The sequence below is a fragment of the Macaca thibetana genome, chromosome 1 (assembly GCF_024542745.1).
Source record: "Macaca thibetana thibetana isolate TM-01 chromosome 1, ASM2454274v1, whole genome shotgun sequence".
Classification (NCBI taxonomy): domain Eukaryota; kingdom Metazoa; phylum Chordata; class Mammalia; order Primates; family Cercopithecidae; genus Macaca; species Macaca thibetana.
The window spans coordinates 118,602,372-119,179,087 of NC_065578.1; the positions used below are offsets into that span (position 1 = coordinate 118,602,372).

The window sequence follows — 576,716 nt, forward strand, 5'->3', positions numbered from 1 at the left end:
ACCTCAATCATAATACAGTTTTCATTTCTCGTTCCATTCCCACCTTCAGATGTAGTAATCTTTTTTTTTTTTTTTTTTTTTTTTAGACAGAGTCTCTGTTGCCTAGGCTGGTGTGTAGTGGTGCAAACTTAGCTCACTGCAACCTCCGCCTCCTGGGTTCAAGCAATTTTCCTGCCTCAGCCTCCAGAGTAGCTAGGATTACAGGTGCGTGCCACCATGCCCGGCTAATTTTTGTATTTTTAGTAGAGATGAGGTTTCTCTATGTTGGCCAGGCTGGTCTCAAACTCCTGACCTCAGGTGATCTGCCCACCTCTGCCTCCCAAAGTGCTGGGATTACAGGCTTGAGCCACCACACCTGGCCGACAGTAGCATTCTTTTAAGCCCAAACAAATTTATCTTCTAGAAAAATTATCTGTTAGAAGAATCTGGATTTTAAATAGAGTGCCATCTTAGCATATTCCCAATTCATTATCAAATCCAGTTGCTTATTAGCTTCTTATAGCCAATGCACAATGCACAGTGTACATTTATAGATTAAGAATACATAGATGGATTCCTCAAATCAAGGCAGCAAAGATTACTAATAGTCAAAGCCTTTTATAAAATAGGTGGAGAGCAGGAATGGTTCTCATCATATCCTGTCTCTGCCATCTTGATTCATCTACAGTAAAAAGGGGGAAGGGCGTGGGTGTAGAAATACGTGTAGATGTGTGTGTTGATGTGTGTGTGTGTTTGTGTGCGTGTGTTTCAAATTGCATTTTTTGGCTACATCTCCAGTGAGATGATTAAAGAACTTTAGCTCTTTGCAACCAGCCCAGCCAAAAGTTTGACTAGGCTTCACTTTCCCAATATGGTTCTCATTTACTTTCAGCCTTACTCATTTATTATTTGTCTTACAGAGAAAAAGGCAGCAAGAAAAATCAACCTTGGGGTTCGTTAATTAGGCTTGCATTCTTGTTGATATATTTCAGGAAAACAATTGGTAACTTTTGCCCTACTCTCTGGAGAACCTTATAATGTAGTTCTATTCATTCATCAGGGCTCAGTGAAGCTTTGGGGCCCACCCCCGTTTGGTGATCCTTAAATCCTTTTACATATGGAATTGTGGACACCGCATCAGTTTTTAAAATGAATCTTTCTCCCTGCAGAGCTTCAACAAGCAACCACTAGGGTAATGTCAAAGATCTTCAGTGGTAAGAGGACAAGGAGCAAAGATTTTTATCTTACTTTGTGATTTTCATAATTAAAAAAAAGAAAGAAAGAAAGAAAAGGTAAGCACTAGCTCTCTCACTGCCCTCACTCCCAAACACCAAGCATTCTAGTTCTGATTTCCTGTTGACTTGGTATGTGAGATCCTGACCCATCTTAAACTTAGTTTCATTTTTCATGATAAACAAAAATAAAGGCAGGAAACTGTTGGGGATGTTTTCCCAAATGTGGAACCAGATAGACTCAGGAAAAGAAGTCATAGATGTGCCTTCTCAGCTCTTTCCTCTTCACATTTATGCCTCTAGAAAAAAGACTGACATGGTTCAGTCATTTTATCCAAGCCCCTTTTGTCATTTTCACCAAAAGAAACTATTCAGGCTGGGATTCCCTAAGTAAGAATGGATCCTTCAATAAAAGGTTCTCTATTAATTATTTAATTATTCTGCTCAAGGAAATAGTCTGGGTGTTGTAGGAACTCAGAGATGAGTTCTACATTTGGTTTTCCAGAGGCTTTGCCACAGCCAGAGGAACTAAGTACCATAGAAGAATTCCGCATATGAGAGAGCTTCGTACATGTGATCCATGACGGAAGAATGGCCCCCATTTTCAGAGATGTTTGAGTGCGTGACTTAGGGAGGGATTCCAGGAAGCACTGAGGAGTGGCCATGCAGGCAGCCAACGATGCCAAACCAGCCAGAACTGTGCATGCAGGGACATGTGTGGCAGCCCCTACAGGCAAGCCAGGGCTAGATGTTGAAGAATCCTAAACGTCAAGTTAGCGAGTTTGAAATTCCCAGGAGGTACTGAGGAATCACTGAGAAGGCTTTCTTCCCATCTCTTCCTGTAACTGACTGCAGAGCTGCCCCCATCCACCGTGTAGCCATTGCAAAGAGGCTCATAGCCTATAAGTGGCTTGTTGGCTGCAGAAATATGCAAACTGTCTTTAGTTTGACTTAGCCATCTATGACTGGTTTGGCTTCAGTTTGCAATGACCCAAGGTTGCATTAATTGTTTTCAATAGCAAAACCACAGTTACTTTTGCGCCAACCTAATATTAACCTGACCACAGCACCAAACTGTTCATCTTTAACCCTGACAGGCTTGAGCACAGACTGCAAAGTCCAGGGCTCATCCTGACCTCCAGAATTACCTCAAGCGAAATGGATGGCTGGGTTAGAACAGGATCACAGTGATCAGGAGGACCTAGCATGTTTTTAATCCCCTCCATTATGAAGAATTTTGGCATTCTATTCTACTGTGAAACTATATTTGCTTTCTAAGAGACTGGGTTATGACAGCTCAAGAATGACTCGACATTTCTCTTCATCCAAAATAAGCAGGCATATTGCTCAATGGGTACCCCATGACCACCTGAATAAAACCAATATCTTTTCATAACCTCATCCTGAAACACTCTCCAAGCCTGCTCGTGGGTCCAAAGCTGGCCTGTCTTATCCGTGGACCCATTCCCTGGAATTCAAGAGGTGCTGCAAAAATGCTGCCTCAAAAAGCTCTGCCTGTGGCCCTATATCCCCCATTTGAGATCAGTTCACTTAGGTGCAAACATTAGAGGCTGATATTACAGTGTGTTACCTTGGAGAGAAGATGTTCTTTAACTCAGTGCAATGTTTCAGATTTAAAAGGTCTCCAAAAAGGTCATTATTTCAAACTTGAGAGTCTCTCATGAGAACCTCTACTGTTCTTTCTATCTACTGCCAGCACCTTTTAAGTATTAACTCGCTTACTTCTCATTACAGTGTGGGAGGTGTTATGAGGAAACCGAGGCACAGAGAATTTAAGTAACATGTGGATGTTAATGAGTGAGTGGCTGCAGTTTGGAGCTTAAACACCACGTTCCAGTGTGTGTTCATCACCAGGCTTCCTTCTGGAAGGGAGAGACAGAGTTGGAGTCTGGAAAACAGCAAGGGAGGGTCTGGATCAGGGGACTGTGAGCAGGCCAGGTTATGTGAGAGCTGACCGAGGATATGGCCTAGAGGCTGATTATGGAGGTTGTGAAAATTGCTATGGAAAAGAAATGTCCAGAACCCAGATTTTGGCTACTTTTGAAAGCACTTTTGAGGTAATACTGTCCTCTAGTGGCTAGGTAGCAGGTAGTGATTACCCTCCAAATAAATAGCCAATGAGCCTTGAGTGGAGATGGTATGACAAGTCAGTGGGAAACTCATTTTGCACTCGAACTACAGATTCCAAGGGAAAGGCAAACCCCACTGTTATGGTCATTGGTACAGCTCAGGATTTCTGCCTCCCCCGCCCCGTGTGTTGGCTACAGGCTAGGCTCAAATCCCAATTCTGCTTATTACTGCTGAAAGGCTTTGGTCATGTTAATTAATCTCATTTTCTTTTCTGAAAAAGAGACAGTCTTGAAAAGATTGACCTTCCGTGAAGATCAAATGAAGTAACACGTGTAGTGTGCCTGGCACGTCATAAGCGCATCACACACGTGAGCTGTAGCAATACTAAGGAGCAGTGGCAAGAGCTGGGGGAGGAGTGGAGACGAACGGACCTGGACAAATTAGTGACCTTTCTGGGACCCCTACAGAACTGTTCTGGAGAAATTAATTCTATTTTTCCAGGTACTTTGAAGTTCGCTTTTCCTAGCATTTCTTGTATATTCCTGAATAATTTTCCACTCAAAAATTTCACTGGTTCTCCCTGCCTCCCATATTAATCTAGAATAATTAATTTCCCCAGAACAGTTCTGTGGACAGGGAAGGCTCTACACTATGCATCCTCCATCCCAATCCCCAAAGCTCAGACCGTCCTGGCCTGGGTCCCCACTGCTGTCCTGCCCACTGGCTCCCAGGCTGTGCTTGCTCTTCTCCCACCCTAACCGCATCACCACAGAAAGCCCCTCCTTCTCCAAGTAATTTCCTACCTGAAATCACCCACTCCCTACCTCTAACAATCTGTGATGAGCAGAGGACAACATAAAGTTTGAGAGAAAAGAAACCATTTGTTCACTTTGAAGTTTAATTTTGTAATAAACTTCACTTAATTCTGAAGTAAATTTGCAAAGCCAGCAAAATTCTTTCAAAGTCAACCTTGCTCAGGCCTAGTTGCTTATTTACTGCTAAGCTGGATGTTTTCATTAAAAGATTAACTTTGAGCCTTCAGCCTCTTCTTTAGCATGAACTGTGGGTAGTGATGTGTGTTTCCTAACACCTCCGGCAGTGAGCCAGGCTTTGAGTGACTGTGTCTAAACACTGCTTTCCCTGAGGACTGGAAGATGTTAGAATCAGGTTTGTCATTGAGTGTGTTCTGTGTGCTTGGAACTGAGAAAGGAGATGAAGTGCCAGGTGGGATGGGAATGGGAGATATCGTGGAAGCCAAGTGTGAGTTTGCAAGGCAGGGACCTTGGCAAAGACAGTCCTAGGGAGACAGGTGTTAGGGAACTCAGGGGGCATGGGCAAAGGAAGATTTGGTTTCAAAGAGGATACAGACAGAGAAGCTTAAGTCTAGGAAGTTGAGTCTTAGAATTGTATGGAGGAATATCTGTGGGTGTCTGTAGGCGGAAAAATGGGTTAAAATGTTTTCACTTGGCAGCGTTCTGAAAACCTAAAAGGTATGGCGATTGCCTTCAGGGATATATTTAGTATTTTGACCACTGCTTCCTCGCCACAAGCAAAAGAAAACAGTGACTCCTAAAAAAACAAAGAAGTCACTGTGTCTCAAACAATGTAGTTCCTTTGAGCAATAAGCTTATTTGGAACAAATAGGTTACAAAGTCCCTCTAATGAAGAGCCTCCGATTGTGTTAAATTGAATCTACAGATCAACCTGGAGAGAACTACCAAGAACACTAATGAAGATAGGGAGGTACTGGTATAAAGACAGATAATAGATCAATGGAACAGAATAGAGAGTTCATTAGTAGGAAGCAAAATCCCCAGACTTTTATTCTTAACTACCACTATATTCTGCATTTTGCAAGATCCTTCAATTCTCACAAGATCACTATGAGACAGATAGTAATATCCTAATTTAAAGATAGATGAGAATTGGAGCTTGTCTAGAATAGATTGAGTGGAACATCATTTGTGGCATATCATTTGAGAGGTAATGGGAATATTGCCAAATTTCCAGGTAACTCCCCCACCAAAGGGACTTCTGTTATACTCTACATCGTATCAGTTATCAAATGACGAGCTATTCAAGTCTGTCTTCTTCAACTGTAAGCTTCTTGAGAGCAGAAACTTATGTGATAAAGGCTTTTCCCCCCATATCTCTAGTGTTTAGCATAATACCTTGATATATTATGTTAGATTAAGCTATGTTATAGTAAAGAATAAACCTTGACAACTTAGTGAGGTAGCACATAAATATATATTCCTCCCTCGTACAATATCAACTGATCTCCAGGGCTACTTTTTTCTGAATGGCGTTTTGGGAATCCAAGTGGCCTTTCTCTTGCAGCTCTGTCTTCTTGAGGATGGAGGATCACTGTAGAGGAGGAAACAAAGCTGGATGGTCACATGCCAGCTCTTCAATCCTTGGCCTAGAATTAACACCTGCTATTCCCACTCCCAGCCCACTGGCCAGAAGAACTAGTCACAGAGCCGTGCCTGTATTTAAGCAGGAGGGAAATGTTAAGCACATGGGGAGCAGTATATGCCTCTGCTATCCTGGCTGAGAGTGTGTGTCAACAAACCTTCTTGGATAAACTAATGAGTAAATCTGACAGAGGGTTTAAATTATACTATGACAGAAATACTCAAATCCTGAAGCAGCTTTCCACTTCCAGAGCCTCAGATGAAATCATACATGTCATCAACAGGAGGAATAATGAACATGGAGCTGCCTTTATTGACAATCTAGTCTATACAAGGCACTGTTTTAGAAATTTCAAAGGGGCCATAGTGCTTAGTCCTCATGGTAGCCCTATGGGATGGATGTTAATATTCTCCTTTAACAAATAAATTTTGCACGGAACCATGGTGAGCAAGTAGTAGAGCTGAGATTTCAGCCTATGTTTGCCAAGTGCCAAAGGTTATGATATACTCTCTCTTCTCTACTCCACTGACTCCCTCAGGCATAGTTCCTTGGGCACAGTCGATTGGTGGACAGCAATGGCCTTCAGAAACACAATCTGGGTAGTTGCCATAGACAGAGATGCCAGGAGGAAGGCAAAGAGAGAAAAAACTGCACTTCATAGCTGGGCTCTTCCATCCCCAACTGCTCTGGCCTTTCTCCTCTCCTCCTGCTACCACCCAGTGATTGCCACTGTGAGATACAGGTACACCTGTAAGACCTGAAGTCACTAGTGGACAGAGTGGAGGGCAGAGCCTGTTTTGGAGCTTTGTGTGGATGCTGATGTCTGTTTTGCACATTCTATCCTTGTTGAGCAGATAAAAAGGCAGGGGCAGTGATCTCACAGTATCACATAGAACTCCTTTCCCAATGGTCTGGATTTTGTGGGAATTGACCAAGCTCACTTTATGCAGCTCTCTGACCATTCAGAACAGAGACTTAAATGTCTCCTCCGTACCACTAACACTCTATACTAGTTCAAAGACATTGGAAACAAGTCAGAAAGATTCCAGATCAGGCTTTGCCATTTCTGTTGCATGAGCTTGGATAACTCACATGGATTCTACGAGCTTTAGTGTTTTCATCTATAACATGGGGCTCATACATACAGTCTCTGATTGCCCGCTGGATTGTCGTAAGCACCAAATGGAATAGCATATAGAAGAGTGCTCTGTAGACTGTTAAGACAGATTTAAACATAGGTTATTTTTTAGTGATTGGCTGAATAATGAAGATTTTTTCTATTTGAGTTATGATTTTTTTTGAGGGAAGAAAGCAAAGTTGCATATGTCCATGACATTTTAATCCTCTAAGGTCTGTGCCAACTCTGTCGTTCCATAAACCACACTTGGCTGTGCCCATTTTCTTCTTTCTATGGTGCTTCAGAGCCAGGCCACTGGAATCGTGACACATTACTAGTTATGTAATATTGAACAAAGTATTTTAACCTCCTGAACTTCAAGTTTCTCACCCGTGAAATGGGGATGATAATATTTGTGTTGAACATTTCAACAAGGATTAAAACAGTCATGCATGTAACGCAATTTACACAGTGCATGGCACAACATGAAGCACTTGATACATGGTTGCAATATTATTGTCATTATTATTATTATTCATATTAAGGAGCCGTCATGCTGTCTCCAAGGTTCTTTGCATAATCAAATTATTCCACTGTTTGAAATAATAAGAAAATCCTCAATCTTTCAAAACACCATATAAACATTTGGATCAATGTCTCCCAGTATGCCCTAAACTATTTTCAACACCCTATGGGCAGCACACAGTTTACAACATGGCTGAGTTCCAAAACTCTACTTGGAGGGCATTTGTTTGAAACTCAGAACAGATTTTCCCATAGAAAGAATGCTATTAAAATAGCGGTTGGATTCCCAGGTGACTGAAATACCCACTTGATTCGCAAAATAGCAGAAGATCTGGCATATTTGCAATGCAAATTAACGTGAAACAATGTTATTGTATTGCTGGTCATTAACCAAAACTGAAAACTAAGAAAATTGTGTATTAAATCATTTAAAAATTTTTCTTGTATATGCAGCTGATGAAGAAAAGCAGGCTTAATTAGAGGAAGAGAGAATGGAGTGGAAATGTCAGTAAGAAATGTTAAGATGTCTGAGAGTACTTTCAAAGGTTTTTGAAGTTCTTTGCTAGGTCTAATGCGCCTTCAAAATTGTTTCACTTTGTTCTTCTTGACACAAGGGACTACATAGCACAATTATTTTTGGTTTGCAAATGAAAAAGGAAAGGAGATGGGAGAGATTAGGAAAAGAGAAGAAGGGGTGAGAAAGATTTCTCTGAGAAGGCACTCAATAGTTTGGAGAAATTGAGAAAGGAGGAAGAGGCACATCTATGTAGTAAAATGGATTTCAATTACCTGGTCTGACAGTAGGAAAAACAGGTGGCGTGACAGATCATATCCGCTTGTAAAAGGGAATGGTGACAAGATTGGTCAAGTAGTTATTCGCTGAAACCATAAGGTGGTGCCATGGGACCAGAAAAGTTCATGAAAAGCAAGCCCTCCAGGCTGGGAGGAGGAGCAAAGGCAGGCTTGAGCATCCAGCTGTTTGGTGTTGGCAAATATGTCTAAATATTGTGCTGGTTCCCTGTTCTATACTTTATTGCCATGAAGTAAATGTTGAATTAGAATGTTCATATGAACTCATCTAAATAGCTCCTTGTATTTATGGGCCAAGAAAGCACAGAATATGAGTACTTGAAGGACCTCAGCTCAGCTTTTAATTTCAGGTGGCTTCAAATCTATCATGGATTAAGCTGAAATATACAAAAATGTATATTTTCTCAAATGAGGAAACTGAGACTTGGAGAGAAGACATGTAGCCTGCCACTGTTCAAATAACACATAAGTGTTAGTAACGATCTCCCTTGAAGCAGCCTGCCTCTCAGGCTGCCACACGCACAGCTCCACTGACTGGATGAAGCAAAAGTTTATTCTATACCTCCAACTTCAAGTGGAGCTCCTTTTGCTGGCGTGGCTAAGCAGGGTCAGAAGGAGTAGAGGTGAAGGTGGAATGATAAAATCTAGTGTAGATGAGTTGAGTCTCTAGAAATCTTAGGTCTGTGCTGAGAAGCTAATTCTCAAGTAAGGAGAAGCTAATTCTAGGTTTTCCCAGGCTATCCACAAGCAATTGCAAGAGTCATATTGTATTTCAGAAAGAACCCTAAATGTGGAGACAGAAGACCTGAGTTCATTTATTAACTGTGCTACCAAACTTGTGCACATCTCTCTGTCTCTCTAGGGTCCCCCTTGGCTCCATCAAGCAAGACTGTTCTCATAGTCTTTCAGTCCTCAATAGGCAGGATGTGTGGGAGGCAGGACAGTGGTAGGTAATTGCCTAATTAGGTCACTATAGCTTCAGAGTGAGCATGTCCTTAACATAAACGTGCCCACCACCGCAAACCTCAAAAACTCTTTCAATCCGTGACACACAAAGCTCCTAGAGTAAAGCAAAGATATGAGTCACTCTCCTATCATGACTAAAGAAGCTGTTCTGAAGAACTCAAGCATCATACTCCTCATGGTAGAACACGCTTGCAGGTCAAGAAGGGAATTTTCATTAGTAGAAAGGAAAAAAGGCTAATGAGAATGGGCGAGGAGTGGCAGTCTAAGGAGGAGACATTATTATTATACAAATCAGAATAAAACAAAAAAAAAAGGGCCATTATGTTTCAGAAGGCTCCTGCATCCTTGATTCACAATGTATGAGAGCTCAGGGAAGAAGCTAGAACTGATTCTGGGCTGACAGCCACCAGGAATTAATCCTTGCCACATCTTAACTGGACTGGCTCCTTTTCCCCTCACTCCCATACAAATGCCACCCTTGATTCCTCAGGTCACTGCAATGCTAGAAACACTTGGTTCCTTTTATACACTGAGGGCTGACCTGCTGTTCCTGGGTATCCAAATTCTTCTTCCTTCCCTCTCCTCCCCATGCTTGGGGCTCATCGCCTCAGTCACAGGAGCATTTTCCAATGCCATTGATTCATGTCTTCCCTGAACCCAACACTGCCATCTGCACATGGCTCTCCTAGTCTCCATCAGCTCTGCCACCCTTCTCCTCTCCCGTCACCTCTTCATTCTCGGGGTCTCCTCTAGCTTCAGCCTCTCCCCTGAGAATGCTGTTGTTGACAATGCTATGGTAATGGCTATACCCTTTGTATCCACTATCCTTGAGGGCAAGACTGATGAAAGCATTTTCAGCCAACTTTGAACAGTCTAATCTCTCAAACTAGGCCCGTAAAATGTAGCCTTGATATTATCTGACATTCCATTGGGAAACTTGGCATAAGTTCCTAAAGAATTAGGCCAGAGGTTCTGGAAGGACACCATCCTATAGCACCAAGCAAGTGTACCTTAAAGTGAGTCATCAGAGGCTGACTTTTCTCCCCCATTGTATCTCCACAGCCTACCCTGCAATTTTCACACTGAGATTTCCCACAGACTGTGTAGGGGGGTTCCATAAAAATATAAGCTGTGATAACCCTGAGTTCCTAAAGCAACACCAACATGAATCATATGAATCATACAGAATCTTCAAAGGAAGACAACTTGTTATCTGTCTGGTGTTAAATCAGATTGCAATATTGAAGAAAGCCAAGTCTTCCTTGAAAAGCCTGCCAGCTTCTCTACTTCCTTCCTCCTTCCCTCAGTCAGGACAGTTTGAACTTCAGATTGTTAGCAACAGGTACTCCTGAATGTCCTTGCCCTTAGATTTCCTCCTTCTTGTCACTGGTCTGCTAATTGTACCTCACTGTTTTCATTATCAGACAAAAAGCCTAAAGAGGTTCAAGGAGCTAAAAGGAGCTAAAGTTTCTAGAACAATAGCTGGCAATTGGTCAGTTTGCAGTTTTATTCTTTTCTCCTGTGTCTCTTCTTCTTGGGCAGTAGGAATAAAAAAGGAAAAAAGAAAACAACATTGAAATGGAGACAAAATAAAATGGGAATACAAGAGGACAAAATAAAATGAGAATACAAGAAAACCATTAGATAACTTGAATCTTCCCTTTAATTCCTGGTAGCTTCAAGACTGGTAGGGATCAAATTGAATTAAAGTATATACAAATATATTATGCTAATTTCTTCTTTTCCAAATTTAGGAAAAGCTTTGAACAATGAAGTTATCCTTTTCTTTAATTATAAACCTTATATTAAACCTCTAATAAAAATAATAGAGATTTACGTATATTATATTAAAAAATGTATAATTGTATTTTTCAACCTACAAAATTCTCTCAAGTTCAATGTAACAAGTCATTTATGAGAACCAACTACTTTGTTCTTTACCTGAAATTGAAAATAGAGAAAGTCTACCTTTAGAAGCTACCAGGACACACGACTTCAGAACCATCTCTCATAATAACTTACTACCTGATTGTATTAGTTCATTTTCATACTGCTATGAAGAAATACCTGAGACTGGGTAATTTATAAATTAAAAAAAGGTTTAATGGAGTCTCAGTTCCACATAACTGAAGGGGCCTCACAATTATGGCAGAAGGCAAAGGAGGAGCAAAGGCATGTCTTACGTGGTGGCAGGCAAGAGAGCATGTGCAAGGGAACTGCCCTTTATTAGACCATCGGATCTCATGAGACTTATTTACTATCATGAGAACAGCATGGTGAAACCCACCCCCCATGATTCAATTACCTCCCACCGGGCCTCTCCCATGACACGTGTGGATTATGGGAGCTAAAATTCAAGATGAGGTTTTGCTGGGGACACAGCCAAACCATATCATTCCACTCCTGGTCTCTCCCAAATCTCATGTCCTCACATTTCAAAACGAATCATGCCTTCCCAACAGTCCCTCAAAGTCATAACTAATTTCAGCATTAACTCAAAAATTCACAGTCCAAAGCCTTATCTGAGACAAGGCAAGTCCCTTTTACCTATGAGCCTGTAAAGTCAAAAGCAAGTTAGTTACTTCCTGGATACAATGGGGGTATAGGCATTGGGTAAATACAGCCATTCCAAATGGGAGAAATTAGACAAATTGAAGGTGCTACGGCCCCATGCAAGCCTAAAATCCAGCAGGACAGTCAAATCTTAAAGCTCCAAAATGATCTCTTTGACTCTATGTCTCACATCCAGGTCACACTGATGCAAGAGGTGGGTTCCCATGGTCTTGGGCAGCTCTGCCTCTGTGACTTTTCAGGGTACAGCCTCTCTTCTGGCTGCTTTCACAGGCTAGTGTTGAGTGTCTATGGCTTTTCCAGGTACACAGTGCAAGTTGTCAGTGTATCTACAATTCTGGAGTCTGGAGGATAATGGCCCTCTTCTCAGAGCTCCCACTAGGCAGTGCCCCAATGGGGATTCTGTATGAAGTCTCCAACCCTACATTTTCCTCCTGCACTGCCCTAGCAGAGGTTCTCCATGAGGGCTCTGCTTTAAGCAGATTTCTGCCTAGACATCTAAGTGCTTCTATACATCCTCTGAAATCTAGGAAAGCTTCACAAACCTCAGTTCTTGTCTTCTGCACATCCACAGGCCCAACACCATGTGGAAGCTGCCAAGCTTTGGGGCTTGCACCCTCTGAAACTACAATCTGAGCTGTACTTTTGGTTTTAGCCACCGCTGGAACACGGCACCCAGTCCTGAGACTGCACAAAGCAGCAAGGCTCTGGTGCCTTGCATCCTAGGCCTCCAGTCCTATGATGGGAGGGTCTGCAGTGAAGATGTCTGATGTGCCCTGGAGACATTTTCCCCATTGTCTTGGCAATTAATATTTGATTCCTCATTACGTATGCACATTTCTGCAGCCGGCTTGAATTTCTCCTCAGAAAATTGGTTTTTCTTTTCTATCATCAAATCATCAGGTTGCAAATTTTCCAGACTTTTATTATGCTCTGTTCCCCTTTTAAAAATAAGTTCCAATTCTAAACCATATATTTGTGAATACATAAAACTGAATGCTTTTAACAGCCTCCAAGTCACCTCTTGAATGCTTTGCTGCTTAGAAATTTCTTCTGCCAGATACCCTAAATCATCTTTCTCAAGCTCAAAGTTCCACAGATCTCTAGAGAAGGGGCAGAATACTGCCAGTCTCTTTGCTAAAACATAGCAAGAGTCACCATCATTCTAGTTGTCAACAAGTTCCCCATCTCCATTTGAGACCACCTCAGCCTGGACTTCATTGTCCATATTACTATCAAAATTTTAGTCAAAGCCATTCAAGAAGTATCTAGGAAGTTCCAAACCTTCCCACATCTTCCTATCTTCTTCTAAGCCCTCCAAACTGTTCCAACCTCTGCCTATTATTCAGTTCCAAAGTCACTTCCACATTTTCGGGTATCTTTATAGCAGCGTCCCACTACCAGGTACCAATTTACTGTATTAGTCCATTTTCATACTGTAAAAGAAATACTTGAGACTGGATAATTTATAAAGAAAAACAGGTTTAATGGACTCCCAGTTCCACGTGGTTGGGGAGGCCTCACAATTATGGTGGAAGGTGAAGGAGGAGCAAAGACATGTTTTAAGTGGCAGCAGGTAAGAGAGCACATGCAGGGAACTGCCCTTTATAAAACCATCAGATCCACCAGGCATGGTGGCTCATGGCTGTAATCTCAGCACTTTGGGAGGCCAAGGTGGGTGGATCACCCGAGGTCAGGAGTTTGACACCAGCTTGGCCAACATGATGAAACCCTGTTTCTACTAAAAATACAAAAATGAGCTGGATGTGGTGGTACATGCCTATAATCCCAGCTACTCGGGAGGCTGAGGCAGAAGAATTGTTTGAATTGGGGAGACAGAAATTACAGTGAGCCGAGACCATACTAAGCTTGACATACATTATAAAAAGAAAAAAATGCATAATTGTATTTTTAAACCTACAAAATGCTCTTAAATATAACAAGCAATTTATGAGAACCAACTATTTTGTTCTTTACATGCAATTGAAAATAGAGAATGTCTATCTTTAGAAGCTACCAGAACACATGAGTCTAGAACAAACTGCACTCCAGTCTGGGTGACAGAGTGAGACTCCGTCCCAAAATAAATAATAAGTAAATAAATAAATAAACCCGTCAGATCTCATGAGACTCATTCACTCTCACAAGAACAGCACTGGGAAACCCACTCCCATGATTAAATTACCTCCCACCAGGCTCCTCCCATGACATGTGGGGATTATGGGAGCTACAGTTCAAGAAGAGATTTGGGTGGGGAAACAGATAAACCATATCACAGATCTTTCACAAGTTATTTTATTTCTGAGGCCTCAGTCTCTTTAAATGCAAAACTCAAAAATTCACAGTCCACTAATACCTTCTCTGTCTTCTTCACAGGGACATTAAGAAAAAGCTGTAGATAGAAAAGAGTCTAAGGAAAAATTAGAAGAGGTATAGAAATGAGAAAAAAATAGTGTTTGTTATATATAAGATGCTAGGGTTGATTCTTTGTGTCCAAGCAGGTTTCAAATCACATAATTGACACTATTCTAGGCATATGACTCTGCCATAATTGTGAGCATATTTCATCTGGATTAGACACAATCTTTATGCTAGAATTGTGTAGAACAGCATTTCTATGAGTGTGTAATGTATAGGATATGTGGATTTATTGAGATATCAGGAGTTGAAACCTGGTGGAGAATTCTCATCCAATGATGAAGATAAATGACAGGCAGGGGAATGTTAAATTCAAGTAAGGAACACTGTAAGCAGCAACTCAGTGCCATGTACTATCCTAATGCCTGGGAATACAAAGTGTGTTGGGGATCCCAGGTTCAGTTCTTCATTAGGAAGAACAAATAGTTGAGGCTATGCTTTATTACTGAAAGCAAAATTAGCAAAGGGAAAAATGGCTCTTGCAGCAAAATCTGGAGGAAACCAGGTATAAGCTTCCACGAGTCCTCTGCCAGTGGACTCATGCAGGATGCAGTTAATTCCCCCAGCATGGGGGAATTACATGTGATGACACATGTAAAATGTTACCTACCTGAGCAGGTCAGTAGCGATTCAATGCCCAGAGTTTCACGTTGGGGGCTAATCATGTGGTCACCCTCTGCCTAGCCCATACCAAGAGGAGAAGCAAATGTTCATCATAAACCACATTGTTTATACAAACAGTTTACACATGGGGAGGTACTCTTATCAGGGAACACTGGGAACCCTGTTGAAGTCCAAGTTCCCAGACACCAATCAAGGTCCAATCTTGCAAGCAGACCTCTGAAAGAATAACATTCCCAGGCCTAGTATGTTAATTATTTCATGCACACAGAGATATAAATAAGCAATTGTGATATAATTGGTTACTTGCAATGATTAATTCATTTGACTAAGGTTTATTAACCCCTTGAAGGGTGGAGTAAGAATGAGCTAAATTAGATATGGTTGTAGTACTTTGTCAGACTCAACTCCATACCTCAATGTTCTCTCCTCACTCACTGGAAGAGTAAAAAAGTGCTATGACTGGGCTCCAAATTACTCCTCATAGCTTCCATCTAGAGCCCAGTGCACTTCCCGGGGGCTCCGTTTCTTGTCTGTCATATAATTTCTTCCTGCTTAGACCTTTAAGTAAGTGCTAAGGGCTACTTCTCTGTTTGACTTCAACAGAATCTGGCTTGACCAGATTCTGGCTTGACTTGAGGTATCCTCAAGCAAGTTCTGCCCCATCCCTGCTCCAGCCAAGATTCCCAGCACCTCACATCCCATCTGGCCTCTCTGTCCCCTTTGTCCATTAGAGGAACTAACCCATTCCTAGTTGAAGCCCTAGTTACTGGGAACTATTCTCTTCCTTTAGATAATGACTTAAAAGCCATTCAGTTTCTACCCACAACCTTTGGTTAATTTTCACACGGCTGCCAACTGCCTGGGAGTTGGCTGGAGCTTAGAACTTCACGTTTCTCTGTTTTTCCTTCTGGAATCCTCTCATGCAGGAGCTCTACATGCTGTAACTGAAAGCAGCTAGTGTCTTCAGCATCTCCGCTGCTGCTGCTGTTCCTACTGCCCTGTTTCTACTGGAGAGATTTATTGATTACCCCCAAGCCTTGTCCTCTTTTCTCTTTCAGAGGTATTGTATCAAAAGTACCAAGCTCTGGGTTTATAGGGCTCAAATTGAAGATGGGAATAAAAGGAGGCAACACACATTGTTTCTCAGGTCCCCAAATTAGCAAAAATAGCAAAGAGGTAGATGGTGACCCTTAAGCCTCCTGCTAATATTAAGCAACATGTTCAGCGACCCAGCCAAGAATTACAAAGTAAACTTTCTTTTGTTCTTTCCGCTCTCTGTAATCCACAGCCCCAGCAATTCAAACACTGAGGTTCCTGGGAACTCTCAGATGGTAGCATACATTCACCAAGGAATGAAGCTGGTGAGGCAGTGAAGAGCCAGGGCCTAGAAAGCTGGGAATGCCATGATGTGGGTACATTGAAAAGCAAGAGGCAGGCATGATCAACCTTGAACTTTAGGAAGATCCCAGGCAGCTGATGGAAGACAAGATGGGGAGTGAATGTGAAGGCAAGATAAAAAAAAAATTACAAAAAAAAATTTGTAATGAGGTTTTAAGAGGTGGTGGAGCCTGAACTAGGTCTAAGGTGGTGTGTGTAGAGTGGAGGAGAAAATATGAGAAATACTCAGAAGGCCAAATAATCAGGATTTGGGAATGGGAATGGGAGAATGGAGGGGTGGACCATTACTCTCTGCCTTCTGGTTTAGGGATCATTGGCTTTGGCAATAACTCCGTTAAGATAAAGAATACAGGGAGACTAATGTTGAATCCAAACAATTTCATACTGCAGCTTCCCCTTCATTTTCTTTTCTGCATCTGAAGTGTTCTCACTGGGTTGGGTTTGGTTTTGTTTTCTCCTCGGAAGGTCCAGAAATGTCCTTGGTGTGTCTGACAGACTTTCAGGCCCACGCGCGAGAGCATCTGTCTAAGTCAACTCGGGATTTTATTGAAGGTGGAGCTGATGACAGTGTCACGCGGGATGACAACATTGCAGCATTTAAAAGGTTTGGTCTTCTGCAGCCTGTCTATTGTTAGGTTGAGGTGCACTGGTGGAGAGCTCCTTGGACAGTAGTAGTCCTGGTTTCTGCCTCCAGAAAACACAGACCACTCAAGACCTAATAAGGTGGATGATTTTTTTGTTGTTTTTGTTTGCTGGGGGCAGGGGAGGGAGGGTTATGGGAAGATTGAAAAAGAGAGAATTTCTCTTATAACTAGCATAAGGAAGTCATTCTCCTTCATCTCAGCAACTCTGCAACCTGACAAGATAGAACAAGAGTCTCAGAATGACCAGTTCCCTGGTCAGGGAGGATGGGCCTGTTGGGCGGCCTAGATCTCCTGAGTTCCTAAACTCTGGCTTGGAGAAGAAAATGGAAGACAGGAGAGAACACTCAGGTTTGGAGAAAATACGGAGATCCAAGGAGCCTTAGAGATAAGAGATTGAGTCAGCGGAGAAGAGTTGGTCTGAAAAAGTAGGAGATGGAGCATCGGTCAACCAACATCAGTCCGCAGGCAGAGGCTGACCCGCCACTTATTTTTGTATGGTCCATGAGCTAACGATCGTTTTTCATTTTTGAATGACTGCAGGGTGGTGAGTCAAAAGAAGAATAATTTGTAATACTTAAAAATTATATGAAATTCAAATTTTGGTGCCCATAAATAAAGTTTTATTTTAACACATCGATGCTCAGCCATTTACTATTGTTTATGGCTGCTTTTGCACTTCAACAGCAGTGCTGAATACTTGTGACAAAGACCACATGGTCCACAAAGCCTAAAATATTTACTCTCTGGCCCTTTATAGAAAAAGCTTGCTGATTCCTGTGATAGAGAGGTCAGGAGAAAACTGAAAAATGGTATAAAAGGGAGCCCTATGTTTTGTATTTTCATACTTAGCACTATACTAAGCACCTTACATCGTTTATTTCAGTCTGTCTTCACAAAACTATTAGGAAATTTGGATTATTATTCCTATTTCAGATGAAGTGACTGAGGTTATCTTACTCAAATTTGCACAATTAGAATTTTCAGAAAATTTTTCTAAGTTCGTGTGCAGAAATACTGATATTGTGTAAACAATGAAAACTTTAGACTCCTGAGGCTAAGTAAACACTTATCTAAAATGTGTGTTTTGCATATTTATTATTTGTAAATTCTCCTACTTTCTCCTAAAGCAGTGTTTAAGTCAAATCTTCAAACTAACTAGCTTTATCACAAAAACCTCAATCACTCCCTGGGATTTGTTCTCATTCAGTGGCCTTTTCTTACTTTCTGGAGACTTGTTCCTAACCTGCGAGGAAAAGAGCCTGGAACTTCTTCCTGCCTATTCTTTTCCTTTTAGTCTTTGTTGTGATGAACCAAACCATCCAAGTGCTGCAGTGTAGTCAGGGAGGCATGGCTTAAAGACACAGACCTCTGACAGAGCAAAGCAGGTATAGTGTATAGTGTGGACTTGGTGTGCACAGAGTGGTTCAGAGAAGGTTGGGTAATGGGAAATGAGGTGTTGGGAATGGCTTTCTGGAGATGAGCCTTTTTCTGGATCAACACAGGTTACTCAGCTGCCAGACAACTGAACCCACCAAGGTTCCACAGGACCCAGTCTGGTTTAGACTTGTATCAGGAATCAGGGGGACCCACCCCAGGCAGCACCTCCCTGCTGCAGAATCATCGCACCAACAGAAGATCTCTTTGTTGTCTGGCACAGAATTCGCCTCCGTCCCCGGTACCTGAGAGATGTGTCTGAGGTGGACACCAGAACCACAATCCAAGGGGAGGAGATCAGTGCCCCTATTTGCATCGCACCCACAGGGTTCCACTGCCTTGTCTGGCCTGATGGGGAAATGAGCACAGCAAGAGGTATGAACCGTCCCCACCTTGAGGTTCCCTTCCCAGAGGAGGGGTCCCTCAGAGCAGTGGCAGAGTGCTCCAAGATTCTCTCTAGAAGGGCTTTAGGAACACAATCTGGTTAACACTAGGAAAGCAGGAAAGGGAATGCTTAAAGCTATGTCTGTGTAACCTAAGATTGAGAAAACATTCATTTTCCATAATAGAGAATAGTTAGAGTGCAAGGGGGGTTAAGATGAATAAGAAGGTGCTAAAAGCCAACCAAGTCATCCCTCAGAAGAGGGATGCTGGCCCTTCAGGCTCACACCATCTGCAGGGAAAGGGATGCTTAATGCAGCCCCAAGGCTAGGGCTCTCTTTGGCCCCTGATGGGCCAGGACTAGGGCTGAATGGCAGTCTCTGAATTTAGGATGAGGAGAGAATCATGACATTAGGTCCTAACATAAGGCCCTGGAACCTGCTGTTGCCCAAATATTCCATTTTCCCTCTCTTCAATTGACCTTGTCATCTTGTTTGACAAAGATTTTCTTGTTGGGTTACATCTCCTTCCCAGTCAACCTGATTCTCATCCCACATCCTCCACCACCACCACCATCACCACCACCACCAATAATAATAATAATAATAAATAGAAAAGGAGAGATGGGGCTGAAAATGCTCTTGGGACTCCTTCATAATCTTCACTCTAAGTCACATCTCTTTTTGTGAATTGCTCAGGGCTTCCCTGAGGTCTTTTCCTTTGACTCCATGATACAGGAAGCTATAGATTCAAGGATTCTAGAGCTGAATGTGACATCCATCTTGATGGGGTTTAGGGACCAGGTCTAGCTAGGTTGAAACATTAATATCCTATATGAATATGACTAGTTTACTAAGTCGTCATGGTTGAATGTGTTGTTTGGGGGTAGGATGAAAGAATGGGGTATCTCCTGTTGACATGAAAAATTGAAAGTGTTCATTTTTGACTAGCCTAAATTCTCTGCCCATGAGTTATAGTGGGACAGTGACGTTAACCTGTTGGAGATTTCACTGAAATGAATAGAGTAGGAAATGGGAAATCTGCCAGTCAACAGCAGCAGTATGAATGTCATCACCATCAACTTCATTAGCACTGGTATCTATGCAGTACGCCACTTTGCAATGTAAAGAATGCTCCCATAGCTAGTATCTTATTCAGTCTCCCAACAACCCTAAAGAGATGTATTATTTTCCCCATTTTACAGATAAAGAAAATGAGAGACTCAAGGCCACCCAGCAAAGAAGGAGTAGAACTAACATTCTTCTAATTTCATATGTTATGCTTTTTCCACCATGAAGTTCAGGATTCTCCACTGGGATTACATTCCCTCATCCTCTGTCCTCTCTAATTCTCTTCTGCTTCATTAAGGAGTTCATAAGAAGCCCAGTTTCCTGTCTGAAGGCTATAACACAACCAACATGATTCTGGAGATTGCATGACATCTTTAGCTGGAAATATTTTGTTATCGAGTAGAGGGTTTGTAAGACAGGTTATACAGAGGAGAACCCAAACAGCTTTAGGTCTCTCAGTCTCATCAAATTGCCTTCCATCCCTTTCTTATAAGGAAGCAGAATGAAATTAAGTTTTATCTGCATTCATGGGGCAAGATGGCCAGAGGCTACACAGACTCCCAAGGCTTTTTAGCCTAGTCCAGAGGCCTCCGTCCTCCAGCCTGAGTCATGTCCTTTGCTTTGCAGCTGCCCAAGCAGCTGGTATCTGCTACATCACCAGCACATTTGCCAGCTGTAGCCTTGAAGACATTGTTATCGCAGCTCCCGAAGGCCTCCGATGGTTCCAACTCTATGTGCATCCAGACCTGCAGCTGAACAAACAGTTGATCCAGAGGGTAGAATCCCTAGGTTTCAAAGCTTTGGTAATTACTTTGGATACACCTGTATGTGGCAATAGGCGACATGACATTCGAAACCAGTTGAGGAGGAACTTAACACTAACAGATCTTCAGTCACCTAAAAAGGTAGGAAAGATACCAAATTCAATGGACAAGCATTACAGGAGGCAAATTTCCTTCCCTCTTTTCCCCTTTCCTCCATTCTTTCTTTCCACAACCTTTTATTGAATGCCTGCTCTGTGCCAGACACTGGGGATACAGCAGTTCGAAAAAGCAGATATGGTTCCTGCTCCTTAGAGTTTCCAGACAAGCAGAATGTAAGACCAAATGTTCTCACCCTTGGAGCTGCCCAACCTGTCACCAGAAGTGTTCTGACCAGAGCTGGATGCTGAGAAATAGGAAAGCCACAGAAAAGATTTTCACGTGAACAGGAGAGTAAACTAAAAAAGTTCATCCAACATTTTCTACTTTATGACACACTCAGAAAATGCTAATTTTGGTTGGCATACATAGACAAACTGACTCTCCAAAGGGGATGTTCATGGCCAAGGTGACTGGCCAGACAGTCTAGACAGGCCAGGTTCTACCCTACTGCCTTGAAACTGAGGAATCAATATCTCTGCACACATAGAACTCATTTGTGGAGCACCAGGATGTTATAGCACATTTGTTTGTAATCTCTGAACCAGGTGATTACAAAGGACACCTTCCCCATTAAAATCCTGCAATTAAATGGCAAGGAGTACCTCAGAGAGAGACAGCCATGATAAAGTGGGAATCCCTGGCTATAGTAGAGATACTAAAGCCAGCCTTTTCACCCAGTGGGCAGCTGTGACATCCAGCCAACTAACTCAACGGTTCTCATTAATCACAGATTGGCCTTGAGGTGCTTCAAAATCCTTATTCAAATTCCAGAAGCACGAGATTTATAAATATTTGATGTACATGGTGAGCCAAGAGTAAATATTGGGTAATAACTGATTTGGTATTGCTTAGTTCTTATCCTGGGTATGTCTCAACCACAACATATCACATTGACCTATAAATGCTTTTGCTTATCCATCTCATATACTAAACTCTGAATTTTTTTAAAGTAGAAATTTTGCCTTATTTGTCTTTGTGTCACCAGATCCTAGCACAATTATTGAGCAGCAATATGATTCATGGTCAATGATAAGCAATTAAAGTAGAAATTCTTTTATACTAATTTTGTTAGAAAAAGGAGCTAGAAATATTGTTGGGTTTCGTTGCTCCTGTTTCTTTTTGTTTCTTTGTTGTTTGTTTGTTTGTCTGTTTGTTTGTTTTTGAGACAAGGTCTCACTCTATCAGCCAGGCTAGTATGTGGTGGCGCCATCACGACTCACTGCAGTCTAGACCTCCTGAGCCCAAGTGATCCTCCCACTTTAGCCTCCCGAGTAGCTGGGACTACAGACGTGCACCACTATTTATTTTTTTTAGAGGAGCAGAAGCAGGCTCTCTCTGTGTTGCCCATGCTGGTCTCAAACTCCTGGGCTCAAGAGAGATCCTTCCACCTCAGCCCCACAAAGTGCTAGGATTACAGGCAAGAGCCACCATGCCCAGACCTGTTCTTCCTCCTTCCAGTTTATAAATGGCAGCTCTCCAAATGTGTCTCATCTTTGGAATGCATCAAGTAGCCTTGTGAGAGTTCAGCACTAAGTTCCCTTTTTATTTCCTATAGGGAAATTCAATACCTTATTTCCAGATGACTCCTATCAGCACTTCTCTCTGCTGGAATGATCTCTCCTGGTTTCAGAGCATAACTCGATTGCCCATCATCCTTAAAGGGATTCTGACAAAAGAGGATGCAGAGTTAGCTGTGAAGCACAATGTCCAGGGCATCATTGTTTCCAACCATGGTGGGAGGCAGCTTGATGAGGTTCTCGCTTCAGTAAGTAGGATTACTTCCGAGAGGGGTGTGTTTGTGAGTGCTGTGTGTGTATGTGTGAGTGTGTCCACATCAAGGGACTCTGTGCAATCTGAGCATATTTCACTCCTCCATACCACATGTGTTGGTATGTAGCTGTGAATTTTAAGGACTGTTAATTATTAGTAGTAGCCTACTGTGTGCTAGGCTGTTTTTTCAACCTTTACATATAGCATCTCTAAGTCTCATGCCAATGCTGCAAGATGGGTATTATCCCTGTTTTGCCAATGGGGATTCTGTAGTTTAGTGATGTTAAGTAACTTGTCTTTAGTTCACATAGATAATAAATAGTTAATATGGAATTTCATTAGACAGATGTTCTAAAGTAAACACCTTTCATGGCAAAACTCTAAAAACACCCTAATGAGTCTTTTGCTAAAATCTAAAAAAGTCCATAATTTTTTTGCTTAACTCATAAACTTATGTCCATTATAGATGAAGTTTGAGGGCAAGAAAGAGAGGGAAAGGAAGGCAGGGAAAGAATCTTTACGTGGGAATTTGTTGTTGATTTGTTTTCATTGAGTTATATTTTTTTCAAATGTTCTGTTGCTGCTTGACTTGTTTTAAGAAAGAGAAATGAGATTTTTTTCTTCTTCAGTTTCATTGACACTTACATAAATAAAACATGTTCACTGCAGATACATTAGAAAATATGCATAAGCAAAAGATAAAAATTAACACTAATTTTATCACTTTCACTAACATCAATATTTTGGTCATCGTTAACATCTTCTTAATGCAAATACAACTTTTTGTGTTTAAGAAAAGTATAAATACTATTTTGTTATATTTTTCTTTTACTTAGCATTATATTAAGAGCAACTTTTTGTTTCAGTGTATATGATCCTCTTATTTTTACTGGTATGTAGTATGAACAGACAACTATATAACCGACATCCATTGGAGAACATCTGTATTGCCTCTAATCTTTCCCTATTTTAAACAACACATCAGTGATTGAATCCATAGCACATTCTCAAGTACTTCTTTAAGATAAAATTGAATTAGAAATTTGCACTAGCTGGTTGGTACATTCCAAGACACATGATGCTGGGAAGCCTAAGAGCCAGCCACTCACCTCCTCCTCTGCACCAGCTCTAACTGGTAGAGGCAGAGGAATGGCAAGCCCACATGGAGAGTGGGGGCCACTCTTCACTGTGGCTCTCTGGTAAGAGTTGAACTGAAGCGGTCGGGCCTCCTACTTTCCATCCCACCTGTTGACCTGCAACCTTAGGAGAAAGTGGTTGGGCAGAGCACACAGTGAGCTCTCTCACCCAACCCCTGCCAGGATGCCTACAAGCCATCCAGTATTTAGCAAAACAGAGAAAGCAAAAGAGTATGGCATGCCCTGAGTCATCCCAACTATGCCTAAATAGGAACAGAAGACAATGAAGAGCCCATCACCAACAAGCAGCAAACATTAGAATATAGGCTTTTGAAAGAAAACTAATAAAATACATCATACCATAGGTGTCAAGCTCTCATTAATCAACTTAGCTGGTCTTGTTCCTTTGGAAGAACTGAGTAATGAGTAGAGAAAGAGGGAGACTAATTCTCCCATTGTGCTTCCCCACTAGAGAATGAGTATTGGCTAAGGCAGGGGCCAGGGAGAGGAGAATTTCTCCTATCTTATTGTGCTGATCAACTTGTTATTCTCCCAAGCCATTTGGCTTCACATCCAAACCCAACGTCACTCAGAGACAGCACCAATATCATTGTGAGCCTAGTGAGGGTTTTGCTTCAGGTGAAGCCTGACTCTGCACTTGCATAACCCTACCTCACTCACCTCACCTTAATCCTGGCCCGAGATCTATTTATTTATAAAAACAAACTTCCAGCTCACAGGTCAGAGTTTGCCATTTGGTTTTTTAAAACATTGTATTCAAATATCATTTATCTGAGTTTTTTAAAAGTTTATTTCCATAGGTTATTAAGGAACAGGTGGTGTCTGTTACATGAGTAAGTTCTTTAGTGGTGATTTGTGAGATTTTGGTGCAACCATCACCTGAGCAGTATACACTGCACCCTATTTGTAGTCTTTTATTCCTCACCCCCTTCACACCCTTTCTCCCTTAGTCCCCAAACTACATTGTGTCACTCTTACGCCTTTGCATCCTCATAGCTTAGCTCCCACATATGAGTGAGAACATGTGATGTTTGGTTTTCCTTTCCTGAGTTACTTCACTTAGAATAACAATCTCCAGCCTCATCCAGGTTGCTGCAAATGCCATTAATTCACTCCTTCTTATAATGGCTGAGTAGTATTTCATTATCTATCTATCTATCTATCTATCTATCTATCTATCTATCTATCCACACACCACAGTTTCTTTTCTTTTCTTTCCTTTTTTTTTTTTTGATATGGAATCTCACTCTGTCTCCCAGGCTGGAGTGTAGTGGCACAATCTCAGCTCACTGGAAACTCCGCCTCCCAGGTTCACGCCATTCTCCTGCCGCAGCCTCCTGAGTAGCTGGGACTACAGGCACCCGCCACCACGCCCGGCTAATTTTTTTTTTTTTTTTGTATTTTTAGTAGAGACGGGGTTTCACTGTGTTAGCCAGGATGGTCTCGATCTCCTGACCTTGTGATCCACCCACCTCAGCCTCCCAAAGTGCTAGAATTACAGCCATGAGCCACCGCGCCCGGCCTATACCACAGTTTCTTTATCCACTCATTGATTGATGGGCATTTGGGTTGGTTCTACATTTTTGCAATTGTTAATTCTACTGCTATAAACATGTATGCAAGTATATTTTTCATATAATGACTTCTTTTCCTCTGGGTAGATAGCCAGTAATGGGATTGCTGGATCAAATGGTAGTTCTACTTTTAGTTCTATAAGGAATCTCCACAGTGTTTTCCATAGTAGTTGTACTAGCTTACATTCCCACCGGCAGTGTAGAAGTGTACCCTGTTCACTGCATCCACATGAACATCTATTATTTTTGATTTTTTTGATTATGGCCATTCTTCTAGGAGTAAGGAGGTATTGCATTGTAATTTTGATTTGCATTTCCCTAATCATTAGTGATGTTGAGCACTTTTTCATATGTTTGTTGGCTATTTGTGTATTTTCTTTTGAGAATTATCTGTTCATGTCCTTAGCTCACTTTTTGATGAGTTTTTTTTTTTTCTTGTTTGAGTTCCTCATAGATTCTCCATGTTAGACTTTTGTCAGACGCATCGATTGTGAAGGTTTTCTTCCACTCTGTGGGTTGTCTGTTTACTCTGCAGACTGTTCCTTTGCCATACAAAAGCTCCTTAGTTTAATTAAATGCCTGCTCTTTATTTGTTTTTATAGTACTTACTTTTGGGTTCTTGGTCATTAAATCCTTTCCTAAGCCAGTATCCAGAAGGGTTTTTCCTGTTATATTCTAGAATTTTTATAGTTTCAGATCTTAGAATTAAGTCCTTGATCCATCTTGAGTTGATTTTTGTATAAGGTGAGACACAATGATTCAGTTTCATTCTCGTTCTCCTACATGTAGCTAGCCAATTATCCCAGCACCATTTGTTAAATATAGTATCTTTTCCCCACATTATGTTTTTGTTTGCTTCACCAAAGATCAGTTGGCTGTAAGTATTTGGGTTTATTTCTGGGTTCTCTCTTCTGTTCCATTGGTCTATGTGCCTATTTTTATGCCAGTACCATGCAGTTTTGGTGACTATTAGTAACGAGAGAGAATTCATGTCCAAATAAAAGACATTTTTATAGTCCCAGCATGGTATTATTTGGATTTTTTTCTTTTCTTTTCTTTTCTTTTTTTGAGTTGGAGTTCACTCCTGTCACCCACGCTGGAGGGCAATGGTGCAGTCTCAGCTCACTACAACCTCCGCCTCCTAGGTTCAAGCAATTCTCCTGCCTCAGCCTCTCAAGTAGCTGGGATTACAGGCACTGGCCACCACGCCTGGCTATTTGTATTTTTAGTTGAGATGGGGTTTCACCATGTTGGCCAGGCAGGTCTCGAACTCCTAACCTCAGGTGGTTCACCTGCCTCCGCCTCTCAAAGTGCTGGGATTATAGGCATGGACCACTGTGCCCAACTGGAATATTTGTATGATGTCGTGAAAGAAAAACATGTTTGTACAAACTCTTCTAGTGAGCCATACTATGCAGTGGAGTTGATAATAATTGTGAAATAAAACAGGGAGTGAATTTCACCTTAGGGTGCAGTGAGGCTTTAGAGTTAATTTTTAATAGAACAGAACAGGACATTCATTAGAGTCTTCTGGGGATAACAGCTGACTTATCCTTTCCCCTGGTCCCAGGAGGAAGTACAAGGACAATGTTAGATATGAAACCTCATAGAGGTGGGAACTTTTCTCAAAATCCTCATCTTTTATAGCACTGGCAACATACTGCAGGGAGTGGGACACTGACCTCAGGCACAGAATCTAAGGGGGTGCCAAAAACTCAGATACTATAGTTCGAAATCAGATGATCTCGAAGTTCCTCATAGAAGTTCCCACCTCTTTCACAACGGTATAAAAATATTCCAAATAATACCATGCTGGGACTATAAAAATGCCTCTTATGAAATGCAAATCAAAACTACAATGAGATACCATCTCACACCAGTTAGAATGGCAATCATTAAAATGTCAGGAAACAACAGGTGCTGGAGACGATGTGGAGAAATAGGAACATTTTTACACTGTTGGTGGGATTGTAAACTAGTTCAACCATTATGGAAAACAGTATGGCAATTCCTCAAGGATCTAGAACTAGAAGTACCATATGACCCAGCCATCCCATTACTGGGTATATACCCAAAGGATTATAAATCATGCTGCTATAAAGACACATGCACACGTATGTTTATTGCGGCACTATTCACAATAGCAAAGACTTGGAATCAACCCAAATGTCCATCAGTGACAGACTGGATTAAGAAAATGTGGCACATATACACCATGGAATACTATGCAGCCATCAAAAAGGATGAGTTTGTGTCCTTTGTAGGGACATGGATGCAGCTGGAAACCATCATTCTCAGCAAACTATCGCAAGAACAGAAAACCAAACACCGCATGTTCTCACTCATAGGTGGGAACTGAACAATGAGATCACTTGGACTCAGGAAGGGAAACATCATACACCGGGGCCTATCATGGGAAGGGGGGAAGGGGGAGGGGGGAGGGATTGCACTGGGAATTATATCTGTTGTAAATGACGAGTTGATGGGTGCTGATGAGTTGATGGGTGCAGCACGCCAACATGGCACAAGTATACATATGTAACAAACCTGCACGTTATGCACATGTACCCTAGAACTTAAAGTATAATAATAATAATAATAATAAAATCTTTTAGATCTATACAGCCATATATACCTCCACTGCCTGAGAACTTAAAGTGATCCTGGCACTGTTAGGCTATATTCAGTTCCTAAAACTGCCACAACTTGTTTTGTACTTAACATGCAAAGAAAAGAATCAGTTCTGTCTTAAGAACCTTTCCTTAACTTTGAAATGGATAAACAGAATCAATTATTTCATTTCCAATGTAATCCTTTTGAAAGTATGCCTCAAACACAATTTTCACAATGTCTATAGATCAGATGAGTTTTTAAACCAGAAGTATTCATATAGTCCCTATAGATATTAATTCCTTATACAGCTTATATTTTGGGGATGGAATATGCTTTACTTGGGTGCATCCTGGTTTTCATGCCTCACTGTATATATTTCAATAAAAACACTGATGTATGTTATAGTCATACGTACATAGACAGGCGCCAGTCAAAAAACATCTCAAGAAAGTTGCTTTAATATTACCCTCTAGCTTGGCGTAAATCTCTTCTGCAGAGAGAAAAATCCATTTTTCTGAGAAGGTAAATGTTTATTAAATGCAAATACTGATATTCGTTTCCTAGGAAAAAAAATTCCTCTTATTAGAATGTGAATTCTCTCTAGTTATTACATGTAAGTTCCAAACATATTCAATTCCACCCCCTCACCTATAAATTAAAGTAGAAAATTATTTCCTCACTAGTTTCTTATACTGTTCAGTCTTGGCCAAAGGATCCCATTCAGATAGAATGCTGATGGATTCCTTTGGCAGCAGATGGCCTCATAGGGCCAAGTTTTGACTCCTCTTCTCAGGCTATCTCTCAGAGAAGCATAGCTAGAACCCCAAGGGAGTTCCAGAACTCCCTCCCCAAGGATCTTCCCCCTTGATCCATAAGGGGCCTGCTGTCACTCCTCTTTACAGACTTGTAGGTGCCTAGAAGCAAAGATTGGCCTGGGGCACCTTGTGTGGTCAAGGCCTATTGGCCTGTTCCCTGGAATTGAAGAGGCGACATAAGAGACAAAGCTCCTTAGAAAAATCAGGCCAAGGTGATAAGATGTTTTTATTGTGTCTATCAAAATCTCAAAATTTAGTTTTACCATGTTGTACTTTAGTCCTATCTCATTTTCTCAGATACGCCATGAGGGAGTCAGGGACAAGTTGGCCAAGTGGTGCATGAGAAATAGTGTGCAGCCCAGTTTCCCAAGTCAAGCTGCAATCCAGACATGCAGGCCATGGCCGAGTACACTTGTCTTGCCAAAAAGACTTAGTGCCTTCACAGTGGAGAGACTTTCTATTTTTGCCACCCTAGAAACAGAGAGAGTAGAAGAAAATCAAAAGTCAAAATGTTGTTTGAAAAGAAGAAGGTTAAAGTGAACATTATAAATGGAAAATGCCCCTTTTGGGATGGAAAGAGCAACCAAGCAGTTCTTCCAATCTGTAAGAAAGTTAAGGGGGTCAGAGAGAAGCTAGACTGGAGTCAAAGCAGAAAGTCAAGGCAGGAGGGCCTCAGGAATGTGACTGCCGCTGCAGTTGATCAGCACCGGCAGCCTCAAGCATGGGAGGGGAAGAAATTGTCAAGGGCATCTCCTCAGCTTGGTTTGCCTGGTCGTATGCCAGGAAGATCAAGTCTGAGAGTCAAAATAGAAAGCCCTCCAGCCCATGTGTATCTCCTTTTCAGATTGATGCTTTGACAGAAGTGGTGGCTGCTGTAAAGGGGAAAATTGAAGTCTACCTTGATGGTGGGGTCCGAACTGGCAATGATGTGCTGAAGGCTCTGGCCCTTGGGGCTAGGTGCATTTTTCTTGGGAGACCAATCTTATGGGGTCTTGCCTACAAGGTGAGAGTGGCAAAGCGAACCAGCAAGAAGATACAGAGCTTCTCATTCATTTCTGTGCTTTCCTGTGGTTCATTTTCCAAGCTTAGTCCTTTTCAAAATGATTCCTAAAGGATAGTTACACCTAAGCTGCATCTCCATGCTTCCTCTGAAGCCTATTGCAAAATATTCAATAGCTCTCATCCCCTATCTTTATCTCTGTCCTTTCCTTTATTCCCGAGGTAATTCTTACTTCACAGATATTTCCCATCTTTGCCATCATAGCTCTGACTACATCTAGAATTTATATTCAGTGAATGGTCAGAATGTTCCTTTATGTCTCTTTGTGTCTCTGTCTGTCTGCCTCGGGAGCAGGGTGAACATGGTGTTAAGGAAGTTTTGAACATTTTAACAAATGAGTTCCACACTTCCATGGCCCTTACAGGTAAGTTAAAAACATTTTTTTCTCTGATTTGGAGCTTAAAGCAGGATGGCGAAAGAATAGGAATAGCAGTCCTTCCCTCTAGCTGACCCTTTCCTGACATGGTAGCTGTTCAAAACATAGGACAGGCAGGCAACATTCAAGACAAAGATTAAGCAGTATTCTCTGCCCAGTGGAAACCAGAGCACTCCTCAAGATCATTGTCAGTTCTGGGGAGTGTCACCTCTGGCTCTGAATTCTTGCTTCTGTTGAATTCATTCAATTTGTGGACCATTGACATATCCCATGCCTGCTGTTTCTGTCCACTCCAATCAACCCAGGCATGAAACTCAATTCTTTTCTATGCTTCTATTTTTAGGAAAAGACCCTCTCATTAGTATATTTTTGTGAATAATACATTTTGCCAAAGTTATGGTGCATACATCATAAATATGGAAGGAACTCCCAGTTAAACATTATGCAGTCTGTTATTGAATTCTTTCAGCCTTCTTATCACCAGGGACTTCTCATTGCCTACTCAAGCCCACAACTCCCCAGCCCCATAACATCATGCCAGCTTCTCTTTTTCCCTTCTTTTACTTATCTGGAGTTACTCTCTTCAATCCTTATGGCCAATCTGAGCTACAGTCATAATTTTACATATTAATTAATATCTTCTTCTAAAGAAGAGTCTTTTCCTTTGACAGAACTTTCCTTTAGATGGCAATTGTTATGTGGAATACTCACCCCATCTCTTTTGCTATCTGTGTGTCATAGTCCTCCCTAACAGATACTTCCTATATCCCTGAGCCTTATCAAAACCAAGATAAAGATCAAAGACATCTATTGCACACAAGAGTTGATTTAGAAAATGCTAAAATAGGGTTTTTACATGTTTACCCTGACATTTTGACATAGCTGTGTTCAGAGATGACATGGGCTCAGGTTCACAGAATAATTCCCAATGCAAACAGAATTACATTATTCATTCTGTATGTAAACCATTTATAAGAGTGAGCACAAAGATCAAGTCAGACTTGTTCCCCTTCATGACCCCTTACCCATGATGAGGTGAATTGCTGGTATTTGAGAGAAATGAGCTTGTAACCTCATTGTTCTTTTAGGCTGCCGGTCGGTTGCTGAGATCAATCGAAACTTGATCCAATTTTCCAGGCTGTAAGAAAAAAGAGCCAATAACCAGACTGCTGAGGTTGCCCACAGGAGGATCACAAACTCACAGCATGGTGTGTGATGCTGTCCTGCCTGGACCCCATCCCGCCCGGAGGCTTATGCCCCATATTTCCCATATTTCCAATCCCTCCACCCCTGTGCTTCAGGCCCTCCAAACCCCTGTGTTCCCCAAATGTTCCATGCCCTTCTTTGTATCACTGACTGTTATATGTTGCTTTCTTGCCTAAAATCTTCCTCTGAAGTAAAAGATGTCAAAAGGACAGATCATTAATGACTGGAACCACTAGTGGGTTATATTTTTTGCATACTCTATACAACTCTATGAAATGACTATTTAACTTTGTACTCTGGACAGAGGAGCTGTATATACAAGGCATTTTCCCAACAAAAACATACTCCTATCTAAAGAAATAGGGAAATAGTTAAGGACATAGGCTTTGGAGCCACACAGATGCGGGTTTGACAATCAGGACTACCGCAAGCTATGTGACTTGGGCAAGTTTTCTGATCTTTCTGTGTTTCTGAGTCCTGGTCTGTAAAATGGGGATTATACTCCCTCAGTCAGTAGGTTGGGAAAAAGTTTGAGTACGATGATGTATTTGAAGTTCATAACACTCATACTTAATGAGTATATATATATACACTCATACTTAATGAGCGTGTATATATATATACTCATACTTAATGAGTGTGTATATATATATATATACTCATACTTAATGAGTGTATATATATATATATACTCATACTCAATGAGTATATATATATATATATATATATATATACTTATTGCTTGGAAAATTTCTATTAACTTTTTAAGGCTTTGTTCAACTTTCAACTATCACTGAATATTAACCCAGGCTATTTGCTCTGTCCTTCCTATTGTACTTTGCACATTCCAGTATTACAACCCTTATTAAACCCTATCATATTTCTTTATTTGCATGTCTCTCTCCATAAATAGACTATGAATGACTCCAAACAAGAAACTCTGCTTTATTCTGGGCTTGGCATATAGGAACATCTCAGTGAACATTTCTGGGATGGATGGTTGGATGGATGGATGGAAGGATGGAGGGATAGATAAAGGAGAGTTGGAAAATATATAAATGACCTATCAGAACAAAACCTCCTGAGACCAGTAGTCAGCTTGAATAGATTTCTAGAGCAGGGATACCCAGCTGAATAAGATCTGGCACTTGAAGACAGCAAGAAGGTTAGAGATGGCTGGGCATGAAGGCTCATGCCTATAATCCCAGTACTCTGGGAGGCTGAGGCAGGAGGATCACTTGAGCCTAGAATTTTGAGGCCTCCGTGGGCAACATAGGGATACCTCTACAAAATTTAAAACTTTGTTAAAAACCTAGCCGGGTGTGCTGGTGTGCAGCTGTGGTCCCAGCCACTCAGGAGGCTGAGGTAGAAGAATCACTTGGTCTGGGAAGTTGAAGATCATGCCACTGCACTCCAGTGTTCTGAGTGACAGTGCAAGACCCCATCTCAAAACTACAACAACAAAACCAAAAAAAAAAAAAAAAAAAAAAAAGAAGAAGAAGAAGGTTAAAGAAAAAATATCTATGTCTAAACTAATAACTTCAGCAATGGCTTCCCCATCATCTCTCCTGCTGCTTGCCACACTCTATTCCCTCACAACAGCCTAGAGAGTTTTTAAAAGTAAAATCAAATCCTTTCTATAGCTTCCCATTCCACTTGCTATACACTCGAAACTGATCTCCAACTCTCTCAGGCACTGCGTGATCTGCTCATCCTTCCAATGCATTTCATCATCACTCTCCTTTCTACTCACAATGCCACAGACAGATTGGCCTCCCTTCTATTCCATGAACAATCAAAACTTTCTTGCCTCTGGATCTTCACATTTATCATTCCCTTTACATAAAATGGTGTTCCTCACCTTCTCATGGTTGGCTGTCTGTTGACATGTAGATCTCAGCTGAACTGTCACCGCCCTGATGACGTGAGACATCCCTGACCATCCTCTTCTGAAAACACTCTGCTTCACTCATCACATCATACTGTTTCTCCCCTCCTAGCTGTTACCACAACCTGCAACTAACGTATCAGTTGTCTACTTTATTGTTTATCTGTACCTGCATAGGGACCTTAACCGTCTTGCTTCCTGCTACGTTCCCAAAAGCCTAGAATCATGTCCAATGTCATAGAGGGCCCATATGTATTTATTAAATAAATTAATCCATGAAGGCAAAGTTAGATCAAACTACATCAGCACATCTGGAGAATTATAGCAGTCAGAGGAGGAAAACAGTGAGTTAGGATGGAATCCAGCAGAATGGTTCACTACCTAAGCCAACAGACCTGAAAAGTCTTCTATCATTCCTTGACTGGACACTTTCCTGCATGAAACAACGCCATAGTACAGGTCCACTTTTGCCCAGATTAACCCACAAAGCCAAGGGCTGGGTCAAAGGAACATTAGCATGGAAAACACCAAAAGAGAATGCAGTCCCACAGCAGTCTCCCTGGTAATAACTTTTAAGGATTATTTGCTTAACCCAAATATATGTACAGAATGTCAACCACCCACGTATTTAGAAAAGGGAAAATGAAGTAAGGTCATACAACCTGTTTGCCTATAACTGCAATTCAGAACCCATAATTCAAGAGAAGTGAACACCCAAACTTTCAAATCAGCAGTCCCTTTAAAAAAAAGTTCATAAAGTGTGTGACTCAAAGAATACCCTTTGATTCTTCTCAGAAAAAAAGATCTTAAAAGGGCAGATCAGAAACGACTGAAACAGCCAGTGGATTATAAAATTTTGCACATCCTATATATCTCTATGAAATAACTGTGGAATTTTGCACTCTGGACAGAAGAACTATACTTATAAAATATGCCCCAAGAAAAATCATACTATTAAATAGTGCAGCATAGAGAAACCAGACGAAAAGGAAAAAAAGCAGATGTTGTTAGAATACTTGGAAGAGCAGCGGATACTTTCGAGAATCATGGTCATTGCAAAGGGGCTCAGAAGGCTAAATTAGATGTAATTGTTAGTGGGTTGATAAAAAGAAAAGGGAAATTGACCATGATCCCAGTGTTAGGCCTTGACTTTTTACTCAGGTGTCAAATTGGCTGCTGCACTGGTGGGCTGATAATTTGAGGTCAAGGAGGGGTCTTTAATCTGGCAGCCAGGGTGGAGTGCTTGTGCTGAAAGTTTAGGGACATACTAAGAAAGCACATATCTAGGGATGACTATCTGGATGACACAGTAAGTCACAGTTGCATTGTGGGACAGGAGACCTAGATGATCGTGGGCCTTGTAGATGACCTTCAAACCCTGATTTGCATAGCAACATGTGACTTGTAAAAAATGGAAGCTTCATGATTTAGTCTGTTTGTGCTAGTATGACAAAATATATGAGATCAGATCATTTATAAACAACAGAAACTTATGTCTCATGTTCTGGAGGCTGGTAAGTCTGGTAACAGCCCAGAGTCTCCTTCCAAGATGGATTTTTGTTGCTGCATCCTCTGCAGGAGATGAACACTGTGTCCTCATGTGGCAGAGGAATGGAAGGGGCCACCTAGTTCCCTCAAGCCCTTTTATAAGGTCACTAATCCCATTCACGAGGGCCTTGTCCTCATATGTTAATAACTTCCTAATGACCCCAGCTCTAAATACTATCACATTGGCAATTAAGTTTCAACATATGAATTTGGAGGTAACGCCTTCAGACCATACAGTTTCACGAGATCAAGAAAGAATATGGGGCAAAGGTCATCTTGGTGTAACCTAACTCATGCACTGCTGCAATGGACTTTGGGAATATTTTTTTTACTTTGAGTCACACTGCCAAGGCCAGAGACAAGACAGAACAGAGGAGCAAAGGAAAGCCTAAAATATTCATTCTCATGAACTAGGATGTTACAGGATTTTATGACCCATTGACTAATGTTATTCTGTGCAATGCACTGACTTCCAAGAAAAGTAGCAGAAAGAGAGTTTTCAGATAAGAGATTCAGGGACGCTGGAAATTAAGTAATATTGACTAGTCCAGTTCTTCCACAGTAAATTAGAAAGGTGAAACCTTTATTCTGGTCACACTGGATAGATGTGGATAGATGGAGGCTTTCTCAATAAAGTACTAAAGAGCTAAACTAATGGCAGAGATTTAAGTCTAAGAAATCTTCTCTTACCCAGGGGTCCCCAAGTTTGCCTCAGACAGTGGGCAAACTCATGAAAGAGCTGTCTCACTAGCATATGACCAAACCTAGACAAACTTTGCTCTCTGGCCTGTTCTCCAGCCCTCATACCTTTGCCCTCCACCAGGAATCAGCCACAGAGACAGTGGGACTTGGTGCCCTTTCTAAAACTTTACTCTCTGGAATTTCACTTCTAGACCATAGAACTCTTTGTCAGATATCAGTTTCTCAGCCTCGTTACATTTGTGTTAAGTTTATAACTACCATCTCATGATTCTCCTCACATCAGAAAAAGATAAGAACATCTCAGTACTAAATTTTTTTTGTGGTTAAGTAAACAAATAAATAAAGCCTTGAAGATAAAACTTGACATTATAGAAAACGTAAGTAGGATAATATCCACCCCTCCAAACACCCAATCGCAGTCTCATAAATCAATTTTTTATCATGCTTTCATGTTGGCTAGTGATCATGTTGCAAAATTTCCCAGTTTCTTTTATTACAGGTACTTTTTAATGCAGGCATAATTGTCTACTTAAGGTCATCTTTTCAACCCTGAAATCATCAGCTGAGGACTTGTGGGAGACATTACAGAGAGTTTTGGGATAAGAGTGAAACAAATCACATGAGCATATGGTATTAAAGCAATGTGGTATACAGACAATGATGTTAGCTTACTTTATAAGAGAAAGTAGTAGAAGCTTTCTGTATAAATCTACCTGGTGATAGCTGTGCTCCCAGATACAAGTGTGTAATTTTTTAAGTTTGTCTGGGCTTAGAGGGCTAGATCCAAAATTATAAGGGAAATGAGCCAGAATATTATCAAGATAATGCCAAAAGGCTGCTCTCTATTGCTCAGAAACATGGAAAAAGGAATGCCCACAGTAAACTGAAGAGATGCATATGAAATCTCAGAAGCAATCTCTTAACTCCTAAAAATGTCTTACATTTGGAATGCAATCTGATAAAAAGTTTGGCAAAAGACTTCAACAGACACCTAACAAAAGAATATATATTGATTACAAAAAACGTATGAAAAGATACTCAACATCGTATGTTATTAGAGAATTGCAAACTAAAACAAAAATGAGATACCACTGCACACCCATTAGAATGGCAAAATCCACAACACTGACAACACCAAACACTAGCAAGAATGTGGAGCATCAAGAATGCTCATCCATTGCTAGTGGGATGCAAAATGGTACAGACACTTTGTAAGGCAGTTTGGCAGTTTCTTATAAAACTAAATATATTCTTACCATATGATCCAGCAATCATACTCCATTGCATTTACACAAATAATTTGGAAATCTATTTCCACACCAAAGCCTACTTTTAGAGTAGGTCTTTATAGCAGTTTTATTCGTGATTGTCAAAACGTGGAAGCAGCCAAATTGTCCTTCAGTAGGTGAATGAATAAATAAACTATGGTACATCCAGACAATGGAATATTATTCAGTGCTTAAAAAAAGAAAAATGCCATCAACCCATAAAAAGACATGGAGGAAATTTAAATGTATTTTACTAAATGCAAGAAGCCAATATGAATGGGCTACATGCAGTGTTATTCCAAATATATATATTCTGGAAAAGGAAAAACCTTGGAGACAGTACAAAGGTCAATGGCTGTTGGAGTCAGGGTGAACAGAGAGATGAATAGGCAGAGCACAGAGGATTTTTAGGGCAGATGATACTATAACAGTGGTTACATGTCTTTATACATCTGTCAAAACTCAGAGAATGTGCCAGACCAAGAGTAAACTGTGGACTTTGAGTGACAAAGATGTGACAATACAGGTCAATTGATTGTACTAAAGGTACCATTCTGGTGCAGGATGTTGATAGTGGGGGAGGCTATGTATTTGTGGGGGTAGGAAGTACATGAGAACTCTCTGCACTTTCCCTCAGTTTTGTTGTGAAGGTAAAACTATTATAGAAAATTAAGCCCATTTAAAAAATTAAGTGAGATAATATAGTAAAGTTCCTGATACATAATAAAGGGTTCAATTAATACATTAGATCTCATATGTAGAGCTTCTTATGTGCAAGGAGATATCCCATATGACCTCTTGGTCTGATATTAACTAATTTTTCCTTAAAATAAATGTCTGGAGTGGAGGGAAAATGGCTAATAGGAGGTAGGACTAAATTGCTCCTCCCACTTGGACGGACAGAACAGCATGTGGAAACTTGCATCATGAACTTCTGCTCCAGAACTACTGCAGGAGTATACCAGGAAAGCTGAGAGAACCCACAGACTCTCTGAAGGAAGCAGATTGCTCCTGCGGAACTCAGGAGAGAGCCCAAACACTCTGAATGCCCAAGGTGTGAAAGTGAGAAAAGGGTAATCGTACACTCCCAAACACACACCCTCAGTAGGGAACCTGAAGATCTAGATCATGGGAGAAGGATTTGATCTTACCTGGAGCTGAGTCAATTTAGAGAGCTGAGCAAAATACAGGGGTAGAGAAAGCAGTGGGAAAAGCCCTGTGGACTCTCTGGGTCCCCAGGGAAGCCATTTCTGACTTGTCTCACAAAGGTCCTTGGGAAGGGCTGCCAGAGGAACTGGGAAAAGAACACAGGGAGAAGGAAACCTTCAGCTGACTTTTGTAACAATTCCAAACAAAGAAACTCAGAGGAGGGTGTGAATCTGATATGCAGACTCAACAGGCGGGAAGGTATGAAAGCTCGGCTTACTTTCTCCTGGGAGGCTGGTAGCCTGGTGCAGGGTGTCAGCCCTGCTGACACACTGCCTGGAAACAAACTCGGTGATGTTGGGGTGGGAACATTCTGGGAGTGAGACCAGCTTTTTGAGTTGTGTGGGAGCTGGGTGAGGCCTATGACTGCTAGATTTCCTCCATTTCTCTGACAACCTGCATGACACAGCACAGGCAGCCATAATTTTCCTGGGAACGTAACTCCATTGACCTGGGAACCATAGCCCTATAGCCCAGCAGCTGCAACAAGTCCGCCCAAGGAGAGTCTGAGCTCAGACATGCCTAACCCTGCCCCCACCTGATGGTCCTTCCCTACTGACCCTGGTAGTTGAAGACAAAGGGCATATTTTCTTGAGAGTTCTAGGGCCCTGCCCACTGCCTGATTCTCCCTATACTACCACAGCTGGTGCTCTCTTGAAAGTGCTACCTCTTGGCAAGAGGCCAACCAGCACAAAAACAGTGTATTAAATAACTAAAACTAAGAACCCTCACAAAGTCCATTTCACTCCCCTGCCCCCTCCACCAGAGCAGGTGCTGGTATCCACAGCTGAGAGATCTGAAGATGGTTCACATCACAGGACTCTGTGCAAACAACTCCCAGTACTAGCCCAGAGCCTAGATCCAGAAGAGAAATAACAGTCACTATAGTTCAGCTTTCAGGAAACCACATCCCTAGGAAAAGGGGGAGAATATATATCAAGGGAACACTCTGTGGGACAGAGAATCTGAACAGCAGCCTTGAGCCCCAGATCTTCCTTCTGACATAGCCTACCCAAATGAGAAGGAACCAGAATAACAGTCCTGGTAATATGACAAAACAAGGTTTTTAAACAACCTGCCACCACCCCCGCCCCCGAAAAAAATCATACCAGCTCATCAGCAATGGATCCGAACCAAGAGGAAATCCCTGATTTACCTGAAAAAGAATTCAGAAGGTTGATTATTAAGCTAATCAAGGAGGCACCAGAGAAAGATGAAGTCCAATTTAAGGAAATTTTTTAAAAAGCGATATAAGATATGAGGGGAAAAGTCTTCAATGAAATATATAGCATAAATAAAAAACAATCACAACTTCAGGAAATAAAGGACACACTTAGAGAAATGCAAAATGTACTGGAAAGTCTCAGCAATAGAACTGAACAAGCAGAAGAAAGAATTTCAGAGCTCAAAGACAAGGTTTTAGAATTAACCCCATCCAATAAAGACAAAGAAAAAAGAATTTAGAAAATGAACAAAGCCTCCAAAAAGTTGGTGATTACATTAAATGACCAAACCTAAGAATAATTGGCATTCCTGGAAAAGAAGAGAAATTTAAAAGTTTGGAAAACTTATTTGGGAGAATAATCGAGGAAAACTTTCCTAGTCTTGCTAGAGACCTAGACATTCAAACACAAGAAACTCAAATAACCCCAAGGTATACAGGCAACAAATAGCATGATGAATGGAATAGTACCTCAAATATCAATGCTAATGTTGAATATAAATGGCCTAAATGCTTCACTTAAAAGATACAGAATTGGCCGGGCGCGGTGGCGCAAGCCTGTAATCCCAGCACTTTGGGAGGCCGAGACGGGCAGATCACGAGGTCAGGAGATCAAGACCATCCTGGCTAACACGGTGAAACCCCGTCTCTACTAAAAAATACAAAAAAAGAAAAACTAGCCAGGCGAGGTGGCGGGCGCCTGTAGTCCCAGCTACTCGGGAGGCTGAGGCAGGAGAATGGCGTGAACCCGGAAGGCGGAGCTTGCAGTGAGCTGAGATCCGGCCACTGCACTCCAGTCCGGGTGACAGAGTGAGACTCCGTCTCAAAAAAAAAAAAAAAAAAAAAAAAAAAAAAAGATACAGAATTGCAGAATGGATAACAATTCACCAACCAAGTATCTGCTGCCTTCAAATACCTAACACATAAGGATTCACATAAACTTAGGATAAAGGGGTGGAAAAAGACATTCCATGTAAATGGACACCAAAAGTGAGCAAAAGTAGCTATCTGTATATCAGACAAAACAAACTTTAAAGCAACAGCAGTTAAAAAAAGACAAAGAGGGACATTATATAATGATAAAAGGACTTGTCCAACAGATAAACACCACAATCTAAAATGTACATGCACCTAACACTGGAGCTCCCAAATTTATAAAACAATTACTACTAGACCTAAGAAGTGAGATAGACAGTAACACAATAATAGTAGGGGACTTCAATACTCCACTGACAGAATTAGAGAGGTCATCAAAACAAAAGTCAACAAAGAAACAATAGATTTAACTATACCCTGGAACAAATGGACTTAACATATATTTACAGAGCATTCTACCCAACAACTTCAGACTATACATTCTATTCATCAGTGCATGGAACTTTCTCCAAGACAGACCATATGATAGGCCACAAAACAGATCTCAATAAATTTAAGAAAATTCAGATTATATCAAGTACACTCTCAGACCACAGTGGACTAAAGTTGGAAATAAACTTCAAAAGGAACCTTCAAAACCAAGCAACTACATGGAAATTAAATAACCTGCTCCTGAGTGATCATTGGGGCAACAATGAAATCAAGATAAAAATAAAATATTCTTCAAACTGAATGATAATAGTGGCATAACATATCAAAACTTCTGAGGATACAGCAAAGGCAGTGCTAAAAAAGAAAGTTCACAGCCTTAAATGCCTACATCAAAAATCTGAAAGAGCACAAATAGATAATCTAAGGTCATACCTAAGGAACCAGAGAAACAAGAACAAACCAAACCCAAACCCAGCAGAAGAAAGAAAAAAAACAAGATCAGAGTAGAACTAAATGAAATTGAAACAAAAAATAGAAATGATAAATAAAACAAAAAGGTGGATATTTAAAAAGATAAATAAAATTGATAGACCATTAGCAACATTAACCAGGAAAAGAAGAGAGCCAAATAATTTCAATTAGAAACAAAATGGGAGATATGACAACCAACACCACAGAAATACAAAAGATTATTCAAGGCTACTACGAACACTTTCATGTGCATAAACTAAAAAAAGCTAGAGGAGATGGATAAATTCCTGGAAAAATACAACCATTCTAGCTTAAATCAGGAAGAATTCGAAACCCTGAACAGACCAATAATAAGCAGTGAGAATGAAAAGGTAACCGAGAGAGGTGGATCATGAGGTCAGGAGATCGAGACCATCCTGGCTAACATGGTGAAACCCTGTCTCTACTAAAAAATACAAAAAAACTAGCCGGGCAAGGTGGCAGGTGCCTGTAGTCCTGGCTACTCGGGAGGCTGAGGCAGGAGAACGGTGTAAACCCAGGAGACAGAACTTGCAGTGAACTGAGATCAGGCCACTGCACTCCCGCCTGGGCGACAGAGTAAAAAAAAATATTGTCAACAACAACAAAAAAAAGTCCAGGACCAGACGGATTCACAATGGAATTCTACCAGACATTCAAAGAAGAATTGGTACCAATCCTATTGACACTGTTCCGCAAGATCGAGAAAGAGCTAATCCTCCCTAAACGATTCTATGAAGCTAGTATCACGCTAATGCCAAAACCAGGAAAGAATATGACAAAAAAGAGAAAACTACAGAGCAATATCCCTGATGAACATAGAAGCAAAAATCCTTCACAACATATTAGCTAACTGAATCTAAGAGCATATCAAAAAGATAATCTGCCACGGTCAAGTGCATTTCATACCATGGATGCAGGGATGGTTTAACATACACAAGTCAATAAATGTGATACACCAGATAAACAGAATTAAAAACAAAAAAATCACATGATCATTTCAACAAATGCAAAAAAAGCATTTGACAAACTTCAACATCCCTTTATGACTAAAACCCTCAGCAAAATTGGCATACAAGAAACATACCTCACTGTAATAAAAGCCATCTATGACAGATTCACAGCCAACAAAATACTGAATGGGGAAAAGTTGAAAGCATTCCCTCTGAGAGCTGGGACAAGAATGCCCACTCTCACCACTTCTATTCAACATAGTACTGGAAGTCCTAGAAAGAGCAATCAGAAAAAAGAAAGAAATAAAGGGCATTCAAATTGGTAATGAGGAAGTCAAACTGTTGCTGTTTGCTGACAATATGATTGTATATCTACAAAACCCTAAAGACTCCTCCAGAAAGCTCCTAGAACTGACAAATCTCAAATAAATTTAAGAAAATTATAAAAGGCCTTGTCCTTTTATCATTTGCTGAATTCAGCAAAATTTCAGGATACAAAATTAATGTACACAAATCAGTAGCTCGGCTATATATTAACACCTACCAAACTGAGAATCAAATCAAGAACTCAACCCCTTTTACAATAGCTGCAAAATAATAATAATAATAATAAAATACTTAGGAATGTACCTAACCAAGTAGGCAGAAGACCTCTACAAGGAAAACTATGAAACACTGCTGAAAGAAATCATAGACAATACAAACAAATGGAAACACATCCCATGCTCATGAATGGGTAGAATCAACATTGTGAAAAAATTGTAAACTGCCAAAAGCAATCCACAAATTCAATGCAATTCTCATTAAGATACCACTATTATTGTTCACAGAACTAGAGAAAACAATCCTAAAATTCATATGAAATCAAACAAGAGCCTGCATAGCCAAAGTAAGACTAAGCAAAAAGAACAAATCAAGGGTATGAATACCAGGAGGTAGAGATCAATGGTGCCACCTTGGAGGCTGGCTATCATACCATTATTGTCAGCCTCTGGAGCACCTGGTTGAATGCCATCTATGTGACCTCCCCCACCAAGATAATTGGCAGACAGCATAGTAAGTAGCAAATGGAAATGAGATTTTACTAAACCCTTCTTCCTCATTTCGAAGGCCTTCTGGGAAAGACAGCAAAGTTGAACTCATATAAACCAAAAGCTCTGGCCCCAGCTCTACCTGTATGGGGAATGGCCCATTCTTCCTTACTTCTGACAACTGGCTCTTCCAACACACTTCAAATATATAGGAACGTATTCATATCCATCCTCTGAATGGGAAGAAAATTGCTTCTCCTTGGCAAACAGCTTTGGCCTGGGCAATGGTCCCAGTCTGTCATTAGTATGATAAACTTTCCAGTATTTTCATTTTTGTGGTCACTGTTCTCTTCTATTTCCTTTTATGTATTAGTTCATAAGCACTATGTTTCAAAAGCACTAAGACATTCTAGAGTCCTTGATTGTTCACTAATCTTTCCATTCATTTATTAAATAAACATTTATTAAGTTCCTATTACATGTCAGATGTTGTGAAAATTCTCATAGTAATAAGAAGATGTATGAGACATAGACATTTTATTTAGTCAAACACTCAACAATGTTTGAGCATCTACTCTGTACACGGTACTAAGGATCAAAAAAGGAGTAGTCCAGTTTTAAGACAACACAACAAAAATGAACTCTCAACTCCACTGGCCGTAGCACCTTTCTACTGAGATCATCATGGCACAACTTCTTGATGAATAGGTACTTTTTTTAATGGTCACTCTCTTCACTTTTCCCTTCTACTCCTCAATGCGCAGATGAATTGTGTGTTGTACTTTCCAGTTGAACTTTCAACCCAAATATTTGAGGAAATTGCTCTTACCAAATTGCTTAGTACGTTGCCAAAACCAATGGTCAATTCTCTTCCTATTGTATTTGATGCATCAGCAGTATCCATCATAGTGGACCACGCTCCTCTTGAAACACTTTCTCCAGTTGACTTTTACAATGCCATCCCCTCCTAATTTTCCTCCTGCCACCCACTTCTACTCAGTGTCTTTTGCTGGCCCCTCCTCCTCTTTTCAACCTCTAAATGTTGATATGTCTATTCCAGGATTCAGTCCAGAAACTTTTCCTTTTATCCATGAATATTATTACCCTAGCTTATTTCATCTAGTTCTGTGCCTTTAAAAATTATTCTATGCTTCTCATGTACAAATTGACCTCTCTAGGACTAGCACAAGGGGTGTAATTATCCTAAAGTAACACAGAATTTTAATAAGCTGGCCAAGAAGAGGGATTTTCCTTTTCCCAGCATGAGGGACTGTGCCTAATATAGCTCCCTGTAGAATGGGTGGCTTTCTCCCCTAAGAAAAGGGAAACTCTTTGCATGAGTCCCAAGGACTCTAGGTGCTGGGCAGTTGATTTTCCCAGACAATCTTGTGAATAGCTGGCACATAAATCCAGACTGTTTCACGCCAACAGCCTGTGTTCCTCCCTTGATAAAACTGTGTCCTTGTTCTTACATCATAAAAAGTTATAATAAGGGAGACTAGTGTTCCTACACTGAATGAAGACTCACATTGTTGGCCCAGCAATTTCCTAACAATTTATGCATCAGCATAAGATAAGAGGATGGGAAAATCATGCCGCCTCTTCTTTTGCTAATCAGTAATCTTTGTGAGTTTCCCTAATACAGAATATCATTTAACCCATGATTATCGTATTGAGAAATTCTTTACAAATTCTGATGCCAGTAGGTGGTAACTCAGATGAGCATCACTTTACACAGCATGCTGACCTTCTCTGAGCATGCAGACCATTTCGTTGTCTCAGGATCGCATGTATAAAAGACTGTCTTTTTTTTCCATTGAATTTGCTTTTGTCAAAATCAATTGGTCATACGAATTTAGGCCATTAACTCACACATAAGCAAAAATTCCCTCAACATGGATTATAGGCCTAAATGTAAGGGCTAAACTATACACTTCTTGAAGAAAACAGAAATTAATATATTCATGACATTGGATTAGGCAAAAGCCCAAATTTTCCTGGTAGAAGGAAAAAAGTTGAAAAATGAGACATGATCAAAACTTAAAAATGTTTTCATGTTAAAAGATATCAATAAGAAAGTGAAAAGATAAGCCACTTTTGACTGAAGGAAAAAAATTTAAATCATATATTTGATAAAGGACTTATATCCAGAATGTAAAATGTACTCACAGCTAAACAACAAAAAGATAAATAACCCAATTTTAAAATGAGCAAGATATTTGAATAACCATTTCACCAAAAAGGTGTAGGAATGGCCAATAAAGTACATGAAAAGATGGTCAGCATCATCAGACAGCAGGGAAATGCAAATTATAACAACAATGTGACACCACTTCTTATCCACTAGAATGCTATAATAATAATAATAATAAAGACAATAACAATTAGAGGAAGTGAAAGCACAATGATGTGGGAAAATTAAAATATTCATGCATTGTTGATGGGACAGGCCACCGTGTTCAAAAACATTTTGGCAGTTCCTTAAAACATTAAAGATGCACTTACCATATGACCCAGCAGTTTTACTCCTGAATATCCCAAAGAAATTAAAATGTATTTCTACACAACACATGACTGTGAATATTTATAGCAGCTTTATCCATAATGCACTTTGGGAGGCCGAGGCGGGCGGTTCATGAGGTCAAGAGATTGAGACCATCCTGGCGGACATGTGAGACCCTGTCTCTCCTAAAAATACAAAAATTAGCTGGGCATGTGGCATGCACCTGTAGTCCCAGCTACTCAGCAGGCTGAGGCAGGAGAATCGCTTGAACCCAGGAGGCAGAGGTTGCAGTGAGCCGAGATTGTGCTACTGCACTCCAGCCTGGTGACAAAGCGACACTCCGTCTCAAAAATAAAAAAAAAAGGGGGAAACACATAAATATCTATCAGTCAATTAACTGATGGCAGCCATCCATACAATTTAATAGAATTTGCCACCTAAAAGGAATGAAATATTGATATGCGCTACAACATAAAGGACCCACATGAGTATGCTAAGCTAAGTGAAAGAAGGCAGATGCAAAAGACCACATATTGCATGATTCCAGTTATATGGTGTCCAGAAAATCAAATCTGTGGAGTCAGGAAGTCATAGGGGCTGCCTAGAGCTGGGGCGTTGGGAATAAGGGGTGGCGACTGATGAGCATGATGGATTTCTTAGGAAAGATAGAAATGTTCCAAAACAGGATCATGGTAATGGTCACACAAGTCTAAAATTTTCCTGAAAACAATTGAACTGTACACTTAAAACAGCGGAATGTTATAATATGTCAATTATACCAGAGTAAAGCTGTTTATAAACAGAAAGTTGGTAGAGTGGCCCCCATCGGCCTTGCTCTTTGTCTTACGGCTCACTTTCCGAAAGAAAGCAAAATATTTATGGGTTTAAAGAAAGCTTACAGTTATTGCTTTTACTCAAAGACTCCAAGAGACACTGGCTGAAATCTAAGAGCCTCCAGAACTCTCAACAGCTGAAGGAACATTCGTTCCCACCCTGAAGGTGATGGGGGTCTGTAAGGTGCACTTCAGCTTCTGATACAGCAGGCAAGGTGTGTGATGCACCTGGATGGTTTCAGATAGCACTCCACAAGTCTCAGCAAGACCCAGGGCCTGTGTCTATTTCTGAGAGCTTCAGAGGACAAGCTGCTACATCTTGCATCACAGAGCCAACCTTTCCTAGGCAAGTATGTTTGAAGCATTGGTAGCCAGGTTCCAAGTAGAAGGTGAATATCTACAACACGGGAGAAAGACAAGACACAGAGTGCGGTGTCAAGCTAAATCATTTGTAGAGTATTACTTCCAACAACTTCAGAAAGCATTCTTTTCAAGTGCTTATGGCATTTTCACCAACATAGACCATATGCTGGACCATAAAACAAATATCAGTATATATCTAAGAATCAAAATCATAGAGTATATGCTCCAGCCACAATAGTATTTAATTAGAAATCCATAACAATAAGATATCTAGAAAATCAATTTTAGAAAACATGCAACATGCTTCTCAGTAACACTTGGGTCAAAGAAGACATCACAAGAAAAAAATCCAAAGCATCAGTGACTGAGTAATCAAAATGTTGGATACAGCTAACATAGTGTTTAGAGAGAATTTTACAACTTTAAATGCCTATAGTGGAAATGAGCAAAGGAGTAAAGTCAATTATCTATGCTTTTATCATAAGAACCCTGAAAAAGAAGAGTAAAATAAACCCAAAGTTAATAAATATAAGCCAATAATAAAAATAGTGAAAACATGAAATGGAAAAATGAACAAACAATAGAGACGATCAGTGGTCAATTTTTCTGTGCTCCATGCACAAAAATTCAGTTCAGAATGATTTTATATTTAAATATATATCCAGAACCACAGAGATCTTAGAATAAAAATTAGGAAAATATAGGAATAAAATGGGAACTCTGTGGGAATAAAAATCCGAAAGTAATTGCCCACCAGGTAAATTGGGGGGAGGGCAGGGAATTGACTAAGAACAGGCAGAAAAAAACTTTCTGGAGTGAAGGAAATGGCTTATATCTTCTTTTTGGTGGTACTTACATGGACATATATAACTGTCAAGGTTCATTGACACTGAACACTTAAGTGTGTACACTGAACACTTAAGATCTGGGCCTTGTAATGCATGTAAACTACATCTCTATTTTTTTAAGTAGAGAAAGGTGTCTTGGGGGGTTTATGGCAGTGGTGTTTGGGCAGACTGGGGCATAGGTTTCAGAAGCATTCACAGCATCTTCAGTTCAACAATTTGCTAAGAATGTTTTTGCAGCCAAAAATATAAGATAAGTGCAAATATCTATGATTAGAGTCATTGGGCATGCCATATAATTAATTCGTTATCACTAGATACCTTTCCTTCAATGAGGTTCTTCCATTAGGAACTCAGAGCTCTCCAGAGAAAAATTGCAATTGAGGTTTGGATATATTGGGTGGAAAAGACAGTCACCTCACATAAAACTTAGTGATTGGAGCTGTCACCATTGTAAATTTCTAAACTTTGCAAGACAGCAGCAACATTTCAAATGACATTCTGAAAGAGGCGATAATGGGCTAACGTAGATGTCCCTCCAGGTGGAATTACTGCACAAGGACAATTACATTGCCCTTGGAGACATCTCCCAGTTTGGTTTAAGTTCACAGATTGCAGATCCCAGACAGCTGGTATCAACTGACCAGTGTTCTGTTAAGGCTAAACCCACGACTCTTTATCACACTGTGGCCTTAAGATTGGATTTCTCTTCCTGTTCCTGGGAAGAATTAGAGATATAACCTAAAGGTCACTATTATTCTGAGAAAAGGGATCCTGGAGGAGGAGGGAGCAATGAGTATGTGGCAGGAGTTCAAGGTGACAAGGGCTGAGCCAGAAGCCACAGAGCATAAAGCTCCAGTCCTTCCTCCAGGGATGAGGCAATGAGGACTCCGACTCCTCTGTCCGGTTTTTAACAATCTAACTTACGGTTAGAGCTTTTTCCTTTTCTTTCAACTACTCCTGGCAGTAGAGGGGTCATGGAATTTTTGTAAAAAATGGGGTGGAGGAAAATAAGGCATCTGTGTGAGTGTATAACCATTTTACCTCTGTTTTTAGCCCTCTTCTGGGTCACACTAGAATCAGATCTGCTCCCCAGCATCTTCTGTTTCCTGGCGAGTGATTCCTGCTACCTTGGATTGGCCATGACAGGCTGGAGCTGCCTTGTGACAGGAGCAGGAGGGTTTCTGGGTCAGAGGATCATCCGCCTCTTGGTGGAGGAGAAGGAGCTGAAGGAGATCAGGGTCTTGGACAAGGCCTTCAGACCAGAACTGAGGGAGGAATTTTCCAGTAAGTAACCTTGAGTCATGGATCTGTGGCTCCATCTTAAACTCCGCACGGGTGTGGGGAGGTGGACCTTGTCTAACAAGTTAAGGAAAGTTGTAGCCAAATGAAAGCCAATCGCACATCTAAAGTCATCAGAAAGGAAACAGTATAAAATGGTATAGTGTGAAAGATACTGGATAGGGTGTCCAGAGACTGGATTCTGGCCCTGACCCAGAACTTGAGGGGCAGCCATGTCAGCCTCAAGGCCTCTTTTCTTCTCTTCTCGAAAATCACACATGAGTTCTCTTTCTTGTCTACAACTCTTATATTCTGAAGCTTTTTGTCTTGGCAATTGCTGTGCAACATTCACAAAGGGCACCATTTACCTGGAGACCTCACCAGTGGGTCCCTGCCTCTCTAGACTGCCCCAGGCTTTGTTTCATTTTATAACTTCTTTAGCATCTTTAGTGAAGGCAAAACAAAAGGAAGTGAAGGTACAGATGTGTGTGTAAGTGGATGTGTGTGTAAGTGGATGTGTGTGTCAAAGAGAGAAAGAAAATGAGGGGGAAAGCAAATCAGAGACAGAGAATGAGAAAGAGAATGAATGAGAAAGGTAGTGTGAGAGAGAGAGAGCATCAGCAAGAGAGAGAGAGCGAGAGTGAGAGAGATCATCAGTGAGAGAGAGAAAGAGAGAAAGAGAGCGTGCACAGGTGCACAACACACAGCAGAGACAGAGTAAGAGGCAGTATGAGGCCAGCATGCCTCATTTATATTTCTCATATATAGCTTTTTTTTTTTTAAACCATTTGTCTCTGTTGCTCAATACCCCAAAGAAATTGACTGCAGATTTTGCTGTAGTAACTCTTTGTGCAAATAATCCTGTGAGGAAGGTAGAAAAGGGGTCACCTCCAACTGGACAATGAACCCATCAAGTTCTGGAAATATAAAGTAACTTGCCAAAAACAGCTAATTAATGTGTAGCAGAGCTCAGACCGGAGCTTCATTCCAGAGGCTTCATCACTTGACCCCGGGGCTAATCCTTGGCAAAGTAGGTTTTCAGTCTCTCCCTTTGCCTCTCTGTGTGCCCCAAACCAATTCCCTGTCCTCCTTCCAGATGTTGGCTCTTTCCCAATAAACTGCTACACATTCTGATTTCTGTGCTTTTGTTTACTTGTTCCTTTTATGGAATGTACACCCTCCACTCTAACACCCCCACTCTAACCGTCTATCCAGGGGACTGGGTGAACTATGTGTCTTCATGCAGGTTCTGGCTGCCTAGAAGGTCCTTCCCTGTTCACACAGAAGCTGCCCTTGACACTCTATTCTTCTTTCACTCTTCCCTGACCTCTTCAAATGTCCAGTTTCCACCACTCTCTGTTCTAATGGTGTCTTTGAAAAACAAATATTAACAAATGACAAATATTAAATGTTTGTACTCCTTATGTCTCAGCAATATTTGCAATCTAACATCTGATACCAGGAAAAAGCAATGCTCAGCCTAGAGGAACAGTTTTCCTACGGTGAAAATGCAGGGGATATAATGGATGGGCAGAGGTCTGTATGAAGATAAAAACAGAGAATCCTTTCAGTGTTCTTTCTGTGCCCAGGCACTGTGCTAAACGTTTTGTATGTGCAGACTCATTACTCCTCATAACAACCCTATGAGATCAGTAATGTTATTATCCTCCTTTTTTATAGGTGAGGAGACAGGCACAGAGAGGTTAACCAACTTGTCCAAGGTCCTACAGTTAGATTATGGCGAAGCTGGATTTGAACCCAGGCAGTCTAGTGCAGCGTCGGTGCCCTTAAGCAGTAGTTTGTCTAGCAGCTTCTCTGAGCCTCCCTCCAGCCCAACACACACCACAAAAGCAACTGCATTTAGTCTACATGAAACGCTTGCCAAGTCCACAGTGCCTTGGAGAAGGAGGGAGCTACGGCTCCATCAAAAAAGTTCCCTTTTCTGGTCTCTCTAGATCCCTGGGGACTCACTGGGGAAGAGTCATTTTCTATCAGCTTTGGACTTCTTCCGCTTTGAGATGGTAATTCCTTTGAGCCAGTCTGTCTAAAGTCGGCAGTAAAGGAGAAGCAGAGAAAGGGAGTTGAAAAGGTAGAGGTGGAAATACAACCAGAGAAAATTCCGGTCTCGGGCTCACATCCACCTCCTTCCCAGCAGCCTCTTCCCTGACTCCACCATTGCAGGGCCTTCTTGGAGTTGCCTGACAGTGGGAAGGGGCTGGGAGTAGACGAAACAAGGCAGAAGCATCAGGACAGCAAATGGTCCTGCCTGTACCCCAGGAAGGAATTTCTCCAGCCTATAATTTTTCATTCCGAATTTTGTTCTCACTGTTCTTTCACCTTTGTTGGCAATTTCAGTTAAACTGGCTTATTCTTACTCTCTCAGAAAAGTGGATTCTAAACAGCTATTCCTGCACCTGGGGTACAGGGTCTAAAAATGGCAGGTGGGATGGGCAGATTTGAGCCTTCACTAGAAAATTGACTTTAGATCTGTCCCTTAACCTCTCTGAGCCTAAGTTTCCTCACCAATAAAGTAGGACTCAGAATAGCTACCTCACGAGATAGCTGTAAAAGGAAAGAAGCAAGCTGTGGGCTGTATGCAGATTATAAAGCACAAATGAGAGTAGAGTATTTATCTGAGCTCCATGTAGCATGGTGTTCATTTTGGGGCTAATTCCAGGTGACAACTTTACTGGCAGCGTTACTGCCTGGAGATTTCAGAGGAGCCTGAAGATATGGATGTTATATCTGCTGCCCTTGGCTAGACACTAGACAGCTGAGATGTTAGTTCATCAGTGGCTAACTCATTTTCCGCATTGCTATCTGCTTTTTATGATAACTGATAAAAATTTCTCAATGAAATTCATCATTTAAGCCCATCTGCAGTTCCTGAGTAATGGCTCCACTCTCCTCCCAATTGCCCAAGCAGGAAACCATAGGGGTGATTTTGTCTCCTTTTCCTCTCAGCCCAGATCCAGTAGGTACCAGGACCTTCAAGGTAAGGTCTGAAATTCAAACCTGGTGTATCTCTCCCCTCCTCTGCTTCCACTGCTGGACCCTGCCTCCAGCCCTCATCTAAACTTTGGCACAGACATTCTGATTAATCTCTTGATCACCTGGATTTCTCATATACCCTATACCAGTCCGTTTTATATCCTCAAGTCAAGGTAAACTTCCTATGCCACCACTCTGCGTCTGTTTCTCTTGTATTATTATTATTATTAATATTTTGAGACAGGGTCTTTCTGTGCCACTGAGTCTGGTGTGCAGTGGCATGATCTCAATTCACTGCAACCTCTGCCTCCCGGACTCCATCCATCCTCCCGCTTCAGGTTTGTGATTACCTGGGACTATAGGCATGTGCCATCATGCCAGGCTAATTTTTGTAATTTTAGTAAAGACAGAGTTTTGCCACGTTTTGCAACCTGACCCCCACCTCCAGAAATCAAGTGATTCACCACCTCAGAGTCCCAAAGAGCTGGAATTACAGGCATGAGCCACTGCGCCCAGCCTGTTTCTCTACTGATTCCAACATAAATAAGGGTTTTTCTTTGACATGGTGCTGGAGACCCAAAATCATAATTCTATACATGATTCCTCATTACCTACAGAATTAAATTCAAACTTTCCCTCTTATACCCAACTCTCCACAATCACTCTATTCTCCATAAAAAATTTGGTGAGTCTCCCATGACTCTAGCAATGCTTATATTCCAGGGACGTGTGACAATTCACTTCTCACATTACTTTTCTGGAATAAGATGGGGTAGAAACAGATGTTTGCTCTTTCCCAATAAACTGCTACACATGCTGATTACTGTGCTTTTGTTTGCTTGTTCCTTTTATGGAATGTACACCCTCCACTCTAACACCCCCACTCTAACCATCCTTGAACACCTATGAAACATCACCTTTATCAGAAAACTTCCCAAACAGATCCAGAAAGCTTTCCAATGACCTGACCTGTGTTCACACAGAGCTCCAGAATAAGACCAAGCTGACTGTACTGGAAGGAGACATTCTGGATGAGCCATTCCTGAAGAGAGCCTGCCAGGACGTCTCGGTCGTCATCCACACCGCCTGTATCATTGATGTCTTTGGTGTCACTCACAGAGAGTCCATCATGAACGTCAATGTGAAAGGTACGGTAGCCTGGGGAGGAGATAAAGCAAGTTGGTTAAATGAGGTTCAGAAAGAAGGACAAGAAAGGGAAGAGAAGTCACTCCATTGAACACCTGCTGAGCTCTGGGCCAAGTGCCTTTGCTGATCACTACTGACTGGGGAGTTCAAGGCTGGTATCCTCAGTTTTTTAGATGAGAAAACTAGGGCTGAGAGACAGCAAGTAACTTTTCCAAGGCCCCACAGTTAAGTAAGTAAGTAGGAGCGTTAGACTTTAAAGTCACTCTTGTGTGACTCCAAAGGCTGTGGAAGCTCTTTCTACTGTGGCCCCAATCAAAAGTCAACTAAACTCCAACTTCAAACTCATGATATCCAGCTACTCCTTGGCTCCCTGGGCCAGAATCAGACCTTCCAGGTGCCACCGTAGTCATCATTTTGAACCTTGTGTGCAGGCTGATGAGAACATTCAGAGCCCTCCTGCCCACCTCAAAGAAGAAGTCCTCTCGAGAGAACTAGCGAAGCTGGTTCACAGAGGTCTGTCAGGACAGAATTATCCAGCACATGCCTTCCCACAATATTTTCTTAACAATAAGAGTTTCCCAGTATCAAGAATACAATCTCTTCAGCTCAGCACAGGGCCTACTATTACAGAGCCATTTCCAGCCAGGTGCCCAAAGTGCACCCTCATTTGATCCACATTTTTTTAAGGAATCTTGCCATGCAGTCTCACCCTCTGACTCCCAGAGCCCAGTTCTCTTCAAACCACAGCACCCCACCGCTGGCCTGGCCCTCCACATTCAGTCTACTCAAATTCTTATAAAGCAACTAATTGCTTTTGAGTCTCCAGCACTACCTAAAAAAAAAAAAAAAAAAAAAAAAAAAAAAAAAAACCCTTACCAGTTTCTACATAGCCACACCCCTAAGTACCACTACAGTTCAAGGAGTGTGCTAAGAGTAAAGAGTTTTTTGTTTTAATGTTGACTTTCCACAGCTCCCAAAAACAGGGGATAAGAAATGACAGGGGGAGTGTTAGAGGCATCTGTTTCTTAAAACCATTATCACTCCCAGGCTTAGAAAATGCTTCACAATGATGGCCATTTCATGAGGCTGTCTCTCCAGAAAATCAAATTGCACAGAGACTTTAAAAATGGCTAAGAATACAAAAATAAGTAAATAAAAAATGATCATTTGCCTAGGAAATCTCTTCCTTCTTCAAGGGAAAGCACTCCAGATACCTCCATGAGCTTTGCTTCCACACAGCTCAGGGCACGCTGACAGGTCCTCCCAGTGCAGGTGTTACCAGAAGAGGGCACACTCCTCTCCACAGTCCTCCACCAGGCTCCACAGCAAACGCCAGGGCAGGGTTTAAAGGAAGGTTTATCACCCCCACTTTACATAACTGGGTAAACAGAGTCATCGCCAGAATTGGAAGCTGCTTTCCCAGGGAACGCACAATCAGGAAAAAGAGTGTGGGTTTCCAGCATCTCCCCACAACCCACTCTTTGCTCAATGACTCCAGAGATGGTCTTTGTAACAAAGTTTTATTAATCCATTGCAAAATGAGAAAAATACCATCAATTCTATGTATATCTAAGAATGTATATTGCCTATATTCAACTGTGAGTTTGTGTGTGTAATGCAAATTCTTTCACTGTCCTTTCTTGCCTAAGGACTGACGGACTGTTCATATTCTCAGAGTATAGTCTCCTGATTTTTAGACTTTAAATGATCTGTCTTTAATTTTATTGATGACAAATCATACTTTTTCAATATTCTTACTTGGCAAAATATAAAGTGATTACCCTAGGTCCTTTTCCAAAATTAAAGTATATATATATATATATGCATATATATATATATATATATATACACACACACACACACACACACACACACACACAAAACATAGGTCTATGAAACCCAAAAGTTTAGAAATTCTTGCTTTCTAGAACCCAAATGTCAGTTTCTTTTTATTTTTGTGTTTTTCCTATGGCTGTATCATGACCCAATCTCAGTCAGAGCCACAGAAGAATGCACCCTGAGTCTGTTATAACCACTGCACTTGGGAGTGGGGAGTGGGGCACATGGATCTGTGCACGTGGTTGCAGCTTCTTTGGGATATTTCCTGACACTGACATCATGCTCTTCCTGGGCAGGTACCCAGCTCCTGTTGGAGGCCTGTGTCCAAGCCAGTGTGCCAGTCTTCATCTACACCAGTACCCTAGAGGTAGCCGGGCCCAACTCCTACAAGGAAATCATCCAGAATGGCCATGAAGAAGAGCCTCTGGAGAACACATGGCCTGCTCCATACCCATACAGCAAAAAGCTTGCTGAGAAGGCTGTGCTGGCAGCCAATGGGTGGACTCTGAAAAATGGTGGCACCTTGTACACTTGTGCCTTAAGACCCATGTATATCTATGGGGAAGGAGGCCCATTCCTTTCTGCCAGTATAAATGAGGCCCTGAACAACAATGGGATCCTGTCAAGTGTTGGCAAGTTCTCCACTGTCAACCCAGTCTATGTTGGCAACGTGGCCTGGGCTCACATTCTGGCCTTGAGGGCCCTGCGGGACCCCAAGAAGGCCCCAAGTGTCCAAGGACAGTTCTATTACATCTCAGATGACACACCTCACCAAAGCTATGATAACCTTAATTACATCCTGAGCAAAGAGTTTGGCCTCTGCCTTGATTCCAGATGGAGCCTTCCTTTAGCCCTGATGTACTGGATTGGCTTCCTGCTGGAAGTAGTGAGCTTCCTACTCAGCCCAGTTTACTCCTATCAACCGCCCTTCAACCGCCACACGGTGACATTGTCAAATAGCGTGTTCACCTTCTCTTATAAGAAGGCTCAGCGAGATCTGGCATATAAGCCGCTCTACAGCTGGGAGGAAGCCAAGCAGAAAACTGTGGAGTGGGTTGGTTCCCTTGTGGACCGGCACAAGGAGACCCTGAAGTCCAAGACTCAGTGATTTAAGGATGACAGAGATGTGCATGTGGGTGTTGATAGGAGATGTCATCAAGCTCCACTCTCCTGGCTTCATACAGAAGGTGACAAGGGCACAAGCCCAGGTCCTGCTGCCTCCCTTTCACACAATGCCCAACTTATTGTCTTCTTCATGTCATCAAAATCTGCACAGTCACTGGCCCAACCAGAAGCTTTCTGTCCTAATCATACGCCAGAGGACAGACAATATGATTTGCTGTTACCCAATCTCAGTGGCTGATTCTGAATGACTGTGGTCACTTTTAACTTGAGGTTCTCTTTTGACTAAGGGAGCTAATTGAGCTCCATTTCCCCTCTTAAATGAGAAAGCATTTCTTTTCTCTTTAATCTCCTATTACTTCACACAGTTCAATGTAAAGAGCAATAAATGTTTTAATGCTTAACCTGGAGAGAGGCATGGTTTCTGTTAATACATACTTTCATCCTTTTCCTTTCATTTGCAACTATCACCGTCTCCAACTTAGAAGAGTAGCATGAAACCGGGGATGCGGAGTGGGCAGAGTAGTGGGAGGTACAGAAAGGGCAGATGAATACTGAATAAGCTCTACTATGTTTTAGGCATGTATGAAATGACCTACATATGACTTATATTATCTCATTTAATACTCATCAGAAACCTGTCAATTGAGGAAAATGACAAGTCTCAATCATTTTAGGAGATTTATTTGAAGATGTGCCCAGGAGACAGGCCTATTCCTTTCTCCAAAGATGATTTGGAGGGCTCCAATTCAAAGGGGGAAAAGAGAGGGATATTGAGAAGCACACAGTTTTTATGTAAGGGGATAGTAGGAAAAAAATAGGCATTCATGCCTTCGGCTCAGTGAATCTGCATTGTTTACATAAGATGACATGAACAGTAGGGGCAGAGGGAAAATGCAGGGAATCTGCATTGTACACAGACAAGATGGGGTAGGGGAACAATCAGATAGGCATTCATGTCTGGGGTAACTGCACCTGTAGTGATAAGCTATCAATTTGCATTGCTGTGGTGAAGTTTTAACAGCTCACTAGGAAATTCCTTGTGGGCAAAATATGGGTGAAGCGTGTAGCTTTTTATCTTGTAGCCATCTTATTTAGGCACCAAAAGGGATAGGCAGGTTTGCATTACCCAGTTCCCAGCTTGATTTTTCCCTTTGGCTAAATGAGTTTGGGGTCCCATAATTTAATTTTTTTTTCACATTTTCCCCCTTTTTTTCTCTAAACTCTTTCAAAGTATTGCATTTTGAAAGAAATATGCGTTCCTGGCCTCTGGTTGCTTTTTCTTTTTCTTTTTCTTTTCTTTTTTTTTTTTTTTTTGCTGGTTTCTCATGGCTAGGATGGTTTATTCCTAGAAGTTCAGGTCCCACGTCACTAGGAAGGCTCGTTCCTGGGAGGTTATGTCTCACCTTGCTAGGAAGGCTTATTCCTGGGAAGTATTGTCCCATGAAGATACAAAAAAAAAAAAAAAAAAAAAAATGGAAGAAGGGAACATGAGAGGAAACCAGAAAGAGAGAGAGAGAGAGAAAAAAGAAAATACATAGGGACATAGGCCAGATTTACAGCAACAAAAGGAAAGCAAACCTGGAAGCTGGGTCGGAGTATATCACTGCCTCCTCAATTAGAGCAATTCTTTAGGCCTTTTAGTTGCATGTTGACTTATATGTAAGCACATACCACAACAACATTGTAAGCAAAAACAGGATGGAACACAAATTATTACTATTATTCCTATTATAAACAACAGTTTCTACCACCGTGTTCCCCAGGATCCAAGCCAACCACTCAACCAATCGATTAGTGAGGGTTTTGGATCTGACATGTTGGTTACCTGGGTTTTCATATCAGTCATATGTTGCATTATGTTCTTTGATTCATCTGGAATATACACACAACATTTAGTTTTTATGATGACACAGGTCCCCTCTTGTGCTGTCATGAGTATCTAAAGTCATGATTTTGCAGCACAGCTTTCCTCATAAGCATAACCTCATTGTTTAGCAAGGGGATACACATGCAGCTATCATTCAGGGCCTTTTGGGTGTAATTCATAAAGGCCTCTCTATGCCATATAACATCTTCAATACCTATCTGTGGTATAAAGATTGAAGCTAAATGATCATGCCATTGGAATACTGAACACATCCAATGAGAGTGTAAATGAAAAAGGTTTGCTGGTTTTGGCAGGGTCTGAATTACTTGTCCTTGTGCCCAAGCATAACCTCGGGAACATCATCCCAACCACCTTGGAGGTAACTATGGCCATAAGTTAGTGCCACATAGCCAATATGTCCCATTTGGAGCTAGCCAATAAATATCTGGTTGCTGCACCCAATTGTTGGCATGCCAGTCAGCGTCTTATAATATGATAATGTGGTCTCAATGTTCTCCAGGTATTCACCCCATATCTCTCGTACTGTTTTGTTAAGTTGGCCAACAAATGGGTGAGCCATATAAATCCATCCCAAATTTGTATTATTCCATTCTGAAAATGGGTCATTGTTTGAGGCATGGTTACCACCTTCTCTTTTAGTTTGGGAGATGCTAAAGTGAGAGCAAATGAGCTGGTCTTTTCCACTGAAAAACTTTTCCTATGTCCCTCACTCTTAAGAGTGTTTTTAATGGGCCAACTATATATATATAGTATTTTGTTATGGTAGCACTAAGAATACCAGACTGTTTCTGTGATGCAATACATTTTTGGTATTGTATCTAGTCCTGACCTTGGAAGGGGGATACTCACCATGGCAGGCCAGAGCCACTGGAGAGAGGCATGAGCCCACATATCCAGCAGGTGTCCTTCTGTAATCTGTCTGCATAATCCTGAGCCTATTGTAGAAATAGGTTTGTTTCATGGGCATCAGTAGCAAGAAGACGTAGGGATATATAATTAATAATAGCAAGGTTGTGAAATTCATTTTAGTTACTAACAGATGTTAGTTAAATTAGACAAAAGCAAGTGCCCTGTTCTGCATAAGACAGTAGTTGCCAGTATATCTAGGACAATCATTGTAATGGTTATTGTACAATGAACATAGACATTTCTTTGTATACAGGCCTGGTCCTGTATCTTGGGTTTAAGCCGTCCACAATAGCTGTCATCTGCTTCTAATTTTGGGTTGAAGGTCAATGTTTAGTGAACTGGAGGTGAAGGTCTTTGGTGGAAGTTACAGTCCGCTCAGGAGATTGTGCCTTTTTAAAATGAGTGATGTGAATCCAAAAGTCTATACCCTCTAATTTTGTGGCACATGGATTAGTCAATAGTACCTGGTATGGGCCCTTCCATCAGGGTTGAAAGGAATTATTTATTAGATGTCTTTTCCAATAGACAAAATTTCTGAGTTGCAGATTGTGACCAGGCATCTTATCTTCAGGGAGCACACTATGAAAGGAATTCCTTACCAAATCTTGGCATTTTTTAAGGTGGATGAAAAAAAGTCCCTCACAATATTGCAATCTATCTCCCTTGAGAAAAGTTGGATTCGTTATGTTTGTTCCCGTACACATGGGCCTTCCCACTATAAATTCTTAAGGGGACAATTGATGTTTTCCAAAAGGGCTGATCAGAGTGTAAGCAGGAGTGCTTTGGACCAGGGGAGGAAAAATGCTTCTGTGAACTTAGCGGATTGGGTTTTAATTATTCCATTGGTCCTTTCCACCAGGCCTGAGGATTGGGGATGGTAGGCACAATGGAAATGTTGAAATATGGGCCAAATTTTACAAATGCTTTGAATAACCTGGCCAGTAAAGTGAGTTCCCCTGTCATTGTGAAGTTCACCAGGGACTCCCCACAGTGGGATACTTTTTTCTAGTAGGATTTTTCCAACTGCCATGGCTGTTGCTTGCCTGCAGGGAAAAGATTCAACCCAATGGGAAAACATGCAGACTATTACTAAAACATACCTGTAACCTTGAGATGATGGCAGCTGGATAAAATCAAGGTGCCATACGTCAAGAGGTCCAGTGAGAAAGGAAAAATGACCCTGGGCCCCATGGAGGGGCTTTCGTGGGTTACATTTGGGACAAATAACAAGAGTAAACTTTTTGTGCCACTGTGAAGGATGGTTTCCAGTAATATTGTTTACATTAGGATATTATTTTATCTGGATTCCAATGGCTTAGATTATGAACATATTCCATAAGGGGCACCTGACATCCAATTAGAATAGTGGATTTATTATTAGGTCCACATCATATTTCAGTTTTGGGAGACAAGTATTCCCCTGCCTGTTTCCAAGTAGATTTCTCTCTTGTAGGAGCTATGCTCTGGCTTTCTTTCAAAATGTTTCTAAGTGTTTTGGGGTTTTATGGCCATTTCTTGTACTGGGGCTTGTGGCTTGGATGCTGCTCTTTTAGCTGTAGTGTCAGCCAATTGGTTACCTGACTTTCTGTGGCGTCTAATTTTGAGTGACCTGGGATTTTTATAATTGCCAAACATTTGGGTTTTAAAATAGCTTCTAACAGCTCTCATAATTGGTGTCCATTATTTTATGGGTTTTCCTGAGGAGGTTCAATATCCTCTCTCTTTCCATAGCATCCCAAAGTCATGAGCAACCACAAAAGCATAGTGGCTGTCAGTGTAAATGTTTGCAGCCTTGTCTTTTGCCAATTGACAAACTTGGATCAGGGAAATCAATTCGGCCACTTGAGCTGATCTGGCTTGGGGAAGAAGACTGGCTTCAATTACCTCTGCTACGGAAACCACAGCATATCCTCCTCTAAAATTTCCTTCCTCCCCTCTTAAATAACACCCATCTGTATCTGATTCTATCTCAGTATTATCCAGTGGGGTCTCTTATAAGTCTGTTCTGGGGGTGAGAAGTTGGTCAATCATCAGAACATAGTCATTAGGGGTTTTATTGGAAGAGCCTGTCAAGGAAGTGGTTGCATTCAGATTATTACAGAGGGAAATAGTAATATTGGGAAATGATAAAAGCAAAATTTCATAAGAGGCTAACCAGTTGACAGATGTTGAGTATGATGAGAGTTGAGAAGGGTCTTAAGAGAATGTGGCACAAAAATGGTAATGGGGGAACCCATAATTATTTCTTCAACAGAGTTGTACAGAAGGGCCATGGCTGCTATTGCTCTCACACAGGAGGCAGCCCTCAAGCCACAGGGTCCAGCTATTGGCTATAATAGCCTATAGGTCTCTGATGATCACCATGTTTCTGGGATCAGTATCCTGCATGCAGTACCTCCAGTTTCGTGTACGAAAAGGGAGAAAGGCAATAGTTTGGGTATCCTAATGCTGGGGCATTAGTTAGAATTTCCTTTATTTGTTGTACAGCTGATTGTCCCTCTGAAGTCCACATGATGGGATCAGGTTGTTCATTTTTTAGGTATGCATACAGAGGTTACGCCATAAGGGAGAAATTTGGTATCCAGTTTCTACAACAGGTTGGCAGGCCCAAAAATCCTCTAAGTTGCTTCATAGTGATGGGCATTGGAAAAGCTAAAATTCCTCTCACTCTGTCAGGGTTAATACTCAGTCCTTTGAGATAATATGCCCCAAATACTTAATGTGTGGTAAGCATAGCTGAAATTTGTCTTTGGACACTTTGTGTCCTTTGGTGGCTGTTTGAGTAAATACAGACTATCTTCCTGGGAGGAAGATAGTATGCCTGAACAAAGGAGAAGGTCCTCCATGTACTGGGTGAAGGTTGAGCCCTGGGGAAAAATTAAATCCTCTTAATCAGCTTTTAATATTTGGGAAAAGTAAGTGGGACTTTCTGTATACGCTTGGGGCATTGTAGTCCACATATATTGCCATTTTTTCCAAGTAAAGGCAAACAAATGCTGGCTGTCTGGATCTGCAGGAATACTAAAAAAAAAAAAAAAAAAGGCACGGCGGAAATCCACAGCTGAGAAATACTGGCTGGTAGTGGCTACTGCTGATAGAAGGGTATGTGGTTCGGGGACTACTGAGTGCCTGGGTATTACAATATTGTTAATTGCCCCCAAGTCACGCACAAATCTTTATCCTCTCCCACTTGGATGTTTTACAGGAAAGCATCCAATGGCTGTTGCAGGGGCTTATGCAGGGAATAATGAGCTTTTTTTTTTTTTCCAGATAATCTTGTATGATAGGGGCAATTCCGTCTATGGCTTCCTGTCATGGAGGATATTGTTTAAAGTTGGATAGGGGTTTCTTTGGGTTTACCTCTACCTTTATTAAAGTGGTTGAGGGTATTTTTCCCATACCTGTATTTGACTGAGGCCATAGTGGGAGGGGACATCTTGAACAAGTACTCCGCTTCTGGTGTTAGCAGGAAGATTGAGGAAGCTAAAAGGAGTTTTATTGCTTCCTGCTCTTTATTCCGATGTTTACTCTTCTCCCTTAATATTTCTTCCCCTGCCTCCATTTTATTTTCCCAGTCACAAGCTGACATTTTAACATTACTAATGCAAAATTGTGGTACGTTGTCAGGACGTTTTTTAATTTGGTATTTTTGCTCACCTGGCTCCAATTCTAAAAAGAGTTCACCTTTTGATTAAAAAAAAAAAAAAAAAGGATATGAGCATTATGGATGTTGAGGAGATCATGGCCCAGATGATTGACAGGGGCCCGAGGGCTTATAAGAACATATGGGACGTATTGAGCGTGTCATGCTTAGAGCCTGTGGAGGGGAAGCTGAAGCCGACGAAAAGGTAAGGGGTAGGTCTGAACTTAAACATGGGACTGTTTTATTAGACATACCCACCATGTTAAATCTTTTATTACTTTAAGGAATGGGGTTTCTAAATAAGTTGGGATTTATCAAAGGAATAGTCATGCCTTTGTCAAAACAGTTTTAAGCTCTTTTTTTTTTTTTTTTTTTTTTTATTGGGAGGCCGAGATGGGCGGATCACGCGGTCAGGAGATGGAGACCATCCTGGCTAACACGGTGAAACCCCGTCTCTACTAAAAAATACAAAAAACTAGCCAGGCGAGGTGGCGGGTGCGTGTAGTCCCGGCTACTCGGGAGGCTGAGGCAGGAGAATGGCGTAAACCCGGGAGGCGGAGCTTGCAGTGAGCTGAGATCCGGCCACTGCACTCCAGCCTGGGCGACAGAGCGAGACTCCATCTCAAAAAAAAAATAAAAATAAATAAAATAAAATGGTTTATTGTTATATTAATCTCTCCCAGTTTGTTTGTCAGGGTAGAGTATTTAAAGAGGTGAAACCCCTGTATTTCCTCAGAGCATCCCTAGTCTTCCTAAGTTGCATTCTCTAGCCTTTTCTTTCGCTTCAGCCTAAGGCAATCCCTCTTGAGGCATCCCAGTCTTTCACAGTAGTAACAAACGGGGGAAAGAGTTCTCAGACTGAGGGAGCTTAAAGTCTTTCTGGGACTGAGAGGTTTGGGAAGTTAATTGCTTTAGCTGTAAATGCATAACTCAGGCAATCTTCTTTTTCCTTCTTTATCATAATGTGAGATAACTGGTCAGATAAGTTAACTAGTTCATTAGTTCTGGCTGTGGCCCAATTTGTCAAGTGGTGTTTTACAAGGGTGGCTAAATCATCATCCAGTCTGTTTAAGAAATTTTCATTTGGTAATATATCATTTTTAGTATTTTCAAACAATCAGCTGCCATCCCGCAATATTGTCTTAAAGTTTTATCAGAACATGTGAAACAATCTAAAACTGATTCATTTGGGTTCTGGCAGCATTGTTGGATTTTATTCCAATCCACAACCCTTTGGAACACTGAAGGACTAATATTTAACAGAGTGGTCGATTGTTCCCATGCGTCTTTACACCCGTCTTCTGGATTTGTGGAGCCTGATTATTGTGGCTCTATTGGGCCTTCAGGGGTCAAATCTGCTATAAGGTCTGACCATTGAGCTTTTTCCAGCCATTCCCTAGCTTTAGCTTCTGAGACCGACATGTGGACTAGCTGATAATGGTCTGAATGACCTTCGTCATAGGTTCTGATAATAAACTCAACTTCTCGGGCAAACCCAGTTGGATCTTTATGGGGTCAGGAAATTCTTTATGCCTCATAATTCAGCCTTTGACTGGGGTTGGTAGACAATTGCTGGGGTTCCCCTACCTGTTACTGGTTGTTCCCAAAATGAGGAAATCATGAGAGAAGTCCCTGCGGGGTCCCGCTTTCCCACATCTTCCAGATGAGACTCTGCCATTGGGGATGTCAGGGAATCATCAGCGGGTGGGGTCCATGGAGTCAGATTCCTGACTCTGTCTTCTGTTGAGCAAGTGTTAAACATGCTGGGGAAGGTAAGGACAGATCTGGCCTGGGAAGCTCAGAGAGGTCAGGGTAGAGTGGGAGTGTAGGTGGAGGTGGGGAAGGTGTCAAAGGGGAATTAGTGGATCCCGAGGATTTCTTTAAGAGAGATAAAATATTAGAGAGTTCTTTATTAGCATTCCCAAGTTGTTTGTTCACCTCCTGTAGGGAGATGAGGTGGTCTTCCCCGCTTTTGTTACTTTCTAGATACCACTGAACATAGTTCTCCCATTCTGGTTGTTTGCTATTTGTGTCTGCGTTTCCATAGTGGTTCACAGGTACACTGATTTGGGCATCTCAAAAGATTCCCATTTAGGCCACTGTAACTTAGAATCTGCTTTAGTTACAGTGGTCCACTCGGTTAAATATTTGCATGATGATTTGCCATAAGTATTTTGCATATACCTAGCTAGAGTTCCTAAAGGGGGAACTTTATGTTTCGCAGCTGCTGGGATCTTAGAGGCCTCGTTCGCCATAATTTAGAGTTCATCTTTAAATTTGACCAAGTTGGGACATGTGTCGGGCACAAAATGTGCTCCATGCAGAGCTAACTTTTCAGAGCCATTAGCCCCTGACCCAGTTTGGTCTACCTGTGTCATGGCTACCGGGCACAATGTGTCAGGGGCTCAAGGTGCAGGAGGGATCACTTCCTTATATGCACCTGCCAGCTGAGATTAGACCCTAAGTATGTTCTTCTGAGGGGGAAACCTATTTAGAGCCACTGCACATCTTAGGGAGCATTTCTTTCAAGACACCTTCACATGATTCTCAATCACCTGAGAATGCCTCAAAAGGCTGAGGGGAGCAAGGTGCTCTATTTCTTCATAGTGGAAGATTCCACACTCATGAGCCAGAGGGTTCAGAGTTGGTCAAATCCGACAGGAGAAAGGACTGAAATACACACACACACACACACACACACACACACACACAACAAAACAGTTAAGCAAAACTAACAGTGATCACACTGAGCGCTCTAAGTGTGAGCAGGAAATTAACACCAGCTGGTTGTTAATGTTAATTTTAGTCATTTAAAAGAATTGATAAGACACAATCCCAAACCAGTTTCATACCTAGTGATGGGGTCCAAGCTAGAGACCACGCTCCACTGATGCAGAAGCAGATGAGCTCACCTTCCTTGATGGAAGCAAGTAGAAAAACTACCACAAAAAAAAGGGGAGTTGTTTTAACAGCAAATAAACCTCTGACCCCCTAACTGAAAAATATTGGAAGGGATCCCAGCAGGAAAGAGTTCCCTGACTTTGGCAAATCATCCTGTCAGTTTGGGGTATAAAGTGCCCAAGCAGGTACCAAGCACCGAGAGGCAAATTTCCACAGGTCAGGTCACTTTCACTCAGGATCCCTCCATGGTTACCAGATGTCAATTGAGGAAAATGATGTGACAAGTCTGAATCGTTTTAGCAGGTTCATTTGTCAAAGTTAAGGACAGACCCAGGAGACAGGTCTATGCCTTTCTCTGTAGACGATTTTGAGTGCTTCAAATTCAAAGGGGGAAAGAGTGGGATATTGAGAAGCACACAGTTTTTATGTAAGGGGAGGGTAGGGAAAAATAGCCATCATGCCCTTGTCTGGCTCAGTGAATCTGCATTTTTTATATAAGATGACATAAAAGAGGCAGAGGGAGGCCGAGGCGGGCGGATCACGAGGTCAGGAGATCGAGACCATCCTGGCTAACACGGTGAAACCCCGTCTCTACTAAAAATACAAAAAAAAAAAAAAAAACTAGCCAGGCGTGTGGTGGGCGCCTGTAATCCCAGCTGCTCGGGAGGCTGAGGCAGGAGAATGGCATGAACCCGGGAGGCGGAGCTTGCAGTGAGCCGAGATCGCGCCACTGCACTCCCGCCTGGGTGACAGAGCGAGACTCCATCTCAAAAAAAAAAAAAAAAAAAAGGCAGAGGGAAAATGCAGGGAATCTGCATTGTACATAAGGTAAGATGGAAAACACTGGGTAGGGGAACAATCAGATATGCATTTGTGTCTGGCAGCCCGGGTGACTGCCCTGTAAAGATAAGTTACCAATTTGCATTGCCATGATGAAGTTTTAACAGCTAACTAGAAATTTTCTTGTGGGCAAAATATGGGATGGGGAAGTGGGGCGGGGATGTGGCTTTTCATCTTGTTGCCATCTTATTTAGGCACCAAAAGGGAGAGGCAGGTTTGCATGACCCAGTTCCCAGCTTGACTTTTCCCTTTGGCTAAATGAGTGTGGGGTCCCAAAATTTAATTTTCTTTCACAAACCTATGAGGTGAGGGTGACTATTCTCATTTTATCAGTGAGGAAACTTGTTCACAGTCACACTGATTAGTGACTAAGCCTTCTACCAGGGAGTCGGCCTTGAAAGTCCTTATCTTTCCACAGAATCACAAAGCCTGAACTGGTCTTGTCAGTGGTACCGCAGAGCACTGGAGCAGGAAGTGCTGATTCTTGGGAGAGCCCCAGCTCACTTGGTTTACCTCTTTTTGCTCAGTCCCATGCGGGGGACTCTCTAGAATCCAGAAGATTCCCTGAGGGGCATCTGGAAGGGTTTACATGCCTTACCAAATGGGCCTGAGCAGGGGAGAGAGAAGCAAAAAGGCATCCAGCCTCCACCAATTTCAGTACTAATTTCCTTGAAGGTCTCTACAACACACCTGGCTATACGTGTGTTGGCCATTCGGGTCATTTATAACCCTGCATTTTACCCTTTAAAATTACACAATGAAGCCACACCATGGGTTCCTGGGCAAGTAAAGGGAACAAGCGTGAACTTCCCCAAAAATGTACCTTCTAGTCAGCCCAAGAAGTGGAAGTCTATTATCCCACATCCCCAGATTTAACTGCCTCTCTCTCATTTCTCCTTGTCTTCTTTAAATCACATCCTTTCTTCCTTTATTCTTCCATTTCTTTAGCCTCTTTCCTTACCTCTGTCTCCCCTTTAATCACTGGCCCTCTCATTCTTCTCAATTTCCATGAGAAGAGGAGACCAATCAAGACAAATGTGGGGACTTCAATGATGATGTAGTCATTAACCAACCGAAGAAGCAATAGTTTAAAAAAAAAAAAACAAAACACAGTCAGGGGCATCAGGGACAGAAGTGAACTGAAGCAGGTGAGGAAGTTGCTGTGGGTCCAGAGTGTGGGGAGGGAAAGCTGTCTCCCTCTGTACCTGGGTGTGACAGCAATGAAGAGAGTCACACCCAACATCAAAACGGCTTCTTTCTTTCACAGAAAATTTACAGATCGTTAATCAGCTGAATTTGATTACTGCAAAGGAGATTATCTCAGTGTTCATTCTGCAGGGAAAAAGGAAAAACATTCTGGCCCAGATGAACAAGTTTCCACCACCTTCAAAACCCCAAAGAACAGAAGATCAGCACCAGCCTCAGGACGGAGTGACCCCAGGCAGTGGGGAAAGGTGAAAAATGGAAGGAACACTCATTTTTCCCCGGCCACTGCACAAAATACAAGAGCAGCATCTGTCCAGCTCTTGTAAGGTATTCACACCATCCGTATATTAATGACAAACAGCATGAGAAGGATAGGAGGGTGCTGGAATCTGGGGCAAGAGCCCTTCCCCCTTGTATTTCAGCCTAGTGAAACCCCACACCTATAAAACCACCAGAGCAATTTTCACAGGGAAGGGAAGGAAAAGGACATATCTCCAACGGGCAGCAAGGGGTGTTTGAAGAAAGAGACGAGGGATTCGGATGGGCCAGCAGTCTCAACTGAACAAGCAAAAAGGCCTTGGAGTGTTGTAGCCAACAAAATGTGCCATCCTTTCTTATACCTGAGGGTGCCAGGTGGGCAGAGCTCCTGCACCAAGCTCCGCTGCACCTCATGCGATGCACCACACGGGGACGTCAAAGGCTCAGAGGGAAGAACAAGGAAATCTGACCTGGTGGGGACTTTTGGGTCCTTTTCTCCACCTAGGTGGCTCTGCAGGTACCTGGCAAGGGAATGAATGAACCCTCAGGCAAGTACTCAGCCACCAGCTTAGGGACGAGGTGTATATGAGTACAGAGAACAGAGCTAAGCTGAAGTCACTGGGAAAAGCCACAGGAGCCCATGGGGCTTGAATGAGGACTTGGATTTCTGGGTCCAGGCAGGGAGCACAGCCTGGGCAGTGGTGCAGAGGAGGATGAGGGGCATGAGGAGCTCCCTGCCCCCACCTTCTAGGAAGCGTGTACAGAGGGCAGATGAGGGCGCTCAGGTGCAAGAGTCAGTCACAGACCCAATAGGCAGGGTCCAAGTGCTGGGGTGGGGCGCGGAGCCCACGACGGCCTGGTGAGAACTGGCAGGAAAGTGGCCAGAGGCCAATTCTTATGTGAAATCTCTTCATTTCTAAATATTAATGACTAACTGTAAATTGGAAAAAGTAGTGTGAAGACCTGCTGCAGGAGGGGGATGCATGGTGTAGTGTTCAAACTCTGTGTATAATATTTTACACCTTAAAAAGTGGGTGGACAAGTGTCAGCAGCAAATCTGTTCGTTCTTAGTGATATGTCCCAAATACATATTATTATACCATATACATATTTTCTGTGTGTGTGTCATAGGTTATAATTTTCTTAATAAATTAAACTTTGTGGGGGGAAAAGCATGCAAACTAACAAAACAAGTCTGCAGGCTGGACAAAGGCCTAATACTTCTGATTTTCCATTTCTGCTCCCAGTTTAGTGGTCCAGCGGGGGAGATAAAACATGAGACATGTTAGGTGCTGTGCACAGTAAATGTGCAGAGTGCCATAAGAAAGGAAAGTGCTTCCAGAGGATTTATTCCCATAGGGGATTCATAGGGTCCTTGCATTTAGGCAAGGATGACCTCACCCACAGCCTTGGCAGCACCAGTAGAGGCCGGGATGATGTTCTGGAGAGACCGGTGACCGTCATGCCACAGCTTCCCAGAGGGGCCATCCAAAGTCTTCTGACTGGCACTGATGGCGTATACTGTGGTCACGAATCCTTCCACGATACCAAAATTGTCATGGATGACCTTGGACAGGAGTGCTCAGCAGTTGGTCGGACAGGAGTCATTGCTGATGATCTTGAACCTGTTGTCATACTTCTCATGGTTCACATCCATCAGAAACCTGGGGACGTTAGCACTGGGGGCTGAGATGATGGCCCTTTTGACTCCCCTCTGGAAGTGAGCCCCAACTTTCTCCGTGGTAGTGAAGACACTGATGGACTCCACAAGGTACTCAGTAAGAGCATTGCCATTTTTTATTTTGGTAGGATCTAGCTTTCCATTGACAACAAGCTTCCCATTCTCAGCCTTGACGGTGCCATGGAATTTGCCATGGGTGGAATCATACGGGAACATGTAGGCCATGTAGTTGAGCTAAATTAAGGGGTCATTGATGGCGACAATATCCACTTTACCAGAGTTAAAAGTAGCCCTGGTGACCAGACACCCAATACAGCCAAATCCGTTTATTCAGGCCCTCAGCTTTACCATGTTGTCTCAGGGATGTGGTTGGAGCAAAACAGGACAGTGTGGCTGCCTGTGGAACAGGAAGAGAGAACTAGCTACAGCATATTATTTAACACATGGTTATCATATCAAGAAAGTCTGCAAGAACTCTGATGCCAATAAGGTATGGCTCAGATGGGCCTCACTTTACACAGCATGCTGAAATTCCCTGAGCATGTAGACAATTCAGTTGTCTCAGTATCATTTGTTTAAAAGACTATCCTTTTCCTTCATTGAATTTACTTTTGTCCAAATCAAGTGACCATAAGAATTTAGGCCATTAACTCACACATAAGCAAAAATTCCCTCAAAATGGATTATAGGTCTAAATGTAAGGGCTAAATTATGCACATCTTAGGAGAAAGCACAGATTAACATATTCATGATCTTGAATTAGGCAAAACCCCAACTTTTCCTGGTAAAAGGGAAAAAGTTTAAAAATGAGATCAAATGTTTGCATTTGATCAAAACTAAAATGATCAAAACTAAAAATATTTGCATTTTGAAAGACATCAATAAGAAAATGAAAAGATAAGCTACGGACTAAGAAAACAATTTCAAATCACGTATTTGATAAAGACTTGTATCCAGAATATAAAATACAATTAAACAGCAAAAAGATAAATAACCCAGTTTTAAAATGGGGAAGATATTTGAATAGCATTTCATCGAAAAGGTATAGGAATGGCCAATAAAGCACATGAAAAGATGGTCAGCATCATCAGTCAGCAGGGAAATGCAAATCAAAACTACAATGTGATACAACTTCTTACCCACTAGAATGCTATAATAGAAAAGAAAGACAGTAACAATTGGAGGAAGTGAAAAAACAATGATGTGAAACATTGAAATACTCATGCATTGTTGATGGGACAGGCAGCCACACCGGAAAACAATTTGGCAGTTTCTTAAAACATTAAAGATACATTTACCATATGACTTAGCAGTGTCACTCCTACCTGTCTACCGCAAAGAAATAAAAATGTATGTCAACACGACACGTGAACGTGAATATTTATATCAGTTTATTCATAATAGTCCAAAAAGCAGAAGCACCTTGAATATCTATCAACTGATAAGTGAATAAACTAATGGGAGTCATCCATACAATTTAATGGGATTTGGCACCTAAAAGGAACAAAATATTGATACGTGCTACAACATAGATGAACCATAAAAGTATATTAAGCTAAGTGAAGGAAGATGGATACAAAGGACCACATATTATATGATTCCATTTATATGGTGTCCAGAAAATAAAATCTGTGGAGTCAGAAAATCAGTTATGGGCTTCCTAGAGCTGGGGGGTTTGGAATAAGGGGTGGCAACTGATGAGCATGAGGGATTCCTTACGAATGATAGAAATGTTCCAAAACAGGACTGTGATGATGGTCACACAATTCTAAAATGTTACTAAAAATAATTGAACTGTGCCTTAAAACAGGTGAATGTTATATCAATTATGCCTCAGTAAAGTTGTTTAAAAATAAAAGAAAGTTGGTAGTTTGGCTCACATCAGTCTTGCCCTTTGTTTTATTTCTCATGTTCCTAAAGAAAGCGAGATATTTATTGGTTTAAAGAAAGCTTATATTTATTGGTTCCACTCAGAGACTCCAAGAGAGACACTGGTTGAAATCTATCAGCCTCCAGAACTCTCAACAGCTGAGGGAATGAGCGATACTGTCCTGAAGGAGATGAGGGCTACCTAAGGTGTACTCCAGCATCTGCTACAGCAGGCAAAGGCACGTGATGCACCTGGTTGGCCTCAGATAGTGCTCCACAAGTCTCAGCAAGACCCAGGGCCTGTAGCTAGTTCTGCCAGCTTCAGAGAACAAGCTGCTACAGCTTGCAGCACAGGGTCAACCTTTCTCGGCAAGTGGGTTTGAAGCACTGGTAGTCAGGTTCCAAGTATTAGATGAATGTCTACAATGTGGGAGGAGGGCAAGACCCAGGGTGGAGTTTCAAACCAAATCATTTGTAGAGTATTACTTCCAACAACTTCAGAAAGCATTATTTTCAAGTGCTTATGGCATTTTCACCAGCATAGACCGTATGCTGGACCATAAAACAAGTCTCAATATATATCCAAGGATCAAAATCACACAGGGTATATGCTCTGGCCACAATAGGATTTAATTAGAAATCCATAACAATAAGATATCTAGAAGACTCCCAATCCTAGAAAACAAGCATCATCTGTTGAATAACACTTTGGTCATAAACGAATTCACAAGAAAAAGTTCGTTAACTGAGTGATGATGACCCAGTGCCTCAAAATGTGGGACGCAGCTGACGTAGTGCTTAGAGAGAGACTGACAACTTTCAATGCCTGTAGTGGAAATGAGCAAAGGAGTAAAGTCAATTATCTATGCTTTCATCAAAAGAACCCTGAAAAAGAAGAGTAAAATAAACCCAAAGTTAATAAATGTAAGCCAATTACAAAAATAATGAAAATCATGAAATACAAGAATGAACAAACAATAGAGAAAATCAGTAGTTAATTTTTCTGTACACTATGCAGAAAGCTCAACTTTAAAATGATTTTATATTTAAACATATATCCAGAACCACAGAGATCTTAGAAGAATAAATTATGAAAATATAGGAAATTGAAATAGAAAATGGGAATTCTGTGAGAATAAAAATCAGAAAGTAGTTGCCTCTGAGACTGATTGGGCGGAGGGCAGGGAAATAACAGGGGACAGTTCGAAAACACCTTTATGGAGGGAAGGAAATGGTCTATATCTTCGTTGAGTGGTACTTACATGAGCATATGTAACTGTCAAAGTTCATTGGCACTGAATACTTAAGATCTGGGCATTTTAATGCATATAAATTACACCTTGATTTTTTAAAATAGAGGAAAGTGTTTTGGGGAGCTTATGGTAGTGATACTGGGCAGTTGTCAGGCATAGACTACAGAAGCATTCACAGCATATTCAGTTCAGGAATTTGCTGAGAATGGTTTTGCAGCCAAAAATACAGGATAAGTTCAAACATCTATGGTAAGAGTCATTGGGTCATACAACCAGAAATCCCCACTCTTGTGGTACAGACCATATAATTAAGCAGTTATCACTAGACAGCTTCCCTCCAATGATGTTCTTTGTCTAGGAATCCAAAGCTCTCCAGGGGAAAATTGCAATTGAGGTTTTGGATATATTGGGTAGGAGAGAAAGTCACCTCACATAAAACTTAGTGATTGGAGCTGTCGACATTTCTAAACCTTGCAAGACAGGAGCAACATCTCAAATGATAGTCTGAGAGAGGAGATAATGGGCTAATGTGGATTTCCTCCCATATGTATTTACTGCGCAAGGTCAGAGCTCACATTGCACTTGAAGAGTTCTCCCAGTCTACTTTAACTTCACAGGTTGCAGATCCCAGAGCTGGTATCAACTGACCAGTGTCCTGTTAAGTCTAAACCCAAGATGCTTCATCACATTGCAGCCTTGAATTTCTCTTTCTGTTCCTGGGAGATTAAACTTCTCATTCTGTTCCTGGGAGATAAAACTTAAAGGTCACTGTTCTTCTGAGTAAAGGGATCCTGAAGGAGCAGAGAGCAATGAGTTTGTGGCAGGAGTTCATGGTGATAATGACTGAGCCAGAAGCCACAGTGCACAAAGCTCCAGGCTTGCCTCAAAGGATGAGGTGACCAGCACCCTGACTACTCTCTTCAGCTATTAATAATCTAACTAATGGTTAGAGCTTTTTCATTTTCTTGTAGCTACTTCTAGCAATGGTGGGATGTGGAATTTTTGCAAAAAAAAATTGGGTGGAAGTAAAAAGGCATCTGTGTGAGTGTATAAATATCTGATCTCCCTTTTTAGCCTTCTCTAGGGTCACCATAGAGTAATATCTTCTCCCTAGCATCTTCTGTTTCCTGGCGAGTGTTTCCTGCTACCTTGGATTGGCCATGACAGGCTGGAGCTGCCTTGTGACAGGAGCAGGAGGGTTTCTGGGTCAGAGGATCATCTGCCTGTTGGTGGAGAAGACAGAGCTGAAGGAGATCAGGGCCTTGGACAAGGCCTTCAGACCAGGACTGAGGGAGGAATTTTCTAGTAAGTAAACTTGAGTCATAGTTGTGTGGCTCCAGCTTAAACCCTGTTGTGTGGGGAGGTGGACCTTGTCTAGCAAGTTATGGAAAGTTGTAGCCAAATCTAAGCCAATCCCACATCCAAAGTCATTAAAAAGGAAACATTAAAGATATAAAATGTCATAGTGTGAAATATACTGAATGGGGGGTCCAGAGACTGGATTCTGGCCCTGACCCAGAACTTGAGAGGCAGCCACCTCAGCCTCCAGGCCTCTTTTCCTCTATTAAGAAAATCCCACATCTGTTCTCTTTCTTGTCTGCAACTCTTTTATGTCTGAAGCTTTTTGTCTTGGCGATTGCTTTGCAACATTCACAAAGGACACCATTACCCTAAAGACCTCACCAGTGGGTCCTGCCTCTCTAGACTGCACTGGACTTTGTTTTGTTTGGAAGCCTCCTTAGTATTTTAGTGAAGGGAAAATAAAAGGGAACAAAGGTAAAGATGAGTGTGTAAGTGTTTGTGTGTGGGGGGTGTGTGTGTGTGTGTGTCAGAAAGAGAGAGAAACAAATGAGGAGGAGAGAGAATGAGAAAGTCAGTGAATGAATGAGAAAGAGAGAGAATAGGAGAGAGAGGGCATCAGTGAGAGAGAGAGAGTGTGCTCAAGTGCACAGTACAAAGCAGAGACAGAGTAAGAGGCAGTATGAGGTCGGACATGCCTCATTTAGATTTCTTATAAATGGCTTAAAAAAAAACAAACAACAACAACAACAACAACAAAAAAAACATTTATCTCTGTTGCTCAATACCCCAAAGAAATTGATGGCAGAATTTGCTGTAGCAACTCCTTGTGCAAAAAAAACCCCATGAGGAAGGTACAAAATGGATCACATCTAACTGGACAATGAACCCATCAAGGTCTAGAAACATAAAGTTACTTACCAATGCCATCTGATCAATGTATAGCAGCGCTCAGGCCAGAGCTTCCTTCCAGAGGCTCCATCACTTGGCCATTGGGTTGATGCTTGGCAAAGTGGGTCTTCAGTCTCTCTCTTTGCCTCTCTGTGTGCCCCCAACCAATTCCTTGTCCACCTCCCCAACCCAGGGGATTGGGGGGACTGTGTGTCTACATGTGGGCTTTGGCTGCCCAGAGGGTCCTCCCCTGCCCACAGAAAAGCTCCCACTTGACAGCACTCAGAGACCACACCCAACAATCTCTTCTTTCACTCTCCCAGAGAAGAGTGGCCTCTTCAAAAGTCCCATTTCCTCCACCTTCTGTTTTAATGGCGTCTTTGATAAACAAATATTAACATACGACCAATATTAAATGTTTGTAATCTTTATATCTCACCAATATTCGCGCTCTAACACCTGATACCGGAAAAAAAAATAATGCTCAGCCTAAGGGAACCGTTCACCTATGGTGAAAATTCAGAAGGTATAATGAATGAGTGGGGGCCTGCATGAAGATAAAAACAGAGAATCTATTCAGTGTTCTTTCTGTGTCAGGCACTGTGCTAAACATTTTGCATGTGTTGACTCATTTGCTCCCCATAACCACCCTATGAGATCGGTTTTTTTATCATCTTCCTTTCTTACAGATGAGGAGACAGTCAGAGAGAGGTTAATTAACTTGTTCAAGGTTCCATAGTTAGAATATGGTAAATCTGGATTTGAACACACGCAGTCTAGTGCAGCATTTGTGTGCTTAAGCAGTAGTTAGTCTAGCAGCCTCTAGAAGGAGGAAGCTATAGCTCCATCAACAAAGTCCCCTTTCCTGGTGCCTCTTGATCCCTGCAAACTTGTTTGCAAACAGTGCTTTTCTCGCCGCTTTGGACTTCTTCCGCTTTGAAATAGCAATTTCTTTGAGCCAGTCTGTCTGAAGTAGGCAACAAAGGAGAAGCAGAGGAAGGCAGCAGAGAAGGGAGAAGAGGGGGAAATACAAACAGAAAATTCCACTCTCAGGCTGTTACCACGTCTTCCCAGCAGCCTCTTTCCTGGCTCCTCCCACTGCAGGCCCTTCTTGGAGGTGCCTGACTATGGGAAGGGGCTGGGAGTAGACAAAACATGGCACAGGCATTAGGAGAGTAAATGGTCCCGCCTGTACCCCAGGAAGGAATTTCTCCAGCCTTGAGTTTTTCACCTGAATTTCACTCTTAAAATATTTGGCCTTTGTTGCCAATTTCAGTTAAACTGGTTTATTCTTACTCTTTCTCAGCAAAGTTGATTCTAAACAGCCAGTCCTGCACCTGGGGTACAGAGTACAAGGCTTGAGGTGAGGTGGGCAGGTTTGAGCCTTACTAGAAGCCTGACCTTAGATCTGTCCTTTAACTTATCTGTGCCTCAGTTTCCTCACCAATAAAGTGGGACTCAAAATACCTACCTTACAAGATAGCTGTAAAGGGAAAGAAGCAAGCTGTGGGCCGTATGCAGATTATAAAGCACAAATGAGAGTAAAGTATTTATCTGAGCTCCATGTAGCATGGTGTTCATTTTGGGGCTAATTCCAGCTGACAACTTTACTGGCAGCATCACTACCTGTAGATTTCAGAGAAGCCTGAAGATATGGATGTTATATCCACTGCCCTTGGCTAGACACTAGACATCTGGGATGTTAGTTCATCGGTGGTTAACTCATTTTCAGCGTTGCTATCTGCTTTTGATGGTATCCGATAAGAGTTTTTCAATGAAATTCATCATTTACGCCCATCCTCAATTTCCTAGTAATGGCTCCACTCTCCTCCCAGTTGCCCAAGCAGGAAACCACAGGGGTGATTTTATCTTCTTTTCCTCTCAGCCCAGATCCAATAGGTACCAGGACCTTCAAGGTAAGGTCTGAAATTCATACCTGGTGTATCTCTCCCCTCCTCTGCTTCCACTGCTGGACTCTGGTTCCAGCCCTCGTCTAAACATTGGCACAGACATTTTGATTAATCATTTGATCACCTGGCTTTCTCATATCACCTGTATCTGTCCATTTTATATTCTCAAGCCAAGGCTAACTTCCTGCACAACAACTCTGCCTCTGTTTCTCTCTCTCTCTTTTTCTTTCTTTCTTCTTTTTTTTTTTTTTTTTTTTTTTTTGAGAAAGGGTCTTGCTCTACCCCCCAGGCTGGAGTGCAGAGGTGCAATCTCAGCTCACTGCCACCTTCATCTCTTGGGCTCCATCCATCCTTCATCCATCTTTCTGCCTCAGCCTCCTGAGTAGCAAAGAGTGTAGACAGATGCCACCACACAGGGCTAATTTTTGTATTTTTAGTAGAGACGGGGTTTCACCAGGTTGTCCAGGCTGGTCTCCATCCTCCAGGCTCAAGATATCCACCCACCTTGGCCTCCCAAAGTTCCAAAAATTGCTTATTTATATTTGCAATGCAAAAAGAAATAGGCGTGAGCCGCCACACCTGGCCTGTTTCTCTTTTTATTCCATATATCAATAAGCATTTTTCTTTGACATGATGCTGGAGACCAAAAATCATGATTCCATGTATGATTCCTCATTACCTACAAAATTGAATTCACTTTTTCCCTTTTATACCCAACTCTCCACAATCACCCTAGGCTCCTTAAGAAATTTGGTGAGTCTCCCATGACTCTAGCAATGCTTATATTCTAGGTACACCTGACAGCTCACTGCTCAGATTACTTTTCTGAAATGAGACATGGTAGAAACAGATGTTTGCTTTCCTAGTAAACTGCTACAATGCTGATTTCTGTGTCTTTGTTTGCTTCTTCTTTCCGTGGAATGTACACCCTCCACTCTAACACCCCCACTCTAACCATCCTCGAACACCTGTGTAACATCACCTTTATCAGAAAACTTCCCAACCAGATCAAGAAATCATTCCTATGACCTGACCTGTGTTCACACAGAGCTCCAGAACAAGACCCAGCTGACAGTGCTGGAAGGAGGCATTCTGGATGAGCCATTCCTGAAGACAGCCTGCCAGGACGTCTTGGTCGTCATCCACACCTCCTGTATCATTGATGTCTTCGGTGTCCCTCACAGAGAGTCCATCATGAATGTCAATGTGAATGGTACAGTGGCCTGGGGAGGAGATGGACCAAGGTGGGGAAATGAGGATCAGAAAGAAGGGCAGAAAGGAAAGAGAAGTCTCTCCACTGAACACCTGCTGTGCTCTGGGCCAAGTGCCTTTGCTGATCACTACTGACTGGGGGAACTCAAGGCTGCTATTTTCAGTTTCATAGACGAGAAAACTAGGACTGAGCAAAGACAAGCAACTTGTCCAAAGTCCCACAGGTGAGTAAGTAAGTAAGTAGGAGAGTTCGACTTTAAACTCACTCCTGTGTGACTCCAAAGGCTGTGGAAGCTCTTTCTAATGTGGCCCCAGTCAAAAGTCAATCTCTGACTTCGGACTCTTGAAATCCAGTTACCCCTTGGCTCCCCAGACCAGAATCAGACCTTCCAGGTGTCACCATAGTCATCATTTTGAACCTTGTGTGCAGGCTGATAAGAACATTCAGAGCCCTCCTGCCCACCTCAAAGAAGTCCTCTCGAGAACTAGCAAAGCTGGTTCACAGAGGTCTGTCAGAACAGAATTATCTAGCACACACCTTCCCACAATATTTTTTTAACAATAAGAGTTTCCCAGTGTACCAGAATGCAATCTGTTCAGCTCACCACAGGGTCTGCTATTACATAGCTGTTTCCAGCCAGGTGCCCAAAGTGCACCCTCATTCAATCCTCATCCCTTAAATGCTTGGTGGTCTTTCTGAATTGTCACTTTCCAACCTACTTTAAATTCAGACACATTTCCTTAAGGAATCTTCTAATGCACACTCACTCTCTGATCTCCAGAGCCTCTTCAGCACTATAGCACCCCAACCCCCGGCCTGGCCCTCCACATTCAGGCTACTCAAACTCCTTTTCTTTTTTTTCTTTTTCTTTTTCTTTCTTTTTTTTTGACAGAGTTTCACTCTTGTCACCCAGGCTGGAGTGCAGTGGCGTGATCTCGGCTCACTGCAACCTCCACCTCCCAGGTTCAAGTGATTCTCCTGCCTCAGCTTCCCAATGTAGCTGAGATTACAGGTGCCCACCACCACACCTAGCTAATTTTTTTTTTTTTTTTTTTTGTATTTTTAGTAGAGATGGGGTTTCACCATGTTGGCCAGGCTGGTCTTGAATTCCTGACCTCACGTGATCCACCCACCTCCGTCTCCCAAAGTGCTGGGATTACAGGCATGAGCCACCACACCCAGCCTCAAACTCCTTTTCTAAAGCAACTAATTACTTTTGAGTCGCCAGTGTCATCTCAAAAAACAAAAACAAACAAACAAAAAAACAAAAAAAAAACCCTTTCCAGTTGCTACTTACCCATACCTCTAAGTACCTCTACAGTGAAAGGAGGATGCTAAGATTAACCAGTTTTTTATTTTAATTCCTACTCTCCACAGCTCCATACAACAGGGGATATGAAATGACAGGGGAAGATATCTGTTAGATGTCTTCTAGATGGGAAGACAGTTAGAGACATCTGTTCCCTAAAACCATTATCACTCCCAGGCTTAGAAAATACTTCACAATGTTGATCAATTCCCCCTTGAAGGCAAACTAACTCCAAATTTTCTCCCTCATTGGATTAATTTTTAAAAACCTGAGACTGTCTCTCCAGAAATTCAAATTGCACAGAGACTTTAAATTGGGAGCCTCTTTCCCAGGGAACACACAATCAGAAAAAGACTGTGGGTCTCCAGCATGTTCCCACAACCCACTGTTTGCTCAATGTCCAGAGATGGTCCTTGTGGCAAAGTTTTATTAGTACTCAACAAAATGAGAAAAATATTAACAATTTCATGTATATTGAAGAGTGTATATTGCCTGCATACTATGTATTTGTGTGTGTGTCATGTGAATTCTTCCACTGCCCTTTTGTGCCTAAGAACTGGGACTATCCATACACTCAGAGTATTTTTAGATTTTAAATGATCTGTCTTTAATGGTATTGATGAAAAATCCTAATTTTTCAATGTGTACGTGACAAAACAAAAAATGATAACCCAAGGTCATTTTCCAAAATTAAGGTACACACACACACAAACACACACACACACACAGACACATACATGAGACCCAAAAGTCTAAAAATTCTTGTTCTCCAGAACCCACATGTCAGTTTCTTTTCATTTTTGTGTTTTTCCTATGGTCGTAGCGTGGCCCAGTGTTAGTCAGAGCCACAGAAGAATATATCCCGAGTCTGTTACAACCACTGTACTTGGGAGTGAGGAGTGGGGCACATGGATCTGTGTATGTGGTAGGCCCCCCTTAGGGATATTTCCTGACACTGACAGTATGCTCTTTGTGGGCAGGTACTCAGCTCCTGTTGGAGGCCTGTGTCCAAGCCAGTGTGCCAGTCTTCATCTACCCCAGTGCCCTAGGGGTAGCCAGGCCCAACTCCTAAAGGAAATCATCGAGAATGCCAGGAGGGTGGAGCTTGATGACATCTCCTAACAACACCCACATGCACATCTCTGTCATCCTTAAATCACTGAGTCTTGGACTTCAGGGTCTCCTTGTGCCAGTCCACAAGGGAACCAACCCACTCCGCGGTTTTCTGCTTGGCTTCCTCCCAGCTGTAGAGCGGCTCATACGCCAGATCTCACTGAGCCTTCTTGTAAGAGAGAAACACAAGACTCTCTGGAAAACACACGGTCTGCTCCATATCCACACAGTAAAAAGCTCGCTGAGAAGGCTGTGCTGGCAGCTAATGGGTGGACTCTGAAAAATGGTGATACCTTTTACACTTGTGCCTTAAGACCCATGTGTATCTATGGGGAAGGAGGCCCATTTCTTACTGCCAATATAAATGAGGCACTGAACAACAATGGGATCCTGTCAAGTGTTGGCAAGTTCTCCACTGTCAACCCAGTCTATGTTGGCAATGTGGCCTGGGCCCACATTCTGGCCTTGAGGGCCCTGTGGGACCCCAAGAAGGCCCTAAGTGTCCGAGGGCAGTTCTACTACATCTCAGATGACACGCCTCACCAAAGCTCTGATAACCTTAGTTACACCCTGAGCAAAGAGTTCAGCCTCCGCCTTGATTCCAGATGGAGCCTTCCTTTATCCCTGATGTACTGGATTGGCTTCCTGCTGGAAATAGTGACTCTCCTGCTCAGGCCAATTTGCACCTATCAACCGCCCTTCAACCATCACACAGTGACATTGTCAAATAGCGTGTTCACCTTCTCTTACAAGAAGGCTCAGCAAGATCTGGCGTATGAGCCGCTCTACAGCTGGGAGGAAGCCAAGCAGAAAACCGCGGAGTGGGTGGGTTCCCTTGTGGACCGGCACAAGGAGACCCTGAAGTCCAAGACTCAGTGATTTAAGGATGACAGAGATGTGCATGTGGGTGTTGTTAGGAGATGTCATCAAGCTCCACCCTCCTGGCTTCATACAGAAGGTGACAAGGGCACAAGCCCAGGTCCTGCTGCCTCCCTTTCACATAATAGCCAACTTATTGTCTTCCTCATGTCATTAAAACCTGCCCATTCCCTGGCCCAACCAGAAGCTTTCTGTCCTAATCGTATGCCAGAGGACAGACAACGTGATTTGCTTTTTCCAAATCTCGGTGCCTGATTCTGAAAAATTGTGGTCTCTTTTATCTTGAGGGTCTCTTTTAACTACTAGAACTCCATTTCTCCTCCTAAATGAGAAAGGATTTCTTTTCTTTTAACTCTCCTGTTTCTTCACACAGTTCAATGAAACAAGCAATAAATGTTTTAATGCTTAACCTGGAGGGAGGTGTGGTTTCTGTTAACACATACTTTCCTCCTTTCCCTTTCATTTCCAGGTATCACCATCTCCAACTTAGAAGAGTAGCATGAAACTGGGGTTAGGAGGTGGGCAGAGTAGTGGGAGGGTCAGGAAGGGTGGTTGAAGGCTGAATAAGCTCTACCTTATTTCAGGCATGTACAACATGAGCTACATATGACATATATTACCTCATTTAATACTCATCAGAAACCCGAGGCAGGGTGACCGTTTCCATTTTATTGGTGAGAAAATTTGTTCACAGTCAACTGATTAGTGGCTAGGCCTGCTATCAGGAGATTGGCCAAGAAAGTCCCTATGTCTCCACCAAATCAAACAGCCTGAACTGGCCTTGTCAGTGGTATGGCAGAGCATTGGAGCATGGGGTGCCAATCCTTGGGAGAGCCCTAGCTTACTTGGGTTACCTCCTTCTTGCACAATCCCATGCAGGGGATTCTCTAGAACTCGGGAAATTCCCTGAGGGCATCTGGAAGGGCTGCATGCCTTACCAATGGCCTTGAGCAAGGGAGAGCAAGCAAAAAGGCATCCAGCCTCCACCAGCTTTAGTGCCAATTTCCTTGAAGGTCTCTAGGACACACCTGGCTATAAATGTGTTGGCCATTCTGGTCATTAATAATCTTGCATTTCACCCTTTCAAATCACACAATGAAGCCACACCATGGGTTCCTGGGCAAGTAAAGGGAACAAGTGTGAACTTCTTCAAAATATACCTCCTCTTCAGCTCAAAAAGTAGAAGTGTACTATCCCACATCCCCAGATTTAACTGCCTCTTCCTCTTTCTTTATCCTTCTCTCCTTTGAATCACATCCTTTCTTCCTTTATTCTTCCACTTCCTTAGCCACTTTCCTTCCCTCCATCTCCCTTTTAGTCACTGGCCCTCTTATTCTTCTCAACATGCCTGAGAAGTGGAGACAAATCAGGACAAGTTTGGGGACTTCAACGATGACATAGCCAATAACCAACCAAAGAAGCAACAGTAAAAAACAAACAAACAAACAACAAACACAATCCAGTCTCAGGGACATCAGGGACAGAGTAGAACTGAAGCAGGTGAGGAGGTTGCTGTGGGGTCAGAGTGTGTGGAGGGGAAGCTGTCTCCCTCTGCACCTGGGTGTGACAGCAATGATGACAGTCACATCCAGGACCAAGACGGCTTCTTTCCTACACAGGAAATCTACACATCATTAATCAGTTGAATTTGATGATCACAAAGGATATAGTATCAGTGTTCATTCTGACGGGAAAAGAGAAAAACATTCTGGCTCAGATGAACAGGTTTCCACCACTTTCAAAACCCCAAGGAACCGATGATCAGCACTACCGTCAGGGCGGTGTGGCCCCAGGCAATGGGGTAAGGTGAAAAATGCAGCACTCCTCCTTCCCCGTCCTCTGCACAAAATGCCAAGAGCCAGCATCTGTCCAGCTTTTGAAAGGCATGCACACCATCCATATGTTAACGCAAAATTGCATGGGAGAGAAAGGAGGGTGGTGGAATCTGGGACAAGAGCCCTTCCTCCTTGTTTTTCAGCCTAGTGAAACCCCACACCTATGAACCACCGGGGCAATTTTCACAGGGAAGGAAAGGGAAAGGACATATCTCCATCGGGCAGCGAGGAGTGATCGAAGAGAGACGAGGGAATCGGATGACTAGCATTCTCAACTGAACAAGCATAGAGGCCCTGTTGTGTTGTAGCCAACAATATGTGCCATCCCTTCTTACAGCTACAGGTGCCAGGCGGGCAGAGATCCTGCACCAAGCCCCACCGCACCTCATGTGATGCATCACACGGGAGCAGCAAAATCTCAGAGGGAAGAACAAGGAAACCAGACCCGGCGGGCACTTTTGGGTCTGTTTTCTTCACCTGGGTGGCTCTGCAAGGTACCTAGCAAAGGAATAAATGAAAGCACGGGCAAGTGCCTAGCCACCGGCTTAAGAGCTAGGTGTATATGAGTACAGAGAATGGATCTGAGCTGAAGTCACTGGGAAAAGCCGCAGGAGCCCATGGGGCTTGAATGAGGCCTTGGATTCTTGGGTCCAGGCAGGGGGCACAGCCAGGGCAGTGGTTTGGAGGAGGACAAAGGCCATGAAGAGCCCCCTCAACTGCTGGGAAGTGTGTACAGAGGGCAGACGAGGAGCTCAGGTGCAAGATTCAGCCACCGACCAGACAGGCAGGCTCTGAGGGCTTGAGTGGGGTGTGGAACCCACAGTGGTCTGCTGAGGACTGGCAGGAAAGTGGTAGGAGGCCAATTCTTATGTGAAATCTTTTGATTTCTAAATATTAGTTACTAACGCTAAATTTGAAATAGCAGTGTGAAGACCAGCTTTAAGAGGGATGTGTGGGCTAGTGTTCAAACTGTACATGTAATATTTTATATCTTAAAAAGTAGGTGGCGAGGTGTCAGCAGCAAATCTGTTCATTCTCAGTGATGTCCCAAATATACATTATTATATCATATTTTCAAATTTTCTGTGTGTTTAACACAGGTTTTTTTTTTTAATAAATTAAATTTGGTTGGGGAATAATGTGCAAATTAACAAAACACATTCAAAGGCTGGACCCAGGCTTAAGGCCTCCGATTTTCCACTTCTGCTCCCAGTCTAGCAGTCCAGTGGGGGAGATAAAATACGAGACATGTTGGGTGCTGTGCACAGTAAATGTGCAGGGTGTCGTAACACAGGATAGTGCTTCCGGATGATCCATTCCCCTGGAGATTCATGGGGTCCTTGCATTTGGGCTGGATATCAAAAGATGGGTAGGATTTCAACAGACAGGAATGTGAGTGAAAGTATTCCAGGCAGAAGCAATGCAGTCTGCAAAGACCCAGGTAAGAAAGGGGTCAATTTTAGGCAACAATGAGACCAGACCAGAGAACACTAGGCCAGGGGAAAGGTGGAAGATACACCTAGAAAGACATGATGGGCACAGACAGGATCACCCAGGGTCACTTCTAGAGACACCCTGCCATCTTCCTTCTTTGACCTCAGAGTACGAGTCTGTGCCCCCCTTAAAAACCACTTTCACATACAACATGCCTCATGTTCTCTCAAAAATTTGACTCTACGGGAAAAGAAAGTCTGCTCTAGCTATGAATATTGATGGTGATGCTAAAAGCTGGGACATCGTTCACTATGCAATGGGAATTGTTCAGCCATCCCTGGAAGATTACGATGGCAGTATTTTCTAGGATGGACTGAAAGAGATGAAGAGGATACTTCAAGAATCTAGGTAAGAAATGAAGGCCTGATTTATGCGTTGGTAACAAAACTGAATACAGGGGCAACTGAGGCAGGCCCAAGGCAGAACGACCTAGTTTAGACAGGACTGGGTGTGGGCACAGAACTCTCATGCACGCACTTTCTCAAGCCAGAAACCTGGATGGCAGCCCCAGACTCCTTCCACCTATCATTCAGGGCTACCAACTTTACCTCCACAACGCTTCTTGCATGTGTCCTCTTCCTCCCTGGTAAACATCATTCCTACTTTTACCCCCCACAGGCCTCCCCACCTTGAAGAGTTACCCATGAAATCTATTTGCAGGAGTCCAGAGTTCTCTCCAAACTAGTCTCACCATGTCACTCCCTTCCTTAAAACCAACCACTGAGTGGAGCCCCAGGACTATTAGGGTGAGCCTGAGAGCCTTAGCATAACATATAGGACCTCTGAAGACCTGGGCCCTGCCTAACACTCCAGATTAATTCTTACCACCAATCCCTGTCCTATCCCCAGATTCTCTTAATTTTTGCCTCAACAATTTTCCAAAACTCAGGGCTTCCTGCGTGCAGTATGCTTTTTCATCTACCCATGCCAGTGCACGGCATTCCTTCTGCTTAGAAGGTGCCCAGCTCTCCTGCCAGTGCATCCTTCCCAGGTTCTTCTTTTACATCCTCCATGCTTTGTGCATATCTAGTTGCACTGCCATTAATTTTTTATTTATATATCCTGTTCCCCACCCCTACACTGCCATGTCCTGAGGACAGTAATTCACCATATCATCTCTCTGTCCCCAGTGTCTGAGACAAAATAGACACATGGGCTGATGGAGGAATGGACGGATGCATGGATGGATGAATGGGTGGATGCACGGATGGATGGACGGATGGATGAATGGATGGATGGATGGATAAAACACAAGCAAACAGAACTGTTAGAATGGAGAGAGGAAGAGATGGGGAGTCAGGGAGTAGAATGCTTTGAATGACAAAGCAAGAAAGAATTCAAAGATGACTTTTCAAGGTGTTGATGAACGTGAAGAACCTGGATTATCATGATGAGAATGGAAAAAAAGGGAAGCCACATGGCAGGTATGGGGTTGAGAATGAACTTATTTGTGTGATGTGAAGAGTAAATGTAGGAGTGAGAGGCCCATGAGCAGGGAAAAGGAAATACTGATGAAGGCGAAGTCCAGCTGTCATGGTTATAAAGGGATTGGGAATTAGATCCAAAACCTGACATCGTGCAATGCCTGGAGCATTTTTATACTACAAAAAAAAAGAAAGAGAGAGAGAGAGAGAAAGAAAGAAAGAAAGGAAAGAAGGAAAGAAAAGAAAGAAAAAAAGAAAGAAAGGGAGAGAGAGAAAAATTGCTTTTAAAAACTGAATTCAAAAGAGAGTTTCCCACTCTTAGGAGACTCAGGTGAGGACCACTCAACCTCTCCGGGTACATGTGCTTCTTAAGACATCAGGAGACTCTGGGGGAAATTTGGGTGGGAGTTCTTTTCCTTTATCACAGCCCAAGATCTCACCCAAGGGTAATGAGCAGGGAATTGAGACGGTGTTCTGAGGCATGAAAGAGGTTCATTATGAGGAAGTGGAGGGGGAGGTCTAGATGAACAGAAGGTGCCTCGGCCATTCTCTCCCCAAAGGCAGGGGTCACTGGGGTCAGTTACAGACTCCAAAACAGTCAGTAATCTGTTCTGGAAATCTGAAGCTCCCTATTGCATAGTGCAATCTTTTCTCAAGAAATGGAAGAACCAGCACTATCGAAGTCAGCCCTTCTTCCTAATCAGGTACTGGTGACAGACGAGTGGGTGTGAGATGGGCTGCAGGCCTATGGTCATCCTAACATGAACCCTGGCCACTGAGGTAGGAATACCCTTCTCATGAGCCCGGCCCTAGCTCCCTCTCTCACCATCTGGAGTCTGTCAAATCCCTGGTGTAGCTCTGAGCAGGGGAGCTGTAAGGGCACATGGCTCATGAGGTCACACAGGGCCTGTGTTTGGCTTAAGGGACTGACATGAGACCCCACATTTTATTTTGCACAGATCCTATCCCTGTAAAATATGCAGCGAGTCCTAATTATGAGAACTTCTTTTAGCAGCAGGCAAAACAACTATTGTTCATTGATCAATCATGGGTAAATGGAAAAGGCTCTCTGACTCCCCCAGGGCAATTTAATGTCTTTGTAGAATTCAGATTATAGAGCTAAAGAGGGCTTCATCAGGCATGGTGGTGCAGGTTTCAGCAACATTGAACATTGGCTCTGTCAATCCAGTGAATCTCAGGCTGTGAAGTTGTGTCTGTGATTTCTCCCAAATCTATTAACTTCAACACAGAAATCAGCAGAACTACTTCGGCAGAAACCTTGAGGTGACCCTCGTTTCAGACGTTCACTAGTGCTACACTTGACAAGAGAAATGTCTAGTCAGATCCTTTTCCAGCCCCTTGACAAAGTGAGCTAGCTTTTCCAAGGTCACACACTGTCCTTTCCCACCCAACAAAGCCAGGTACAGTGGACACTGCCTGATTTGCAGCAGTGGTGGGGACTCTGACTTACAGTTTCAAAGTCCTTGGCAGAGAATCTACTTAACTTCAAGCTTTTGCCGAATGTACCATCTTGCCCTAGCATAACATGTGAAGCCTTGACATGAAGAAGTTCCCCCTGTCCACCTCTCACCCCCTGCAGTCCCTGGTGCCCCGGAAAATCATACTTACAGTTGGCAAAATAATTCACCACAAGCATGTTGGGCAGGAAGGGAACAAAATCAGCCTTCACCTTCACCCTTAAATGGTGTTGGAATGTGCAAGCATCTCTACCTCTCTCATATTTGTCTCCCTAGCACTGAGCACTAGGCCCGGCACTTGCCCACTCAGCTGAGGGGTGAACTTCTCAGGGGCTCTGCTCTTTATGAGTCACAGCTTTGGGGCTGGTGAAGGCCAGCTATACACAGATGGTATCAGAACCCCCAGGCAGAATCACTCCCTACTTCAGCCCTAGTAGGTCCAGAAAAGCATCTCAGTGGAGTGTCTTTAGTGAATAAAAAGAATGCATGGAACTACTTTCAATGAATCCCTGGTCTCCAGGAAATGGAGTCTGCCCATACTTTTACTTAGGTTGAACATCTTTCAAATATATGAGTGGGAAAGTCAGCTTGAACACCTCATGTACACTGATACCTTTTTCAGCCTTCCTGAACACAGGGCAATGTGGTATATGGAACAAATTGCCGCCCACCACATTGGCTTCCAAAGTTGACATTCTCAGCTGCTGGAATGAGGCAGGGCACCAGCTGGATGCAGAGAGCACTGTGAACAGTGGTTTGGATCCCAGGGGAGCAGCTGGAAATTGAAACCCATTGGAATGTGCTTTGGGTTAGCAGAGGTGAACTTAAAACCACAGTCTGGCAGCAGAAAACTGCAATCTGCAGGGCACTTGTGGCTGTCACAATGAGACAGAGGAGCAAGTACTAGGCAATTCATGCTGGAGACTGGCCAGGTGTGCTCCTCCCCTCCCACACGGGCAGAGAGGACGGAAATTATGTTCATGCCAAGAGCAGCTGAGAAAAGGAGTCATGCCTGGGGTTTTGATTTGATAAGTGAGCTGAGTTGGGAAAATAAAGATTCATGAGAATAGGGGAAGAAGAGAGACTATGAGTGGCGAGGATGGTGAAGGCCAGCAGCAGCCTTCCACTGCTAGATTGATGGAAGCAGTGGAAGTTATCCGATGGACAGCCAAGACAGGCACTTTTCCTGGCTCTTATTATACTGTCTTCACTATCTGGAGCAGTTGTGTGAAAGGTGGCCTACCAGGAGCAGACAAAGCCTGTTGCACCTTGCACTGCCCTTTGCCTCTGTAATTCTGGTGGAGGAGAGGATTGGAGCCTTATGTGTTATACTTACCGTAATCCCCAAGAAAGAATGGGGGGTCCCTAATTGGTCCTACAGAGTTCTTAACCCTGTTTCCTCATTAAAATCACCTGGGGAGTTTCTACAAAATTACAGGTACTTAGGCCTCACTCTAACGAATCACTCTTTACATTTAAAAGAAAAAAAAACAGCTCTCCAAGGTTAAGAAAATCTGCAGCTTAAACTAATCAAACCTCAAGAAGTCCAAGGTGACCAGGTGCAGTTTCTCTAATCGGAATGTGGGCAGAGGCCCACTCACAGAAAAGTTAGAGATAGCTGGGCATGGAGACTCACGTCTATAATCCCAGCACTCTGGGAGGCCAAGGTGGGAGGATCACTTGAACCAGGATTTTGAGACCACCCTGGGCAACATAGGGAGATTCCATATCTACAAAATTAAAAATGTGTAACAGTCTAGCCAGGCATGGTGGTGCACACCTGTGGTCCCAGCCACTCCTTAGACTGAGGTAGGAGAATCTCTTGGCCTGGGAAGTTGAGAATTGCGCCACTGCACATCAGTATTCTGGGTGACAGAGCAAGACCCTGTCTCAAAAAAACAAAAACAAGAAAGAAAGAAGGTTAGAGAAAAATATATATCTGTCTAAATGAATAGTGTCAGCACTGACTTTTCCCATGATCTGTCTTGCTGCTTGCCAAACTCTGTTCTCCATACAACAGCCTGAGATTTTTTTTAAGTAAAATCAAATCCTATGTCTCACTTATTTAAAACCTTTCTGTGGCTTCCCATTCATTTACTATACACTCTAAACTGATCTCCAGCTCTCCCGGACACTGAATGATCTGCTGAACTTTCCAGCTCCTCACCACTTCCCTTTTACTCATGATGCCCCAGAGATATCAACCTTCCTTCTAGTCCATAAACAAGCAAAACTTTCTTGCCTCTGAATCTTCACATTTCTCATTCCCTTTACATAAAATGGTGTTCCTCATTTTCTCATGGTTGGCTCTCTGTTGACGTGTAGATCTCAGCTGAACTATCACCTCCCTAAAGAGGTGAGACTTACTGACCATCCTCTTCTGAATATGCTCTGCTTCACGCATCACATCACCCTGATTCTCCCCTCCTGTTACCAAAACCTGCATTTAACTTCTAGTTGTAGATTTTATTGTTTATCTGTACCCTCATAGGGACCTCAGACAGTCTGGCTCCCTGCTATGTTCCCAAGAGCTTAGAATCATGCCCAAAGTCATAGAGGCCTCATAAATATTTATTAAATAAATTAATCCTGGAAAGCAAAGCCAGATCAAAATACATGAGCACATCTGGAAAATTATAGCCATCCAAGGAGGAAAACAGTGAGTTAGGATGGAACCCAGCAGAATGGGTCACTACCTAAGCCAACAGACCTGAAAAGTCTTCTATCATTCCTCGACTGGACACTTTTCTGCGTGAATCCGTGCCATAGTACAGGTTCACTTTTACCCAGATTAACCCAGAGAGCCAGGAGCTGGGTTAAGAGAACATTAGCATGGGAAACACCAAAAGAGAAAGCAGTCCCACAGCAGACCTGGTAATAACTTTTAAGGCCTATTTGCTTAACCCAAATATATGTATAGGGTGTCTACCACCCACATATTTAGAAAGGAAAAATGAAGTATGGCCGTACAGCTCTGCTTGCCTATAACTGCAATTCAGAACCCAGAATTAAAAAGAAGTGAACACCCAAACTTTCAAAACAGCACTCCCTTGAAAAATTAGTTCATAAAATGTGTGACTCAAAGCCCTCCCTTTGGTTCTTCTCAGAATAAAAGATCTTAAAAGGGCAGATCAGTAATGACTGAAACCATCAGTGGATTACAATTTTTTGCACATCCTATATATCTCTAGGAAATAAGTATGGAACTTTGAACTCTGGACAGAAGAGCTATACCTATAAAATGTTTTCCAACAGAACTCATACTCTCTATCTGTTAAACAGAGCAGCGCAGTCAAACCAGATGAAAGGAAAATATAAAGCGGGTGTCGTTAGAATACTTGGAAGAGGAGTGGATACTTTGGAGAATGATGTTCATTGAAAAGAAGCTCAGAAGTCTAAAGTAGATGTCATTGTTAATGGGTTGATAAAAAGAAAAATGAAATTCACCATGCTCCCAGTGTTAGGCCTTAATTTTTTATGTAGGTGTCAAATTGTCTGCTGCATTGGTGGCTGATAATTTGAGGCCAAAGAGGGGGTCTTTACTCTGGCAGCCAGGATGGAGTGCTTGCGCTGAAAGTTTAGGGACATACTAAGAAAGCACATATCTAGGGGTGACTGACTGAATGACACAGTAGCCACAGTTGCATTATGGGACAGGATGCCTAGATGACCATGGGCCTTGAAGATGACCTTCAACACCCTTATTTGCATGGCAACATGTGACTTGAAACAAAATGGAAGCTTCATGGTTTAAGCCATTTTGTGCTAGTATAACAAAATATATCAGATTGGATAATTTACAAATAGCAGAAACTTATTTCTAATGTTCCAGAGTCTGGAAAGTCCATGATCAAGGTGTCAGTAGGTTCCATGTATGGTGAGAGCCCTGTGTCTCTTTCCAAGACAGCATCTTGTTGCCACATCCTCTGCAAAAGGTAGACACTGTGTCCTCATGTGGCAGAAGAATGGAAGGGGTCAGCTAGTTTTCTGAAGCCCTTTTATAAGGACACTTACTCCATTCATGAAAACCCTGTCCTCATATGTTAATCACTTTCTAAAGGCCCGAGCTCTAAACATTATCACATTGGCAATTGAGTTTCAACATGTGAATCTGATTCAGACCACACAAGCTCTCAAGATTAAAAAGAATATGAGACAAGAGTGATCCTGATACAGCTTAACTCATGCACTGCTGCAAGGGACTTCGGGAATATTTTTTCCTTTGAGTCACAGAGCCAAGGCCAGAAAGAGCAGAACAAGAAAGAACAGAGGAGCAAAGAAAAGCCTAAAATATTCTTTGTCATGCCCTATGATGTAACAGGATTTTATGGCCCATTGGCTAATGTCTATTTTGTGCAATGCACTGACCTCCAAGAAAAGTAGCAGAGTTTTCAAATAAGAAATTCAGGGACCCTGAAAGCAAATTAATGTTGACTAGCCCAGTTCTTCACCAGTAAATGAGAAAGGAGATATGCTTATTTTGGTCATATTGGATAGTTTTAGTAGATAGATGGAGGCTTTCTCAATAAAGTACTACAGAGCTAAATGAATGGGAGAGATTAAAGTCTAAGAAATCTTCTCTTACCCAGCGGTCCCCAAGAACACTGCCTCAGACAGTGGGCATACTCATCAAGAGCTGTCCCACCAGCCATATCCCACAGCAAATGACCAAAACTAGGCAGACTTTGCTCTCCTCTGGCCTGTTCCCCAGCCCTCATACCCCTGTCATCCATCAGGAATCACCCTCATAGACAGTGGGACTTGGTGCCCTTTCTAGAACTTTACTCTTTGGAATTTCTCTTCTAAATCATAGAACTCTTTGTCAAATACCATCCTTCTTAGCCTCGTTCCATTTGTATTAAGTTCATAACTGTGGTCTCATGATTCTCCTCACAGCTGAAAAAGATAAGAACATTTCGGTATTAAATTGTTCTTTGTGGTTAAGTAAATACATTTTAAAAGCCTTGAAGATAAGACTTGAAATCAGAGAAAACATAATGTCTACTCCTCCCAACACCCAATCAGAATCTCGCAAATCAATTTTTTTCATGCTTTCCTGCTTGTTAGTGATCATGTTGCAACATTTCCCCAAGTTTCCTTTATTACAAGGACTTCAGTGCAGGTGTAGTGACCCACTTAAGGTCATCTCTTCAACCATGAAATCACCAGCTGAGGACTTAGGGGAGTCATTAGAGATTGGTTTGTGGTAAGAGTGAAACAAATCACATGAGCATATGGTATTAAAATAATGTGGCATACAGACAATGACATTAGCTGGCTTTACAAGAAAATGTAGTAGAAGCTCTCTTTGTATACATCTACCTGGTCATAACTGTGCTCCTGGACACACACGTGTGTAATTTTTTAAGTTGCAACTGGGCTCAGAGGGCTAGATCAAAAACTCCAAGGGAAATGAGCAAGAATATTATCAAGATAATACCAAAAAGCTGTTCTCCATTGCTCAGAACATGGGAAAAGGAATGCCCACAGTAAACTGAAGAGATGCATATAAAAATCTCAGAAGGAATCTCTTCAATTCTGAAAATGCCTTACATTTAGAACGCAATCTGATAGAAAGACAGGCATAAGACCTGAACAGACACCCACCAAAGAAGATACATAGATTACAAAAAAAGCATATGAAAAGATACTAAACATCATATGTCATTACAGAATTGCAAACTAAAAAATACCACTGACACCCATTAGAATGGTGATAATCCATAACACTGACAACCCCAAAAGCCAGCAAGAATGTGGAGCATTAGGAATGCTCATCCATTGCTGGTGGGGATGCAAAATGGTACAGTTCGTAAGGCAGTCTAGCAGTTTCTTACAAAGCTATACATATTCTTAACACATTGTCCAGCAATCATGCTCTATTGCATTTACACAAATAAATAAGAAACTTACGTCCACATAAAAAAGTACTTTTAGGTTAGATCTTTATAGCAGTTTTATTAATGATTATTGAAACTTGGAAGCAGTCAAATTGTCCTTCAATAGTTGAATGGATAGTGGAATATTATTCAGTACTAAAAAAGTAAGAGCTATCAAGCCATAAAAGGACATGGGGGAAACATAAATGTATATTACTAGATGCAAGAAACCAAAATGAACAGGCTACATGCAGTGTGATTCCAAATACATGACATTCTGGAAAAGGCAAAACCTTGGAGACAGTAAAAAGTCAATGGCTGTAGGAGTCAAGATGTACATAGGGATGAATAGGCAGAGCACAGAGGATTTTTAGGACAGATGATACTAAAATGGTGTTTACATGTCAGTATACATTTGTCAAAATTCAGAGAATGTGCAAGACCAAGAGTAAACTGTGGACTTTGAGTGATAAAGATATGTCAGTGCAAATCAACTGATTGTACAAAATGTACCATTCTGGTGCAGGATGTTGATAGTGGGGGAGTCTGTGTATATGTGGGAGTGGGAGTATATGAGAACTCTCTGCACTTTCCCTCAATTTTGTTGTGAAGCTAAAACTGTTATAGAAAATAAAGTCTACTTTAAAAATTAAATGAGAAAATATAAGTAAAGCATCTTATATATAGTGAAGGACTCAATTAATATATTAGAGCTCATATGTAGAGCTTTCTATATGCAAGGAGATGTCCCATATGACCTCTTGGTCTGATCTCAACTGATTTTTCCTTAAAATAAATATCTGGAGTGAACTTGCTGGGTCAAGTGTGTGAAAGTCTAAAATATTTTGTCAAATACTCACCAAAAATTTGCATAAACTTACACTTCCACAAATAACACGGCTGTCTCCCCACATCTTCCCCAACACATACAAACTTCAGTGAATCTAACATTTGCCAAACCACTTGTAGTTTTCAAACTGAGTTTAACTAAGGGTGAATATTCTTTGTAATGCAAGAGAAATCCCCAAGGAAAGAAGGTAGCTTGTTGAAAGTATGACAGTCTACCTTTTTCTTTTCTTTCTTTTTTTTTTTTTTTTTTTTTGAGATGGAGTCTCCCTCTGTCACCCAGGCTGGAGTGCAATGGCACAATCTCGGCCCACCGCAACCTCTGCCTCCTGGGTTCTAGCAATTCTCCTGCCTCAATAAGCTGGGATTACAGGCACGTGCCACCACGCCCACCTAATTTTTTTGCATTTTTAGTAGAGATGGGGTTTCATCATGTTGGCCACGCTGGCCTCACACTCCTGACCTCAGGTGATCCACCTACCATGGCCTCCCAAAATGCTGGAATTACAGGTGTGAGCCACTGCGCCTGGCATTTTTTTTTTTTTCTTAAACATCGGAGTTCCAAGAACTCTGGGAGTGGCACAAAGTTCTGATTTCCTCAGAAGACTCAACTAGGGAAATATCTACTTTCAAGCTCACTTACATAGTTGTTGGAAGATTCACTTCCTCGAAACTTACTGGACCAAGAACCTCAGTTCCCCTTTGACTGTTGGCTGCCCTCAGTTCATTGCCATATTGTCCTCTCCAGTATGGCAACTTGCTTCATCCAGCCCAATGAGAAACAGGAAATGTAAAATCAAGACAGAAGTAACAATCTTTTCTAACCTAATCGTGGAAATAACATTCTATCATTTTTGTCTTATCATACTGATTAAAAGCAAGTTACTAGGGTCAGCCCACACACAAGGGAATGAATACGAAGAAGTAGAAATCACTGGAGTCACCTTAGAGGCTGGCTACAATATCATCATTGTCATCCTCTGGAGCACCTTGTTGAATGGTATCTATGTGACCTTCCCAAAATAACTGACAAACAGAGAATTAAGTAGGACATGGAAAAGAGATTTTGCTAAAGCCTTCTCCTTCCTCACTCCAAAGGCCTTGCTGGGAAAGACAGCCAAGTTGAGCTCGTATAAACCAAAAGCTCTGCCCCCAGCTCTCCCTGTATGGTGGAGGGGATGGCCCATTTTTCCTTACTTCTGAAAACTGACTCTTCAAGTATCCTTCAAATACCTGGGATCCTACTCATATCCATGTTTTAGATGGGAGGAAAATTGCTTCTCCTTGGCAAACAGCTTTGGCCTGGGCAGTGGTCCCAGAAGCACTAAGACATTCAAGAGTCCTTGATTGTTCACTCATCCTTCCTTTCATTATTCAATAAACATTTATTAAGTTTATATTACGTGTCAGATGTTGTGCAAATTCTTATGGTGATAAAAAGATGCATGAGACACAGGTGCTTTATCGAGTCAAACACTCAAAAATGTTTGAACATTTGCTCTGTACAAGGTGCTGAGGATTCCATAAAGGCAGCAGTCCAGTTTTAAGACAACACAACAAAAACAAACTCTTAACTCCACTGGCTGTAACACCTTTTTACTGAGATCTTCATGGCACAACTTCTTGTACAGCAGTTTATTAATAGTCACTCTCTACACATTTTTTCTATTCCTCAACACACAGATGAATTGTGGTTTGGACTTTCCAATTGAACTTTCAACCCAACAGTTCCTGGAAATTTCTCGTACCAAATTACTTAAGATGTTGTCAAAATCAATAATCAGTCATTTTCCTATTGCATTTGATACATCAGCAGCATCCAACATAGTGGCCCACACTCTTCTTGAAACACTTTATTTGCTTGACTTTTACAAGGCCATCTCCTCCTAATTTTCCTCCTACCTGCTACCAACTCCTACTCAGTATATTTAGCTGGTCCCTTCTTCTCTGTTCAACTTCTAAATGTTGATGTATCTATTCCAGGATTCAGTCCAGGAACTTTCCCCTTTATCCATGAATATTCTTACCATAGCTTATTTCATCTACTCCTGTGCCTTTAAAAATTATTCTATGTTACTCATGTCCAAATTGACCTCTCTAGGACTATAACACAAGGGGTGTAATTGTCCTAAAGTAACCCAGGAATTTAATAAGCTGGCCTAGAAGAGGGATTTCCTTTTCTCAACATGAGGGGCTATGCCTACTATAGCTCCCTGTACAATGGGTGGCTTTCTCCCCTAAGAAAATGGAAACTCTTTGCATGAGGCCCAAGGACTCTAGATGCTGGGCAGTTGAGCTTCCCAGACAATCTTGTGAACAGTTGGCACCTAAATCCAGACTGTTTCACACAAACAGTCTGTGTGTTCCTCCATTGTTAAAGCTGTGTTCTTGTGCTTACATGACAAAAAAAAAAAAAGTTATAATAAGGGAGACCAGTGTTCCTATACTGGAATGCAGACTTCCATTGTGAGCCCAGCATTTCCTGACCATTTATGCCTTAGCATAAAATAGGATAGAGAAATCATGCTGTCTAATCTTTTTCTGATCAGTAATATTTGTTAGTTTTCCTAATATAGCATTTTGTTGGCCTAGTACATACAGGGGACTTTATGGATGGTACAGGACAAGGTGGGGTTCCCTAGGCCCCTCCCTCTTCAGGGATTCTGCATGGAAACTGTGAGAAGGGGAGATTCTCAGTGTGGTGGGGGACTGAGTGTGGCAGAGACTCCCCAGTACCTGAGGGCCTCTCTTTTCCTCTCATGCTTTCACTGGGGCTGGTGGTCCAGAGGTCTTACTCCTTGGAGGCCGTCTGGGCCATGAGGTTCACCACTCTGTTGCTGTAGCCAAATTCATTGTCATACCAGGAAATGAGCTTGAGAAAGTGTCATTGAGGGCACTGCCAGTCCCAGGATCAAAGGTGGAAGAGTGGGTGTCAATGGCTACGTTGGAGGAGACAACCTAGTACTCAGTGTAGCACACGATGCCCTTGAGGGGACCCTCTGATGCTGCTTCATTACCTTCTTGATGTTATATTTGGCAGGTTTTTCCAGATGGCAGGTTACGTCCATACCAACATGTTGGTGGTGGGTACATGGAAGGTCATGCCAGTAAGCTTCCTGTTCAGCCCATGGATCTCATTGCCCACAGTCTTGACAGTGCCAGTAGATGCAAGAATGATGTTCTGGAGAGCTCTGTGGTGATGATGCCACAGTTTCACGAAGGGACATCCACAGTCTTCTCTGTAGCAGTGATAGTGTTGACTGTGGTCACAAATCCTTCCAATATACCAAAATTGTCATGAATGATCTTGGCTAGAGGTGCTATACAGTTGGTGGAACAGGAGGCATTGCTGATGTTCTTGAGGCTGTTTTCATACTTCTCATGGTTCTCACCCATTACAAACATGGTGGTATCAGCAGATGGGGCAGAGATGTTGACCCTTTTAGCTCAACCCTGCAAGTGATCCCCAGCCTTCTCCGTGGCAGTGAAGACACTAGTGGACTCTATGATGTACTCAGTTCCAGAACCACCCTATTTGATTTTGGTGGGATCTAGCTTTTGGATGATGGTGGTGGGATTTCCATTGATGACAAGCTTCCTGTTCTCAGCCTTGATGGTCCCGTGGAATTTGTCATAGGTGGACTCATACTGGAACATGTAGACCATGTAGTTGAGCTCTATGAAGGGGTCACTGATGGTAACAATATTCACTTTATCAGAGTTATAAGTAGCCCTGGTGACCCAGCACCCGAATAAAGCCAAATCCGTTGACTTATGCCTTCATTTTCACCATGGTGCCTCAGGGATGTGGCTGGCTCTGCACAAAAAGATGACACTGTCTGTCAAATGGGAGAAGCAGAAAGCTACAGCATATTATTTAACCCATAATTATCATACTGAGAAATTCTTCACACGCTCAGATGCCAATAGGTGGTGACTCAGATGAGCATCACTTGACATAGCAGGCTGACTTTCCCTGAGCATGTGGACAATTCAGTTGTCTCATTATCGCTTGGTTAAAAGACTATGCTTTTCCCCATTGAATTTAGTATTGTTAAAATCAATTGGCCATGTGAATCCAGGCCATTAACACAGACATACACAAAAATTCCCTCATAATAAATTATAGGCTTAAATGTAAAGGCTAAATTATACACCTCTTAGAAGAAAACATAGAGTAGCATATTCATGATCTTGAATTAGGCAAAAACCCAACTTTTCCTGGTTAAAAAAATAGTTTAAAAATGAGACACGATCAAAACTAAAAATGTTGCACTTAAAGACATCAAAAGAAAATGAAACGATGAGCCACAGACTGAGAAAAAAAATTCGAATCATATGTTTGATAAAGGACTTATATCCAGGGTATAAAATACACTTACATCTAAACAATGAAAAGATAAATAACCTAATTTTATAAATGGGCAAAATATATAAATTGCCATTTCACCAAAAAGGTGTAGGAATGGCCAATAAAGTACAAGAAAAGATAGCATCATCAATGAGCAGGGAAATGCAAATCGAAACCACAATGAGACACCACTTCTTACCCGCTAGAATGCTATAATATAAAAGAAGGATAGAAACAACTGGAGGAAGTGAAAAAACAATGATGTGGAAAAATGAAACTACTCATGCCTTGTTGATGGGACATGTAGTCATGTTGAAAACCAGTTTGGCAGTTTCTTAAAAACTTTGAAGATACATTTACCATATGACCTAGCACTTTCACTCCTAGTTCTTTACCCAAAAGAAATAAAAACCTATGTCCACACAACACATGAATGTGAATATTCATAGCAGCTTTATCCATAATAGTCCATAAAGTGGAAACATATCAAATATTGATCAACAGGTGAATGAACAAACAAATGGGAATTATCAATACAATTTAATAGGATTTGACACCTAATGAAATATTGATATGTGCTACAACATAGATAAACCACAAAAGTGTATTAAGTTAGGTGAAAGAAGACAGATACAAAAGAGCACATATTGCATGATTCCATTTATATGGTGTCCAGAAAAGGCAAATCTCTAGAGTCAGAAAGTCAATTACGGGTTGCCTTGAGTTGGGGAGTGGGAATAAAAGGTGGCAACTGATAAGCATGAGGGATGTTTTAGGAATGATAGAAATGTTGCAAAACAGGAGCATGGTGATGGTCATACGTGTCTAAAATTTTACTAAAAATAATCGAACTCTACACTTAAAAAAGGTGAATGTTACGATATGTCAATTATACCTTAGTAAGCTGTTTAAAAACAAAAAAGTTCAGTAGTGTGGGCCCCATCAGTCTTGCCTTTTGTTTAATTTCTCACTTTCTTTAGGGCTTATATTTATTGCTTCCACTCAGAGACTCCAAGAGACACTGGCTGAAATCTATCAGCCTCCAGAACTCTCAACAGCTGAGGGAATGACCGGCCCCACCCTTAGGGCGATGGGGGATACATAAGATGCATTCCAGCACCTGATACAGCAGACAAAGGCATGCGATGCACCTGGGTGATTTCAGATAGCGCTCCACAAGTCTCAGCAAGACCCAGGGCCTGTAGCTAGTTCCGATAACTTCAGAGAACTAGCTACTACATCTTGCAGCACAGGACCAACCTTTCCTAGGCAAGTGGGTTTGAAGCATTGGTAGTCAGGTCCCAAGTAGCAGATGAATGTCTACAACACAGGAGGTGGGCAAAACCCAGAGTGGGGTTTCAAACCAAACCATTTGTCGAGTATTATTTCCAGCAACTGCAAAAAGCATTCTTTTCACGTGCTTATGGCATTTTCACCAACATAGACTATTTGCTGCACCATAAAATAAGTCTCAATATACATCCAAGAATCAAAATCATATGGAGTATATGCTATGGCCACAATAGTATGTAATTAGAAATCTGTAGCAATAAGATATCTAGAGCACCGGGCACAGTGGCTCAAGCCTGTAATCCCAGCACTTTGGGAGACCGAGACGGGCGGATCACAAGGTCTGGAGATCGAGACCATCCTGGCTAACACAGTGAAATCCCGTCTCTACTAAAAATAGAAAGATTAGCCGGGCACGGTGGCGGGTGCCTGTGGTCCCAGCTACTCGGGAGGCTGAGGCAGGAGAATAGCGTGAACTCGGGAGGCGGAGCTTGCCACTGCACTCCAGCCCAGGGGACAGAGCTAGACTCTGCCTCAATAAATAAATAAATGAATAAATAAATAAATAAAAGATATCTAGAAAGCCCCCAATCTTAGAAAACAAGCAACATACTCTAAATAACACTTTGGTCATAGACGAACTCACAAGAAAAAGTTTAAAACATCGTTAACTGAGTGATGATGACCCAGCGCCTCAAAATGTGGGACGCAGCTGACATAGTGCTTAGAGAGAGACTGACAACTTTAAATGCCTGTGGTGGAAATGAGCAAAGGAGTAAAGTCAATTATCTATGCTTTCATCATAAGAACCCTGAAAAAGAAGAGCAAAATAAACCCAAAGTTAATAATTATAAGCCAATAATAAGGAAAATCATGAAATAAAAAATGAGCAAACAATAGAGACAATCAGTGATCAAGTTTTCTGTACTCCATGTACAAAACTTCATTTCAGAATGATTTTGTATTTAAATATATATCCAGAACCACAGAAATCTTAAAAGAAAAAATTAGGAAAAGATGGGAATAAAATAAGAATAAAAATCAGAAAGTAGTTGCCTACCAAGTAGGTTGGGTACAGTGCGAGGAATTAACTAAGAACTTCTTTCCAAGAAGAAAATGACCTCTGTTTTTTTGGGTGGTACTTATGTGGGCATACATAACTGTCAAGTTTCACTGAACTGAACACTTGAGATCTGGGCAGTTTAATGAATATAAATTACATTTTTTTAAGAAAATAAAGTGTCTCAGGAGCTTATGGTGGGTAAATTCAGGCAGTTCTAATGCATAGGCTTCAGCAGCACTCACAGCATGTTCAGTTCAGGAATTTGCTGAAAATGGTTTTGCAGTCAAAAATATGGGATACATTCAAACATCTATGACAAGAGTTATTGGGGCAAACAACTACAAATCTCCACTCTTGTGGTACAGGCCATATTATTAAGCAGTTACCAATACATAGCTTTCCTTCAATGATGTTCTTCATCTAGCAACCCAGAGCTCTTCAGGGGAAAAATTTCAATTGAGGTTTTGGATGTATTCAGTAGGAAAGAAAGTCACCTCACATAAAACTAAGTGATTGGAGATACCACCATTGCAAATTTCTAAACTTTGCAAGACAGCAGCAACATTTCAAATGCCACTCAGACAGGAAATAATGGGCTCATATGGATTTCCCTCCAAACATATTTACTGCACAAAGACAAAGTTCGCATTGCACTTGGAGATTTCTCCCAGTCTAGTTTAACTTCACAGATTGCAGATCCCAGACAGCTGGTATCAACTGACCAGTGTCCTGTTAAGGCTAAGCCTAAGACTCTTTACCACAGTCTTTTCCACAGACTCTTTACCACACACTTTACCACTTACTCCTTTTCGAAGAGTAGCCTTAGGATTGGATTTCTCCTCCTGTTCCTGGGAAGAATTAGAGATTTAACCTAAAGGTCACTATTCTTCTGAGAAAAAGAATGCTTGAGGAGGTGGGAGCAATGAGTATGTGGCAGTTCAGAGTGATAAGGGGCAAGCCAGGAGCCACAGAGCATAAAGCTCCAGGGCTGCCTTAGGGGATGAAGTGACCAGCACCCTGACTCTTCTGTCCAGCTTTTAACCCTTTAACTAATGGTTAGAGCTTTTTCATTTTCTTTCAGCTACTCTTGGCAGTGGTGGGGACATGGAAGTTTTGCAAAAAACAGGGTGGAGGAAAACAAGGCATCTGTGCAAGTCTATAACCATTTTACCTCTGTTTTTAGTCCTCTCCATGGTCACCCTAGAATAAGATCTGCTCTGCAGCATCTTCTGTTTCCTGGCAAGGGTTTCCTGAAATCTTGGATTGGCCATGACGGGCTGGAGCTGCCTTGTGACAGGAGCAGGAGGGTTTCTGGGTCAGAGGATCGTCCGCCTCTTGGTGAAGAAGGAGCTGAAGGAGATCAGGGCCTTGGACAAGGCCTTCAGACCAGAACTGAGGGAGGATTTTTCTAGTAAGTAAACTTGAGTCGTGGGTGTGTGGTTCCATTTTAAACCCTGCATAGGTGTGGGGAGGTGGAGTTTTCTGGCAAGTTATGGAAAGTTGTAGCCAAATCTAAGCCAATCCCACATCCAAAGTCATCAAAAAAAGAAAATTAAATAGTATAAAATGGCATAGTGTGAAAGATACTGGACGGGCTGTCCAGAGACTGGATTCTGGTCCTGACGCAGAACTTGAGAGGCAGCCACCTCAGCCTCCAGGTCCCTTTTCTTTTCATCTAGAAAATCCCACATCAGTTATCTTTCTTGTCTACAACTCTTTTATGCTCTGAAGCTTTTTGTCTTGGCAATTGCTTTACAACATTCATAAAGGACAGCATGTACCTGGAGACCTCACCAGTGGGTCCCTGCCTCTCTGGACCGCCCTGAGCTTTGTTTTGTTTTGTAGCATCCTCAGCATCTTTAGTGGAGGTAAAATAAAAGGAAGTGAAGGTAAAGATGAGTGTTTAAGCGTGTGTGTGTGTGTGCATGTGTGCCTGTGTGTATGTATCAGAGAGTGAGAAAGAGAGAGAAAATGAAGGGGAGAGAAAAATCAGAGAGAGAAAATGAGAAAGACAGAGAATGAATGAGAAAGAGTGAGAGAGAGAGCATCAGTGAGAGGTAGTGTGCACAAGTGCACAGCACAGAGCAGAGACAGAGTAAGAGGCAGTACGAGACCAGACATGCCTCATTTTCATTTCTCATATATGGCTTTTTTAAAACCATTTGTCTGTGTTGCTCAATACCACCCTTCTCTGGAAAAAAAAAAAAAAAAACTGCAGAATTTGTTGTAGCAACTCCTTATGCAAATAATACTATGAGGAAGGTAGAAAAGGGGTGACATCCAAGTGGACAATGAATGCATCATCAAGGTCCAGAAACATAAAGCGACTTGCCAAGGTCATCTGATTAATGTGTAGCAGAGCTCAGACCAAAGCTTCATCCAGTGGCTTCACTTGGCCCTGGGGCTGATGCTTGGCAAAGTGGGTCTTCAGTCTCTCCCTTTGCCTCCCTGTGTGCCCAATTCCCTGTCCTCCTCCCCATCCCATGGGATTGGGAGGACTGTGTGTCTACATGTGGGCTCTGACTGTGCAGAAGGTCATGCCCTGCCCACAGAAAAGTCCCCCCTTGACAGCATTCAGGGACCACACCCAGCACTCTACTCTTCTTTCGCTCTTCTCTGACCTCTTCTGATTTCCTCCACCCTCTGTTCTAAAGGTGTCTTTGATAAACACATATTAACACTTGACCAATTTTAAATGATTGTAATCCTTATGTCTCACCAATATTTGTACTCTAACAGTTAATACAAAGAAAAAGCAATGCTCAGCCTAGAGGAACAATTCCCTGTGGTGAAAATGCAGGGGATAGAATGGATGGGCAGGAGACTGTATGAAGATAAAAACAGAGAATGCTTTTGATGTTTTTTCTGTGCCAGGCACTGTTCTACATGGTTTGCATGTGCCCACCCATTTGCTTCTCATAACAGCCCTATGAGATCGTTAATATTATTATCCTCCTTTCTTACAGATGAGGAAACAGTCAGAGAGAGGTTAATGCACTTGTCCAATGTCCTGCAGTTAGAACATGGCAAACTTGGATTGGAACCCTTGTAGTCTAGTGCAGCATCTGTGCTCTTAAGCAGTAGTTCGTCTAGCAGCTTGGGGAACGAGGGAGCTATGGCTCCATCCACAAAGTCCCCTTTCCTGGTCTCTTTAGTTCCCTGTGAACTCGTTGGGGAAGAGTGATTTTCTCTTGGCTTTAGACTTCTTCAGCTTTGAAAAGGCAATTCCTTTGAGCCAGTCTGTCTGAAGTCGGCAGCAAATGGGAAGCAGAGGAAGGGAGCAGGAAGCGCAGAGGTGGAAATACAATCAGAGAAAATTCAATTCTCAGGCTGTCACCCACGTCCTCCCCAGCAGCCTCTTCCCTGCCTCCCCCATTGCAGGGCCTCCTTGGAGTTGCCTGACAGTGGGAAGGGGCTGGGAGTAGACAAAACAAGGCAGAGGCATCAGGAGAGTAAATGGTCCCGCCTGTACCGCAGAAAGGAATTTCTCCAGCCTTGAATTTTTCACTCTGAATTTTACTCTCACTGTTCTTTGGCCTTTGTTGCCAATTTCAGTTAAACTGACTTATTCTTACTCTTTCTCAGAAAAGTTGATTCTAAACAGCTAGTGCTGCACCTGGTGTACAGGGTGCAAGACTTGGAGGTGGGGTGGGCAACTTTGAGCCTTCACTAGAAACGTGACTTTTAATCTGTGCCTTAACCTGAGCCTCAGTTTCCTCACCAATAAAATGGGACTCAGAATAGCTGCCTCATGAGATAGCAGTAAAAGGAAAGAAGCAAGCTGTGAGCCGTATGCAGATTATAAAGCACAAATGAGTGTAGAGTATTTATCTGAGCTCCATGTAGCATGATGTTCATTTTGTGGGCTAATTCCAGGTGACAACTTTACTGGCAGCATCACTACCTGTGGATTTCAGAGGAGCCTGAAGACATCAATGTTGTAACTGCTGCCCTGGGCTACACAGCTAGATGTTAGTCCACTGGTGACTAACTCATTTTCAGCATTGCTACTTGCTTTTGATAATATCCAATAAGAATTTTCAATAGAATTCATTATTTAAACTCTTCTGCAATTCCCTAATAATGGCTCCACTCTCCTCTCAGTTGCCTGAGCAGGAAACTGTGGGGGTGATTTTATCTTCTCCTTTTCCTCTCAGCCCAGCTCCAACAGGTACCAGGACCATCAAGGTAAGGTCTGAAATTCCAACCTGGTGTATCTCTCCCCTCCTCTGCTTCCACTGCTGGACCCTGCCTCCAGCCCTCATCTAAACTTTGGCACAGACATTCTGATTAATCTCTTGATCACCTGGCTTTCTCATATCCCCTATACCAGTCCATTTTATATCCTTGAGGCAGGGTTAACTTCCTACACTACAATTCTGCTTCTGTTTTTCTTTTTCTTTTTGAAACAGGATTTTACTGTGCCACCCAGGCTGGAGTCCAGAGGCATGATCTCTGCTCACTGCCACCTTCACCTCCTGGGCTCCATCCATCCTCCTACCTCAGGCTTCTTATTAGCTGGGAATATAGGCACTCATCACTAAGTCTGGCTAATTTTGGTATTTTTAGTAGAGAGGGGGTTTCACCAGGTTGTCCAGGCTGGTCTTGACCTCCTGGATGCAAGCAATCCACCTGCCTCAGTCTCCCAAATTGCTGGAATTACAGGGGTGAGCCACCACCCCTGGCCTGCTTCTCTACTTATTCCAAATATAAATAAGGGGTTTTCTTTGACATGGTGCTGGAGACCAAAAATCATGATTCTGCATTACCTACAGAATTAAATTCAAACTTTTCCCTCTTACACCCAACTCTCCACAATCACCCTACTCTCCTTAAAAATTTTGGTGAGTCTCCCGTGATCCTAGCAATGCTTATATTCCAAGCACAGCTGACAGCTCATTGCTTAGATTACTTTTCTGAAATGAGATGGGGTAGAAACAAATGTTTGCTCTTTCCCAATAAATTGCTAAACAGGCTGACTTCTGTGTCTTTGTTTACTTGTTCCTTCCATGGAACGTACACCCTCCACTCTAACAACCCAACTCTAACCATCCCCGAACACCTATGTAACATCACCTTTATCAGGAAACTTTGAAGCCAGATTCGGAAACCCGTCCAAGGACCTGACCTGTGTTCTTGCAGAGCTCCAGAACAAGACTAAGCTGACAATGCTAGAAGGAGACATTCTGGATGAGTCATGCCTGAAGAGAGCCTGCCAGGACATCTCGGTCGTCATCCACACTGCCTCTATCATTGACGTCTTTGGTGTCACTCACAGAGAGTCTATCATGAACTTCAATGTGAAAGGTACAGTAGCCTGAGGAGGAGATGGAGCAAGGTGGGGCAAACAAGGATGAGAAAGATAAACAATGAAGGAAGAGAAGTCCCTCCACTGAATACCTGCTGTGCTCTGGGCCAAGTGTCTCTGCTAATCACTACCAACTGGGGGAGTTCAAAGCTGCTACCTTCAGTTTGTTACATGAGAAGACTAGGGCTGAGAGATGGCAAGTAACCAGTCCAAGGCCTCCCAGGTAAGTAAGTAGGAGAGTTAGACTTTAAACTCACCCCTGTGTGACTCCAAAGGCTGTGGACGCTCTTTCCACTGTAGCTCCAATCAAAAGTCAACTAAACTCTGACTTCAGACTCTTGATATCCAGCCACCCCTTGCCTTGCCTCTGTGGGCCAGAATCAAACCTGCCAGGTGCCACCATAGTCATCATTTTAAACCTTGTTTGTAGGCTGAGATCATGAAATGGGAAAAATCCCTTGTCCCCCTCACAGTGCGTGTGATGGGGGTGTGGCTCCCTCCTTCAGTGCCCCGGCTCAGACCTCTAGGGGAGCATAGAGACGAGCAGGCTGGGGGCCTCCAACACCAAAGCAGTGTCTGGGGTGAATGTTTACAGCTCCCGAAGCCCCAGTCGGCGTGTGTTACATGGTGCTCCTTTAGTTTTGCTCTTTTAGTTTTGCCATCTATAGGCAGCTTGTGTTAACCAGCTCAGTTAGACCTTAGACCTTCTACCTTGTCACAAGGACAAAAGGCTTTGTATATCCTGGGTTCTTCTCTTAGTGTACCAGAAAAATTTAATCACACCTGAGCTTGGAGAATGAGTGCAAGTTTTTATTGAGTGGAGGTAGCTCTCAGCAGATGGGGGAAGCCAGAAAATCATGGTTTTCCCCTGGAGTCTGCTGCTCAATGGCCTGACTCTTCTCTAACTGCTTGGCCAAACTCTGCATCCTTCTGCTGGTCAGTGCATTCCTCTCGACGTCCAGCTGCCCTGTGTTCCTTCACTGATGTGCTTCCCTCGACATCTAGCTGCTTCTGTCTCCTTTCCCTGATCTGCTCCTCTTGACGTCCAGCAGCTTGCATGTGCCTGCTAGAATCTTGGGGCTTTTTAACAGGCACAGGATGGGGGTGTGGCAGACCAGGGTGGCCTTGGGAAATGAAATATTTGGGCAGAAAATGCCTGTCCTCACATAGGTCTATGGGGGTGGAGTCTTAGCCACAGACCACTCCCTCCCTCCCCTTCCCTCCTACCCAGCACGTCTTTTTCCCCAGTCCATATCATTTAAAGGGACCATGCTTTTCCCTTTATGGCGCTTCTGTATCATATCCCCCCTCTGAAGAGGTACATCTAACTGCCGTTAGAATATGGACAATTACCAGTGTTAGCTGCCTCCTGCTGACAGGAGGTGTTGTTTTGGGGGAAAACAGCAGTCAGATTCTTTCCAGGGGTCTATCTAAGGGTTCCTAGCAAAGGGGAGCCATCCTCTGAGGCTCCAGTTGCCTTACTGTTTGGGATTTGTTGGTTCCTAGGGAGAAAAAACAAGTTTTATAAGGTTAAGTATGCATGGGTTAAACATGTGTATTACACAAAGAAAGAATTGTGCTAAACATTACAGAGACAAAATGTAAAATGTACTAACAACATTGTACCCTGATCTGTTTCACCCTGGACTGGTTAAACTTTAGAAGAGACATAACTGTTCTTGGTATATCTTCAGCAGTTGACAGGTGCACTCCGGGAATTCTGGGGTTTGTGGACTTGCACCAAGGCCATTAAAAGTTTTGTTTTTTTTCCTGTATCTCCTCTCTCTTTCCTGGACCTTTCTGTCTCTATTGTGAAAGACCGAGATGGCCACTTTCAGGAGCTCCTCTAATGTACTACCTGGTCCCAGGGCCTGTTTCTGCAACTTCCTCCGGATGTCAGGAGCTGCCTGAGTAATAAATTTATCGTTTAGAATTAGGTGTCTCTTGGCTGAAGCAGGAGATAGAGAGGCGTGCATTACTAAGACCTCACTTAGCCTTTCCAGTGGGATTTTCATCAAATCCTTGGTCAATCATGGACAACTTGATATAATTGAGAGGCTTAGTCTTAGTTCTACATAAACCTTCCATTATTCACACCTGAAAGTGTCTCATTTTCCAGTCTTCCATCTCATCATTATGATCCCATGTAGGGTTACTCACTGGTACTGCTTCTCTTTCAGTTGGATAATATTCACTCCTTTCCCTGACATTATATGTGATACAAAGCTCATCCCGAAATCTCTCTGCTACTTGCACAGTGGCCTGTTTCTCAGTATCTGTCAGGGTCTGATTCAAAAGTAACATAAGATCTCTCCAGGAGAGTTCAAATATTTGGGTGAAATCCTAGAAAGCCTCTATGTATCTATCAGGGTCATCTGAAAGCTTCCTAATATCCCCTTAATTTGCTTTAAGTCCTGTGGGAGAAGGAGACCTGGAACTTACTGAGCCCAAATTCACTGGGCATCTGTTGGAGGGGCAAGAGTGAGACTGGGGCTTGTTTAGGGTGAGGATTTCTAGGAGGGGCTTTGAAGCTGGATAGGGAGGTCAGGGTGAACACAGAGGAGCAGGGCTGAAGGGATCTGGCTTCTCTGGTGGGAGTGGTTCTGGGATTCTTATCTTTAACTCTGTGGGCTTGCCCCTTGCAGCCTTTCCCGTGATAGCAAACAGGAGGGCTGGATCAATCCTACATTGTCAGCAAAGGTCTGGATCATCTTGCAAGGTATAGAAAGCCTGCTCATATGGAGCCTCAGACCATCTGTCCTCGCATCTACAGAAAAGTTTCAACTGCCAGATGGTGTAAATAAATGGTCCCTTCCTGAGGCCAAGTCAGTCCTTCATATAAATCATAATTTGGCCAAACCTTTGTGCAGAGGGATATGAGACTTTTTTTTTCTCCAGATTCTGAGGGTCAAAGCAATCCCAATGGTTTACAATACACTCCAGAGGAATATAAGCTGGGGGTGGTGTAGAGAACTGGTTGCCCATTCTGAAAGACAGGGAATAGAGGCATCTATCATTTCCTTTCTTCTTTCAGAAAATACTCAGGGTGTGATGGAGAGAGAAAGAGAATGTCCTCCCTTCACTTTCCACCTCTTATTCCTGAGACTCAGTGACCTTGGCAGGTGCTGGCCATAGATACCAATGTGGTGTGTCCTCATAAGGCAGGGAAAGCCTAGAGAGTAGGAATTACCTGCCCTTGCCTATGCATCCATTCCTCCCTACTGTTGGCAAACTTTGAGTTCCCTGGATCTGTTTATGCCATGAAGCATGGCCTCCTTCTGTGGAGTGGGGTTCATTCAGCAGGAATTGGTCCTGCCCATTTACACTGTACCTGTTGACTGGCTTTGGATCCCTCACCTGTTTTTTCTTTCTGGAGTCTAAGCATGAAGTTTGGAATTGAGTTTAGGACTGAAAAGGCATTTCAGAGGCTCTTCGTATCCATGAGCCATGCTGAATTTGCAGTTTTCAGCCAGCAGGGGTCACCCCTCCATTAACTTCTCTATCAGAAACAGAGTCAGAGGAGGGCCCCTCTCACCTACAAAAGGAAAAAAGAGAAAAACAGTTAAAGGGACAAAAAAGTGGGGGATTCTAGGGGAAGAAACCTTTGCTTAGTGCAAGTGGGCCCCTTTAATCCTTATAACTTTCCCCTGGTTCAGACCAGGTTAAATTCCTTGGCCAGGGGAGGAAAGGTCCCATTGGCATAGCAAGTGAGAAATGTGTCCATTCCTTGGCCCTGTGGGGTCCCAGCTACCTCTGGTTTTCTCCCGCCCCAACTTGTCACTGTTAGGCTCAGCCTTTGCCTGCTGTGGGCATGCCCATGTTCCTGAACTGGGAGGGGAAAGAGTAACAGAAGGTGCCCTGAGCCATGCATGCCTGTAGCTGTCATCATGGAGGCATACATGGCACCTTTAGGAACAATTCGTCTGATTTGCACCTTAGGTGTCTGAGTCTAAAGCTCATTACATTTAGTAACATTGCCATAGCCTGTAGCAAAACCCTTAACATTATAAAGAAAGAGATAAGAGATTTCAAACTGTGGGAGAGGGAAAAAGAGAAAAAAGTAACAGAGCATCTTACCCACAGGAAAGAGAGAGAGGTGGCAGGGTTTTGGAAGAAAGGTAGACCATAGAGGTTTGCATTTGCTCACACTCAACTTCCTGAGAGCCTGGATGAGCCCCCAGTAGAAATGAAAAAAATTCTCTTGTCCCTCTTGCAGGGCATGGGATGGGGTGTGCTTGCTTCTTCAGTGCCCCACTGTTCAAATCTCTAAGGAAGCATGCAGATGGGAAGGCTGTGGGGCTCCAGTCCCATGGCAGTGACTAGGGGTGAATGTTTATAGCTCCTGAAGTCCCACTGGGCGTGTGTTACAGGGTGCTCATTTAGTTTTGCTGTCTATAGGCAGCTTATGTTAACAAACTCAGTTAGACCCTCTATCTTGTCACAAAGACAGAAGGCTTTCTGTATAACACGTCCTTGCCTTGGTGTACCAGAAGACTCAGATCACACCTGGGCTTGGAAAATGAGTGCAAAGTTTTATTGAGTGGAGGTAGCTCTCAGCAGATGGGGAAATCCGGAAGGGGCTAGTTTTCCCTGGAAGTTGGCTACTCAATATCTCAACTCGTCTCCGACCACACAGGCCAAACTTTGCATTGTTCTGCCAGTTGGTGCATTCCTCTTGACATCCAGCTGCCTGTGTGTTCCTCCACTGATGTGCTCCATTCCACATCTAGCCCCTTCTGTCTTCTTCCACTGATCTGCTGCTCTTGACATCCAGTAGCTTGTGTGTGTGACTGCTAGGGTCTTAGGGGTTTTTATAGGCACAGAACGGGGACATAGCAGGCCACGGCAGTCTTGGGAAATGCAACATTTGGGAAATGCAAATGCAAGACCTCACCTAGGTCTGTGGAGTCGGAGCCCTAGTCAGGAACCACACCCTCCTCTACCCAGCACTTCCCTTCTCCCCTTCCATATCATTTAAAGGGATCATGCTCTTCCCTTCCAACCACTTCCATATCAAGAACATGCAGAGCTGTCCTGACCACGTCAAAGAAATTCTCTCGAGAGAACTAGCAAAGCTGGTTCACAGAGGTCTATCAGAACAGAATTATCCAGTACATGCTTTCTCACAATATTTTCTTAACAATAAGAGTTTCCCAGTATCCAGAATACGGTCTCTTCAGCTCACCACAGGGGCTACTATTACCGAGCTATTTTCTGTAAGGTGCTCAAAATGCACTCTCATTCAGTCCTCATTCCTTAAATGCTTGGTGGTCTTTCTGAATTGCGACTTACCAACCTACTTTAAATTCAGACACATTTCCTTAAGGAATCTTTCCATGCAGTCTCACCTGCTGATTCCCAGAGCCCAGTCTCTTAAGCACCACAGTACACAACTGCTGGCCTGGCCCTCCAAATTCAATCTACTCTGATGCGTTTTCTAACAAAACTAATTGCTTTTGGGTCTCCAGCACCATATTAAAAAAAAAAAAAAAAAAGAAAGGAAGAAAAAGAAAAAAAAAAACCTTTCCAGTTTCTGGTTAGCCATACCTCTAAGTACCCCTACAGTGCAAGGAGGGTGCTAAGAGTAACCAGTTTTTCATTTTAATTCTTACTCTCCACAGCTCCCAACAACAGGGGATGTGAAATGATAGGGAAGTGTTAGAGGCATCTGTTTCCTCAAACCATTGTCACTCCCAGGCTTAGAAAATACTTCACAATGTTGGTCAATTCCCCCTTGAAGGTAAACTAACTATAAATTTTCTCTGCCACCAGATTAATTTTTGAGAACATAAGGCTGTCTCTCCAGAAACCCAAATTCCACAGAGAAGGGGCCAAGAATTAAAATAATAATAATAACAATCTTTTGCCTAGGAAATTTCTTCCTTCTTCAAGGGAAGGCACACCAGATACCTCGCTTCCACACAGTTCAGTGGAGGCTGCCAGGTCCTCCCAGTGCAGATGTTACAAGCAGAGGGCACACTCCCTCCCCAGTCCTCCACCAGACTCCACAGGAAATGCTGGTGCAGGGTTTAAAGGAAGGTTTGTCACCCCACTATGCATTACCAGGTAAACAGAGTCACAGCCAGAATTGGAAGCATCTTTCCCAGGGAACTCACAATCAGGAAAAGAGTGTGGGTTTCCAGCATGTTCCCATAACTCACCGTTTGCTCAGTGACTCCAGGGATGGTCCTTGTGACAAAGTTTTATTAGTCCTCAACAAAAGGTAATAAATATCAACAATTTCATGTATATTTAAGAGGTATATTGCCTATATACAACTGTGAATGTGTGTGTGTGTGATGTGAATTCTTCCACTGCCTCTTTGTGCCTAAGGACTGGGACTGTCTGTATTCTCATAGTATAGCCTCCTGATTTTTTAGATTTTAAATGATCTATTTTCAAAGGTATTGATAACAAATTATTATTTTTCAATATCTTTTCTTGGCAAAATATAAAGTGATAACTTTATATAGGTCCCTTTATATAGTTCCTTTTCCAAAATCATGGTACACACACAAGCACACACACACATGTCCATGAAACCCCAAAGTCTAGAAATTCTTGCTCTCCAGAACCCAAATGTCAGTTTCTTTTCATTTTTGTGTTTTTCCTATGGCTGTAGCATGACCCAGTCTCAGTCAGATCCACTGAAGAATGCACCTCGAGTCTATTACAACCACTGAACTTGGGAGTGGGGAGTGAGACACACGGATCTGTTCACGTGGTTAGCCCCCCTTAGGGATATTTCCTGACATTGACAGCATGCTCCTCATGGACAAGTACTCAACAGCTGTTGGAGGCCTGTGTCCAAGCTAGTGTGCTAGTCTTCATCCACACTACCAACATACAGGCAGCCTGGCCCAACTCCTACAAAAAGATTGTCCAGAATCAACATGAACAAGAGCCTCTGGAAAACACACAGCCCGCTCCATATCCATACAGCAAAAAACTTGCTGAGAAGGCTGTGCTGGCGGCTAATGTGCAGACTCTGAAAAATGCTGGCACCTTGTACCCTTGTGCCTTAAGATCAATGCATATCTATGGGGAAGGAAGCCCATTTCTTACTGCCAATGTAAATAGGGCCCTGAAAAACAATGCAATCCTGTCAACTATTGGAAAGTTCCCCACAACCAACCCAGTCTATGTGGGCTGGGCCCACATTCTGGCCTTGAGGGTCCTGTGGGGCCCCAAGAAGGCCCTAAGTGTCCGAGGACAGTTCTATTACATCCTAGATGACAGGCCTCACTAAAGCTATGATATCCCTAATTATACCTTGAGCAAAGAATTCGGCCTCCGCCTTGATTCCAGATGGAGCCTTCCTTTATCCCTGGTGTGCTGGATTGGCTTCCTGCTGGAAATAGTGAGCTTCCTTCTCAGGCCAGTTTACACTTATCGACCGCCCTTCAACAGCCACACAGTGACATTGTCCAACAGCATGGTCACCTTCTCTTACAAGAAGGCTCAATGAGAACTGGCATATAAGCCACTTTACAGCTGGGAGGAAGCCCAGCAGAAAACCGTGGAGTGGGTTGGTTCCCTTGTGGACCGGCACAAGGAGAACCTGAAGTCCAAGACTCAGTGATTTAAGGATGACAAAGATGTGCATGTGGGTATTATTAGGAGAGGTTATCAAGCTCTACCCTCCTGGCTTCATACAGAAGGTGACAAGTGCACAAGCCCGGGTCCTGCTGCCTCCCTTTCACACAATGCCCAACTTATTGTCTTCCTTGTGTCATCAAAACCTGTGCAGTCACTGTTCCAACCAAAAGCTTTCTGTCCTAATCGTATACCGGAGGGCACACAATGCGACTTGCTGTTACCAAATCTCATGGGCTGCTTCTGAACAATTTGGGATCTCTTTTAACTTGAGGGTCTCTTTTGACTGCCATAGCTCCATTCCCCTCTTAAATGAGAAGGGATTTCTTTTCTTTTAAATTTCCTATTTCTTCACAGAGTTCAATGAAAAGAGTAATAAATGATTTAATGCTTAATGTGGAGAAAGGTGTGGTTACTGTTAATACATACTTTTCTCCTTTCTCTTACATTTCCAGGTGTCACCATCTCTCATTGAGAAGAGTTGGATGAAACAGGGGTTAGGGGGTAGGCAGAGTAGTGGGAGGGTCAGGAAGGGCGGATGAAGACTGAATGAATAAGCTCTATGTTTCACACGTGTACAACATGACCCACATATGATATATATTATCTCATTTAATATTCATCAGAAACCTGTGAGGTAGAGTGACTATTTCCATTTTATCAGCAAGGAAACTTGTGCACAGTCACACTATTAGCGACTAGGCCTGCTATGAGGGAGTTGGCCTTGAAAGTCCTTATCTTTCCACCCAATTACACAGCCTGAATTCTTGTCAGTGGTACGGCGGAGCACTGAAGCATGGGGTGCCGATTTATGGGAGAGCCCTGGCTACCTTGTATTGCCTCCTTCTTGCCCAGTCCTTTGCAGGGGACTCTCTAGAACCCAGAAGAATCCTTGAGGAGCATCTGGAAGGGTTTGCATGCCTTAGCAATTGGCCCTGAGCACGGGAGAGAGAAGCAAAAGTGCATCCAGCCTCCACCTTCAGTGCCAATTTCCTTGAAGGTCTGTAGAACACACCTGGCTATGTGTGTGTTGATCATTCTGGTTATTCATAACCCCGCATTTCACCCTTTCAAATCACATAATGAAGCCACACCATGTTGTCCTGGGCAAGTAAAGAAAACGAGTGTGAACTTCCCCAAAAATATACCTTCTATTCAGCCCCAAAGCAGAAGTCTCTACCCCACATCTCCAGATTTAATGGTCTCTCTCTCCTTTCTCTTTTCATTTTAAATTACATCTGTTCTTCCTTCATTCTTCCGTCTCCTTAGCCACTTTCTTCTCTCTATCTCCCCTTTAATCACTGGTCCTCTCATTTGTCTCAATTTCCCTGAAGAGAGGAGGCCAATCAAGACAAGTTTGAGGACTTCAATGACAGCATAGTTATTAAGCAACCAACAAAAACACAGTCAAAAGAAACACTTTCAGGGGCATCAGGGACAGAGTTGAACTGAAGCAGGTGAGGAGGTTGCTGTGGGTCCAGAGTGTGGGGAGGGAAGCTGTCTCCCTCTCGACCTGGGTGTATCACAGCATGATTAGAGTAATACCCAACATCAAGATGACTTGTTTCTTACACAGGAAATTTACAGATCATTAATCAGTTGAATTTGATTACCACAAAGGAATTAGTTTCAGTGTTCAACTGTAGAGAAAGGGAAACCATATTCTGGCCCACATGAACAGGTTTCCACCACCATCAAAACCACAAGGGACAGATGATCAGCACTAGCATCGGGGGGAGTGGCCCCAGGCAGTGGGGTAACATGGAAAATGGAACACCCATCCTTCCCCAGCCGCTGCACAAAATGCAAGAGCCAGCATCTGTCCAGCTCTTGAAAGGCATCCACACCATCCATATGGTAATGCCAAATAGAGTGGAAAAAAAAGGAGAGTGGTGGAATCCGAGGAAAGACCCCTTCCTCCTGATTTTTCAGCCTAGCGAAACCCCACGCCTATAAAACCACCAGGGCAATTTTCACAGGGAAGGTAAAGAAAAGCACGTATTTTCAACGGGCAATGAGGGTTGCTCAAAAAAAGAATCGGATGGGCCAGGATTCTCAACTGAACAAGCAAAAAGGCCTCGTTGTGTTGTGACCAACAAAATGTGCCATCCCTTCTTATACCTGAGGGTGTGAGGCCGACAGAGCTCCTGTACCAAGCTCCGCTGCATCTCATGAGACTCACCACACAGGGGCAGCAAAGTCTCGGAGGGAAGAACAAGAAAGAAAACTTGACCCAGCAGGGACTTTGAGTTGTCCTTTCTCCACCTGAGTGGCTCTGCAGGGTACCTGGCAAAGGAATGAATGAAAACACAGGCAAGTGCTCAGCCACCGGCTTAAGGGCTAGGTGTATATAAGTACAGAGAATGGAGCTGAACTGAAGCCACTGGGAAAAGCCACAGGAGCCAGTGGGGCTTGAAGGAAGCCTTGGATTCCTAGTCCCAGGCAGGGGGCACAGCTTAGGCAGTGGTGAAGAGGAGGATGAGGAACATGAGGATGCCCACCCGCCTTTTGGAAAACATGTAAAGAGGGCAGATGAGGAGTTCAGGTGCCAGATTCAGCCATGGACTTAACAGTCAGGCTCCCAGGCCAGGGATGGGGTGGGGAGCCCACAATGGCCTAGAGAGATCCTGCAGAAAAGTGGCCGAAGGGCAACTCTTACATGAAATCTTTTCATTTCTAAATATTATTGACTAACTCTAAATTTGAAAAAGCAGTGTGAAGACCAGTTCCAGGAAAGGGATATGTGGGCTAGTGTTCGAACTGTATGTGTAATATTTTGTATCTTAAAAAGTGGGTGGCGAGGTGTCAGCAGCAAATCTGTTCATTCTTGGTGATAAGTCCCAAATCTATGTTATTATATAATATTCTCAGCTTTTCTGTATGTTTAACACAGGTCATTTTTTTTTTAATTAAATTCTGTGGGGAAAAATATGCAAATTAACAAAACACATACAAAGGCTGGACCCAGGCTTAAGGCCTCCGATTTTCCACTTCTGCTCCCAGTCTAGCAGTCTAGTGGGGGAGATAAAATACGAGACATGTTGGGTGCTGTGCACAGTAAACGTGCAGAGTGTTGTAAGAGAGGATAGTGCTTCCAGAGGATCCATTCCCATAGGGGATTCATGGGGTCCTTGCATTTGGGCTGGATATCAAAAGATGGGTAGGATTTCAACAATCTTTCACTCAACAATCAGGAATTGAGTGAAAGTATTCCAGGCAGAAGCAATGCAGTCTGCAAAGACCCAGGTGGAAAATGGTCACTTTTAGGCAACAGTGAGACCAGACTAGAGAACATAAGGCCAGGGGAGAACTGGAAGATGCACCTGGAAAAAAATGATGGGCACAGACCATGATCACCCATGATCACCCCTGGAGACACTCTGCCTCCCTTCCTTCATCACCCTCAGAGTAGGAGTTCTGGGACCCCCACTTAAAGACGACTTGACGTTCAATTACTTCACATATGACGTGCCTCATGTTCTCTCAAAAACTGGACTCTATGGGAAAAGAAAGTCTCCTCTAGCTATGAATATTGATGGTGATGCTAAAAGCTGGGACATCGTTCACTATGCAATGGGAATTGTTCAGCCGTCCCTGGAAGATTACGATGGTAGTATTTTGTAGGAAGGACTGAAAGAGATGAAGAGGATACTTCAAGAATCTAGGTAAGAAATGAAGGCCTGATTTATGTGCTGGTAACAAAACAGAATACAGGAGCAACTGAGGCAGGCCTGAGGCAGAATGGCCACTAGTTTAGACAGGACTGGGTGTGGGCACAAAAGTCTCATGCACCCACTTTCTCAAGCCAGAAACCTGGATGGCAGCCCCGACTCCTACTACCTATCATTCAGGGCTACCAATTTTACCTTCACAACTCCACTTGCATGTGTCCTCTTCCTCCCGGTAACATCATTCCTACTTTTACCCCCCACAGGCCTCCCTGTCTTGGAGAGTCACCCATGAAACCGATCCTCAGCAGTGTTGCCAGAGTGCTCTCCAAACTAGTCTCACCATGTCACTCCCTTCCTTAAAACCAACCACTGGGTGGAGCTCAGGACTGTCAGGATGAGCCTGAGAGCCTTAGCATAACACAGAGGGCCTCTGAAGCCCTGGACTCTGCCTGACACTCCAGACTAATTCTCACCAATCCCTGCCCTATCCCCAGATTCTCCTACTTTGTGCCTCAACAATTTTCCAAACTCAGCGCTTCCTGCATGCAGCATGCTTTTACATCCACCCAGGCCGGTGCATGGCATTCCTTCTGCTTAGAGGGTCCCCAGATCTCCTGTCAGCACATCCTTCCCAGCTCCTTATTCACCATCCAAAGCATCTCTCTTACAGCCTCTGTGCTTTGTGCAAATCTAATTGCACTGCTTCTAATTTTTCATTTATATATCCTCTTCCCCCACCCATGCTGCCATGTCATGAGTACAGTAATTCACCATGTCATCTCTCTGTCCCCAGTGACACAAAATAGACACATGGGCTGATGGTGGGATGGAGGGAAGGAGGGAGGGAGGGAGAGAGGGAGGGAGGGAGGGAGGGAGGGAGGGAGGGAGGGAGGGAGAAAACACAAGCAAACTCAACTGTTAGAATGGAGCAAAGAGAGGATGGGGAGTCAGGGAAGAGAATGCTTTGAATAGCAAAGTAAGAACGAATTCAAAAATGACTTTTCAATATGTCAATGAAGCTGAAGAAGCTGGATTATCATGTTGAGAACTGGAGAAAAAGAGAAGACACATGGGGGGTATGGGGATGAGAATGAACTTATTTTTGTGATACGAAGAGTGAGTGGGGTTGTGAGAGGCCCATGAGCAGGGAAAGGGAAAGGCTGATGAAGGTGAAGCCCAGCTGCTAAGGTTATAAAGGGACTGGGAATTAGATCCAAAACCTGAAATCATGCAATGCCCAGAGCATTTGTATACAGCAAAAAAAAAAAAAGGAAATCTGCTTTTGAAAATTGAATTCAGAAGAGAATCTCCCACTCTTAGGTGATACAGGTGAGGATCACTCAACATCTCTGGTTGATGTGCTTCTTAAGACATCAGGGGACTCTGGTGGATATTTGGAGGGAGTTCTTTTTCTTTATCATGGCCCAAGATGCCACCCAAGACTAATGAGCAGGGAATGGAGTCTGTGCCTTGAAGCATGAAAGAAGATTGTTATGAGGCAGTGAAGGGGAAGGCTAGATGAACAGAAGAAAGTGGCTTGGCTACTCTGTCCCCAAAGGCAGGGGGCACTAGGGCCAGTTGCAGACTCCAAAATAGTCAGTAATCTGTTCTGGAAATCTGAAGTTCCCTATTGAACAGCACAATCTTTCCTCAAGAAATGGAAGAACCAGCACCAGTGAAGTTAACCCTTCTTCCAAAACAAGTACTGGCAATAGAGGTGGGCATGAGATCGGCTGTGGGCCTATTGTCATCCTAGCATGAACTCTGGCCACTGAGGTAGGAATACGCTTCTCATGGGCCTGGCTCTAACTCTCTCTGGCACCCTCTGGAGTCTGTCACATCCCTGGTGTAGCTCTGAGCAGGGCAGTTCTGTGGGCACACGGCTGGGGTGCGGTCACCCAGGGCCTGTGCTTGGCCTAAAGGGCTGCCATGGGACCCCACATTTTATTTTGCACTGATTCTATATCTGTAAAATATGCAGCCAATCCTCGTTATGACAGCTTTTTTCAGCAGCAGACTAAACAGCTATGGCCTGAGATCAATCGTGGGTAAATGAAAAAGGCTCCCTGGCTCCTCAAGGGCAGGTCAATGTTTTTGTGAAGTTCAGACATTTTAACTAAAAAGGCTTCATTAGGGATGGTGGGGCACGCCTGTAGTCCCAGCTACTCAGGAGGCTGAGGCGTGAGGATCCACTGAGCCCGGGATTTCAAGGCCAGCCATGATCTCATCTCTAAATTTTTTTTAAATTAAAACTTAAAGAAAGTTCCAGAAACATTTACTCCAGGTTTTAGCTGTAGACTCCTTTCCTTCTTCCATTTATCAGTGAGAAAACTGAGGCCTGTGAAGTGAACTGACTTTCCAACAGTCACTGAAACCATCAGGACCGGAGTTGAACTAGAAGCCAGGTCTCTCCACTCCGCTACCTTAAAACATGTTGGAATCCACATGGTAAAGAAAGGAGAAGGGTTTGTGACAAGGGTCCTGGGTTCAGAAGACACAGATTTCAGAGCAGAAGCACAGCACAGCCCAGGGGAATTATAACTTCTGTCACAGCTCCCAACACCACTTGCACACAACCAGCCACACCAAGATTCCACCATGGCTGCTTCTGTCTGCAACATGTCCCATCCCCTTGGCACCCTTTCCTCAGCTGACTCCTCCTCATGGTCAGGCTGCACCTTTCCCAGGAGGTCACCAGCCTTCCAAGGACCAGTAAAGTATCTGTCTACTAAAGACCACTTCCAGTACAGTGTGGGTGCCCATTAACTTGACTTGAGGGAGGGAGGGAAGGAGGGACAGAAAAAAGAAAGGAAGGAAGAAGGAAGGAAAGAAGGGAGAAGGGAAGAAAGGAAGGGAGGGAAGGAGGGAAGAGGGAAGGAAGAAAGGAAGGAAGGGAGGGAGAGAGGGAAGAAAGAAGAAAGGAAAGAAGGAAGGAAGGAAGGAGGGAGGGAGAGAAGGAGGAAGGAAGGAAGGATGGAAAAAAGGAAGGAAGAAAGGAAAGAAAAAAGGAAGGAGGGAGGGAGAGAAGGAGGGAGGGAGGGAGGGAGGGAGGAAGGAAGGAAGGAAGGAAGGAAGGAAGGAAGGAAGGAAGGAAGGAAGGAAGGAAGTTAGTTCTCAAAAGAAAGGGACCCTGGACCAGAATAAATGAGCTCTTAGGAAATGGTCTAGAGGCTGTTCAAGTATGAGTGTTTCCTGAGGAAGACAAACTTGGACTCTATTCTCACCTGTAGTGGTGACCTAGTATTTGCTAACCCTAAGCTGAGAAGGCAGGTGAAGCCACAGAGCCAGGAGGTCATCCTACCAACATATGTATTAAGAAAAAAAAAAACTGGAATGAGACATTTGAAAAGAGGGCAAAAGGCAGGCCTAACCACCAGCCAGCTGCCTAAGTCATCTGCCTGGCTCAAACAGCCCATCTCCCACCTCAACATCAGCCTCAAAGATGAGAGTTCTGCATAAATGGAGACAGGCAGGTACGTCATGGTATAGAAATAAAAGCTGGGGTGACTGAGACTAAGGAAAGGGGAAGAGGAGGGCAAAAAGAAGTAAGTATTCTTTCATTTTAGAAGCAGAATATTTCTGCAAATGAGAGTGAAGGGTGCAAATCCTGGGTTCTCATTTCAATTTTGCGTCAAAGTTAAGCAAATCTCTTCACCTTCCTGGGTCTGTTTCCTTTCCTGCAAAATGAAGGTTATGGCTCATTTCTAAGGTCTGTTGCCAGTGATATTGGGCTGTAAACGTGTAAGATGATTTGCATCCTCTGGCACCTGCACACTTCTGCAGCTAAACTTCATAATAACACAAGCCTCCATGTGCTTATGTGCTTGTGTGAAGCCAAAGCTATTTGAGAAAGTGGTTTCCCAGTCATTCCGTGGCTCTAGTGGCACCTGGCACCTCACTGGGAAAGGGGCATCATACCTCTCATAGAGTTGTAAAGGATCAAGAAGTGGGGCCAAGTAGGAACCAATTCCCTCCCTCCCTGATATCTGATGACCGCTGAACTGCAGAACTTAATGCTGATTTAAATATGGTCTCCTGTTTTGGCATTTAGCTATGGATGTTTCCCAAGTAGGTTTTAAAATTCTTAAACAATCACTAGACATAAAAGTGGGCAGAGCCAACAGAGACAGTGCCTACCGAAGAGGAACCAGAAACCCAGAAAAGTCATGCCTTGCTCAAGACCACTGCCAGTTCATGCCAAAGCTCTGCCCTGCACACTCCACCCACAGCACACCCTCAAAAAAGAAGCAGAACTAGTTCCTTCTTTCTTCCTGTTCTTGGGAAAGGGAGGCCACGCCTTCTTACTCCCTCATCACCCTGCCCCAGGAGCTGGAAATCCCAGAGGACACAGGCCACATGCACAGCAACTGCCTCTCTCCTCCTTCTATGATCCCACAAGCTATGATACAGGACTTTAAGACGCCCCTCAGCAGCCCCTTCCCTGCAGCACTGGGAACAACCACCCGATAACCACCTTGCCTCCTAACATTCACACAAGCCCCTGAATCTTACAAGGGCCTTCATGTTTCTAACATTCACACAAGCCCCTGAATCTTACAAGGGCCTTCATGTTTGCCATTTTGTTTGATTTTCCCACACCTCATACCTGCATCTTTCCACTGCACAGATGAGGCCAAGATCAAGAACACCTATAGGGCTTGGTCTAGGCTGCAGCAAAATTGAACAGTGGCTGTGTGAGTCTAGTGAATCTCAGGCTGTGAAATCATGTCTGTGACTTCTACCAAATCTATTAACTTCAATCCAGAGAGCAGTAGAGTTACTTCAGCTGAAATCTTGAGATGATACTCATTTCAGACATTTGCTAATGCTACCCTGGACAAGAGAAATGTCTTGCCAGACCCTTTTTCAGCCTCTTGCCAAAGTGAACTAGCTTTTACAAGGTCACACACTGTCCCTTCCCTTGCCCAAAAAAGCCAGCAAAAGTGAACATTGCCTGAATTGCAGCAGTGGTGGGGACCCTGACTTATAGTTGTAAAGTCCTTGGCAGAGAATCTGCTTAATGATCTGCCTTTATTGAATGTACCATCTTGCCCTAGCATAATATGTGAAGCTTTGATATGAAGTTCCCCTCTCCACCTCCCACGCCCTGAATCTCCTAGTGCCAATCCCGAAAGTAATACTTAAAATTGGCAAAATAATTCACCACAAGCAGGTTGGACAGGAAGGGAACAATATCAGCCTTCACTTTCACCCTTAAATGATGTTGAAATGTGTAAGCATCTCTACCTCTCTCATGCCTGTCTCCCTAGCACTGAGCACTATGCCCAGCACTTGCCCACTCAACTGACAGGTGAGCTTCTTAGAGGCTCTGCTCTTAATGAGACACAGCCTTGGGGCCTGGAGTAGGCCAGTCACAGTGGAGTGTCTTCAGTGAATAAAAAGAATGCATGGAACTGCTTCCAAAGAATCCCTGGTTTCCAGGAACTAGAGTCTGTCATTCTTTTTACTTAGATCGAGCATTCTTCAAATATATATGTGGGAATGCCAGCCTGAACACCACACGTACATTGACACTTTTTCAATCTTCTTAAACATAGGGCAACGTGGTATATAAAACACCTTGCCACCCACCTCACTGGCTTCCAAAGCTGAGCATTCCTGACTGCTGGAATGAGGCAGGACACCAGCTGGATGCAGAGAGCGTTGTGAACAGTGGCCTGGATCTCAAGGGAGCAGCTAGAAATTGAAACTCATTGGAATGTGCTGTGGGTTAGTGGAGATGACCTTGAAAACCAGAAAACTGCAATCTGCAGGGCACTTGCAGCTGTGATAGGGAGACAGAGGAGCAAGCACTAGGCAATTCATGCTAGAGACTGGCCAAGTGTCCTCCTCCCCTCCCACCAGGGGCAGAGAGGATAGAAATTATGTGATTGTCAAGGGCAACTGAGAAAAGGATTCATGCCTGGGGTTTGCTTAGTTAAGTGAGCTGAGTTGGGGGAATGAAGATCTGAAAGAAGGGGAAGAAGGCTGACTGTGAGTGGCAAAGACAGTGAAGGCCAGCAGCAGCCTTCCACACCTATTCCATTGTCATCTGATGGACAGCCAAGACAGGCACTTTTCCTGGCTCTTACTTATTGCATTGTCTTCACTATTTGGGGCAGTTGTGTGAAAGGCTAGCCTACCAGAAGCAGACAAAGCCTGTTGCATCTTGCACTGCCCTTTGCCTCCTTACCCTGTGGCGGAGGAAAGTATTTGATCCTTCTGTGTTATACTTACTGTGATCCCCAAAAAAGAAATGGGATCCCTATAAGAGATAAAGAAAGTGGAAAGTAACATGAAATGTGACTCAACAGTCAAAGACAGATGTATTTTAGAGAAATAAACTAGAAAGGGGCTTCTGGCCGATTTCACTCAGGAGCATTCTCTCTTACAGACTAAGTATACATATTGGTTTTAGGGTGAAGGAGCTTATCACAAGGTTGGAATGTTTCCGCCTGGGGGAGAAGTTTATGGCAGGGTTGGAATGTCTTTGAGTGGAAGGGAGGTTATCCTGGGGCTGACGTCTTTCTGGCTGGAGGGGAGGTTATCTCAGGGATGGCATGTCTCTCGTTGGGGAGGGCTTTGGAATGTTTATGGTAAGAGATGTTGACGGGATGTTGCTGACCTTCGCCATTAGGCTGATGCCCTTTGGATTTAGGCAGTTTCTGATCAAGGTGAATTTTAAAATGACAGTGCTTGTCCAAGATGGCGATGCTCGTGCTCTGTCAATCCCGACCCTACAGTTATACAAAGGACCAGGGGTGACTTGTTCTTTCTGGCTACCACCTGCCAACAAGGGGACAGAGAGTTTTCTGGTCTCAGATTGACTGTAGGAGCAATGCTGTGTGTGGATGTTTTTGGGTAGTTGTTTGTGCAATGTCCATGATCCTGTCAGTTAAAAATCTTCGAAAAAGGTTACTTAGGCAGGGTAAAAACATTAGTCCTAGGCATATTATTAATAGAGGGCCCAGGAATTGGATGGTCCATGCTATGATTTTGTTCCCAAACCAAGGATCTATTTAGTTGTTTTGGTATTCCAGCCTTTTTTTTTTTCTTCTTTTTTTCTTTTTCTTTTTTTTTTAGTTTTTTAGCAGCATCTCTTACTAGACCTAATTCGTTGAGATAGAAACATTCCTCACCTAATGACAGGCAGAGGCACATGTTTGGAAAGGCCTATGTGTTATTTTCTGTTAGTAACCATTATTCCTGCTATGAGGATAATAATTAAGCAAAATGCTATGGCAATTGAGTTTCTCTGATATTTTACCTAAAGGATGCTATAGTATATAGTCCTACTGCAAATAGTAGACTGAGTAAAGCAGTTCCCACAAGGGTGGCATAGTAATAATTTCCATTTAAAAGTTTTAATATTTGGCTTAAAAGGAGAGGTAGGAATGACAAAAAGTATTTGGTGAGGTAGGGGTGAGACTGAGTAAGATGAGTAAGTCTCACTTGGTTACTTGTTTTTTTTATGATTTTTGACTTAAGATTTCCTATTTCTTTACTTCCTCATGTGAGGGTCGGGGTTCTAGAAGCAGTGCCTGATGAGACAGGTTTTCAGTTTATAGGGCTTTAAGAAAGCACAACTAATTTGGAAACTTATAGCCAGAAAAATTAGAATTTAATTTAAACAGTAGAAAATAATAAGAATTGAAAAACATTAGGCAACACTAGAATTTAACAACAGGTATGCTACAGTTTTTGAAACATAATGTTCTCTATTCAGTTTCCCATTTTTTTTAAAAGACAAATCATGGTAGGACTGGTTTGGTTTATTTTACTTGGCTTAATTATTTGCATACAGTGCAGCACGAATAATTATTTGTTACATAGTCCTTTTAAATTGGCTTTGATGGAACTTTGTTCCATAGAAGGAATATGAGATAAGACCTTTTTAAAGCCAAGTGCAGTCATGGATTTGTATCATCAAATAACTATGAGTTTGGGGAATTCCTCTCCTCTTAAGGTTCCAAATAAGTTCGGCCTCCCGGCCTGTCAGAAAGTGATATTTGTTACTTACCACAGATCAGAAACCCTGTACAGGGACTGTGTACACAAAATATGAGGCCAGTTTCCAAGGGCTTTATTGGCTCCATAAGTCAAGTTTGATTCCTTAAAGGAAAGCACACCATTCCAGTCAAAGCCTTGGTGAAATAACCAGTTTATCCAATTGTGTCCTGTTACAAAAGAAAGCAGATTCTTATTGTACTTATGCAAATAACTATATTGCCGTAACTTAAGAATACTCACAGTTTCCAAATTTGGGAGAAAATCAGGTAGAGAGAAACAAGTATATTCCAAATGTGTTAGTGCTTTATAACTGATTATAAAACCACCTTCTAAAGAGGACCTAAACAAGACAACAATTGTTTACGGATGACACAAAGTTTTAGGGTACCTATAAAGGCATAATTGACAAGGATATCTGTTTCCTCTGTGGCACACAATACAATTATAATTATTACTGATAATGTACACTGAGATATATCAGAATTAGAGGAATCTCCCATAACTTTGGAACACATACCAATAACGTATTTATACAAATATAGCCCAAAGAAAGCCAAACACCATTTTATATTTTACAATTCTTCCTGTATGATTTTATACCAAATAAGCTAAATTTTACCTTTATATTAGTGTGCTATTAATGTTAAACTCAATTGTTAATAAAACTTTGTAGACGCATTTACCCAAGTTTATGTTTGACCATAAGGTAAGATTTTTATAGACCCTTTTTAACCCTTTATAATTTTCGTTAAAGAGCAGGTTAGTGCTTTAAGAGAAACCCATTGTGCTTTTATTTTAATGCTCAATTTACAGAAAATCTGAATGATACCTCTTCAACTTTAGCCAATATGTTTACACACAGAATTTCCTGTACAATTAACCTTCCAAAATTTTCTTACACCTTCAAAACAATTCTTTAACTTTTAATCTAGGTAAAAATCCACATTCTCATGCCTCCTTAAAATCTTTTTGCCAAAAGTATATGCAAACTGGTTTTTCAATAGTATTACACTCACGTTACACTGTTAACTTTTAGCAACCTTTACTTTTGTTGATAAGTTTGGGGTTTTAATTATATGCTAGATGTAGAGTCTAGGACCTAGACAGAAATGCAGTTAAGCTCTAGCTTATTCCAGCATTTAACTCCATGTGTCCTAGGTTTTACCTAGCTACAAATCAGGCAGTTTGTACAGTTAAGAGTTATAGTGACATTTTAGGCCGGGCGCGGTGGCTCAAGCCTGTAATCCCAGCACTTTGGGAGGCCGAGACAGGCGGATCACGAGGTCAGGAGATCGAGACCATCCTGGCTAACATGGTGAAACCCCGTCTCTACTAAAAAATACAAAAATTAACTAGCCGAGCGAGGTGGCGGGCGCCTGTAGTTCCAGCTACTTGGGAGGCTGAGGCAGGAGAATGGCCTAAACCCGGGAGGCGGAGCTTGCAGTGAGCTGAGATCCGGCCACTGCACTCTAGCCTGGGCGACAGAGCGAGACTCCAGTCTCAAAAAAAAAAAAAAAAAAAAAAAAAAAAGAGTTATAGTGACATTTCATAAAGCATTCAGAAGGTCTACTCACTTTTAAATTGTACAACATTTCTTACATAAATACCCTTCATAAAATTTTTCACGGTCTTTGCAGACAATCTCCAACATGTGTGGACTTTCTGAATTGTTGTAAACATTTCTTTCTTTAAACAACCAGTTACTTTACTTTAGGACAAGAATGTACCATATAAGATTCATTTTTATATAAATTCTCTTTTCTTTAATATTAAAGATGATAACAGTCCTTTCCCAAAACAAACTTCTTCCATGTATGCAGACAAGACTGACTAAGGCCACAAAATTAGAAGTTAGGGGATTTTACTCAATAGTTCAAGATGTGGCGATCTTCGTTAAACCAATGTTGATGTTTCACTTATTAAAAAATTACACAAGTAAAGATTATTCTGTTTGGGCTGAGCTATAGTTTTATAACCTCTGTGTCAAATTTCGACACCTTATAATACTTGGCAGAAGTAAGTATGAAACTGCTTGATCAATAAATGCAAATAAAAATGTATGCTGGCAACTCTTAAGACATTTCTAATCTTACTGTATCACGAAGTTTTAAAGATTAAAGTCACATGAGAGGGGCGGAGCAAGATGGCCGAATAGGAACAGCTCCAGTCTCCAACTCCCAGCGCGAGCGACACAGAAGACCGGTGATTTCTGCATTTTCAACTGAGGTACTGGGTTCATCTCACTAGGGAGTGCCGGACAATCGGTGCTGGTCAGCTGCTGCAGCCCAGCCAGCGAGAGCTGAAGCAGGGCGAGGCATCGCCTCACCTGGGAAGCGCAAGGGGGAAGGGAATCCCTTTTCCTAGCCAGGGGAACTGAGACACACAACACCTGGAAAATCAGGTAACTCCCACCCCAATACTGCGCTTTAAGCAAATGGGCACATCAGGAGATTATATCCCACACCTGGCCGGGAGGGTCCCACTCCCACGGAGCCTCCCTCATTGCTAGCACAGCAGTCTGTGATCTACCAGCAAGGCAGAAGCCAGGCTGGGGGAGGGGCGCCCACCATTGCTGAGGCTTAAGTAGGTAAACAAAGCCGCTGGGAAGCTCGAACTGGGTGGAGCTCACAGCAGCTCAAGGAAACCTGCCTGTCTCTGTAGACTCCACCTCTGGGGACAGGGCACAGTAAACAATAACAAATGCAGCAGAAACCTCTGCAGACGCAAATGACTCTGTCTGACAGCTTTGAAGAGAGCAGTGGATCTCCCAACATGGAGGTTGAGATCTGAGAAGGGACAGACTGCCTGCTCAAGTGGGTCCCTGACCCCTGAGTAGCCTAACTGGGAGACATCCCCCACTAGGGGCAGTCTGACACTCCACACCTCACAGGGTGGAGTACCCCCCTGAGAGGAAGCTTTCAAAGCAAGAATCAGACAGGTACACTCGCTGTTCAGCAATATTCTATCTTCTGCAGCCTCTGCTGCTGATACCCAGGCAAACAGGGTCTGCAGTGGACCTCAAGCAATCTCCAACAGACCTACAGCTGAGGGTCCTGACTGTTAGAAGGAAAACTATCAAACAGGAAGGACACCTACACCAAAACCCCATCAGTACGTCACCATCATCAAAGACCAGAGGCAGATAAAACCACAAAGATGGGGAAAAAGCAGGGCAGAAAAGCTGGAAATTCAAAAAATAAGAGCACATCTCCCCCGGCAAAGGAGCGCAGCTCATCGCCAGCAACGGATCAAAGCTGGACAGAGAATGACTTTGAAGAGATGAGAGAAGAAGGCTTCAGTCCATCAAACTTCTCAGAGCTAAAGGAGGAATTACGTACCCAGCGCAAAGAAACTAAAAATCTTGAAAAAAAAAGTGGAAGAATTGATGGCTAGAGTACTTAATGCAGAGAAGGTCCTAAACGAAATGGAAGAGATGAAAACCATGACACGAGAAATATGTGACAAATGCACAAGCTTCAGTAACCGACTCGATCAACTGGAAGAAAGAGTATCAGCGATTGAGGATCAAATGAATGAAATGAAGTGAGAAGATAAACCAAAAGAAAAAAGAAGAAAAAGAAATGAACAAAGCCTGCAAGAAGTATGGGATTATGTAAAAAGACCAAATCTACGTCTGATTGGGGTGCCTGAAAGTGAGGGGGAAAATGGAACCAAGTTGGAAAACACTCTTCAGGATATCATCCAGGAGAACTTCCCCAACCTAGTAGGGCAGGCCAACATTCAAATCCAGGAAATACAGAGAATGCCACAAAGATACTCCTTGAGAAGAGCAACTCCAAGACACATAATTGCCAGATTCACCAAAGTTGAAATGAAGGAAAAAATCTTAAGGGCAGCCAGAGAGAAAGGTCGGGTTACCCACAAAGGGAAGCCCATCAGACTAAGCCAGAAGAGAGTGGGGGCCAATATTCAACATTCTTAAAGAAAAGAATTTTCAACCCAGAATTTCATATCCAGCCAAACTAAGTTTCATAAGTGAAGGAGAAATAAAATCCTTTACAGATAAGCAAATGCTTAGAGATTTTGTCACCACTAGGCCTGCCTTACAAAAGACCCTGAAGGAAGCACTAAACATGGAAAGGAACAACCGGTACCAGCCATTGCAAAACATGCCAAAATGTAAAGACCATTGATGCTAGGAAGAAACTGCATCAACTAACGAGCAAAATAACCAGTTAATATCATAATGGCAGGATCAAGTTCACACATAACAATCTTAACCTTAAATGTAAATGGACTAAATGCTCCAATTAAAAGACACGCACTGGCAAACTGGATAAAGAGTCAAGACCCATCAGTCTGCTGTATTCAGGAGACCCATCTCACACGCAGAGACATACATAGGCTCAAAATAAAGGGATGGAGGAAGATTTACCAAGCAAATGGAGAACAAAAAAAAAGCAGGGGTTGCAATACTAGTCTCTGATAAAACAGACTTTAAACCATCAAAGATCAAAAGAGACAAAGAAGGCCATTACATAATGGTAAAGGGATCAATTCAACAGGAAGAGCTAACTCTCCTAAATATATATGCACCCAATACAGGAGCACCCAGATTCATAAAGCAAGTCCTTAGAGACTTACAAAGAGACTTGACTCCCATACAATAATAATGGGAGACTTCAACACTCCACCGTCAACATTAGACAGATCAACGAGACAGAAAGTTAACAAGGATATCCAGGAATTGAACTCATCTCTGCAGCAAGCAGACCTAATAGACATCTATAGAACTCTCCACCCCAAATGAACAGAATATACATTCTTCTCAGCACCACATTGCACTTATTCCAAAACTGACCACATAATTGGAAGTAAAGCACTCCTCAGCAAATGTACAAGAACAGAAATTATAACAAACTGTCTCTCAGACCACAGTGCAATCAAACTAGAACTCAGGACTAAGAAACTCAATCAAAACTGCTCAACTACATGGAAACTGAACAACCTGCTCCTGAATGACTACCGGGTACATAACGAAATGAAGGCAGAAATAAAGATGTTCTTTGAAACCAATGAGAACAAAGATACAACATACCAGAATCTCTGGGACACATTTAAAGCAGTGTATAGAGGGAAATTTATAGCACTAAATGCCCACAAGAGAAAGCTGGAAAGATCTAAAATTGACACTCTAACATCACAATTAAAAGAACTAGAGAAGCAAGAGCAAACACATTCAAAAGCTAGCAGAAGGCAAGAAATAACTAAGATCAGAGCAGAACTGAAGGAGATAGAGACACAAAAAACCCTCCAAAAAATCAATGAATCCAGGAGTTGGTTTTTTGAAAAGATCAACAAAATTGACAGACCGCTAGCAAGACTAATAAAGAAGAAAAGAGAGAAGAATCAAATTGATGCAATAAAAAATGATAAAGGGAATATCACCACCGACCCCACAGAAATACAAACTACCATCAGAGAATACTATAAACACCTCTATGCAAATAAACTGGAAAATCTAGAAGAAATGGACAATTTCCTGGACACTTACACTCTTCCAAGACTAAACCAGGAAGAAGTTGAATCCCTGAATAGACCAATAGCAGGCTCTGAAATTGAGGCAATAATTAATAGCCTACCAACGAAAAAAAGTCCAGGACCAGATGGATTCACAGCTGAATTCTACCAGATGTACAAGGAGGAGCTGGTACCATTCCTTCTGAAACTATTCCAATCAATAGAAAAATAGGGAATCCTCCCTAACTCATTTTATGAGGCCAACATCATCCTGATACCAAAACCTGGCAGAGACACAACAGAAAAAGAGAATTTTAGACCAATATCCCTGATGAACATCAATGCAAAAATCCTCAATAAAATACTGGCAAACCGGATTCAGCAACACATCAAAAAGCTTATCCACCATGATTAAGTGGGCTTCATCCCTGGGATGCAAGGCTGGTTCAACATTCGCAAATCAATAAACATAATCCAGCATATAAACAGAACCAAAGACAAGAACCACATGATTTTCTCAATAGATGCAGAAAAGGCTTTTGACAAAATTCAACAGCCCTTCATGCTAAAAACGCTCAATAAATTCAGTATTGATGGAACGTACCTCAAAATAATAAGAGCTATTTATGACAAACCCACAGACGATATCATACTGAATGGGCAAAACCTGGAAAAATTCCCTTTGAAAACTGGCACAAGACAGGGATGCCCTCTCTCACCACTCCTATTCAACATAGTGTTGGAAGTTCTGGCTAGGGCAATCAGGCAAGAGAAAGAAATCAAGGGTATTCAGTTAGGAAAAGAAGAAGTCAAATTGTCCCTCTTTGCAGATGACATGATTGTATATTTAGATAACCCCATTGTCTCAGCCCAAAATCTCCTTAAGCTGATAAGCAACTTCAGCAAAGTCTCAGGATACAAAATTAATGTGCAAAAATCACAAGCATTCATATTCACCAGTAACAGACAAACAGAGAGCCAAATCATGAATGAACTTCCATTCACAATTGCTTCAAAGAGAATAAAATACCTAGGAATCCAACTCACAAGGGATGTAAAGGACCTCTTCAAGGAGAACTACAAACCACTGCTCAGTGAAATAAAAGAGGACACAAACAAATGGAAGAACATACCATGCTCATGGATAGGAAGAATCAATATCGTGAAAATGGCCATACTGCCCAAGGTTATTTATAGATTCAATGCCATCCCCATCAAGCTACCAATGAGTTTCTTCACAGAATTGGAAAAAACTGCTTTAAAGTTCATATGGAACCAAAAAGAGCCCGCATCTCCAAGACAATCCTAAGTCAAAAGAACAAAGCTGGAGGCATCACACTACCTGACTTCAAACTATACTACAAGGCTACAGTAACCAAAACAGCATGGTACTGGTACCAAAACAGAGATATAGACCAATGGAACAGAACAGAGTCCTCAGAAATAATACCACACATCTACAGCCATCTGATCTTTGACAAACCTGAGAGAAACAAGAAATGGGGAAAGGATTCCCTATTTAATAAGTGGTGCTGGGAAAATTGGCTAGCCATAAGTAGAAAGCTGAAACTGGATCCTTTCCTTACTCCTTATACGAAAATTAATTCAAGATGGATTAGAGACTTAAATGTTAGACCTAAAACCATAAAAATCCTAGAGGAAAACCTAGGTAGTACCATTCAGGACATAGGCATGGGCAAAGACTTCATGTCTAAAACACCAAAAGCAACGGCAACAAAAGCCAAAATTGATAAATGGGATCTAATTAAACTAAAGAGCTTCTGCACAGCAAAAGAAACTACCATCAGAGTGAACAGGCAACCTACAGAATGGGAGAAAATTTTTGCAATCTACTCATCTGACAAAGGGCTAATATCCAGAACCTACAAAGAACTCAAACAAATTTACAAGAGAAAAACAAACAACCCCATCAAAAAGTGGGCAAAGGATATGAACAGACATTTCTCAAAAGAAGACATTCATACAGCCAACAGACACATGAAAAAATGCTCATCATCACTGGCCATCAGAGAAATGCAAATCAAAACCACAATGAGATACCATCTCACACCAATTAGAATGGCGATCATTAAAAAGTCAGGAAACAACAGGTGCTGGAGAGGATGTGGAGAAATAGGAACACTTTTACACTGTTGGTGGGATTGTAAACTAGTTCAACCATTATGGAAAACAGTATGGCGATTCCTCAAGGATCTAGAACTAGATGTACCATATGACCCAGCCATCCCATTACTGGGTATATACCCAGAGGATTATAAATCATGCTGCTATAAAGACACATGCACATGTATGTTTATTGCGGCACTATTCACAATAGCAAAGACTTGGAATCAACCCAAATGTCCATCAGTGACAGACTGGATTAAGAAAATGTGGCACATATACACCATGGAATACTATGCAGCCATCAAAAAGGATGAGTTTGTGTCCTTTGTAGGGACATGGATGCAGCTGGAAACCATCATTCTTAGCAAACTATCACAAGAACAGAAAACCAAACACCGCATGTTCTCACTCATAGGTGGGAACTGAACAATGAGATCACTTGGACTCAGGAAGGGGAACATCACACACCAGGGCCTATCATGGGGAGGGGTGAGGGGGGAGGGATTGCATTGGGAGTTATACCTGATGTAAATGACGAGTTGATGGGTGCTGACGAGTTGATGGGTGCAGCACACCAACATGGCACAAGTATACATATGTAACAAACCTGCACGTTATGCACATGTACCCTAGAACTCAAAGTATAATAATAAAAAATAATAAAAATTAAAAAATTAAAAAATAAAATAAAATAAAGTCACATGAACGAAAAGGTCCCACAGCTTTTACTTTTCCCTTAAAAATATTTAAGTGCTTATTTTTCTTAGGTCAATTAATTAGAGCTCTTTTAATAGACGTTGCACGCATAACACATACATAGCCACACAGACAACCAGATTCAGTAGCTATAAGATTTTTTTTTTTTTTTTTTTGCTAATTTCCCAATTGGATTATTGGCCTTTGGGTGAGGCCCTTTAAGAACAGGGCTAGAAAAACAGTTTCCAGGGCCTTATAAACAAGCATAGCTGGAAGACAAAGACAGATTTTGAGAGGTACTTATTTACCTTTAATTCCAGGGGCTCCATAAGGAAACTGGAAATTTTTCCCAAAATGGGATTTGTGGCACCTTTTGTGTTTTCCCAAGGAGTCCCAGGCAATCAGAAGTCATTTTAGGGTTTTACATGCATGCACCGAGAGTGGTAAGATGGAGTGGAGAAAAGTAATTCAGTTAACTGAGAAAAAACCTTTTCCAGGAAAACAAGATATGTGAAGAGAAAAACACAAAGGCCTTTTGAATATACTCACAGCTCGAATATCCATTTTAAATAAGCTCAGCACTCTTTTTGACTGGGTTATGTGCAGGAACTCCCTGCGATAATGAGAGGGATTTTTAGAGAAAGACCTCTTTCGCAGACACTGCTTGATGTGCGACAAATCACACATGGAAAAAGAGGGACGTGAACGCAAACAATGCCTTCAGTCCCAGCCACTTCCCAGAGAGGGAGAATAGCAGAGGTGGTTTTTAAACGTGTAACAGGTAGAGAAGTAGGAAAAGCAGGGTTTGGGGCTGAAGGCTTGGGGACAGGAGGGGCCACGAAGTCAGAGGGTTCAAACAGGCAAGGAGCAGATGTAGATGGATGAGAACACAGAGGAGGTTCATCTGCAGGGTAAAAAGGGGCTTCAGAGGAAGAAGAGACCAGGGGAGGGTTTTTATCAAGAAGAAAGATTTCATGAGTGGGCGCAAGCTTGACACATGGAGGGTTGGGATCTAAGTAGAAGCAGAAGAAAGCCTGAATATAGAAAACCTCTTGTCATTTGACATTCCCGGTTATGAAGTCGCCAAGGTTCCTGAGAATTTGGAAGTTAAAGGTGCCATTTTCAGGCCATCTGCTGTCATTGTGTAATTTGTATTGGGGCCAGGCCATGTTGCAATAAAAAACCAAACACGTAAGCCAAGTTTGGCGAGGTTATGAAGGAGACAGCACAGTGGAGAGGGCATAGGAATGTGGAATGGTTTGGCACCCATGTAGACTGATGAGAAGAAGCCGACGGTGTCTCTTTTTGTTCTAGGTGTCCCCAGACAAAAGACAGAGACCCGGAATACTCTTTCTAAAGAGGATAGTCAAGCTGAGAAAAAACTGGGTGTCCCCAAGATTTCCTCTAGCTTAGTCCCGCTAGTCCTCCAAGGACCGGGATGGTAGACCTGACTTTCCTGGGTACCGTGAGAAAGTCAGGGGAGGGCAAATTTTACCAGTCAGCTGGATTAGTGTCTGATGCTGGATGTTCCAGTTGGAATTGGCAAAGGGCCTCTTAGACTGGAGCCGCACAAGGAAGAGAGAAAGAGGGAGAGAGGAGAGAGGTAGAGAAAGAGAGAGGATGAGGGAAGAGGAAGGGAGAGAGTGAAATACCCACTGCGGGTGGGTGGAGGTGGATTCCCAAGACTGAGGGTGTTGAGAACTCCAGGGAGTAGCCCTGGCCAGAGCCTCTCAGTTCCCTTCAGGTTACTTGTCCTCCTCATGAAAATTGCTCGAAAAGTGAAGTAGGAGAAAAGACGGGGCCAGTGACCAGAGACCCCCAGAATCCAGGAGTTAGCTCAAGATGAGCTGCCATTGCCCACTGTTTCCTGGGTTGCAAGAGAGCCTCTGCCCTCAGCACTTGTCCTGGGTTGTGGCACCAAATGTAAGAATTAAAGGGAAAAGAAACACGAAATGTGGCTTAATAGTCAAAGACAGATTTATTTTAGAGAAATAAACCTGTGGCTTTCAAACTGGGTTCAATGAAGGGATTTTTGTAATGCAAAAGAAATCCCCAAGGAAAGAAAGCGGCTTGTTGGAAATTGACAGTCTACCTCTTTTTTTCCTTAAACATTGGAATTCCAACAGCCCTTGCATTGGCATAAAGCTCTGTTTTCATCTGAAGACTCCACTGGAGAAAGGCCCACTTTCAAGTTCACTTATATAGTTGTTGGAAGATTCAGTTCTTCTAAGGTTATTAGACTGAAAGCCTCAGTTTCCCCTTGACTGTTGGCTGCTCTCAGTTCCTTACTATATTGTCCTCTCCAGCAGGGCAGCTTGCTTCGTCAAAGCCAATGAGAAAGAGCAATTGTAAAAGCAAGCTGAAAGTCACAATCCTTACTAACCTAATCATGAAAGTGACATTCCATCATTGTTATTATATTATACTAGTTAAAAGCAAGGTACTAGGTTCAACCCACCCACAAGGGTACAAATACCAGGAGGTAGAGCTCACTGGAGTCACTTTAGAAGCTGGCTACCATACCATTACTGTCAGCCTCTGGAACTCTTGGTTGAATGGCATCTATTTGACCTCTCCTCTAAGATAATTGGCAGACAGAGTAATAAGTAGGAGATGGAAAAGAGATTTTGCTAAAGCCTCTCTTTTCCTCATACTATCGCTGGGGCTGGTGGTCCAGGGGTCTTATTCCTTGAAAGCCATATGGGCAATGAGTTTCACCACCCTGTTGCCGTAGTCAAATTCATTGCCATACCAGGAAATGTGGAAAAGGTGGAAGAGTGCATGATGCTGTTAAAGTTGGAGGAGACAACCTGGTGCTCAATGTAGCCCAGGATGCCCTTGAGGGAGCCTATCAATGCTGCTTCACCACCTTCTTGAGGTCATCTTATTTGGCAGGTATTTCCCAATGGCAGGTCAGATTCACGACCAACATATTGGTGGTGGGGACACGGAAGGCCATGCCATTGAGCTTCCTGCTCAGCTCAGGGATGACCTTGCCCTCAGGCTTGGCAGTGACAGCAGATGTAGTGATGATGTTCTGGAGAACCCCATATCCATTATGCCAGTTTCCTGAACGAGCCATCCACAGTTTTCTAGGTGGCAGTGATGGCATGGACTATGGTCATGAGTACTCCCATGACACCAAAGTTGTCATGGATGACCTTGGCCAGGAGTGCTAAGCAGTTGGTGGTACAGAATGTATTGCTGATGATCTTGAGGCTGTTGTCATACATCTCATGGTTCACACCCATCACAAACATGGGGGCATCAGTAGATGGGGCAGAGATGATGGCCCTTGTGGCTCACCCCTGAAAGTGAGCCCCAACCTTCTCCATGGCAGTGAAGACAGCAGTGGACTCCACGATGTACTCAGTGCCAGTATTACCATATTTGATTTTGGTGAGATCTAGTTCCAAGAAGATGGTGATGGAATTTCCATTGATGACAAGCTTCCCGTTCTCAGCCTTGGCAGTGCCATGGAATTTGCTGCGGGTAGTACTATACTGGAACAGGCAGGGCATGTAGTTGAGGTCAAGGAGGGGGTCATTGATGGCAACAATATCCACTTTATCAGAGTTCAAAGCAGCCCTTGTGACCAGGAGCCCAAATATGGTCATATCTATTCACTCCAGGCTTCACCTTCACCATGGTGTCTCAGGGATGCAGCTGGTGCTGCATGCGATGTGGCTGTCTGTCAAATAGGAGAAGCAGAAAGTTACAGCATATTATTTAACCCATAATTATCATATTGAGAGATTGTGAACTCTGATGCCAATAGGCGGTGACTCAGATGGGCATCACTTGACGTAGCAGGCTGACATCCCCTGAGAATGTGGACAATTCAGTTGTCTCAGTATCAGTCGTTTAAAAGACCATTCTTTTCCCTCATTGAATTTACTTTTGTCAAAATCAATTGATCATATGATTTTGGCCATTAACTCACACATAAGTAAAACTTCTCTCAAAATTGGTTATAAGCCTAAATTTCAGGGGTAAACCATACACTTCTTTGAAAAAAATGTAAATTAACATGTTCATGACCTTAAATTAAGAAAAAAAAAAACTTTCTCTGCTAAACAAAAAAGTTAAAAAATGAGACATGATCAAAACTAAAAATGTTTGCTCTTTAAAAGACATCAATAAGAAAATGAAAAGACAAGCCACAAAATGAGAAAAAATATCAAATCATTTATTCGACAAAGGACCTGTATCCAGAATATAAAATACAATTACAACTAAAGAACACAAGGATAAATGACCCAATTTTTAAATCAGCAAAATATTTGAACAGTCAATTAACCAAAAAGGTGTAAGAATGGCCAATAAAGCACATGAAAAGGTGGTCAGCATCACCAGTCAGCAGGGAAATGCAAATCAAAACTACGATGTGACACCACTTCTTACCCACTAGAATGCCATAATAAAAGAGAAGGACAATAACAATTGGAGGAAGTGAAAAACAATGATGTGAAAAATTGAACTACTCATGCATTACTGATGGGACATACAGCCACATTGGAAAACAGATTGCCAGTTTCTTAAAACGTTAAAGATACATTTACCATATGACCTAGCACTTTCACTCCTAGCTGTCTACCCCAAAGAAATAAAAACCTATGTCCACACAACACATGAATGTGAATATTCATAGCAGCTTTATCCATAATAGTCCATAAAGTGGAAACACATCAAATATCGATCAACTGATGAATGAATAAACAAATGGGAGCCATACATACAATTTAATAGGGTTTGGCACCTAAAAGGAATAAAGTATTGATATGTGCTACAACATAGATGAACCACAAGAGTACATTAAGCTGGCCAGGTATGGTGGCTCACACCTGTAATCCCAGCACTTTGGGCGGCTGAGGTGGGTGGATCATTTGGGGTCAAGAATTTGAGACCAGCCTGGCCAACATGGTGAAATCCCACCTCTACTAAAAATACAAAAATTAACCAGGCAGGATGGCAGGTGCCTGTAGTCCCAGTTACTCTGGAGGCTGAGGCAGGAGAATCACTTGAACTTAGGAGGTGGAGGCTGAAGTAAGCCAACATCACACTACTGCACTCCAGCCTGGGCAACAGAGCGAGACTCTGCCTCAAAAAATAAAAATAAAAATAAAAAAAAATAAATAAAAGTATATTAAGCTAAGTGAAAGAATAGAAATGCAAAGATCACATATTCTATAATTCCATTTATATAGTGTCCAGAAAAGGCAAATCTGTAAAGTCAGTGAGTCAATTAAAGGTTGCCTTGAGCTGTGAGTAAGAGTAAGGAATGGTGACTGATAAGCATGAGGGATTTCTTAGGAATGATAGAAATGCTGGAAAACAGGATTGTGGTGATGGTCCACACAAGTAGAAAATTTTACTAAAAATAATTGAACTGTCCACTTAAAACAAGCAAATGTGATGTCAATTACACCTCAATAAACCTGTTTAAAAATAAAAGAAAGTTGGTATTATGGTTCCCAATCACTCTTGACCTTTGTTTTATTTTTCCCTTTCTTTAGGGCTTATATTTATTGCTTCCACTCAGAGACTCCAAGAGACATGAGCTGAAATCTACCAGCCTCCAGAACATTCAACAGCTGAAGGAATGTCTGGCCCTACCCTGAAGGCGGTGGGGGGATCTGTAAGGTGCACTCCCAGCATCTGCTACAGCAGGCAGACGTGTGTGATGCACCTGGGTGATTTTAGATGGTGCTCCACAAGTCTCAGCAAGACCCAGGGTCTGTAGATAGTTCTGATAGCTTCAGAGAACAAGCTGCTACATCTTGCAGCACAAAGCCAACCTTTCCTAGGCAAGTGGTTTTGAAGCATTGGTCATCAGGTCCAAAATAGAAGATGAATGTCTACAACATGGGAGGAGGGCAAGACCCAGAGAGGGGCGTCAAACTAAATCATTTGTAGAGTAATTACTTTCAACAACTGCAGAAAATGTTCTTTTCAAGTGCTTACGGCACGTTCACCAACGTAGACCATATGCTGGACCATAAAACAAGTCTCAGTAAATATCCAAGAATCAAAACCATACACAGTGTATGCTCTGGCCACAGTAGTATTTAATTGGAAATCCATAATAATGAGATATCTAGAAAATCCCCAATTTTAGAAAACAAGCAACACGCTTCTGAATAACACTTGGGTCAGAGAAGAAATCACAAGAAAACATTTTAAATATTATTAACTGAATGATGATAACCCAATACATCAAAATGTTGGCTACAGCTAACATAGTGCTTAAAGAGAAATTTACAACTTTTAATGCCTATAGGGGAAATAGGAAAGGAGTAAAGAAAAACAATTTTCTATGCTTTTATTATCAGAATCCTGAAAAACGGGGCTGGGTGCGGTGGCTCACGCCTGTAATCTCAGCACTTTGGGAGGCTGAGGCGAGCAGATCATGAGGTCGGGAGTTTGATACCAGCCTGGTCAACATGGTGAAACCCCATCTCTACTGAAAATACAAAAATTAGCCAGGTGCGGTGGTGGGTGCCTGTAATCCCAGCTACTCAGGAGACTGAGGCAAGAGAATTGCTTGAACCCAGGAGGCAGAGGTTGTAGTGAGCTGAGATGGTGCCACTGCACTTCAGCCTGGGTGACACAGCGAGACTCTGTCTTAAAACAAAACAAACAAAACAAAACAAACAAACAAAAACAGAATCTGAAAAACAAGAGTGAAAAAAAAAACAATATATGTAAGCCAATAATAAAAATAATGAAAATCACGAAATAGAAAAATAAACAATAGAGACAATCAACGGTCAATTTTTCTGTACTCCCTGCACAAAACTTCATTTCAACAAAATTTTATATTTAAATATATATCCAGAACCACAGAGATCTTAGAAGAAAAAATTAGGGAAATATAAAATAAAATGAGAACTGTGGGAATAAAAATCAGAAAGTAGTTGCCTATGAGGTAGACTGGGGGAAGGGCAGGGAATTAACAGGGAACAGGCAGAAAACAACTTTCTGGGGTGAAGGAAATACTCCATATCTTTTTTGGGGTGCTACTTACATGGGCATATATAACTGTCAAGGTCCACTGAACTGAACACTTAAGACCTGGGCATTTTAATGCATGTAAATTATATTTAAATTTTTTTAAGTAGAGAAAAGTGTCTTGGGAAGCTTATGGCAGTGATATTTGGGCAGTTCTGGGCATAGGTTTCAGAAGCATTCACAGCATATTCAGTTCAGGGATTTGCTGAGAATGGTTTTGCAGCCAAAAATATGGGATAAGTTCAAACATCTATGATACGAGTCATTGGGGCATAAACCACAAATCCCCACTCTTGTGGTACAGGCCATATCAAGTGGTTATCACTAGAGAGCTTCCCTTAAATGATGTTCTTCCTCTAGGAACCCAGAGCTCTCCAGGAGAAAATGACAATTGAGGTTTTGGATATATTGGGTAAGAAAGAAAGTCACCTCACATAAAACTCAGTGATTGGAGCTGTCACCATTGCAAATTTCTAAACTTTGCAAGACAGCAGCAACATTTTAAATGATAGTCTGAGAGAGGAAATAAGACAATGGGCTAACATGGATTTCCCTCCAGATGGATTTACTGAACAAGGGCACAATTCAAATTGCACTTGGAGATTTCTCCTGGTCTAGTTTAAGTTCACAAATTGTGGATCCCAGACAGCTAGTATCAACTGACTAGTGTCCTGTGAAGGCTAAACCGAAGACTCTTTGCCACACTGCAGCATTAGGATGGGACTTCTCTTCCTGTTCCTGGAAAGAATTAGAGATATAACCCAAAGGTCACTATTTTTCTGAGATAAGGGATCCTGCAGGAGGAGAGAGCAATAAGTATGTGGCCAGAGATCAAAGTGATAATAGCTGGGCCAGAAGCCACAGTGCATAAAGCTTCAGCCCTGCCACAGGGGATGAGGGGACAAGTACTTCTACTCTTCTGTCCAGCTTTTAACAATCGAATGGTTAGAGCTTTTTCACTTTCTTTCAGCTACTCCTGGCAGTGGTAAGGACACAGAATGTTTGCAAAAAACATGGGGTAGAGGAAAATAAGGCATCTGTGTGAGTGTATAACCATTTGACATCTCTTTTTAGTCCTCTACAGGGTCACCCTAGAATCAGATCTGCTCCCCAGCATCTTCTGTTTCCTGGCGAAGTTTTCCTGCTACTTTGGATTGGCCATGACGGGCTGGAGCTGCCTTGTGACAGGAGCAGGAGGGTTTCTGGGTCAGAGGATCGTCCGCCTCTTGGTGGAGGAGAAGGAGCTGAAGGAGATCAGGGTCTTGGACAAGGCCTTCAGACCAGAGCTGAGGGAGGAATTTTCCAGTAAGTAAACTTGGGTCATGGGTGTGTGGTTCCATCTTAAACCCTGTATGCATGGGGGGGAAGGTGGACCTTGTCTAGCAAGTTATTGAAATTTGAAGCCAAATCTAAGCCAATCTCACATCCAAAGTCATCAAAAAATAAATATTAAATAGTATACAATGGCATAGTATGAAAGATACTGGATGGGATTTCCAGAGACTGGATTCTGGCCCTGACCCAGAACTTGAGAGGCAGCCGCCTCAGCCTCCAGGCCTCTTTTCTTCTCATCTAGAAGATCCCACACTAGTTCTTATTCTTGTCTGCAACTGTTTTATGTTCTGAAGCTTTTGTCTTGGGAATTGCTGTACAACATTCACAAATGACACCATTACACTGGAGACCTCAGCAGTGGGTCATTGTCTCGCTAGACCATGCCAGGCTGTGTTTTGTTTTGTAGCTTCCTTAGTATCTTTAGTGAGGAAAAAATAAAAGGAAGTGGAGGTAAAGATGAGTTTATAAGGGTGTGTGTGTGTGACAGAAAGAGAGGAAAACAATAAGGGGGAGAGAAAGTCAGAGACAGAGACAATAAGAAAGACAGAGAAATAATGAGAAATATATAGTGAGAGAGAGAGCATCAGAGAGAGAGAGTGTGCATGCACAGTGCAAAGCACAGAGCAGAGACAGAGTAAAAAGCGGTATAAGGCCAGATATGCCTCATTTAGATTTCGCATATATGGCTTAAAAAAAAAAATTTACCTCTGTTGCTCATCATCAAAAACAAATTGATTGCAGAATTTGCTGTGGCAACTCCTTTTACAAATGGCCCCATGAGGCAGGTAGAAAAGGGGTCATATTCAACTGGACAATGAACGCATCAAGGTCCAGAACCATAAAGCAACTTGCTAAGGCCATCTGATTGATGTGCGGCAGAGCTCAGACCAGAGCTTTATCCATAGGCTATATCACTTGGTCCCAGAACTGATGCTTAGCAAAGTGGATTTTCAGTCTCTCCCTTTGCCCCTTGGTGTGTCCCAAAATGATTCCCTGTCTTCCTCTCCAACCCAGGGGATTTGGGGGACTGTGTGTCTACATGGGGGCTCTGGCTGCTCAGAGGGTCCTGCCCTGCCCACAGAGAAGCCCCCACTTGACAGCACTCAGGAACCACACCCAGCACTCTACTTTTGATCTTCTCTGACCTCTTGAAATGTTTGATTTCTTCTGCCCTCTGTTTTAATGGTGTCTTTGATAAACAAATATTAACACATTACCAATATTAAATGCTTGTAATCCTTGTGTCTCAGCAATATTTACAATGTAACATCTGAAGCCAGAAAAAAGCAGTGCTCAGCCTAGTGATATTGCTCCCCTAGGGCAAAAATGCAGGGCATATAATAGATAGGTAGGATTCTGTATGAAGATAAAAGCAGAGAATCCTTTCGGTGTTCTTTTTGTGCCAGGCACTTGGCCAAAGGTTTGCCGACTCATTTGCTCCTCATAACAACCCTGTGAGATCGGTGATATTATCCTCCTTTTTTACAGATGAGGAGATAGAAACAGAGAGGTTAATTAACTTGTCGAAGGTCCTACAGTCAGAATATGGCAAATCTGGATTTGAACTCAGACAGACTAGTGCAGCATCTGTGCTCTTAAGCGGTAGTTTGTCTTACAGCTTCTTTGGGCCTTCCTCTAGCTCAGCTTAAACCATAAAAGTGACTCCATTTAGTCTACATAAGACACTTGCCAAGTCTACGGTGCCTTGGAGAAGAAGAGAGCCATGACTTCATCAACAAAGTCCCCTTTCCTAGTCCCTCTAGATCCCTGGGAACTCACTGGGGAAGAGTCCTTTTCTCTCAGCTTTGAACTACTTCCACTTTGACACTCCTTTGAGCCAGTCTGTCTGAAGTGGCAGCAAAGAAGAAGCAGAGGAAGGCAGCAGGAAGGGCAGAGGTGGAAATAGAACCAGAGAACATCCCACTCTCAGGTTGTTACCCACATCGCCACCAGCAGCCTCTTCCCTGACTCCCCCACTCCAGGACCTTCTTGGAGTTGCCTGACAATGGGAAGAGGTTGGGAGTAGACAAAACACGGCAGAGGCATCAGGAGAGCAAGTAGTTCTGCTTGTACCCCAGGAAGGAATTTCTCCAGCTTTGAATTTTTCACTCTGAATTTTGCTCTCACTGGTCTTTGGTCTTTGTTGCCAATTTCAGTTAAACTGGCTAATTCTTTGGAAAAGAATGATTAAACAACAGAAAAGTTGGTATTAAACAGCCAGTCCTGCGCCTGGCGTACAGGGTACAAGCTTGGAGGCAGGGTGGGCATGTTTAAGCCTTCAAAAGAAACGTGACCTTAGATCTGTCCCTTAAACCTCTCTGAGACTCAGTTTCCTCACTGATAAAGTGGGACTCAGAATACGTAACTCATGAGATAGCGGTAAAAAGAAATAAACCTCCTGTAAGTTGCATACAGATTATAAAGCACAAATGAGTGTAGAGTATTTATCTGAGCTCCATGTAAAATGGTGTTCATTTTAGGAGCTAATTCCAGATGATAACCTTACTGGCAGCATCACTTCCTGTGGATTTCAGAGGAACCTGAAGACAATGATGTTGTAACCACTGCCTCTGGCTAGACAGCTGCGATGTTAGTTCATTGGTGGTTAACTCATTTTCAGCATGGCTACCTGCTTTTGATGATACCTGATAAGAGTTTTTCAGAGAATTTCATCATTGAAGCCCACCCACAATTCCTGAGTAATGGCTCCACTCTCCTCCCAGTTGCCCAAGCAGGAAACTGTAGGTGTTATTTTATATTATCCTTTTCCTCTCAGCCCAGCTCCAATAGGTACCAGGACCTTCAAGGTAAGGTCTGAAATTCAAACCTGGTGTTTCTCTCCCCTCCTCTGCTTCCACTGCTTCCAGTCCTCACCTAAACTTTGGCACCGACATTCTGATTAATCTCTTGATCACCTGGCTTTCTCATATGCCCTATACCAGTCCATTTTATATCCTCAAGCCAAGATTAACTTCCTACACCACAATCCTGCTTCTGTTTCTTTTTCTTGTTTGTGTTTTTGTTTGTTGGTTGGTTGGTTTGGGGTTTTTTCTTTTTTCTTTTTCTTTTTCTTTTTCTTTTTCTTTTTTTTTTTGAGACAAGGTCTTGCTCTACCACCCAGGCTAGAGTGCAGACCTGTGATCGCGGCTCACTGCCAGAAGCCAGAGACCCCAGCCTCCATTTATCCTCCCACCTCAGCCTGCAGAGTAGCTGGGACTGCAGGCACACGCCACCATGCCCAGTTATTTCATGTATTTTAATAGAGATGGGGTTTCCTCCTGTTGTCCAGGCTGGTCTCAACCTCCTGCACTCCAGTGATCCATCCATCACAGCCTCCCAAACTGTTGGGATAACAGGCATGAGCCATGGGGCTTGGCCTTTTTGTTATCTTATTCCAAATATAAATACGGGGTTTTCTTTAACGTGGTGCTGGTGTCCCAAAATTATGATTCCATACATGATTTCTCATTACTTACAGAATTAACTTCAAATTTTCCCTCATACTCTCTACGATCACCCTACTCTCCTTAGAAAATTTGATGAGCTTCCCATGACTCTAGAATGCTTATATTCCAGGCATACCTGACAGCTCACTGCTCAGATTACTTTTCTAAAATGAGATGGGCAAGAAACAGATGTTTGCTCTTTCCAAATAAATTTATACATATGCTGATTTCTGTGCCTTTTTTACTTGTTCCTTCCAAAGAATGTACACCCTCCTCTTTAACACCCTGCTCTAACCATTCTTGAACACCTGTGTAACATCACCTTTATCAGAAAACTTCTCAGCCAGATACAGAAATCATTCCAATGACCTGACCCGTGTTCACACAGAGCTCCAGAACAAGACCAAGCTGACAGTGCTGGAAGGAGACATTCTGGATGAGCCATTCCTGAAGAGAGCCTGCCAGGACATCTCGGTTGTCATCCACACCGCCTGTATCATTGATGTCTTTGGTGTCACTCACAGAGAGTCCGTCATGAACGTCAATGTGAAAGGTACGGTAGGCTGGGGAGGAGATGAAGCAAGGTGGGGAATTAAGGATCACAAAGAAGGGCAGGAAGGGAAGAGAAGTTCCCTCCACTGAATACCTGCTGTGCTCTGGGCCAAGTGCCTTTGTTGATCACTACCAACTAGGGAGTTTAAGGCTGCTAACTTTAGTTTTTTAGATGATAAAACTAGGACTGAGAGATGGCAAGTAACTTGTCCAAGGTCTCCCAGGCAAGTAAGCAGGTAGGAGAGCTAGACTTTAAACTCACCCCTATGTGACTCCAAAGGCTGTGGAAGCTCTTTCTACTGTGGTTCCAATCAAAAGTCAACTAATCTCTGACTTCAGACTCTCGATATTCAGCCACCCCTTGCCTCCTGGGCCAGAATCAGACCTTGGAGGTGCAACTGTAGTCACCATTTTGAACCTTGTGTGTAGGCTGATGAGAACATTCAGAGCCCTCCTGCCCACTTCAAAAAAGAAGTCCTCTCAAGAGAACTAGCAAAGCTGGTTCAGAGGTCTGTCAGGACAGAATTATCCGGCACATGCCTTCCCACAAAATTTTTTAACAATAAGATTTTTCCAGTATCAAGAATACAATCTCTTCAGCTCACCACAGGGCCCACTATTCCAGAGCCATTTCCAGCCAGGTGCCCAAAGTGCACCCTCATTTAATCCTCATCCCTTAAATGCTTGGGGTTTCCTTTCAAAGTATGGCTTTCCAACTACCTTAAATTCAGACACATTTCCTTAAGGAATCTTCTCATAAAGTCTCACCCTCTGATCTCCAGAGTCCAGCCTCTTCAGCACCATAGCACCCCAAACTCCAATCTGGCCCTCCATATTCAGTGTACTCTGACTCTTTTTCCAAAGCAACCAATTGCTTTTGGGTCTCCAGCACTGAAAGAAAGAAAGAAAGAAAGAAAGAAAGAAAGAAAGAAAGAAAGAAAGAAAGAAAGAAAGAAAGAAAGAAAGAAAGAAAGAAAGAAAGAAAGAAAGAAAGAAAGAAAGAAAGAAAGAAAGAGAGAAAGAAAGAAAAAAACAACTTCCAGTTTCTACTTACCCATACCTCTAGGTACCCCTACTGTGCAAGGAGGGTGCTAAGAGTAACCAGTTTTTTATTTTAATTACTACCCTTAACAGCTCCCAAAAGGAAGGGATATGAAATGACAGGGGAAGTGTTAGAGGCATCTGTTTGCTAGAACCATTACCACTCCCAGGCTTAGAAAATACTTCAAAATGTTGGTCATTTCCCCCTTGAAAGTAAACTAACTGCAAATTTTCTCTGCCACAAGATTAATTTTTGAAAACATGAGGCTGTCTCTTCAGAAACTCAAATTGCACGGAGACATTAAAATGGCTAAGAATACAAAAATTTGTAAATAAAAATGATCCTTTGCCTGGGAAATCCCTTCCTTCTTCAAGGGAAGGCACTATGGATACCTCCATGAGCTTTGCTTCTACACAACTCAGGAGAGGTTGCAAGCTCCTCCCAGTGCAGGTGTTACCAGCAGAGGGCACACTCCTCTCCCCAGTCCTCCACCAGGCTCCACAGGAAACACCAGGGCAGGTTTTAAAAGGAAGGTTTATCACCTCCACTTTACCTAACTGGGTGAACAGAGTCACAGCCAGAATTGGGAAGCAGCTTTCCTAGGGAACACACAATCAGGAAAAGAGTGTGGGTTTCCAGCAGCTCCCCACAACCCACTGTTTGCTCAATGACTCCAGGATGGTCCTTGTGACAAAGTTTTATTAGAGCCCAGCGACATGAGAAAAGTACCAGCAATTTCATATATATTGAAGAGTTTATATTGCCCATATACAATGGTGTACGTGTGTGTGTGTGATGTGAATTCTTCAACTGCCCATTTTTGCCTAAGGACTGGAACTGTCCATATTTGCAGAGTATAGCCTCCCGATTTTTCAGATTTCAAACGATCTGACTTCAATGCTACTGATTACAAATTATAATTTTTCAATACCTTTACTTGGCAAAATAAAAAGTGATAACCCTAGGTCCCTTTGCAAAGTTAAAGTACACACACACACGTCCATGAAACCCAAAAGTCTAGAAATTCTTACCTCCAGAACCCACATGTCAGTTCCTCTTCATTTCGATGTTTTTCCTATGGCTGTAGTATGACCCGATCTCAGTCAGAGACACAGAAGAATGTGCCCTCAGTCTGTTACAACCATTATATTTGGCAGTAGGGAGTGGGGCACGTGGATCTGTGCTTGTGGTTGGACCCTCTTAGGGATATATACTGACACTGACAGTATGCTCTTCGTGGGCAGGTACCCAGCTCCTGTTAGAGGCCTGTGTCCAAGCTAGTGTGCCAGTCTTCATCTACACCAGTAGCATAGAGGTAGCCGGACCCAACTCGTACAAGGAAATCATCCAGAACGGCCACGAAGAAGAGGCTCTGGAAAACACATGGTCTGCTCCATACCCATACAGCAAAAAGCTTGCTGAGAAGGCTGTGCTGGCAGCTGATGGGTGGACTCTGAAAGACGGTGGCACCTTGTACACTTGTGCCTTAAGACCCACGTATATCTATGGGGAAGGAAGCCAATTCCTTTCTGCTGGTATAAATGAGGCACTGAACAACAATGGGATCCTGTCAAGTGTTGGCAAGTTCTCCACTGTTAACCCAGTCTATGTTGGCAACGTGGCCTGGGCCCACATTCTGGCCTTGAGGGCCCTGCGGAACCCCAAGAAGGCCCCAAGTGTCCGAGGACAGTTTTACTACATCTCAGATGACACGCCTCACCAAAGTTATGATAACCTTAGTTATACCCTGAGCAAAGAGTTCGGCCTCCGCCTTGATTCCAGATGGAGCCTTCCTTTAGCCCTGATGTACTGGATTGGTTTCCTGCTGGAAATAGTGAGCTTCCTTCTCAGGCCAATTTACACCTATCGACCACCCTTTAACCGCCACATGGTGACATTGTCAAATAGCGTGTTCACCTTCTCTTACAAGAAGGCTCAGCGAGATCTGGCATATGAGCCACTCTACAGCTGGGAGGAAGCCAAGCAGAAAACCGTGGAGTGGGTTGGTTCCCTTGTGGACCGGCACAAGGAGACCCTGAAGTCCAAGACTCAGTGATTTAAGGATGACAGAGATGTGCATGTGGATGTTGTTAGGAGATGTCATCAAGCTCCACCCTCCCGGCTTCATACAGAAGGTGACAAGGGCACAAGCCCAGGTCCTGCCTCCTCCCTTTCACCCAATGGCCAACTTATTGTCTTCCTCATGTCATCAAAACCTGTGGAGTCACTCGCCCAACAGGAAACTTTCTGTCTTAATCATATACCAGAGGAAAGACCATGTGATTTGCTGTTACCAAATCTCAGTAGCTGATTCTGAACAATTTGGGATCTCTTTTAACTTGACTGTCTCTTTTGACTACCGTAGCTCCATTTCCCCTCTTAAATGAGAAATGATTTCCTTTCTTTTTAATCTTCCATTTCTTCACATAGTGTGACAAAAAGATCAATAAATGTCTGAATGTTTAACATGGAGGGAGGTGTGAGTTATGTTAATACATACTTTCCTCCTTTCTCCTTCTGTTTTAAGGTGTTGCCATCTCCAATTTAGAAGAGTAGAATAAAACCTGGGCTGGGGAGAGGGCAGAGTAGTAGGAGGGCCAGAAAGGGCGGATGAAGACTGAATAAGCTCTACTAACTTTCAGGCATGTACCACATGACCTACATATGACATATATTATCTCATTTAATACTCATCAGAAACCTATCTGGTGAGGGTGACTAACCCCATTTTACCGCTGAGGAAACTTGTTCACAGTCACACTCTGATTAGCGGCTGTAACTGCTACCAGGGAGTTGGCCTTGAAAGTACTTATCTTTCCACGGAATCACGCAGCCTGAACTGGTCTTGTCAGTGGTACAGCAGAGCACTGGAGCATGGGGTACTGATACTTGGAAGAGACCCATCTCCCTTGGGTTACCTCCTTCTTGCCCAATCCCATGCAGGGGACTCTCTGGAACCCAGGAGAATCCCTGGGGAGCATCTGGAAGGGTTTGAATGTCTTACCAAAAGGCCCTGAGCAGGGGTGAGTGAAGCAAAAATGCCTCCAGCCTCCACCTTCAGTGCCAATTTCCTTGAAGGTCTCTAGAACACACCTGGCTATATGTGTGTTAGTCATTCTGATCATACATAACCCTGCATTTCACCCTTTCAAATCACACAGTGAAGCCATACCATGTGTTCCTGGTTAAGTAAAGGGAACAATTTAAAAATTCCCCCAAAATGTGCTTTCTATTCAGCCCAAGAAGTAGAAGTCTACTGTCCCACATCCCCAGATTTAACTGCCTCTCTCTTCTTTCTCCTTCTGTCTTGAGATCACATCCTTTCCTCCTTTATTCTTTCATCTCCTTAGCCTCTTTCCTTCCCTCCAAATCCCCTTAAATCATTGACTCTCTCATTCTTCTCAATTTCCCTGAGGAGAGGAGACCAGTCAAGACAAGCTTAGGGACTTCAATGATGACATAGTCATTAACCAACCAAAGGAGCAACAGTCAAAAAAACAAAAACAAAAACAAAAACAAAACCACTGTCAGGGCATCAGTGACAGAGCTGAACTGAAGCGGGTGAGGAGGTTGCTGTGGGTCCAGAGTGTGGGGAGAGGAAATTTGTCTCCCTCTGGACCTGGGTGTATCACAGTCATGATGAGAGTCATATCCAACTTCAAGATGCCTTCTTTCTCACACACGAAATTTACAGAATATTAATCAGTTGAATTTGATTACTGCAAAGAGATAGTTTCAGTACTCATTCTGAAGGGAAAAGGTAAACACATTCTGGTCCAGAAGAACAGGTTTCCACCACCATTAACATGTCAAGAGTCAGATAATCAGCACCAGCATCGGGGGGAGTGGCCCCAGGCAGTAGGGTAACATGGAAAATGGAACACCCATCCTTCCCCAGTGCTGCACAAAATGCAAGAACCAGCATCTGTCCAGCTCTTGAAACGTATGCACACTGTCTATATGTTAATGCAAAATAGCAGTGGAAGGAAAGGAGGGTGGTGGAATTTTGGAAAAGGGCCCTTTTGGGTCCCTTTTCTCCACCTGGGTGGCTCTGCAAGGTAGCTGGCAAAGGAATGGATGAAAGCACCAGCCAGCACAGCCTGAGCTTTTGCTGAATGTACCATCTTGCCCTAGCATAACATGGGAAACCTTGATATGAAGACATTTCCCCTGTCCACCTCCCACCCCCTGCAGCCCCCAGCCCAAAATTCCTAAAGTCATACTTACAGTTGGCAAAATAATTCACCACAAGCAGGTTGGGCAGGCAGGGAACAAAATCAGCCTTCACCTTCACCCTTAAATGGTGTTGAAATGTGTAAGCATTTCTATCTCTCTCATGCCTGTCTCCCTAGCACTGAGCACTATGCCCAGCACTTGCCCACTCAGCTGAGGGGTGAACTTCCCAGGAGCTCTGCTCCTACTGAGACATAGCCTTGGTTCCCGGGGAAGGCCAGCCATTCACAGATGGTATCAGAACACCCAGGCAGAACCACTCCCTACTTCAGCTATAGTAGGTCCAGAAAGGCATCTCAGTGGACTGTCTTCAGTGAATAAAAAGAATGCATGGAACTACTTTCAATGAATCCCTGGTCTCCAGGAACTGAACTCTGTCAATCCTTTTACTTGTGTTGAACGTTCTTGAAATAGATGTATGGGAATGCCAGCTTGAACGCAGCATGTACAATGATACCTTTTTCAAACTTCTTAAACAGAGGGAAACATGGGATATGGAACAACTTGCTGCCCACCTCATTGACTTCCAAAGCTGAGCACTCCCAGCTCCGGAATGAGGCAGGGCACCAGTTGGGTATAGAGGGCACTGAGAACTGTGGCCTGGATCTCAGGGGAGCAGATGGAAATTGAAATCCATTGGAATGTGCTTTGGGTTAGTAGAGGTGACCTTGACAACACAGTCTGGCAGCAGAAAACTGCAATCTGCGTGGCACTTGAGATTGTGACAGGGAGACAGGGGAACAAGCATTAACAGCAAAGTTAGAGATAGCTGGGCACTAAGGCTCATGTCTATAATCCCAGAATTCTGGAAGGCCAAGGCAGAAGGATCACTTGACCCTAGGATTTCAAGATCACCCTGGGCAACATAGAGGAGACTCCATCTTTACAAAATTAAAAATGTGTTAAAAGCCAGTTAGGGCTCGGTGGTGTGCACCTGTGGTCCCAGCCACTCCCAAGGCTGAGGTAATAGAATCACTTGGCCTGGGAAGTTGAGGATCAAGCCACTGCACTCCAGTACTCTGGGTGACAGAGAAAGACCCTGTCAGAAAATAAGAAAACAATAAAGAAGAAAAAATGGTTAGAGGAAAAAAAGAATGTCTGAATGAATAATGTCAGCACTGGATTCCCCATGATCTTTTGCTACTTGCCACACTCTGTTCTCCATACAGAGAGATGTTTTTAAGTAAATTCAAATCCTATGTCCCACCTATATAAAACCTTTCTGGGGCTTCCCATTCCATTTACTATAGACTCTAAACTGATCTCCAGCTCTCCCGGACACTGCATGATCTGCTCATCCTTCCAACTCGTGTCCTCATCACTCTCCCTTTTACTCATGATGCCTCAGCCAGATTGGCCTTCCTTCTATTCCATAAACAAGCAAATCTTTCTTGCTTTTGGATCTTCACATTTATTATTCCCTTACATAAAATGGTGTTCCTCATCTTCTCATGGTTGGCTCTCTGTTGACATGTGGATCTCAGCTGAACTGTCACGGCCCTGATGAAGTGAGACGTCCCTGTCCATCCTCTCCCGAATAGGCTCTGCTTCACTCATCACATCACACTGTTTCTCCCCTCCTGGCTGTTACCACAGCCTACAGCTAACTTACCTGTTGTCTGTTTTATTGTTTATCTGTACCTGCATAGAGACCTTAGACAGTCTTGCTCCCTGCTACATTCCCAAGAACCTAGAACCATGCCCAATGTCATAGAAAGTCCCATAAATATTTATTAAATAAATTAATCCACGAAGGCAAAGCTGGATCAAATACATCAGCACATCTGGAGAATTATAGCAGTCAGAGGAGGAAAACAGTGAGTTAGGATGGAACGCAGCAGAATGGGTCACTACCTAAGCCAACAGACATGAAAAGTCTTCTATCATTCCTCGATTGGACACTTTCCTGCATGAACCCATGCCATAGTGCAGGTCCACTTTTGCCCAGATTAACCCACAGAGCCAAGAGTTGGGTCAAGGAAACATTCGCATGGAAAACACCAAAAGAGAAAGCAGTCCCACGAGGAGTTGCTCTGGTAGTAACTTTTAAGGCCTATTTGTTTAACCCAAATATATGTATAGGACATATACCACCCACATATTTGTACAGGAAAAATAAACTACCATTGTACAGCTCTGCTTTCACATGACTGCGATTCAGAACACAGAATTCAGGAAAGTGAACATCAAACTTTCAAATCAGCAGTCACTTAAAAAATTGTTCTTCATAAAGTGTCTGATTCAAAGCAGCTCCTTTGATTCCTCTCAGAACAAAAGATCTTAAAAGAGCAGATCAGTAATGACTGAAACAGCCAGTGGATTATAATTTTTTTCACATCCTTTCTATGGCTAGGAGATAACTATGGAACGTTGCACTCTGGACAGAAGAGCAACACTTATAAAATATTCCCCAACAAAAATCATACTCTCTATCTATTTTTTATGTTATTTTATTTTTTTATTATACTTGAAGTTATGGAATACATGTGCAGAATGTGCAGGTTTGTTACACAGGTAAGTATACACGTGCCGTCGTGGTTTGCTGCGCCCATCAACCTGTCATCTACATTAGGTATTTCTCCTAATGCTATCCCTCCCCTTGCCCCCATCCCCCAATAGGCCCTGGTGTGTGATGTTCCCCTCCCCGGGTCCATGTGTTCTCCTTGTTCAACTCCCACTTATAAGTGAGAACATGCTGTGCTTGGTTTTCTGTTTCTGTGTTAGTTTGCTGAGAATGATGGTTTTCAGCTTCATCCATGTCCCTGCAAAGTACATAAACTCATTCTTTTTTATGGCTGCATAGTATTCCATGGTATATATGTGCCACATTTTCTTTATTCAAGCTATCACTGATGGGCATTTGGGTTGGTTCCAAGTCTTTGCTGTTGTAAATAGTGCTGCAGTAAACATACATATGCATGGGTCTTTATAGTAGAATGATTTATAATCCTTTGGGTATATACCCAGTAATGGGCTTGCTGCATCAAATGGTATTTCTTGTTCTAGATCCTTGAGGAATCGCCACACTGTCTTCCACAATGGTTGAACTGGTTTACAGTCCCACCAACAGTGTAAAAGGGTTCCTATTTCTCCACATCCTCTCCAGCATCTGCTGTTTCCTGACTTTTTAATGATCACCATTCTAGCTGGAATGAGATGGTGTTGCATTGTGATTTTGATTTGCATTTCTCTAATGACCAGCAATGATCAGCATTTTTTTTCTTATGTTTATTGGCCATATAAATATCTTCTTTTGAGAAGTATCTGTTCATCTCCTTTGCCCACTGTTTGATGGGGTCATTTATTTTTTTCTTGTAAATTTTCTTAAGTTTCTTGTAGATTCTGGATATTAGCTCTTTGTCAGATGGATAGACTGCAAAAATTTTATTCCATTCTATAGGTTGCCTGTTCACTCTGATGCTAGTTTCTTTTGCTGTGCAGAAACTCTTTAGTTTAATTAGATCCCATTTATCAATTTTGGCTTTTGTCACAGTTGCTTTTGGTGTTGTAGTCATGACATCTTTGCCCATGCCTATGTCCTGATTAGTACTGCCTAGGTTTTCTTCTAGGGTTTTTATTGTTTTAGGTCTTACATTTAAGTCTTTAATCCATCTTGAGTTAATTTTTGTATGAGGTATAAGGAAGGTGTCCAGTTTCAGTTTTCTGTATATGATTGACCTGTTTTCCCAACACCATTTATTAAATAGGGAATCCTTTCCCCGCTGCTTGTTTTTGTCAGGTTTGTCAAAGATCAGATGGGTGTAGACGTATGCTGTTATTTCTGAGGCCTCTGTTGTGTTCCACTGGTCTATATACCTCTTTTGGTACCAGTAGCATGCTGTTTTGGTTACTGTAGCCTTGCAGTATAGTTTGAAGTCAGATAGTGTGATGCCCCCAGCTTTGTTCTTTTTGCTTAGGATTGTCTTTGCTATATGGGTTCTTTGTTGGTTCCATATAAAATTTAAAGTAGTTTTTTATAATTCTTTGAAGAAAGTCAATGGTAGCCTGATGGGAATAGCATTGAATCTATAAATTACTTTGGGTAGTATCACCATTTTCACGATATTGATTCTTTCTATCCATGAGCATAGAATGTTTTTCCATTTGTTTGTGCCCTCTCATTTCTTTAAGCAGTGGGTTGTAGTTCTCCTTGAACAGGTCCTTCACATCCCTTGTAAGTTGTATTCTTAGATATTTTATTCTCTTTATAGCAATTGTGAATGGGAGTTCACTCATGATTTGGCTCTCTGCTTGCCTATTATTAATGTGTAGAAATGCTCATAATTTTGCACATCGATTTTGTATCCTGACACTTTGCTGAAGTTGCTTATCAGCTTAAGGAGTTTTTGGACTGAGATGATGGGGTTTTCTACATATACAATTATGTCACAAACAGAGAGAATTTGACTTCCTCTCTTCCAATTTGAATGCCCTTTATTCCTTTCTCTTGCCTGCTTGCCCTAGCCAGAACTTCCAATACTGTGTTGAATGTGAGTGGTAAGAGAAGGCATCCTCATCTTTTGCCAGTTTTCAAAGGGAATACTTCCAGCTTCTTTCCGTTCAGTATGATATTGGCTGTGGGTTTGTCATAAATTTCTCCTATTATTTTGAGATGTGTTCCATCAATACCTAGTTTATTAAGTGTTTTTAACATGAAGGGATGTTGAATTTTATCGAAGGCCTTTTCTGTATCTATTGAGATAATCATGTGTTTTTGTCATTGGTTCTGTCTATGCGATGAATTACATTTATTGATTTGTGTATGATGAACCACCCTTGCATCCCAGGGATGAAGCCAACTTGATCATGGTGCATAAGCTTTTGGATGTGCTGCTGGATTCGGTTTGCCAGTATTTTATCGATGATTTTCGCATTGATGTTCATCAGGGATTTTGGCCTGAAATTTTCTTTTTTATTGTTGTATCTCTGCCAGGTTTTCATATCAGGATGATGCTGGCCTCAGAAAACTAGTTACGGAGAAGCCCCTCTTTTTCTGTTGTTTGAAATAGTTTCAAAAGGAATGGTACCAGCTCCTCTTTGTACCTCCAGTAGAATTTGGCTGTCAATCTGTCAGGTCCTGGGCTTTTTTTGGTTAGTAGGCTATTAATTACTGCCTCACATTCAAAACTTGTTATTGGCTTATTCAGGAATCGGAATTTTTCCTGGTTTAGTCTTGGGAGGGTGAATGTGTCCAGGAATTTATCCATTTCTTCTAGATTTTCTAGTTTATTTGCACAGAGGTGTTTAGAGTATTCTCTGATGGTAGTTTGTATTCCTGTGGTATCAGTGGTGATATCCCCGTTATCATTTTTTTATTGTGTCTATTTGATTCTTATCTCTTTTCTTCATTTGTCTGGCTAGAAGTCTATCTATTTTGTTAATCTTTTCAAAAAACAAGTTCCTGGGTTTATTTATTTTTTGAAGGGCATTTCATGTCTCTATATCCTTCAGTTCTGTTCTGATCTTAGTTATTTCTTGTCTTCTGTCAGCTTTCGAATTTGTTTACTTTTGCTTCTCTAGTTCTTTTAATTGTGATATTAGGGTGCTGACTTTATATCTTTCCAGCTTTCTCATGTGGGCATTTAGTGTTATAAATTTCCCTCTAAACACTGCTTTAACTGTGTCCCAGAGTGTCTAGTATGCTGTGTCTTTGTTCTTATTGGTTTCTAAAAACTTATCTATTTCTGTCTTGATTTTGTTATTTACCCAGTAGTCATTCAGGAGCAGGTTGTTCAGTTTCCATGTAGTTGTGCGGTTTTGAGTGAGTTTCTTAATCCTGAGTTCTAATTTGATTGCAGTGTGGTCTGAGAGACTGTTTGTTATGATTTCAGTTCTTTTGCATCTGCTGAGGAGTGTTTTGGTTCCAATTATGTGGTCAGTTTTAGAATAAGTGCTATGTGGTGCTGAGAAGAATGTATATTCTGTTAAGAGTGGAGATTTCTGTAGATGTCTATCAGGTCCATTTGGTCCAGAGCTGAGTTCAAGTCTTGAATATCGTTATTAATTTTCTGTCTTGTTGATCTTGCTGATATTGACAGTGGGGTGTTAACATCTCCCACTATTATTCCGTGGGAGTCTAAATCTCTTTGTAGGCCTCTAAGAACTTGCCTTATGAATCTGGGCGCTCTTGTATTGGGTACATGTATATTTAGGATAGTTAAGTCTTCTTGTTGCATTGATCCCTTTACTATTATGTAATGCCCTTCTTTGTTGTTGTTGTTTTTATCTTTGTTGGTTTAAAGTCTCTTTTATGAGGGACTAGGATTGCACCCCCATGCCCCCCATCTTTTTGTGTGTGTGTGCTTTCCATTTGCTTGGTATATATCCCTCCACACCTTTATTGTGAGCCTATATGTGTCTTTGCACATAAGATGGATCTCCTGAATACAGCACCCCAATGGGTCTTGAATCTTTATCCAATTTGCCATTCTGTGTCTTTTAATTGGGACATTTAGCCTATTTACATTTAAGGTTCATATTGTCATGTGTGAATTTTATCCTGTTATCATGATGCTAGTTGGTTATTTTGCGCATTAGTTGATGCAGTTTCTTCATAGAGTCATTGTTCTTTATATTTTGGTACCTTTTTGCAGTGGCAGGTGCTGGTTTTTTCTTTCCATTTTTAGTGCTTCCTTCAGGAGTTCTTGTAAGGCAAGCCTTGTGGTGACAAAATCCCTCAGCATTTGCTTGTTTGTAAAGGATTTTATTTCTCCTTCACTTATGAAGCCTAGTTTGACTAGACACGAAATTCTGGGTTGAAAATTCTTTTCTTTAAGAATGTTGAATATTGGCCCCCACTCTCTTCTGGCTTGTAGGGTTTCTGCTGAGATATCTGCTGTTAGTCTGATGGGCTTCCCTTTGTGGGTAACCTGACCTTTCTCTCTGGCTGCCCTTAACATTTTTTCCTTCATTTCAACCTTGGTAAATCTGATGATTATATGTCTTGGGGTTGCTCTTCTCGAGGAGAATCTTAGTGGTGTTCTCTGTATTTCCTAAATTTGAATGCTGGCCTCTCTTGCTAGGTTGGGGAAGTTCTCCTGGATAATAAGCCGATGTGTGCATTCCAGCTTGGTTCCATTCTCCCCATCACTTTCAAGTACACCAGTCAATCGTAGTTTTGGTCTTTTCATATAGTCCCATATTTCTTGGAAGCTTTGTTCGTTCCTTTTCATTCTTTTTTCTCTAATCTTGTTTTCATGCTTTATTTCATTAAGTCGATCTTCAATCTCTGATATCCTTCCTTCTGCTTGATCCATTCGGCTCTTGATACTTGCGTATGCTTCACAAAATTCTCATGCTGTGTTTTTCAGTGCCTGCCGGGGTCATTTATGTTCTTCTCTAAACTGGTTATTCTAGTTAGCAGTTTCTCTAACCTTTTATCAAGGTTCTTAGCTTCCTTGCTTTGGGTTAGAACATGCTCCTTTAGTGTGGTTCCAAGATGGCTGAATAAGAATAGCTCCAGTCTGGCCGGGCGCAGTGGCTCAAGCCTGTAATCTCAGCACTTTGGGAGGCCGAGACGGGTGGATCACGAGGTCAGGAGATCGAGATCATCCTGGCTAACATGGTGAAACCCCGTCTCTACTAAGAAATACAAAAAACTAGCCGGGCAAGGTGGTGGACGCCTGTAGTCCCAGCTACTCGGGAGGCTGAGGCCGGAGAACCCGGGAGGTGGAGCTTGCAGTGAGCTGAGATCCGGCCACTGCACTCCAGCCTGGGAGACAGAGCGAGACTCCATCTCAAAAAAAAAAAAAAAAGAATAGCTCCAGTCTACAGTTCCCAGTGTGAATGATGCAGAAGACGGGTGATTTCTGCATTTCCAACTGAGGTACTGGGTTCATCTCACTGGGGCTTGTCAGACAGTGGGTGCAGCCCACAGACTGGGAGCTGAAGCAGGGCAAGGCATTGCCTCACCTGGGAAGTGCAAGAAGTCAGGGAATTCCCTTTCCTAGCCAAGGGAAGCTGTGACAGATAGCACCTGGAAAATCGGGTCACTCCCACCCTAATACTATGCTTTTCCAATGGTCTTAGCAAACAGCACACCAGGAGATTATATCCTGCACCTGGTTTAGAGGGTCCCACACCCACAAAGCCTTGCTCACTGCTAGCACAGCAGTCTGAGATCGAACTGCAAGGCAGCAGCAAGGCTGGGGGAAGGTCGCCCACCATTGCTGAGGCTTGAGTAGGTGAACAAAGCGGCCAGGAAGCTCAAACTGGGTGGAGCCCACCACAGCTCAAGGAGGCCTGTCTGCCTCTGTAGACTCCACCTCTGGTGGCAGGGCATAGCTGAACAAAAGGCAACAGAAACTTCTGCAGACTTAAACGTCCCTGTCAGACAGCTTTGAAGAGAGTAGTGGTTCTCCCAGGACAGAGTTTGAGATCTGAGAATGGACAGACTGCCTCCTCAAGTGGGTCCCTGACCCCTGAGTAGCCTAACTGGGAGGCATCTCCCAGTAGGGGCCAACTAACACCTCATACGGCCGGGTGCCCCTCAGAGATAAAGCTTACAGAGAATGATAAGGCAGCAACATTTGCCATTCTGCAATATTTGTGGTTCTACAGCCTCTGCTGGTGATACCCAGGCAAACAGGGTCTGGAGTGGACCTCAAGCAAACTCCAACAGACCTGCAGCTAAGGGTCCTGACTGTTAGAAGGAAAACTAACAAACAGAAAGGGCATCCACACCAAAATGTAAAGACCATCGATGCTAGGAAGAAACTGTGTCAACAAGAGAAAGCAGGAAAGATCTAAAATTGATACCCTAACATCACAATTAAAAGAATTAGAGAAACAAGAGCAAACACATTCAAAAGCTAGCAGAAGGCAAGAAATAACTAAGATCAGAGCAGAACTGAAGGAGATAGAAACACAAAAAACCCTTCAAAAAATCAATGAATCCAGGAGGTGGTTTTTTGAAAAGATCAACAAAATTGATAGACAGCTAGCAAGATTAATAAAGAAGAAAAGAGAGAAGAATCAAATAGATGCATTAAAAAATGATAAAGGGGATATCACCACCGATCCCACAGAAATACAAACTACCATCAGAGAATACTATAAACACCTCTACACAAATAAACTAGAAAATCTAGAAGAAATGGATAAATTCCTGGACACATACACCCTCCCAAGACTAAACTAGGAAGAAGTTGAATCCCTGAATAGACCAATAACAGGCTGTGAAATTGAGGCAATAATTAAGAGGCTACCAATCAAAAACAGTCCAGGACCAGATGGATTCACAGCTGAATTCTACCAGAGGTACAAAGAGGAGCTGGTGCCATTCCTTCTGAAACTATTCCAATCAATAGAAAAATAAGGAATCCTCCCTAACTCATTTTATGAGGCCAACATCATCCTGATACCAAAGCCTGGCAGAGATACAACAAAAAAAGAAAATTTCAGACCAATATCCCTGATGAACATCGATGTGAAAATCCTCAATAAAATACTGGCAAACTGAATCCAGCAGTATATGAAAAAGCTTATCCACCATGATCAAGTGGGCTCCATCCCTGGGATGCAAGTCTGGTTCAACATATGCAAATCAATAAATGTAATCCATTACATAAAGAGAACCAAAGACAAAAACCACATGATTTTCTCAATAGATGCAGAAAAGGCCTTTGACAAAATTCAACAACCCTTCATGCTAAAAACTCTCAAAAACTAGGTATTGATGGGACATATCTCGAAATAATAAGAGCTGTTTATGACAAACCCACAGCCAACATCATACTGAATAGGCAAAAATTGGAAGCATTCCCTTTGAAAACTGGCACAAGACAGGGATGCCCTCTCTCACCACTCCTATTCAACATAATGTTGGAAGTTCTGGCCAGGACAATCAGGCAGGAGAAGGAAATAAAGGGTGTTCAATTAGGAAAAGAGGGAGTCAAATCGTCCCTGTTTGCAGATGACATGACTGTATATTTAGAAAACCCCATCATCTCAGCCCCAAATCTCCTTAGGCTGATAAGCAACTTCAGCAAAGTCTCAGGATACAAAATCAATGTGCAAAAGTCACAAGCCTTCCTATACACCAATAACAGACAAACAGAGAGCCAAATTATGAGTGAACTCCCATTCACAATTGTTTCAAAGAGAATAAAATACCTAGGAATCCAACTTATAAGGAATGTGAAGGACCTCTTCAAGGAGAACTACAAACGACTGCTCAGCAAAATAAAAGAGGACACAAACAAATGGAAGAACATTCCATGCTCATGGATAGAAGAATCAATATCATGAAAATGGCCATACTACCCAAGATAATTTACAGATTCAATGCCATCCCCATCAAGCTACCAATGACGTTCTTCACAGAATTGGAAAAAACTATTTTAAAGTTCATATGGAATGAAAAAAGAGCCCGCATTGCCAAGACAATCCTAAGCAAAGAGAACAAAGCTGGAGGCATCACGCTACCTGACTTCAAACTATACTACAAGGCTACAGTAACCAAAACAGCATGGTACTGGTACCAAAACAGAGATACAGACCAATGGAACAGAAGAGAGGCCTCAGAAATAATACCACACATCTACAACCATCTGATCTATGACAAACCTGACAAAAACAAGAAATGGGAAAGGATTCCCTATTTAATAAATGGTGCTGGAAAACTGGCTAGCCATATGTAGAAAACTGAAACTCGATCCCTTCCTTACACCTTATACAAAAATTAATTCAAGATGGATTAAAGATTTAAATGTCAGACACGAAACCATAAAAACCCTAGAAGAAAACCTAGGCAATACCATTCAGGACACAGGCATGGGTAAGGACTTCATGTCTAAAACACCAAGAGCAATGTCAACAAAAGCCAAAATTGAGAAATGGGATCTAATTAAACTAAAGAGCTTCTGCAAAGCAAAAGAAACTAACATCAGAGTGAACAGGCAATCTACAAAATGGGAGAAAGTTTTTGCAATCCACCTATCTGACAAAGGGCTAATATCCAGAATCTACAAAGAACTTAAACAAATTTACAAGAAAAAATCAAACAACCCCATCAAAAAGTGGGCAAAGGATATGAACAGACACTTCTCAAAAGAAGACATTTATGCAGCCAACAGACATATGAAAAAATGGTCATCATCACTGGCCATCAGAGAAATGCAAATCAAAACCACAATGAGATACCATCTCACACCAGTTAGAATGGCAATCATTAAACAGTCAGGAAACATCAGGTGCTGAAGAGGATATGGAGAAAAAGCAACACTTCTACACTGTTGGTGAGACTGTAAACTAATTCAACCATTGTGGAAGACAGTGTGGCGATTCCTCAAGGATCTAGAACTAGAAATACCATTTGACCCAGTCATCCCATTACTTGGTATATACCCAAAGGATTATAAATCATGCTGTTATAAAGACCCATGCATATGTATGTTTATTGTGGCGCTATTCACAATAGCAAAGACTTGGAATCAACCCAAATGTCCATCAATGATAGACTGGATTAAGAAAATGTGGCACATATACACCATGAAATACTATGCAGCCATAAAAATGAATGAGTTCATGTCCTTTGTAGGGACATGGATGAAGTTGGAAACCATCATTCTAAGCAAACTATCGCAAGGACAGAAAACCAAACACTGCATGTTCTCACTCAAAGGTGGGAATTGAACAATGAGAACACTTGGACACAGGGCGGGGAACACCACACACCAGGGCCTGTCATGAGGTGGGGGGAGGGGGGAGGGATAGCATTAGGAGATATACCTAATGTAAATGATGAGTTGATGGGTGCAGCACACCAACATGGCACATGTATACATATGTAACAAACCTGCACGTTGTGCACATGTATCCTAGAATTTAAAGTATAATAATAATGATAAAAAGAACACGCTCCTTTAGTTCAGAGGAGTTTGTTATTACCCACCTTCTGAAACCTACTTCTGTCAATTTGTCAAACTCATTCTCCATCCTGTTTTGTTCCCTTGCTGGTGAGGAGTTGTGATGCTTTAGAGGAGAGGAGGCATTCTGGTTTTGGGAATTTTCAGCATTTTTGCACTGGTTTTACTTCATCTTCATGGATTTATCTACCTTTGATCTTTGATGCTGATGACCTTCATGGATTTATCTACCTTTGATCTTCATGGATTTGTCTACCTTTGATCTTTGATGCTGATGACCTTCATGGATTTATCTACCTTTGATCTTCATGGATTTATCTACCTTTGATCTTTGATGCTGATGACCTTCACATGTTTTTGTGTGGGTGTCCTTTTTGATGATGTTGATGTTATTGCTTTCTGTTTGTTAGTTTTTCTTCTAACAGTCAGGCCCCTCTTTTGCAGGTCTGCTGGAGTTTGCTAGAGGTCTACTCCAAACCCTGTTTGCCTGGGTATCACCAGCGGAGGCTGCAGAACAGTAAAGATTGCAGCCTTCTCCTTCCTCTGGAAGCTTCATCCCAGAGGGGCACCTGCCAGATGCCAGTCAGAGCTCTCCTGTATGAGCTGCCTGTTGACCCATGCTGGGACGTGTCTGCCAGTCAGGAGGCATGGGGGTCAGGGACCCACTTGAGGAGGCAGTCTGTCCCTTAGCAAAGCTCGAGCACTGTGCTGGGAGATCCTCTGCTCTCTTCAGAGCTGGCAAGCAGGAATGTTTAATTCTGCTGAAGCTGCGCCCACAACCACCCCTTCCCCCAGTGCTCTGTCCCTGGGAGATGGGAGTTTTATTTATGACCTTCTGACTGGGGCTGCTGCCTTTCTCTCAGAGATGCCTTGCCAAGAGAGGAGGAATCTAGAGAGGTAGTCTGGCTATAGTAGCTTTGCTGTGCTGTGGAGGGTTCCACCCAGTCCGAACTTCCCAGTGGCTTTGTTTACACTGTGAAGGAAAATCACCTACGCAAGCCTCATTGATGGCAGACACCCCTCCCTCCACCAGGCTCTAGCTTCCCTGGTTGACTTCAGAATGTTGTGCTGGCAGTGGGAATGTTAAGCTATTGGTTCTTAGTTTGCTGGGCTCCATGGTGGTGGGGCCCACTGAGCAAGACCACTTGGCTCCCTGGCTTCAGCCCCTTTCAAGGGAGTAAATGGTTCTGTCTTGCTGGTGTTCCAGGCACCACTGGGGTACAAAAAATAACTACTGCAGCTAGCTCGATGTCTGCCCAAATGGCCGCCCAGTTTTGTGCATGAAACCCAGTGCCCTGGTGGTGTAGGCACCAAAGGGAATATCCTGGTTTGCAGGTTGCAAATTCTGGGGAAAAAGCGTGGTATCCTGGCCAGATAGCACAGTCCCTCATGGCTTCCCTTGGCTAGGGGAGGTAGTTTCCTGACCCCTTGTGCTGCCTGGGTGAGGCGACACCCCACCCTGCTTCTGCTTACCCTCCGTGGGCTGTGCCCACTGTCTAACCAGTCCCAATGAGATGAACCGGGTACCTCATTTGGAAATGCAGAAATCACCCGCCTTCTGCATTGATCTCACTGGGAGCTGCAGATTGGAGCTGTTCTTATTTGGCCATCTTGCCAGATCCCTATACTCTCTATCTATTAAACAGTGCAGCAGAGGAAAATCAGAGGAAAGGAAAAAAAGCAGGTGTCAATAGGATACTTGGAAGAACAGTGGATACTTTGGAGAATTGTGGTCATTTAAAAGAAGCTCAGAAGTTTAAATTAGATGTCATTGTAAATGGACTGATAAAAAGAAAAGGGAAATTGACCATGATTCCACTGTTAGGCCTTCACGTTTTATTCGCATCTCAAATTGACTGCCGCTTTGGTGGACTGATAATTTCAGGACACGGAATGGGGGGTCTTTAATCTGGCAGCAAAGATGCAGTGCTTGTGCTGAAAGTTCAGGGACATACTAAGAAAGAACATGACTATGGGTGACTATCTGGCTGATGCAGCAGTAACAGTGCCATTGTGGGACAGGATGCCTAGATGACCATGGGCCTTGAAGATGACCTCAAATACCCTGATTTATGTGGCAATATGTGACTTGGAAAAAAATGGAACCTTCATGATTTAGTCTGTTTGTGCTAGTATAACAAAATATATGAGCTCGGGTAACTTACAAACAATTGAAACTTATTTCTCATGTTCTAGAGGCAGGGAAATCAATAATGAAAGTTCTGTTATATTCCATGTGTGGTGAGAGCCCAGCATCTCCTTCCAAGACAGCATCTTGTTGCTGCATTCCCTGCAAGAGATGGACACTGTGTCCTCACATGGCAGAAGAATGGAAAGAGCCACCTAGTTCTTTCAAACCCTCTTACAAGGTCACAATCCCATTCATGAGGGCCCTGTCATCATATGTTAATCACTTCCTAAAGGAACCAGCTTTAAATCCAATCACATTGGCAATTAAAATTCAACCTATGAATCTGGAAGAGATACATTCAGACCATACGATTTCACAAGATCAAGAAGGAATATGGGACAAAGGTAATCTTGGTATAGCCTAACTCATGCACTGCTGTGAGGTACTTTGGGAATATTTTTTACTTCAAGTCACAGAGCCAAGGCCAGAGACAAGAAAAATCGCAGGAGAGAAGGAAAGCGTAAAATATTCACTGTCAACACCTAGGATATCACAGGATTGTATGGCCCGTTGACTAACATTTATTCTGTGCAATGCACTGACCTCCAAGAAAAGTAGCAGAAAGAGAGTTTTCAGATAAGGGGTTCAGGAGCTCTAGAAACAAATTAAAATTGACTAATTCAGCTCTTCAAGAGTAAATAAGAAAGGAGATATGTTTATTTTGCTCATATTGGATAGCTTTAGTAGATAGATGGAGGCTTTCTCAATAAAGTACTACAGAGCTAAACAAATGGCAGAGACTTAAGTCTAAGAAATCTCCTCTTACTCAGGGGTCCTCAAGAACATGACCTCAGACATTGGGCAGACTCGTTAGAGAGCTCTCCCACCAGCCACATCCTACAGCATATGACCAAACCTAGGCAGATTTTGCTCTCTTCTGGCCTGTTCCCCAACCTTCATACCCTTGTCCTCCATCAGGAATCTGCCTTACAGACAGTGGGACTTGGTGCCCTTTCTAGATATTTACTCTTTGGAAGTTCACATCTAGATTATAGAACTCTTTCTCACATACAACTTTTCTCACTGTTTTTTTATCTGTGTTCAACTCATAACCATGGTCTCATGATTCTCCTCACATCAGAAAAAGATAAAAACATCTCAGTACTAAAATGTTCTTTGTGGTTAAATAAATAAATAAGTAAAACCTTGAAGATAAGACTTGAAATCAGAGAAAGCATTAGTAGGATAACATCCACCTCTCCAAATACCCAATCACAGTCTCACAAATCAATTTTTTTTTTCATGCTTTCATGCTACCTAGTAATCATGTTACAAAATTTCCCAAAGTTTCTTTTTATTACAGGGACTTCAAAGCAGGCATAATGGCCTGCTTAAGGTCATCCCTTCAACACTGAAATCACCAACTGAGGACTTGTGGGAGTCAACAGAGATTGATTTGTGGTAAGATTGAAACAAATCACATGAGCATATGGTATTAAAGCAATGTGGTATACAGACAATGATGTTAGCTTACTTTGTAAGAGAATGTAGTAGAAACTCTCTTTGAATACATCCACCTGGTGATAACTGCGCTGCTGGACACATGTGTGTAATTTTTAAAGTTGTGTTTGTACTCAGAGGGCAAGATCCAAAATTCTAAGGGAAATGGCAAGAATATTAAGATAATGCCAAAATAGTTTTCTCCATTGCTCAGAAACAGGGAAAAATGAATGTCCACAGTAAACTGAAGAGGTGCATAGAAAAATCTCAAAAGGAATCTCTTAACTCCTAGAAATTCTTACATTTGGAATGCAATCTGATACAAAGATAGGCAAAAGACCTGAACAGACACCTTGCCAAAGAAGATGTATAGAATGCAAAAATGCATGTAAAAAGATATTCAACATCATACGTCTTTAGATAATTGCAAACTAAAATGAAAATGAGATAACACTGCACACCCACTAGAATGGTGAAAATCCACAACACTGACAACAACCAATGCTAGCAAGAATGTGGAGCATCAAGAATGCTCATCCATTGCTGGTGGGGATGCAAAATGGTACAGACACTTTGTAAGGCAGTTTGGCAGTTTCTTATAAAACTAAATATATTCTTACCATATGATCCAGCAACCACAGGTTGTATGATTCCGTTTTTATAACATCCAGAAAAGACAAATCTGTAGAGTCAGTAAGTCAATTAGATGTTGCCTGGAGTTGGGGAGTGGGAATAAGGGGTGGTATTGATGAGCATGAGGGATTTCTTAGGAATTATAGAAATGTTCCAAAACAAGATTGTGATGATGGTCACACAAGTCTAAAATTTTACTAAACATAATTGAACTGTACACTTAAAACAGGTGAATGTTACGATATGTCAATCACACCTCAGTAAAGCTGTTTAAAAACAAAAGAATGTTAGCGGTGTGGCCTTACTGGCCCCTAATCAGTCTTGTTCTTTGTTTTATTTATTGCTTCCTTTAGTGCTTACACTTATCAGTTCCACTCAGAGACTCCAAGAGACACTGGCTGAAATCTACCAGACTCCAGAACTCTCAACAGCTGAGGGAATGAGTGACCCTCTCCTGAAGGCAATGGGGATTCTTAAGGTGCACTCCAGCATCTGCTATAGGAGGTACACGCATGTGATGCGCCTGAGTGATTTCAGGTAGTGCTCCACACATCTCAGCAAGACCCAGGGCCTGCAGCTAGTTCTGATAGCTTCAGAGAACAAGCTGCTGCATCCTGGGTCACAGGGCCAAGTGCGTTTGAAGCATTGATAGTCAGATCCCAAGTAGAAGGTGAGTCTACAACACGGGATGAGGTAAAGACCCAGAGTGGGGTTTCAGACCAAATCATTTCTGGAGTACTACTTCCAACAATTGCAGAAAGCATTCTGTTAAGTGTTTATGGTATGTTCACCAACATACACCATATGCTGCACCATAAAACAAGTCTCAGTATATATCCAAAGATCAAAATCATACAGAGTATATGCTCTGGCCACAATAGTATTTAATTATAAAGGCATAACAATGAGATATCTAGAAAATCCACAACTTTAGAAAACAGGCAACATGCTTCTGATGAACACTTGGGTCAAAGAAGAAATCACAAGGAAATATTTTAAACATCATTAACTGAATGATGATAATCCAGCATTAAAAGGTTGGATACAGCTAACATAGTGTTTACAGAGAAATTTACAACTTTAAATGTCTGTAGTGGAAATGAACAAAGGAGTAAAGTTAATTATCTATGATTTTATCATAAGAATCCTGAAAAAGAAGAGTAAAATAAACCCAAAGTTAATAAATGTAAGTCAATGAAAAAATAATGAAAATCATGAAATAGAAAAATGAACAAACAACAGAGACAATCAATGGTCAATTTTTCTGTACTCCATGCACAATAGTTATGAGGTAGATTCAGGGAAGGGCAGAAAGGTAACAGAGAGCAGGCAGAAAATCTTTCTGGAGTGAAGGAAATGATCTATATCTTCTTTTGGGTGGTACTTAAATGGGCATATATGACTGTCAAGGTTCACTGACACTGAACACTTGAGATCTGGGCATTGTAATGCATATAAATTACCTCTCGATTTTTTAAAATAGAAGAAAGTGTCTTGGGGAGCTTATGATGGAGATATTTGGGCAGTTCTGGGGCATAGGCTTCAAAAGCACTTACAGCATCTTCAGTTCAGGAATTTGCTGAGAATTGTTTTGCAGGCAAAAATATGGGATAAGTTCAAACATCTATGATAAAAGTCATTGTGGCATGCAACTAAAAATCCCTACTCTTGTGGTACAGGCCATATCATTAACTGGTTATCACTAGAGAGCTTTCCTTCAATGATGTTCTTCATCTAGGAACCCAGAGCTCTCCAGGGGAAAATGGCAATTGAAGTTTTGGATATACTGAGTTCGAAAGAAAGTCATCTCCATGAAGCTTAGTGATTGGAGCTGTCACCATTGCAAATTTCTAAATTTTGCAAGATAGCAGCAACATTTCAAACGATACTCTGACAGAGGAGATAATGGGCTAACATAGATTTCCCTCCAAATGTATTTATTGTACAAGAACAAAATTCACATTTCACTGGGAGATTTCTCCCAGTCTAGATTAAGATCACAGGTTGCAGATCCCAGACAGCTGGTATCAACTGGCCAGTGTCCTGTTAAGGCTAAACCCAAGACTCTTTATCACACTGCAGCATTAAGATTGGATTTCTCCTACTGTTCCTGGGAAGAACTAGATATAGCCTAAAGGTCAGTATTCTTCTGAGATAAGGGATCCTGCAGGAGGAGAGAGCAATGAGTATGTGGCCAGAGTACAAACTGATATGACCTGGGCCAGAAGCCACAGTGCATAAAGCTTCAGACCTGCCACAGGGGATGAGGTGACCAGCACCCTGATTACTCTGTCCACTTTTTAACAATCTAACAAATGGCTAGAGCTTTTGCATTTTTTTTTTCAACTACCACTGGCAGTGGTGGGGACATGGAATTTTTGCAAAACAGAGGGTGGAAGAAAATAAGGGATCTGTGTGAATACATAAGCATTTGACCACCCTTCTTAGTCCCCTCCTGGATCACCCTAATCAGATCTGCTCTCCAGCATCTTCTGTTTCCTGGCGAGTGATTCCTGCTACTTTGGATTGGCCATGACGGGCTGGAGCTGCCTTGTGACAGGAGCAGGAGGGTTTCTGGGTCAGAGGATCGTCCGCCTGTTGGTGGAGAAGAAGGAGCTGAAGAAGATCAGGGCGTTGGACAAGGCCTTCAGACCAGAGCTGAGGGAGGAATTTTCCAGTAAGTAAACTTGAGTCATGGGTGAGTGGCTCCATCTTAAACCCTCCATGCATGTTGGGAGGTGGACCTTGTCTAGCAAGTTATGGAACATTGTAGTCAAATCAAAGCCAATCCCACATCCACAGTAATCAAAAAAGAAATATTAAATAGTATAAAATGGCATAGTGGGAAAGATACTGGATGTGATGTCCGGAGACTGGATTCTGGCCCTGACCCAGAACTTGAGAGGCAGCTGCCTCAGCCTCCACGCATTTTTTTCTTCTCATCTAAAAACAATCCCACATCAGTTCTCTTTCTTGTCTTCTTTTGTTCTGAAGCATTTTGTCTTGCCAATTGCTGTGCAACATTCACAAAAACCACTATTTACCTGGAGACCTCACCAGTGAGTCCCTGTCTGTCTAGACTTCCCCAGGCTTTGTTTTGTTTTGTAGCATCCTTAGCATCTTTAGTGAAAGCAACATAAAAGGAAATGGAAAAAAAAAAAGATGAGTATATAAGTGTGTGTGTGTGTGACAGAGAGACACAAATGAGGGGGAGAATCACAAAGAGAGAATGAGAAAGACAGAGTGAGAGAGAGACAGCATCAGTGAGAGAGAGAGAGTGCGCACAAGTGCACAGCACAGAGCAGAAACAGAGTAAGACGCAGTATGAGGCCAGACTTGCCTCATTTTGATTTCACATATATGGCTTTTTTTTTAAACCATTAGTCTCTGTTATCACCAAAATAAACTGACAGCAGAATTTGAAGGAGCAACTTCTTGTGCAAATAGACCCAAGAGGGAGTTAGAAGAGGGGTCACAGGCCAGACGCGGTGGCTCATGCCTGTAATCCCAGCACTTTGGGAGGCCAAGGTGGACAGATCACGAGGCCAGATGTTTGAGACCAGCTTGGCCAACATGGTGAAACCCTGTCTCTACTAAAAATACAAAAATTAGCCGGGCGTGGTGGCGTGCCCCTATAATCTCAGCTACTCAGGAAGCTGAGGCAGGAGAATCACTTGAACCCTGGATGTGGAGGTAGCAGTGAGCCAAGATCACGCCACTGCACTCCAGCCTGGGTGACAGAGCGTGACTCCATCTCAAAAAAAAAAAAGAAAAGAAAAGAAAAGAAAAAGAAGTGGGGTAACATCCAACTGAACTAAGAACCCATCAAGGTACAGAAACGTGGCGTGACTTGCCAAGAACATCTGCTTAATGTGTCACAGAGCTCAGACGAGAGCTTCATCCAGAGGCTTCATCACTTGGCCCTGGAGCTAATACTTGGCAAAACGGGTCTTCAGTCTCTTCCTTTGCCTCCATGTGTATCCCAAACCAATTCCCTGTCATCTTCCCCAACCCAAAGGATTGGGGGGACGGTGTGTCTACATGTGGGCTCTGGCTGCCCAGAGGGTCCTGCCCTGTGCACAGAGAAGCCCCCCATTGACCGCACTCTGGGACCACACCCAACAATCTACTCTTCTTTCACTCTTCTCTGACCTCTGCAATCCCATTTCCTCCACTCTCTGTTTTAATGGTGTCTTTGATAAACAAATATTAACGCACAACCAATATTAAATGTTTGTAATCCTTGTGTCTCAGCAATATTTGCAATCTAGCATCTGATATCAGGAAAAAAGCAATGCTCAGCCTAGAGGAACAGTTACCCTATAGTGAAAATGCAAGGGGCATAATGGATGGGCAGGGGTCTGTATGAAGATAAAACAGAGAATCATTTCAGTGTTCTTTCTGTGCCAGGTACTGTGCTAAAGGTTTTGCATGTACTGACTCATTTACTGTTCATAACAACCTTATGAGATTGGTAATATTATTGGCCTTATTTCTTACAGATGACGAGACAGAGAGGTTAATCAACTTGTCCAAGGTGCCTCAGTCAGATTATGGCAAAGCTGGATTTGAACCTAGACAGTCTAGTGCAGCTTCTGTGCTCTTAAGCTGTAGTTGTCTAGCAGCTTCTCTAGACCTCCCTCTAGCTCAAGTCATGCCATAAAAACAACTGCATTTAGTCTACATAAAACACTTGCCAAGTCCACAGTGCCTTGGAGAAGGAGGAAGCTATGGCTTCATCAACAAAGTCCCCTTTCCTGGTCCTTCTAGATCCCTGCAAACTCATTGGGGAAGAGTCCTTTTCTCTCTGCTTTGGAGTTCTTCTGCTTTGACATAGCAATTCCTTTGAACCAGTCTTTCTGAAGTTGACAGCAAAGAAGCAGAGGAAGGGAGTAGGAAGAGCAGAGGTGGAAAAACAACCAGAGAAAATTCCACTCTCAGGCTGTCACCCACGTCCTCCCCAGCAGCCTCTTCCCTGCCTCCCCCCACTGCAGGGCCTTCTTAGAGTTGCCTGACAAAGGGAAGGGTCTGGAAGTAGACAAAACATGGCAGAGGCATCAGGAGAGCAAATAGTCCTGCGTGTACCCCAGGAAGGAATTTCTCCAACCTTGAATTTTTCACTCTGAATTTTACTATCACTGTTCTTTAGCCTTTATTGCCAGTTTCAGTTAAACTGGCTTATTCTTACTCTTTCTCAGAAAAGTTGATTCTAAACAGCCGGTCCTGCACCTGGGGTACAGGGTACAAAAATGACAGGTGGGATGGGCAGATTTGAGCCTTCACTAGAAGCCTGACCTTAGGTCTCTCCTTAACCTCTCTCAGCCTCAGTTTCTTCACCAATAAAGTGGGACTCAGAATAGCTACCTCACGAGATAGAGATAAAAGGAAAGAAGCAAGCTGTGGGCTGTATGCAGATTATAAAGCACAAATGAGTATAGAGTATTTATCTGAGCTCCTTGTAGCATGGTGTTCATTTTGTGGCTAATTCCAGGTGACAACTTTGCTGGCAGCATCACTACCTGTGGATTTCAGAGGAGCCTGAAAACATTGATGTTGTAACCACTGCCCCTGACTAGACAGCTGGGATGTTAGTTCATCGGTGGCTAACTCATGCTCAGCATCTCTATCTGCTTTTGATGCTATTTAATAAGAGTTTTTAACAAAATTAATCATTTCAATGAAATTCATTCATTCATAATTCATCACTTTATCATTTTATCTGTAATTCCTAAGTCATGGCTCCACTCTCCTCCCAGTTGCTCAAGCAGGAAACTGTGGGGGTAATTTTATCTTCCCCTTTTCCTCTCAGCCCAGCTCCAGTAGGTACCAGGACCTTCAAGGTAAGGTCTGAAATTCCAATCTGGTGTATCTCTCCTCTCCTCTGCTTCCACTGCTGGACCCTGCCTCCAGCCCTCATCTAAACCTTGGCACAGACATTCTGATTAATCTCTTGATCACCTGGCTTTCTCATATTCCCTATACCGGTCCATTTTATATCCTCAAGCCAAGGTTAACTTCCTACACCACAACTCTGCCTCTGTTTCTCTTTTTTTTTTATTTTTTTATTTTTTTTCTTGAAACAGTGTTTTGCTCTGCTATCCAGGCTGGAGTACAGAACCATAATCTTGGCTCACTGCCACCTTCACCTCCTGGGCTCCATCCATCCTCCTGCCTCAGCCTCCCAAGTAGCTGAGACTATAGGCACTATAGCCCGGGTAATTTTTGTACTGTTAGTAGAGACAGGGTTTCACCACATTGTCCAGACTGGTCTCAACTTCCTGGGCTCAAGCGATCCACCCGCCTCAACCTCCCAAAGTGCTGGCTGGAATTACAGGGGTGAGCCACCATGGCCAGTCTGTTTTTCTACTTCTTTTACGTATAATTAATAGCTTTTATTTGGTATGATACCAGAGACCCAAAATCATTATTCCTGGTTACATATAGAATTAAATTAAAATATTTTCCTCTTATACCCAACTCTCTATAATCACCTTACTCCCCTTAAGAAATATGGTGAGCTTCCCATGGCTCTAGCAATGCTTATATTCCAAGCACACTTGACAACGCACTGTTCAGATTAGTTTCCTGGAATGAGGTGAGGTACAAACAAATATTTGCTCTTTCCCAATCAACCGCTACGCATGCTGATTTCTGTGCCTTTGTTTACTTGTTCTTTTTATGGAATGTACACCCTCCACTCTAACACCCCTACTCTAACCATCCTTGAACACCTATGAAACATCACCTTTATCAGAAAACTTCCTAGCCAGATCCAGAAATCCTTGCAATGACCTGACCCATGTTGATACGAAGCTCCAGAACACGACCAAGCTGACAGTGCTGGAAGGAGACGTTCTGGATGAGTCATGCCTTAAAAGAGCCTGCCAGGACGTCTCGGTCGTCATCCACACCACCTCTATCATTGATGAATTCTATGTCACTCACAGAGAGTCTATCATGAAAGTCAATGTGAAAGGTATAGTATCCTGGGGAGGCGATGGAGCAATGTGGGAAAATGAGAATCAGAAAGAAGGACAGGATGGAAAGAGAAGTTTCTCCACTGAACACCTGCTGTACTCTGGGCCAAGTGCCTTTGCTGATCACTACCAACTAGGGAGTTCAAGACTGCTAACTTTAGTTTTTTAGATGATAAAACTAGGGCTAAGAGATGACAAGTAACTTGTTCCAGGTTCCCCAGGTAAGTAAGTAAGTAGGAGAGTTAGACTTTAAACTCACTCCTGTGTGACTCCAAAGACTGTGGAAGCTCTTTCAACTGTGGGTAGAAGTGCGAAGGGGAGTGAGAGTGATGGAGGAGGACAAAGTGGGCCTTTCATGCTTTATTCTGTATACCCCTGTACCACTGGTTTAAAGAAATAAGCATGCAGGCCTGGCGCGGTGGCTCACGCTGTAATCCCAGCACTTTGGGAGGCCGAGGTGGGCGGATCACTTGAGGTCAGGTGTTCGAGACCAGCCTGGCTAACACGGTGAAACCCAGTCTCTACTAAAAATACAAAAAATTAGCCTGGCATGGTGGTGGGTGCCTGTAGTCCCAGCTACTTGGGAGGCTGAGGCAGGAGAACCGCTTGATCCCGGGAGGCAGAGCTTGTAGTGAGCTGAGATCACACCATTGCACTCCAGCCTGGGCAAAAAGAGCGAAATTCCGTCCAAGAAAAAAACAAACAAACAAACAAAAAACTTTCTCCTGAGAAGCAACATTTTTAGATTGATTTTATTTTCCTACTGTTGTCATGGATACCTGGTAGCTCCGAGTTCAATATTATGTATTATCATAGAAGACAACTTTTCTGTTACAGAACAATTATTTCTGTGATTCCAGCCTTCCCATATGTGGTACCAGATTTGTATTTTACTTTTTTGTCCTATACATTCTATTATTTCTGGCTATTGCCTTAAACACCTTTCAGAAGTAGGATATGTTTGAGTTATAACAAAAAAAATCACATTTCTCTCCACAAGAGATAACCTACTTCTGGTGATGTTGAACCTTTTCCTGCTGGAAAGAATGGAGTATTCAAAAGGTGACAATCTGACCAGAGATAAGCACACGAGCTTTCAACACAGACTGGGGATGAAGTCCTGGCTTTGCCCCCATGATTTGGGGGTAATTTAACTCACCTTGGTAAGCCTCAATCTCTAGTTCTACAAAACGGTGATAATAGAACTAAGATATCATTGCAAAGTTGAGAGAGTAAATGAAAGCTATGTAAGGCACTGTTCCTATTTGGCTCAATAAACATCACTTCTTAGAAACGGTGTCCATATCATGTGGTCAAAGGACCACCCCGTTCTCCCCGCCACCTAATTCCTTGTAAGGCCACCCGGATAGTACAAATTTCAGCTCAGGGCTCTTTCCATATTGCAGTGCTTTCTCTAAACTGACTGTGAAGATCATCAGATTTAGAGATGAAAGGGCTTTGTAGGTTGCAAAGAGAGATAAAGACAAACATAGGCCATCTCCAACTAAGCGGAGCAGAAATAGGGTTCTCATGTTCACCTTCTGCTTGTGCCTCTCCCTATAACCTCTGCAGCCCCCATGACGATCCTTGGGATGACCTGTCTTCAAGCAGTCCTCCAGCCCCAGAAGCGGGGCAGTAACAGAGCATTATCTTCAAAGGGATATTTATGAGAACACCTTGAAAGAGTAGAGGGACTGTTCAGAACAGGCTCTCAGGTAGAACTCTACTGCTGGCCTCTCTTGTTCCAGGGCCATGGCTGTGACGGTCAGCACCTCACCAAAGCACAGGCACCTGCTGCATGTGGAGCCTTTCCCAATGTCTGAGGGGCTTACACTCATTTGAGGGGCCACAGAGGGAGACGGACACATACCATCCCCCATTTTCATTCCTCTTGAGCTTCCCCCTATCAAGGTACCAACCAGATGCTGCAAAATGTATAAGTTCCAGACACTTTAATATATCCTTGGTTAAAACTTTAGTTGAAAACACAGCATGCGGCCAGGCATGCTGGCTCACACCTGTAATCTCAGCACTTTGGGAGGTCGAGGCGGGTGGATCACCTGAGTCCAGGAGTTCAAGATCAGCCTGGGCAACATGGAGAAACCCTGTCTCTACTAAAAATACAGAAATTAGCCAGGCAAGGTGGCGGGCGCCTGTAATCCCAGCTACTCGAGAGGCTGAGGCAGGAGAATCGCTTGAACCCGGGAAGCAGAGGTTTCAGTGAGCCAAGATTGTGACACTGCACTCCAGCCTAGGTGACAGAGTGAGACTCTGTCTCAAAACAAAAAACAAACAAAAAAGAAAACAGCATACAAAATAAGATCATGAAAAACCTAAAAAGGAGCAGTCGACATAAGCAGCTTTGAAATGCAATGTCCTGGGCTAACATTATCCTTTGTTGTGACAAAAAGGAAGTTACAGATTAATTAAAAAATTGTAACAATGGCTACAACATTCCTGAGGTGGGGCAAAGACCGCATTTGTATTAGATATACGCATATTCTCATTCTTGTTAGCTTAAGATTTATTCCTAGATTCATTTTTTCTGCAAGAAGTTTTCTGAAATATTTCACTAAATTTAAAAATAATTGTTGTGAAATGTAACACTTCATCTCAGGATTCACAGCTTGTATGTACATTTGTAGTAGTAAACGACACTTACTAAAAAGGTATGTTAGAGAAAATAGACTGTCCTAGAAAACAGACTTTTCTCATCAGTCTTACATATTTTTTGCTTTGATTACTTTGACCTTGTTAAAAACAATCCAGCTAGCCTGTAAGTTCTGGACATAAGGTTTTTTTTTAAAATTTTTTATTTTTTTACTTTTTATTTTTTAGCTTTCATCACTTTATTGTTAACCAATGAATATTAGAATATTATCCAAAATTAGAGATATAATTGTAACTTAATTGTACAATACAAAATTATGCTAAAGGTAAAAGCCTACTGGGATTTACCAAATACTCATTAGTGTATTTTTACCTGGACTATGTGAATATGTGCTTGCGACTCCTAATGATAAGTTGTAATTGGTTTGATCTCTATGAAAATCCATATTGCAAATGGTTCTTGTTTAGAAAAATTCACTCAGCCTTAAAAAATGGATTAAGTCCATTTTAATCGTAATCTACAAATAGATCATAAGCAGCAAAATATAACTGATAATTTTTCAATACTGTATCAAACTGATATAGCTATGGTAGTGCACATAATTCAAAATGAGGAAAATTAACAAAAATCCAACGAAAGTTCAGGTTTTTATCTGTTATGGCAATTGCTTTAAAGTAAACATTTATGTTTCAAAACATGAATAGTACGGTCCACCATCCATTCCTTTGATGTACTGCAAGTAGGAACATTCTCTTCCACAGGATTCTGAAGCATGTCCACAAACATGGTACAACAGTCACTTTAAGGTTAATCAGCTATGTTTTGTCCTACAACGTTCAAAAAATATGTTAAACGCAACCTTTCCTTTTCATAATGTCTGTCTAGATTAATCCTTTTAAAGTCAGCAAAATCAAAAAAGCACAAGAGACATTTTCAGACACAAGTTGAATCTACTATGCATAAAAACGTTTAATAAAATGGCAATTTTAATAGATAAATGTAAATTTGAGTGTGTAATACCAAATGGAAAGTAGCTGAACCACACAGAGAAAACAAGGCTTTACATATCTCCAAATTTAGCTGTTTTACAATAAACAACGTATTAGAACATGTGACTATTAGAACCTCCTCCCAATTGGAAAGATTTCTTCAGTAAGATATAAATGAAATTAATATAAACTAAAATTATAATTTCTAAAATAGAATTAACAAACCAAATTTAAGCATCTTTAATTAGAGATTGAAAAAAAAGAAGCACAGTGATCTAGAAACCAAATATACTGATTATGTAACTATCATATCAGCGTACAGACATTCTTCATATGCTACAAGGTTAGCATCTCTCTCTCCTCACACACACACACACACACACTCTCTCTCTCTCTCTCTCACACACACACACTCTCTCTCTCTCTCTCACACACACACACACTCTCTCTCTCTCTCTCTCACACACACACACACTCTCTCTCTCTCTCACACACACACACACACACACTCTCTCTCTCACACACACACACTCTCTCTCTCTCACACACACACACACTCTCTCTCTCTCACACACACACACACACACACACACTCTCTCTCATTCTCTCTCTCACTCTTCCTCAGTCATACAGCACCCCTCCAGGATGATAGTATACCAGTGAGGAACTTACAATCTTAATACAAATCAGAATCCCACAGTTCGACTCAACGAAAAGGCAGTTAAAAATTTAGCACTCTAGATATTCTGAAGGAAAATAAAATATCAAAAGTATTTATTGGTGATTGAGGCTATCATTATGAATTATAAAACATATAGCTACACACTCCACTGTGTTTGAAGAACCAGTCATTGCCGGTGTAGTAGTGAGGTAGTATTGTTGTCCCCTCCTCGAGACTGATGTTTTTATATGCTGCCCTTCCAGAAAGGTCCAAGTTTTAAAAAATCATTAAAATCAGTTACCAACAAATGTGTATTTTATTAATCATTTGTTTTTTTTAAATAAGTCTAGAAAAGAACGAAACTTAAAATCTTGCAGACGCTGTTTCATCAATAAACTCTCCTAGGGAACTACTACTGCTGTCTGAACCTCTGTGAAATGGTAGGCAAGAAAAAGCCATCAAACGATTACAGGAGATAAAACACCAATCAGTGTAGCTATTAAAGTTGACTGTGATTAAATAACCAAATATCAAATATCCAATAAGGTAATTAAATTTGGATTTAAACAAACTAACCACCAGCTGTACATACATTATTAAATATTCTAATGTCTTTCCTGATTCATAGGCATATTCTACATAATAATCAAAGACTGTCCACTGTGCTACTTCCATCATTTTAAACACTGACTGATCTGTATGATGGCGGAATTATGGCCATTTTAAATTGCCTTTTAAATAAATTCCCTTTTCTCTTTTTGAATTGTATATATATATCTATATATATAATATATATTATATTTTTAAAAATTTATGTTGAGACCAATGAAGTATATTAACTTCAATATTTTTCTTTAATGAGAATATGATATTGCATATTTGAGACAAAGTTTTAACATATAGATTATATCTATTTTACTAATGCTCACTTTAATAGATAAAATCCAAGTTGGATAATAAACCACAGATTATTGTAAAATTTAGAATTATCTACTCAAATAACAAGTCACCAAATAAAATCAAATAAAAAATGTTAATAAAAAGTATATTCTTATTTCTGTTTGGGGGATGGGATGCCTTTCACACCACTAAGCCACATGTTTCTGTTTAAGGTTTATAAATTACACTGAAATAAGCAATCTTTCATATTGAGAGATTCAAATTGTATTAAATTTAAAATGTTCATTGATTTGAGCATTGAGAACATCAGGTGATTAACCTAATGATGCTTTCAAGGAGAAACAAGTGAAACACTTCATAATCCTTGGTAGTGGCACTCAACCACATTCATTAATAGGAGAAACATAGATCAGAAGTAGTTGTTCATAGTTGAATTAATTTACATGTTATCTACTGAATTAGACTTATTATGGCAACCTAAAATAACAGCACAGATGAGCTCTCAAAAGACAATGAGTTTATTTAAACAAAGGATTGCAAACAGGAATGCACTGGGTATAGCAAGTCGTAGGTACATCTGAGAGGTTGGGGTAGGGGGAAACTTTTCAAGGCAAAAAGAAGTCAAAAGCTTTGAACCGGAAAGGGTAAATAAGTAGGGACAGCTGGAATCCATGGGTTGTGGAACAATGCATGGTGAAACAGCCCTTATCGTTTAAATAAAGAAGCAAAAGTGAATGGCAAGATGTGGTCTTATAGTTGGGGCATGACTATTTCAGATTTTGATCGGGTGGTGAGGTTCTTGATGACTATGGTCATGGGTGTCTCTGGTGGGGTGTAGACAAGTGCAGTTGGAGAAGTGAGAGTGTTGAGGGTGTTGGGTGGATAATCTGTGTGGATGCTAGAATTGCTAAGAACTGTGGCAGTAGTTGGGTGTGGGGAAGCATGAGAGGTGAGAGCTAATATTATCACTAAAAATCAGGGTGTGGGAAGTATGGGGTATGATTATGTGTTGAGCAGATATGGTGAGAAGACTTTCTAGGTTGTTGAACACCTCTAGTGTTGGCTTATTGGATAGAGGGAGGGGAGCACTGATTGGAAGTTGTAATGGTGACCTCCTATATCTGACTATCTACTATGTAGATTGGGAAATTGAGATTTAGATTTGCTGTATTGAAAATACTATGGTTTCTTGAGGAAGTAGCCAGAGAAAGAGGCAAATGGATGTTCACATGGTTATTGAAGATGAAAACTGACATTTGGATACAAATTTCAGGAAGACTGGAAGATAAATCTTAACTATAAAAGTGAGTTATGCCAGAGAGAATAATATTGTGATAAGGACCAGTCAAATGAACATTGCTTTAGGTGTGTCTGACAAATTTCTATTTCTTGATTACATGATGTATGCCTTATAATATTTTCTTAACCAACTCCTTTATTTTGTTTGGTTTTCTGTATTTGTGTATGTGTGTTTTTTCTTCCATTTTAAAATTACCATAAGAAAACTAATAAAACACTCAAAAAATGAGGGAAATACTTTATATTTCATGAAAAAAACTTAACATTATAAGTATGTTAACAGCTTTATTTGTAATTGTTTTATTTCCTCTCCTTTACTTCCTCTCCCTCCTCACTTCCCATGTCCAATCTTTCCTCCTCCTCCTTCTTCTTCTGTTTTGAAACTGAGTCTCGCTCTGTTGCCCAGGCTGGAGTGCAGTGGTGCCATCTTGGCTCACTGCAACCTCCACCTATCAGGTTCAAGCAATTCTTTTGCCTCAGCCTCCCTAGTAGCTGGGAGTACAGGTACATGGCACCACACTAGGTTAATTTTTGTATTTTGGGTTACTGGTGTGAGCCACTGCTCCCGGCCCCATGTCCAATCTACCCCAAAGTCTGACCTGGATTATGTAATCACCATGTGGCTTGTTTGTGGTTTTACATAAGTCGAATCCATGAAGCAGAGTATGTAATACTTCAAGCTCAGTCTGTTGGTTGAAGTAAGTTGTAAGGCAATGTCCCTGGATAAAAGGGGATGGGTAAGAGACTGCACATCATGATGGGGGAATGGCACATGTGTTCAGCAGAGAGAATGGCTGGAAGCTATTTTTACAGATGCACAACTGTACCTGACAAACTATCAGATTGACAAATGTTCAAAAGCTTGACACTATACCCTGCTGGCAAGTTTGTGAGGGAAAAGGCATGTTTGCCAGTGGTGATGAAAAATGTTACAACCTCTATGGAGGGAATCTTGAATATCTAATAAATTTAAAAACACATTTACTCTGTCTTTCAAGTAGTCTTATAAGTAGCTAGGACTCAGGTGTGTGCCACCACACTTAGCTAATTTCTATTTCTTTTTATTTTTGTAGAGATAGGGTTTCACTATGTTGCTCAGGCTGGTCTTGAACTCCTGGATTCAAGGCGACTCTCCTGCCTCAGCCTCTCAAGGTGCTGTGATTACAGGCGTGAGCCACTGTTTCTGGCCTATACTTCTCTGTGACCACAGTAATCCTACTTCTAAAAATTAACCATAAGGTCTATCAGCAGAATTATCCAACTGAAGAAGTGAGAAAAAAAGAACAAAAAAGAAAAGAAAGAGATCCTCAGGTACTGGAGGAACAATATCAAAAGGTCTAACAGATGTGTAGTTTGGGTCTCAAAATGAGGTGAGAGAAAGAATGGGACTGATTTTTGTTTTTGAGGCAGTAATTGTGAAATTATTCAAATTAGGTAAAAAGCTGAAAAATTACAGATTCAAAAAGCTCATGGAACTTCAAGGAGGCTTAAAAACAAAGAAAGCTATATGTAGATGCCTCACAACCAAACTGAAAATTAGGACAAGGGGAAAAAAATTAAATGTAGCCATAGGATGCAGGACAGAAAACGCTGGTACCTTAGTAGCATCAAGCACACCCGATTTTGATTACTCTCATCGTCCTCCAGTAATACAAACAGGATGATTTGGAGAAATTGTTGATTCTGGGACTGAGGCTGGAAATATATAAGATGAACCTGGGGCATCTCATAATGTCAGAGTGAGTTTCCTTTCCCATGAAAAATGAAGTAAAACAAAACAAACACCACGATGGGGCACGTGAAAGGGTCCAGGAGGCAACTGAAAACGCTTGTGATGGCCAAAACAGCAACAGTTTGAGCAACAAAACAAAGAAGGATCAAACTGTAACCCCACATAGAAAAATAAATATCCAAGATTCCATACTGCTATGAAGAAATAACTGAATACATACATTCATGAGGGGGAGAATAGACACATCTGTGTGGAGTAAGTCCACATAATTTACATGGATAATCCACCCACAGGGAAGTAGAGCACAAGTCCACACTCCTTAAAGGTGGACAGCACATAGGGACTTTTTCTAAAGAGTCCAGCATGGAAAACATGAAAAAGGCTGAATTCACAGTGGAGAAGGCTGATGAAGTGGAGCTGGAAGGTCATGAAGGAGGGGAGCCCATGCTTGTATATTTGAGATAAGAACTATCACAAGGACTCCCTAAAACCCACAAGAGATTATGGCACATCCTACATGCTTTACACCATCAGGAGGTCTTACACACTTTGCTCATTCTGCATGGCCATACGTATTTCTATAACTGCATTTTCTTGAAGACTGCAGCATTCCAGATAAAATGTTCTCGCAAGAACATATGCCTAGCAATGGCTGTCTGCACCAATAAGCTAATGCCAACTCCTGCAATCAGCTGCTGTGACCAATACATTTATTACCAAGCAGCTTCTGTGGACTTCTTTTTCCCTTTAAAAGTTTCTCCTTACCCCAACCTCTCAGGATACACCTGTGACTTGTTATACCCAGTGCATTCCTGATTCCAATCCTTCATTCAAATAAACTCATTGTCTTTTGAGAGCTAATCTCTGCTGTTATTTTAGGTTGCCATAATCAGTCTAGTTCAATAGATAACATGTAAATTAACTCAACTATGAACAACTACTTCGGAACTATTTTTCCTCTATGGGTAAACATGGTTTAGTGCCACTACCAAGGATTATGAAGTGTTTCACTTGTTTCTCCTTGAAAACATCATTAGGTTTATCACCTGATGTTCTCAATGCTCAAAGCAATGAACATTTTAAACTTAATAAAATTTTCACTCTGAAAGATCTCTTTTTTTTCAGTGTAATTCATAAGGTTTAAACAAAAGCATGTCACTTAGTAGTTTGAAATCCATCCCCAAACAGAAATAAGAATATACTTTTTAAAAAAATTTTTATTTCATTTAATTTGATGAACTATTATTTGAGTAGATAACTCCAAATTTTACAATAATATGTAGTTCATTATCCAACTTGGATTTTATCTATTAAAGTGAGCACTAGTAAAAAAGATATGATCTATAGGTAAAAACATTTATCTCTTTAAACATGTAATATTATACTCTTATTAAAGAAGAACAACATTTAAGGTAATATACCGCACTCCATTGGTCTCAACTAACTTAAAAAATTTAAAAATTAAAAAAAATAGCCCTCAAATTGTGAAAAGAAAGTTCATTTAAAAGGTGCTTATCTATACAATGTTATTTATCTGCTGAGTACCCTTAAACAAATCATTTTTCCAGCAGTCCATTATCAACTCTGCTTGCTCATCTGGAAAATGCAGTCATGGTGGGATAGCGTCCTTGTAGAATGATATAAGCACTAAATTCGTTATTCTATGTAATGCACCTAGAACAATGCCAAGCATGTTTCCGTGCTTTTAAAACTGTTAGTCCTTCTCATTTCCCATAAAATATTTCCTTGGTAATCGTCCCTTTCCAGGTGATATGTACAAAAGTAATACAAACAGCACTCAGTGGAAGGTCTTGCAACTGCTTCTCACAATAAATCTGGACTAAAGTCCCATGCCTAAGTTCTTACTGAGGAAGGGGACAAAGCCAGCCCAGATCTTCAGTAGAAGCAGACGGTGTGAAGAAAGCTTCTTCCTGACTTCTCCTCCATTTGCAACAGCAGCTCCTCCAGACTGTCTTCCATGTCGTCTGACTGCTGCAGGCACTGGCAAAGCTCACAGATGAGGAAAGCTCCCAGGGTGGCATCTTCCAGGGTATCTTTGATGTCTGTGTTGATCACATGCACAGGCTGCAAGGTCTGCTGTTCTCTGGAACACAGATCTTCCACCACTGTGTCATAGACACTCTCCTCACAGGTGAAGATGACATCAAAGAAATCAGTGCACTCCTGAAATCTTTCTGGACCGGGCTTGATTCTCTCATTTCTTCCCAAGATGTGTAAGATTCCATTGCAGGTGTAACATTCTCTATCTTTCCTGAGGAGGTCATTGTACATCTCCTTATATGTTGTTGCAAAATCATAAACTACAGGATGACCGGGTCTTGGTCCCGGTAGCCTCACATGAGATTCCGTTCCGAAAGACCGGACACTCAGCCCTTTTCTCCTGAGGATGCTGTGGGCCTCCATGCTCCTGTTGATGTTGCTCACACACACCACAGCCACCCTGAGTGAGGAGGAGAACATGATGGCGGCCACTGGGAACCAGAGAGACACAGACACCTCAGCTGCAGCACGGACTCTGAGCCAAGGAGACGACCACCTGTAGCCAGGTCTTCCAAATGAGCTAATGTGGAGGCACAGGAGGCAGGTTTATATTGAGTCACCTTAATTAGTGGGTGGAGACTTCATGACTTCTGGATTGATTAGGTTGTGATAATGGACTCCTAACTCATCACAAGAACCATCAAGATGATTAAATTACCTCAAGCAGTAACTCTCAACAAAGGTGGCACCACCCAGTCCGGATTCATTTAAAATCTGGAGTTTGCTCTGTTGGTTCTCCTAGTGAATGGGGGCTGCTATTGACAATGGTCAAGACAATTAAGCTTCCTGCAAGTATGTCATAGGACTCTCCAGGGACCTTCAGACATGAAATTGGATGATAAACATGCTGACAATTTCCAAGGCCGCACCCTATTTAATGATAAATTACAAGTATTGTCGCTTGTTTTAATTTTCATAATGTTCAAGAAGTGCAGTTGCATAAATCATAGGACCACTGTATATAGCCTTGTCCAGAAACTCACAAATTTTTTTCACCAATGCAAAAAGAATCCCATTCTGAACAACACATCTGCTTATGCTATTTTAAGAGTTATTGAACACCACATTTTTCTGCATTCGATATTATTGAACTCATAATGATTCTTCAGGGAAGGCAGGAATTGATGCAATCCTCTGCCTCCAAGTACAGCTGTGTTTGAGCTTTTCCACACTTAAATGCAATGTTTAGAATTTTTTTAGTAGTTGTATAATTTATTAAGAAAATAAAGAGATTTTAAAATTATGAATGGGGTTTCAAAAAATAAGATAATCATGTCTCTTTTGAATTGATTAGATTATGATAATGGACTGCTACTCACAAATACCATCAAAATGATTAAATTCCTAATTCAGTAACTCTCCACACAGGTGGCCCCACCCAGTCAGGACTGATGTATAGGTGAGCTCACCCTCACCTCACCCAGCCCAATTTTACTTGTTTTTATTAATCTTTCTTAAATGTATGTATAGCTCACATTCATTTCAGTATAAATCAGATCAGGGGTATCACTTTTGTCCCTGGTGCAGGGACAAAATCTATCTTTGAAGCAACATACTGTATTTTTCTACGTCCCTCTTACAGTGATTCTTACATTGCAAATACAGCAGGTTCTCAAATAACATCCTTTTTTTTTTTTTTTTTTTTTTTTCATTTTTTGAGACACAGTTTTGCTCTGTTAACCTGGCTGGAGTGTAGTGGTGCCATCATGGCTCACTGCAGCCTCAAACTCCTGGGCTCAATCAGTCCTCCCACTTCAGCCTCCTGAGTAGCTGGAACTACAGGTGTGTACCACCATGTCTGGCTAACTTTTTTTTTTTTTTTTTTTTATAGAGGATGGGGTTTCACCATGTTACCCAGGCTGGTCTCAAATTCCTGGGCTCAAGTGATCCACCCGCTTCAGCCTCCCAAAGTGCTGGGATTACAGGCATGAGCCACTGTGCCCAGCCTCAAATTATATCATTTTATTATAATATTAATTTAAAAAATTTCTGGCAGACCAATGTCTGCATGGGGTTTGCATATTCTCCCCATGTCGGTGTGAGTTTTCTCTGGATACTCTTATTTCCTCCCACATCCCAGAGATGTGCAAATTAGATGAACTGACATCTTTACGGTCCCAGTGCGAGGCTGTGCCCTGTGCCCCGGATGGGGTCCTGTCCAACATTGGGTCCTGCCTCGCACCTAGAGCTGCCAAGATAGGTTCCAGCCACCTGCCACTCTGAACTGGAATCATTGGGTTGGAAAATGAGTGAATGAATACAAATTATTGAAAAATAAAAATTCATAAAACATGCAGTAATCATACAAATGCAAGACAATAACGATGAGAGTACAAAATAGATCAGCCAGCCTGTAGTGTCTGTCATTATTGATTTTTTAACTGTGTAGTAGTAGGAGGTGCTCCTTACAATTTTTTCTTTGCAAACATTTATTCCTTGGTTTAACTTAACCACAACTGCGACCACCATCACCCACTGATTCACCAAAAATTAGGTGAATAATAATCTTACTAGGTTTTATTAGGCTTTCTTAATTGTATGTACAGCTCACTTTTGTTTCTAAGTTTAATATTCTAAGTGTGTTGAATCTTTATTTAGAAATTTGGTGATGTTTTTGTGACTCTTGTTCATATCAATTAGCCTATGATAAAATTAATTTTATCATACATATTTCACTTGAAGTCATCGTTTTGGGTTTGGTGGCTCACGCCTGTAATCCCAGCACTTTTGGAGGCTGAGGCGGGGGGATCACCTGAGGTCCAGAGTTCGAGAACAGCCTGGCCAACATGGTGAAACCCTGTCTCTACTAAAGAAATAAAAAAAAATGTGCCGGGCATGGTGGCGGGTGCCCGTAATTCTGGCTACTCCAGAGACTGAGGCAGGAGAATTGCTTGAACCTGGGAGGCAGAGGTTGCAGTGAGCAGACATCATGCCATTGCACTCTAGCCTGGGCAAGAAGAGCCAAACTCCATCTCAAAACAAACAAACAAACACACAAACAAATTAGGAAACACCTTAAAGTTTCTCAAAGTGTGTTCTTAGACTAGCAGCAGTAGCATTAATTGGGAAATTGTAAAAAATGAAAATGTAGACCCCAAACCAGTGAATCACAAAGTCTAGTGGTGAACCTCAGAGGTTTGTGTTCTTTTCTTCCCATTTCCATGAATTGTTCAGGTTCACATAAGTGATAATGTTTGGAAAGTCTTCTCTCTAGTAGGTTTCTCTGTAGGGAACACAGGAGATAAACTGCCTGAATTGCTGTGTATCTTTCCTTCACCCTGACACAGGGGCCACATCGTGGCTGGGTACAGCATTGCTGGGCTGTAGTCCTTTCTCTCAGTAGTCCTTAACTGCCATGCCACTGTCTGTTCCAGCACGGGAGATAAAAAGTCTAATTCCAGCATCATTCTTCTTCTGTAGATAAGATGCTCTTTTTAATTGGATGTTTGTAAAATGTTTCTCTTTCTCCTTAGTGTTCAAAATTTTTACCAGCAGATGCCTCAATGTTTCTTATTTCTCTTCACTCTAGTCCAGTATTTCTCCATTTTTTCATCAATCCCCACTTACGGAGCCTTTTTAGACACTTTTTCCTAATTGCCGTCTCATACAATTTTAATAGCACAGGTATATTGTATATTTGTTTATGTACTGTATTTGTGCTTTGTACATAAAGAGAGTGAGATTTTTATTCACTCCCCCAAGAACCAATATTTGCCCCATTAGGGACACTATCACCTCCTTTTCACCTCTGTTGAGAGAGCATGGTTTAACCTGAAACAGTGAGCCTTTTGTTACACTTCAAGGAATAATCTACTATTCTTGGTTTAATTATTGTCTTCTCTCCATTAATACCTTTTACTGCTTGTGACACTTTGTTATTCTTCATTTATCCTCCAAGTCCCTTATCTTTTCCTCATGGTTTCTTATATTTTTGCTTCTTGTTTTGAAATATTTGTGAAATCAAATTTGGATCTCAAGGAAGACCATCCCTTCTCTCAATTCACTCACTAAATTATTTATTAGTTTGGCCTCAGAAAGGATGGCCCCCTTGAATTTTTTTAATAGGGTTGTTTTTTTCTTGTAAATCTGTTTAAGTTCCTTATAGACGCTGGATATTAGACCTTTGTCACATGTATAGTTTCCAAATATTTTCTCCCATTCTGTAGGTTGTATACTCTGTTGATAGCTTCTTTTGCTGTGCGGCACTCTTACGTTTAACTAGATCCCACTTGTGAATTTTTCCTTTTGTTGTTCCTCTGGTGTCTTTGTAATGAAATACTTGTGCTTTCCCCTGTCCAGGATGGTATTGCCTAGGTTGTCTTCCAGAGTTTTGATAGTTTGGCATTTGACATTTAAATCTTGGATCTACCTTGAGTAGATTTTTGTATATGGTATAAGGAAGGTGTCAAGCAGCAATCTTCTGCATGTGGCTAGCCAGTTATCCCAGCACCATTAATTGAATTAGGGAGTGTTTTCCTCATTGCTTCTTTTTGTCAGGTTTGTCGGAGATCAGATGATCAGGTGTGTGGCCTTATTTCTGGGCTCTCTATTGTACCATCAGTTTATGTGCCTGTTTTTGTACCAGTACCATGCTGTTTTGATTACTATAGCCCTGTAGTATAGTTTGATATCAGGCAATTTAATGCCTCCAGTTTTGTTCTTTTTGCTTAGGATTGCCTTGGCTATTCAGGCTCTTCTTTGGTTCTTTATACATTTTAAAATAGTTGTTTTTTTGTTCTATAAAGAATGTCATTGGTCAGTTGATAGGAATAGCGTTGAATCTGTAAATTGCTTTAGGCAGTATGGCCATTTTAATGATCCCATCCATGAGCATGAGATTTTTTTTTCCATTTTCTGTGTCTTCTCTGATTTCTCTAAGCAGTTTTTGTAATTTTCATTGTAGAGATCTTTCACATCCCTGGTTAGCTGTATTTCTAGGTATTTTATTCTTTTTGTGGCAGTTATGAATGGGACAACCTTTCTGATTTGGCTCTTGGCTTGGCTGTTGTTGATGTACAGGAATGCTAGTGATTTTTGTGTTTTAATTTTGTATACTGAAACTTTGCTGAAGTTGTTTATCAGCTGAAGGAGATTCTGGGCCAAGACTATGGGGGTTTTCTAGATATAAGATCACATCGTCTGCAAATAGAGATAGTTTGTCTTCTTCTCTTCCTAATTTTATTTCTTCCACTTTTTCTTTCTTTCTCTTGCCTGATTTCTCTGGCCAAGACTTCCAATACTATGTTGAATAGGAGAGGTGAGAGAAGGCATCCTTGTTTTGTGCCAGTTTTCAAGGGGAATGCTTCCAGCCTTTGCCCATTTGGTAAAACGTTGGCTGTGGTTTTGTCATAGATGGCTCTTATCATCTTGAAGTATGTTCCTTTAATACCTAGTTTATTGAGAGTTTTTAACATGAAGGGGTTTTGAATTTTATCAAAAGTCTTTTCTGCATCTGTTGAGATAATCATGTGTTTTTATCTTTAGTTCTGTTTATGTGAGGAATTACATTTATTGATTTGCATATGTTGAATCAACCTTGAATCCTGGGGATGAAGCCTACTTGATTGTGGTAGATTAGCTTTTTGATGTGGATTCATTTGCCTACTTGATTGTGGTGGGTTAGCTTTTTGATGCTGGATTCATTTGCAAGTATTTTGTTGAGGATTTCTGCATCGATGTTCATTAAGGATATTGGCCTGACGTTTTCTTTTTTTTGTTGTGTTTCCACCAGGTTTTGGTATCAGATGATGCTGGCCTCATAGAATGAGTTGGGGAGGAGTCCCTTCTCCTTAATTTTTTGGAATAATTTCTGTAGGAATGGTAACAGCTCTTCTTTATACATCTGGTAGAATTCAGCTATGAATCCATCAGGTCCTTGGCTTTTTCTTGTTGGTAGGCTATTTATTACTGACTCATTTTTGGAGCTGATTATTAGTCTGTTCAGGGAATCAATTTCTTCCTGGTTCAGTCTTGGGAGGGTGTATATGTCCCGGAATTTAATCATCTATTCTAGGTTTTCTAGTTTGTGTGCATAGTGGTGTTCATAGTAGTTTCTGATGATTATTTTTATTTCTGTGGGGTCAATGGTAACATTTCGTTTGTCATTTCTAATTGTGTTTATTTGGATCTTCTCTCTTTTCTTCTTTATTAGTCTAGCTAGTGGACTATTTATTTATCTTTTTTTTTTTTTTCAAAAAACCAACTTCTGGATTCACTGATCTTTTAAATGGTTTTTCATGCCTCCATTTCCTTCAGTTTAGCCCCTCTCATTTTGGTTATTTCTTGTTTTCTGCTAGCTTTGGGATTGATTTTTTTTCTTGCATCTCTAATTCTTTCAGTTCTTTCAGTTGTGATGTCAGGTTGTTAATTTGAGAACCTTATAACTTTTTGATATGGGCATTCAGTACTATGAATTTCCCTTTTAACACTGCCTTACCTGTGTCACAGAGATTCTGGTATGTTATATCTTTATTTTCATTAGTTTCAAAGAACTTCTTGATTTCTGCCTTAATTTCATTATTTTCCCATAAGTCTTTCAGGAATATGTTGTTTAATTTCTATGTAATTTCATATTTACCCAAAAGTCATTCAAGAACATGTTGTTTAATTTCCATGCAATTTCATGGTTTTGAGCAATTTTCTTGGTCTTGACTTCTATTTTTTATTGTGTCATGGCCTGAGAATGTGTTTGGTTTCATTTTTGTTCTTTTGCATTTGCAGAGGATTATTTTATGTCCAATTATGTGGTTAGTTTTACAGTATGTGCCATATAGTGGTGAGAAAAATGTATCTTTTCTTTTTTTTGTTTCAATATTTTATTCAAGTTTTTTTTAAGTTATGTTAATTACAGCATTTCAAGGGGAGGATCTAATTCCATACAAAATGGAAGACTCTAAAATGTACCCATTAAACTGCTAAAAGACAAATTGAGTGGTGAGAATACAACAGAAGTCCAATTTAGATTCTGAGTGTTGTCACCATGTGATTGCAATCACACAGACAATTCCATGCTTATAGCTGGAACTCCTGGAAGCTATTTCATATTCTGGTGTCAGGGCAAAAATTACAACACAAGAAGGAATAAGTCCTGAATTATTGGCTTCATCACATTCCTTAAATATTGGGTGGTTTTTGCAAATTGTGGCTTTCCAATCTACTTTAAACCTACAGACACATTGGCTTAAGATATATTGTCATGTAGTCTCAGCCTCTGATTCCCAGAGCCCAATCTCTTCAGGACCATAGCACCCCACTGCTGGTCTGGCCCTCCACATTCAGTCAACTCTGATGCCTTTTCTAATGCAACTAATTGCTTTTGAGTCTCCAGCACCATCTCAAAAAAAATAAAAAATAAAAAATAAAAAAACCTTTTCAGTTTCTACTTACCCATAACCTGTAAGTCTCCCCTACAGTGCAAGGAGTGTGCTAAGAAAACTAGTTTTTCATTTTAATTCTTACTCTCCACAGCTCCCAACAACAGGGGATGTGAAATGACAGGGGAAGTGTTAGAGGCATCTGTTTCCTAAAACCATTATCACTCGCAGGCTTAGAGAATACTTCACAATGTTGGTCATTTACCACTTGAAGGTAAACTAACTCCATATTTTCTCTGCCACTAGATTAATTTTTGAAAAGATGAGACTGTCTCTCCAGAAACTCAAATTGCACAGAGACTGTAAAAGGAGCCAAGAGTACAAAAATAAGCAAATAAAAATGATCTTTTGCCCAGGATTTTTATTCCTTCTTCAAGGGAAGACGCTCTGGATACCTCCATGAGCTTTGCTTTCACACAGCTCAGGGGAGGCTGCAAGGTCCTCCCCATGCAGGTGTTACCAGCAGAGGGCACACTCCCCCTACCCCCGTCCCCGCCCCGCTTCCTCCACCAGGCTCCACAGGAAACGCCAGTGCAGGGTTTGGAATACTAAGTAGAAGGAAGGTTTATCACCATCACCCCCTCTTTACATAACTGGGTACATGGAGTCACAACCAGAATTGGAAGCAGCTTGCCTGGAGAACACACAGTCAGGAAAAGTGTGTGGGTATCCAGAAGCTCCCCAAACCCACTATTTGCTCAGTGACTCTAGGGATTTAGTTTTACTAGTCAAAGTTTTATTAGTCTTCAACAAAAAAGAAAAAGTTTTATTAGTCTTTAACAAAATGAGAAAAATACTAGCAATTGCATGTATATATTTGAGTGTGTATTGCCTATATACAACTGTGAATGTGTGTGTGTGATGTGAATTCTTCCACTGCCCTTTTGTGCCTAAGGATTGGGACTGTCCATATTCTCAGAGTGTAGTTTCCTGATTTTTTAGTTTTAAATACTCTGTCTTTAATGGTATCAATGAAAAAAATCATAATTTTGCAATATTCTTACTTGTCAAAATATAAATGATAACTCTAGGTTCTTTTCCAAAATTAAAGTATACACACACACACACACACACACACACACACACACACACATCCACAAAACCCAAAAGTCTAGAAATTCTTCCTCTCTAGAGCCCAAATGTTCATTTCTTTTTATTTTTATGTTTTTCCTATGGCTGTAGCATGGCCCCAATCTCAGTCAGAGCCACAGAAGAATACAACACTCGGTGGTAACCTGAGTGTGTTACAACCACTGCACTTGGGAGTGGAGATGGGGCACATGGATCTGTGCACGTGGCTGTGGCCCCATGGGAATATTTCCTGACACTGACAGCATACTCTTCATGGGCAGGTACCCAACTTCTCTTGGGAACCTGTGTCCAAGCTAGTATGCCAGGCTTCATCCACACCAGCATCATAGAGGTAGCCAGGCCCAACTCCTACAATGAGATCATCCAAAATGGCCACAAATAAGAGCCTTTGGAAAACATATGGTCTGCTCCATACACATAGAGCAAAAAGCTTGCTGAGGAGGCTGTGCTGGCAGCTAATGGGTGAACACTGAAAAATAGCAGTATCTTGTACATTTGTGCCTTAAGACCCACGTATATCTATGAGGAAAGAAGCCCAATCCTTTCTGCCACTACAAATGAGGCCCCATTACAATGGGATCCTGTCAAGTGTCAGCAAGTTATCCACAGTCAACACAGTCTATGTTGGCAATGTGGCCCGGGCCCACATTCTGGTCTTGTGGGCCCTGCAGGACCCCAAGAAGGCCCCAAGAATACGAGGCCAGTTCCACTACATCTCAGACAACACGCCTCACCAAAGCTATGATAACCTTAGTTACACCCTGAGCAAAGAGTTTGGCCTCTGCCTTGATTCCAGATGGAGCCTTCCTTTATCCCTGATAGGCTGCATTGGCTTCCTGCTGGAAATAGTGAGCTTCCTGCTCAGGCCAATTTATACCTTGTGGACCGGCACAAGAAGACCCTGAAGTCCAAGACTTAGTGATTTAAGGATGACAGAGACGTGCATGTGGGTGTTGTTAGGAGATGTCATCAAGCTCCACCCTCCTGGCTTCATACAGAAGGTAACAAGTGCACAAGCCCAGGTCCTGCCTCCTCCCTTTCACACAATGGCCAACTTATTGTCTTCCTTGTGTCATCAAAACCTGTGCAGTCACTGGCCCAACCAGAAGCTTTCTGTGCTAACCATATACCAAAGAACAGACAATGTGATTTGCCGTTACCGAATATCAGTGGCTAATTCTGAACAATTTGGGGTCTCTTTTAACTTGAGAATCTCTTTTGACTACCAGAGCTCCATTTCCCCTCTTAAATGAGAAAGCGTTTCTTTTTTTTTATCTCCCATTTCTTCACACAGTTCAATGAAAAGAGCAATAAATGCTTTAATGCTTAACCTGGAGGTAGGTGTGGCTTCTGTTAATACATACTTTCCTCCTTTCCCTTTCATTTCCAGGTATCACCACCTCCAATTTAGAAGAGTACCATGAAACCAGGATTTAGGGGTGGGCAGAGTAGTGGGAGGGTCAGGAAGGGTGGATGAAGGCTGAATAAGCTCTAGTATGTTTCAGGCATCTACAACCTGACCTACATATGACATACATTACCTCATTTAATGTGAAACCTCTGATGTGAGGTGACTATTTCCATTTCATCGGGAGGAAACTTGTTCATGGTCACGCTAAGTGATTAGTGACTAGACCTGCTACCAGGGAGTCAGCCTTGAAAGTCCTTATCTTTCCACTGAAACACTCAGCCTGAATTTGTCTTGTCAGTGGCACAGCAGAGCACTGGAGCATGGGGTGCCGTTCCTTGGGAGAGCCCCAACTCCCTTGGGTTACCTCCTTCTTGCCCTATTCCATGCAGGGGACTCCCTAGAACCCAAGAGAATCCCTCAGGGGCACCTGAAAAGGTTTGCATGCCTTACGAAATGGCCCTGAGCAGGGAAGAAAAGCAAAAATGCATTTAGCCTCCAGCAGCTTCAGTGCCAATTTCCTTGAAGGTCTGTAGAACACACCTGGCTATGTGTGTGCTGGTCATTCTGGTTATTCATAACCCTGCATTTCACCCTTTCGAATCACACAATGAAGCCATACCATGGGTTCCTGGGCAAGTAAAGAGAATGAGGGTGAGCTTCCCAGAAAATCTGTCTCCTACTCAGCCCAAAAAGTAGAAATCTACTATCCCACATCCCCAGATTTAACTGCCTCTCCCTCCTTTTTTATCCATCTTTCCATTAAATCACATCCTTTCTTCCTTTATTCTTCCATCTCCTTAGCTTTTCCTTCCCTACATCTCCCCTTTTATCGCTGGCCCTCACATTCCTCTCAATTTCCCTGAGGAGGGGAGGCCAACAAAGACAAGTTTGGGGACTTCAGTGATGGCATAGTCATTAACCAACCAAAGAAGCAACGGTCGAAAGAAACACTTTCAGGGGGATTAGGGACAGAGTTTAACTGAAGTGGGTGAAGAGGTTGCTGTGGGTCCAGAGTGTAGGAAGGGAAGCTGTCTCCCTCTGGACCTGGGTATATCACAGCCACAGTGAGGGTCACACTCAACATCAAGATGGCTTCTTTCTTACACAGAAAATTTATGAATGGTTAATCAGTTGAATTTGATTACCACAACGGAGAGTTTCAGAGTTCATTCTGAATGGAAAAAGGGAAAACATTCTGGCCCAGATGAAAAGGCTTCTGCCACCTCAAAACACGAAGGGACAGATGACCAGCACCAGCATCAGGGTGGAATTGCACTAGTCCAGTGGGGTAGAGTGAAAAATGGAACATCCCTCCTGCCCCATCCACTGAACAAAATGCAAGAGCCAGCACCTGTCCTGCTCTTGTAAGCCATGCCCACCATCCATATGTTTATGACAAATAGCATGGGAAGGATAGGAGGGTGGTGGAATCTGGGACAAGAGCCTTTCCCCTTGATTTTTCAGTCGAGTGAAACCCCACTCTTATTGACCAATGAGGGCAATGTTCAAAGAGAAGTGATGGGAAAGGTTATACCTCCAATGGGCAGTGAGCGGTGATCACAGAAAGAGAGGAAGAAATTGGATGGGCCAGCAGTCTCAACTGGAAAAGCACAAAGGACTCGGAGTGTTGCCTCCAACAAAATGCGCCATCCCTTCTCAAAACTGAGGGTGCCAGGTAGGCAGACCTCCTGCACCAAGCAAGCCTCGCTGTACCTCACGCAATGCACCACACGGGGGCAGCAAGTCTCGGAGGGAAGAGCAAGGAAGCCTGACCCAGTGGGGATTTTTGTGTCCCTTTCCTCCACCTAGGTGGCTCTGCAGGGTACCTGTCAAAGGAATGAATGAAAACACAGGCAATTGCTCAGTCATCGGCTTAACGGCTAGGTGTATATGAGTATAGAGAATGGAGCTGAGCTGAAGTCACTGGGAAAAGCCACAGGAACCAGTGGGGCTTGAATGAGGCCTTGAATTCCTCCGTCCAGGCAGGGGGCACAGCCTGGGCAGTGGTGCAGAGAAAGACGAGGGGCATGAGGAGGTCCCCCGCCTGCTAGGAAACATGTATGGACGGCAGATGAGGAACTCAGGTACCAGACTCAGGTTTTCACCACCTGACAGCCAGGCTCTGAGGGCCAGGATGGGGCTGGGAAGCCGTGATGGCCTGCTGAGAACTGGCAGGAAAGCAGCCAGAGGCCAACTCTTACATGAAATCTCTTGATTTCCAAATATCAGCGACTAACTTTAAATTTTAAAAAACAGCTCAAAGACCTGCTCCAAGAGAGGAATGCGTGGGCTAGTATTCAAAATGTATGTGTAATATTTTATTTCTTAAAACGTAGGTGGTGAGGTGTCAGCAGCAAATCTGTTCGTTCTTGGTGATAAGTCCCAAATATACATTATTATATCATATTGTCAGCTTTTCTGTATATTTAACATAGATAATAATTTTTTAATAAATTAAATTTGGTGGGGAAAAAAATCATACAAACTAACAAAACACATTCACAGGCTAGACCCAGGACCCAGGATTAAGACCTCCAGTTTTCCATTTCTGCTCCCAATCTAGTGGTCCAGTGGGGGAGATAAAATACAAGATATGTTAGGTGCTGTGCATAGTAAATGTGCAGAGTGCCATAGAAAGGAAAGTGCTTCTGAAGGATCCATTCCCACAGGGGGTCCTTGCATTTCGGCTGGATATCAAAAGATGGGTAGGATTTCAACAGACAGGAATGTAAGTGAAAGTATTCCGGGAGGAGGCAATGCAGTCTGCAAAGACCCAAGTGAGAAAGGGGTCAATTTTGGGCAACAATGAGACCAGACCCAAAAGCCCAAGGCCAGGGGAGAAGTGGAAGATACACCTGGAAAAAAATGATGGGCACAGGCAGGATCACCTGGGGTCACCCCTGGAGACACCCTGCCTGCTGCCTTCATTGCCCTCAGAGTAGGAATTCCGTGCCCCATCCCTCCTAAAGACGACTTGACATTCAATTACTTCACACATACAGCATGCCTCATGTTCTCTCAAAAATTGGACTCTACGGGGAAAAAAAAGTCTCCTATAGCTATGAATATTGATGGTGATGCAAAAAGCTGGGACATCCTTCACTATGCAATGGGAATTGTTCAGCTGTCCCTGGAAGATTACCTTGGCAGCATTTTGTAGGAGGGACTGAAAGAGATGAACAGGATATTTCAAAAATCTAGGTAAGAAATGAAGGCCTGATTTATGTGTTGGTAACAAAACGGAAGACAGGGGCAACTGAGGAAGTCCTGAGGCAGAATGGCTGCTAGTTTAGACAGCACTGGATGTGGGCACAGAATTCCCGTGCACCCACATTTTCAATCCGGACACCTGGATGGCAGCCCCAGACTCCTTCCACCTATCATTCAGCTCTACCAACTTTACCTCCACAACACGTCTTGCATGTGTCCTCTTCCTCCCTGGTAACATCATTCTGACTTTTACTCCCCACAGGCCTCCTTGTCTTGGAGAGTCACCCATGAAACCGATCCTCAGCAGTGCTGCCAGAGTGCTCTCCAAACTAGTCTCACCATGTCACTCCCTTCCTTAAAACCAACCACTGAGGGAGCCCCTGGACTGTCAGGATGAGCCTGAGAGCCTTAGCATAACACAGAGGGCCTCTGAAACCCTGGACCCTGCCTGACTCTCCAGACTAATTCTCACCAATCCCTGCCCTATTCCCAGATTCTCCTACTTCATGCCTCAACAATTTTCCAAACTCAGCGCTTCTGGCATGCAGCATGCTTTTACATCCACCCAGGCCGGTGCATGGTTTTCCTTCTGCTTAAAGGGTGCCCAGCTCTCCTGCCAGCACATCCTTCCCAGCTCCTTATTTACTATCCAATATGTCTCATTTTACAGCCTCTGTGTCTTGTGCATATCGAGTTGCACTCTCACTAGTTTTTCATTTATATATCCTATTCCGCAGCCCTACACTGCCATGTCCTGAGGACAGTAACTCACCATGTCATCTCTTTGTCCCCAGTGACTGACACAAAATAGACACATGGGCTGATGGAGGGATGGATGGATGGATGGAAGGATGAAACACAAGCAAACTCAACTGTTACAATGGAGAGAGGAAGGGATAGAGAGTCAGGGAGTTGAATGCTTTGAATGACATAGTAAGAAAGAATTCACAGACGACTTTTCAAAGTGTCCATGAACCTGAAGAAGCTAGACCATCATAAAGAGATCCAGGAGAAACAGAAGGCGCATGGAGGGTATGCGGCTGAGAATGAACTCATTTGTGTGATATGAAGAGTGAGTGGGGTTGTGAGAGGCCTACCAGCAGGGAAAGGGAAAGGCTGATGAAAGCGAAGCCAGCTGCCAAGGTTATAAAGGGACTGGGAATTAGATCCAAAACCTGAAATGGTGCAAGGCCCAGAGCATATTTATACTATAAAACAAAGAAAATCTGTTTTAAAAATTAAATTCAGAAGAGAATCTCCCACTCTTAGGCAACTCAGGTGAGGATCACTCAACATCTCCGGCTACATGTTCTTCTTGAGACATCAAGAGACTCTGGTGGCAAATTGGAGGGAGTTTTTTGGGTTTTTTTGTTTTGTTTTTGTTTTGTTTTGTTTTTTTATCATGGCCCAAGATGCCACCAAGGCTAATGAGCCGGGAATGGAGTCGGTGATCTGAGGCATGAAGGAGGTTCATTATGAGGAAGTGAAGGTGGAAGGCTAGATGAACAGAAGAAAGTGGCTTGGCCACTCTGTCCCCAAAAGCAGGGGTCAGTGGGGTCAGTTGCAGACTCCAGAACAGTCAGTAATCTGTTCTGGAAACCTGAAGCTCCCTATTGAACTGCGCAATCTTTCCTCAAGAAATGGAAGAACCAGCACTAGCGAAGTCAGTCCTTCTTCCTAAACAGATACTGGCGACAGAGGAGTGGGCATGAGGTGGGCTGTGGGACTACTGTCATCCTAGCATGAGCCCTGGCCACTGAAGTAGGAATACCCTTCTCATGAGCCCGGCCCTAACTCCTTCCTACATCAGCTGGAGTGTCTCGAGTCCCTGGTGTAGCTCTGAGCAGGGCAGTTCTATGGGCACATGGCGTGTGCCAATACACAGGCCCTGTGCTTGGCTTAAGGGGCTGCCATGGGACCCCATATTTTTGTTGCAAAACACCTATTGCCTGACCTATGGTGGGTAAATGGAAAAGGCTCCCTGGTTCCTCCAGGGCACATCAATGTCTTTGTGGAGTTCGGATGTTAGAGCTAAAGAAAGCTCCATCAGGCATGGTGGGACACACCTGTAGTCCCAGCTACTAGGAGACTGAGGCAGCAGGATCACTTGAATCCAGGAGTTCAAGGCCAGACAAGACCTCATCTCTAAAATTTTTTAATAAATTGAAGTTAAAGAAAGATCTAGAGATCTTTACTCCAGCTTTTAACTGTGGGCTCCTTTCCTTCTTTCATTTTACCAATGAGAAAACTGAGGCCTGGGAAGTGAGATGACTTTCCCAACATTCACCTTGACCACTGTCTGTAATGGTGACCTAGGATTTGCTACTTTTAAGGTGAAAAGGTGGGTGAAGGCATAGAACTAGGAGGTTGCCCTACCAACATATTTATAAACGGATTAAAAAAAGACGGGATGGGAGACATTTGAAATGAGGGCAGAGGGCAGGTTTAACCAGAAATCAGCTGTCTAAACCATTTGTCTGGCCCACACAGCCCAGCCTCCTGGAACAACAGCTTGAGGAACGTGGGTGCTGTATGAATGGAGACAGGCAGGTGCTTCATGGTACAGAAATAAAAGTAGCTGGCAGTGAGAGGGACTAAGGAAAAGGGGAAACAAGGGCAAAAACAAGCAAGTATTCTTTCATTTTAGAAACAGAGTATTTCTACAAATGAGAGTGAGGGGTGCACATCTCGAGTTCTCATTTCAATTTTGCCATCGAAGTGAAGCAAATCTCCTCACCTGCCTGGGTCTGTTTCCTTTCCCGCAAAATGAAGGTTATGGCTCATTTCTAAGGTCTGTTGCCAGTGACTTTGGGCTGTAAAAGTGTAAGATGATTTGCATCCTCTGGCAGCTGCCCACTTCCACAGCTGAACTTCATAATAACACAAGCCTCCACGTGCTTATTTGTTTGTGTGAAGCTGAAGCTGTTGAGAAAGTGATTTCCCAGCCTTTCCCTGGCTCTAGTGGCACCTGGCACCTCACTGGGAAAGGGGCATCATACCTCTCATAGGGTTGTAAAGGATCAAGAAGTGGGGGGCCAAGAAGTGTGGCCGATTCCCTCCCTCCCTGATATCTGATGACCACTGAACTGCAGAACTTAGTGATGACTTAAATAAGGCCTTTTTTCTTTACGTTAATCTACGGATGTTTCACAAGTAGGTTTTAAAACTCTTAGACAATCACTAGACATAAAAGTGTGCAGAGCCAACAGAGACAGTACCTACTGAAGAGGAAACAGAAACCCAGAAAAGGCATGCCTTGCTCAAGACCACTGCCAGTTCATGCCAAAGCTCTGTCCTGCAAACTCCACACACAGCACACCCTCAAAGGAGAAGCAGAACTAGTTCCTTCTTTCTTCCTGTTCTCAGGAAAGGGAGGCCACGCCTTCTCACGCCCTCATCGCCCTGCCCCAGGAGCTGGAAATCCCAGAGGACAGAGGCCACATGCACTGCAACTTCCTCTCCTCCTCCTAGGCTCCTAGGAGCTGGGACACAAGACTTGAAGACGCCCCTCAGCAGCCCCTTCCCTGCAGCACTGCGCACAACCACCCGATAACCACCTTGCCTCCTAACATTCACACAAGCCCCTGAATCTTACAAGAGCCTTCGTGTTTGTCATTTTGTTCGATTTTCCCACACCTCATACCTGCATCTTTCCACTGCACAGATGAGGACAAGATCAAGAATACCTATAGGGCTTGGTCTAGGCTGCAGCAGCACTGAACAGTGGCTGTGCGAGTCCAGGGAATCTCAGGCTGTGAAGTCATGTCTGTGATTTCCACCAAATCTACTAACTTCAACCCAGAAATCAGCAGAGCTACTTCAGCTGAAACCTTGAGGTGACCCTCATTTCAGACAATCGCTAATGCTACTCTTGACAAGAGACATGTCTAGCCAGATCCTTTTCCAGCCCCTTGACAAAGTGAATTAGCTTTTCCAAGGTTACACATTGTTCCTTCCCTCACCCAACAAAGTCAGCTAAAGTGGACATTGCCTGATTTGCAGCAGTGGTGGGAACCCTGACTTATAGTCGCAAAGTCCTTGGCAGAGAATCTGCTTAACACTGAGCCTTTGCTGAATGCACCTTTGTGCCCTAGCATAACATGTGAAGCCTTGACATGAAGTTCCCCCCGTCCACCTCCCACCCCCTGCAGCCCCAGGGGCCAAATCCTTAAAGTCATATTTATAGTTGGCAAAATAATTCACCCCAAGCAGGTTGGGCAGGCAGGAAACAAAATCAGCCTTCACCTTCGCCCTTAAATGATGTTGGAATGTGTAAGCATCTCTAGCTCTCTCACATCTGTCTCTCTAGCACTGAGCACTATGCCTGGAACATGCCCACTCAGCTGAGGGGTGAACTTCCCAGGGTCTCTGCTCTTAATGAGTCACAGCCTTGGGGCCGGGGAAGGCCAGCCCTTCACAGATGACATCAGAACACCCAGGCAGAACCACTCCCTACTTCAGCCCTTGATGCTTTCAGAAAAGCATGTCAGTGGAGTGTCTTCAGTGAATACAAAGAATGCATGGAACTGCTTCCAGTGCATCCGTGGTCTCCAGGAACAGGAGTCTGTCAATTCTTTTACTTGTGATGAACATACTTCAAATATATGTGTGGGAATGCCAGCCTGAACACCACACAAACACTTATACCTTTTTCAAACTTCTTAAACAGAGGGAAACGTGGTATATGGAACGACTTGCCACCCACCTCACTGGCTTCCAAAGCCGAACATTCCGGGCTGCTAGAATGAGGCAGGGCACTGGCTGGATGCAGACAGCACTGAGAAAAGTGGCCTGGATCTCACAGGAGCAGCTGGAAATTGAAACCCATTGGAACGCGCTTTGGGTTAGTGAACGTGACCTTAAAACCACAGTCTGGCAGCAGAAAACTGCAATCTACAAGGTACTTGCAGCTGTGATAGGGAGACAGTGGAGCAATCACTAGGCAATTCATGCTGGAGACTGGCCAGGTGTGCTCCTTCCCTCCCACCAGGGGCAGAGAGGATGGAAATTATGTGATTGCCAAGGGCAGCTGAGAAAACAAGTCATGCCTGGGGTTTTATTTGTTAAGTGAGCTGAGTTGGGGGAATGAAGATCTGAGAGAAAGGGAAGAAGGCAGACTGTGAGTGGTGAAGACAGTGAAGGCCAGCAGCAGCCTTCCACACCTATTCCATTGTCATCTGATGGACAGCCAAGACAGGCACTTTCCCTGGCTCTTACTTATGGTATTGTCTTCACTATTTGGAGCAGTTATGTGAAAGGTGGGCCTACCAGAAGCAGACAGAGCCTGTTGCCCCTTGCACTGCCCTTTGCCTCCATAATTCTGGGGGAGGAGAGAATTTGAGCCTTATATATTATACTTACTGTAATCCCGAAGAAAGAAAGGGGGTCCCTAATTGGTCCTACAGAGTTCTCACCCTCTTTGCCCATTAAAATCACCCAGGGAGTTTCTGCAAAATTATAGGTACTTAGGCCTCACTTCAACTAATTGCTCTCCACATTTAAAAGACAAACAGAAAAGCTCTCCAAGGTTAAGAAAATCTGTAGCTTAAACTAATCAAACCTCAAGAATTCCACGCAATCAGGTAAGGTTTCTTTAATTGAAATGTGGGGCAGAGGCTCACACACGTCAAAGTTAAGAGATAGCTGGGCACAAAGTCTCATGTCTATAATTCCAGCACTCTGGGAGGCTGAGGCAGGAGGATCACTTGAGCCTAAGATTTCAAGACCACCCTGGGCAACATAGGGAGACCCCATCTCTACAGAATTAAAAATTTGTTAAATGCCTAGCCAGGCACAGTGGTGCATACCTGTCATCCTACACACTCCTGAGACTAAGGTGGGAGAATCTCTTGGTCTGGGAAGTTGAGGATTGCGCCACTGCACACCAGGCTCTGGGTGACAGAGCAAGACCCTGTCTCCAAAAAACAAAAAACAAAAGAATGTTAGAGGAAAAAAAAATCTCTCTCTAAATGAACACCAGGAGCACTGGCTTTTCCCATGATCTCTCTTGCTGCTTGCCACATTCTGTTCTCCATACAACAGCCTGAGAGATGTTTTAAGTAAACTCAAATCCTTTATCTCACGTATATAAAACCTTTCTGGGGCTTCCCATTCCATTTATGACAGACTCTAAACTGATCTCCAGCTCTCCCGGACACTGCATGATCTGCTCACCCTTCCAGCTCGTGTCCTCATCACGCTTCCTTTTACTCACAGTGTCCCAGCCAGATTGGCCTCCCTGCAATTCTGTAAACACGCAAGACTTTCTTGCCTCTGGATCTTCACATTTATCACTCCCTTTATATAAAAGGATGTTCCTCATCTTCTCATGGTTGGCTCTCTGTCGATACGTAGATCTCAGCTGAACTGTCACCGCTCTAATGAGATGAGATGTCCCTGACCACCCTCTCCTGAATAGGCTCTGCTTCATGCATCACATCACACTGTTTCTCTCCTCCTAGCTGTTAAAACTATCATAGAAAATAAAGTCCATTTTAAAAACTAAATGAGATAATATATGTAAAGCACCTGATACATAGTAAACGACTCAATTAACACGTTAGATCTCATATGTAGAGCTTTCTATGTGCAAGGAGATGTCCCATATGACCTCTTGGTCTAATCTCAACTGATTATTCCTTAAAATAAGTATCTGGGTGAACTTGCTGGGTCAAGTGTGTGAAAGTTTAAAATATTTTGTCAGATACTCACCAGATGTTTGTGTTAACTTACACCTCCATGAATAACACACCTGTCTCCCCACATCTTCACCAACACTTAGTAACTTCAGTGAATCTAATATTTGCCAAACCACTTGTGGTTTTCAAACTGAGTTTAATGAAGGGATAATGTTCTTCGTAATGCAAGAGAAATCCCCAAGAAAAGAAAGCAGCTCGTTAAAAGTATGTCAGTCTACCTTTTTTCTTCTTAAACACTGGAGTTCCAAGAGCTCTTGACTTGATTGGCACAAAGTTCCAGTTTCATCTGAAGACTCAACTGGGGAAATATCTACTTTCAAGCTCACTTACATAGGTACTGGAAAATTCACTTCCTCGAAGCTTATTGGACTGGGAACCTCAGTTCTCCTTTGACTGTTGGCTACCCTCAGTTCAATACTGTATTGTCCTGTCCAGCATGGCAGCTTGCTTCATCCAGCCCAATGAGAAAGAGAAAGTATAAAACAAGATGCAAATCACTACCTTTTCTAACCTAATCATGGAAGTAACATTCCATCATTTTTGTCCCATTATACTGATTAAAAGCAAGTTACTAGGTTCAGCCCACACACAAGGGAATGAATACCAGGAAGCAGAGATCACTGGACTCACCTTAGAGGCTGGCTACCATACCATCATAGTCAGACTCCAGAGGAAATGGTTGAGTGACATCTATGTGACCTCCCCCCAAAAACAACTGACAAACAGAGAATTCAGTAAGAATTAAAAAAGACATTTTGCTAAAGCTTTCTCCTTTCTCATTCTGAAGGTCTTGCCTAGAAAGACAGCCAAGTTGAGCTCATATAACCCAAAACTTCTGGCCCTAGTTCTCCCTGTATGGTGGAGGGGATGGCCCATTGTTCCTTACTTCTGAAAACTGGTTCTTTAAGTACACTTCAAATACCTGGGATCCTACTCATATCTGTGCTACAGATAGGAATAAAATTGCATCTCCTTGGCAAACAGCTTCGGCCTGGGCAATGATTTCAGCCTCTCATTAGTATGGGAAACTTTCCAGTATTTTCATCTTTGTGGTCACTGTTCTCTTCTATTTCCTTCTATGTATTAGTCCATAAGCACTAAGTTTCAAAAGCACTAAGACATTCTAGAGTCTTGAATTTTTCACTCATCTTTCCATTCGTTTATTAAATAAACATGTATTAAGTTCCTATGATATGTCAGATGTTGTGCAAATGTTTATGGTAATAAAAATATGTATGAGACATAGACACTTTATTTCGTCAAACACTCAACAATGTTTGAACATTTGCTCTGTACAAGGTGCTAAGGATCAGTAAAGGAGTAGTACAGTTTAAGACAACACAACAAGAACAAACTCTTCACTCCACTGGCTGTAACACCTTTTTACTGAGATCTTCATGGTACAACTTCTTGAACAGGTGTTGTTTTTAAGAGTCACTCTTTCCACATTTTTCTTCTCTTCCTCAACACACAAATGAATTGTGTGTTGGACTTTCCAGTTGAACTTCCAACCCAACTATTTGTGGAAATTGCTCTAAACAAATTACTTACAATGTTGCCAAAATCAATAATCGTTTATTTTCCTATTGCATTTGATGTGACAGCAGCACCCAACATAGTGAACCAAACTCTTCTTGAAACACTTTCTTCACTTGACTTTCACAAGGCCATGTCCTCCTAATTTTTCTCCTTGCTGTCACCAACTCCTACTCAGCATATTTAGCTGGCCCCTCCTTCTCTGTTCAACTTCCAAATGTTGATATGTGTATTCCAGGATTCAGTCCAGAAACTTCCCCTGTTATACATGAATATTCTTACCCTAACTTATTTCATCTAGTCCTATGCCTTTAAAACTTATTCTATGCTTCTCATGACCTCTCTGGGACTCAAGCACAAGGGGTGTAATTATCCTAAAGTAAACCAGGAGTTTAGTAAGCCGGCCAAAAAGAGGGATTTTCCTTTTCCCAGCATGAGAGACTGTGCTTAGTATAGATCCCTGTAAAATGGGTGGCTTTCTCCCCTAAGAAAAGGGAAACGCTTTGTGTGAGCCCCAAGGACTCTAGATGCCGGGCAGTTGATTTTTCCAGACAATCTTGTGAACAGCTGACACCTAAGTCTAGAATGTTTCACACCAACAGCCTGTGTGTTCCCCCATTGATAAAGCTGTGTCTTGTGCTTACGTGATAAAAAATTATAACAAGGGAGACTAATGTTCCCACACTGGAATGCAGACTCCCATTGTGAGCCCAGCATTTCCTGACCATTTATGCATCAGTATAAAATAGGAGGATGGAGAAATCATGCTGTCTATTCTTTTGGTGATCAGTAATCTTTGTGAGTCTTCCTAATATTGCATTTTTTTTTTCTGAGTACAGACAGGGGACTTTATTGGTGGTACATGACAAGGTGGGGTTCCCTAGGCACCTCCCTCTTCAGGGGGTCTGCACTAAACTGTGTGGAGGAGAGATTCTCAGTGTTGGGGGGGACTGAGTGTGGCAGGGACTCCCCAGCAGCTGAGGGCCTCTGTTTTCCTCTCATGCCATCGCTGGGGCTGGTGGTCCACAGGTCTTACTCCTTGGAGGCCACGTGAGCCATGAGGTTAACCACCCTGTTGCTGTAGCCAAACTCATTTTCACATCAGAAAATGAGCTTAACAAAGTGGTCATTGAGGGCATTGCCAGTCCCAGGATCCAAGGTGAAAGAGTGGGTGTCAGTGGTTAAGCTGGAGGAGACAACCTCGTTCTTAGTGTAGCACAAGATGCCCTTATGGGGGCCTTCTGATGCTGCTTCACCACCTTCTTGATGTTATCATATTTGGCATGTTTTTCCTGAGGGCAGGTCAGATTTATGACCAACATGTTTGTGGTGGGGACCTGGAATGTCATGCCAGTGCTCTTCCCATGCAGCTCATTGATATACTTGCCCACAGCCTTGACAGTGCCAGTAGATGCAAGGATGATGTTCCTGTGGGCCCTGCAGCTGTCATGCTACAGTTTCACAGAGGGGCCATCCACAGTTTTCAGTCATAGCACTGACTGTGGTCATGAGTCCCTTCACTGTATTAAACTTGTCATGAATGATCTTGGCCAGCGGTGCTAAGCAGTTGTTGGTACAAGAAACATTGCTGATGATCTTGAGGCTGTTGTCGTATTTCTCATTGTTCATACCCATCACAAACATGGGGGTGTCAGCAGGGGGGTTAGAGATGATGATCCTTTTAACTGTCCCCTGCAAATGAGCCACACACTTCCCCATGGTAGTGAAGATGCCACTGGAGTCTACGATGTGCTTAGTACCAGCATTGCCTTATTTGATTTTGGTGGGATTTAGCTTGAGGAAGATGGTGGTGGGATTTCCATTGATGACAAGCTTCCCATTCTCAGCCTTTATAGTGCGATGGAATTTGCCGTGGGTGAAATCATATGGAACATGTAGACCATGTAGTTGAGCTCAATGAAGGGGTCATTGATGGTGACAATATCCACTTTACCAGAGTTATAAGTAGGCTTGGTGACCAGGCACCCAATAGGGCCAAATCCATTGACTCTGGCCTTCACCTTTACCATGGTGTCTCAGGGATGTGGCTGGCACTGCACAAGAAGATGTGGCTGTCTGTTGAACGGGAGAAGCAGAGAGCTGCAGCATATTATTTAACCCACAGTTATCATATTGAGAAATTCTTCACACACTCTGATGCCAATAGGTGGTGACTTGGGTGGGCATCACTTGACATAGCAGGCTGACATTCCCTGAGCATGTGGACAGTTCAGTTGTCTCAGTGTCACTTGTTTAAAAGACAGTCTTTTTCCCTATTGAATTTACTATTGTTAAAATCAATTGGCCATATGAATTTAGGCCATTAACTCACACATAGGCAAAAATTCCCTCAAAATAAATTATAGGCCTAAATTTAAGGGCTAAACTGTACACCTCTTAGAAGAAAACATAGATTAACATATTCATGATCTTGAATTAGGCAAAAACCCAACTTTTCATGGTTAAAAAGTAGTTGAAAAATGAAACAGGATCAAAACTAAAAATGTTGGCATTTAAAAGCCATCAATAAGAAAATGAAGAGATAACCCATAGACTGAGAAAAAAAAAATCAAATCATATATTTGATAAAGGACTCATGTCCAGAATACGAAATGCACTCACAACTAAGCAACGAAAAGATAAATAACCCAATTTTAAAATAGGCAAAATATTTGAATAACCATTTCATCAAAAAGGTGTAGGAAGAGTCAACAAAGTACATGAAAAGATGATCAGCATCATCAGTCAGCAGGGAAATGCAAATCAAAACTACAACGAGACACCACTTCCCCACTAGAGTGCTATAACAAAAAAGGACAGTAACACCTGGAGGAAGTGAAATAACAATGATGTGGAAAAACTAAAATACTCACGCATTGTTGATGGGACATGCAGCCATGTTGGAAACCAGTTTCGCAGTATCTTAAAATGTTGAAGATACATTTACCATACGACCTAGCACTATCACTCCTAGCTATTTACCCAAAAGAAAAAAACCTATGTTCACACAACACATGAATGTGAATATTCATAGCAACTTTATCCATAACAGTCCATAAAGTTGAAACACTCAAATATCTATCAACCGATAAATGAATAAACTAATGGGAGCTATCCATATAATTTAATAGGATTTGGCACCTAAAAGGAATTAAATATTGATCTGTGCTACCACATACATGAACCATAAAAGTATATTAAACTAAATGAAAGAAGACAGATACAAAAGACAACACATTGCATTATTCCATTTATACGGTCTCCAGAAAAGGCAAATCTGTAGAGTCAGAAAATCAATTAGGAGGTGCCTGGAGCTGGGGACTGGGAAAAAGTGGTGGTGATTGATGAACATGAGGGATTTCTTAGGAATGATAGAAATGTTGCAAAACAGGATCGTGGTGATGGTCACACAAGTCTAAAATTTTACTGAAAATAATCTAACTGCACACTTAAAATAAGCAAATGTTATGTCAATTATACCTCAGTAAAGCTATTTAAAAATAAAAGAAATTTAGTACTGTGGCCCCCATCAGTCTTGCCCTTTGTTTAATTTCTCACTTTCTTTACGGCTTTTATTTATTGGTTCCACTCAGACACTCCAAGAGACACTGGCTGAAATCTGCAGCCTCCAGGACTCTCAACAGCTGAGGGAATGTGCAGCCCCATACCGAAAGCAACGGGGGATCTATAAGGTGCCCTCTAGCATGTGCTACAGCAGGCAAACATGTGTGATGCACCCGAATGGTTCAGATAGTGCTCCACATGTCTCAGCAAGACCCAGGGCCTGTTGCTATCAGAGAACAAGCTGCTACATCTTGCCGCACAGGGCCAACCTTTTCTAGGCAAGTGGGTTTGAACCATTGGTAGTCAGGTCCCAAGTAGCAGCTGAATGTCTACAACATGGGAGGAGGGCAAGACCTAGAGTGGGGTTTCAAAGCAAATCATTTGTAGAATATTATTTCGAATAACTGTAGAAAGCATTATTTTCAAGTGTTTACGGGATGTTCACCAACACAGACCATATGCTGCACCATAAATCAAGTTTCAATATATATGTAAGATTCAAAATCATACAGAGTATATGCTATGGCCACAATAGTATTAAATTAGAAATCCATAAAAATAAGATACCTAGAAAATTCCCAATTTTAGGAAACAAGCAACGTACTCTGTTGGTATGGGTCACTTGGGTCAAAGACAAACTCACAAGAAAGAATTCAAAACATCAGTAACTGAATGATGATAACCCCATGCACCAAAATGTTGGACACAGCTGACATAGTGCTTAGAGAGAAACTTACAACTTTAAATGCCTGTAGAGGAAACGAACAAAGGACTAAAGTCAATTATCTATGCTTTTATAATAAGAACCCTGAAAAAAAAGAGTAAAACAACCCCAAAGTTAATAAATATAAGGCAATAATAAAAATAAAGAAAATCATGAAATAGAAAAATAAACAAACCATAGAGACAATCAATGGTCAATTCTTCTGTACTCCATGCACAAAAATTCAGTTCAGAATGATTTTATATTTAAATATATATCCAGAACCACGGAGATCTTAGAAGAATAAATTAAGAAAATACAGGAGCCGGGCATGGTGGCTGATGCCTGTAATCCCAGCACTTTGGGAGGCTGAGGTGGGTGGATTACATGAGGTCAGGAGTTCAAGACCAGCCTGACCAATATGGTGAAACCCTGTCTCTTCTAAAAATATAAAAATTAGCCAGGCGTGGTGGTGCATGCCTGTAATCCCAGCTACTTGGGAGGCTGAGGCAAGAGAATTGCATGAACCCAGGAGATGGAGGTTGCAGTGAGCCAAGATTGTGCCACTGCACTCCAACCTGGGTGACAAAGCAAGATTCCAACTCAAAAAAAAAAAATATATATATATATATATGAATAAAATGAGAATTCTGTAGGAATAAAAATCAGAGAGTAGTTGCTTACCAGGTAAATTGGGGGTAGGGGAGGGAATTAACTAAGAACAGGCAGAAAAGAACTTTCTGCAGTGAAGGAAATGACCAGTACATTTTTTGGGTGCTACTTACATGGGCATACATAACTGTCAAGATTCATCAAACTGAACACTTGAGATCTGGGCATTTTAATGAATATAAATTACACCTCGATTTTTTTAAGTAGAGTAAAGTGTCTTGGAGAGCTTACAGTGGTGAATTTGGGCAGTTCTCAGACATACTCTCAAGGAGCATTCACAGCATCTTCAGAAATTTGCTGAGAATGGTTTTGTACCCAAGAATATGGGAAAAGTTCAAACATCTATGATAAGAGTCATTAGGGCATACAACCACAAATCCCCACTCTTGTGGTACAGGCCATATCATTAAGTGGTTAACACTAGATAGCTTTCCTTCAATGGTGTTCTTCATCTAGGAACCCCAGAGCTCTCCAGGGGAAAGCTACAACTGAGGTTTTTGATATATTGAATAGGAAAGTAAGTCACGTCCATAAAACTTAGTGATTGGAGCTGTCAGCATTGCAAATTTCTAAACTTTGCAAGACAGCAGCAACATTTCAAATGACACTCTGCGAGAGGAGATAATGAGCTAATGCAGATTTCCTTCCAAACATATTTACTGCACAAAGGCAAAGTTCACATTACACTTGGAGATTTCTCTCAGTCTAGTTTAAGATCACAGATTGCAGATCCCCGACATCTGGTATCAACTGACCAGTGTCCTGTTAATGTTAAACCTAAGACTCCTTACCGCACTGCGGCCTTAGAATTGGACTTCTCTTCCTGTTGCTGGGAAGAATTAGAGATATACATTAAAGGTCACTATTCTTCTGAGAAAAGGGATGCTGTAGGAGGTGGGAGCAATGAGTATGTGGCAGGAGTTCAAGGGGATAAGGGGCAAGCCAGAAGCCACTGAGCAGAAAGCTCCAGAGCTCCCTTAGGGGATGAAGTGACCAGCACCCTGACTCTTCTGTTCAGCTTTAAACAATCTAACTAACAATAAGAACTTCTTCATTTTCTTTCAGCTACTCCTCGCAATGGTGGAGACATGGAATTTTTGCAGAAAATGGGATGGAGGAAAATAAGACATCTGTGTGAGTATATAACCATTTGACCTCTTTTTTTAGCCTTCTCCAGGGTCACCCTGGAACCAGATCTGCTCCCCAGCATCTTGTTTCCTGGAGTGTATTACCTGCTACTTTGGATTGGCCATGATGGGCTGGAGCTGCCTTGTGACAGGTGCAGGAGGGTTTCTGGGTCAATCATCCGCCCCTTGGTGAAGGAGAAGGAGCTGAAGGAGATCAGGGCCTTGGACAAGGCCTTCAGATCACAATTGAGGGAGGAATTTTCCTTGATTCATGGGTGTGTGGCTCCATTTTAAACCCTGCATGGGTGCAAGAAGGTGGACCTTTTCTAGCAAGTTATAGAAAGTTGTAGTCAAATCTAAGCCAATCCTCCACCCACAGTCTTAAAAAAAAAAGAAAAGAAAAAAAAGAAAATTAAATAGTATGAAATGGCATGGTGTGAAAGATTCTGAATGGTGTGTCCAGAGACTGGATTCCGGCCCTAACCCAGAACTTGAGAGGCAGCCACTTGGACACCAGGCCCCTTTTCTTCTCATCTAGAAAATCCCACATCAGTTTCTTGTCTACAAAAGTTTTCTTGTCTACAACTTTTTTATGTCCTGAAGCTTTATGTCTTGGCAATTACTTCGCAACATTCACAAAGGACACCATTTACGTGGAGACCTCACCAGGGGGTCCCTGCCTCTCTAGACTGCCCTGAGCTTTGTTTTGTTTTGTAGCAACCTTGGCACCTTTGGTGAAGGCAAAATAAAAGGAAGTGAAGATATGGATGAGTGTGTAAGTGTGTGTGTGTGAGAGAGAGAGAGAGAGCAAAAGAGAGAGAGAAAATGAGGGGGAAAGAAAATCAGAGAGAGAGAATGAGAAAGAGAGAGAATGCATGAGAAAGAGTGAGAGAGAGAGGGAGAGGAGAGAGAGAGCATCAGTGAGAGAGATAGACAGCATGCACAATTGCACAGCTAAGAGCAGAGACAGAGGAAGGGGCAGTATAAGGCCAGATATCCCTCTTTTCGATTTGTCATCTAAGGCTTTAGTTTTTAACCATTTGTCTCTGTTGCTCAATACCCCCAGGAAATTGCAGACCTTGCTCTAGCAACTCCTTGTGCAAATAACCCCAAAAGGAAAGTAGAAAAGGAGTCATATCCAACTGGACAATGAACTATCAAGGTCCAGAAACATAAAGCAACTTGCCAAGATCATCTGGTTAACGCGTAGCAGAGCTCAGACCAGAGCTTCATCCAGAAGCATCATCACTTTACCCTGGAGCTGATACTTGGCAAAGTGGGTCTTTGCCTCCCTGGGTGCCCAATTCCCCGTCCTCCTCCCCAACCCAGGGGGTGGGTGAACTGTGTGTCTACACCTGGGCTCTGACTGTGCAGAGAGCCATGCCCTGCCCTCAGAGAAGCCTCTACTTGACAGCACTCATGGACCACCACACCCAAAACTCTGCTCTTCTTTTGTTCTTCTCTGACCTCTTCCAATTTCCTCCACCTTCTATTTTCATGGTGTCTTTCATAAACAAATACTAACACAAGACCAAGATTAAATGTTTCTAATCCTTGTGTGTCACCAATATTTGCAATCTAACACCTAATACCAGAAAAAAAGCAATGCTCAGCCTAGAGGAATTGTTCCTTATGGTGAAAAGTTAGGGGATATAACGGATGGGCAGTGGCCTGTATGAAGATAAAAACAGAGAATCCTTTCAGTGTTCTTTCTGTGCCAGATACGGTGCTACATGTTTTGCATGTGCTGACTCATTTGTTACTCATAGCAACCCTATGAGATTGTTAATATTATTGTCCTCCTTTCTTACAGATTAGGAGACAGACACAGAGAGGTTAATTAACTCATCGAAAGTCTCAGAGTTAGAATATGGCAAAACTGGATTTGAACCCTTGAGGTCTAGTGCAGCATCTGTGCTCTTAACCAATAGTTCTTCTAGCAGCTTGGGGAAAGAGGGAGTTATGGGTTCATCCACAAAGTCCCCTTTCCTGGTCTCTAGATCCCTGTGAACTCACTGAGGAAGAGCCTTTTCTCTTGGCTTTAGACTTCTACATCTTTGAAATGGCAATTCCTTTGAGCCAGTCTGTCTGAAGTTGGCAGCAAAGGGGAAGCAGAGGAAGGGAGCAGGAAGTGCAGAGGTGGAAATACAACCAGGGAAAATTCCATTCTCAGTCTGTTACCCATGTCCTCCCCAGCAGCCTCTTCCCTGCCTCCCCCATTGCAGGGCCTCCTTGGAGTTGCCTGGCAATAGGAAGGGGCTGGGAGTAGACAAAACATGACAGAGGCATCAGGAGAGTAAATGGTCCCATCTGAACCCCTGGAAGGAATTACTCTGGTCTTGAATTTTCACTCTGAATTTTACTCTCACTGTTCTTTGGCCTTTGTTGCCAATTTCAGTTGAACTGGCTTAATCTTACTCTTTCTCAGAAAAGTTTGTTGTAAACAGCCAGTCCTGTACCTAGTGTACAGGGTACGAGGCTTGGAGGTGGGGTGGGCAAGTTTGAGTCTCCACTAGAAATGTGACCTTTGATCTGTCCCTTAACCTCTCTGATCCTAAGTTTCCTCGTCAATAAAGTGCGACTCAGAAAACCTATCTCATGAGATTGCTGTAAAAGGAAATAAGCAAGTTGTGAGTAATATGCAGATTGTAAAGCACAAACAAGCGTAGAGTATTTATCCAAGCTCCATGTACCACAGTGTTCATGGCGTGGGCTAATTCCAGGTGACAACTTTACTGTCAGCACCATGTCTTAGGGATTTCAGAGGAGCCTGAAGACATTAAAGTTGTAACCACTGCCCTCGGTTAGACAGCTGGAATATTAGTTCATTGGTCGCTAACTTTCAGCATTGTTTTCTGCTTTTGATATGTGATAAGAGTTTTTCATGGAAATTCCTCATTTAGGCCCATCCACAATTCCCTAGTAATGGCTCCACTCTCCTCCCAATTGCCCAAGCAGCAAACCACAGGGGTGATTTTGTCTTCTTTTTCTCTCAACCCAGATCCAGTAGGTATCAGGACCTTTAAGGTAAGGTCTGAAATTCAAACCTGTTGTATCTCCCCTCCTCTGCTTCCACTGCTGGACCCTGCTTCCAGACCTCATCGAAACCTTGGCACAGATACTCTGATTAATCTCTTAATTACCTTACTTTCTCATATCCCCTATTTCAGTCCATTTTATATCCTCAAGCCAAGGTTGACTTCCTACATCACAATTCTGCTTCTGTTTCTCTGTCTCTCTCACTTTTTTTTAATAGGCTTTGACTGTGCCACCAAGGCTGAGTGCAGAGGAATGATCTCTGCTCACTGCCACCTTCACCTCCTGGGCTCCATTCATCCTCCTTCCTCAGCCTCCCGAGCAGTTAGGACTATAGGCAGGCACCACAACGCCTGGCTAATTTTTGTATTTTTAGTAGAGACAGGGTTTCATGGGGCTGACCAGGCTGGTCCTGACCTCCTGGGTGCAAGCAGTCAGCCCACCTCAGCCTCCCAAAGTGCTAGAATTAGAGGTGTGAGCCACCATGCTCTGCCTGGTTCTCTACTTATTCCAAATATAAATAAGGGGTTTCTCTGACGTGGTACTGGAGACCCAAAATCATGATCCCGCATCACCTGCAGAATTAAATTCAAATTTTCCCCCTTATATCCAACTCTCCACAATCACCCTACTCTCTTTCAATATTTTAGTGAGTTTCCCATGACTCTAGAAATGCTTATATTCCAGGTACACTTGACAGCTCATTGCTCAGATTACTTTTCTGAAATGAGATGGGGTAGAAACAGATGTTTGCTCTTTCCCAATAAATTGTTACATATTCTGACTTCTGTGTCTTCTTTTACTTGTTCCTTCCATGGAATGTACACCCTCCACTCCAACACCACGACTCTAACCTTTCCCGAACACCTATGTAACATCATCTTTATCAGGAAACTTCCAAGCCAGTTTCAGAAATGTTCCTATCACCTGACCCGTGTTCACACAGAGCTCCAGAACAAGACCAAGCTGACAGCGCTGGAAGGAGACATTCTGGATGAGTCATGCCTGAAGAGAGCCTGCCAGGACATCGTGGTCATCATCCACACCACCTCTGTCATAGACGTCATCGGTGTCACTCACAGAGAGTCTGTCATGAACGTCAATGAGAAGGGTACGGTAGCCTGGGGAGGAGATGAAGCAAGGTGGGGGATTAAGGATCACAAAGAAGGACAGGAAAGGAAAAGAAGTCCCTCCACGGAACACCTGCTGTGCTCTGGGCCAAGTGTCTGCTAACCATTACCAACTGGGGGAGTTCAAAGCTGCTATCTTCAGCTTTTTACATGAGGAAACCAGTGCTAGAGATGGCAAGTAACTTGTGCAGGGCCCCCCAGGTAAGTAAGTAAGTAGGAGAGTTAGACTTTAAACTCACTCCCGTGTGACTCCAAAGGCTGTGGACACTTTTTCTATTATGGTTCCAGTCAAAAGTTGACTAAACTCCGACTTCAGATTCTTGATATCCAGCCACTCTTTGCCTCTGGGACAGAATCAAACCTTCCAGGTGCCACCACAGTCATCATTTTAAACCTTGTGTGTAGGCTGATGATAATGAAATGGGCAAAATTCCCTCGTCCCCCTCAGCAGGCATGCAATGGGGGTGTGGCTTGCTTCTTCGGTGCCTCACTGCTCAAACCTCTACGGGAGCATACAGACAGGCAGGCTGTGGGACTCCAACACCATGGCAGTGTCTGGGGTGAATGTTTACAGCTCCTGAAACCCCAGTGGGTGTGTGTTACACGTACTCTTTTAGTCTGGCTCGTTTAGTTTTGACATCTATGGGCGGCTTGTTTTAACCAGCTAAATTAGACCCTCTACCTTGTTGGAAATTCAGAGGGCTTTCTGTATCTCGGGTTGTTGCTTTGGTTACCAGGGGAATTGGATCACACCTGGGCTGGCAGAATGAGTGCCAGGTTTTGTTGAGTGGAGGTAGCTCTCAGCAGCTGGGGGATGCCAGAAGGGGAGGGTTTTCCCATGGAGTTGGCAGCTCAACTGCCCAACTCTTCTCCGACTGTCCCAGGGAAACCCCACATCACTCTGCTGGGCGGTGTGTTCCTCCTAACGTCCAGCTGCCCATGTGTTCCTCTGCTGATGTGTTCGTCCGTTGATGTGCCCCTTCTGACATCCAGTCCCTTCTGTCTTCTTTTGCCAATCTGCTCCTGTCATTGTCTGGCAACTTGTGTGTGTCCTGCTATGGTCTTGGGGTTTTTTATAGGCAAAGAATGGGGGCATGACAGGCCTGGGTGGTCGTGGGAAATGCAACATTTGGGCAGAAAATGCTTGTCCTCATCTACGTCCCTGGGAGTGGAGCCCTAGCCAGGGACTACACCCTCCTTCACCCAGCACTTCCTTTCCCCACTCCCATACCATTTAAAGGGACCACGCTCTTCCCTTCCCAGCACTCCCATATCAAGAACATTCAGAGCCCTGCTGCCCACCTCAAAGAAGTTTTCTCAAGAGAACTAGCAAAGCTGGTTCACAGTGGTCTGTCAGGACAGAATTATCCAGCACATGCTTTCTCACAATATTTTCTTAACAAAAAGGGTTTCCAGGTGTCCAGAATACACAATCTCTTCAGCTCACCACAGGGCCTGCTCTTACAGAGCCATTCCCAGCCAGGTGTCCAAAGTGCACCTTCATTCAATCCTCATCCCTTAAAGTCTTGATGGTCTTTCTGAATTGCAGCTTTCCAAACCACTTTAAATTCAGACACATTTCCTTAAGGAATCTTGTCATGCAGTCTCACCATCTGATTCCCAGAGTCCAGTATCTTCAGCACCACAGCACCCAACCGCGGGCCTGGCCCTCCACATTCAGTCTATTCTGACACCTTTTCTAAAGCAGCTAATTGCTTTTGGGTATCCAGCACCATCTCAATAAAAAATCTTTCCAGTTTCTACTTACGCATACCTTTAAGTACCTCTACAGTGCAAGGAGGGTGTTAAGAGTAACCAGTTTTTCATTTGAATTCTTAACTCTCCACAACTCCCAACAACAAGAAATGCGAAATGACAGGGGAAGTGTTAGAGGCATCTGTTTCCTAAACCATTATCACTCCAAGGCTTAGAAAACATTTCACAATGTTGGTCATTTCCCTCTTGAAGGTAAACTACTTCCACATTTTCTCTACCACCAGATTAATTGTTGAAAACATGAGGCTGTCTCTCCAGAAACTCAAATTCCACAGAAACTTTAAACGGGGCCAAGAACTAAAAAAATAATAAGAAAATAAGAAAAAATAATAATCCTTACCTAGGAAATTCCTTCCTTCTTCAAGGGAAGGCACTCCGAGCACCTCCATGAGCTTCACTTCCACACAGCTCAGGGGATGCTGCCAGGTCCTCCCAGTGCAGGTGTTACCAGCAGAGGGCACACTCCTCTCCCCAGTCCTCCACCAGGCTCCACAGGAAATGCCAGGGCAGGGTTTAAGGGAAGGTTTACACCCCCACTTTACATAACCAGGTAAACAGAGTCACAGCCAGAATTGGAAGCAGCTTTCCCAGGGAACACACAATCAGGAAAAGAGTGTGAGTTTCCAGCATCTCCCCACAAGCCACTGTTTGCTCAATGACTCCAGGAATGGTCCTTGTGACTAAGTTTTATCAGTCCACTCAAAATGAGAAAAATACCAGCAATTGCATGTATATTTAAGAGTATATTTAAGAGTGTATATTGCTTATATACAACTGTGTATGGGTATGTGTGTGACATAAATTCTTCCACTGTCCTTTTCTGCCTAAGGACTGGGACTGCCCATATTCTCAGAGTATATCTTCCTGATTTTTTAGTTTTTCAATAACCTGCCTTTAATGGTATTGATGTCACATTATAATTTTCAACATCCTTACTTTGCAAAATATAAAGTGATAACCCTAGGTCCTTTGCCAAAATTAAAGTACACACACACACACATTCATACACTCAAAAGTCTAGAAATTCTTGCTCTCCAGAACCCATATGTCAGTTTCTTTTCATTTTAGTGTTTTTCCTATGGCAGTAGCATGGCCCAGTCTCAGTCAGAGACACAGAAGAATGGACCCCGAGTCTGTTATAACCACTGCACTTGAGAACAAATATCTATGCATGTGGTTGGGGCCCCTTAGTTATATTTCCTGACTCTGACAGCATGCTTTTTGTTGGTAGGTACCCAGCTTCTGTTGGAGGTCTGTGTCCAAGCTACTGTGCCAATCTTCATCTACACCAGTACCCTAGAGGTAGCCAGGCCCAACTCCTACAAGGAAATCATCCAGAACGGCCATGAAGAGCCTCTGGAAAACACATGGTCTGCTCCATACCCATACAGCAAAAAGTTTGCTGAGAAGGCTGTGCTGGTGGCCAATGGGTGGACTCTGAAAAATGGTGGCACCTTGTACACTTGTGCCTTAAGACCAATGGTTATCTATGGGGAAGAAAGCCCAATCCTTTCTGCTGGTATAAATGAGGCCCTGAACAACAATAGGATCCTGTCAAGTTTCAGCAAGTTCTCCAGAGTCAACCCAGTCTATGTTGGCAACGTGGCCTGGGCTCACATTCTGGCCATGAGGGTCCTGCAGCACCCCAAGAAGGCCCCAAGTGTCCAAGGACAGTTCTACTACATCTCAGATGACACGCCTCACCAAAGCTATGATAACCTTAATTACACCCTGAGCAAAGAGTTCGGCCTCCGCCTTGATTCCAGATGGAGCCTTCCTTTATCCCTGATGTACTGGATTGGTTTCATGCTGGAAATAGTGAGCTTCCTGCTCAGACCCATTTACATCTATGGACCGCCCTTCAGCTGTCACATAGTGACATTGTCAAATAGCGTGTTCACCTTCGTTTACAAGAAGGCTCAGCGAGATCTGGCATATAAGCCGCTCTACAGCTGGGAGGAAGCCAAGCAGAAAACCGTGGAGTGGGTGGGTTCCCTTGCGGACCGGCACAAGGAGACCCTGAAGTCCAAGACTCAGTGATTTAAGGATGACAGAGATGTGCATGTGGGTGTTGTTAGGAGATGTCATCAAGCTCCACCTTCCTGGCTTCATACAGAAGGTGACAAGGACACTAGCCCAGGTCCTGCCTCCTCCCTTTCACACAATGCCCAACTTATTGTCTTCCTCATGTCATCAAGACCTGCCCAGTCCCTGGCGCAACCAGAAACTTTCTGTCCTAATCATATACCAGAGGACAGACAATGTGATTTGCTTTTTCCAAACCTCAGTGACTGATTCTGAAAAATTGTGGTCCTTTTTTTTTATTTTTTATTTTTTTTTTTTTGAGACGGAGTCTTGCTCTGTCTCCCAGGCTGGAGTGCAGTGGTGCGATCTCAGCTCACCGCAAGCTCCGCCTCCTGGGTTCACGCCATTCTCCAGCCTCAGCGTCCCGAGTAGCTGGGACTACAGGTGCCCACTACCACAACACCCAGCTGATTTTTTGTATTTTTAGTAGAGACGGGGTTTCACCGTGTTAGCCAGGATGGTTTCAATCTCCTGAGCTCATGATCTGCCCGCTTCGGCCTCCCAAAGTACTGGGATTACAGGTGTCATCCACTGTGTGAGCCACTGCGTCTGGCTTGTGGTCTCTTTTAACTTGAGGGTCGCTTTTAACTACTAGAGCTCCAATTTTCCTCTTAAATGAGAAAGGATTTCATTTCTTTTCTTTTAAATCTCCTATTTCTTCACACGGTTCAATGTAAAGAGCAACAAATGTTTTAATGCCTAACCTGGAGAGAGGCATGGTTTCTGTTAATATATACTTTCCTCGTTCCTTTTCATTTCCAGGTATCACCATATTTTACCTAGGAGAGTAGCATGAAGCTGGGGATGGGGGGTGGGCAGAGTCGCGGGAGGGTCAGGAAGGGCGGTGAAGACTGAATGAGTTCTACTATGTTTCAGGCATGTACAACATGACCTACATATGACATATATTCCCTCACCGAATACTCATCAGAAACCTATCAGGTGGGGGTGACTATTCCCATTTTACTGGTGAGGAAACTTGTTCACAGTCACACTAACTGATTAATGGCTAGGCATTCTACCAGGTACTTGGCCTTGAAAGTCCTTATCTTTCCACGGAATCAGACAGCCTGGACTCATCTTGTCGGTGGTACAGCAGAGCACTGGAGCATGGGGTGGTGATACTTGGGAGAGTCCCAGCTTTTTTTGGGTTACCTCTTTCTTGCCCAGTCCACATGCAGGGGAATCTCTAGAACCCAGGAGAATCCCTGAGGGGTGTCTGAAAGAGTTTGCATGCCTTTCCTAATGGACCTGAGCAGGGCTGAGAGAAACAAAAAATGCATCCAGCCTCTATCAGCTTCGGTGCCAATTTCGTAGAAGGTCTCTAGAACACTCCTGGCTATATGTATGTTGGCCATTCTGATCATACATAACCCTGCATTTCACCCTTTCAAATCACAATGAGCCACACCATGGGTTCCTGGGCAAGTAAAGAAAACAAGTGTGAACTTCCCCCAAAATATACCTTCTACTCAGCCCAAAATTAGAAGTCTACTATCCCACATGCCGAGATTTAATGCCTCTCTCTCTTCTTTCTCCTTCTCTTCTTTAAATCATATCCTTTCTCCCTTTATTCTTCCATATCCTTAGCCTCTTTCTTCCCTCCATCTCCTCCTTAATCACTGGTTCTCTCATTCTTCTCAATTCCCTTGAAGAGAGGAGGCCAATAAAGACAAGTTTGGTGACTTCAGTGATGACATAGTCATTAACCAATCAGTGAAAACACAGTCAAAAGAAACACTGTCAGGGGCATCAGGGACAGAGCCGAACTGAAGCAGGTGTGGAGGTTGCTGTGGGTCCAGAGTGTGGGGACAAAAGCTGTCTCCCTCTGGACCTGGGTGTATCACAGCAATGATGAGAGTCACACCCAACATCAAAATGGCTTCTTTCCTACACAGGAAATTAACAGATCATTAATCAGTTGAATTTGATTACCACAATGGAGTTAGTTTCAGTGTTCATTCTGAAGAGAAAAGGGAACCATATTCTGGCCCAGATCAACAGGTTTCCACCACTTTCAAAACCCCAAGGAACAGATAATCAGCACTACCATCGGGGGGAGTGGCCCCAGGCAGTTGGGTAAGGTGAAAAATGCAACATCCCTCCTTCCCCAGCTGTGCACAAAATGCAAGAGCCAGCATCTCTCCAGTTCTTGTAAGGTGTGCTCACGATCCATATGTTAATGTCAAGTACCATGGGAATCAACGGAGGGTGGTGGAATCAGGGACAAGAGCCTTTCCCCTGGTTTTTCAGCCTAGTGAAACCCTACACTTATGAAACCACCAGGGCAATTTTCACAGGGAAAGGAAGGAAAAGGACAGAGCTCCAACGGGCAGCGAGGGGAGTTCTAAGAAAGAGACGAGGGGGCCAGATGAGTCAACAGTCTCAACTGAACAAGCACAAAGACCTCGGAGTGTTGTGGCCAACAAAATATGCCATCCCTTCTTACACCTGAGGGTACCAAGCAGGCAGAGCTCCTGCACCAAGCCCCACTGCACTTCACGTGATGCACCACACGGAGGCAGCAAAGGCTAGGAGGGAAGAACAAGTAAGCCCGACCTGGCTGGGATTTTTGAGTCCTTTTTCTCCACCAAGGTGACTTTGCAGGGTACCTAATACAGGATTGAATGAAAGAACGGGCCAGTGCTCAGCCACCGGCTTAAGGGCTAGGTGTATATGAGTACTGAGAATGGAGCTGAGCCGAATTCACTAGGAAAAGCCACAGGAGCCAGTGGGTCTTGAATGAGGCCTTGAATTCCTCGGTCCAGACAGTGAGCATAGCCCAAGCAGTGGTGCGGAGGAGGACAGGGGGCATGAAGAGTCCCCTCGCCTCCTGGAAAGCATGTACAGAGGGCAGATGAGAGAGCTCGGGTGCCAGACTAAGCCACAGATTGGATAGGCAGGTTCAAAGGGCCGGGGTGGGCCCCAGAGCCTGTGATGGACTGGTGAGAACTGGCAGGAAAGTGGCCGGAGGCCAAATCTTATGATGTGAAATCCTGTGATTTCTAAATATTAGTGACTAACTCTAAATTTGAAAAAGCAGTGTGAAGATCTGCTTCGGGAGAGGGATGTGTGGGCTAGTGTTCAAAGTGTATCTGCAATAATTTATATCTTAAAACGTGGTGGCGAGGTGTCAGCAGCAAATCTGTTCATTCTTGGCGATAAGTCCCAAATATACATTATTATATCATATTCTCTGCTTTCCTGTATGGTTAACATAGGTTATAATTTTTTAATAAATTAAATTTGGTGGGGGAAAAATAAGCAAACTAAGAAATCACATTCACAGGCTGGCCCCAGGATTTAAGGCCTCTGATTTTCCACTTCTGCTCCCAGTCTAGTGGTCCAGTGTGGGAGATAAAATAGGAGACATGTTAGGTGCTGTGCACAGTAAATGTGAAAAGTGCCAGAAGAAAGGAAAATGCTTTCGGGAGATCCATTCCCATAGGGGATTCATGGGGTCCTTGCATTTGGGCTAAATATCAGAAGATGGGTAGGATTTCAACAGACAGGAATTCGAGGAAAAGTATTCCAGGTAGAGACAATGGAGTCTGCAAAGACCCAGGATGGGAAAGGGGTCACTTTTACGGAACAATGAGACCAGACCAGACAGCACTACGCCAAGGGAGAAATGGAAGAGACACTTGGAAAGACATGCTGGGCACACACAGGATCACCTGGGGCCACCCCTGGAGATGCCCTGCCTGCTTCCCTCACTGACCTCAGAGTAGGAGTTCTGTGTCCCCAATAAGGACGACTTGGGCCAGACACAGTGGCTCACGCCTGTAATCCCAGCAATTTGGGAGGCTGAGGCAGGTGAATCACCTGAGGTCAGGAGTTCAAGACCAGCCTGGCCAACATGGCAAAAACCCCTCTCTACTAAAAATGGAAAAAAAATAGCCAGGCAAGGTGTTGGTGCCTGTAATCCCAGTTACTTAGGAGGCAGAGGCAGGAGAACTGCTTGAACCCGGGAGGCAGAGGTTGCAGTGAGCCGAGATTGCGCTAGTGTACTCCAGCCTGGGTGACAGAGTGAGACTGTCTCAAAAAAAAAAAAAAAAAAAAAAAGACAACTTGACATTCAATTACTTCACACATACAACATGCCTCATGTTCTCTCAAAAACTGGACTCTACGGGAAGAGAATGTCTCCTTTAGCAATGAATATTGATGGCGATGCTAAAAGCTGGGACATCATTCACTATGCAATGGGAATTGTTCAACTGTCCCTGGAAGATTACCTTGGCAGCATGTTGTAGGATGGACTGAAAGAGATGAAGAGGATACTTCAAGAATCTAGGTAAGAAATGAAGGCCTGGTTTATGTGTTGGTAACAAAACAGAATACAGGGGCAACTGAGGCAGGCCCGAGGCAGAATGGCCGCTAGTTTAGACAGGACTGGGTGTGAGCACAGAATTCTCATGCACGCACTTTCTCAAGCCAGAAACCTGGATGGCAGCCCCCCACTCCTCCCACCTATCATTCTGCACTACCAACTTTACCTCCACAACGCCTCTTGCACGTATCCTCTTCCTCCCTGGTAACATCATTCCTACTTGTACCCACCACAGGCCTCCCTGTCTTGAAGAGTCACCCATGAAACCTATCCTCAGCAGTGTTGCCAGAGTGCTGTCCAAACTAGTCTCACTATGTCATGCCCTTTCTTAAAAGCAACCACTAGGGAGAGCCCCAGGACTGTCAGGACTGTCAGGGTGAGCCTGAGGGCCTCAGCATAACATGGAGGGCCTCTGAAGACCTGGGCGCTGCCTAACACTCCAGACTAATTCTCATCAATCCCTGCCCTAGCCCCAGATTCTCCTACTTTGTGCCTCAACAATTCTCCAAACTCAGCGCTTCCTGCATGCAGCATGCTTTTACATCAACCTAGGCCAGTGCACGGCATTCCTTCTGCTTAGAGGGTCCCCAGCTCTCCTGCCAGCACATCCTTCCCAGCTCCATATTCACCATCCAAAGCACCTCTTTTTACACCCTCCATGTTTTGTGCATATCTAGTTGCCCTGCCGTTAATTTTTCATTTATATGTCCTGTTCCTCACCCCTTCACTGACATATCCCGAGGACAGTAACTCACCATGTCATCTCTCTGTCCCCAGTGACTGACACGAAATAGACACATGGGCTGATGGAGAGATAGATGGATGCGTGGATGGAAAGATGAAACACCAACAAACTCAAATGCTAGGATGGAGAGAGGAGGTGATGGGGAGTCGGGGAGCAGAATGCTTTGAATCACAAAGCAAGAAATAATTCAAAGATGAATTTTCAAGGTGTTGATGAAACTGAAGAAGCTGGATCATCATGATGAGAGCTGGGAAAGAGGAAAGCCACACAGTGGGTGTGGTGCTGAGAATGAACTCATTTGTGTGATATGAAAAGTGAGTGGGGTTGTGAGAGGCCCATGAGCAGGGAAAGGGAAAGGCTGATGAAGGCGAAGCCCAGCTGCCAAAGTTATAAAGGGACTGGGAATTAGATCCAAAACCTGAAATTGTGCAATGCCTAGAGCATTTTTATACTACAAAAAAAGGAAAATCTGCTTTTGAAAATTGAATTCAGAAGAGAATCTCCCACTCTTAGTTGACTCAAGTGAGGACCACGCAACCTCTCTATCTACATGTGCTTCTTAAGACATCGGGGGACTCTGGTGGAAATTGGAGGGGAGTTCTTTTCCTTTATCTTGGCCCAGGATCCAACCCAATGGTAATGAGCAGGGAATGGAGTCAGCGATCTGAGGCATGAAAGAGGTTCATTATGAAGTGGAGAGGGAAGGCTGGATGAAAAGAAAGTGGCTTGGCCACTCTGTCCCCAAAGGCAGGGAGCACTGGGGTCAGTTGCAGACTCCAAAACAGTCAGTAATCTGTTCTGGAAACATGAAGCTCCCTATTGAACAGTGCAATCTTTCCTCAAGAAACGGAAGAACCAGCACTAATGAAGTCAGCCCTTCTTCCAAAACAGGTACTGGCGACAGAGGGGTGGATGTGAGATGGGCTCTGGGCCTATTGTCATCTTAGCATGAACCCTGGCCACTGAAGTAGGAATACCCTTCTCATGAGCCCGGCCCTAACTCCCTCCCGCACCAGCTGGAGTCTGTCAAATCCCTGGTGTAGCTCTGAGCAGAACAGCTCTCTAGGCACACGGCTAGTGAGGTCACCCAGGACCTGTGCTTGGCTTAAGGCGCTGCCATGGGACCCTACATTTCATTTTGCACTGATCCCTGTAAAATATGCAGTGAATACTGATGATGAGAACTTCTTTCAACAGGAGGCAAAATACCTATTGCTGACCTATCGTGGGTAAATGAAAAAAGCTCCCTGGTTCCTACAGGGCAGATCAACATCTTTGTGGAGTTCAGATTTTCGAGCAAAGAAAGCTTCATCAGGCATGGCGGGGCACACCTGTATTCCCAGCTACTGGGAGGCTAAAGGGGAAGATCACTTGAATCCAGGAATTCAATGCCGGACAAGACTTCATCTGTAAATTTTTTATTAAATTGAAGTTAAAGAAGGATCTAGGGACCTTTATTCCAGCTTTAACTGTGGACTCCTTTCCTTCTTTCATTTTACCAATGAGGAAAGTGAGGCCTGGGAAGTGAGATGACTTTCCCAATGTTCACCTAGGCCACTGCCTGTAATGGTGACCTAGGATTTGCTACCTTTCAGATGAAAAGCGGGGGTGAAGGCATAGAACTAGGAGGTTGCCCTACCAACATATTTATAAAGGGCGGGGAGGACCTGGGATGAGACACATTTAGAAAGAGGGCAGAGGGCAGGTTTAACCAGAAATCAGCTGTCTAATCCATTTGTCTGGTCCACACAGCCCAGCCTCCCACCTGCACGTCAGCTTGTGGACGTGGGTGCTGCATACATTAAGACAGGCAGAGGCTTCGCGGCATAGAAATAAAAGTAGCTGGGGGTGAGAGGAACTAAGCAAAGGGGTCAGGAGGGCAAAAAACAAGCAAGTATTCTTTTGTTTTAGAAGCAGAGTATTTTTGCAAATAAGAGTGAAGAGTGAAAATCCTGCGTTCTCATTTCAGTTTTGCCATCGAAGTGAAGTAAATCTTTTTACCTTCTCGCATCTGTTTCCTTTCCTGCAAAATGAAGGTTATGGCTCGTTTCTAAGGTCTGTTGCCAGTGACACTGGGCTGTAAACGTGTAAGATGATTTGCATCCTCTGGCACCTGCCCACTTCTGCAGCTAACCTTCATGATAACACGAGCCTCCATGTGCTTATTTGTTTGTGTGAAGCCAAAGTTATTTGAGAAAGTGGTTTCCCAGCCATCCCCTGGCTCTAGTGGCACCTGGCACCTCACTGGGAAAGGGGCATCATACCTCTCACAGGGTGGTAAAGGATCAAGAGGTGGGGCCAAGGAGGAACCAATTCCCTCCCTCCCTGATATCTGATGACCGCTGAACTGCAGAACTTAATGCTGACTTAAATATGGCCTTTTATTTTGACATTAAGCTATGGATGTTTCCAAGAAGGTTTTAAAATTCTTTGACAATCACTAGAAATTAAAATGGGCAGGGCCAATAAAGACAGTGCCTACTGAAGAGGAAACAGAAACCCAGAAAGTCATGCTTTGCTCAACACCACTGCCAGTTCATGCCAAAGCTCTGCCCTGCATACTCCACTCACAGCACACCCTCAAAGGAGATGCAGAACTAGTTACTTCTTTCTTCGTGTTCTCAGGAAAGGGAGGCCATGCCTTGTCACTCCCTCATCACCCTGCCCCAGGAGCTGGAAATCCCAGAGGACACAGTCCATATGCACCGCAACTGCCTCTCTTCCTTCTGGGGTCCCAGGAGCTATGATACAAGAGTTTGGGACGCCCCTCAGCAGCCCCTTCTCTGCAGCACTGAGCATGAACACCTTGTAACCACCTTGCTTCCTAACATTCACACAAGCCCCTGAATCTTACAAGAGCCTTCGTGTTTGCCATTTTGTTTGATTTTCCCACACCTTATACCTGCATCTTTCCACTGCACAGATGAGAGCAAGATCAAGAATACCTATAGGGCTTGGTCTAGGCTGCAGCAGCACTGAACAGTGGCTGTGCGAGTCCAGGGAATCTCAGGCTGTGAAGTCATGTCTGTGATTTCTACCAAATCTACTAACTTCAACACAGAAATCAGCAGAGCTACTTCAGCTGAAACCTTGAAGTGACCCTTGTTTCAGACAATCGCTAATGCTACTCTTGACAAGAGAAATGTCTAGCCAGATCCTTTTCCAGCCCCTTGACAAAGTGAGCTAGCTTTTCCAAGGTCACACACTGTCCTTTCCCTCACCCAACAAAGCCAGCTAAAGTGGACATTGCCTGATTTGCAGCAGTAGTGGGGACTCTGACTTAGAGTTCCAGAGTCCTTGGCAGAGAATCTGCTTAACGCTGAGCCTTTGTTGAATGTACCATCTTGCCCTAGCATAACATGTGAAGTCTTGACATGAAATTCCCCCCGTCCACCTCCCACCCCCTGCAGCCCCAGAGGCCAAATCCTTAAAGTCATACTTATAGTTGGCAAAATAATTCACCCCAAGCAGGTTAGGCAGGCAGGAAACAAAATCAGCCTTCACCTTCACCCTTAAATGGTGTTAGAATGTGTAAGCATCTGTACCTCTCTCATGCCTGTCTCCCTAGCACTGAGCACTATGCCCGGCACTTGCCCACTCAGCTGAGGGGTGAAATTCCCAGGGTCTCTGCTCTTAATGAGACACAGCCCTGGGGCCTGTGGAAGGCCAGTCATACACAGATGGTATCAGAACACCCAGGCAGGGCTGGGCGCGGTGGCTCACGCCTGTAATCCCGGCACTTTGGGAGGCCAAGGCGGGTGGATCACAAGGTCAGGAGATTGAGACCATCCTGGCTAACACGGTGATACCCCATCTCTACTAAAAATACAAAAAATTAGCCAGGCGTGCTGGCAGGGTCCTGTAGTCCCAGCTACTCGGGAGGCTGAGACAGGAGAATGGCGTGAACCTGGGGGGCGAAGCCTGCAGTGAGCCGAGATCATGCCACTGCACTCCAGCCTGGGCGACAGAGGGAGACTCCATCTCAAAAAAAACAAAACAAAACAAGAACACCCAGGTAGAACCACTCCCTACCTCAGCCCTTGATGCTTTCAGAAAAGCATCTCAGTGGAGTGTCTTCAGTGAATAAAAGAATGCATGGAACTGCTTCCAGTGAATCCCTGGTCTCCAGGAATTGGTGTCTGGCAATTCCTTTACTCAGGTTGGAAATCCTTCAAATATATGTGTGGGAATGCCAACTAGAACACTGCACGTACACTGACACCTTTTTCAACTTTCTTAAAATCATGGGGCAACGTGGTATATGGAACACCTTGCCGCCCACCTCACTGGCTTCCAAAGCTGAGCATTCCTGACTGCTGAAATGAGGCAGGGCACCAGCTGGATGCAGAGAGCATTGTGAACAGTGGCCTGGATCTCAAGGGAGCAGCTGGAAATTGAAACCCATTGGAATGTGCTTTGGGTTAGCAGAGATGACCTTGAAACCACAGTCTAGCAGCAGAAATCTGCACTCTACGGGGTACTTGCGGCTGTGATAGGGAGAGAGGAGCAAGCACTAGGCAATTCGTGCTGGAGACTGGCCAGCTGTGCTCCTCCCCTCCCACATGGGCAGAGAGGACGGAAATTATGTGAATGCCAAGGGCAGCTGAGCAAAGGAGTCATGCCTGGGGTTTTGCTTTATTAAGTGAGCTGAGTTGCTGGAATGAAGATCTCAGAGAAGCGGAAGAAGGCTGACTGAGTGGCGAAGACGGTGAAGGCCAGCAGCAGCCTTCCACACCTATTCCATTGTCATCGGATGGACAGCCAAGACAGGCACTTTTCCTGGCTCTTACTTATTATAGTCATGATTTGGAGCAGCTGTGTGAAAGGTGGCCCACCAGGAGCAAACAAAGTATGTTGCACCTTGCATTGCCCTTTGCCTCCATACCTCCCAGCAGAGGAGAAGATTTGAGCCTTACGTATTATTATACTTACTGTAATCCCCAAGAAAGAATGGGGGGTCTCTAATTGGTCCTACAGAGTTCTCAACCCTGTTTGCCCATTAAAATCGCCTGGGGAGTTTCTATAAAACTACAGGAACTTAGGCCTCACTCCAATTAATCGCTCTCGTCATTTAAAAGGCAAACAATCCAAAAAGCTCTCCAAGGTTAAGAAAATCTGTAGCTTAAACTAATCAAACCTCAAGAATTCCAGGTTGACCAGGTACAGTATTTCTAATTGGAATGTGGGCAGAGGCCCACTCACAGCAAATTCAGGGTGAAGTAGCACAGATACTATGCAAATGTGCCTGGGTATGGGTATGACTGTATTCTAACGCAACTTTAGGTACAAAAATATGCAGGGCAGATTTGGTAGTTTGTCAACCCTTGTTCTACAGGAACATAGCTTCCATAGGTAGAGCTGAGTGGCATTTAATGTGTGTCAAAGAAGAATGACATGGTAAAAGACTGATATGGATTTAATGACAAATATTCCATATTGGTTGCTGAACGCCAGAATGCTGTCCAAGGAACCATCATTAAATAAAACAACCTGAAAATAAGGCAATTCTCACATATACAAGCACACTCACACAAAACCTGTTACTTTTAGGATCATTAAATTATTCACTATTTTAACAAACAGCTGTAAAATAACATTACAGTGAAGAAAAATGTGCACAAACTTCAGAAACACAGTTTAGATTGTCTATGAACACAGTTCCTTAATTTGTATTTTTTCACATATGTACAGTCTCTTGATTGTAAAGAGACCACATGGCTCAAGGGGTTAACTTCTCATTTTCTCCTTCCAACTCGGAGCTCAAGATTTAATCAAAACCATTTAGCCTATTTAAACTGCTCCAGGTTTTGCTTAGTAAAGAGCAGCAGCAGAAGACTGCTCTTCACCAAATTCTCCAGGAAACAAATAATACACTTGCTTCCACCATCATTAACGAGTTGGTGGAAAAAGTCCTCAGATGAACGTTTTCAAGGGTGAACCGCAGTTAACAGGGTTTGCCAAAGAAACATTATTCTAAAACTAGATAGAAGAAACAACCTCCTGAATGCATTTGACCTCACTTAATGCAGATAAGTTCCCTGAAGAACTGTAAGAAAAAATGGAATCACATTTTAAACGCACCAATAGAGTCCGGCGTTGGTAGTTGGATTGTTTTCTTCTGCTAAGAATTTGCTCATAGAAGGGATATCAAAGTAGCAGCTGACTCTCTTATCCATGGTAATAGAAATAACGAGAGAGGTAAACGAAGTCCAAAGATTCCCACTGCCACTAAACTATTTTACATTAGCTTCACTCTCCACTCCCTGTTGAACCCATTCTCTAAAGTTGCTGATATGTAGTATATTTGATGCAGACAAGACCAGGCATAGCAATGGCAGCAAAAACAAAAAACAAAAAACAAAAAACAATAAAACGGATAATCAATCCATGAATAATCAAAAGGTGGATGAGATTTCATAGGCACAGACTTGAGAGAACTTAAAACAGCTGGAAGAGGTAGATATACATGGAAAGAAACTCACAAAGCAGTAAGATTACCTAAAAATTGGCTATATTATTTTCAGGTGGGTCTAATATGCTTCCTATTCAGATTAAAATCATAATTCAAAACGGACACTTGCTTTGCTTGTATTACTCCTGACTAAAAGAAAACGAGAATTAATGTCATTCAAAACTGTCTATAGTTTGAAAACCTATTTGCATTTGTGAATAACAATAAATTGATTCAGAGGGCAAGATCAACAGGCATTATACAAGCCCAGAATTATCAGGATTTTTAAGTGTTTTTATAACCACAAAAACATGCTTTCCTACAGTCCCCAAAGAGGTTCTTTACTAGAATACAACTGATCAAGTATAAATTACTAGCATCCACAGAAACTTTGCTAAAACTGTAAAAACAATCTCGTAGCTTTTTCCCCCTTCAACTGTGTCCAATATTTTGTGAAGATGCTTCCATGAAATGTGTAGGGTAACAATCACTAGTGAAGAAAACAATACCGCTTTCCACAACTCTAACTTCTAAAGGCTAACCTAGGGCAGGGATCTTCAGCATAAATAACTGAAATCTACACAAGAGTCATCTAACTACAGCCCCCTACTAGAAATGGAACATGGCTAGGATACCCCAATTAGGTGACAAAGACCAGCTTTGTCAATAAGGACATGTTTGGCCCTTCTAGGCTAGCCTTAAGTTTTTCATCAAGCATAAGAATTTTCAGTGTCCTTATTTTATTATATAAATCATGACAGGCAAGTCTTCCTAGCAGCTGAGCTGGAGAATGCAAAAGGTCAGGCTACAATTATTCACACTGTCCTCAGCCTCTCTTCAGGACAGCCTGCACGCTCCTGTTCCCAGGCCTTCCCTAAGACAGGGGTCATAATACTGATCTAACTCACAATGATGTGAGAAACAACTAACAATTATTAAAAAGCATAAAGCACTTTGCAAATATGAAAGTGCTATTTTGGCATCTATATAACAACCAGAAAACATTCATTGTTTGTGCTATTTGGCAATTTTGCATTTACACCTCTCCCTGACTGGGCTCTCCTGGGTAAAGCCTTGAGATTTCTACTGTGCCTCCACATGCAGGAAAAAGACACTCTTACTTAGACTAGATCCCTCATATGCACGGAGGTGGGGGTTAGTGGAGGTCACTAACAAATGCTAAGTGAAGGCAAATGAGACCAAGGAGTTTTGCATCCCAACAATGTCAACACTTTCCTGGATTTCTCACATAAAGGCCAGCAAAACTGCGAGCTAGCTGACTTTTTAGCAGGTCACTGGGCAACTGTTGATGGTCTAAAGTTCACTTGAAACATCTACATCAGGGTGAGGTGCAAAAAGGAAAGTCACGCATAGCTGTGATTGTTCCTTTTCCCTGCACTTAAAAGACCACAGTTGAGACCTGAAAGAAATACTGGATGTGGCACACACCTGGGATGGGGCGAGGGCGGGGGAGGGGGGTCATCCAGGTAAACCACCTTGACCCAGCACGAAGCTAGATTATTTTCAAGGAAGTAGCAAAGAACCCGGAACAGAATCAGGATTTCCCACATCTGAGAACCAGTTATTAATGAATTTGTAAACCCCAGACATTGCCCCTTGAAATGAGAGTGCGGCGTTTTTCAGCCCACTTTCCCTTGGATGCCTCAAAATAGCAGCTAACTGTGGCTCAGAGAAAGGAAAAGTACATTAAATATCCTTTCCTATGTGACAAGGTTCCCCTACTTTTTGTGAGACAACAGGTGATGTGCAGAGACCGGGCAAACTCTGGCTTACCGCTTGGTGGAACCAAGATAGAATCACTTATACTTGGTTTTATTTTGCCCCATAGCCCTCATTTACACCCTCTCCCTGCAGACTCCTACAGGCCATCGCGGCATACCCTAGTCTATTGCCCGCCATCCTGTTCCCACCCCAGCCCACGAACTGCCCTTCCTCAAAGTCCTCAAAGCGCCTGGTCCTCCAAGCTCTTCACCCCCTACAGCATGTATTTAAGGAAGTCATCATCCCAAGCGCATCTCCTGAACATTTCTTCCATGGAGAGGAGGCAAGTATAGCACCGGGAAAGAACAACTCTTACTCAACCCTCCTCCCACTTCAGGAAACCCCGAACACCAAAGGCTCCCCAGTCACTCTCAGATTGTCCCTCCCGCCCCTTCCCCATTTCCTTCCCCTGGGTCAGTCCCAGAACATCTACCCCCTAGAGGCTCCCCAGAGGGCAGCCTCCCTCGGACCCAGCCCCTAGCACAGGTGTAGCTTCTGGTGCTGCGCGAGGTGCGTTTTGTAGCGGAAGCCTTTGCCGCACCCCGCGCACTTGTGCGGCTTGTTGCCCGTGTGGATGCGGCGGTGGCGGATCAGGTGGGAGCTCTGGATAAAGCTCTTGCCGCACTCGATGCACGTGTAAGGCTTCTCGCCCGTGTGCGTGCGCTGGTGCTGCGTGAGCGTGGAGAAGTCGCTGAAGCGCTTCTCGCACTGGCCGCAGCGGAAGGGCTTCTCGCCGGTGTGCACACGCAGGTGGTTCACCAGGTGCGAGTTACGCCCGAAGCCCTTCCCGCACTCGCGGCACACGTAGGGTCGCTCACCCGAGTGCGTGCGCTTGTGCGTGAAGAGGTGCGAGCTGACGCTGAAGGTCTCGCCGCACTCGGAGCACATGTAGGGCTTCTCGCCCGTGTGCACGCGCTGGTGCTTCACCAAGTCCGAGCGCCAGCTGAAGCGCTTGCCGCACTCGCCACAGCCGTGCGGCTTCTCGCCCGTGTGGATGCGCTGGTGGTTGGCCAGGTGCGAACGGCGCACGAAGCCCTTGCCGCACTCCCCGCAGGCGAAGGGCCGCAGCGCCGCCGCCCCCGCGCCGCTGGCAGCCGCGTGCGCGCGCCGGTGGCTCAGCAGATGCGAGCTGAGGCTGAAGGCCTCGCCGCACTCTGGGCACGGGTAGGGCTTCTCGCCCGTGTGCAGGCGCCGGTGCTTGAGCAGGTCGGCGCGCCAGCTGAAGCTCTTGCCGCAGTCGGCGCACAGGTTGGGCCGCTCGCCCGTGTGCAGGCGCAGGTGGTTGGTCAGGTAGGTGTTGCGGCTGAAGCCCTTGCCGCACTCCCCGCAGCGGAAGGGCTTTTCGCGCGGTGGCCGGGCCAGCGGGGGCCCGGCCCCGAAGCCCCCCGCCACACCCACCCCCATCATGCCCACCATCGCGTCGCACTCGCCCGCCAGGCCGAAGGGCTCCAGGCTGGCGGCGGCAGCGGCCTCCGCCAGGCGGTGAATGCGCTGGTGCTGCAGGAAGGCGGCGCCGGGACTGAAGCTCTCCCCGCAGTCGGGGCAGATGGTGGGCGCGTCCATGATGCTGGCCACCAGGCTATCCAGCTCCCCGAGGTCCATGGCCATGGGGTGGTGGAGCCGGTGGAAGCGGCGGTGGGCGGGCTTGTCACCTCGGTGCCGACTCCCCAGGGAGAGGTGTCGCCTCCAGGGAAGTACGGGAGGGGCCGGCTGCTCCTCTTCCTCCTCCAGCCGGTTCTCCCCAGCACTCTCGTCCTCCTCCCGGAGGCTCCGGGATATGCTGTCAGACTCAGACAGTCCTGGGAACATCGCCATGTCAGCTACACCAGATTGGGCATCCTCTTCCCCATGGACAGGAACGCCTTCTTCCTCATTCAGCTGCCCCCCTGCAACAGAAAAAGGTGGCAGTGGGCGATTACGATATTTGGCATTCAAAAGGTAAGCCCAGAGGAAACCTCAGTAATAAAACTGTGATCCCCTTCCCCAGGCACTTAGGATCCCTGCCCCTTCAAGGCCCCCTGAGAGTGTAGCCTCTCGCAACTGGATCCTGCAGGGAAAGGCCTAAAGGAAAGTGCACTCATTGACTCCTCTGCCCACCAGTTCTTCAGGCAGCTGCCTCAGGCCCAGGCCCCACTAGCTGGACCCGAGGCACTGCCTAGCAGAGCCGTCTGAAGGCCTGACTGCCTGTGTTCAGGATAGTCAAGTCTGTGCCAGGTGGGACACTCCCTAAGAGCTCAGGAGAAAAGGTTTACTCCAAGAGCTACCAGTGCCTTTTAAGATTCTAGTCTCAAAAGACAAGAACAGTCTGCCAACCTGAGAAAGACCACCTGGCCTAACCAGGCCCTGGACTAATTTTTTCTTTTTTTTTTTTTTATTTTTCTTTCTTTTTGAGACGGAGTCTTGCTCTGTCGTCCAGGCTGGAGTGCAGTGGGGCGATCTCGGCTCACTGCAACCTCTGCCTCCTGGGTTCAAGCGATTCTCCTGCCTCAGCCTCCTGAGTAGCTGGGATTACAGGCTCATGACACCACACTTGGCTAGTGTGTTGGTCAGGCTGGTCTCAATCTCCTGACCTCGTTTTCCACCCACCTCGGCCTCCAAAGCGCTGGGATTACAGGCGTGAGCCACCGCGCCCGGCTCCCTGGACTAATTTTTAAAGTACATTTGGTCAGTCTGAAACAGCTTATGGTGGAACAAAAAACTGAACTCACCTTCAGGACTTTACTGTGGGTCGGGGAGGAGGATAGTAGTAGGGAATAGAGAAAGAGATGACAGAACCTAGAGCTGGTGAGCCCAGGTTAGAGGCTGGTCCAGGACACACACCTGTTGGTCTCTGGCTGCGTATCCCCAAGCAGAGGGAAGATGCTGAGATGTGAAAGGCCTCACATGCGCCCTCCTTCACATGCTTGTGTGCACTGTGGAGGAGGGCAGCAGGGAGTCTGGGACTGTGTCACAGGGGAAGGAATGTAACCTCGCAGTCCTAGCCATAAAGTATTTTAGCTCATTTCTGTCCCCAGAGCATGCACTGAGCAGTAATGAATGCCCAAAGACGGAAACAAGGAGGTGGGTGGAGGCCCAGCATTCTCTCTTTCAGGTCAGTGAGAGTAAGGCATTTAGCAGAGGCCATGGGCACTTTGGGAATTAGCCACATGAACCTAGGCAGGTCACTCACCACTGAGTTGACTTATCGCAAAGGGAGATGAGAACATAACTGTAAACATCTGGATACTTCCTATTTGCACAGTACTGTGCTTAGTAACTCTATATACAGCAACTCATTTAACTCCCCAAAACCCTGTGAGGTAGATTCTAATACTACCTGGGTAATTCTACTGTGGTGTTGTTCCAGGGGTTAATTTAGAGCCGCATTCTCTACACTGTAAAGTACTGTGCCACTGAGTGAGCCTCTTCACAGCTCACCTCAGACTGGGCTGAAGAAAAGGATCTCTTCAGGCTAACACAAGAAAGGCAAGTCAGTACAGAATCCCGCTGAATGGTCCTCTCTAGGGAACTCCCTTACAGAGAATGCTGTCCCTGGTTAGGATTCTAGAGGAGCTAGAAGTAAGTGTAAATGGGGCAAGTTGCATGGAAATCCCAGCTTTCTCCTCACCTGTGCAGGTGTCGGGCACTGCTTCCCTGTGCCTTGAGTCCTGTGGGTTGGAGCCCATCTCTGGCTCCAGATGGCCTTCTCTCTTGTTTGTGTCCTGTGGATTAGAGCCCATTTCTCTTTCTTCTGGGTCCCCTTCCCTGTCCTCAGAGTCCTCAAAATCGGAACCCATCCCTTTGTCTTCTGAGTCCTGGTGTGCACAGACACCCTGATTATCTTCTTGTTTCATCCAGGAAGAAAAGGGCAAGGGAGGTGACCAGGAATCCCTGCTCCAGAAAAACACAAAGAAAGGTCATGTCAGTCTGGTCTCATCCCCTCACCACGTCTAGCCTTAATTTCCAAGTCGAATAAAATGTATAGAGTTCCAAGCCCCAGATGGCAAACCTCCACTTCACTCCACATTTTAAAGTAAACAAGTGAGTGCAAAGGAGGGTGGACTGGGTGGCAGGAGAACAGTGACAACCTCACTATGAGGCTGGATGCCAACTCTCACTGGACCAAATCTTGATCTTCTGGGTATGATATGGATGTCTATTAGTGTGGTTTTATAGTTTAACAGTGAAGTAGCTGTTCCCATTTTTACAGGTGAGAAAACTCAAAACTCAAAAAGAAGAGGCCACTAGCCCAAGGCTACATAACTTATAAGCACTAGAGTGGGGATTAAGCAATTGTGCTGCCTCAAAGTTCCATGCTTTTCATACTCTTATTAAGCTTGTTCTCCAGCCCACAGCAACCTTGCAAGTATTTTGGTTATCATGCAAGAATTTTGGCTAATTTAAGGAGCCAGAGAAAAAGTACATCAAGACACAAGATAACAGAAGCATCAAGTATAGTAACTTCTTGTCTAAGACCATGTTATCAATAGCACCACCAACCTGGCTTTGTAGTAAGGATCTGCTTTGGAGGGAGGAGTGAGCCAAGATGATTCAAGTAGGCCTGGTGGGGCCAGGAAGAAGAGGTACAGGGGACGCTCTATATTAGAAGCCATCTCTATCATCCTAATTACATATTTTACAGCATCCGAATTGCAGAGAACCCTTAACAGGAACATACACCAGAGATAACTGGTAACCCCTCTACAGAAAAGGCCAACATGTGAATCATAGGGAGAAAATGACATCAGATTCCTAAGCCTTTTGTAGATGTCAGGATAACATTTCAAATTTAAAGGGCCCCCTGCCAAGACTGAGCAGTTGAGCCAAAAATAATTTATTTCTGCCATCCATCACTCCTACAGCTTAGCTCCAGGCAGCCAAACAGTTTCTAGGTCGACGATCTTGGACTATAACTTTGAAGAGACTAGCTCTCTGCCTCAGCAGTCCCCAAACAGCAAGAACATGGCTGAGCAAGATGCCCCTTTCTTGGCTGGGAGCTCTTCCTGCCTCTGCGGAGGCCTTCTCTGAGGTGGCCCTGGTTCTACAGAGCCTTGGGAATGGTAAGCTGGAGTTCCAGGCAGCGGAAGTTGGAAATTCCAGCTGGGTCAGCCTCACTGTAGAGAGCCCAAAGCAAGTCAATTAACCTCTCATTGTTCCAGTGTCCTCATGAGTGGAAGAAGGGTAATGCTACTTAACCTTTCTCACAGGGAGGGTGTTAGAAGGAAACTAATGAAAAAGCACTTTGGAAAATATTGCAGAGAGTAACTGATGCTTTGAGTTTTACAAGCATGTAATACACACATTTTTCCTCTTAAGTCCTGATGCCATTCCAGCACACCCCAAAGACGTGCCACCCGCTCTGTAATTTTGGCAGATGCATCACCACATTAGACTCTTTCTGAGAGATGATGATATACTCCCTAAATTAGAGGGAACATCGAGCCCTTTCCTTTAATGTCTTAGGATATGACTGTGTCTGAGGTTGGTCAGTCAACAGGTCCTGAAATGCAGTTGAATTCCTTTAGAATGTATACTGTTTAAAATGCCAAGTTTCCAACATTTGGAGATTTCTTGTCTAAGACAGTAGGAGAAAAATCTCATTAAAGCTGTAAACCTTTTAAGAGGTATACTCCATGACTACTGACCCCAAATCACTTCTGCCCATCACTCTTGCCTCTTTGGAGCTCAGACGCAATGGACAAGTACATCCCTTGAGTCTGCATATATAATACGCCTGCAAGTGGATAGGCAAGAGTAGGGTCATCAAACATGACCTATTGATTTGCTAGTAGTGAAAAACTGCAGGCGTTGGCAAGGCGGGGGTCAGGGGACGGGGGAAGTTAAGAGGGGACCAATCAATGGTTTCTACCAATCTGAGACCAGCAGGAGGGTTCTGTGTCAATAAAGTCAAATAAGCATGTCATCAGAAACTCACAAAACTAAAACGGCAATGTACAGTGCCCAGCATGGCACAAAAGGGACTGCAGCACTCCATCCTGAGGGACAGGATTTAGGAGTCCAATCTGGGAAACAGGGAGCAGAGCTTCACTTCTAAGCCCTTTTAGGGACAGGCTTCTTAGGGGGCACCTCAGACATAGCAAGAATGGAACAACAGAACGTTCTGATTTGTGATTTACTGGGAACCGAGATATCAGATATTAAATGTGGAAACATGGTTTGTCTAGATTTAAAGGCAGGGAAAGGGGAGAGCCAGAGTGAGTTCCCCACTTACGGCTGACATATGAAAAGTTCACAGTGCTGCCTCAGAATTAAGGCAGGTTCTGAGCTCCCAAGGGAGTACTTCCTGATCCTTATTTTCATTTAGACTAGGGGAGGGAGGATTAGGTGTGCTCTGAAAAGAGCTTGAAGTTCCTGTCACCCAGATACCATTCATGGGACAACAACTAAAATTTGTTTAAAAATGCATTATGTTAGTGCAAATCTGGAAATCTGCATGCCCAGTAACACGGATTCAGTTCCATTCACACTAGCACATCATGGGTTTTAGGCAGTTGTCAGGTAATGGAGAAGGTTATTTAGAGGTTAGGAAAGGTGATCACGATATAATTATATGAAAAGCAGCTGGTTTGAAAAATATTTCATTTTGGCTTATATGCATACTAACATGTATACTTACACGTGTATACACAGATCAGACAGGAAGATCAGAAGTTTAGTAAAATATTAAACATCTCGGTCACTTTGGGGGCTTTGCAGCTATTAACTCATTTAATGTTAACCTAATGAAGTAGGATATTTCCAACTTCACAGATAGGAAACGGGCACAGAAGTGACTAGTCTGAAGTCATACACATTATAAACTGCAGAGCAGGGATACATACTCTTGCAAGTCTAGCTCCCGTACACACGTTCTTAACCAGAAGCTGGTATATAGTTTGAGAAGACTTGTCCTCTTTGTATATCTGTATTTTCTACATAAACAGGTATTTTTTAATCAGAAAAATAACCAACTTTGTTTTTAACATGATAGAAGATGTTAAAACTACAATTACTCTAGAAGTAATAAAAAGGAAGACAAGGGCAGGAGTTGTCATAACCTCAGTCTAGAAAACTTCATATTCAAAAACACTAGACACCATGGTATAAAGTGTCAGATATTCAGGCATATTTTGTTCCAGCTCCTTTCCCATTCACTCTCAAAAACTAGCAACATGTTTTCCTAGGCAAGGCTGGAGCTGGATGGCAGCAGGGCAGTGTGATCATTTTATGACCAGATTGACCTGGGTTTGAATCCTCTGCTCTTTGCCAGCCACTTTACCTTGTACAAGTTTCTCAGCCTTACTGAATCTCAGATTCTGCATCCATAAGAACAAGGATGCTGCCTCCTACCTTGCAGGGTTGTTTCTCAAGCCACAGAAATTAATGTTTATAAAAGCTGCTGGCATGTTAGAGACACAATAAATGGTAGTTATAACTATGATGAAACTTCAACCAACTTCTTAAGAAAATTATACACACCCCCATTCTAAACTGGGGGTCACCTATTCACAGCTACATTCATGGAGAATGGCCTTTGGCAAGTACAAACAGCTTCCCCCAGCCTTGCTGCTAAAGGTTCTATTAATGAACAACTCACAACGTGGATTCAAGAACCAGGGAGGGTCTAGTTGCTTAAGGGAGCTAGGTAGAGGGAGAAAGGTTTAATTCCAAATTCAGTTAGTTTTCAGCTGCTGATTGCCCATCCTGTAAACAGAGTATAGGCCTAAAGCTAAATAGGGTGTGGGTGCCTGGTTCAGTAAACTCTGACTTACACCATCTCTAAGGGAGCTCTCCTTCCCCCAATAAGAAGAAATAGAAGTTTAAGGGGGAAAAGCAATAGCCTGGTGGGCATACAAAACTTAATTCTACATCTAGTTGTAATCACTGAGGGAGACAATTCTGGTTTTTGGCCAACACAACCACTGTGCTGTGTGACTTGAAGCATTTGCCCCCTTCGGGCTTCTGTTCCATGAGAAGGTTGGGTTTGAATGTTCCTGAGTCCTCTTCAGGCTTGTCATATGACACACAGGTGAGTTGATCCAGGAAGGCATCATTGTCAGTTTCATTAGACGTTTCCAGCTCCAGCTTGTTAATCCACACAGCCAACTCTTAATCCCCAAACATTCCACCACCACCATCACAAAACCTTTTTCTTGGATGCAGATCACTTCAGGGTGGGACTGGGCAACTTCAAGACTGCTCGAATCCTGGTTTCTAGAACTTGTGATATTTTCATGTCCCTTTCCCCTACCTCCATTTCAAAAAAGTAAGGCCTATCACCAGGAAAATGCTCAAGAGCCTTCTAGACAAACTCAACCCCACTTGAAAGAAAAATCAGATCACTTTGAAGACACTGCTACAGAGCAGAGGTGAATGTGATAAAGTATCTCTAAAAAGAGAAAAAGACTCCAGCGTGGGCAATAGAGCAAGGTCCCTTCTCTACAAAAACTTTTTACAAAATAGCTGGGTGTGGTGGCACATGTCTTTAGTCCCAGCTACTTGGGAAGCTGCGGCAGGAGGATCACTTGAGCCCAGGAGTTCCAGGCTGCAGTGAGCCAAGACTGCCTCCAGCTTCCCCCGCACTCCAGCCTGAGAAACAGAGCAAGACCCCATCTCAAAAAAAAAAAAAAAAAAAAAAAAAAAAAAAGGAGGGAGGGAATGAGGTGGGAAGATGGGGGAGGGTAACTGAAGCCAGTAGCAGAGCCAGAATTAGAATTTAAACCAAGTTCATTGGCACATTCTCCAAATCCCCCACTTTGGGGCTACTTGTAAAATCTATCCCTATTGAACAAGAGCCCCACCACTTTGTGGATTTAACCTAACTTCCTATGAAGAGGTTAGGGCAGAGGAGTGTACACATCTCCCCCGCCTTCCTGGATTTTACATAGAAACCAAGGCCAGAAATAGTACCAGGTCTGTCCCAGCCTTTAAAAGATAAAGCAGAGGCCCAGCTCCCGCCTCGCTGGGGCAGCCTTCTGCGCGGACCCCACGCGGTCACGCGGCCCCTGGCCTGGATGGCGCTGCGGACGCGGTGTCGCCTTGGAGCAGACCTAAGCACCTTCCAATGCACTGCAGTGGGTTCATTTCCTTTGACTCCAGTAACTGAGAGGTAAATCAGGGTGACCCATTTGACGTGTAAAGAACACCGAGGCCACAGAAGCTGAACCCCAGGCGGCGTCTCTCTCAGAGGCAGCGGGTGTTCCCCTCCGCTGGCTCCTAGAAGGGACAAATAGCCAGCGAGTTAGGACTGGAAGAGGAAGGCCAGTCCCCAGCGAAGCAGCGCGGGCCGCACCTGGCAGCCCCGACCAGCAGGGACGGCCAGTTCCAGAGCAGATCACTCCCCGCCCCCGCTTGGGCCCCGCCAGCCCCCAGGGCAGAGGGCGGAAGAGTCATGTGCCGCAGCGGCCGCTGCCAGGTGGCGGGGAGCCAGGCCGGCAGGGCTGTCATGTCAGTGGAAGGAAGCGGCCCGGCGGGCGGCGGGCCAGGAGCTGCTCCCACTCGGGCCTCCAGACTGCACCTCGTTTCCTGTCTCCCACTCATTTCAAGGGTTCCTTCCCTACCTCCTCAGAGGGACGCAGAGCCGGCCAGTAGCAGCTGGAGGCTTCCTCCCTCCTCTTCCCACGCCCCCGTGCCCACCACTATTTCCCAAGGGAGAGCTTCCCTAGCAGAATCCAGGCGGGGACACCCGATTGGGTAGAGTGCTGGAAAAACAATTTCAGCCTGCGGTTCAAAAGGCTGAACTCATGACCACAACTGGGGTCTAACCAGAGATTCCAGGGGGTTAATCATTCGTCCATCTTCAGCACCAACTGGGTGAAAAGCCAGCTAGCCTCTCAGGGGATATGATCATCAGGGTCCTGCCTCCTCACTGGGAAGTTTATGGTCAAAAGGAACCCAAAGGGCAAAGAAAGCCACCTCGCCATATTTGCAGGGGATGCCTCTACTGAGCAAGGGGTAAGCATCTTACACAGAATGTGTCCACAACCAAATGTGGCAGGCGAACTTCCCCTCAGCTGGCTTTGTCAAGCACAAACCCAGACTGCCCAACCCAAAATGCCAGCCACCCACGTGGCAGACTGCTGCATGAGGGTGAACATTAATTCCAGACAGGGACAGCCAAAAGATTACTGCACCTAAGTGTTGCCCACTCTCCAGACAAGAGGAGCTAAAATAATATGGTTTCTGCCTTGTGGTTACTGCTTTTTTCCCTGGAGAAGGAAGCCCAAGTTGGAAAAAGAAGGCTCAAAACCAAGGCAACAGAGAAATCAACCTGCATCCCCACGGGTCAGCACCAGTCTGAGGCTCCTTCCGATCTCTGTGATCAGGAATAGCACAAATGCCCTTGGGGTCAGGCATTTCCTGTCCATGGGTTGGGTTAGGGCCCCTCAGTTTGGCTTGAGGGCCTCAGCTTATCATAAATGCCAATCCTCCACCACCACCCTATTCCTCCTGCACAAAATAAGAATTAGTACAGTGCAGACACAGATCCTAAGAGCCCTCAGAGTTAGACTCTCTGCCCTCAGCTGAGAAGTCACAAAAGCTAAAGGTTTTCCTGTTGGCATTTACTGTCCATGTTTTACATTTAACTGATTAGAATCTTCTGCGACATAAATCAGGGTGATCCATTTTCCTGTATATTTTCCTTAGATACAGGAAATCCTTCTGTTCATGGTTTTTTATTCCCTGTGCTCCACCACCACTACTGTTTTACACCCTCAGCTGTTTTATTTCGTAAGAGAAACTTTGGGCAGCCCTCAGACTTATTATCTCTAGACACTTTCTCAGCAGCTGGCTCAAATGTTCCATGTTTGCATTTCAGCAAATCACAGACCTTGGAAATCCCTTCATTCAACCTTCTTTTACAGAGATGAAACTAAGGCTAAAAAGGGAAAGTGGCTGAAAGTCAGGTTTTACTAGAAGAGTTGTGGCCAGACTCTCAATGTTGCTGATGGTGTCTCCAATGATCTTTGCATCTCTTTAATATAAAACACATCTTCAAAAAAGAGCCAGATAAATCGAGGACATATACTTGCCTTTTTTTTTTTTTTTTTTTTTTGCACACTGATTAATCAGGGTCCTCCTGAGAAAGAGAACCAACAGGATGTGTGTGTGCATGTGTGTGTGTGTGTGTGTGTGTGTGTGTATATATATATATAGAGAGAGAGAGAGAGAGAGAGATTGATTTATCATAAAGAACTGGCTCATGCCATTACGCGGTCTGGCAAGTCCAAAATCTGTAGGGTGGGCTGACAGGCTGGAAACCCAGGAGAGAAGCAGAAAATTCCTCTGAAGACCAGTCTGTTTGTTCTATTCAGGCTTTCAACTGATGGGATGAGGCCCACCCACATTATGGTGGGGAATCGACTCAAAGTCCACTGATTTATATGTTATCCTCATCTAAAAAACATCCTCACAAAAACACCCGAAATAATGTTTGACCACAAATCTTGGCATTCCGTGGCCCAACCAAACTGACACATAAAACCGTCATACATACTGTAGCTTAAAAGTGTAGTCTGCCGTAATTGCATCATATTTCAAAATTTACCCATATAAACATTTTTCATGAAAACCATTATTACATACAGATAGTCGAATAGAGTCTCAGGGTATATGTGCTATAGAGGACAGCAGGAAAAAATCAAGATTAATCTTAAAGATCTGCACAGCCACATGTATGTATTGTCTGGATTGGGGTCCTAGTTGTGTAACACTCCTACAGCAGAAAGACATGCAATTTAATCATGCATTTCACTGAAGGACAAAAGAGAAAACAGGCTAAGACTGCACCAGGGGTTTATGTGAGATATGGGAGTTGTTAACAAACAGCCTTGTTCTGGGAAAGTTGATGCTGGAATCCCATATTAATGTTGCCAGATGGGGCCAGGTGACCTCAGGAAGTCTTTTCCAACCCAGATGATTTTGCGATCATATTTCCACTGTAATGAATAGCCCTCAAGAGAATGCTTATCATAGCAAATAAGGAGAGAGGGGTGTTGGGGCCAAAGGACTTGAGGCATACATTCAATCACCCCAGCTTCCCACTGTAGATTCAACAACAACAAAAAAAAATGCTCTTCCAATTCTTTGCCCAAAATAACTGTTTGGTGTTGTTGATGAAGAATGGCTGGCGTGTTCCAGCCCAGCGCATTTCAGCAGTGGGTAAGTGACACCTCTCCTTATAATCTGCCAAGATATCTTCCAAAAAGAAAAAACAGGAATAAAAACGTAAAGAAGTCACCTGATGCCTGAATTTTCCTGCCTACCTGTTAACCTCCACAGCTAGTTTTCGGCATGAAGTAAAACTTTGCATACACTTAAAAACATGTTTTAAATAATTACATACTTGTTACTCTTATTTCCTTAAAAATTACAGATTATCAGCAAAAACCAGATCATAGGAATGTAACACACATGATCCACTTTCTTCAATAACAATGCAACAGTGACAAAAATGGCAAAGAAAGGGGAAAGTAGAGAGAACTGTAGGTCAAAAAACATAAACAAATCAACCAACCCCAATATACTGACCTTATTTGAATGCCAACTCAAACTTACAAATTACAGAAACAAATTATAAGATAACTGAGGAACTGTGAATATTAATTAGATATTTGATATCAAGAAACTTCATTTTGTCAGGTGTTGGTACTGAGATTAAGTGTACAAAGAGTTCTTATATATTTAAGAGATATATAATGAAATATTTACAAGTGAAATGTTATGTCTAGAATTTGCTTCACCATAATTCCTGGGCAAAGGGGAATGGGCTGGGGTACAGATTAAGCAATATTGGTCATATATTGACCACCGTTGAAGCTGGGTGGTGGTATATGTAGGCTTATTACACTAATCTATCTACTTTTATATATTTACTAGAAAACTTACTAATAAAAAGTTTTAAAATGAATAATTATATTTGTTCTGAAATTTTGGGTTATTTATGTTCATTTAAGTTATGGCCAGAACATAATAAAATATCAGTGATTTCCATAAAAGGAGTAGCCTGCTTTTATAAATCATGCCAAAACAAGAGTGGTTACGAGGCTTAATACTGAATAGAGCTCATGGGAACTGGGAGAAGGGGCAATGGAGCAAAGATACTAATAGAAACTTAAGTTTGATGCTTTTTGCTCTTTTTTAAAATGAGATAAAGGAATAGCTGTTATGTTCAAAATAGAATCAGATTCTGTTTCCATTTTCATCTACTTTTATATTTCCAAACAACGAAAAAAGGATCCTGCCCACCAGAACTTGTTTATTTCCACCATTAATGCAGCAACTCTACACTCCAAACCAAGAAGGAATAAACTGGATTAGGGGTCCTAGTTGTGACAGTTCTATGAGGGGAATGCTTTATCCCCAGCACAGACAAACTAATGAAAGGATGTGAGTGTCCAGTAGGTTAAGTACATCAATAATTGGTCCTCCCTGGAATCACCTTCTAAGGGGATGAAAAATGGAAGAGTGTGCACAGATGAAAAGGAAGATAACACAGTAGTGATTTATGAAAATATGATCTCCACGAGATGAACTCTGAGAGGAACAGAATTACTTTACTAGCTCAAACTGAGAACTTTTAAATTTAGATATGTCCTCAGACAATGGTCAGAGAAACTCTGAGGATGCCAGTCAAATTGCTTCATACCACAGTACAGAGAGCAACTAGAAGATATTATGCTCCTACTTTCCATGAGAACTGAAAGCTCACAGGTATTTTCTGTTTCAGCCAATGGTGCACAGTAAATCTAGGATGCACACACCCAGTCACAGGACACAGCTTTCCTCCAGGAAGTAATGCATCTGTCTCAAGAAGGAGGCTTGTGTGTCTGGGACTCATTCATAACTGGAACATCACGTTACTAAGTCATTCATCAGGTTCAGTCTGGGTTCCTTACCTTTAGTTCCTAGCACTTCCCAAAGAGAGCAACAGTACTATACAAACTTGCAAACAGAATAATGGTATTTTTCTTGAGCACCAGTTCTTAGTCTGAGAACCTTCAGAATCCGTGAACTCCCTGCAGCCTTATGGAAATGTGTCTGTAGGCACTTTCTCCTGATGAGAAGGCCCAAAGCTTTTTCTTGGACTCTGAAAGGATCCATGGAACAGAAACAAAAATCCTGTTATAAACCACTATTACAAAGGACTCATGATACATATCCTTATCAAAACAATTCAAAAATCATCCAGAGTGGTTTTGGGTAAGGGGGAGAAGAGCAATTTCACCACTATATGCCACAAGATCTTTTGGTGTGCTGGTGGAGAAGAGAAGATAACGGCAGTAAGTCCAAAAGCAGGCAGTAGCGTAGACAAAAATAGCAGTAAATTTCAAACACATATGGAGAGTGAGGGACCCAGCAAATGTAACCTGCCTGATCCAGTTTGGTGACCTCACCTAACACCCTATTTTACAGATGAGTCAGGCAATGGAAACCAAGAAAGGTTAAGTAAATTCCCCATGAACACACCAGTTAAGGGCAGACACGAGCCTAAATCACTGGCATATTAACCTTTGTTCCAATCCCCCCTTGCTACTCAATCCAACATAACCTATGGTGCTTGGCTAATTAACACTTGCGATTTAGGTCTCCCAGCATCATTAGTTCACCGGCTTTTCACTTCCTAGTCACTCAGGTTATGTGACAGGTGCACTAAGAGGGAGGGAAGTTGTTCCTCAAGACTGTAACACCCTGCCTCTCTTGGATGTATCTAATTTATAAGCTTGACCCCAGGTTTATGGCTCCTGTCAGCTGCTTACTTGGGCAGTGAGTAAAATCACATTAATCAAGCCATAACCCAGCCAGTACACAAAATGCTTTGTTAGTTAATCCTTCTCCTCTCAAAGGAAAAAGAATTAAAATCTGGACAAAGTCACAACTCATTCCTAACAAATCTTCAAAGTGTTAGCAAAGTCATCTTGCCTGCAAAGAATAACATGCAAATACTCGGATAAAGAAGGGCATTCTGGGAGTTACACAAAACTGCAACATAGGGAGGCCTAGTTCACATTTAACTGCACCATGAGATCAAGGACTCAGTTCATCCAATGGGACCCATTACTACAAATACAGATTCTCAGCTCCACCCTGTGCTTTAACAGCTTTGTAGTCTCCATACGGGAAGTTATATAGATGTGTGCCTGGTGGCAGGGAAAGCACCACTCCAAGTACATTTTGCTGTAGAGAATGTATCTACAGATAATGAGCAAATCTTACAACTTGAATTCACAAAGGTGTCAAGTTGGTAGAGGATGGGGCCACCCTTCAGATTACTGGATTCCTTTTAGGTACAATCTCCCTTGCACCAGATTCTCCCAACCCGCTCTGTCATATTCATGAGTTTAGTGCTCTGGCTTTAGTGACAGCATTTCACTGACTTCATTTTTCCTGTTTTCTTCCAGACTCCTGATAATTTTTTTCCTTTTGTAGTTTCAATTATTTTTTCTGTAGAAAAAACATAGAAAATGTTCTTCAAACTTAACTTCATATGATCCTCAGAAATGATCTCTGACTTAACAGGTTTTGGATTCTCTGCTGTTTTTACTAGAGAAAAACATCTTGTTGGCTTGAAAAAAAAGCAGTTGTTTGAATTAGCATTGACTTAATGGAATGTTAGAGTAAACACTGAATAATACTGAGTCCTTTGTATAGTATTTGAAAAAAATCATCATCTGTGTGTGTGTATGTGTGAGAGAGAGAAAGAGAGAGACAGAGAGAGAGAGGAAAGAGAGAGAAAGGAGAGGTGAAGACCATGAAGCCTCCAAAGTACTGGTTATACCGTTTAAAAAACTCTTTAAAGACATTTTTCTATTCAAACTATGAAACTCATTAAAAGGGGAGACTGCTTCATTCTGCAGTATCATTTTTAAATCACTAAAACCAATTATCAAACTATATTATATTTTCTCCTGCAATGCCATTTTTTTGCCAAATGAATCTTACAGGCTATTGGGGAACGGAGGAATAAGTATTAGTGAGCCCCAGTTAAAAACTTAACGTCACCACGACACTCTCACAGTTTCCCAGTGAACTTGGGCTTCCAGATGGGACAACCTCAGCAGACAATGTTAATTGCTAACATTTAGTTAGTGATCCAGACCCACATCAATTATCAGCTATATTATTTCTACCTTCCAAATTCAGTGGTCTCTTCTCCTTTGATCTCACCATCAACACTGTAAAGTGCTTGGCATGTAATAGGAGTTCAATAAATGGCCGCGGAAATCTTGTTGAGACACTCTCCTTGGAAATTCTCTTTGCTTAGCACCCACAGTATTGCACTGTCCTAGTCCTCCTCATACTTCGCTGACCACCCTGTCTCCTCTTAACTCCTAAAATAGGTCAGCCTTCAAGGGTTTTTTTTACATTTTCTTCTCCCTCTCCCTCAACTGTTTGGCCTCTTCCTGTAGCTTTATACAGCTCTTCTATCCAAAGACCTCACAAATTTGAATCTCTCACCCAACCCCTGACCTGCACTCCAGATCCACATTTCTCATGATGCCCCAAGCATTACAGCTGAGGAGCCTGAACGTCCCTTCCAGTCCTGAGGTGCTGTCCCGCACGTCCCATGTGATAAGGGACAGGAGGCAGCAGAAACAGGAAAATCACATGCAAAGGAGTCACCAGCATGGATTCAAGTAGAAGTCTGTCACTGACACATGGTGTGCCCAGGACAGTTATTTCACCTCTTTGAGTCTTAGTTTAATCATCTCCACAATAGGGGAAAACAAGCTACCTTGAAAGGATGCTATAAAGACTCAATGAATTTCCATTTGTAATGTATCTGGCCCAAGTCAGGTTTAAAAACAAGTATTAGTTCTTTTCTTGAATCTTTGCTACAAATCAGCTCCTCCTGGCAGTGTCCATTTCTGTTAAAGCCGTCTTTGTTCTTACTCAGAAGCTCAAAACCCTGGACTCAACTTTGACCCGTCCCTCACCCCTTTCAATCAAATCAGTCGCCATGTTCTTTTTACTTTTCTCTTTTTTCAGTTGCCACTATCACTGCAGTACATACTCTTACTAGTTACATGCACCTACGTGTCAGTACTGCATCAATCTTAAAACCGAATTGTCACTTTATTATTCTGCTCAGAAACCCCTAAGTGACTTTGTCATATAAGCGCAGACTCGAAGTCGTTAACAATCTAGCCCAAGGCTCTCTTACCTCATCTTAACCTCTGTCCCCTAACCCCAGCCCAAAAGGGTTGCTGTAAATCCCCCAGATGGCACCCGGTTTTCCCTTCCTCAGATGCTTTTCCTCCTCAAAGCATGGGTTACAGTCTGTCCTTTTCTGGAGGGAGTGGCACCTGTAATGGTTAAAAGTTCAGATTCTTGCCAGGCACGGTGGCTCATGTGTGTAATCCCAGCACTTTTGGGGGCCGTAGCCAGTGGATCCTTAAGCTCAGGAGTACAAGATCAGCCTGGGCAACAGGGCAAAACCCCGTCTCTACAAAAAAAAAAAAAAATTAGCCAGAATTGGTGGCATACACGTGTAATCCCAGCTACTTGGAGGGCTGAAGTGGGAGAATTGTTTGTGCCCAGAAGGTATTCACACCACTGGACTTCAGCCTGGGTGACAGAGCGAGATCCTGTCTCAAAAAAACCAAAAACCAAACAAGATTCTGGAGCCATACAACCTGTGTCTAGCTGTTAGCCTTAAGCAAATTGTTCAACCTCTTTTAGCCTTAGTTTTCTTCATCTATAAAATGGAGAGAACAACTGAACCTACCTTATAGGGATATTAAGTGCTCAGATAGTATTATTATCATTATTTTTTCACTTTGTATGACTTAAGATACTTTTTCTTATCTTATTCTGCCTAATATTAGTTTTTAAAATAGAATCATACTCACAATAATTCATATCTTATTTTTGGCTCTCCTTTTTCTCCTACCACCTCCCAACTGTAAGTTCCTTATGGGAACAAACACTTTATTCACTTTGATAATTCCCTCACACCATGGACCTTCAAATAGTTCTTGAAATGGATAAAATCAGTAGTAATTATTTCTTCCCCTCAGTCTCAAAAGGAAGACCTAAAAAGACTAGGAAATCTAGTGATTCGGCAAAATCACATCAGGTAAGGTAGAGTCATAGAGACAACCTAACTCTCCTAACTGGATCCAATAACCTGTTAGCATCAGGAGCCAAGCATGCTTAATTACCCTGAAAAATAGGTAGCCATGACAGGAAATGGCAATTAGCCTCAAAAGTTAGGCAGACCATTCTCAAAAAAGAATTCTGCATCTCTTGGCCCAAATGCCAGCATGCTTTGTTTGTATCAAATGGCCCTGTGTGGGTCCTCCCTCCACTCCAAGGGTTTAACCCTTGATCAGCTGTGCAAACAGAGGTGGCACAGGGCTGTTTATGTTCACTGTGGGGAATGCTACTAGACTGTCCCCCCATGACAGGACAACTGCTTCTGTCCCACCCAAGGAAAGCTAGGACTTGCAGTTACAGAAATTAAATGAAGAATGAAGAAAGACCAACATTTAACCTTCAAAGTAATTACAAAACTAAAGAAGTTGCTGGGTGAGGCAGGGCAGGGAGTGCATTCAAATACCGGGGAGATTTGCATTTAACATTAAGAGTGGCTATTCAGACTAAAGTTTTATTCTTTGGCAGTTTTCAAGGGTTTCACGTTTCGTTTTGTTTAATCTTACTACAACAAGAAAGGCATGGATTTCTCGATTTCTCTTCTCACCTACATAGAATCATCAGCCTAGAAAACCCTTTTCCTAAAGGCCCAGAATTTGGCTGGGAAACAAATGAAGGCCCTTAAGAAAGTTAGTAAAGATTACATGCCATATAGGAAGTGTTGACCAGGAATACTTACCACACCACCAATTCAATCAATAAACACAAGCATGTATTAGGAAGTGGAGAAACAGAAACAAAGGATGTCCTGTGACAACTGCCCCCCAGACTAGTGTACGTTATGGCTGCAGTCTGGTTAAATTCAACTGACACTTATTGTTTTAAGGGTGGGTGGTAAAAGGGGAGTGTGTCTTCAAGTTAACTTCACATTTTGGTTTCTCAGTTCTGGAGTAAACTAAACTAGTTTTATGTTAAATTAAATCTGGCACACCACCACCCCCCCCCCCCAAAAAAAAAAAAAAGAAAAAAAAAACAATGGAGAAACCTCATATACAAAAAAAAAAAAAAAAAAAAAAAAACCACCAAGAAAACGAGTCACAGGTGGGGAGAAAATATTTGCAAAAAATATATATATGATAAAAGACTGTTAACCAAGATATAGAAAGAACTCTGAAAACTCAATGAGAAAACAACCCAATTAAAAAATGGGCAAAAGATCTGAATAGACACCTCACCAAAGAAAATATACAGATGGGAAATAGGCACATAAAAAGATTTTTAACATTGATATGGTTTGGCTGCATCCCCACCCAAATCTCATCTTGAATTGCAGTTCCCATAATCCCCACGTGTCATGGAAGGGACCAGGTGGGAGGTAATTGAATCATGGGGGCGGTTACCCTCAGGCTGTTCTCAGGATAGTGAGAGTTCTCAGAAGATCTGATGATTTTATAAGGAGCTTGTCCCCCTTTGCTCGGCACTTCTCTCTTCTGCTGCCACGTGAAGAAGGACACATTTGCTTCACCTTCTGCCATGATTGTAAGTTTCCCGAGGCCTCCCCAGCCATGCAGAACTGAGAGTCAATTAAACCTTTTTTCCTTATAAATTATCCTGTTTTAGGTATTTCTTCATAGGAGCATGAGAACGAACTAATACAAACATCAATGTCATTTGAGAATTTCAAGTTAAAACAAGATGCCACTACTTCGCTTATTAGAATGGTCAAAATCCAAAACACGACAACACCACAGAGTTATCAAGCTGTGAAAAAACATGGAGAAACCTTAAAACGTATACTACTAAATGATAGAAGCCAATATGAAAAGGTCACATACTGTATGATTCCAACCATATGACATTCTGTAAAAGGCAAACTACGGAGACAGTAAAAAGATCAGTGGTTGCCAAAGGTTAGGGGAAGGGAGGGATAAATAAGTGGAGGACAGAAGGTGTCTAGGACAGTGAAATTATTCTGCACTACACTACAATGGTAGATACCTGTCATTATACATTTGTCAAAACCATAGAATATACACCAAGAGTGAACCCTAAAGTAAATTATGGATTTTGGGTGATAATGATTATCAATATAGGTTCCTAAGTTGTACCAAATGTATCACTCTGGAGCAGGATGCTGAGAGTGGGGGAGGCTGTACATGTGTGAGGACAGGAGGCAGACAGGAACTCTACTTTCTCATTTTTGCTGTGAACCTAAACCTGCTCTAAAATATTTTTGAAATTTTATATATATACACACACACATAATGTACATGTATGTAAGATATCTTCCCCAGCTTATATAATTTATAAGCATACAACCTTACCCATACCTCATTGTAAAAAATGGTTTGTGCCATCATTTTAGGAACAAATTTAAATGAAATTTTAAAAATACATAACATATTCATTCAACAAATATTTATCAAACCCTTACCATGCACTACCCATTATTCTAGATTCTCTGTTATAGAGATTACATTCTAATGAACTTTCTATTCTATCTTCTATTTCTAAACCACCTTCTAAACCACCTCTACTTTCTAAACCACCTTCTATTATCAGAAATCATTGTCAGTACCTGCCTGAAGGATTATTTTCAAAACTAGCAAAACAAAAATAAAGTGATTCTTTGAAATTCACAAAAGTTCCCAGGTATGGGGGACAAAAAAGTTCAACAACTGGAAAAGTCTTCCTATAGTGCCCTGCTAAACTTCATCAAGCATCAAAGATGTGCTAAGCACATGAAATAGCTCTGAGGTGATGAGCCAAAGCAAAACGTTTCTTAGCAAATAAAACCCAGAAACTTTATTCCTCTTTTATAATTATGGTAAGATCCTGATAAACTTCTCAAAGACCATGTATATCTGAAGTAGCTCTCTGAATAAAAGTAGGCCCTTTCCCTTTAACTACCCATAGCAAATTTAGCCTCCACAGGAAGGAAAAACCTGAAGTATCGCATGTGACCCTCCCACACACCTGCTGGAACACTGTTGCTGGTCTAGGGATGCACAAAACATGACTTGCTGAATAGATTCAGTGATCCCAAGGACTGTCCTATTCTCCTTTAACATGACTAATGTGCTTATAACAACCCACAGCACGCTGTGTTTATACCAGGGCTTTCAAAATTCTGTGCACCCTTGAGGTCAGAGAAAAAGAACGTTTAGTCAACCTAAATAAATGGGTTCAATCTTGTGATAGGTGAAACCCTCTTCCACCCAAAGAGGAGAAACTACTGATCTTTCAACCATCCCTTATCAATACATGATGAAATGAATGCCAAATCTGTGCCCCACACAAATCTTGCTGCTCTGATGAAAACAGAATGAATTATCTTCCTTCCTCTCCCCAGCCTTCTTTTCCTCCAATAAGTGCAGCCAGTGAAGCCCCTCTGATTTTCTCAGATGTGCATGACATCTGAGAGATTTGGCATGACAACAAAGGGAAAGGTACTAAACAATGCCCCACCCCACTACCCCAAATTATTAAACACTATAAATCATTCAGTGCCCATGTTAGTCAAGCTAAGAAAACTCAGCTTACAGTGGTCTGCTCTGGCATATTTCCAGAAGGTACTTTCCTCTTTTGGAAGTTACATGAAAAGGGTGAAAATTAACTAAGAAAATAATTATCCTCTCTTTCTATCCCTCTTCTACAATATAAGCAAACTATCAACATGCAAATAATATTTCATGCCTCCATTTCTGCATTTTAGTCAATACCAATTCATCATTAACTCAGTTTCTGAAAGTCTACCATACGCCAGGTCGTGTTCTGGACATAAAGTCCCTGTCACATGTCGGAACCCACTCAAGTCTACTTTCATTAAGAAAACACTGAACTGCAGAATTTTAAACAATGCAAGAGATTAGGGGAGAGGCTGAGGGTGGCCTGGTGTAGTTGAAAAAGGCTACCCAAAAGAAGTGAGACTTGGGCTGGCAAGAGGAATTCAGACAGGCTGGGAGAAAAAAGAAAAGAATTCCAAAGGTCTTATTAGGGGTACCCAAAGGTCTTATTAGGGGTTCTGAACCTGGCCTTTCCAACTGATGGTCATGAGAGTTTGAGGACATAAAAATAACAAATCTATGAAAAAAACAGTACTTCTCAGAATAAGATCCATTAGGATGATTTCAGAAGCACAACAATGTGAATGGTAGGAAATCTGGGAAGTGAAGGACTTCAGGAGAAGAAGGAATAAAGAACTGTCCGTTTTCTCCCATGGAAAGCAAATTCTGAACAGGCTTGGCAGTCAGCAGACCTAAATTCCAATCTACACTCAGTTCAGAATCTGGGACTCCAGGCAAGTTTCTTACCTTCTCTCCAAGCCCTAGTTTCCACATTTTTAGAATAGAGATAACAATATGTAAGTCATCAGATTAAATAAGTTATCAGAATAAACATGTAAATCACCTAGTTTAGTAGCCAATATACAGATGTTCCATAAGTGGCGACTATTATTGTAATCACATAAAAAGAAGCATGAAAAATTGCCCAGTTCAAGTTAACTGAGGGACTATTAAATTGTAGTGTCTTTGGGGAAAGTTTGAAAGTCTGATTTGTTGTCTATTTCTATATGCTACATTTTAATCCTGGTACATTGCTTGGGCTATAAAAATAAAAATGACATGGTAAATGTCTGGCTTACTTGCCAATAGCAGGACAGTCTTCGTAGTGCTGCTTTTGTAATGAGCACTTTGCACTTTCATAATTGAATGGAAACAGTTACCTTCTTCAGTCTAGAATAATGACAAACATTGTTGATTATTTGCTTGGGATTAATCCACTCCATATTCTGCCTGAGAGTTTAAAATGTAGGCTGGCAAAGAATTTATTCAACAAACTTTTTGTCAGTGTCTTTGTACTAGACACTATGATAGGTACTTTTAGGGTCTCTCAATCCAGGAGCAAAAGGAAAAGCCTCAGTCTGGCATGTCCTAGATGCTTTATTTTCACAATTGCAATGAATCCTCACAGGTCTATGAGAAAGGCTCCATCCCCTTTTCTAAGGAAAGGCAAGAGAATTAAGATTTTTTTCATCCTTTCACTCATTCTTTGATTTATTCGTGTTTTCAAGTCAAACATCCTTTGAGCACTTGTTAGGTATTAACTCCTAAAGCAGGTGTCATTGAAATAATACAAATTACCAAGGGGTAAGATTAATTTTGACTGCAAAGGTTGGCAAGAGTTCTATAAGGGAGCTAATCAACTGGGCCAGGATATGTACGAAAAATAATTAGCGACAGATGCAGGGATGTCCAGCAAGCATGGGGTTCAACCTGGCAGTCACAGAGGTTCAAGAATGTCTGTTGCATCTTCAAGGATTGGGGAGTTATTTGCTCCAAGGATGGGGAGGTAAATTGGGGTGGGCAGGTCCAATGAAGGACAGAGGTAGGTAGGCACTGAATTGTGAAGAATTTTAAATCCCAAAGTAAGGAGTTACTTTTGTTGATTATATTAACTCTACATAGTGTGTGGTACTGAGAAACCTGTTAAGGGGCAGGTGAAAGAAAAGAAAGAAGTAGGATCTTAGATACAAAGAAAAGCCCATATGCTACTGACATAGGTTCAAGCTCCAGAACTCTTACTGACACTACATCTATTTTTTTCTTTCTACATAACAGACAAGCTCCTTCTTGCCTTAGTTTATCATCCTTGCAACCAACCTTTACCCTTTCTCCTTCCTTTCACAGGACACTAGTAATTAGGCAAAAAAGAAAAAATGTAGATTCTGAGGAAATTCAAAGAGTTTTTGGTGGGGGAGGGAGAGGAAATGTGATGCAACTCCATGAGCCTTAGTCATGCTCTGATGTGAGGTCATCATTTACCACTTCAATCCAGCCACATCAGCTGGTTCTTCTGTCTGACTAGCATCCATTTACCCCTCTATCCCAGTAGTTCTGAAAGGCCATCTATGTGTTCCTTTGTGTAATGTAAAGGGCAGCCTGACTTCACATTTATGATCTTGTTCAATTAGATGCCATCTTATTCTCTGTTGAGCATGGCTGAACTTTTGACATCAACCTTCCCTTAACAACAACCCCCACTTCCAACATACACACACACACACACACACACACACACACACACACACACACACACACACAGAGCCAATATGTTCTAACTAGAAATCATCTGAATTCACAGAGCCTCTTCCCTTCACTTCATTATCCTCATGCCCTCATCCTAAAGAACTGGGTGGTTGTTGTTGTTGTTGTTTTCTCAATCCCATTCTTTATCTCAGTTCAAATGCCTCATCTCTCCTAAAGAAGCCAGGGAAGAAATGTTTTGTTTCTCCTCGAAAGCCATTTATATCAGGCTCAGGGCTCTCTCCATGCCCTACAGCATCATTCTTCCAACCATGAGCCTTGCATACTCCTGCCTGGCCACATAAGTGGCATTCTTAAAGGTCCATTTGGCTCCTCAATCATATTCCACATTAAATAATATCCACATGTTGGCTTGTTGAGAGAAGAAGGTAAACAGTTGGGAACATCAACAAAAACTCAGGTAAGGGGAGAAAGGAGAGATAGTGAGTGTGGCCCCTTAGGCGTGCTGAGTTCAGTTACAACAGTCACACTTGGACTGTGTTCAAAGTTGCCCACTCATCCACCGCAGCTCCTCAAAGACATTTAACTTGCTAGCCATTATCCGACCGACCGCATTTACCAGATGCTCAGTCTTGAGGGAGGAGGGTAAGGCAGTAGGGGATGCGGAGTATTGGTGTCATCCTACAGGTTAAGGACAAACATGCCCGCTACAAGGAGAGGGATACATCACCAACTTCAATTCAGCCCAGGGTTCATGTAGTAAGGGGTGGGTGATTCACTCCTGTAGGGGAGGCAGGGCGGTGGGGGCGCGGTTAGGAAAAAGGAAAATCGTGGCAAGTCCCAGAGGAAGTGGTAGTCGATTTCCGATGCATGGTCATAACACTCAGCGCCTCTGTGTCGCTGCTCCCCCTCAACCTTTTACTCACCCACTCCTCCCAACACACCCCTCACTCGTGCCTCCATGCACAATCCTGAGCCTCGGCATCCCCGTGAAGGGTGCAGGTTCCAGCTTTGCCCACCACCCCACCACCTGCCGACATGGACATTTGTGGTTGGAATGCCTCCCGGGGCTAGACGGCCACCCCTCTTGGGCTGCGAGCTGCTGTCCATCTCTCCACCCACTCGTCCTTATTGTGTCATTTGCCCGGTCTGATGGCAGCCCCAAAGCCGCTCATCTGTGTGGGCTAGAATGGAGAAGAGAGGAAAAGGCAGGCACACATTTCATTCACTAGTACCCAAGATGACCTGCCGCTTCTCTTCTGCCCCTTCTCGGAGCCCCCTACCCTCCCTTAGCCCCAATGGGGCTGGGGACACGGACAGACAAGGCAAGGAGAGCGCAGTCCGTCAAGGTCCACAACTGCACACAAAGCCCTTCACCTTCTCCTTGCCTTCCAAGCTCCTCCCTGGGCTTGGCTTCTCCGAGGGTCTCTGATGCCCCCTTCGGTGGTCGGCGGGACGGTCCTATTCCCTCTTGCATCGCTGTCTCCTCCCTCACGTCTCAGCCTCCTCCTTCCCGCCCCTCGCCACATACCCCTGAGGGAGCTCAGCCCCGGCTTTGCGGGCGCGAGAGCACCGCTTAAGCCCGGGGGCCTGCGCCCCAGGGGAGCGGACAATGGTCCACTTTACGAGGCACAACTTTGCCCAGCCGTTCCGCCACCGCACTCGAACACACACCCCATCCCCGCAGCGGTCGGGTCTGGTCCCGATCAGCCCCATCCCGGAGAGGCGGTTGAGCCCAGCCACAGCCAAGCTCCTACCTGCGCGGCGGCTGGCGCGGCGAGGAGCTAGGGCACCGAGCGCCCCGGCCCGAGCCCCGCACCGCAGCGCGTCTGCCCTTGTGCGGCGGCGGCGGCGGCGGCGGCTGCAGCGGCCGCTGGCTGGCCCGCTGTATGGTTGGTTGGCTGGCTGGCTGGCTGGCTGGCTGGCTGGCTCGCTGGCTGGCTGCCCGGCTGACTCCTCACTGGGGCTTCCTGTAGGGCTGGACAAAGGACATTTCCTGGGAGGAGCGGGAGAATGCTCCCAGCATGCCTCGATTTGTAGTTCCCGGGGACTTCCTGCCACCGCAGCAGCGGGCGCCCTGGAGGTAGCTCCGGCCAGGCTAGGACTCCGGGACAGGATGAAAGGCGCTCGCTGCTTCCCTAAGCGCCGTGGGGAAGGGAGCGGCCGGCAGGTCCTGCCCCACGCCCCGCCCCGCGGCGCTCATGGAGCCCGCTGCCCCGGAGGGCGCGAGATCCCAGCCCGGCACTCCGAGCTCGCGGCACCGGTTACGGGCGGCCGGAGGACGCTGCCACTGAGCTGTCCCATGGTGCGGGAGGGCTCTGCGGTGGGAGAGGCCCATTCTTTAAAAACCAGGAAGTTTGTGATGGGTTCGCTTTTTTAAAATTAATCTAAAAAGATAAAATCTATCTTTTAAAATAGATTTTCTTTTGTCTTTTAAGCCGTTGACATCCTGCTGGGGGCCGATTAAAGAACTTGATTGCTCACCAGGAATTCAGGTTCCTTAAGATCTTGGCGCTTCATCTTTAAAACCATACAGAGCTGATTGTTTCCAGATCCCGACCCGGTGACATTCCTCTCTCCATTGTTGGCCTTGTCCCAAACATCTTTTCAAGAAAAGCAATTAAATTGAGATTGAAAATAAATTACGTAAATTAAATATTAGACATGTGAAAACGTGTGTGCTGCTGAATTAGGAAAGTGCTGGACTTTCTGCATATCTTTCCTTCATTAACCTTTAGGATTCAGCTTAGTTGGTCCTACAAAACAGATGTGATGGCCACTGTATATTGAGTGTGTGTATTTCGGGAAGTGGAAGGGTGAGGAGAAGAGGACATTGGCTACAACAGGGGTACTCCACTTCCAGCCTAGCAAGAGTCTATGATGCCCTGAACACGTTTTTGTCTATTTCTGGGACCACAGACTCAAGACCTTTAGAAAATCAAGGAAGGACCACATAGAGACTAAATGAGTAAAAGCTGTATTCTCTCCAGGAGCATGAGCAGAATGTAATAAACTGAACTAGGAAAGGACAAGTTCTAGGATGCTCTAGAATGTGTTTGAAAAGTAATCAGGGCCGGGCGCGGTGGCTCAAGCCTGTAATCCCAGTACTTTGGGAGGCCGAGGCGGGTGGATCACGAAGTCAGGAGATCGAGACCATCCTGGCTAACACGGTGAAACCCCGTCTCTACTAAAAATACAAAAAACTAGCCGGGCGTGGTGGCGGGCGCCTGTAGTCCCAGCTACTCGGAGGCTGAGGCAGGAGAATGGCGTAAACCCGGGAGGCGGAGCTTGCAGTGAGCCGAGATCGGGCCACTGCACTCCAGCCTGGGTGACACAGCGAGACTCCATCTCAAAAAAAAAAAAAAAAAAAAAAAAAAAAAAAAAAAAAAAAGAAAAGTAATCAGATAGAAAAGTATATGGGAGGCCGGGCGCGGTGGCTCACGCCTGTAATCCCAGCACTTTGGGAGGCCGAGGCGGGCGGATCACGAGGTCAGGAGATCGAGACCATCCTGGCTAACACGGTGAAACCCCGTCTCTACTTAAAAAAAAAAAAATCACCAAAAATGAGCCTGGCGTGGTGGTGGGCACCTGTAGTTCCAGCTACTCAGGAGGCTGAGGCAGGAGAATGGCATGAACCCGGGAGGCAGAGCTTGCAGTGAGCTGAGATCATGCCACTGCACTCCAGTCTGGGCAACAGAGTGAGACTCCGTCTCAAAAAAAAAAAAAAAAAAAGAAAAGAAAAGTCTGGGCTTGGTGGCTCATGCCTGTAATCACAGCACTTTTGGAGGCCGAGGTGGGAGGGTCACTTGAGCCCAGGAGTTCAAGACCAGCCTGGGCAACATAGTGAGACCCTGTTTCTACCAAAAATAAAATAAAATAATAAAATAGAAATGAAATGTGGGTGTGGTGGCGCGTACCTGTAGTCCCAGCTACTCGGTCGTTTAAGTGAAAGGGTCGTTTGAGACTAGAAGTTTGAGCCTGCAGTGAGCCATGATTGCACTCCAGCCTGGGTGACAGATTGAGACTCTGTTTCAAAAAATAAAGTCATAATTACCTGTCACCTCCACTTGTCATTTCACATTTTAAATCCATATGATTAAAACATTTGGGCGAAGGGTTTAGCTTACATGTAAGTAAAGTTTATCCACTAGTAGAATGCTAGAGTTCTCTTTCTCTAGAGATCCTTAGCCACAGGAATAAGATGGTCTGGATTAAAATGTAGAATTAATGAGAAGCATGCAGATAGGACTGTCCACCTCCCAAAAGTTCCTGTTGTATGCCCACTCTGTTGACTGTCCACCTAAATTAATTGTGCTGTGATCCTTGCATTTTCTGGACCGTACAAATTACTGCTCCTTCACATTCTCAACCTGGTAACGTTCCAGTGAAACTAATTCCCCCATGTCCACCCCAAAGAATTGATTACTGTTTTGCAAATCAAGTAGCCTCTAATAGTGTTCAATTTGAAAAACATGATATACTTGCTTGTAGCACTTAACGTGTAACATTGCCCATTGAAGCTATTTTTTGCCTTGCTTTTAATACAACACACTCTCCCCCTTCTCCTACGCTTCTAACTTAAGCTCAGGATAGTTAAACTTTCATTATTTCATTATTTCACTCATTATTCCACCCCATTCCAAACCTATCCCTTCCTTTTGTTTCTAATCCCAGTTATTTTGTTCCTTCAACAAAGTTTTATTTAACACTTATTCATGCTAGTCTCCATGCCTCAAGTAGACATGTAACATTCAACAGTAAGATATTTTACTGAGTAACTACCAGCTATGACTTACCCCCAAGAAGCCCACACTCCAGTTGAAAAGACAGATGTCACACAATTACTTCACGGTGTTTTAAGGGCTATAACGTTGCCTTATACCGGGGTTCGTGTTCTCTAAAAGTGGGGCTCTTTCCATAAGCCTTCTGTTCCAGTGAGTGACAGGAGTGGACAGGAGTGGCCGGAGGCAGGCTTGGGAGGGAGGAAATACAGATGGTAAAGAAGACACGTAGTGTGTGAAATTTGGTTGTGAACGGGGTAGTAGCTGAGAAGGAAGTGGGATCAAAGGACATTTTTCTGTTTGTGGGAGTTTTATGCGTTTGGTTTTTAAGATGAGAGAGCCTTGGGGATGTTTAAATGCCAATGAGAAAAGTCTTGGAGAGAAGCAAAGGGTAACAAAGAGGAGAGAGGATAAGGGATTCTTATTCAACAAATACTTGTTGAATTAACTAATTCCTGCAACTTAGTGTTGAAAATGTTGAGATTGAAATGAACAAACTGCACATTCCCAGCTAAGATACGCAGAGTCTGAGAACAGAAGGAAATGGCATTTCTTTCCTCCTTGTCATATGCTCTGTCCTGCCCTTGAGGCCCTCAAGGGAAGGTGACAGACAAGTAAATGAAAGGAGAGAATACAGGCTTCCTCCACTGTTGAAGATGAAGTCTTTTCCAAGTTGACAATAGGTTGGAAAGGCACACCGCAACTTCAGGAAAGTCTAAACTTTCAAGCCTGTGGGTTTTTATTTCATTTTTAAACTAAAAAAAAAAATTTACCCTTGCCCTTTTCTTCTTCTTCTTCACCACTTTGAGGCAAAGTAAATAATGATTCTCATCCTCATCTGTCAAACAGAGAGTTGAGCCTGGACAGATTTGCTTACATTTTTTAAGCTTTCAAGTATAAAATGGATGGACCTCTGTTGTTTTTCTTAACCTAGCAAGCATCCGTTTCCCTTTTTTTTTGGTAACAGCACCTTTGGGAAATACCCCCATTTCCACCCTTAGGTCTTGTGGTTTAGAGAAGGGCAGAGCCCATCTTCACCTCTACTTCATTGGCAGGTAGTGATCAAGACCCGCCAATTAGCCAATTCAGTGTTGTATGAGGGATGAGCTATTAAAGGAAGCAAAACTGAGAAAAGGGGTGTGGGAAGGGATGTATGCATAAGCAAATTTTTATGACTTGTTTGATCATGCCTGAAGCCAAGTTACCCTTAGACTTTTTAGTTACATGAGCCAAAACATTCCCTTTTGGGTTTAAGCTATTTTGAGTTAAGTTCTATCTCTTGCAGCCAAAAGAGTTCTATACAGCTGGAAGTGGGATGCTGTAGTGCAGATCCTTAAATGTAAGATTGGCTGAGTTGAGGAGTGGTGAAAGTAGGAAAGATCCCTCTCTGCCAAGCTAGAGAACTGGAAATTCTTGTGATATGGTAGCCAAGAAACTGAGTGAGAAGTCTCAGACCCCAACATTTCCAGGGTGGAGTTTGAGAGGTCTTGATTGACAAATGTCAGGGTTTTAGAGAGTTTGGTCTACTTACAGTTTTTGTAAATGTTCCAAAGAAAAAGGCGTGCTAATGTTGAAACTGGCCTATGTGGTAGCAGAGAGGAAAAAAATTACAGTGTGATTAAAAGATTCCCTTTCTACCAGTAGCTAGCAAACTCAAATGGTCCAAAGTCAGATATATTGAGCCATGCCATGTAGGAAAACTGAAATCCTCTGCCTCTTGCACAGTGACAGCAAAGGCATAAGGTAAAAAATTGATAATAGAAAGACTGTCTCCTGAGTCTACATCAAACTCTTCCTGCTGTGCTGTTCCTGCCAGAGGAAGGGAAGAATTAACCCCATTTTAATTGGGTGACCATATAATTTCTTATCAAAATGGGACAATTCTGAGTGTAAGTATGGGTGCTATTAATAATTATACCTAGATGACAGCTCTAAAGCGGGTCACCCTAATTAAAAGAGCTATCCACCAGGACACCACCTTGCATCAAAAGGCCACGCCATTAGTCCTCCTCACCTGCAGATAGTTATTTCAAGTTGCCCTAGGCAGAGGCCAAGATGGTGGCTGTTCAACTGAAGACTGTTAAAATGAATCAGCTCTAAGGCTTTTCCTTAAAAGACAGAAACTCCCAGGACAGGGTCTAGAGCATAGAAAGACTCCATACCCCTGAAATACAAGAGAAGGCAGGGGGTGGCTAAAACAATTCAGTCCCAAGAAAAGGAATCCTCCTCAATTCCCTTTACAGTTGTGACCATGGAGGAAAACAGTCAACAGGAATCCTTTCTGAGCGTAAAGCTGAAGGTAGGTAAATTGGCCGAAGAACTCAATTCCCTGTGAGGCAGGTGATTCTTGCTATTTCTAACTAGCAGAACGTAATATATCCTATGGTACAGTCTCCATACTGATTATTTACCCTTTCCTTGCTTTTCTGTAGGAGTTACTCTATTTTCCCCTCTACTGTTTTATACTGACTATGTGAGGAGGGATCAGATTTGTAGGTTAGTCATAGGATGTCAGAAAGAGAGAATGAAAATCACTTAAAGGTCATGGACCAGGAGCTAGACACAAAGAAAAAACAAGGCAAATGAAACGAGTTAGACATGTGAAAATGCATTTGCCTTTTTGGAGAGTGGGTGAATGCATTTTCATGCATATGTAGAATAATCGCATGCTGTTAAATGGGGGCACTTTAAAAACCGTATGGAAGAAGAGAAGCCAAGAGATGGACAGTAGAGTACGGCTACTGTTTTTTGACGGCTCAGCATTCATTCCCACTTTCTTGTAACAGCACTCTAATTTTCCTTCTGAGGAACCACCCCTCCTTCAACTTTAGTCTTATCTGGAAGAGGATCTATCTTTTCCTACCTCTACCACTTCATTGCCCAGTTCTGGGGCTGGATCTGTAACCCAGGCCTGGCCAATCAGTGCCTCCCATAGCTCACAGACCAGTAACTGTGTCAGAGACAGATATGACCCAGAAGATAAAAATCAAAGAAGCCCTCTTTTTCTGTTGGAATTGCTAGTTGGAAAAAGTAACATTAAGTTGAACATGCTGGAATGTGTAGACTGAATGTGGAGTCAATACAGAAAGTGGAAGAGCTGAGAGAGGGAGACACAGAAAAAGAGAAATTGACTTGAGCTCTTCATTCCAAGCATTCCGAAATCTATCCTTGCACTTTTTAGTTCTGGGAACCATTAAATTCTCCTCCCCCACCATTTTATTTATCTGATTTGAATTGGATTTTTGCCTAGTACAACAGAAATAGTTCTGAGCGAACTCAGAATTTTAATGTTTTTGTGGAATTTTTTATGGTGAAATTACTCAGGAAAGAGGGATATGAGAACAAGCCAGGGGAAAAGGGGTAGGTTCACATGAAAAACAGCTTCCAATGAAATGTTCTTTTCCTTAGTAGAGACACTGTTGTTCTCACCGCCTGCTCTCTAACTCCATAATGCAGGCTGGAGAATTAGGACTGTGTGTGGTAAATTGACCACTTGCTAGGACATAAATGATGGGGACACATGGATCAGTCAGTGCCTATTAGGAGAACCCAGCTATGTTTTCATTCTTGTATCAGTTCTTTCAAAAAAAAAAAAAAAAAAAAGGCTGGGCATGGTGGCTCATACCTATAATCCCAGCACTTTGGGAAGCCAAGGTAGGAGGATCCCATGATCCCTAGGAGTTTGAGACCAGCCAAGGCAACATAGCGAGACCCCATCTCTGCAAAAAAATTATAAAAAAAAATTTAGCTGGACATGGTAGTGTATTCTTTTAGTCCCAGCTACTTGGGAGGCTGGGGCAGAGGGATTTGCTTTAGCCGGGAGGTTAAGGCTACAGGGAGTTCTAATCATGCCACTGCACTATAACCTGGGTGACAAAGTGAGACTTGGTCTCTATCAAAAACAAGCAAACAAACAAATTCAATCCTTAAAGTGATTATTTAGCCTGGTTGGTTTATTAGTAGGTAGCATACAACTTGGCTTTCCAATCTTATGTTTTGTTTTGTGTCCTGGTGGCATTTAGCTGCTTCATCTTAAGTCCTAAGACTTGTATTCTATTCCCACCCAGATCAGGGCCTCTTCCCCATTTCTACCTAGAGTCAACACTCCACCTCCAGCCCCAGCCTTTCTGTGGGTAGCTCCTTCTCATCTTAAACCTGAATGTCACCTCCTTATAGCAATTTTCTCTGGCCACTCTATCCAAAGTAACCTTCTTTATTTTCCTGCAGTCCTTTATTTTCTTCTATTCAAAATGCTTTCAATTTTGTTTACCTAGTTTGTTTTCTCTCTTGAAACTAGCTGGAAACTCCACAAGAGTAGGGATCTCTATGTCTGTATCCTTCCTACATTTGTCTCAAGAGTCCAACTTGTAAAAGCTCAGCTTTTACGATAGGAACTCATAAGAAATTTGCTGAAGACACTTAATGAATATTTTTAAAGCAGCTGTGAGGAACATCGTTGTTCATTTGTGGACTACTTCTCTTGGATATACTTTTTCAAAGTAAATTTTTATTGAAATGTAATGTATAAAAGTGCATATTTCATTAATATGTTCAGATTTTGAAGTGTATCTTATTCCCCAGAGGAGAATTTAGGGAAGGGGAAAGTGAAAGTATTTCCCAAAGGAAGTGGAAGGAGGAGGAAGGGATGTTATCACTGGGATTAGCTGGGCTGAAGACTGGCTCTAAAACAGACTGCCTTCTACAAATGTTTCTCCTAGCTAAAAGCCAAAGACACTGTTTCCTTGCTGGGCTTCACATAGCCTGGAACCTCTAATCCCTCAAGGTTGGGAAGAGAAGGAAAATCAATTGTGAGTTACAGGAAAAGTAGGTAACACAGATCAAGGTGTAGATTTTACTCATCTCTACACTGCAAAAACTAGAAAGATATTTCGTTCACGAAGTTTTTAAAACACATCTGTATCTGATTTAATGGAGAAGTTTTTGATGCTCTCTCTCTCTCTCAGATTAAATACAGGAAAAGGATGCCCAGTATCACTGCTACTCTTCCACTTAGCACTGGAAATCTAGTCCATCCCAATAAGAAAAGACAGTTAAACGTATAAAGATTAGAAATGAAGAAACAAAACTGTTATTTGCACGATCATTTACATAAAATTTATTATAAACCAGGAGCCATCTAATTTGTTTAATATTCACATAATCTCGGCCGTGCGCGGTGGCTCAAGCCTGTAATCCCAGCACTTTGGGAGGCCGAGACGGGCGGATCACGAGGTCAGGAGATCGAAACCAGCCTGGCTAACACGGTGAAACCCCGTCTCTATTAAGAAATACAAAAAACTAGCCGGGCGAGGTGGCGGGCGCCTGTAGTCCCAGCTACTCGGGAGGCTGAGGCAGGAGAATGGCGTAAACCCGGGAGGCGGAGCTTGCAGTGAGCTGAGATCCAGCCACTGCACTCCAGCCTGGGAGACAGAACGAGACTCCATCTCAAAAAAAAAAAAAAAAAAAAAAAAAAAAAAAAAAAATTCACATAATCTCTATTTCACAAATAAGGAAAATAGGGCTCTGAGAGGCTGCATTTACCCAAGATCATTCAGCAGTCAGATTCAGAGGCTGAGTTTACGTCTGTGTGACAAGAAGAAAAAATGGGAACATTCAGAGTGAGAGCGTGAAGGGGAGAGCCAGGAAGCCCCAACCATCCATCCATCCCTTCAACAGTGAACAAAATATGGTTCCATCCATTTATTCTTTCAATAGTAGGAAACTTACTGTGTTGATTTGCACCTGCTCTCTTCCCTGCACAGTGCTCAGCACGAGGGACACCCCTGTGAGCGCAATCCAGTGAAAGAATGATAACCAGGCAAGGAGACAGAGCTGTTATCACTGAGCTTGCATAGCAGATAATGGGTGCTGAAGAAATTGGGGGTGTCAGAGATCGCTTCCCTGGTGGTGACGCCTGAGCTGAGTCCGCGTCGAGGTAAGTTTTCTGAGGGAGGAGCTGGGTGCTTCAGGTGAGGCCAAAGACCTGCAATGCTGTGAAGGGTACAGGGCAGCTGAAATGAAGGACAGTGCATGAGACTGGAGAAGTATGAAGGGACCCAGAATGCCCATGTAGACAGTGGACACAGTGTCACGGGAATGACATACAGACTCTCTATACCAGTAGATAGACTAAAAATAAATGACCCATCCCTGTAGGCTGAATGAGGCAGTAAACTGTTTTTTTTGAGAAGGAGTCTCGCTCTGTCACCCAGTCTGGAGTGCAGTGGCCCGATCTCAGCTCACTGCAGGCTCCACCTCCCGGGTTCACGCCATTCTCCTGCCTCAGCCTCCCGAGTAGCTGGGACTACAGGCATCCGCCACCACGCCCGGCTAATTTTTTTGTGTTTTTAGTAGAGATGGGGTTTCACCGTGTTAGCCAGGATGGTCTCGATCTCCTGACCTCATGATCTGCCCACCTTGGCCTCCCAAAGTGCTGGGATTGCAGGCGTGAGCCACCATGCCCGGCCTGCTTTGTTTTCTTTTACTATGTCTACACTCAGTAGTCTCAATTTCACTTCCGTTGGCATGCTAATTTTCTTATAATGTATCACCAGTCACAGCTTTTTAAGTGGTGTCACCAAAACTTTCTCCTATTCTCAATAAAACTGCTTTGGCATCTAACTGACTTGACTAGTACTCCCCACCTACTTCTCTTTTCTCTGGAGGCATTGTGACTTCATCACCAGGTTTATTGTTTCTGATCAACTAAGGGGATATGGCTTCAGTGAAGGAGAAAAGATAAATCTATTTATTCAATACATGTTTATGGAGCATTTACAGCGCTAGGAATATAACAGTGAATAAAATATGGTTCCTACTCTCAAAGAGCTTGTAGACTTGAGTTGACCAAACAGGTAATAATAATACTTATTGCCAGAATCAGAATCTCAGATATTCTGGCATTTGCTGATTCTGATACTGTGTGCTAAGTCTTGTTAAATATGCTTTGTATATGAACCCTTTAGTCATTCAATACTCTTGACAAGCTTTTGAGGCAGGTACTATTGTTATCACCCTCACCCAATTTACCTTCCTTGCCCATTTCATCTTCTAGTTGGCTTAGAACCCAAGCAGTGTAGCTTCAGTGTCTGTGCTCTGACCTTCTTCACATTAATTGCTTAATGACAATCTCATGTGATAAATGACCTGATACAGACACACTACGTTAGAAAAATGTCCAGGGTGCTACTGGCACCTACCATAGTCTTAGGGGTGAAGAAACGTTTTCTGACAAAGTTTCTAGCTGAGCCTGGAAGGAGGAGGAGTTAGCCAGGTACAGAGGAAGGAGGGAAGTAATTTGGGGTCAAAGGAATCTTAAGTGTAAAGATCCTGAGCCTAGAAACAACTTTTCACTCAGAAGAGCTACAGAGCATTTTGGAAGGCCAAAATGGGTCCAGGATGAGGGGGTGAGGGTGAGGGTAGGAAGGAGTAAAAATAAAGTTGGCTGTTTTAGATCTTAACATTTTACTGCTAGAAGAAATTGCATAGACGAGGCAATAGAGCCAAGTTCCAGAAAATCCTGAATTTAAATATTACATCCCTTTTAAGGCATGCTGGCCTTTTTTCTTCAAACCAAAATCAGAATCATGTTTTGGACTTGTGGACTTACTTAGGTAATAAGTCTCAGAAAAGTAGCTCTTATTAATTACTTGGAGTTTGATATTTAACAATTCACCTTTGTTGAAAGAAACAAAAGTACATTAAATTACATAAAATTACCCCATAAATGAGTTGATACAATGATTGAGCTGTCATTCTTATATTGAACATGTATTTTTACTGAGCACTGCTATATATCAGGCCTAGTGTATGACACTATAGGATACATCAATGAAGAAGAAGAAGACAGGTGCTTGGGCTTGCAGTATGCATAGTTCAGCAAATCCTGAGTATCTCGGTCTAAAAAGCATGCTATCCATACTTCTAGAATATGTAAGGGTTTTAATCCAAACATCTAATTTTACAAATGAAGAAAACAAAGAGGTTAAGTGATTTACCCAAGTTCATGCACTTCAGTTTAGTACGGTGCTGGAGACTTGACCTAGTGTCACACACTGGCAAGCCATTGCTCTCTCCAATAACACCCCACTCCCTCATATATTATGAACCATGGATTTAAGAGAGTTGTTTGACAAGAAGTCAAAGAGTCTTGTAAGTCAGGATTCTCACTGTAAGATTTCTTTAATAATTTCATATTCTTCTTCACTAGTGAAATAATAACCTACACATGTCCAGCATCATCCTCTTTGCAAAACTGTTTTCACATTCATTATCTGATCTGATCTTTGAGTGGCCCTATGAAGTGGATTCTGTGGCTATTAATATTCACATTTTACAGATGCGAAAACTGAGTTTAGGGAGTCGTTTCAGTGACATGAGCATGGTTACAAAGTGAGGACCAGACTAAGGGCAGACTCAGCTGCCCCAGGCCTCAATTCATGGAGGCACTAAAATATTACTGGAATTAATCAGAGATTCAGTGCTATTTAACTCAAGCTTCTACCAACACTGCAACGCAAGTGATGAAATGTAAATTAGTTTTACTCCCACTCAAGAAGGAAGTGTCTTTGGATAGAAATGTAAAAACACTCCTAGGGCTGCAGATTTATCTGCGATATATACATGCATGTTTCTTGGTATAATTAGAGTCCTATCCCAATCCCAAGAAGACCAGAAGCTAGCAGCTGAATTCTGAAATTGAACAATGTGTGGCATAGCAGGAGGAATAAGGTATTTTTCAGACTATTAATTTTAATCCTTTTAGTATATCTCCCATTGAGATTATCTAATTGGACAATTGAAAACTGAAGAGAGAACAAAAACTAGAAATGTGGCAAATGTTTTATTGGTATGAGAGCCAATAAGTAAATAACTAATACAGGAGAAATTGTAAAAACATATTCCTGTGCATAGATTCTGCAAGTGATGTGTGAATACATTTTTGCTATTAAGGAATTACCATTAAGTTTTTAGATTAAAAAGTAAAGTTCGGCCGGGCACGGTGGCTCAAGCCTGTAATCCCAGCACTTTGGGAGGCCGAGGCGGGCAGATCACGAGGTCAGGAGATTGAGACCATCCTGGCTAACATGGTGAAACCCTGTCTCTACTAAAAACTAAAAAAACTAGCCGGGCAAGGTGGCGGGCGCCTGTAGTCCCAGCTACTCGGGAGGCTGAGGCAGGAGAATAGCGTGAATCCGGGAGGCGGAGCTTGCAGTGAGCTGAGATCTGGCCACTGCACTCCAGCCTGGGCAACAGAGCGAGACTCCGTCTCAAAAAAAAAAAAAGTAAAGTTCACTTTTCATATGCCACCAGTGGCCTTGCTATCCTCATAGCACTTTCAGAAAAAATATTTTGACCAAGCCTGTGTAACTATGCCAAGTCAGTTATCTTTGCCCTTGGTGAGCGTGAGTGACTAATGCTTTCTAGTTATGAGCACTAGAAAAATTGTGAAACAAAGGACAATTCCAAATAAGTAGAATGTTCTGCTCTAGTTAGTGCATATAGCAAATCCCCTATTTGAGCGTAAAGAGAGATTTTATTTTATTAATGAAAATAATCGTCAATTTTCACATCTCTTGCTGTTAAAGGACATTAATTTGAAGGGACACCAAATTATCCAGGGACTGGATCTCGCTCTTAAGGCTTCTATTCAGTGGCTGGGGCTCAGTTTTCCATTTGACAGGTTTTTTGTTTTTGTTTTGTTTTTTTTTTTCTCTAAATTCCCCTTTTACTACTATATAGTTCCCAACCCTGTGAATGCCTATCCTTCTGATAAACTGGACCACAAAACACTCGTGTTTCATTTTATACTGTTTTCATTGGCTCTTGAGATGCTTCATGCCATGTATTGCTTCTGTCTCCTCCATTTGAAGCTCTTTGGCACAAGGATCTTGCTTCATGCTTTGCCTGTCCCACCAAGTGCTTCCAGCTGTGCTGCACACAGAGCAGCTCAGGAGTCGCTCCAGGCATGTAGCCCTCCCCTCTGTCTTCCACAAAACTCAGAGGGACTCTTCAGGAGCCACACGCTCTCATCCAGCAGAAACTTTTTAAGAGGTGGACAACAACCCAGAGTAGACACAGAGCTGGTGCTCGTCCAGCAGAGGTAAAGTCTCGGCTGGCTCTCGGTGCCCTGAGGCCTCACAGATGAGCCTCCCTCCCCACAACCTCGCTGAGCCTCTTCCTGGGCCTGATTCCCAAAGTAGACTTTCCCTTGTCGTGTAGTTAGTACTCCAGCGTCACTCACTTCCCAGCTTAACTTCCTGACTCTTCTCAACCAGCAATCTTTTCTGGTTCACAACTTTAACTATATTAGCTCTCTTACTTCTCAAACTTTGTTTCCCTTTCCTACTGTAGGACTCACTATGACAGCTTCAGTTTCTCCTGGCTGCTTCCAGAGGCACTTCATCCATTAGCAATGGATTATTTAATAGTTGCTTTAATTATCAGCGCTTACAGTGATGTATAGAGATTTCCCAGACTAGGCTATAAAATGTTTCCCTCCATCCATGTCCATGCAATGGGGACTTCTGTCCCGTATAATTGTGTCTTATGGGCTTAAATTATACCAGCATGTTCTCCATGCATGTTTTTCCCCTGTGAGATTTTATTCATGGCCATTTGTTTCAGCTGTTGATATAGAGAAACCAGTTTAACAGCTTCAAAAGGTCAACTGAAAAAGGAACCAGTCACCCTGTGTACTCATTAAAAATAAATGGAAGCATTATGGAGAGTTATTGTATATCTTATATCAAGGCTTTTTGGGAGGGGAAATGGAATGCAGGGCCAGGTGGGAGACGGATGATTACCTGGGATTATATTCTTAGGTACATCTGTTAGGATATTTGGGATTCCTCCCTGTGAAGAGGCTAGAAAACCAGAACAAGAATTTATACCAGGCTGGGATCTCTAGAGATAAGGATTATGTGACAGGCTTTGTAAGCACAGAATCCAGGGGAGTAACTATTGTAAGAGTTCAGATAGCTATTAAGAACAATGTTGAAAAATTAGACCAAGTGGAAAGAGAAAGAGATACGAGCTGTCAAGCCAGAGTTCCGCTAAGCAAGCTGGTTAATGGTGAATACCAGTAGCTTCTCTATCTGTGTGCTGCTTACATCAACTCCAATTCCTCATCCTATTGTAGAGTTGGTACTTAAATCTGAAAACTCAGGTGTGCCCTGAACTGATATCCAGCTGAGAAAGTGTAGGGAAGAAAGGAATGGGTGGGCATAGCTAAAGATAATAGTAGAGCAAAGCAGAGATACTGGATTCTCTAGAAGGTGGCCGATGAAGGAACCTATTGTTACCAAAGAGAGTTTACCCAAGAGACCCTAAGACATTGCATTAGCAGACCAGGACACATGACTGTTTCTTAATTCTATCTCCAGTTTAGAACTACATGTTAGGTAGAGTTGACAGAAGCAAAAGAAAAAGAACAAAACAAAACAAACAAATAAACGAAACCTAACATTAAAGAAGGAACTACATGTCTGCTATAAATGGTGTTCAGAGGGCAGGGAAAGAGATGAAATGTATTTTCCTGCTTCTCATGTCTCATTGAAATATAGATGCTGTGGGTAGGGTATTCATCATCCCCTTCCTTGGTAAGTCCTCAGATTGCAGTGGGCCACCTTGTAGTAGTATTGTTTGATGACACAGTCAGGAAGGATGGTTAATGCATAGCAGTAGGTGGACAGAGTTCAGTTGGTCTTAAATATTTAGATCTAGTGCCCGTCTAGGGATGGTGCTATGGAAAAATAATAACTGGTAATTATTAAGAGTGTAATATATTCCAGAGACTGAGCTAAAAGTCTTAAGGGTATTTCCTCATTTGCTTCTCCCATCAATCTGATTAGACAGTTATTACTTTCTTTACTGTACATATGAGGACACTGAAGCTTAGAGAGGTTCAGTAACTTGCCCAAGGTACACAGCCAATAAGTAGCAGAGATTTTCCAACCCAGGCCTGCCTCCAGATCTCATGCTGGAAATCACCTTGCTGTCCTAGGAAAGGCACTGTTAGCTCACATGGCTGAAACAAAAGTTAATGCTACATTTTTTTTTTAACCCTGCAGGTTAAAGAGTTAAAAATAGAGGTGAGATGCTTATTTCCTTACCCTTTTTCCTGCATTTTTCTCATTTCATCACGCATTATACCCCATATCCAGATGCTGGTCTTGTGCTTTTGGTTACATGCTGAGTTGTGTGGAAGGGCAAGCCAGGTTTATTTCAATGAAAGAGTGTTCATTCACCAAATTGACCTACCATTATACAACAGCAATGCAGATGACACACTCTACCGGGGTGTGGAGAGCAGCGTGCACAGTCCTCACGCTCAGGAAATTTACAACCTCCTTTGGAAGATAAGACATGCCTGTAAAAAGGTAATCCAAGGCAGCATATGATAAGCACTAAACCACCAGGAAAAATAACTGCTCTTCACGTTGGAAGAGGGAGAGAGAGCGCTTCTCAGTGGGTGGTCAAGGTAGGATTCCTGGAGGACACGGCTGGTTCTGAAAACTGAGAGAGCTATTTATTTTTGGGTAGTGGAATCATGAAATGAATCACAGAGACAGGAAGTGAAAGGTGTGTTTGGGAACAGCAACAGCACCAGGCTGACTTTAGCTAGGCCCACTGGGGGAAGAGTAGGAGATGGGGCAGGAAAGGCAAGCTGAAATTGGATTGTGCAGATCCTTGAAAACAATGCACAGCAGTTTGAATTCATTAAAAAAGATTCACAACGTAAAACACCAGGCCTACATAGGCACTTAATAAACCAGGGAGGTTTGAGTGCAACAATAGCAGAAAGAGTGAGAGCTTTGGAAATAAGGTCAGCCTGAGTCAAATTCTAGCTCTGCCATTTATTAGCAGTGTGACTTTGGGCTACTGAATTTCTCTGAGTTTCAGTTTATTCATCCGTAAAATGTAAATACTTCCCATCTCACACAGCTATAGAGCAGGGATCAGCAACCCTTTTCTGTAATGAGCCAAATTGTAAAGATTTTAGTCTATGGACCACGCAGTCTCTGCCATTGTATGGTGAAAGCACATTGACAATACGTCAACAAAAATGAGCATGCCTGTGTTCCAATAAGACTTTATTTACAAAAAGTCAGCTAGCTGAACTTGGTCTTTGGGCCACAGTTTACCAACCTCTGTTACAGAAGATTAAATTAACCATCTATGAAACACCTAGCACAAAATAGATTTTCCAAAAGCATTCCAACCTTTGACAATTTCTTTTGTTCCCCCCATGCAGTGGCTTCTTTCTCCATTCCCACACTCTGTTGTAGTTGAGACTTACGTGTATATTATCACTTGTTTGTCTGTAGTGCGGCCATAATATTGCCCCATAAAAATGGATTTCAAAACCGACAGAGTTTTTGAGGTTTTTAAGAATATTATTTGCTAAAGGCATACAGAAAAGGGACTTTTGCTAGTCGTAATCTTAAGTGAGAACCATGTCCAATTTCTGGGCTAAGGGGATATGAGGCAACATGTTCTGTCCCCTCCCTTCACTTAAGGCTATAAGAAAAAAGCACTGGACGTCTACACACTGAATTTGGAATAGAACGGTGCAGGGAATTTGGAATGAAAGGGAGCCCCCTCATGGAAGTTTACAAAACACAGTTGAATTCTGTTTCACTACTCCAACTAGGATTAACCAAGATGAATTTAACTTGTGAGCAGTTTACTCTTTCCAAGCCTCTCACGTTACCTTTCTCTCCCTCTCTCTTTTATTTTTATTTTTATTTTTATTTTTTTTGAGACAGGGTCTCATTGTGTCCTCCAGGATGAAGTGCAATGGCATGATCATGGCTCACTGTAGCCTTGAACTTCTGGGCTCAACTGATCCTCCTGCCTCAGCCTCCTGAGTAGCTGGGACCACAGGTGTGCACCACTATGCCTATATAAATTTTTCTATTTTTAGTAGAGACAAAGTCTCGCTATGTTGCCCAGGCTGGTCTCCAACTCCTGACCTCAAGCATCCTCCCATCTTGGCCTCCCAAAGTGTTAGGATTATAGGCATGAGCCACCATCCCTGGTTGTGTTACCTCATTTGGTCAACAACTGCATTGCAAGATAATTTTGCTCCTGAGGAAATTGAAAAAGAAGCAGTTACGAATCGGGCCAAGGCTGCCCTTCATAAGGCAAAGCAATTGAGAGAGAGCAGACTAGGTGTTGGAGGTGGACACAGTGGAGAAGGCTTACCAGGGCCAATAGTGGGATGCTTTGCCAGGCCCCACAACTTTATGTAGGACCTGTTGTCAACACCATATCACCCTGAAATACAGTAAGATATCATCAGCCCTTCTCACTGAAGCCTCTCCCACTGCAAAAGAGTTGTAATTGAGCTTGCTAAGCTCTAGGCACAGCAGCCCTCCAGCTGGTAAGCCAAGCTAGCCAACAGGGTGACCTTAATGGCTCTTTACCAACAACACCGTCCTTTGGAGTCACAGGACACTCATTTGCAACTGGCTGTTCTTCATCCCCTCTCCCCCCACCAGTAAATCACCTCCTTAGTTGCTGAATGAGGCTTGTTGGCTATGGGACCACATCCCTGGGCTCTGCATTGCAGCAAGTATACACAGTCACCCAGGAGCCCTCTGTCATCACCTGGGAATACTGGAAGCCTGAGGATAAGAAGTAAGTCCAACCATGCTGAGGAAGGGGAAACTGGAGTAAAACCTCAATAAATTGACCATCTGATATCTCTTTGAACTGTATAAATAATAGAATTTGTAAGGTAAATTAAGAGCAAAACCAAGACTGTGGTAGGAAGTATTTTATTAGCTTAAGAAAACAGACAGATCTGAAGCAAACCCAAGCACAAATCCTAAGGAATCTTGTTCTTTAAAGCAGTTGTTCTCAAACTCAGCCTCTACTTATTCTGTAAACCGGAATTTTTTTAACTGAATTTGAATCAAATAATGGCATTTCTCCAGGAAAAAAAAAAGTTAATGGGAAAATTTTCTCAGTTCTATCTATAATTGTTTACCATTTACTTACAATAAATCTAGTGTGAGCACGAACGTATTCTTTTAGTGAACATTTAACATAGCAGTATTTTATCCTATTTTTATTTTGTTTTATTTTTGGTGAAGAGCACTTTCACCTCAGACTGTTCTTCACCTTAACGTATTTAAGGACCATTAAAATCAACACTACTCATAGAGTGTCATCTAAGAACAACAGGCTAGGTAGTATTTCATTATTCTTCTGTTTTAATGACAAAACAAATTTCCAACTTGAATGCAATTTTAGCATATCAATCTCTTATTTACTTCAGTCTGCAGCCCGTTAGAATGAGAATTTTCTCTCGTTGGTTGATACTCATTCTAAAGGTTTGGACTCTCTCCTTGATGGATCTCCAGGATATTCAGTATCCAGTTACCTCCCTCTGTTGCTGATCTCTGATAATCCTTATCATAGGGCTGACTTCCTTGTGAGCCTTGTCTTTATGTAAGGGACCTAACCTGGAAAGCCAGAAGACAAGAACTGGCTAGAAATGTTAGATGTGCTGGCTAGATATGTTGAACAGGAATAATTAGGTTTGCCATGTTTAGGTTAGAATCTTCAATTGATTGTGGGTCCAAGTTCTTTTTTTTTTTTTTTTTTTTTTTTTTTTTTTTTTTTTTTTTTTTTTTTTAATTCTCAGTTTCCTAATTTGCTTGTCCAGACCTCACCAACAGACATTCATGTGGACATGAGCAACACTGTCTCTGAAGGTCCTGTGTGCGCTCTGGGCATATCAGCCTCCTAACTACCATGGAGATTTGGGAAAAATGAAGTAGATGTTGACCGGGCGCGGTGGCTCACGCCTGTAATCCCAGCACTTTGGGAGGCCCAGGCGGGCGGATCACGAGGTCAGGAGATAGAGACCATCCTGGCTAACACAGTGAAACGCCGTCTCTACTAAAAAAAAAAAAAAAAACATACAAAAAACTAGCCGGGCGTGGTGGCAGGCGCCTGTAGTCCCAGCTGCTCGGGAGGCTGAGGCAGGAGAATGGCGTGAACCCAGGAGGCGTAGCTTGCAGTGAGCCGAGATCGCGCCACTGCCCTCCAGCCTGGGCGACAGAGCGAGACTCTGTCTCAAAAATTAAAAAAAAAAAAAAAAATGTACTAGATGTCCAACTGTCTCTAGTGGGGCCCATTCTGGGACCCAGAAGCCAGATTAGTAGGGTGACCAATCATCCTGATTTGCCTGGGACTGAGGGGCTCATGGGACTTTGAGTTCCAAAGCTGGTAAAGTCTTGGGTACAAGAGGCTCAGCTGATCTCTTTGCTGGTTAGAAAGGACTAGAGCCTTGTCTGTAATTGTAGTTCAGAGGTCTACTGAGCTATCTAAAGAACTGGAGAACCCTGAGGGATGTGGGACACTAGGGACTCTCAACTGGTCCCCTGAGAGCAGATGACCAGGAATAAAGAAATGTATCTAGAGTGGGTCAACTGAGCAGTAGCGTCTGGAGTCAGAGGAGCAGGAGCTCCAGGCATAATGCCCAGTGGTACTTGCTACCCTTCCATGCAGTCCCTCTTTGGTCCCAGGGTACCTGTGAGCTCTGGGAGGGTAAGGCATTGGTAGAAATGCTAGAATTGTATCTAAGAGCTCACATGGCAGAGCTGAGGGATTCCTCTCTGAAAGAACTGGACATGTCGATGTACTGGCCAGAGAGAAGAGGGCACAGGACACTGGGAGAGAGAAAGAGATGTCAAGAGAAAGACGGCAGTGCCAAGACCAGCACCGGAAATGATGAAAGTAACAGTGGACAACAGAGGAGAGGGTCCACAGAGCCCCTGATTATACATGAGGAAGAGATCACCAAAAACCGATGGTTACCCCAAATTATGTATTTTCTGGGAATTCTCGGATATAGCTGGAGAATTGAACACTGAAAAAATAAAAGCCTACTAATCAGCAGTTATGGGCAGCATGAAGGATTGAGATTTGGATTATTATGGCAAATATGATCCTGGGCTATAATTACATAAAACTGCCTAGTAAACATACAGACTATAATTACATTAAACCATTTTATGTAAATTTTCTATTGAAGTAAAAGTACATAGAGAAAAGCACACTAATCACAGGTGCACGGCTCACTGAATTTTCCCAAAGAGAACATACTTGTGTACCCAAAATCTAGATGAAGAATCTAGTATCATCCCAGAGGCCCAGCTCATGCCCTTCCCAGTCACTGCCTCCTCCCAAGGGTAACAGGTATCCTGATTTATAACACCATACATTAGTTGTTGTATTTGTCTGTTTTTGAACTTTATATAAATGGCAACATATATAACTCCTTCAAGTACCTTTTTTCACTCAACATTATGAGATTCATTTTTATTGCTACGTGAGGTTGTAATTTATTTTTTGTTATTGCTGTATGGAATCCCATTATGAAAATACCACTATCTATTTATCCATTCTACTTCTGTTAGACATTTGTGTTATTTCTAGTTTGAAGCTCTTTTGAATAGCGCTGCCATGGACCTTCTACTATGTGAAATATGGTAAATATATGATGCATTTCTGCTAGGCATATACCTAAGAGTGGAAATGCTATGTCATAGGGCATACGTATGCTCAGCTTTGGAAGATACTGCCTAACAGTTTTCTGAAGTGATCATGCAATTTATATTCCCCCAAATAATGTTTGAGAGTTTCAATTGCTTTACATTTTCTTCAACACTTTCAATTTGCCCATTCTAGTGGGTGTGAATTATATATAAAACTTTAAGTTTTGGCCAGGTGCAGTGGCTCACACCGGTAATCCTAACACTTTGGGAAGCCGAGGCAGGAGAATTGCCTGAGCCCAGGAGTTCGAGATCAGCCTGGGCAACGTGGCGAAACCTCATCTCTGCAAAAAATACAAAACTTAGTCGGGCGTGGTGGCACACTCTTGTAGTCCCAGCTACTCAACATGCTGAGGTGGGAGGATGACCTGAGCCCGGGAGGTTGAGGCTGCAGTGAGCTGTGACTGCAGGCTCACAGCTATAGCTATGGAAGGTTAGCTATACACTATACAAGAACATTTCCTTTTCCTCCTGAGCTGGTTCTTTATTTTATTTTATTTTTTTGAGACAAGGTCTCACTCTGTCACCCTGGTTGGCATGCAGTGGCCCCATCTCAGCTCACTGCAACCTCTACCTCCCAGGCTCAAGCAGTCCTCCCACCTCATCCCCCTGAGTAGCCAAGATTACAGTCCGTGCCACCATGCCTGGCTAGTTTGTTGTATTTTTGGTAGAGACAGGGTTTCACTATGTTGCCCAGGCAGGTCTTGAACTCCTGAACTCAAGCGATCTGCCCACCTCAACCTCCCAAAGTGCTGAGATTACAGGCATGAGCCGCCAAGCCTGGCCTTGCTGAGCTGGTTCTTTAATACACTACAGTAAGGCTTGATGCTTACATCCTTTCTAATAGATGCATGTTGTCTCTTTAGATGTCTGGCCACAATACCATAACGTATGAACCTTTCATTTAATCTACATATCCCAAAGTAGAGAATATAATTGCTGGAGACCTGCAGGCACTATTAGCAGGGGAACTGCAAGGCTTTTCATATATTTGCTCTCACAAGGGAAGACTGTTTTCTCATAGACCATTTCTCTAGGGGCTGCTGTGTGACTATAAGTGGAAGGAATCTATCATAACCAAATTGTAGACAATAAAGCAAATCTGGGGGTGACATGGGAGTTTCTTTGATTTCTACTCTAGAGATCAATGTGTAAAATACGCATGATTGATTTTCTCTGTTTAATGTCATCCTTGGGATGCCTAGGGATTTTGAATTCTGCAGAGTCATTTTTGCCTTTAAATGGATCATTGACCTAGCTGTCCCCAATGTGTTAAAATACTTGCATTGAAAAGATTGAAAGGGAATGAGGGAGTCTCAAATTCTATTAGTAACTTTCTCTGTTCTATGAACTTACTGGTCTCAGTTGGCTTGAAAGAAAGAATCTCCCCCACTGGCCTGAAAAAAATTTAAAAAAAAAAACAAAACTAAACTAAAACTAAATTGTGCCCATGTGCAAAATGGGCTTCATTCTTCAGGGCTGATAACAAGTACAGTTAAGAAACCACGGAGCCAGGTGCAGTATTGCATACTTGTAATCCCAGCTACTCTGGAAGCTGAGATGGGAGGATAGTTTAAGCCCAGGAGTTCAAGGCTATAGTGCACCATGATGGTGTCTGTGTACTCCAGCCTGGGTGACATAGTGAGACCATGTTTCTGCTTTTTTGTTTGTTTGTTTGTTTGTTTTAGTTGGCGTTTCACTCTTGTTGCCTAGGCTGGCGTGCAATGGTGTGATCTTGGCTTACTGAAACCTCCGCCTCCCAGGTTCAAGCAATTCTCCTGCCTCAGCCTCCCAAGTAGCTGGGATTACAGATGCCGACCACCAAGCCCAGCTAATTTTATTTATTTATTTATTTATTTGTTTGTTTGTTTGTTTGTTTATATTTTTAGTAGAGACAGGGTTTCACCATGTTGGCCAAGCTGATCTGGAACTCCTGACCTCAAGTGATCCAGCCTCCTCGGACTCCCAAAGTGCTGGAGTTACAGGCATGAGCCGCCGTGCCCAGTCAGTGAGACCACATTTCTAAAAGAAAAAAGAAAAGAAACGACAAACTGGCCAGGTGCGGTGGCTCAAGTCTGTGATTCCAGCACTTTTGGAGGCCGAGGCCGGCGGATCACGAGGTCAGGAGATAGAGACCATCCTGGCTAACACGGTGAAACCCCGTCTCTACTAAAAATATTTTAAAAATTAGCTGGGCATGGTGGCGGGCGCCTGTCGTCCCAGCTACTCGGGAGGCTGAGGCAGGAGAATGGCGTAAACCCGGGAGGCGGAGCTTGCAGTGAACCGAGATCGTGCTACTGCACTCCAGCCTGGGCAACAGAGTGAGACTCTGTCAAAAAAAAAAAAAAAAAAAAAAGAAAGAAAGAAAGAAAGGACAAACTAAAATACATGACTGTGTAGATGAGGAAGGACATAAAATGAAACAGGAAAAAGGTGACCTGAAAACTTTAAGAATTTTATGTTATCATTGGTATTTTCCTCAAAATCACTTAAGTATCATAAAGCTTTGCAGGAAACCTTTGGTTTGGCTGCAAGGAGAGAATTCAGGACATACTCACCCAGTTGTTATCTGAGGGACTTCCTCTTAACAGCTCTTAATTTCAAAGATTATGTATCATAGCCTTGTTCCTCAACCAGACTGTAATCCTCTGGAGGGCAGGGACCGCCGATTCACTCAAACATTTTTGTTAGGCACCTGCTAGATGCTGGGGATGGTAAGTTGATACTTCCTGCCATCAAATCTTCCTACGCCAGCCACCTGCCTGCATCCCTGACTAGCGCCTGTTCGCCAGCTCCTGGGAACTACACTCTCCTCTTCTAGAGACACCCTGTACTTTTTGCTGAGCCCTCATGATGCCAACTGTCTGTCTGGATCAGCACCTGTTATTTGCCTCAACATGTGTTCTGCCTAATAGACCTTTCTCTCCGTCCTTGGAGCCAGTCTACCACCCCCACTTCTAACTGCCCCTCTCTGTTGGTATGTCTCCTTCAAGGTTCTAGACCCTATTAGGCTTCCCATCCAACTCCTTTCTGGGCTATGTTACTTCACTCATAAAGATTTTCATTCCACAAGTGTTCATTGAGCTTCCACTTAGTGCCAGGAGCTGTGCCAGGTGATAAAGATACATGTTAATGGTTATCAGGCTGCTAATAAAAACATATGCATGTGAATAAGAATGTATAAGAAAATTCTACAATTGCCTCAAGAGATGTGTGAATGAGATAGAGGGGCACCAAAACGCAGGTGATCAATTTTTCCATGAGGTTGGGGTGGGCAGGTAAGATTTCATGAGTAAACATTAGATAAAGTAGCTTCAACTAGATCTCTGCTTCTACAGCAGTTCTCGACATTCTCACTTGACCACACTGCATTGCTGGTTAGAGATCTGGCAGCACTGGACAGAAGAGAGGGCAAGACAAGCTATCTGAGGGTATCTAGGTCTCATCTCCAAATGGGGTTCTTTATTCTTGTGTTGTTGAGTAGTAAGGTTCATTATGTGCTATGGATACATGTAATGAACTATTATTTCATTATGTGTTTTCCTCTAAATTAGCCTTTTTTTTTTTTTTTTTTTTTTTTTTTGACAGGGTCTCACTGTGTTGCCAAGGCTGGAGTGCACTGGTGTGATCATGGCTCACTGCAGCCTCAACCTCCTGGTCTCAAGCCATCCTCCTGCTTCAGCCTCCCATGTAGCTGGGATTACAGGTGCACTCCACCACAGGTGGCTAATTTTTGTATTTTTAGTAGAGGCAGAGTTTCACCATATTGCCCAGGCTGGTCTTAAACTCCTGGGGTCTAGCCTCCTAAAGTACTGGGATTACAGGCATGAGCCACCATGCCAGGGCCTTCTAATTTAGTCTTGACGTCTCTCTTAGGATAGAGGCTATAAACTCTAGCCCTGGGCTTTGGGGAATTTGGTCATGGCTGCTTACAGTGTACCTTTCATGAGATACTTCTTTATCCTGAAAGATGCTTTTGTTGCTGTCTGATCTGTGTCCAGTTTATTCCTACCAAGATGGCCACTCCCTAGGAGATCCCTGTCTAGTAAGAAGTTAGATTTGAGTGTGTCAGTCAGGGGAGCCATGTAAGAGGCAGCACAGTAAAATGCATGAAGTAGCAGAAGCAGTGTATTGCTCATGGGTCCCAGAGGGAGGAGGAGAGCATACCAATAGGAATGGAGAGCCGCCTGGTACAAAAAAGCCCAACTTGTATTTAAAATGGATGCTGAGACACCATAAAACTGTAAGAATTCAGTACCATCCCTTACAAATTGTGATTTGTAAATATTTTCTCCCATTATATAAGCTATCTTTTTACTTTCCTGATGATATTCTTTGAAACACAAAATTTTTTATTTAAAGAAGTCTAATTTATTTTTGTTGCTGTTGTTGCTTATACTTTGAATGTTGTACGTAAGAAGGGTTTGCCTGCACCAAAGTCACAAAGATTTGCTCCTATATTTTCTCCTAAGAGTTTTGTAGCTTTAGCTCTTACATTTAGATCTCTGGTCTGTTTTAATAAACTTTTATAAATGTTTTGAGGAAGGGTCCAACTTCGCTCTTTTACATGTAGGTACCCAGCAGTTCCAGCATCAATTTTTGAAAAGATTATTCTTTCTCTCATTGAATTGTCTTGACTCCCTTGTTGAAAATCAATTTAACATAATTATAAGGGGTTATATCTGAACTCTCAATTCTGCACTATTGATTTATAAGTCTATCTTTAGGCCAGCACCACACTGTCTTAATTACTATAGTTCCGTAGTAGGTTTTAAAACCAGGAAGTGTGGATCCTCTAACTTTTTACTTTTTTTCAAGATTATTTTGGCTATTCTGGGTGCCTCACATTTGTACATGAATTTGTGTTTAGTTTGTCGATTTTTGCATACAAGCCAGCTGGGACTTTTACGGATTGTGTTGAATCTGTAAATCAATTTAGGGAGAATTGTCATTTTAACAATATCTAGTCTTCTGATCCATGAGCATGTATGTCTTTCCATTTATTTGGATCTTCTTTAAGTTATTTCAACAATGTTCTATAATTTTTAGAGTACAAGATTTACCCTACTTTGGGAGGCTGGGGCTGGAGGATCACTTGAGCCCCATAGTTCGAGGCTGCAGTGAGTTGTGATCATGCCACTGTACTCCAGCCTGGGTGACAGAGAGAGACTCTGTCTCTGAAACAACAACAAAAATGACTTACTTTTCTCTTACTAAATGTATTCCTATTTCTATTTTATAATTCCTGTTTTCTTGATGCTGCTGTCAATGGAATTATTTTCTAACTTTTTCAGATTTTTAATAAAGCATATAGAAGTACAATTCATTTTGTGTATTAATCTTTTTATTTTTATTTCTTCTTTTTGTTTTTAGAGGCATGAGCTCACTATGTTGCCCAGGCTGCTCTCAAATTTGTGGCCTCAAGAGATCATCCTGCCTTGGCCTTCCAAAGCTCTGGGATACAGGCACAAGGTAATATACCTGGCCCATTTTGTGTATTAATCTTAAATCTTACAACTTTTCTGAACTCATTTATTCGTTCTAATAGTTTAAGTAAATTTCTTAGTATTTTCTATATGCAAGATCATGTCATCTGCAAATAGAGTCGGTTTTACTTCTTCCTTTCTGATCTGAATGCATTTTATTTTATTTTCTTGCCTACTTGCCCTTCCAGCACACTGCTGAATAGAAGTGGTGAGAGCAGACATTCTTGTCTTATTCCCAAGCTTAGAGGGAAAGCTTTCAATCTTCCATCATTAAATATGGTGTTAACAATTGTGGGTTTTTCACAGATTCCCTTTATCAGGTTGAGGAAGTTCCCCAGTATTCCTATCATGAAAGGATATTGGATTCTATCAAATGCTTTTCCTGCATCTATTGAGATATCGTATGATTTTTGTCCTTTATCCTATTGATGTAGTATATTACATTAATTACATTTTGGATGTTAAACTGACTGTATTCCAGGAATAAATCCCACTTGGTCATGGTATATAATTCTTTTTACATGTTGTTGGATTCAGGTTTTCAGTACTTTGCAGAGGATTTTGGTGTATATCATCATAGAGAATATTGGTTTGGCTTTTAGTGTTGAAAAATGAGTTGGGAAGTGTTTACTCATCTTCTTTTTTTTTTTTTTTTTGGAAGAATATGTGAATAATTGATACTAATTATTTTTAAATACTAATTATTTCCAAACATGTTTGGAAGGCTCTGATGAACAGTCTTTTCATAATCTGACAAGAGAGATTGCAATTGAACATTGCAGCCCAACCCATTCATGAGCTTGCATATGAAAATCTTGACCAAAAATACCAGTGAATCAAAAGTGACCAAAAAAATCACAATGATACAGTAGGTTTATTTCAGGAATGAAACGACAAAGTACTATTTTTTAAATTTTTTTTAATGTTTAATTGACAGATAATACTTTTATATATTTGTGGGGTACAATGTTATGATACATGTATACATTGTGGAATTATTAAGTCATGCTAATTAACATATTAATCACCTCACATACTTATTTATCTGTGATGAGAATGTCTAAAATCTACTTTTAACAATTTTGGTATATACAATAATTGTTATCAATTATAGCCACCATTCTGTGCAATAGATCACTAGAACTTATTCCTCCTAACTGAATTTTGTATCCTTTAACCAACATCTCCTCTTTTCTCTTCCACCTCTCCTCCCTGCCCTCTAGCCTCTGGTAACCACTAGTCTCACCTTCTCTATTTCTATGAGTTTGACTGATTTATTTACGTATTTGTTTTTGAGACAGAGTCTCACTGTGTCACCCAGGCTGGAGTACAGTGGCACGATCTCGGCTCACTGCAACTTCTGCCTCCCAGGTTCAAGCCATTGTCCTGCCTCAGCCTCCCGAGTAGCTGGAACTATAGGCACCCACCACCACGCCCGGCTGATTTTTGTATTTTTAGTAGAGACAGGGTTTCACCTTGTTGGCCAGGCTGGTCTCAAACTCCTGACCTCAGGTGATCTACCTGCCTTGGCCTCCCAAAGTGCTGGGATTACAGGCGTGAGCCACCGTGCCCAGTCGTGTTTGACTTTTTTAGATTCCACAAATAAGTGAGATCGTGTAATGTGTGTCTTTCTGTGCTGCCTTATTTCACTTAGCATAATGAAGGAGAAAGTACTGCTAAATTGTCTATTAATATCAATAATAGGCCAAAAAAGAAATCCTACAAACTCAAATGATGCTGAAACAGCATTTGATAGACTATTCATTCTGATAAAGGCTTTAAAAACTTACTCATAGAGGAAAGCTTCCTTAAAAATGAAAAAGAATATATACTTCAGACCAAGAGGCAACATTGTACTCAATGGTGAATCATTGAAAGTCATCCCATTGTGATGCCTATTATCTCTATTATTATTTATTGTCATTTGAGAAGTCCTGGCTAATACATTAAGATATGACACAAAAATAAAAGGGATGACATTTAGGAAGCAGAGCACAAATAATTGCTGTTTACAAGTGATAGTATCCACTAGGAACCTTGAAGAAATAAACTGAAAAAAAAGTTTAAATTAATACAAACAGAAGGTACAGTGGCCAGATCCAAGGTAAATATAATTTGATAGTTTACTTTGCAAATAATAATAAAACCCATTTTACACGAGCACATGTTGTGTGGTAGGCACTGTGCCAAATACTTTACGTGTACCATCTGATTTAACCTTCTTAAAGTCCTTCAGCCATTAATTAATGAAACTTTACAACAAATCTTATAAGGTATGTGTTACCATTATCTCCACTTTATAGAAGAGGAAACTGGGGCTTTGGGATACAAATTAACTTGCTTAAGGCCACAAAGCTAGTATAAAACAAAGCTAGAATCCACTAAGCTTCACTCTTCATTATTCTTTTTTCATACCAATAATCATTGTTATTATTATCTTGACTGATATTATTATGTGCTGAAAGTGTGGGGGCAATTTTTTATGGGTCTCTCCCATTGCTCATCTTGTGAGCAGGGGCAGCACTGATAGATAGCCTTTGTTCCTGACTGTCTTTTCCAGGCTGTTTGTATAATGAATAGCCTTGGAAGCTAGAAGTGGTATCTCTATCTGTATCAGGACAAGCCACAGACAAAACCCCTCAGACACCGAGATAGTAAAGGGAGTGGCTTTAATCAGCTGGGAGCATCGGCAGGCTAGCGTCTTAAAATCCCAGCTCGTCAGGTGCTCCACTTCTGTCCCTTTTAAGGGCTCACAACTCTAAGGAGGTCAGTGTGAGAGGGTCCTGAGAGTTCTCACTCTTATTTTTGCTACTTATGTCTTCTTGTGCAACAGATTGATAATGATTCATATAGTACACTTGTGCTGAAGCATTTTGGTGAACTAAGGTAGTGATGAAGCTTTTTTTTTTTTTTTTTTTTTTTGAGATGGAGTCTCGCTCTGTCACCCAGGCTGGAGTGCACTGGCCGGATCTCAGCTCACTGCAAGCTCCGCCTCCCGGGTTTACGCCATTCTCCTGCCTCAGCCTCCGGAGTAGCTGGGACTACAGGCGCCCGCCACCTCGCCCGGCTAAGTTTTTGTATTTTTTTTAGTAGAGACGGGGTTTCACCGTGTCAGCCAGGATGGTCTCGATCTCCTGACCTCGTGATCCGCCCATCTCGGCCTCCCAAAGTGCTGGGATTACAGGCTTGAGCCACCGCTCCCGGCCGTGATGAAGCTTTTTATCATTTGAAGAAGTACAGGTAGCAAACAAGGGAGCAGTAAGCAGGTTTCTATTACTATTATAACTCCTATTATAAGAGTTTTAAATCCTCCTAGTGCTGGGAACCACCTTCTAAACATGGCTTCAGGGTCAAATCCGCGCTACACTTGTACGTGCACATGTGCCAGTTTTGTCATATTTCTAACTATGTCTTTAACTACTTGCCTTTGATTATCTATGTGTAGACAGTAATTAGTAAGGTTAAATTTTTTATAGACCTTTCCTTCAGCTGCTAGCAAGCAGTCAAGAGCTAGTCTATTTTGATAGATAGCATTCCTCATCTGAGTTTCTTGCCAGGCTAGAACAGTCAAGGCTTGACCAGTTTTATTAGTGATGATTTCTGAAACAGCTTGCAACCGTATGATTCGATTGAGCATGTAAATGGGGGTCTGGTATCCCCATGAGCCGTCTTGTGCCTAAGTAGCAGGCCTATAATATTGTATGATTCTCTTAGGGAGCTATTCATTATTTTTCAATTTTTTTATAGCTATGCTTTTCTTTTTGTGGGAAGCATAGACAGGGAAGCCCAGGAGTTCACCTATTTTTATGGGCAGTAGGAAGAAAGATGGTTTAATAGTGCCAGTAACACAACTACCTGTCCAATGGTCAGGCAGCTTAGTGTAGGTTCTATGTCCGCATATCTAGTATACCCTAGTGGGGGCCGTCTAGTCCTGGTGGGATTCTGGGTGAGTTTAAGTGGTCTGCAACTTTGGAAATTTACTGAATAGATTTTTATCTGTGTGGTTTGAACTCCACCATGTAACTGTTTTGTGGTACTATTATACAATTTTTGTCCTAGGCAACTAAGTCGTCCTACAGAATGAGTGAATTCTTTCCTTTTTTTAGCTATGCAATATTGTCTAATAATTGAGAATTTTAGAACCTAGAAATGATCAGGGTGATTCTTTTGGGCCAGGAATTTATCAGGAACTGGGTCTGTAGGCACTAATTTTCAGGCTTCTTATGGCCATTGATCTCCTATTACAGTTCCTCCACAAACATAACATTGTGGCCTACATAGCATTATACAAACAAGTTTCTTTTAGAGTCCCGGTACACTTATAATAACCATCAAATAATAGGACTGTAGCAATCTTTTGTCCTACCTCAGTGACTTGATGTATATACTGGGAACAGTTCTCAGTCTGAGGAAGGTCAACTGAAGTCCTTACTGTACAAGTCCAAATTTTAAGGCAAATGAGTCCTGTGATGAGTTTTCTCATGCTTCGGCCATGTGTGGACCAGTCAGCTTCCGCGTGTGACTGGAGCAGCGCTTGTCGTTTTCTTCAGAGTCACTTTGCAGGGGCTGGCGAAGCTGCTCCCATCCACATACAGCTCCCAGTCTACTGATGTTCAAGGATGGTCTTGGAGGTTGGGCCCACTAGAATAAACTGAGTCCAATACTTCTACACAGTTATGTTTAACTGGGTTCTCTCATACCAGGAGTAAGGTGGTGGGGTTCAAGGTGTTGCAAACTTCAATGGTTATGCGGGGATTTTCACAGAGCAAGCTTTGGTATCTAGTTAGTCTAGTATTCGTTAGCTAATGATGTCCTTTGGTATTTATTAAAGTCACCACAGCATGGGGGGGACTTTACATTTAGGTTTTGCCTAAGTGTTAGCTTATCTGCTTCTTGTGCTAACAGGGCCATTGCTGCTAGGGCCCTTAGACATGGGGGCCAGCTTTTGGAAACCACATCTAGTTGTTTTCAGAGATAGGCTACTGGCCTTGGCCAGGGCCCTACAGTCTGGGTTAAAACTCCATCTGCCATTTTTTTTTTTTTTTTTTAGACACATAGAGTGCAAAAAGTTTTGTCAGGTCAGGTAGCCCCAGGGCTGGGGCCGACCTGAGTTTTCCTTTTTTTTTTTTTTTTTTTTTTTGAGACGGAGTCTCGCTCTGCTGCCCCGGGCTGGAGTGCAGTGGCCGGATCTCAGCTCACTGCAAGCTCCGCCTCCCGGGTTCCCGCCATTCTCCTGCCTCAGCCTCCCGAGTAGCTGGGACTACAGGCGCCGCCACCTCGCCCGGCTAGTTTTTTGTATTTTTAGTAGAGACGGGGTTTCACCGTGTTAGCCAGGATGGTCTCGATCTCCTGACCTCGTGATCCGCCCGTCTCGGCCTCCCAAAGTGCTGGGATTACAGGCTTGAGCCACCGCGCCCGGCCGAGTTTTCCTTTTAACTCATGAAAAGCTTATTGCTGTTGGTTGTAATAGATGTAGTTTATCTAATTTACATTTTTATTAACTATCACCCACTAAAATATTGGCTTAAATTCTGTAGCTACTTGATTTCAAGCTTTAAATTGAGCCAGTATTCCTTGTGGGACTCCAATTGCATCTAAATGGACGTGAGAGTTGAAAGACCTATAAGGGGGCTTCTCTCGCTTTATGATGTCTTATTATTCCTCCCTCTGGATGATGAAATGCCAGGGTGAAAGGGATCGCCAATTGGACTAAAGTATAAGTGCCACTCCTGTTATTCAGCAGAGTGCCCAGTAAAGGTCCACCACAATACCACCACACATCTGCTTGGGGATGAACAAGGGCTGACTGATTGATAAGCTCTTGAAAATTCTTAAGCTCATCGTATCCCTTCAGGTCTCCAAGGAATGCTAAGTTTCCTCCCTGTCGTGAGAGACACAAAGTGAACTTAGCGTTGGGAGACGGAGGCTGGATGGCCCTTTGGGGCTGACCCGCAGGGTGCCGGACTTTGGGATAGAGCAGAGAGAGCTTGGCACGACTTATTACTCCAGGCTGTAGAATCCTGAAAAAGAGCTACCATGGAGCCCATGTTAGGTCGACTGGAAGACCACCTTAGTGGAAAGGGGACAATCTGGGCCTCTGGCCTGCCATGTGCACAAACATAATAATTGCTTTTGTTTAATGCGCAGATGGAATATTTGATCCATTCCAACCAGGCATTTGCATCTTGGTGTGCTGTCTTAATTGCCAAAGTTTGTTTTAAGTCTTTAACTTCTATGATCCTCTAGTAAAATGAATATTTCCTTTAGCACCTATTTTTATTAGTCTTTAGACCACAGAAAGCTAAACACCATTTTATATTTAATAATGCTTCTTGTATGATTTTTATACCAGCTAAGCTAAATTTCACCTTTATATTAATGTGCTATTAAGGTTAATCTTAGTTTTAATAAAGCTTTGTATACATATTTATCCAATTTTTAATGTTTGACCATAAGGTAAGATTTTATAGACTCTTTTTAACCTTTTATAATTTTTGTTAAAGAGCAGGTTGGTGCTTTAAGAAAAGCCTGCTATGCTCTTATTTTAATGTCCAATTTACAGAAAAACTGGATTATACCTCTTTAACTTTAGCCAATGTTTATACACAGAATTTTCTTTCCAATTAACATTTTAAAACTTGATTAAACCTTTAAAACAAATATACATATTTTTAATCTTTTAGTATAGGTAAAAATTTATATTCTTATGCCTCCTTATAATTCTTTTATCAAAGGTATATTTTATTTTCCTTATACATGTTGCACATAAACTGTTTCTTCAGTAGTACTCAGGAGGCCTTATTACTTTTAAATTATACAACATTTTTTGCATAAAAATTTTTTTATAACATTTTTTTCTTTCACAACTTTCACAGACAATTCTTCGACATGTCTCAACTTTCTGACCTATTACAAACATTTCTTTCTTTAAACAACCAGTTAATTTATTTCAGGACAAGAATTTACTATATGACACTCTTTTTGCGTAAATTCTGCCTCCCCGCTTCCCACCCCCCCTTTTTTTTGAAGATAACCATTCTTTTTTTTTTTTTTAAAGTAAACTTTCTTTATGTCTGTGGACTAGACTGTCTAAGGCCACAAGATTAGAAGTTACTATAATACATGTTACCCTGTTAACTTTTAGCAAACTTTACTTTTGTTGAAAACCTTCTAAGTTTGGGATTTCAATTATCCTTTGCTACTAATAAGACCTTGTTTAGTCCAAATTAACTTAGAATTGGTATAGATGGCCCTTTTTTTCTCTCTCTCTCTCTTTGACTTTCCTTTTGCCTCTGTCTCTTCTTCTCTTTCTGCTTCTCTCTTTTTCTGTCTCTCTCTTTTCTTGACTCCTTCTTTGTCTCTCTGTCTCTTCTTCTCTGTCTTTTCCTCTCTCTCTTTGACTCTCTTTCTCTCTGTCTCTTTCTTCTCTTTCTCTCTGCCGGTCTTTCCTTGCCCCTTCCAGTCGCTTCTGCTGCTGTTCTCTTAACTACTGTCGGGGGGGAAGGGAGTCTAAAATCAGCTGTAACTGTCTATGTAGGGAAACTGGTCTGGGTGCCTTGGCTTACAGGTTACCTTGTGCCATACCTTTGAAACAAGGGACCTGTCCAGGCTTCCTTCTGATGGCCAACCCACCTCTAATGCTGGCCAGTCTATTTCACACAAAGTTCTAAGTGTTCCTGGTGTCATAGTAACAACGTAATCTCCCTTAAATCCTTTCTTGAAATTTTTCACCATAGCTCCTAATGGGATGGGCTTACTTTGTGCCTGACCCACGTCTCCTCAAGACAAAACACCACGCTCACACCATATGCACACTACAAAACAAAGAACGAGTAAAAAGGGCACACACACAGTTTTACAGTTGATGCCAAACCAGAATCAAAACCAAAATCAGAGTATCAGGAAATCCAAGCCAGGTCAAAACCAAAACCAAAGTATCAAGCAATCCAAGTCAAGTCAAAAACAAAAACCAAAGTGCCAGTACAGGTACACCATGGGTGATCAGGCCACGCTTCCGCTCAAATGGAGTGGGCAAGTTCCTAAGACCAGTCCTGTCAAGCAATTCAAACCAAGTCAAAACCAAAACCGAAGTGCCAATACAGGCACGCCGTGGGTGATTAGGCCACACTTCCACTCAAATGGAGTGGGCAAGTTCCAAAAACTAGTCTTACTAAGTTTTAGATGTCCGAACTCCAAGTGCCAGTTCCTTCTGGTGTTCAGCAACCGCGTTGATCCTCCATGGGGGCCTGCCACACACTGCTCTGGCGAGGTGTCCCACCGGGGCACATACCTACCCCGGAGCGCTCTCAGGATCTGCGTCGCTCCGACTGGTTGGAGTCCCCCGCAGAGATGTTCCACAGGGCAGGCTAAAGCCGCCTAAGGAGCTGCCTCGATGGTCCGATGGTCCGTTAATCACCTCGCTTCCCGGTCAGGCAACCAAGAAATGTAGCGGGACCAGCCGCAGACAAAACCCCTCAGACACCGACATAGTGAAGGGAGTGGCTTTAATCAGCTGGGAGCATTGGCAGGCTAGCGTCTTAAAATCCCAGCTTGTCAGGTGCTCCACTTCTGTCCCTTTTAAGGGCTCACAACTCTGAGGGTTCCCCGTGAGAGGGTTGTGATCAATTGAGCAAGCCGGGGGTACGTGACAGGGCTGCAAGCACCGGTGGTCAGAGTGAAACAGAACAGAATGGGAGGTTTCACAATGTCTTTCCATACAATGTCTGGAATCTATAGATAACATCAGTTGTTAGGTCAGGGGTCGAATTTTAACTACCAGGCTTAGGTCAGGCAGGCCCAGGTCTGGTTTCAAGTCTGGTTCCTAGGCACCGGGCTACCTGCCTTTAGTTTCGCTTCTCTTTCCTTTTTGGAGTATAACACAATATAAAACAATATGAGAGGGTCTCTCTCTTCCCTCATTTCCAGAGCAAAGGACGGGTTTGTTTACTGTCCAGTATAATAAAGATAATGTCTCCCTTAAGGAAAATTTTCTTTAAAAAATATTTTAAAAAGAGAAAAATGCTCAGGGCTCTTCTCATGTAATGGCAGGTTTCTACTGGAACAATACATTGCCAAGAATCACTAAGTTTTTTTAAAGCAGAAAAAAGAAAGAGGAAGTACTTGCTTTAGCAGATGTTAAATTAGTCATAAAGCTATAATAGCTAAAACAATAATTGTGGTTCTGGCATAAGAAAATATAGGTAAATCGATGAAATAGAAAGAATAGCTCAGAAGCAGATTCTAAAACACAGAAGTTAAAATATGAGGAAAGTGTTACAAATCAATGGTGAAGGGTTGAACTACTGGATAAATTGTGGCTATGAAAAACTAGTTGGATGTTTTGGGGAAAAATCAATTTAGGGATTCACATGATACGTCAATATGCAATTCTGATGGATAAGAATTAAATATAGAGAAACACATCAAACCATTAGTAAATATAAAAGCAATGCCTGGATGAAAATCAAATCTCCAGGTAAGAAAGAACATTTCGAAATGGCCTTCAGAATTTTTAAATTATCATGTTTTTTGACTCAGCAATTTAACTAAAAGAATGCAAACATCATTTTTATGGATCTCAGACAATTGACTGGCTTGCTCATTGCTACATTTGTGGGTGGTAGAAAGTCAATAAATATGAATTTAAAAAGAAGTTGCACAAAAACTTAAAGGTGTATGTTCAGAAAGGATGTCATAGCGGTGGCCATTTGTGTGAGTCAGTAGCCAACGGTCACCCTGTGCCTTGAGATTTAAATGAAATTCACCTGGGAATCCTAACCCTGTGGAATGTACATGGCCCTCCCTGTGATTTCTGTGAGTTTTGGCAGTTTTATTTTCTCACAGTTCTTTCTATGTTGCTCAGAGCTCTGGTTCTGTTTCAAGCCCACTTGCATCTCACCTCTTTTAGCCTGTGTTGTCTTTTTGATTTGAACCAACGTACATGTGAAATTTAACCCTCTTTCCTTACCATTCTATTTTTTCAAGACGAAACAAGACAAAACAGAACAACAAAAACACCTCCCAAGCCATGTGAATGTGGATTTTTTACAACCACACAAACTGACTCATTCAAAAATTAATATTAGACCTTCTCATACATAAAGGCTTTTTGTTCTCTTTCCCATGAAGAATTTCTCACTGACCACTTTTGTCCATGGGCTCTGGTATCCTGCTTTTTCACTTGACCTTCTCTCTCCACCTCAGGCATTTCCTGACATCTTATCAGTTCTGTGTTTTCAGGATTTGCTTTCCCATGGACTATTTAGGGACAGTTAAAATACCCAAGGGGGAAAAAAAAAATCAAGCTTTTAAAGAATTAAAATAAATTTTATTCACGATTCTTACTGAGGACTATAGACTGAGGCCCATAGCCCGGGAGGAGTCTTTTAGGGAGATCTATCGGACTCCTTCCTCTAAAGCAGTGTTTCAGCCCATTGGTAGGTAGGTGGTGGAGGTTAAGTATGTGCAAAATCACATCTAAGTTTGGGTGCAAGAGTACATTTGAATATAGTTTACTAAAGTACATTTGGTTATAGGTAGTAGAAGCATAATGACTAACCCCATGAGATGTTATCGTGTGTAAGAAAAAGCAAGGACTAGAGTCACTTAACTTTTAAGAAATACAGTGACTCAGGCAAGAGGCATGGGGGATCATGTGCTCTATCCGGTTTTGTCAAAGTATCTTTCTGGAAAGCTGCAGGCCTCACAGTCAGGGGCTTTGTAAAATTACCCTGGCAAGCAGAAACAGGCAAACAGGCTCCTTCCGTTTGCTACTTTGTCTCGCGGTATGCAGAACAATTCTGCTTTCTAACCCTCTCCATTCCTCGACCTTCTTTGCATTTCTAAAGCTTTGATAACATCTAGACTACTGGAGGGACCATTAATTTGGCCTCAAGCTTTAACAGTACAGAAAATCAGTGGAGGTTTCCACATTTCAGACCTCCTTTTCTTTTACCCACCAAGATTTATAAGTAAAAGGAAGCAATATGGATACTCGTTTTCCCTCTGCTATGAAATATGCCTTTCCTCTTCCCTTACAAATGGCCACAGACAGTTTGGATTTTAAATATTTTTTTTTCACCAAGCTACATTTGTAAAAGTAAGAAAATTAAAAATGACCCAAATGATCTTCAATAGAAGATACCAGGTTAATAAATCATGATACAGTAGATTGAAGAATGTAATAGGTCCAGATGTTCTGAAATGGAAAGATGACCAAATCTGTTGTTAAGATACAACAACAACAAAATGTAAGTTAAAAAGCCAGTTGCCCGAAAGTATGTGTAATATGAAACCATTTGCAATGTCTGAATACATTTTTGGTTGTCACAACTAGGTGGTAGTGGTGGTGAGGCTACTACTGGCCTCTAGTGGGCAGAGGTCAGGGTTGCTGCTAATCATTCCACAGTCCACAGGGCAGCTTTCCAAAGAATTTGCTGGCCGCAAATACCAACAGGTCTGAGATTAAGAAACCCTGTTCTAGATGAATATACACCAAACTCTTAACAGTGGTTATCTCCAAGAGTTGAATTACACTTTTCCTAAATTTTAATCTTTTTGCATTTCTTGTAACGAGCTTATTATAATCAGGAAAAAATGTGAAAAACTATAAACAGTTGGAAGAGCTTGCACATAAAAAAATATTTCTAATCAAATTACACGGAAGATGAGCAGATAGGGAGAGAGCAGTGCCACAGAATCTAGGAGAGGAGAGACGTCCCCTCCCAGGGACACCCAGTTGGGAGAGAACTCAAGTAAGAATCAGCCTTTCATTCAAACGGAGGAGTTTCCTCCTGAGAGCACATCTCACCGATAGCCAGTTCTTTCCTAGTCTCACCGGGCAGTGCTCTGTCTTCGGAGATTACGAGTGGTTGAAGGGGTAGAGAGGCCAGGTGTGGAAGCTTGTGCCCTGTCTGAACATCACACCCAGAGTCCAGGGGTTTGGAGAATGTAACCGTTAGGTGTTTAATAGAACATAAAAGTACACGTGAAATAGAAGTCATAGCGCTATTTATTCTTCCACGGGGCAAATTTCCCTTTTTAATTTTTCTGTAGTTGTTTTGTTACACTGGAGTCTCTTGACCGCCATCTGGTGGACAGATTTCCATCACCCAATCGGATGGTCAGCCTTCCCCACAAACGTTTTAGTCACACTGTGTCACTGTCTGGCAGGATCATGTCTTGTCTTCAATTCCCCAGCACTTTGTGCAGTTGACACATTATGGGTAACCAGAGTCTGTTTGTTGAAGTAGTAAACATTGGTCCATTAGAAGCTGTGAGTGAATAGTGAAGTCATGTATGAACTGGCATTGGGAAGGAGGAACTGAAAACCAGGAATAAGCTGTCCTGATTGCAATGCCGGACTGAGGAATGAAACCAACTCCAGGCCAAAGAGCGTTGAAGATTCCCAACAGGCTCCCCAAGGACACACAGGGAGCCCAGTAGAATTTTCCTGGAGCCTACTGAACTTCTGCTCGGAGTGGACTCGGCCCTCTGCCCAGATGAGGTGCCATGAGGTACACAAAGGCTCTAATATGTAATTTGACACTTCCCTGGGTAAAATAGACAGTACAGTGGCCAGACCCCAAAGTAAACTTAGGTACTTCCTCTTTACCCCTTTTTTTCTGCTTTAAAAAAATCTCAGCGCTTCTTTCCTGCCTTTCAGCTCTGCTCCTCTCAATTCCGCAATAACACAAATCCCTGGTCTCCTAAGAGTGGGCCCCAGGAGAGTCTGCAAACTCATCACCTTCTAACGGGGACTGCTGTCACTGAGTGGTCCCAAGTGGGCACTAGAGGCCAGTGTTGCAATGTTTTCAGACTTTTCAAAAGAAACAGAAATCTTTATTATCTTGTGAAATCCCTTAATTTGGAGCCAATACTGGCTCCAATTACTTTTGAAACACTCCATGGGCCAAAAAGCACTTGTGTTTATGGCCAACAATTAGTGACCCATCAAAGAGGCTCCCTGGACTGAGTGTGGTGGCTGATGCCTGTAATCCCAGCACCTTGGGAGGCCAAAGTAGGAGGATTACTTGAGCCCAGGACTTTGGTACCAGCCTGGGCAACATAGCAAGACCCCGTCTTTACAAAATTTAAAAAATTAGCTGGGTGTAGTGGCATGGCTCTGCAGTCCCAGCTTCTTGGGAGGCTGAGGTGAGAGGATTGGTTAACCCAGAAGGTTGAGGCTTCAGTGAGCTGTATTCTTGGCACCGCACTCCAGTGTAAGTGATAGAATGAGACTCTGGCTCAAGAATTTTAAAAAGTAAAAAATTAAAAACAGATTTCTAAGCTTCTTCCCAATGTTTCTGCCACACTGTGACTCTGACCTCTGCCCACATTTCTACATGGCTAATTTTTAAATCGGGTCAATTGCTGATCCTAGGTCAGCAGGAACCACAGGGTCAGGAGTGTTCTTTCTTTGAAGTTTCAGATTCATCAGTTTATCTTTAGGAAAAAGAACGAAACTTCTCTTTAGGTAAGGTATCTACCAGAGCAGCCCCCACTCCCACCCGAAAGTCACCTGAATACAGCTATTTCCTGTGCTTCTTTCTGCTACAAATCTCTGCTGCATGTTTTGTTTTATGCATCAAAACTAGATCGACCTCTGCATTCTGATCATTTCCCCATGGTGTTGTCTTTTTCCAAACTTTCTGTTTTCATTAACTTGAAAAGTCTATGATGCTCTCAAACTGATTAAACTCATTCCAATCAAGCACTACATGCTGAAGGTAGTGAATCGCATTGCCAGTTGGGCTTTAAAAAGAACAGGTTTGAATGTACATCCTAATGTATTATATAATAGATTGTGAATATGGGTTGTGTTGAATCTATAATTATGAGGGATTTAATACATTGGGGTCTACATTCAACCCCGATATACACATACTTATATATATGTAAAATGTTTGGCCCCTTAACTTAGCCTTGCTGACAGTTATGGGAAAGTTTCTAGAGTTGTCAGACACAAGCTCCTATGAGAATCTGATCTAAGCAACTCAGCCTTCCCTCAAGAAAAAAACACTCATAAGCAAACAGTTTCCCAAAGTCTGTGCATAGACCCTTAGGCATACCTGGGCCCCAGGTAAGAACTCCTGTTATATCAGTGAGGGGCAAGGCAACTGCTCAGAGCCTATAGGTCTCGTTTGATTTGAAGGTGGCTTGTTGACCATAAGCTCTTTCTCAGTACATCACACCATCCAGTAGAACTGAACCAAAACTCTAAGATACCCTTTTTATGCTCCCTTGGGAATTTAGGGCCCTTACCATGTATAGCTTCTCTGGGGTGGTTTCCGATGCTCATCAATTCTCTGATATCAACTGGGTATGTTACCAGTGGAAGATATCCCGGTTATCAGTGGCAAATTCATATATCTCTGCAGCAACCTCAATTCTTGCCTTCTCAGAAGAAAGAATTCAACAGAGGGGCATAAGGCAGGAAAAAGATAGAGGCAAGTTTCATTGTAGGAGTGGAAGTTCATTAAAAAGCTTTAGAGCAGGAAAGGAAAGAAAGTTTTTTTGGAAGAGATGCAAGTGGGCACTGAGAAGGTCGAGTGCCCCGTTTAACAATCATCCTAGGACTTTATAGGCCAGCAAACTCTGGCGTCTTGCGCCCCCTTTCCATGATTCTTCCCTTAGGTTGGGTTGCCTGCATGCACAGTGCCCTCCTTACCCTTGGGAAGTGAGCACATGCAGTGTGTTTAGGAAGTTGTACGCATGCCCGTCTGAGGCTTTCTTCCCTTCTCCTGTGGAGTGCCCCCAGAAGGTCATACTCCACCATTTTGTCTCTTAATGCGCATGCCTGGGAAGTTGCCTCTCTTGGCGTCTGCAGTCAGTCAACACTTTAGTGCAACGGTTGTGGACCATCAAGAAATGATCTCTCTCCAGAGGCTGGCTGCCAGTTTATCACTTAGAGAGACAATGTGATAATCATCAAACCGTCACCTGACATTCCTGGTGGGTGGAGGAGAGCCGTTTCCTGCCCCAGTCACACCTGTCTAACTACTTACAACAATTGAATTATCCAAAAATTGAATTATGACACTATCTGGAGTTAGTGCAGATCCCACAGATAAAGGGCTCAGTCCTATCAGACTTCCCTCACTTCAAATGTCAGTCTCATCCGGGCCAGGCCACCCATACTTCTGACCTACCAGCTATAAATCAAGGATTCCCAGGATCCTCTCCTCAAGTTCAATAATTGGCTAGAAGAGCTCACAGAACTCAGAAAAACAGTTTACTTACATTTAGTGACTTATTATAAAGGATACAACTCAGGAACAGCCAAATGGAAGAGATGCAGAGGGCAAGGTATGGGGGGGTAGGATGAGGGTGGCACAGAGCTTCAATGCCCTCTCTGGGTGTGTCACCTCCCAGCACCTAGTAGCTCTCTGAATCTGTTGTTCAAGAGTTTATAGAGCTCAAAGCTGTATAATACCACTTCCTAGAGGTCAGAGGGTGGGGCTGAAAGTTCCAACCTTCCAATCACTTGGTCTTTTTAGTGACCATCCTGTTCTGAAGCTATCTAGGGACCCCATCTTAAGTTACCTTGTTAACACAAGCTTCAGTGTGATCTCACAGGGCTCATTATGAATAACAAAAGGTAATCCCATCAGTCATGAAATTCAAAGCATTTTAGGAGCTCTGTGCCAGGAACCCAGGAAGAAGACCAAATACATTTTTAAAATGATCTCACAGCTTCTCTGTGCTTACTAAGATTATAGCTGATCACTCAGTGTTCCCACCTCTAACTTTTTGCTTGATTGCCATCTTCTCCATTCATCTGTATTTCTCTGTCTTCAACTGGATTAGGACTGGGCTTAGGGTCAGAACCAGGGTTCTTTTGGCATTGGTGATGGATCAACCAAGAGAAGGCTAAAACCTCCAAACCTGATCATTCTATCAAGTTGGGACTGACTCCAGTAGTAAGTAACACAACGATGTCCAGGGAGAAGCAGGAAATAAATATCCAGGCATGTGGGCAGTGCAGAGCCCCCAGAAAGCCAAGCAGGATAGCAGGTGGCATTAGAGATGGCTAGAAGCAGGAACCTAGCCAGACGACTGCAGTTCAAGGCCAGGACTTTAATCTCTGGAATTGGGAAGAGCAAGACAGGAAATAGAGTATGAAGCCAGGAGTCAAGGTAGGAAATTGACACAAGGGAAAAGCGGGCACCCAGTTACCAATGTTGTGGTACAAGCATTGTATTTAAGATAAGGAAGATGGGCACGGTGGCAAATGCCTGTAACCCCAGCTACATGGGAGGCTGAGGTAGGAAGATTGCTTGAGCCCAGGAGTTCAAAACCAGCCTGTGCAACACAGCGCAAACCCATCTCGATAAATGAATAAATACACAAATAAAATTTAAAATAACACAAGGAAATAATCCAGAAACAAGTACATCTAAGCTGAGCTAGCAATAAGGTGGCTTGATTCCAAGTCAATGAGCTTTGACCCTATAGTTCTTAACACACTTCTTAGGGATCAATTCATCTCTGAATCAAGATGAGCTGAACCTGCAAATGGGGACCAAATGGATCTAGTAGGGGGTTTTAGAGGTCTTCAGGTGGTAGAGAGCCAGGTGGGAAACAAGAGGGATGCCATCAGCATCCTCATCTTTGGTAATTTTTAAATAACAATTAATATGAGAAGTCAGTGCTGAATATTTCCTGGGCCAGAGGCAGATAGTCCAGGGATATTTTCCTGTTTACCTTAAAGCAAGTAGAAAGACAACAGAGTATTGTGGTTATAACTGAATTTGTTTTGAGACAGAGTCTCCCTCTATCGCCTCGGCTGGAGTGCAGTGGTGCAATCTCAGCTCACTGCAAGCTCCGCCTCCTGGGTTCTCGCCATTCTCCTGCCTCAGCCTCCTGAGTAGCTGGGACTACAGGCACCCACCACCATGCCCAGCTAATTTTTTGTATTTTTAGTAGAGACAGGGTTTCACTGTGTTAGCCAGGATGGTCTCAATCTCCTGACCTCGTGATCCACCCACCTCGGCCTCCCAAAGTGCTGGGATTACAGGCGTGAGCCACTGTGCCTGACCCCAATTTTTTAAGTACTATATTTGATTAGTAAATAATATAAACCACTGATACCTGGACATGGATGTAGCCATAAAATGACCTTAAATATATAGCATCATCCTAGCAGTCAGGGATGGGCAATAAGAACAGATATTGTAGCCCAGAAAACTGGTGAGCCTTGTGGAAGACAGACCACCATCCTTTCTTTTCCCCTAGGGAAAGTTAATGTCTCTTTCAACTATGTTCCACAACACACATGAAATACTTTGGATACCTAGTTATTTCTGTGTGTTTCCTCAGAACATTTACTTTGTGGAGCTGTTTATCCCCAGCATCTAACAGAATGTCAGGCCCAGAAATATGGGTTGGATGAATGAATGAATAAATGCCCAATGAATGAATGAATGGTCAGGGAATTCTTTTCTGAGACTTCATCTAAATAGGATTGGCTATAAACACATGGCATCTCTAAAGGTTATGAGAGCCTTTCCTTCCCTCTGAGTGAAGAGATTCACGTTAGTTGTTCATCAAGGTTAAGTCACTGGTGAGCCAGGGCTTCAAGACACACTGGAAATGATATGTAATAAATTCTAAGCTTTGCTTACTCACAATGTCCCTGCTGGCCAATGAAAAGTTTCCTTTATTCGATGCATCAGATTTATTTCTATAAAAAGGGCCATAATCAAACTCCAGGAGAATGGTAAATTGCTGCTGAGATGATATACAGGATACAAAAAAATATAAAAATAAGCCTTTGTTGAACCCCAAAATATTCTTTGTAATAGATCTATGTTTATTGTAGAACATAAGAGATCCCAATGTCTTATTCTTCCTGTTCTTGTAATGCCTATGCTATGAGAGCAGAAAACAGAAGGAATCAATTATTCAGTAATTACAGAACAAATAACTGGAGGATTGAATTCTGTATCACATTTGGTTCTATTAAAACAATGAGGCTGGGCACAGTGGCTCACACCTATAATCCTGGGAGGCAGAGGCAGGAGGATCCCTGGAGCACAAAAATTCAAGACCAGTCTGGGCAACATGGTGAGACTCTGTCTCTACAAAAAAAAAAAAAAAAAAACTTAAAAAATTAGCTGGGCATGGTGGTGCACCTCTGTGGTCCCAGCTACTCAGGAGGCTTGCTTGAGCCCTGGAGGTCGAGGCTGCAGTGAGCTGCAAAAAGCAATGATAACATGTACACAAATCAAAACAAAAGAAAAAATTATCTATAATGCTACCATCTTACAATGTTTTAAATTTTTTTCTTCAAGACAGGGTTTCACTCTGTCACCCAAGCTGGAGTGCAGTGGTACAATCACAGCTCACTGCAGCCTCAGTCTCCTGGGTTCAAATGTTCCTCCTGCCTCAGCTTCCCGAGTAGCTGGGACTATAGGCTCATGCTCCCATACTGGCTAACTTTTTTATTTTTTGCAGATGAGGTCTCACTATGTTGTGCAGGCTGGTCTTGAGCTCCTGGCCTCAAGCAGTCCTCCAGTCTGTCCTTCCAAAATGTTGGGATTATAGGCATGAGCTACTGCACCTGGCCTGTTTTAATTTTTATATGGTCTGTTTTACGCTTTATGTTTGTCTGTATTTTTCAAACACATAATGAAAAGAACTCATGCACGCAAAACATGCACAGACTGCTTTTATGTGTATACGGGCTAGGCCAGCCTGGTGGTAGACATCAGGTCACACTAGCAGTAATCAGACAATGTTTCTCTGATTCTAGACCTACTCATTCTGCAGAAATTCCAGTTCTCCTCACATCCTTCCTAACTAGTTTTTGAATTCTCAGGAACTAATCCTCTCAGCTATCATGTGTCATCTCTGATTTTCCTCTCCTTTTTAGCATCTCCCTTTTAGCATGTCTCCTGTTGCTGGTGCTGCTGCAGAAACTTCAAAAGCTGCCCGGTTCCTCTGCCCTAGTGTTATGCCCTCTTCCATTCTTCTTCCAGCAGCCAGCAAAGGCTGGTTTGACTCCTTGATTAGCTTGCTTGTGATCAGCAAGTCCACTGTGTTGGAATCAGGGACATGGGCTATCAAGCAGTGCAAATGTGGAGATTTTAATGGAACTGCCCTTGTGGTTTTTACAGGCTTTTTATTGCAGCCCATACTCCTTTGAGCATCTGTGAGTCCACAGTTTGAGGGAGAGAAAATTAAATGGCTAACAGTCTTTTTAGGACCACCTATTTCTTTTTTTTGCTGATTCTATTCCTAAGCTGAGGTTGTAATACTTGAGTCTCTTTTCCTTATAATGAATTTTTGCTCAGTAGGTTCCTCAGTACCACATGCAAACATATGCCAGGTAGGTCTCTTCAGACAGGCCTAAATATGCTCAAAGTCTTGCGTGAACGCAGTTTGAGGTGTCTGGGCATCCTAATACAATAGCAAAGATAGAATTCTGAGTTTTGCTTTGTTCATTTCACATTGGAGTGTGTTTGCAGGTCACTAGAGAGTTCTCATAATTATTAACTAAGTGGTTATATAATAAATATTATATAGGATGGGCATGCCATAATTTACCTAATTGTTCTCTTAATTTGCACATTTATGTTATCACTGATTTATCTCTAGTTAAATAATGTGAGTTGAGCAAGGACAAATTAGGTGGTCTTGATTGTGTGTTTTATTTTGGAGACATATATATTAGTTAAGGGAATTCTTGGTTCTGTAACCCCCCACATTTCAAGAGCACAAAACTCTAACCATTTATTTATCAGCCATATACCAGTCCAGTGTGGGGCTTTTTATCAGCAATGTTGGGGAGAGCTCTGCCCCACACATTCATTAAGAGACCCAGGGGATGGGGGCGCCACCATCATCAGCACATGGTTTTCAAGGTCTCTCCAGGCACCATAAATAGCCAGCAGATGAGTAGGAGAGACAGGTTTGTGTGAGAGTTTTTAAGTTAAATTCACCCATTTTAATGGTACAGTTTGATTTACTTTTGCTAATTGTGTATAGTTGTATAACCACCGTGAAAATAAAAATATAGGCTTTCTAACATCCTAAAAATTTCCTGTTGCCTTTTTACATCTGATCCCCTCTTACAAACCCCTAGCGCCAGACAACTTTCTGTCAATACAGATAAACTGCCTCTTCTCTAATCTCATACAAATGGAACATAAGATGTATTATTTTGTGTTATGCTTCCTTTGTTTAGCATAATCCATGTTGATTATTGTATTAGTTTTTCATTGATTTTTGTTGCTGTGTAGTATTTCATCGTATGGATGCACAATGATTTGTTTATTCATTCACTGTTTTTTGATGTTCGGATAAGCCCTAGGTATTAGCTATTATGAATAATGGTGCTATGATTTGCATATATGCCCTTTTGTGTACATATACTTTAACTTCTCTCATATCTACAAGTGGAATTACTGGGTCGTATGACAAGTGGATGTTTAACTTCGTAAGATACTGCCCTACTATTTACCAAAATTGCTGACCATCTTGCACTGTCACCAGCAATATCTGGGAGTTCCAGTTGTTACAAATTTTGTCAATGCTTGTCATTGTCAGTGTTGTTAATTTTAGCCATATCAGTGTATGTGTAGTAGAATCTTATTTCTCATTTGCATGATCCTAACTAGTGAGGTGAGCATCTTTTCACATGTTTATTGGCTATTTGTATATTTTATTCTGTGACATGCCTCTTCAAATATTTTGCCCATTTCAAAAATAGGGTTGTCTGTCTTATTACTGAGTTGTAAGAGTTCTTTAAATATTTTGGATATGAGCAAAGAGTGTACTCTTCTCTATCTAGTACTTTGCAGTACATTCATTATTGCTTTTTGCCTTATGTCCAGATTTGATAGGTGTTTTGTATGAAGGAGTTGGTCTTGCAGAATCTTACTGTATCATTACAGGAAATGTAAACTATGACAGAGGTTTTAAGAGCCAGGACTAGAATTGGCCCTCATCAGTTCTGCTTACACCCTATTGGCTAGAATTTAGTCATGTGACAATACCTAACACCAAGGAAGGGTAGAAAATGTGATCTATCTGTGCCCACAGGGTAGTGTGCCCTGGAGAGGAACAGGGTTAGTGATCAGCCAGCACTATCAGCTAGAAGGAACCTAGCAGGGCCTAGAAGGACCTAGAAGGAACATGGAGTGGCAGAAGTTTTGGCCCAGGGACATGGTAACTATTTCTAGATCCCTTCCATGATAAACAAGCATGGTACCTATCATATGCTAGACACTGAGCCATAATAACTAAGGCTAGCATTTATTGAGCACTTACTATGTGTGAAGCATATATAGACTCTATAAATGTTTACTGACTGTTGAATGGACCTGATTTCTTGGAGTGGCCTGGGGAAGACTACCCGCTATATGTGTTTAATGATATCTCCAGATCTTGCCAGCCCAGCAGAAGCAGGGTTGTGAGTAATGAGGCTGCTTGCCAAGCACTGCCAGTTCCCCTGAGGGAAGGGATCACTGGAGAAACAGAGCATTACTGATGTCCTCCAAACTTCAACAAACCAGTTTTTCCACTCTCTGGGTAATTATTTATGGACTCCAGGGTTTGGGTAAGATGCTAACTTGCAAGCTCTCTCTTTGTCTCTGCTCTGCTTCTACACCAAACTCATGACTATTTACAGCATTCCATTCTAGAGCTGTTCACAAACCAATGCTTCTGATTTTTTAGTGAATTTCCTACTTCCCTCAATGGTGCTGCCAGATTTATTGGTAATAGTTCTTTGAGTATTAAGTGGATTGAAAATGCTGCCTATGTTATCATTTCTCTGTTGAAAGCAGCTAGACACAAAACATACATAATAACAGCTAGCCCTTGTTGGGCACTGGTGCACACAAATTGCCTTCACGTACATAATTCTATTTGGTCTACCCCCTCACATGATTCATTTGGAGGACCAGTGGTAGAGCTATTTCACTTGTTCACATGCTTATTAGAGTAATATGTTCAAAGTTAATTGATCTTTTTCCCCATCCTACTCTTGTTACAAAGGTAATTGACATTGAAATGGTCAAAAGACGTTCAGTAGGGATGGCCAGTAAGAGAAGTAAAAGGACCACACAATACAAATAGGATAAAAAGTTCCTCAATATATAATAATCGAATGACTGTAAACACATCCACACCTGGAATCTCTCTTACATATCATAGATGAAACCTCACCACCTTATTGTACAATCTATTCCTTCACTGCTGCACTTTTTTTCCCCCTGATTGTGCATACTCCTTTGCACAGCTCTTCTTGACCAGGCTGATGTCCATTATCTTGTATGGACATCATCACTACTCCCTTATAACCTATACTCTGAAATTACTAATCTTATTGCAGTTTCCTGGATATGTTATGGCTTGTCATGTTTTGATCCTTTTAGGCATCTCATTCCCTCTGCACAAAGCCTGATTTACTTACTAGATTGCTCCAGTGGTCCCTGGCATTGGAAGCTTCCTCAGCCCAGCCCTGCCTCCCAGCCAATCTGATTTCTGTTAGAGCATCTGGGAGCACCCTCCTCCAAAGCCCTTTTACATTCTTTTGTGATAGTGTTTATTTACATGACTATGTGACCCTCCTACTGTGAGCTCCTTAAGGATGTAGATTTTTTTTTCTTATTTGCATAATTTCTGGACTATTTCCATTGAACAATTAGTGTGAATAAACAAATAGTTAAATAAATGTTCATACCACACACTTCAACTCTTTCATTTGTTTGACTTGCATTCGATGTATATTTTATAATCTTGTTTAGCTGGACGAAGCAAGAAGAGACACTGTAGCAAAGGAAAGATCAATACAGAAAATGACTGCAAGAAAAACAGGTTCAATGACAATGGTGTATAATAATAGAAAAAATGGTCATCTTTGAGTATGTTTGCCTTCTTTATATCAAGCATATACTCTTCAAACTTATACAGAAGAATAAATGATGAATGGGTGTGGAATCATGTCTCTTAGTCCTCATTACTGTATAATAATAACAAATAACAGTTGTTTAGGAACTGTGTTTTCATAGCATTTTCACATCCATTTTATTTTTCAGGACGTGTTTACAACAACTCTATTTTTCAGATGAAGACATTGAGACACATAGAGGAGAAGCGATTGATCAAAGATCATATAGCCACTGTGGCCTAACTGAATGGATAACATCTCAGTCTGTAAGTCAACATGGAGTCAAGTCATTGGGATGGCTTCTGATTACTAGATTGCTAATTTATACCTTACCTGCCAATCTAATTTCCTTAGAGTCCCTGTTTGCCCTCTGCAGAATAAAAAACATATTGCTTACTATATAGATTATACATTGTCTAATAACTGGTTATAGTTGAAGCAAGTTACCAATGAATATGTAATCTTGGATTTGATTCTAGAATTTACCCATTAGTTTGTCTTTTCTTTGCCTATTAATAGCCTGAGCCCCCTGTCAATCTCTACATTAAAAGCTTCTCCATAGCCTACTCTTTCAAACTACTCCCCTTTCTTTCCTTTTTCAACAGGCACACTAGGGTCCTTCTCTTCACTTCCACCAACCTCCTATGCACATTGTTGCTTCCACACCTGTGCTCAGAACCCCCTGGACCGGTTCATCCCGCTTCACTGCCTGTTCTAGTCTATCCTTCTGAAGGCTTAGCTCATAGAGACTTCCAGGAATGCTAGCCCCCAGTGATCTAGCCCTCCTCTGAACTAACCAGCTGACATGTGGCCCATTCCACTTTGTTGATGCTTGATAATACTGATCGTAGTAACACTGTGCCTTGTTCCAGTTTTTACATTCTCAGCATTCTTTACAGCCCATGGCAATAAATGTCTGTCAAATGAAAGAACAGGTATTGTGTTTTTATTTAAATATTCTAATGCCAGAATCAGCTTCAACTGTCATTGAGTAGTGTTTTAAGATCATCACAGATCTTGGGCTCTTGGACCTGTAATCCTTAATGGATAAAATGACCCTGCTCTCGATTTGAAAGTGGACTCACTTTATCAGCATTCTAATTTTGATGGTAGAGTTGCACTCTCAGGACATATTCAGAACTTCCCACACTCTTCCCTAAACTTCCCTTTCCTTTTTATCTCTGATTCTCCAAATAGAAGACAAGCTCCTTTGAGAGCAGAGCATGTACTTCATTTACTCTTAGATTTCCCCCGCAACACTACCAATGTTGTACCAACTTTGTATAGAATAAGAATGTAATCAGTGTTTGTTAATTTAAATTAATGGCAGAGTTACACGCAGCTGCAGTGTAGTGGGTTAAGATTGACCTTGGTGTCAAAAGCCCTGCACTCAAGTCCCAGCTCTACCACTTTCTGACTTTGGGCAAGTCATCTTTGTATTTGCTCACATAGATAGCATTCCTGGGACTCTTCATTTCTTTGTGTGGATCTAGATCTCCATTTGGTATCATTTTACTTTGCTGAAGGGCTTCCTTTAAGATTTTTTTAAATAGTGAAAGTATGCTGGTGATTAATTCCTTCAGTATTTGTAGTTTGAAAAAGTTATCTTTATTTTTGAAAGGTGTTTTTGCTGGTTATAGAATACTTGTTGATAGATTTTTTTCCCTTTTCAGTACTTTAAGGATGTTGCTCCACTTTCCTCTGGCTTGCATTGATGAGAAATCTGCAATCATTCTTATCTTTATTCTTCTATATTTAGCATGTTTTTTTGTTTTGTTTTGTTTTGGTTTTGGTCCCTGGCTGCTTTTAAGATTTTTTCTTTGTCCCTGTTTGAATTTTTTTTTGTTTTTAGCAATTTTATTATGTGATACTTGGTGTCTTTTTTCCTATATTTTATGCTCGGGGTTTACTGAGATTCTGAATTTGTTGATTTACAATTTTCAACAAACTTGAAAAACTTTTGGCTATTGTTACTTCAAATTTTTTTTCTCCTACTTTGTCCCCTGACCTCTTTTGGGGACTCCAATTGCATTGATATTAGGCCACTTGATATTTTCCAGCAACTCACTGATCCTCTGTTTACTTTTTCTCATCATTTTTTCAAAGTGTTTCATTTTGGGTCATTTATATTAATATATCTTAAAGTTCACCAGCCTTTTCTTCCATAATGTCTAATCTGCTGTTATCCCCCATCCAGTGATTTTTTTCATCACAGGCATTGTTACTTCCATCTCTAGAAGTTTGAGTCTTTTATATATCTTTCTTTTTTTTTTTGAGACGGAGTCTTGCTCTGTCTCCCGGACTGGAGTTGCAGTGGCCGGATCTCAGCTCACTGCAAGCTCCGCCTCCCGGGTTCACGCCATTCTCCTGCCTCAGCCTCCCGAGTAGCTGGGACTACAGGCGCCGCCACCTCGCCCGGCTAGTTTTTTGTATTTTTTAGTAGAGAGGGGGTTTCACCATGTTCACCAGGATGGTCTCGATCTCCTGACCTCGTGATCCACCCGTCTCGGCCTCCCAAAGTGCTGGGATTACAGGCTTGAGCCACCGCGCCCGGCCTTATATATCTTTCATGTCTGTACTTAACATGTTCAATATTTCTTTTTCTTTTCATTTTTTTTTCTTTTTTTTTTTTTTGAGACAGAGTTCTGCTCTTGTCGCCCAGGCTGGAGCTGGAGTGCAGTGGTGCAATCTTGGCTCACTGCAACCTCCGCCTCCCAGGTTCAAGTGATTCTCCAGCCTCAGCCCCCCGAGTAGCTGGGATTACAGGCGCCCAACACCACAACCGGCTAATTTTTTGTATTTTTAGTAGAGATGGGGTTTTGCCAAGTTGGCTAGGCTGGTCTCGAACCCCTGACCTCATATGATGCACACGCCTCGGCTTCCCAAAGTGCTGGGATTACAGGCCTGAGCCACTGCGCCTGGCCCAATATTCCTTTTAGTATTTTAAATATATGAAATATGGTTATCATAATAGTTTTTATGTTCTTGCCTACTCATTCTGTCATCTGTGTCAAGTTCTGGGTTGATTTCCGTCTATTGATTTTTTTCTCTTCATTATGGGTCACATGTTCCTGCTTCTTTGCATGTTTGGTAAATTTATTATTATTATTATTATTATTATTATTATACTTTAAGTTCTAGGTACATGTGGTGCACAACGTGCAGGTTTGTTACATAGGTATACACGTGCCATGTTGGTTTGCTGCACCCATCAACTCGTCATTTACATTAGGTATTTCTTCTAATGCTATCCCTTCCCCAGGCCCCCACCCCACCAACAGGCCCCAGTGTGTGATGTTCCCTACCCTGTGTCCAAGTGATCTCATTGTTCAATTCCCACCTATGAGTGAGAACATGCGGTGTTTGGTTTTCTGTCCTTGTGATAGTTTGCTGAGAATGATGGTTTCCAGCTTCATCCATGTCCCTACAAAGGACATGAACTCATCCTTTTTTATGGCTGCATAGTATTCCATGGTGTATATGTGCCACATTTTCTTAATCCAGTCCATCATTGATGGCCATTTGGGTTGGTTCCAAGTCTTTGCTATTGTGAATAGTGTTGCAATAAACATCAATAAACATATGAAGGTATGTGTCTTTATAGTAGCATGATTTATAATCCTTTGGGTATATATTCAGTAATGGGATTGCTGGGTCAAATGGTATTTTTAGTTCTAGATCCTTGAGGGATTGCCACACTGTCTTCCACAATGGTTGAACTTGTTTACACTCCCACCAACAGTGTAAAAGAGTTCCTATTTCTCCACGTCCTCTCCAGCATCTGTTGTTTCCTGACTCTTTAATGATTGCCATTCCAACTGATGTGAGACACGATCTCATTGTGGTTTTGATTTGCATTTCTCTGATGGCCAGTGATGATGAGCATTTTTTCATGTGTCTGTTGGCTACACAGATGTCTTCTTTTGAGAAGTGTCTGTTCATATAATTTGCCCACTTTTTCATGGGGTTTTTTGTTTTTTTCTTGTAAATTTGTTTGAGTTCCTTGTAGACTCTGGATATTAGCCCTTTGTCAGACGGGTAGATTGCAAAGATTTTCTCCCATTCTGTACTTTGCCTGTTCACTCTGATGATAGTTCCTTTTGCTATGCAGAAGCTCTTTAGTTTAATTAGATCCCATTTGTCTATTTTGGCTTTTGTTGCCATTGCTTTGGTGTTTTAGTCATGAAGTGCTTGCCCATGCTTATGTCCTGAATGGTATTGCCTAGGTTTTCTTCTAGGGTTTTTAATGGTTTTAGGTCTAACATTTAAGTCTTTAATCCTGAATTAATTTTTGTATAAGGTGTAAGGAAGCGATCCAGTTGCAGCTTTCTACATATGGCTAGCCAGTTTTCCTCGCACTGTTTGTTAAGTAGGGAATCCTTTCCCCATTTCTTGTTTTTGTCAGGTTTGTGAAAAATCACATGATTGTAGATGTGTGGTGTTATTTCTGAGGCCTCTGTTCTGTTCCCTTGGTCCATATCTCCATTTTGGTATGCTGTTTTGGTTATTGTAGCCTTGTAGTATAGTTTGAAGTTAGGTAGCGTGATGCCTCCAGCTTTGTTCTTTTGGCTTAAGATTGTCTTGGCAATGCGGGCTCTTTTTCGGTTCCATATGAACTTTAAAGTAGTTTTTTCCAATTCTGTGAAGAAAATCATTGGTAGCTTGATGGGGATGGCATTGAATCTATAAATTACCTCAGGAAGTATGGCTATTTTCACGAGATTGAGTATTCCTGTCTGTGAGTATGGAACGTTCTTCCATTTGTTTATGTCCTCTTTTATTTTGTTGAGCAGTCGTTTGTAGTTCTCCTTGAAGAAGTCCTTCATATCCCTTGTAAGTTGGATTCCTAGGTATTTTATTCTCTTTGTAGCAATTGTGAATGGGAGTTCATTCATGATTTGGCTCTCTGTTTGTCTGTTATTGGTGTATAGGAATGCTTGTGATTTTTGCACATTGATCTTGTATCACTTTGCTGAAGTTGCTTATCAGCTTAAGGAGATTTTGGGCTGAGAGGATGGGGTTTGCTAAATATACAATCATGTCATCTGCAAACAGAAACAATTTGACTTCCTCTTTTCCTAATTGAATACCCTTTATTTCTTTCTCTTTCCTGATTGCCCTGGCCAGAACTTCCAATTCTATGTTGAATAGGAGTGGTGAGTGAGGGCATCCTTGTCTTGTGCCAGTTTTCAAAGGGAATGCTTCCAGCTTTTGCCCATTCAGTATGATATTGCCTGTGGGTTTGTCATAAATAGCTCTTATTATTTTGAGATATGTTCCATCAATACCTAGTTTATTGAGAGTTTTTAACATGAAGGGCTGTTGAATTTTGTTGAAGGCCTTTTCTGCATCTATTGAGATAATCATGTGGTTTTTGTCATTGTTTCTGTTTATGTGATGGATTTTGTTTATTGATTTGTGTATGTTGAACCAGCCTTGCATCCCAGAGATTAAGCTGACTTGATCGTAGTGGATAAGCTTTTTGATGTGCTGCTGGATTCGGTTTGCCAGTATTTTATTGAGGATTTTCACATTGATGTTCATCAGGGATATTTGTCTAAAATTCTCTTTTTTTGTTGTGTCTCTACCAGGCTTTGGTATCAGGATGATGTTGGCCTCATACAATGAGTTAGGGAGGATTCCTTCTTTTTCTTTTGATTGGAATAGTTTCAGAAGGAATCATACCAACTCCTCTTTGTACCTCTGATAGAATGCAGCTGTGAATCCATCTGGTCCTGGCCCTTTGTTGGTTGATAGGCTATTAGTTATTGCCTTAATTTCAGAGCCTGTTATTGGCCTATTCAGAGATTCAACTTCTTCCTGGTTTAGCCTTAGGAGGGTGTATGTGTCCAGGAAATTATTCTTTTTTTTTTTTTTTTTTTTTTTTTTTTTTTTTGAGACAGAGTCTCGCTCTGTCACCCAGGCTGGAGTGCAGTGGCCGGATCACAGCTCACTGCAAGCTCCGCCTCCCGGGTTTATGCCATTCTCCTGCCTCAGCCTCCCGAGTAGCTGGGACTACAGGCACCCGCCACCATGCCTGGCTAATTTTTTGTATTTTTTTAGTAGAGATGGGGTTTCATCGTGTTAGCCAGGATGGTCTCGATCTCCTGACCTCGTAATCTGCCCATCTCGGCCTCCCAAAGTGCTGGGATTACAGGCTTGAGCCACCGCACCTGGCGAATTTATCCATTTCTTCTAGATTTTCTAGTTTATTTGCGTAGAGGTGTTTATAGTATTTTCTGATAGTAGTTTGTATTTCTGTGGTATTGGTGGTGATATCCCCTTTATCATTTTTTTATTGCATCTATTTGATTGTTTTCTGTTTTCTTCTCTATTAGTCTTCCTAGCAGTCTATTAATTTTGTTGATCTTTTCAAAAAAACAGCTCCTGGATTCATTGATTTTTTGAAGGGTCTTTTGTGTCTCTATCTCTTTCAGTTCTGCTCTAATCTTAGTTATTTCTTGCCTTCTGCTAGCTTTTGAATTTGTTTGCTCTTGCTTCTCTAGTTCTTTTAATTGTGATGTTAGGATGTTGATTTTAGATCTTTCCTGCTTTCTCTTGGGGGCATTTAGTGCTATAAATTTCCCTCTACACACTGCCTTAAATGTGTCCCAGAGATTTTGGTATGTTGTGTCTTTGTTCTCATTGGTTTCAAAGAACATCTTTATTTCTGCCTTCATTTCGTTATTTACCCAGTAGTCATTCAGGAGCAAGTTGTTCAGTTTCCATGTAGTTGTGTGGTTTTGAGTGAGTTTCTTAATCCTGAGTTCTAATTTGATTGAGAGACAGTTTGTTGTGATTTCTGTTCTTTTACATTTGCTGAGGAGTGCTTTACTTCCAATTATGTGGTCAATGTTAGAATAAGTGTGATGTGGTGCTGAGAAGAATGTATATTCTGTTGATTTGGAGTAGAGGGTTCTATAGATGTCTATTAGGTCTGCTTGGTGCAGAGTTGGGTTCAAGTCTTGGATATCCTTGTTAATCTTCTGTCTTATTGATCTGCCTAATATTAACAGTGAGGTGTTAAAGTCTCCCATTATTATTGTGTGGGAGTCTAAGTCTCTTTGTAAGCCTCTAAGGACTTGCTTTATGAATCTGGGTGCTCCTGTACTGGGTGCATATATATTTAGGACAGTTGGCTCTTCTTGTTGAATTGATCCCTTTACTGTTATGTAATGGCCTTCTTTGTCTCTTTCGATCTTTGTTGGTTTAAAGTCTGTTTTATCAGAGACTAGGACTGCAACCCCTGCTTTATTTTTGCTTTCCATTTTCTTGGTAGATCTTCCTCCATCTCTTTATTTTGAGCCTATGTGTGTCTTTGCACATGAGATGGGTTGCCTGAATATAGCACACTGATGGGTCTTGACTCTTTATCCAATTTGCCAGTCTGTGTCTTTTAAGAGGGACATTTAGCCTATTTACATTTAAGGTTAATATTGTTATGTGCGAATTTGATCTTGTCATTATGATGTTAGCTGGTTGTTTTGCCCATTAATTGATGCAGTTTCTTCATAGAATTGATGGTCTTTACAATTTTGCATGTTTTTGCAGTGTCTGGTACTGGTTTTTCCTTTCCATGTTTAGTGCTTCCTTCAGGAGCTCTTGTAAGGCAGGCCTGCTGGTGACAGAATCTCTTAGCATTTGCTTGTCTGTAAAGGATTTTATTTCTCCTTCACTTATGAAGCTTAGTTTGGCTGGATATGGAATTCTAGGTTAAATATTCTTTTCTTTAAGAATGTTGAATATTGGCCCCCACTCTCTTCTGGCTTGTAGGGTTTCTGCTGAGAAATCTGCTGTTAGTTTGATGGGCTTCCCTTTTTGGGTAACTCAACCTTTCTCTCTGGCTGCCCTTAACATTTTTTCCTTCATTTCAACCTTGTTGAATCTAACAGTTATGTGTCTTGGGGTTGCTCTTCTCGAGGAGTATCTTTGTGGTGTTCTCTGTATTTCCTGAATTTGAATGTTGGCCTGCCTTGCTAGGTTGGGGAAGTTCTCCTGGATAATATCCTGAAGAGTGTTTTCCAACTTGGTTCCATGCTCCCCATCACTTTCAGGTACACCAATCAAACATAGATTTGGTCTTTTCACATAGTCCCATATTTCTTGGAGGCTTTCTTCGTTTCTTTTTACTCTTTTTTCTCTAACCTTGTCTTCTCACTTTATTTCATTAATTTTATCTTCAATCACTGATACCCTTTCTTCCACTTGATCTAATCAGCTATTGAAGCCTGTGCATGTGTCATGAAGTTCTCATGCCATGGTTTTCAGCTCCATCAGGTCATTTAAGGTCTTCTCTACACTGTTTATTCTAGTTAGTCATTTGTCTAACCTTTTATCAAGGTTTATTAGCTTCCTTGTGATGGATTCGAACATGCTCCTTTAGCTCAGAGAAGTTTGTGATTACCAACCTTCTGAAGCCTAGTACTGTCAACTTGTCAAAGTCATTCTCCATCCAGCTTGTTGATGCTATTCCTTTCTGTTTGTTAGTTTTCCTTCTAACATTCAGGTCTCTCAGCTACAGGTCTGTTGGAATTTGCTGGAGGTCCACTCTAGACCCCATTTGCCTGGGTATCACCAGCATAGGCTGCAGAACAGCAAATATTGCTGCCTGATCCTTCCTCTGGAAGCTTCATCCTAGAGGGTCACTGTCCTATATGAGGAGTCTGTTGGCCCTTACTGGGAGATGTCTCCCAGTTAAGCTACACGGGGGTCAGGGACCCACTTAAGGAGGCAGTCTGTCCATTCTCAGAGCTCAAACGCCATGCTGGGAGAACCACTGCTCTCTTCAGAGCTGTTAGACAGGGACATTTACATCTGCAGAAGTTGTCTGCTGCCTTTTTTCCAGCTAAGCCCTGCCCGCAGAGGTGGAGTCTAGAGGCAGTAGGTCTTGCTGAGCTGCAGTGGGCTCCACCCTGTTCAAGCTTCCTGGCTGCTTTGTTTACTTACTCACGCCTCAGCAATGTTGGATACCCCTCCCCCAGCCAGGCTGCCACCTCGCAGTAGGATCTCAGTTTGCTGAGATAGCAGTGAGCAAGGCTCCATGGTCTGGCGACCCACTGAGATGGGCATAGGAGAGAATTTCCTTGTCTGCTAGTTGCTAAGACCTTGGGGAAAGCACAGTATTTGGGTGGGAGTGTTCTGTTTTCCCAGGTACAATCTGTCACAGCTTCCCTTGGCTAGGAAAGAGAAATCCCCTGACCCCTTGCACTTCCCAGGTGAGGCAACACCCAGCCCTGCTTCAGCTCACCCTCCATGGGCTGCACCCACTGTCCAACCAGTCCCAATGAGATGAACCAGGTACCTCAGTTGGAAACGCAAAAATCACCCATCTTCTGGGTCAATCACACTGGGAGCTGCAGACTGGAGCTGTTCCTATTTGGCCATCTTGGAACTTCATGTTTGGTAATTTTAAAAATTGAATTCTATATATTGAGAATTTTACCTTGTTGCATGCTGGCTTTCATTGTGTGTGTGTGTGTGTGTGTGTATATATATATATATTTATATATTTTTTTTTATATATATTTATATATTTTTTTATATATATATATTTTTTTCTATTCTCAAGTTGTTCTGGGACATGGTCAAGTTAATTGGGAACAATTTGATCCTTTCAGGAATTTCTTTTAAGCTTTTTTAGACGGGAAGTAAGCCATGCTTAGTTTGGAGCTAATTTTTCCCTTTTACTGAGGCAAGGCCCAGCGGCCCATAAATTATGAAGGTTTTAGTTTTCAGTCTGGCTGGTGAGAATAGGAATGATTCCTGGCCTGTGTGAGCTTTAGAGATTGCTCCCTCTAATCCTTGCAGGTTTTTCCTTTTCCTCCAGTAGTGTTAACACACGCATGCCATGGCTAGTCTCAGCTAAAAATTCTAAGGGACTCTTCTGCTGATCTCCAGAATTATCTCAACTTTTACCTCTCTTCTCTGCAACATTCTCTGTCACACAGCTTGATTTCCTTAAGTCAGGGAGACCACTGGACTCCACCAGGTTTCCTCATGCCTGCCCTGTAACCTACTCTCTCTATACAGTAAGCTCGGGCAATCATAGGATATACCCTGTGTATTTCTTGTGTCTCAGAGATCACTGTCTTTTGTCACCCAATGACCAGTATCTCCAAAGACCATTGCTTCATGCATTTTGTCCATTGTTTCAATTGTTTCAGGTAGGAGGGTAAACCTGGACTCTGTTATTCTATTTGGCTGGAAGCAGAAATCCTATGCAGTTTCTTTGTGCCCCAATTTTCTTATTTTGAAAATGGTGCTGATAATATCACTCTGTTCTACATTACCAAGTTATTGTTATTTTGTGAAATATATAATTCATACGTAAATATAAGATCTTATTTGAATAAATGGAATATGCATACAAATAAGTGTGAGAGAAGTTATATTAAAATTGTATCAGTCATTTGTACTTTAGTAAGAATGTGTTAGTCAGAGCTTTTACTGAAACAGATTCAAAGTTGGTAGTAGAACTGCAGGTAGCTACCCATTTTTGCCCCAGGCCTTTTCACTCCCCAAAATACAAGTAAGAGATTAGGGCTCCAATACAGAAGAATGAGCCTAGATGATAGTAGGTTGGTCAAGGAATTATTCCAGATTGCCCTAAAATGTAATGTTAAATGTTTTATCAGAAGTCACTGAACAGGACATGGAGCCTGGTTAGAAAAGGATGCTGCCTCTTTGAGGACATGAAGGCTTAGAGAGAGGGCAACTGGGGCCTGAAGGTATGAGAAGGCAACCTAAAAAGAGAGAAGAGTAATTCCAAGATCAAGATAAGGAATGAAGAAGAGAGTTTGCTGTCTGGAAAAGCAGTAAAACTAGAAGAACTTGGAAAAAAGAAAGATTAATGCCTCCAGTACAATCAATGCAAACAATAAATGGGGACTATGAATTTGTAACTAATTTCATCCATATATATAATATTTGTATATATATATTTGTATTCTGAAATCTCATGTGTACTGAGCTATAGAAGTATCTTGGACTTGATATGTGTTGAGGAAATCTGACTTTAGAGCCTGGAATTTTTGGGGGTGGGGGCGTGGGATGGTAAAGGTTTTTCAGGAAAGTACGTTTTGCTGCAAGTACCTCTGTTCTCCATAGGTCTTTCTGATTCATCTTGAGGAACGGCAGGAATGGAATGGAAAGAAACTTTCTGGCTGGTGTCTTCTTAGAGATGCTCATTTTGTCTTGAATTCCACTTTCTATGTGCATGGCAATTATCAAAAGAGTGACAGTGCCAGGGCCCTCTTCCAACCCAGTCCTGCCTAAGATTCTAGTGGCATCAAGGGATCAGACTGCATCTTCTCTACGCATTGATGACAGTGATTGAGTCTTCAATGCTGTGATAGAGGACTACACCTCAAACTGCAGAAGATCCTTTCATTTGGATATAACTTCCACGTTCTTACATTATATTAACAGTGAAAGTCTGAATTTCCAGGTTCTTGCCCCACTTGCCTACACAACTGAGTTTGCCTCCTTTCTGCTTCTCTGCTGATGATCACAGTGATGATACAACGATCTCTGTCAGTGACACAGTCACAAGTCCTGGAGATACTAGAATGACAGTCTGTGCATACCTATGCATACCCTGCTCTCTGGACTCTGGCCACACTGGCCTTCTTTCAGTTTCATGAACATTCCATGATCACTTCCCATTCTGCCACCCCAAAGTATCTGCATTCACTCTGTTTCCTCTGCCTGGAGCACTCTTTCCCCCTTTGTGTCTCTTCCCCATGAGAGATTCAGAGGGCTAGTTTATATCTCAGCTTTCTTCAGATATCATCTGGATCTTCATTCCCTCAAAGAAACCTCAATTCTCTTCTTCCTCCTTCTTCCACAAGTCTTGATTAAGTTCTTTTGTTAAAAACTCTCAAAGAACCAATTCTATAGTACATTTATCCTAGGCTATAAATGTATTCTCATTTGTGTGATTATTTGATTAATTTCACTTTAATCTGTCTCTCAGGCTCATTCGCATTCTACAAGTTAATTTCTGTTTCCTGGGTCCATTCATTCTCTCTAATAATCATTTACTGTACCTCAGAAGAATTGCCTACATCCTCCATCTCTTCCCATTAGGTTATTGGATAATAATTTTCCTGCTTGCCGGGCGCGGTGGCTCAAGCCTGTAATCCCAGCACTTTGGGAGGCTGAGACGGGCAGATCACGAGGTCAGGAGATCGAGACCATCCTGGCTAACACAGTGAAACCCCGTCTCTACTAAAAAATACAAAAAAAAAAAAAAAAAAAAAAAAAAAACTATCTGGGCGAGGTGGCAGGCGCCTGCAGTCCCAGCTACTCGGGAGGTTGAGGCAGGAGAATGGCATAAACCTGGGAGATGGAGCTTGCAGTGAGCTGAGATCCGGCCACTGCACTCCAGCCTGGGTGACAGAGCGAGACTCCATCTCAAAAAATATAAATAAATAATAATAATAATTATTATTATTATTATTTTCCTGCTTTTTCACTGTGCTTTGTTAATAAGATTGTATGCCTTTTTTCCCTATTACTCCATCTATTGTCAATTAACTTCAACAGACTTAGACTAGAACATTCAGAGGGAAAATCTGAACTTCCCTCCAGTGGAAAGAATGAATAGAAGAGTGGGGACAATGCATCCCCTCACCTCTCTCCTCTCTACTACCTAGGTGCACCTAAGCAGCATTCCCTGTGTCTCAGGGGCACCTCCTTAAATAGCTCTTTCAAATTTTTTGCCTATAGTACCAAGCTCCAAAGACTAAAATTCCAGCCCCTTGAACTGGTTGGAGAATAGGAAACATTTTCTATCTTGCTCAACTTTGGCCTCAGGCATGCTTAATCAGTTAATCATTCCAGGAAATAGATACTTGATGATATGGTTTGGCTCTGTGCCCCTACCCAAATCTCATGTCAAACTGCAATCCCCATGTGTTGGAGGAGGGGCCTGGTGGGAGGTAATTGAATCATGGGGGCAGACTTACCCCTTGCTTTTCTCAAGATAGTGAATTAGTTCTCACGAGAGCTGGTTGTTTAAAAGTGTGCAGTGCTTTCTTCTTCATTCTCTTTCCTGACATCATGTGAAGGTGTTTGCCTCCCTTTCACCTTCCACCATGATTGTAAGTTTCCTGAGGCCTCCCAGTCATGCTTCCTGTTAAGCATGCAAAACTATGAGTCATTAAGCCTCTTTTCTTTATAAATCATCCAGTCTCAGGTAGTTCTTTATAGCAGTGTGAAAGTGGACTACTACAGTAAATTGGTACCAGGAGTGGGACACTGCTATAAAGATACCTGAAAATGTGGAAAAGACTTTGGAACTTGGTAAGAGGCAGAGGTTGGAACAGTTTGGAGGGCTCAAAGAAGACGAGAAGATGTGGGAAAGTTTGGAACGTCCTAGAGACTTGTTGAATAATTTTGACCAAAATGCTGATAGTGATATGGATAATGAAGTCCAGGCTGAGGTGATCTCAGATGGAGATGAGGACCTTGTTGGGAACTGGAATAAAGGCAACCCTTCTATGTTTTAGCAAAGAGACTGAAGGCATTTTGCCCCCGGCCTAGAGATATATGGAATTTTGAACTTGAGAGAAATGATTTAGGGTATCTGGTGGAAGAAATTTCTAAGCACCAAAGCATTCAAGAGGTGACTTGACTGCTGTTAAAAGCATTCTGTTTTATGTATTCACAGATACATGGTTTGGAATTGGAACTTATATTTAAAAGGGAAACAGAGCATAAAAGTTCCAAAAATTTGCAGCCCAACAATGTGATAGAAAAGAAAAACCAATTTTCTGAGGAGAAATTCAAGCTGACTCCAGAAATTTCACAAGTAATGAAGAACTAAATGTTAATTGCCAAGACAATGGGAAAAATGTCTCCAGGGTATGTCAGAGGTCTTCACAGCAGCCCCTCCCATCCAAAAACCAAAGGCCTAGGACACAGGGCACCAGGGCTTTGCTACTTTGTGCGATCTTGGGACTTGGTGCCCTGTGTCTCAGCCATGGCTAAAAGGGACCAAGGTACATCTCAGGCCATGACTTCAGAGGGTGCAAGCCCCAAACTTTGGCAGCTTCCACAGGGTGTTGTGTCTGTAGGTACACAGAAGTCAAGAGTTGAGGTTTAGGAATCTCCACCTAGATTTCAGAGGATGTATGGAAATGCCTGGATGTTCAGGCAGAAGTTTGCTGCAAAGGCAGAGCCCTCATGGAGAACCTCTGCTAGAGCAATGCAGAAGGGAAATGTGGGATTGGACCTTCCACACAGAGTCCCCACTGGGCACTGCCTAGTGGAGCTTTGAGAAGCAGGCCATTGTCCTCCAGACCCCAGAATGGTAGATCCACCAACAGCTTGCACCATGCTCCTGGAAAAGTCACAGACACTCAATGACAGCCTGTGCAAATTGCCACTAGGGCTGTATCCTGCAGAGCAACAGGTGTAGAGCTAGCTGCCCAAGGCCTTGGGAGCCCACCCCTTGTGTCATTGTGGCCTGGATGTGAGACAAGAAGTCAAAGGAGATAATTTTGGAGCTTTAAGATTTAATGACTGTCCTGCTGGATTTTGGATTTACAGGGGACCTGTAACCCCTTTGTTTTGTGCAATTTCCCCAATTTGGAATGGGAACATCTATGCAATGTTTGTATCCCCATTGTATCTTGAGAGTAAGTAACTTGTTTTTGATTTTACAGGCTCATAGGCAGAAGGAACTTGCCTTGTCTGAGATGAGACTTTGGACTTGGATTTTTGAATTAATGCTGGAATGAGTTAAGACTTTGGGCAACTGTTGGGAAGGCATGATTCTGTTTTGAAATGTGAGAAGGACATAAGATTTGGGAGGGGCCAGGGGCAGGATGATATGGTTTGGCTTTGTGCCCCCACCAAGATCTCATGTCGAATTGTAATCCCCATGTGTTGGAGGAGAGGCCTGGTGGGAGATGACTGAATCATGGGGTGGACTTCCCCCTTGCTGTTCTCATGATAGTGAATTACTTCTCACAAGAGCTGGTTGTTTAAAAGTGTGTAGCACTTTCCCCTTCACTCTCTCTGTCTCTCTCCTGCCATCATGTTAAGGAAGTGCTTCTAATTGTGTTGTTGTCCTTTGAATCTTTCAAAATGTAATCTAAAATCCTTCAATCTCTAAACTATTATATTAAGTTTAGAAACAAAAAGGCTTGAATGTCATATTAATGACAGACAGAAATCGAGGATTTGTGCTGCCTGTTGTGCATTTACTGGGTGCCAGATGTAAACAGAATTGACTCTTCCCCTCTCTGCTCCTTTTCTCTTGCAGCATGTGGATTACCATACCCTCCCTCTTCCCCTTCCGGTCCACTTTTCGTGGCTAAATATCAAAGCCCTCAAAATAATTTTGGGAGAAAGGCACAAACTACAGACTGTTTCTTTGTTTCCGTGTTCTTGTCTTCCGGACATGTTCTTAACCTTGGCAAAATAATCTTCCAAATTGATTGAGAACTGTCTCAGATACTTTTTGGTTTACATATTATTAGGCCTACTTTGCACTTGTTACCATGCCTAAACCATATAACATATGGAATTCCAATAAAAGGTTCATGGGATCCTAGGAGGCCCATGAGCAGGTTTCAGGAGGTATATGTATCCTCAAAACTGAGTGCACAGCTTAGAAGGTGAGAAGATTTGTAGCTTTCATTAGATTCCTGTTGGATTCAGTGACCGTAACAGGTTTGGAGGCACAATAGTTGAAGGGAAGAACTTCAACTTGAGGTATCAGAGGAAAGCTCTCTGATTATGAGACTTCCAAGGCAACAGCTCAGGCTTCATCCTCAGATCAATAAATTTAAGAATGTGATCCTATCAGAGCCCTTCGTGTTGAGCAGAGTTTCAGACTAACTCACATGAGATTTGTATACAAACCAAAAAAGCCACCATGTTCAGTGGTGTGAGGGTGGAGCTTGCCCATCTAGTGACCGTGCTACCAGTTCCCCTCTCCCGTACTGGCTGGCCGGGGTACCTGAGCAGCATTTCCCTGCAGACAGGGAGCCCTTAAACCATCTTGTCGCTCTGCCTGTTTTCTCCTTTTGCCACAAGACTTGAAGACAACGGGAACTGGTGGGAAACAGATCACCCAGCAGCTCTTTACTGGCATCAGAATATCTGGAAAACAAAATAACCACTCAGAAGCGTGGCAAAGAAAGGGAGTTGTAGAATCAGAAGGCATGTTTTTGTACATCTGATGAATTCCCTCTGTACCACATCAAAGTACAACTCACTAATGACCACAGGACCCCTGTCTGCCACACGCACGATCTTCCTCTTTCTCTCGGAACAGTTCTCAGTAAAAACCAAGACTATTGGTGGCTCATTTTTGTTGAATATGCTAACTAGCCCTTTCTATTAGTATATTCTTTCCACAGAAAAATTATAATTCATTATGTTACAGGGTTTTTTTTTTTTAAATGTTCAATTATATTTTGATGAGCAGTCTCTTTTGATCTGGTGTCTCCTCAATCCCTTTTCCTGCATCTGCCTTCTCTCAGGATAGGTGACTTTCTTGGATGGTTAACTTCCTTCACGATTCATTGATTCTTAGTTTTCACTATCAGACAGTTGCCTTTTCAAGTTATAGGTGTGCCTTATCCTGTCCCTTCATGTGCCCCACAAGGGAATCACCTCCCTGCTCACCATCATCATCATTGTCATTGTGATAACGAAAACACTGTGAAATGTAGCTTCTGTGTTAATGTAGAGTGCTCTTTAAAAAACTTAGTATTAGTCCCCTCCTTAAAACTAACGCATCAATTGTTTCTTGTCTACTCAGAATTAAATCTAAACTTCTTAACCATGGTAGAGTAGTCACTGTTGGTGTTCCTAGCTTGTCCTCCAATCCCCATTTCCTTTCTTTCAGCTCAGCACCCTGAATTTTCCTCTGGGGACCCACTTTTCTTACAATTTTAGTGTATACTCCAGATAGAATGAATTCTTTCCTCAGATCTGAAATGGTTGCTTTATTCAGGACTGACAAATCGCATATCCATCCTCCTGGGCACTGTGACTAATCCAAGGACAGATATGTGGCCCAGGGGAGTCTGATGAGGATAAGGTCTGGACATTTTGTGGCAATTATTAGAAAACCAGTGCAATCTTTTAGGATTGCTAAACTGCTAGACTAATATGGCTGAATTTTATGTTCTTTACTAACTTGTGACATTCTTGCCACATTTTGCCTTTCTGGAAATGAAGCAAGCCAGAGGAAAACAGACAGGTGAGAGAGACGTGGATTGCCAATGACACTATCTGGGCATGTTTTTGTCCACACTTGATCTTTTTGCACACCTGAGCCAATACATTCTCTTTTTTCCTTGAACCAGTTTACATTGGGTTTCTGATACTAGCATCTCCCGAAGTCCAGTGGTGTGGCCCCTGCTGATGTCTCCCACCTCGTCTTCTGCCACGTTCCCCCATGTTCTCTATATCATTGCTGTTCTGACTTCTGTCAGTTCCTAGAAAAATCCATGTACTTTCCTACCCAAGGGACTTTGTTCTTATTGTTCTCTTTCCTCTAAACGGTCTTCACTGGCTGTCTTCACCTTCAGATCTCTGCCTAAGCGTTACCTTCTCCGAGGCTTTTCTGTCACAGACTACACACATAGCACATACATGCTCACACACTAGACTGCAAGTTCCCTCTGGGCAGGGACTACACGTGACTTGTTCAGCATTGTTATTCCAGTGCCTGGCACCTAGTAAGTACTACAGAAATATTTGGGCAGGCTTCTTGAATGTGCCACACTTGTTCTGCTTTTCCTTCTGCTTAGAATTCTTTTTCTTTAATTCTTTGCATAGCCGGTTTCTTCTTATTTCAGTCTCAACCCAAGCTCCACCTTTTCAGGAAGGCCTTTCCTGATCATAAAGTCTATGATTCCACTCCCCGATCCTGTCTCTCACATCATCTGGTTTTACATTATTCATTATATATGCCCTGAGATTATCCAGTTCAATTTTTTTGTTTATTTATTTATTTTCTATCCTCAAACACAATGTAAGCTCCATGAGAGCAGAGACGGTCTTAATCAAAGCTTCATTTCCAACCCCCTCAGCAGTGCCTGATACATTACGGTTTCAATAAATATACACTGATTGAGTGAATGAGTGAAGGAAAGTCAAGCACTAGAGATTACACTCACTTGCATGCTTTGCCTTATTTAATCCCTACCAAAGCCTTATGAAGGAAGCACTATCATACTACTCATTCCATATTACAGAGGAGAAAACTAAGTCTTAGAGGGGCAGTGTAATTTGCCCAAAATCACATTGTTCATAACTTGAGAAGCTGAATTCAAATCAAGATATGCCTGCTTTGTGAATGACAGCTCATTTTCTACATCTTAAAATATCTGTTTTATTTCTCATGCTTTGAGTTTGGATACCATAGCTGGTCTCCAAGTAGAAAAACAGAGTTCCTACTCTCCTCCCCCTTAACCCCATTAACTTTATCCTCAGAGTTACAGGCACAGCAGCTGGACAGCTTGCAACCTTAGGTAGGGGTAGGTCCTGCCTTGACAGATTCACTACACACAAGGAAGCAGGAGCATGTACATTATCTTAGGCTTTCAGCTTCGAAAGAGAGAGCCAAAAGGGGCTGGCCTGGGCACGCACTAGGAACTTTTCCCCAAACTTCACTAATCAGGATGGTTTTCTCTTCCCAAGGGGTTGGGGCCAGAGGAAGGGATGGAAGGAGGGGTCTGAGGAGAAGGGCAGAACTGTTTTCCTAATACTTCCAAGTGGGCCAAAGTTCCTGTTTTATGGATGGATGCAATAACACAGGGAGAGGGAGAAATTTCCCCAACTCCAACCCTCAATTAGTGAAGAAAAACCCTTAGTTTGCAATTGATGTTGGAGATCCTGGGATGTAGTGGTGAGGGATATATCTGTATTGGCAGTATCAGGTCTCAGCCTGGCCAGCAACACAATTAATGATATCACTTCTAAAAATCACTCGGTACCTCTGTACTAACTTTGGAGTCAAGTTTAAACTCTTCCTCAGGGCAAGGCCCTTCGTGAGCAACCCCTAGCCCCTCTGCAGTCTCACCTCCTGGTGTCCCACTGACATCCCCCATCAGCCATGGTAGAGAAGACATGAACATGTTGCAACTCCTCACAACTCTAAGCCTTTGGAAATGTCATTTCTTCTCCTCCTGGCTAATTCATATTCAGCTCTCAAGATTAGGCAGTTAACCATGAGCAGCTTCGAGGCAGGTTATGTTTTACCAATCTCTGTATCCTTGAGCCTCTCAAAGTAGCTGCCTTGAATGAGTTTCAGAAGGTTAGCTGAAAGGCAACCTTGCTTGGAAATCTTCCTGGCCCCTCAGGAGGTGGTTCTCCTCCTTGCTCCCAAAGCACTCCAGCACACCTCTATTTATAATTCTTCAACTATACCTTTTAAATTTTATTATTATTATTTTTTAGAGACAGGTCTCACTCTGTTGCCCAGGTTGGAGAGCAGTGGCACAATCATGGCTCACTGCAGCCTTGAACTCCTGGGCTCAAGCGATCCTCCTGCCTCAGCCTCCCAAGTAGGTAGGACTATAGCAGTGTGCCACCATGCCGGGGTACTCTTCTTAAAATGTTGGGTTTTTTTTCTTTTTGAGGAAAGGGTTTGTGTCTTATGTGTCACAGGGTCTAGCACATAGGAGGCACTGGGTAAATTAATTTTTGAATCAAACCTCTTCTGAGCCTTTGTGATGTGGAAGGCATGGTGCTAGGTACTACTGGGGGTATACAAAGTCGTGTCTCTGATCTTAAGGAAATGAGAGTCCATGGGGAACAAGACATGAAAAGTCCATAAATATATTTCTTAGGGCACTGTGAGATAACTCGAAGTTAATTCTACAGAAATTTAAAAGGAGAGAACATTTCTGACTTATGTAACAATTATCACACACCCTCCTTTTCACTTGGAAATGGACTCTTATCTGTTAATTATTTTCTTAATTGTTTAGAAGTGTCTTTTATTGTGTGTCTTGGATCTGCTTTAAAAGTAGGTGGGTCATAAATAATAAATAAAGAAAACGGGTGATCAGGCTTAGGAGGCCCTCTGGGTTGTGCATTCAGACAGTATCCAAGAAGTTTGACTTGGTGTGAAGGGGTGGGATTACATGTTAGAGATAGCAGGGTTTAGATTCTACATAGAAAGGAAGCAGGCAGTGAGCCCCAGGAGGAGTTGAAGGAAAGCGGTTACAAAAATGGATGCTTCCCAAGGCCCTCCATTAAGCCTCCTGGGATAGGTCTCCTGTCTGTCCCTAGACCCCAGGGTACTGCTGGGCACTTCAAGGGAGGCAGATAATTTGAATACTCATGAGTCTTGGAATGTAGGAATAACAATTCATCTGAACAAGTAAACAAGATAGACAATTTTTCCCCCATTGGGAACATTGGGTCTAAAAATCTGATTTGTGCCTAGGGATTATCAGTATAGAATTTTCATTATTTTATTGAATTGATATCGCATAGTTATGTAGGATAAGGATCTAGCACTTGAGTTATGAATAGCTCAGGATGACACAACATACAGTGGTTAGTTGGACTGGATATGTCCATAAAGCTGAATTCTATTTCAACTGTGAGCATCTCTGATTCTGCTTCTGATTCTAGGTGACTTTAATCCCAAATTGAATTTTCTGACATTTCTGTAAAATGGGGCATGAGAGAGCACATCGGTTATGGGGTTTAAACTAAAAGCAAAGTTTGCTTCTCCAGGGCAACTGAGAAGTGCCTCCTTGGTCAATTAAACCACACTGACATCCCATTTTCCTTTTCTTCTTTTTCATAATTAGAGAGGAAGTGGAGGGAAAGGAAATAAATAACTTTAACAAAGTATGCCTAGTTTAAATGTACCGGGTCCCCGCTCTTTTTATAAACTCATAATTCTCATTGCATCACTAATTTGAAATTAATCACAGCTCCGTGGTGTCTCAGAAAGCTTCCTATTGCTTTTCACTACGTAACTTTCCACGTCTGTGTGCTTGATACTCTAGAATGTTAGGCCACCAGAAGAAAGAGGATATATTTTTTTGATAGTCAAATTCCCTTCAACGTCTAGCATAGTGCCTTGCACATTTACCCACCCAAAAAAAAAAAATGCTTCTTAAGGAATAAATGAATCCTTAGGAGGAAAAGTGAAAATGAAGGTTTTCTCTCACGATGAGAAGGTGTATTTCTCCGTTCCTTTCAGATATGCATCAGCTAGTCAGCGTAAATTGTGCTTTTTATACGCTCACCAGGTGTAGGTAAGAGCTTTGGCTGAGATGGAGAAATTCATCGCGGGAGAAATAAAGCGGGAGGGGATTTGGCAAGCTCAGAGCCGCGAGGAGGAGGCGGAGTCGCGGAGAGTTTGAGTATTTCCGTCCAATCAAAAGGAGACTGGAGGAGGAGGAGGGGGAGATGACGGGTAGCGGGAGCTCAAGAATACTGCCCAGTTACTCTAGCTCGCCAGGCCGAACCGCAACTTCTTGACTTAGGTACTTCTACTCACAGCGGCAGATTCCGAGGCCAACTACAGCAATGGCTTTTGCAAATCTGCGGAAAGTGCTCATCAGTGACAGCCTGGACCCTTGCTGCCGGAAAATCTTGCAAGATGGAGGGCTGCAGGTGGTGGAAAAGCAGAACCTTAGCAAAGAGGAGCTGATAGCCGAGCTGCAGGTAAGGCGAGCGAGAGAAAATTGAGGTCTCCAGGGCAACCTCCACGGGAAAAGGCTGACTGCGCCCTGGCCATGGCGCCCCCCTCACGTGCCCCTGTATCAGTTAGTTCCGAGGCCTCCTGAGATTGGGGGGTAGTGGGGAACGGCGGTGGGGGGGAGGCAGAAAAAGGGAAGAACAAACGGCGGCGAGAAGCAAACTTTGCTTTTAGTTTGCAACCGCGTCTTTCACGTTGGCATGCCCCCGCTAGCATTGCGAAGTGCAGGCTGCTCCAACTGGTCCTGCAGGCTGCTCGCGGATGCCAGCGCGGCGCCCCTGTGCCTTCGCGCGCAGTTGTTTTGGCAGCCTCGGGCTGCCTCTTCCCCCCACCCCCCCAACCGCCTCCTCGCAAGGGGATCGGAAGAGGGGGGCCAAAGTGGCTTCCTTGCGGAGAACCCAGGGACTGGCGATTCTTCCCAGCCAAGTTCTGGGCGACCCCGCCGATTCCAGCCTTCCTTGGCGGTGGGGGAGTCGGGGGACGGGGGAACGCTGGCAGAGTCCCAGCCAGTCTCGTGGCTGCTGGGGCAGCTGCAGGGGAAGGCAGCCCTAGTAAAGCAGCAAACACGTACCCGCCCCTCGTCTGATGCAAGACTGCTCCCTGCTTTCGCCGCCCCTCTGCCTCCTGGGAGCCTTCGGAGGAAAGGGGGACGGGCGGGGAGCGCTGGGATCCAGATTTAGCCTCCTCCCCACCTTTGGTTTATCGCTGGTTGGGAGTGACCAGACTCGACTAGAATCCGATCCCAAACGCTCCCAGATGATTTATAGTCTTAGTAAATTTTTATCTCCGTTTGTTGTGATATATAATTAATCTACTTCAAATTTTTATCTACCGTGTTTGAAAAGGCCTGCTGCGCTTTGTGGCCTTGTTCAGGATATTTATTTTGTGAACTCTTCACTCCAGTGCCTGCACTTTCGACCTCTGTAGTCGACCCAGCTGCCCAGTCTCTACCTCACCTCATCCGGTATATTCTCCCCCACCCTCCAAATCGCACAGCCGCCTTCTGCCAGCCTCAGCTCTGTCCACCACCTTCAGCCATCTCCTCCTCCGAGGACCCCTTAGACTGCAGAGGCTGCTGCTTTTGCTTTAGCTGTGCCACAACCACGTGGTCCTGGAAACTGCCTGGCTCTCTTTGTCTGCCTTTGTATCTGCTGGCATGGATGCTGTCACCATGGCGTGACACTATATCCAAGTATCCAGTCCTGCCCTGTACTCAGAAGAGTTTGGTCCCTGCCTTCAAGAAGTTTGTAGCCTGGTTAGGGAGCGTGGCTAACACGCAGGAGACAGTTGAGCAGATGACACAGAGCATAGCCCCGAATTAGACCATCCAGCTCCCTAACCTCTGCCTGCTCCCTTGCTGGAAAAGGGAGAGAAGGGGCCGATCATCATGCACCGAATTGGTGGGCAAGAGCTCAGGACCTCAGTAGGCAGACTCCTCACATCTGTCACCTCATTTCTTGTGTGAAATGGTATCAGTGGCTCTGGGGAACGACCAGGAAAGACAGTGGGGTGTCCTCCAGAACCGCCTCTGACTCTCACCTCCACCAGAGCTCCAAGTTGGGGAGAGGGTGGCAATCAAGGGCTTTCACCTCTCTAAAGGAAATTAGAAACTTGATACCCCAATGAGGGGGTGGGGATAGGGAGGGAGGAGGGCAGAATTGAGAGGAATGGGAGGCCTCTTCCGTAATGAGGGGTTGTTCTACAAGTCAGGAATCAGCTGGGTGGATGCTGGGAATCTGGTGCTGAAACTTGGAGAACATTTTAAAGGCACTGAAAACTCTTGGCAGGAGAGGAGGGGTGTTTGTTGGTGAACTTGACTGCTGGGCATTGTTGGACTGTTTGGTGGGAGGGCTCAGCTTTGCTGTCTGTCTTTGCAACACGTTTGGTTCAGAATGCCAATTAATCTCCTTGGTCAGCCCACTGAAGGGCCCTCATTTCTACACTATGCCTTTTTATTCTGCATGAAGAGGTGTCTGGCATAGTGTCTCCTGCCCTCCCCCACTGAAATCTCTTTAATGCTGAAGGAAGCTTTGGCCCCATTGCTAGAACCCGGCCTGGCCTTGGTTCCCACTGCCTTGTATTCTGGGCAGGCAGTCTCCTCTCACTCACCCCCTGGTCAGGAAGTATAATCATTCCTCCCTGCCCTTTCAGTGGTGCTTTTCAGACTTGAAGCAAGTCATAGTTCAGTTTAATGGGTCATGACTAGCATTTTAAAAAACAAAGTAGGAAATATCAGACAGCAATGCAGATAGTAAGGCCATAAGTATTTTTTCATGAATTTTGTTTCAATTATGTGTGTAGTTGTATGTGTGTGGTATGTGAGTATGAAATTACGACTTAAAAATGTGTTTCTTGGCCGGGCATGGTGGCCCACACCTGTAATCCCAATGCTTTGTGGGGGCCAAAGGAGGCAGGTCATTTGAACCGAGGAGGTTGAGATCAGACAACGTAACATGGCAAAACCCTGTCTCTACACAAATACAAACATTAGCTAAGCAACCTGCCACAAGCCTGTAGCCTCAGCTACTGGGGAGCAGGGTGGAGGGCTGAGGCCCTGGTTGCTGTCACTCTTCCCAACCTGGTGCTTTGGTGGCAGGATCGCTTGAGCATAGGAGGTTGAGGCTGCAGTGAGCCATGATCTCGCCATGCAGTCCATCCTGGGCAACAGAACTAGACCCTGTCCTGTCCCTCCACCAAAAAAGATGTGTTTCTTACAATGAGTCTCAGTGAAAAAGTTTGGAAAACGTTGGCTTAAAATAATAAAGCATCTTGTTTGGAACTCACATCTTAAATATACCTAATATGCAGGAAAATATTTAAATAATATTACCATGTGTCAATAGCTTTTAAACTTTGACTGTGGCCCACAATAAGAAATTTGTTTTATGTCATAACTTAAACACTCATACATATGTGTACACACAGACACACACAAATTTTATGAAATACTTACTCTTTTTACATATGATGTATTCTGGTATTTTCTTCTGTTTCATTAAGTAGCATTGCTGGTCAGGACCACTAAACTAAACACTGGTAATGATATTTAATTTACTGAAGCACATCCATATCTTCATATCAGAACTTTAAGAAAGATTAAGAAGGGAGTAAATCTTTCCATGCAAGATTTCTTTTCAAAGCCTCCTTAAAATAGCAAGTTCCCAGACTTTACACAAGGATTTAGTTTGCAAAAGTTAAATAACCACCAAATTAATCAGGATCACACATCTTGTGCAGAACAGGGTAGACCTGCCTCCCCTATAGCTGGGGAACATGACCTGGATAGTTTCATTGTCTTGTCCTGTGATTTACGTCGGAGGCACAGCCGTGCTAGAATTACCTCCTAGGCCAAGCTTGTCCTCTTGGGAAAGGAAGCATGTGTGAACTTGAGGAATGGGAATGGGTTCCCACTGCTGAGTTAGCAGTTTGTCTGGAACAGCCATAAATCAAGCAGTTTTCTCGTTGAACAGCAGCTAAGGACAGGGGAGTGGGAGGACCTGTAGGAAGTGTGGGAAGTGCCTGTTCCAGCCACAGTGCAGACACAGAAGCCACACGCAGAGGGCAGTGAACATCAGAATTTGGTGCTGTGTAGAGAGAGACTTGCTTCCTCACCCAGGGAACGACAAAGAGGAGGAAGGATCTCTGGGCGCTGGAGAAGTTTTAATCGCAAACTGCAGAGGATGTGAGCGGATGTGTGCATTTGGTTAGGGCTGCAGTTTGCATAAGTAGAGGACAGGAGCAGGCAGCTTGGGGGTGAGTTGTGGCCTGAGGAGGGAAGGGGCCTGGGTGCAGGGGGTTTGAGGGTTCAGCAGGAGGTAGATTGGATTCAGGCTGTCTGTGAATATGTGCTGATTGAATGAGTGGATAGAGTGGGTAGTTGAGGTTGTAAGAGGCCTTGGGAGCTCATTAACTCTGACTGGTGTGGGATATCTGGTTCTAATGTGGGACCAAGGTCTCCTGAGTGACAGTTTCTGCCCTTGGGACAGGTGAGACCTGATGCTCATCTGTAGGAGTCTGACTGGGGACTCTTAGATTCCCTGGCACCAAAGAAAGCTGGTTTGAGGGAAAAGTCCAGAGACTACAGCGTAAATCTTCACAAGGGAGATACATCCAGAGAGGCCGTGCTCATGAAAGGAAAAATAGTGCTGTTTCTGTGCTTGTTCAGGGGCTACAAGAGCGGGTGGACTTTGAGGAGTCTGCACGCTCTCCAGCTAGTGTTGTCTGTGGGGAGTAGGTTTGCAAGGTTTGAGGAGCATTGTGGCAGCTTTGGAGAGAGCATTGAAGAAGGCTGGACCCTGAAAGCCCAACGGAATGATTGGGTAGAGCCTCTGGAGCAGGACTGGGCCTGAGATGTGGGCTCCGGAACTTGATGCTAAAGAGACAAGATGATAAGATAGATGACTCTGGGTGGTCCCTTCTCCTCTTGCTCCATGCCTGCTTCTTGTTGGTTGAACTTTGACTTTTGGTCCTGGCTGACCACTTGAAAGGAGGTTGTGTTTCCTCAGTGTGTTACCAATCATCTAAGGTGTCATTGCTGGCTGCAAAGAAATGCCCATTAAAAATGTGCATACCCACTCACTGTCCAGGTGCCCTCCAAAAAGGCCGTGCAGTGTACACTCCTGTTTCCCTCCATGCTCACCAATGTCGAATATTATTCATTTTCTTTTTGCCAAAACGATGCCCGAAAATATCACATTTAAAAATTTATATTACCTTGATATCTAGTGTTGAGGAATCTGTAAACTAGTGAAACGAGTGACCACTTTGTAGTTCTTCTGTGCATTGCCTATTTATATATTTACCTATTTTTTTATTGTGTTCTTTATCCTTTAAAAAAGTTGATTTGTGGCGCATGCCTATAATCCTAACTACCCGGGAGGCTGAGGCAGGAGAATCGCTTGAACTTGGGAGGTGGAGGTTGCAGTGAGCCGACATCGCGCCATTGCACTCCAGCCTGGGCAATAAGAGCGAAACTCTGTCTCAAAAAAAAAAAAAAAAAAAAAAGAAGAAGAAGTTGATTTGTAGGAATTCCTTCACTTTTGGCAATGAATCCTTGTTCTGTTACATATGGTGAAAGGCGTTTTCTCCGCGTATCAGGACCACTACTTGCCTTTGTTTATGGGATCTTTTTCCATGCAGAAGTTTAAAATTTGAATGTAACTGAATTTGTCAATATTTTCTTCCAGTGTTTCTGGGATTTGTGCCTTGTTTATGAAAGGTTTTCCCAATCCCAGTCATAAAAATATCCCCTGACATTTTCTTCTAATGCTTGTATTTTAAAAAATTCTTTAATTCATCTGGATTTTTAAAAATCTGAAGTGAGGTAGCCATCTATTATTTTTCTTCCTGAATTTTCATAACACTATTTCTTGTTTAGTTCTTCCTTTCCCCATCACTTTGAGTTCTACTTTTTATTTTCTAAATTCTCACATATTCTGTCTAGTGTCTGTTTAGTTCTGTTGACTGATTTGTCAATTTCTGAACATGTTTTTCCTGCTTTTTTTCAACTTCTTTTAATAAGATTTTTGAAAATCCTTGAGCACTCTTGGAAATAGAACTTATGCTTCCTTATCGCAGTCAAAGGAAGGGATTTCTGAGCGGCGATATTCAGGCATGTGAAGTGTTAAAGTTATTTGGGAAGGAGGGTGAAGGTGTGAGGATGGGGGACTGATGAGGGTGATTTCTATGGGCCTCTCGTCACTGAATTCATTTATTCAATGGAAGTGTATAAAACACTTCATTGTGAAGTACCAATTGTGAGCTTGCCTACAGGCCACAGGCAACTTGCTCTTCTCGACAGAGGCATTTGTGCGTATTTCTATTATCCCTCGGTAGGCAGGCTAGCTGGGAGGAGCAGGTCACCAGAAGATCCAGGGACCTTTGTTAGGGAGCTTCCGCCATCTTGGAGAAGCCACATGATTTCTGGCAGTGTCTCTCCTGGTTTAGGTGTCTCAATGCTGTTTTTGGAAGGTAGTTGGAACTTGGACTTTGGTACTCAACAGATTTGGACTTGATTCCAGCTTCTGCCATATGCTAGCTATATGACTTCAGCAAGTTCTCTAAAGTCTTTGTCAATTTGCTTGTCTGTACTATAGGGATAATTGTAACGTCTGTCCTAGGATTGTTGTGAAGCACAGTGCTGGACGTAAAGTACTTGCTCAAAAAATGGTAGCTATTGTTACTAGTAAATCTCTCCAACGGATTTTATGGTTTGGTTTTTGCACCTAACTGGCCATTGCCTTGGCTCTGGCCTTATCTTCTTGACATCTTGGCAGGTCCACCCACTCTTCTTCAGTTACAGACTCAGAGTTAGCCAGTGGCAATGACTTTCCAGTTCTTGGCTGGTTTTTGATCTGTAAGAGTGACCTTGGGCAGATTACCTCTCAAAGCCTCTGTTTCTTCATCTGGAAAGTGGGGATAATTATACCCCTTCTCCTTGGAGTTGTGGAGAGAATAATGTAAAGCAACTGGTGTAATGCCTGGTACCCAGCAGGGGCTCGATAAATGGTTTATGTGCTGGTGAGGCTGGTACTATGGATATATGGTATAGAGTAGATAAAGTTTTAATACAAAATCCCTGCATTAGGCATAGACAATATAACTAAGGAGACCAAACTGCAGGTCTAAGAGAGGACAACTGATATGAAACATATTATATTGGTGATCACAACAAAAATGGCGGGGTGTAGGGGCAGTGACAGTTAGTTCAGGGTCGTTGGCAAATGTTTCCTGAAAGATAACTTTATTGTGCCTTGAAAAGTCAGTAAAGTGTGTCCAGGCAGGGAAATCCTTTTCTTTGGAGCCTGTGTGGTGGACCTGAATGTGAAAAAGATGTCAGTATCCCGTTTTCTGCCTGGCTTGGCTGATACTTAACTAGGCTGCTATCGGGGGAAATCAGAGTACCTCCAGGTGCTCACCTGGTGTTGGCCTCAGCATTGGGGCAGTCAGCACTGAGGTGGCTTCTGTTTGCTTCCTCTAAGCCCTGGGTGCCCGTGTGACTTGTATAAACCTAGGTCATCATCAGTTTAGCATAATGCCAGATACATACATGGCAGGCATCCAATAAAATGAAGAAAGAGAAGTACAGAGGAGGGGAAGGGGAAGTGGGCGGGCTTAACTCTGTTGGGCTTCAGTGTTTCTTCTGTACAATGGGGTTGGACCAGATGCTGGGGAACATTTCTTCGAATCTCCCACTCTGAGGTTCTACTTCAGAACCTCAGACATAAAAGGGCTTGGAGTGTCTTCCAGGCAGCCTGCATGTTTCTCTCTGCTGGTAGGCATAGCCCCCAAGCAGTGAGGATACGCGATGCATAAACACCTCGGAGGAATCGTTCTACTATTGCCCTTGAACAATTATTCCGGTATTTAGAAGCTCTTAAGGCTTAAATATTCTATGCAGCGCCCTAAGCATCATTCCTCTTCTCTTCTCAGTGGAGATAAAATTACCCACTGCTCTCCTTACATTTACTGTGTCCATATTTGCTCCTGTGCTCTAGGCTTCTGGACGACAAACACAATGTGGGCCCTTACCCTAGGAGCCAATTTCTCATGGCCTTTCCCTGTCTCCAGAATCCATGCAGTGGGAATGAAGGGAAAAGAAGGTTTTCATGGGATCCAGCTGAGAGCTTTATGGGGAAAATGGATCTGAGGAGCCATTTCTTTTATTTTACAGATAGAGAGTAGGGGTATAGAAGGAGGTGAATTACCACAGTGAGCCACTCATTGTTGGCAGACTTAGGATTAGAACTCTGTTTTCCTGATTCCTAGCTTGGTGCTTTTGCAAGTACACTTGCTGCTTTCTCACCGGCCTGGGGTCTGCCACTTTGGGACAGAGTGTGGACTTGCTCACCTGCTCCGTTTCCTAGGGATTCTCATTCTGTGTTTGAGCAAGAATATTCTTATTCTGGAAGGAACCACATACCACAGGATTCTGGGTGAACATAAGGAAGATGGTCTTGGGGATCTAACTTTGCTCACTTATAGTGGCTGTGATGAATTCAGTGTCTTATTTTTTGCATATGTATATTTTTAGTCTAATATTGCCTGAGTGTCTGAGCAAGCCTAGATGAATTTAATTGCTCTCCTTCTTCCCCTGCCCCTCTTCCTTTGGTCTCTTTTTTAGGAAATGTTTTTCTTTCAACATTTCATTTCATTCATTATTTACTCATTCAGCCAACCAACATTTATTGAGTGCCTTCCCTGTGTCAGAGACAGGGACTTACAAGGTAGAATTTGATCCCACCTCTGCCCTTCAGTAGCTCAGTGTCTAATGGAAGCAGTGATGTTCATTAAGCACGGCCAGATACTGTGCTAGGTGCTGTGCCTGTTCTCTCTTGCTTCCTCCTCACACACTTGAGGAGGCCGAAGCTGATTCATAGCTGGGAAGGCAGGGACCTTGGATATGAACCCAGGCCTGACCAATGGCAGAACCTATCAGATGCGTGCACTGATGACATTGCCTTTCTTTCTTTGGATATGTCAGAATCAGTCAGCTTATAGGAACCCCCATTTTGAGCAAGCAGTATGCAGGAATGATAGGGTATACGGAGAGGCACAGGAAATGGCCCCTGACTTCCAGCATGTGTCTGATGGACATCCAGGCTACAGGCATCACGGTGCTGTCTAGAGAGATGAGCCAGGTGCCCAGAGCCCATGGGCCAACGCTGCCCTTTCCTGAGCATGCCAAACAAAGCACTTGGTGTGTTAGAGGCACAGTCTGCTCCACTCTAAGTAAAAATCAGCATGAGTCCTAGCCCACATTTCCCTAGTGAGTATACCAAAGATGTCTATGAGCTGGCAGTCATCAGTGACTTCCTAAGGTTCTGGGAATGCATCTCTTACTCAGGAGTAAGCAATGATGTGCCTGAGGTTTTAGGAGTTCTCACAGAATGACTTTCTGGACCCACATGTTTCTTCTGCTTCAGGACTGTGAAGGCCTTATTGTTCGCTCTGCCACCAAGGTGACCGCTGATGTCATCAACGCAGCTGAGAAACTCCAGGTGGTGGGCAGGGCTGGCACGGGTGTGGACAATGTGGATCTGGAGGCTGCAACAAGGAAGGGCGTCTTGGTTATGAAGTAAGTCATGGAAGCTGTGGGGGCGGGGAGCGGTGGTGAGTGAGGAGACTGACCGCACCACGGGAGAAAAAACTCACTTGAGAGAAAGCTGAGTCCATTGGAAGGGCTTCCAGGAGGATGCCTGGTCTGGAGCCTGCATGGTCAACACACACAGCATAGTGATTCCAAGGTTTTTGGAAGGCAGCTGTGCTCGCCACTACGTCACCAATACCATCAGGGGCTTCCAGAGTTTTTGAAATTGAGAGTCCCTGCGTAATCTCAAAATGTTTCACGGACCCACTCCATGCTCAGTGCTTGCACCTCTGCGACCTGGTTCAGGAATCGGAAGGTCAGTGAATTTATCTGCATTTCCTGCTCCCATCCAGCCCCCCCTGCCTCTATTAATGCTGTTTGTGGCAGGTTTTTGTCAGCTCTACTTTACTGTGCTTGTACAGAGGCACAACCTTTGCTAGTAGACTAGTGACTAGAATCCTTGTCCTCTCCACTTCCCTGCCACCTTCTGGAGCTAAGACACTAGTTTCTCTTTCAGTGCTCTAGGGCAAGAGGAGAAGGGTCCCCTTTAAAGCTGTTTCAGCAAAAGCAAGGGGCAGAGGTCATCAGCACGCCAGTGCTGTACTGTACCTGTTCTGTCACTTAGATGGTATGGCAAGGCCATCCGCAGGCTTCTTCGTCCTTAAGACTTTTCTCTTCTCCTGTGGACTTCATTGTCCTTAAGACCTTTCCCCTCCCCTGCGCTGCACTTCCCCCTGTAGGGCAGAGGTTAATTGGTCACCTGACTGAGGTCAATATTCAACAGTAGAAATGTTAAACGGTAACCCATCCCACATTCTTGCCTTGGACCCAGAGGCAGCCAGGCCCCAGCCTCTGCGCCTCTACTTGCTCCCCCATACAGCCTGTCTGCTGTGGGAGGATGAGAAACCAGGTGGTTTTGCAGACAGATGACTCTGAGAGTCCCTTTATCTTATACAGGATCTCCTGACTTTTTCTTCTTGTAACCTTATTAACCTTCGTTCCAGAGATGAAAAAGACAGACTCAGTAGGGGAATAATCAGGGTGAACACGTATATGAAATTCTTTCAAAAACTTAAAAAGCCTTTCAGAAAAGAAAAATAGTTTTGTGGGTTGCCACCTCTATTCTTTTTTCTATAAAATGGGCAGAGTCTGCACTGCCCTGTGACTTAGGGTATGAGGAGGCTTTCTCAGTTCAGAACTTGTTGAGAGATAGAAAGAGTAGTCAGACAGGCGGAGATTACTAATAAAAGCTAGGGTGGGGCTGGGTGTGGGGGCTCACACCTGTAATCCCAGTACTTTGGAAGGCCAAGGTGGGAGGATCACTTGGGCCCAGAAGTTCGAAACCCAGCCTGGGCAACAAAGTGAGACCCGCCCCCATCTCTACAAAAATACAAAAAAAAAAAAAAAAAAAAATAGCTAGGTATGTTGGCACCAGCCTGTAGTCTCAGCTAGTAAGAAGGCTGAGCTGGAAGGATCGCTTGAGCCCTGGGAAGTCAAGACTGCAGTGAGCTGTGATCATGCCAGTGCACTCCAGCCTGGGTGACAGAGCGAGGCCCTGTCCAAAAAAAAAAAAAAAAAAAAGGTTGGGTAACTTGATGAAGATATGCAGGCAATGGGCTGAGCCCTGAATTTGAGAGACTCGGCCTTGGTAAGATCAATGGTAAGAGCAGCAGGGAATTTGTGCTTTCTGGAGGCAGGTAAATCCTGAAATAGGAGAAAGAAAAGGGCTGAACCACACGCAAATCTGATCATATAAGACACTTCTCTGCCTTGGGAGAAGTGAGTGTTTGGGTAGAGAGAAGCCAGATATGTTTCTCTAATGGAGGTCCCTCTGCAGGGAAACATAAACCCAGGGAAAGGGGGTTTCTTTCCAGCCCTTTGCTTAGGGCAAGAGTACATCAGAGAGCTCTGGACAGTGGCGTGGTCAGCTCATGAAGCAGGAGAGAACGAGCACAGCCTGCACTCAAGGCTTTCTCTTGGGGCAGGAGTGGGAATACTGGGTCTGTGCCTATTGATGTCCCCTTTTTTTTTTATTTTTAGCACCCCCAATGGGAACAGCCTCAGTGCCGCAGAACTCACTTGTGGGATGATCATGTGTCTGGCCAGGTAAGTCCCTGACTTCTCAGCAAAGCTAGTCTCTCCGATCTGCCAATTATTACCATTTGCCAAGCAAACGGACCCAGAAAAACTTAGAAACATTTCATCTCAGCGACATGCGGACTGCTGAGAAGGTGACATGCAGACTGCAAAGAACCTTTCAGACCATCAGGTCCTCTATTCAACATTCATTACACAGGTTCCCTAGTGCACAAAGGTGGACTTCTCTTTACTCGTGTTCTATTCTCCACGCGGCAGACACTCTGCCTTCTCTAGCCTCCAACTCTTGCAAATGTTCTCCGTACCCTGCTGCCTGGAGATAACAAGGAAGGATGCTCCAGGCAGCAGGGTATGGACAACTTCTAGGTACCCTCTGCTTACTTTTCAAGATTAAGCTTCAGTGTTAATTTATTCAAGAAGCTCTCTGGCTTCCCCAGCTAGACTATGTCCCTCTCTGATTCCCCTGGCCCTCAGGGCTTATCTCTGCCACTGCCCTTACAAAGCTGTATTGTCATAGACTGGAATAAGAACCTGCTTCAGGGTCCCTGTGTGTTCCTGTGGGTTCATAACGCAATGGAACTCAAATGGGCAAGACTCTTGCTCTTCTAGCAGGAGTCCCAGGCCTCTTGAGTGGATGGGGCAGCCTAGAAATCAAATGGATATGGCACAGAATGTACTTGAGTCTCAGTATGTCGTTTAGTAATTTGGCAAAACTGATTGCATGGAGCACTTCTGTTGAACAGGCAATTCAAGCATTTATGTGGTCAAGGGGAAGAACAAGCCACCCACTAAACAGGGGAGGAAGCTATTCTAGGTCCCTTTGAAGCTCCATGGATTCCCACCACCAGGGGACATAGGCATCAAGCACTCCTTGTTTCTCTCCCTGGTCCTGAAACTTTCCGGGACCAAGAAATTACTTTTCCCACGGCAAGACCTGCTTTCCCTCCTGCTGGAGGAGGAGCTGGAGGAGTTTACCTCTGCTCTAACTCCCCCACAGTTTCCATCTGAGCTGTCTGGTATTCACTGATATTCACTGGTAGGTGAAGGGAGGCAGTGCAGGGAAAGGAGAAACAGGGATAGCTTACACAGCAGTAGGGTCTCAGCCTAGAAGGGGCTCCCAAGCTGGCAGCCTGGTTCTGCCAGAACATCTAGGCTGAGCGTCTCTCCCCCTGGAGAAGTATAGAAGCCTGGTGCCCTGGTTTCACTGTAGCTATTACCTTCGGTGATTTTTTTTTTTTTTTTTTTTTTTGAGTAAGGGAAAAGATCTCAATGTGGCTTTCTAATTAATTACCTCACTTTTTTTCTGGAGTTGGAAGGAAAGGATTGGGAGCCAGCAATACTTTCCCTCCTTTTCCAGGACGAGCTTTGTTTAAAGGAATCGGTGAAGCGCTGTGGTTTAAAAGAAGCTCCCCATTGTCAACGGCTTCCCATGCCCTCACTCATCAAAGATGCATCAAAACTAGGAAATGCGCACACCCTATTGGGAAGGAATACGTTCGTTTCATCAGGCTGTTCCTAGCAGAGGGGACTGTAGGAGAGAGTGGATGCTATATGTAGACTGTACAGGGTTGGGCAATGTGGTGGAGAGCAGGCGTGACCGGGCCCCACAGTGGGGACTTTGAGCTGATGGAGGAGGCTCCTGAGGTGCAGAAGAACAGCACACAGAAAAGAAGGAAGGAGAGAATCAACAAATGTAGGTTTCACCATTTTTGCCTGCTTTACCGTCTCTTCCTCTAGTAAGTCAGGCCAGCAACCATTTAATTGTTGTGAGGCCCCTCGTCCACATTAGAGTCCTCTCCAGTCTGGCCTGATAAGGATTCCAAAGTGTTGAAACCTGGAGAGGCTCCATGATCAGCTGGGGGCAGCAGCCAGAGAAAGGGTTTAGGGACTTCTTGTGTTCTGTGGTGTCGCGTGCATACATCTTAGATAGCACTGTGGAGTCTGGTGGGAAGAAAACAGAATGTGAGGGAGAGGAGAGAGGGGCCAGGCAGGGGCTCTGTCTCACTAGGTCAAAGGCATTTTATCAGGCAAGCTTTCCCAAGAAGTGAACAGTTCCTCAAGGCAAGTCCCTGTCCTTATTACCCGCCTGGTGGGTCAGAGCAGTGAGGTGAATGCAGCTTGTCCCCCATGTGGCTTGGTACTGAAGTTCTTCTGAGTTTACCCATAAGATGGTGCGCCTCTGTGGTTGAGGAGGACAGATTCCACCTTCAGCCTTACCCTCAGAGGGAGATCGATGTCCTAGTGATGTGTACAGATGAGAGAATGTTTTTGTGTTAGAAGTTAGTGAAGTGAAAGCACAGAAGTAGCGTCTTGAGATTTCTCTTTTCGCATGCTCACTCACTCCGAGGTTTTTGGCAGGAGGTTAAAGGCCTACATTTAAGTGCTCAGGAGGCTGGCCGTGCTGGGCTTGACTTTGCTGGCTTTGAATCTGTTCAAGTGCCTCCAGTTGGGTGATCTGGGGTGAGTTGTTTAACGCCCAGTGCCTCCCTCCGTGCAGCTGTGAATATTAGAGGAGTTAATGTGTGTCTAAACATTTATTTTAGGATGTCTAAAATAGAGAAAGTGCTCCTTAAACATTGTTCCTCATTTCTTCCTTGTTGGCCTCCAGAGATGTGTTGATGACCCATGCCCACAGGACACATATCGCCCTTTCACCTCTAACGTTGCCCTAATTGCCACTTCCTCTGTCTCCTCCAGAAAACACAGACTTCCATCTGAACTAATAGGAGGAGACAGGCTGTGAAGCGTGTGTGTGTGTGTGTGTGTGTGTGTGTGTGTATGTGTTTTGGTGGTGGTGGGACAGGAAAGTGGTGTGGATGTTTAAAAATGTTGGGACCACGCGTTCAGGACAGAATGGAAGTGTCTAAGCTTTGGCATCCACCCACCCACTCCAGACTCGTCTAAGGCCCTCGGAGTTAAGAAACTCTCAAGGAAGCATAGGTCATTAGGTGTCCTCTTCATAATAATAGAAGACGTCATAGGTTATGGTGCTGGATGAGATTGGAAGATGAAAATAATTCCTTAAGCTTCTGGAGTAATCGATGTCATCAGAGTTGCCCAGTACCCCACTCAGTTATCCCTATAGACCCCGGAGGATTGGCAATCGCTTAAAGTAAAAAACTCATTCTGATTGATGCCTCAGTGGCTGAGGTGGAATCCGTACCTCCTCCCAGACGCCTGACTGGTCACAGAAATCCCAGGCTTTCTAAGTCAGATCTTGCCAAGGGTTTCTCTCTTCTGTTTTCCCTTTACCCTACATCAGTGTTCCTGAATCTGAACCCCCAGACCCAGTTCTTGGGGGAGTGGCTGTTACGGGCAGTGACTGCGCAAACCTGTTGTTGTGTCTCCTTCCTGGGCTGGCGGGAGTCCAGGTGGACCCTCTGAACCTGTGTCTATCCTTGCAGGCAGATTCCCCAGGCAACGGCTTCGATGAAGGATGGCAAATGGGAGCGGAAGAAGGTGAGCAGCGGCCTTGACTCGCCCCACCTGGGCTCAGGGCCCAGGGTCCACTCATGTTGCTGACTTCAGCTTCTTTCCTTTTGCCTGTTTGGTTGCAGTTCATGGGAACAGAGCTGAATGGAAAGACCCTGGGAATTCTGGGCCTGGGCAGGATTGGGAGAGAGGTGGCTACCCGGATGCAGTCCTTTGGGATGAAGGTAGGATGTTGCTGGAACCCTGTGATGTGGGACTTTCTGCAGCAATTTTGGGAAAGGCAGCATGTCTGGGCAGAAGTCAGAAGCTTTGTTCTAGGAAGGTCTGACCCTCCCTTGGAGCCCCCATCTAAATAAACGTTAAAGCCAAGGAGGGAGCAAACACTGGCCTGCTAATCTGGACTAAAAAGCTGGGAATACTTGGTGGGGGTCCTTTAGCTCTCTGGTGAATGAATAGCCAGCCCTGAGTCCCGGTGAGCCAGATGTTGATAGCTGTTTTGAGACCTTGGTTCTTGTCTTCTTAGTTTAAAAGAATTTAAACAAGAGATGCAGTGCAGCATTGAGGAGTTTATTGCAAAGGAAAAAGAATATTTTGAAAGTTCAGTGCAGAGCAGACAGTACACCTTGAGAGAGAGAGAATTTAGGGTGGGCTGCTCATAAGAATGAGGTAGTGTTGATTATTGCTGGAGAAACTCCCTTTATGGGAGTTTTACGTGATTATTCATAAGGAGGTGGGAAGAGCTGTTACTAGGAAGCATGTTTCGGGTGGTCCTCTGGGTGCACATGAGTACTAGCTGTACATGCTTGTTCATTCGGCGCATGTCTTATCAGCATCTTAAATCTCCACCCAGGAGTGTGTTTTTTACTATTAGAATGAGCAGGGGTCAGTTTGAGGACAGGAAAAATCAAAGTGCACAGGCTGTCTAGATGGGAAGTTCCCTACTGAAGACAGCTTTGCTTGAATGAGCTCAGTTATAATATGAATTCCAAGGCTTATTGTGTTGACTGTAGGATCACCAAGGTTGCTGCACTTCCGTGATTACCTATCCTACATCACAGGCAGGGTGTTTGTGTCCTGCCCGTCCTTTCTTTCCTTCCTGGTTTTGTTGTGTCTGCTTTCCTGTGATAATTTAGAAAACAGGAACAGGTTTATGGCCTCACAGTAGAGATTACATCCATTGTCCATCTGTCCTTCCAGTTTCCCTCCCTATTTCAGAAAAGATTTAAAAATGCTTGTATGTACACTGTGATATGATTGTAGAGCCTATGGTGGCTGGAAGACCTCACACCTGTCTCAGAAATCACACCTGACTCCTGTCTTCCCCCAGGCCTCTTCCTTTTCCTACTCTGGGAGCTCAGTAGGCTTCTGGCTAAGGGAGGGTTGCAGTTGCTAGCAGTACCATCCACGTGGGCTAATCCTGCAGCCCCTGCAAATGAGAGAGGCAGTTCAGCTAAGAGAGGGGATCTGCAGGGCTTCCCAGATAGGCCAAAGAGATGAACCCACTAAGGCTGCTATCGGACATCTCTCTGTTCGCTTTCTGTTTTAGGGAATTACAGGGATTATGGGGTCAAATGGCAGCCACGGAGTCTTTATTTAAACATTAGGAAATTCGTTTTGACAACCAGATCATGTCAGATCTAGAAAAGTGTACATAGAACTGCTATGGAGCTCTCGTCTCCCTTTTTCTACATCCCTCCTACCTTCTTAGAGTTAGAAGGGATCTTAACAGATTAACCTTTAATTTTACACTGACATCTAGAATTTGTAAGCTTATGCCTAATGACTCATAGCAAATGGACAGTAGCCTAGAGCCTGGTGCGCATCGCATTGTACACATTGAATGTTATCCCCTCTCTCCTGCCTCCACTCCCCACCTTATTCATTTAAGTCAGCAAGATATGTTTCCTAAGCCTCTGCACTGAGAAGGGCCAGGTGTATTCTTGACCCCTGGACTCCTGAGAGAGGCAGATGTAGCCCAGCAGGATCATTGATCATGTAAACAAACCACAGCCTTGCCCTCTGTGCAGGGATGGTGGGATGCCATCAGCCACAAAGAGCACTCCCTCCTCCATCCTCTTTTGTAAGAGATCAAGGGTCAAGGTTTAGCCCATGGAGAATTTTGATCTAAAAGGCAGAGGTCAGGGGTTAAGTAAAACTGAGAGCACTCATAGCCAAATGGGTGAGCATTTCATTGATGAAGCAGTAACTTGGAGACAGGCTCCAAACCAGTGGCCGTTCCAAGGCTCCTGCCCCCTTCCCCAGGGGGTCCTCTTCCCCATGACTCCTCTTCCCGGGCCTGCCTTCTCCGTGGCACCACTACACATCAAATTCCTGGCTCAGCAACATTCTTCATCATGGAGACTTCGGCAGTGACTTAAACCAAACGAAAAGCCCCACCTCATTCCTGAATGATTGAGGTGATAGGTAAGCTTGTCTGTCCATCTGGCACTGCCCAACTCTCTACCCTGGGCTGCTTCCGAGAGGTGCAGGGGTATCTGGGACCTTGAGCATCAGTGTCAGGAAATGTCTGACACCTCTCAGGCATGTGTTTGATTGAAAGAGATGTCTAAGGCTTGCTTATTTCAGTGTTAATCTGTGCCTCAGGGCAGGTGACCCACTGAATGTTTAATTCCCATTCCCAGCACGGTGTGGAGGGTGCCGGTGCCTTCGCTTTGCATTTCTTCTGTCCAGATGTCTCTGGAGGGTCATTCTTAACTGTCTTGCTTCCAGAACATGCTCTTTGTAAAGCCCGGAAACATGGCTGGGATCATTCTGCCTCCCACTTCAGCGCCTCCGGGGCTGCCTGGACCTCATCATTCCGGAGGGTCTAAGTGGCCTCTCCTCATGCTCAGCTGCTTACCTCGACCACGTCATTATCATACTTTTGAGTCTGGATGAATTTTGTCTCAGGGCGGAGAGCTCACCAGTTCTAGTGATCTTGGAGAACAAGATTTTCTAAAGGGAAAGGAAGATTCTTGAACATATTGTGAAAGAGACGTATAAGCATCCAGACAGGAAAAGAGGATAAGTGTTTATTAAACACAAGTTATTTCAAACTAACCTCATTCTGCCTTTGGAAACCATTATTAAACTGGTAAGGTATGGAAATCCGTAGGTGTCATATACCTGGACTATTTAAAATTATATTTTAATCGTGTAATAAAGGAATGCATTCTCATATAAATTAAAACATAGACAAGGCTATACTTGATTACCACCTGAACGGTAAACATCAGTTTAGCATGTCATCCCGGACTTTTCTATGCATTTGCACAGAATGCGTACAGTTCCATGCCTGTGGAAGGATTCTATGGCTGCAAAGAATAGAATATTGTTTGGTGATGTTAAGAAAAAAAAACATGTTTATCTCAGAACAACTAAATCTAGCATGTTTTTAAACAGTTGTGTGGAATTTTGTTGCGCAGATAAATTGCTTTTTATTTGGCCAGTCTCTCAATCATGGGCATTTAGCTTGTTTATAGATGTGGACTTCAGTAAGACATCTTTCATGATTCCCTCGGGGTTCAGATGGAGCCCCTTGAGCTTCGTGCTATTAAAGGGATTAGTGCTTGGTGCTTTGTGGAATGGGCCACCTCAGTTTGGAGGGAGATTGTATGCGATAGTGCCAGGCTCTGCCTTGCCCACCGTTCTCATCAACAGCTTGAACCATGTGTCATTTGTGGATGGCAGGAAGCAAGGAGAGGTAGTTAATACTTAAGGGTGCAGAATCAGGTCCGAAAAGACCTGTGAAGGCTAGAATGGGTGGGCACTCTCACAGGAAATTTAGCTAGAATGCACTTCTGCACCCTACTTGTGGGTCCAAAAAGCAGCTAGACAAGTTTGAGGTGTAGAAGCACTTGTCAAAAGCTTTTCTAGGGGAGCAGGACTTTGGTTTACAAAAGAGCAGTGTGGTTATCAGCGGCATAGCTGATAGAAAAGGTAACCTGACATTTGGCAGCATTAAAAGAAGTATGGCTCCCGGAGCAAGGGAGGTGACGTTCCTCACACTCTGGCCTGATCAGCCTGCAGCCTGCCTGTGGTCTGAGTCATACAGGTCTTACGCTCTAGACCATTCTGTCTGCATGAGACTTTTTCTCAGTAGTGTTGCTGAATAATAGGTCGTGACCTCAGAGACGCAACTCATTCATGCTGGTGTGTTCCTTAGAATGTGTTAAGAGGCACAAACCAATCAAGAAGCGAGCCTTGTGCTTTCTTATCAAGGTTTTTGAAGAGGGAACAGACAAGCATCTCTTTAACAGTTTCTTTGTAGCCAGCATTGTGATGAATCCAGCTTTAGCCCAGAGGGATGGATGTTGAACCTGAGGCACCAGTTATCACAGATTCTTTCAGGTCCAGCTAATGTTTGCTGAGGTCTGCTGTGTCAGTTCCTGTGCTTGAAATGACTCTGCGGGGTCAGAATTATTATCCCAGGGTTATAGATAAAGAAACTGAGGCCCAGGAAGGTTCTATGATATGCTGAAGATAATGCGACTACTAACTGGTGAATTCTGGCTCAGCCTTCCAGGCTGGCGTTCTTTGCTCAGTACCACTTGACTTTATTCTTGATCCATTGTAGGTAAACAGTCGCTGTGCCATGCCAGTATGCTTAGCTATTCCAAGGACAGACACTCTCAGGATAGGCAGCTCCTATCTCAGTGTGTTACCTGGAATGCTTACTGCCCAGAGCAGTGATTCTCAAACTCAGAGCCTCAGGTTCTGGCAAGGTGCCTTCAGGACACAGGTGGGAGCCAGGAGGGGCCCAGGGAGACAGCAGGTGGTGGCACTTTGAGCCTTCACCTCTGCAGCTTTGAATTGACCTGTTTGTATATTTGGGTCTCTGTTTAAGATTTCATTGCCCTGGTAGGGAGGGTTCCCATGCTAAACTGAAAATTCAGCTATGGGGCAGAGAGAGCAGGTGATGGTGAGGGTTCTTCTTCAGAGCCTCTTTAACTGGGAGGCCTCCTTGCTCTCCTCTTTGCTCTGCTAAGCCAGCAAGGCCCTGCAGCCAGCATACCAGCCTTTCAGGGCTGCCTTCTGTGGCCTCAGGCAGGTAGGAGCCACCAGCTGCCCTGGAGTCCTGCTTAGAATATGAGGCTTCCTCTGTTGCCTCAACATCAGGAGTCTGGCCTGGGGCTGGGATTGAGGTGAGGGGACTCCTTCATGTTTCTCCCCAAGGCTTCTCTCTGGGAGTAGTCTTTGAATCGTGTGTACCCAGAGGTGCTCCAATGTCTGTATATTAGGACATCTGACCCTTTCCAGCACACATCAGGACCCTGGCAGGCACATGTGTCCTGGGCCTGTTGTCACCCTTTCCATCCCCTCAACATTGTCTCCTAGTATCAGAACCCCAACCCCCAGCTGAGTTCAGCTCTTCTCTGTCCTGGTTATCTCAAGTGGAAAATGAGAACAGAGGTTTGCTCAGCCAGATTCCTTCCCTGCAGTCATCTGCAGATAAATGAGATACTCTCTGTGAAAGAAGGAAGCTGGGTCAGTGCTTCGCTGACCACTGAGGAAGATGCTCACCTGCTCCTCTCCCCAGGCCCCTCCCTCCAGCCCCAGGCACCTGTCTGTGGAGGAGGTCAGGCTCAGCCTGCAGCGTCCTTCCTCCTGCCAGCCCCCAGGTCGTTCTTGGCTCCTGAGCATGGAGTAGACGTCAGTCAGCCTGGACCTTGTGATCTCTATTGGTGCTCCCTTCCTCTCCCCGCTCCATATGAGAAAAAAAATATACATCTGGATTAGAGATGAACAGGGCCATTGTTCGGGCCGGCCTCAGGACCAGCAGACAAAGAAGACTTGTGACAATGATGGCAGGGGATGGCAGGGATCCCGTCTCCTCCCCTGGACACTGTCTCCTCCCACCAGAAATGAGTAGCTTAGAGCTGAGGGGAGCCGCAGTGTCTGAAAAAGACCACCAGCGTTCTGAGCTGGAGGTTGGTGTGGGGCCACTTGGCTTTCCTTATTCCACAAGGCTAATGATGAAGAAAAGGATCCAGAGGCTTCACCTTAATCATACCATTTTAGCTTCTGCCTTATAATTACTGAATTTGAAGTCCTCTTTCCTATTATGTTCTTTTTTATTTTATTTTATTTTTTTTTTTTTCTGAGACATCTTGTTCTATCACCCAGGCTAGAGTGCAGTGGCACAATCTTGGCTCACTGCAGCCTCAACCTCCTAAGCCCAAGTGATCCTCCTGCCTCAGCCTTCTGAGTGGCACAGGTGCATGCCACCACACTTGGCTAATTTTTTTAAAATTTTTGTAGAGGTGGGATCTCACTATGTTGCCCCAGCTAGTCTCCAACTCCTGGGGTCAAATGATCCTCCTGCCTCAGCCTCCCTAAGTGCATGAGCCATAGCACCCAGCTTTCCCATTATGTTCTAAAGTATCTATTCTGTATCCCTAATTTCAAAAGTAATTTATGAATAATGTAGTAGAGAACTTAAAACCACAGGAAAGTATAAAGGAGAAAAATAATTCCACTACCCAGAGACAACCGCTGTGAAAGTACTATGCTGTGTGTTCTTTGTTTTTGTCTAATCCTGGGCTCACTCTTTATATTCTCTCTCGGAGTTAAGGGGGATTTTTCTTCAAATAATTCCCAGTGATTGCACGTGAGAGTGAGGGATGGCTGCAATGATCCGCCCAGCTCCTTCATTTAGGATTGACGACCCAGGTCCAGGGGAACTGACCTGTACCTTTCCACACAGTGGGCAGTGACTGGGGGAGGACACAGGCCAGGCTTCCTGGTTTAGAGGACATGCAGTCTCACTCCCGCTCCGGGTCCTGCCTTGTACCCCTGTTGCCCTCCTCCTTCGCCTCTGCTCACTTTGTTTTAGTACCTGATGCACCTGTCTGTTTTCTGGACTGGACCCTCCAGCTGCAGCTGCCATTTCTCCTCCTCCCTTTCCTGGCTGTCCACTCCCCACATGACTGCCCTCCCTCCCTCCCTCAGGGCTCCCCGCTTTCTAAGGACTTCCAAGCTCCAACTTGTCCAGACGTACATGCGCTATTGTTGCATCTGTGTGTGGTCAGAGCATGGAGGCAGACGCACCTTCTTCTGAGCTCTGGTTGTGCCCCTCCTCACTGTGGAAGCCCTGCTTCCCTCAGCTCTCAAGCAGACAAGAACAGTCCCAGCATCATTGTGTTGTCATGAGAATTCATTAAGCTCAGCATGGTACTTAGTATATTGCAGATGGTGCTTAGTATAGGGAGCATGGTACTTAGTGTATGGTAAATTAACTGGAGAATTAATTAAGCTGAGCATGGTACTTAATATATGGTAAATGCTCAAAAAATGTTTGCCATTCTTAATAATAACAACACTACTAATGATTAAGAATGGCACTCTCCCTCTCTCTTGCTTCCTACCAGACTATAGGGTATGACCCCATCATTTCCCCAGAGGTCTCGGCCTCCTTTGGTGTTGAGCAGCTGCCCCTGGAGGAGATCTGGCCTCTCTGTGATTTCATCACTGTGCACACTCCTCTCCTGCCCTCCACGACAGGTAGGTGTGTCCTTACATTGTGGATTGGTCACAGAAGCCACAGACCAGTTAACAAATGGGCCCTCCATCTGGGCCTTCTCCAGACAGTGGTAATGAGCTGCGGGGAGAGGTCCACCTGAGTCCTGCAGAGCCTGATGCTTTGTTAGACACCCCTGCATCGGAGAGGGGAGAGTGAGCCAGCTAGAAGTGCTTGGGGTCTAGGTGAGCTGAGCACAGGGATGACCAGTGACCCCCATGGATGCTTTCTGCAGCCCCTACAGGGCTTTCTGATTCCCAGACCCACTTGAAACGGTAGTACCTCAAGAATTTCTAAGATGTTTCTAAACTGAGTCTGGCCCAGATCCATAACAGGGACTCCTGCCCCAGAGCATCTGAGGAGGAAGAGATGAGAGCAAAGAAGCTGCCATCCTACAGGAGAGAGGCTCTGAGAAAGAGCTGGCTCGAGGAAAGGGACGACCTCTGGCAGCCAGGGATGAGCGTGGGGATCCTGGTGCTGCCCCAGCAGGAAGATGCTTTGCTTTCTTCCAGGCTTGCTGAATGACAACACCTTTGCCCAGTGCAAGAAGGGGGTGCGTGTGGTGAACTGTGCCCGTGGAGGGATTGTGGACGAAGGCGCCCTGCTCCGGGCCCTGCAGTCTGGCCAGTGTGCCGGGGCTGCACTGGACGTGTTTACGGAAGTAAGTGCCTGGCAGCCTCAGAGTCAGGAGGAGGGGAGAGAGAGGGAGCAGAGAGGCCCATGGCAGGGAAAGCCTGGCGTTTTACAGAAGGCCTCTAGCTTATAGTCTCTTTCATCCATGGTAAACAGGTGAAAACGGTGTTGCCGAAAACACACCTTTGTGGTTTGAGGAGTCCTTGCGGAGCCTCGTATGGAGGCAGCTATGTGGTTTTCTGCAAAACTCGGGTTTTAAAGGGGACCCAATTCCTGGTTCCAGGCTTCTCAGACTGCTAACATATTGACAAAGATAGAGCCACAAATCAGTTCTGAGGTTGAGGGTCTGGAGCAGGGAGAGAGGGGGCTTTAGTGTATAGTTGAGGGACACTGAGGGATATGCAGTCCCGTTGCCAAGATGTCCTTTTCAGTGTCCATGGGCACTCCTTTTTCCTTCTTCTCTTCCTGGGTGGACAGAAGCCCGAGGATACTGGCAGTATTCCCCCAGGGTCCTCGGGGTGGGCTGCTCTCCCAGCGGGAGCAGAGGCTCGGCCTCACGCCAGAGCCAGTAGGGAAGAGTGCATTTGCGCTTGAATCCTGTTGGCTCCTCTCCTGAAAGATCCTGCCCCCAACATTGGATCTTCCCCCGGTGAGGAAGGGGAAAGGGCATGGACTTTGGATTATGTAGTTGTGGTTTGCAGGTTACTAGCTGTGTGTCCTTGGAAGGTCACTGGCCCTCTCTGAGCCCCTGTAGCACTCATTGTGTACTCCCAGCCCAGGGCACACAGTGCCTTTTGGTTTGTAACATTGGTCATCTTTCTCAACTCTTAGATCATAAGCTCCCTGAAGGCAGGGCAAGCCTTGTCCATCTTTGTATCACCATCCTCCCTAATATAGCATCTCCTCCTGCTCTCTTCAGCATCCTTGTACCATTTCCTGGTGGTACAGGACTCACAGGGTTACATGGTTACATGTGGCCAGGACTCACAGGGTTAAATGGTCAAAATTCAATGGGACCAACAGAGCTGAGGAGAATGGCCAGAAGATGCCTAAATAACATTCCCAGGGGCAATCTTCTCAGTGAGCAGAAAGGTGGAAAAGACCCTGGAGGGTGGGGTGGAGGTGCCACAGATGGACAACCTGTTCTGATGAGAGCCAAGATGCAGTTACCTGCGTGGAGTGTCTTGGAAGAGCAGGACACTGTGCTACAAGTCCAGCAACGCACATCGACAGCAAGTGCTGCATGGATGCGGGGGGGTGAGTTTCAGGGAAAAGCCCAGTAACAACAACAGTAGCTCCCATGGGTTGACAACCTCCCATGTTAAACGTGCATAATCCCCACAGTAATGTTATGAGGGAAATAGGATCAACCCATTTCACAGACAAAGAAACTGAAGCTTAGATCAAGGTTCACCCCCAAGGCACCTAGGTGGTTAAGTGGTGAAGGTGAGATTTGAATCTGGTTCACACTTTCTGCTCTGTCCACTCGGCTGAGATGGAACATTCATGAGGAAACCCAGTATTGAGTCCAGGGACCACCCTGACAAAACAGAAGTGGAAGGCACCGGCACTCCTGACTGCCTTCCCTCCAACCTTCCCTGTTCCCTGGGGTGGTCCAAGAGGGTGTGACAAGTCCGTGGCAGCCAGCCTAGAGGCATCTCTTTCTGGACAGGAGCCACCACGGGACCGGGCCTTGGTGGACCATGAGAATGTCATCAGCTGTCCCCACCTGGGTGCCAGCACCAAGGAGGCGCAGAGCCGCTGTGGGGAGGAGATAGCTGTGCAGTTCGTGGACATGGTGAAGGGGAAATCTCTCGCGGGGGTTGTAAGTATCACCACCTGGGGCTGGGGGCCAGGAGTCAGAGGAAGGAGAGGAAGGCAGACATCTTGTAGGGGCTGGTGGCAGCATGGGTGAACAGATTCAGCCCTGGGAGCTAAAGATAAGGGAAATCTGCTTGAGTCAGCACTCTCCGCAGTGGGTGGGCGGGAGCCTCCCGTCTCCAGCCTTGATAGCAGAGGCCTTGGCAGCAGAGAGCCCGGCTCAGGCCTGTTATATCGTAGTCTTGCTGCAGAGATTGTGGCCCTTCCCAGGCCCAGCCTCTAGAGAAAGGCTCCTTTGTTCTCCACATGCCTTGGGAATGAAGGAGTGCTGTTTAGGTGCCAGCTGGACGCAGCAGGTGGGGACGTGGTTGAGGGGGTGGCCTGTGTAGAAAATTTGCACCCTGTAAGCTCCCCAGACCCTGCCTTGACAGCCTGCCCTTCCTACTCCCAAATGAACCCGCCGTGCTGGCTGACCCCCTTGTTTTCCCCAAATCATGGCATAAGACCACCACTTCTTGTCTTTGCTTCTGTCAAGCCCTTCCTGACATGTGCGTCTCCTACGAGCTTAACCTGACCTACACTTCAAGTCCTGCCTCATTCATTCAGTCTGTGGATATTCCTTAAGTTTCACTGGGTACCAGACGTTGTCATAGCTCTTGGGAGACGCAGGTGCATGAGGGGGGCATAGCTCTCCTTCCAGGGGCTTGCTGCCTCCTTTTGAAGTCTTGCTTGGCCTTTCCAGCCCCTTCTCAATTCTGAGAACCACTTTCTTTCTTGTTATTAAGGTTCAGTCCCATGGGGTGTTTGTTTCTTTGTTTTCTTTTGTTTTGTTTTGTTTTTTCCTAATCTTCCTACTTAACCTAAATTCTAAGCTCCCTGAGGACAGAAAAACGTGACGCAAGCCTCTCTGCAGCTTGTGTGGGTGGGCCCAGGCCATGGAGTCAGAGTCAGGGAAATGGGCTGGGTATTCTCAGCTGTCCTGGCTGACCCTCAGCTGGGCAATTTTTGCTGGTGAGGACAGCACTGTGGCAGGAGAGGCGGGGATTTTGGTTCTGTCCTCCCACCTCTGGATTGAGAGCCCAGCCCTCCAGGCCTCTCTGCCCCCTCCATCCTGAGGAAGCCCACACAGCAGAGAGGACAGAGGATGCGAACAGGTCGGAGTCTTTGCTGGCCTCCTCGCATGCTGCTGGTCCTAGCCCTGCTGACTTCCATGGACTCCCCCCGCCCCCACCGCCCCACCACTTCCATGGAGGGGGCTGGGGCGGACACAGTTCGGCGAAAGGAACCATTTTGAGTGGTTGTGGCCTTCTGTGTCCATTGCTGGCTCTACAGCTCCCCTCATCTGTAGGAACAAGTCCTTGTCCTGTTGTTAGTGACTGGTGGAAGTTGTCACCCACCAGGCACCAAGCATGAGTGACCCTATACTGTCTTTCTGGTGGAGCTGGGTCTTGGTGGCCAGATCTTGATTCAGGCTCTGCCATGCCTCTTCCAGACCACAGCCCCGCTCCTCCATCCTCTGCAGGTTAATGCCCAGGCGCTGACCAGTGCCTTCTCTCCACACACCAAGCCTTGGATTGGTCTGGCAGAAGCTCTGGGGACACTGATGCGAGCCTGGGCTGGGTCCCCCAAAGGGACCATCCAGGTGATAACACAGGGTGAGCTGGGGACCTTGCAGAGGGAGAGGGAGGAGGGCATGAGGGGGTGTGGGATCTGCCCTGCTGGGTGTATCTGCTACAGGACACAGGGTTAGTGAGAGGCAGTGGGGATGGCTTGGGCCCTGAGTATGGCTCCCTTACTACTGGTGGGAGGGTGGTAAAGGGAGGGGTAGAAAAAGTCATTGGAAAGATGTACTGAGTATTCATAAATCATATTTATGTAGCATTTTTAAGACATAGATATTTTGGGTACAAAAGAGACCTCTACAAGAGATAGAGTTTCGTGTGAGAGGGCGTAGGATAGCTGGAGGGAGGCCCTCATTAAGCAACAGGATGCTGGATTCTAGTTTTGGGCCCTGTCTCTTGCCTGCTGTGTGACTCTCCCTTCTGAGGCTTGGATTCTTCAGTTGTAAAGTGAGAGTTAGGGGCAGATGAACCAGGAGGCGGGAGGACACTTTGTGCTCTGTGACTAACCAAGGTGGTCCCTTGGGCCGTCTGACAGCCCTTGAGGGTGTTTGCTCAGCTGTGGAGTGGGAATGAGAGCAGTGCCCTCTGTCCACCTCTCGGGCTGCTGAGCAGGCTGTGGTCCCCTTTGCAGTGGATCCAGTACTGTGCAGATGTGGTTGAGTGACCGAGGAGGGCTCCAGTTTCCTTAACCCTGTAGAAGTGTGTCTTTCTCCACGGACTGTTGGGCGTCTCACTCTTGGGGGAGAGATTGCAGGGTGAGGGCAGCTAAACCCCAGGCATTGACAATACCAGGGAAGGTCAGAGCCAGGGGGTCCCCACTGGCCTGGGTGTCCGAGCCCTGAAGGAAACAAGGCTGGGAGCTGGGCAGCAGTTGCTTCAGTTGCTTCTTTCTGCTTCGATTTCCTGAGGCTGGCAAGGCTCTGAGTGTCAGGGAGGGGTAAGAGTAGGGAATTTGCCAGTGTCCCCTGGGAGAATAAGAGGTAGGCCAGGATGGCCAAGCCAGGTGCAGGGTTGGGGAGTGGAGTGGAGTTGGACTGAATTTTGGAGAGGAGTTTCTCAGGGTGGTTAAAACATCCTGGGTTTCCTGGCTTGGGCCCAGATTATGCCTCCTTTGAGCCCACTGAAGGGCAAGTGGACCTGCCTGGGGCAGGCTGCCCTTGGGGTCCCCAGGATAGCGAGGAGCCTATCGTCCAGAGCTAGGTGCCAGTGGCTTCCTGCCCCCCTCCTGTGGTGCTCAACAAACAGTGACCTCATGGTGGCTTCTCTCTGTCCCCAGGGACATCCCTGAAGAATGCTGGGAACTGCCTAAGCCCCGCAGTCATTGTCGGCCTCCTGAAAGAGGCTTCCAAGCAGGCGGATGTGAATTTGGTTAACGCCAAGCTGCTGGTGAAAGAGGCTGGCCTCGATGTGCGCCCCCTCCCCGACGCTACCTCCCCATCCCTGTCAGCCCTAGTCTTCCCCACATTTCCAGAGCCCGTTCGCTGAGCGGAGGCCTAGGTGCCAGCCTTGCATCGGCCTGTCTACCTGTGAGGGGTAGCTGCAGTTTCTTCATCTGCAAAATGGAGACTGCCTGGCCCCGAGGGTTGCTAATGGCACTGCTTTGTGTATGAGTGCTGTGGGAACGGAGGCAGTAGCAGCGGCCCCATTTCACAGCCAAAGAAAACGACGAGCCAGTGTGTTTGCCTCTGCCCGACGTGGCTGCCAGGCCGTGTTTGACTCTGCCTAACTCCCCTCAGGGCTCCTCATGCCGTAGCACCCGGGTTCTTGATTCACTTGCAAGCTCTGGGAGCAAGCAGCATGTCCTACTGCCTCGCACGGCTTCCTATTGGCGCCTTCCCCTCTGGTTCCCTGTTTAGATCAAAGTCTGTTTCAAAGCCTGTTGCTCAGTCAGTGGGAGCTGGCAGAAGGGATAGGCAGTAAAACGTCCACGTCTTCACCCCTCTGCTCCACTCCACTCCTACATGCCAGTCATGCCACTGATGCTATGCAGGAAGCAGTGTCAGAGCAGGAGGGGCCAGAGTGGAGTCTCCTCACAGCCCTGCCTCCCTCCTTTTCTTTCCTCCCTATTTCCCTCCAAGCCTTCGCCTGTGCCTGGCAGACCTCTTTGCCCTCTCTTTAAGGAGATCATTGGCTGTTCCAGGAAGCTGATGCCGAAGGGCACACAGTGTGGCCCATTTGCCCTCTCCCTTCTGGTCCTGAATTACTGAGCACATTATCCAGGCTGGAGCCCTACATCCTACCAATGGGTGATTCGGCCAAGAGAGGAGGGTGGGCGTGGTGCAGCCAGGAGGAGTAACTGTCGCCTTGCCTTCTCCACACAGGTCACCACCTCTCACAGCCCCGCTGCACCAGGGGAGCAAGGCTTCGGGGAATGCCTCCTGGCCGTGGCCCTGGCAGGCGCCCCTTACCAGGCTGTGGGCTTGGTCCAGGGCACTACACCTGTACTGCAGGGGCTCAATGGAGCTGTCTTCAGGCCAGAAGTGCCTCTCCGCAGGGGCCTGCCCCTGCTCCTATTCCGAACTCAGACCTCTGACCCTGCAATGCTGCCTACCATGATTGGTGAGGAGGGCCTTGTAGGGCTGGCTGGTGTCCTTGAGGCTGGGGTGGAGTCTGCCCTGGAATTGGACCCTACCCACCGTCCTTTAGCCCCTCTTCATGCCCCAGGGTGTCTCTGGATCTGCACCATACAGAAAGTTTGTCATGCCAGTTTCCAGAACATTCAGGGAGTGGATACTCAGTTCAAAGAGGGAAAGTGCCTTATCCAGGGTCATAGAGCAGCATGGCAGGGGTGGGGCCAGAGCCTCTATTCCTGCCCAGTTGTGGGTTCCCAGCTCGCCGTGTTAAGCACACTGGACCTGCCTGTGGAGCCATAGCCCAGGAGTTCAGGGACATTGAGAGCAGGTTTCTTACTCCTGCCTGCTGGCCCCATGGCTGTCCCTGGTGGCCAGCCCAGCTGCAGCAAAGCCTACAAAGCTTCTAGCCATGGTGGGCATCTCGGACCTGCCCCAGTCCGCGGGGACTTGGGCTGTAGGTGTTTTGGAGCACATCCATGTTTGGCGGAGGGTGTGCCTTCAAACCCTGAAGGGCCTAATTTCACTATTCTTGCTGGCTGCCCAAGGGAACTTTCCTGCTTTTCTCCCTTGCTGTTGGCTGGATACAACTGGCAATCAGGAAGTCAAGAGCTACAGCTGATGGTCACGGTGTTCCCAGAGAGTCAGGAATATCCATGGAAGCTGGGCAGATGCCCTCTCGCTCTCCCATCCCAGCTCTTTGACTCTGAGACCATCGTCCCCTCATTGCACCTTTGATCACAGAACCTTAGAACTTCTGACTCTGCTCCCAATCCCTCGCTCCTTTTTCCCCTATGCCCTGTGCCATCCAGGAGTTTCTTCTATTTCCAGGCCTCCTGGCAGAGGCAGGCGTGCGGCTGCTGTCCTACCAGACATCACTGGTGTCAGATGGGGAGACCTGGCACGTCATGGGCATCTCCTCCTTGCTGCCCAGCCTGGAAGCTTGGAAGCCGCACGTGACCGAGGCCTTCCAGTTCCACTTCTAACCTTGGGGCTCACTCACTGGTCCCCGCCTCTGGGGCTTTTCTGAAGAAACCTACCCACTGTGATCAATAGGGAGAGAAGATCCACATTCTTGGGCTGAACACGGGCCTCTGACACTGCTTACACTGCACTCTGACCCTGTGGTACAGCAATAACTGTCTTAATAAAGAGCCAACCCCCAACCCCTCCTGCATCTTTGTGTGGTCATTATCCTAAAGAGCCACCAGAGGGCGTCCAAAGGCAGACGTAGGGTTTGGTTTAGACTGCGGGAGGGTAGTGGATGTGGGGGAAGACTGGGATGGGCAAATGGCTTGGTTGTGAGTTGCTTGAAAATGATCTCTCTCTTGTCTGTCTAAGGCTACTCAGAGGCACTTTTACACAGCTCAATGTATTTCACAGTGCTACGGTATTTCAGATCCCTTCCATCTGGGAATGTACATGCACATTAATAAGTAAGATACAACACACAAGCCCAGCATTATGTACCAGGCACTGGGCTAGGTGCTTTACTTTAAGAGGAGAATTCAAACCTGACCCTTTTTCCATAGAAGTCTGGTGGGAGGGACAGAGCATGCAAAGGTCACTGGAAGCGGTGAGTGATGCTACAACAGAGGCGTATAGGAAATTCCCTTGAGTCCAGAGGAGGAAGTTATTTGAGCTAAGGATATTGGTATCTCGGGAGATGTTTAGAAGGATTTCATAAGGGAAGGAAAGTGTAAAATCATGGGGATATGAGAATATTTGGCAAGTTCACAAAGTAAGTTCAGTGTGGGTTGATGAACATGTCACTTTTTTTTGAAAGATTATTTTCATGAAAAATACAGCTAAACAGTACTCTACCCAAAAGATTCACCTCAGAGAGTTTTTTCCCCCATTAATAAGGGATGATCCATTCTTAGTGTGTGCCCAGTAGTGTCTGTTTCTGAGATTCCTGGCCTGGCTAAGAAGGCTTGACATGGGGCAGTTGCTTGGCACTGGCAGGGGTGAGTCCAGCACTCTGGCCTCCTTCATTTTGTGATGGAGCTAAGCGTCGTTAAGAACTCCAGCATTAAGGGCTGTGTTATCATCTGCAGTGAGCTCAGAGGCGTTGTCCTTGCTATAGCTAACTTTGAAGGGAATGGGCCTGGGTGTGAATGCCACCGTCAGCTTTGGAAGCTGTCTGACCATGAGTTCAGTGTTGGTATGAGGTGGTATCTCACCGTGGTTTTGATTTGCATTTCCCTGATGACTAAGTAAATAGGCCAGACACAAAAAGAAAATTATTACATGTACTCACTTATATGTGGAATCAAAAAAAAAAAATTACAAATATTGACATAGGGACTGGAAAAGCAGTTGAGGGGGGTGTCTAGGGAGATATAGATCAAAGAATGTAAAGTAGAAAATAGGCCGGGCGTGGTGGCTCAAGCCTGTAATCCCAGCACTTTGGGAGGCCGAGACGGGCGGATCACGAGGTCAGGAGATCGAGACCATCCTGGTTAACACGGTGAAACCCCGTCTCTACTAAAAAATACAAAAAAACTAGCTGGGCGAGGTGGCGGGCGCCTGTAGTCCCAGCTACTCAGGAGGCTGAGGCAGGAGAATGGCGTGAACCCGGGAGGCAGAGCTTGCAGTGAGCTGAGATCCGGCCACTGCACTCCAGCCTGGGCGACAGAGCGAGACTCCAGTCTCAAAAAAAAAAAAAAAAAAAAAAAAAAGAAAATACATAGGATGAGTAAGTCAAAAGATCTAATGTACAACATGAGGACTATAGTTAATAATATTGTATTGTACTGAGGATTTTTGCTAAATTAGTAGATTGCAGCTGCTTTTGCCATGATGGCAGTGGGGATGGGTAACTTTGTAAAATAATGAACATGCTAATTTGTTCCATTACAGTAACCATTTTACTACATATATGTATCTTACAACATCATGTTCTATCCCTCAAATATATACAATGAAATTTTTGAAAAACCCAGCTAGTGCTACAGGGAGGGTGCCATGGACTCCCTCGTGCTCTCTGTGGCATGTGGCATCTCTTCACTGCCCTTCACTGCACTCTGAACTTCTAGAGTAGAAGTTCATTCTTGTGCACACTGGCTGGGAAGCAGAAGGCTGGCTGTGAGCTCAGGGTGGAGGCAGGGCAAAAGCTGGGCCACACACAGAATCTACCTCAGCGTGCTGACTCCTGAAGGTGTGATCAGTGTGTCCCCCTAGAGCCTGCGCTTGTCTCTCAGTCAGTGGCAGGGCCATCCTTTCCATCAGTTTTAACATCACATGTTGAGTATTCCCGTTTGAATGAGTGTATCATAGCCCAATTCTTGCCCAATCTGCCATCCTCTCTCCTGCCCTAGGTCGCCCTGCGTGAATTTTTGCCCACAGGCAAAGTCTTTATTTGCAGGATATCTGTAGACTTTAGGGTGAAAATGTTGACAGAGTCATTGGCAGCTCATTCCCTCGTGTGCTGACCTTACATGGGGGAGAGGGCTTTGTTCAGAGCAGGCAGGCATCAGTGTCCCAGAGCTGCCAGAGGAAGGCCTCGGGCTCGGTATAAAAGTTGGTGAATAAGGGAAGTTGGAGGGAGCCGGGGCCTCTGCATGTGCAATGGTGGCAAAAACTAAGGCCCTGCGGGTGAACCAGTGCTGATGCCCAGCTGGTGTGCGGGGTGTGGGCAGTGTCCATTCAGTTGGTCAGCCCTTGACAACCTGGTTGTCGAGTATGTTTAATATCCTATTTGTGCTCAAATGCTTCCCTAGTGGAGACAGGCCTGGCCTCTGATGCAGGACGTATGGGAAGTTCTGGTTGCTGAGGCTGACTGAAGCTGAGGGAGCCAGTTTCAGCACCAACACCTCACAGTGAGCTCCTGTGTGGATAGAAGGCCAGGCCCCAGGCCTCTTGTCTCCAGAGCTAAGATGAATGCTGGCTTTTCTCCCCTGCACACGGACACCGAAAGGCACATGTTGTTCTGCTAGGGATGCCAACAAGGTTGAGGGCCCCTAAACATCTTGCTGAGGAGGTGCAGGCAGCAAGAGGGAAGCAAAGAGAGGCTGGTAAGTGGTGGCCGCAGCTGGTGTGACGAGTAGAGTTTTGCAGGCACCTTGAGAGAGGCCTGGGAAGGCAGTCAGCTGATGCTGGATTCGCTGAACAAATTGGGGCTTATCCGGGATTTGTTGTGGCATGACCAGCCTTGAGAAAAACAGTGAAGGGAACAGATCCAGCTTCTCATTCCCGTGGGGCCGTTTTTAAGCGCTCCCTGAGGCCTCCTCCCCTGCCCCCACCAGTTCTGCTCCCCTCCAATAGAAAAGATCCTCTCTGTTTTCCATGGTGCCCTTTCCTCACGGGGGTGGCTGAGGAAACTTTCTAAAAGGAAGTGATGACAACACCCTGATACTTTCCCTCTCCTCCCACTCCCTTCCTCAATTCAATCCCCACCTCCCTGAACCATTGCTATTTTATAAGAGGACCCTAGAAGAAGCAGTGCCCTCCCCGAAGGGGGAAAGATCCTGTAATGGAATAATTTCCTGCCAGGTATCAACATTTATTTAGTTTTTTACTTTTGGCTGTAGAAGGCAAAAACTTGTTAACCTTTGCCTTGTGTTTATTTGTTCAAATAACAGCAGCAAGGAATGACCAAGAAGGTCTTAACTACAGCTCCTGCTGGCCCCTGCCTGCTGCTCTCTGTTTATGCAGTGTCTTTAGATCAGGGCTGGGGGAAGCTGTGTTCTACCATTCTTATTTGCCTTGTCTCTGTCATAGTACTTGGCATGTGGCAGAAATACAATGGAATTGCGAGGGGACAGAGGCAGCCTGTGAGGCAAGGACCCAGCCCTCTGACCCAGGAGGTCTAGCAGGCTTGCTGCCTGTTAGCTGGGTTTGTATTCTGGGTTCCAAGAAACACAGGAATCATTTCCTCTTTCTCCCTTTTTAATTGCCATATATTAGCTTAGAACAAGATACAAAATTTGGAGATTCACAGGAATGGCACCGAAGTTTAACAATATTCATAATAATAAAGTTATAACACAGGACAGGAAAGTTTATCTGGATCTTGAAGGCAACAGCTGATCCGCATGCACATTTCCGGAGGCCAGTGATTCATGAAGAGATCTTTGCTCCATTGCTCCATCTTGCTCTTTCACAAAGGACCCCTAGTCCTTAGCACCACAAGCCCAGGACAGTGATTACAGCATGGAGAGGAATGAAGGGGCTGCTAGGGATGGCTCCTCACTCTACAGGGCTGATGCTTATGGGGCTACTATGTCGATTCAAATTCATTTACCAGCTAAGAGTGGGATCTTCAAAATATGATTCACGGGCAGAAGCTCTGCTAGCATACGTTTCCCAGGAAGCTCTCCACGGATCTATAGAACTTAAATAAACAAAAGGTCACTCAATCATGGGTCTCCTCTTGGGCACCCTGCCCCCAGTGCCTGCTTCTTGCCCGAGGTGTGGCTGTGCAGAGGGGCTCTCCTAAATGTATCCTGAGGGTGCTCCCACTAGGCACCCAGTGCCAAGCCTGGACACCTGAGGGATCTGTGCCCAATGCTACTGGAGCCAAGCCTGGGGGTAGGCAGGGTCCCCCATCGCACATCTGCCTGTGATAGGAAAGCAGGAGGGGCAGGCTAGGGCAGTGCAGAGAACTGCAGAGCTCCACCACGAGCTCTGCATCGACAGCAACCCTTCATTTCTGCTAAAATCTCATTGTTGGAAGTTCACTGCTCATATTAATAATCAATATGAGAAAAGTTCAAGAGTTCCAGCTTTTCTTTTCAGGTATAATGCTGCCTAAGCACTTGTGAGAAGCTTGTCTACCATGAGAGGGAGGGAGCCTGATGTGGAAATTCTCTTTTAAAAATTCCAAATTTCTCTTTCTCTCTCCCTTTCCCCACTCCCTCCCTATTTCTCCTGATAAATGAACTAAGTCGACACATTTAACAGCCCCTCTTTGCTACTGACCTGCCCTTAAGAACCGTATTTCCAACACGCACACAGGCTCCCGGGCAGTACCACAGTCTTCAGGGCCTGCTAACTGAGCTCGCCCTCTCAACGGCATCCTGCAGCCCTCAGCCCGCTTGTCCACCTCTCCTAGCCCTAACAACACCTGGGCTGCAGCAGCCTAGCACCTGCGAATATCCCAGCGGTGAGGAATGAACCCAGGATCCCTCCAGCTGCACTTCTGCTTCCTCTGAGGTGGCTGTATCTGTGCATCTCCGCCTCCCACTGACTTCTTCCCTCTCTTCCTCTGCTCCATCCCTGCCTCGGCACACCTTTTTCTTCTTCCCTCTCCATCTACCAAAAGGAGGGGAAAATCTTAAAAACTTGAGCATGGAGACTGCACTAATTAAAATGTACGGGTTGTAAAATAAATCTCTTCTCACTCTATCATTCCGTTTATCCTACCTATTCGGTCAACTGAAGGCAGCTACCTGGGTTCATACAAGATTCTTATTTTGAATGTTTGCTTTCCTTTTAAAACGATCATAAAGCATTCTCCCATTTCTCCTCTCCCCACAATCCTCTTTCATTTTGCTCTCTTCTCCCTATCCTTGTGTCCATGAATTTCCTGAACCTCACTGCTTCTCCCCAGAAGGAATCCCATGACATAAGAATTGTTACACGACCCTTAGCCTAAAACTCCCTCCAGCGGAAGTGCCTGGCTTTAAGGGACTCTTCAACCCACCTGTTTCCTTATGAATTTGTCTCCCACACATTGGTGTGTACCATTTCTGAGGCTCTGGGGCTGCTCATCTTGGTTGTTCTGTTGCTCATCAGATCTGCTGATCTCATCCCCCTAGAGTAATGATTTCTGTAGGTTCAGGTTCATAGCCTGTTCACTCAACAGATGCTCTGAATGCTAATCTGTCAAGCTTCTTCTAGGAGAGCTTCCTATCTTCAGCAGATCAGGAAAACAAATCCCACTCTTATTTCTCACATTCAAGATTTCAGAACGTTTCTCCCCCCAGGCTTTTGCCTTCCAAGGCAAAGAGCCTCAAGAGTTTTAATTGGTCTTTATGGTGCAAATCTCCACTTCTGATTAGTTTGAAAGCTATGAACCCTCCCTGGCCTGGTTAATGTTCCCAAACTGCAAGATTCCTATTCTGAATACTTGCTTTTCCTTTTAAAAATACCACAAATAATGCTCCCATTTCTCCTCTCACCCCAATCCTCTTCCATTAAACTCTCTTCTCCCTGCACATGTCCCCACCCTCTCTCTCTCTGTGTTGTTACCCGGAGGAAGACTTTAGGGTTTTATGCCACCAACTCTGCAAACTCTCACTCACCACCTTTAGATGGGACGCCGGGCATACTTTCTGCGATGCAGCTCGTCCACTCGCTCCAGGTACCAAGTGCCTGGGAAAAGGCTGTTTGTGTCACCAGGTGGGGAGAAATTCGCTGTGGAATGAGGAGAAGAGGCAGTACTCACAAAGAGTTGTATGAGTTTTTGGAAGAGAAAATGGTCATGAAGATGTCTGCACCTCCACAGTGAAGCTCTCTTGGCTGTGCTGAAAGGGGCTACAAGGTCACCCCCAGTCCACCAAATAGAACACTGGACCCGTGGAACCAGAGGAGCGGCCATCTTGAATCTAGCACTTAAGGCCTTAATAAAAGGCTATTAAGACTTTTATTATAAGAGTACAAAATTTTCCTACAGTAAGCATAGCCTTCCTCCACTGAAACCTTCATCCCATCCTTTTGCCAATAGTTCCTACTTTGAGATGTAATTCCCAGCTTCCTGTTTCCTAACAGACACTTCCTTCTAAACTAAATTTTCTGGTTCTGATTCATTGCAGTATTTCACTGCTTTGTCCATGAATGTTTGTCCTAGAGGTCCTATTTTTTTTTTCTTTCTTTTTTTTTGTTTTGAGACGCAGTCTCGCTCTGTCACCCAGGCTAGAGTGTGGTGGTGTGATCTCAGCTCACTGCAGCCTCTGCCTCCTGGGTTCAAGCAGTTCTCCTCAGCCTCCCAAGTAGCTGAGATTACAGGTGTGTGCTACCACATCCATCTAATTTTTATATAATTTTTATTTTTTCATATTATATTCATGTTTTTATATTTTTTATATTTTTAGTAGAGATGGGGTTTCATCATGTTGGCCAGACTGGTCTCGAACTCCTGGCCTCAAGTGATCCACCTGCCTCTCCCTCCCAAAGGGCTAGCATTACAGGTGTGAGCCACTGCGCCTGGGTCTATATTTATTCTCATTGTCTTTCTTTGCTATAACATATCCACTGGTCCAGAAGAGAGCAATGACCACTAGGTCTAGGTTTTCTGGAACGTTTCCAATTCCATATATTCTGTCTTCTTTTGAGACCATGCTACAAACATGTATCTCAAGTTTTGCTTGAGAATATATATAAAACCTATAGAAACCATGGTAAAACTGTGCAGTACCATGGTTTTAAAACCACTAACTAATCTCTCTAGTATTACATTTGGGTTTCATTTTCCTTTTATTTGTTGCTTTTGGGGCAATATTTTGTTTTTATGTTTGGTGGAGAAAGAGGGCAATTTGGAGGAGACAGTAATATTAGTTGATAACATATTTATGTAGAGTAATTCATTTAATTTGTTTGGAAATCCTGCAAAATCAGTATGATTTTAGAAATAAGACCACTGAGAAAAGTTTAACAACTTTTGCAAAGATAAACAATTAGTGAGTAGCACAGCTCAGGGTTAGATTTGGATATCTAGCTCTAAAGTCTGCACTCTGTCAACTGTTGCAGACAGTATTTTCAAAGACTATACTTCTGGCTTCCATGGGACTACACATTCTGGGTGTTTAGCTATATTCTATACTGGGAAGCTGCATCCTGCCTCCCTCTTCCCAACTCTATCCTCTGTTTTCGCAACTACTTCTTGCCCCTTTGGACAACAGATCTTCTAGCAAATCTTCTCCCAACCATATCTCATAGAAGTCTTGACCCTGGACTACCACATTCTAGATTTCTGAGGAATCCCTGACTCCCAGCTACTGGAATGGGGTCTGAGATGAGTTACCTTCTCTTCCTCTCTTCCTGCCCCTTTTCTTACCCTTATGGTAGAATTGCTCTCTTTGGTTCATTATTTCTGTGAACTCCTCAGGAGACATACACTTTCGGGAGGCTAGGCGCTTTGGCAGGTCTGATGTACTGGACACCAACTTGTCCAGGGGAGAGCCTGGTAAGCAAAAGCAAGATTGTTATACCTTCTTCATTGTCATTATCACTATGGCCAATCACGAGTCCAACAGAGAGTCATGTTCTGTGGGAGGTTACACCCTGGAGGAATGTGCAGTGTGTGTGGCTTAGAATACCACGAAATGATAAGCAAACATACTTGTTAGCAAAACGGGCAGGCAGACACACTGATTTGATCAAGGTGTATGCCACATGGTACTTAGATGCATGTCCTTAATCACATCAATCACAAAATAATCAATAAATTCTTATTAGGTATCTCAAATCCATCAACTTCTCTTTAATCAATTGCAACCAAGCAACCATTACCTCTTGCCTGAGCTATTTACTGGAACAATCTAAGTGGTTTCCCCATATCCACCTTTGTTCCTTTTCAATCTAGTCTCTAAGTAGTAGCTAAAGAAGTGCTTTAAACACATAAATTAAACCAACTTACTCCATGCTTAAATCCCTTCAGTGATTTCCTTTGCTATTAATAATAACATTAACTCTCTCAAGATGGCAGCCTCGGCAATGGTGGGGAAGAAGATGGTTATTCTACCAGATGAATCTTGTCAGGATTGCCTACTAGAAAGATGAGACTCACCTGGAGAAGCATCCTGGGACACTCGAAATGAAAAGAAACTTGCTGCTAAACCAGAGCCATAAGAGAAGGCACCAATCCTGGAGCCAGCCAGTTCTTGGGCAGAGTGGCTATGGGAAAAAAATCAAATAAAAACCACATTTTATATATGTATATATATATAAATATATTCTGCACTGCAAATAGAACAACAGCCTATCATCCCGATCTTCTCCCTGTCTACCTCACGTAACTAGAAATGGGTTCCAGGCACCCTACATAAAGAGGGACTTCTGGTAGACCTCAGGGACAGGCCTATGTGTAGGAAATCTTGCCAAAAGGAAAGCAGCTAATATCCCAGCTATATAAGGCAGAGAAACAACAAGATAATTTTTGGTGTACATAGAGCTTCTACCCTCTCATGAGGACAGGATAAATTCAGCACCTTCTGAAAGTGCCTCCAAGTGGAGATCAGACCACTGGACTCACCCTTCAGGCTCACATGTTGACTGGTAATCGTTCAGCAGTCATAACTTTTTGATCATCCCCTGTGAGTAATAATTTGATCAAGTTCACCCATAAGCATTTTTTCCTGCTTTTTTTCTTTCTTTTTTTTTTTTTTTTTTTTTTTTAATTTAGCAGAGTCTTGCTTTGTTGCCCAGCCTGGAGTGCCTGGAGTGCAGTGGTGTGATCATGGCTCACTGTAGCCTTTACCGCCACACCCAGCTATTTTTTTCTTTTTTGAGACAGAGTCTCACTCTGTCACCTGGGCTAGAGTGCAGTAGCTTGATCTCAGCTCACTGCAATCTCTGCCTCCCGGGTTCAAGCAATTCTCATGCCTCAGCTTCTCGAATTGGTGGGACTACAGTCGCGAACCACCATGCCTGGCTAATTTTTGTATTTTTAGTAGAGAAGGGGTTTTGCCGTGTTGGCCAGGTTGGTCTCAAACTCCTGACCTCAGATGATCTTCCCACTTTGGCCTCCCAAAGTGTTGGTATCACAGGCATGAGCCACCGCAAACATCCATGGCTAATTGTTTTAAAAAATTTTGTAGAGATGGGGTCTCCCTGTGTTCCCAAGGCTGGTCTCAAACTCCTGAGCTCAAGAGATCCTCCTGCCTCAGCCTTCCAAAGCGCTGGGATTACAGGCATGAGCCACCTCACCTAGCCCTTTCCTATGTTATATGCAATACTTCCTTATAAAACCCACACAACAGAAAATGAATAGAAATAACATCCAACATTTGAGCACCTGCTGAGCACTGCTATTTTAATTGGTTTAGATACTTAATGCTCATAAAAACAGTAGAACACAGGTATCATGATTGCACATATGCTACAGATGGGGAAAGTGAGGCGCATTGAGGTTAAGTATTGTCCAAGGTCAACCCTAATAAGTGGTTAAAAAATTTTGAACCCAAGTTGTGGGCTCTAAAGTCAGACCCATTTAACCACCATGCTCTACTACATATAGAGATTTTAAATAAATGAGACAAAAATATGCATACAAAAGCTACTGTTTTCTTCATGCACCCAAACAGATCTTGCCCATCCCTTGACATCATGTACTTCACTTTGGAGACCACTGTCTGATACAGACTGTAAATCCGCCTATACATACACCTTTGGTATGAGTTTCTTTCATCTTCCTTCCTTTTCCTGCCTTCTCCCTCCCCTCCTTTCTTTTATATTTATTTATTTATTTATGACAGGGTCTCATTCTGTCATCCAGGTTGGAGTCCAATGGCACAATCATGGCTCACTGCAACCTTCCACTCCTGGGCTCAAACCATCCTCCCACTTCAGCCTCCCGAGTAGCTGGGGCCACACGTGCACACAACCATGCTCAGCTAATTTTTGTAGAGATGAGGTTTCACCACTTTGCCCAGGTGGGTCTCGAACTCCTAGGCTCAGGCGATCTGCCCACCTAAACCTCCCCAAATGCTGAGATTACAGGCATGAGCCACCATACTAGTCCCCTTCCTTTCTTTTAAATTTCTGAGCCAGAAGAGAAACCCAATTTTTTTGACCCCACAGACCATGGTGGTGGAGGCTGGGGGTGTGCATGTAAGACACAGAGCCAGACACAGTACTCACTGGGACAGAAGTGAGGCCAGGCACCCGTACAGGGATGAGGTGTACATGTTCCCATTGTGCGTGGAGAGGTAAAGGGAGGCCTTGGTTTTCTTGTCGAATATGTCCTGAGAGGCCTTTAGAAGTGCTTTATCCAGGTCCTTGTTGGTGTAGGTGTCTTCCAGCTTTAGCCCCCTGTGAGGCAACCAGAGGTAGCCATGTGAGAGGCCAGGGGAGGAGAGGGAGGGAGCAAGGGGGAAAAGTAACAGCTTCTGGAAAGAAGACTTGGCACATGTTTTTTCTACAATATTTGGAAATACAGAACAGCCCAAAGGAGAACATACCACTAATGGACTTACCATTCATATTTTTCTGGTGGAATCTATCCCTACTTTTATACAGTTTACTAGAAAATTAGAAAGAAAATCATGCTATGTGTTGTGGTTAGCATACTTTCTTAACTCTGTGTGTGTGTGTGTGTGTGTGTGTCTGTGCGCGCGCGCGCGTGTGTTTTCCCACGACATTGTAAAACATTATTTGTAAAGGGTGAAGAATGGTCCATGACAGGATGTACCCCACATTAACCTATCTTCTTGCTCCTGTTCCTTGCTAGTTAAAACACTACAGTGAATAGGTAGGTGTTCTTTTAAACACGTGGGATTACTGAGCCCAAAGGTTGCACATCTTTAAGGCTTTGGCTTCATGCTCTTCTGTTACTCCTCAAAACACCTGATCCATTTACACATCCACTACCGCCCATTTTCCCATAGCCTTGACAATTCTGGGTATTCACATTTTAAAAAGACTATCTAGAGAAAATGGTAACTTGAGTAAACATTTTATTAATGAACATGCACATTTAAAATGTGATCATATACATTTCTTCTTTGAGAAAATTTTCTGTTCATATTGTTTGCTCATTTTTCTATTAGGGTATTTATTTTATTATTGATAATATATTTATATATTAAAGATATTAAGCTAGTATATTTGGTATACGTTATACTTTTTGTTTCAATAGGGCCGGTCTTACAAGCAGTGTTTGTGCTAATTTTGATGTTTTAGTTAGTGGCAGGGTTAGGAGTACTAGTTAGTAACAGGGGCTACACTTGGTAGCCTATTCTACTGTTGATAAAATTGACCGAAATTTGAAATAAACAGGTACCAAGAGGAAAGGGAAAGATTCCTTTCCCAGTGGAAACTGTATTGAAGACATTTCTTTGTAAATATTAGTGATTAGTGTGGTGAATCAATAAACAGCATTCCTTCTGCTTTTTCACATCTAAGGGGGTGAGCTGGAATATCCCCATTTTATAGATGGAAGAAAGTGAAGCAAAAAGCAGGACATGAATTAAGACAATGACAAGTGAGAATGGGACCTGACACTTCGCAAACTGCTACCCTGTAGTGTGATCATCTACGTCTATGTTTTTGTGTCTGTTTAGACTGTGAGATCCTCTAGGGCAGGGATCATGGAATCACATTCATTTTGGTACCCTGAGAGGTTAGTACGATGTCTAGCACATAACATGTTCAGAAAATGTTTATTGACTGAATGATTTCGCTATTCTTTCTTTCTCCCTTCCTCCTTTTCTCCCTTTCTCTCTTTCTCTCTTTCTTTCTTTGTTCTCTGCAGTTTCTTACTGTCCCTTTATCCTGCAGTGCTGCCAAATCCCCCGTGTTTCCCTGCATTAACTCATGGAGGGCCCTACCCAGCCAATAATCCATTGCCCCACAGAAGGACCTAGGATGGTTCCTGTTCTGCTGGAGGATTGCCATTTGTCCCCCACAGGGGTGCTGGTGGTCCAGACTCAAGGCATGAAGAAGCCTCCTTCTTGCTCACCCCTCACCAGCCTCTAGGATCCCCAAGAAGAAGACTCACCTGAAAGCCTCCAGCCCCTTGTATAAGCTGGTTTGTGTGTCACTGCTGGCTGACAGGAAGTCATTGAACATCAGGCGAGCCAGAGACTTCTGGACCATCTTGCAAAAGGGTGTGTGAAAGATCATGTACTGTAAATCGTCAAGGGTGAAGGGTCGATCACTGCCAGCTGGAAGAGGAAGCGTGAAGGCAAGGATGGGGCATGAGGGGTGAGCCATTTAGATCTCCTCCCTGAGATTTAACTGTGTCAAGTTTCTCCAGGCCTCCCAGGGAACTACTTCCCACCTCCTGCAAACACATATAAGTTTTATTTATTCATTTTACATGCACTTACTAAGCACTCTCTACTAATAAGGAAAGAAGGGAAAGAAACAAAGTCTTTGTGTCTACTATTACCAGTCTCTATGATACTCATCTCAAATCAACCTTGTGTTATATAATTTTCTTCATTTTCCAGAGGGGGAACCCGTCTCCAAAACATCGTCATCTGTCCAAGGTAACCCAACTGTAAAAAGGCTAGTTTGGGATTCAGGTTCAGATGTCCCTGACTCTACTCTACGGACTGTCTCTCTCACTCTGAAGAGGAGTGCAATGCAATCTTTGCCCTTAGGAAAGATTACATTTTAGTGCTGGGATCCAAAGCCTCATCTGTCACATTATATATGCAAATAAGGAGTAAAATTTAAATGCCACAAGAATTCAGAGGAGTTAAGAGCAAATAACCAATTACAGAAGACAGACAGAGGCAGAGAGGCCCAAGGCAATTTCTTACCCATAAGGTTCACCTCTGGTAGGTGGTCCTCCACCCACTGCAGTGGAAAGAGACAAGAGGTAGCTCTTTATGCCACCCCCAAGGCATCCATGCCTTCTCCCACACTGCAATCTGTCTTTTGCGGATGCCCATCTGGTTATGCCTGAGCAGACAAGAATACTATTTATTTCTTTAAAGTGGGTTTAACTGTATTTATTTTTATTTATTCATATGTTCTTAGAGACAGGGTTTGTTTCACTCTGTAGTCCAGGCTGGAGGGCAGTCGCTTGATCATAGCTCACTGTATGGGCTCCTGTTCTACAAGCAATTACCCCCATCTCAGCCTTCTGAGTAGCTGGGACTACAGGCTCATGCCACCATGCCTGGCTAACTTTTGTATTTTTTTTTTTTTTTTTTTTTTTTTAGAGACAGGGTCTTGCTTTGTTGCCCACATTGGTCTCAAATTCCTGGATTCAAGTGATCCTCCTGCCTCAGCTTCCCAAAGTGCTGGGATTACAGGGGTGAACCACCACTCCCTGCTTCTCTGTATTTTAAAAGGAAGACTTATTTGCTTCTTTTCTGCTTATGAAAGCAGTACATATTTCTCAGCAGGGAAATTTCAAAACTAAAGGTGAAAATAAAATCAACCTGCAATAGCACCACAAAGAGAAAAATCACTGACAACACTTTAGCATATAGAAAATATAGGTACGATTTCCCAACGTCAGACTTTAAAAGATGGTAAACTACAAACCAAGCACCAAACCATGCCTGACTTAACCAGAAACAAATGCCAACCACTGTGGAACGTGGTTGCCCGGCCTCTTAATGCCGTCTCCCCGAGTGGCTGACATCCCTGGGTTTCATACTGGGGGCCTTGCCCTGGATTGTTTACTTTCTTTTATTTAGCTCAAGTTAGAAGCCGTTTTACATCTGACCTTGAATGACATCCAAATGGATTTTAGCATAGACCCAGGGAAGAGTGTAGGAAAGAGGACAGGAAACAATTCTCTTGACATTATTTTCAAGGCAGGAGAGAAGAGACCTTGCCATGGCCTTTGGGTACAAACTCTTGGCCTATGTGAATAGAGCCCCTACTGTCTGGCCTCTGAGTCGCATACCTTGCTTCCACTGATTCTGGATTTTTTTACGGTATGAGGTGTAACATCGATCCAAGGCCCGCAAGTAGCACTGGATGGAAAGCTTCCCATCCACCACTGGGTACTCCGAGGCCAAATTTGGTTTGTAGAAGTCATACACATTCTCCATATGGGTTCCCCTCAGTCCTGGAAAGGCACACAGAGGGTTTCAGAGACCATCCAATGCAGCCTACCTTGAGCACAAAGGATGAGAGAACCATGTAAAAAGAGCTTTCTGGTCATTATCTGTGTCCCATGTCCAAGTTTGAGCCCATTCAACATCCCTCGCATATTCAAAAGGAGTTGGACAGGTTGTTGGTATTACACAAATGAGATGTACATTTCCCTTTCCTTACCTCCATGGGCTTAACAAAACCTGGAATAGAAGCCAAGAGTCTCAAAGGAAAGACTTGCGCTTTATATCCAGTTATCTATTTTAATCTTCGATTGCCAGAAGAGTTCCCTAAGGTTCCTCACCAGTATCTGCACCGCTCATTTCATGCATCATTATGCCAATGCCTGATGACACAGGAGAGGAAACCTGGCGGATTCCCCTCTCCTATTTCTCCTCTCCTCCCTCTGCTCCACAGATCAGCCCTTTTTAGAGGCAAGCAATACCATCCTCAAACCCATACCCCAGCCCTGAGTAGCAGGTGTGCCAATGTGGGATTAGGATCTATGTTCTTGGCTATGCCATGCACAGCCTCTTGGTAATGGTTTACTACAAACCTCGCTCCAGGGCCAGAGGGGCCTTGGGCCCAATCAGCATAGCCACAGCTCCGGCCCCACCTGTGGGACGAGCGTTACCACTGGGATAGACGGCGATGTCTCCACAGACCACCATGGCATAACGACCTGTAAAGAGAAACAAGAAATAATTACCATCACTACAAAATCTGGAGTAGATTGAGTGCCTACTGTGTACCAGGCACAATTCTGGGTCCTGGATATAGAGTGATAAACAAAATAAAAACTCCCAGTCCTATGGAGCTTATGTTCTAGTGCAATTCATGATACATTTGAAATGTAAAGTCAAAATTTAGCATCCTGACACTCTGTAAAACGCTCATTTATACAGAATTCTGTCTCTGACTCCAGTGAAAAATGTGTTAATTGACACTTTTGGAGAAAATTCCGGTTTGTGTTTGTACTCATCTCCTTATGGCACTCCATGATCCTGAAATTATATCCTAAATCATAGAAGGTAAAGGACAGGGAGGGAAACTAACACTTAAAACACTAGTAGGACACTAGTTATCCTTAAACAATTCTTCAAACAATCCAATGAGGTAGGTAACATCCACATTCATAAGTGAAGACGTTGCCTTCCTGAGAGACTGAGTAACTAGTATAAGGTCACATATCTAGTTAATATGGATTTTGATATTCAAACCCAGGTCTGACTGGATCCTGAGCCATGTGCCTTGAATTGCATGGCACTACTTTCAGTGTGAAAAGAGTTTATGTAGAGTAAATGATCCATAGTCACTAACTTTATGATAATCAGACTAGTATTCAATAAATAATTGTGGTCTTGACTATTATGTGTTCCACTTTCATCTGTCAGAATTACTGTCCCAAAAACTCGAGTTCATGGGTGAGATATGGTAGTAATTTTAGTGTTCTGACCTGTGAGGAAGCTCCCAGTATTCACCCACAGCACTGCTTTGGGAGACATATTTCCATATAATTTAATCCTCATGATAAATCTATACAGCAGATATAGTTATCCCCATCCTACAGATGAAGAAACTGAGGCCTAAAGAATTTAAGCCACTTGCCCAAAAGCCACACAGCTAATAAATGGTAGGATAAGGATTCAGAGTCAGGACTCCAACCCAAATTCACTGAAATCCAAGAACCTTCTCTTAAGAATTATAATAATCCCAACTCCAACATCAATGAAAAAGTATTGTTTTCTTCCCCAATGTTATGTGCACATGTGTGTATATACATATGTGTGTATATATATATTTACATATATATACACACACACAAATAATTCGTATAAAATATATAAATGTAAGTATATATTTAGTATATATAAATATATTAGTATATGTATATTGGTATATTTAATGTATATAAATATATATTTAAGTATATATAATTTTATATACATAAAATTAAGGGAAAACAATACTTTTTTCTACCTGTATACACACACACATTTTGAAAATTTTAGAAATGATAGAAAAGTATTTAGAATCCATTTAGGAAAAGACCAGTAAATTTGATTACCTAAAAATCAAAGCCTTCTATCAGAAACAAAGTCAAAAGACAAACTGGGGAAGTATTTACAGTACTTACAACCAACAAAAAGCAGTTTATCTTCATTTATAAAAGTTTCACTAAAAAGGCAAACTAGGCCGGGCATGGTGGCTCATGCCTGTAATCCCAGCACTTTGGGAGGCCAAGGCGGGAGGATCATGAAGTCAGAAGATCGAGACTGTCCTGGCTAACACAGTGAAACCCTATCTCTACTGAAAATACAAAAAATGAGCCAGGCACGGTGGTGGGCACCTGTAGTCCCAGCTACTCAGGAGGCTGAGGCAGGAGAATCGCTTGAACCTGGGAGGCAGAGGTTGCAGTGAGTGGAGATTACTGCCACTGCACTTCAGCCTGGCAACAGAGCGAGACTCTGTCTAAAAAAATAAAAAATAAAAAATAAAGGCAAACTATATAATAGAAAAACGGCCAATAAACAACATAGAAATATTCAAGATTTCTTACGATAAAAGAAATGCAAATCAAAAACATTATCATTTTACTTGTTAAATTAACAAAGATTGGAAAGTTTGATAATATATACATTGTAGTAATGTAAGTTAGTACAACATTTTGGAGAAGAATTTGGCACACTTTATCAAACTTTTAAATCAACCTATCCTGAGATTCCACTTCTAGGAATTTATTAACAATATGGGACTAATTAAATAAAATGTGGCATATCCATCAAAGAATATTGTGGTTTTAAAAAGAATCAGATGGACCTTATATATGTTGATACAGAATTATCTCTAAGACCTAAGAGATGAGGAATATTTTATACAATGTTTAAAATGGAATAAATACGTGTATACTTGTAGGACCTAGAAAAAATATTGGAAGAATACAAAGAAACCACTAGTGTTAAATTTTGGGAAGTGGTAACGGGGCGGGGCGGGGGGTGAAATGAGGAGTTTTTCTTCACTTTTTTTTTTTTTTTTTTTTTTTTGAGACGGAGTCTCACTGTCACCCAGGCTGGAGTGCAGTGGTGTGATCTCGGCTCACTGCAAGCTCCACCTCCCGGGCTCATGCCATTCTCCTGCCTCAGCCTCCCGAGTAGCTGGAACTACAGGCACCTGCCACCATGCCCGGCTAATTTTTTATATTTTTAGTAGAGACAGGGTTTCCCTGTGTTAGCCAGGATGGTCTCGATCTCCTGACCTCGTGATCCGCCCGCCTTGGCCTCCCAAAGTGCTGGGATTACAGGCATGAGCCACCGCGACCGGCTGAGTTTTTCTTCACTTTATATACTTTTGTGTATGGGTATGTTTTTTTCCAAATACAAATTTTAATTACTTTCATTTTAAAAAAAAAAGACAAGAACACATGGGGACTCCCAGCCAATCTGAGCCAGAAATACTCTTCTCTTTCCTCATGCCCTCCTCTTTTCTCTGGAGTGATTCAGAACTCCCTGAGTCTCAGAGCCACTCCCTCCCACCTGAGGGTCCCCAGGTGAATGACTGGTTAGGTCAGAAGCAGAGTTCTCATTCACACTGGCATCCTCTGGTCCTGGTGGTTGCTGTCACCTGCGGGGTATATAGTCCGAGTGTCTGGGCTCAAGCTTAGGTGTTTTTGTTTTAAATACAAACTAAAAATTCACATTTCAATAACTTATTTTTAAAATTTTTACTTTTATACTAAGATACCATATTTTTTTTAAAAGATGCATTTGCAACCCCATCTGTGAAATACCCAGTCCGTCAGAAGAATCTACTCATTTGAAATGGCGTGCTTAAGGCTGACAATGATCTCAAGAATAGGCTCTTTGATTTTTGGTTAAAGGCTGGTGAATGCCCCTTATTTTTCATTTCTACTCCTCAACTAAATAATTGGTTGGACATATCTGGTGGTAATGGTGGTAGGGGTTACTAGAGAGGTAGTAATACAAGTATCGAGTAGGAGAGGCACTTTAAGAACAGACTTGATGATGTAGACTGGGCCATCCCATGTCAGTGGAATTGTTAATGATGGAGCCAGGTAGGGCAGTTGGAAAAGCATGGAATGGACTTTTGGAATTGCACTGTCTTGCTGCATGAACAGAGATAAACTGTTAAACTCCTCTTGACCTCTTTTTTCTAAAGCAAAAGATATTGAATTAGATAATCTCTGAGGACTCTGCCAATATTAAGGCTTTTTGATTAATTTTATAATTAATGCTCATCATGGTTTCTAAGGTTTTTAATCCTAGTTTCGAACTTAGTAAATAGAGTGTCTTAACTACTGCCAACATACTTTTTTATATCTTTATGAAAATTTCACATTTCTATGAATTATTTTATTCAATCCTCTTATGAGTTAAGCGAGGCAGATAGGCATATAAGAATCCTGAGGCTCAAAAGGTTAAGGAATTTATCATTGTTTATTGATAGAGCTATGGCTTCAAACTCTCATATTGTACTGTTTCCCTTGAATTGTTTCTTGCCATAACAACAGGGGTTAGTCCTCCAATACAGCATTGGGAGAAGATATAAGTAAGATACAAGGTAATGTTAATATGTTAAGCAAAAAACAATATCCAAGGAGCCAGCTAAGGAAGAAAGAGGAGAAATATTCACAGTCTATCCTGTGGTTTTCTGGGCCTATTTCTACGAGGGTGTTTTTTTCCTGAACATCTAAACTTGTGTAAATCTTTCAACATCACCAATCTCTCTCTCAGAGACTTAGGACATGTTTAAGAGAAACAGGTACAGTAAAATAGGAAATATATCAGATGTGGTTTGGCATTTTTGCCTCTGCCACTCACTATGTGTAGGATATCAGATCTGCCATGTTCTCATCTATAAATCTGGTATAATACACACTTCCTAGGCTGTTGTAAGAATTAAACGAATGGCTATGTGAACATGCTACCTAACTGTGTAAAGCTATATAAGTCTAAGTGGTTATTGTTGGATGATAGCAGCAGCTGTGTGAATATATTGTCCTTCCTTCACTAGATGAAGCCACCTGGGGAACTGAAAAGCAAAACTGATAATATTCAGCCTCCAATCCCAGCACCTTTCTTACATAAGGCTCGTGGCAGTACATACCATCCCAGGAACTGGACTCCATCCAGTTGGCAGCATTGAAGAGGGAGGCAGTACCACCGTAGCAGGCATTGGTGGTATCTATGCCCTCAATATCAGTATTGCCTGAATCCTGGAAGAGTTCCATGAGCACTGTTTTGACAGCTTTGGACTTGTCAATGATGGTCTCAGTGCCTACTTCCAGCCTGCCCACTGAGTCCCATGGGAGCTGTATGCGCTCCATCAGCCGTTGCACCACCGTCAGGCACAGGGAGTTGATGTCCTCTTGGACTGAGCAGAAGCCCATACGAGTCTGGCCCAAGCCCACTGTATACTTTCCTGCTTCCACATTGTTATATTTCTCCAGGTCAGTTTGGTCCACATATTGGGCTGGGAAGTAGACCTCCAGGGCCAGGATGCCCACGTCTTTTGGCCAAGTATCTGTTTTGGCCAGGGGGACAGCAGAGGCTGTAGAAAACCTGTGATGGAGATAACAATCAAACTCCCACTAATGGTCTGTAGATAGTTTCCTCAAAAGACAGTAATATAGCAATCATTTAATTAATTTTCTAGATGTTTTGAAGCTATGTTATCAGATGACTACAAATTTAGTATTGTTATATCTTTTCATTGAATTGACCCCTTTATCCTTGTTAAATATCCCTTTTCGCCTTTGTGATATTCTTGGCATAGTTTCCTTTCCTGATATCGATATAGCTGCATTAGCTTTTTGCTTACTGTTTGCATGGTATGTCTTTTTCTGTCCCTTTTTACTTTCAACTTCTTAAAGTCTTTATCTTTAACATACATCTCTTGTAACCGGTGTATATTTTTAGTCCTTTAAAAAAATTTTAATAAGTCTAACAATAGTGGTGTTTTAATTTGAGTATTTCATCCATTTATATTTGTTGTAATTCCTGATATAGTTGGAACTAAGTCTTTGTTTTTTTCTTTTTTTTTTTTTGAGAGGAGTCTCACTCTGTCACCCAGGCTGGAGTGCAGTGGTGTGATCTCTGCTTATTGCAAGCTCCGCCTCCTAGGTTCATGCCAATCTCCTGCCTCAGCCTCCCAAGTAGCTGGGACTACAGGTGCCTGCCAACACGCCCAGCTAATTTTTTGTAGTTTTAGTAGAGACGGGTTAGCCAGGATGATCTCAATCTCCTGGCCTCGTGATCAGCCCACTTCGGTCTCCCAAAATGCTGGGATTACATGCATGAGCCACGACCCGGAACTAAGTTTATGTTTTTATTTGTTTCTATTGGTCTCATTTGTTCTTTGTTCTTTTATTCCTCCTTTTCCATATCCTTTTTGATTAAGCAAATATTTATTATTCATCTTATACCCTCTTTTCCTTTTACTGATGACCTTAAAGATTATAACATGCTTAATTGGCTTGTTGAAATCTTACTTAAATTAATACTTCTTACTTTTGGAACACTGCAAAAACTTTAGGTTGCCTTTATTTACTCTCTGCATCCTTTTGAACTATTATTATCATATACTTTACTTCTATGTGTTATAAGCCCTTATAGGGCTTGTATAAATCTTTCAACATCACCATGAGTAAAAATATAATCTTTACTCATTTTTAAAGTATACCTCTAATTATATGTCTTTCTCTTTCTTCTTTCTTTTTCTCTACACAAGAACATACCCACTGTTTTCCTACTTATAAGTAAGTTTTCTGCTAGCTGATTTTTCTGATTGGGCCTTCCAGTGTTTATTGAGCACACCCAACACAGTTCTAGTCCAAATACACAGTAGTGAATCAGACATGCATTGTGCCCATAAAGAGAGCACAGCCCAGTGATAGAGGCAGACATTTTTACAGCTAAATATACAGGGAACACAGAGAGCAGAAAGAGCAATTGTAAATGAGAGCAGAGGAAAAAAAAGGCGGGGGAAAGGGGTCAGCAGAAGAGGGGAGAGATAAGGCCGGGCGCGGTGGCTCAAGCCTGTAATCCCAGCACTTTGGGAGGCCGAGACGGGTGGATCACGAGGTCAGGAAATCGAGACCATCCTGGCTAACACGGTGAAACCCCGTCTCTACTAAGCGGAGCTTGCAGTGAGCTGAGATCCAGCCACTGCACTCCAGCCCGGGCTACAGAGCAAAACTCCATCTCAAAAAAAAAAAAAAAAAAAAAAGAGGGGAGAGATGATCTATTTCTTTTCTGGACCAATCCACTTTTATTCAACCCAGATTCTTAATATCCCTGGTGAAAATCTGTGTTCCCTTTTGTATGGGAGCATATGGGAGGTGAACTTGGTGATCTCTGTACTGCTACCATACAAAAGTACTTCCTACCTTCTGTTCACTTCAGCAACATTCTTCATTTTATAGATAGTGAAACCAGGGCACACACTGGTAAAGTGATGCGCTCAGGGTAACTTCATAGTTTATCACGTGTTAGAAATATTCTGTCCCTTCACTGCCTTGGGTGCCAGGGTTATAAATTTAGCTCCATTCTACAGGAGCTGAAACTCAGATTGAATGTGTCTATCAATCACCTTTGGGATTCTGAGCCTCTGGTAGCCCCAATTCTCCCAGCAGGAAGGTCACTTTTAAGGACAGCTGTCAGGCAAAAGTGGATCATATGATCACAAGATAGTGAAGCAAAGTGATAAATACACATTATATCTGACAGGAGAGGTTTGGAGTTTATTTATCTGCCCTGTTTATTTGACGCCCTCCAAATAACTGGAGTTTGTACTCTCAAATATTTACAGAGGAGCTTCCCCAGTACCTAGGAGCTAATGGTTAGCCCGTGCTTGTACTGCCAGCTTGGCTGCCTTTCTCCCAGCCTCGTTCTCACTCTGCCTTCTCTCTGGGCTGACTCCCTCCCTTTCTTCCCAGTTAGAAATCTAAGCTTGCAAGAAGAAGCTTAGAAGGGGTCAGTTGGTAACTTTTGTAGCTGTCTTGGTGGGGAGCTATTTCTAGAAATGGATTATAAAGCCTTGAAGAAAACTAACACGTTGAGGCTTCGGAAGCTTCAGCCCACCGTAGTTAAGAGTATCCTTCTCATCTTGTGCTTTCTCTAAAGAATGATCACTTTGTGTAATTTTAAATCATTTTCTCCTGGTGTTGCCCACTTCAAGAACATGTACCACATCTTTCCTTCTGCATTCCATCTTGCCTCCTTCCCTTGTGTTTCAAAATTATTACTACATTTCAGGCACTGTGCTGGGAAGGGGTTGTGAGGGTCGAACAAAGAGGTTGGACAAAGAAAAGAAGAGGGTGAGGTTCTTGAGACCTCCTTGACCAGTGTGAGGAATGATAAGCACACATATAACCCAACTTCAAGGCAGAATGTGGTCAGGGCCACAAGAGGGATGTGGGCAAAATCCATAGGCGTTCAAAAGAAGCAGAGATTTCAGTGGGTTGGAGGATCAGGGAAGCTTGATGGAAGAGACTGCATTTGAGGCAAACCTTGATGGATGACAGACTTCTGCCAGTGAAGAACTGGAGGGGAATGAAGGGGCAGTGGCCACAGCAGGGGGTGACTGAACAACTAAGGAACCCTGGAGATGCAGGTGTGTAGGGGAGCAGGGAGACAATACGTGAGAAATACAGGACATGGAAGGCACAAGTCTTGCTTAATTTTGAAGACAGCAAAGCAGATGCTGAGATGGAAGTCACTTTTAGGTTGGAGTTAGAGCCAATGTGGGTTGGATTAAAGGCAATTAGACATATAGAGAAAAGATGACTCATGAAAAGCAATATTAGTTCAAGCCATGCATAATGGGATGAACTGTAAATACACCAGAAGGGAAATGTGAATGATTCCAAGAGTTTGAATCAAGGAAGTCAGAATGTCGGGGAGGATTGATGTGTGTCTTTTGGCTGATGGCCAACTATTGCAATCGAAACAAGCAAACCCACATCAATCTCTTCTTCACAAATATAGAAACAGGTTAAATCCTGAGCTGGGACATTTAACCTACATGCAGAGTTTGGCAGTGCATGGGGAGAGTGAGGTGATGGTAGCACAATGAAGAATATAAGAAAGCTACGTGCATCAGCCCCTACCATGCACATCTATACACCCAGGTTCCCTGGGTATTTGGCAAGGAAAGACACTAGATCAAAATCATTTTTCTAAATATTTAGTAGTCATAGAATATAAAACTAGTCCCAATGTGTAATGAATTGTTTGGGGACTAGACAGCAACACATAGGTGGCTGGGAGCCGGAGGCACTAACGATAGCTGTATTACCATCATCGCTGACTATGGAAAACATAAGCACTTGGGCCACATTCAGGGAGTATTTACAAAGAAAAGGAGTGTGCCTGTTCTTGCAAAGAACATGTACACATACACACATAAACACACATTTCCCCTTTTCATAAAATTGGAACACAAGACAAACATAGCTTCTTATCCTCGGTCCATTTCTGATCCTGTTGCAGTGATTTAAAGTCACTGGTTTTATTAACACTGCAGTTGGCACAGGGTCCTGAGGGTCTTGGCAGAGGCTAGGGGTAAAGTTTGGAATGGTGGTGGAGAGAGGAGAGCTGTGGCCCTGGTACTGATATTTCTACTGCTTCATGCAGTTGGTGGAGTAAAAGATGCCATTGCTCACAAACACAGCATGTGTCAGAGGTTTGGGCTCTTCTCATTCTACAGCTGAAAGGGATTGTCTGTTTAGAAGTGAGCTAACTGAGACCCTGTAAAGTTAACTTGCTTGTCTAAGGCTGCTGTGCACAAGCCTTACTAAATTTTGAGTGAGATTCTAGTGAGTTTTCCCCAAGAGCAGGCCCTCTGTCTCTTTTACTAGTTACAAGATGCTTATCAAAAAGTGACTCACGTTTGGTGGGTTGCTGGGAGCAGACGAGCAGGTGTGAGGGAGGCTTCCTGCATCACTCTTGTCAATTGCAGAATGTGCTTCACTGGAGTCAACAGACGCTGCATCTCCAAAGGAGCAAGTAGAAAGCCAGCAGCTCACAGACCTTGAAAGAGATGCCCAGCGGTGCCCAACAGGGCTTTATAAAGCCCCAGGACTCCTGCCTCCTTAAGCCCCGCCTCTGCTCACCGTGGCTCAGTCTGCTTCTAAAACTGGGCCAAAGGGCTCACTCAGAACATGGGCGAGTCAAAGACAAACAGCATCTCTCCAACATGTACATAGCTGCCCTGCTCTTGAGCATGTGTGGGAATGGCTGGACGTGGTTCCTCCTACTCCATCAGGCTCTGTGGCAGCCTTGTGTCTGCCCTGCCATCTAAGCAGGGAGGTTATGATGTTCCCTGTTGTATCACGTCCCAAGGTAATCCTATGTGGCTTGTTTTAGACCCTGGCTCCTTATCTGTATTACTCTCACTGCGTGTTCCACACTCCTCTCTGTGGTGTTAGTTGTTATTATTTTAAAGTGCTATGCATTACAAGAAACATCTTTCAAAACCAAAGGGAAGCTCTTTTAATAGTAGCTTTTCAAGGAGTTGGGAGTGAATGCTGGCACACAGGCCAAGGGCTGGGCATTAGAGTATGTGGAACCTACTATATTTCTTCTGTTTATTGTCCACCCTTTTATTTGTACAGCTCTACACAGTTTCCAAGTGGATGCAATTACTGTTGTAGTAAAGGGACAGGAGCCTCAAAGAGGTGACAGTTTGAAGCTCAATCTCCTAAGGAGGAAAGGTTTACTTTATAGATGAGGTCAGAGTTATGTATAAAGGAGTCATTTTCCGAAAGACCTACAGCTAGGAAGCTGCAGAATGAGAACTCAACCATGTCCTTTGACTCCAGATTCTGGTCTTTCTGCTTCGCTCTTCTATTACTCAATAAAAAGGCTCTTGCCATCTGATTTTCCAAATGAATGTCTCCCTCCACTCCTCCCACAGCACCAATCTTCCTCTACCTTTTACAAGAATCATGCATTCACTCCTTAGTTCATTCAATTATCCCCACCACCAACCCCTGTCTAATATGAGCCTGTAGAGAACACAGAAAAGAGCTGGAGTGGTTCCTGCTTTAGGGGGATATAGTTGACTTCATGTTCCTACAGACAGAGAATGTCTAGGTGCCCCCAGCGGTCCAGGATATCTAAGTCTTCCATCTTATCTTTAAATTCTTATCTCCATATATCTTGGTGCGGTGGTGTTCTAACTCAGTCTCCTACCTTGCTGTGTCACCTCCTGCTCTTACACTGAGCCTTTTGCAAAGTTCTATCATCAGTGAAATTCTTCATTTCCAATCTCTTCTCAGAAATACCTGTTGCTTCTTGTCAATGCAACACACTTTAAGTGCTTACAACAAGGCCTGTGTCCTCTTTGCTTCACACTGTTACTTCCAGGGTATATCTCCTCTTCCTCCTCTCAAAAACCCTGCTGTCTTAAAGCACACGCTGCAGTCTGTGCCACCCAGTGCCCTTTATTCTTGCAGCCAACTAACTGTCATGTTCCACCGTCCCTCATTCATAACATTTAAGCACATAGATCACCACTTTCCTCTTCACCATCAGTCATCGCAATGGATGTGAGATGTCAGTCTCCGCATAAGATAATTCACCTGCCCTAGCCTCTTACTGAAGCTCCCATGTCCATGTCCATGTTGATGGACATGACTTTAGCCTCCCACTCCACAGTCATAATGTGGACTTTGTTATTATAGTGTTTATGCCACCTCCAACATTTTAATTTCATGCATTGCAATTTCCAACCACCTCTATCTTCCCAGCTCCTGTTTAAAGTACCCCCACACCTTTTTCTCCCACTGAGACCACCACTGACTCCTCTACGTTTTTACCATTTATTACACCTCATCACCTCTTTTCTCTCCTTACGCAGCTCAGATTAACCATGGTGCCTCACCATAAGCAATCCCTTGCGCACACTTTGCCATTTGTGCTCTCTGTCGGACTGGCCTACCAAACCTTCAATTTTGGTTAAACCCAACTCTTAATCTACTCTACGCCTGCATCTGAGCAGCTAAACATAGATGAAGAAAAACACAACTTTGTACGAACTTGTTAGCTTTAAATGTACAAACATACATCTCAAGTGGACCCTCACCATGGCCTGGTAACTCTACTACCTTTTCCCAGTCCATTTGTTCTCCCATCCCAAGAGGGCTAGTCACAACTTCTCTTCTGCCATAGCCCCTTTCTACTCATTCTCAGCTAATCACTTTGACTCTCAATTCGCTGAGAAATAGAAACAATCAGAAAAGAACAACTCCATTTTCCATTAGCAAATTTGGCAGATTGCCTGCCTTTATACCCCACACACTGCCTTGTCACTGCCTTGTCAGTCCCTGCTCTGGACTTGGGGCCAGCACCACCACGCGTGCACTGGTTGTACTGCTTGTTTCTCTCATAAGGCTGTGCTCCTGCAGTTTTCCCCTCTCTTTCTCATGATCTATTTCCGCTTTCTACTATATTCTTCTTAGTGTTCTTATACAATTCCATCTTTAAATACCTCCTCTTGACCCTATATGTCTTACTGAATGCCACCAAATGTATGCTGTCATCTATAGCGAAATTTATTTAAAATGTCTGCTCTCAGTGTTTTACATGCTTACCTCTCATTCTGTCTTTAATTGACCACTTAGGCTTTTGCCCCCAGTGCTCCAAGGAAATCCCTCTCATCAAGGTCACCAGTGGCTTCCTTATTGCCAAATGCAGTGTTTGGTCTTGAACCTTCAGCAGCAAATGGCAAGGCTGCTCGCCCTTCTTCTCAAAGCACCTTTTTCACTTTGCCCTTAGACCTGACAATCCCATGGTTTTCCTCCAAATCCCTGGTCACTCCCCACAGGTGCTCCCCTCTTTCTGATCTCTAAATTTTGGACTACTTGGGTAGTCTCCACATATTCGTTATTCCACTAAGAAAATGGATAAAACTCAATAGCATTAAAGTAAATTTAATGTGGCCCAAAACTGCCTAGGTAGGTAGGGTACTTAACCTAATATATAAACAAACTGCAACTTAACCTGAGAGTATATTCATGTAACAAGTAACTGAGTCTTGACCAATCATAGCAGCCATGCTTTCAGTCAATCACAGGCTGCAAACTGCCAAAACGTGTTCCTGAAAGGCAAATGCCAACTGTAACCAATCAAACTATTTTTGTCTCTAAATACTGACAGTCCAATATTTATATTGGAGCTCTCTAAATCTTTACTAATTCAGGGTGCTGACTTATTCATGAATGGTTTCTTTGTTCAAATAAATTCAACGAAATTTAATTTGTTTAAGGTTTTTCTTTCAACACTAGAAACATTAAACTCTTACACAAACGTCACATGGGATTATGGATACGTCATGGCTCAGTTTGATAGAATTGAAGACCGAAACCATCCAATCCAATACAAATTTTAATTAGTGTATATAACGAATTAGGCACTGTGATAAGCATTGGGAATACAGATAGATGGATCAATTTCGTTCCCTTCTCTCTTTTAAGCTGACATGTACTAAGTAATTACTGTGTGCTAGGCACTGTGCTAAGTACTTTCCGTTCATTATCTCACTTAATTTTTACAATTGTCTGAAGTTGGCACTATTGTTGAGCCCATTTTACAGATGAGGAAACTGAGGTTCAGAAAAATCATATAACCATTTGCGGTTTTAGACCTAGGAAATGGCTTGAATGGGCTTTGAATCCAGAAATCTGGCTCTACACAAAACCTGAGTCAATCATGACCATTTTTGACTTGGAAAGGCAGAAATTTTATATGGCCAATCTAATATTAAGTTGATCCTTTGGGATAAGGGAACTTGTAGATTGAGGAAGCACCAGGAATGTATTATGTAAAGTATAAATTGAGGGAAATAATAGTAAAATACCATTAGGTGGTAGTTTTTCATACTGAAGGAAATATATGTGACTTAGTCAAGTAATTGTATTCAAGTACAATCAAGTAATTGGTTTGTCTACTAATTGCTCAAAGTGTTGAAGAAAATGGAACACAACATTTGTGTCTGAAGAAGACATTACCTCCCAAATACTTAAATACACCCACATTTTGATACTTCTTAAATGAAAATAGACGTATATTTATTTTTGCTTTGAGACTTTAGGGTCCTTCAACTCCCAGACTTCGGTTTTTCAGCTGAAGTGTTGATACAAGGATTAATTTAAAATGCCTGTTACCTGCTAGATAAGCATTAAAAGTCAGAAAAATTGATTGTTAGGGATTTTAGAAGTTTAGACATCTAGGGTGAGGTCTTGCAAAAACAGTGTTTGTTTTTTAAGCAATTCTGACAAAAGAGCTGGTGTAGGAGAGCAAAACTATAAACAAGGTTCCCAGGCACCTGGATTTGCCTCTTTTAGCCCACATAAAGATTGCAACTCTTCTACCTCAGAAGCCCACTGCTCTCCTTTCAATAAATGCTCTGAAAATGCGTTTACCGCAGGTTCCCATGACTGATAAATTGAAGCAATCTTTTCCCATTCAGATTTGCCCTTTACATCTCAACCTAAGGGAAAAGAACTTTCAAAATTCTCGGCATCAGAAAGTGGATAGCAAAGTTATTTCTACAGAAAGTCTAGACCTAGGAAGAAGTCTTTATACTTGCCGGGTCTTTGTACCTTTGGAAATGAGCCCCGTTTATTTCACGATAGTAATGCGGTACTAGCATATCTGGTGCTTTATCAGTTTTCAGTTGCTTTTGCATACAGTCTTTTCTCATGAACGTTCCATGGAGTTAACCTGAATTGTTAGCCCCATTTGGAAGATACGGACGTTGAGGCTTTGAGAGATTAAGTGACCTGGCTTATGGATATGTGATTAGTGACAATGGCTGGGAGGGCATTTGATGGCCTTGGCTTCAGACCTAGGGCTCTTTCACTGCACCTACTTGTGGAGTCTGTGGGAGGGGAAGAGCACATGTTGTCTGTGATTTTGTCACTGGTTAGTACAATCTCTTATTTGCCAGGTCTTACCTTTTCTGATTGCCTGCGGAGATATTCAGACCTTTGATTTCAAAGCCTGCAGAGTTTGGTGAGGGAGGAGTCCTGAACCCTGTGACTAGTATATATAAATTCCTAGCTAATTAGGTGAAAGGTCCAGAGGAAAGTAGGGGAAAGGGCATGGAGTCTGATGCGATCTCCCAAACAAAAGCAACGAGTACTGGCGTATTGATGCTTCTCAAGTTTCACCCTTCCAGGTATTCCCTAGTGTGCACCTTCTAGGGAGCAAACCTAACAAGCTAATTGGAGTCTCAAGTGGGAATTAAGTATTTGCATGGGGTGACCTAGTGTGCAGCTGCCCATGGCTCTCAAGGACCTGACCCTGGCATCGCCCCGTGTCAGTCCTTCTGACTATTGGTGTCTATTGTCAAGCTTTCATCTTCACAGACACTTAAACAATTTTTAAAAAATCTGTTCTCACAGCCATTTTATGTCAAACAAATAATGTCACAAAGATACCCAAAACAAACTTCCTTTTCTTTTTTTGTTTTTGAGCTCTAGAAGTTGATTGATAGATAATTATCAAGTATTTGTCCTAGTTCTTACAGTTTCTATTTGCATAACATTTTATCATGTCATCACTTTTCTACCTGGCAATATGGCAAACTGTCATAGGTTGCGTAGTGCTTCTTCCAAAATCAAACTGGAAGGCACTTAAAAAAAAAAAAAGAAGTATTAATTTGAAAAACAATTTATTTAAAAATCTGAGAGAAATTGTTCCTGGACCAAATGGAAGGTTGGGCTGTTTATTCTTGCGACCCAATAATGAGATGCTGGTGAACTGGGAAAGAAGAGAGTTTATTTCTGTAACCGGGTACGGGGAGAAGGCCTGGGAAATACTGCCAGACCAGCTCAAAATTACAAACTTTTCCAGGGCTTACATACCTTCAAAGCTATATGTCAACGTGTAAGTGTGCATTCATCTAAAGACATCAGTGATTAACTTCTAATGTAGGTCTGAGTCCTGAAGACCTTCCTCAGGAGCCTCGTAAATTTACTTAATCTAAATGGGTCCAGGTGCTGGGGTGATTAACCTTATCTTGTCTCCTGCTAAATCATGGAGACTTGGGGAGTTCCTTCAGACCCCCAGTAAACTTGTTTGTGGAGGCCTGGGAAGATTTTTTCAGACCCCCAAAAAAACTTGTTTAATCCTAAAAGGGTCCTGTTAAGAATTCCTTGGTTATCTTGCAAAGCTTCAAGGCCCAGGAGAGGCCTGGGCAAAACTCTTGGTGGGCTTTTGTTACAATCTAGCCTTTGTAGAAGGGCACTGGCTCAATCAGCTTTTAATATTTAACTGAACCACTCCGTCAGTACCGAAGCAGTTGTTCCTGAGACCTGCGTTAATGAGACCTGACTTGCCACAAAATCTCTGAGGAGTTGGATGTGTAAAGGTCAGAAGCAGGGCTGGGAATAGGAAGGGCTGGAGCCTGAGGTGGAGGATGGCTGGGGGTGGCGGGGGGTGACGGTGAGAGGAGGAACATTGTAAAAGCCCTACAGTGGGGCCTCGTTGATGATAAGAGTTGCAGACTGAGCAATCACACTCTGACAATCACTCCAACAAACCTCCATGTCCAGCCCCCAGATGGGTGTCCCAGCAATAATTTCCTCCTGGTACTCTTGCCTTCTAGCAGCTTAAATGTGAAACCTTGGTCACAGGAATCTCCAGCTGAAGAGGCAGCAAACAGGGATGGTCTTCTGCCGTGTCTAGGGCTCTCCACTGTGGGTTTCCTCCCCATCCCTCACCTTAAATATGCCTGGAGGGACATAGGCTGGGACCAGGCCTGCTGTGCTTCCCCAGAAGCACCAGCCATGACCGCCAAGGAACATGAACTCACACACCAACATAATCAGACGCCTGAGGATTGCAAAAGGAAGACAGCACCCTGAACAACAGGCACCGCCTGACACAGACCAAGAATGTGGAGTAATCTAGTACATGTACTCAAGGACACAAAGAAAGATTTCCTACTATAATGCACTAAAAAGAAATCATAACTAAGAATTACATGTATAAATACTTAAATATAACGTTGAAATAAAGAATATGCTAAATGAGAAATATTACAGGATGGACGTAACTAAAACTAATTAGTGAGGAGGCATATTTTTAGTGAGGAGGCATATTTGATTGGGGAACTCTTACAGAAAAGGAAAGAGCAAAGAGAGAAACCATTTAGAAAAGTGCTAAGATGTTGCGAGACTAGATATAAAAGTATCAGGAATATTTGAATAATGGGATCCCCACAGGGGAAAAATTAGAACTAATAAAGATGTATTTCCATTTTTAAAGAATGATGACACAGCTCATTTAAAAAAAAAGAAAGAAAAAAAAAGAAAAATGAAAAAAAGGCTGGGCGGAGTGGCTCATGCTTGTAATCCCAGCGCTTTGGGAGGCCAAGGTGGGCAGATCACTTGAGGCCAGGAGTTCCAGACAAGCGTGGGCAACATGGAGAAACCCTGCTCTACTAAAAATACAAGAAACACCCGGGTGTTGTGGGGCACACCTGTAATCCCAGCTACTTGGGAGGTTGAGGCAGGAGAATCACTGGAACCTGGGAGGTGGAGGTTGCAGTGAGCCGACATCACACCACTGCACTCCAGCCTGGGTGATAGAACAAGACTCGGTCAAAAAAAAAAAAAAAAAAAAAAAAAAAACTCATCAAGGAACAAACAAGAGTTAAGGAGAAAATGGACACAAAGACAAAGAGGACATTCTAAAAGCTGCTAGAGAGAAAGATCATCTAAAAAGAAAAAAGTCAAGTGGCATTGTACTATGCATCAGCAACACTGGACTCAATTAGACAATGAAGTAATATATTTAAAGAACTCATGAAGATGACACATCAAATTGTCATTCAAATATAGGGGCATAACAAATATGTCCTCAGGCACTCAAAGACTCATAATGGGAACAGAATCGGAGGAAGAAGCTAAATCTCTTTACATTTGTAGAGAAAAACAAATTCAGGAGGATGCAGTACTAAGTACAGAAAAAAATGGGTGATCAAATACTTTGGTAAATGTATTGCTGATGCAGCAAAGTTCCAACAGACAACATCAACTTATAAAAATCGTAGGATTTTCTTACATTTGCATTAATCAACTAGAAAATTTGATGAAAAAATGAACCAACAAGAGCAATTCGCAATAACAACAAAAACTGGTGTCTAGAAATTATTTTAACCAAGGCTCTAAAAGACCTCTATGAAAAACTTTTAAAACTCGAACAAGTAATATAGAAAATAATTTTACTTATTTATTTTATTTTATTTTATTTTATTTTATTTGTAGAGACAAGGGTCTTCCTATGTTGCCCAGGCTGGTCTTGAATTCCTGGGCTAAAGCGATCCTCCCACCTCGGCCTCCTAAAGTGCTGGGACTATAGGCATGAGCCACCATGCCCAGCTGATTTTAAAATAATAGAAAAACATTCTGTGCTCTTGGATGGCACAATTTACTATTTTAAAGGTATTTGTTCTTTCCGAATTAATCCAAAAATTCAATGCAATCCTCATACAAATTCTAGTTGGATTTTTTGAGGAACTTGTGTTATTATTCTGAACTACACTGAAAAGAAATAATAAATATTCAGAAATAAGTTAAAATTGAAAAATAGGAATAATGAGGGAGATTTCCTTTACCAGTCACTATGACTTAGTACAAATCTCTAGTAATAGAAACAGTGTGGTTTTGGTACAAGAAAAAATATATCTTTAGGCCAGGTACAGTGGCTCATGCCTGTAATCCCAGACTTTTGGAGGCCCAGGCAGGTGGATTGCTTGAGGCCAGGAGTTCGAGACCAACCCTGCCAACATGGAGAAACCCTAGCTCTACTAAAAATTCAAAAATTAGCCCAGTGTGGTGGTGGGTGCCTGCAATCCCAGCTACTCGGGAGGCTGAGGCATAAGAATTGCTTGAACCCAGGAGTCAGAGGTTGCAGTGAGCTGTGTTAGAGCCACTGCACTCTAGCCTGGGAGACAGTGCCAGACCTTGTCCCCGCTTCCACACACACACACACACAAAAAAAAAACACTGGAGTAGAACAGAGAGAACAAAAGGAAATTCATGTATAGACGGACATTTTAACGACAAATGTCGTACCCAAAGTCAGTTGGCAGAAAATTAAATGGATTATTTAATAAATGATGTAAAGAAAACTAAAATTGAGCTCAAACAAGGAGATGGGGGTAATTGGGTGTCCATCTTTGGGGAGAGATGGGTAAAATGTGGTTGGAGGTATGACACGGAGTGCTATGAAATAGTCAGAAAAAGCACTTTAAATGTACAAATGATGACATGGATGCATCTTAAAGGCAATGCTAAAGTAATACAAAGTAACATTTATATAAGTTTAAAATAAAGATCCACAAAACAAACATATGCGTTTCACAAAAACAGATAAAAATAAGGATAGTTGCCACAGTGGGATCAGGGAGGGAACTGGAAATGGAAAAATAAATAATCATAAAAACATAAAGTTTATATCCATGGCTGTATGATTTGATAGTATGGTGATAAAGAATACATTTTGTGTGTGCTTATTGGCGTTTCTTTTCCCCTTCCTTTTGAACTCAGGACGTGTTTGGTTATGGGGAGATGGGATCTGGAGGAAAAGTCAGGTATTAAAGCCATTGGACAGAGCACACAGCCTCAGAAAAATGAAATGCTTTGTACAAGTGCGTGTAGCTAGTTAAGTGGTGGTGCCAGGACTCCGGACTCCTACTCTTGTGAAAACTCTTGTGCCTGCAAATTATTGTAAAATATCTGGAATTCTTAGCAAAAGCATCTGGACAGCAAAAGTTTCCTTGATTGTTCCCTTCTCAATCTAAAGACAAAACTCATTTCAGAAAAATGTAAATAAACAAACAAAACACACCATAATTCTAGCACAACCCACTCCCGCCCTCCCCACTTTTTTTTTAATTTGCAAAGTGAGAAACTGACACTAAGTCTGAGGAGAAATTTCCTGACCATGAGTCTTGGAACCTTCTTTTTTGGAGGAGACAATTCCAGAAAAATGGTTGTTCTGGAGGTAAAGACTTTAAACCCTGTTTTGTTTTTGTTTTAAATTACTTTGGCATCTGCTGAGTTAAACAGTGACCAGAAAGTCAAAAGAACATCAGAGGCTGCGTGAAGCAGGCAAAAGGGCATCAAGTTGAATGGTGGAACCTGCAGGACCCCAGAGAGCTGATAGCTACGGGGAAGTATCTTCTATAAAAATTTAACAGAAGGCCTTTTCCATGAAAGATCACTAGTACTCCAGCCCTGACCCCCAGGAGGGCTTCGCGGGCCTCAGGGGAGGCCAGCTACAGCTGTAGTCCAACTCACTGTTTCACAAGAGTTTTCAGGGATTTGAACCTAGACAATTTCAGAACGGGAACAAAGCTTAGAACGAATCTGTAAGTCATCCATCTTATAGATTGTGGGAAGATGGTGGTGGCATGGTTTTCAAATCTCTGAATCCCCACATAAAAACACAAGAAAACAAAAATTTGCAAATCAATATTTGCAATAAAGCTAAGTGATAGCGTGTCTCGTTAGTAGAAGCCCCGCAAAAACAAGAGGATGAGGATAAACTAACAGTCATGAAACCTGCAGCAGCATCTGAGAGGGAGGAAGCAGAGGGCAGTGATGATATGTCTAAGGAAGGAATCTGAATCTCTGAATAGCCAGAGAACTCACTGGAGAGCAGGCAGATGGATTCAGCAGCAGTAGCTCAAATCAGAAGTAGTTTTGCCTACCCCAATGCTGATGAGTTTAAGCTCCACTCTCCAACCCCAAATAAGATCCGAAGGGCTGGCACAGCATAAACAGTGGAGTGTTGATAACTGTTGAACAACCTGATTTGTAGTGTTTACTGATTTCCATGATGTAAACACTCTCATCATGGGCGGTTGCAGGTTACTGACATAAACATAACGCTGGGAAGTGTTATACACAGTTGACTCTTGCAAGGTTGGAGCCAGCTGTGAACTCTGGGAAGAGCCAGGGCTCTTTTCTAGGACTGGCTGGACCTTTGGGAGTCAAATAAAAACTGAGCAGGAATAAGGACAACAGCAATGAAGGGAAGAGAAGGTTGAGATAAAAAGTGGGAATGGAACAGAGCCAGGGCATTTCAGAGAGCAAGCGGCCATGCTTCACAACACTACCCAAAAAACAAAGAATAGGAAGCTCTGCAAAGTTGGATGAGTGGCCTCTAACCACCCCACCTTCTAGAAGTTCAGGAAAGGTAATGTTACATAACAATATACCGAGGTAAAATCCCAAGCAAAGTTATTATAAAGCATTTAACTCCATGGTTCCCAGACTTGTAGCACATGAGAATCACTGGAAACAAAAATGAAAACAGAGAATACTCTTTCTGTGCCATTTATTGTGGATAGGAGGCCACACTCCTGACTACCTACAATAGGTTAAACTGACCTAACCAAAGCCATAACATTGACAGCTGTTGTCTTCAACAGCCTCCTTCCACCCACTCAACTCCCTGCATCCTCCTAACTGTCTCCCAGTTTTCTAGCGATTTTCAGCCACAGGGATATCATGACAACTCATATTAATTTTAGCTGAGTAAAGTTTCCTTCCCCAATACTTTCATACAATAGCTGTAGTATTGTATGTTTTCATTGTATGACTCTCAAGAAGTCACTAATATGGGGATTTCAAATAAAGGTTATGCTAGGGTAATGGGGAAGAAATCTGGGGTCAGAAGAGCTTCAACAGTTCCAGTTCTTTGGCAGACTACAAAGAAGGGCTGTTCATGTTCTTAGGAGGGGCAGGAACCAGGGCAGGCAGGCAGGGAATTGCAGTAGCAGTTATTCGAGAACCATCTGCTCTGAGTGTGCACTCGGTAATTCAGGTTCAAAAACATTTGATTCTCAAGATTCAAATTCCTGGGTGTGGTAGCACATGACTATAATCCCAACTACACCAGAGGCTGATGTGGGAACATCCCTTAAACCCAGGAGTTCAAGACCAGTCTCGAAACCATCGTGAGATCCTCCTGTCTCGTTAAACAAATAAACAAACAAAACAAGTAAGAAAGTCACACACACAAAATCAAAATTTCTGAGAACGAAACTTTAATTGTTCTATTTTGGGTCACATGTCCATTCTCTTGGTATGTAAGTGGGATTTTATAATCAACAGGTCTGGACTACATGGAATTTCTCAAGAAGGGAAGCAAAAAAGCAAAATTATACAACATGTCCACTGGAGGCATTTGTCTAAATTTGCCTGGTCCCAGTCAGCCTGATTAGGTAACTTGATGCACTTTTGTTGAATGAAATCTAATAAGTAACTCAAGAAATTAAAATCGACTTGATGTGGCTGGTTCGCACGTGGCTTCTGTTCCATGCCACACTATCCCTGGCACTGGACTTGGCACTTCTTTGCGTTGACTTTACAAAATCCTCTCATGCCACACATCATTGATTAAAGATTTTGTGTTGAGACAGAGAAAATGATTATATTGTATGCCACAGAGCAAACAAACTCGACCAAACTCAAATCCTATTAAGAAACTACCCCAATGCCCACCAACAATAGAACGAACAATTAAAAGGTGTATATTTGCAGAATGAAATATTACATAAAATGAAAATAAATGCTCTAGAACTATGCAATGACATGGATGATATCACAAACAATATTGTCAGACAAAAACGAGTATATGTTATATGATTCCGTGTATATGAAAACAGGCAAAGCGAGTCCACGTTGTGCTGAGTCAGGATAATGGTTGCCTCTTGGGGGGAGGGATCGAGAGTGGAAGGGGGCACAAAGGCAGCTTCTGGGGTGCTGCTCGGGTTCTACTTCTTGATCTGGGTCTGGTTCCATGGGTGTGTCTGTGAAAATTGATTCAGGTGTGTACTTATGATATGTGCACATTTCTGTTTGTGTATTATATACTCAATAAAAAGTTAAAGCAACTTTGGCAGTCCTGCTCTTCCCACAGTGCCTCCTTGGCTCTCAGGCCAATCAGGGATGCTTCTGCTGTCATCTGTCAGCTGTGTCCCCACTGCACCCCTCATGCTCAGGGGTCCTGCTTTAAACATGTGCCCACCTCTGCTCTGTACAGCTCCCTGGCAGGTGCAGTCTTGTGCTGTAACCGCTTCTCTGTGGGAGGGCAGCCCTGCCCTGCCTTCTGGCTTCCCTGGTTCTTCCACAGATCTTGTCAATGAAATGTCCTCCATCTCATGACGTTTTCAACCTGAGGAAAGTATTTGAAAATATTTGCAATTTTGGATTCAAAAATTATCTCCCTATGGGATAGATTAGGAGAAGAGACCTAGTAGTCCACTGACTTACAGTGCAAACACATTTCTTCATTTTCCTTCTCTCCGGGAAGTTACATGCTAAGTACCAGGGCTGATAGTCTAGTCATCGCCCTTGTGATATTTGTGCTCATGGAGTCGCCCTCAGGCCTCTGCCTGTATCCTCTCCGTTCTGCTGTTTTCAGTACCTGCTGCTGGGGGATAACACTGCAGCCCCCAGCCCTCAGGTAATACTCTGATGCATGTGTATTGTGTGGGCTTCTTGAGTTACCAGAGGGATGAAAGCTCCAGAAGTCCACAGTTTATAATTTATTAACACATCTTTTCTTAGCTGCCTCTCTTCACTGTCGCAATTTCCCATTCCCCTGCAGCCCTGCAGGCATTTCCTAGGATCAGCTCCCAAATAGATCAGTTCCACATGAATTCCTGCCTCAGAGTCTGAGCCTGGGGGAACTCAAGACCAAGGCAGAGATCTGCCTTTCCCATAAACAGACACATGTGCCTGCGTGCACGGGTACACATGCACACACGATGAATTTTATTGGTGCGTGGCAGACATACCTTAACAGTGCCCCCAGTGAGTCATGCCTTTTGTTTACTTCTCTCCCCTTTAGAGTGGAAGGAACCTGGGACTTACCTGTAGCCAAGTGAATATAAGATGATTACTCCTGTGACTATGTTCCATGACAGCAGACTAGAGGGAGAGATTCTCTCCAGTTTTGAAGAAGACAGCTACTATGTTTGAACTATCTATGGGGTTCACAAGATGAGAACTGTGGCTGGCCTCTAAGAGCAGGGTCTGGTTTCTAGCCAACAACCAGTGAGAAATAGGGGGTTAGGGAGCTCTGTCCCACAACCATCAGGAGATGAATTCTGTCAAAATCCAAGTCTGGAGCGGATTCTTAAAGCCTCTGATGAAAACACAGCCTTGCTGACACCCTGACAGCATCTTTACCAGACCTCAGACAAGAGAACCCAGCTAGGTCATGTGTACACTTCGGATGCACAGAAATTCAGAGATGATAAATGTGCATTGCTTGAAGCCGCTAAGTTTGTGGTAATTTGTTATGCAACATAGAAAACTGTTCTCTATGGGAACTTCTGACCAGAGTTGGGGCATTATTTCTTTCTACTCTTTAGGAATTTGTTGGCAGGGATCTGACCTCAAGGTGCCTTTAGTGCCTTTCTTTCTCTCTCTCTCTCTCTCTCTCTCTCTCTCCCTCCCTCCCTCCCTCCCTCCCTTCCTTCCTTCCTTCCTTCCTTCCTTGTTTCTTTCAAGATGGGGCCTCACTCTGTTGCTCAGGCTGAGTGTAGTGGCATGATCATAACTCACTGCAGCCTTGAACTCCTGCGCTCCAGCAATCCTCCTGCCTTGGCCTCCCAAGAAGCTGGGACTACCTGTGCCAACCACCAGGCGCAGCCCACTTTGCTCTTTGATTTGTTTTGAGAACAGCCAATATTGCCACCCTTTCTTGTTCCTCCTGAATGATTTTTCCTGAAAGTAAATATTAGGATGGCCCAATAATTCTCTGGTGAATATGTATTTCTTCAATAATGCTTCTCCATCATTGCTTCTGCAGGGCTTTCCAGCACAGCCTGATTTTTCCAACGTCAGGACCAGGTCAAGGCTCACAGGACCTTGTTCCATGGCTCGTTTCACAAGTCTGTGGGGTAAAGTTCTGTCCTTCCTGAACACGAATGTCACATATTGAACTTATGAATTTGTGCAATCCTCTAAAACGCTGTAAAGCTGAAGCGCTCTCCTCGGCTATGAGAAATTTGCCAGCATTATTCGGCAGCTCTGCCTATTTCCATACACTGTTTTACAGGCTTCCGAGAACTTCCCTGTAGCTGTGGAGGCATTTTCTGGAGTGGAACCACATTAGCCTCCTCTTGTTCCTTTCTGATATCTGCACTCTTTCCAGTCAAGATTTAAATATTTCCTCCTAGAGAGAGTGATGGGGGAAGCTTCTTCTGTCATCTCAGCATTTCAATCTGGCTAAGGAGAGCTGCCCCCTAGCTGTCCCACATGCCAGCCGTCATCTCTGTTGGCTGTTTCCGGCTTGGGCAATAAGCACACTTGCGTAAACGAGGCCAGGGTTGGGCCTCCATATCAGCAGTCTCCACACCTGCGGATTCAACCAAATGTGATAGAAAATATTGAATATTATATTATTAATAAAAATAACAATATAGCAGTAAAAATTAATACAAATAAAAAACAATACAGCATAACAATTATTTACATTGTGTTAGGTATTATAAGTAATCTAGAGATGATTTAAAGCATTTGGGAGAATGTAAGAAGGTTATACGCAAAGACTACACCATTTTGTATAAGGGACTCAAGTATCTGAGGATTTCGGTGTCCGATAAGGTCCTGTAACCAATCGCCCACAGGATACTGGGGGATGACTGTACTGGGTTCTCTCATGCCTCAAAAACATTAGTCTTTTGAGAAATTTAGACAAAGTTAGGATCTTTAAAAATCACTTTCTAGTTATTTCCCTTCTCTGTTATCACACTGGAAGTCAGAAAAATTAATATCCTATTAAAGCTGCAGTCACTTTGTCTTCTCCTGTGAATAATTTTTCAAACTATTTTATATTTGCCCTCATTTTTTAAAAGTCTGCAAGTAGGATCCTTTCAAACTCTGGCTCATCACAGTTCGCGGGTATTCCTAATATCTGAGCATCCACACCGCCCACGAACCTTTCACAGGAGCAGGTTGCTCTCTCTAGTGCTGGACTACTGCTGCTGTCACTCTTGATTCTGATTATCGGAGTCTGGTCAGGTACATTCACTTGATGCCTTTGTTCACTGACACAGGACGGGGACATCTGGTCAAGGTGTTTGCCCATGCTTGGGATCTAAGCCCGTCACCCCTGCAGGTCCGCCTCTCATGCTCAGCCAGTATTCCCTGAAGCCCAGTCATTGTGCTGGGAGAGCTTGTTCCCAGTAGTTTGCAGAATCAGCCATGGGCTGAGCTGACGGCACCATACCCTCCCATTCTACAGAGCACAGGGCGCTCCTCCTGCTCTGGAGCTGCTTAGGCAGATGAGCCATCTCTCCCTGTGACAACTTTGTTTACCGTGACTCTCGGGAATTTTAATCAAGCCTCAAAACTTTCTGTTAAATCCTTATCTCAGGACAAAGACTGCCTGAGACAATACATAGTTGCCATAGATTGACAGCAGCCATTCAAATGTTTCTTTCTTGAAAGGGGAGACTCCCTACAGGAGTCTAGGGACACATGTTACTGTGCTCCTAATTTAACACCTGTGTTGACACACGATTTCATGCCATCTGTTCCACAATCATAAAAAGTCATTTCCTCCATGCCCCCACCCCCTCCATTTTTTAGATGGGAAAACAGCCTCAAGGAGGTTAGTGAGCTGTTTAAAGTCACAGAGCTATTAGTTGCCAGGCCTAGGATTGTAACCTGAGTGCATTTGACAACAAAATCCATGCTTTTTCCTTGTCCTCTGCCGTGAAGAAAGAGAACATAAAGATTTGCCACACGAGCCTGAACACCTCAAACTGGAGCCCGTGCACCCTTTGTGCTCCGTAGAAATATGTTGGGGAGTTTGCTTTGCTACTGGTTCTCTGGAAAAATATTTATTTAAAAAAAATTTTTATGGGTATATAGTTAGGTGTATATATTTATGGGGTACGTGAGATATTTTGGTACAGGCATACAGCGCGTAATCATTATATCATGGAAAATTGGATATCTATCCCCCTCAAGCATTTATCCTTTGTGTTACAAACAATCCAATTACACTCTTTTCGTTATTTTTAAATGTGCAATTAAATCGTTATCGACTGTAGTCCCCCCGTTATGCTATCAAATACTAGGTCTTATTTATTCTTTCTAACTGAAAAAAAAATCTTAAAATGTATTTTCTTTCTTTTATTTTTTCTTTTTTTTTAGAGACTACAGACAGGGTCTTACCTGTCACCCAGGCTGGTGCAGCATTGTGATCTTAGCTCACTGCAGCCTCCAGCTCCTGGGCTCTAGTGATCCTCCCACCTGAGCCTCCCAAAATGCTGGGATTACATGCACATACCACCACGCTCGGCCTGTATTTTTTTTTAAACTACTTTATTGAGGTATTACTGATATTAAAAAGCTGTAGATATTTAATGTCTACAACTTAATGTGTTTGTAGAAAAGCGTACACCTGTGAAACCATCATCACATCAACTCAATAAACTTAGCCTTCACCTCCAAAAGTTTCTACCTGCCCCCTTTGTTTTTTTGAAAGTGTATTTTCATTTGGATAATAATGTGTATTTAAAAACAGAGTTTTCTAGATAACATGCTTGATTACTTTCTGAGAAATGTCTTGGGATTTCCATGCTGCATTTTGCATTTATGTTAAAGTTCACTGACATCAAGTTGTACAGTAACTGAGATAATGGGAGAGAACATAGGCTGACTTCCTCTGGAACAGGGTGTGGAATAGAGGCCAAGTGTTGCAGGGCTCTCAAAGAACAAAGGCCTTGCCCCACTTCATCTTTAAAGAAAAGTAAAGTAATATTTCAGCCAAAAAGTGACTGTCAAACCCCCAAAGAACCTGAACCATAGCAAGGCATTCCAGGCTTGTTTTGTAAGCCAAGTTTAGTTGCAACAAACCCACATTCTTCATTAAATCAAACTTATGTGAGTTTGAAGTTTATTAGATATATAGTTTATTTCTATTTAATATGTCATTTTCTTGGTTTTATAAGAGCTACAAGCATAAAGGACATATACTTACTTTAAGGTTTGTATAAATTTAACATAAGAAGATAATTTTCTTATACACTGGGGAGCCATAAGAATTTTTCACTATAAAAACTCTGATCATTACTCACATTTGAAAACAATATTTTTATTAAAGTACAATAGCCTTATTGTCTTTTTAGAAACAAAATATGCATGCTATAAAAAGTTAACTCTAAAAAATGTAAAGAGTAAATTTAAAAGAGGTTACCTCAATCCCATCACTGCAAAAATAAACATTGTTAACAATGGTGACATGGCTTTAAATATCTATCCACATACATGCAGATGGAAGCAGAGATAAAAATAATTTTAGATATGGTGATACAGCAGATGCAGCATTTTAAGATAAAAGTATCAGCTTTGATTTTTATATAAAATAGGCACCTATAGTCAAACTAAAGGAATTGCCTTTCTTCAGATAACTGTTTGCAGTAGAAAATATTAGTATCTGAAGAAGTATTTTTTTTTTCTTTTGAGACGAGTCTCGCTCTGCCGCCCAGGCTGCAGTGCAGTGGGGTGGATCTCGGCTCACTGCAAGCACCGCCTCCCAGGTTCACGCCATTCTCCTGCCTCAGCTGGGACTACAGACGACCACCACCACACCCGGTTAATTTTTTTTTTTTTTTTTTTTTGTATTTTTTTAGTAGAGATGGGGTTTCACCGTGTTAGCCAGGATGGTCTTGATCTCCTGACCTCGTGATCCACCTGCCTCGGCCTCCCAAAGTGCTGGGATTACAGGTGTGAGCCACTGCACCTGGCCCTGAAGAAGCATTGTTTAATCTTAAAAACCTCAGCTATTTATATTAGTATAAGTAATACATGTCTCAACTTTAGAGAGTATCTATTACGTCCTTACTTCAAAATTAGAAGATTCATGCATTTATACTTTATTCTGTTTTCTCCCCCTTCATATTTCCAATATTATAATCTTTTTTTATGTTGTCATGGTTTAAAACATTCGCATTCCATTCCATTATCATAAATCTCAGTTACTCAGCCTTAGCTCTATAATTAATTAGCCACCAATAATTTTAACTTTAATTTTTAATAATTACTATTACTGTTTTTAATTATGTTTTTTTCATGACTGAGTCCTTTATTTGCTTCCTTTTCTGATTGTTTGGATTTCATTATTGGATAGTTTGTTTCAGGAGAGATTTATGGGTTCTTGCATGCTTAACTATTTACTGTCTTTTTACTCTATTACATATAAAATTATTGTTCACACTTATTTCTTTCAGAAGTTTGTAAATATTGCTTCACTGTCTTCTGACACTGAGCATGCTGTTAAGAAATCTGAGACTGACAAGATATTTATTCCCATGTCTGTCTTTATTTTTCCTGTGTACCCAATACATTCTTTACCCGTAGAGTTCAGAAACCAAGATAGCATATATCTTGGTGTTTATCATTTTGAATGAATTTTTCCAGGAACATATGTGTCTTTTCAATCAGCAGATGCAGTTTCAATGACATTTTCTTATATTTTACCTCTGTATCTTTTTCTGTTCTGTATGTTCTATTCTCTTCTTCAGGAACAAAAATTACACATTTGTTCTTTTATGTCTTCCATTTCTATCATTTTCTCTTTAACTACTTAAATATAATTGCTATTTTCCTTTTTCTGTTGTGATGTTCTCAAGCCAATTCACCATGCCACACGATTTTCCTTGTAATATTATTTCTCCTTTTAATTATTTCTACTGGCTCATTTCAATGCAATTTCTTTCTTTATTTTTCTTTCTACAATTCTGCCAGATCCCCTTATTATTTCTTCTCTGAGCTCTTTTTGGGAGAGGGGCATGGTGTAGGGAAAAGAAAGAGGGATCAGACTATTACTGTGTCTATGCAGAAAGAAGTAGACATAAGAAATTCCATTTTGTTCTGTACTAAGAAAAATTCTTCTGCCTTGAGATGCTGCTAATCTGTAACCCTACCCCCAACCCTGTGCTTGCAGAGACATGTGCTATGTTTACTCAAAGTTCAATTGATTTAGGGCTATGCAGGATGTGCTTTGTTAAACAAGTGCCTGAAGGCAGTATGCTTGTTAAAAGTCGTCACTATTCTCTAATCTCAAGTACCCAGGGACACAAACACTGCGGAAAGCCGCAGGGACCTCTGCCTAGGAAAGCCAGGTATTGTCCGAAGTTTCTCCTCATGTGATAGTCTGAAATATGGCCTTGTGGGAAGGGAAAGACCTGATCATCCCCCAGCCCGACACCTGTAAAGGGTCTGTGCTGAGGAGGATTAGTAAAAGAGGAAGGCCTCTTTGCAGTTGATATAAAGGGTGGCATCTGTCTCCTGCCTCTCCCTGGGCAATGGAATGTCTCGGTGTAAAACCCGAGAAAACTGCGTTAGGGCTGGAGGTGAGATGTGCTAGCGGCAATCCTGCTCCTTAATGCATGGAAATGTTTTTTTGTTTTGTTTTGTTTTGTTTTTTGTTTTGTTTTGTTTTGTTTGAGACGGAGTCTCGCTTTGTCGCCCAGTCTGGAGTGCAGTGGCGAGATCTCAGCTCACTGTAAGCTCCGCCTCCCGGGTTCACACCATTCTCCTGCCTCAGCCTCCTGAGTAGCTGGGACTACAGGCGCCCGCCACCATGCCCGGCTAATTTTTTGTATTTTTAGTAAAGACGGGGTTTCACTGTATTAGCCAGGATGGTCTCGATCTCCTGACCTCGTGATCCGCCCGCCTCAGCCTCCCAAAGTGCTGGGATTACAGGCGTGAGCCACTGCGCCCGGCCAATGCATGGAAATGTTTATGGAGATGTTTGCATATGCAAACATCAAGGCACAGCACTTTTCCTTAAACTTATTTATGACACAGAGGTCTTTGTTCACGTGTTTTCCTGCTGACCCTCTCCCCACTATTACCCTATTGTCCTGCCACATCCCCCTCTCCAAGATGGTAAAGATAATGATCAATAAATACTGAGGGAACTCAGAGACCGGTGCCCACGCGGGTCCTCCGTCTGCTGAGCGCCAGTCCCCTGGGCCCATTTTCCTTTCTCTATACTTTGTCTCTGTGTCTTTTTCTTTTCTCAAGTCTCTCGTTCCACCTGACGAGAAACGCCCACAGGTGTGGAGGGGCAGGCCACCCCTTCACATGGAGTGGATATTGAAAGGAGCTGGGCACATTCCTCAGCCCCGGGCTCAAAACTCCCTGAGCCTAGTACAAACACATCCCATCCTCCCATCCCACCACATATCGCCATATATCTCTCAAACTCCCTGAGCCCAGTATAAACACCACCTGGAAAGTCTCTGATAAGGAGACGGCCGTTCAAGGTTTTACTGAAAGCACGAGAATCAAAAGAATTCCTTTGTTCCCCTGTAACTCTCGGGCTATAAAAAGCAAATGCTCGCATTGTTCGGGGCCCTCTTGTATACTGTGGAATGGAGGGACCAAGTTCGAACTTGTAGTAAAGATCCTTGCCGCTTGGCTTTGACACTGGACTCTGGTGGTCTTCTTTGGGGAACAAACGGTCTGGGTATAACATCTGGGGGCTCGTCCGGGATTCCCCAAGCCCACCAGACCCCTGGTCAACGGATCTGCTAGGATCGATCTACTGATAGGTGAGCTGGCTCGTCTCCGTTTGTCTGTCTGTGTCTGTATGTCTGTTCTGAATCTGAATCTGTGACTTGCGAGGTCTGAAACTGGAGCTGGCACAGTCCTGGTGGACGCACTATAGGACGGCCAGCGGAGACCGGTGGGAGACGTCCCCTGGCTCTCTTCTGATTTAAATTGCTATTTGAGCTGGAGGAGCGCGTTCGCGATCCGGGCAGCAGCTGACTCTGACCCCGACTGCCGGGGCGCACTGGCGATCTGAGTTGCCGGAGCACGTTCGCGATCCGGGCAACAGCTGACTCTGCCCTGGTTCCCGGGCGCGTGCGTGCAATCTGAATTGCCCCGGTTCCCGGGCACGCGCGTGCGGTCTGAATTGCCCCGGTTCCCAGGCGCGCGCGTGCGGTCTGAATTGCCCTGGTTTCTGGGCGCACGCGTTTGCGGCCCCGGTCCCCGGGCTCCCAGCTTCCGGGGCGCACTTCCGGCCCCGGTCCCTGGGCTTCCAAAGTGCGCCTGTGACTAGCTATCATTAATAAGTCAGATCAGATTTCCTTTACAGGGATTCTAACCCACATTCCTTTACAGGAAGAGACACAGAAAGTGAGAATGAGTGAGAGAGAGACCATAAAAGACGGGAGAGGGAGAAAGTGAGAAGGGAAATCGGAAAGAGAAAGGGGAGGAAACGGCAGACGTGGAGAGTCAGAGAGAGAGACAGAAAAAGAAAGAGACTGAGTGTAAAGGAGAAAGGACACGGGATGACAGATAGAGGGAGAGAGCAGGCGGACGGGAGGCGGCCGCCGCACCCAGACCCGCCCCCTGGGCTGAGTCGCGGGAGGGAGCAGGCGGAGGGGAGGCGGTCAGCACTCACGAGCCCGCTAAAAGGGAAAGTAACTTTGTAGGGCTGGCAGGGCAAACGCGAGGGCGCACTTCGTGGACTAGCCCCCCCCCCCCAGCCGCCTGACTCCACGGTGGCTTTACCCCTTCGGGAAATAGGACCCCCAGATGACACAGGAATCCCCAAGCTCCAGTACTGGCCATTCTCCACCAGTGATCTGTATAACTGGAAGACTCAGAGTGCTCGGTTTTCAGACAACCCCAAAGATTTACTGGCTTTACTGGATAGTGTCATGTTCACCCACCAGCCCACTTGGGATGATTGTCAGCAGCTCCTCCGAATCTTGTTTACCACGGAAGAGCAAAAAAAAAAAAATACAGGTAGAAGCTAGAAAGCTGGTCCCGGGGGACAACGGTCAACCGACTGCCAACCCTGACCTCATAAACGCGACCTTTCCTCTGACCAGGCCGGCGTGGGACTACAACACGGCAGAAGGTAGGGGACGGCTACACCTTTATCACCAGACTCTAATGGCAGGTCTCCGGGCAGCTGCTCGCAAGACCACTAATTTGGCTAAAGTATATTCTATTCTACAGGGAAAGACAGAGAGACCAGGCACATACTTAAAAAGATTAATGGAAGCTTTTAGACAGTACACCCCCATAGATCCAGAGGCTCCAGGAAGTCAGGCAGCTGTTGTAATGTCATTCGTAAATCAGGCAGCCCCAGATATTAAAAAAAACTCCAAAAATTAGAAGACTTGAAAGGAAAGCGGATTCAGGACCTCCTTCAGATAGCCCAGCGGGTTTATAATAACAGAGGTACTCCAGAAGAAAGGCAATGTAAGGCCGCTGAAAAAAAAGACCAAGGTCCTGGCAGCAGTAGTACAGAAAGAACATCTACAGCCAGAGTACACCCACCAACCCAACAGAGTACACACACCAACCCAGGCGGCCCCCCAGGCATGATAATCTGAGAAAAGACCAATGTGCCTACTGCAAGGAGGCTGGCCACTGGGTAAGAGACTGCCCCAAAAAGAAGCAACGAGGACAGGGACCCCCTAGGTCTACACCCGTACTAGTCACTTAAGATGAAGACTAGGGAAGACGGAGTTCGGATCCCCTCCCCGAACCTAGGGAAACTTTGCAAGTGGAGGGGTCCCCAGTCCAGTTCTTGGTCGATATGGGAGCACAGCACTCAGTCTTAGTTAAAACTAATAGGAAATTATCCTCCAAGTCCTCGTGGGTACAAGGGGCCACAGGAGTTAAGAAATACCCATGGACAACACAAAGAACAGTAAACCTCGGAGCCAAGAATGTAACCCATTCTTTCCTGGTCATCCCTGAGAGCCCCTGTCCCCTATTAGGGAGAGACCTGCTAACTAAAATGGGAGCACAGATCCATTTCCTCCCTGAGGGGCCCGTCGTGACCAACTCCCCCAATCAACCCGTGTCCGTCCTGACTATAACCCTAGAAGATGAGTACCGGCTCCACCAGGAGCAAACGGCCCCTGACCAGGACATAACAACCTGGCTCCAGCAATATCCAGAAGCTTGGGCGGAAACGGGGGGCTTAGGACTAGCAAAACACCGTCCTGCTTTATTTGTTGAACTTAAACCTGGGGCAGACCCCGTGCGGGTACGCCAATACCCGATGCCCCTAGAGGCCAAGAAAGGAATTGCCTCGCATATCCGCCGGCTCCTTGACCAAGGGGTCCTTCACTCATGTCACTCACCCTGGAATACTCCATTGTTGCTGATACAAAAACCTAATAGTGGAGAATACAGACCTGTACAAGACTTAAGAAAAATCAATAAGAGGATTGTAGACATACATCCAACTGTGCCTAACCCATATACCCTCCTGAGTACCCTAAACCCTAAACATCAATGGTACACTGTTTTAGATTTAAAAGATGCTTTGTTCAGTTTGCCTTTAGCCCCTCAGAGCCAAAAGCTCTTCGCCTTCGAGTGGAATGACCCTGATAGGAGCATAAGTGGCCAACTAACATGGACCAGACTGCCGCAAAGATTCAAAAACTCTCCTACCCTGTTCGATGGGGCCCTCCATGAAGACCTGGGATAACTTTCCTGCCCCCAACGACCTTAAACCCTGCCTTGCTGCTGCCCAACCCGGACCTGGACGCCCCAATCCATGACTGCACCGAGATACTAGCTCAGGTGCACGGAGTTTGAGAAGACCTGCAAGACCGCCCACTTCCTGACGCCGACCTCGTCTGGTTCACTGATGGGAGCAGCTTCATGCATCAGGGCCAGAGGTACGCTGGAGCGGCAGTGACTTCAGAGACTGAGGTAATCTGGGTGGAACCCCTGCCCCCGGGGACATCGGCCCAGAAGGCCGAACTGATAGCACTCACCCAAGCTCTTACCTTAGGGGCGGGGAAAAAGCTGACGGTATATACAGACAGCCGATATGCTTTTGCAACGGCGCATATACATGGGGCCATTTACAGGGAGCGGGGGTTACTGACGGCTGAAAGAAAAGAGATAAAAAACAAGCAAGAAATCCTAGCCCTGCTAACAGCCCTATGGAGGCCAGAAAAGTTAGCCATTGTGCATCGCCCAGGGCATCAGAAACTAACTACTCCAACTGCTCAAGGCAACTTTCTGGCGGACCAAACTGCAAGAAAGGTGGCGAAGGCTCCCAGCCAACTCCTTGCACTCCAGCTCCCTGACCCAGGCCCCCGGGACTTGCCATATTTCCCTGATTATTCAGAACAAGATCTTCAGTGGATTGACAAGCTTCCCCTAAAACAGATCCAGAATGGGTGGTGGACTGATACTAATGACCAAACCATCCTACCAGAAAAATTAGGACAACAAGTGTTAGAACACATCCACCGAACCACCCACCTGGGTGCTCGGCGGATGATAAACCTGATCAGACGCTCTAAACTCAAATTCAGACATACAGCCGAGATGGCCAGCAACATCGTGACAAGTTGCAAAGTCTGCCAGCTTAACAACGCCTACCCCCAATCCCAGGCTGCAACGGGAACAAGGCTCAGGGGAACCAGGCCCGGTATCTACTGGGAAGTAGATTTTACTGAGATAAAGCCAGGGAAATACGGGTATCGGTACTTACTTGTCTTTGTAGATACTTTTTCAGGGTGGACTGAAGCATTCCCCACCAAGAAGGAAACTGCTCAGGTTGTAGCAAAAAATCCTGGAAGATATCCTCCCCAGGTATGGCTTCCCCATCCAGATAGTGTCAGATAATGGACCGGCCTTCGTCGCTAAGGTAAGTCAGGATTTGGCTTCCATCCTTGGGGCAAATTGGAAACTACATTGCGCTTACAGGCCCCAGAGTTCAGGATAGGTAGAGAGAATGAATCGGACCTTAAAGGAGACCTTAACTAAATTAACTATGGAGACTGGCACTAATTGGGTGGTCCTTCTCCCCTACGCTCTGTTCCGGGCCCGTAATACCCCTTACAGACTAGGCCTTACCCCTTATGAAATTATGTATGGCAGACCCCCACCCTTAGTTCCCAGCCTAAAAGAGGATCTGCTCAAGTCTGAAACAGAAAATGTCTCTGAACTCTTCTTTTCCCTACAAGCCTTGCAGAAAATTCATCAAGAAATCTGGCCCAAGCTAAAAGAACTATATGAGACCAGTCCCCCACCGACACCCCATCCATATCAGCCGGGAGACTAGGTCCTGGTCAAGCGACACCGACAAGAGACCCTAAAACCCAGGTGGAAAGGACCACTGCAGGTACTCCTAACCACACCCACCGCCCTAAAGATAGAAGGCATCACGTCGTGAATCCACTACACCCACGTCAAGCCGGTGGACCCAACCTCCGACCTCCTGGGACCAATCACGGTGGCGGCTGAAGCACCGGACACGTGGACTGTGGACAGAGCTAAAAACAACCCCATTCAGGAGAAGTTTCCCTACTGTTTCTCAGAAACCAATTCCAGCCTCTGTAGCATCACTGCAATGCCCCCTAATATCACCTTAAGGGCTCCATCAGGCATATTCTTCTGGTGTAATGGAACCTTATCTAAAAACCTACCTAGTCCCTCTGTTAACAACCTACTGTGTCTCCCTGTCACATTAGTTCCCCGGTTGACTCTACTAACTGCTGGCGAGTTCCTAGGGTATACCAGTAAGTGGACTAGTGCTGTTATTCACCCAGACCCTAGACCGAGACCTGCACGAGCCATATTCCTCCCCCTCATTGCAGGAATCTCCCTCACCGCATCCTTCATTGCGGCCGGACTGGCGGGGGGAACCCTAGGTCACACCCTCATAGAAAGTAACAAGTTGTACCAACAATTTGCCGTTGCTATGGAGGAGTCGGCTGAGTCCCTTGCCTCCCTTCAGCGACAGCTCACATCCCTAGCTCAGGTAACCTTGCAGAACCGGAGGGCCCTAGACCTACTCACTGCAGAAAAAGGTGGTACATATATATTTCTTAAAAGAGATTGTTGTTTCTACATAAATAAATCAGGACTTGTAGAGGACCGGGTCCAACAGTTACGCAAGTTAAGCACTGAAGTAAAAACACGGCAGTTTGCTTCAGCTACAGACCAATGGTAGAATTCCTCTATGTTTTCTCTGTTAGCCCCCTTCCTTGGACCCCTGCTAAGTCTACTATTTCTGCTTACCGTAGGACATTGTGTTGTTAACAGAATTTTACAATTTGTTAGGGAGAGATTTGACACCGTACAACCCATGGTCCTCAGAGCCCAATACCAACCTGTAAACGCTGAAACAGAATCAGACTTATAAGACCCAAGATTGGCTCTAAAGATACCTGAAAAGAAGGGGGGAATGAAAGGAGCTGGGCACATTCCTCAGCCCCGGGCTCAAAACTCCCTGAGCCTAGTACAAACACATCCCATCCTCCCATCCCACCACATATCGCCATATATCTCTCAAACTCCCTGAGCCCAGTATAAACACCACCTGGAAAGTCTCTGATAAGGAGACGGCCGTTCAAGGTTTTACTGAAAGCACGAGAATCAAAAGAATTCCTTTGTTCCCCTGTAACTCTTGGGCTATAAAAAGCAAACGCTCACATTGTTCGGGGCCCTCTTGTATACTGTGGAATGGAGGGACCAAGTTCGAACTTGTAGTAAAGATCCTTGCCGCTTGGCTTTGACACTGGACTCTGGTGGTCTTCTTTGGGGGAACAAACGGTCTGGGCATAACAATATCACGTTATCTTTAATGTATTTGAATAAATGGATCTCCTCCTCTTATTTCCTGCCTTTTCCTATTGAGCTGTTTATCTGCTTTCCTTTTTTCTATGCTAATCCTCCCCTTATTTTTGCAACGTTTATTCATAGGTATTGTGATGATTCCATTTTAATTCATAATACAAAAAAAGTTTGTGTTTCAATGAAAATTGATGCATTGTTTCTTTCTTTCTTTTTTTTTTTTTTTTTGAGACAGAGTCTGTCACCCAGGCTTGAGTGTAGTGGTACCATCTTGGCTCGGCTCACTGCAACCTCTGCCTCCCAGGATCAAGCAATTCTCATGCCTCAACCTCCCAAGTAGCTGGGATTACAGCCACCAGCCACTACACCTGGCTAATTTTTGTATTTTTAGTAGAGACAGGGTTTCACTATGTTGGCCAGGCTGGTCTCAAACTCCTGACCTCAGGTGATCCACCCGCCTTGGCCTCCCAAAGTGCTGGGATTACAGACATGAGCTACCGCACCCAGTCACAGTCCTTCTAGGTTAACAGATTCTAGTTGTGTTCATTGTCTTAATTCTATCTTCTGAAGTTTTTGGAAGCAATAATAGTTTTAAATAAGATATGATCAATCAATCATGTATTTACTATTGACTACAAATTTACTATGATATAATACTATATTCTAGAACCTTAAAAAGGTTTAAAGTCAAAGTCATTACTCCCAAATCCAGGATTCCACCTGCAGGTTTCTTTTTGCTCCACCTTGTCCCTAAAATTTCCTCTCCAGCTGTCTTTCATGGGGTTCTTGGGCAGCAGGGCAGGGCCTTGAGGTTGCTCATAATCTTCTACTTTCATAACCTTATATGTCTATACTGCCTGTTCCTTGGTTCCAACATAGCCTGAAATGACTGTCCTCAAGTAGGATACATATCTGATCCCTTATTACTGTGCATATTCTTTTGTTTCATATTCAATTACTTTTGTAAAAGTTCTCAGTGACTTTAGAGACTGATTCTTGACTTAGGGAAGTACAGGATCCAGATGTAAACAGAACGAGATAATGCTGGAGCTGAAAGGGATTGTTTATTCCAGGGTTGTCAACTGGCCCCATGGGCAAAGGTCAACAGACCTGCTTTGTTTGGCTCTCACATGGTTGAAAGAAATTGATTTGCATTCTCATTTCCCAGTTCAAATTGCCCTACAAGAGACCACTTCACTTATTCACATCTAAGGAAACCCTATAAGCATTGGGATTTAGTTTAAGGCCCTCATTTTATAGATAAACAAACTGTGGTTTGGAAGAGAGACATATATTTGCGATCACAAAGATTTAAAATGGTGACAATAACGTTTGCTAAGCATTTATGGCAGGCCCCATTCCAAATGCATCACATATCTTAATTAAATTAATCCTCAAATCCTGGAGAAAAGAAAACAAAGGCTCAGACACTGTAGGCACAATGTCACACAGCCAGTTTGAGGCAGAGTCAGCCAGTTCTAGTGTGGCTTAACTCTTAACCCTTTGCTCTTCCCATCATAATAAACTGCCATTAGCCATGGCTGGAGTCATATAAATAGGCACATCTCAGGAAACAATACTTACCTGAATTTTATTTCTCACATCAGATGCTTCTCCAGTCTCAGTTGAGACTCCTGGTTCTAAATTCTTGCAGTAAGGCCTTAGGATAAAATTTCCCAAATCATGGTCCTTGGTCCCCTGCGTTGAGAACTACGCTGTCCTACTCCCCTTCCATGTACAGCGGGGCCACAGAATAGGATTGCCTAGTTTGTGCACTGCACAAAAGTACACAACTAAGAGAGCAAGAAGGGGCTAAATTCCAGCCTGTGTTGATTCTGAGAGTCCATGGGGCTATGTCTTCTTACAAAGAAGGGGCATCTTTTTTTAAAAAATCGATTTCTACAAAGGCACCATATGGGTGAGAAGTGGTCCTGCCCTTCGGATGAAGCTGCGTAAACTCGTGGGCTCTAGAGGAGTAACAGGTGATGACTTCACTAAGTTAATCATCACATTCCATCCTCCTCGCTACCTTAATTGGTTGGAGAATGAGCACATAACTCATGTAGGGCCTTTCCTGGCCAATGAGTCTTCATTTGGAGGCTCCTGTTTAAGGGTTGTGGATCTCTTTCCTGGTAGAGGTGAGGCTGGACCTGCTTCAGCCACCTTGCACTAGATGGGGCCAGATAATGAAGCTAATCCCCAGCAAAAATGGCCACAAAATAGAGAAAACTCCCATCTGGTAACTTTGTTGAGCTGTTGGTCAAGTTATACCTGAAGCTCAAATATACTTACGGACTGTGGAGTGACATAAACCCATACATTTTTTTTTTATGCTGAAACAGTCTGGCTGTCAGTTGTGACCAAAGGAGCAGGGGAAGCATAGCACCTATTCCATACACACTCCAACACATGCCTGCTCCCTGTGCCCCTTCCTGGCTTTATGTTTTCACCACAGCTCTTGTCATCATCCCATACTCTGTCCTTTTCTTATTTAGTTTGTTGCTTGTCTACATCCACTCCCCATCCCTGATGAAAGGGATGATATGTATTGAATGATATATCCATTCAGTGAATTATTGAGGATTATTAAAATTTTACATACATAAATGAAAATCATGACAGTTCTAGAACTAACTCCGTACTATCCCAGCCTTCCAATAAGATGAGTGACTTCTTATCCATGCCTTTCCCAGCATATGTGCACATGCAGACTGTCAGCATTTCAGCAATTTCAGGGAGGGAGCCTTGTTATTATTATGTCGCCAAGATGATCTTAAGTTGGTGATGGTCTTTAATTGGAACTATTTTTAAATATATTGTAAATATTTTTATATATTGTAAATATTTATAGAATGACTCGACTTTATTTTGTCTTAGTAGATTTGCTATCTGTAATTTTTTTGGATTTTTATTCTGTTCATCTCTACTTCTTTGCTATCATGAGGAATTTTCCCTCTTGAAAAAGCAAATAAATTAGGAGAGGGAGGTGGGCTATGGTGTTTTTTTTTTTTTTAACTTTCATATGTGCCATAGTCAGAAAAAACTGAGAGCTTCTACCTTTCTGAAATATTCTCAGCCATGTTTCCTTTGCATTTTTTTTCGGTTCTTACAGGTAATACTGCAGAATCTGGCACTTGTTCCAAAAGGGTTCTACTGTTGTTCTCAATGGTCTGGTATTCCCAATTTATCTTCTATCTCTATCATGCAGTCTGATACTTTTGTTTGTTTCTCTGACAGTGACTTGCCTAGAACCCCCTTGGGAGTTGGTGGTTGCAGTTTTGCTGAAGGTAACTATATGCTTTGAAAGAATGAGCCTTTTCCCTTTGCCTGTCACCTTCTCTGAAATATCACTATTAGGAGAGTTATCTTTTGGGTTATCCAGCCTTTTTATACTTGAGAGGAGCAATACATTCTTTCTGGTGTTTTCCTCTTTGACAACCAAAAGAATGACAAGGGCATGGTGGATGAAGGAAGAAGAAAGGAAGGGAGAGTAGAGGGAGAACTGGTTAGGGCCGAGGCTCCGTGTCTTCCATTTCCCCTTTCTTTTTACTCTTCTTTCAGCCAGCACTCAATAGCTGGTCTTAGCCTGCTAATATGAGAGGGGAGTGTTCTCAGACTAGGGAATAAGACTCGGTGTGTTTGCCAGTTGGCAGCACATCATGGATAAAGCAAGTGGCGATCCACACAGCCTGAACTGCACAGCCAACCCACATGGCCTCTCCTGTCTGGTGGCTTTTTCCTCTAAGGAATGCGAATGTGATCATACCGTAGCCATATGCTGTAATCGTTGAGTCCATATTTGCTTCTTTTTACATGACCATGCAGATTCGTGACCTAGGGAGTCATATATCTGTTTGCAGGCAAAATCACCTCCTCATTGAAGTAACCACCCCGTAAGCCATTCCAAACCTCACAGGGCAAAGAGAGTCACACAAGGCCACACAGGTTGTCAGTGGCAGTGGGGGAGATGAGCGTCCAGGGTCCAGGTCAGCTCCACCATACCTGCTGTGACTGTCATCCCCCTCATAAGCTGAGAAGCACTCAATTAAATAGCACCCACTTGCCCAACCCTGCTCAGAAGTTGGCAGGCAGGTCACCTGCATCTCTCCTCTCCTTGAACCAGTGCTGTTGCTGGGTTGGAGGAGGTAGAGACTCAGATGAAGGAGACGAAGAAGCACTTGGGTATATTTCTTGGTCTTATTTCACTTTTCCACTTTCACCACTACTGAACTGGAACACAGCAACCTCTTATGTACACAATGGTTTATTAAAGGAATGTACGGCCCACATCAGCCTAGCAAGGATTCTACTGGTAAACCTTCCCATGGCCAAAGGAAAAAAAAGCAGGAGTTGAGTGGCTGGGGTGGGGTATAGGCAATGGAGAGAGGGCAGAGGGGTGTAGAAGCTGAAGGGGGCTAGAAGCTTACTCCTGAGTTTCTTCTTCTGTCTTCAAATCTTTACTTCTTATGGCCAAAGACCCAGCTGTTTCAATTGGCTGGAGATGCACTCTTCTAGACTGCTCAAGACAGCCAGAGAGAGGGGAGGAGGGAAGAAGGATACTGTGGAAAGGGATGGCGGGACAAACATTTAGAGCTAGAAGCCACTACTGTGCCAATGCTAAAGTTTCTGTCTCTTAGCCTAAAAAAGCCAGTGAGGTAGGGGCCTTATTGCTCTTAGTTTGCTAGGTTTCCCCTCTGAAATAATGAGCAGATTTAGCCAGGCTAGCAGAAAACAGAAAGGAAGAGCACGGGGCTGTGCAGCAGTTAACAGAATCTTGATTCTTGCTCTATGGTCGGTACTTGCACAGGAAGTGTTGGCGCTTGTTGCATTCATTGCTGCTCCAAGTTAAAAAGTCTGTAAGAAAATAAACAGACATTTAAATCCATTCAGTCCTGTACTGAGCTTGCCAGAGTTATCCGGGTGTTTTTCTTGGAGTCATAGATAAGGCGATATGATGGTTGACTTTATGTGTCAACTTGCCTAGGCTATGGTGTACAGTTGTTTGATTGCTATGAAGATGTTTTTTAGATATGATTAATGTTTAAATATCAGTAGACTTTGAGTAAAGCAGATGACCCTCCATCATGTGGGTGGGCCTCCTCCAATCAATTGAAGGCCTTAAGAGAAAAGACTGGTCTCCCAAAGAGGAAGAAATTCTGCCTCCAGACTGTCTTTGGACTCAAGACCACAACATTAACTCCTGCAAGAACTTCCAGCCTGCAGGGCGCGGTGGCTCAAGCCTGTAATCCCAGCACTTTGGGAGGCCAAGACGGGTGGATCACGAAGTCAGGAGATCGAGACCATCCTGGCTAACATGGTGAAACCCCGTCTCTACTAAAAAAAAAATACAAAAAAAAACTAGCCGGGCGTGGTGGCGGGCGCCTGTAGTCCCAGCTACTCAGGAGGCTGAGGCAGGAGAATGGTGTAAACCCGGGAGGCGGAGCTTGGAGTGAGCTGAGATCTGGCCACTGCACTCCAGCCCGGGTGACAGAGGGAGATTCCATCTCAAAAAAAAAAAAAAAAAAAAAAGACTTTCCAGCCTGTTGGCCTGCCCTGTGGTTTTCAGATTTGACAGCCCCCACAACTGCATGAGCAAATTCCTCAAAGTAAATCTTTGTCTCTCTATATATACATCCAACTACTTCTGTTTCCCTGGAGAACCTTAAGACAAATACTAACTTTCCCAATGAAAGAAAAACACTTTAAATGTCACACACCATGGCAAAAGCTCCACTCCAGCACTGCTTTTGAGGAAAGGCAGGGGTTGACATGAATCAACTGAGAACGAGGGGCTCTTGTGTTGAAGCAGGACGCAGTGAGGATCTGAGGGTGGCCTTTCCTAGGCTCTAAGAAGCTCCTGTTCAAAGTTAAAAGAACTGAAAGCTGCTAAAGCCATTCACATCCCAACAGGCCATCTGCTTATGAAAAAGGACTGAGCCCAAGGCAGAGGTGGCCCTTTGAAGGACTGAAGTATTTTTGAGGTGAGATCCAGCTATTTCCCTCCCAGAAGCCAAGCTCCACAGCATCACTTGTCATCCATGGGTGCCTGCAGCAGAGCGAGGAGTTGTTCCCTGGCTAGGTGTCTGCTTGGGCCCTGACCTGCAGATCTGACCCTGTTCCCAGTGTGTGTGGGGTGGGTGAGAGCTCTGGGGAGAGGAGGAGGGGAGGTGTGCCCCTCCCACTCCTAGGATGGGGCCTGCCCATGCCAGCATCCATAGTGCTCAGCGCAGGGGCCACAGAGTATAAATGAAATGGGCCCTGCAAGCTTGTGGGTACTTTCACAGTGTGGGGCAAAGAGAATACAGCACAAGGCCATGGGCCAGGCTTGAGACTGACTCATCAGCCGGTCCTTTTGAGGTTGCTGCCCATTGAGCCTGTGGATAAGCTAGTACAGCAACTTCAAACAATCAAGCACAGCACAGCTCACCACGGGCACTAAGCTAGAGAGCTCCACTTTTCCCACCTCACCAGAGGCGGAGTGCAGGGAAGGGTGAGTGAGAGACCTTACTTTCCCTCTCCTCCAGGCCACGGAGCCATGAGCCTAGCTTGCACATGATAAACACGCCACATGTATTCAGATAATTAGGACGATTATTTCCTCCTTTTTTTTTTTTTTTTTTTTTTTTTTTGTTTTGTTTTTTGAGACGGAGTCTCGCTCTGTCGCCCCAGGCTGGAGTGCAGTGGCGCGATCTCGGCTCACTGCAAGCTCCGCCTCCTGGGTTTACGCCATTCTCCTGCCTCAGCCTCCTGAGTAGCTGGGACTACAGGCGCCCGCCAACCACGCGCCCGGCTAATTTTTTGTATTTTTAGTAGAGACGGGGTTTCACCGTGGTCTCGATCTCCTGACCTTGTGATCCGCCCGCCTCGGCCTCCCAAAGTGCTGGGATTACAGGCGTGAGCCACCGCGCCCGGCCAATTTCCTCCTTTTTATAAAGAGGCATTTGAGGCACAGAGAAGTAAGAGAGCTGCACAGGGTCACACAGCTCAGTTAGGAGGAGCTGGGATTCTACCCTGGGCATTCAGAATGCAGAACCCGTGCTCTTGACCTCAATGTATACTGAATATGAAATTTCTTTTCAAACTGCAAAATCCCACTTATCATTGTTAAATGTCTCAAAGTGGACCAGCAAAACGTCAGGAAACACTGCAAGCTGCAATTTTCCAGAGTCACAAAACACATTCTGATGTAAAGGCTCCCCTTTACATCAGAAAGGGTGAGAGAGAAACACACCAAGTAAAATGCTCTGAAATTCTTTCTAAAGAGATATAAAAAAGGAATAGCTCTGTCACAGAGACAGAACAAGAATGTGTGTGTGGCTGTGTATTGGGGCATTAATATTATATAAATTTTGAATTAAAAAAAATTAGAAACAGAGTGGGGAGCAAAATCCATTGTACTGATGTGGCTGAGGGGCATGTGCTTTTAAACTCTACCTTCCACCAGTTCTTCTCAAATCCTTGCTTCATTCCTTGTGCTCTTCTGCCTTGAGAGCCAGTGTTCTGACAGCCACGAGCAGGGTGAGTAACCGTGGGAAAGGAAAGGAACCCAAAGACGTGCTGTTCCCAGAGAGCTTCAGTCTTCCGGTTCCCATCCACACAACAGAGGCGACTCCGCTACTGAAGTTTGCTGATGTGATCACCGACTCACAGGGAAAGGACTTTTGTTTGAGAACTTTGTCCAGTGGGAATGTCAGAATCTGGGGAATGTGAGGGACTTGGGGAGGCATCTGGTCTACTGCTCCCAAACCAGGTCTGGCCTCCAGCCCCAGAGAGTCTGATGTTGCAGGTCTGAAAAGCGAATCCCTGATATTGGTATTTTTACAGTTGTTCCTCATTTGATTCTTTGGTGCCATGGAGCCTCGCTTCTAACACTTTTAATGCGTTAACTGCAATAAAAACTACAATGTCCACCTTTTGCTTGGTTAACTCTGGTTGTAAAGTTTCTCACTGCTTCCTGGGGTAGCTCGTTATGTGTTTGAGCAGCGCTAACTGTTCAACATTGTTTTCCTTGATTAGAATAAAAATCCACTTGTGGGTAGCCTCTGCCTATTGGTTTTGGTTGTGTTCTTTCCATCTGAGCCGACTTCTGCCTTGAACAGCAGCAGCTGTGCTCTCACCGGTCTGTGCACATCCCCTCTCTGGCTGTTTATCTCGGAGGGTTTTCCTCAGACTGTGTCTCATCGTGTCTGCCCTTCGCCTCGTGCTGTTAGAAAGTTTTCTCACTCTCTTTTTCCTTCTCATAAGTTTATTCCTCAGACAACATTAAACTTCCCCCATGTCCTGCTGGGGGTGGCCGAGTCCCTCCCTTCCCCAGCCCAATAGCTGAGACCTCAGCCCAGGCCTGCCCCACGCTGACTTCTTGGCTGGCAGGGGGTCCTGGTGTCACTATGATGGCCTATTAGACCCACTGGGATATTCTCAAGTATATGACCTTTGGCATTGAGGATTCTTTAATATCCTGTGATCTTGTACAGCTGAAGTTTTCTACACCGCTTATTTGTCATGGTTCTCACCAGGGGGTGAATTTGCCCTCTGCAGAAAACACTTGGTCATTCTTGGAGATATTTTTCACGACCTGGGAGGAGGAGTGCTACTGGCACCTACCGATTAGAGACCAGGGATGCTGCTCAACCTTGTGCAAAGTACAGGATAGCCCCCACAACCAAGAAGTACCCAGCCCAAGGTGTCACCAGGATGAATGCTGAAAAGTCTAACTCATGAGCAGAAAGACAAAGAATGAAAGCAGGCCAGGGAAAGGAGGAGGCTCATGCAAGTGTGTGCAGCCTGCACTGAGCTTCAGGCCAGTGCATTCTGGGGACAGGATTCAGGGAAACAGGAGGGAAGAACTGAGGCAAAGACCAGCTTTCCAGGGCTCATGGCAAACCCTCATTTTAAAGAAGTCAGAAGAGATTTATCTGTCTTCACCGCATATATTTACTCCCTGTGGTCTGGGTTTCCCAAAATGGGATATATATCCCCCTCATGGTATAGAATATGATTTTAAAATAAGTGTATTTCAGAAAAAATTGAACGGATTTAAAGAAAATATGAGTAAATAACAACAGCTGGAACATTGATAGGACAAAGACTGTAAAGTGATCACAAAGGACTGAAGGTTGGTAACCAATGTCTGTGGCAAGGCCACTGCCCTGCTGGAGAAATGAGTTGTTAGTGTGGAATGGGGAGGCCAGGAGTCCCCTGTGTCTATTTTTGCTCTTACTAGGTAAAGGGAAGGGTCTACGCATGGAGAAGTGGTGAGGGGCGGTGCATTAGAACTTACTGTTATTGGAGCTCATCTCAGTACAGTGCTTGTTCCCACCCACGGACTTGCCGGACCAGGATCTGTACAGATACATGGCCCCATCAATCCACTGCCACCGCTGCCTCTGCAACAACAGGAGATGGAGAGGCGTACGGCTCAGCAACCCGCCTGCCACAGCCAAGGAAGTCCCTTCAGTCCCCTTTAAAACATGTTTTCATTGCAAACGTTGGGAAAGTGCAGAAATGCTTAAAGAAGGAAAAAGAGAAAGTCGTTCCACTCAACCACTAATAGGAAAACATTACCAATGCTACTGCAAGAAATAGAAATAGATGTAAGTATTTATTCCATCTGAATGACAGGGTTCTGACTGATAGCAATGTGAATGCATAAAAATGCAAAATTTCTGATAGTCAAATAAATGACATTAAAAAAATAATTGCATAAAATATTTGTAACAACTACGGTAAAGGATTATTAGTTTTTCTGTAACATAATATTCAAAAAGAGAAAAAGCCATAAGATATTGATAGACAAACACTAAGGGATGAACACATACATATTCATGAAAGAGGGTGATGAATGTGTGGTATCTTCAGCAGTTTTATTAAGAAGCAGGAAGTATGGGGGTTCCCGCTTTATGTTCCCTGTGTTTGTTTGAGTCAACTAAAGAAGTCCCACCAAGCATCTGTCAACTGAAGACCCCACACCTAGACCTCAACAACAGCTGTTCCTTACAAAGGCCGCTCATGTCATTTCTTACAATAAGGTACTGATAAAAAGAACAGGAAGTTACAGCGAAAAGCATCAAGGATAACATAAAGAAAATTAGAGCACCAAAAAAAAAAAAAAAAAAAAAAAGGCTAGCTGAAAGTTTTCAACTTTAACTCAAGATCCAATGGAGATTTGATTGATCTGTCTCATAATAGGCCCGTGTGTACACACACACACACACACACACACACGAACTTGTTAAGGCTTTAAAACGTTGGTAATTTTGTGTTCTGCCTTTCAGGAGGGCCTTAATTAGACAGAGGTCTATACATTTAAATCATATCCTCCACCGAGGGCCAGAACTGGGTCCCTGACCTTGAGGCCTTGGTCTCTGTCAGCTGGAGGTGCATCTGGAGAAGATCCACCCGCTGTGTCCCTGTTATAGGCTGGGAGGCCATTCCTCAAAAAAGAGGATGCCAGCCTGGCTTTCCCAAGAGGGCCTTTGTGGCCAAGTCTGAGGTTACCTTCTGTGGGTCGTGCAGGCCAATCCATACGGGCTGGCTTCTCTGATAGCCACTTACGTACTCTGCTATGGTGCTGGCTTCCTTTACGTTCAGGATAGATGCCAGGTGGGCTCCGTTTTCGTAAGACTGACACTCGAGCTAGTACAAGGAGAGGTCCTGTTAATGATGCCTGCATGTTTAAAGCACAGCCCTCTCCTCAGAACGCTAGTCCAAGCAGGAGGGACTCACACAGCCCCCACATCCTCCACACAGAGTGCTCTAAACCCCACAGAAGGCTTCCTGCCAGCCTGGCAGAAAACACAACTACCGCAGCGTTCGGTCTCGAGAAAGAGGCAGTGCAAGGCCAGGGCGAGAGATTGAGGGTCTGAGGACATGCCCGGGATCCTGGTCTTGCCTCTCAGGGCATATGTGACCTTGACAAGTCACTTCACCTCTCTGAGGCTCAGTTTCTTCATCTGTAAAATAATTACTGCTACCTATGACCTGTCATGAGACCTATTGTGTTATAATACTGCATTTCAACAGATCTAAGAAACTGCTGATTGTAAAATGTGGCATTATTTTATGTCCCATGAAGAAAGAAAATAAAATCACTGTCAATGAATCTATGATACACTGTGACACAGCGTGTTTGTAGCACACACCTGATTTCAGAAGTGTCAGAATGTGAATACAATGTGCATCAGAGAACAGACGTTACAGCAGTGCTCTTTGCGGGACACCTCCAATACATTGGGCACCCCACCATTCAGTCCTAACAGCAGCCCAAGGAGATGGGGCCCATCTTTAGTTTACGGATGGGGAGACAGGGGATCAGGAAAGGGCAACTGGACACAGGAAGAGAGCCCAGCTCTCCCTAATTCCTAAGCCTACATTGTGTTTATTTTAAATTATTATTAGCCGGCTGGGCGTGGTGGCTCAAGCCTGTAATCCCAGCACTTTGGGAGGCCAAGGCAGGTGGATCACGAGGTCAGGAGATTGAGACCATCCCGGCTAACACGGTGAAACTCCATCTCTACTAAAAATACAAAAAATTAGCCGGGCGAGGTGGCGGGCACCTGTAGTCCCAGCTACTCAGGAGGCTGAGGCAGGAGAATGACGTGAACCCAGGAGGCGGAGCTTGCAGTGAGCCGGGATCGTGCCACTGCACTCCAGTCTGAGAGACACAGCAAGACTCCATCTCAAAAAAAATAAATAAATAAAATAAAATAAAATATTATTAGCCTATGTTACATAAGAATAACACATTGTAAATTGTAAGCAGTGGTCTGTAACTCATTTTGACTTGCTAGTGAATGGGCATCGATCAATTGCCTAAACATATGAGGTGATCCTCCGGAGGAGAGGAGTCGGCTCCCCGTGCTGGTGGAGAATCCCTGCCGATTGAAGGTGAATGTGCCCACTGCTTTGCCTTTCCTCAGCAGTAACCATGCCACCAAATCTGGTTGGATTTCGGGGTTTCCTGGGCACTAGAGGCAGATATGTAACTATCCGCTTTGTTGCAACTTTTAAAACTTTCAGCTCTAATCCCAAATCTGTTTTACTCCTTTATGTCTGCATATCGATCCCAAATTTTTCCTTCTGAGGTCCTTTGCAAAAGTGCTGTCTTCTTTCACATCCAAGGCCATGCAATCTGAATTTTTCTTGTGGGTGAATAAATGGTAATCACTCACAGTTTTAAGGATTGTATGAAACACATGACATGACAAATTCTTGTTCTGTACCCAGAAACCTGTTGTTCAATTAAACAAGGCAAATGTTTATATATATGGGCATGTGTATGTAAACTTTATTTTATTCTCTTCTGAGGTTGTGTTACATGACAAGAAATTGAATTAATTCAATAAAATTTTAGTTTGGGTTGCTTAGGTTTTTACTGATCCCATTCTTGCTTTTACTAATTTACCCAAGATTAGATGTGATTACTATTTAATAATAATTTAGTCCTCACACTGACAAACCACTTACAATACCAGCATGCTTCTATCACTGTAATTCTATTTAATTCTCAGGCCCATGAGGCATGCCAGCCAGATGACCAGACAGCATTTATTGAGTGCCCACTGGGTACCAGCCACAAAAGATCCTGTGTCAGAAGGGGAAACAGACTTGGAGTATGTACGCGATAGCCTCCCTCCCAGTTCACACAACTGGTACTGCTGGAGCTGTAACTAGAACTCAAGCCTCTGCCTCTCAAGCTCAAGGTCGCATGTCCATGTGCTTCTCACGTTGCCTCCATCAGCTTCCAGGGGTCTCAAGAGCCAAGGGCAGTAGCAACACTGGTGGAGGAATCGGGGAGCCGCACAGCCCTTGTTGGGTTTGAGGGGTCCCCTTTGGCCTCACCGTCCCAGCACCCCCTCTGCATCCTGGTCCTGTTAACTTTGTTTAAGGTTCAGCGTCAATCCTGTGGGCTGTTCTTTCTTGAGACCCTGAATTGGCGTCTACCATGTGCCATAGGCTTTATGCAAGTTGTTTTAATGAATCCTCCTGACATGTCCATGAAGTAAAAAGTATTATCCCACTTTCCAGTAGGGAAACAGGTAAAGGGAGGTACCTAGTGAATTGCAGCGTAGTGATGTAAACTCAGGTCTCTATTACTCCACGTTCCCAGACATCTTCCTCTTTGTTCTCTTTGTTTTCACAGAGAAAGGCTATTCCTCTCCACGAGCTCATTTTCTTTCCAGGGACAGAGTCTGGGAAGCCCTTTCTTCACTCTGTTTCTCTCCCCTTTTTATACAATTATTCAGGACTCAGCTCAGACTTTGCTGGGGTTGCTGCATCAGTTATTCTCAGTGTAAACTTGGGCAAGTCATTTATACTCATGCTGCATTGAAACGTTCTGTTTCAATGTCGCAATCCTGCATTAACCCTGGGCTTTCTAAGGCCAGAGAATACATTCATAGCCTCAGTAGCTGGCACGTGGTAGGTGCTTCATTCTGCTTTTGTTTGTTTGTTTGTTTTCTGTTTTTCATTGTCTAGTTTTATACAGGGATTCTAAGACCACATGGGCCCAGATCATGCCAAATATACCTATATGACTCCCCCAATTAATCACAATTCGGCAGCAGCGACTCCCCACACGTGGCTGAGATAACTTACTTTGACTGTCTATTTGGTGATCTCTCAGACAAAGCTTCAATGAAATAAAATGGACATGTTTGTGGACTGTGTAGAGCAGTGGAAAAGTTTCCACATTTTCTTGGACGCTTCACCTTCTGTCGGCGGCTCCAAGGTGTCTGCTCCAGGCGTGTCTACACACCTCTCTCTGGTAGATCTCTTACAGGAACTTCATTATCCTTTCTGTGAATTCCTCATCTTCTCTTCCTCCTTTGATTGATGTATTTCTGTCTCCTTTACTGACAGTGAGCTTGCTGAGGGTAGGGGCTATTTCCTATGTATCCGTATGTGCTTGTAGCCCATCTAGGGTGTGGCATACAGCACCTGCTTCAGCAATGCTTACGGAATTGAAAGAGTTGAACACACAACCCTCTTCTCTCCATTTCACCAGCCAAAGGGGTTTCTCTTCATAGTGCCCAGGAAGGACACTTGATCCTGAATCAAATGAGATCTGGGGCTCTGGCTGGTCCTTTGCTCTAGAAAGCCCAGGCCAAGCAGGCGGCAAATTTCTTACCTCAGCATCAGACCAGTTCCTCAGCTTCCTGAAGTAACCATAGCAATTGGGCTTGTGGTAAAACCATCCAGGAGCACAGCTGGGTCTCCTGATGACATCTGCACATAAACAAGAGGCAATTGCATGTTATGATAGCAAAAACAATCAATTCCCAGACTTGATACAGTTTGAAATCAGGAACCCCTTGAATGAAGAGAGTCCCTTCATGAAGATTCCTGCTACACTGTCAAAAATGTATACAGTTTACCCTTCTTCTGGCTTTTCCCAAAGGGACCTAAGGCCTTTTACCAGTGTGACTGTGTTTCTGCGATTACTGGACACTGCCTCTGAACTGACACTAATTCCAAGAAAATGTCACTGCGGTCCACCAGTCAGAGTAGGGGTTATGGAAGTCAGGTGATCAATGGAGTTTTAGCTTGATCTGCCTCACAGTGGGTCCAGCGAGTCCAGTGGGTCCCCTGAACCCATGCTGTGGTTATCTCCCCAGTTCTGGAATGCATAATTGGAATAGACACACGTACATAATTGGACTAGATAGACACACATAACTGGAATAGATTCTCAGCAGCTGACGGAATCTTGTATTAGTAGTGAAGGTCAAACAACTATGATTTAAGGCATCACAAGAGTGGATGAGGGACATAAATTGGTAGTTTGGGGCATTCCAAGGAGGGAGAAGTCACTTTGGCCTGGGAGACAAGGGATGGGTTACATGGCAACTTGACTGGAACTTGAGCATAGGTGGGCTATGTGTCAGTACTGGGGGAGGGAACATTTTAGGCAAAGGAAGCAGGAATATGAGGGCATGCATAGAAACAGCAAGCACTTAAGTATGCCTTAAGGGCTTAAGAGACAGGGTGTCCATCAGGCAACCGTGGCAGAAATAGGAAAGAGCCAGGACCTAGAAGCAAAGGAATCTATGATTCAGGGAGGCACATGATTTTCCTGCTAGTCAACTGGTGAATGGGCAATGTCGCTGTATCTGAAGGTTTATAAAGAGGGGGAGATGGCTGGATGTACAGAGGCACCAGGTGATCAAGGGGATGTCAAGCTAGCAAGTGTAGGCTTTGTGACCATGTGGCTACCTTCTGACACCATGATGGGTGCAAAAGTGTTTCCTTCCATAAGGGACGTCCACAGACTGCAGCTGTCATAACAGTATGTTTTCTCTCCTCATTCAAATGATACTACTGTCTCCTATTTGCCCCACTCTTCTGTTTTATTTCAGCCCCTGCCTGTACATCTCCCAGGGCTCCCCATTGCTTTCAGAGGAGCTCTCTGCTCATCTAGCATGTAAAAGATTTTATAACCTGGCTGTATGCCCCTATCCAGCCACATGCTTCTATGCCACAGTCCCAGCTCCGTCTTGGAACATGAATGCTCAGTGTAGCTTTAGATCCTTTGTCTGTGCTATTCCTGGTATCTGTGAATAATGAATAATGACCAACCTAGCTAAGGCAAGGCAGGAAAGGTTTCAGTGAGTATGTCAAATATACTACAAACAAACAGCAAGGATATTCATGTATTTAAATGCTTCATCTTCTACTACATTCAGAAATATGAACATAATTTTATGATAAACAAAACGCAGCCTTTATGCCATTGCTGTTACTACTAGTACCACTGTCACCAGCTTTTGTAGATAAGGTGCTTGACTTTCTATCATCTCTCTGTTCTCTCCCTGTCTTTGTACTCTCCATCTCTGTCTCTTTTGTCTCTGTGTCTTTGTGTGTCCCTCCTTGTCTATGACTATCTGTTTTCTGCCCTCATTCTTTTTTCTCCCTCTCCTTGCTCACTTTTCTATCTCTCTCCCCTCCCCTTTCTGCCCCTCACCCTGCGAGGTGCTTTCTTGGTGCCAGGCACCATGTTAAGTGTTTTATCCATATTGTACTTTTAACAAGATTGCTTGAGGAGGTGGGGAAACAGGCTCAGGGTGGTCATCTGCCCAAGGTCACACAGAAAGATAGAAAAGCTGCTTTGCAGATCCAGTTCTCTATGACTTAAAAATCTATGTTACTGCCACCAGCCCTCCCAATATTTATAAACATGAGAAATTCAAAACTTAGCAACAGAAATAATTAACTGGGCTGCCTCGATTATTTTGTCAGGAGGAAAAGAAATCCTTGCACTTCAAGGAAAAATTGATCTTCTTAAGAGAAGGCTGGCCATTGATTACCGGAGGGCAGACATGACATGGGCTTGAATTTCAGAAAGGGACAGCTGCGAAAACATGCCTTCCATTGTAATACCGGTGAGACTGTTCTGAAAGAGGTGGCAAAGAGGAACCCAAATCTCTGACCTTTGGCCCGAGGACAAAGACCCCTGGCCTCACACCTGGGGCTCCTGGTTTGGTCTTGTGCCCTCTGAAGCAACTCTCCTTGGCATTCTGTGAGCAAACATATTAGGACAGACCCTCTACCACCATGGTCCTTGTTTCCCCCGGATCCAAGCCGTGAAAGCAGAGGACCTAGGGACATACGCAGAGGACTTGGAGGGACAGAGTGGTCAGAGTGAAGAAGACCCAAGACCATGCTGGAGCCCAGACAATCACAACTCTCTCTCTTCTCTTTCTCTCCTTTCTCTGACTCTCTTTGTGTTTCTCTGAGTGTTGCTCTCTGACCATCTCTCTGTGTTCAATTTTCTCTGTGCATCTCCGTCTTTGACTTTCTATACATCTCTCCGTTCTCTCCCTGTCTTTGTACTTTCTGTCTCTTTTGTCTCTCTGCCTATGTGTGTCCCTCCTTGCCTATGACTGTCTGTTCCCTGCTTCTAATTCTTTTTCTCCCCCTCCTCTTTCCTCCCTTCATCTCTCTCCCCTGCCCTCTGCCCCACACTCTGCAATGTTGCAGCTATGGCCGTGAGCCCCCTGGTGGAGACATTTTAGCTCCTAGATACGCAACTAACAGCCGCTCTGCTGTGCTGAGGCTCTGCCTTCTGCTACCCCACTCCCATCGCCCAGGCTAGAGTGCAGCGGTGCCATTTCAGCTCACTGCAGCCTCGACTTCCCAGGCTCAGGTGGTCCTCCCACCTCAGCCTCCCGAGTAGCTGGGACTACAGGTGAGCACCACCATACCAAGCTAGTTTTTTGTACTTTTTTTTAGTAGAGACGGAGTTTCGCCACATTGCCCAGGCTGATCTCGAACTTCTGGGCTCAAGTGATCTACCCACCTTGGTGTCTCAAAGTTCTGGGATTACGGGCATGAGCCACCGCACCCGGCCTTACTCCACACATTTATTGAGCATTTACTATGTATCCGAGAAAGGTCCAGACCATTTACATATATTCTAATCATCTTCATCATAACCTTGTCATTATTCCTATGTTCCAGATGAAGAAGCAAAGGCAGAAAGAAGTCATCATGTCCCAGGATCCTACAGCAAATAAATGATAAAAGCAAGATTTGACCCCAGACAGACAGTCTGACTCCAAGTCTTAGTCATCTTAGTAATGATGCTCAAGTTAATGCTTTAAATCCTATATGGGTCAAGCACATCCGTTGAGATTATTTTGTTTAATTACCAGAGCCTCCCTGAGAGATAGGTGTGGATAACCATTTCCATTGTACAGAGAAGGGAACCTCCTCACAGAGGTGAGTAAACTACTGAGGTTAACCAGATGGGGAGTGCGGTGGAAACTGGGAGAGAAGTCAATGTTTCCATGGTGGCCTTAGAATGTTGACCCCACCTCACATGGTGCTAGAGCCCCTCATCTCTACACATGCATTGTCAAGAGGTTTCAGCTTCCAGCGTCTTGCCTGGACTACTCTAATACTCTTTCTACTCCATCACTTATTACATGTGTGACCTTAGAAACGTGATTTAATCTCTTTTAGCTTTACTTTTCTTGTCTGTACAGAGGGATCAACAATATATGCCTTCTTCACACAGTTGTTGGGAGGATTAATTAAGATAACTCACGTACAGTGATTAGCACAGAGCTTAGTGTATAGGAATTGTTTGATAAACAGTAGCTAGTTAAAACCTGAAACTATTAACACCCATCATCATTACTATGTAATAGTTTTGAAAATATAAGGCAGATGAAGTTTTTTAGTGTCCATAAATGATGTTGCTCTATGTCTGTCTGCTCACTGAATCAATGCCATGAATTGCTTCAGGTGAAGGGCAGGTATCAGGACAAAGAACTCACTGTGGAAGCAACAAGAGTCTAATATTCACTGAGAGAGAAGATTAATTTCTAAGTCCCCTCTATTTCTCTTAAGTAGGGCAGTGCAAAGAACATTTAGGATATGTCATAAGGGAGGATCCCCAAGATAGTAAAAATAAGTAGAATGTCTTTCTACAGCTGGGAGGGAGATCTACCTGGAAAAAGAGAAATTGAAGGACCTGTGGTGAATGTTGTGTCTGCATTTCCTCCTCAGGAGAGAAGCCAGAGAGGTTAGTGAGATCCCAGGGGTGGGAAGAGGGTTGCATCACATTCCCCAGGATATAGCTCGGGCAAATTTCAAGTTTCATTAAGGAGGCCTGAAGTCAGCACAGAACAAGAGTGGCAGGGAACCACCTGGCCATGTAGAAATGGCCACAGAAGACAGCTCTGCAGGAGGGGCTCAGGAGCAGCCCCTCAGAGCCTTGCACTCTCTTGTATGGTTTCTCTCACATGGCTGAGTTCCACAGGTCCTGAGAAGCCTGAGATAGTTCAGCGAACGGGTGTAGGGTTGAAGGCAAAGAGCCATGGAGGACATATTAAGGATAAGCTATGACTAGGACCACCGACTGCAGCCATAGGGGCCAAGACGATGCCCAAAGAACCTTGCTTCTCTTCGTATGTCCTTCCAAACCATCCTACCGTTGGCCGAGGGCATTCCCCAGCAGTAGCAGTGCTAAGTAACTGACAGCACTGGACCCCTCTGGAAGCCCTCTTCTCAACAGAGGCAATGCTCAAACATGGATTCTTCACTCACTCTTACATGCCCAACACCCAGCAAGGCCACATGGGACTGTGAAAGGCACTAGAAGCCCAAACATCACTTAGTCTTACTGTGTGACGTTGGGCAAATCTCTACCCTTTTCTGGAATCCATTTTCCTTGTAAATAGAACAAAGAAATTACATCAGATGAGATCACATTTCATTTCCTTCCATTTCTGGTATTCTGTGACATTTCTTCTTAGCTCACTTGTACAGTGTTCCTCCCCTGCTTTCTCTATTGGTGGATTCTACAATATTGCTCCTCACTTTGTTGCCATGTTACTTTGCACTTGATGTGTGATCTATAAATGTTTAAGCGCCATCTCTCCAACTCGGCTGTAGGTCCCTTGCAAACTGGAATCCCTAATAATGCTCAAATGGTAAACCAGTGCATAAGCATTGAGGAATTCTGATTATGGCTATGACTTATTGACAATCTGCTAGGCAACAGGTGTTTTAAACACATTATCTCTGCCCTTCACAAAAAAACTTGCTAAATTAATGTTATAACTTACACTTAACTGATGATTTACGTATGGGTTATAATCATATGGTATTGGGTTTTGTTGGATTCTACAGCCCTTGAATTTTTTAGTACTTATCTTTGTTTTTCATCTCCATGTTTAAAAACCTATTTCTTGCAGTTCCTAAATGTTTTTGTGGGTGAATGGAAGGGTGTCCCACGTGGGCTGTGTGAACACTGGCTGTGCCTCAGTTTCAGCTAAGTGATGGATACTCACCACCCAGGACTCCTATTTTGGCCAGGCAGTTCAGCAATAGGAGCAACCGCATGCTTCTGGAAGCCATCTTCCTCCTCCCCTGAGGATGTAGCTACTGCAAGGATCTCAGAGACCTTACAAGCGCTTCTTTAAAACTCCTGGGTTCTCCTTGATCTGCAAATCTGAACACATTTGCACAGGTGAGAAGGACCCAGGAATCTAGATGCCGACTCACATATGGAGGAAAATAATACAACATTTTCCTGGCTAAATCCAGACTTTATAATGAAGGGAATCTCAAGTTAGATGTACAGGTTAGAAACTTTTAAGAGATTTTGTTCTTACCTGCAAGACCTCCTAGGCAGGTGCCAGAGATCTAACTATAGCAGGCTGAACAGTTTCACAGTCTTAATGGAGGCAATTTGTAAACCACCGAGCACTCGCCCCTGTTAGCTTCAGGAGAGCCAGCAGAGGGCGCCCAAGGCAAGCTTCCTCACGGATAAGGCGGATATGGGCATTTTGTGTCAAGAAAATCCAATAGAGTGGCTCCGACGTTGAATTTTTAAATGCTAAAATTAAACGTGAGCACAGTGTCCAATACCCACATTTTACAGATGAGAAAACCTAAGGTCAGTAAGTATGAAGTCATTTGTTCATGGACACCAGCTACAAGCGGATCTGACTCCATCAGCACTCTTTTGTTTACGCTTAGTTGACATCATTTTTAAAAATAAAGAACATGGCTTTATCTTTTCCCCATTAGCAAACAACACATGAGCTATTAGAAAATCAATGCAAAACTAGAAAATAAGAAGTAAACCCCACCTCCAGGAGATAGATAATTTGGTGAGTAGCCTACAGATATCTTTCGTGTACAATTTTATATAAATGGGATCATATTGTCCCATAACCTGGTTTTGTTTCTCAGAAAAAGATTGATTGTAATACATTTTCTTGCACTCACATAACTTTCATGCATTTTAAATTTTTTCTTTAGTATAAATTCTCGTATGTAGAGTCGTGGCATCATACAATATGCACACTGCCATTTTAATACCCTTTGTTAAATGTATGGGCTGTGCCATTTACCTCATTAATAGGGCACTAAAAGGATGGGTTCCCTAAGCTCCCAGTGAATGCTTAATTTTGTCAAATTTTTTGTTAATTTTTGGTATATTAAAGAACTTTAGTGATTTAAAATATTTTATAATTACTAATGAAGTTGAACATCTTTTTATATAATGATTTGCTTTTTGTATTTGGTGAATTTTCAGTGTGCAGTTTTACGCATTTTTCTATTTCATTGGTTTTTTCTCCAATTTGTGAGATTCTTTTTGTATGTTTATTGCATTTCACGTGTTACTTATAGTATTTCTCAGTTTGTATTTTTCTCTTATAATTTTTGCCATTCTGAAATTTTCAAAAATATTATTTTTTATGTTTTTAAACATATTTTTTAAATTTATATTTATATCAAAAGACTGCCCATTACTGTCCCATAAGGTTAAACTATTTATCAGTGTTCTCTTCTATTTTCATCTGTCTGGACTTTGTTCTAATGTAAGTATGAAACTGAGTTCTGGATTTCCCTCCCAAATAATTATTAAAATGAGTTAATTCATTGAATCCACATTTAATCATACTTTGTGATTAAAAAATCTGAATATACAATCTAACTCTCAAATAAAGTGAACTGGCATTCATCGAATGCCTACCTGTCATGTTCATAAGTAAGCTGCACTAGGCCGGGTGTACTGGCTCATGGCTGAAATCCCAGCACTTTGAGAGGCCGAGGTGGGTGGATCACCTGAGGTCAGGAGTTCGAGACCAGCCTGGCCAACATGGTAAAACCCTGTCTCTGTTAAAAAATACAAAAATTAGCTGGGCGCGGTGGTGTAATCGCAGCTACTCAGGAGGCTGAGGCAGGAGAATCACTTGAACCTGGGAGGCAGAGGTTGCAGTGAGCTACCAGACTGCAGAGCCAAGATTTAACCCAACAGCTTGACACCAAACCCAATGCTCTTTACAGTGAAGGAAGAAAAGAAGGTAAATAATTTAAATCAAACAACACAGCAACAGAAAGCCTGACAAGCCTCGCTAGAAATACAATTTGTCATTTCTGGCCTGGCTAATAGCTGACAGAGGAAAACAGATGTTTAAAGAAAGCCCCCCATCATCAACCGCAAGGAGGATTACCTGTTTGGCAACCAAGACTGACTCTGAGGGCCCCTGCCTTCTTCAGTGTCTCCAGTGGTCCCTGTCAAAGTTTCCAGAGCTTTTATATCTTCTTGCCTCAGGAATTAATAATCTTTACTTTAATCATAAAGCAATAATATTATTTGAGAAAAATAATCCATCCATAAAAGTCTTATCTACAGTGAAAAAAATGAATCATATGAGAGACGACTTGAGAATGTACATAAGGTGTGCTCTGACTAGCCAGGAAAAGAACCTCTCCCTGTGTGCAAACAGAATCTTTTCTTTACGTCCCGTTATTAAAACTGACAATATCCTGTAATCTGTTATAAGCCCATCTTCCTCTCCCCTTAAGTTACTTTTTCATGGCTGTCTTTTCATCCCTTGGTATTGTGGATTTCTTTTATTTCTCTTTTACTTCTAGAAGGATTTTCTGTCAGGGTCAGGCATGGGTTATGACCCATGCGGTGGGACTTGAGGCCCACACACAGATTTTCCTCCTAAAGCACCAACTCCACTCCCTCAACATGCATGAGTTTCCTCAGAGATCTACTATTTGAGCTTCTCCCATGGAACAAGGGTGATCATGTCAAAATAGCTTACATCAACAGAGTGTGTTACAGTAAAGGGTTTTCCCTTAAGTCATCAAATATCCTTGTGAGCAGCACAGGACAGACATTCCCATTACACACTCAAGAAACCCGACCTTGAGAGAGATTAGAAACCTTCCAAGGTTCACAACGCTGGTCAGCAGTGGACCTGGACACTGAAACTTGTCCTTCTGACTCCAAATCTAGCCATTTGCTGAAATACAGTCCTACTGAAAAATAAGCTATTTGAAAAAAGTAACAAGATTTTCTTTTCCAGCGTAGATGGCAAAGGATTACGTTGTAGGTGCCAGAGATGACTCAACTTCAAACTACGGATTTAAGTCTGTAAAGGACCTTTATGTCTGGAAACTTTAAGTCTGGAAGGGACCATAGTAGTTATCGAATCTTACTCTTTTGTTCTACTGGTGAGGAAAATGAGGCCTAGGGAAACATTGTGACTAGTTTACTGCACAGACAGTTGTGGGTGAAGCTGATATCAGAAGCCAGCTTCCTTGCTCCCAGCTCAATGTTGTTTGAAAAATGCTACTCAGGCCGGGCGCGGTGGCTCAAGCCTGTAATCCCAGCACTTTGGGAGGCCGAGACGGGCGGATCACGAGGTCAGGAGATCCAGACCATCCTGGTTAACACGGTGAAACCCCGTCTCTACTAAAAAATACAAAAAACTAGCCGGGCGAGGTGGCGGAGGCCTGTAGTCCCAGCTACTCGGGAGGCTGAGGCAGGAGAATGGCGTGAACCCGGGAGGCAGAGCTTGCAGTGAGCTGAGATCCGGCCACTGCACTCCAGCCTGGGTGACAGAGTGAGACTCCGTCTCAAAAAAAAAAAAAAAAAAAAATGCTACTCAGTCTTTGTTATTAGATTTTTTCCATCAGGTGCATAAATTCATGGTAGGACATGAGAAAGTAATGCTTTCATGGTTTACAAAGAACATTTTCGAGAATCTCTCCCATTCTAATGATGCTCTGGGAGAAGAGCACACGGCTTGGCCTCCTATGGCTGTTGGTTCAGGTCCGCATTCTGTTATGCACTCACCGTGTGACACCGGGCATGATACTGAGCCTTTTGGACCCTCAGATTAGATAGATCTTCTGTGTTCTCACCAGCTATTGCAACCCTCAGTCTGCTACCTCCATGCTGTTATATAAAGATTTAAAGCCTTTAGGACCCTGAGGTTGCTAATCTGTACATGGAATGATGGTATTACTAGATCAATTTATTTGCTGCACTACTTGTTTGACACAAACCTCTTTCTCTTTAGGCAGCTGGATGGGAATCATCATTGCTTCATGGCACAGTGGTGTACAAAGATGTTAACTCCAAGTCTTTCAACTTCAGAAGTCCTGGTCCAGATGTAAGACAGAAAAGTTCTGACAAAATGGTTGATTAGATAGATCTCCTGTGTTTCCACCAGCCATCCCAACCCTTAGTCTGCTACCCCACACCATTATATAGATTGAAGGACTTGAGATGGGAGAGAAGAGAGTAGAACAGATGAGAAAACTAGATGTTCATAGGTCTTTTAAGAGGTCTCTCACTGAACCCTCACATTGACTAGCTCCAAATGAAGGCATTGATAGGACTCACATAAACCTTTGAGATGCAAGAATATAAAGGACCAGAAAAATATCTGAATCAAAAAGGTCCACTGAATAGTAAGTTTATTTTTTAAAAATGTCTACGTATAGACACCTCATACATGAAATGTACAAAGTGAGAATCCTCAAAGTCCCAAATCAGCAACAATCACCTTCAAAGTAACAAGGATGGGGATGGCACCATAATGGAGAGATACAGTGGAGGCCAGGCAGCTTTTGAATACTAACTTTATTTCTTTATTTCTTTATTATTTTTAATTTCAATAGGTTTTTGGGGGAACAGGTGGTGTTCGATTACATGAATAAGTTCTTTAGCAGTGATTTCTGAGATTTGGGGGCACCCATTACCCAAGCAGTGTATACTATACCCAATGTGTAGCCTTTTCTCTCCTGCCACCCCCACCCTTTCGCCTGAGTCCCCAAAGTCCAGTGGATCATTCTTGTGCCTTTGTATCCTAATAACTCCCACATATGACTGAGAACATACAATGTTTGGTTTTTCCATTCCTGAGTTACTTCACTTAGAATAAGAGTCTCCAATTCCATCTAGGTTGCTGCAAATGCCATTATTTCATTCCTTTTTATGGCTGGGTAGTATGGAACTCTAGCTTTAAAGTGCAAAGGAAAACAACTTTCAACCTGGAATTCTGTACCCAGCCAACCAACCATTAAGGGTTAGTATGACAAAAAGATATGTTACAGTTATAAGAACGTAGTTAAGATTGCTATCCATAGACTCATGGAAATTACTGCCTAAGCATGCCCTTTGTCAAAAAATAAAAGAATCCTAGAAGATATGTTACAATAAAGAAATAAGTGTTGACTGTATTAAATAGTTATAACAATGTTTAAAATAAAATTAATAGTACCTTTATTTTATTTTTAATATAAGTAGGAACAAAAATACCAGAAAATAACAACTGAGATTAAAGGGAGTTAGCAATGAAGTGAAAATATTCTAAGATCTGGCCGGGCGCGGTGGCTCATGCCTATAATCCCAGCACTTTGGAAGGCCAAGGCGAGCGGATCACAAGGTCAGGAGATCGAGACCATCCTGGCTAACACGGTGAAACCCCATCTCTACTACAAATACAAAAAATGAGCCGGGCATGGTGGCGGGCGCCTGTAGTCCTAGCTACTCAGGAGGCTGAGGTGGGAGAATGGCGTGAACCCAGGAGGCAGAGCTTACAGTGAGCCGAGATAGTGCCACTGCACACTGCACTCCAGCCTGGGTGACAGAGTGAGACTCCATCTCAAAAAAAAAAAAAAATCTGATCCTGATTAAATTGAGACTTCATTAGAAAATGTTAATTTAAGTATATGTGTTATCAGAGGCCTTTTTTGATAATGCAGACTTGATGTTGCTGCACTTACGATGAAATATTACAATTGAGCCCCACAGTCACCAAGACTTCCAGTAGAGCAGGAAAGTCTTTCTGAGTCGTACACCTTCACGTCACTCTTGCCTCCAGCACTAATACTCCATGCACTCAAATCTGTGCTCCTTCAACACCACATGTTGGTACTTCCTGGAACAACCCCATTCGAGGTCACACCTCCATGCCTTTTTTCATGTCATTCCTCTGCTTGCAATGCCCTTTTTCTCATTCCTTGTTTGGGCATGTTTATTCATCTTTTAATTAATTCATTCAATAAATATTGGATGTGATTAAGTGCAAGAATCTGGGTATATGGGTGTAGGTATGGTAGGGAAGGGGACAGAGGTGAGAAAAAGTTGAAGAACAGCCATCTGATTTCTGTCCTGCAGGATCTTACCACAATGACAACTTGGTTTGGTTTACAGCATTACTTTGAAGGCTTTTCCTAATTCTACTCTCTGACAGCAGAAATGCCTTCCGTTGTGCTCACATACCCCACGCCTGGCACTTAGAGTCTCTGTTTTCTGGTTGGCTACCTGATATATCGCTAAGCTACTTTAGGTCAGGGATCATACCTCCTTCCTCTCTCTCACCTTATGCTCAGCAATTTTTAGTAGCAAAACTAACCCAAAGAAGAGTAGTTGCTTCAAAATCTGCCTCTTTTCTTCTTACGTATTTCCATCTAGCGGTTCTAGGGAACAAGCAAGCTCACTCATATCTTTCTTTTTCCCACAGAGGAAACTTCACTTTATTTTTATTTTTTTCTTTTGAGATGAGTCTCACTCTGTTGTCCAGGCTGGAGTGCAGTAGCGTGAGCAGCCTCCTATGCAGCCTCGACCTCCCAGGTTCAAGTGATTCTCCTGCCTCAGCCTCCCAAATGATTGGGATTTTAGGTGCCCAATACCATGACCAGCTAAGTTTTGTATTTTTAGTAGAGATGGGCTTTCACCATATTGGTCAGGCTGGTCTGGAACTCCCGACCTCAGGCGATCTGCCTGCCTCGGCTTCCCAAAGTGCTAGGATTACAGGCATGAACCACTGCATCCAGCCCAGGAAAACTTCACTGAACATATTTTTGGAGAAGACATTCACTTCTTTGTCAGGGAGAAATGCCTTATTTCCTCTCTTGGAAGAATTCATGCTCTAAGCCCACTTGAAACAGTGAAAATTCCTCTATGAGGTGATTTAACTTGGCTTCCTAAAAAACTCCAAATGGAAACCTGTGCATTAGTACATCCCTACAGGTAGACAGTACATTTCTCAAAAGTGGTATGTGATTAAACATGCTTAGATAAAAGTGAATATTCTGATAAAAAATTAAAATGTGATCTCTCTCCATAAGTCCGCAGATATGCAGTAAACTGTCATCAGTTTGTGACATGCTGGTACAGCTGTCAAACAGAATTCCCTAAGATAATGGATGCATTCTAATCTGTGGTGTCAGTGAGGTAGTCACTAGCCACATACGGCTATCAAGCACTCAAAATGTGAAGACTAAGAATGGGGAATTGAATTGTGAACTTCATTTAATTCCAGTTAGTTAAACTTAAGTTTAAACAGCTATGTGTGGCTAGTGGCTGCCATATTGTACAGCACAAACCAAGAAGACAGGGGCGATTTTTTTTGTGGAAACAAGTTGATGTGGAACAAAAGATGAATTTTTCCTGTTTGCAGGGAAGCTTAGAGACAGAGGGAAACTCATGGAAGTAGGTTCTGAGTACTGAAGGAATTGTGGGGAGTTTAGGGGAAAGCTGTAGAACTTGTATTTGAGCCAAATGTAAGTAGGTCGCCAAGCAGGAGTGTCTCAGCTGACACCTAGGGTACACTTTAGAAAGAAATCGTTGTCATTCTCTGCGATGTGATAGACTGAGTCTGGTGTTCTTTTGTCACATCTACAGCCCAGTTTTCTTCCTCTGCTTTCCCTGGTTCAAGCTTGGATGCGATTCCTTTCCCTTCCTCTTCAAATGACTGATGACCTTCACTTTGAGTCGAATAGAGGAACTTCTCAATATTTCTTCATTTGAGGTCACGGGTAAATTGCCTATAGTTTCAGTCTGACAGTTACTCACTTAGGATCCATTTTAACTAATGAACAGCTTCTGTTTTACTAGTAGTTCATGCCTGTCAGAAGCTTTTTGAAAGGGTGGAAAGAAGAACCCCAGCCAGACGGGCAGCATTGTGGAAAGTATGCATTGAAATGGCGTTAGAAAGAGGTCAAAGAAGATGTATTTTGGGGGATTGTGAAAAAATGAAGTCTGGTAGAAGGATTTGGAGAAGAACTGATATGACTATATAATATGGAGGTGAGTCTTGAAATTTTTTTTCTAATTTTAAATCCTAAGAAACAGCATGAACTAATCATTATATTTAAAAAGAAGGAAAAAAAATACTGTGATTTTGTCCCTGCTTCCACAGGGTGCAGACTTTTATGGCCCTGGACTTTGTCCCTTCATATTTTACAGAGGTATTGACCATGATCACTGATACAAGCAAACCCTTAATATCTCCTTATATTGAAAGCAAATCCTATCAGCGGGAGAGAGGAAATGAATCACTGTGGAGATGCCCATTAACTTTTATAGCCAGTTTGAAGAAACTCTTGTCTTGAGGGCAGCAGGATTCATCCCCACTCACTCATCCCACAGTGGGAGACACGTGGCAGGGAACTAACTCTCCTTCTCCCCCACTTCATGAACAACCTATTGTCTATTTTCATGATAATCTCTCCAGCTAGAAAGTATCAGTTGATTTGCCCAAGAGGCACAATGGAAGTTCCACTCCCAAGAAGTAAAATAAAAAACTTTCATCTGTCAAGGTTTTCAAGTCAGACTTAATCTCCTTCATGAATCCTGTTCTAAACCAGCCGCCTCCTCCGTGACATTTCCCACAGTGTATGTAAATTATTTGCTTATGGGCCTAATGTCCTCAATAAGGTATCTTTTCTCAAAAATAGAGATGTGACTTTTCATATTTGTCTATACGTCTGGCACTTCAGTTGTGTTTAACAAGAACTCACTGGACAAATCTCAGTGTATTGAAATCCCCAGGATAGCGCTTGACACATAGAAGGCCCACAATACATGTTAGTTTCTTTATTCTATATCGTCTTCTAAAGATTTTCACAGACTAGATTGAGCCTTTTATCTCAATAATTCATATACATTTTACAGAAGCATATGTAGAGGTGTAAAAGGCTATTATAATAGCAGGCACTATAATTCATTTTGAGGGGAATTGTTTTTGATAGGGAAAATACCTTGGTAAGTAAATTGGGGTGGAAAGTGAGACTCTAAGAATATTGATTAGGAAAATGCAAGGCAGTAAAACGTACTTAAATTGTTCTGCTTTTGAGCAATAAACTGGAAATTTAATGGAGGGGAGCAGGAGGGAAAGGTGAAGAGAGGGAGAGAAAGGAGACAGCAGAGTAGTAAAGCACTGCAATGTGTTCCAAAGGGCTTTTAAAAACATGTCTGTCTAATATTAAGCTAAATTTTTGTTTACTTTTTTGTAAATTGTAAGCTTTCCAAATTTTACTATATTCACAGAGGCCTTGTAAGAGTGGAGATTTTGGTTTACTTTGCTTTTATTTTTCTATTACAATTTCAAAGTGTTGTGTTTATTAAAAAGCACCATATTATATGTAGACCACAATCTCATTTTTGTAAAAAAATAAGCTGTATAAGTATTCACGGGTGTATAAATTTGTACACATAGAAAAAAATGCAAATCACACTGATCTGTGATTATTCTCAGGGAATAAGACAGGAGTGGAAAAAGAAAAGAACTTTGACTTTTTATGTAAATGTGTATTGTTTGAAAATGGTCACTAGCATGTTTTATTTTGTCATTAGCCAAACAAATATATTCATGAAATAATCCCTTTTCCAGCCGCCTCACCAGGCTGCTGGGAAGATAAATTAAGATAATCTATGTGAAAATTGTTTAAAACTATAAAGTGCTCTGAAAGCTCAGAAGTGCTATGAACACATAAGGGATTATTTATGTCATTGAGCAAAATGTGCCATGACTTTGGTTTCTCAATTCCTTGTTATTAAAATAAGGGAGTTGGACTAGATGGTTTCTTAAACTCCTGCCAGGTTCAGATTCTCTATGGTGTGTCTCTGTTCCTTGCTTTTCAATCCCCAAGCTCTCAAACTCGCATCCTCCTGCCTTATGGGCTTCCATAGCATGTCCTCAGGGCTCACCTGGTCTGTAACCTTGGCCTTTGTGAGTCCCTGAAGATTATTCAGCCTGCGTTCAAGGAGGGCTACTCTCCAGCACTAAATGTACAGGAAGCCTGCCTGTTAGCTGACTTCACTCGGTTTCCATAAGGCTGGATTAGACATCTGTAAACATCTTTAATAACCAGGATTATTTGAGAACTCGTCATACCTCTTCTGGCTTGGAGAAAGCTATTTAACCAGAAGACCATGGCCTGTGATTTTTTTTTTCTTTTCTTTTTTCATTATACTTTAAGTTCTAGGGTACAAGTGCACAACGTGCAGGTTTGTTACATAGGTATACATGTGCCATGTGGGTTTGCTGCATCCATCAACTCATCATTTACGGTAGGTATTTCTCCTAATGCTATCCCTCCCCGAGGCCCCCAGCGCCTGACAGGCCCCAGTGTGTGATGTTCCCCACCCTGTGTCCAAGTGATCTCATTGTTCAATTCTCACCTATGAGTGAGAACATACAGTGTTTGGTTTTCTGTCCTTGTGATAGCTTGCTGGGAATGATGGTTTCCAGCTTCATCCAAGTCCCTGAAAGGACATGAACTCATCCTTTTTTATGGCTGCATAGTATTCCATGGTGTGTATGTGTCACATTTTCTTAATCCAGTCTATTATTGATGGACATTTGGGTTGGTTTCAAGTCTTTGCTGTTGTGAATAGTGTTGCAATAAACATACATGTGCATGTGTCTTTATAGTAGCATGATTTATAATCCTTTGGGTATATACCCAGTAATGGGATTGCTGGGACAAATGTTAATTCTAGTTCTAGATCCTTGAGGAATCGCCACACTGTCTTCCACAATGGATGAACTAATTTACACTCCCACCAACAGTGTAAAAGTGTTCCTATTTCTCCACATCCTCTCCAGCATCTGTTGTTTCCTGACTTTTTAATGATCGCCATTCTAACTGGTGTGAGATGGTATCTCATTGTGGTTTTGATTTGCATTTCTCTGATGACCAGTGATGATGAGCATTTTTTCATGTGTCTGTTGGCTGTATGAATGTCTTCTTTTGAGAAGTGTCTGTTCATATCCTTTGCCCACTTTTTGATGGGGTTTTTTTTTTTTCTTGTAAATTTGTTTGAGTTCTTTGTAGATTCTGGATATTAGCCCTTTGTCAGATGGGTAGATTGCAAAAATTTTCTCCCACTTTGTAGGTTGCCTCTTCACTCTGATGGTAGTTTCTTTTGCCATGCAGAAGCTCTTTAGTTTAATTAGATCCCATGTGTCTATTTTTAGCTCGTGATTTTTGGTTATTTGCTTTCTCTCATTTTTCTTTTTATTTCACATTGGATTCTGATGACTTCAAAATTTCTCCCTCCCTCCCTTCTTCTTATCTTTCTCCCTTTATTCTTTTCTTCTCCCCTGGTCCTTTAAGTCATTTTCTTTCTATTATGTATCCACTTGTTTCTTATCTGTTGTGTCTTACCATATCGCCTCCTCAAAATGACTAGGTGAAAATACGGATTCCTTTATTACCAAATTCCTTGTTTCATTTTGTATTTTATGAAGATTTTTGTGATAGCATTACTTTATTTGGTTTAATTTATATAGAATAAAATGCACACATCTTAACTATTAAACTAGAAGGATTCTGACATATCTATACACTTGTGTAACATTAATCCAGATCAAGATAGAGAACAGTTTCATCACCTTGGAAAATTCCTCCTGCCCTTTCCCAGTCAGTCTTCCCACCAATGATGCAACTATTCTTACTTCTTTCACCATAGATTAGTTTTGGCTTTTTGTCCATTTCATATGAATGAAATCATATAATATATACTCTTTTATGTCTGGATTTTTTCACTCAACATAATGCTTTTGTAATTCATCGACATTGTTGCCGGTACTAATAGTTTGGTTTTTTTTTATATTGCTAAGTACTATTTCATTATATGAATGTAGCACAGGTTATTTATTATTATTATTATTATTATTATTCATTTTTGGTTGATGGGCATTTTGACTATTTCTGGTTTTGGCCTAAAGTTGCTATGAATATTCTTTTTTTTTCTTTATTTCTTCTTAAAAAAACAACAACAACGGAATACATGTGCAGAACATGCAGGTTTGCTCCATAGGTATACATGTGCCATGGTGGTTTGCTGCACCTATTGACCCATCCTCTAAGTTCCCTCCCCTCTACCCCCATCCCCCAACAGGCGCTGGTGTGTGTTGTTCTCCTCTCTGTGTGTTTTGGTTACTGTAGCCTTGTAGTATAGTTTGAAGTCAGGTAGCGTGATGCCTCCAGCTTTGTTCTTTTTGCTTAGGATTGTCTTGGCTATACAGGGTCTTCTTGGATTCCATATAAATTTAAAATAGATTTTTCTAATTCTGTGAGGAATGTCAATAGTAGTTTGATGGGAATAGCATTTAATCTATAAATTACTTTGGGCAGTATGGCCATTTTCATGATATTGATTCTTCTTATCCATGAGGATGGAATGTTTTTCCATTTGTTTGTGTTCTCTCTTATTTCCTTGAGCAGTGGTTTGTAGTTCTCCTTGAAGAGGTCCTTCACATCCCTTGTTAGCTGTATTCCTAGGTATTTTATTCTCTTTGTAGCAATTGTGAATGGGAGTTCATTCATGACTTGGCTCTCCGCTTGCCTATTGTTGGTGTAAAGGAATGGTTGTGATTTTTGCACATTGATTTTGTATCCTGAGACTTTGCTGAAGTTGCTTATCAGTTCAAGAAGTTTTTGGGCTGAGCTGATGGGGTTTTCTAAATATAAAATTATATCATATGCAAACAGAGACAACTTGACGTCCTCTCTTCCTATCTGAATACCCTTTATTTCTTTCTCTTGCCTGATTTCCCTGGCCAGAACTTCCAATACTATGTTGAGTAGGAGTGGTGAAAGAGGGCATCCTTGTCTTGTGTCGGTTTTCAAAAGGAATGCTTCCAGCTTTTGCTTATTCACTATGATATTGGCTACGGGTTTGTCATAATAGCTCTTATTATTTTGAGATATGTTCCATCAATACCTAGTTTATTGAGAGTTTTTAACATGAAGGGGTGTTGAATTTTATCAAATACCTTTTCTGCATTTATTGAGATAATCATGTGGTTTTTGTCTTTGGTTCTGTTTATGTGATGGATTATGTTTATTGATTTGCATATGTTGAGCCAGCCTTGCATCCCAGGGGTGAAGCTGACTTATCTTTCAATAGTCAGGTCCCTCTTCTGTAGGGCATCTGCAGTTTGCTAAGGGTTCACTTCAGGCCCTATTCATCTGGTTTGCTCACATGCCTGGGGATGTCACTCACAGAGGCTGGAGAACAGCAAAGATGGGTGTTTGCTCCTTCTTCTGGGACCTCTGACCTCGAGGGGCACCAACCTGATTCCACTAGGATCACTCCTGCATAGGATGTCTGACAACCCCTGTTAGAGGGTCTCATCCAGTTGGGTGGCACAGGGAGCAGGACCCATTTAACAAAGCACTTTGTCCCTTGGTGGAGAGGGTGGGCTTTGCTGTGGGGACACCCACTGGTCTGGGCTGCCTGGATTCCTCAGAACTACCAGGAGGAGAGGCTGAGTCTGCTGGTCTGCAGAGACTGCGTCCACCCCTCCCGCTAGGGGCTCAGGCCCAGGGAGATCTGAATTCTGTCCCTGAGCCTTTGGTTGGAGTTATTGGAGATGGTGCAGGGAGGCCCCCGCAATGAGGAAGGATGGGTCAGGTTTAGGCCTGAAGAGGCACTCTGGCGGCAGACTGCCACAGTGTGTTGGGCTGTGGGGACAAGTCTTGGGACCAAGTTGTCCAGCCTCTCTGGCTCCAGCAGGGGAAAAGCCCAGCCTGGAGCTATAGAAATGGGTGCTGCCCTTCCCCCCCGACAGGGAGCTTAGCATGTTAGGCAGTTGCGAGTCCCAGTGCTGGCTGCTGCCCCTTCCCCAAAGAGCTCAAAAGGCTTAGACAGCAGGCAGCTGCAGCAGGTGCTGGTCACTCTTCTCCTTGGGAGTTCTGTAGGCTTAAGCAGATTCTAGCTGAGAGGCCGTAAGAATCTGCATATTCTGGGATTGGGACGCTAGGCCCCAGTGGTGTGGGTTTGTGAGTGGGATCTTCCAATCCGTGGGTTGCCCAGTTCCGTGGAAAAAGCACAGTTTCCCCAGCTGGGTAGCACGTTCACTCACCACCTCCCTTGGCTTGGGGGAGAGGGTTCCCCTTTCCCGTGTGGCTCTCAAGTGGGCCACCACACCACACTGTTCTTTCTCTCTGTGAGTCATGCCAGCCTTCTAGACAATTCTGATGAGAGAACTTGGATACCTTGGTTGCCGGTGCAGGATTCACACGGTTATTATGGTTTTTTTGATGGGAGTCTCTGATCGCTGCTGCTTCTAGTCAGCCATCTTGGCCCCACCACCCCGTGTCTGAAATGTATAGCTGAAATGGATTTATGGAGCCAAACTAAATATAAAAGTAGAAGCAGCAGCAGGAAGAGCTGTGTAGGCATTCCTGGTCCTCAGCTTGAGCACAGGGAAGCCATTCCTGGCTTTATCTCATGGAGGTCCTTGGGGTATGAATATTCTTACACAAGTCTTTTGGTGGACATATGTTTTAATTCCATGCGAGGAGTGGGATTTTAGTGTCGTGTGACAGGTGTATATTTAAGCTTATTGGAAACTGACAAGCTGTCTTTCAGGGCTTTTGAATCATTTTACATTCCCACTAGCAATGCAGGAAAGTTCCAAGTGCTCCACATCCTCAGTAATTGTTAGTAATTGTTAATCTGGCATTGTTAGTGTTTTAATACTTTTTGTCTTAATTCAAAAAGTGAGACATTTATTTTATGTGCTATAACTTAACACAAAGTAAGAGATTACAAACTGCTCAACTATCAACATAGCAAAAGGGCAACCCAAAGAATGGGAGAAAGTATTTGCAAATCATGTATCTGATAAATGAGTAATATCCAGAGTATATAGAGAACTGTTAAAAGTCAGCAACAGGCTGGGTGCAGTGGCTTACGCCTGTAATCCCACCAATTTTGGAGGCCAAGGCAGGCAGATCACGAGGTCAGGAGATCGAGACCATCCCAGCTAACACGGTGAAACCCCGTCTCTACTAAAAATACAGAAAATGAGCCAGGCGTGGTGGTGGGCGCTTGTACTCCCAGCTACTCGGAGGCTAAGGCAGGAAAATGGCGTGAACCCAGGAAGCAGAGCTTGCAGTGAGCCCAGATCGCGCCACTGCACTCCAGCCTGGGCGACAGAGTGAGACTCTGTCTCAAAAAAAAAAAAAAAAGTCAACAACAAAACATAACCCATGTTGAAGTGATAACAGCAATCTGCACTCCCACATTCATTGCAGCACTATTCACAACAGCCACAAGACATTGAGTCAACCTCAGTGTTCATCAGTAGATGAATGGATAAAGAAAATGTACTGTGTATACACAATGGAATACTATCCAGTCATAAAAAAGAAGGAAATTCTAGCATTTACGACAACATGAATGAACCTGGAGAATATTAAGTGAAATGAGCCAGGCACAGAAATACAAGTACTGTATGATCCCACTCATATGTGGAATCTAAAATAGTTGGTCTCATAGAAATAGGGAATAGAATGATGGTTCCCCGGGACGGGGCTCTTTGTAGAGGTTGGTGACTAGGGGGATGTTGCTCAAAGGATACAAAATTTCAGTTGGGGAATAAGTTCAAGAGATCTATTGTACAACACGGTGACTACAGCTCATAATATATTGCATTCTTGAAAAATTCTAAAAAGGTGGGTGTAAAGTGTTCCCATCACTAAAATATAACCTTGTGAGGTAATGCATATGTTGTTAGATTTAGTTTTCCACAATGCATATGTACTTCAAAACATCACATTCTATGTGGAAAATATATACCAATTTATCTGTCAATTAAAAAAAAATCTGATTCAAAAATGGGCAAAAGAGTTGAATAGAAATTTCTCCAGAGAAGATATACTAATGGCCAACAGGCATATGAAAAGATGTTCAACATCACTAATCATTAGGGAAATGCAAATCAACACTGTAAAGAGATGACACCCCACGTCCATTAGAATGGCAACTATCAATAAAACAGAAAATAACCAGTGTTGGCGAGGATGTGGAGAAATTAGAACCCCCGTGTACTGTCGGTATGAATGTAAAATGGTACAGATGTTGTGAAAAACAGTATGGCTATTCCTCAAAAAGCTAGAAATAGAATTACTATGTGTTCCAGCAATTCCACTTCTGGGTATATACCCCAAAGAATTGAAAGCAGGGTCTTGAAGACGTATTTGTACACCCATGTTCATAGCAGCATTATTCACAATAACTAAAACATATAAGCAACTTAAGTGTCCATCAGCAGATGAATGGATAAGCAAAATGTAGTATATCCATGCAATGGAATATTATTCAGCCTTAAAAGGAAATGAAATTCTGCAATATGGCACAACAGGGATGAACTTTGAAAGCATTATTCTTAATGAAACAAGTCAGTCACAATAAGACAAAAACGGTATGATTCCACTTCTATGCAATAACTTAGAACAATCAAAATTATAGAGGCAGACAGTAGAGTAGTGATTGTCAGGAGCTTGGGGAGGTAGGCAGGGGGAGTTATTGTTCATTGGGTGCAGTGTTTCAGTTGTACGAGACAAAAAGAGTTACAGAGAAAGACAATTGTAATGGTTGCACTTTATGAATGTATTTAATACCACTGAACTCTACATTAAAAAATGGTTAAGATGATATATTTTATGTTATTTGTATATTACCACAATAAAAGAAAAAAACCCAATGGCTACTCAAAGAAAATGTCCCAGTTCTTCTCGAGAAGATAAGTCTTTTGTAGGGGAATCAGTATGCCTTACCAGGCCTTGGTTTTCTTTAAAACAAAGGAGTTGGAGTGGGTGATTTCTGGCTTCATTTCTTACTCAAATAATGAAGTTAGAGGAAAGCAGATGAGTACGGTTGTCAGTGCCTGGGCTTTGGCATCAGAGACTCAGGTTCTCATGGGGTTCTGCTGCTTATTAGCTGAAGGGTTTTGAGGTAGATAGCCTCAAGAATCCTCTATTTTCCTTCTAATAAAATCAGATATTAATTACACATCTGCCATAGGGAAGTTGTGAATATTAAATGAGATAATGAATGCAAAGAGTTTAGTATGGTGCTTGATACATAGTAAGAGCTTTATTAAGCTCTTAATATCATTTTTTAAAAGTGGACACTTGGGAGGCCGAGGCGGGCAGATCATGAGGTCAGGAGTTCAAGACCAGCCTGAACAACATGGTGAAACTTTGTCTCTACTAAAAATACAAAAAAAATTAGCCATGCAAGGTGGTGTGCTCCTGTAATCCCAGCTACTCTGGAGGCTGAGGCAGGAGAAGCGCTTGAACCTGGGAGGTGGAGGTTGCAGTGAGCTGAGATTGTGCCACTGCACTCCAGCCTGGGCAACAGAGCAAGACACAGTCTCAGAAAAAAAAAAAAAAAAAAAAAAGTAAAAAAAAAAAAAACAGTGGACACTTCCTGAAGTATCCCAGTTGTTCCTGTGACATATACAAGCTGGGAATAAAGAAGAGAATATCATTTACTCCCAAGATTCTAACCAAAGTACTCACATTAGGCGGGATATAAATTTTCATGCACAGAGTTTATGCTTGAAAGTACAGGTGTTACTAAGCCAAGGCTCAAAGCCAGCTGTAGGTCTCAAGTACTTTCTACCTCCCTCAATGTTTGGTTTGCTCAGGTTTCCAACCTCTTTAAGGAAAACAAGAAAGATAGGAAGAAAATTATTATTTACCTTCAGTTCTAAAAATTATTCACATCCTTAAATGCTCTCAGGCTTTTTAATTTTGAATTTCAAAAGATGTCTTATCCTTCGCATAAGTAATAGATACATTTTATTTTAAAAATAGGAAGTGAATATGAAGAATTTATGTTGAGGGTGATACTATGGATTTATGGGAGTTTCTTCTTTTCTATGCTTTCAAATATTTATAAAAATTTATTTATTTATTTATTGAGGCTGAGTGTCGCTCTGTCACCCGGGCCGGAGTGCAGTGGCGCGATCTCGGCTCACTGCAAGCTCCGCCTCCCGGGTTCACGCCATTCTCCTGCCTCAGCCTCCCGAGAAGCTGGGACTACAGGCGCCCGCCACCGCGCCCGGCTAAATTTTTGTATTTTTAGTAGACACGGGGTTTCAGCGTGTTAGCCAGGATGGTCTCCATCTCCTGACCTCATGATCCGCCCGCCTCGGCCTCTCAAAGTGCTGGGATTACAGGCGTGAGCCACCGCACCCGCCCATATTTATAAAACTTTAAAAAGTCAACAAATAAGTGGACTTCATGCTTTCCGGCTGAGGGAGCCTTGAGGCCCTGGTACTGACATCAGGGGACTGAGAGGGCCGTGTTTGTTTCAGGTCCTCCGCAACGTGGTGGGCATTGGAGTTCATATCATGCAGTCCTACGTACTGAAAGACAGGCCTGCGGCTCATGCTTTCAAGTGGGAGCAGTGGATGTGGTTTGCTCTGGGAGTGGGAACTGCTGGTGATGGGTCCCAGGGTGTCTCTGAGTTGTTTCAGCAATCTTGGCCCTGACCAGCATTGACAAGCCATCTGGAAGCACCTGAGCCTGAAAGTGAAAGCTGAGGAAGTTCCTGTGTGAGGATGTGGCACTACGGATCAACTACAGGGTGCAGCAAAGCTGAGATTGTGACCTTGGTGATAGCAGAGGCTCATTGCTCTGTTTCAGCATCTGCCACAGAGCCCAGCATATAATAAAGGCTCGATGTATGGTTACTGAATACATGAGGGAAACATGGTGGGAATCAATGGGTTTATGAACTAGCTAGGCTAGAATCCCTTTTGGGGCTTTCTCCCCTGTAGAGACTCCCAGCCATTTGGAGGAATAGTTTATCCCCCAGTGGTCAGCTTGGGTAATAGAGGCAAATCCACGTCTTCTGCAAGAACAGGTTGGAAGCAGTCAGGACCCATCTTTTCAGTTAGTAGACTGTGTGGCTAGAGCAATTTCATATAAAAACTAGGAAACAGGATTTGTGTTGCTTCACTGAGAAGAGGAACAAGCTATCGATGCTGATACTCAGCTCCACCCTCACGCATGGGGAGACCAAGTCCCCGAGGGTCCCTCTGGCCATGGCACTGGCTACTTCCGGACTGGCTTTGACAGTTTCTCTTCAAATTGACGACAAAGAATGACTTTATTTTGGGTAAGAAGTTGGTATTCTAATGAACATGGTCATAATATAGTTGACAGATTTTGTGGATGGCAATTTCCCTCCTCGTGAGGTCTCCAAAGGCTTGAAGTATTTCCTTATTTAAATTTTTGAACGTAAAACAAAATTGAAAGACTTTTATAAAGGTGGGATGTTTTTACCTGTATACCTATCTCTTAGATTCTATCATTAACATTTACTATCTTTGCTTTATCACATATCTATATATTTACCCATCTCCCAATCCATCCATTCATTCATCTTAGGTTTTTGATGCATTTCAAGGTAAACTGCAGACATCAGTACACTTTCCACTGATTCCTTCAGCATTCACATCCTTTACTAAAGTTCAATATTTATCTACAGCTTTTTTCCTTTTGAGGTAAAATTTATATACAATTAAATACTCAAATCATAAGTGAATATTAGATGAATTTTGACAAATGCATATGAAGATATGGAACATTCTTATCACACCCTCAACAGTTCCTTGTGCCCCTTCACCATCAATTTTGATTCCATCCATAGGAAACTACTGTTCTGTGGGGACTTTTTTCCACCAGAACGTCTGTCAGTGTGGTTAAAGATATGTACTCTTTTGCATATGGCTCCTTTTGCACTCAATAAAGTATTTTTGAGATTCATCCATGTTGTTTCGTGTGTCAACAGTTTGTTCCTTTAGCCATTCCATGGAATGAATGTATCACAGTTCATTGCTCCATTCTCATGTTGACAGACACTTCAATGTTTCTAGTTAATAAAAGTGCCATAAACATTTTTATGTAAATCATTTTGTGGACATATGTTTGAATTTCTCTTGGATAAATACTTAAGAATTACTGAGTCATAGAGTGGGTAGTTGTTCAGTTCTATAAGAATCTGCCAGACTTTTTTCCCCCACAGTGTTTATACTATTGTACATTCCAACCATTAATATATGAGAAGGGAGAAACCTTTAGCTACTTCCAAAGAGGCTTTTCTACATATGTGTAAATTTTTTCAACTGGAGACAGGCTGATGACTTCAGGGACATGAGCATGGGATACAGGACACCTGTCATCACCACCACCATCAAGTTGGGATTCAGGAAGGAGGTTAATCGTATAAGAAATCCTGTGACCAGCATGAGCTCCTGTCAGACCACACAGGGCACTCTAGTGAACAGGGCACAGGGGGCCCTGGGGTCATGGTAAGAAAGTGTCTCATTGGTAAAACCTTTTCCTTTGGGGTGGTAAATGAATTATTTGTTCCTTCTTGGTAGCCCTTGAAGATAAGGATGGTCAAGCAAAATAATATCATACCTGGAGAAACTCAGATCTTGGTAAGATTTACTAGTTAGGAATCCAATGTTAATGCCAAGAAGCAGCCACCAGTTGGGATCAAATGTGAGCCTATGGATCAAGGTGCGTACTCAGACACAGAGAGCTTTCTGAAAGATGCTACCAGTAGTTTTTCCAGGGCAGAGATGGGTCCTTTATTTTTCTCTCTAATCTAGCCCATATGCTTAGCTGAGAAGGTTTCTTCATATCACTTTAAATGATGATGTCCCTTGATTCTTTAGATAAAATTTTTATGGGCATTTTTATTGCATTCTTTATTGCATTAGGATTAAAATTAATGCATCAAATTAATGCATCTTAAGGTTTTATTGCACAGTGTTGCTTTGTTTCCTTTGTAAGATGATACAATTTATAACATGCAAGTTTGCTGTCTGTCCCCTGCCTTTATGTACATAAAAAATGAGCAAACATGTGGCCATGAAACAGATGGTCATAGAATTGGTTCAGTGGTTGTGAGTACAGCAACCCAAGGGTGTCTATTCTGAAATACCACCAGGAATGCCTGGACACAATAGACAAAGGTGGTTCAACCGGATGCCTTAGGACACATGCTTCCAAAAACAAAGTAGCCTATAAGAAACCAAAATAACAGACCATCAGAGCCAAAGGAACATTTGGAGGTAATTCAGTACCTCCTCCTTTTCAACCTACAGGGGAGATGGTGGAACAGAAGCAGGGATTGGCCTGCCTGCTGTGCCCACAATTCATTGGAGATTGTTGTGGTGAAGAATTTCATTTATGACGAAGGAGAAATAAACTCCCATCAGCTTAAATTCAGGCAGGTTTATTGAAAAGGTGAAGAAGCATCTTGCAGAAGCAAAGCATGGCTGAGGCTTGTGGGCTCTGTCTGGGAAAATGAGCAGCCAACAGTGGCTGATGCTGCCTCTGACTCTGGGGCCTTGTGGTCTGTTGTTCCCTGTGAACATCTCTTCTATTCTCTTGCATCTTCCCTCAGCCTGGCAGTCTCTGTATACTCTTCAACACATAATTGAGCAAGGCTGTGCCAGCCCCAGTGCCACCCAGCACTTTACGTCAAATTAGAAAGGCATGAAATAAACTGGCCTGTTATAATACAGCTATTGAAATAACAGTTGAAAATACAATATCTTGACTCCTGGTTGAGTGCTTTATGCTGAACTTTCTTTTCTGAAGAGAGCACAGACTTTGGGATATCAGAATACATTATGTTTCTTGGTTATTTGGGGTTTATGGTGTTCATGAAGCTTTGAAAGCTTTCATCCAGTATGTTTTAAATATTTTTCTATCCTTCTTATCCACTGCATTCCCTTCAGGGATTCCATTTAGTAGAGTGTTTAAAGTTTTCCCACTGATGGGCTTTTTATTTCTTAAATTCATTTTTTCCTGTGTGTTTCATTTGTGTTCGTTTCTATTGCTATTCCCTCTAATTCATTAATCTTTTCCTCTGCAATGTTCAATCCAGTGCATTTTTAAAAAAAATTCAGACAGTAAAATGTAGTTTTCACTTATGGAACGTGATATTTTAAAAATATGTCCCACATCTTCACTTAATTAAAATTATAATAACTGCTGTAATGTCCTTGCCTGCTATTTCTAACACATGTGTCATTTTCAATGGATTATTTCATTCTTCCTTATGTCTCATGTTTTCCTGCCACTTTGCCTGTTTGAGATTCTGGGATTTGATGCCACACATTTGATGTCAATGCCTAAATGTGCCCAGTGACACAACTCAGCCTCAGTGTCTGTGCACACCCAAGATTGTGCAGCAGGAGAGGCAGAGAGAGCAGAGGCAAGTGTGCCACACATGGGGGTAGGGAGTACCTCACTTGTGCTTGGGGCTTTCCTCTGCCTCACTGAAAAATAGGTGTTCATTTTCTTTTCCATAAGACCTGCTCTACTTCAGGCCCTGTCCCTCCAATGATCAGGACAGTCCTCTCTCCAGTCTCATCTCTCCAATGGACGGACAATGGTTCAAAACAATTCAGGAGAGAAAGCATTGTCTTATCAACAAATTGTGTTGAGAAAACTGGACATCCATAGGCAAAAATAGAAAAAAATTCACAGATGCTGGTGAGGTTTTGGAGAAAAAGGAATGCTTTACACTGTTGGTGGGAGTGTAACTGTCAACCATTGTGGCAGACAGTGTGGTGATTCCTTAAAAATATAAAGGCAGAAATACCACTTGACCCAGCAATCCTATTACTGGGTATATACCCAAAGGAATATAAATTATTCTGTTATAAAGATATATGCACACATATGTTCACTGCAGCACTATTCACAATAGCAAAGACATGGGATCAACCTAAATGCCCTTTAATGATAGACTACATAAAGAAAATGTGGTATATATACACATGGAATACTATGCAGTCACAAAAAGGAATAAGATTATGTCCTTTTCAGGGACATGGAGGGAGTTGGAAGCCATTAGCCTCAGCAAACTGACACAGGAATAGAAAACAAAACCCTGCATGTTCTCGCTTATAGGTGGGAGATGAATGATGAGAACACATAGACAGATAGGGTAGGGGTGGAGACAACACATCCTTGGCCCTTTCGGGGGGTGGGAAGTGGGGAGAGGGAGAGCATCAGGAAGAGTAGCTAATGGATGCTGGGCTTAATACCTAGGTGATGGGATGATCTGTGCAGCAAAGCACCATAGCACACATTTACCTATGTAGCAAACCTACACATCCTGCACATGCACCCCTGAACTTAAAATAAAAGTGGAAGTAAAAAACAACTAACAAAGAAAGAAAAAAAATCCACTTAAACATCCATACTTGCACAAAAACTAACTCAAAATTGATTATACAAGTAAATGTAAACTGCAAATCTAGAAAACTTACAGTAGAAAACATAAGGTAAAATTTTCATGATGTAGAGTTAGGCACGAAGTATTCTTAGTTATCGTATCAACACAAACCATTAAAGAAAACATTGATATATTCAACTTCATAAAAATTAAAAATCCTTGGTGAGCACAAGACATTGATAATAGAATAAAACATATGCTACAAATTGGGAGAAAAATATGAAAATCCCACATATGATGAAGGACCTGTATAATGGTTAATTGTGTGTGTCACTGTGACCAAGCCCCAGTGTGCCAGGACATTTGTTCCAACATTATTCTGGATGTGTGCTGGAGGATGTTTCTGGATGACATTAACACTGGAATAGGCAGACTAAGTGAAGCAGACTGTTGTCCCTAATGTGGGTGGGCCTCATCCAATCAACCAAAGGTCAGAGGAGAAGGAAAGGGCCTAATAAGAAGGAAATGCTTTCCTGGGTATCCAGCTTTCTATCTTGGGAATTGCAGCCTCCATAATCATATGTCCAAATTTATATGTATATATGCACACACACATACACACATACATGTACATGCATTATATATACATATATATATATGTATACACACATTTCATAAGTAGGAAGGATTGTATTTTTAAAAGTTCAGTTATTAAATGATAGTTGCTAAGCTAGCAAATGAATATGAGGGAGTTCTATTATATGATTCTGTCTCCTTTTTTATACTATTGAAATTCCACATTTGAAGAAGTAAGATAGGATAACAGCTGATTTTCTTAACATACACTTCAAAGCCCTAGGAATTAGCAGGGAGTCAAAAATACCACCCAGAACCCTGCCCCTAAACACCAGGGCTAAAGAACCCTGTAGCCCTCAGGTGATTTTATTTAGCTGGGTCTGGGAGCCATACAACTGCAGAGGGAGCAGGAAACACTATGCAAATAGAGGCCAGGACAGCAGGGAGGGTCTGTTCATGACAGAACACAGGTAAAACTATCCTCAGAAAGTGAGTGTGAAGAAAGAAAGATCATGTCTGAGACCTGGTAGTAAAGAATAATAAGCAAAGAAAGAAAAAAAAATCTACCAAAACATCCATACTTGCACTAAAACTAACTCAAAATTGATTATGGAACTAATCAGTCCATACTTACACTGGCTACTGGGGAATTGAAAGGAAGGGGCTTCACGGTGCAGAGGACCAGAGGTGGCAAGCTCGGAAACCCAGAATTGCTGGGAGATGGGGAGGTGTGGACAAAGGAAGCATCCTCTGGAGACTTGTGGTGAAGAGAATGAATGAAGTAACTGGCAGAAATTAGAGGTCCTGGTAGAACGAAACAGAATCCCAGAATGGGAACACACACCATCCCTGTCCCCTAAAGCAAGACATTTTCTAAAAACTCAAGAAAAATCATTTTTGGCAAGTACCTTATATCTAGTCATGTGCACCATGTACCACGGCAGCGGGAAAACGTTATTAAGCAAAACTCAGCGAGACCCTATTCCCTCATGAGGACTTTCCCAAGAATAAATTCCCTTCAACAAGTGATGCCCAGGACACTCACTTCTGAATAGTTCATGAGCATCAGCATGTTTAATTGTGGACCTAAACCAAAAGCCAAGGTGGAGGCGAGGTGGGAAACACAGGCTGTCACTGGTATATGCTTGGGTTGAACTAACACTGTAAGAAATGGCAGGTTAAGAGGTCAGAGAAGAGGAAAATAATATCTTTGGTTGTCATAGTGGTAAAAATTTAAATTCAAAAGATATGATTAAAAATTTATAAACCAAATATTAGAAGTGTGTCAAGTTAAAAGGGGACTAGTGATGTCAAAACATTTTCAGTGCAATGTTAAACATGAGCTACACAACCCTTCCTAAATAACAAACAAAAGGCACACACACACACACACACAAAGAAAAAATAGCATTGATAAAGAAATGTAGTAAATACCATCTACTACTGCATATGATAAATGTAGACTAAAATATGGAAGAGTTTAAAATGTAAACAGGGAAATAATAATGTTTTTATTAATCCGTATCCTTATCCACCAAAACCAATAATAATAAAAGCTTAAAACATTGTATGTAAAAAAAAAATCTACTAGTCCAGAATGATAGGCAAGAATATTTTAATTAAACAGATTTAAAACATAAACATTTTAACTTTAATAGACTAAAATTAGTCCTGGATGAAAGTTAAAATTTGGGCAGGGAATATTCTTTTTCACAACAGAATGCCAACAGAAATAAGTTCATAGTAAGAACTGAGATAGAAATTTCCAATGTACAAACATAAATATAATAACTGACACAGCCAGGGGTGATTAATTGATGATGAAATTCTCAGAGGAAGATTGTTAGAATACGGGGTATTTATCCTTTTTCAAACCACTTTCCAAATTAATTATAAATAAGGTGTCTTTACAAAGGACAGATCTCCCAGATCCCTCCTTAACCACGTAACCAGTCCTGATATAACAATAATGGTGACAGACAAACCGGACCTTCTCTGCCTGCAGATGAGCTGAGGTTGGAAACTCACAGCATTGACTCTGCAGTGTTCCTGGCAAAATGTTTAGGCTGAATTTAATCATAAGGAAATTTTCTGACAACTTCAGAATGAAGACCATTGAGCCAGACAGCTGACCTGTCCTCTACAAACAAGTCCATGTCACCACCATCAATGACAACAACAAAAAGATGAGGAGATACTTTGGGTTCAAAATAACTAAAGAAGTGTAGCTACGTTATCTTTCTACCCAAAATGTCTCTTCTCCTTTTTGTTGTGTGATTCGTGGTGACGTGGACTGTGTGAAGGAGACACGTCAGTTGTCCTGCTCAGTGTTCTACATTCTGCAGTTGTCTGGTGATTACCTCCTATGAAACTCAGGCTAAGTGTTTTCAGCAAGAACATGGCATTGTTCATATTCTGCACCGGCAGAGTCTCGGCTGACATGCTGTCTCCTGCCAGCAGCTCCTGACTCCTGTTCTCTACAGGATGGAATTGAGAGGAGCAGGGCTAAGGCCTCTCAATGCTGTTTGTCCATCCGGGAATTGGTGTCCTTGGGTATTCATCACAAGTGGAAATGGGACGGATTGTGGTTTCTCAAATCAATGGATCCTAGTGGGTTGAAATCATCAAGAGCGTTCTGTGTCTAAAATTCAGTCCTCAGCAAAGGACCCCTGCAGTGTTGTATTTGAACTTCAACTTGCTTTGCTGTTTTAGTTTTTTTCATCAAGCGGAAAAGCTACTTTTTGTGACATCTTTTCATCTTTTTCATCCTTCCAGCAGTATTTGGTATCTGTAGGAGAGAGAAAAGAAAAAATGAAAAGAGCATCTATGTCAAGTCCTGCTGATGACTGAGTCTGGAGGGATTGTTAAGTTGTGATAGCCCAGGGGCAAACTGAGCTCCTGCTGGGAGGATGAGCTGAAGCCTCAGCCTCTGGCTAGCTGAAGGGGCAAGTGCCATCCACAAGTGAGAAGAAAACACCGCTGAACTTCCAGTCAGCCTGGAGGGCAGATATAAGGACCTGCCTATGCCCAACCAGCAGCCGATGACCCTTTCGTTCTGATCCTCTTTGTCCGGAGCAGTGATGGCTTTTCACACCTCCCAGAGAGGATGTGCTCAGCGTCTACCATGCACACTCAGAAGCAGAGGGCTGTAGAAGGAGAGGGCCCTTTGCAGAGAAACCCACCCCCTTACAACTCCATGTCCCAGTCTTCTGGGAAGGAGTGGGAGAGCAGACTATGGGAAGAACCTGGACATGAGAAGCAGCAGGGGCCTCAGACAATACCCACAAATAGGGAAGAGAACAGCAGTGGGAGAATGAGCTGTCATCATAGACAGAGAGAAATAAGGAGTGAGTGCCGCTAAGAGCCATAGATGTGATTACTTTCCTACTCTAAGCTTGCAGGCCAGGGAATCTGCATGCCAGTCTCCACCTGCTGAACGGCAGTTTTCTTTCGATCATTTTCGGTTTTAGGACACTTGAGGCATGAATGTGGCCAATGACTTGATGCCCATGTGTGTTGTCGGTTGAGCCTTCAAGAGCATCACCTTCCAGCTGGGGAGGGTTCTTCATTCCAGGAGGCTCTAAACCCAGCTCTGAAAATGAAACCACAGACAATGGGATCCACTGGCATCCATGTTCTCACTGTGACTTTCCTCCTACCCAAAGAACATCAAATAAGGAAACGTGGCATCCAAAGCCAATGGAGTCACTTTGATATTTTCTTTTTGTTGATCTTTCTTACATTACCCAGTAATGACAAGATTGCCAGGAAGCAAAGACACTCCCAATTCACAAAAATATTCAAACAACAGAGGATTGAGAAACACAAATAGATTACAGGTAGATAAGGCAAGGAAATCACACTGTATCTAGATTGTGCTTTTGGGAAGGAAGAGATTATAAAACTCAAGCAAAATCAAAGTGAAATCAGAACTGAGCTCAAATAGGAGAAGGCGATGGCAGGGCCTGGCAGGGCCTGGCCGGGCGGCAGCCCATGGGGCACAGAGGTGAGATCAGACAGCGGTGACAGCAGCTGATGAGAGAAAAGAACCAGGAAGACTAAACATGGAGAAGTTACAAAACTTGCATCATTATATGATCTCCTGCATGTATATATACCCTATATAACATACATACCAAATATGCTTAATATATATGACAAATGACACAAATGTATATATCTATATATACATATTAATCTAATAAAAGTATTATACAGGGATTTGGGAGCTATGGAATGTAACAGTATAACCACTCTTCTCATCCATAAAAATTGGAAAAAAATAGAAATATGAGAATATTGAGAAGAAAAAGTGTGGTGAGAAACAAATGACCAGTTGGAAAGCCAGGAGAAATCACCAGGTGAAGGAAAAGAAAACAAAAGGCATTCATTCTGTCCTCTTACCTGGAGCCTGGTTCATGCTCTAGACTCCAGGGAAAATGAGCAAGAGAGGGCGTGTCTGAGCCAGTGGGTGAGTCTTGGCTGGGGGTGTGGGAATCCATGGAGAAACAAAAGAGATTCCAGTGGGAAGAAATATGTTTAAATATTCGAAGTTATCACTGCACATGTCAGGGACTACGCATTCCCTGACACTCACTGAGCGCCTTCCGTGTGTCCTCTTCAGGGACCCAGATGGTGCTCGTTACATCACGTGACCCTCCCTCCTCCTGAGGACATGGGTCTCCTTATTCTTCAGCTGAGGGCATCGCCTGACAGATGAGCACCAGGCAGCCCCAGGGGCTCCAGGAGGAGATATTGAGTGGGACGGAGAGTAAGGATGAACACGACCCAGGGTTTTAAGGAAATCTGAGCAGAAGTGGATCCCTGGAAGAAAGAAACTGAGGACGTGGCTGTGGACGTAGTAGAGATGATGAACTAAATGGAGTTTCATAAAAGAGACTGATGTGTACACTTTCCATAAGAAGGTTGCCCTTTTATTTCAAAAAAAGCTGAAAAAGCAGAAGAAGCTGGATACGTCAGAAGACTGACTTGAGGGCCAGGATTTACACTTTTACTGAATGTGCCTAATAGGTTATTACTGAAAGTGTCTGGTAAAGGAAGATTGGCCTCATAAGGGATGGGTAATGAGAGGAAGAAAGCTGGCAAAGGAGACTTTCTAAGAAAGCAATGAAAGAGGGGTCCCCAGAGAGCAGAGATCCTAACAATTGCTCTACCGCAGATGAAACACCGCATGTGAAGTCACTTTCTAAGTGCGAATTTGCCAGAAAGAGAAAAGGATTCGATATCATCTATTCATAGGTTTATTGAGCAATTGTTACTGAATCCGGCCCTCTGGAAATTATCATAATTAATACTCTCAATAATGATTACAGGTAGACATGATTTTTCAGGTATCTCATACGAGGGAACTGAGATATAAATAGCAAAAAGATAAAAACTTTGGCCAAAGTGAACAACTAGACAGTGGCAAAGCCAGGGCCTGAGAGCAAATTTGATCCTAAGCCCCAGGCTCTTGCTCACCTCACTGGGTTGGAGCATCGTGGATTTCAACTTGACTCTGAGGGAGCATGAAGAGGCCCCACTGTCTCCTCCACCCACAGTACCATGACCACCAACACCCGGATTACAGCTTCCCGGTCCCCTTTCCTTCCCTACCTTGGAAGGGCCATTGCTTCCCAGGATCAGCGTTGGCTGTGAAGCTGCAGGTGGTGGAGGAAACGCCCCGCCTGGCTAAGCCATAGCCACAGTCAAACCCTTGATCCAGCTGCAGTTGCAAAGAATTGGGCACCAGGGTTCTCGGCTCCGGCTGTGCCTGTGAAGCCTGCATCTCTGACAGGTGGTGGCCGATGTCTCCACTCCAAGGCCCGTGGGGACAAGCTGCCTGGGTGGGAGCTGAAAGAGAAGGGTCTTCAGTAGGAACAACCTCATTTGTTACGCATGCCCAGAACGCCTATCCTTGATGTCCCTGCCTCTCAGTAAAATCACCCAGTGACCAGGCCACGCAGACCGACATCATGTAAATGCAGGCATGGTCACCTTTCCTGTTTGTGCCTGGGGATGCTGAGATGGCAGGTGCCCAGGCTGGGCGTCCCTGAAGTGAAATACCCCTGTTTCAGCCCAGAGGGCTTTGGATTGGCTAACAATGTCATGCTAATTATTCTGTCATTATTGATCTCTTTCCAGTGGTCTAGAGGGAAAGTTCTAGAGAGCCCTCAGAGCATAGGAGAGGAGAAGTTGTTTCTCTCCACACACAGGGGTATAAGAACAAGGCAAGAGTTAGAGCCGCCAGGCTTTGAGAAAGAACCATGGAAAAGGGGGCTGGGATCCTATAGACCAAATACTAAATGAGGAAAGCTTTTCAGGGTTCCGGGACATTTTGAATTTCCTATTGCCTATAATGGTTTTACCACCTGCCCACACATATACATCTTATTGCCACATGAAGGGTCTCAGCAGCCATAAGCAAAGTATTAGAGGGACCAGTCCCTTCACAGACACTTAGGGGCCACAGGTATTACGGATCAGCGTGTGTGGTTCTGTAGGGAGAGAACACCGAGCACAGTCCTCATCTTACCCGCTCCTCCAGTGGAGTCCAGGCAGCACCCGTCATAAATATTATCGCTATTTCCACAGGAAGAGGAAATCACACTCTCAGAAAGTGGACTAAGGAAAGACTTCCGGTGGCCTCACGCCAGTCCAGATCTGCCTCAGAAGAGGGATGGGGTGCGCAGGGCCTGATCCACGTTGCTGCAGGGCTCCTCTCTCTCCTCCCCTCTGCACATCCTCATTCTCATCAAGATTTCTCTAAGTTTTCTTAAAAATGCCTTCCATGTATCTGTTCTCTTTCATCTTCCTGAGAGGACAGTGTATCAGACTCATCACTGATGCCTGACTTCATACACCCCTGCAACTGCTTTCTCTGATTCTGCCATCTCCGCACGAGCAATTATACCACAAGCAATTTATCACCCAAAGGCCCTGTTCTTTCCACGTTTCTACTCTGCTTCTGAAAACTCTCCACTGCCCACTGCGCCACTCTCCCCGCTCACTCTGCCTGTGTGCTCCTACTATCTTCTGCCCCATGATCCTATCCAGCATCACCTCCCACCACTCCCTCACACAGAGTCTCCCCTGGGGTCAGGCTGGCTGCTCCCTGGCCCAGCCCTGCACAGGGTGCCTTCCAGTTTCTGCGTCTTTGTCCAGGAGCACTTCTCTTGGCTTGGTGTGGCCTCCTTAGTTACTCAGGGCACAGTTTACTGATCGTTAACCATCAGTCAATCAGTCACTTAGGACACTCTAAGATTTTAAGATAGTTCACATTGGGCAAATGAGAACAACATGCTGAAACAACAAATCTCATTGGTGAAGACTGGGCAAACACAGGTCTCTCTTTCTGATCCTCTGCACTTGCTGTTTAGAATCAATGTCTAGGAATGTTTTTAATTATTACTACTTAATTTTGTCATGTCATTTTGTCCCTCTTTGCTAGACTACTGAGTCTTATTAAATGTATACTTTGAATATTCTTTGCATTTTCAGGAGAAAAGGGAAAATATTTTCTCAAGCTTCTAAAATACGGTAGTATTGTGAGTTGGGCAGGTGGGAAAAAGCGCTCAATTATAGATCAAGTGATCATTTAGGTTGTATTCTCCTTGGTTCTACCAAGCTTTCCTCTGTAAGGAGAGGATGGATGGAGCAGATCACCTGTGGAAACCGCTGCTGGGGTCAGGGCTGTGCACTGTGCACACTATTCACACACCATTGTCATGAACCCACACACAGGATGCATCCTTGTGTAATTTGACAGGTGCATTCATTCATCTCAACCCATCTGCATGGAGGATTGTGGCCTCCCCAGGCCCCTGTTTCATGATGCTCTGGCAGAGCCGGCCCATATCAGAGGCATGTCACTTCTGAGACATGTGTCTGAGCACTTCCCTTCCTCCTTGTAGAAGCCCTGTCCTGGTTGGGGTGTTCCTCAGACAGAGCCCTGCAGATATAAAGGGGCTCAAGGATGGCCAAGTTGAAACCCTGGGGACAAGGGCTGGGGAGAGACTAAGACCTTTCATCCCCTGTGTGATTTTCCAAGGAGAGCCCCATAGAGCTGTAGGTCCCCCTGGAGTGACTGGAGGAGCCACTAGCTCTGCTCACAGACAAAGTGCACAGAGGCATTCCTCCTTCGGGAATCTGCGCCAGGGGCTGCAGGAGTTCTTTGTACCAGGCTAGCAACTTTTCTGTTTCAACTTGAAATCATTCCAAATTAATTTCTACAAAAGAAAAAAGGGTGAGCACCCATGTCGGCTCAGCCCTGACACGTTCTCCCGCCAACACAGAAATAAATAACAGCAACTGTGCTCTGGAGTCAGGTAGATATGGGGCTTATGTTCCCACTGCAACTAGTCAAGACATCCTGGGCAGGTGAGTGGACCTTTCTGAGCCTCGGCGTCCTCAGCTCTAACATGGAGATGCCACCGCAAACTTGGGAGCGTCCCTGGAGCACTGAACGAGTTACAGCAAGGACAGAGCTTGCTTAGCAAGGGGCCTGGCATACAGCCAATGCAAAGTCAATGTGTATTTTATTTCTGTTTCATGAATTGCTGTGATCCTAAAAAAAGCCTTTGCTTCTTTGAAACTCAGGGAGAAATGGAAAACAGGAAAGGAGATGGTCCCAACATCAAAGGCACTTACCAAAATAGATAGAGGCCAACATTTTTGTTGCTAGTTTCTTTTCTCTTTCTTTCTTTCTTTCTTTCTTTTTCTTTTTTCTTTTTTTGAGACAAGGTCTCCTTGTTGCTCAGGCTGGAGTGTGGTCGTACAATCGCAGCTCTCTGAGGCCTCAACTTCCCAGGCTCAGATGATCCTTCCACCTCAGCCCCCCGCATAGTAACTGGGACTACAGGTGTGTGTCACCATGTCCTGCTAAGTTTTTGTAGAGACAGTGTTTTTCCATGTTGCCCACACTGGTCTCAATCTCCTGAGCACAAGCAAGCCCCCTCCCTCGACCTCTCAAAGCGATAGAATTACTGAAGTGAGTCACTGCACCTGGCATTGTTGCTAATTTCATTATAAAATATTCATATATTTTGGGGGACATCACAGAGTTCCTTGTTCTTACTAGAAGATGATTTGATGGGTAAAATTCCCAACAATCAGGCCAGGCATGGTGGCACATGCTTGTAATTCTAGCACTTTGGGAGGCCGAGTCAGGCAGGTCACCTGAGGCCAGGAGTTGGAGACCAGCTTCACCAACATAGTGAAGTCCCATTTCTACTAAAAAGGCAAAATTAGGCCAGTCACGGTGGCTCATGCCTGTAATCCCAGCATTTTGTGAGGCCAAGGCGGGTGGATCACCTGAGGTACGGAGTTCGAGACCAGCCTGGCCAACATGGTGAAACCCATCTCTACTAAAAATACAAATATCAGCCAGGCATGATTGTGGGTGCCTATAATCCCAGCTACTTGGCAGGTTCAGTAACAAGAATCACTTGAACCCAGGAGGTGGATGTTGCAGTGAGCCAAGATCGTGCCACTGCATTCCTGCCTGGGTAACAAGAGCAAGACTCCATCTCAAAAGGCAAAAATTAGCTGGGCGTGGTGGCAGGCACCTGTAATCCCAGCGACGCAGGAGGCTGAGGCACAAGAATTGCTTGAACCTGGGAGTTGGAGGTTGCAGTGAGCCAATACCATGCCATTGCACTCCAGCCTGGGTGACAGAGTGACTGCGTTTCAAAAAAAAAAAATAGAATGAGCAAGAAGAAATGAACGTTGGATATTTTTCTCTACACATCCTGTGAAGCTGCTGTCTCAAGGGGAAGTTGCTAAGAGGAAGGGTTTTCTGGAGATCATGGGGACGGGAACCACTCTGCTTTGTTCATCAGATATACGAGTTGTCAATGGCTTCTGTGAGAATATAGCACTGAGACCAACACGTGGTTGAAACTACAATCCCATCCATGTAAAATCTACTAGTGCTCTACAGAGGATGTAAGCTATGGCCTTGCATGGAGGAAAGGACACTAGACTGCTTCAGTGGAGGGAAGCTACCACAGAGGAAATACAATAGCAGTCACCAACCTTTTTGGCACCAGGGACCAGTTTCAAGGAAGACAATTTTCCACGGAGCAGGGTAGGGGGGATGGTTTTGGGATGATTCAAGCACATTACATTTATTGTGCACTTTATTTCTATTATTATCACATTGTAATACATAATGAAACAATTATACAACTCACCATAATATAGAATTATTGGGATCCCTGAGCTTGTTTTCCTGCAATTAGTTAGTCCCATCTGAAGGTGATGGGAGACAGTGACAGATCATCAGGCATTAGATTCTCATATGGAGCGCACAACCTAGACTCCTCACACGCACAATTCACGATAGGGTTCAAGCTCCTATGAGAATCCAATGCTGCTGATGATCCAACAGGAGGTGGAGCTCAGGCGGTAATGCTCACCCACTGCTCACCTCCTGTGCGTCATGAACCAACACAGGTCCATGGCCCCGGGGGTTGGGGATCCCTAAAGTAGAGAATCTAGCTTGGGACACAGAAATCTTGAAATAGACCTCCAAAATAATTGAGCAAGACTGCAAGCACATGTGGGTGGCCAGAAAAGAGATAAGGGCACTGCTCAGGGCAGCAGTTAGCAACATAATTTCAGAAAAGAGAGATGCCCTATCTTAAAGAATGACACCATCTGATCTTCGACAAACCTCACCAAACAAACAATGGGGAAAGGTTAGCCATATCCAGAAAACTGAAACTGGACCCCTTCCTTACACACCAGCTATAAAAAAGATTAAGATCATGTCCTGTGCAGAGTGAATGACATGGATGAAGCTAGAAACCATCATTCTGGGCAAACTAACAAAGGAATAGAAAACCAAACACCACATGTTCTCACCCATAAGTGGGAGTTAAACAATGAGAACACATGGACACTGCGAGGGGAACAACACATGCCAGGGCCTGTTGGGGGTTGAGGGGAAAGGGGAGGGAGAGCATTAGGAGAAATACCTAATGTATGCGTGGCTTAAAACCTAGATGACGAGTTGATAGGTGCAGCAAATCACCATGGCACATGTATACCTATATCACAAACATGCACATTCTACACATGTATCCCAGAACTTAAAGTAAAATAAAATGAAACAATAAAAAAAGAAGGTCTGTTATACAGATTTCTCCAGGTAAGCTACTGTTGTCAAGATTTTGCAATGATCCCTCACCATCCCCTTCTCTGGTCTGTTTGGATACGCACAGCCTGCTCTTGTGAGAAGATGCCAGGTGACAGATGAGCCAGTTGGGACAGAAGAGGAAGTTCCACCTAGTGGATGTCTGTGCTTAAAACTAGATCCAAGAGCCAGATTCAAAACAGGCTCAGTATACAGGGCCTGCCTACAGAGATGAACCGCCTCAGCTGCACAAGTTGCACAAAGCAAAACAGATAGGGGCTGCCTGGGAGAACGGTGGAGCTTTGTGACCTTCAGGCTGGAGTACTCACAGGCTATATCTAGAGCAGAGCAGGCGAGCTGATCCTCCAGTGAGTACAAGGTGCCGCTATAAGCCTGGTGGCAGTCACACAGGTCATGAGGAACCAAAGGAGTCAAGTAAACTTCATCCAGGGAGTTCTCTGGGACCTCCTGCTCCTCCACCTCTAGCAGCTCCTGCCTCAGTCTGGTGGGTAAAGACGACATAAGGTAAACACCAGAGATAACCAAAACCACTGTACTCAGCTGGGTCTATAGGGAGGCTCACAGGAGGGACCAGAGGAAGCAAAGGACGGTCCCCTCAGAGAGATACAAGGATGCTTCCCTGTCTCGAGCAGGAGACAGAGAGCAGCAGGTGCTCAGTGCACTGGGCAGACAATGAGCTGGGGAGGAAAGAGATGGAACAATCCCTGTGAGAAATGGCCATGACACAGTGCATGCAGCACTTTTGCATACATTTGTTGAAATTAGCATCACTGGCCAAATGAATACAGCCTCGTAAGGCTTCACAGACAGAGTGAGTGCATCCTCAACATCCCTTGCTCTCAATATCGTAGCAGGACATGAGTAATTTTCACTCACTTTCCTGCTATCAAATACTTGCAAACATGTTATTGTCAAAGTGGCAGACATCAGATGTGCACCTCTTCTTCACTTTAAGCAAAAAGGACAGAAAAGAGGACCACAGAAAATGTCTGTGACTGATCAGTTCAACAGAGTCAACTGAATGCAGACTAGTACAATTTACAGGGATTAATAAGGAGAAAAAACAAATATAGGTATACAATGAACAGAGTCAACATTATGAACATGGCTATTTCATGGTTGGCTGAACAGATGAAACAGGTATATTCAGCACACTCTGATTTTCCCTGCATGTGGAGTCTCCAGATATCAACACTGAATTGACTGTCCATGATTCCTCAGAGTTACCTGCGGCACGGTGGGTCTTGGTCTGCTAGCTCCTCTTGATCCTTGTTAATTTCTGCAAATAAATTCAGACAGGGACAGACACATTAAGCAGGTTCCCCTACACACACAAACAATCCACTGTGCAATCCTAACATAGGAACATCGGTTTCCTCAGTGGGAGAACAGGACACTGTGAGAGAAATATTTCCGGAGGCCTGAAGTCCTGTCATGAGAGAGGTGCTCTGGGTTTCTTCCCTAAGCCTAGGGGTGAAATCTCCCTGTTGTGGTAGATCATCATCCCAATATCATCATTCCTAATTTTGTGCAAAGAGTTATGCAACATTTTTCACACCAATTTAAAGCAAATACCCCAACTGCTTTCTAGCGGAAATACCTAACTTTCTATCATTAAATACCCACATCGTTCATGGTTGCGAGGATGTTAGACATTGAAATTAGAATGAAGGGGGGAATCAACAGACTCTTGAATCAAAATGAATCTTTGGTGCTATAAAGAAACATTGGCTATTCGTGCCATCTAGGAGTGACGAGGCCCAGTCTTGCTTCTGCAAACATAACAAAAGGTAATGGACTGCTCTGCTAAGACAGGCCAACATCGAAGACACAGAGAATGAAGCTTGATTCATTGAAATCTGGGTAATATCGCTAACAGAAATGTAGTCAAAGATGCCACTGGCCTTGGGCAGGCATAGAACCTGAAGGAACATGGTTGGGGAAGGAAACTTGTAAGGAACACAATAGCTGGCAAGACAAAGTTTATTCAGATTAAGAGGCCTGACAGACACCTGTTGGGCATGTGTTACATACATTGGTGTGAATTTTTCACACCTGCTTGGGGTCCAGTGTCCTAACAGTTGATCCAGGATGCCACAAGAATGGCCTGAGACTAGGAAGAGGCCAAAGTTCATGGACCCAATCTTACGTCTTTGTTTCAGACTCGATTCCAGAGGGATACAAATCTACATGTATATCTAGGTCCAGTTCACAGTGTTGACAACTCTCAGTCCAGCCACGGGTGGGAGGCCCAAGGATTTTGGGGTCCACCTAGGACTTACATCACCTTCACAACGGAGTACTCACTGTCTACGTCAAGAGCCACGCAGGCTTGCTGTTCCTCTAATGAATGCAGGGCACTCCTCATATCAGACTGGTAGGAGTCAGTCAGGTCAGGAGGGATCGGAAGAGTCGAGTCAGCTTCATCCCATGACTCCTGAGGGACTTCATGCTCCTCCACCTGTAGCAGTCGCCTATTGAGCCTGTTGGGGTAGGAAGGTCTAAAAATTAATCCATGGAAGATCAGGTGCCACAGAGGTCTATCTGAATCTGGTGGAAGGTTTGAGACAGTGGTTGCAGAAATCAGAGATGGGAATCTATTTAAAAGGAGGAAAAGTATCCTCTAATTTGTAGGATACAGTGTGGCTTCCAAGGGAATGTGGTGTGGGGCTGTGCTCAGGGAACTGGCCAGATTATAAGGCGATGGGGAGGGAGAAAGGAAGCCCTCTATTATCACCCTCATGACACACAGTATGGAGAGATTACTAAAGCAGTGGCTTCAGTGGTTTTCCATAAAATGAGTTGAAGTTGATATGCAATAGGTACATGATTGTAGCATTAGAGGAAGTGTAGGCTCCAAAACCTTTCACCTTCAGGCAGGCCTCTTATTCTCAATATAGTGACAGGCTATGGTTTTTTTCTAGTTCCTTTTCCTATTACCAAAGTCCTAACACACGATGAAGAGAAACAAGCCAAAATCAAGTCTGCATCACACTGGTTGTGGCCCCGCACCCAAGAGAGAAGGGGCAATTGCAGGAGCTCCCTAGTCAGGTGTGTTGACCTGAGTAACCAACTGCAGGTTACTAAATGTCAGAGGGAGGAAGTAATGGGATCCTATGCAGGTACCACCATGAAAACAGACAATCTTATGACTAGGGATAATTTGTGACTTGCTGAGAGGATATATATATATATAGCACTTTCTGTTTTACCTAGGTCTGGAGTCTCCAGCTGTCAACAGTGAATGAACAGTCTACAGTTCCTGAGACTTACCTAGGGCACAGTAGTTGTTGGTCTTCCATCTTCTTTCGGTCATTTAGATTTTCTACAAATAAATTCAGACAGGGCTGTCACATTAAGCTGATTCCCCTCCACACGTGTCCAATTCACTGTCCAGTCCTAACACAGAGACATCTAACTTTCCAGTATGAGAACAGGATACTGCGAGAGACATATTTCAGGACGCATAAGGTCGTGTCTTGAGAGAACTGGCTTATTGGCTTTCCTGAGCCATGGGGCAAAATCTGCCTGTGCTAGTAGGCCATCATCCCAACATCCTCCATTCTGAGTCTGGCCAAACAGTGAAGTAATCCTTTTCCCCACAGACTCTAGGCAAATAGCTAAATTGTATTGTATGAGGGAGACTGTAATATTCAGCCACCTTCACCAAATACTCAGGTTTTGATGATTTAGAACAGGGGTCCCCAATCCCCAGGCCACAGACCAGCACCGATACATGGCCTGTCAGGAACCAGGCCATAGAAAAGGAGGTGGGTAGCAGGAGAGCCAACATTACAGCCTAAGTTCCAGCAAATCAACCTGTGTCTACGAGTGATGCCCACACCAATGACACGTCTAAGTCCAGCCAGGAGTGCGAGGTGCAAGGATTACAAAGTCTGCCTGGGGCACCAATAAGAGATTTATCATGTTCACAATGGAGTACTCACTGTCTACAAGAGCCAAGCTGACTTGCTTTTCTTCAAAAGAATACAGAGTTCTCCTATAAGGCTGGCAGGAGTGAGTCAGGTCAGGAAGAACAGAAGCAATCAAATAACATCCATCCAGTAACTCCCGGGGGACTTCATGCTTGTCCACCCTCAGCGGTTCCCTGCTGAGCCTGCAGGGTAGGAAGGACTATAGATTAATCCAAAAAGTTTCAGAGCCCTAGCTGGATTTCATGTGAGGCATGAAGGAGCGATCACAGAAAGCAAATGGTCAACCCATTAAAGAGTTCAATATTCTCCTCTTCTTGGTGGGTTGCAGTGTGGTTGCCATGGGGTAGGTGAGCAATAGAGAGAGAGGGAAAGAGAGACAAGAGAGAGAGAAGCATCAGGTACTCCATGAATTGGCCAGATTATGATTTTCTGAGGCAGGAGACTGAGTGTTTCTGTATGGTACAGTCATGACTTACTGATTATCATGTCCCAGAACAGTGGTTTCATCCTTTTTTCTTAAATTGTATTGAATTTTATATGTATTGGCCAAGTAAGTACAGATTTTGAGGCATTATAATATCCCCAAAATCTCATGTCATCAAGTCCCCTTTCTCTTAATATTGTGGCATGGTATAATAATAATTTTTCTATCAAATTTTCTTGCCGTGGAATACTCACCACTGTGCTAATGCAAAACCAGCAGAAAGCAGATATGCATCTCAGGGTGGTTGAAACCATAAGAAGAACATATCTGCTTGCAGGAAATCTCTGTGACTGATTAGTTGTTCACAAGGTCAACTGGTTTTGTGTACGGAACTTGAGAAGTTAATAAGAAATGGCAAATAAGAAATGGCAAATAATACAAGTATCACAATGAAAACAGAAAACATTGTCCAGAAGGATCATTTCTGGTTGGCTGAAGGGATGCATTAGGTATATTCAGGACTTTCTGGTTCTCTGTGGATATGAGTTGTACAGATATCACCCTGAATTGACAGTTCCTGATTTTTCTCAATTACCTGGGAGCAATTGTTTCTTGTCTTTTCACCTCTTCAAGACCAAGTTGCTTTTCTGCAAATACATTGAGAGAAAACCAGTCACATGAACTTGATCCCATTCATACATGCACAAACTTGTGTCCAAACCTACACAGTGGCATAAATACACTCAGTGTCATAACAGCCTATTGTGAGAGGAACTTCCCAGGAGGCCTCAGCATGAGCCTTGTGAGAAGCCACTAGGTTTACATTCCTGAGCCGTGGAGCAAATCTCCTTAACATAACAGGTCATCATCATAGTCCCTTCTGTCCTGAGCCACAGCACACTGTTAAACACATCCTTTTTTACTGAGAGATCCTGGGGATCCACTTCAATGCTTTCCAGGAGGGTTACTGCAGTATTCAGCATGCTTCCTTCGGATAGGTTACTGTTGGTGGTTTTGTAGAATTCACATTTAGATGGATAGATTGCGTCAAAAGAATCTCTCATGCTATGCAGAAACACTGGCCTTTCATCTTGTAGGGAGTTTCAGGGCCCAGCCTTCTTTCAGAGAAACATCGAAAGTCCAATAGTGGTGTTCATGTTCTGGTACTCAGAGATTTCTTAGCTAAGACAAGCCAACTAAAAAGAGACAGTGTCTAGCCTGACAGAAGGGAACAAGAGTAATGACAGCCCCAGGAATATAGAAATGGCTGCCAATGGCCTTGGACAGCATAAAAACTCAGGCTGTTTGGGAGGGAAAAGTGGAAGATCCCATGTGAGATGACGGATTCAATCTAAATTGGCAGGACTGATGGATAAATCCTGCATCCAGGCCGCAGGGGTGCATATGAACTTGTGAGGTCAACCTTGGGTACAGTGATTTGCTAGTGGGGCAAAGATGAAAGATGACATGTGATATGGGGCTAGGATGGAGCAAAACTCTCTGACTCATGGGATGCCTTCTTCAAACTCAATCCTAGAGCCTGGTTCTAACTAGTATATGAGTATAGGGTTCGCCTGACAGTATGGCATCTGTCATTCTAGACCGGTCGTGGGGTGCCAAGAATATGGAACCTACCTGGGAAGCCAAGTGGGGTTTCCTCTCCTTTGGAATTGGAGTGTTCGCTGGCTACGTCCTGAGCAGAGCAAACTTTCTGTTCGTCCAGTGCCAAGAAAGTGCCTTCGCAAGGCTGGTAAGATTGGGACATATCATGGTGACTACAGGAAGTCAAAACACTTTCCTCCAGAGAGTCCTGCAGCACTTCCTTCTCTTCAGACTCCTGCAGCTTCCTGATACGCCAGACAGGAGAGGAGTGACAAGAGGGATTCAACACCACAGCATCTCAGGTGGTTTCATGGGACACATAAGGGAGTGGTCACAGAAACCAAAGGGGTAGTCTCCTCCAAGAGAGAAAAATCTATCCTTCTAAATGTGGGGTGGATGTGACCACCCTAGGGACAGAGCAAACGCAAGCAGCAGGTGCTCAGTGCGTTGGCCACAAACGAGCTGCTGCGGGAGGTCCCAGACTCTCCCTGTAAACCGCGATCACGACTTGCAGCGCAGAGAACTGACACAGGGCTTGGCTTCCTATGCTTAAATGTGTTGATGTTTACATGCAGCACCCAAGTAAACACAGCTCTTGAGGCATTCCAGATACACAGATCTTGTCTTTTCAAAGCCCATTTAAAAAATATTTTGACATAAATTACCATTTCCCTGTTTTGTAATGAAATACTTGCCAACACGCTGACATCAAATATGTAGAAAGCATACATGCATCTCACTCTGGATTAACCACATGGGAGAGAACAGGTGACATCCCTGAGTTTGGTTAGCTCACCTGGCTCAACTGATTGCATATTCCTATGCAAGGGGGGGATTAAGAAATTGAAACCTGGCCAGGCGCGGTGGCTCACACCTGTAATCCCAGCACTTTGGGAGGTAAAGGCAGGCAGATCACAAGGTCAGGAGATCAAGATCATCCTGGCTAACACGGTGAAACCCTGTCTCTACTAAAAATACAAAAAAAAAAAAAAAAAAAAAATTAGCCCAGCATGGTGGCAGGTGCCTGTATTCCCAGCTACTTGGGAGGCTGAGGCAGGAGAATGGCGTGAACCCAGAAGGCAGAGCTGGCAGTGAGCCGAGATCATGCCACTGCACTCTGGCCTGGGAGACACAGCAAGACTCTGTCTCAAGAAAGAAAGAAATGTGTAACCTACTCAAGTACCACAATCAAAAAGACAGCATTGTTAAAACGTATAATTTGCAGCTGGATGAATGGATGAGGCAGTTCTGTTTGTCACTTTCTATTTTTCCCTGGATCTACAGTCTCCTGGTGTCACTATTGTACTAACATCCCACAAATCTACAGAGTTACCTGGGGGGCACTGGCGCTTTCCCTTCCTCTTCCTCATGATCATTTCGATTTTCTGTAAACAAATTCAGAAGAGCAGGTCACATAAGCAAATCACGCTTCACACAAGACCAAATCAGTGTCCAGTCATAGCACAAGGACATAAATATTCTCAGTGTAAGAATTGATATTCTGACAGGAACGTTCTAATGTGCCCTAGATTAAGTCTTGACAGAAGTAGATGAGACTGCTTTTCAGATCTGTGGGACAAAATCTCCCTCATCTGGTAGATCTTAATCTTATATCCTCTGACCTGAGTCAGCACAAACAATTAAATCATTTTCCCTAAGATTTTCAAAAATTGCCCTAACTGATTTCCAGAAGTGCTGCTGCAATACTGATTTATCTCTTCATATATCATGGTCAATGAATGGTTAGAGAAATTTATATAGAAAATTGAACTGATAGATTAATTCTAACAACTTTTGCTTAAAAAAGAATCTGTGGGGCCGGCGGGTGGCTCATGCCTCTAGTCCCAGCACTTTGGGAGACCAAGGCAGGCAGATCACTTGATGTCAGGAGTTCAAGATCAGCCTGGCCAACATGGTGAAACCCCACCTCTACTAAAAATACAAAAATTAGCCAGGCGTGGTGACGCACACTGGAAGTACCAGCTACTCGGGAGGCTGAGGCAAGAGAATCACTTGAACCCTAGAGGCAAAAGTTGTAGTGAGCCAAGATCACGCCACTGTATTCCAGCCTGGGTGACAGAGTGAGACTTCATCACAAGAAAAAAAAAAAAAAAAAAAAAAAAAAAAGGAAAAAAAAGAAAAAGAAAGAAAGAGAAAAGAAAGAAAGAAAAGAAATCTGTGGTGCTACCCAGAAACAGTGGCCACTCATGGGGTGAAGAACTCAGGACCCAGGCTTGCTTTACGGAAACTTATAAGCAAGATAAGGGTGCAAGTGTTGATGTCCTGGTTTCAGTTGACTGAATAGTTGAGACAAGCTGGTTTAAAGGAGATCCAGACTGGAGATGAGGAGAGTGAAACCAGGGAAACAACATCTTCAAATAAATGGACAAGGCTGTCAGTGGCCTCAGACAGGCAAAGAAACTCCACGGACATTGTTCAGAGACACAAATAACACCATTGCAGCTGACAAGCGACATAGGAACCGAGCTAGGAGGCCTGACAGATACCTCCTGTACTCCTCCTGTACATGGGTAGCTATGGTTTTGTCACACCTGCCTCTGTTCCAATAACCTGATACCGGGGCCAGGATGACAAAGGTATGACATAGGCCAAGGAGGACAGGAAAGCTCTCTGATCCACTGGTATCTGTGTTTAATATTCCATCCTAGTTTCTCATTCTCTCTCTCCTCTTTCACTTCTCTCTCTCTGTCTCTCTTTCTCTCTCTCTCTCTCTCTTTTTCTTTTTGACACAGGTTCTTGCTCTGTCGCCTAAGTTGGAGTGTAGCAGTGCAATCACGGCTCACTGCAGCCTCTACCTCCCAGGCTCAGACAATTCTTCCACCTAAGCCTCGTGAGTAGTTGGGACTATAGGCATGCAGCAGCATGCCTGGCTAATTTTTTGTATTTATTGTAAAGATGGGATTCACCATATTGTCCAGGCTGGTCTTGAACTCCTGATCTCAAGTGATCCACCCACCTGGGCCTCCCAAAGTACTGTGATTATACATGTGAGTCACCGCACCTAGCTCCATCCTAGTTTCTGACTCAAACCAATATGTGTGTATACAGCCCATCCTCAGAATTGATCTTCCATAGCCTAGACAGAGGTATGAGACACAAGGAAAACAGAGGTTACCTGGGAGAATGTTTAGAGCATCCTGCCATTCATCTTGAGAGGATTCACCATCAACAATCAGAGTTGAGGTGGCTTTGTCTTCCTCAAATGTGATTTTTGTGTTCCTGTGTGGCGGGTTGGAGTTACAAGGGCCGTGGCTATTTGAACAACTGATGACACATTCCTCCAGTGAGTCTTCAGGGACTTCTTTTTCTTCAGCCTTCTGTGCCTCCCTGATGAGCCAGGTGGGATAGAGATGACAGAAGATTAGACCGAGAGGGATTGGACCCCAGGGAGTCCTAGCTGGTTTTGACAGGAGGCATAAGAGAGTGGTTCCAGAAAGCAAACAAGAGTTTCCCATTTAGAGAGAACAGGCAATCTTCTTCTCTCTGCAATGGAGCATGGCTGCCATGGGAGCCAGAGAGGAAGAGAGCAACTGGTGTTCATTGCACTGGACAGGTAGGAGCTGAGGAGGATGAACACTCAGCTATCCCTGCACAGTACACACAGCACACACACAGAGACAACAGCTGCCACACCCTGTGTCTAAGCTGGGTTGAATTTCACATACTGTGGCCAAGGGAACGCAGGCTTTGGACCCATTATAGACTCCAGACATGGTGTGCCTTCTAGGCCTTTTTATTTTAACATTGTGAGATAAAATGTAATTTTTTTTTTGTCTAGGTACTTTTCCTGGTGTTTCACTTTGCTAGGTACTTCCTAATTCCTCTGCTTGTTGCCTCTTTGCTATTTATCATTCATAACAAGTATCTAAAGACAACCATGGAGAAAGCAGCTTTGCACCTCCTCCTGGTTTTCACAACAGGGTAGAACAGGCCTTCTCTGTGTGTGCAGGAAGTCCCTGGGGCTGGTGAGTTTATTGAGGGTCTTCCTTAAGGTACCATGGAGACAATGGACAAACATGTTAACAGGCCTATTTCCTTGTTAGGTGAGTGCAAGAAATCAGTGCACTCTGCAGCTTTCTTTATCCTGCATCCGGAATCTGTGACTACCTTCACTCCCTTTGTGTTCTTGCTGAGACCTTTTCCATATGTTACCACCCATTACCTGCTCCTGATTATTCAGTCTTACCTGGGGGCAGGTGATTCCTGTGCTTTATCGACCTCCTCAGCTTTATCATTTTCATCCTCATCTTCATCATCTTCTGTAAATACAGAAGTGTTCGTTCAGATATTTCCCACTTCACACTCTGCAAGCACAGTCAGCCCAATGTGTACAGAGACATGAACATCTATGATGGGTCAGCATTGAACTGAAAGCTCTCATGTTTTATCTTTAACAAAATGCCCTGGCGTCGTTTCCTGATCCATCAGGCAATGCATTTCTGATCTGGAGGGCCACCATCAAGATGTGGGCAAACACTGAAAAGACGTTTTGCTCCCCATAACACTGGAGGCTTGTGCAGCCTCTCTCCGGCCTTTGGCAGCTGTCTCCCCCATCCCGCCACAGATCTGATTCCCAGGCACGGGCTTGGTGTCCTGTCACAGTTTGCATTTAGAAACTAATTCTTTCTCTTAGGAGAGGACAAACTTGTCCCACAGTCCTCTATACATCAGGAGACTGCACAGGCCCTCCACGTGGCTTCCGCTGTGTTATTCAGGGACATTCTCTCCATGGGGAGTGCTCCAGTCTGAAGCCCTTCCTACCACCAAATGCCCCCACATCAAGTGCCTTCTCCAACACCACACGGCGAGGGGCTTCATCTCATTTTGAAAAGCAGTCATAAGTGTTCTGGCATTTGAATGATAGAGACACTTGCAAGAGACAATGTGTCTGCCTTTGCAGAATGAGAGACAGTAACCCAGGAAAGATAAATAAATCACTCACCAACAGTTACTAAGAACATTGCTGAAGAGACAGCCTGGGAACCTTCATTCTTAGTCCAGAGCTCTTTTCACTCTAACAAGTGTCCTCCCGTCACAGCCTCCTTCCTGTCCTTTAAAACTAGACAGATACTGCCTCTTGCTCCAAAGACCACCTTCCATCAAGGAAGGAGGGACATTTGCAATACTGTGACCTCCAACCTCATGGGTTTCTCAACTCTGTTCTTACCCAGGAAGTCCTGGTCATGTCATGGCCACATATGTTTAGTGGAAAAAAGCCCCACCGATACAACCGTCATTGTGAAAGTGTGGAGGTCTGGAGTCTCTCATAAGCCTGGGGTTTGGGGTCATCAGGGCCTGTGGCCATCTTACCTGAGCTGAGCTTGTGGACAAGGTGCCGTGCCAGCCTACACCCCTTGGCCAGCTGTTCTTGGAGGTCCCGCCGCTGGGACTTGTCCGGCTCATCCGGAGTGAGGAGGGCCTGGAGATGCTGAGTCAATGAGTGGGAGGCATCTCTCCCTTCCCGTAACTTCTCCCTTAACTGGATCAGCTCTCGTGCCTGAGAGTGAACCAGGACTTTATATTGCCTAAGGTGAGAGGGTAGAGAACATTTAACAGTGGAAAGGGATGAGTGATCAGTTCTAATATTGCAACAGAGATTTCTGAGACAATGTCCTCAAGGAGACCTCCAAGCAGAAGGTCAGCACATGTTTAAAGGAATGTCTGTGGCCAAGAGAAAGAATAGAAAATGGTTTACAGGCTTCCTCTGTATCAGAGAGGGCTCCTGTAAGATCCTTGATGATGTTTCATTCATCTTTCTCTTCTGTAAACAAAAGTAGGTGTCTTCCTAATTCCATTTCAAAAAGACATCCTTTCAGTTCCTCACCCTGGACACGGACATTTCCATGTGAAAATACGCATAGTGCATCTTGCGGCGATAGATACAAAGCCATGTACAGAAATGAGGCCGGGTGCAGATGGGGCGAATTGAAAAGATGAAAGAAGAAAAGAATGACAGGGCCGAGAAGGCAACATTGATTGAGTGGAAGAATGAGACGCCGTAGCCAGTCAGGAGGTGATTCTGACTAAGGGTAAGTGGGGTGGTGATGGCACACCATTTTGAGTATACTGAATGCTGCTGGGTGGTTCCCACTTCTTTGGTTAATTTTGTGTTATGCAAATTTCACCTCAACAATTACTTGTTTGAAAAAGAGAAAACAAGGCTCTGAGAAACAACTGCAACCCATAACGTATTATTATCCTTGTTCTCTGTTTGATAAATATTTGTGTGTCGTGAGCCTGCCATGGCAATTCGTTCCCTTCCCTGACCCAGCTTAGCTCTTACTTCTCCCGCCGAGCTGCTATACGTCAGAGATTTACACACGTGCCCACCTGCCTGCCCCCACGGGGCCCCCTCACCTGAGCTCCTCAGCTTGCTTGAGCTGCTCTGCGAGCTTCTCCCCCTTGACCTGCAGCTCATCCCTCAGCATAGATTTTATGAGGTCTTTGCACTCTTCATACTCTGAGAAAAGACAGACACGCCTGCCTCAGTGGAAGGCTGGACATGCTGCTGTGGTCACTGCCTACAGGGCAGGAGTCAGGTCCATCCCAAGGACAAAACTGTCCCCACTACCAGGCTCTAGGCAGGGATTTCCACATCTTTACTCTTCAGTCTCCCGACTTTCTGGCATCTGATCCTCCAAAATTTAGAGACGAAGAAAGAGAAACTCAAGGGCACATCAAGGAAATTGACAAGATGATTCAACCACAACGAAGTGGAGTCAGAACTCACAGCCCCTGAGGTCTGAGTCTGAATGCGGGGCCACTTTCCCAAGCCTTCAGCCTCTCCTCTAAAACACTGCACTGGGCCATGAAGCAGTGATTTCTTGTAAGTCGGGAAGGCCCCTAGGACTATGGGACTGATGGTTTCCCTTTTACTGGGAATTTCAAGGACAAGTATGTCAAAGATTTTTTAAAATCTTTGATTTTTAAATCATATCTTCAGATAAGATTTTAAGAATCGTATCTGAAACATAAAGTATGAGACATAAGACCATAAGGCCATAAAGGAAATATGCCCAAATACTAATAAAGCTTGTGTTAATTTAGAAACAGTAGAATGAAGAACTAATAGATAGTGTTTACTCTGTGCCAGTAACTGTTCCAGGAGATTGACAAGAAATAGCTCATGTAATTCACTGCAGCAATTTACAGAGGTAGGTATTATTGTAGTACTCTATGATCAAATGATAAAACTGAGGATTAGAAGACAAGCAAATTGGATGGAGCACAGGACACAGGCCCAGGGTCCCTGCTATGCACACTGCACTGCTACTTCCACACATTCTCGGGTGCGATCTTTCTTCCTCTTTAGGAACAAGAGCCTGTGCCCCAGGAAGCAGGACTTCCTCTCACCAGAGTACTCTCTGCTTTTTTTTTTTTCCTTCGAGTCTTGCCCTGTCCCAAGGCTGGAGTGCAATGGCGTGATCTTGACCCACTGCAACCTCTGCCTCCTGGGTTCAAAGGATCCTCCTGCCTCAGCCTCCCAAGTAGCTGGGGTTACAGGCACCTGCCACCATGCCCAGCTAATTCTTGTATTTTTAGTGGAGACGTGGTTTCACCATGTTGGCCAGGCTGGTCTTAAACTCCTGACCTTGTGATCTGGCTGCCTCAGCCTCCCAAAGTGCTGGGATTACAGGAGTGAACCACCACACCTGGCTCCTACTCCCTGCTCTTGATGCTGTCACTTATAGCTACCACAGGTTCTATTGGGAGCAGACTCCTCTTGAAGCCCCTCAGAGCGGGTACTGGGTACTATCACCAACTTTCCCTCAGGGTCCCTAGAACAGAGCTTTGCCTTTTGGGCCTCAACAGAAGCTTGAACTGAATAAAAGTTCACTAGTCCCAGACATTTAGAACAACAGACTAGATGTTATTTGTCTGCAGGATCTTATATGGTACAGAGAGGATTCTTGAAAACATGATGAAGCCTCTTGGAGAAAACAGGTCGTTCTGTGCCTGTGTCAGAAAATCAACAACTGGGATTTCAACTCTAGTCCCACCCCCATCTGACTGCAAACATGGAAAGTTGCTAAATACTTTGGTACCTCTGTCTTCCAACCTTAACAAAATGTTAAAATACCCATTTCTGTTTTCCTAGAAGTACGGGAAGGATGAAATTATTTTTGATAGAGAGAGCATTTAGTTTCTCAGAGAGAAGACAGGATGTCATTCATCACTTTCATGATGGTGAGCCTAGAAATCTTACTGTATTTATTCTGCTGGTTGGCCAGGAAGTAGGCCACTTGAGTTACAAGAAATTTCTCTTTGATGTTTCTGAACTGCTGTTTCTTCTCTGCCAGCTGGGGGCGCAATTTCTCATTGATTTCTAGAATGTTCATCTCTGCCTTCTCACTGGACCAAGGGCCAGCAGATACCACCATGCTGACGTTTGTGGCAGAAGAGGTGGAGTCAGGGACTGGGGAGAAGAAACACAAATATATGGTGGGTCAAAAATTGGTGAAATCAAATAGGTTTAATCAGGACTAAGGGATGTCAGTAACTGAAATTCTTAACTTACTGTTGAGAAAAACGTGATCACTCCGCACAGCACTTTAGGATCCTTAACCACAAAAACAAGGTTCGAGGTACCTTAGCTCAGAGCTGAAGGCACTGCCGTAGCTCAGACTCTAACAAGAGTGAGGGAGATTGTGGCCAGCGTACCAGGTAACAGTCTCCAGTTGCAATAACAGAATTAGAAGGTGGGGGTGTCATGGAATCTTAGGAGCCCTGCATTCCAATTGCCCAGGCTTTGCTGAAACACAGGCACCCTGGTCTCACCTGAGGGTCACCACCAATGGGGATCATTCCTTCAGCATTCACTCTCAGTATTCGTGTACCCTCGTGACAATGGCACAGACCCATCTCTTTCCCAATACATCTAAGCATATTCCTCACTGTTTAGCTCTTGTCTGTACAAAATCGTCAAAGCAGAAACAGTTTCCCAACAGGTTATATTTTCTTAATGGTAGTCATGAAGTCACCCCACCTGCTCTAAGTTAAAACACATCTTAAGGCTTTTCCACAGGTGTAAGATATCAAACTTTCAGCCTGCCCTGATATCCTCTGGGTCTTCTGCAGTTTTTTCTGTATCCACTAGAAAGTGAATGAATAATTCATTTTTAAAAAATGTTTTCTTTTCTGTCTCAGTATTCTTCTTGCTGCATCCCATTGTTATGTTGATTTCTTTTATCTTACTGGGGCAACATCTTGGGTTTTCATCACACCCAAGACCAGTTTGGCATCCCTACGTCCAGAGCTCTTCCTCTATGTGGGCTGATTTGTTTTTTAATGTCACTGAGCACTACATTTTATACTTGTCACTTATGGATATCATTCTAGTGCCACAAGAGTACTTTTCAAAGTATCAAGTGATCAACATCATTTATATAGAGGTCTCCTGAAAACACATGTGACCATCTATCTTGGGAATTTTTGTAAACCTGAGGCTATTTTGTTTTCCCATATACTGAAAAGAACAGGGCCACGAGCAGTTCTTGTGGAATATGGTTTGATGTATATTTTGTTGAGTTGGACTAACACCATTGATTTTTGGTTGCATTCAAAGCAGAACATGGCAAGATCAAGGTTCTGGTCAGGGTTGGTTGGTGATCCTCAGTGTTGCTGTGCAGTAGAAGGTGAGTTTGAGGTGAGAGGAATGAGTAGGAAAGAGTGATCCCCTGAACCACCTCCTCACTTTCTCAGCTTTCATTCCCACCTAGGTTTTGTGAGCCTGGAACTTGGGAGACTGTCCTGTAGCCCGGGTCTCCCAAGATAGGCTGCTGGACTAGCCTGAGTTGAGGGTGCAGTGGGTGTGACCCTGGGCTGCCCAGCATTCATGTGGAAGTGAAGGAAGGAGGACTGGATCAATCCCATTTGAAAGCATCCATCTCTGCAGCCCACATCATCCTCCAATGACACTGTAAGGATATTGCTTTGAGATCTATCAAAGGCTTTAAGTCACTGTATGTTCTGGGGTCTGGGAGACCTGACATTCTGTGTCAGAATGAAATCTTTCAAGTTTCTAAATGATAAAACTGCAGGTTCACAAAGTTACATGGCTTACTCGAGGTCACACAGGGATGAGTTTTCAGCACTGCCAATAAAAGCAATCACAACAATTATTCAGTAATTATTCATATGATCCATATAATTCAGTAAATATTCACATAATTATTTAGTAATTATTCATTGACCAATTCGTACAAGGCATTTTGTTCAAAACTGTGCTCATATGTGGACATTGTATCTTCTTCATAATCGTTAAGGTAAAGCTATTATCCATAAGTAACAGGTAAGAAATCTGAAGAAGAGGGATAGCAAATCATGTGTTTGGCCATATTTCTATTTTTTGGTTGTTGTGATGCTGGAAGAATGAGCAGAATGAGTCACGGGAAGAGAATTCATTCCTGTATTATTTTCCAGGACACAAGTGTGCCCTCCTAGAGTACTGGGACCAAAATTCCCAAGTGTCTGCAACCTTGCTTTAACAGTATGGGAAATAACCTCTATCACCTGGAATTTCCCTGGGACTTTGGAATATGCAAGAGAAGTATGAGACTTGGGTCTTCCTTTGGCTGTGTTTAATTCACTCTTTGATTCACTCACTACCTTCTCCCAGGGTGGGGATTATTCTGTTCATGAGGGATCCACTCCCATGCCCCAAACACCTCCCATTAACCCCCACCTCCAACACTGGGGACCACATTTAAACATGTAATTTCGAGGGGACCAATATCTAAACTATAGCAGCCACCATAGATTAATTTTGCTTATTCGTGTGCTTCATAAAAATGGAATCATTTTGGCCGGGCCTGGTGGCTCACATCTGTCATCCTAAGACACTGCGAGGCCGAGGCAGGCAGATCACCTGAGGTCAGGAGTTCGAGACCAGCCTGGCCAACATGGCAAAACCCTGTCTCTACTGAAAATACAAAAATTAGTCAGGCATGGTGGCAGGTGCCTGTAATCCCAGCTACTTGGGAGGCTGAGGCAGGGAGAATTTATTGAACCTGGGAAGCGGAGCTGAGATCGCGCCACTGCGCTCCGGCCTGGGCAACGGAGCAAGACTCTGTCTCAAAAAAAAAAAAAAAAAAAAAAGGAATCATTTAGTATGTTCTCTTGTTTTGACTTTTCTTACTTAGGTGGTTATATATGACACTAATTTGTTGGATTGTGTTTTTCCCTTGTTTCATTTTGTTTTGGCCAAGTAATATCCTATTGATGGTATGATTATCACACAATTTGATATCCATTTTTCTGATGGGAGGTAGGTTTGCTTGTTGGCTACTGTGCATAAGTAACTATGAATATTCTCGTACAATTATTTTTGTGAATATACATACTTATACTTATTTTACTTATTTTCCTGGGTATCTAAACCTAGGGATGAAATCGTTTGGTGAATGGGTAGAAAATGGTCACAGAGTTTTGCAAAGAAGTTGTATTATTTTACATTTCTATGAAAGATACAGGCCATTTCCAGGTGCTGTACCTTCCCACACACTTAATATTTTCAGTCTTTTAAATTATAGCCATTCTACCATGTGTATGGAGATATCCTATTTTGGTTTTCTCATACCTATTGTTCATTTAGATAACTTCTTATGGAAAAGACCTTTTCAAATGTTTCTGTTCATTGATATATTGGGGTGTTTGTCATTTTCTTTGTAATCTATAGGAGTTCTTTATATATGTTGAATGAGTCCATTTATATATACATTTTTTGATATTATATAGCAAATAATTATTTCTGGTCTACAGATAGCTTTTAAGTTGTTAAACAAAACATAATAAGCAGAAAGTTTTTAAAAATGAAGTGCAATTCACTTGATTGCTTACTATGGTGAGTGCTACGGTATCTCATCTAAGAAATATTTTTGTATGTCAAGTTCATGAAACTATTTCCTGTTTTTCCTTCACATGGTTTCTCATTTTAACTTTCATACCGCAAGTTAATTTCAGTGTATGGTGGAGAGTGGTTGTTAATATTAACTTTTTTTTTTTTTTTTTTTTTTTTTTTTTTTTTTTGAGACGGAGTCTCGCTCTGCCGCCCAGGCTGGAGTGCAGTGGCCGGATCTCAGCTCACTGCAAGCTCCGCCTCCCGGGTTCACGCCATTCTCCTGCCTCAGCCTCCCGAGTAGTTGGGACTACAGGCGCCCGCCACCGCGCCCGGCTAGTTTTTTGTATTTTTTAGTAGAGACGGGGTTTCACCGTGTTAGCCAGGATGGTCTCGATCTCCTGACCTCGTGATCCGCCCATCTCGGCCTCCCAAAGTGCTGGGATTACAGGGTTGAGCCACCGCGCCCGGCCTAATATTAACTTTTTAAAACAACAAATATTATTTCACTCAAAAACGTTTTACTTAAAAGTCTTTCATTTCCCCAATGAAGGGCGTTGGTGTCTCTGGCAGTGCCAGTGCCTTGGTCAGGACGGCAGCGCCTGCCCTGAGCTCTCCGCCTCTCGCGCCCGCCAGCGGCACCAGCAGCAGCGACCAGAGGAGCCCTTGCAGCAGCGCAATGGCCGGGTGGATGCCTCTATCTCCAGCCTGGTGGCGGACGGGACCTGTTAGGACGCGGCCATCGTGGGCTACAAGGACTCGCCCTCTGTCTGGGCCGCCGTCCCAGGGAAAACTTTCGTCAACGTCACCCCAGCTGAGGTTGGTGTCCTGGTTGGCAAAGACTGGTCAAGCTTTTTCGTGAATGGGCTGACACCGGGGGGAAGAAATGTGCTGTGGTCCCGGACTCACTGCTGCAGGATGGGGACTTGACCATGGATCTTCAAATGAAGAGCATCAGTGGAGCCCCCACCTTTAATGCCATTGTCACCATGACTGCCAAGGCGCTAGGCCTGCTGATGGGCAAAGAAAGTGTCCATGGCAGTTTCATCAACAAGCAGTGTTATGAAATCGCCTCCCACCTTCAGTGTTCTCAGTACTGACCTCCTTTGTTCCTTCCCCTCCACCGCTTCCCACAGCTTTGCCCCACTTTCCTTCTCATACACACATACACCATTTTAATTCTGGGGGCCATTACCCCACACTCCTTATTGCTGCTAAAACCACATGGGCTGGGGGCCAGGACTAGAGGGACAGACACACCCTGTACCCATACCCTTCCTGTGTGTGGTTGGAAAACTTTTTCATTTGGGGGTTTTGAGTTTTTTTTAATGAATAAAAAAGATTCTACTAAAAAAATTAAATAACTGTACATATGTGGGCATATTGTTTGAATCTGTATTCTCTTACTTTGATGTATTTATGGATACGTACACCAAACTACCATTTTAAAATTACTGTAGCTTTAAAATCAGGTTTGAAATCTAGCAGAGTAAGTCCTCCAAGTTATTGTTTCTTCAAGACCGACTTGCCTATTCTAGGTTCTTTGATTTTCAGATACATTTTGAAATTAGTTTTTAAATTTCTCTAAAATCTCTTACTAGAAATATTAATCAAAATTGTGTGGATGTACTATGCTAACAAAATTGAGTCTTCCAATCAATGAACATGATATGTATTTCTCTGTTTAGTCTTATTTAATTTTCTCACCAATTGCCTTTAGGGGCCTTGTACCTGCTTCATTGCATGTATTCTTAAGCATGTAATGATTCCAGCTATCAATCTCTATTATATTGTATTGAATTTCATTTTCTAGCTGCTAATTGCTAGTATGGAGAAATTAAGATGATGAAATCAACTTTATGAAGGTATAATTTAGGTACAACAGACTGCACCACTTTAAAATGTGTAATTCAATGCATGTCTACAAATGTATACACTAATGGAACTACTGCCACAACCAAGATAGAGGAATTTCCCTATATTTCCCTATGCCCCAAAGTTTCTTGTACCCCTTTGCAGTTCATCCGTCTTTCAACCCTCAGTTCCAAGGAGCCGCTGTCATTTCAGGTCCGTTTGCATTTTTAAGTGTTTTCTATAAATGAAATGATACCTGTGTTCTTTTGTGTCTGCCTTCTTTCATGCATCAACTTCATTTTAAAATCCATCCATATGAGTATTTGCATCAACAGTTAATGCCTTGTAATTGCAAGTAGTATTCCTTTGTGCAGCTATACCATGTTTGTTTATACATTCACTTGTGATTGGACGTTACTATCATTCCAGGTTTGGGCTATTATGAAGCTAACATGAGCATCCATATATGGAAGGCCAGGTCTCACTAATGCAGGCCTCCCTAACTACTGTTTCAGTACCGACTGAGTGGTCAAATTAAATATTAAGAGCAAAAAATAAGCCAGTGCCCTCATACAAAGGTTAGAATGTAACAAAAGCCCACCAAGAGTTTTGCCTAGGCTTTTCCTGGGCCTTAAAGCAAGACAAAATAATGAAGGAATTCTTGACAGGAATCATTTAGGATTAAACAAGTTTTATTGGAGGTCTGAAGGAACTCCCCAAACCTCTGCGATTTAGCAAGAGACAAGATAAGGGTCCCCAGTCCCTAGACCCATTAAATTAAGTGAATTTACTGAGGCTCCAGAGGCAGGTCTTCAGGACTCAGACTTAGTTATAGATTGAAAGAAGTTAATCACTTATGTATTTAGATGAATGCACACTTCCACATACACATATAGCTTAGAAGGTACATAAACTCTGGAAACTTTGTAGTTTTGAGTTGGTCTGGTGATAATTTCCAGGCCTTCTCCCTGTAACCAGTTGCAGAAGTAAAAATTCTCTTCCTCCTCAGTTCATCTGCATCTCGTTACTGGGCCATGAGAAATAACAGCCCACCCCTCAGTTTGATCTGGAAACACACATACAGATCATTGTGCAGACATCGTGTGTAAATTCCTAGGAATGGAATGACTGTCCGTCTGATTTGTATATGTTTAACCTTTAAGAAACTGTTAGATTTTCAAAGGAGTTGTACCATTGTTCATTCTCACAAGTATAAGACTTCCAAGTGCTTTGTATCCTCACCAACATGTGCTATTTTCAGCCTTTTTAATTTCAACCATTCTCATGGATATGTACTGGTATCTCATTGTTGTAATGACTGATCTCCCTGATGACTAAACAGTGGAGCATCTTTTCCTATGCTAATTGACCATTCATGTATCTTCTTTTCTGAAGTATCTATTCAAGTCTTTTGAGAAATTGTTTCATTGTGCTGTTTATCTTATCAGACTGCATTATATATATACACACACACTCTAAAAAAACCCTTTATTGGAGATAAATACGATATCTCCTATATTGTGGCTTCTTTATATGTTCTCTTAATGTTCCCTATTTGGAAAAATGATAGATAATCTTCAAAACGGTGACTCTATATATATGTGTATGTGTGTGTGTATACATACATATATGTCCTAAGAATCATTAATTAGACATATATGTGAGTATCTATTTCTGGATTCTCTCTTCTCTTCCACTGATATATGTTTTATTTTTTTCAACAAAACACATGCTCTTGATTTTCATAGCTGTATAGTAATTCTGGAAATAGGTAGTGAATTTATTTACCATTATTCTTTTATAATATTACTCTTTTATTCTTGATCATTGACATTTCCATATAAATGGTAGAATCAGCTTGTAAATTTCTACCAGAATGCTGGTTGGAGTTTTTTTTAGAATTCTATTGGATCTGGAGATCAATTTGGGAAGAACTGACTTTTTAAATATAACAACTCTTCTGATCCATGACAAGGTTTATCTCCCCACTAATTTAGTTCTTTTATTATTTCTCAAAGCAATTTTTGTAGTTTTTGGTGTACTGGCCCTACATACACTTTGTTGACTTTCTTTCTTCTTTTTTTTTTTTTTTTCTGAGATGGAGTCTGACTCTGTTACCCAGGCTGGAGTGCTGTGATGTGATCTCGGCTCACTGCAACCTCTGCCTCCCGGGTTCAAGTGCTCCTCCTGCCTCAGCTTCCTGAGTAGCTGGGACTACAGTCATGTGCCACCACACCCAGCTAATTTTTTGTATTTTTAGTAGAGACGGGATTTCCCCATGTTTTGCCTTATGGTCTTGATCTCCTGACCTCATGATCTGCCCACCTTGCCTCACGAAGTGCTAAGATTAAAGGCATGAGCCACCCCACTCAGCCTGTTAAATTTATTTATAAGCACATCATATATTTAGATGTTACTTTAAATGAAATGGTATTTTTATTTCATTTTCCAAATGCTCATTGCTAATATACAAAAATACAAAAGACTACTTATATTGAGCTTATATTCTGCAACATTACCAAACTCACTAATTAGTTTTGGTAGATTTTTGTAGATTTCTAGGATTGTTAACATACACAGTCATTATCTGTGAATAAAGACAGCTTCAATTATTTAGTTTTAAACTTTTCAATGCTTTTATTTATTTTCCTTACTTTATTGCATTGGTTTAGATCTCTAGTATAATGCTGAATTGAAAGAGTAACAACAGATATTCTACTTTTTTCTCTGATTTAGAAAATGTCTGGCATATTCTTACAGAACTATACAACTACCTACTCTATGACTCAGTAATTCCTAAGTATGTATCCATGAGAAATTAAAACAGATGTCCAGAAAATGATGTGTACAATAATGTTCATAGTAATTTTATTCATAATAGGAAAAACTGGAAACATTCAAGTATCTGTCAATACAAGAATGGATCAATAAACTGTGATACATTCATTCCATGGAATGGCTAAAGGAACAAACTGTTGACACACAAAACAACATGGATGAATGTCAAAAAGATTTTGAGTGCAATAGGAGCCATACGCAAAAGAGTATGCACTCTTTAATTCCATTAGTAGATGTTCTGGCGGAAAAAAAAAAAGCAGTAGTTTCCTATGGATGAAGTCCAGGAAGGGGCATGAGGAAATTTTAGGGTGATGAGAATATTCTCTATGTTCATATGCATTTGTCAAAACTCATCTAATGCTCACTTATGATTTGAGCATTTTATTATATGTAAATTTTACCTCAAAAGCAAAAAAACTGTAGATAAATATTGAACTTTAGGAAAGGACGTGAATGCTGAAGGATTCAGTGGGATGTGAATTCAGTATACTGATGTCTGCAGTTTACTTGAAATGCATCAAAAAAAGTAGATGAATGAAGGGGTGGGTTGAGAGATGGGTAAATATATGGATATATGATAAAGCAAGGATAGTAAATATTAATGATAGAATATAGGGGATAAGTATATAGGTAAAAGCACCCCAGCTTTGTAAAAATCTTTCAACTTTGTTTTATATTTGAAATTTTTAATAATGAAATACTTCAAGCCTTTGGAAACCCCACCACAAGGGAAATTAACATCACTTCATCTGTCAACTATATCATGACCATGTTCATTGGAACACCAACTTCCTGCCCAAAATACAGCCATGTTTGTAATCACTTTAAATGGAACTGCCAAAGCCGGTCCAGGAGTAAGCAGTGCTATGGCCAGAGGGAGTCTCACTGGAGAGAAAATTGGCAAATACTTCAAACTTAATGAAAATAAGAACAAAACATATTAAAATTTGTGAGATGCAGCTAAAGTGATAGGAAAAAACATGTAACTTTATATGTCTATACTAGAGAAGAAAATTTTAAAATCAATGATCTAAATTTGTAGTCTTAAGATTCTAGAAAAAGACAAGCAAATTAAACCTAAAGTAAGTAGAACAAAAGGAATCATAAAAAGCAGCAATCAATGAAATAGAAATCAGATAAACAATGAAAAATTAAAGCCAAAGGGTGTGTTTTAAAAGATTAATAAAACTGATAAATACCTACAAAGACAAAGAAAAGGAAAGAAAATGCAAATTATCTTTTTATCAGGAATTAAAAAGGTGATATCCATGGATTCTACAGACATTAAAGGGATAATAAAAGATCATGGTAAACAACTTTATGTCCATAAAAGCAATAACTCAGATAAAATGGGCAAATCTCTTGGAAAGTACAATTCACCTGAAATGACAAGAAGAAATAGCAAGAATATCCCTCCACCTATGAAAGAAATTGCATTTATAATTTAAAAATCTGACACTAGGCAAAATCTAAGCCCAGATGCTTTCAAGTAGAATTCTTTCCTTTATCTACGAATGACATGATATGAATATTAAATAAATTTTTGAGAATTTAGAAGAAGAAACTTTTCAAAGTTTTTGAGGCAAGCATAACCCTGATGCCAAAACCAAAGCAAGTATAATGCTGCTATCAGAAGATTTTATAAGAAAAAATTTATACACCACTCTTTCTCATAAACATAGATTCAAGAAATCCTACAAAATATTAACAAATCAAACCCAAATATATAACAGGTATAATAAATCCTGACCAAGTCTAGTTTATCCCAGGAATATAAAGTTTCTTCAACATTTGTAAATCAATTAATGTAATTCAGCCCATTAACAGAACAAAGAAAAAAATTATACAATTATTTCAATAAATGCAGAAAAAGTATTTGGCAAGATTGAAACTCATTCATGATTTTCAAAAGAAAACAAAACATGTGGCACACTAAGAATAGAAGAAATTTTCTTTAACTTGCAAAATGCATCTATGAAGAACATAGAGCTAATATCTTGGTTAATCGTGAAATGCTGAATGCTTTCCATCTCAGACAGGGAATAAGGGAATGATGTCAGCTATTCCAACATTTATTCACTAACATCCTGGAGGTCTTAGTCAACATGTAAGTAGAAAAGCCTAAGAAATATTCTTAATATTACTAGTATTAATCTGTAAATTTAGCAGGGTTTAAATGGACAAAAGCTAGAAAGCCTCAACAAATGGAGAGATGTAACATGTGGAAGAATGGGAAGATTTTTAATATTATCACGGATGTCATTTTTACTTTGTGTCTCCTGGCTTTCCAGTGTTAATTGAAAAATGTATCCCTATTGCCAATATTACATATATACTTCCTTAAGTTGTCTTGAAAGATTTTAAACTACAATAAAATTTTATTTTACATTTTAGGCTTAAATCCATTTAGAAATTACTTTGAGTGAGATGAGATCCAACATTATTTTCTTCCAGATGGACACTAAATTTTGCCAGCATAGACTATTTTTTAAAATTTATTTCCTTCACTGATTTGACATATCATTACTAAGTATTAAATTTTATAGACAATGATCTCTAATGATATATCTATACTTTTTCACTTATCTATTTATTTGTTGGTTTATATACTGATACCATATAATTGTTCCTAATCAACTTGTGGAGGCTGAGGCAGGAGGATCACTTGAGCCAGGAGTTGGAGGCTGCAGTGAGCTAGGATCGCAGCACTGCACTCCAGCCTGGGTGACAAAACAAAACTCTGTCTTTAAAAAAAAAAAAAATGCACCTCTCAAGTATACAGCTGAATGCATTTTGACAAATTCATACAATTTTAGTAGACTCATAGAGTTGTGCACCTATCACCAGAATCCAGTTTTAGAACAGTTTCTTCACCTCTTCAATTTCCCTCCAGCTCCTTTGCAGTCAGTCTCTCCTCCCTCATCTGCCCCCACCACTCCAGCCCCAAGCAATCATTAATCTGCTCTGTGCCTCTATAAATGTATCCTTTCTGGCCATTTCATAGAAATAGAATAAGACAATATATAGTATTTTGCAACCGGCTTCCTTCACTTAACATGTTTTTGAGGTTCATCCATGTTGTAGCATATATGAGATTTTGTTGCTGAATAGAATTCCATTCCACAGATACACTACATTTTGTCTATCCATTTAGCAGCTGATGGACATTGAGATACTTCCAGTTTTTCACTCTTGTGAATAATGCTGCTGTGAACATTCCAGAACAAATCTTGTGTAGACATATGTTTTGATTTTTCTTGGATAGATTTCTAGGTGTGGACTTGTTGGATCATATGGTAACCATATGCTTAACTTTTAAAAAAACTGTCAAAGTGGTTTCCAAAGTGATTATTATTTGACCTTCCCACAGGCAATATTAGAGGATTCCAGTTTTCCCACATAATCAGCGAGGTTTGGTATTCTCTGTCTTTTAAAGCATAATCATATTCATGAGTGTATGCAGTATATTAGTGTGGTTTAAATTTGCATCTACCTAAAGACTGATGACACTGAGTACCCTGTTATATGCTTTTTAGCCATTTATATTTCTTCTTTAGTAAAATTGCATCTATACCCTTTTGCTGATTTTTAAAATTAGGTTGCTTCTTATTGAGTTAAAAGAGTTTTTTATATATTGTGAATTCAAGTCCTTTGTAGGATGTATGATTAGCAAACATTTTCCTCCAGTCTATGACTATTTTCTTTGTAAAGGTCTCTTTTGAAGCAGAAAGGTTTTTAATTTTAAGAAAGTCCATTTTATTAATGGTTTCTATTATGGCTTGTGCTTCTGGTATATTATCTCAGAACTCTTTGCTTAACCCAAATTCACAAAGTTTTTGTCCTATGAATTCCTTCTGAACTTTTATATTTTAGCTCTTACAACTAGGTCTATATCCATTTTGAGTTAATTTCTGTGTATGTGTTATGTCAAGCAAAGTGCCACGAGGGAGCTTTGTCTGGATAACAGCAGGGGAACTTGGAGTTAAGTTATGTTTAGAAGTTATCCTTCCCCAGCCCATGAAACTGAGATTTCCTGCTGCATCTGTTAGTGATTGGCTAATGCCTCAAGGGAAGAGAGATAAGTGGGATATATGGATTATACACTCCCATATACGTCCTGTTTGGGGAGACTGGGTGCAAAATGGTTACAGTAGCCCAAGGATAGTCCTACTAGAAGAATCCTTAGGAGCAAAAATGCACCAAAGGCAGGGAAGGATTGTACAGAGGGGCTAACAGGGATCTCAGGTGATGGAGGTTGGGTTCCTAGGAAGTCTCCTCCTGAGATGGATGCAAAGGGGAACTTGCACGTATCAGGGAGTCAGTAAACATGTGTCTTGGGAGTTAGGAGCAGATTGAAGGTATTTCTCAGTTTGTAAACATTTTTGTCAACATGAAAATGGCAGGCATCTAGACTTATAATCTCCTAAAGAAAAGATAGAGAAAGTTGACAACCAAGGGTTCCATCCATTTAAGAACCAGTGATCTCTGAGAGAATCCTAAGTGTTAGCTGATATTACCCTATCCCAGCCCACAGACCCCACACTTTTAAGATTTGTTGGGTTTCCTGTGTGTGGCCAAAGGAACACTAGCCCAGTGAAATTGACACTGTGAGTAAATACATAGTTCAGGGAATGTATTACTTACCACTCTCACTGCAGTAGCCTTTCTGAAAATGAAAAATGAAACCCTTGATAGTCAACTGAAACACATGGTAGTCAAAACAGGGGAGATGGACAAAATTGGAAAGGCTGGGTTTGTAGTTAAAATTATTGTGTTCTCAGCTTGAACGAGGATACGTAAAGTGCAGATCCCACTGGAATGTCTTCTAGATTTGTGAAGTGAAATGAGGGGTAAAGGGAGAATGCAATTATATAGCTTAGTATAACAAAATCTCTTTCCCACCTCAGAATTTTTTTAAATTTTGTCTGATCTCAGGGTTCCAGGCCCAAGTCTGGCACCAATGCCTAACCATGGCAGGGAAGAATAGACTTCCCAGGTACCTTCACGTATTTGGGGGCCTGTAAAGGTGGAGATTCTCAAAGGTAGGATTGCTGGCATGTCCTAGATGTCTCAGAGGCTTTTGGACAGGAAATGCCCAAGTGTGCAGGTGAGGGGATGGTCGCCTTTAACAAAGTCCAGCAACGTAACTTCTGAGAGCACATCCTGTACCAAGAACTTTGTTGTTCTGTTTTGTTTTTGAGACGGAATCTTGCTCCGTCGCCCAGGCTGGAGTGCAGTGGTGTGATCTCGGCTCACTGCAAGGTCTGCCTCCCGGGTTCAACCATTCTCCTGCCTCAGCCTCCCCGGTAGCTGGGACTACAGGCATCCGCCAGCATGCCCAGCTAATTTTTTGTATTGTTAGCCAGGATGGTCTTGATCTCCTGACATCGTGATCCGCCCGCCTTGGCCTCCCAAAGTGCTGGGATTGCAGGCCTAGAACTTTGGTACCCATCCCAAAGATACCATATCTATACATTTGAATTTGGAATGTGTATTCCTAACAGTATTTTAGGGTGGAATTTAACTTCACATCATGTAACCTTATGGAAGCCAACTTGGTATGCAACTCAATTACAGGCTTGGTCAGGCTATTTCTTGGCCCCATCCCCAAGTCAAACAGTACCTCTAAACAGGTTTCACCACTGGGAAAATGATGTGTGTCCAGGATACAATAAAAAGCATTAGAGACAGATTATTGCACACCATAGGGGTGTTCTTAAGTGTGTAATGATTCCAGATAGGATTGCTATCATGCTATTTCTAAGAATAATACTCTGAACTAATTCTCTGAGATCTGGCACTGACTAATGGCCAATGCTGGAAGGAATCATTGTTCCTTTTCTTAGACAAGGAAATTTGAACTCCTGCTGATTTGGCTAAAATCTCCACAAAATTATTTGGAGAAAAGACACAAAGGACTGTTTATTCCAGTTGCTATGATCTCCCTTTACTGAAGGATAGCCTGGGAAAGGAAAAAAGGTAACCCAGTCAATTTTCATTGTAAACAAATAATGACAGACTGCTTGGTAAATACACCAACGGTCCTTACCATTGGAAACCTTCTTACATGTGGAATGCTTTTAGTAAGATGTGTCATATCTATGTAGGTAATCATGGTAGTCAAACCTGGAATCTGTAGATTTACTTGCTTTTGTTCCTTGGAAACTGTCACATAATCTATGCGACTATCAGCTTTATCAAATGGAGATGACCAAAAATGGCTCCATATTTATGTAAGTTACAATCTCGCACATCACTTACAGAGCTCTTATGTTACATCTGGGCTACATCATTTCCTAATATGGAAGGGAGGCTCTTTGGGGAGTGATGGTGGTGCTCTCACACTTGTGCTTGATTTGTGTGTGTCTTATAATCAGTTTTCTTCTTAAGTACGACAATATAAATTAATAAAATTTGATACTAGGTATGGTTTATGATTCTCATAAGGTTTATTTGCAATCCGATCTTTTGTGTTTTCTCCATTTCAGGTGGATATTCTCTTATGCAATTCCCTGACCTTTCTTAAAATAGAGGTCATGTCCTTTGCAGGAACATGGATGGAGCTGGAGGCCATTATCCTTAGTAAACCAACTCAGAAACAGTAAACCAATACTGCAGGTTGTCACTTATAGTGAGCACACAGACACAAAGAGGGAAACAGCAGACACTGGGGCTTGCCTGAGGGCAGAGGTTGGGAGGAGGGAGAGGAGCAGAAAAAATAACTATTGGATGCTAGGTTTAGTACCTGGGTGAGGAAATAACGTATAGAATATGAGCTTATATAACAAACCTGCACATATACTCCTTAACCTAAAATAAAAGTTAAAAAAATAGTGACCGTTGGCCAAAGTCAAACCAGAATAATCAGTGTGTAGGGTCATGGTTAGCTCATGGATCAAATACTCAGTGGCCTTTAGGTCCCTATTAAACTAAATACGTTGCCGAAGTTCCTTCCCAAACCATATATTCTTTTGTATGTGCCCATTTGTGACTCCAGAAGCATGATGCCATTTTTCACTGCTGTCTTATGATCTTTGTTTTGGACTCCAGTAATCTTAACTTACAAATTGAAGCTTTCTGTTTTATTACATGGACTGAGAGGTCAAGATAAGTACAGCTTATTGAAGTGCATAAAGAGACTCTTGTTTCTCTGCAGAACAATGGAGTTGAGCAGCACTCTTTGTTCTTGATGAATTACCTTTTATATTTATCTGGAAAGTGGGTGATTTTTATATTTATTATTACAAGTTTTATACAGAGTTATTTATACTGCCCCTATTTATCCTATTGAGAAATGAGTTCATATTGTACCAGTAACTCAAAGAAAATTCATCACTCTGAAAATGTACTTTTGCCCACTGAGCAATTATAGGCTAGGACGCCAATGGATCTTAATAAGCTTGGTACATAATTGCTCAATATATGGTAAGTGATAAGCTTAATTTTATTAGCACTCCTGATAAATCATCATAATGTGATTTTCAGAGGGTAGCCAAATCACTTGGAGCTCTGGCATACTGAACTTTGTTTGTGGTCAACAGCTCTACGGTGATGTGGGGTCTTCTGAGGCTTCCTGATAGATGAGAGGTATCTCAGGGGACTCTATTTCAACAGGGAGATAATCACAGCTTCCTCATTCCCAGCATAATTTAAAACACCTTTGTTCTCAATCATTTTATTCACTGTTTCTTTTTCTTCTCACACACTCTTGGGATCCCGCACCTCCCCCTCAAGGCCGTCTCTCTCCTTCTCTCCCATGCACAACAGTCTCTGGGCCCATGGGACTGAGGAAGTAGTTGTCTGGTGGTGGCGCTGAGTTTTTCACTTACAAGCTGCCCTAGTGCTGCCATGTCCCACTGAGGCCTCTTTGGTGACTTGACTTTCTTAAACCATTATTTCACTTCAGCTCATCCAGGTAGGTTGGAAGAAAATCGGGCCATTTATAAAATGCGTAAGGCAATTCTTCCTCATGTCTCCTAACACAGGTAGCAACTGTGACCTTCAAGAAAACTCTTGCCCTGAGCTCCGAAATCCTCCAGTATGAAAAAGAGAAAAGATAAACTGAGGCTGAACTGCAAGGCTGGACTCTGGGCCTTCCAGATAGGACCCCTCCCTGGAGGAGGGAAGTTCCTTGCTAGAGGTCACCAAGGACAAAGGACTTGCACTACACCTGCTGATTCCTTCTATTTGCCTCTGATTTTAAAACAAATTAAAACATGCGCAGGTGCCTACTGTATATTAATTTACAATATAAATTAATAAAATTTGATTTAAAGAATAAGTTGGTCTTCCAGGTTAGCACTGCTTCTAGGGCCAGGAGGATCCCTAGGGCTCTCTGTTTGCAGTCCCCACGGGGGCCACAAGAGTGCGCCATGGTGCTTTCCCTTGGAACTCTGCTGGTTTCAGTTCCGGGGAGACTGTGGCAAATATTAGCCCTTTGTATCCAGAGGTTCCTGACTTTTGGTCACACCATTCCAGGGAGCGGCCTAAGGTCTGCACTGTCCAGTCCTCGGGAGTTGGCTGTGGAGGCTCAGAGCGTCAGGTGAAGCAATCTTGCTTGATTTCCTCGAAAACAGACCCTGACCGGAGAAAGATGCATTCATGCTGCTTCTGCTGGTGGAAAATATTCCCTCGTATTTCTCTCAGACTGGGCAAACCTTCCAGTGATCCGGGGCCTCCTGCTGTGTGCTTTGGGGGGATTCAATTGGGAGAGTGGAGGAGGAGCAGTAACAAGATAGGAGGAGAATGGCAAGAATGGGGAGGTGGAGACATGAGAAAAGGGCCAGAGAGACACATGTGGAAGAGTGGTTGGAGGCGGGGGGTGGGCGAGCTATCAAGGTGTTCTCTTGTCATCCCCAGAAGGGCAGACCCTTTCTCTGGAATGCCCCCGACCCTACTCTGTGCCCACGCATCCTACCCTGGTCGAGCATCCCCTAGCCGCCTTTCTTTCTACAAAACAGCTTCTCATCCCTTTTCCTTTCCCCTGATTATGGGGACTCTTTCATTTTCCTTTTTTTTTTTTTTTTTTTTTTTAGAGTCAGGGTCTCACTCTGTCTTCCAGCTCTGTCTTCCAGGCTGGAATGCAATGACGTGATCATAGCTCACTGCAGCCTTGAACTTCGGGGCTCAAGCAATCTTCCCACCTTAGCCTTCTGAGTAGCTAGGACTATAGGCGTGTGCCACTATGCCCAGCCCAATTTTTTTCTTAACCTTTTTCTTAACCTCAAAAAGGCTTAGATTAGTGAAACACAGGGCCTGGAATTCCATTCCGTGTGTGTAACCCAGAGACATTGGTGCTCCCATGCCCCGGACACCATTGCATGAATGGCCACAGCCGCACTGTGCCTAACAGCCACAAACTGGAAACAGCCCAGATGCCCATCATCAAGCATATGCATAAACAGATTACGGTATATTTCGTTAGCAACGAAAGTGGGTGAATCAGTGATGACTATTAAATCCATAACATTTAGTTAAAAAAAAAACCCAGGCATAAGGGAATACACATGTATGATTACAGGTTAAAACCTAGACCCATTAGGAGGGCGTGAGAAGCAGAAAATTGTAAAGAACCAAACATCGTGAAAATCAGGTAATGGTCATTGCTAAAGGTAGGAGAGGCGCTGTGGTGAGGAAGGGGCATGTGGGAAGATTCCGGAAGCTAGTATTTAGTTCTGGCTAGTGCTTGCATGTTAACATATGCAAGAATTTATACCTGTGTTTTATTCAACTTCTGTATATTGCATTACACAATTAAAGAAAAAATATTATTTCTTGTCAGTACATATCCTAATAGCTAATATTAGCAGAGCTTTTACCAGGAACCATACTGTGCTAAGTGTGTATTTGGGTTATTTCAATCGGCACAGCGTACTGAGCTGTGGGTACTATTATGTCCATATGACACACAGGGAAAGGACAGGAGGTAACCCTGGTCCCAGCCAGGCCAGCGATGTTACCAGGACTCCAGGAGGCCCTCTGTGTAGAGATGGTGCTGGCAACCACAGGCCATACCTAATGTCACAGAGCAACGGCAGTGCTTCGGAGGAGCCTGGAGCCCTTTGCATTCTAAAGCCTTGGACTGTGGTGCCAAGTGCTTTCCAGGGGGGAAAGGCTTGTCCTGACTCCTGGGACCTCTCAAAGCAGGAAGTGTGGAAACTGGCACAGCAGAGCACAGCCAAGTTACCCGCAGGTATTTTGTGAGCCCAGAGGATAGAGTTCCTTGAGGACAGGGTTGTCGGAGTGTTCCAGATATCTTAGAGGCATTTAGACTGGATGTCTAAAGGCAGAAGCAAGGGTTGGTAGTCTCCAACAGAGTCCAGAAAATTTGGAGAGAACGGACTGCAGAGATGAGACAGAGCCTACAAGATATAGCATAAGATTCCCACATGTACTTCTTATGTGCTCCTGAAAGATCATTCCTGATAGAAACATGTGGAAGCATGCTTGCATGCACACGTATGCACACACACACACACACACAGAGAGCAACAACAAAATGAAAAATAGAAGCTGGCAGCAATGGTGCAGTAACCGTGCTGCAGCCTTTTACTTGAGCCTGATGGCACAGGGAAATGTCCTGACAGAAAGGGCAGGTGGTTTATAAGCCCCAGTGAGATGATGTTCTAGAGATATTCCTGGATACCTGGATGTTCCTTAGGAAATGAAAGTAGTCCTGAGGGTTGGATACAGATGAAGCACTTTATTGAACTGTATTTGGCCTCAGGCCATCTTATCAGAGAATTTCTGCTCTGGTAGATATCCACACAAGAAAGAAAGGTTTTAAAGACCCCAAAACTTATTAGAGCAGTGTAGATTAATGTTTTGTCTACATAGATTGTTATCTGATTTTTTTAAAAGGTTCATTTCCTCCAGAATTAAAGTTGACCCTTAGCTCAGCTCACAAATTCCTCTCTGTGGCTGCTTTTGACTTTGGGCTCACTTCTGGGGCAGATGTGATTTATTTTCTTGTGCTTGTTATTAATCCAGAAATGTAATTTCAGCGTGGGCTTGGAATAGTGCTCTGGGACATGAAGCAGAAGTGAACAATGGAAGTTAGGTGGATGTGAGTCAAAGAAAACTGACCACACTTTCTCTCAGCTCTCCTTTAGAGCATGATGAGCCTCAAGAGCTGGGGGAGGTTTCCATTGCTGTCGGTGCTCCCATTTCAGTAAAAATGTTTGGCGTGAGTTGCAAGTACATTTGCCAGAGGTGGCGCATCAGCACCTCGTGTCTGGGAATGGAGACTTTCCTCATGGTGCTCTTATTCTGAGCTGGATGTTCCTGTCTCAGTCCAGCCTCTAGCTGGGGATGAGTTATTCTCTAGAGTGAGGCTTTTCTCACAACCATTTTTCTACTTTGTTTAAGACTGTAGGGATGGAGCTTTTTGATTGAGAGACTAAACTACTTAAATCTGGGACTGGAAAGGTATTCTCATTTGTATTCTGCATGGAGGAATGGGAAAAAGGTCTCATATTTCAATTTCTCTGCTGTCAACTTGATTGTGAGGACTCTATAATAAGCCTGTTCTCTGAATTCTACCTCCTCACCCCAAATTCAGTTTCCTATCAGTTGGGCAGACTGCCACAGTGCTAACCTGAAGCACCCTTGCCCCAGATGTCCCAGAGTTGATTAGTGGCACTGTTGGCGGAAACAGGGATAGTCTAGCCCCACATGCAGGAGGTGAGACTGCAGGATCTTTCCTGCCCTGCAGTCCATGACTCAGGGTGTAGCCTTGGCTATGTTACAGGCATGATCCAGTTTAACTTCGTGGCTCTTTAAGCCCCCATGGAATGATTGTAAGTAGGTTCAATAACAGATATTTATTGAACAACTACTACATAGATTATATTACGCTACAGGCTTAAGAGACACAAAGAAAAAATTAATTCCTATTTTAAGAGTAGTAAAATTCACTAGGGAGAAATAAGAAAGTCTACACATAGTCACACTAAGAAGTAGAAGATATGTGTGTATGTTAATTTCTATTTTTTAAAATTTTTATTATATTTAAGTTCAGGGATACATGTGTAGAATATACAGGTTTGTTACATAGGTATACATATCCCATGGTGGTCTGCTGCACCTATCAACCTGTCAACCTGTCATCTACATTAGGTATTTCTCCTAATGCTATCCCTCCCCTAGCTCCCCACCCCCTAACAGGCCCCAGTGTGTGATGTTCCCTGTGTCCATGTGTTCTCATTGTTCAGCTCACACTTATGAGTGAGAACATGTGGTGTTTGGTTTTCTGTTCCTGTGTTAGTTTACTGAGAATGATGGTTTCCAGCTTCATCCACATCCCTGCAAAGGACATGAACTCGTCCTTTTATATGGCTGCCTAGTATTCCATGTTGTATATGTGCCACATTTTCTTTATCCAGTTTAAAGCTGGAGGCATCATGCTACCTGAACTTCGAACTACACTACAAGGCTACAGTAACCAAAACAGCATGGTACTGGTACCAAAACAGACATATAGACCAATGGAACAGAACAGAGTCCTCAGAAATAAAGCCACACATCTATGACCATCTGATCTTTGACAAACCTGACAAAAACAAGCTATGGTGAAAGGATTCCCTATTTAATAAATGGTGTTGGGAAAACAGGCTAGCCACATGCAGAAAACTGAAACTGGACCCTTTCCTTACACCTTATATAAAAATTAACTTCACATGGATTAAAGACTTAAATGTAAGCCCTAAAATTATAAAAACCCTAGAAGAAAACTTAGGCAATACCATTCAGGACATAGGCATGGGGAAAGACTTCATGACTAAAACACCAAAAGCAATGGCAACAAAAGCCAAAATACACAAATGGGATCTAATTAAACTAAAGAGCTTCTACACAGCAAAAGAAACTGTCATCAGAGTCAACAGGCAACCTACAGAATGGGAGAAAATTTTTGCAATCTATCCTTCTGACAAAGGGCTAATATCCAGAATCTAGAAAGAACTTAAACAAATTTACAAGAAAAACACAAACAAACCCATCAAAAAGTGGGAGGAGGATATGAACAGATATTTCTCAAAAGAAGGCATTTATGCAGCCAACAAACATATGAAAAAAAGCTCATCATCACTGGTCATTAAAGAAATGCAAATCAAAACCACAATGAGATACCATCTCACATCAGTTAGAATGGCGTTCATTAAAAAGTCAGGAAACAACAGATGCTGGAGAGGAAGAAATAGGAAAGCTTTTACACTGTTGGTGGGAGTGTAAATTAGTTCAATGATTGTGGAGGACAGTGTGGCGATTCCTCAAGGATCTAGAAGCAGAAATACCATTTGACCCAGCAATCCCATTACTGGGTGTATACCCAAAGGATTAAAAATCATTCTACTATAAAGACACGTGCACACGTATGTTTATTGCAGCACTGTTAACAATAGTAATGTGAATTTCAAAGAAGCAATGGTAGGAACTGGGAAGCATCTAAGTACTTGGTGGGGTAAGGAAGGTGATTGAAAGGAGTGAACTTCTGTTTTAAGTCTGAGTAATGGGAGAATGCGGGAACTATTGACAGAGATAGAGAAATAGGGTAGAGATGATGGTAAGTTGAACATGAGTTTTCCAAGTGAAAAACATGGAGCAGTAATACGCAGGAGCTCAGGATACAAAATCTGAGAGACTAAGATTTTGAATCTTTTTTTGGTTATCATGGAATGTGTCAAGTCTGTGAGGGAAATTGGGTGGAGTGATAAGAACAGAGGATTTGGACCCGAAGTATGAGAAACATCCACCCTTCAGAAAACTGGATGAGGAAAGGGATCCGAAGAAGGAAAGTGAGAAAAGGGGAGGTTTGAGAGGTGGGAAGAGAGCTCAGCCATGATAGCATCATTGAGTCAAAGGGTGCAGCCTTAGAAGCTTGCCCTGAACTCAACTCTAAACGCCTCGGTGGCAGTTCCTGTAATATTTTACTACTCTTACTGGGTTATGTGCTCAGCTTGCCTAAGAGACTATCAGCCTCTGGAAGGCAGGAAACTGCTCTTACTTATTTTGACATTCCCAAGACTGATTTTAACAAACCATGGTTATTAGTAAGTCACAGCCAGGAGACTCAAATACTAGTGATAACTGCAAAATGTTCATCAGAATTTTTGAGTCATTAGAAATCTTCTGAAATGCAATTTTAATACAAAGGAGATAAAGAAGTTGGATTACAGAAAGTTAAAGACAAAAGTAGGCTTGGGGAAGGAGGAAGAGGCAAAATGGGTTTAGATCACTATGTGAAATTTTGCACAACTGAAAAAGAAGAGAGCGAGAAAGAGAGAGACAAGGCAGGGCTATAGGAGGTAGAAACTTTATTCATCTCATTGACCATAGAGCTCAGCTACACTAAGAGCTAAGGCAGCTCAAAGGGCACATTGGCTAATGAAGTGGATTATTGGGAGGGGTTTACTCTTACAGGTTTTAGTGGGGAACACATTAGGTAAGATGTCTGTTGGGAATGGGAAAGGAAGAAGATGTGAAAGTTATAGTCAGAGAGTGGAAGTACCAAGTTTGAGATCTTTGAGGAGAACAATGAGTGTCTTGTAACGGAGTGCAGAATGTGAGTGTGCCTGTGATATGGAGTGGATGCGGAGGTCTGTAAGGTGAGAAAAGTAAAACTCCTGACTCAGATGACCTTACTGGTCCTCAACCCAGATGTTGAATTTCATGAGAGACAGGAGAGGAAAGAGCGAGAACATAAGCCACGTGCTTGTCATTCTAGGAAGAGAAAATTGTTTCACAAGAACAAGAGACCACGTTGTGATCATTTAAATTGTACTATGTCATGTGTTTTTTATTTTTAAAGAAGACATGTTTAGAAAAGTTTGAACTTGAATTAATTTCTCTATTTGAGTAAAAAATGAAAGTATGTGTGTTGATTCCCTTCTATGTAAAATGCAAAACTAGCATAGGCTTATTTCTCCTTCTCTGTTTTTGCTTCACTCCCCCATATTTTGTTTATATATATGGAATTTAAACATTTATTTTATAGTATTACTATTATGATTGAGTTTGAAAATCTCATACATCTTTTTTAATTTTTTTTTTTAAGATGGAGTCTTGCTCTGCCACCCAGGCTGGAGTGCAGTGGTGCCATCTCAGCTTACTGCAACCTCCACCTCCTGGGTTCAAGCAATTCTCCTGCCCCACCCTCCTGAGTAGCTGGGATTACAGGCGCGGGCCACCATGCCCAGCTAATTTTTGTATTTTTAGTATAGACGGGGTTTCACTGTGTTAGCCAGGATGGTCTCAATCTCCTGACCTTGTGATCTGCCCACCTCGGCTGCCCAAAGTGCTGGGACTACAGGCATTAGCCACCGTGCCCGGCCTTTTAAAATTATTTTTGATATTCATAATGTTTTATAACTCAATTTATAATGGTTTGGATTTAGTTCAGTATGTATTTGGTTTGTCTTAACCATCATTACATTTATGTGACAACTTTTTCATTCCTAAGTTCTTTGATCATTGTTTTTCCATCAAATGATCATACCTTTGAGTAATTTTTGTTTTCCAGGAAGGGCACTTGTTGGCATATTTTCAGAGCTCTTGGATATTTAAACAATCTCTTTTGATCTAGTTGCTTTCATACACAAATGGCATATGCATAATGGCCCGCTTTGGCTACATTCCAGGCAAGATCCAGTTTCACTTCATAGCTTTTCACATTCCCACAGAATGGTCACAAGTAGCTTCAATAAAAAATAATTTTTGAACTACAATTTCATCTAATATACTGTTCTAGATGCTATGAAAGACATAAAGAAGAAAAGATTCCATTTCTTCCCAGGCACTGAATTCTTGGGTGAGAAATTAATCCCATGAAGCTCCTAGACAATTCCTTAACTTCAGGTGGAGAATATTATGGGGACGCCCAATGTCAGACTGGGGTCTTTTCTTTCTTGGTAGGTACCCTGGCTTCCCCACTTTCTCTCTCTCGTTAAAAAAAAGTATTCAACTTTCAACTAATATTTGTCTAAGTATATTGTCTTTTATCATTTTTCTTCTAGTACTGGATTTACCAACTTAGATCTATCCTCAACCTAGAGAAGAGTGCATTCACGGTGTGTTTTCATGCCTTCAGGAACATCTACTACCTTTTCATTGAGTCTTCACTCATTCTTCCCCACAGCCCAAATGTTCTCTTTCAATATTTTAACCTGTTTGTTTTTCCCGTTGTATTTACAAGAGCTTCTTAGCTTTTCATTTCTTGCATTATTTTTTTTTTTGCATTGACGATTTTGCACTTTATAGCTTCAAATCCTGATTTTTTGTTTAAATTGCATTCTTCTTTTCTTTAATATTTACTCATCTCATCTAGGTCCTCTGGCTCTTAGCTCTCCCTCTTTTCCTCAAAGTCTTATGCCCTATATTATTTTTTATTTCTTTATAAAACCTATATACTTCTAAATGTCTTGAGAGTATAGAACTAGTTCTTTCTAAAATGTATTAGCTCCTGGAAGTGAATAATTTTCCCGATATGCTTTTCATCAACATCTTAAGTGCTATGTTCTCCACGTTTTATGTTGTAGAATCTTTTAAAAGGTGCCATGTTGTTTTTTTCCATTTTATTCATTCTGAGCAGAGGAACTGCCTGCCCATAGACAGGGGAGGTGGGTACTGTTTGTATCTCCTCACTCTCAACCTGGCTGCAGCTAGTTTTTCCTCCTGGTGCAGCAAGGGGCTTTTATGTAAACTGGCTCAATAACCCAGCAGCCTAAGGAAGTGGGGAGAGCCAGAGAGTGGGGCCTCCCAGCAGGAGACAGAAGCTTGACACCACTTTATTCTCTGTGGCGGGGGTCAGCTTTCTGAATGCCCCGCACTGGCCCAGCCTCCGTGGCAATCCACACAGTGGCTGAGCCTGGATGCTTTTCAGTGCTCCTGCCTCTGGAATCTGCCCCCAGATGCACCACAAACTTTTTTGTTGCTATAGTGGCCACAGGAGCCTGGACTCTGCAGTGCTTGAAGTTTTTGTTGACCTGGAGGGGTGAGGTGGAGTTCAGTCCATTCTCCTCACTGCAGCAGAGTGAACTTTCTGAAACACGCATTGGATCGAGTCATTTCTTTGCTGGAAACACTTCAGTGGGTCCTCCTTGTCTTTAGATCAAGCTATGCATGTAACTGCCTCTCCAGCCACATCGCTCTGCACTCCCTTAATGCATGCCTTGTAATTCAACTACATGGATATTTTTTCATTGCCTCAAGTGAGCCATGTTCTCTCCTCAATTCAAGTTTATGCACATCACTTCCATCTGTCTGAAATGTCCCCCATCCTACCCCCTTCCCTCAGATGTCCCCACACATTTCCACACTCTCACACAACCTGGCACACTTCTCCTGTGTGCCCTACAGGCTTTCCCCTAAAAGTTCCTCTCTCTAGTTCTTCTCTCTTCTCCCTCCTCTGTGCTCCAAAGGCCACAGGGATCTCTGAGAGCACCTATCACTCTGGGTCATCCCTGCTTGTTTGTTGGAATCTGCCATCTGTAACTTCTGCAGGGTAGAAGCCATGGTTGTTTATCGTAATAATCCCAGTGTGTGTACGTCAGGGCCTGGCACATGGCGTGTTCATATTTGTTTAAAAAAACAAATGCACGAATGACTGTGGGTATCAAATTTCCAGTTCTTCCTGGACCTAACTCCTCCCTCCAAATTCAGGCGGTTAACTAAGGTCGGTCAGAGTCTCTTCTTACTTCCCTGAAGTACTTTAGTATCTGTCTTTAGTATGGACCAGGTCTCTACTACATTTGCAAAAGTGGACTAATCCTAGGTGAGGATTATATTTGACAATTGAGGCAAAGCACTTATCACCATGCCTGGAACCCAGAAATAAATAAATAAATAAATAAATAAATAAATAAATAAATAAATAAATTTTTATATAAATAAATCTATATTATACATTCTATTATATACATATATATATAGAGAGAGAGACAGACCTGGAATTCAGTTGTGAAGATTTGAAGATGATTTAGTTTCAAAGGAGGAGCAGAGAGAGGGTGTCCTGATGGAAGTGGCATTGGGTAATAAAGAGAAAACCTGCTGTTTCCCCCCTAGTTTCTTCTCGGTGGCAGTGTTTGAAAGAGGAGGACTGCAGGAGCTCTACCACAGAGGGCTGACTGGACTGATGCCTTTAGGGAAAACTCAGGTTTCAGTCAAAGAAGGAAGTTGTGCACCTTAATGTAGAGTTGCCCTTGAGGTGTAGTTGAAGGATTAGTGTGCAAAGGCAAGGTGAATCTGGGTGTGGTACAAATGAGATGGAGTTTAGTGACACAGGAAGGGGACTGGGATGAGGGGTTTGTGTGTGGACTGGTGGTGTAGACAAGGGTGACAGACACTTGGGGTAGGAACAGAATAGAGACACTGTTTGTTGCTATGAGAGGGGAGAGTTGAAAGATGAATATTATTTTGGGATTAGGATAACTTAAATAAGAGAACTTTAAGCAGATAAACATTCATTTAAGGAATATTTATTTAAGCATGGGACTGTGTTGCATGCTGGGGATTCAGTGATGAGGGAAACAGCTCCCCCCGTTTCTTCATGGCACTGACAGTCCAGTGAGAAACACAGGCATAGACAATATAGTTCTCCGTAAAATTTTGAACTGTACTAAATGCCTTGCAGGAAACATAGAATGTATCTGGAGAGCATATTAACAAGCAGAACTAGTTGTGTTTAGTGACAGGCAAGTAAGATCTCTTTGAGAAGGTAACATTTTCGACATAGACAACGAGTAGGAGTTGGGGAGAGAGAGGATAAGACTATCCCAGGCACAAGGAATAACATGTGCTAGTCACTGAGGAGGGAAAGAATGTGATCATTTTGAGAAATGAAAAAAGCCCAGAGTGGCTGGAGCTAGTGGTATTTCGTGGTTAGAGCTTAAAGAGATAGGCAGAAAACACAGGGAGGTGTTAGAATTTTATTCTAAATGCAAAGAATTCATCAAAGGATTTGAACAAGCGAGCAGCACAGTCCACTTTACATGTTAAGATCATCCTGGCAGCTCATTAGAAAATACGTTGGTCATGATGCAGGGAAACCAGGCCTTTGAGAAGTCCTGAAAAAGATGATGGTGTCTAGAATTAGCGGAGGAATTTCTTGCGTTTATTCTGTATAAGTATCCTTTCCACAACTACATTATCCCCTTAGTCACATCGATACTCCCAGACCATCCTCTCAGTAGGTAGGGCCTGTAGACAGCAGTGTTTATACAGAACGTTTCACCCAACTTTATTCACCCTGCAGGTGATGGGACTCTCAAGCTTGTTCTTTGTTCTTCATCTCCAACTTCAGCAGCGTGATAGAAAGTCTCCTGTGTATAGAGCTGAGGTTTTGTAGGATAGAAGTCACAAGAATGATCTTCTGTGATACAGAAAGAGATGAAACTCCAGAACTCAGGGGCTTGGGGGACTGCTGGTTGGAAGGGTATATTGGAGATGGAGCTCTCTTGACTCAGCCATAGAGGAGAAAGTAGCAGGGTCAGGGCAAGGGCCAGCCAAGCTCATTTTTTATTTGTTCCTCTTGTAGGGATTGTTTTACAATGAGAGTTAACCCTTAACAGGACCAGTGATGTGATCAAACTTTTTCCCATAGACTTCACTGTTGAGAGATGACCGGGAAGGTTGAGCACTGTGGCTCAGCAACCTTTCTTTTTTCAATTCCTTTCTCTTCTCTTCTTTCCTTTCTTTCCCTTTGTTGGCCTCCTCTCTTTCTTTCTAATCACTTGTTGTTCCGAGTCAAACTAGTGGTTTGTGGGTGAGGCCCTTGCCTTGAGAGAGCTGTAATGAGCTGTTTGTGTCCCCGCGTGTTACAGATCATAAATGCTGACTGTTCTGTGGTCCTTGGCTCACTTGGCTGAAGCGTGGTGCTAATGAGGCCCAGGCCATGGTGTCTATTTCAGCACAGACCTCTTAGGTTCGCCCTGTTATATTTACTGCCACAGGCTGTGTCCATAATCTTACTTCTTCACCCTGAAGCCCGAGGATGGAGCAACAAGAAAAGATCAGCATTCTCCTACAAAACCAAAACAGGATACTTCCTTTGCTAATGGTGGGTTGATAATGCCATGTTATCTTCACTTGTAGCACTCTGAGCTTCTTCCCCTTTCCCTATGTCCCTCAACAGTCAGCTTAGATTGGCCTTCTTTATTTTGAAAACTAACTTGATCTGCAGCAATCACACACCCCAAAAGCTTTTTCGTCACTTAACTATTTTCACTTCTAATTCTTTTGCCAGCTAACTGCGCAAAGTTGGACACGTTGCTATACCTCTCAGGTCCTAGTTTCCTCATCTGTGAAATGAGCATGTTAGATTCGATGCTGTCTAAGGTCAGTTTCACCACTGACACCAAGTGTCTAGTGCCGTGGCTGGCATAGATACCAAGGTGAATGGCAGACACTGTCCCTGTCCTCCTGGAGCTTATAGCGAAATGGGAAAGAGACTGTGAAGAGTAAATAAATATAAAATCACAGCTTGTGATACATTCCAGGATGGATTGAATGGAATGATGTAGTGGTGGAGAATCATGAGATGTGCATTTGTAGACCTACTCTATTGATAAGACAGGTACCTAGCCATGTGAATAAGCAGGGAAAAAATGTTTCAGGTGGACAGAGCAGCTTCTGCAGCAGCACTGAGGCAGGAAAGAACTTAATGTTCAAGGAACCAAGAGGAAATCATTGTGGCTAAAGTAAAAAGTATGAACGGGAGAGTGAGGCTAAATAAGATTGCAGAGAAAGAAGAGTCGGCATCATGCAGGATAATGTAAGTCCAGAAAAGTAGTTTGAATTTTAGTTGAAGGATTGGAAGTTTAAGCGGGAAAAAATATTATCTGATTTATATCTTTCAAATATTTTATGGCTGTTGAATGGATAATAGATTGAAGTAGGGCAGGATTAGAAGAGCGGAGGGGTTCTGATTTCCTAGACAAACGTGCTGGCATGTGAAATGGAAGGAGTTAGATTTGAAACAAATTTAAGAGGCAGGAGTAAACAGTCAGAAAGCTATCAGTAGCTGATAGTATTTTAAGGTTAATGTATCAGCCAAGAACTGGGGAGGTTGACGTGTCATGCTAGGTTAGCCTAGACTCATTGTGGTATTAGAGAAGGAAATTTTTAAACACTAGCTGGTTTTCATTTTCTCTTTTGCATTTAGGAAGTGAGATGTATTAGCCCACTGCCATAGCCTGATGTTAAGTGATTCTAGCCTGCAATATCTGGCAGGTGGAAATTACTAAGAGGAATTATTGTTGCCTTTAAAAACATGCCTAGTTGAGCTTTGTAGAACATGTTTTGGGAGTTCACCAGCAAAGTTTGCGTGTTGACATATATGACAATTCATGCTCAGCCTTGTTGAACTGAAGATTTTGTAGCTTGGTAGAGCTGGGGAAAACATAGCTCTCTGTTTCCACCAGGCTTTTATATTTAGGTAACTCATCACTTAGTGCTCTCTCCTCCCTCTCTGCCTATTAACAGTCATTTGTCTTTAGTCTTTTCTATGTGCTACTGCCCAACTAACGTTCAAACACATCTTTGATCATATTTTCTGCCACCCATGCACCTATACTCTACTTAGCTTATTGTATCAAGTTCAGAATTGTACTTGACGTCAGATCTCCTAATGATCTCCAACCATTTTCTCCGGTTAAGCCCCTGGCTACCGCCATCAGTAAGCCTTCCTTCGCCAGCCCAGGCTGGTGCTTTCTTGCCATGGAGTAGTGGGATAAGCTCAATGATCTTAGAGCATACACTTAACACCTCTAGGTGATCGCCAAGAACTTTTACCACTCTAATATCTAGTGACCTTCTGCCTTTATTCCTCTCTAATACGAGTATTCCTTAACTGTCTTATGCACCTGTGCCTTCTCAGGGTGCTATAAGACCCTGGGATCAGGGACCTCATCTGTGGATTGTGTTGATCACATCCAGGGCTGAATACTCAACTCTGCTGCAGTCAAAGAGCATCAGATTTGCAGTCAGACCAATCCGGGTTTCAGTGCAGCACTCTCACTCACCAACCGTGTGAACTTGGGAAGATTTTGTTTTTTTAATTCCTGAGCCTGAAGTTTCTTATTTTTAGGCTTCTGCATTGGTTTTCTCCTGTGCCAGGAGGGTGGTGACATGAAGGAAATTGCTGAGTCATAGCAGATGTTCCACTGGGGCTTTTAGAATAAGCAAGTACAATGACTGGCTGCTGTTTCCTCACTCTGAATTTTAGAACTGGTTGATAGAATTTTAATAGGGAGAAAAAAATCTGGCAGAAGTGAAGCTGGAAGGGAATGTGAATCTGAAGAAATGTGCCTGAACCTTAGAGAAGTGTGATCCATTCAGTAGATAATTACAAGCCAATATCTTCTTGAATCTCTAGGTTTTCTGTCTTTAACAAGCACTATCAAACAGACACATGTTCCAAAGGTGTTCAGCGAAAGTAGTTAATCTTCAAAATTCAGTCTCATTCAAAAACCAGCAAACTTTACCTAAAAATGCATTTCCCTTTTAGGCAGGAATTTGCAGTCACAAGTGTTTCCAGTAACCAGCTGTTTGAGTCATTATTTGAGTCCTCACCTCCTCCATCCCATCGACTTCCCCATGTCTGTGTGCCCTTGGGAAGCCCAAAACATGAAGAGATGGCTTGATATGGTCAGGTTCTCACCTCAGGTCTTTGTTCAGAATTTGAGAGTGAGGCAACCCCAGTTTAAATCCCAGCTCTCCTGCACTCACTGCCTCACACAAATACCTTGGGTGTAACTTAAACTCACACCCTTGCTCCTTGTCATGGGGACTGGGAGCCTTTGCCTTAGACCCCCATCCTTTGTTATTGTAGTGGCCTACCATATAAGCCCAGGTGATCTCACACTTTTCATCCTTCGATGTGCTCTTTTTTTCAGGCAGAGCCAACCTATCCTGTTACATTGTGTGGGCTTCCTGCGTCATATTGCATGAATCCACATCCCTGAAACTAGGGTGCATCTGGGTGAGCACAGTTTGCTCCAGTCTCATCATTCTTGGCTTTACCATTCACAGCAGTACTACACCAGGGCTTTGCATCTTTAATCATTTCTCTCTATCTTTACTTGCCCTAACAGTTAAAAAGTAAACTTCTTCTTCTGAGATAATTTTAGTTTAATGGGCAGTTATAAGAATACAGAGAGACATGCTGTTTATCAGAAGTTCAAATGCAACTGGACAGCCTCTATTTTATTTGCTAAATCTGGCACACTATCTGGAAGATCACTCCATTTTCCTGTCTCCGTCTTCCTATTTTCTGGCCTGTAGATGTCTCTGCCCTGAAGGAGAGGTCTAGCTGAGGGCTCAGGATCAGAGTCTAGGGTTGCAGCTAGGTACTTTGCTGGTAGCCAAGCATGTCCCCAGGGTAAGGTCAGGCAAAGCGGAAGTTGCCTATAAATCTCCACGTTGGATTTTGAGGAACTGATCATGAGGTTTTCCCTCCTGGGTGAAAGAGAAAGCTCTTCCCCAAGTGAGAGACATTTTCTCTTAGTTCTCCTTTGCCCCACCCTGTGACAGGTCCCCTGTGTCATCTGGATGATGCATGCATCAGCAATCCTTGCCACAAGGGGGCACTGTGTGACACCAACCCCCTAAATGGGCAGTATATTTGCACTTGCCCAGAAGATGTGGACAAGTGTGTCATGGGGGAGTACTCAGAACCTTTCCTATTCCTTGGAGCGTCTGTCAAACTCAGCAAGTGTTTAAACAGAAGCACATTTACCGTTAGAGCAAGTTACACCCAAACCTCGGATTTCTCTTGCTACATCTCCAGTGTTTACAACTAACCTTTCAGCATAACCATAACTATATATTTCATGCTGGTGATTAAACATATGGAAGGTATGCATTTGATTCTTAATATAAAGCCCAACCTCAGTGATAGTTTGGGTAAAAGAATAGCAGAAATGCACCCCTCTCTCTCTCATACACACACACACCTACACACACACACAGCTACACACACACACACACACACACACTTCCCCTCTCTTCTAGTTAAAGGGTAGAATTGGAAATTAAGAATTAAGAATTAGATTATAAAAGGCCTGGCCACTTTGCCAAACTGATATTGATGACTGTTCCAGTACTTGTATCTGAATGGGGCAAAGTGTATCGATCACCCGAAATGGCTATGAATGCCAGTGTGCCACAGGTAAGATTCTTCTCGCTCTTCATTCCCTTGTAGGTCCATTTGAACAAACACAGGGGGACCATCCTCTGCTAGCTACTCTACCAGTACCACTCCCAGGGGCTACTCTGTGTTTAGAGAGCTTCCTCCGGCAGATTTTTTGCTGCTCTCACTCTTTTCTTCTCCAACAGCTGCTTTCTTCTCCACCACAACGGTGGTCTGGCCCGGATACTTCCATTTAGTATCCATGTTTTTCTGCGACAAATTTTGGCAGCAATGAGTTTCCAGCTGGCTTGGTTTACTTCCTTGAAAAAGAGAAGATTCCAGTTGAAACGTGTTTTTCACCAGGGCTTCTCAACAAGAGGCCTCTCTCAAGAGGAAAGTGACTGAAAGAAGGCCCAGAAATTTAAGGGCAGAATATGTACAAGTGTAAAGTTTTTCTCTACAAAAGGTTTTGTCTTTCCCTGGACAGATTCTTCTTGTGAAGGATAAGCTTCACTGGAGAGAAATTAAAACCCTTGAATTCATGTTTAAAAGGGATGAAAGGTCAAATGAAGCCTTTTAGCAAAGGTTTAATGTTGATTTATTTAAGCCTTGAAGAAAGGACCTCTTATTTGTTTCTTTTCCTTCAAAATTATCATAACTGGGAGAAGTGAAAAATGGTGGTGGAAGTTCTCAACCCTTCTTCTCCTCACAAACATGATTCAGCAATAATTTATAGACAAGTTCTCTTTGTGAGATATCAGACACACATTGAAAGCATCTTGAGCCCTGGGAAAATACAAAATCAAACTTAATGAAGCTAATACGGAGATTCAGAACACTTTTCACAAGAGACCCTGTCCCCATTTCATCCGTTTACAGTCAGGAAGAGACCATCTAGTTCCCAGCTTCACCTAGGGGAGGGAGGGGGTTGGTGCCAACTTTTCTGAAAGGACTCCATAGAAAACTGGATTTCCACATACTGGTCTTGGAGATCTCATGGATCCAGTGCAGCACAGTCACCTGGAGGCAAACAGAGACAGTCACTTGGTCTAGTGGAAGCCACTGACCTACCCCCCTGCTCAGCACAGAGTGAGCAGGTAAAAACCCCAGCTCTAAGATTCTCCCTGGAGAAAGCATTGATCCATGTGTCCAGTGCTCCAACTTTTCCAAGGATGCTCAAAGACCTAGTATCTGTCACAACAGTCTTGAAATTCTAATGGTTTCAGCACTGTCTGTCTGCTGGGGAGAGAATAGAGATAGTGGCTTGAGCCCATAGGTGACATAGTTTCCCCCCTGGCTTAGCACACAGTGAAGAGCCAATAGCCAAACCTATCTGCTTCTCTCTGGGATGGAAAGAGTTGGTAGAGGCCTCAAAAATCTCTGGCTGTGAAGATTGGTACAAACCTTCTCTTGTGTAAGGACAGCCCATAAAGACTGAGAAAGGTGCATGCCCTTTCTGATGTGTAGACATCAACACAGAGGTCAAGAAAGAAAAATTTTAGCAAGGATGTTCTGAATAAAGAAACAAGATAAATATCTAGAAACTGACCCTAATTAAACAGAGTTATATGGTTTATTTGACAGCAAATTAAAAATAATTCTCATAAAGATGCTCACCAAAGCCAAGAGAACAATAAATGAACAAAAGGAGAATTTCAACAAAGGATAGAAAATATTGAAAAGTACTAAATGGGAATCACGAAAGGGAAGAACACAATAACTGAACTGAAAAATTCACTAGAGGGATTTAACAGCACATAGATCAAGCAGAAGTAAGCATCAGTGAACTTGAAACAGGTCACCAAAAATAATTCAGTCAGAGTAACAAAAACAAAATTTAAAGAATAAAGAAAGATTAAGGGAATTATGTGAAACTATCAAATGGATCAATATACACATTATGGAAGTTCCAAAAGGAGAATAGAGAGAGAAAGGACCAAAAAGCTTATTGAAAGAAATAATGGCTGAAAGCTCCCCAAATCTGGGGAAAGAAACACACAGATCCAAGAAGCCCAAAGGACACCAAACAAAAGGAGCACACTGAGATACATTATAATCAAGTTGTCAAAAGTCCAAGACTGAGAATTTTGAAAGCAGCAAGACAAAAGTGATTTGTCACATAAAAGAAAACCTCCAGAATACTGTCAGAAGATTTTTCAGCAGACATCTTGCAGACTAGAAGGAATTGGGATGATATATCCAAGGTCCTGAAGGAAAAAATAATTCTGATAACCAAGAATGCTATAACTGTAAAAACTCTCCTTCAAATATACAAGATAAAGACTTTAACAGGCAAACAAAAGCTGAGAGAGTTCATCACCACTAGGCCTACCTTATAAGAAACACTAAAGGAAGTTTTTCAAGTTGAAATAAAAGGACACAAAACAGCAACCTGATAGCATAAGAAAGAGTGAAACTAATTGGTAAAGGTAAATACATAGACAAATATAGGATACTGTATTATTATAACGGTGGTGGGTAAATAACTTTTTGTGTGTGTGTGAGGCGGAGTCTCACTCTGTAGCCCAGGCTGGAGTGCAGTGGCGCAATCTCGGCTCACTGCAAGCTCCGCCTCCAGGGTTCACATTATTCTCCTGCCTCAGCCTCCCAAGTAGCTGTGACTACAGGCATCTGCCACCACGCCTGGCTAATTTTTTGTATTTTTAGTACAGACGGGGTTTCACCGTGTTAGCCAGGATGATCTCAATCTCCTGACCTCGTGATCCACCCGCCTTGGCCTCCCAAAGAGCTGAGATTACAGGGTAAATTACTTTTCACTCTAGTATAAAAGTTAATAGACAAAGTATTAAAAATAACTATCACTAAAAAATGTTAAGAGACTCACAGTATGAATAGATGTAAATTGTGACAATAATAACATAAAGTATGTGTTTGGGGGGATAATTGAAAGTGTAGTTTTTGTACACGATTAAATTTAAGTTGTTATCAGCTTAAACTGTAATAACAATAAGATGTTTTATTTAAGCCCAAGGTAATCACAAAAAAAGAAACCCCATAGAGGTTACATTAAAAAAGAGAAAGGAATCAAAGCACACTTATACCAAAAAAAAGAACAACAGCCCAACAAAATACAAAGGAAGAGACAAACAGAAGAAAAGACACTGAAAGGAATGGCAAGACTAACAGAGAGCAACTTAAAAATGACAATAGTAAATCCTTCTCTATCAATAATAACTTTAAATGTAAATGGGTTAAAATCCTCCCCAGTCAAAAGACATAGAGTGGCTAGATGGATTTTTTTTAAAAAGCAAGGCCAGCCAGGCATGGTGGTTCATGCCTGTAATCCCAGCATTTCGGGAGGCTAAGGCAGGTGGGTAACTTGAGGTCAGGAGTTCAAGACCAGTCTGGCCAACATGGTGAGACCCTGTCTCTACTGAAAATACAAAAATTAGCTGAGCGTGGTGATGGGCACCTGTAGTCCCAGCTACTCGGGAGGCTGAGGCAGAAGAATCACTTGAATCCGGAAGGTGGAGGTTGCAGTGAGCCGAGATCATGCCACTGCACTCCAGCTCAGTGACAGAACGAGACTCCATCTCAAATAGTAATAATAATAATAATTTAAAAAACCAAGACCCAACCTATGCTGTCTGTGACAAAGTCGTTTTAGATTTAATGAAACATATCAGCTGAAAGTAAAGGGGTGGAAAAAGAAATTACATGCAAATGTTAACAAAAAGAGACCAGGAGTGACTATATTTATATCAAACAAACTAAACTTTCAGTCAAAAACTGTCTCAAGAGACAAAAAAGGATTTTTACAATGATAAAATATCAATCCACCAGCAAGATACAACAGTCATAACTATGTACGCACCCAACATTAAAGCACCTAGATATATAAAGCAAACACTGACAAAACTGAAGGGAGAAATAGAAGAAATACCACAATAGTAGAAGATTCCAAAACTAAACATGCAAAAGAAAAAAGCACTTTACCCCACATACAAAAGTTAACTCACAATGGTTCAAAAGCCAAGCATGGTGGCTCATGCCTATAATCCCAACAATTTGGGAGGCTGAGTCATGAGGATTGCTTGAGCCCAGGAGTTAGAGACAACCTAAGCAACATGTGAAATTTCATCTCTGCAAAAAAAAAAAAAAAAAAAAAAAACCAGAAAAAAAAATAGCTGGGTGTGGTGGCACATGCCTGTAGTCCCAGCTACTTGGGAGGCTGAGGTGAAAGGATCAGATCACCTGAGCCCAGGAGGTTGAGGCTGCAGTGAACTGTGTTCACAGCACTGCAAACTCTAGCTTGGGTGACAGAACATGACCCCATCTCAAAAAAAAAAAAAAAAAAAAAAAAGATCAAATACCTGTATGTAAGACCTAAAAGTGTAAAACACTTAGAGAAAAACATACAAATTAGCTGGGCATGGGGGTGCATGCCCTGTATTCCCAGCTACTTGGGAGGCTGAGGCAGGAGAATTGCTTGAGCCCAGGAGGCAGAGGTTGCAGTGAACAGAGATCATGCCACTGCACTCCAGCCTGGGTGAGAGAGCGAGATCCCATCCCAAAAAAAAAAAAGAAAAGAAAAAAATACAGGAAAAAGTGTATTATGATACTGAATTTGGTTAACTGGATTTCTTAGATATGACACTGAAAAACGGGAAGCAAAAGTAAAACATAGATAAACTGTACTACATCAAAATTTAAAACTTCTGTGCATCAAAGCACAAAATCAACAGAAAGAAAAAGCAACTTACAGAATGGGAGAAAACATTTTCAAGTCATATATTTGGATACAGGGTTAATTTCCAGAATATCTAAGGAACTCCTACAGTTCAACAAAAAAGAAACCAAACAACTCAAACAATGGACAAAAGATTTGAATACACATTTCTCCAAAAAAAGATATCCTTATGGCCAATAAGCGCAAGAAAAGATGCACAATATCACTGATATTAGAGAAATGCAAATCATAACCACAATGAGACACCATGTTATACCCATTAAGACGGCTATTATCTGTAAAAACCAGAAAATACTAGTGTTGGGGAGGATGTAGAGAAATTGGAACCTTTGTACACTGCTAGTGGGAATATAAAAAGGTGCAGCTGTTATGGGAAACAGTATGGCATTCCTTAAAAAATTAAAAATAGAACTACCCCATGATCTAGCGATTTCACTTCTGGATTTATATCCAAAAGAATTGAAAGCAGAGACATGAACAGATGTTTGTATACCTATGTTCATGGCAGCCTTACTCACAATAGGCAAAAGGTAAAAGCAACCCAAGTGGCCCTCAGTGAAGAATGATTAGACACAATGTGGTACACAGAAATATCTAGCTACCATTCAGCCTTACAAAATAAGGAAATTCCAACACAAAATACTACAACATAGATGAACCCTAAAGACATTGTGCTAAGTGAAATAAGCCAATCACAAAAGAGCAAATACTATGAGATTCTATTTATATGAAGTACCTAGATTAGCCAAATTCACACAGATAGAAAGTAGGATGTTTGTTGGGAGGGGTAAAGGGATGGAAGAATGGAGAATTGTGGTTTAATGGGTATGGGGTTTCAGTTTTGCAAGATGAAAAGAGTTCTGGAGATTATTTGCACAACAATGTAAAATACTTAACACTGCTGAACCACACACATAAAAACGGTTAAGATGGTCAATATTATAGTATGTGTATTTTATTACATTCAAAGATTTTTTAAAATCCTAATGTGTAAATATCCTTATGATTTTTAAATAAATGATCTCAACTCAATTTTCTAATGTTCATGTAAAGTTTCCTTGAACAATGTCATTACTTATTAGCTGTGTAACTTCAGGCAGGTTATTTAACCTCGCAGTGCCTCAGTTTCTCTTCTGTAAAATGAGAAAATAATGACACCTATCTCATGGAACTGTTTTCAGCAGTATGCATGTTAGTAATACGCATGAAGCTCTTAGAAGGCTGCTGGCACATACGCTGAGAAAAAAACCGTCTGGGGACCAGCTTTCCCTGTGAGACTGCTGCAAGTTCATCTTTCATTAGAAATGTGACTAAGAAACAGGAGGCCGTGCACAGTGGCTCACGCCTGTAATCCCAGCACTTTGGGAGGCTGAGGTGGGCGGATCACGAGGTCAGCAGATGGAGACCATCCTGGCTAACATGGTGAAACCCTGTCTCTACTAAAAATACAAATAATTAGCCGGGCGTGGTGGCAGGCGCCTGTAGTCCCAGCTACTCCGGAGGCTGAGGCAGGAGAATGGCCTGAACCCCGGAGGCGGTGCTAAGTGAAATAAGCCAGTCACAAAAGGGCAAATACTACGAGATTCTATTTATATGAAGTAACTAGATTAGCCAAATTCACACAGATAAAAAGTAGGATGTTGGTTGGGAGGGGTAAAGGGATGGAAGAATGGAGAATTTTCTTAACAGCCTTGCCCCAGGACACCACCAAGGCCTGGCATCATCTTGTCATCATTGCACTGTGGTGCAATGCAAGAGTTAGGACAGATCGGTGTCATTAACCCACCTGAGATCACCCCAAATACTGAAAATGCTTCTAGAAGCATTTTTTTATTCATAAAATATGTTGTCGGCATTTATTGATCAGCATGGGTGCAGGTGTGGATGATCACATGGACCAAGTTGAGGGAAGAAGAGGGAGAGGCAGACAATTGCTTTGTTCCCTGGGATTCTGAGAAATAAGATTACACCTTGAATACAACAGTAATTCTAGGAAACTCGCTACTTTCAGAGCTTTAGTGTATGGAAAAGCCATTAGAGCAGGATTTTCAAAATACCCACAACTTGATCACAAACTGAGGGGCAAGTGAATACTAGAGAAGTAGAATGCACTGGTTTGTTTCCAAAACAAGAATGCCATTTATTTGCTGATTAAAACTTGTGGGAAAAATTAAAGTAAAAAAATATTGGGAGAAGAATGGAAAGCCTTTGGATAAATGCTTAGCTGGTTAAATAAATGAGCGTGTGTTACTGAATGAGTATGGATTAACTGGTTACTTTTTTTCTTTCTTGACACTCTTTGCTTTGGGTCCTTTACTTTCAGTTTTTGCTTTAGATGCTTCCTGTCCAGTTTTTGCTTTAGATGCTTCCTGTCCGGTTTTTGCTTTAGATGCTTCCTGTCCGGTTTTTGCTTTAGATGCTTCCTGTCCGGTTTTTGCTTTAGATGCTTCCTGTTCGGTTTTTGCTTTAGATGCTTCCTCTCCAGTTTTTGTTTTAGATTCTTCCTGTTCAGTTTCTGCTTTGGATGGTGGCATTTTTTCCTGTTTGGATTTTAAATAGTTTCCTATCTCTTGTCGGAAAAACACAAAAACCGCTGAAAGGATTAATAAAAAAAGGCGAAACATTATGATGGACACAATCCGAATTGACCGGGGAATCTCCCCTCTGAACAGTCCTGGAGGCCCACTGTCAATGCTTCCTCCATACCCCACCTCCTCACAGAATGGAGGTGCCCAGCCATACATGCAGTGGCAGTTTTTTCTGTTGTTGCAAACACCTCGGGTATTGCATTTCTCAGGCAAACAGTCAAACTGCAGGACTGAGCTATTGACACAATTTTTGTTAAAACATACCCGGTCTTCTCCACAGGAGGTGCCATCATTTATCATACCCAGGTCAGGTATCCCCATGGGTTTCATGGATAGATGATAGCCTGTGCCCCAGCACATGAGATTTTCTACCCCTAAATGAGTAGAAATGATAGTCGTATGCTCTGGCAAATCAGGGATGGTTTTGACATTTATACACTGTAGCCTGCCACATATTGAATTTGCACTTTCACACTTTTTAAAATTTCGAATTCCTGTAATCTCACAGTTACCAAATTGATCACCTATTAAGTTAACTGCATCATAGCACTCACTAGGAGCCTCCACGGCATCAGGCCCAAAAATGCTTTGGCACTGCATGTATCTGGATCTGCACCCCTTCCTGATACAACGGCCTTTGTACTTGCAAGGGGTTCCATCCTGCTTGTAAACATCGTTTGGGCAGGAACTTGAATTCCCGTCACAGTACTCTGCAAGGTCACATTCATTTTCTTCCTGCCTACACATGTATCCAGATGGACGAAACCGACAACCATGACAGCAAAGTCCAGTGCTACAGTTGGCACCTGGTTGCAACTTACAATTTGATTGGCAACACCGATCTTTCTGACACTCCTCTGTGGAACCACAATCACATTCCTCATTGTCTTCCACAATTTTGTTTCCACATCTCTTAAACACATAACGTATTCCTGGGATATTATTTAGACATGTTGCTCCCGAAGAGATATGTTTAAAAAAAGAGATATAACTGCAGTTGCTAAACCCACTGCGTCCTGAGCCCATGATGCAATTAAGCCTACCCCTACATTGGCAGTATTGTTCATCATGTAACATCCCTACAGCATGACCCAGTTCATGAGCAGACCAGGTGGCAGGGGCAAGGATATTTGCATCTAGTAAAGTACTCACTGATCCAGCATATTCTAGAGAACACACTTTTCCAAAAGACCACGCAAGAGCATCATTATATTTTCTTTGAAGATATAAATGTGCCCAATCTGATGACAGTCGAGCATTTAATATACTTTTTTTATATATTACAAATCTGCCTAAAACGTCAGCTAACGCTGGATGTCCAAGGCGTATTTTGTTAAAATCTGTCCATACTTCAAGAGCCTTTAAGTGTATCCTCATACGAACGTCTTGAAAGTAGGTGTCCATAATCGCAGTCAAAATAATGCCATCATGTATGACTTGAGAAAGATTATTGTTCACAAAGCTATACCTACCGTGATCAAAGAGTAGGATCAATTCCAAGTACTTTGGGTGTTTATAGGATCCAGGATAATCCCTTAGCCTCGCCTTATTCTCATAAGGGGCCATCTGCCATTCTATTTCATCATCACTTAAGCCACAAACCTGATTCCCAAACTGCTCTTTCTTCAGGAGATAGACGACATGTTCAAAACTGGGAGAGGCCTTGAGGGGCTCAATTTGGTAATGTTTGGCATCAATGTTAAATACACCTCGGAGGCCCCCCATGCATGTGCTTATAGTAGCTTTAGAGTCCAGAGACTCTTCCACGGAGCCCATGTAGTTGCAGTCCTTGGGTATATAAGGATGATCCTCCAGCAGTTCCCCATGTTCTGTGAAGGAGAAAACGCGCAGATGTCGGGGCAACAGAAGTCTCTTGGGCCACAAATGGAGGACATGCTTCTTGCCTTTTAACCGCAGTAGGTAGGACACGGGAATGACCACACCCTGCACCTCTCCCCGGAAGCTCAGCTTCTCGGGAATGGTGATTTCAAACGAGTCAAACTCCCCTTGAGGGTGAAAAATTACATCTTCGCCAAGAGAGTTAAGAAGGAGCACTGTCGGAACCAGTACAAGGAGCAATCGGCATTGGGAGAGTAAGATCTGCGCTGACCTCATGGTCTGTTCCCTACTCAGCCTCAGTTTGCTATTCAGTCCTTGCAACTTGGGCCTCGCGAGTCAGACTTCTGGGGGCCGCCGCTAGAGGCGCCGGAGCGCAAAACCCGGCTCCCCTGGCAGGGTTTCTTGGGGATCCCCTTGCCTCCCAGGGCTCGGTCTAGCTGGCGTCCCCAGTGCGCGCGTGCCCTGTCCAACGCATCCAGTTCGTTTTCTGGGCCGTACCGTTGGGCGCAGATGGAAGAAAGGAGGGAAACCGTGGGCGAGAATGAAGGAGAAAAGTGGGACTGTTGGCACGTGGGATGGAGAGAGGGTAAAGGACACCATCGGAAATAGAGAAGAAATAGATAAATAGGAAGAACAAAGGAGAAAGTGTTAAAGGCTCACTATATCTTGTGCCTTTAGTCTGTGTCTTTACACCTTAGGACACAGGTTGGAATCCGATGTTTTATGGGCCACTGTCCTAACTTCATTGTTGGACGTTTCCCAGTTTTCCACTAGGGTTGCTTGCCTCAAAAGAAAGGAGCATCAGAACCAGCAAGAGTGGAAACAGGCTGAGAGTATCAGTGTAGACTCCGCACCCCCCGCCCCACTCTGGGCAGTTCCTCTGCCTTCAGCTGCGGCTTCTTTTTAGAGAAGGCCCTGAGCCTCGGCTGTGGGCCCAGGCAACAGAAAGGCTCTGAGCTCATTTTGCCTGGGGGTGCTTTCTGCTGTTTGTCTTTGGGGTGCCAAGGGTCAGTGTAATTTTCATGTGTCCATGTGCAATAGTGGGGAGAATCTAGAAAAAGTGCCTGTGAGAAGAGCAAACCTAAGTGCTTTCTGAGAAAGGTAGAGAGCTGGTTATGTTCCTAGTCGAGTGATGAGGCTGACTCCACAAAGGAAGAAGCCTCTGGCTCAGAAAACGGAAGGGTTTATCGTCCATAAAAGGGCAAATCAGAAGGTCATGAGGTGATTCTGAGGGATTCTGATAGGAGAGGAATATTTTCAGTTTTGTTCCTGGGGTATTCAATCTGGCCGAATTACAAGGAAAGATTAAAAAGGACCAGGCTTGAGTCAGGGGGACTAGTTAAAAACTCTTGCACTAATCTATGTTGTCTGTTGGCAGAAAGCATGGCCTTAGGGCTGATAATAAACAGTGCTTATGGAAGACTGGCTTCTTTCATGCTACACACCCTGCTATGCTCTGCATAAATCAGCCCATTAAATCTTCACAATGACCCTAGGTTGTAGGTACTACTATTATCACCCATACTTTGCACGTGAGGACGTGAAAACTGTACCATGGTTCAGAAGGTGGTGTCGGCTGAAGCAATCCCTGTGAACATTTAGGCAACTCTACCCAGAACCTGTGTTCTTTTCCAGTCAACTCTGTTGTCTCTTTGGGGAAGGACAGAAGTTGACAGCTTCAACAGATTTAAAACCACTTAGACTGTCCTGGACTTAATGCTTGAATGGATTCTCCCAGAATGAAAGAGGCAAAAATGAGAAAGAATGTTGATGTTTCTGGCTTAGGTGTATGTGTGTGTGTCATGGCTCTAACCACTCAAAGAAGAAAAACGTCAGAACAAATAGATTTAGATAAAGCAAAGAAATATGACAAGCTCTGCTTGCAAAATGTAGATTTCCAGGTGCCAGTAAAGGAGCACTGAAGAAGGGATTTCTCAACTGCAGTCAGATGAGTAGGCAGCTTCCTCTGGGCTGAGATGCCTGAGTTAGAGCTGAACTGGAGTCCTCTGCTCAGTGGTGCTGATTGAAGCCATGAAAGAAGATGATGACGCCTCATGGGATGGTGAGGAATGAGCAGAGAAAGACCAGGTTGGAGCGCTCAGAAATAGTAGGATTTAAGGTCAGGCTGAAGGAAAGAAGCTTGCAATGACCTGTGAAGGAGTGGATATTGACATAAAAAGAAAGGCAGGATAACAGGTGATTGCAGAAGCACTTCATGAACGATGTCATGACCAACAGGTGAAACGCTGAGGAAAGTTCCAGAAACACTGCAATGAGCACAAAGGAGGCCATAGAAACTTTAGTGCACCCTGTTTCGGGGAACTGCTGATGAGCAAAGCCACATACCAGGAGGTTGGAATGTAAATTGGAGGTTAGAAAGAGGAGATCACAGACCTAGACTGCACTTTCAATAAATTGGGTGAAGGAGAGAGAAAAGGTAAGAAAGTAGCTTGGGAACCATGTGGTAGAAAGAGGGCTTGTTAGAGGAAAGAGTCCCTGCTGGAGCCTTGCTCAGCCTCCAGGAGAGGTTGGGTGATGACGCAGCGAGATCCTCCTTGGGGGCAGCAGAGCAGGAGGCAGGGGTGGAGCAGACAGCAGGGTAGCAGGCAGTGAAGCTATGAGTGCAGTGAGAAAATAAGGGAGAGCTAGTCAGAAGGCTTCAGCTCTCTCTGTGACGTCAGCTGCTGGGAGCGTAGGGGTGACAGAGCTGAAAGAGATGAAGAAGAGAGCTCAGGAGACAGTGGACTAGGGAAAAATAAAAGTATCACCAAGTGTGTTGAGGGCCTAATTCAGGTTGGAAACCAGAAATTGCAGTTTCCTATCTGTAAATTAATTTGATTTTTTCAAGCAACACCCAGCAGCCTAAATTGGGGAGGGCAATTGGAGTATATCTTCTGGATCTATTCTATTTAATCAAATCATCATTTTCATCTCTGTACCATTTTTCTTTGGGCTGTTATAGAATTTCTTGAAGAAAAACACTAATTGATCAATTCCCACTGCTACAATACAATCTGTGTGCTAAACACAGATATGTAGCATCTGAATGCTGGACCCCAAGCCTTGTGTAAATAGTCTGCTTTGACATATTTCTCTTTATTTATGGAAATTATACATGTGTATCACAAAGGATACGAATAACCCTGAATGATAATAGAGTAACAAATGAAAGCCTCCATTATCCTCCAACCCTGCATGCTTGTCTAATACACTCCCCTCCGCAGATGTGACTACTAAATGTAATTCTTTCTCCATTTTTTGATATGTCTTTACAAGTATAGAAACTATGTAATATTTGAAGGCATTATGCCAAGTGAAATAAGCCATACCCAAAAGGATGAATACTGTATCATCTCACTTATATGTGGAATAAAATAGTCAAAGTCATAGAAGCAGAGAGTAGAATGGTAGTTTCCAGGTCCTGGGGGGAGGATGAAATGAGGTGGTGGTCAAAGGGTACAAAGTTTCAGTTGTGCAAGATAAACAACTTCTAGAGATCCATAATACAGTACAGTGCCTGCCGATAGCCAACAATACTGTACTGTATACTTAAAATTTACTAACAGGGTCAATTTCTTGTATTCACACACACACACACACACACACACACACACCCCAATAATGATAAAGAGGGTGCAAGGAAACTTTGGAGATGATGGCTATGTTCATGGCCTTGATAATGGTGATATGGTGATCGTTTCACAGGTATATATTTATCCCCAAATTCACTGAGATGTAAATACATTAAATATGTACAACTTTTTACATGTGAATCATACCTTAATAAAATGGTTCAAATAAATAAATAAGTATATACTATTCATATTATTTTACCCTTGTCTTTTGTAGTGAACAACATAGTGGGGACAGGAGTGGTGCCTCACACCTATAAACCCAGCACTTTGGGAAGTGAGGAGGGTATATCACTTGAGCTCAGATGATCAAGACAAGCCTGGGTAACATAGTGAGACCCTGTCTCTATTTTTTTAAAAAAAGTGAACAACATATTGTAAGTAGTTCTCTGATTTAGGTTATTGCTTCCAATAGATGCATACTGTTCTATAGTATGGAAGCAAATATTTATTTAACAATTTTCCTCATGTATGGATGATGTAATTATGTTGTTTAAAATATTATAATTATCTTGTTTATAAGGTTTTCTATATTTTGACGGTAAATATATTTACAACAATTTACACACACACACAATAAATACACATACATTTTCTTTGCCCCTGAAAAGTATTTACATTGTGATAGAGTCCTAGAATTGAAAGTGTTAGATCCAAGCTAATACAACCTCCCTCTAAAAATCTTCTACTTCTTTGCAAACTATCTATAAAATAGTGCTTCCCAATAGAACTTTTTGTGATGGTGAAAATGTTAATATAGCCCAATACTGTAGCCACTAGCCACCTCTGACTATCGAGCACTTGAAATGTGGCTAGTGTGACTGAGCAATTGAACTTTATACTTTAAAATTTATTTAATTTAAATTTATTTATTTATTTATATTTATTGAGAGGGAGACTCGCTCTGTCGCCAGGTTGGAGGGCAGTGGCGCGATCTCTGCTCACTGCAACCTCCACTTCTGGATTCCAGCCATTCTCCTGCCTCAGTCTCCCGAGTAGCTGGGACTACAGGCGCCCGCCACCATACCCAGGTAATTTTTGTATTTTTGGTAGAGACGGGATTTCACCATGTTGGTCAGGCTGGTCTCGATCTCTTGACCTCGTGATCTGCCCATCTTGGCCTCCCAAAGTGCTGGGATTACTGTCGTGAGCCACAGCGCTTGGCCTAATTTAAACTTAAATAACCATTTGTGACCAGTAGCTGCGGTGTTATACAGTGCAGGTATAGAAGGCCCATATTCTCGCAACATTTCCAGTAGTATATAATATCCAACTCTTTAACCTACACCTGCATTGTAAAAAGAAGGCAACTCACTATTCCAATTTGCATTCTCTGGTTATTAGTGAAGTTGAGCATATTTAGTAGCTGAAAACCAATCTACTTTTTTTATTCTTAAATTTGCCTGCTCATTCTTATATTACATGGTTTGTTCTGCTTTTATTGATTTGTTGGAGCTATTTATATTTTGCAAATCTGTTCTTCCAGTCAGTTATTTGTCACTAACTTTTATAGTGTTTTTCACCATGCAGAACATTTTAAACCCACCCGGTTGCAGAGTTTCATGTCATTCCTCTATCTTTCTTCATTCTATGATTGTAAAATTGTCTGTCTAATATGTGCTTTGATAAATTTATGTTAGTATATCTCTGATTTTTCTTTTATATGGAATATAATTCTGTCTCCCGTCTAAGGTAGGAATCTGTCTTATTATTGGATCAAGATATTGAATAATCCTATAACTGACAAAGGATATTGTAAGTGACTCTGACAAGTCAATGAGAAAAAGACAGATAATCTAACAGAAAAATGAGCAAAAGAGTTTAACAAACACTTCACAAAAGAGAAAATGTATATGGCCAGTAAACAATTGGAAAGGTTCTCAACCACATTACTAAACAGAATACTGCAAATTAAAGCTTCTATCGGATGTCCCTCAGGCTGAAAATGATTCAGGAAGCCGATTAACATGAAGTTTAGGTGAGGACGTAGAAAAGTAAGAACTCTTATATCCTTTGGTGGCAATGTAAATCAGTAAAAACACTTTAAAGCCCTGTTTAGCATTTCTTATGTATCTGAAAATATGAAGACCCTGTGATCCAGCAATTCCACTCTAGGTATATATCCTACAGAAATGTGTTTGTATGTACACCAGGATACATGGACATAACAATATTCTCCACACTGATAACAATCCAAATTTCTATCAATAGTGACTGTGGCAATGGAGATGATGAATCAGTTACATGCAACAACACGGAAGAATTTTACAAACATGGAAAAACAAAACATAATGAATATAAAGTTCAAAATCTGGCAAAATCTAACTCTGTTTTTAGAGTTTCAATCAGAAATTGGTATTGAGAATAGGCTGTCACTTTAACAAATAATACCTAAAATGTAAAAGTGGCTTTGGAACTGGGTAATGAGTAGAGGTTAGAAGAGTTTGGGGGTACATGATTTCTTTTTAAACTGTACATTGCCATTAATGAAGCATTAAGGATGATTCTGGTGAGGGCTTAGAAGAGCTGTAGAGAAAGCCTCAGTCTTCAGAGATTACCTAAGTGGTCATGGTCAGAATGCTGGTGTTAAATAGACATGTGAATGGCAAAGGCTATTCTGATGAGGACATTGTATTAGATGGAAATGAGGAACGTGTTATTGAAAATGAGAGGAAAGACAATCCTTATTATAGAGTGGCACAAAACGTGGCTGAATTGTGTTTTGTGGAAGGTAGAACTTCTAATGATGAAAGAGGATATTTGGCGGGAAGAAATCTCTAAGCAAAGTGTTGAGGCTTCTTGTGATTGCTTATGATAAAATATGAGAAGACAGAAATGAGCTAAAGACAGATAATCAAAAAGGGAAAAGAATGTAATAATATGGAAAATTCTCAGCCAGGTCATGTTCAGAAGAAAATACCACGGGCGTGACCAAGTCACTCTTTGATAAGGAGATCAACATCACTCAGCCCTGTGTCATTCATCAAGACAATGAAAGAATGACCCTGAACACAATGTGGAGATCTTTGGGACTGCCATTTCCATCACAGGTCCACGGTGGCAGAGCCACGAGGGCATAATGGTTTAAAAGGAGGAGCCCAGGACATATGTGGGGACTTTAACTCACTGTCCAGTGCCACTTCAAATCTCTGCTCTTTGATTCAAATGCAGCACTTCTTGGCCACCCCCGGTGTGGCTCCAGTGGGCCCAGTTGTGGTGCCAGCAGCAGTAGTTGGCCCTCCAGAGGTTGCGGGTAGTAAACCTTTGCAGCATTCACATGGTGCCAACTCTCCAGGCACTCAGAATGCAAGAACTGTGGGAGGATGGCCACCTCCACATAGATTTCAAAGGATACCCCAGAGAGCCTTGAAATCTAGGCTGAGAACTGCCACAGGGGAAGGGCCATCACAGAGAGCTCCCACTAGGGCATTGCTCACTGGAACTGTGGGAGTTGGGTCACCACAGAGAGTCCTCAGTAGGGCAATATCTAATGGAGCCGTGGGAGCAGGGCTACCCCAAAACCCTGGAAGTGTAAAGCCTCCAGTGTGAAACGACAGACTGGGAGAGCCACAGGCACCTGATTCCAACCCCTGAAAGCTGCTGTGTGGCCTGTGCTCAGCAAAGCCATGGGGGTGAGGTCACCTGGAGCCTTGAGGTTCCAACCTCTGCGCCAGTATGTCCGGAAGGCAGGACATCAAGTCAAAGTTGATTGACAAGACTTAAGATTTACTGTTGTTTACCTTGAAGGGTTTTGGTCTTACTTGAGACCAGTTAACTCTTTATTCCTTCCTATTTTTCCTTTTTGGAATAGAAACATTTGTCATATGCCTTCTCCTCCACTGTATTTTGGAAGCACATAAGTTTAATTAAACAGATTCACAACCAGAGGGCAATTTGCCTCAGGATGAATTCTAACTTGAGTCTCACTCATATCTGATTTAAATGATGTTTAGACAAGACTCTGGACTTTAGATTTCTGTATTGATGCTGAAATTATTTAAGAGTTTTGAGGTTATTGGGATGTAATGTGCATGTGAGAACAAAATAAATTTTGGGACACCAGAGGCAGAATGCTATAGTCTGAATGTTTATGTATCCTCTAAGTTGAAATGTGAAAACTTAATCCCCAGTGTGGTGGTATTAAGAGGTAGGCTTTTGGGATCAGCAGGGTTCCATGAGTTATGAATGGGATTAGTGCCCTTAAAAAGAAGCCTGAGGGGGCTTCTTTGCCCCTGCTGTCATGTGAGGACCCCGGAAGAAAGCACCGTCTTTGAAGCAAAGAGAGAAATAGTCCTCACCAGACACTACATTTGCTGTTGTCTTTATCTTGGATTTCTGAGCCTACAGAACTGTAAGCAAGATCTGTCTTCTATTTATATATTACCCAGTGTGAAGTATCTTGTCATAGCAGCCCAGATAGTTGGTAAAATAAATTGAGGAAATTATTACTAAACCTGTCAGGGAGTTATTATTTCTAGGGTGAAAGGAAGGGGCTACACTCAGGAAAAGAAGGGAGGGAGGAAGAAGGGTATGCTTGGTGTAGCTTTTGCTGGGGTGTTGGCAATATATTTCTTGACCGCTAGGGTTTGCTGCACATATTTGTTAAAAATATTCCTGAAAGTTTTATCCTCGTTTCTTTATATGCTATATTTTACAATTATTAAAGAAAAACCTAAGACAGGTTAAATTTAACAAAGTTTGTGCAGGGAACAGGTTTTAGAACTGGGAAGCATTCTGAACCAAAAATTGTTCAGAATACCCCCACCTCCAACATGGTGAGCTATACTTAAAAATCAGAAAACAAGAAATGACATATAGGAGTTAAATGATTGGTACTGTTTGAGGTTTGTTTTATTTGGGCATAATCTGGCAATTTAAAGCCTGAGATTTGCTGAGGGTTCAGCTACTATAACTGGCTGAGACTCAGTTGGTTTGTTACAAGGGTATACTCCTTGGTTAGTTTACGCATCAAGCTAGAATACTTTCACTATGTTTGAAGGCAACATATAGTTGGAGCATGTTTTATTTTGTTTTTTAATCCACTTAGCCAGTCTATATCTTTTACATGGAAAGTTTAATCTGCTTACATTTAAGATTATTATTGATATGTGAGGACTTATTCCTGTTTTTATTTTATCAATTGATTTCAAGATTTTTGTATATCCTTTGTTCCTTTCTTTCTCTTTTATCGTTTATTATTGTGGTTTGGTGATTTTCCTTAGTGGTAACATTTGAGTCCTTTCTTTTCTTTATTTGTGTGTTTGCTCTACCAGTGGGCTTTATACACTCATGTGTTTTCATGATGGTGGATATCATCCATTTGTTTCCAGGTATAGAACTTCCTTAATCATTTCTTGTAGAACTTGTCTAGTGGTGATGAATTCCCTCAGCATTTGCTTATTTGGGAAAGACTATTTCTCTTTCATTTATAAATAAGTTTTTGGGTATAGTATCTTTGGTTCGCATTTTTTTTTCTTTCAACACTTTGAGTATATAATCTAATTATCTTCTGGTCTATAAGGTTTCTGCTGAGAAATGTGCTGTTAGTCTGATGGGGGTTCTCTTATAAGTGACTAAACACATTTCTCTTGCTGTTTTTAGAATTCTCTGTCTTTGACTTTTGGCAGTTTGACTATAATGGGCCATGGAGAAGACCTTTTTGAATTGTATCTATTTGGAGATCTATGAGTTTCCTGTTATCTAGATGTCTAAATCTCTTGCTAGACTTGGAAAATTTCCAGCTATTGTTTTGTTAAATAGGTTTTCGATCTCTTATATTTTCTCTCACTTCTGAGACACCAAAAATTTAAACATTTGGTTGCTTAATAGTGTGCTATGTGTCATGTGGGCTTTCCTCATTCTTTTAAATTCTTTTTTCTTTATTTTTGTCTGGCTGGGTTATTCCAAAAGATCTGTCTTCAAGTTCTGAAATTCTTCTGCTTGATCTAGTCTATTATCAAAATTTTTGAATATATTTTTTAATTCCATTCAATGAGTTTTCCAGTTTCAGAATCTGTTTGGTTCTTTTATTTATGACCTCTATCTCTTTGGTAAATTTCTCATTCATACCCTGAATTGTTTTTCTGATTTCTTTGTATTGTTTACTTTGTTCTGCTGTATCTCACTAAGCTTTAAAACGTCGTTATTTTGAATTCCTTTTTGGGATTTTGTAAGTTTCTTTTTTATGGGAATCTTTTGCTGGAGAATTATTGTGTTCCTTAGAAGATGCTATATTTCCTTGCTTTTTCATGTTTCTTGTGTCTTTACACTGATATCTGCACATCTGGTGTAACAATCACTTATTCCAATTTTGTGAATTTGATTTCATAAGGGAGGACATTTTTCTGAGGATGTATCTATGGTATTGGTTGTGTAGGGCACTTTGGCTTTGATTCCAGGTGCATGCAGTAGTGTAGTCTCTGTATGACTTCTTTGGCTGTAGCTAGCATCATAGCAGCGGCTTAGGGTGTGGTTGTTAGTGGAGGCTGTGGTGACATTCTGCTAGGGATGGGGACACAAAATGGGCCAGTCCTTGTGTCCCAGTGGTGGCAGTGGTAGGCTGAGAATGCCTGTTGTTGAGCCCCAGGGAAATGTGCACTGGCACCAGTGTTAGCAGGTCTAGACAGGCTGGTTCTTGGGCCTCCAAATGGCTTGCTTTGGTGCTGGCAGTGGCAGTGGTGGGCTGGATAGGTTGATGGGTCTTTGGGCCCCTGCACAGTGAGCATGGCATAGATGATGGCAGTAGCAGTAGTGGGACAGCCTTCTTGTTTCCGAGCAGTCTGCACTGGGGTTGGCAGGGGCTGAAATTTGCTAGTTGGGCCAGTCCTGAAGCCCGTAGGTCACGCATGCAGGTGGGTGCCAGCTGTGGTGGTAGCAGCAGGTTGGATGGCCCATCCTTAGGCTCCTGGAAGGAGTGCTCACATGCCAAAAGTGGTGGATGAGGCAGGGTGATCCCCAGGCTCCTGGACAGTATGGTTGGGCACTGTGGGAAGAGGCACAGCTGGGCGAGGCAGGCCTGTCTTCAACACCCACTGGCAGTGTGTGCAGGCGCTAGCTGTGGTAGACAGGGGCACAGTGATCATGGATATGATGGTTAACATTGTCAACTTCATTGGATTGAAGGATGCAGAGTATTGTTTCTGGGTGTGTCTGTAAGAGTGTTGCCGGAGGAGATTAACATTCGAGTCAGTGGACTGGGAGAGGAAGACCCACCCTCAATCTAAGTGAGTACCATCCCATCAGCTGCTAGCACAGCTACAGAAAGCAGCTGGGAGAAAGAGGAAGAAGCTGACTTGCTGAGTCTTCTGGCTTTCATCTCTCTCTCCTGTGCTGGATGCTTCCTGCCCTTGAACATCAGGCTCCAGGTTCTTCGGCCTTTGGGCTCTTGGACTTACACCAGTGGTTTGCTGCAGACTCTCAGGCCTTTGACCCACAGGCTGAAGGCTGCAATGTCAGCTTCCCTGCTTTTGAGCTTTGGGACTCCGAGTGAGCCACTACTGGGTTCCTAACTCCTAAGCTTGAAGGCAGCCTATTGCGGGATTTCACTTTGTGATCGCGTGAATCAATTCTCCTTAATAAACTCCCTTTCATATATACATATATTCTATTAGTTCTGTCCCTCTGGAGAACTCTGACCAATATACCAGGTCCCTGGAAGAATGCTTGGGTGAGGGTGGCAGCAGATGCCCTGTGACCCTGCTGCTAGGGGGCAGGGTTGTTTTCAGTGGCAGCAACCATGGGCAGGTGGTTGGGGAGTGCATGCTTTGGTCCTAAGTGGAAGATGTGCATGAGGTAGCCTGTCCTTAGTTTGCTTGTAAATGTGTGGTGGCCAACTGCTGGGGGTGGGCAGTGTCACAGCCAATGGCTTACACTTTGGGCCTGGCAGTAGAATTGGGTGGAGGATGTCAACGGGGGACCCAGGATATGGAGATGCAGAGGCTTTTGGGCCTAATGACAGGTTTCAGTCTGCTGAGGGATGGACCCTCAAAATGGAACCTTGTAGTAGCTGCTTAGGATTTGCCAGGGGTGGTGTGTGCGGGACCCAGCGTGAGCTCCCCTCGTGGAGCAGTAGAGTTGTAGGGTCTTCAGGCAGCTTCCTATGTTAGTTTTAAGGTCCTCAAGGGTCGAGGAGATATCTCATGGTTAGGAATTGCAAGAATCTGCAGTGGGAATGTGGACTGCTGGGGATCTCTCACTTACCCTTTCCCCACATTGGGGAGCCTCTCTGGGCTCCCAGCTAGTCATGGCTGAGCAGGCTGCCTCACTTCTCTCTTTCTTTGCCTTAGGTGTTTCCGGTCACTTTTCTGTTGAATTCCTGTGTTCTCTTTTAGATGATCTATTTTAAGTGTGATTATCTTCTTGCTATTTTTGTTCTTCTTTGTAGAAAACACAAGTACCAGATGCCTCTAGTTAGCTATCTTGAAGCCCCTCCACTGGGTTTGAATTTTTTTTAAGTTATTGGGGTGTGTGGCTGTGTGTGCGTGTGCACGTGTGCACTATTGTAAATGTGGTCTTCTTTTCAATTACATCCTCCAAATGGTTCTTCTGTGAATTGGTTTTACATCATTTTATTTACTGAATCCCTAATAGTTTATGGTAGTTCTGTTTTCTTCAGTTGTCCAGGTATATAGTCATATTAACCTCCTTTCTAATTATTATATGTAAAACCCTAGTTTTAATTGTAAAACCTAAGCACAGTAACACAGATTCCGATGTAACATGATTAGTGGTTTGAAAGTGGTCTTCAAATCCACTTTCTTAAACCTTTCCTAGGAGGCAAGGAAAAGGGGTCATGGAAGAGAGAAAAAGCAGAGAGACAGAGAAATGTGAGATAATTGCATGACAGAGGGACAGGACTGGGTCCCTACATCTCAGTGCTTGCCCAGCCTAAATTTTCTCAAATAGGCATGTGAAATAGACAGGTGATGTTTTACAATAAGGCTTTTGAAGCTCTTGAAATTCTCAGCCAGGTTACAAAGTCCAGAATCAATCCCACATATATTTATGCTGAGGCACACAAGTGCCACCAAGTGGTGCCAAATGGCAGCCATGACTCAGCTGAGTATGAATTACTCAGCTGGAGCCCACAACTCCTGCCTTGCAAGCTGACTCCATTGGCTTGTCTCACTCAGTCAATTAAATTCACAATTATGGAGTCCCACATTTTATACAATTGCATTTGAAAACAGACTTTTTTCATGGACCAACTATTGCAAATAACAATGTTTTCAAGAAGAAAATAATCCCCACAGACCAAATTTATACAAATAACTAACTGGGAAAGAGGAAGGAAAAAACAGGAAGAGAAATGGAATTAGAGGATGAAATATAGGAGTTTTAAGCCATAAGCATTATGCATCTTCAAAAATCTGAAATAAGTACAAAATATCAACATTTTATGAATTCTAATATTAGATGCTTGTACATTTCTTTAGGTTATTGTAGATACATTTTATTGAAGTATAATTTACATAAGTCAAACGCATAAATGTCAAGTTAAATTTTACGTGAAGTTTTATGTATGTATACACTCATGTAATCAATACCCAGGTCAAGATACTTTCAGACTCCAGAAAGATTCTTATTTCCCTCACTTCAGTCTAGACCTTTCTCCCAAAAAGTAGCCACTGTTCAGATTATCTATTTACTATTGGTTGGTTTTTCCTAAACTTATATAATGGAATCATACAGAATTACTTGTGTCTGGCTTATTTTGCTCAACATTATTTTGATGAATATACTTCGTGTTGTTGCAAGTTGCTCTTTTTCATTTATGCATAGCATTCATTTCAATGAATGTGCCAGAATTTATCCATCCCACTGCCGATGACTGTCTTCAGTTTGAATACTCAAAGCCAAAGTAGTGAAGAAACACACTACTAAATCAGAAAAAGAAGTCAGGATTCTAAATATATACTTTTTTTTAACTTTATGCTTTCTGCCTAGACACATCAGTAACAGGATACCAGTGGAAATTTCTCAGAAATATAGTTGGAGGGAGAATGTTATTTTAGATAGTGATATGTTTGCCCCTTCAAATTCACTCTCTTTCCTTCTCCACCAAGCTCTCAGCCAGAAAGTTGACTTACATTGATAGATTATAATCAACAGCTCCCATATTTGCAGGCTTCCACTTGGAGTCGGCAAACAGAAAGCCCAGTGAGGCGAATTAGATCAGGGTATTCATTCATTCCCTAGCTTCTTTCTGAGACGGCTTAAGGCCCACTATGTGCTTTGAAGGAAGTCACAGCTCTTCTTGAGGTAGCTTGCTCTACAGCAGCAGTCTCCAACCTTTTTGGCACCAGGAACCAGTTTTGTGGAAGACAGTATTTCCATGGACTGGGGCCAGGGAATGGTTTTGGGATGAAACTCTTCCATCTCAGATCATCAGATGTTAGATTATCATGAGTGCGCAACCTAGATCCCTCACATATGCAGTTCACAATAGGGTTCGTGCTCCTATGAGAATCTAACACCACTGCTGATCTGACAGGAGGCAGAGCTCAGGCAGTAATGCTTGCTTGCCTGCCGCTCACCTCCTGCTGTGCAGCCCGGTTCCTAACGGTTCCTAATAGGCTAAGGTATCCAGTCAGTGGCCCGCGGGTTGGGGACCCCTGCTCTACAGGATTCTGCTTCCAGGTCCTAGTGACTTCTCTTGGTCTTTTGGGCCCAGAAGTGGAAATAGCTCTGCTGATGCTAAGGGTTTCTGCATTACTGTGTGTTGGTCCCTGACATTGCATACACTTTTGTAATTAATCCTTTGTAAATCACCCTCTTTGATGTATCCTAATTTGAGTGTGCCCAACTTTGTGGTTGGGACTTGACTGGTACAAATATTTTAAATGTCTTTTGCTAAGTGCTAAGTCAAAAGAAGGAAAAGTTGTATTCTCTTTCACACACACGACACACACACACACTTCATATACCCTGTGGCTGAAAGGCATAGTGGCAGAGGCAGTAACGGGCTCGCAGTTCCCCCATTGCCCACATCCTGAAAAGCATGTGGGCATTAAGGAGGTTGTTCTGAGAAAGGAAGCAGCCCCTCTCCTTGGGTCGTGAAGCTTTTTAGTTGCATGAGTGAGGCACTAGCCCCTCTCCTGGCATGCTCATGGTCTAGTGTCCAAGCCTAGTGCTCCAGCTTTGTGATAGGGTGACACTTGGCTTCAGCACTACTCTCCTTTTTTGGCTTTCACATTTGGGAGTGTCCTGAGTTCTCCCCGCAAAATCAAAGGCTAGCATTCAAGACTTATAATTGCAGGGGCCGGATGTGGTCAGCCACCCAATGGCCTGCAGCCTGGATCCACTGAAGCAGGTTTTCATTGAGCAATTTAGTTCCCAAATAGTTTGCAAGTGGCAACTTGAGCTCTGAGTGGCCGGCCTGCACAGGTGATCATTCCTTAGCTCTCAAATTCATTTTATTCTTCCACCATTATAAAACCCAGTATGAAGACTTAAATATGTTTTATATAAAATTAAAACATTCTGAACATAATCAATTAATGCTAAATTACGTTAAAACCTTAAGTGTGCAGATCTTGAACAAGGCTCCTTTATCTGCTTAGCAGAAGCATATCCTAAGATTTCAAGTCATTTAAAAAAATACTGTTACCATTTATAATTATGCATGTGTGATTGATAAGTTTCTGCAAAATAATGGAAAATGGAAATAAGATGCTAGGGTCAATATGAGACTGCTAATGCCATACATATTATCAACATCAAGTATTCATGTTCAAATATCTGACTTTATAAATGTATGAATGTGAACTTATAACAAATTTATACACAAAATATTATTTTATAATCCTGTATATTAAGTTCTATGCAAAGTTCACTTAAGGAATATTACAAACCAATTGTTTACATAACAGCGTAATTAATATTATTACTTATATCCCAATTCCCAATTCTTGCTATAGCAACTACTTCGCATTTCCGTTGGAAGGCACTTTGTCCCTGAGCAACTGTCTGTTTGTCACCAGCTATAGCTAGTGCACAGAAGAGTGCTCAGTTTTGTGATGTTTCCTATTTGACAGATGCTTTTTCCCCAGGATCATTTATTTATGATCTAACTAAAGGAAGAAAAAAGGAAGTTTGATGCTAGGCTTTGTGGGATTCAGAAAGAAAAGAAAATTTGCTCTCTCAGCAAATTATGACATCATGAGGTAACACTGCCAGGCCAGGGATGCAGTACTGGAAAATAAAAAATACAACACCACTGAGCTTGGCAAACCTTTTTTATTTTGTGATAAAAATGCTTTCATATAAATTTCATCTTAACTACCTTTAGAATGAAACGGAAAAGTAAAAACAAAGTGTGCATTTTCCTTACTATGTTTAGTCAGGAATATGCGGTCATTTTATTGGTTATTGGGTTTCTCATACAAACAGATATAATATCACTTTTAAGAGAAATGTACACAAGGAAGTAACCATAGTACCAGTTATTAGTGGGGGCCTCTGGGTACATAAATGTATCCTCCCAAATAGTCATCATACATTCACTGTATTCGTTAGGGCCAAAATCCCTAACCACCTCTCAACAAAACATTATACCTTTGGTTCTTTATTATGCAAGAATTACAAATTGTCAAATTCAATAAGATGATACAATGGATTTCAGCAACACAGCCAATTGCTTATACTAAAATCTTTAATTCTCAGACTCTCTTTCCCTCATACCTCTGCCTCCCCCACCTAAGAAAATGATGCTTAAAACAAAACAGAGGAAGCAAATAAACAAACAAAAAACCTATCCCCAAAAGCAGGCAGAAGAGGAGTCAAAGAAAGAATGTATAAAAATAAAAATAAACCAAAAATAACAGGGGAGGATCTATACATGGCATAAAAGATGTATCTCATAAAAACCGAGTCTCCAATTCAGAACCCAAATCAGAAAGTGATTATCCATCTTACCTTCCCTTTTATTAGATACCACACAATTCAAGAGTTCTTAAAATCTAACAGATCAGTAAAATGTTTGAAAGGCAGTGTTGTCCTCCTCATCACTGAAACCTGTTGTCTGTAATGACAGCTTTCACATTCCCTTTCTCCAAACCCAAAGGATCCGAATTAAAGTATTCCAAGAAAAAGAAACAAGCAATTTGGTCTGACATCGTGCTTAGGGAAAAGGGAGGATATAAAATATCCAGTGGCTGGATCAGCAGCTGATATTTTCAGAAGTGGGGCTGGGGCAGGAGGGCAGGAAAGGGCAGGAATGCTGTGGTCCACAGAGGCCCATGCAGAAAGGTTTTCCTCATCTATGAATAATAAATGGGTCCAAGGACAGAGAGTCACCATTTAGAATGGTAAAATGTTTGCACACTCTGAAAGAGGCTGACAGGATGTTGCCACATGGAGAGAATAAAGCAGACAATGAACAAACTTAATCTGCTTATCTCAGGGCAGAACTAATTATTTTTGTTGGTTCAATAAATTTGGACAGGACTGAAAAAACCATTTGTAAACTATCATGCTAACAGACACACAGGGTTTCCATACGGGGCCACCAACAGACATATTAGGTAAGTGGGAAGCACTGATGTATACTTGCAGCCACAGAAGGAATGAGAACTGTCATTCAAACCAAGAGTCAGGAATTCACCTGTTAATAGCTACAAAATGCCCAGGCAGAACTTATTTTGCAGGTGTCATGGGCATCACAGTACCTGACAAAAGTGGCAGTGTAGCCATGGACCAATTATTAACCGGCCCAAGAAGAAGAGGAAGAAAACTATTATTTTTCTACTATTAACTAAAATGCTTCTGCCCTTAAAAGAGAGTCAAGGAAACTGCCAAGAGCATGAATACAAACAGTGGGTTCAGGTGAGGGGCAGTCACAGTGTGAACAATGAGCAAGTCTGTAGTTGTCCATTATCATCTAGAAGGTGACTCTAGGAAAGGAAAACGTTCTGTTGAGTTTCTATGTTAGTTGCCAAAGGGAATGCCATGGCCGCTTCAGAGGAAAAGAAATGGTAGCAGAAAACAGCTATATAGTTCCTCCTTTTCCAATCTTCTTATAGGGCTGTCTTGGACCATAGAAAACAAGTCCAACTTTCCATTTCCTGCACTTAAACACAAAGTCCACGTCTTCAGTGAGAACATACTGGGTATACCAGTAACTCAGACCACAAGTGTGAAAGAAAGATTGGTGAGCAGGTCTTTAAGCAGCAAGATAATCAGAAAGTTGAGACTGATCATCCGACAAAAGGAAGACAACTGTCAGTGGGTCCCTTGGGCTAAGGAAAGTTCAGTCCTAAAGAGCAAGGGTACAACATTTGAGACAGTGTCTTCTGTGGAGATGAAAGGAAAGGCTCGACAGTTAAGACTAGTTTCATATGCTGGGTGAGTGAGTAAAACAGGCCTAGAGTGCTCAGATCTGGGACAAATATGTTCCATACACGCAGTCAATGGAATGCTTGGTAGAAGTAGGGGACCTGTGGGTGGGTAGCCGGCTCTTGCACAAGTTAGCTTGTCGCTTGGTCATTCCAACATTCCAAACCTTTTTCTGGTTTTAAAAAAGTAGGGAGGGTCATAGTAACTAGACCATCAAGGATAAAACGTCACACTGACCAGGCCCATACACAGAAAAACAACAGACTCATACCCTTCCTCCTGGTAAAGTTTATATGAAGACCTGCACACAGACAAGAAAAATTAAGGTGTAGCCTCTTGAAGGGATCTCCTGCCCCCAAAATTTGTGGAAGAAAAATATTCTGCTCCCCTTCTCTCTCCAGGAATGATATATGCAGGAGAACATAATACAGTATGTCCATTTTCTAAAGAAACATACTTGAAAGATTTATGCTGAGAACCATACCAAAGTAAACCTCGTGAGACTCCAAGAGATACTGGGAAGACAGGAGGGGAAAGGAGACCAAAGTTTCTTTCATGGGCCGGAATGATTAAAAACACAAAGGTCTTGCCCTATAACATGCTGGTAGGGCTACAATCATGGAGAGGTGCAAAATCGAAAGCACCAAATGAAGACAAAAGAATGTCCAAGGAGGAGAAGATGCATAGGTCAATTCAGGCAGAATTCCAGGGCACAATTCCCAACAGGACTCTAGTGTAGAATCTTCTCATGGATATGGCAGAAGCCCGCAGGGCTTAAAACACAGTCAAGGCTGCAAGAATGTCTGGGCTTCAGTAAGCATCCATCTTATGCTCCAAATAGAAGAGAGTAAACATGGACTCAAGGCTTGTATTCATCTCGCATTTCCATAAGCTTGTCTTGATTATTAGATTAGAATAATCAATAAGCCTTGCAGATACCCAGTGAAACTGACAAATTGCTTCTCTTGCATTATCTGAATAAAAGCATCTTCTCTTTCCTACCTCTAGAAGCTGGCTCCAGAGATTTCTTCATTTCTCTCCCGGATGACCTTCATTTGTTCCTCAGCAGCATTTACAAAAGGCAGTTATGTCTCTACACTGGAGGTGGACTCTTTCACGCATAAACCTGCATGTTGTTGTGTGGTGGCTCAGACATGTGTGTCCCAGGTCCCCGCTGACCTCCTCCAGCACCCCCAGGGGTAGGGCTGGTGGTCACATCTGACCAGTCAGAAGCAGAGTGGGGTGATGAACTTGACCACTGGTCAGGAGACTCTGGGGATGGTGTCAGGTAGGGATGCTCACCCTGGAGGTGACCACTGTGACTGGGTGTTCGCTCAGCAGCATTTGAGGAAGCATAACTGTGCTGTGAAGGGGGTGTGGGGTACTTGCCCACAGAGGCTGGGAAAGGATGATAGGCTGGGAGAATGGTCTGAGCTACCTGCCCGTCCTGTTGGGGCATCATGGCAGTGGGGAAAGCCACACTGGGCAAACGGGCCATTTCTGGAATCTGGTACATGGTGGGCAGGGGGCCCGTAACAGCTGGAGGGCAGGTGGACTGAGGCTGGGGAGCCCCCGCTGGTTGGGCAATACTGCCTTTAGGGATGAGCTGGAAAGTCACAATGGGGGGCAAGGGCTCCCGAGGGGTGGTTATGTGCTTCCCTTCAGGTGGCCTGCTCTGGGGAGCTATGCTAGGGTGGGTGCCCTCAGCTGGAGCCAGGACCATACCAAACATCTCATTGTACTGGGTTTCATTCACCTCCATGCGGTTCATCCAGTCTGCTGGGACTGGGACTGGATGGAGCCTACTCAAGCTTCCAGCACTGCCACTGCTTGGGGGCACAATGTGGTGGTGGGATAGCAACTGGCTCACTGAGGGAAGCACAGTGCTGGCCCCATGAGCCAAAGGCTGCATTTCATGAAGGTTAGAAAAAGACAGTGCATGCTGGGCATGGACTGAGGCAGGAGGGGCGGCAGTGGCCAACATAGGGTTGGGTGAGGCCTGTAAGATCCCAGGGGATGTAATCATTGGAGAGGATGTGGTATCGGAAACGTATGTGTGAGGAGATTCTAGGGAATCAACAGGAGATAAAGTTACTGAACTCTCAGACAGTTGGACCTTCTCACTCAGAGACTTCTTCCTCCTACTACCCTTGGCATCCTTCGCCTCCTTGGCAAGGTTAGGGAGGCTAGTGGGCATGGTATTCTTGGCACTGGGCCGTCTAGACTTCTTGCCCATTGGTGTGTGCTTCAGGCTGAGGAAAGATCTGTTGGGCCCACAGATGACAGGTGAGAGAGCAGAAGTCAACACGGTGCCTGGAGGGCTTGGGGTCACATTGTATTCATCCAGGAGGCGCACAATGTCATGGTGCATGCGATCCCGAGCCACATCCCGGGGAAGACGATCCATATGGTCTGTGATGTCTCGATTGGCAAAATGGTCTAACAGGATCTTGGCTGCTTCATAGCTCCCCTCCCGGGCAGCAAGAAACAGCGGTGTCTCTTCCTACAGAAAAGGCCCATCACAGAACACGTTAACACTCTTGAGAATATAGCAGTTTTTCTCAGTCTTTCTTATTATCACCCCCTTAGACATGTTTTCCTAATTATCTCCCCGATGAAATATTAACATCACAGATAGGCTGTGCCTCTACCAGTGTACTGAATGTATATCTGTGATTTATACATAAAAAGAGTAAGATTATTTCACCTCTCCTCAAAAAACAATTTTGCACCTTAGGAGGAACATCTCTTTAGTTGGGAATTCATAAAATAAAGCATGCCCCTGAGCCAGAGACTCACTTAAAAGAGTACTGAGCTTATCAAAATAAGGTTCTAATAGGAAAAGGAGTTAGAAATAAGAAAGGTAGGAAGAGAAAAAACTAAGGCATGCACAGAACTGGGAAAAATAAGGGAAACAGTGAAAGAAAGAAGAGACAAAACATGTGCAAGAAAGGACTAAGATGAGGAAAATGAAGAAAACTGAGAGAAGATGAATGACAGAAGGAAGCAGGACAAAAAACTCAGACGGAGAAAAATCAAACAGGAAAACATCAGGGTATCCAAGGATAGAAAAAGCAGCAGCAGGAGGGAAAAAAGAAAGAAAACAAGAGAAAAAGAAGTGACTATGAACAGAAGAGACAACTGGAGAAAAGGAATGTCAGGGAGAGAAAAGGTTACACCAAGCTATCTATAGCCAGCCTACTGCAAGCTGAATACTGAGAGGGAAAAGAACTCCATCCTGACACATGCCTGGACAAGCCCTATATTCTCATCAAGCTCTCCAAACCCAGTGTCTGCCCAAACTGCTTCCATCTTTGTCTATACATATCACAAGAGAAGCTGTAAGGAGAAATGGGAAGGGGCTTATAACTGAGGCACTGCTATGAGCCTCCTTAAACTCAGAGCCACAAATTGTACCTTGTTGTCCTGCATGTCTCGGTTAGCCCCATTTTTCAACAGCAAAAGAGTCGCCTCCACATTATTGACAGCAGCTGCCCAGTGAAGGGCAGATTTTCCTGAAGGGGAGAAACATTTTTATAAACAGACATATCATACTCTTAGTAAAAAACACCATGACTTGTACAACGAAACTTTAAATTCCCCAGAGATCAGCAGGAAGCAGTTCTCTGTAGGGGTCTATAGGAAAAACCAAAGTAATCTCTTCCTTTTCCTCTGTTCTAGAAATACTTCAGTACAGGCTGCCTAGCCTGCAGAAGACCTCTAGGTGAAAGGATCACTTGTATGAGGTATTCATGTCCCCTACATGGCAGAATCTACCCTGTTACATACTGAAGACAAAAACCTATGTATTACATGTCAGAATTTATATTGAGAATATTCCACAACTCTCCTAGAGAAGTCAGCTCTCATAAATCCTCAAATCAAGAGTGGTATGCCTAGGAAACCACATGGGAACACCTTTCATGTATCTGCTCTGAGGTCCAAGAACCCTCATTAAAAATCCCTCATTTTAATTAGGGATCTCCTACTGGCTTGGATCTCTGAGTTCAGCATGTTAAAGGAAGAATGAATAAATGCATGAATGAAAGAATGAGTGAATCTCCCATGTATTTGAATCTCAGACAGTTCTTTAAGGGTCATGTAACCATTCCCCCTCCTCAGAGGCATGCTTTGCAGGTAAGAATCCAAATCCCTGCCTTTCATCCCTACCATGGTCATCCACTGCATTCACATCTGCTTGGCAGTTGATCAGTTCTGCCACCATTCCCTCCACAGCCAGGCGGGCAGCCAGGATCAGGGGTGTAGTACCATCATTCATCCTGGCATCTAGATCAGTTACTCGGTTGCGAATCAGAATCTAGAAGAGGAGAAAATACAGAAAAGGGAGTCACCTGGATGAAGGAAAATAATGAAACTCAGTGAAGAAACAAGGGCATCAGAGCTGAGGCTACACTGTAGGTTCCCAGAGGGGAGGGAAAGTCTTGTTATCTTTGTGCCCAAGATTCTATCGTCATCAATCAATAAATAGTTGTTGATTGAATAAATAAACAAATACGTGCTCAATAAATAATGGCCGATGTAAAGTGAAGAGCCTTCTACTTCCTCAGGAAAGAAGAGGGATGTGGGGAAATATCACAACTTCAGTCAGTCTACAGTCTAAGGTGATTCAGAATGCTTCCGATTTCCTCGTAAGGATAAACAGGCATCAGGGAATATAATAGGAACTCAGGTCAAGAAAACTGCCAATGAGCAGCTGGAAGCCCATACAGTCAGGCCAATCCGTAAGCAGTAGTGGATACAAGTCAAAGGCTCCAGAACAGGTATCACTCTCATCTAATCTATGCATTTGGGAAGCATCTTGGCACAACAAATTATCACTAATAATCAGAAAGACTGCTGTTGTCTGCAGTTGGCTCTATCACTATCTTCCTATATAGAGCTGGGTCAGTTTGCCTGTCTCCCTTCCCACTTTCCCATCTAGCAGGCATGACTCTAATACCTGCCCTAATCTCTCAAATGATTGAATAAATTCAATGAGATATTAGTTCCTTAAAAAAGATAAAACTGTACAGAGCCATAGGAATTATTATTCAAGTGACTCTTCTCATGTTCTTTACCTGGAAGACACCTTGGGCATCAGCTGCCACTGCAGCATGGAGGGGGCAGCGGCCCATGTTGTCCTGGGCATTGGCATCTGCACCTGCATCCAGGAGACGCTTGGCAGCATCAGCCCGTGAGTAGCGGGCTGCAAGGTGCAGGGCCATCTCACCAGTCCGGTCCGTCTGGGCCTGGAGGCTGGCACCTTGGTAGACCAAGTCTGTGATGATGTTAGCAGAAGAGTCCTCTGCATCTTCATCTTCATCACTCAAATCTGAGCTGCCTCCTCGGAGAGAAGCCAACATTAATGGGGTGCAGCCATCTGTAGGAATGGAAAATTCCATAAAGTACTCAAGAAGGAGAAGGCAGTTAACCCTATCTTCAGCTTGAAACAGCTCTATTTTAGTTACTCTTAGGGGCAAAGAATTCCCTGCACTTCTTGTAGTAACTGGTTATTAGTTTCACATTTGCTACGTTTTCCTCTGATAACATCGTTTCTGTAAAGAATAATGGGAAAGTACAAGTCTTTTTAAGCTGGGGGTTCTTCTCTAAGTAAAACAAGTTTTTCTGTTCAAGTTTAAGTGATATGTTATTTTAATTGGACATTTAAAAATATGTAATATTAATAGAGCAATTGATATATTCATAAGGTATTAACTAACTATCCTCTGCTTTGGGATATTATTTTTCTATCCTACTACAATCTAACCCATTTTATCAGCCTGTTTAGTCTCAACACACTGTACGTGAAGCAATGTGAAATCCTTCCCTTTCTGAGTTGATAATTTCTTCATGGCTACATTTCTTAAGCATTCATTTCCTCAAGCTGATTTACAGTCTGTGAAATTGGGAAGGGGTGTATGGCTGGATGGGGCAAACACAGGGACAGCAATGTGGAACCATGGGCAGACACAGCCCAGTGAAGAGGGGAAGAGGCCGGGTGCTGACCTGGGCCCCGGACATTCACATCCAACACATCCACCTCCTGCTCTGCCTGAGGAGGGGTGAGGGCCAGCGATGGTGTCCTACGGATGTCTGCAGCTTCAAGGTGCTGCTGTGTCCATGGCCGTCGATCAATGGGGTCGTCTTCTTCTGAGAGTAAGGCTTCATCTTCAGCCTGAAAGGTGAAAACAACGCTCCCTATCAATCTGGCCACCACCAGAAACTGCTAATGAGAAGCTGTCCAGAGCCTCCACCAACCCTGCTTATCTCCCATTGTTTTCTCTCTTCCTACTCCTCCACCTCTCCGGAGGATTACCTCAGCCTTGGTTTCCCACTGCTCTCGTGATGTGGCTCCTGCTTACTTTTCCTGCATCATCTAGGCAATTCCCTTCCCCCATCCCAAACTCTAGGCTTTAGCCTTTAGATCTCCAGAGCACCCAATTCTCACTTTTCCTACCCTCCACTAGAAAGTAAACTTTAATTCTTCTTGTTGGCCCTAAAAAGCATACTCTGCTCACCTCTGCTTAACTGATCTTGTTTTAAGTGCTTACATAGTATTACATGGCCATCTCCACCACCAGGCTGTAAGCTTCTCGAGAAGGCAAAATAAGCCTTGTTCAACATTGCTTCCTTGTACTCAACATAGCACCCAACATGTAGAAAGCACTCAGGAAAGACTATTCAATAATAATTATGATAATTTAAAAGCAGCTACCCTTTACTGAACACTTAGTACATGACAGGAAAGTAGATAAGGCACATATGCCAACACAACAACCCACAGAGGAAAGGGTTATTATTATCTGCATTTTACAAGGAATGATAATTACAAAGAGGTTAAGTAACTTGCCAGCTACTAAGTGGCAGAGTTTTGGATTTGAATCCAGTTCTGATATTAACTAAAGATTAGTTACTATCATAATTTCTTCACGGCTACATTCCTTAAGCATTCACTTCCTCAAGCTGATTTAGAGCCTGTGAAATTGGGAAGGGGTATATGGCTGGATGGGGCAAACACAGGGACAGCAATGTGGAACCATGGGCAGACACAGCCCAGTGAAGAGGGGAAGAGGCCAGGTGCTGACCTGGGCCCCGGACATTCACATCCAACACATCCATCTCTTGCTCTGCCTGAGGAGGGGTGAGGGCCAGCGATGGTCTTCTTAACCATCATGCTCTACCAGCTCCCAGCAATGCACAGCTGTGGATGGATGGTCTCCTTTTTCATGTCAGTCTCAGCTCAATCTACCACTTGCTTTTATATGGTTTTAGTTTCCTGAGCTCAAAGTATGGAGCCTCCAATGTCAACGTTTTGCCATGATCACTGGCTTTCGTTTTGCCAATGTCAATGATCACTGGCTTTCTTCTACTGCTTAATTTCATCTTTTCTTATAGAAGGAGAAGTACCCATAAAGGATAAGGAAGAGACGTGGCCATGAAGGAATTGCCATCTACACACACCATTCCTGACTTGACTACTGCCAGCACGACACTAAAGGAAAGAGACGTGTTTGTTTTAATATTTTTAAAGAGTTATTCTTGAAGAGTATACATAGGTAACCCAAGGTCATCAATGTCCTAAGGATTCCTGCTGTTTAAAAGAACCTAGGATAGTTATTGTCTGGGTAACATATAAAGACTATCACTCTTTACTCCCATTCAGGACACTCTGGAGCTAAAGGACAGAAATTTGAAATGTAATCAGATAATGTCTGACAATGGTGGTTCTACCATGGCCACCTCACCTTCACTTTCTTTGGTTGGGGCCCTTCATCATCGACCCAGTGTTCACTTGTTCCAGAACCAATTAGGTTAGCTTCTGAGACTTGCACTGAGAGATTTCTAATACGATTATAAAAATAAAAAATAAGAATGGCGGTTATGTCATAAACTAATAGAGCGGTTTTCAACACTTTCCATCATGACACACTCCCATGGCTCTATTACAATCTTGCAGGGTCTTGGCCCAGAGAAGATGGGCAGTATTTTTGTGACATTCCCTTGGCATTCATCCTTTCCCTTCCCACTGAGCGTGAGCTTACAACAAAAGTGCACCTCAACACAGAAGCTGGGTGGCACTGTGATAATATGCACAGAATAGATGCACCCAGGCTCTGACTGTGGTTTCAGTCACTCACAAGGCATTTAGAATCACGGGCAGTGGGAGTAAATGTCCAGAGCTTAGAATTTAAAATCGTGATTCAACAAGATACGCTTTTCTAGTCATCCCTACTTATACTGTGAATAGTGGCTTGTGGCAACGCCTCTTACTTCAGCCCCACAGCATCCTGTCCCACTGGCTCACGACGCTTGTGATTGCTTGCATCTCGGCGAAGAGTGAAACCTTCAGGCAGCCAGAGAGAGCCATGCTTACGCTTTCGTTTTGCCATGATTACCCCCAGCAGAATAATAAACAGAATGATGACAACAGCAACAGCAAGGAGATAGAGGAGCTGAGTGCGTTCTGGAGTCAGGGATTCACCTGAAAGTCCACAGAGACAGGGAAAGTGCTGAATAAAACATCAACCTCTCAATGTCAGCATTAGATTCATTTAGAGGGCAACTTTGACCTCAACAGTTCTGAAAAAATAAGAGGGCTACATAATGAAAATTGTTCCCCCAACTGACACTCTCCCCCCGCCACCTTTCCCCTTTACACCACTGCCACTCACTGACGACAGACACGAGAGGGTATGACAGGGTCCCCTGTATGGCGTGAGAGGCCAGGAGAGCTGCTGCTGCATCTGTGTTCTTGAAACAGTGGTCTGAGTCTTGAACACACTGGCGGTTGTCAATTTCCAGAAAGACTTTAGAGCTGTGGGATGCCAAGGGAGAAGCAGAGGAGGAGAGATGGGGGTAAAACAGAAGAGTGCAGGTCAGGCAGAATGTGTCATAAAGGGTGATGGGAGCCTTCCTTCCTCCCCTTCAGCATCAGGTCCCTACCTCTGGCATGCTGCTTTAAGACATATCTCAGAAATTAGGATATTGTCCCTTGAGATCTTAAACACTAATTCCCACATAGAGGATGTCCCACCTTCCTTAGTCTAGCTGACCAAAGCCTTCTGGCTGAGGCAATGCATGACAAAGTGAGAAGCTGTTTTCCTCCTGAAGGTTTCAGTGGTCTTCTTCCATTCTTTCCTACCTACTCAGTGGTACTTAGTGCTACTCTAAAAATACATCCCTGTGCATTTTTAGTCCTTATTTTCCTTTGTCTGTGCATTGGTATCTCAGCTAGTTGGAGGGTTGAAAGTTTGAGAATATACCAACAAAGAGTGAGGTGTGAATGACAGAGCAAGTGAAGATCATTACCTGTGTCAAAGAGACGTATATTCTAAAGAAGGGCCTTGACAATAAGGCAATGATTAATGTACAAAGGAATGTCACTAATAAAGGGATTTGAGGCAACTCTGGCAAAAGGTTATGGATTCTGGCATCCGAGAAGGCCTTCCAGGCATCCTGCCTTCTGTGTACCCCAGTCCACTTTTCAGGAGCCCAAGATCAAGGCACATCTTTACATTTAAACATAAGTACTGGGGTAATGGGTTTATCTTAAGTGGTGGGCCATTCTATTTGTCTGATATTTGCATTTCTATAGGTTGAGTTATGACATGTGCTACATATCAAAGTGCTAGGCTTCATAAAATTAGCCTTGAAGTTCAGAAACCAAACACTTACCCAGCCACCTCCTGCTCTTGTTCACCAGGAATGGACCTGCGTGTCATCCTCTGTTTCTTCATGGCAGCTGACTTCTCACCATAATAGGGGTACACCATGAGCTCCCCCTGGGAGTCCCGCTTAATGCGCAGGTTGGTGTGGAGCAGGGTCCCCAGTGCCCGCAAGAAGCTGCGAGCATCCTGGAGCAGCTGTTCAGGTGGCATCAATACCACAATAACCAGGGTACCCTCTGCCAGGTTCTCAGGCTGGTCAGCAGCACAGTCCAGCCCATCCCAACCACACTCCTCACTGTTGCACCCCTGGTCACAGTGGTTGTCTTTGAAGTGGTCTGCACAGTATTTGTCATACCTAGGTAAGGGGAAGCAGAGAACAGGAGAAAGGGGCTCAGATTAGACTGGAGCTCTATTTGCTTTTTCATTTGGAACTAACTGTGGATTTTCCTACCCATTTTCTGTGGCCCACACCCAGGACCCAAATGCCCCACAAAACCTTCTTTGCATCTCCTATCCCTGATGTCATAGAGTATGTATAGTCTATGCCACTCATCCTTGTTGTGTACTTCCTAAATGAAGAACATTGTACTCACTACGCTGCAGGAGCTTAGGGACTCCCAGGCAGTTTACAATCCTGTTAAGTCAGGTTTTCAAACAAAGCTGCATATCTGAAACAAAAGTCAGCCTGGTTCATGCTTCCTCTACTTTGTATCCATTGTCCCCAATAAGGTAACAACGGGCTTTAGGAAGTGAAAGATGCCTCTAGAAACTTGATAAATGACCCTGAACCATTGGGAGTTGCCATAGAGAACCATATTAACATGACCCATTTCTTTCCCTTTCAAGAGCGAATCCCAGCTACAGAAGGTAAAGGGGGATGGGTATGTCCTTGTAGCACACCAGACCTTACTTGTACAGGCTCTTTCAATATTTGCAAAAGGAATTAGAACCCCCAAACCTAAATGATGTACAAACTATTTCATCTACACTCTCCTCTCCTCATACCCTACCCCTTGATATTTATACTATTTGGTACAACTTTTCATGCTATCTCAATCAAAAGATTAGGAGTCAATGAAACAACTTGCTCCGGCAAGTTCTTTAACCCTTGGGCCTAAGTTCTCTCACCTATGAAAGAATGTTAATAATACCTATGCCTCATGGGTTGTTGAGAATTAACTTGGATTAAATTAGATGGAATGGCTAATTAATAGGAAAGTTCCTAAGTAAACCATACAGCATCCTACAACTATAACAATTAAGACCAGGAGGGTTCACAGGCCTAATCTAATTCATGCTTCCTGATAAACCTGGGTGGGGAAAAACAGTCTTAGGGAAAGGAATGGGGTGAAGAGAGAGATACAGACCTTTCCATCCATCCTGCAGGCAGGTTATGTGAGAGGCTGCTTGAAGTGGGAAACACCACTTCCAAAAGTTATATCCCCCAGGAGGTCACGAAGGCAGCAGGTGAGAAGGCAGAGATAGGCAGAGAGAGAGGGTCATTATGCAATGAGCATTCCTGGCCCTTTGTCAGCAAGGGAGAGCACAGGGTAGTGTGCGATGGGACAAGGCTGGCACCATCTGAAAAGCAGAGGCAGCTTAGGCTGAAGCACTGGAGTGGTTAGGAGCAAGAACGAGAAACTGAAGTGTGTTAGTGACAGTCCCCTTCAGCTTCTGGAAAACGTGAAGCCCTTACTTGCATGTCTTGCTGTTCCCCTGGCATTCAAAGTTGTCAAACAGGCACTCGGCCGTGTTGCACAGCTCATCACACTGGTTGTTGATATAATCCCAGCAGGGAAGTGGGGAGGAGCAGTTGGCCCAGGGGTTCTCCATGGTGAGAGAACAGTCACCCCCATCCCACTGGCAGGCATGGCTGTTGCAGGCCTCATCACAGACGCCATCACGAGCTTTGTCGGCACAATATTGGCTCAAACAGGTGGCAGGAGGGGTGCTGGGGGGTGCCGTGTAGAGTTCACAGCGGCTACCCCAGAATGGTGGGGCACACTGGCAGGAGTAATAAGGAGGCTGGCGCTGAGGGTGGCAGCTGCCCCCGTGCTGGCAGGGGCTACTGGCACAGCCTGACTCGCAGTCCCGGGGGTTGGGGCAAAAGCAGCGGGGTCCAGAGGCGGTGTGCACACACTGCTCTCCTTTCCTACATTTCACTTGTCCACAGCTGCTCTGGCACCTTGCCCCGGAAAATCCCTGTGGAAATCAGTGAGGAAATAAAAATGGCATTGGTAGGAAAACAGTCATATTGGAAGTTTTGGGTTTCTAGAAAACCTCCACATCTCACTACTCCCTTCTGTACTTCCTGTTCAGCCCAAGCCAAGGTTACTAGACAGGTTTCCTTTTGGTATCTCCCGAGGCATAGGGATCTCTTGTTTTGGGAAGGTTTCAGCCTCTGGCAGTGATAAAAGAATGGGTATAGCAAAGAGCTAAAATTAAGCTTCCCTCTACTTTAAGAGACAACTTGCTTCCAAATGGTTCCTGCTAAAGAATGCAAGCAGAGCAGCATTTCCACCAACTCTGGCCCAACCTGGGCAGTGAGATTACCCTCCAGCATGGGGCCAAGAAGCCACATACATCAGCCCTATTTTCAAGGGGGCATTCCACCACTTTTTATGGTTTTCCCTTAGTTTTTCTTAAGACTGACAGTCATGGATTGGAAAGCTCACTGTTTCTGGGAGTATCTAAACAGCTTTTATTTACTTTTGTTTTTGTTTTGTTTTGTCGCTTGTAAACAGCTTTAAATGGAAGAACCCAAGTACTTTCTTGTGAAAGAGCAGAACTGAGAAATCTTCCCATTTGGAAGACTGATTAAACCAGGTTTAATCTCAGTTCTGTCACAGATTGTATGGAAGAGACAATGCCCCTTCTTAGATGAGCAACAGGGCACTTACCGGGGGACAACGGCAAATGAAACCATCAGGCATGTTACTGGCCACAGCACAAGTCCCTCCATTCAGGCAGGGCATCTGGGGACACACATCGACGAAGGTTTCACAGTGCCGGCCTCAGAAAATAAAAAATAAAAAAAGCTTTAAAAGGCAGAAGTAGTCACTACAAGTTACTGAACAAACTTTGCTGGGATGGGAACTAGCCATAGGTGGAGCAAGTGTGAGAGAGTTCAGTTCTAAGCCTGTGGTAATCTGAGCATAGGAAGAAAACACTCACTGTATCTCAGCATGATTGGCCTGTCACTGGCTCAGGCCAGTCCCTTACTCTGTCTTGCCTCCACAATAAGTACCAACTCACACGACAGTATGGGTGAGAAAAGTGACTTAAATCCCACCAAAAAAAGAGAAATCACACTTCAGCTTTTTGAAGTCACTTTAGCTTTCATAAATTGCAGGAAACAGTTGAAAAACTATTCATTGCATTTTGTTAATGTCATCTACTTCATAGGAGAGGCTATATCAGGCCAATATATTTAAAAGGTGATTTGCAGCATAGAGAATTTTCATCTGTGATACCTCATTTTAATCACTTTTTGGCCTTTCTGTAACCTAACTCAATTCCTTAAAATGCAGCTTGATTTTCCTAGAGTTAGTTTCCTCTAGGAATAGTTCCAAAACAGAAGGTCCCTAGAGGCCACTGCTCCAAGATAAAGAACGAGGCAACTGGAACCACAGAGGAGACGCAGGGCACAGCTGGGACTCCTGGTCAATAGCAGGAGATAGGCCCCACCTGGCCTGTGGTCACCCGGGAAAGAAGAGGTAGCTTTAAAAATGAAACAAAAATATAATGTTTTTGGCCAATGAGATCAAGCAGCAAGAGGTATAAATGTTTGTCTCTTCAAATCACAGCAGCAGCCACTAACCAAGAGCAACCACCACATGGACACAGCTTGGTGGACCACCAGTCCCTTGCTGTTTATCTCTGCAACAGCATCCCACAATAATTGTGCTCAATGTATTCAACAGATTTTTTTTTTTTTCATTCACAAATGTGGAAAACACACAAACACTACTTCCTGGCTGTAGGACACTACTTCAAAGTGGTCTCCATTCCTTCCTTCTCCTGCTTCCCCCTTACTTTGCAAATGCTTGTCAGTGTTTCCAGAGAAAAAAGCCTCAGGGGCAATGAAAGAAACGGGAGCCAGTTTTGCTTCGTTGGCTTTCCAGCTGCAGTATGGCCAATACGAGGCTGTAGACAGACTGTTCATACTCATTCTGTTCCACATTGCCTCAATAGCTATTATGTTCACAACGGACTATTTCTTTTTGGATGTTAGTGTATCCAGGGAGCTTCCATATTGCAGAATCCCTATTATAAAATTCTAAGATGGTAAGGTAGCATATCTTTAAAGTTGGAAGGAAAGATGGCTGAAGATGGGCTCAGGATATAGCAGAGTTCAGCTTGATGAACTGTTTGTAAATAGACTATTAAAGCCTATTTTCTGAATCCCAAGGAATTTGATCACACCCTCCGTATGAGAAATACAACTACAGACCCCAGGAAATGCATGATAATTTTCAAATCTGAGTATCCTGCCACATCTGGATACAAACAACTATTTTAGTTCCCAACAGTCACCATGCTGCCCTCTCCAGAAGCAACTAGTAAGTTCTTGTGACAAGACCCCTATTCTGAGGCAGGGCTTGGTCATCTTCATGCCCTGTGACGAAAGAAAGAAGCTTGGGAACAGAGTAGGAACATGGCCAAGCCTTTACTGAGCAGGGCATTACTTGTGACCACTGCAACTTTTCATTTCATACCCATATCAACGATCCTTGGTTAAAGACACTTGAATTTGGACTTGCTCCCTTTAAGTATCTAAGCAGGGTCCTAAGCTTCTCTGAGTCCTAGGAGTGGAATGATCACGGTGGCAGGAACTACCCTGTAATTCAAGCCTCACATGTCAAAGGAGGCAGGGCGAAGAAACCAGAGTTAGACGTAAGGTTCCTTAAAACAAAATGTTATTTTGTTCAGATGAAAAGAGTTCTGTGAATGAATGGTGGTGATAGTAGAACAACAATGTCAATGTACTAAACAATGCCACTGAACTGTACACTGTACACTTTAAAATGACTCAGATAGTAAATTTTAGGTTTTGGATATTTTGCCACTATTAAAAAATGTTATTTTGTTCAACTACTTTCAATATACACTGTAAAAAATATTCCTGTCATAGCATGATATAATCAATGCACAACAAAAGAATCTCTCAGGAAAAATTAAAGGTAGACACTGATTGTAACATCCATAGAGTACAGACCAAGAAAAAACTGGCTTTTAAAAATTAAGCTACTGTTGTTTTTCTTATATAAGAAAAGCTTCACTTGGGTCTGGGACAAGTCACAGGGCCCAATTTGTTCACTAAAACCATCTTCCAAGGCAGAGTGGCCAGGAGGCTAGAGAGCTTCTCACCAGTAAAGGCACTACGGCAAACACACAGGTAGTCATTGGTGAGCTGTATACAGTCCAGGCTGCCCTCAGAGCTGCAGGGGTTGGAGAGGCACTCGTTGATGTCTCCCTCACATCGCTCCCCAGCAAAGCCAGGCAAGCAGCGACAACTGTAGCCTCCAATCCTATCCACGCACTGACCACCATTAAGGCAATGTGGACCCCTGGCACAGTCATCAATGTTTTCTTCACAGAGTAGGCCTGGAGGAAAGAGAAGAGGCACAGAATTATGAAAATCCTTTTAACCTGCTTTCCAGCAAGGGATAACCACACTTGTTGGCATTTTCACAATGAATCAGAGTATACTCTTCAACTGGTAGTGGGACCTTGTAGTTGGGCAGGGCAAAGCACATGCTTTATTCATGACAGCTGTCATCCTTCTGGTGAGTTGTACAAGTAAAGGAATGAACACACTAGAGCTCCACATGTACTCTCCCACACAATCCAGTGAAGTAGCACCCTATGGTGTAGGTCCTATTATTTGTCCCATCTCAAAGACAAGGAAACTGGAGCTCAAGAGAGGCTCAGTAATTTTTCCAAAGTATAATCTAAAATATAAAAACAGTCCAAAAAAGAACATAACAATAAATACAGTCATGCAACTGTATAATGACATTTTAGTCAATGCAGGCAGCATACACAACAGTGGTCCCATAATGAAGCTGAAGCTGATAAATTCCTGTTGCCTAGTAACATCATAGCCTTGTAATGTCATAGCACAATTACTTTTTAAATAAATTCAGTGTAGCTTAGGTGTACAGTATTTACAAAGTCTACAGTAGTCTACAGTAATGTCCTAGGCCTTCACATTCACTTACCATTCACTGACTCACCCAGAGCAATTTCCAGTCTTGCAAGCTCCTTTCACGGTAAATGCCCTATACAGGTATACTATTTTTTATCTTTTATATTGTATTTTTACTGTACCTTTTAAGTTTTCTACGGTACCTCTTCTTAAATATGTTCAGATACATAAATACTTTCCATTGTGTTATAATTGCCTACAATATTCAGTTCAGTAACACAAGGTGCAGGTTTGGAGCCTAGGTGTGTAGTAAGCTATACTCTCTCTGTTTGTGTAATTACACTCCATGATGATTGTACAACAATGAAATTGCCTAAGGGCGTATTTCTCAGAACATATCCCCACTGTTAAGTGACCCATGACTATACATAGGTTATGTAAATACATTGGTAACAATTGGAACTGAATTTTGAATGAAATACATTTTTAAGTTTTATAATCACTGGCTTTTTTCTGTAATAGTGTGTAAATGCACCAATGCTTTTTATTTAACAAAAATAGAGGATAAATTTCCTGCTGAGAGTTCAAAAGTTATTCCATTTAAAATAGGACTCATTTAATGTACTATAGCTATAAATGAGCCATCTAGTATGAATATCTGCATACAGTGTCTTAGAAAGAAACAAAAGAAATCAATGACTATTCTAGAAATTATTCTATGATTAATTCAAAAAGGTACAAAAGAGGCCGGGCGCAGTGGCTCACGCCTGTAATCCCAGCACTTTGGGAGGCTGAGGCAGGCGGGTCACTTGAGGGCAGGAGTTCAAGACCAATCTGCCCAACATGGTGAAACCCCATCTCTACGAAATACACAAAAATTAGCTGGGTGTGGTGGCACATGCCTGTAATCTCAGCTACTCGGGAGGCTGATGCAGGAGAATCACTTGAACCCGGGAGATGAAGGTTGCAGTGAGCCGAGGTCACGCCACTGTGCTCCAGCCTGGGCAACAGAGCGAGACTCTGTCTCAAAAAATAATCATAATCATAATAAAAATAAAAACAGGTACAAAAGAAAACAGTTCTGTATTCCTGCCACTTGCATTGTAGCATACACTAACAAAAGCAAGATTATTTTTTTAAAAATGTAAAATAAGGCCCAATTTTCAATAGCAATTACCAAATTACCAAAGATAAAATACCTAGGAACAATCTTAACAAGAAATGTGTTACACTTATATGAAGACAACTTTAATACTGTCCTAACAGACACAAAAGAGACTTGAATAAATGGAAAGACATACCAGGATTTGGTTAGCAAGATTCCTCATCATGAAATTGTCAGTTTTCTCTATACTGATTCATAAATTTAATGAGACCCCAATAAAAATTACCAACAGGAATTTATTAAGACAAGCTGATTATAAAATTATGTGAAAAATAAACTGTAACTATAACCAGAAAAACTATGAAGAAGAAGATCCTTAATTGGAACAGAAGGTTATTGGTGAATTAATAGAATAACAGAGAAAATAAAGTCCAGAAGAATACCAAAAATACACATGGGAATTTAGAATCTGGCAAAGGTACCATCTCAAATCATTATATAAAAAACAAAATATTCAATAAATTGTGTATTAACAAATGAGTAGCCATATGGAAAAAGTACTTGAAGAAAATATAGGAGAATTTCTTTACAACCTTCAAGTGTATAAGATGTTGCTAACTACAACTCAAAATCCAGAAGCCATTTTAAAAATGATAAATTCAACTTGATTAAAAAGTAAAAGTGTGCACTAAATATCACTATAAAGAAAATCAAAAGATAAAAAACAACATACTGGGAAAATATTTGTTTTTTTAATATCGTAGACAGCCAATTTCCACAAAAAATTAAATCAACAACTTAATGGGGGAAAAAAGACATACATATATATATAAATATATATATAAACAGAAACTGCAAGAAAAGGAAAAGAAAATGATTCTTAAATGAAAATATATTCTCCACCTTAACAAAAAGCCAGTATGCTGATATACTGAAATTACTGATTAAAATTATAAATGTATGTATTACTCAATCCAGCGATTCTATTTCTGAAAATTTATTTTACCAATATGCTTATATGCCTGCAAGATAACTGAAATATCTATCATGATGACACTGGTTAAGTAAAATATGGCATGCCTGTAAAAGGGAATTCTGTAGCTATAAAAAATATTGAGGAAGTTCGGGCCAGGCGTGGTGGCTCATGCCTGTCATCCCAGCACTTTGGGAGGCTGAGGTGGATGGATTGCTTGAGGCCAGGAGTTCGAGACCAGCCTGACCAACATGGAGAAACCCTGTCTCTACTAAAAATACAAAATCAGCTGGGCGTAGTGGCACATGCCTGTAATCCCAGCTACTCGGGGTGCTGAGGCAGGAGAATCACTTGAACCCAGGAGGCGGAGGATGTGGTGAGCTGAGATCGTACCATTGCACTCCAGCCTGGGCAACAAAAGCAAAACTCCATCTCAAAAAAAAAAAAAATATATATATATATATAAAAATATATATTCCTACACACATCATAATCAAACTATCAAAAGATAAAGAATCTTAGGGGCATCAATATATATATAATATATATAATATATATAGAGAGAAGTATATATAGAGGAGAGAGAAGTTCTATATTTTGATATGAAAATATTTCCAATTAAATAAAAAAAATCAAGTGCAAAAAATGTGTCTAATGTTCTATCTTCAGAGTAAAAAGTAAAGGAAATAAAATATCATTGCATTTGGCTTCTCTCTACATAAAGAAAATTTTGAAGGATACAGTTTTTGAAAAATTCTAGAAAGAAACACAAACAACTAAAAGTGGTGATTACGTGTTTGTGGGAGAGGGAAAATTTGCCCACCAGAAGAGAGATGGGAATGAGAAGTATTTTCACTGTATACTTTTCTACGTGTGAATACATTTTTGGTCTATATGCATATATGCATATCTCACCTTATACATAGAGTAAATTGAAAACAAAAAAGTAAAAACAAACAAAATCCAGTATATGCTCCCTATCTCAAAGAATATTTGATATTTAGGGATTGCTAGTAAAATGAACATAAATGTGTATTTCCCCATCAGAATGGAACCACCAGAAATAAACAGATCTATCAAATGAGAGAGAACTCAACCTCAGCCTGAAGCAAAGTAATAGGAAGAGGCAGAACTGTTACAGTTAGCCCTCGACCTGGGAAACTGGAGGGACATGTAGGCAAAGATCCAAGGCTTAGAAATACGGTGACACATTGTGATGACTCTCACAATGGGGTTACGGGACTTTAGAGTTTCCTGGAATGTTTACCAATGGCCAGAGAAGTTAAGTCAGGATGAAAAAAAAAATACTGTTCCATATACCTAAACAAGCACACATAGTAAAATAATCCAAGGAACTGTAAGTAGGATAAAGTCAAAGAAATTCATACCTACACATATCATAATCAAACTATCAAAAGATAAAGAAAGAATCTTAAAGGCATCAAGAGAGAAGCAATGTATCACACATAAGGGAACTTCAACAAGATTAACAGCATATTTCTCATTAAAAACCATGGATATCAGAAATCAGTTGGATGACATATTCAAAGTGCTGAAAGAAAAAGACTGTCATGATAATATCGAAACTAGTATTCTAAGCCATCTTTACCACAGGATTAGAAGAGACAAAAATTTTGTTTCCTCCTGAAATGATCCATTCTAGGACTGGACATGTCTTATTAATTAAAAGTTCATGGTATGGCAGTGATTTTAGAGTTTGATGAATACTCATGTATTCTCCTATATTTCCCAGCCTCCCTTGAAGTCATGGAGGCCATTTAATAATTCTGGTCAATATACTGTGAGGGACAGTGATGTGTGTTGCTTCCAGACTGAGCTAGTGAAAGCTGCTGTATGACCCTTCAAGTCTGTCTCTCTTCCCTGTACTGTGGAGGCCTTGGAGGCCAGATGTTTCAAACTACATATCTGAAACACAGAGAAAGGTAGCCCAACACATATTCGACTTTATCTGAGTGACAAAATCAGTGTTATATTAAGCTCTGAGATTTGAGGTTTAATTAGCTGCTATAGCTTGAAGTTTGACTCCTCCAAACCACGTGTTAAAATGTGATCTCCAATGTTGGACATAGGGCCTAATGGGAGGTATCTGGGTCCCTGGAGCAGACCCCTCATGAATGTCTCAAGGTGCTATCCTTGAGACAATGACAGCATTCTCGCTCTATTAGTTCCCATGAGAGCTGGTTGTTAAAAAGAGCCTGGGATCTCCCTCCCCTCTCACTTGCTTCATCTCTTGCCATGTGATCTCTACACATATTGGCTCCTCTTCACTTTTCACCATGAGTGGAAACAGCCTGACGCTCACACCAGAGGCAGATGCTGGCACCATGCTTCCTGTACAGCCTATAGAACTGTGAGCCAAATATACCTCTTTCGAAAAATAAATTACTTAGTCTCAGGTATTCTTTTATAGCAACATAAATGAACTATGATAATAGCTATCACCAGAATCATAGCTTGTCCTAACCAGTACAATTTCTCAAAGGAACAAACTAACAATGAATTGGAATTAATTTCTACTCAACCATTGATTTCTAGAATAAAGAACAATTCTCCTTTTTGCAGGACCATTCTTCAAATACTTAAAGACCGTTTCTCCTTAGTTTTCTTCTTCCCATTAACCTCATTCCTCAATAACGAGCCTACTAGTAGGGTACTCTCCTATTTTAATTTAGTCAAACTCTGATATCTGGGAAGGCAAATTATCAAACTTTACTGACACAAAGCTCTAAGGCAATACAAATACTTCTCTGGCACTCTGTTCTCTTTAACACTAACGAGAATGAATTTGTCACCAGTGTGGATGGCCTTTAACATTTTTTTCACAGGCTTCTCAGAGTAGGCCCCATCATAACTACATCTCTTCTGATAAACAATACTCAAAACTCTTTCCAAGGGATGGTTCAAAAGCAGTGTCAATGTTCGCAGCAGAATCATGGCCCTACCACTTAGTTGAAAAGCAGTGGCAATGCCCACAGAAGAATGTGGCCCCATCACTCACAGTCCATGGCTGCATCTCTCATCAGGCCTTACTGCAATTCCTAAGGTAGAACCTTGCACCATCAGTATCCTCCCCTGAGGTGATGAAAATAGGCAGATATTTTCATTTCATTCATTCCCCCACCTTATAGAGGTAAGACTTGGCTAATTTAAAAAATACATAAGCAGGTAAATGTAAATTGTTTATTTTAGAGGTCATTAGTTGCTTTTCTGTGAAGCAACAAGAAATCTTACTGACCAAGCTAATTTTGTTATGTTATGTTAATATTGTATCAGTTCCATATTCTGTGTTTCATGGAATATCAAGATGCCAAACAACCGGATAAAACTGAGAACATAAATCACAACATCAGAGTTAGCAAGAGATGGGAGAATAAAATGGCTTGAATTACTAGGATGCAGAACTAAATGCTTGGAATGAGGCTAGTCTTACTATCTTTGATTTTATAAAATCCCCTGAACACTAAGAATGGTTTTATAACTTAGACAATGCCCTCGATGGAAAATGGATAAGGATGATTTCATACCCCGAGTGCCTGGTGGGCAGGAGCACTTGAAATGGTTCACAAGGTCAATACAGGTGCCTCCATTCTGGCAGGGCTGATTCTGGCACTCATCCACTTCATACTCACAGTTGACACCCTGATAGCCTGGGACACACTGCCATGAGGAAACAAAAAGGACAAGAAATACTGGACCATTACTGGAAACAGACCATGAGAGCAAGTGAGATCTGGAACATTTCTGTGACTCTCTCCCACCTCCCCACTTAGCTTTTGTATGTCTTCTCTGGAGCCATCACACTCTCTGCTAATCATTCTACGCAGGGACAGAAAACCCGCAGCTTACTGGCATTTACCTATTCCTCCTCCAGTTGAAAAAGGCACTTTAAAGGGAAGGCAAAGACTGAATACAATGAAGGATATTTCAGATTTGACTTGTGTGCAAACCTTTTGTTCCTCCCAGGTACAGGTTTCCTCATCTTTAAAATACACATTCCTCTGTATGTGATGAGGACCCTATGACTCAGTCAAAAGGCATATGTGGATGGTAGCACAGACATGCAATTATTGATCTCCAGGTTTAGGAAACTGCATGTATGTGTGAGAAAATGGTTGAGATACGGCTGGGGGTAAAGGGAGGTGGGTCTGGCTGGCTGTGGTGGCTATAGGGGTTGGAAGAATTTCAGGGCTGACCAAGAAAAAGGATATGGCTGTGAGGTGGCTTTATTTGGACACTTTGACAGGTTTGCATGTGGGAGAAGTCTCATATAGCATGAGACCTTCCAGAGGGGTAGGTGGGTAAGAGAAAGACAGCAAGTAAACTCTGGGAAAGAAGGATCAGAGAGGGAGTCTAGGTGATGTCACTCAGCAGCCAGTGGCAGGAATCTCTGGGTCAGAGAGCTCTAAAGGCCAGCATCAGTCTGGGGTCTGTATGGCCCCAGGGTTTATTTTGTCCTACTTATACTATGGCTAGCAGATTTTGGCTGCTGTTTTGCAGGCTATGCAAAGCAGGCAAGCTCTAAATAGTTAAAAATCTGCTTATTTGAGCGCTATGTTTAAAACAACTGGATGTGTCAAAATTTGGGTTTGGTACTGGCAGGCCTTTCAGCTAATGAGTCCCAGCCTGCTGTGAAGAAATAAACAACCCAGGGGCCAAAATACAGAAGCTATCATTGGCTCATTCATATAACAATAGAGAAGCAAAGCTTTTCTCAGTGTTGCTTGGTGGTTTGAATTGGTATCAAATTAATGTCTCAGACATTTTGCTAATATCTTGCTTGCTCTAACCATTATCAGCCCAGACATTAAAATAGTGACATGTCCCTTGAAGACACATACTTCCTCCAATATGTACATGTAACATTTAGCATGATGCTATGGGGAACAGGATGAGCAACATTTTTTTTGAGAGAAAATTGCTAGTTGACTGATTAATGACTACATACAAAGGTGACAGGGGCCAAAGGAATACTCCACAAAGCAGTTTTTCCTATCTCAGCTGCTATTCAGGGAAGTGCGGACTGTTATGTTGGGTGAGCCTGTAAAAGGTACTCTGGTAGTGACTCTTGGCTCCGAATCCTAAAAGCAAGCCTAAGGAGCTGGGATGGTTCCATACTAGGGACATGTTAACTTACTGCACAGAGAAGCTGAAAGAAACAGTGGTAAACACTATGATGGGGATTGGTAAAAATCTATAAACTATAAATATAAGATACAAGCAGCTAAATTCAATATATCAGTGCTCAAAACAGTTGTATGATCTCCTGGGAGGTCCATGACCTCTGCTTGTTCAGTGTCCTCACCTCGCATCTGTATCCACCAATGAAGTCACTGCACGTTGCCCCGTGCTGGCAGGGGTTGGACGCACACTCATCGAGCTGTTCCTCACAGTAGCTCCCAGTATAGCCCAGGGGGCACTGACAGTAATGTGTGTTGCCAGCATTGATGCAGACACCTGAGTGCTGGCACAAGTGTTCAACAAGCACACCTGGGAAACCCAGTGAGGAAGAAATGTCACAGAAGAACATGTGACACATGGGGTTCAAATCAACCAATGAGCAAGTAAACCTAAACTGGCTGACACATCAAATCTTATTCTTAGCCAGTTCTTCACAGACCTCAGTACCAGATGTATATTAAAAATAAACCCTGAAAGTGGAATATACCTTAGTTTCATTTCAAATACATTTCTTCCTGGAATCTCTGAACCTATTCCTCTACCCTTACATCTTCTATCTTGAGCCCTTTCCCCAGAGCCCTGCCCACCCACTACTATCTGCCCTTCCCTCTTATCTGACAAAAAATAATACCTGCTCTAAATGCCACTGGTCAGTCAATATTTCAGTGAATGACCTGAGTCCAAGGGAGCAAAGCTTACCTCTCCTGGAGGCTGCTATGTCACAAGAGACATTGGGCACGTCACAATAAGCACCAGCCCATCCAGATGGACATCGGCACCGGGACTCTGCTTTATCCTGAATGCAAGTACCTTTGTTTTTACATGGAGACCGACTGCAGAGGTTCACCAGGGTCTGAAACAGAGGCAGGGGTGTACATACATCAAAATACAAATACTAGAAATGAAGAAAAAGAAGTTCTATTGTGTTACAAGAAATCAAAGAAAAGCACACTGATTAAAAAGAAAAGGAGCCTTCATCTAGTAAAAGAGCCCTTAAACTAGATTCAGTGTTCTGAGGTACATCTAACCATTTTTACGTACCGTAAGTCTTCACTTAACGTCATCATTAGGTTCCTGGAAACTGCGACTTTAAGGACAACAATATATAATGAAACCAATTTTACCACAGTCTAATTGATATAAAAAAGAGTTAAGTTCCTATACTTATTTCTGGTTTAAAAAGTCACTAAACTTCAAATTAACACTCACTTCTAATATTAAACATTAAAATAAGCTATACATTCATTTAAGAAATATTAATAAAAACAAGTAAAATAATTATTTATCCAATTTTTGGTGAATCCGCGAGTAACGGTAGTCCTAGTGGTGGCAGGTCAAGTCAAGGAATAAATGTTTGCAAAGCAAAACTGTCAGCACCTCTTACCACCACACAGTTCAGAAAGCAACACTAACCAATATGGCAGGCTTGCTGGGTGGTTTTGTACCACATCGTTTATTGTTGTGCACCTGGTACGATTATCATAGGCTTTATGAGTTTTCATTTTACAATAATTGGCATATTCATTCATTTATTTTCTTTCTTTTTTTTTTTCTTTTGAGATGGAGTCTCACTCTGTCACCCAGGCTGGAGTGCAATGGTGCAATCTTGGCTCACTGCAAGCTCCGCCTCCTGGGTTTATGCCATTCTCCTGCCTCAGCCTCCCGAGTAGCCGGGACTACAGGTGCCTGCCACCACACCTGGCTAATTTTTTGTATTTTTAGTAGAGACAGGGTTTCACCGTGTTAGCCAGGATGGTCTCGATCTCCTGACCTCATGATCCACCACCTCAGCCTCCCAAAGTGCTGGGATTACAGGCGTGAGCCACCGTGCCTGGCCCCATTCATTTATTTTCTAACCCATTTATTCCAGTTCAGGTTCATGAGTGGCCAGAGCCTATTCTGGCACAATGGGACAATGTAGACATGTCCACTTCACCCAACATACATGGCTTTGAGTTGTGGGAAGAAACTAGAGTCCCTGGAGAAAACCCACACAGACATGGGGAGAACATGCAAACCCCACACAGACAGCAGCTCTGGCCAAAAACAGATTTTTTCCACCACTCAATGTTATAACAAAATGACGCCGAAGGAAACAAAGTTATTTGAGGGCCTGCTGCAGTCTAATTCCTCTTAGGTCTTCTATTTAAAAAGTTATTACCAAAAAAGTTTAAAAATTCAAGGAAGCCCAACAGGTTAAGCTATTCCCAATGCTCTAGACATGATTTGCCTACATGTATGGCCACCCCGCAGTGCTAGAAAGAAAGAGTTAAAGCTGTCAGACAGGTTCACACTTTCTGTGCTAATCCTGTGTGAGAAATCCACATGGGTCTTGACCAAATCTATCTTTGGTGAATATGGGTAAAAGGACTTAATGCCTGTTAATAAGCCTAAAACCATTTAAGAGCTTATTTCTAAGGAAGGCAATCTGAGGCAAAGAGCGCACAAGGACTGGCACTTTTCATCTGAATTCACACATGGAGTGGCTTGGCCCCTTGAGGAGAGGAAGGCCAAATTCACAATATAGACTGTTTGCTGGAAGAAGGGAGGAGTGCTTCGTCAGCACTTCCAATTGACGCTATGAGAACAAATAGGAGCCCAACCAAAACTGCTCTCGGGATCCATGGAATCTGCAACAAGCCGCTTAATTCTGTGGAGGTGGGTGCTCCCTTGTCTAATATAGCCTAAGCCTTACTTAAGTGCGCCCTGTAAGTCAAGTTTGGCCATTTGTTCCTATGTTCTTTGGAGTTATTATTCTATCACTATTAAAGAGGTAGAATAACATAAAATTAAATACAGTGCTGTTTGGTATGCAGCTTTGGAAAAGTTACTTTGCCCCTCTGGGGCTCAGTTTTGCCTTCCATGAAATCAAAGGTTAGATTAGTTGCCTATAAGGGCTCTTTCCATCCTAAAATTTTATGGAAGTGTGTATTTACATATTTGAACTTAAAAGATATGTAAATCGTTTGGTTTTGAGAATGTTACCACATTGTAAGATATAACAATTATCATTATTACCCCCTTAGATGTTGCATCTGACCTTTAAAAGGGTATTTTGATTATTCTCTATTCTCTTCAGTTCTTTCTGTGCTTCCAATGTAAAACAAAACAAAACAAAACAAAACAAAACAAAAACTGTGTTTATTTCCCACATGTATTTTTCTGCAGTTCGTGGTTAGCCTCTTTTCAAGATCTTACGTTTGTGAATCTATATCATATTGCCAGCACCATTTTGGAATCTGCAAGTTATTAAGAAGTTACCTAGATTATCTCAGGCACATCCCTGAGATCCACAATAGTCTCTTTTAGAAGGAACTTATTCAGACTAGAAAGTGAACAGGTATAATATTCAGCTGCTCTAGGGGAGCAGTTTGGTGAATGGGAAGGAAGTCAATTACCTGACAGTTTTTCCCAGTGTAGCCCAGGGGGCAGCTACAGTGGTAGGTACCCAGGCCATCAACACACGTTCCCTCATTCAGGCATGGATGAGAGCTGCATTCATTGATCTCATGGAGGCAGAAGAGTCCAGTGAAACCCACAGGGCACAAGCAAGAGAAGGAGTTAATCCCATCAACACATGTGCCACCATTGAAACAAGAGCTAAGAAGCAAACAGAGAGAGCAACATCAGCTATGCATCTGGTGCCTGTGACTTACTACTAGAAAGTAAGATTTCTGGAATCTAAGATGTTACAGAGGCAAATACCTCTGAGCAACCCATATCCTGTAAACTTTCTTACAAGCTAGATTGGGTGCCAGAAGCTCTGAGGTGCCCACTTCCTTTCTATAATCAAAGGCTCAGAAGTATTTAAAAGACTGAGCTTAGTATAGATACCTAGAGAAAGTGAAGTTTTCTAGGTTTTACCCAGTTCTTCTGTAGTTTTCCCACGTACCTCATTTCATTTTATCTCTAAGTCAATTTATTTGAAAAATCCTCTTCACTATAGATTATTTATAAAAGACAAATAGAACAAATATGTTCATGATATTATAAAAAGAAATGAAACAAAACTCCCAGAAATTTCTTAAAGACTGGTAACAATTCCCATCTCTGCAGAGAAAATGGAATTTTCGGATTTTTGAAATGAACAAGAGACCAAGGGAAGAACAGAACAGAATTATAGCTCTTTCTGTTCTCTAAGCAAGAAATAATAAACCATCCCTATAAACTTTGCAACCTCTGACCTTTAACTTTCTAACTACATATGTTTTTCAGGAACCAGTAACTGGGCAATAGGAGATGACTGTGGACTGGGATCCATGGGGACACCTCATCCCTGCTCCACAATTCTAGCACTGTGCTCTGAAGTTTCCTTCCCATTCTCCCTTTCTCTTGTAAGATGCTGATGCCCGAGTGATTGGTTGCTCACCTCTCAGTGCACTCATCGATGTTGTTCTCACAATGGACTCCATCAAATCCTGCCTGGCACTTGCAAGTGTAACTGTTGACGTAGTCAGAGCAGGTCCCTCCATTCTTACAGGGTTCACTTAGACACTCATTCATGTCTGTCTGGCACTTATCCCCAGTGAAACCCGGAAGGCAGAGGCAGGAGAAAGTATTCACTCCATCCACACAGGAACCTCCATTCTGGCAAGGATCTAAGCCATTACATAAGAATTAGAGCTCTGAAGAGTAGCATCAATTTAATCTTAGATTCATAAAAGTGAATGACCTGAACTAAGTCACGCTGCCGAGGGCAGCATAATTCTGACTTTTTCATTGAATTCTGCCAACTCCCCCATTTATGAAAATCAATTCAGTAATACTTGCTTGAAGTTTTTAACCTGTTTGTTAATTGGAATAAACTTCATCTATATCACCACCAACAGTTTTGTAAAACCAATAGTCATAAAACTTGCATTGGTCCCTCACACATTTGCAAATCAAATATGTGCCCCAATACACAGAATATCAATCAATATTTTCAAAAGGTATATGTGATTGTGCAGTGTGTGGGGGAGGACAAAATACACATATTCATGTTTTTCCAGGCATATTAACTATATAAATTAATCTTCTCTCTCCCTTTCACTTCTGTCTCCTCCCTCTCTCTTTTTCTCTCTTTTAGATTTCAGTAGCCTTATGAAACAAAGTTTAAATAAAAATTGGAACACTTTATACTCATAGTAAGGAACCAACAAATTTTAAGCGACAGTCATGCCACGGCACTCTACAATCATATGGCATACAAATCAGAACAAGAAAAACAAGCTGTAGCTATGGCTCTTAAGGAACTTAAAAATATAATTGCAAAGATGGGTTATACATGTAAAATGAAAACTAAATACTAAACTAATGGGTAATGTGACCCTTATTTTATTAGAGAAACATTTAATATACCTCATTTATCTCTTGAACTAATTCCCTTATAAGACTCATCTGCAGTCTCTATTAAAAGCAATTGTAAAAATTGTTTCAGTTAAGAAAAAATTGTTTCTTAACCACAGTACACAGTTACTATAATTTCCATAGCATCTTTCAGGAAACTCACCATCCGTAATTTACTGAATTATTTTAAACTCATTGTAAATACTGTTGGTTCCACTTCATATAGAAAAATTTAAAAATACTCAGTATTTTGAATGACATGTTACTCAATGTGAGAAAGAAATACAAAGAGCTTGATCTCACTCCCTAAAGTTCTCCATCAATTGTGCCTTGGATACATACTTTTTTACCATTTGTAATACATCATTAAAATTATTTGTCCATATGTCTGTTTTTTTTTTTTTTAAAGATGAAGTCTCACTCTGTTGCCTGGGCTGGAGGTGCTGTAGCAATCTTGGCTCACTGCAACCTCCACCTCCTGGGTTCATGAGATTCTCGTGTGTCAGCCTCCCGAGTAGCTGGGATTACAGATGTCCGCCACCACGCCTGGCTACTTTTTGTATTTCAGTTTCACCATGTTGGCCAGGCTGGTCTCAAACTGTATCTATATGTCTTTCTTCCCTAATAGACTATGAGCTTCATGAAAATAGAAACTAAACTTATTTATCTTATCACTGCCAGCACCTAGCATGGTGGCCTCCCTATGATAATCTGAAGTTATATATCCTATAAATTAAGGTGCCATTATTAATGCATTGTGATAATCTCATTTGAAGTTTAATGACTTAATCATTACACAAGTAACTTAGGATTGGTCAGTACCTACGTAATAAAACTATTAAGGCTAGGGGAACAACCACCAGAAAGACGTAGGCAGTATAATCCCTATAGTTTTCATTGGGCTGCGAATAGCTCATGTTCATTCAATAACAATGAAAAAAACCATGTGGCAGTGAGTAGAGTCCCGAGGGACCCCTGTCTTAGTAGTGAGCCATATTAGCCCTCGACTAAAGACTATTTTGGAACCAATTAACAAACTTGAAGTAAGACTCTGAAGGATTGGACTATGTCCAAATAATTGAATATTTGAATAAAGTTCAAAAATGTTTTTTTAAAAAAGATTTTTAAGAAAATTCAGCATGGAACAATGTAAAATGGATGTCTAGCATCCAACAAAAAATTACCAGGCAGGCAAAGAAGCAGGAAATACAACTCAAAATGAGTAGAAAAAATTTGAACAGAAACATACTCAGGAGTTTATTATATGGTAGAAAAGTAGGTAAGGACAATAAAATATGGTCAATTATTATCAACTATAAAACGATGATACTCAATATGTTCAAGAAGGAAATAAAAGGATGAACATGACAAAGAGGGAGATAACATTAAAAGAAAGACTTGAAACTAAACTTCTACCTATAAAAACATAATATCTGAGGGAAAAATATACTAAATGAGATTAACAGTAAACAAGAAACTATAGAGGAAACAATTAGTGAACTTGGAAGTATAACAAGATATCTTCAAATAATAAAATAATCCAAAATAAAACACTAAGTGGAAGAAACACTGAAAAATAAATGAATCAACCTTGCAGTCTAATAAATGCATAATGAACATTATAAAGGGGAGAGGCAAAAACTTTTGAAAAAAAAAAGGTTAAATATTTTCCAAATAATGGTTAAGTATTTTCCAGACCTGGACCCCTAACCAAAAATACAAGTAAACTCCAAACAGAAGAAACATAAAGAACACTACACTAACAGGCATTATAATCAAGTTGGTAAAAATCAGTGGAAAGAGGATATCTTAAAAGCAGCCACAGGAGAGATAATTATATATGAAGGAACAGATAAAAGAATTGTGGAATAACAGCAGATTTCTCCTCAGAAATAATGCAAGGTAGAAGATAATAGGATAGCTTTAAAGTGCTGAAAGAGTAAGTCAATTTAGAATTCTCTTCCCTGTGAAAATATCTTTGAAAACTAAAGCAAAATAAAAACCTTTCTGACACACAAAAACAGAAAGACTTCATCACCAGGAGACAAAGATTACACAAAATATTCAAGGGATTTTTTCAGACAGAAGGAAAATGATACCTGATGGAAACACAAATCTACATAAAAGAATAAAAACCAACAAGACTTGAAAATATGTGGGTAACCTAAAGACTTTTAAATTATTTTTCAAATTTCTTGAAAAAATAATTTACCTTTTAATTATATATTTGGTGGGTTTAACGAGATATACATTTTAAAACAATAATACAAGAGAGGCCAGGAGGAATGCAAATGTGAGTGTACAGCTCTTCTCCTCTATATGAAGTTGCATGATTGAAGGTACATTATAACAAGTTAAAGTTGCACACCAGTAATCCCTACAATAACTACTTAAAAATATATAACGAATACAGTAGTGAATATAGATAAATTTTTGAAATTTATGTATGTAGATAACATATAATCATAAAAATATGCAATTATTTCAAAAGATGTCAGAAAAAGAGGAAAATGGAAACAATAAACAGAAAGAACAAAGATAAAGCAAACAGCAAGATGGCATATTTTGAAGCCAGCCATATAAAAAACCACATTAAATTTAAACAGTCTAAATACCTGAATTAAAAGATGGATATTGTCATATTGGAGAAAAAAGACAAGACCCAACATATGCTCTCTACAAGAAACCCATTTTAGAGAAATAGGTCAGAAGTAAAAGGATTTTTAAAAACACACTCTAATGATAAAATAAAGCTAGAGTAGCTATATCAATATCAGGCAAAGTAGACTTCAGAGAGAGAAATATGACAAGAGTTTAAAAAGACCATTTCAAAATGATAAATGGGTCAATTCCTCAAAAGGACATAAGAACCCTAAATATTTATAAGCACTTAATATTAGAGTTTCAAAATTCATTAAGCCAAAACAAATAGAATTACTAGAGAAACAGATGAATATACAATGATAGTATAAGATTTCAATACTCTTGAATAAGAAATAAACAGAAAGCCTACTTACTACACTCTATGAATAATGAGTAGACAGAAAGTCATAGAGGACATAAAAGACCTGAATAACACTATTATCCAATTTGAATTAATAACATTTATAGAACACTCTATGAAAAAATCTGCAAAACAGACATTCTTTCCTCTCAAAGAAGAGACAAATTACCAATAATAGAAACATGAGAAGGAAATCGTCACAGATCTTGCAGACTATTAAAGCTCAGTAAGGAAATGTTACGAAACAAATTGATGTTATGTCAACAAATTTGACAAAACAGATGAACTGGAGGAATTCTTTGAAAGACAGATATTACCAAAGTTCAATTAAAAACAGATAGCCCATAAGGCAATATATGTATTAGGAAAACCAAACTTGTAGTTAAAAACTTTCCCAGAAAGAAGGTTCCATGTCTAGATATTTGGAAGAAAAGACACCAGTTCTACATAAATTCTCCCAGAAAATAGAAAGAAACACTTCCTGATATGTTCTATGAGGACAGCATTGCCCTCCTATCACAACCAGACAATGATAGTACAAGAAACCCTGGAGAACAATATCCTTCATGAACACAGATATAGAAATCCTTAACAACATTTTGGCAAATCAAATCCAATAATACATAAAAGGAGTAATACATAATGCCCAAATGGAATATAGCCAATAAATTTAAGATTAGTTTAACATTTGAAAAATATTAAATAATAAAGTTGATGACAATTTACTTATATTAAAAGACCAAAAAATAATTTCACCATGTCAACAGATGTAGAGAAATCAACTGCACACCAAAAAATAAACATTCATTCATTATAAAAATACAAAAAGACCTCTTAACAAACCAGAAGTACAAGGTCTCTCAATTTGATAAAGAGCCTTTATGAAAACCTATAGGTAACATCTTACTTAATGGTAAAAGACTACATACTTTTCCCCCAGGATCAAAAACAAGGTAAGGCTGGCTTCTCTCACCACTTCTATTCTGCATTTATTGAAGATCTTAGTACGATATCACACAATATGTAAAAATTAACTCAAAATAGATCATAGGCCAAAATATAAGAGCTAAAATTATACGACTTTTAGAAGAAACCACAGTAGATAAACCTCGAGTTTGGATTAGGTGAAGATTTGTTGAACAAGAAATATGAAGCATGAACTATAAAGAAAAAACATGCATACACTGAATTTCATCAATGTTAACATCTTCATCTTCAAAAGAAATCAAAAGAGAAGCTATAAATTGGAGGGAAGTCGTTGGGAAGCAAATACCTGTCAAAGAATTCTTATCTAAAAATATAAAGAACTCTTTCAACTCAAGAAGACAAACCACCCAATTATTTCAAATGGGCAAAAGATTTAAATAGACATTTCACCAACGAAGATATGCAGATGGGCAAAAAGCACATGAAATGATGCTTAACATCATTGGCAAAGATAATAACACCAATTAATATCACAATGAAATACCACTACACACCAACTAGAAGAGCTAAATTTAAATGACTGATATCACCAAGAGTTTGTGAGCATATGGTTCAAATAGAACTTTCATACAATTCTGGTGAGAATGAAAATAGTATAACCACCTTGGAAAATATTTTGGCAATTTCTTAAAAAGTGAAACACACACTTAGCACATGATTCACCAATTCTACTCCTAGGTATTTACTCAAGAGAACTAAAATCATATGTCCACCCAAAGACTCATTCATAGCAACTTCATTTGTAATATCCCCAAATTGGAAAACACCCAAATGGCCATCAACCAGTGAACTGTAATATGTCCATACAATGGAATACCGTGCAACAATAAACTAGAATGTACTACTGGTATAAACAACATGGATGGATCTCAAATACTATGTTCATTAAAACAACTCAGAACTTCTCCTGACTTATGCTTATCTGATTGCATTTATATGGAATGATAAAAACTGCCAACTAATAATCTATAGTGACAGAAGGTAAACCTGTGGCTCCACAGGCAATAAAGAGAGAGAGAAGGTTAAATTGCAATGGGATGAAGATAATTTTAGGGTGATAAATATGTTTATTATTTTGGGTGATAGTTTCAGTTACCATATGTCAAAATGTGTCAAATTGTACACTAAAAATATCTGCAGTTTAATGTATATTAATTATACCTCAATAAATCTGTTTTTAAAAAAACACTATCATAGCATTGTCCTCACATTTTCAATGTTCACAAATTAAAGGGAATATTTAAAATATATTCTACTGCCTCAACTCCAAGACACTAGCTTCAAAAGAAAGAGTTAAAACACTACTGTTAAATATGCTGGATAAATGACCGGTATGCCCAATGTCAGGCATGAGTGGTGGCAGCCTCCACTGCGCTCTCCTCTGCTCCCTGTGTGCTTTCCTTTCTTCAGGGGGGCTTAAGAGCTGACTGGCATACTCACTGGCAAGGCAGTCATCGATGTCCTCCTCACAGTCCATACCACTGAAGCCTGGTGGACATTCACACATGTAGCTGCCCTGGGTGTTATGGCAGAGACCATGGTTCATGCAGGGCTTGGAGATACACTCATCAATGTCAATGGTACACCTCTGACCTAGGAACACAAGGCCAATAAATGACCTAGTCCTTGGAAGGTGATTCCCACAAAAACCTATGCAGGACCTGAGCTTAAGTTGGGGTGCATGGAGCTATTCCACAAACTGGTTGGTCCCCTACTTTAGGAAGTTTCAGGAAGACTTCTGTGGCCTAGGAAGTTGCTGCCAAGGTGTTAAAACTCCCTGAAGAACGAACATCATGGCTTGAGAGTCTGCGGTAGCAGCCTTCCAGCCGCCAGGGGGCCCCAAAGACACGGACAATGGAAAGGCTTTCTAAGCCATTCCAATTAGCAGCTCCTATGCAAAACCTGTGTGCTCTTGACAAGACAGACAGGCCTCAGAAGACCAGCAGGGCCTTCCACATGATCTGATAACCTGACCACTTTGTTTAAAGCTCAGAAATGCATGTTCTTGGCTTCTCCACACCCATGTTGTTACCTTGCCAGCCAGGAGCACACAAGCAGGTGTAACTCTCAAAATTTGGTGACTCTTTGCAAACAGCAGCATTCTCACAAGGGTTTGGGGAACAGGGAGCCAATACTGTCTGACAGTTCTTGCCTGGAAAGTAAATGACAGAGTTTATGACACATAAACAGGTAAGAAAACGAAAAATTTCCCAAGTTGTATCCCAAGGATGTTCTCTGAATTTAAGTAAGAAGTCCTGATTAAGAGGCTTTGAAAATGGAGAAACCCATAGTCTTTTCAGCATTGGCTCCGATATTGCTAACTGTGTAACCTTGGGCAAGATAGTTAGGGACCTCCTACAACTGTGATTTTATGAACTAGGCCTGTTAAATGTAGTTTTCCTACATTACTATTTCTTTCTTTTTTTTTTTTTTTTTGAGATGGATTATCACTCTGTCACCCAGGCTGGAGTGCAGTGGCATGATCTCAGCTTACTGCAACCCCCACCTTCCAGGTTCATGCCATTCTCCTGCCTCTGCCTCCCAAGTAGCTGGGACTACAGGTGCCTGCCACCACGCCCAGCTAATTTTTTATATTTTTAGGAGAGACGGGATTTCACCACGTTAGCCAGGATGGTTGCAATCTCCTGACCTCGTGATCTGCCCACCTTGGCCTCCCAAAGTGCTGGGATTACAGGGTGAGCCACCGCGCCCAGCCTACTATTTCTTCTAGAGGGGAAAAAGTAACAATGTGTTATCAAGTCTTTCAGGTAACACAGTCATGCTATGGTTATTCTGCTACTCTACACAACTTAGCGTCACTATCAACAGCTGCTATCAACAGCTGAAGACTCCAGGGAAGTAATAACTCAGCCATGCTCCTGACTGCATGCCGCAACCTGATGAAACAGACAGTTATTGTCTATGTTTGTGTTTTGTTCCCTCTGAATGAGGAAAATAGATGAAGAGGAGATAAACAAGCCATAGAAATATAACCAATCACAAGAAGGCAATAATAAGCCAGTAGAAAACAAAGAATAAATGTCCCAAGCACACTCCAAATGTAACACCTGAAACAAAGAACAGCTATGTGGCATGCAGTCACACTCACGTCTTCTCAGTTGTAACAGCCGTCAAAGGGGTGACACCTCTGAGTGAGATGTAGCGGTACTGAATGTGGGAAGTAAAAAGGTCATTAAGAGGAAAAACTTCAGATTCAAAGAGACTTACAGGTAAATCCTAGATGTACCACTTACCTATACGACCTTGAGCAAGCAAGCTCCCTTTGCCTCAGCCTCCTCATGTGTAAAATGACAATAGGAACTTCTACATTGTAGAATTATTGAGGAATACATTAAATAATCCAAAGTACAAAAAGTGCCTGGCACATAGTAAATTACCAATAAATGGTAGCTGTATTATTGAAACTAAGACAAATAGCTAATGTCCTGGAAACGGTCAACTGATAGACAACCATCAGCTATGTGCCTGGTTCCAGTCACATACAATTAAAAATTTTTTTCTTTCAAATACTTAAGTACAATGTAGGCAAATGACTGTCTACCACTTGCATCTTAGGAGGCCACAATGTTTCCTCAAAGCTCAAGATCCAGTCAGTAAGGGCAGGAAGGACAACTGAGGAGTGAGCCCTTGGAGCAGCACTGCAGCCCCACAGACCTGGGCACTCAGACTCAGGCACTGACAAAGCAAGGCCAAGTATCCCCTCTGGTCCCTGCTAGTACTTCCAGGACCCACCTGTGTATGGCAGCACACAGTGGCAAGTGTAGCCACTTATGTCATCAAAGCAGGTTCCTTGGTTCAAGCATGGATTTGAGGCACATTCATCAATATTCACCTGGCAGTTATAGCCTGTAGACAAAAGGGAAAAACCAAAAACAGTAAAACTTTCTGACAGTCTCATTATCTCAATTTCTAACCAATTCTCTTTGGGGGTAAAAACTGAACACACCAGAAAGTGCATTCATTTCTTCAGGCCACTGAAATATCTGTTCATTCATTTCAGCCCCATGTCCCTGACATACAGTCAGTAAA

At 42.8% G+C, this 576,716-nt stretch overlaps 13 protein-coding genes and 7 pseudogenes across 21 annotated transcripts in view; 9 read left to right on the plus strand and 11 right to left on the minus strand.

Annotated features, from left to right (window-relative positions):
• The first annotated feature begins 4,348 nt into the window (after positions 1–4,348).
• Positions 4,349–31,401, plus strand: HAO2 (hydroxyacid oxidase 2). Of its 4 annotated transcripts, none has more exons than XM_050748834.1 (8): positions 4,349–4,469; positions 16,615–16,753; positions 18,451–18,602; positions 20,306–20,583; positions 22,157–22,366; positions 29,375–29,533; positions 29,885–29,954; positions 31,055–31,401. In XM_050748834.1, exons 1-8 carry the CDS (start codon positions 4,457–4,459, stop codon positions 31,108–31,110), a joined length of 1,077 nt encoding a protein of 358 aa, XP_050604791.1. In that variant the 5' UTR covers positions 4,349–4,456; the 3' UTR covers positions 31,111–31,401. The 4 variants fall into 4 exon arrangements, with proteins under 4 accessions (XP_050604791.1, XP_050604783.1, XP_050604800.1 ...); XM_050748826.1 differs by lacking the exon at positions 4,349–4,469 and adding an exon at positions 16,039–16,258; XM_050748843.1 differs by lacking the exon at positions 4,349–4,469 and adding an exon at positions 16,045–16,159.
• Positions 31,402–48,140: 16,739 nt separating this feature from the next.
• Positions 48,141–56,124, plus strand: HSD3B2 (hydroxy-delta-5-steroid dehydrogenase, 3 beta- and steroid delta-isomerase 2). Its single transcript, XM_050748723.1, has 4 exons — positions 48,141–48,259; positions 48,388–48,618; positions 52,587–52,751; positions 54,885–56,124. Exons 2-4 carry the CDS (start codon positions 48,474–48,476, stop codon positions 55,694–55,696), a joined length of 1,122 nt encoding a protein of 373 aa, XP_050604680.1. The 5' UTR covers positions 48,141–48,259; positions 48,388–48,473; the 3' UTR covers positions 55,697–56,124.
• Positions 56,125–68,739: 12,615 nt separating this feature from the next.
• Positions 68,740–69,319, minus strand: LOC126951637 (glyceraldehyde-3-phosphate dehydrogenase-like; annotated as a pseudogene).
• Positions 69,320–73,321: 4,002 nt separating this feature from the next.
• On the plus strand, positions 73,322–81,190 carry LOC126931104 (3 beta-hydroxysteroid dehydrogenase/Delta 5-->4-isomerase type 1-like). Its single transcript, XM_050748867.1, is given in 4 exon segments — positions 73,322–73,466; positions 77,310–77,474; positions 79,764–79,881; positions 80,076–81,190. Coding segments are annotated over 4 exon segments (1,128 nt in total). The 3' UTR covers positions 80,776–81,190.
• Positions 81,191–95,851: 14,661 nt separating this feature from the next.
• Positions 95,852–97,524, minus strand: LOC126931115 (glyceraldehyde-3-phosphate dehydrogenase-like; annotated as a pseudogene).
• Positions 97,525–101,704: 4,180 nt separating this feature from the next.
• On the plus strand, positions 101,705–113,325 carry LOC126931109 (3 beta-hydroxysteroid dehydrogenase/Delta 5-->4-isomerase type 1-like; annotated as a pseudogene).
• Positions 113,326–135,993: 22,668 nt separating this feature from the next.
• On the minus strand, positions 135,994–136,988 carry LOC126931120 (glyceraldehyde-3-phosphate dehydrogenase-like; annotated as a pseudogene).
• Positions 136,989–141,415: 4,427 nt separating this feature from the next.
• Positions 141,416–149,182, plus strand: LOC126931154 (3 beta-hydroxysteroid dehydrogenase/Delta 5-->4-isomerase type 1). The gene is made up of 3 exons (XM_050748983.1): positions 141,416–141,640; positions 145,505–145,669; positions 147,955–149,182. Exons 1-3 carry the CDS (start codon positions 141,496–141,498, stop codon positions 148,764–148,766), a joined length of 1,122 nt encoding a protein of 373 aa, XP_050604940.1. The 5' UTR covers positions 141,416–141,495; the 3' UTR covers positions 148,767–149,182.
• Positions 149,183–183,723: 34,541 nt separating this feature from the next.
• Positions 183,724–407,604, minus strand: LOC126931138 (RNA polymerase II subunit A C-terminal domain phosphatase SSU72-like). The gene is made up of 2 exons (XM_050748959.1): positions 407,595–407,604; positions 183,724–190,680 (listed from the first exon to the last, which is right to left on the minus strand). Exon 2 carries the CDS (start codon positions 184,722–184,724, stop codon positions 184,140–184,142), a length of 585 nt encoding a protein of 194 aa, XP_050604916.1. The 5' UTR covers positions 184,725–190,680; positions 407,595–407,604; the 3' UTR covers positions 183,724–184,139.
• Positions 192,956–193,674, plus strand: LOC126951694 (3 beta-hydroxysteroid dehydrogenase/Delta 5-->4-isomerase type 1-like; annotated as a pseudogene).
• On the minus strand, positions 205,323–215,726 carry LOC126931119 (glyceraldehyde-3-phosphate dehydrogenase-like; annotated as a pseudogene). Its single transcript, XR_007717778.1, has 2 exons — positions 211,796–215,726; positions 205,323–207,700 (listed from the first exon to the last, which is right to left on the minus strand). The product of XR_007717778.1 is annotated as a glyceraldehyde-3-phosphate dehydrogenase-like (transcript).
• Positions 215,546–220,843, plus strand: LOC126951788 (3 beta-hydroxysteroid dehydrogenase/Delta 5-->4-isomerase type 1-like). The gene is made up of 2 exons (XM_050786146.1): positions 215,546–215,837; positions 218,864–220,843. The coding sequence occupies exons 1-2, from the start codon at positions 215,546–215,548 to the stop codon at positions 219,670–219,672; spliced, it is 1,101 nt and encodes a 366-aa protein (XP_050642103.1). The 3' UTR covers positions 219,673–220,843.
• On the minus strand, positions 230,194–259,277 carry ZNF697 (zinc finger protein 697). Of its 2 annotated transcripts, none has more exons than XM_050748607.1 (3): positions 258,908–259,277; positions 236,636–236,898; positions 230,194–234,914 (listed from the first exon to the last, which is right to left on the minus strand). In XM_050748607.1, the coding sequence occupies exons 2-3, from the start codon at positions 236,859–236,861 to the stop codon at positions 233,506–233,508; spliced, it is 1,635 nt and encodes a 544-aa protein (XP_050604564.1). In that variant the 5' UTR covers positions 236,862–236,898; positions 258,908–259,277; the 3' UTR covers positions 230,194–233,505. The 2 variants fall into 2 exon arrangements, with proteins under 2 accessions (XP_050604564.1, XP_050604560.1); XM_050748603.1 differs by lacking the exon at positions 258,908–259,277 and adding an exon at positions 250,172–252,099.
• Positions 329,107–359,523, plus strand: PHGDH (phosphoglycerate dehydrogenase). Of its 2 annotated transcripts, none has more exons than XM_050748620.1 (12): positions 329,107–329,541; positions 338,500–338,651; positions 340,704–340,769; positions 344,165–344,219; positions 344,318–344,416; positions 351,563–351,695; positions 352,224–352,372; positions 354,017–354,169; positions 355,688–355,820; positions 357,064–357,194; positions 358,109–358,346; positions 359,189–359,523. In XM_050748620.1, exons 1-12 carry the CDS (start codon positions 329,404–329,406, stop codon positions 359,341–359,343), a joined length of 1,602 nt encoding a protein of 533 aa, XP_050604577.1. In that variant the 5' UTR covers positions 329,107–329,403; the 3' UTR covers positions 359,344–359,523. The 2 variants fall into 2 exon arrangements, with proteins under 2 accessions (XP_050604577.1, XP_050604586.1); XM_050748629.1 differs by lacking the exon at positions 329,107–329,541 and adding an exon at positions 333,006–333,328.
• Positions 363,230–384,358, minus strand: HMGCS2 (3-hydroxy-3-methylglutaryl-CoA synthase 2). 2 transcript variants are annotated; one of them, XM_050748651.1, is made up of 10 exons: positions 383,985–384,358; positions 379,202–379,656; positions 374,634–374,759; positions 373,887–374,051; positions 372,018–372,183; positions 370,160–370,330; positions 368,088–368,194; positions 367,356–367,481; positions 365,605–365,716; positions 363,230–363,684 (listed from the first exon to the last, which is right to left on the minus strand). In XM_050748651.1, the coding sequence occupies exons 1-9, from the start codon at positions 384,086–384,088 to the stop codon at positions 365,610–365,612; spliced, it is 1,527 nt and encodes a 508-aa protein (XP_050604608.1). In that variant the 5' UTR covers positions 384,089–384,358; the 3' UTR covers positions 363,230–363,684; positions 365,605–365,609. The 2 variants fall into 2 exon arrangements, with proteins under 2 accessions (XP_050604608.1, XP_050604601.1); XM_050748644.1 differs by having other exon boundaries at positions 363,230–363,692.
• An 8,360-nt stretch (positions 407,605–415,964) lies between the features above and the next one.
• REG4 (regenerating family member 4) lies at positions 415,965–433,863 on the minus strand. The gene is made up of 6 exons (XM_050779015.1): positions 433,688–433,863; positions 431,513–431,673; positions 425,845–425,942; positions 422,214–422,351; positions 420,997–421,102; positions 415,965–416,570 (listed from the first exon to the last, which is right to left on the minus strand). Exons 2-6 carry the CDS (start codon positions 431,577–431,579, stop codon positions 416,503–416,505), a joined length of 477 nt encoding a protein of 158 aa, XP_050634972.1. The 5' UTR covers positions 431,580–431,673; positions 433,688–433,863; the 3' UTR covers positions 415,965–416,502.
• Positions 433,864–458,707: 24,844 nt separating this feature from the next.
• LOC126951942 (neuroblastoma breakpoint family member 4-like) lies at positions 458,708–469,984 on the minus strand. The gene is made up of 8 exons (XM_050786198.1): positions 469,936–469,984; positions 469,790–469,841; positions 468,824–469,017; positions 467,744–467,795; positions 466,825–466,997; positions 461,894–461,940; positions 460,975–461,269; positions 458,708–458,950 (listed from the first exon to the last, which is right to left on the minus strand). The coding sequence occupies exons 1-8, from the start codon at positions 469,982–469,984 to the stop codon at positions 458,748–458,750; spliced, it is 1,065 nt and encodes a 354-aa protein (XP_050642155.1). The 3' UTR covers positions 458,708–458,747.
• A 15,029-nt stretch (positions 469,985–485,013) lies between these two features.
• Positions 485,014–485,434, plus strand: LOC126932582 (profilin-1-like; annotated as a pseudogene).
• Positions 485,435–519,976: 34,542 nt separating this feature from the next.
• On the minus strand, positions 519,977–522,743 carry ADAM30 (ADAM metallopeptidase domain 30). The gene has a single exon (XM_050749918.1). The coding sequence runs from the start codon at positions 522,559–522,561 to the stop codon at positions 520,132–520,134; it is 2,430 nt and encodes an 809-aa protein (XP_050605875.1). The 5' UTR covers positions 522,562–522,743; the 3' UTR covers positions 519,977–520,131.
• A 15,392-nt stretch (positions 522,744–538,135) lies between these two features.
• The window catches only part of NOTCH2 (notch receptor 2), a 189,870-nt gene continuing 151,289 nt past the window's right edge, over positions 538,136–576,716 (minus strand). For both annotated transcript variants that reach the window (XM_050749316.1, XM_050749307.1), the window contains exons 15-34: positions 576,420–576,533; positions 574,699–574,818; positions 574,107–574,259; positions 567,717–567,945; positions 566,746–566,947; positions 564,047–564,200; positions 563,472–563,656; positions 561,694–561,826; positions 555,290–555,526; positions 552,820–552,932; positions 551,616–552,121; positions 549,927–550,274; positions 548,924–549,066; positions 548,523–548,733; positions 547,997–548,093; positions 546,258–546,426; positions 545,330–545,631; positions 544,422–544,569; positions 543,669–543,766; positions 538,136–542,754 (exon numbers count right to left, since the gene is read on the minus strand). In XM_050749316.1, coding sequence (XP_050605273.1) covers positions 541,366–542,754; positions 543,669–543,766; positions 544,422–544,569; positions 545,330–545,631; positions 546,258–546,426; positions 547,997–548,093; positions 548,523–548,733; positions 548,924–549,066; positions 549,927–550,274; positions 551,616–552,121; positions 552,820–552,932; positions 555,290–555,526; positions 561,694–561,826; positions 563,472–563,656; positions 564,047–564,200; positions 566,746–566,947; positions 567,717–567,945; positions 574,107–574,259; positions 574,699–574,818; positions 576,420–576,533 — 5,051 coding nt within the window. In that variant the 3' untranslated portion in view covers positions 538,136–541,365. The remainder of the gene's footprint in view (positions 542,755–543,668; positions 543,767–544,421; positions 544,570–545,329; positions 545,632–546,257; positions 546,427–547,996; positions 548,094–548,522; positions 548,734–548,923; positions 549,067–549,926; positions 550,275–551,615; positions 552,122–552,819; positions 552,933–555,289; positions 555,527–561,693; positions 561,827–563,471; positions 563,657–564,046; positions 564,201–566,745; positions 566,948–567,716; positions 567,946–574,106; positions 574,260–574,698; positions 574,819–576,419; positions 576,534–576,716) is intronic.

Bases quoted from the DNA above. Each gene is read 5' to 3' on its own strand.
- HAO2 (XM_050748826.1), top strand. From the start codon at position 16,228: ATGGAAGACAAGATGGGGAGTGAATGTGAAG. The intron at 20,584-22,156 runs GTAGGAAAGATA...TATTTCCTATAG, and splicing joins ATCTTCAGTCACCTAAAAAG to GGAAATTCAATACCTTATTT. The intron at 29,534-29,884 runs GTGAGAGTGGCA...CCTCGGGAGCAG, and splicing joins TATGGGGTCTTGCCTACAAG to GGTGAACATGGTGTTAAGGA.
- HSD3B2 (XM_050748723.1), top strand. From the start codon at position 48,474: ATGACAGGCTGGAGCTGCCTTGTGACAGGAGCAGGAGGGTTTCTGGGT. The intron at 48,619-52,586 runs GTAAGTAACCTT...GTGTTCACACAG, and splicing joins ACTGAGGGAGGAATTTTCCA to AGCTCCAGAATAAGACCAAG. The intron at 52,752-54,884 runs GTACGGTAGCCT...CTTCCTGGGCAG, and splicing joins CATGAACGTCAATGTGAAAG to GTACCCAGCTCCTGTTGGAG.
- LOC126931154 (XM_050748983.1), top strand. From the start codon at position 141,496: ATGACGGGCTGGAGCTGCCTTGTGACAGGAGCAGGAGGGTTTCTGGGT. The intron at 141,641-145,504 runs GTAAGTAAACTT...GTGTTCACACAG, and splicing joins GCTGAGGGAGGAATTTTCCA to AGCTCCAGAACAAGACCAAG. The intron at 145,670-147,954 runs GTACGGTAGGCT...CTTCGTGGGCAG, and splicing joins CATGAACGTCAATGTGAAAG to GTACCCAGCTCCTGTTAGAG.
- LOC126931138 (XM_050748959.1), bottom strand. From the start codon at position 184,724: ATGTTCTCCTCCTCACTCAGGGTGGCTGTGGTGTGTGTGAGCAACATC.
- LOC126951788 (XM_050786146.1), top strand. From the start codon at position 215,546: ATGTACACCCTCCACTCCAACACCACGACTCTAACCTTTCCCGAACAC. The intron at 215,838-218,863 runs GTACGGTAGCCT...TTTTGTTGGTAG, and splicing joins CATGAACGTCAATGAGAAGG to GTACCCAGCTTCTGTTGGAG.
- ZNF697 (XM_050748603.1), bottom strand. The intron at 234,915-236,635 runs GTGAGGAGAAAG...TTTCTGTTGCAG, and splicing joins AGTGCCCGACACCTGCACAG to GGGGGCAGCTGAATGAGGAA.
- PHGDH (XM_050748620.1), top strand. From the start codon at position 329,404: ATGGCTTTTGCAAATCTGCGGAAAGTGCTCATCAGTGACAGCCTGGAC. The intron at 354,170-355,687 runs GTAAGTATCACC...CATCCTCTGCAG, and splicing joins GGAAATCTCTCGCGGGGGTT to GTTAATGCCCAGGCGCTGAC. The intron at 357,195-358,108 runs GTGCGCCCCCTC...TTCTCCACACAG, and splicing joins TGAAAGAGGCTGGCCTCGAT to GTCACCACCTCTCACAGCCC.
- HMGCS2 (XM_050748651.1), bottom strand. From the start codon at position 384,088: ATGCAGCGTCTGTTGACTCCAGTGAAGCACATTCTGCAATTGACAAGA. The intron at 370,331-372,017 runs GTGAGTCTTCTT...GTTGCCTCACAG, and splicing joins AAGGGGCTGGAGGCTTTCAG to GGGGCTAAAGCTGGAAGACA. The intron at 365,717-367,355 runs GTAAGAAAAGGG...CTCATTCCACAG, and splicing joins AGAGCAATTCTACCATAAGG to CGAATTTCTCCCCACCTGGT.
- REG4 (XM_050779015.1), bottom strand. From the start codon at position 431,579: ATGGCTTCCAGAAGCATGCGGTTGCTCCTATTGCTGAACTGCCTGGCC. The intron at 425,943-431,512 runs GTGAGTATCCAT...GTTTATGTGCAG, and splicing joins CAAAATAGGAGTCCTGGGTG to ATGTCATCAGGAGACCCAGC. The intron at 416,571-420,996 runs GTAAGTTCTAAT...ATTTTCTTACAG, and splicing joins TGAGATGAGCTCCAATAACA to ACTTTTTAACTTGGAGCAGC.
- LOC126951942 (XM_050786198.1), bottom strand. From the start codon at position 469,984: ATGCGTCCTGAAATATGTCTCTCGCAGTATCCTGTTCTCATACTGGAA. The intron at 469,018-469,789 runs GTAAGTCTCAGG...ATTAATTTTTAG, and splicing joins CAACAACTACTGTGCCCTAG to ACCTTCCTACCCCAACAGGC. The intron at 461,941-466,824 runs GTGAGTACTCCA...CTGTGGAAATAG, and splicing joins CTCTGCTCTAGATATAGCCT to CGATAATATTTATGACGGGT.
- ADAM30 (XM_050749918.1), bottom strand. From the start codon at position 522,561: ATGAGGTCAGCGCAGATCTTACTCTCCCAATGCCGATTGCTCCTTGTA.